At 36.5% G+C, this 567,308-nt stretch overlaps 2 protein-coding genes and 1 long non-coding RNA gene across 4 annotated transcripts; 2 read left to right on the plus strand and 1 right to left on the minus strand.

Moving 5' to 3' along the window:
* The first annotated feature begins 29,760 nt into the window (after window positions 1–29,760).
* On the plus strand, window positions 29,761–487,021 carry CACNA2D3 (calcium voltage-gated channel auxiliary subunit alpha2delta 3). Of its 2 annotated transcripts, XM_061362402.1 has the most exons (38): window positions 29,761–30,574; window positions 31,183–31,264; window positions 133,482–133,598; window positions 175,389–175,448; window positions 213,248–213,410; window positions 234,500–234,631; window positions 235,659–235,719; window positions 235,801–235,951; window positions 244,180–244,254; window positions 258,150–258,239; window positions 262,571–262,684; window positions 325,611–325,689; window positions 333,094–333,227; window positions 356,685–356,702; window positions 369,269–369,340; window positions 370,088–370,168; window positions 374,514–374,588; window positions 386,882–386,965; window positions 392,341–392,412; window positions 392,647–392,708; window positions 394,562–394,629; window positions 396,431–396,476; window positions 396,630–396,727; window positions 397,522–397,615; window positions 400,637–400,732; window positions 401,972–402,093; window positions 402,682–402,762; window positions 441,142–441,203; window positions 442,473–442,517; window positions 446,346–446,408; window positions 449,648–449,718; window positions 458,815–458,890; window positions 462,429–462,481; window positions 464,067–464,122; window positions 467,943–468,054; window positions 484,675–484,787; window positions 485,576–485,658; window positions 486,523–487,021. In XM_061362402.1, exons 1-38 carry the CDS (start codon window positions 30,462–30,464, stop codon window positions 486,616–486,618), a joined length of 3,270 nt encoding a protein of 1,089 aa, XP_061218386.1. In that variant the 5' UTR covers window positions 29,761–30,461; the 3' UTR covers window positions 486,619–487,021. The 2 variants fall into 2 exon arrangements, 1 of the variants encoding a protein (XP_061218386.1); XR_009726818.1 differs by lacking the exons at window positions 467,943–468,054; window positions 484,675–484,787; window positions 485,576–485,658; window positions 486,523–487,021 and adding an exon at window positions 457,292–457,337.
* On the minus strand, window positions 413,035–418,343 carry LRTM1 (leucine rich repeats and transmembrane domains 1). The gene is made up of 3 exons (XM_061362403.1): window positions 418,264–418,343; window positions 416,229–416,825; window positions 413,035–413,475 (listed from the first exon to the last, which is right to left on the minus strand). Exons 1-3 carry the CDS (start codon window positions 418,268–418,270, stop codon window positions 413,042–413,044), a joined length of 1,038 nt encoding a protein of 345 aa, XP_061218387.1. The 5' UTR covers window positions 418,271–418,343; the 3' UTR covers window positions 413,035–413,041.
* A 54,600-nt stretch (window positions 487,022–541,621) lies between the features above and the next one.
* Window positions 541,622–547,694, plus strand: LOC133217248 (uncharacterized). Its single transcript, XR_009726841.1, has 3 exons — window positions 541,622–543,828; window positions 545,495–545,625; window positions 547,438–547,694. It is a non-coding gene; the product is annotated as an uncharacterized LOC133217248 (long non-coding RNA).
* Window positions 547,695–567,308: the final 19,614 nt, after the last annotated feature.

Genomic DNA, 567,308 nt, shown 5'->3' on the forward strand with positions numbered 1-567,308 from the left:
TCATAGAGTAGTTTGGGGGTTGGAAGGGACTTTTAGAGGTCATCTAGTCCATTTATTTAAGACAGTTGCTTCCAGTTCTGACTGAAACTAGGGAGGAACCTGGTACATAAAGAATGTAGAGAAACAAAAGAAAAGGCAAGTTATTTGATGCATCCAAGTTGTGGATTTGCTTTGATAACTGAACATTCCAGTTAGATTTTTCCCTCTCAAGCCTGTAGGCTTCCTCCCTTGAATGTAGCAGGGGTGACAAATCAGTATTTCACTACCTGGAACACTGTGGTGCAGTTATTGTCTATGTGAAGAACGATAGTAGCAGCAGTAGGGAATTTCCTGCAACTGTCTTGTCACATACTGGCTTCAACAGTCACTTTGTTAAGCAGCTGATATAATACTAATACTGATACATGATCTCTGGGGCAGTAACAATACTCTGTATGCCCATGCAGAAGGTCCTTGAAGGGTTGTGGGCAAATTTCTGGAATCAGATTGTCTCCTGCTTAATGGAGCAAGGAAGAGATGATTTCCATATGACTTGGAAACTAACACTCTTAAACCTTGCAGTTAACGTGCTTCTCTCTACTTTCCTTTTAATATGTATACTTCAAATTTGGTTGCTTTATTTTTTGTGAAACACCACTGTGTTTTCCTTTCTAATTTACCTTATTCTTTTTGGTTTCTACGCCGACTGTAGAGACAAAATGATTGAAGTTTAAGTGAATATGTACAGGTGAAACTTCCTTAGAAATGAAAGATCACTTTGAAAATAGGATTGGTCTAAAGAAGCCTTTCAGGGGTGCTGATATACATAAACTATTTAAATAGTGAAAGTCAGTGTTTCCTCATCTTTATATTTACCCTTCATCACTGTAGTATTTTCCCATAAAATGCGAAATTGATCAATCTCTTGATTTGATAGCTTTGGAAGTACTGGATAAGAATACCTGTTGTGATGGGTTGAGCCTGGATGCCAGGTGCTCCCTAAAGCTACTCTATCACTTCTCTCTTCAACTTGACAGGGGAGAGAAAATAAAATGAAAGGCTCTAGGACAGGGAGAGAGGACTTGCCAGTTACAGAAACAAGATTAGTTTATTACCAATCAAATCAGATTACGATAAAGAGAACTAAAACCAAGTCTTAAAAACACTTCCCCCCCACTCCTCCCTACTTGTGGGGCTTAACTTCACTGAATTCTCTACTCCTCCTTGCCATTAGCAGAGGGACAGGGGATGGGGGTTGTAGTCAGTTCATCACTGTTGTCTCTGCTGCTCCTTCCTCCTCAGGGGAGGATTCCTCGCATTCTTTCCTTGCTCCAGCGTGTGGTCTCTCCCACGGGAAGCAGTCCTCCGTGAACTTTTTTCAATGTGAGCCCTTCCCACAAGCTGCAGTTCTTCATTAACTGCTCCAGTTTGGGTCCTTTCCATGGGGTGCAGTCCTCCAAGAACAGGCTGCTCCAGTGCGGGTCCTCCACGGGGTCACAGGTCCTGCCAGCAAACCTGCTTCAGCATGAGCTTCTCTTTCTGTGGGGCCAATGTATGCATTCTGAATGATAATTCTTCTTTGGTGCACTGTCCTACTTGCAGCTTTTCCCTGGTAGACAAGTTATACTGATGAATGGTTTCAATCTTCATTTAAAAATAAGTAATTTCCTGTCTGTTACTGGTGTTTGGGTTTTTCTGGATTCTGTGTAATTTGCAGATTTATTTTTATTATACTGGAATTCTGTACTCTGTTCCAATCGAGTATAGAGGAACATAAAGTGTAAAACAATTGAGTCTGATAAAAGAAAATCGTTCTTCACAGTGATTAGTAAAGCACAAAGGTGGTGCTTATCTGTGTGAGCACCAGATGCATGTGTAGTACTCATTAACTTTCAGGATCTTTTGTGCTTTTTTTGAAATACCATCTCCTTTTTTATAGACATTGTATTACTCAGGAAAGAAAGTTTGAATACTTAGCCAGAAATCAACTGTGACATTGTATATATCTAAACCAGTAGATAATAACCCATCTGGTTCACAATCAGCTATTTCAAGAACTGGATTCAATAATATGCTTTAAAGCTACGGATTTTCTTGGATGATTGTAAAGGAGAATTTATCAAGCCTTCTTTTTCTAATGATGATATTCAGTGCTTGTGATTCTGGGAACCTGTAAACCACAGGTATCACTGACTTTTCAATTATGAAGTAGTAAGATACTTTTGTATTACTTCAGGGCTTGGATGATTGTGTGTGTGTGCTGACAGTGTGGTGAGCTGTCCTGTAGAAGGAATTTTTTGTTTGCTTGAAAAGCAAACAGGAAATATTGATAATAAGTCATAACTTGACAGGCTGAACCATTACTTTTAAAAATAACACAGCAAGTCCTGTAGTAGTTGAACCATTAGCTAGTCTTTTCATTCAACATCACATATTGTGAAGAAGGATAAAGCCTTCCCAGGTGCAGAAATGACTTGCTAGTTGTATTCCATTACTTCCAATTTTCTACTACCTATAAAACACACTTATATTTTTTTCCCTTTTTTTTTAATAAGTGAAGGTTTATGGACCAACATTAACCAGAGCGGATAAAGTAAGACTTTTTTTTTATTCTTAGAGCACAAAAATGGGGGTCGAAAAGTGTTATGGGCTGTAATTTTCTTTGGAAAGAAAGTAGGTTAAAAAGGTTACAATATGCTCTTTTATTGTCACTCATAAAAGCTAAGCTGTTACTGGGGCTTTGTGGAAAATCATGTTTTAGTTTGGTCAATGCATTATCAATTTGCCTAGGTATGGCAGGTTTGGGGTTTCTTTTTCCCTGTATTGTAATTAACATTCTGGAGACCTTGCATGTACCTCGCTTCACTTTTATTTACATGCATTTAAAAAAAGAAGTCCTCTGCAGAGCAGTAGCCTTCATAGCTTTAATAGACCTGGGAAAGACACCCCCCCACACCCCCCACTTTGGTGGTGGGTAGTCATCTTGGCTTGTTAGAATTCTGTGAATAACAATTGGGATTTAATTCCCCAGCCAGGATATGTACAAAAGAATTAAGAGAGAGAATGGCTGGAAAAAGATTAAGATAGGTCTTCAAGTACATTTTGGGTATTTCTTGAATGATAGGTGAAGATCAAATATAATAGCTTTTGTAAAGCTTTGTGTGCTTGGACCTGCAAGTGTCAGCATGGGCATGTTTTCCATTCAGTTAAGCATGTGTATACTTGAAACCTCTTTTAATATATGAGAGCTATGGCCCATAACTGATACAGAATTTCAAAGGTCCTGTAGCTGTTGATGACTTTTAAAAATTGTTATGTTATACAGCATGAGATTATTATTATCAAGTATACTCCTCAATGTGCATATTTATAGTTTACACGCTGCGTGGTAACAGGCTTGTGTCACCTCACAGATATGAACTGATTTTTTTACCTGTGGGGGAGAGGAGAGGAGAAGTTCCCCATAATTTGTGACTTATTAATGTAGGGAAACTAAATCTTATGCTTAGTTGAGTTTGGTATAAGTTGAATTATGCAAGAGCTATGATATTTAAGGAAGGTAGAGTCAGATGAGCTAAACTTTAAATAGCCAGTATAAAATAAACCCCCCCAAACAACAAATGTAGTAGTAGTCTTTGTGTCGTGGTTTAACCCCAGCCAGACAGCTTTTCACTCCCTCCCTCCCCCTTCCTGCCTTCCCTCTATTCCCGGAGGGACAGAGAGGAGAATCATAAAGAATGCAACTCCCACGGGTTGACATAAAAACAGTTTAGTAACTCGGGTATAACACAAAACACTACTGCTACCACCAATAACAATAATGATAAAGGAAATAACAAGGGAAGAGAATACAACACCTCAGCACCAGGCAACCGATAATTCGCCCCCCCCAGCCCGACCAAGCATCAACTGATACCTCCTCCAACCCTGCAGTCCCCCCCAGTCCTTCCGGGTAACTCCCAGTCATATCCTGGGCATGACGTGCTGTGGTATGGAATACCTCTTTGGTCAGTTTGGTTCAGGTGTCCTGTCTCTGCTTCCTCCCGGCTTCCCCTCCTCCCTGGCAGAGCATGAGGCTCACAAAGTCCTTGGCCAAACCAAAACATCATTTTTATCAGCTCTGTTCCCAGCCCGAAAGTCAAAACACAGCACTGCACCAGCTACCAAGAAAGAGAAAAAATGACTTCTAGTGCTAAACCCAGGACAGTTGACTCCTTGGAAATGATTACAGTAAACCAGTGTTTCAGATGGTGCTGAAAGAGAACAAATACTGAGCAATGCAGCTAGATGTGAGGAGGTTTTAGTTTAAGTACCGTGTGGACTCTTTACTTGAAACAAAGGCATATGTGGATGCCAGAAATGTCTCTATTATGTCCTTATTGCAAGGAATCCATATTTTTATTCTTGGGATATGTAACTGACTTGCATTTTAAAAATTATTATAATAATTTATATAATGGTGAGGTATTGCAATATACAGTCCTCAAGTTCTTGCAGTACCCACATTTTTAGTTTCATTGTCATCAAAGTATTAATACTGCTTGGACTCTTAAAGCAGAGCAATAAGACCCTTATGTGATTCTGAAAGATGATTCTAATTTGCACGTGTTCTCTTCTTTGTTTCCACATGCTACTTGTCAGTTTCATGACCTTGAGTTCCTGAAAATCAAAAAGACAAACAATGGAATGTCTCCCCAGCAAACCTTTTTTTGTTTTTTTTCTGTGTATATTTTGGTTTTACTGCAGTTAAATAGTATAATTTGTGTTTAAGTGATTGGGGATACCAAAAATCCTTGGTCCCCAAGAAGTATTTCCACATGTATTTCAGTAGCATCCTACAGGTCTTTGTTTTGGTGTCTTTTTAACTGTCTGATAGAAGGTACCCGTTTCTAGACTAACAGCTTCTCGAGCTATCACTTGCTTGTGTGTGAGTTCTTGGACTTTGCCTATGTTTTCAGGTCCTTGTCTTGCTGTAACTCAACAAAAACTAACAACAGAACAAATGTTGCCTATCAGTGTTCTATTTCATATCTACTACTCTCTATATAAATGCTATATATAAATTTTCTGTTATTTATAGAACATGTGTTCTATAAATACATATTTGCTCTTTGTCTGGAATATATACTGTTCTTAACTTTGCCATCTGAGGTATACTGTGAAGCTTTAAGAGGAACTGGATGATATTCTGAAATGCATTACTACCTGTTTTGCATCTTAAATGTGCAGCAATAGTAAAACAGGAGCTGGGACCTTCTGACCTCCTTTAAGCAGCTGAATTAAAGGGTTAAATTAAATAGATTTACCATTAGTATCAGTCTTTGTGGGCTGGAGGCACTGAGTTGCAGTAATCTGTATCTGCCCTAAGGAAAGGGGGTTTGGGGAAACCTGATATTGAAGACCTGCTTTTACACACCTGAATCTTGATGGAGGCAGTCTAAAAAGAAATTGAAAATAACCAAACACAGTGCAAGAGATAAGATTACTGAAGTGATATATTTTGTCCATTACTTAAACAGAAAATCAAAGCAAGGAAATTGCATGTTTGTCTTGTTTTTTCTCTTCCAGTAGTCCCTCCTATCCCCGCTTTTGTCTTGGACTCTGTAGAGATTCTGCTTAGATGAAATGGGTCTGAGTTTTGACTAGGGCTTGCTTTCTCTTCTTTACAGACAAGTATAATTCAGAAAGGAATGCATTTTCTGAGAAAATGAACATGAGCTGGTAGTGTGCACTCACAGCCCAGAAAGCCAACTGTATCCTGGGCTGCATCAAAAGGAGCATGACCAGCAGGTCGAAGGAGGTGATCCTGCCCCTCTACTCTGCTCTTGTGAGACCTCACTTGGAGTATTGTGTGCAGTTCTGGTGTCCTCCACATAAAAAGGACATGGAACTGTTGGAACAGGTCCAGAGGAGGCCATGAGGATTATCAGGGGACTGGAGCACCTCCCATATGAAGATAGGCTGAGAAAGTTGGGGCTGTTCAGGCTGGAGAAGAGAAGGCTGCGTGGAGACCTCATATCTGAAGGGGGCCTATAGGGATGCTGGGGATGGACTCTTCATTAGGGACTGTAGTGATAGGACAAGGGGTAGTGGGCTAAAACTTAAACAGGGGAAGTTTATATTGGATATAAGGAAGAAGTTCTTTGCTGTAAGGGTGGTGAGGCACTGGAATGGGTTGCTCAGGGAAGCTGTGAACACTCCATCCCTGGGGGTGTTCAAGGCCAGGTTGGACAGAGCCTTGGGTGACATGGTTTAGTGTGAGGTGCCCCTGCCCATGTTAGGGGGATTGGAACTAGATGATCTTAAGGTCCTTTCCAACCCTAACTATTCTATGATTCTGTATGGTAATTTTTAGCAGGGCTCTCTCTTTAATTTCAGCTCAAATGGAACTGCACTGTAATACTGCAATTAGTCATTCTACTGCAAACTTGACAAATCTTTTTGAAGATCTGAATAAGTGAAAATGGGAAGAAATCAAGTGTGGGTTTGTGTTTTCAGCGTGCAGCTCTAGTTGTACTCCTTGCACTCCCAAGGTTTTCAATTCCTTGTTCCTAAAACCTGTGTTTCTGATTTTATGCAAACCGCTATACTTCAGTTCTGAGGTGGTGATCAGAATTTCTGCTTGAATAAAGGAATTGTGATGTTTTAATATTATCCTCCCCCAATGCTATCTGAATGGAAATTAGTGCTATAAAAATAAATGAGAATGTATCTTTTATTAAAGTTTCTATTTTGAAACTTTATATAATCAACAGTTCCAATGCCATTTTGAGGATTACAGAAGCTGCATATTTGGAAGTTCCAAAATACATGGCTCTTTATTGAGATGTTTCTTGAGTTTTATCAGCTGTAAGGAACAATTCAGGATAAATCTCGACCAACTCTCCTTGATAAAGATGCATTAACCCACCCTTTGGCTAGAGAAGTGTAGACTGTTCAGTTCTACAGCTGCTCTCTAAGAACTAGAAGCATGTGCTTCTGCAGCTATTATTTAGTTATGAAGGACTATGACTTGTCTGTCTGTGCCTTTCCCTGCTTCCTTCTTTTCATGTGCTCTTGACTATTACGGGCACATCACCAGGCCAGCTTTCTGTTTTAGTAGTCCTATATAAAATTAAGGGAGAAATTTTCAAAATATGGTCAGAGTAAAAATGGAAATAGTGATTTTTTTTTTTTTTTGTTTATATCTCTTTTTGGTGCTCTTTATAATAAGGAAGTTGAAACGTAAAAAATCTTCAGTGACAACCTCGTGTTAACAGTACAGTGATTCCCAGAGCCTTTTGTAATCATATGGATTGTTAGTGATTACTGAATTTTCTGGCTCCTGCTGCTTTGGATGATTTCTGCTTTCTCTCTGTTATCAAGGGTCAGGAGAAAATTACGGTGTCTTTTCCTCTGTGTTGCTGAACAAAGTGCTATGTTTCCTGACTTCTGAAGTAAACCAGTCTGAATTTGCTTTATTCTTGCATCTAATTCATCTTCTTTCATACAGTAGTATGAATTGCCATCAGAAAAAAGAACCCCAGTGTTAGGTTTTCAACTTTGCAGTGCTTGCAAGGCAATCATTAATAGAGGTATTTTGATATACTGTTTTCCATGACAGCCTTAAGCCGTAGCCACAACTAGGTTTTAAAATCTTTTTATTTGAACTGTTGTCTTAATTTTTATGTTTTTTGATGACTGGATGCTGCATTTCAAGTTTCTTAATGTATGTTGGACATATGAAAACATATTCAAGGCCTCTTCTTAAGTGGAAATGAAGAGTAAAGCCCATAAATAAACCATTAGAGCATTGCTTTCAGAGATGTCACACCTGTTGTAGAACTAGTGTTATGAACCTTCACAATGTCAGACAGTTTTTTGGGAAGATTCTTCCTAATGGAGAGAGGGAAAAAAAAAGAAAAATAAGAGGAAAAAAAATCACTTCAAGGAGTTCCTTGTCTGATTGTGTTGGCGTAAAAAAAAACCAACAAAAAACAAAACCAAAAAACTTGATGCTTTGATCCTTCCATCAGATGAAATGACATGAAAAGGGAGAGGGGAGGGAAATATGCGGCTGCAGAGTAATATGCTGTCTGTAAGCACCACTGAAGATGTTTGTAGACTCCAGCAGACTGTAGTATAATATGCAAGATTTTCAGTCACTTAATGGGGTTTTTGTGCATTAAATTTTTGGTGGTGGAAGGCTAATAAATCAGTAGTAGTTACCTAATCAACACTTATTAGGTGAATGGGGATGTATTCAACATTACTTTGCAAAGAATGAGGATTGTCAATTATGTAATGCTCACTGCTAGTATAAACAGACATTGTTAGGCAAACATATTTACCTAAATACACTGGGAATTTGTTGTGTAGCTCTTACTGGGGAGGGTGAAGAGTCGATCTATCAGACCTACTGTCTGTGAATTTCACCAAACAAAAATTCTACCATTTCCATTTCTGTCTCCACATTTGAACTTTGCTTTATTGTGAACAAAAGAGAGAGGGAAGGGGTTGGGCTCTAGCATCTTGGACTGGTGTGTTAGGTCTTCTAGTTCTTATTCATGATATGCATAAAAGCATTTTGGGGCTTTGAGGAGGGACAGGGTGTAGCAAGAACAGCAATGTATATTGGTTGGTACAGGAACCCACTATACCCACTTGTGATGAGTTTTGTTTGAAGCCTACAGCTGTTAGGGGAGAGGATTTGGTGCAGAGCCCACAAGTGTATAGAGCTGTGGGGAAAGAAGTGGAGGGCAGTGAGCAGGGGAACTGCTTCCTATTGCTTAGTTCTTACTGTCTGAGAAATGGGACTTTATACCATCTCACTAGAGATGAGCAGGATGGCATCGAGAAATATTTGGCTCAGTCATTGGTTTTGCCTGAAAACAATAAACTCCAGGATCCTGTACTTGGTATCTGGCCCAGGAAGAGTTATTTCTGTTCTCTGGTGTTGTGATTGTGAGTTGCTTTTGAAGCCAAGCTTTGCAGCTGACCTTTCAAATTTGAAGTGCTATCTTCTGTAGCTGAATACAGAACTCCATTTCCCAAGTAATACTAGAGCATTCAAGGTTTTCTTTTTCTAAGACTTAATTTTTCTAATATTCTTAGTTTTCCATTGAAGAGGGTAGAAGAGGAGGAAAAAAGTACAGTAGCAAATGCTTTTTATTAAAGATTCAAATTAAGAGCAATGCAAAATTATTTTTAGTATTTAGTCAGCTCTAGTCACAGTTTCTTTTTTGTCATCTTTATTGTAAGCCTGTAATAATTAAGTTGAATACACTTCTTCTCTGCAGGTTCTGGTATTTGCATCTCATTTGACTTACTCCTTTTAGTGAAAATGCTGACCTAAAAACTGTCATGTCTGACCAGAGCAGTGGTTCTTCTGCTCCACTACCTGCATCTGATAGTGATTGCTGGCAGCTGTTCTGTACAAGAGTAGGAATTAAAAAAAAGGTCTATAGTGGGAATATATGTAACAGCTCTTGCATTTTGGGAGAACTCCTAGTACGTATGGTAGTGTGGTAGGAAACAAAAGAGGACCGTAAGGGGTTCGGTAGCGAAGATGGGTTCTCTTGCCAAATAATAAAGCATTGATTCAAAAAAATAATAGAATTTGTAAAAGATTTACTTCTTGGATTAAAACTAATTCTGAAATTGACAAAACTTCTAATCACAGTAGGAATATAAAATCAAGAACCAAACCTGCAACACTCTCTTGTCCTGTTAACATACAATTGAACTCACTGTAAGGTGAGCTAGTAGTTCTGTTACTATGTGCTGTGGCAACATCTCACGTGCTAACTCTACGTTACTTGTCTAAAAGCCACAAGACTGAATAAATATGCTTTCCTGGGTTATGTAGGTACAGGAGGCACAGGACATGCATGCCTGTTAAGTGTTGGCTGGTACAGTTTGTGTTTAGTGGTATTCAGATGTATTTTGTGCATACACTGGTTTTAATGAAAGTGGTTTGTATCATTTTGGAAATGAATAATGACTTCACAGCCTGTTATTGTTTTTATGTAACACTTAAGATGAGCTGAGTAAGAATTATTAGTCTGTTGGGTGAGAAATGCTGGCTGCTGTTCTTGGGTGGAAAGCAACTGTAGCCAGTTCTCACCAAGTAAAGCATCTGAAGTGCTAGATGCTTTTGAAAATCCTAGCAGATGTCTAACTCTAGGTGCTTAAACAACATTTTAAAATCTGGTCTGAAAAAGCTAAAATCCCCCTGAAGATAACACTAGAATTTTAATGATCAATTGACTGCTACCACTGAACTCAGGACATGCTGGTACACAGATTATCTGTTTTATTGTTTTCTGTAAATGCTGTGAACATTTTGCCAGACTTGCGGCATATTTTACTTTCCAACAATGTAGCATCACCAGAAACTCGCTGAAACTACTGAAACTGAAATTGTAACAAAGGTTCTTTTTCGTGGTATTATTTGGATACAGAGATTTTTACTTTTGGTACCACCATCAACGGCTCTTGCTCCTTCTGTATGTTATTACCTATGTGTACCTCCCTTGAGGGAGGACCAGACCTTTGTTTCAGTCATATCTGTGTGCATACCTTAAAGCCTTGTTCCATTACCATCTCTTTGCAGAAGCCATCTTCCTGGAAGGCATTTTTGTTTTTTCAAGAAAAAGAAAACCCATTCTGAATGTACCTTATTTTTTAAATTATTTGCTGGAAACTTCAGGTAGACTGTCCAGCTCTTTGTCCAGTACCAGAAAGGGCATGATCAGGTGGGTTTATTCAGGGAGTACATCCACCCTCTGTATTTTTGGTGTGCAGAGGTTGAAATATAAATTCTGTTATGAGGGTAGAAGTGTCAAGCACCCACAATATAACCTAAATATAAGGTAGTGAGTATTTTAAATTGTATCTGACAAAGATGTACTTCCCAAGCCTTTACACTTTTTTCTCCTTCTATTGAGGGTTTCTCAAAATGATTTCTGGACTTGGTATTCCCAAAGATGTTATTAGTTATGTTTGAGGACTGAGAGTTGGTTAGGTGGCTGCTGTGAAATTTTTGCTGTTCTGGTGCTAGGGTGAACCCTCTAACCTTCCTATCCCCCCTATGCACAATGGTAAAGAATAGCTGAAGGAATGCTTAAATTGGAATTTGAGATGGTGGTTTTGCAGATAACTTCTCTTTGCTTCTTCTGGATGAAATTCATTGTGGGGATGTGAAAGAAGGCCCATCAGTGAAATGGAAAATTTCTGGACCTTGGCATGTGGTGACTCTGACCTTTATAATGACATTGATTGATGTTGTGGATGACACTGCCCAGAACTCCCTGCCAAGCAGCCTTGGCCATTGTTCCCTAGGAAAAAATAAAAGGCATGGGGGTGGGGCTGCAGCAGCAAGCTGCTTAACCTGAAAGAAAATCCTGAAGCTACTGCTAGGTAGACCATTGGGAGCTCAAATCTTTGAGACCTCCCTATCTATCCTAGGATAAGTGTTCTTTGTTTTAAGCCCATTTGCTGAAAGAATAACAAAATAATCACCTACATAACTAGAGAGGTAAGGGAAGGCATTCCCTAAAGCATTTCCCAATGAACTGCTGTTAAGTATCAGTCTCAATCTTATTTCCCCCACACCATTCACTTGGTGTTTAAATTCTACCCCACCACTTTTGTTAGCCATAGGAACACTAGTGCCACCTGGCCTGCTTGCTCTTAGTAGAAGAAATGGTTTATCCATAAAGAATAGTATCCATCTCATAATTTTATTATTAATGGCTATGAATGGGTGGGAGGCAGCAGCAATTTAACAGTGAAAAAAAATTTGATGGAAATTATTAAAATTGCCATGAAAGTGGTAAAAATTAGCCAACCTTAAAAGATGCTATTAATATAGCCAAGATCTACTTTGCAAGGTAGATTTACTATAGAGAAATTTTTTCTTATCTCAATTTGTGTGGCAGCAGGCAATCAGAATAATTGTGTGCATGGTTTTTGTTTAAATGTGACAGGAGAATGGGAATATTTCTTACCTTTTTTCTCAAAATGTACTTATCACTTGCGCTGCTGGTACTGGCACTACATGGCATATTAGAGAAACAGTTACTCCCAGAAGAACCTGATGGACTGAAGAAATAAATGTTTAAAACTTGCATGAGTTTGCGTGCTTTGAAGTATGATTATTTAACATATTGTGTATTTGAGAAGGAAGCTGTTCATGGTAGCAGAAGTGATGTGCAATTGTGATTTTTCACAGATCTATTATCTTTAGAATTTATCTGATAGATGGTTTTCCCTTTTTTTGCAGAATTGTCAACATAGCCTGTTTCTTGTGTGGAGTAGTATGTGAGAGGTCTCAGTCTTCAGATGGCTTAGTGAAGGGAAAATAGAAACTGTGGAGCAATGTATGAAGTGACCAAGTGAGAGAGTATATGCCTACATAGCCTTAAAACCAAAGCAAGCTGTTTTCAAATAGTGTTGTGCTCCTGCCCCTTTGGCTTGCTCATTAAGTAGGAAGAATATGATGAGCAAGCTATGCTTACGTCTTCCTGATTTATAAAGATCTTTGTTTCAGTGTAACAAATTATGCTTGTGATTGTGACTGCAAGAATCTCTAAACTTGAATGAGAGAATCTTTACAGGATGTTAAAAATATGTAATGGTTTTGGTAAGTAGTTCTTATTTTAGGAGGAATTTTCCCAAAATGGCATGTGAAACTAACAGCTTGTTAGTTTAAAATCTGTAAAGAATTCAGTGTGTGGTGTTTTGTGGGTTTGTGGTTTGTTTTGGGTTTTTTGTAGCTATAGTAAATAATAAAAATGTGTAACAGATTGAAATGGGGAGTAGTGTGCAAATGGTAAATAGATCAAAGCTTTTGCAAAGTACTGTTTTATTTTCCAAGTGGATTCTCTGCATACATCATCTAGCCAGCAAAAGGAAAAATGTATGGAGTAAGTACAGCAGAAAAGGTGAGCAGAGGTGGGGGTAAGGGGCAGATAATTTGATAAAGAAGGAAAGGTACAGATTTTTTTCATGTAAAAGATCAAGGATGGATCCAGGTGGTAAAAACCAACTCTGTTTCTACCTAATTTCCCACTTCACAAAACCAATGTGGTTGGCTTATGTAAAAACAAGGCTTTGAGAATGTTTTGTGCAGTGTTCTGGGCCAGAAGATGGTAAAGGCTTAACTTGGCAGGGAAAAATGAAGTTGAGTTTAGCTGTTGCTACTTGATCCTCTAAACTGCTGTTGCTCTGGGTACCAGTAAATTATCCTTTGATATTGACAGTTTGGTTCTCTGCATGGGAGCCTTGTGCTGTGCAGGTGTTAACCTGCACAAGTGATACATAGCTGACCTATGTATCATCTCAGTACCTGTCGGTGAAGATTTTGTTTGAGGAGCCAATCTAGTGTGTGTTTCTTAATCTGCCCCAGTATACACCATCAGGAAGGGCTTCCATGGAAATGGGCCACATCTGCTGGCTTTAAAATAGCCAGCCTATCTGTGCCAGGCCAGCTTATAGCACAGATGGGCACTTGGCATGGAGGTAGTGATGTCTAATTGCGAAATGGTTTGAAAAGCAAATTCGTATCTTGGAGACCTGAATGCCCTTTCTCAAAGGGTTCATATGGTATAATTTTTTTCCCCCTGCTTTCCCTGATGGGTGGGGGGAGGTCAGGGACTAGGCTGTGGTCACTTCCTGAGGGACTGGGTGCTAGTGTTTCTCTTGATGCATTACTGGATCTACTGTGCAGTAGGATGGGTGCTTTCTTGAAGATGTGCATGCATAGATAGGACTGCACTGTTACTTTAACAGGATTGTCCTACTTGCATATGCTTCATATAGCATTTCCTTTTCCTAAATCCATCCCCAGAATGGGTGTGAAATTATCTGCTACAAAGTAAGTGTGCATTTTCTTTCTCAAATGAGTCTTCAGTCTTGAGAGAATTTGAAATAAACCACAGGACACATGAGGAAAGGACAAGTTATCTTTCTAGACAAGTCCAGGGTGGCTATACTGATATCTTGGTAATCGTTCCAGAACCAGTACAGTGACATGGCACAAAATAAAAGCTGAAATCATTGAAAAGAACTGGGTAACTTTAGTGTCCTGTTTTGCTTCAATGGGTACCCTGTAATGGCAAGTTTTTCAGAAGATCTTTTCAGTTGGTGACTTCAAAGCCTTGAAAGTTTTAGCTAATGCTTCCTTTTTGTTGATACTGTGAGCAGCTGCTTAAGCAGTAATTTCCCTTAACTGTCCCAGTGTTGATCTGACACTTCTTTTAACATCCTGGTTCATATATTTAACATTTAACTGGTAAGTTACTCTGTTTCCTATAGTCGATTCAGGGATAATTCCTTCCTGAAGGGACTCAGCTGTCAGAATTGGAAAGTACTGTGTATTTTCCAGTAATAACTAATAGGCTTTTCTCAATCTGAAGGTTTACTAGCCTGTTCCTTAGAGACTGACACATCTGATTTGCTTCCTGCGGGCATATAACTATTACTAGTATCACTGTTTGCCACTTTACAATTCAATTAACGCATAGCTGCCAAGGTTTTTTCCAAGTAGCCTAAGGCTTCAGCTAAGAAGAAACATGTTAAATATGCTCTGCTAATGCCACCTGCTGATGTCAAGAGTAGGTATCTGCCCGCAGGTTCACTTTATGCAAAGTTTTTATATGCAATCCTGTGTACATTGTGTAGCTTTCCACATGCTTTGTCATAGTGTTATTTTAGATCTGTTGTAATGGGTTAGTTCCATCTCTTTTCCAATGTGCAGCATTTTCATTCTAGATGTAGTCCAATTCTTAAAGTGTAGTTCTATTTGATAAAAGCAAACAGAGAAGCCAACAAAAAGTTGTTTAGTCCTTGCTCTCACTGTTGTGTAATAGTTCCAGGCACTGTGAAACAGCAGACTTAGGGATTTTATAACACTTTAAAGAATTGTTTATTATTTCTGTCTCATAAAAACTTGCTTTGTGTGTCCATAAGCATGAAAGATCTTGGACTTGTACATGGCACAGTGCAGTTAAACTTGGTTTTATTATTGTGACCCAACAATTTTATTTCTCTTCCTGCTGTAGAGGACTTGTGTGCAACATGTCCCTGGTGATCAGGATCATGGGGTATTAAGAAACTGCAATGTTTTTACTGAGAGTAGTGAACTTTACTGGTTGGCAGGCATGCCTGCTGACAGCAGTACAAGACACGAAACAGTTGTGCTTTTCTCTGTTTTGTTTTGTTTTGTTTTGTTTTTAATGTGTTTAACAGTGGATTGTTTTTGTTTCAAACCTTGTGCTTGAGTTTCTTTGCTTGAACAGCTCAGTATGATGTAAGCTATCAAGTCCTAGAATTACATTTTGTCAACCTGTAGATCAACAGTAATGAGTGGATCTGAAGGAGATTGCACAGAATGAAGGGAACACATTGAAAGTTGCAAGTTACTCAAAGTCTGATTTTTCACAATAGCCTCCCCTAAAGGCATGGTTTGGGGAGTTGGAAGAGAGAATATTTACTGGTAGACTAGAATGTGTCAGGCATCATCTTAAACTGCTGAAACAGAACTAATATAATTTTAGGAGGAAATAAAAAATGCTGAGCTATTAGCACCATTAATTTACTCCTACAGTAGCATGTCCTCATGCTTGACTGATCTACCCCCTTAAGGGGTGAGGATTCTTTCACGTCTGGTTGTCTCAGTGAAGATCAAATCCTTCACCTTTATAGCTAAGGTCATAGTAACTGAAACAAGATCTGCTTCTTAGTTTTGATTGTTTTGTTTCTTGAAGTATTTAATTACTATCTATGATTAAGTATTTTACTGGTCATTCTTAAATGTGTACTTTGCTGTTCCTCTCATAGAACCCCTATGTTTATCTTGCATAATTCAAACAGCTGTTGTCAAAATACTGAAAAAGTTCTATATACCTTATTAAAATCCAGTAAATTTCTTTTTATTGTGTTTTTACTCTGATTTAGTTGCACATGTCCCAGAGTAATCATATTTCCCTTTATTCAAAGACAAGTAGTGATCTCTCTGTTCTTGTGGGGCAGTTGTCTTTTGTCTGCCCTCAGCCACTGTGCTTTGTTCTTGCATGGCAGTGCATTTCTTGGTTTAGCATCCTAGGTTGTCTTATTCCCCACAACTAAAACAAAGTTCTTTTCTTGTATTTTTTTTTTTTTTATTGTCCTTCATTGCTCTGTAAGGTTTTTCACTAATTTACAGTAAGAAATATGTTTGGACTCTTGACTTTTCTCATGCTTTACCTCAGGAATACTAATCTTGTAGGTCAAGGTACAGAACTGAGTTAGGACCTCTGCTGACTGGCACAGTCAAATGCAATAGTCTCCCACAGTATATGTCTTCCTGTGTGGGAAGCTTATTTAGCAAGGATGTTGGACTTGCTTCAGGGTATTCTTTGAGTGCATGAAAGTGAAAAATACTGTTGACAAAAACTATATTAGCTTGATTTTTATTTTTTATTTTTTATTTTTTATTTTTAATGTAGAATTGCAGTTTACCTTTTGGTTTTTGAGTAAAATGGATTTTTAAAAGGTTTTTTGAAGGTGTTAAGATGAAAAAACTTTTATTTCAGTAGATAATTGCTCATCTAGAAGTTAAATTCTAAAGGCAACTCTTACTGCCCAAAAGAAGAGTGGCTGAGGGAGGGAAGACTGACTAGCTTGGTTCCCTTTAAACACCTTGAAGCTGTTTCTGTTGTGCTTGCAGATCCTTGATTTGAGAAGGTGATTTTGATGTGGCCTATTTTTCTAAAGCCATAGGTAAAATTAGAATGGCTTTTGCTTGCCAGTTCCCAGCTGTCATCCTCTTTTCTGCTTGACCACACCTCTCCTGTCTAAATGTCTGCTGCTGGTCAATACAGAATGCAGAATTTTACTGTGAAGATAAATTGGCACTGAAAATTAAGGACTGTTTTGGGAAGGAAGTAGCTAATTTGAAAATTTACATTGTAGTTTGGTTGATTATGGGCTCTGCTGTACAATAAACTGACGTTCCTATCACTCTCAAGTGGATGGTATGAAGGTAACTTCAATATATTTTGGTCAGTCTCTTAAATTCTCACATTAGGGTAGCTGATGGTACAGAACCATAGAGAAGAGACAAGTTAAGCATACCTGAAAGTGGAGTTTCTGCCCTTGTTGATGAGAAGGTATCAGAGAAACCTATTGTTGAGGAAAAGGCCTGCTCAACATGTTACATGCTGAGGAGAGCCGGCCCACTGAGTCTTCTTGTCTGTGGTGGGGAGCATAGAAAGGGAACCAAAAGACCACTGAAAAAGGGGAAAGGTAGTTGTTGTAGTAGTATTTTCCTAATTTAGTTTTACTGTTAGTTGATATGCATGTGTATAGAGCTAACAGCATGTTTCTGAACTTTGAAAGATCCCTGGTTACAACTGCTTGAACCCATGCTTAACTTCAGTGTGTGCCTCTTCTCCCCTCCACCCACAGCATGACTCCCTGAAGTGGACTGCACCTTCATGCTATGAAATACTGCAACAGCAGCTAAATAGTTGCTAAAGGAAATGTGAGGGGTGAAGCTCACACTTTAACAAAGTGAGAGTCATCTTTTGTTTGGAGACCTGCTGCACATACAAAGGTACCATGCAAAGACCATGTAACCTTGAAACACCGTTACAGAATGAAAAGTGTAAATGATGGGCTGTGTTAATACAAAAGAATAAAATCAAGAAATGTTACAGAGGGTCTAAATGTATCCAGCTTTTGCCTTTTCAGTGTAAGAGTGGCTTGATTAGTGTTGTATTGGAGCACCTACATATCAGAATGAGACTACACTTCAAATGAAGGGATCTCATAGTCTTCCAGTATTTTCTTTTGAGGAGAAAGACTCAAAGATGCATTACGGAGGAAACTGCATCTGATCTGCATGTACTCCCGAGTGAATGAGTATTTCTAAGTGTACTCTTAGAAGTAGAGTAAAAATATGCATGCCTAACTAACAGTGTTCAGATGTGTGTGAAAATTGATCATACTCCTCCTAATCCAGAAATCAAGGTCCAGCTCGCTGGCAGATCTTATATGCATTGTAGAAAGTTACGTGCACACTAGCAAAAGGCTCACCCAACCTTACTTAGCCTGTGAACTTTGAACTGAGTAAGTGGAGCAGAGTATTTTGCTGTCAAGTTTTCATTAAACTTTAAAATACATATGCGGGTTTGTGGTGTCAGCAAAGAAAATTGCTGCAGCAGAGTTCAGATTCAGGACTTCGGTACCTGTGTTGGTGGGTCACTACTCCAGCTGTTGCTGGGGTGCTATTTATATAGTGTGATGCATAGCTAGGAGCTGAGGGCTCTGCCCCAGTGGAGGTATATTTGCAGTGCATGCATAATCTTTACAGTTTACAGTGATCGTTGTTACAGCACTTGAAATAGCTTCCCTGCCCGCAACAGAGGACTTGCAAGCTCACTGTACATCTCTTCCTAACCTCTTGCTGAGCCTTGGCAGTCTGGCACAACTGCAGATTCTGCAGCTGTTTTTCTTTAATGAACTGGAAATGGCATTATAAGGGTGCAGGCTTAGTGTTAACCTGTGATTGATGTGTTATTTCACTAGGTAACTTACTATGTGCGTGTATTAGTGCAGAACAGATATGTTTCACTGCACACAATAGGTTCATTCTTCACTAGGTAAATATAATGTGCATAATTGCAGTTCATTATGTAAATAGCTTTGTATGAGACTTTTATGGAGTAGTAATGGATTTTGCAGAAACTTTTTCTCCTATATAGAATACTGTTTTTTAAAGCAATGTAATGGTGGCCATCAGGAGGTAGGCTTCTAAAGCCTGAAACTTGGAACGTTCTGTTACAACTTTGACTTGATTTGAATTGGAGAGAACAACCCTGACTATTCAACCATCTAACCACCCTACTACTGGGATGGTGGGGAGAAAATTCCCTTCATCATAGGCTTCCCAATGTTTTTTCCAAGCAGCTCAGTAGTTCAGTAGAAAAATTCTTGGCCACTGAAAGGAGATAATGCTTTTAAATATCTGGAAATGCTGATTTAGCAGTGACAGCAGGCCAGAAGACCAAGTGAAAGGCTATTTGGTGTGATAAACTGTATTGTTCATGTTTTTGTTTTTTCTTTTTTGTAGTTTTTTGTTTTAAGGCATCTAGATCATGGAAGGTGAATAGGGTGAAATTTAAAAGAGGAGAAATATACTCCCCTAAACAAAGGGAAAGTGAAAGGAGGGATTAAGAGGGTATGATTGAGAAGAGGAGAAATTAAGGTCTACAAGCAGTTTTTTTCTGGTAGTACCAGAAAAATATCTAAAACAAATGAAGGCGTCTCCTAAGTCCTAAACTTTATGGGGTTTATTTCAAGTATTTCTTTTCCTATCTGCATATTTCTTAGTATCAGTACAGATATGACAAGAAATTTTTCAATATAATACCAGAAGTGCATTTCAGTTTGAAAAGTATGAGCAGGTCTTCTGTTGCTGAAGGACCTTGAAGAAAGAAGTATTAAAGAGCTGAAAATATATCCCTGTTAACCTGATGTGTGGGTTTTTGTTTCTTGTCTAACTCTGGTTTTAAATGCCATCTTCTCATTTAACTGCAGCTTTCTGCCTCAGTTTTTCATAGTGGCATGCAGAAAAACCTCAGCCAAACAAAAAAACTTCAAGCAACATTTATTCTTTTCATTGCAGTGTTTTTCATCATTTATTCCTTGGATTGAGGTGTTTTTATGGAGCTTTTCTACTTGGAATAATGTAGCAAGAAACCCTAGTGTCTGGGCACTGAAACCTAAATCTCTGTAAATGCACTTTCTCATTACTGTTGGATTATTCTCTTTTGAAAATAGAGGATAGTGTCTTTGGTTCTTACATTGTCTGATAACACCGAGACACACAACAAAGTAATGTCAGCCTGTTCTGTGAAAAGGAAGGTTACACAAGCTTGAAAAGTCAGATCTTTCTGTTGTGTCATGGTGAATTCCAGCCAATACTGTAATGTATCTGGAGAACCTTAGCAGGCTTCCACTTTAACAACATCTCTAAAATATTGACACAGAAAGGAAGCCTTTATGGGTTTGTTTTGCTGCAGCTAAGATTCTTGCATATTGAACAAAAACCTGTAATGAGGAAAAGAGTTTCAACTGGCTTAGAAAAACAGCTCAGGTCTATAAATGAATGAATGGAAAAGCCAGATAACACAGCTGCTTTATGTAATGGCTAGCCTGTCTTCAAACAACTCGGCTGTGAAATGATGCAAGCCTTGAGATTATTACTTTTCCCTGTTGGCAATTTGTATTCCTGAAGAGCGTGCACACTACCGTATTTCAGTGTCAGGGTGGGGGTGGCAGTGTACTGTGTGGCTCAGATGAAGCTAGTTGTAAGTAAGGTCAATTAGGACACTAGTTTTTTCTAGACAAATGGCTAGTCACTTCATCTACAATCCTTCAAAGTGTATAACACCACTTTTCGTGGTAGTACAGTTACAGCAAGGTGGCTGGAACTATGACATGTGCTGCCTTCAACAGCTGCACTTATCTGGTCTTGCATATTTCTTGAAGCAGTAACTGCTGCTTGAAGTGTCTGCTCTTGTGGAGTGCTACCTTTCCCTGGCCCTTTCCCTGACATCTGAACTGTGTTATCAGATGGTACCCAGGGTAGTATGAAAGAGTTTTCAGCTTTGTCAAAGAATTCTGTTGACTGTATGCATCAGCAGGTTAAAGGCTGGACATGCACTGATTCTATCCAGAATAACTTTAAACACTGCCTCAGGAAACTGTTAGAAGCTTTTTGTTTACTCGGTTTTTGGAGAACTTATCTCTTCAGAAATCTGCAGTTTCTCAGCTCTGTGTTACGGCTACATTCCTTTGTCCAGGAATAACTAGTTTGGTTAAGCATTCAAGAATAGTAGCTTTTTGTAACAAATTCCATACCATAATTTCCAGTTATGATTTTATTGATGTGAATAACTTATATTGAACTACATTAAATGTCCAGAAAAGGCATTTAGTTGTAACTTCGTTCTCCCCAATCTCTCTGACTCAGTGCTATGTGTGTGTGTATATATATATATATGTGCATATATATATACACACACATTCACAGGCAGGTATATTTCTGTATTTCTGTCCTTTCCTAAAACTTAGTTTTAGTCACTTCTTGGCAGGGTAGGTGAAAGAATAGGAGAGCTAGTTATTCCAGCTACTACTCCCACTGCCACGTGCAAGGAGCAGTTTGGATGGGAAAACTGCCTTAGGAGTACAGTGTTTGCATTAGGCCTGAGTAGTCTGGAAACTTATCTGGACCTGAGAGAATAAAACCAGGGTTGCACTGTGTGATGCAGCATCCTGATAAAACACACCAGTGAGAATGCTGAATTGCCGATGATTTCTAATATTCAACCATTATAGAAACTTATATAGAACATAGATGTCTTTAATCTCCTCATAGGTTTTCTTTCTTCTGAATCTAGGAAGAAATAAACAATCAAGTAATTACTGTGATAACAAAAGTATCAGCAATATAAATGTGTTAACACATTAAGTGGAAATATGTAGATATGAAGCATCTCCAGAAAGGCAGTTATCTTCTATGTCTGATTAGTACTACAAACTTGTCAACAAGAAGTACTATTGAAATCTTGTGGTGGTAATTATGAATTATTTTCCTTAACAACAAAATGAGCATGGTATTTCTTTCCTTCCGCAACTAAAAAGGTATAACTTAAATGATTTAAAAAGATATGCTAAAGCTTGAAACAAAGTAAGGGGTTTCTTAGAACAGCTGCTTGGGAGGAGAATTCTAAATAGTGTAAGTAGATGACACCTCAGGTGGAGATTTCCTGGTGAGAAATAAACCCCAAGTGAATTAGCAGTGCACTGATGAGTGGGTCAGTGGTCTCAATTGGTGATGGATGATAATAGCTACTCTTATAAGCCTGCAGCTTTAATATTTGATTACTAGGCAAGCATCACATGGGCATAGTGCATCTTATCAGGAAAGCTCTTCATGAATTTCTGACAGCTCCTGTTCTGGAGGCAGAGCAACTTCTGCAGTTTGAATTCATGGTAATTTTGGATAAAATTGAGCATAGGCTGGGATTTAGATGGTTCTCTCTTTTCCAGTCAGACTATGGGCAGTAGTCTGTATGACTCGGAAGGACACGTAGGCTGAAATAGCCTTTACTGCATTTGTGAAGAAGAACTGGAACATTGAATTTAGGGGTTAAAGAAGTTGGAAAACTGTTTAGGGAATTTACATGGTGGTGTGAGAAAATGGGGAGTAGTGTTCTGTTGATTGGAAAAGTGGGACTTTTATTGGAGGAAAGAAGAGGGGAGCCTTAGTATTCAAGTACCAAATTATGCATCAGGTTGCATAATGCTTACCAGAAGCTCTTGGGGTCTGATGCCTATTTTAAGCTTTTCTGTGAAACAGTGACCAGATATTGTGCTGCTTTCTTACAGCGGCACTTGGGTAATTCTGAAAATACCAGCATGGGTATGGTTAAGAAGCTCATCCTCCACTAAAATGGAGGCAGTTACTTCTAGTAACATCTGAAAGATGGGGGGATAAGAAATGCACAAACCTTTCCTATGGTTGAGAGGTCCTTGTTAAATGGCATATACTATTTATTAACAAATCATCACTGGCCTTTGATCAAATATTGTATTGAATCAGTTATCTAAGTTTAGTGTACTTTTCCAATTTTATTAACAAATTGGAGATTTAAGCAAAAGTGTTTTCATGACATAAAAAAGCAAAGGAATGGTAACAAAAAGCATTGGGGTGGGGTAACACCTGAGACTAACAAGTTTGGCTTAAAATTGTGCTGCTGCTTCTATACTTTCTACAATTATCTAGCATTGGTTGCTTATAAGTAGAATCATAGGCAGTTGTGGATGGCTTCCCCCGCCCCTTTTTACATTCCTAGGAACAATGGCTATATTATGGCCTGAACTTGTTAGTCTTATTTTTTAAAATGGAGCAATATATTAAAAAGTAATGAGCATAGCAGTCTGAGTGTGTCTCTTGCAATGTTAGTGACACCATGATGTGTTAACAGCTGGTAAAATAGAAATGCATGCTCTAGTAGATATTTTTACCTAACACTTATTAGTATATTTATGGGTATCAATTTTGGTTTTACTTTGCATTTTTTGAGCATAATAATGCTTTAATGTATTTTAAAAAAAGCCACAACAGCCTAATAAATCTGCTGTTCTGCAGCAGGTGAAGCCGGGGCTTTCCATGGTATAATGTCAAGATACATTATGAAAATAGAACTAGAATTGGACCACTATACCCAAGTTAGAATTTGAAATCCCCTGAATAAAAGAGTATCTTGTATTTCTTCTGTGGTAGGGTATTATTCTGTGATGCTGGAATTATTCATTATGCCCCTGACTTAGGCTATTATAAAAGTGTCCTTAATAACAGATTGTTTCAATTTCTTACAGGCAGCAAGGTTTCAATTTAATGTTCACTTGCACAGGTGGAAAAAAAATACAATCTCAAATTTGGTTCTTACTCAAAGTAACATTAAGTGCTGAAGAAGAGGAACTTGCTTTGCATAAAGCAGCAAGTTTTAAATAGGTTGGTTTTTTTTTTCAGGTTGTCATTTCACTTTAAGACAATGAGTTGCCTACATTATTTTGATGGTAACTTTGAAAAGTTAAGAAATGTATTTAGTGCTTCCTAGTATTATTTAGTCTTATTGAAACCTGTTTGCCTTTTGATAACTCTTGGTGGTCTTACTCTGCAGTTGTCATCGCATATTTAAGACAATTTAATATTCTAACTCTTTAGGACATATATATCTTCTTACTGTAACCAGTTACTGGAGTTCATCACCATAATGTGTTTACTTTTTAATACATGCTATTTCCAATAGCCTTTTGAGATCACTTTGATTTTCAGGGTCAGTCAATGTTCATGATAAATAAACAAGATTCACCAAAGTAATAGAACAGAAATGGATCATAGGTTAGCAACTGCTGCCATAGAATTATACAAAGTTCATTTTCTGTAATATCTCTTAAGGTAAATTTTGTTGACTAACCTACCAATTTCTTGATCTGATATTCAAGACTTCAGAAAAGCCACATTTCACCCTCAAATCATACTCCTGATGCAGGAATTGAGTGACAGACTTGTAGGTCTCTAAAGTACCTAATGGCTTTATGTAATTACTTGCCATTATACTGTTTCTCAAATCAAAAGCTATATTATATTTTCAGCTTTGCGGTAAGGACAGTGTTTTGAAAATAATTATATGTTAGACTACAGTTTGCAGGTTGCTTTCAGCTAAGCAGTTGGAAATTCACCCTCTCTGTTGACAAGGGGTCAATAGATGACACTTCATCTGTTGATGCAGAAGGAGTTCTTTTGAAATTTTGCTTGGTACTGCTTTCTTCTTTCTCCCCCATCGAATGCATCATTTTTGGTACCTAGTGTTTATGTGTCACTAAACCTGTCAAGATTTGAAGTAAAAGCAATGCTGCTCCTAACCTTTGAAGTTTCTATATTGGGTTTCAGCAGGGTCTGGAGGAATTTGCAAGGTTTGGGTGAGCATTCACTAGCCATTATAAATTTGATAAGGGGTTTCATTCTAGTGTATAGATAATAACAGATATGCACTTACATATGTTGTGACCTTTTGGTCTTCATTTGTAGGACCAGAGAAAGAATGATAGATTTATTTCCACAGTATTCTGTCCATTATGTTACAAGCGCTCAATTGCAATTTCTCGTTCTTTATGTCTTATCTTTGGTTTTCAAGTATTTCAGATGCATTGAAAGCATTTACATTTACAACCTAGCACTAGCCTTGGGAGTAAAAAGGTAATTTATGTGTTAGAGAAGAGCTAATTGCCTAGCATGAAACACTCAAAAGAAACCAAATGCAGACTTTGTCTTAATAGTTGAAAATTCAAAATAAATGAAGCTTATGCAAAATGGCACTAACAGACTAGAGCTACAGTGGACTGCTGAAATTGGATTTGGTTAGCTATAAACATCATTAGCTTAAAGCATTCTGGCTTACCATGCAGTGTGAGCCCTCATAGCCTGGGAAGTGATAATGCTTTGCTCTTTTACATTTTAACTCCTTGTGGAGATGCTAAAGCCAACTGAACATAGGCTTTGTAGAAGACAAATTAACCATGCGTTCCTTGGGGGTTTATGGCAAACTGTGAGGTTTATTTGCTGTTGATGTGTGCTAAAGATAATGTGACAGTAACCTAAAATGCTCTATTCACAATGTATTGTGAGTTTATATTAGTATTTTTTAAATCTTTAGAGATTATACTTGAGTAAATGTAGGTTGCATATGCCCTTAATATTGTCATGAACTGAAATACAAGTATTTGATTTGACCTGAACAGCATGTGAGAACAAGATGATGATTATTACAAAGTTGCATAAAAAATACTGACACAGTTTAGACTTCTTGCAGGATTTCTATTACTGCAAGTCACTAGATCATGCCCATTATGTGAAACTGCGATCATTTAATCCAGTGAGTAATGTTACTTGACCTCAATCTTTGGTTTAAGTGGGTTGGCACTGGTCAATAAATAGACATGCCTGTATCAATGAAACACATTTATACACATGGGACTTTGATAAAATCCTAAGAATGCATGTACATGTGTTAAGTCTCTACACAATAGGTCTAATGTGTATTCTCTTACTCAGATGTATGGCTCACTTGAAGCAAGTAAACCTGTGTTCTCACAACTTGCAAGCACTACTTGATGAATCCCTCCACCATTGGATTGTTTCCAAATCATAAATCCTGAACGTTCAGATTTTGCCTTTCATGCGACAATCTCAAAGTGCTTTGTGAAGCTGAAGTGACTTTTGTTATCTCTCTGCTGCTTCTGTTTTCATTTTCCATATGTAAATGTACGTGGAACACTATAGTTGCAAATAAGTAAGGAAAATGTTGCATGCAGTAATTGAAATCTAGAAGGATTTTCAGTAGAGAACATTATATTAAATTGTTTATTGTGTGAGGTGGTTATAGCCCTTTGCTCTTCCTGCTCCAACCCCTGTTTATTTAAGGGATCCCCTTGTAAGAGAAAGGAAAGAGGGGGAGGCATTTTGATCTCTTGATTCAAACAAAAAAAAAGCACTGTGGAGAACACATCCGAGGATTACAATCTTAGTGTTTAGAATTACTAATATACTCTATTAGGAATAGGGTATTAATAGAATAGCAATATACTACAAAGCAAGTATTAACACCACATCATACAGTGCAGTTAGGACTTGTCTGTTCTTGCTTTATCTGAATCTTCTAATATATGTGGAATATAAACTGCATTTTCTTTTTTGTTTGTGTTTGTTTGTTTTGTTTGTTTTTTAAATTAAATTTTCAGTTGAGGTGGCTGGCCTCTTTAGTAAGGCTTTTAGCACTTTAGTCTTCTGTGTTTATTCCTCTGAGTTTAGAGCTCACTATACATAAGCATCTGCAAATAGAAATACAATAAACATTTGTGTTAATTATATCATTTCCTCCTACTCTTCTCCCCTGCACCATATGTTCTCTTCTCTCTATGCCTCTCCATTGACTTTTTATTAGGGCTTGATACGTGTCTAATGGGAAGAACTCAAAGTATGCTCTGCAAATTTGACTTTGTTACTGCACCCTTTAATAAGTGTAAATATACCTGTAGGTCGACAGAGGAAAGAACAATGGGATTAATTTGTCAGGTCATTACCATATATATTTATATACAGGGCTTTCATGTAGCCTGTGTTCTCCACTTGAGCCTTTGTGTCAAATCTCATGTTACTTTTTGCCCTTGACCTGTAGGTTGTTTTTTTTTCTGGGGGGAAGAAAAGGGAGGGGAGGTTGTATTGTTTTGGCAGACACCCCCACCCCCCCTCTGCCCCCAGTCCCTTGGTTATTCGCCTCAGTGTGGTCCACTGCAAAAGCTTTGGGGATTCATCAGCTTTCTCTGACTGTACCTGTGACTTTCTGTCGCAACACTCCATTCATGTGTCCAAATTTTACTTCTGCTTTCACAGGGAAAACAGACTCTTTAATTTTCTAAGAGATACTAAAATGTGGCATTGTACGTGATCATCAAAGACACAGCAAGAGATTAGATGCCATTTTTATCCCTTTAAAAATAGGGGGCTGGGGTCAATCCAACGTAATACATTTGTATGGGGAGCTCTGCTTCTGAGACCACTGGCATGTAACTTGCCTACATTTACTGCTGAGATGCACTTTGGTTTTAGGAGTAAGTTTGTTAAACTCATAAACATTTTCCTTCTCTGATCAGTTATCTATATGTATGTGTTTTTCTAGCAGGACCACTACTTAAAGATTCTTCAGATTTGGCAGTTACCTTATAACAGCATAAGGACATGATAGAAATACCACATTCCTTCCAAAATATAAATTCATTGCTATGCTGCTTTGAAACTTATCCTTCTTCTGATTTTGCTCCAGGATGTTACAAGATTTATCAAGTAATGAAGCACACTGCTGTATCCCCAGTTTATACTGGGCTTGAACCTTTAAGCAGAACTTACCATTTCTTTTTTGTATTTGTTTTACTTGGTGCAAATGCAAACCATGTAGGGAAAGTTTCTGTGTCATTGAGGATAACATAGGCAGAAGAGTGAAGTTGCATTTGAGCGTGATATCTTGACTGCAGTGATCTGCATACCAGGAATAGTCGGTAGTGGTCAGGCCAGGATACAATAGTTTGGCAGAAAGTGTTGTCGCTTCTGGTGCTTCATGTGAACGGGTTGTATGTGATAAAGCCCTCCTATAGTACAGGTTTGCTTTTCATTCACTGAATTATTAAGAGAAACAAAACTGCATGAATGTAACAGCTGTGCATTACTGAAAGAATCTGAAAGCACTCTATGGCGTAATGCATACAAATGTTCGTTAGCTCAAAAGGAGGTGGCCAGGCTTGTACTGTGTCAGGTATCAATTTCTGTTTCAAGTGAAAAGTGCTGCTTTTTTTTCTCTTCTCTGAGATTAGCCATAGTAGAAATAGATGTTCTGTATTAAATGTGTCCAGTTATACATGCCAAAGGCATAAATTGTAGATTTATTATATAATCAAATGTGTAATAAATGTAAATAAAGTCAAGGTTTGACAGGTGACTTTATTATATTTTCTTTCCAATGGTGATGGTATTAATACCTGTTAAATGTCAGGTCTTTTGAATTCAGGCACAGTGTATATACTTTCAAAAAGTTTCTAGGGCTTTCACTAATTCTTTGAAGATTGAAACTGTTAAAAACTGCTACTTGTCACTTTGGCACTGTTAACTTGAAGCGCGTAAGGATCTGTGTTAATGTAAAAACAAAGTTTGAGTCCCACAGAATTAGCCTTATGAAAGTCCTTCCTGGTATTGTTTAGCATGTGAAAAAGCTAAACAGCAGCAGTAGTGAGGCAGCCCACTATTCGTTTTTATTCCTACGTTTGAAAAGATTCTGTTGTTTATATAATATGTTCAAAGGGGCACATAATTAATTATATATGGTTAGTCAACCATGTGCATTTTTACATTTCTGCCTGTAGGTAGGCTGAACATCTGGAGACACTGTAGTGTACTTAAAGTACTGCTTAGAAAATGTACAGTAACAGCACAGGTACTAGGACTTTCAAAATGGTTGATGAATACACAAAATAATTGTCCCTTTCAACAGGATTTTCATTATTGCTTTCACATGATGGTAACAGTGCAGACAGAAGTATGATCTATTTACTGGTGGGGATGGGTAGCGGGTGGTGAAAGTTGCAGTGTACCACGCTATGTTCTACCCCGTTTCCCTAGGGTAGCCTTTCTATCTTTAAACCTCGCGTTTCTTCTGAGAAAGCAGAAAGCTTTTATCAGCCAGGTGTTCAATGGAGCTTTTGCTATTTAAAGCCAACTGTTCAGTGCTCTTAGAAATGTTACTGTGGAAAAAAACCCACAGGTACTACATATCTAGCTTCAAGGCACAAAGTGTTAAACAGGGCAAGAACAGTATACAAAGAGTGAATATTTTAAGGTGTTGATGCTAACTACAGAGGGAAGAAACTGAAATTCTGGAGCGGGCACAGGAGCTGTATTGTATGATGCAAGGATGACTCAGCCCGTGCTCAGATCATCTCCAGGTCTTGCCGTACTTATTTACATTAAAGTTCAATTGCTATTTTAAGTCTGTGCATTTAGTTGAGAAGGTGGTGAGAAACAAGCAGAGGGAGAAGAATAAAAGGAGAAGGCAGGAGGGGAGATTTTAAAATGCAGCAACAACAAAAATACCTGGACTAGTCCCTTCTACTCCTTGAGCTGCTCTGTCTCTGTGAAGGAGCTTGTAATCCTGTGTTTGCTATATCAAGGGGATTCTTCTGTGAGCACAAATTAATAATTTATTCATACGCTTGAGTCAGTTAGCCCGCATTGATTTACTTATGCTGCATCTCTCTTCATTCATAAGCCTTTGCTAGTCCGGATCTCTCCGATACTGACTCTCTGCAGCGCTCGGGCGTGGGAAGGCGGCAGCAGCAATCGTGTCTTTATGCACAAGGACGCGCTATGTAGGGCTAAATTAAATAGGTGAAAGCGACCGGAGCCCCGGACTCGCTCCGGGAGCTGCTCCCGCTCGCCGGCGATGCTGCTCCGGCAGGGATCGATCCGCTCCGCTCGCCGCCTGCCCGCCGCGGTGCGGTTCCGCGCCCGCGGAGATCGGCTGAGCTCCGGCCGCCCCCTGCCGCGCCGGTCCCTGCCCGAATTGGCCGCTCTCCGGGGGGGGTGGGGGGTGTGTGCGTGCCCCCCCCCCCCCATCCCTCCGCCCCTGCCAACCCGCCGATCCCTCCCCAGAGCAGCCCCAGGCGATGTGCAGCGCTCTCTTCTCTCCTGCCCGGCAGGGCTCAACTCCACTTTCGGCTCTTCCAGACTTTGTCTGCCTTTGCCATCCAGAGGCACCCTCCCTCTGCTCCAGCTCCTCCTTTGCCTGCCTGTCTCGGCGCTATCCCGTTAAAAGGCTGCTGCTCCTGCTCCACTGAACCAGTGCACTGGCTGACTTGATCTGGGATGAAGACTGGAGGTTATCGGCGAGGGAGAGGAGAACTCTAGGCAGCTTTCCATTTGCAAAGTGAGCAGTAATTGCAAGAAGACAGCCTCCCCAGTTGGAATCGATAGTCTGCTTTCTTGCTGCTAAGGGCACTTTGGAGCAGCAGTAGGTCACTGAAGTAACTCCAGCACACTGCTGACTGCGGAGTTGTAAAGAACTACACGCAAGTGGCTGCAGTAGCGCTGGAAAGCGCTTTTCTGTTACCAGGGACACAATAGTTTTCAAGTCATTAGAGCTTCGCTTCTGGTCCTCTCCTTCCATTACACAGAAAGGGTCCTCCTCTGGAAGGATGAGGATGGAGCTGTGATTTCTTTCAGTGTTGTTCTAGTGGAGAGGGGAAAGGTGGGGAAAGAGGCTTTAGAAGCTAAACCCCACTACTGCTGCATTCAGCTTTACCTGAATTTCCCCAAGTCTTTCCAGGCACAGAGAAGCACAATGCCAGCAAATGTGAATCTTCTTCGGGCTTTTGGGTTTTTTTTCTTCTGGACAGCTTTTAACACAGCCTTAGTGGATGTGGTTGGATCGGAGCAGCAGATCCCCTTGTCTGTGTAAGTGCTTTCATGCTACTGCTCTCAGGACAAGGATGAGAACTTGACTCCTCAAGTTCTTATCTTTTTGTATTGCAGATATTTGACTGTTCAAGGCACCTTTGCTCCTGTCAGATGTGCTTTAAGTGGTAGTCTCTAATGCGCTCAGTGCTACTTGGATTTTATCGTAGGAAGTATGTGTTGGTGGAGTTTGTGACCGCAAAGTCTTAACTTGAGTGTTTGTGTTTACTGTTAATTCCTTCTCATGTAAGAATTTATCATTCAGAACTGTTTTGCCATTTTTATCTGCTGCTTTCTTTTCAACTGATATATGCTATATAGTGCCAAAGCATGTTTCTGTACAAGCTGATTCTTAAAATTTGAACAGTGAAGGTTGGATAGGTTCATAACAGAGGCCTTACCTTAGCACAGCGTCTGGTTTGTGCTTAGACTTGAACAGCTGGGCTGATCTTTTGCTGTGCTTAGGTTTCTTAGCGAGCTGCTTAATGCAGAATTGCTAGGATCCTTCTGAGTGCAGCAGAGGCTGTTACAGTCTGTGTTGCTTGCTATGACATGTGTATTACATTTCTTCCTGTCTTTTTTTTTTTTTTTTTTTTTATCCTTCACAGTGTAAAGCTCTGGGCCTCAGCATTTGGTGGAGAGATCAAATCTATTGCAGCCAAGTACTCAGGTTCCCAGCTCCTGCAAAAGGTAAGGAATCTCTTCAGTTGTGATAAGGTTTTAACAGAGAAAATGGAGGCAGATTTAATTTTTTTGAATGAATAGGTGCTGAATATGCTTTGGTCCAAGATCTATTTTCATATTGCATGCTAGTCCCTGATTGCTCTTTGCATTGCACTGTACTATTTGGAGAGCCGTTGTTTAAACGGGTACTTCTCTGTTTGGGTAATTTTTATTTTTTATTATTTTTTTTGTTGTTATCATTAACTAGTAAAGTCCAGCACTTGTTTCTTGAAGTCTAGGCTTCACCCTAGGTTGCAGGTATTAAATCTGGTTGCTGCACTGTGATGATGCTTCTGCGTAGAAGCAGCTGCTTCTTATGAAAAATGTTAACTTCATTGAAGGAGCAGAATAGTGCACATTGTATTGTTTTCACCCTGAGCTCTATGTACGCAATTCACTGTATCAGGAGAAGGCAGCTGTACTGTTGTTTGTCATCTCTGCAGTTTTTACAATTCCATTATTCCCCCAATCATCTCAACCCAGTGCTGGGATGTATTACATCATTACAGATAAGAGGAATGAATGTGGTTATCTTCTTGCTTAGCTGCACAGCTGGGTAATAAGCTACTGAAGTATTGCAAAAACTTGAGAAATGGGTATAAGTCTACATAATTGGGGCAGAAGGTAATGAGAAAGCGGGTTTGAGTATTGGGTATATATCAAGGGATTGTGTCTATGATAATTTAAATATGTCACCTATAGTAAAGTTTTGTATTCTAGACTATTTTTACAGCAGTTACTGAAAAAAATATGAGACACTAAGGAATATGCTAAAGATTGCGATTTTTTTGTGGCATTTAGTATGTGATCCTCAGAATGCAGTATGCAAATGGGAAAACATCAGGACATTCAACCCATATGTTAAATTTCTGCAGGATTTTTAGATGTGATTTTTAGTTCCGAGCAACACATTAAATTTTTTTTTGTCTGATTACAAAGGAAATTGTTCCTTAATCTTGTAGCACTTATTTTGAAAGGCTTGTAGATGTATTAAATTATGTAACAGACAGTACATGTAGCAGCTGAACCAAAAAGCTTATGCTGTCCATGTAAAATGAAAGCAGCTGACTTAACGATTACTAAAGGCATACAAATTCCTTAAAATTATCTCTGTCTTTTCAGTGTTGTATACCCAGGACTGCAAAATGTGGCTAAGCATTCATTAAGCTAAAATACAGAGCTATTTGAGGTCTACCTTCCAAGGCCATTAAACGGCTTCGCTTAACTATACTGGGCAAACTGATTTTAATCTGAAAATCTGGACATTGAGTACTTATACTTCTAGCTCACATTCTTTAAAGTCTGCTTAGTCTTATCACATTTTTGTATGAACTACTTCCATTTATAAAGCAGATGGAGCTTTCAGTTTAGATTAGCATCTAATCAAGTATCATTAAAAGGCTCTAATTTTTTATTGGACCATAACAAACAGGTACCTTTATTTAACTTTGGAAGTGTTCCATGTGCAGCCATTTTTGTACTAAAATGGCTTTAAAACTTAAATCTACCAGATACAGATGGTCCAACATCTTTCTAGAAAAACATGGACTCTACTGTGTTTTGTAATCGCACTACAATCCACAAAGAATCCATCTGAGATCCTTAATCATTCTTCCCTTCCTCACAGTAGACACTGCTGTCATCCTTTCTGTAATGTATTTTTTTCCTTTGAAGTAGCAAGATTGCTTCCTATTGGTTGTTATAATTGTAGGTAATTGGAAGCTGTTCATTTTACCTTTTCATCAGCATCCTTTCTATTTCACTAACAAATCTGTGATCCTGTTTTTGAAGGTGGACACTGTATGTTTAGTCTAAGCTGTTTTGGTTTTGTTTCTTTCTTTTGTTACGCTATTTCATTATTGAATGAAAGAAGAAAGACAACGCAAATTTGACAGGTATTTGGAGCATTTTGATTCCTCTGTCACATCCTTTTTTCTTTTTTCTTTTTTTTTCTTTTTCTCTTCTTGTTGCAATAGTTTTAGGAACCCTCTAATGCTTTTTATTTAGATTTCCAAGTGTTTCTGTCTCTTCAAGCTTGCTCTTTCTTGCTGTTGATTGTGGCAATTGAGTCTGGATGACAGATGACTTTAACATTATCTTTTTTGTATTGATATAAATTCTAGTTCTCCTGAAAGCGTGTGTGAATAAAAACGTACCAAAGTTAAAGATTTTAAATCAGTGACAGAAAGCTCTCGTAACAATTAAGGAATGATAGCACAATAAGGCTTCTAAATGCAAATGTGGTTGGTTTTTTTTTTTCTCCCCCCTCCCTCCCTCCTAGCCAGCCATCAAGAATCCATTTGGTATTTACTGTGAGCTCTGAGTGATCACAGTCAATGTTTTACTAAAGTCAAGATTCCACTTTTAGAAGCTGTGCAGCTTCTAACATTACTGGGGAAATCCATGTTTTCCGATTGCGAATTAAGCATCATTAAACAAATGAAGATATAAAATGTGTGTATAATTATGTATCTAGGCAGTATAGATTTCTCAATTACCAGATGCTTTGTCATGCCATTAAATTTAATAAAGGCTTGCTAAATGAAAAATTAACATAAAGGTTACTTGAGTAATTTTGTTAGCGTATATAGCATATACAGCGAGCACTAATTTCAAAAGAATGTGTTGGAAATCAAGGTTCTGATTCCTAAATGTTTTACACATTGAGTCATTTGACTCATGATAAAATTTCATTGAGCAAATGAAGTCATGAGAGATACTCAGTAAAGCAAAAATTTGCCAGGTTATATTTACAAGCATTGATTTTAGTTATTGAAATTCTCAAGTCTTGCTGTATGGTGAACATCAAATGAGTAACCAGCATTGTCATCCTCTTAAATTTCAAAAAGATGTATAAAAATATTTTTGTCTCTTTTGGAAACTATTTATTTTCTTAAAAAAAAAAAAAAACCCACATGATGTTATTTTCATTGAATGTTTTATTATTTTACTATATTATGATACTCTTATTCAAGTATGTTGTTATGCCTCTTAAGAGTAAATGGGATATATGGTTTTCCAAAAAAAAAAGACTTTATATGGCACACTGTAAATAGCTCAGAAAATAATAACAATAGTTCAGTAAATAACTTCAGAAATGGTGATGAGCAAAATTAGCATTTAAAAATGTAGCATTTCAATGTTTTACTACTTACTTTCAAGGCGAAGGAAAAGCATTCAGTGTTCAGATAACGTGGGAATAATATTGTCCTATTTTCTTCTGTGTGGTTATCTGACTTACAGAGATTTTACAGTTGTCATAGATTTGGCAGGATACAAGAAGCTGCTTGGTGCTGTAGAGGCATGTATACTCTTTACCTACTCAGCAAATACTGCTGGGGCCTAAGAACTGGTTCAAATTTTAATTGTCTCTTAGGTGCTTATATTTTTTTGCCTAGGCTGTTGAAAGACCTCTGCCTTATTTGAATCTTGATGCTGCTTTAAACTCTTTTAAACACACTGATTATGTTTAGTGAATGTGAGAGTGAGTGCAGCCCACTGGCAAAGCTGCAGGCTTGAAGTATAGGATACAAAGCAAGGGTTAGGTACCAGGAAGATACTTACTTCAGTTGCTCCAGTTAGAATTTTTGAGGAACAAGCTTTGGGGAATGCTATCGTTCCCATTACAGTGTCCATGATAATAATGTGTTTTCACTTCCACACTGTTGCAAAACAGTACTAGTAATAAAATGGTAGAAAAAAATGCAGGTAATTTGCCTTCTGTTAACATTAAAAATAATTGCTGCTGCACACGGAAGTTTTTCTAATATCAGTGAAGTGTCTGCTTCTCTAAAAATGCAGTGTGGTCTCTACTTTCTCAGACTTCTTTTAGAAAGACTATTTTTTAAAATAACTTTTAAATATTTTGAGCTTTTATAATTCTTGAATTGGTCCTGAATAGTCAATATTATTTGATTGCAAATGTAGGAAGAGTTTCTAACTGAAAAGGAACTTTCATTTGTTGGTTCTGCCATAAAGGTTTCTTACTGAAGATAAGCTTGTTTTAAGGCTCCCTCAGATCTTTCTTATGTAAGTTGTCCGAAGGAGTCTAGGCTTTTACGCAAGCACTGACTGCCCTGGTCTCAGCAGTCTGTAGTCTGCATCTGTTGGCTTCTTTCAGCAAATTCTACCTTGTGTTAGGACTTGTGAAATCATATTATTTTCTCAAAGCAGGTTTTTCAAACAGTATAGCATTCCTGTTTTTAAGGGTTCAGAAGTGCATTTTGTCTTACTGACTAGATTTGTTGCTGTATCTTTTCAGTTTCTTAGAAGTATGGAAGTGCCAGTGCAGAACTAATACAACAGGGTGTGATAGATCAATTACGATTCAGCTGGTGTATCTAATTCATGCAGTACATCTATCTTTAGTTTTAAACTGTATAATAGTTACTTAAATTCTTAAAAGTTTAGTCCAATCATCTTGATGTTGATTGCTTTTCTTTTATTCAACATTATATTGGTTTTGGTCTTCGTAGGCTGATTCTTCTTTGCTCAGGACACTGCAAATACTGCTTAGAAGGAAGGGTCAGTAGGTTTGAGGCATGCAGGTTAAAGGGTAGACATGGATTAGCTTATTACATACCAATTTAAACTTTAACTGAACAATTTTTAGAATAGTAAAGATAATACTGATTTTTTTCCTATGAAAAACTGGTGAAAATGACCAAAACCTGCAGACATGACTATGATTTAGAAAGAAACACAAAGCAACAACCCATCACCACCCACTGCAAAAAAACCCAAGAGCAACCTGCTGCCCCTTCCACAACAAGAACAACAGAACCAAAACCCAAACTCAAAAACCCCATCAGCTAGGTAAATGGTATAGAGTTTACCAGAAGCTCTAGTCAGAGTCAATTCATTATGACACAAACTCCTGAAACCTGGATTGTGTAAAATGTGTCTTCTAGCACAGAGTTAAAATCAAGCATTAGGAAACCCAAGAATCTTAAATCACTTGAATTGCAATGATTAATGCAAGTGATGCTTTGGAACTTGTGGAGCTTGAACCACCTTCCCCTTAAACTCTTACAGGTTTTCATACTACAAGGTTATTCTCTGTGCCAAACTAGTTATGGACCATTTCAGTGTGTTTGGTTAAGTATTTAATGTTGTTAGCTGCAGACATAAAACTGTCTTTTAGATAGATATTTTAATTTTTCCTTGTTCAAGAAAAAATATAATTACACACTGATCCTCTATGAGTGTATTGGATGGAAAAACCTGCTGGGTCCAATACTAATTTTCCAGTAACATCTTGACCTGTAGAAGAAAGTATAACAGTGCTATCAAACCTTCAGTAGCGTGATCTCTCTTTCTCAAAAACAGTGTAATTTTCCTGGTTTCTTTGTAACCAAGTTCTGCCTTCTCTGGAGGTATTGTAGAATTTCTTCACCTTCAGTAGAGTTAGAACTACATCCTGGATGATCGATGGCCTTATTCTCATCTTCTGTTTGAATGTTATGGCAAGAGTAATCATTTCTTGGTGTTGTTCATGTTTTTAAAATGTAGCCTAAATCAGCCTGAATATCAATCTTTATATTTTATATTTATCCTTAACTAAAAGGAAAGCCCTGTTTAAGCCATGGTGAATTTATGCTGTTCTGCCACCAGCACTTTATATTTTGCAGTATTTTCTGCTTTCTGCATTTTGCAAGCACAGCGTGATCCTCTTACTTGTATTATTGAAAGTAACTTTTTAGTATGTAATCGAAATGTGAGATGGCTTCAGTAAGTTTATGATACGTGCATTACATTTTTTGTAATGTTTTTAATATGGAAATTATTGAGTGGACAATCTAGCTAGGAAACACCAGATCTTGAAAGGAAATGAATGCTAATTCCTTTGCTTAATGCATTTATGGTTAGTTGCTTTCACATCCTGTATTGGGAAATGCTTACATTTCCAGGTTAAAAGAGCCAGTCTCCATGCAAATTATCTTGGCAGTGAAGGTACGTAGAGCCATGAATAGATGCTGCGTTGTAGTGGTGATTCACTTCTAGGCAACTGCTAATCAATACTCTATGCTTTCAAATGTCATTATTGTTCTGTAATGTACAGTTTTTTGTTGCTGATAATAAGTGGTTATACATTGTCAACACAAATTATATATTGATAGGATAGATTGTATCATAGGTTGCTGTAGAAGCTCCACTGTAAGGTTTTCATGAAATACTAGAATTAGTGTGTTGTTCCCATGAAGTTCCATTTTGCTGTTCCTACGTTATGTATGTTATATACATATCTATGTATATTATTGCAGAGTTGCATGGTCATTTTTGTAATCTTATTTAGCATCTGCGCAGTTCACTTGTAAAGCTTGAGCATTTTATCAGAGTGAATGACAAAAGCATTGCAAGGTATGTATTTAAAAAGGAAGGAATTTAGTGCAAAACCACTTTTCTTTCATTATAGTTGGAGAGAAGTTGGAAGCATCTTGCAAGCTTTTCCACAGTTGCTGAATCCCAGGGAGAGATACTAGTATGCTGTATGTATGAGGATGATAAGACATGAAGAGATTGTGATTGGTAAAGAAAGACAGAGTTGTACTCATAGGAGTGTACAGATATTACAACAAGTGTATTAAATTTAATCTGGGAATAAAATAGTAGATAGTACAATACAGAGTACAGGAATTAAGCTGTTATAGAAGAGTTGGCTTCATGCAGTCTTTAGCAGCATCTTAGCTGTAGCCAGAGCATTTTGGATTGTATTAATAAGCTAAACTTGAATTGGCAGTAGACAGAGTAGAGTTTGGAAGAAAATTATTTCTTTAGCTGGACAAAGGCAAAATATGGCTGTTTCATCAATCGTGCTCTTTGAGAATGAAGGGAGAAACAGATTTAAATTTATAGTAAAGCTAGTGTTAGGTGGTTAAATGTGTGCTTGAAATTACTTGGATTCAAATCTTGGACAAGTCTGTTGGTGTGGGGGGTGTGTTTTTAAATGTATCTTCAAAATAGGAATGCCTGAGCAACACCCAGTGCCAGGCAATTTTCAGGAAGGAGATGGTGGTGGAGTTGGAGGAGGCGATGATGCTATAGTGAAAGGTAGAAATACTTAATATGCTTTTCTAGATGCTTTGTAGAGGAATATGATTTTCATCTTGTGCACATGAGTTCAGGTTTGTTTCCTAGAAGATACCTAACATAGGAAAAAGGTGGGTTTTTTTTTTTTTCTTCCTTTTTTTTCCCCCTCAGAAGAGTGTTTCAAGCTCTGTGAGAAAGCAAATTACCTTAGCAAGAATTTTGGTGGCAGAGATGGGCAGAACTGTTGCTTCTTCTCATAGACTAATTTATGTAAGTAGATTTATGTCTTCTACAGATACGTTCAGAGAGACTGAACTTTTTCTCTAGCTTCCTGTTATGCTTGAGGTGTTTCCTTCCTCCACCTGCTGTCAGATGCGTCCATCATAACCTGTTATGGATGTGTCAAGTTCTGACACTGATTTGCAGAAGTCATCAGAGGAAGTCAGAGACTCTAGGTGTTCTTGTTACTTCTGCTGTCTGTGGCTATTGTGAATATACTGAGGGGATCATGAATGTTTCACCTTCAAAGATTCATCTGATCTGATGCATTTTACCTGCTTCCCATTTATGCTGTATGTTCTAGTGAAATGGCTGGTGTGGCTATCTTTAATCTCTGTAGAGAGCTGAGAATTGTCTGGGAACCTCATGTATGATAAAGCATATGTCAAATCCATATTTATGAGACTAGAAATGTTCTAAACCATAGAAACTCCTAAAAGTAAGATATTTATGTCACAGAGATAAGGGACACCCAGTCCCAAATTCCAAAAACCCTTTCAATGTCTGATGCAGACAGGTATGCTGTGTGAAAGAGACAGTCTTAATAAATTAAGGTAGAAAATTGGAGGTGGTGGTGGTGGGAGACCCAAAGTAAAAAATAAAAAAAAAAAAAAAAAAAGCTTTTCCTTTTGTACTGAAAAAAAAAAATGTGGAAAAATGTAAATGGAGCAGTGGAGAGGGAAGAAAGGAAGAAGAACTAGGTCTGTTTCACTGGACAGTGATATAGTGCTATGAGCCAAGCTGTGCTTGAGCATAACTAGTAAAAACCTTGAAATATTGCAACGTTCTTCACCTGCAGAAAACCAGGAAGAAGAATAAATGTGTTCTCTATATCCCTGGTAGATGAACAAGAACTGGTCTTTAAACAGAAGAATTAGGTTTTCTTACCATCAAAATGATGGTAAGAATAGTGTGGAAACCTTCCGTGGTGCTTTTCAGAACAGGTTACCTGTTGCTAGATCTCAAACTGCCTTATGTTAGGAAGATGAGCTACATCATCTTTTGGACTATAGTAATGAAAGTAATTATGTTTATTCTTTGATGTCTATATCAATACACTGTTAAGTTTTGTGCCTTTATCTCCTTAAGACACAGCTGGGCAGTCCTTCAACTTTTAGAACAGAAACAGGTTCTAAACCACTGTCACTATTGCAGTTCAGGTTGGCCAGGTTGGCTGAACTTCCCCCCTTTTTGTTTCCACTCCCCTTTATAAGCAATACAATCAAATTATCTTATTAAAATATATGGTTTTGCTATTGATTTGTAGAAAAACTCTAAGAACTTGACAAGAAAGTTTAAATTGACAAATAGGCATTCTTTATTATGGTGATGGGAGACACGGGGGATAGCTCCTCCAAGCGTGTCCTGCTTAAGCACCAGACAAGCTGTGATTAGATAATTATTAAACATATATATTCGTTACATGCATATTCATGAAGCTATTTATGCATTACATCATACCTCCAGAAAATTCTTCCAGCATACGCACAATAATGTGGTAGTGGTCTTTGTGACCCGGGGTGGTCATTTCTTCATTATCTTCCTCTTCATTGCTTCATCCTTTGGCTGAACTTTGGAATTGGCCAGACTTGTCCATTTGCCAGCTCATTGGTTCTAACTGGTTTCCCTGAACAGTAACTAAAGAGTTCTCTTCCTTGCCATTGTTATAGAGTCCATCTGGGGTCCAGGTCGCTTAGTTGCAAGCAAAATGTTTGTTCTATATACAATGAGCTATCCTTCATTCTGTCTTTCTTGTTCTTTCCCCATCTCACTATAGAAGGAGAAATACATTAAATATAACAGATGCAGTCTTCATGTATATGACTTGAGGGCCCACAACCACATGGTAAGGCTTCAACAGAGGTTAGCTTTTCAAGATGTCCCAATGTGTCATTACATTAAGTGTGACTATGAAGCTTGTAGGTAATAGAGCTCTGCTAGGGTTTATAAGATAGTGTGATGTTCCAATAACAGAGAAGGAAATGGTTGATTAGATGCAAACTTCTGGATTATTTGCTATGTACCTGCCACATGTTCTAGTGCTTTGTTATCAGCAATAGTTAGTGTTCAGTAAAGTTTGTTCTTCTCACTCTTGAGAAGAGTTCTTCCAAAGTATTACTTTGGGGGAATTTTTGGTATTTTAGGAAGAGCCTGTTTGGTTGGTTGGATAGGGTTATCAAGGCATATAGGTTCTGGCAATAACTCTTAATCAGGAGGGTGTTTGACAGGTGGTTGTTTCTAGCCATTTGTTCTGTCTGTCAGGATTCCTTAAAGAACTGTAAGAAGTTAAACTGATACATTTCATTGAAGTGATCAAAACAATTTCTAAAATATTAGAAGGCATTCTCTGTCAGAGCACTTGCATCTACTCCTGTTTTGCTTTTGCCTTCCTTAATTTGACATGTTGTTTTATTGTTGCCTTTGTCTCTCTCTGCCTGTCCTCCTCTTTCTAAACCACCTTATTTATCTTATATTTGAATCTTACTGTTTTAAAATGGGCAGATGTTCTAGAGAGAAATATTTTCTTCCGAGACTGATGTCAAATGTTTTGCATAAATCAGTTTGCAGTAAGGAGTCATTGAAAAAGACTATTATTATTATTTATCCTTCAAACTAGGTTATGAGATCTTAAAGCACCCAAGGCAAGGAAGTAGACAATGTAAGAAAAAATTGTTCTCAGGTTCATTAACAAAACAAATCATACGGTGAACTAACTTAGTTCATAAGGTTGGGGCTATAAGGTGGCAAGTGTGTGTGTGTATAATTTATTCTGTGTATTTGGGCTTAATGTGTGGATCCTGTTGATGATTTTGATTGCTTAGATTTATGAATGGCAATAGTCTCCTTATTTGAAAATTTGCTCTTAGGTTTCAGAAAAGGGCAGAAATTACTTTTGAGATTCTAATAGCCTCATCAAACATTTTCCATTGGTGTACTCAAAATACGGAGTTGACAGGCTTCCCTGAATTTTGTGCAGCTGGCAGATTACGTATTATGTTAACACTGTTCGTCTGTAATGTGCAAGTTGAGTAAATCTCCTCTCATTAATTTTCTTCTGAGTACAGTGATACTGAATTAAAAAATATAATTGTAATCTTATAGCTGAGACTTTTGAGTTTGTTACTAATGACTCAGCAAAAGTGGTTCTGGGAAAAAAAATCTCATTTTATACAACTGTCTTATTGTCTTCTGCTGTGGAACTCTGGTTTTAATAATTTCTGGAATCACAGAATAATTCTTCTAAATCTTTTAGAATGGTATTTTAACTCAAATTCCTGCACAAAGCAAAGTCAATGCTGAAATCTGCACAGGTTTCTTGGGCCCCTGTTGAATCTGATCTTCAGAACCTTTAAGGACAGAGATACTGTAACCTCTTCTTTGTTCGAATGCTTGCTTCTACTCTGGATGAAAAGTTACTTAAGCTGGAGCTTTGCATTTCAGGGTATGACTGCTGTCTGTCACTTCCATGAATAGCCTTGGTTCATCTTCTCTGTAACCTCCTTGTAGGTGTGGAAAGGCATGACAGTGAGTCATGGCAGGCCTCTCTTAGGTCCCAGTCATAGACAGTTTCATACCATCTGCTTAGTTGCGTCATCAGGTCTCAACACGTTCTTTTCTGACCCGTTCTTTAAAATAGCTTGCACTCACAGGCTCTTAAACTGAACTTTCTGATTTTTAGTATTCAGATGGACTTTTTCCCCCCACAGACACTCCTGTTCTCGCAATAGGAGTATGTAACTGCTCTCATAACTATGAAGTCTCAAGAGTAATTTCCACTCAGTCGATTGCACAAATGGGAGAAGGGTGGTGGCTTTTTTTTGGTGTATTTTTATTTGTCATGGTGACACAGGAATTTCTCTTCTAATCCAGGGCTGAACCAAACCCTTTAGCTCACAGTTGCTGCATTAGCCATTTTCTTTTACTGTCTTTAGCAGATACAGTATCTTAAGTGACATCAGTGTTGAACAGAAATACTTTGTCAGCTGATAGGTTTTATGCCTTACTGTCTGTTTTTACTTCTACAGTAGTTGGCAAGGAGCTGCTTGGTGCTTTTACACACTAACAAGGATTTGACATGCTTTACTGAAAAGCAGAGTCCAGTTTACGCAATCATAGTATCTCTAGCCTGTTTGATCAAAGCACTTTAAAAGTGCTATTTGGAAGGCATTATGAAAACTTTGGTGAGGGCCACTGTAGTTCCTCTTGTTCCTCTAGGTTATATTTTAATATTTGGCTATTCAGTATATTCTCAAGATTTGTGTCAAGCTATCTAAGTTGCTCATTTTCAAGACAAAAAAAAAAAAGGTGCCTAATACTGGGTATTAGAATTTTACATTGGGAACACATAATTGGTCACAAAATCAGATAATTATCTTTTAAAGTGACAAAGCTTCAAAGACAAAAAGCAGCAATATTCAAACTTCAGCTTTACCTTGAAGCTAAATGACTATCATTTTATGACAGCTGTGCAAAACGTATGACTGCTGAGCTGTTTGTACATGATGCTATCGTATTACATTAATAGAAATTTTCACTGATAATGAAAACTGGTAGGAGGCAAAGAGTAAAGATTTATGTTATGACTTGCAGCCATTGACTATCTGCATCCAACAGATTTATTGCCCCCTATGCACATCATTCCTTTTACAGTATCTTCTGCCATTTCTTCAATAAAGTACAAGAATGATGATGATATAGATGGCATGACATAAAAGAAGTGAAAACTTGAGTACTCACTTCACATTTCAGATTTCCGCCTGTCGTTACCAACTGCAGTGCAATTTTGCAGTAAAAGTAGAGATGAGTTCTGACACCCCTGGAACTTCCAGTGAAAAACTTTTGCGGGTGGAGTATGAAAGAAAATAGGAAGTTTTCTGGTGGCCAGCTGGCAGAAGACTGAGATTCTGATGTATCTGGCTTCTTAAATCTGTGATAACTTGCTTAATGATCTGCTTAAGTCATGTAATCTTGGTGGCCAAAATTCAGTCAAGCACTGAAGTATGATATTAATTTAACCTGTAATGTTACACATGCAGATCTGGCATGTGTGGTTGATAGGATTTCATCCAGAATGCCAGAAGCCTTGAACTGAAAGTTAAAACTGTAAACAAGATTCCTCCCCACCTGCCACATTGGCCCACCAAATAAAGACATCTTTGCGTAAGTTTTCCGTGTAGAATGGGCCTATCAATACTGCATTTTTCCTTAAATTTTTAAACTTTCAAATTGTTTGGATCAGGAGCGACACTTTTTCTAGAGTGTTTAGCATATGGAGAGGATCAGGTGGTGAAGACCAGCATATCCATATGCTGGTGAGGACGAGCATATCCATTTACCTCATGGATATTGAGGTAAAGCAAAGTACCTGGAATGGATCAGCTCTGAGAGTTATAAAGCATTAATTTTACCACACTTCTAAAATAAGGTTTATTTCACTACTGGGAAGATAAATGGTTTCATGTAACAGTCCCGAATAACTAAAAAATTGATGGAAACCCTCTTTTTTCTGTTGTTGGTATTTGGTATCTGTAGTTGGCCATAAATCTCCATATGGTATTGTGCTGGCAAGAGCAACTGAAAATTCTCTTGTCAGAGAATGAATCCTACTTAGAATACAAAGTGATATGCTACCATACTACTTTGCAATATATAATAATATCTATACTAAAAACAATTTTCAGTTTTGCAAACACTTTCTTTGCCTTGTAAATCCATTCTTCCCCCGTCCCCCTTCTTATCTGTTTTCCACATAGCTACAGTTCTGCACTAGTTCTTTTTTTGTCTAGATCCTTCAGACTTTTTCTGACTTTTTCTGACCTTTTCTGATTTTCTTCCAAGTGAGATCCATCCAATAAGAATTCTTACAGAGTCTAATTCACAAATGTCAAATTCAGTTACATTGTTAATCAAACATTTTTTTTCTTCCTTCATTTATGGTTAGTTGGTTATTTCTTTCTATATTGCAATTACCATGGAAATATATTTCCTATGTGTACTTTTTCACTCTGTCCTTCTCTGTGCTCTTGCTTGTTTATAGCCATTTCTCTTTTCCTCTGGAAATTTTTACCATTAATGTGGTTTTCAGTGCTTTGAGCAGATGTGTTAGTATGATACACTGAGGATCTGGTCAGCTGGAGAAAAATATGCAGAAATGGATAATGGCTTAAAAACACTTTAATACACAAGAACGGCAGGGAGGTTATGCAAATACACAAGTTTTTAAAGTTATCTTTTAAATTATGATTCTTGAGCCTTTAAAGAGAAAAATAAATATATTGGGATCTACTGCTGCACCTTCAATGTTGTGAACATTATAGGAAAGAGAAGGTTATTTCCCCAGTAACTGCCAGTGTGCTTAGTTGCACCTTGGGTGGTGTTCAGGAAGGTGGTGGGGTTGTGGGGGAAGAGGAAACAGTGTTGTATCCAGACTTGAATGGAAATCTGCCATAGCAGGGGAGGGAGATTTTACAGCATCTTTCTGACAATACAAAGAGCAGGGGGGAGCCAATATCGGGAAACAGATGATGTCTATTTAAAAAACAAGTAAAGGTGACAATAGGGACGTAAAGTCAGTAAGACAAAGAGTAATTGAATTGAATTCTGAAGAAGCAGGATTACCAAGAAAGCGTGATTTTTTTTTTTTAATTATTTTTTCCCCCCTCTGTAATTTAATATAATTGAAGAATGCACTTGCATGAAATTCAATCAGTATCTGTGTTCTGGTGGTTATTTTTGAAAAATCTATTACATGAATAATTTTCATAATAAAACTATATAAGCCACAGTCAGAAGGTCAAGTTTGCTATTTTTGAAATGCATGAATACCACATGACTCTAAAATTTTTGCCAAGAACTGAAATTAAGAGGAAATTATGTTCTAAGAAATGTAAATTTCAGCTCAGGAAAGACATCTGAAATTAAACTGGACATTAATAATGACATAATTCTGACTTCTCTATTTGGCTCCCCACATGCTTAAAGTTTGATTGCTTTAATATTATTTTTAAATTTGATATTTCTGAAATCCTTTGTTACGTACAGCCCCAGTCTAATAGGTATAAAGTTCAACTCCATTCATAACTTGGCACTAATCCTGTCCAGTCCACCTTAAGCATGTTGTATTGATATAAACATGTTTCTTCACTAGAATTTCCTCAGCATTACAAGATGTCTGGGGAATTTTATCTGAAAAAGGATGCTAGAAGGTGGCATTATATGTGGGATTGGGACCCTTGCTTATGTATTGGAATAAGTCAAATGTTAGTGTAAAGAATTATTCATATATGGCCACATTTATCTGATTGCTTACTGCTTATTTAGCTTGGTTTATAAATATTCAAGGTTGTATGACTGAAAACTCTTAATTATTCTGAACAGAATTTGTACAAAATCAGCTGCTAATCAGCTCTTTTCAAGAATCTCCAGTAAAATGAGCAACCAAAAAAAAGCATCTTGAAAAGTACAAAATTCCCCTTCTTCACATAAACCTCTGTTCCTATCTGATAGCTTTCTCTCAAGAGTGTAGTAAAATCCTATGGCTTTCTGGTGTGTCCAGAAGGGCAACAAATTTGGTCAGACTGTGCTGTGCATTGCTTGAACTTCATGTATTCAAAGCAATGTTTTCAGTATTACAGGGCAATCCTATAATTTGGCAGAGATGATCCTTTCACATTTTAGTTAGTCTGAAATGTCAATATGCCTGTTGTGTGGGTGGTGCATTCATTAACTTGAACTAAATAACACTGCTTCTGCTTTAGAAGCCTTCAGAAAACTATAGTCCTGGCTTGGCCCCTGACCTGTTGGTTGACCTTTTGCAATTTAACTCTCCTATATGTCTGGTTCCATACTGATAAAGGTGTGAAAAATTCTGTTTACTGTTCACAGTTCATAAATGAAATGATGACAATTTATGTGGAAAATATGCCCCCCCCCCCCTTTTTTTTTTAGTATTCTTTGTTTTGTGGTGCTGTTTATTTTTTGTTATTTGTGTTGTGATGTTTGGTTTTTTGTTTGTTTTGGTTTTTTTTTAATTAATGAAATTACTATTTCTTGTATGAGTTGACAATAGATCTAGTTGACTGAACAGGTCAATTTTCTGTAAATTGCCACATAGTAGCAGTACTGTCACAAAAGAACGGCCTTGGAGTCTGGATAATACAACATCTGTTTCCAAAGGCTTAGGAACTTGAATGAAACCAAGGTGTGTGCAGGATTATAGTTATTTCAGTCTCATTTAAGTGTAAACTAATTACCACAGCATTTAAATTCACATCAGTTCAGCAGAAATTGAGGCAAATGCATATGGGAGTTATGTTGCTTGTTGATATGAGTGACATCCCCTTAGTAGCCTTGTGCCTGGAATAAGGTAATTTTTTGGTGACATTATAGAATCATACACTTGTAGAATAGTTAGGGTCGGAAAGGACTTTCAGATCATCTAGTTCCTACCCCCCTGCCATGGGCAGGAACACCTCACACTAAACCTTGTCACCCAAGACTCTGCGATCTGGACTTGAATGCTGCATGCTTTTAATGTACTTGCATAATGTGAAGTAGCTCAAGCATTTTAAAAGAATAGCTAATTCTGCATTGACTATTTAGGGCTGAAGGTGTGGTTGTTGTTGAGAATTGACATAAAGAAGAAAACTGAGGAAAAGAATTGCTGCTGGAACTGGCAGCTAGTTGAGGTATGTGCAAGTAAAAAAAGTGATTTCCACAGATATCTAGGATGTATGAGTAGGTCTGTGTCTACTATGATTGTATGCTGCCTTTCAAGCCTTTAAACTGGTACTTAGAATGCTGACTATTGTATAAATTGCAAAAGGATTGGCCTTGCAATCTGGAAGCTTTCTTTTATATTCACGATAGTCATACACAGTAATGAAGCTGTTATCTGTAATGAGACTATATTCTGTTGGAAAAGAGGTGGAGAATGTTTGAGGGTGCAATGTTCTTTAGACTGAGAAAGAAACATTATTGTTTAAATACAAAGAATAATTATAAATCTCCTTGATGGCTTCCCATTAAGTCAAACCGTAATTTATTTTAACTGCAAAAGTGTATGTACTTTACTAATTTTTACTTTTTCTCCTTGGTGGGTGGGAGTATAGAACTGAAAAATAGCTTTGTTTCCTTTTTTAATTGCCTAAAAAGAAAAGTAACTGAAATAGAATCCAATTTCTTGTAGGTGAACAAATAAGATTCTCTCAGCTAGTGATTTCAACATCTGTATTTTCTAATTCTTCTGTTCATTCCCTTCTATAGGAGCTTTCAATCCTTCTGTAGCTCTGAAGGAGCTCTTCTTCATTCTGTCATGTACAAGGAATTGCTTTTTTTCCTTTTTTAATGCGAATGGCTTGATATACAACATATCTTCCTTAAGCCTTTTACTTCTTCCTGATATTGTTTCACTTCTTCCCCCAGTTCTTTGTCCCCACTCCATATCTCTCATGTTATTTGATAATTGGCTCTTTCAGGATATAGCTTTTGTTAATCCTGCTTTCAGATTTATTTCCTATGTATTAACTTAAAAAAAATATTACATTAATACATGTGTAGTAAAGCCATTAGTACCTTCTCAGCTCTTGACATATCCCAATGCTTATCTCTTCAGAAACATATGTAACCTTTATGTACATTGAATCTGGACTCAAAGAGTCCAGATGTTAACCTAGCACTGCCAAGTCCACCACTAAACCATATCCCTCAGTGCCACATCTACACATCTCTTATGTACCTTCAGGGATGGTGACTCAACCACTTCCCTGGGCAGCCTGTTCCAATGCTTGGCAACACTTCTAGTGAAGAAATTTTTCCTACTGTTCAACCTAAGCCTCTCTTGGTGCACCTTGAGACTACTTCTTCTCTTTCTATCACTTGCTAACATGGAGATCTCTATTTCCAGCAATGTAATTCTACCTCCAAATGCCTTTTGCATTTGACTATATTTAATATAGAACTTCTTGGCTGTAGAATGTAATCTCCTTTTAAACGCTTCTCTGTTCTAATGAATATTTTTCCTCACTCTTGCCCTAAGTCCATTCTGTAATCTCTAGTGCCCCACTGATACTTCCAGACAAAGGAAATTGTATGAAAAATTAGTAAAACATGAAAATAAGTTTCTTATTTACCATTGTCTAAGCTTTTCGAAGCTGGAAGAATTGTTCAGTATACAAAGGGAGGGTTGGCATTGGGAAGTGGGAATAGAAGAAACAGTAATTAAGGAAAACATTGAAAATCTTCATGGCATTATTTCTCGTACTGTTTCTCTCATTACCAACTTCCTAGTGGTGTCTTCTTTAATTTGATAACAAGGAAATGGGACTCTGGAGACCCAAGTCCTGTGATTATGTCTGATCTTGAGCAAATGATTCTGTCCTTCATACAACCTGTCTAGTAGCAATGTCTTTGAGACAGCCTAGTTCAGTTTTATGCTATAATAGCTGTCTGGCACTTTGCATCTACTGGGTAGTTACAAAGGTGCTCTCTGAATTTTTTTCTTGGCTTGCCACTGTACCTACTGCTCTGTTGCCAGGAGGATTGCAGCCCAGTCCTTCAGTGCGTTTCATTCAAAATATTCTTGTTCACCTTCTGCTGCTTGCTGTAAACCCCACAATTACACTGCATTAGGGTCAAGTTGCTTCCACTTCAGAGAGCAGTTTAAAATATATCTTCTTTTTCTGGTGTAATTTGCTTTTCTCAAGACTTCTTCATAGGTACTGCTTCATTTTCTTCTTGCTCCTCTCTACGCATATAGATCATACTGCATGAGTACACACTTGGTTTAGCACAGAAGTATTTAAATGTATAGCAATGTGATTTTGATGATTTAAATAAAGAAATTTGTTATATGTAGGAAAGATAGGTTTCTTAGTGAAAGAATACTGTTTTTCTTAAAATTTTTAATCTCATATTTCCCTCCCCTTTTTATTTTCCCTCTACAAGAGCCTGTTTTTCTGGGTGTCATCTGGCAATACTTACGCTTGTGTTCAGATAAATCTTTGAAGTGAAGATGGGGAACCATCATTATTTATTCAGGATGAGCATTAAAAGCAATTAAAATTCCCTTGCACAACAGAAGCAGAGTAGGATTCTCACATTGCATTATCCTTTTCCAGGAAAAGTTAAAAACGTAGCCTGTGCTTGTGCTAGAATTATCTGTTGTTTGAAATAGTTATGTATAGTATTGAAATAATATGTATATGTTTGAGGGAGAATAATAAATGTCACAGAATAGGAAACAGAGGAGGAATGAAACAGCCTGAAGTGGTAAAGCCCTATAAAAAGTGTTATTTTCCTTTAAATTAACATGGTTGCCATTAAAAAACAGGTAACTGCATTGGTTTCTTTGTGCAGCTATAGCAAATTATATGACCTTAAGCTAACTACTGTGGCAGAAAGGAGTAACAATAGCTTTCTTATAGCTTTATGACTCTTTTCATTCCATGTTGAAAATTATGTTTTTAAAACTATTTATCTGTCCCAGGCATATCTTAAATTTTCTTTCATTGTTACTTGAATGGAATATTTTATAAGATATTTTGTATATATATGGCCTTATGCTACCCCTAAAAAAAAAAAAAAAAAGCCTCGCTCAACAAAACATCGAACCAACACCCCCCTCCCAAATCTCAGAAAATCTTGTACTAACTTGTCAGTACTATATAACTGTATAAAGCATTATGAGGTTAGGGAAAGTAACATAAGTTGCTGATTTCTTTAAATGTACCTCATTGTCTGAGATTGTGAAATGTATCACTAAAGCGTTGCCTTCCTTATCTATGCTTTGTTTCCTTCCTCTAAGTAGTCTTTAAAAATCATATAATAGAACAAAAAAAAACACCCCAAAAGCAAAACCCCAGACAAATTAACCATACAGATTCCCCACCCTACCATGGATTCATTATACATTCGAGGATTGCTCTACCTGTGCAGGGGTAAAAATACCAGAGTACTGCAGCAAGATGTTGTACTGCAGGAGCTGTTCTTTGAGGCATGAAGGAAAGGTCTCTCTTACTCTGGTCTTTCTGGAATGTGGAGAAATTGTGGAGAAAGATTTACTCTGTTGTGCTGCATATGTATTAACAGTAATTTGTTATGAAACACAGAAGTAAAGGAAAAAGAAAAAGGTAGGTGAAATTGGATCTGATTGTTCATTGTACTAGATAAGCCAAGTCTCTTGTCTGATGTTCCCAGAACAGAATATATTTTAGTTTTTTAGAAGATATCTTTTGAATCCCTGTTGACCTTTTAAAAATAATTTCCTTTGCATATAAAAAAATACCCTTTGCAATTCTGTTACCAAAAAGGTGTTGCATACTTGTAAAAGAATAAGTAAAAAAAGACAGTTCTGGAGTTAAGCTGTTTGAAAAATTGTTTTCCATACATCTAGAAAAATTTTCTTTTGCTTCTGTTTCTTGACACTGAATTTTTTTAAGGTTTCTTAGCAAAATTAGCAAAGATATTGTTGTGGTTTAAGCCCAGCTGTAACTCAGACCTGTGCAGCTGTTCTCTCTCTCCCTCCCTCCCTCCCTTCCCCCTGCCCAGCTCCTGGAGGGATGGGGAGGAGAATCGAAAGAGTGTAACTCCCATGGGTTGAGATAACAGTCCAGTAACTAAGTAAATAACTAAGTAACTAAGGTATAACACAAAACCACTACTGCTACCACCAATAATAATAATGATAAGGGAAATAACAAGGGAAGAGAATACAACCAACCACTCGCCACCCGCTGACCAATACCCAGCCCGACCTGAGGAGTGATCTAGCCCTTCTGGGTAACTGCCCCCAGTTTATATAGTGGGCATGAAGTGCTGTGGTATGGAATACTTCTTTGGTTAGTTTAGATCAGGTGTTCTGTCTCTGCTTCCTTCTGGCTTCCCCTCCTCCCTGGCAGAGCACAAGACTCACAAAGTCCTTGGTCAGACTAAACATTACTGAGCGGCAACTAAAAACATTGGTGTTATCAGTGCTGTTCCCAGGCCGAAAGTCAAAACCACAGCTCTACACCAGCTACTAAGGCGAAAAATGACTGCTACTGCTGAACCCAGGACAATATCCACCCCTTATTCCATACCATTCACATCATACTCAGATCCCACGTTTTCAATATACCATCACTCTTATACATATAAATATATATATATACACATATACACCCACACACACAGAGAGAGATCATTCCTTAGTGCATAGACCAATCCCTATAGAGCTGCTGAGTCCATCTGATCCATGATGTCAGGCTTCATTTCTTGTAACAGTCTTTCAGAGCAGGAGAGGCTGTACGCAGTGTTGGATCGTTGCCTGTTGATGCTGATCGTTCCTTTACCACAGAACTCATCTGGTTTCATCGAAGTTCATTCTTTGTTGGGATGATAGTTAGAGGGAAGTCAGGACCAGTTGCTGGTGACCTGAAGACATGTAGTTGGTGGGCTATAAAAGTGCTACATAGCAGGCAACAGCATACAATTGAGCTCACTGGCTGTTTTCCCCTAAAATCAAATCCCTTTGAGGTACACATCAGACTTCCCCATCTTCCCACATTACCCACCAAGTATATCTGGGTCCCTGAGTAAAAGCAACCACATGAGTGCATTTGCCTTTACCTGAAGCAGGAATAACCCAGACTGTCTTCCCCAGCAACTTCTTTATGTGCACCACAGGAACTAAGTCCCCTTCTACAGTATGTAAAAGTTCTGACTGGGCTGAACCAGCCCTCTTGGCAGATCCACTGGTGTTGACCAACCAGGTGGCTTTTGGTAAATGTGTATCCCAATGTTTGAAAGTTCCCCCACCCATTGTTCCCAGTGTATTTTTTTAACAGTCCATTGTACCATTGAATTTTCTCAGAGGCTGGTGAATGCTAGGGGATGTGATATACCTATTCAATGTCATGCTCTTTGGCCCAAATGTCTATAAGGCTGTTCTGGAAATGAGTCCCATTGTCTGACTCTTAATTCTCTCTGGGGGGCCGTGTCACCACAAAATTTGTTTTTCAGGCCCACTAACATTCCCACCAACCCACCAAAGCAAGTGCCATGTGCTTACCATGCTGGAAATAACCACCAGATGGCTGGAAACATATGCTGTGCCCCATGTTGGGTGCCAAAAAAGGACTGTCATGGTTTAAGGCTAGCCGTAACTCAGAACTACGCAGCCAATCTCTAACTCCTCCCCTTCCTGCCCCCTTGCTCCTGAAGGGAAGGGGAGGAGAATCGAAAGAATGTAACTCCCACAGGTTGAGATAAGAACAGTCCAGTAATTAAGGTGTAACAGAAACCACTGCTGCTACCACCAATAATAATACTGAGCAGCAACTAAAAACATCAATGTTATCAGCGCTGTTCCTGGGCCGAAAGTGAAAAAACACAGCACTGTGCCAGCTATTAAGAAGGAGAAAAAATGACTGCTACTGCTGAACCAGGACAGATACAAACAAAAAAACCATAAACTAAGAAAAATACTAGTTATGAAAATAGGCTGAAAAGGTTTTAATCATCTGGATATAAGTATACTGACTTTCTCTTAAAAGGGAATTATTGACTCTTATTTAGAACTCAGTCTACTCTTTACCTTATTCAAGGTGTTTATTTGGAAGCTGAAGTTAATTTGGTTTACTATCAAATATTTTAAACTAATAACAATGGCTACTTATCTTTATTTCCCAGAATGGCCCTATTAGCTTAAAATGTGTTGAGGCAGTCTTCTCTTTTTTTAAAATGTAAATAACCAATAGTAATATGGTTTCAAAACTGGAGTTTGAAACTTGTTGAGCTTAAGGAGAAGGCAAAATCCATAATATACTACTTCTGTAAGCAGAGATGCTCAGGGAAGTGATTTCAGGTTGACATGACTTATAATGGTTTGTAGAGGTAGTGTTACCAGTACAGTATGTGACCTTTTATTCTTGCCTTGAGAATGCTTTATTTATGCTTTTCTAATTGTATGCTTTTCTGACTGTATGCTTTTTGATGAAAGGTTTCAAGCCTGTGTGATGCACCACACCTTTATTGAAAATATGTAGATAGCAGCGAAACCCCAGTGTGGTCAGTGCCATGTCTGGCTGGTGTTGATTCTCTAGCTAGAATGATGACTTGAGCAATTCGGATAAGAGTCTGGAGCATGACTTAGCTTCCTGGTGGCCTTGCTTTCCATCTAGGTGACCTCTAAGAGTTCCTTTCCAACCTGTGCGATTCTGTATTCTCTGCTGAGTTGCTGTGTCTCATTTAAAACACCTATTCAGTGATGATTAAAACTAAAATGAACACTAGATCATGAAAGTTAAAGAAACAAATACCACCAGCCCCCTCACCCTCCCCAGGGCAACTGATTTCCCTAGAGCATGCTGCAAAAGAGATCTTAGTTTTGGTTTGGTTTTGGTTGGTTATTATCTTTCTTTCTCCATCCCAAGTTTTTTAAGCTATTCAGTATAGTAGCAATTAGGTACTTAAATCATGTACATCAAATACCATGCAAAAGTGGTGTTTTAGTAGTGCTTAGCTGCTGTCTAGGGAACTGCATAGCCTAGACCTGCTACTATTGTCATGTATTCAGGAGAAAATAGTGTTAAAAAATTCAAATGCTAAAAATACTGAAAAATGTGAGGTAGAGGCAAGAGGGCTCCCTTACTCTACACCTCACCAGTTTATTTTTGTGGAGTGTAGGTCTATACAATTCTCATTTTGCTTGGTACACAGTTTAAACAAGCTCAAGCTAAAATAGGATGTTGTAAAGAAAACTTGACATGTGGAATTGTGTTCCACAAGGTTTGGTGTGTAGCTGACCACAGAGAGGAAATACTGGAAAAGGAATCTGTTCTAAACGAGTTTCCAGATCATAAGGTTGCATTGTAGCCTAGTGTAAAGGCAGAGGTCTCATGGGTGGCCATGTCTCATCCTCCATGAATCTGCTGAGGTTGCTTCTGATGAGTCTTTTTGCCCCAAATGCTGTTGGATCAGAATGTACAGCGAAGGGTCCAAGGGAAGAGATTTTGTGGTTAAATCTTTAAACTTAAAAGTTTTAATTGAAGGCCAATTATTAATGCCTTATCACCTATCTTTTTATGTACTCTGCCCATTTTGCGTCAGATACGTAGACAAATGTGTTTCTGAAGATTACAGTGTTGCTTGGGTACTCATACCTCATTTCTTCAGCTTTTCTGTCCTGAAACTCGTAATAGCAGCATAGTAAGACTTAGGCTGTGGTGTTATCACATTTCTGTACAAGTTTGAGGTGACGCCTTGTGGAAAAGACTTCCCTATGGAAGCAGCAGACTAGTTGACAGCTGTGATGTCTTGAGTTATTTTGATTTATTTAAGATAAGCTGCAAAGTTTGGGCAATTTACATTCTTGGCTCTGAGTCCTTTCCTCTTGAAGTTGACCTAGTTGTAAGTTATTTTATGGTCCTTGTTAATTTTGTTCCTACTCTGAAAAACTGTAGCAGTCACTTCTTTTTGTGTGTGAGTGGTTGGCTTTTTTGTTTAATGTTGTCTAAACTAAAACTTGTTTGTCCCCCACTTTCACATCACCTTACATCTCTTTAAGAGGAAAACTGTGTATGTTGTAATTATCAATTTGGACTGTACCTGCCTGTCTCAGTAGGTCTCTTCTAAAATTTGTTTTTCAATACCAAAATATTCTGAAGAGAAGTGACAACAAGAGGAATAGGTAAAATAAATGAAAATTCGTAATATTTTTAGCCTTCAACCTTTTTTGTTCTGGGTGGATGAAAACCAGGTTAATGCAAGTTTTAGAGAAACTGGATTAATAGAAAATACTGTATTAATATGTAGCTTAAGAAATTTAGGGGTCTTTTAGGTATAAAAATGAAAAACACGTTTTCCTTTGGTTAGCCATCCATTTGTCAATATTTACCTGGATACAGGTATCTGAACAAAAGTATTGTGTATGAAACACCTTTTTACTTGTCAGGGTTGCAGGGTTTTTTGCTCTAATTGCTTGTTTTCATTAGGAATTTGAGGCTTTAATTTTAGAGCTTTGTGGGGAATGTGAAGAGTTTCCTTTAACAGTAGGTGTTTGTCTCTGCCTAGGTGTGTTTCTGTCCATTTTTTTCTCTGTCCAGAGAAAAATGTATTCCTCTTGTAAACAGTTGGCTTTTAGTTAATTGGCTGATACTAAAAGATAAACTGTGGAACTTCCAGCAAGTGTTCAGTCACACTGGGAATCTTGGTTGCACTGATTGCAGTAAGACTAAACCTCAGCAGTGAATCACTGATGTACAGATCTCAATCCAGCCCGTAATTATCTAAAAGCCGATTCTTACCTGGACATCAAGAAGTTTAAGCCTTCATATCTGGAATCAAATTAATGACAAAACCCCCTTGAACTCTGCTTCTGTCTGGGTGAGCTGCCTGAAAAGTTCCTGTATTCAGACTCCACTGTTTCGCATGTTTCTGTTATGAGCCTTTCTCACCTAGGTGGAGTAATAAACAATGGATGGTTATGAGCATTGAAAATGCAGTGGTGAACATGGTATTTTGATCTTTTTGTGCAAACTGATCAATATTTAATTTTCTAATACTTTTTGATTCTAATACTATTTTGAATCTAATACTATTGATTCTAATACTAGTTTGATTACTCAAGGTAACTTGCCCTCCTCCTCCTACAGGAGGATGTAAATTCCATCTTTCAGGAGGTTCTCCTTAAATCAGTCCCATGTGCAAGCCAGGCTTTTTAGCTCATCTAACTTGTCTGAACTTTTAAATATAAACCCTGCAGTTCTGCAGTTGCCTGAGCATTTTCCATCTATGATCTATGAATCTGTGGTCTGTGCTTCTCACCCACCCTTCCTCCTTTTAAATCCTGGTTAGTGGCTGTGGACTTTGGTTTCTATCTTCAACACAAGTGAAAGTACCTACAGACTGTTTCAGTCTGCTTTGACTTCACTAGTCCAACTGCCAATTTTTCTTCTCAGACACGGTACAGACTCAATGACTATGTCCATACAGCCTTATGACAGGCAGCCATGAGAATGTCTGTGAGAACAGCATGGTCTGCGGTCTGTTCGTTTTCCATTCATGTGAGTACTTTGGGAAGCAGACTGCCTCCAGACTGCCAGTCTGCAAAGCTTGGGCAATGTATTAAGCTGCTGCCTGTGCTGTATGTGGAGCTGCCAGACATGCTCATGCAGGTGACATCCTGCATGGTCCCGAAGGCATTCTCCAGCTGTATTTTAGGTTGCCTGTCTAGACAAGGCAGGTGCTTGTCATCAAGTTTGTCCTGATGTTTCATAAAAAGTTGTATTTTATTTTTTTATTTAAATATTTTTTCTTCTTTTAAGCCCAGATCCCCTTTAAACCACTGGTGATTCTGATGAGTTTGTAGGGTACAGTCAAGTTTGAGTTTCTTACACATCTTGTCCCTTTCCTTCTGTTTTAGTATCACTGCCCATGTGCTGATACTTGAAGGTAACATATATTATTGTCAAGTCCTGTTTCACACAGTAAACTTGGTACTTTGTCAACATGGGAAGGGGGGGGGGGATATACAGGGAAAATCTTACCTTTCTAGGATTTATTACCATTAGGAATAATCAGAACACCTTAAGAATACTCAAACTTTGACTTGAAGTAACTGCGCGTATGCTTCTCTTTTCAGGAGTGCTCAGCCTAATGTGTAGATTTTCCTTAGAGCCCAGTTCAATCTCATTTCATGTGTTATGGGTACTTTATTTCACCAAGTCAGGAGAAACATTTTAATCTTCTGACACTCTGCCTTGAGGCAAGGTGTTTCAAGAAACTGTTACCTGTTATAGCAGGCAAAGGAAGAAAAAAATCACACTGGATCCATAATAAGCTTTTATTAGCTTGACCTATTTAGTAGTTTTGCTTCCTTTTGTGACAGTTTCTGGAACGGAGATTAGAAGTGTCAGTTTATCACTGTGAAAATGATAGAGCAATTACACAGCCCTTTAAGGCATTATATTTTGAAGTTTTATGTTTAATGCAAGACTTTCTTGTAAGCTTAAAAGATGGAAAGGAATTCCAGAAGCATTTCGGTAATGGTTTAGGGGGTTTCTGTGGAACTTTTTTCTTGCATTTACTGTTTTTAGTCACAGGATGGCAGCATGAGTAAAACCCTAGGAAGGGATAGTAGTGAGGCCTTTTTGACATGTTTTAAAGATTTGTACAGGGTCTGCTTTATTGCTCTTCAAGGGGAGTGGTCAGATATAAATTTGCATCATAAAGACTGTGAATAGCTAACCCTCCAATGCTTGTGGCTTGTCATATAATCTGTGTAGTAAATTACGAACACATAAGAGGTGAAGTTGATAAAACTATCATGTGAAAGATGAAGTTTCCATTCAGATCAGGCTTTTAAACGATTTTAGCTTTTATTTTATCGGCCTTTTGTTTTCAAGATTAGAATCCAGACTTCAGTTTGAGCATGCTTGCATATGATTTGGAAATCTTTTTGTTTCTAGGTTACAAACTTCTGGCTTTTGAATGTATTTCATAAAACATATATCTGAATCAAATGAATCCCTAAACTCTGGAGAAGCTTAGTTATTCTTAGAACTGTGTAGAACAAACCCGTATTTTAAAACAGTTATTTAAACCAAAGATCAACCAGGTCCTGAGGAAGAGCTTTCAAAAGATCACTCGTTTGTGTAGGACAAGCTACTACTTACTACTAGAAATGCTGTGTCATATGCAGTGATTGTATCTCAAAAATATACCATATTTCTAAGAGTATACATGAGCTTGTACATCTGTTTCAGGCATCTGTTTTTCAGATTAAGTGATTCTTGAACATATGTGGTCTGATTCATACAAAATTATGGATCAACTTTTCTTGCCTCCTCTCGCCTCAATCATTGAAACCATTGGCGTACAGTGGTAGGACATGAATGGAAGGAACTCCCCTCCTCTTCATAACCTTATACTTTTAGATTTTACTTGTTACTTAAATCTAAACTTTCTAAGTTTAGTTTCCTCTGAATTATAGCCTTTGCTGTTCTTGTGTCCTGCTTGACCATTATATTTAGGAGCTTTATAACTGAGCATTCAGACTCTCAACACTTGGTCCAACTTTAAGAGATATGAAGAAATATCTTTTCCTTCTGAAAACTCTCTGCACTGTGGACTGAATTATTTTCTTATGTTTCCATAGATTAATTCAATACCAAGATTCTAGGAGCATCTTTGTGGCAAAGTGCTGTGCCTTATAAAGGTTCACTGCTTTGGGTACAGAGAGCAGTCTGTGTTCATCTGTGCCTACAGGAAGCAATTTCTGCCTGAAATAAAAACAGCATTTACCATTATAGTTATACAGCTTCCAGAATAACTGTGGCAGTTCCTGATTAAGCAAGTGACTGTTTCCAATGTTATGTCAACAAACAGGAAAAACATACTTGTCTTCTTGTGTCATCTCTCTTCCCTTCCCATAATGGTTTTAATGAGAGATGAATGAACCAAATCTTGCTCTTTTTGTATTCTTCCTTTCGCTTGGGGTTGGGGGGCAAACCCTTTCGATTATAACTTTGGAACAGGGTTACTGTAAGCAAAACAAAAGAAAAATCAATTATGCAGAATTTTGGTGCATGATGTGAACAATCAGTTCTGTCCATGTAATTCCTAGTATTTATTAATTTATCCAAAATAACTATTTTTCACAGATAGCTACTAGCAGTAAAACTAGAATGGCACAGTGCAATAGATAGAGATCTATTTTATTTCATTTTTGTAGGAGCAGGATTTGTTGTTATAGGGCATTGTCAATAGAAGGGTGTAATTGGTGAGGAGGTATTAGGTATACCATGAGTTTTAGGTGGTGCATGTGTTAATGTTAGTGTGTAATTCTGACTATGTAATCTCTCTTTCCTTGCAGGCTTCTTTAATAATAGATCTTCATTTGCCCCTGCAGATAATTCTGTAAAAAAAACACTTAAAATTGTCATATTCCCTCACATAAAGCTACATCAGCCACAAAGCTAACAATGTCTTTGATCAGTTATGTGGTGTTTATCAGTCACTTTCCTTTGGGGAATTGCTGGGCCCTTTTGAAAGCATCAAAGAATTCTTCAGTAATCTCCAATCCTGCAATAAACCAAGATACCCCTTTAGCTGAAGAGGGCTCTGCATTATCTCTCCAGATGCCGTTGGTGCTGGTTCCGATTCTACTGGAGAGTTCATGAAACAGCATTATAGTACTTTTCTGCTACTGCTAGGGATCTAAGCAAACTTGTTCTGTAGTGCTACCACCTGCCAGTAATTTTTAGGGGCTTTAACTATATTGCTTGCTGTGCAGATTTACATTTACAAACTCTATTACTTTATCCATTTTATTCTGTGAGTGGTTCATGTCCTTCCTATTCATTTTCTGCATATCGAGTGTTATTTCAGCTCTAATTTGTTTGACGTTCTTGCTAGTAGTGTATTTGTATTCACAGAAAAACATGTGAACAATTTCATCTATTGATGCTGTACAATGTGCCTATTAGATATACAAGTAGCAGTTGAATATATCCCCCAACCATTGTTAGGCCTCTTCAAATGATAATGTGGCCACGTTCCTCTGTGAGGCTGATACAGCATGAGAATGAGCCTGCAGTCTTCAAGGAGCTGTATGTTGTGCTAGGAGTGACCAGAAACTGAAAGTAATTACTGCCATTAGTTATGCAGTGAAAAGCAGAGAATATCTGTGGTTTCATAATGTTCATTAGTTTTACTTGTAGATGACAGCCATTAGTAAATCATACCATTGCAGTTCAACAGACATTTTCCCATGATAGTATACTAAGCAGAAATAGAGCGAAAAGCTTTACTCCATTCCCCAGTTATTTCTAGGTGAAGGAGTGTAGAATCAACCAAAGGCTTTGTAAAATACCTAGTTATTCCATATCAGTTCCTTCACTAAAAATGGCTTTGTACAGTGCAACATATTATGCAATGATAAAAAATACGTACACAAATCTTCTTATTGGCCTTTTTCTACAGAGCTGTCTCTATGTATTTGGAACATGTATGAGCATAAGGAGATTTGCTTTCAATACTCCAGGAAAGAGAAATTATGCTTATTTTGTCTTTTTTGGTTAAAGGTTCTAACAGGAGTAAGTGATATTACAAAAAGAGATCTCAATGTAGCATAGCTAGGGAGTTGTAAAGCCCATGTTCTAAGATCCCCTTGAAGGCAAGAACTAAGAATGACAACCTGTTAACATTCATTTCCTGAACTGAATTTTGGGCAAGTCTGCGTCTTTTACAGAAGCAACTGCGTGGAACAGCGAGCATGTGGGAGTCCTTGTCAAGATCACACTGTGCTGCTACCAGTAATCTCACTGAAAAACAGTAATGAAACAAGAAGGATGTAATGTAATAGTAATGTATGTGCTAGTGAATGAGTTCAAATGCATCACACTTGCAAAATGGAACAAGATCTGCTTAAGTTGTATGTTAACTGGGCATCTTCTTTGGGCTTACATTGATTCTCACTCTTGAGAGTGAACTGGGGAAACTCATGATGCAGAGTTCTTGAAATGTTTGCCTTAATGTATTTCTGGCTTAGTGAAGTCAATTCAGTTTAACTGCAGAAACTCCTGAAGGCATTTAAAATTTAAATTTAAAAGCTAAAAATACTAAAATATGAAATAGGAAGATAAACTTGTAAGTGGCTCAATATTGAGCTTTTCATCTCAATTTGGCTACCAAAAAACAAAAAAAAAAAAGAAGATACTGCATAACACCTGAATATTGAGTTTTTTACATCATCTGACAACAGTTAAACTGAGTGCTTTGAGTTGGTTAGTTCTTTTCCTTCAAGTGGGATGTTGAGCCGTAAAGTGGACTGTGAGGGAGAGTGATAGAACTGACAGAACAAAACCCAACCAAACATTGTCTTCAGCAGTCTGCTTCAGGCAGCTTCCATCCACAAGTACTTTGCCTAGAATATGTAGTTTTAAACATCTGATATGCTTCCAAAGAGAATTATTAACTTTGAACTTGGAGTGCAGCATTTTCAGTTAATGGAGGTGAATTCTGTAATATCTGCTCTGTAGTCAGTGGTATCTGGGACACATACTGCTGCTATTTGGCCTGTAGAGCGCAAGACTTTATTCCAGGTTAGCAATTAATATTCAAACTTTGGCATAATTACCAGGCTTACCTTTGCTTTGGCCTATAGCTCTTTGCTGCTTTACTTGCCTCCATTGAGATGTTGAGGTCTTGTTTTTCTGATGTCTTTGTGTACTGAGTACCCAGATGAGAAATACCCTATGCTCTTCTTATAAGTAGATCCACTTGTGATGAAGTAACTTAAAACATTTGAAATAATCTTAATAACCCTTCCCCCAGTGAAAGTATTAGTGTGAGCAATTTAGCATTTTGCTGTAATGGGATGGCAAAGGGGGTGGAGAAAGGAAACAATAGATTTTAAAAATACTTAAGACTACTGGAGAATTGAAACCTGAATTTCCTGTGCTTTGAGACATGACTGAGAAGCAAGACTTAAACTTGAGAAACAAGCCATACTTGCAAATTCCCAGCTTACATCTAAGGCTGTTATTTGGCATTCCTGATGGGGACGGTTATGAGAGAAGGAAGCATTCAGTTTTCCAGCAGAAAATCAGAGGCAGACAAATTTCCAGTCAGGATAACTTATGGAAAAGGTGAAGTAGATTTCCTTCTTGTACAGAGAGAAACAGTGGACTATTGCTAGTCTTCAGTCCAATGAAGGTAAATTATTGTTGTTGATTTAAGAGCCGTTATTTCATAATGAACTTGAAAAGGAAGCAAACACACGTCAGAAAGTGACAAGTTATAACAGACTTACACAGGGAGAGGGGGCTGTGTGTGTGGAAATAGATTGAAAAGGACATCAGAAGGAAGAAATGAGAAAATAAAATGTGGAGAAGGCATGTAAATGGGCTAAAACCATGGCAGCGACCATTGGATGGTAGAAGTGTGTGTGTAAGAACAGATCTTATTTGGGAAGTTGGTTCTTTGACCCCTGATCCATAAACTCCCAAAGTCTCCATTGCTCTCCTTCCTCTGCAAACTAAGTTCTGTATGAAAGAATGAGTATGCCTTCCTTCCTGCAGTTTCCAAACCTGAGAAAAAATCCTGTGCCACTAGCAGAGCATTTATCAATGTGCATAAATGGCAAAGTAGAAGAGAGGAGGCACTGCATCTTGTTCACAGGTAAGGTTATGACCAACTGTTGAAATCTAAGTGTTCTTGCAGCCATTTCCCCAAATAGCTTTGCAAGCCCTAAAGCTGAAATGAGTGAAAGATACTTATTATGTTATTACTCCTATTTTTAGTTTTTAAACTAAAAGATGAGAATTGACTCCCTGGAGGACAGAATGAAATGAAATGAAGCTCCATACCTAGTGGAGTTTATGTTCAGGTTAACCTTAAAAAGTAAATGCAATACCCTAGAATTGCTATCATGTCTTTTCAGGGGTTATTAGCTGCTACAAATAAGAGGTTCTATTTTGATATGTAACTGTCTTCCTGGGTTGCACTGGTTTCTGTGTTACAGTTAAAGATACCCTGAACATTCTTCCTGTAATATATGAAAAATTATTTAAAGAATATTCACATCTGTCTAGAAAGTGGAAAATTGGATCCTCTCTTCAAAGAGAACCATTAGCAAAAACTGTGTGGAAAAGCATGTATCATTGTGCCAACCTTTTTTCATACTGAAAAATATTAGGTGTGAAAAATGAGACAGTAAAAACTCAAATTTCTTTTTCAAATTTCTACAAAAAATACTTTGAAATGTATAGTGGAAATTTAAGTTTTTGTTACAAAGTGACCAAAATGTTCCTTCTAATACTTAGGTTCCTAAATGGAAACGGAGTATTTTTAATATCTATGGTTCTATTTATTTGTGAATGGCTTTTTGTCTAAGATTATCCCATTATTTTACCAGGCTTCTTTTCTCAGATAAATGGTTTTCATAAATTTAGAAATACAGAACTGAAATATTCTTCATTTAAATTCAAGGCATATTTTAAAGGGATAAAATTCGAGTTCTGTATATACTGGAGTAGCTGAATGCAAATCAAGTGTTTAAACTTCCTGGAGTTTATTGCTGAACATGAAAAGAAAAATTAACATTTTGCAGATTTTAGGTACAAATAAGCTCTTTTGTCTGTAGTTAAAAGGCTTTGGTTAACCTTTCCCAGTCAAACGCAGTATTTGGCAATTGTATGATGTGATGTATGAGTACACTTACAGAGGGCAAAAAGAAAGTTTCACACTTTTTTTTTTTTCTTTCAATATAAGAATGGGTGTAACATGGGCTGTTGCTGTGCAGATTACATGACATGAGGTATTCTGCACAACTGGTGCTTGCTGTTCCTTCCACACCAGGATCCAGGCAGAATGGTACCTTTTGTCAATGGTAAATTTTTGGTAAATGAGATTTTAGAGGATGCGGAGTACTAATTACGCTATTCTGACAGAAAATAGAGCAACAGCTTTTTAAAGCATCTTTGAATTTCATCAAGGGTACTGAAGTCAGTAAAAATCGTGTGACTTCACTGGACTTTGCATGAGATTCTTAACTATTCTATCAATTTTAAGATTTGCTTGATCAAAATGTAATTTGATTTGAATTATTGGAATAGCGTGTTCAACTAGCCATAAAAAATTAAAAATGGTGAAGTAGGTCTTTTTTGTGCTGTTTAGGTTTGTAACACTGTATTTCTGTCTCTGGATGGATACGGTCCCTAGCTGTTAACTACTAGATAGATGATCTAAAATACAGGAAAAATAATGCAAATTCTGTGCATGAATATAGTCTGTATTGATCATAATTTATTCCAAAGGGCAAGCCCAAGGTTGAAGAAGTCTCTTCTTGGTACCATGTCTGTGTGTCCTAAGTACCATTACAGGTTTCTTTTCTCTTGTTCATTCACCCATATATCCTCCAATGGATTACAATAGTCTAACATGTTATATTTTACACTCAATGCCATTAATCTTAAGTGAGTAATTTAATTTATTGTAGGTTATTAGCTGTTCAACTTGAAAACCTGTGAATAAAAGTGAAATGTATCCTGATGTCTCACATTATATATTGAAAATGTAGTGGATAAGTTCAGTAATTGTCATTAACAGTGAAAAGGAGACTGTGCCAGTTAAAGTACTATTTTAGATCAGCTATAACGTAGTAACTCAAGTAAATCATAAAATCATGCAGTTTGGTGGCTTGAAGGAATATCTTATCCAGATTTTTTTATCTCTCCTCACCACAGCATCAAGATATTCTAGAGTTTGCTTAGCAAGTGGACACCCCCTGTGTCCACCACTGTCTTCAGTTTATAGTGCTCTGTGTTGGATTCTGGAAACTAAAATGCTTACTGAATTTATTAGACTTCTGGGAAAAGGTATTACTGACGCTTACATGTATTATTTTGTTGTCGGTGAAGGAAGGATTTAGCATCATCATTATAAGTCTTCAGAATTTTCTTAGAAAAGGATAAATCAGGATTATGTACACCTATATACTCTTTGATCTGAAGCATGTAGAGGGCGTTCTGAGAAAGTTTTTTGTTTCTATAGCTGATAAGTTAAAAAGGGAACTCTTCTGAAAAAAGGATGGCTTTTGCATTAGAAGTGTTTTATGACCAATATTTTATCATCTTACAGTTAAATATTTTTGAACAATTTTTTTTTGAGGTTTTTACTTTAGATGTAGAAGTTGCCTTTTATAATCAGAATTTAATAAACACAACTTAAATTTGGGTTGTAAATTAAGATCTTGAGTTAATGGGTGTTGCTTTTTCTCTTTTTGCAGTTTAATTTCTGTCAAAGTGTAATGTCTTTCACATAATTTAAATTCATAGATTCTGATACTTGTAATTGTACATGTATTTCAGTTGCAGGGTATGGTGTTTTATTTTACTGCAGTAACTGCGTAATGGAATAATAACTGAGTTTCCAGGAATTTTTTTTTTCTTCAAGATGTGAGGAAAAGTAATGTTTGCTTTAAATGTGGGTGTGTTTTAGTGTTCTTTTTTTGGAGAAAGGGGAAAGAGGATACATGTAGAGGAGGCACAGCCTGGGGCTACTCCCCTCTCCATTATTTCTCTCTCCCCTTATAAGCATACACTTTCTTGACTGCTTCTTGCCATGACTCATTCTGTCTTGAGACAGAAGAACAAAAAATGTCTTGGCATTATAGCAATGACTGCAGTTGGTGGAAAGCAGCTTCAGCTAGAAGGATTTTGTGAAACTTGTTTTAAGTTATTAAATTTTTTTCCTTATCTGTTTTGTGGGTATGGGCACATTGATGTATGCAAAGTACTTTCTGGAAATTGAGGGAAGGTGTTTGAAAAGTATAAAGCACAGCCATTCTCACATTCTCTGCCATAGTCTTAGAAAGGGATTAAACTTAAAAGCAGTCTGTTAGGATTAGTTCTGAGAAAGTAGCAAAGGGTTTCAGCTCATTTCACATGGTTCAAAATTTGGCAGAGGCTTTTCAAATCAATTGCATTTGCAACGCTAGACTTAGCCATGTTTGTTTGCTGTCTTTTGTATTAAGCCATAAAATTTTCCTTAACCAGAGATAGCTGATATACTACTTCATATTTTGGAGTGTACAGGAGGGTCTGCTGTCACTACTAAACCCCAGAATCTCGAAAAATGTTAATCTCAAAAACAAATTATTGTCTGTAATGGATAACATTCCATTTTCTTTTTTTTTTTTTTTTTTTTTCTTCAGTTTCTGAATACATTTTGACCTTTCTCCACAGAAAACCCTGAGCAGGAGGTGGGGTGAGGGATTGAGAAGCATCATGATTTTGCGTGGGAGTTACTGCTGGTTTGTCCTCTTTGGAAAGAAGCTTGTGATTATTAGAGATGGTGACTTGGTGTGCTCAAAGTCTGATATTGTGTGAATTATAGATGAAGAGACTGTTTTAATATTTTTCAAAAAACAAAGTGAGAACATTTAGAGAAAATTTAGTGAGAAATTTAGAGAACATTTTATGTATAATATTATGGGAAGAAAACTCATTTTGCAATACAGGTTTGGGATTCCCGAATAATTGCCCCTTTCAGGTGACCGTTGTGGGTCCACTGTAAGTAGCTTCCTGTATAAGGAGGGGACTACTAAGGCTCAGAAAAAATATACCTTTCAGAATTTCTACTTGCTGTGAAACCAAAAGCCCTTACAAAACAGATGCTACAGGATAGAAAGCAGCTTTCACTTAACAGATATTGAAGAATCCATAGGAACACGACTGAGTACTTGGCATAGAAGATGGATAGTTGCAGAATATTGGAAATGTAACTTGCAGGGCAGAATACAAGCTGTTCATTTTGATTATTCTGTTTGTCAGTGTTCATCATTTGCCAATGGAATTTTATTATTTCTAAAAATATAAATACATTCTAAGAACATTCTGATACATTTCTAAGAAAGGCCTGTGATACCATGGTTGAACTGAGTTGTTATAGCAACTGAAATAGCTCAGATATCTGAGGATAGTATTGTAATAATTAGAGATCATGTTGAGCAAACCTCAGTAGAACCAATCTTTTGTAAGGTATAGGTAGCTTTGCTGGGGACAGCTGTTCTCAGAGATACTAGAAATGGTATTTCTCTGGTTCCAGGATGATTTAAGATGGTTCTCAGGCTCTTCTTTAGTAGGACTTCCTAGAAGTTATCTTAAATCAATTAGTAATTTCCCCCCTAAATATCATTCCTCTGAAATGTATTTATGCCAATTTACCTTATTTTTGTTCTCTGTGTTGTGTATCACAAACTGATAAAACTCGCGGTGTTTGATTAAAATTAACAAATCTTTGCTAGGGCTAAAGCTTTTTAAACATAGAATACTAGATGTGCACAGAATGTTGCAAATGAAAAAAATCTAAGGACTTACTAGATAAGTAATCAGGTTGACACTTATTTAAGAAGTCTAGCACAATTTCAATAGTTCTTAGGACAACAGCTGGTTACTTTGGTTTTGCCCTTCTAAAAACTCAAACCAGTTTCCTTTAAAAAACATAATTTGCATATATATGCACAACCTCCCCCCCTCCAATTGCTTGATTTAATATTTATGTTGTTTCTTCTTAAGTTGCAACATGTAATCTCTAGAAAAAGGAGCACCGATAGAGCTTAAAGGAGCTCTTTTAAGACTTCTGTCTGTTTTCAGACTTTTTCCACTTACCTCTGGCTATCTTAACTGTTGAATTTGAATTGTAGCATGCAGGTACAGTACTGCTTGCACATGTCAGACATTCTGTATTTGGTCATAAATATTTTGTCCTCTTCTGGTCATGTGTCAAATCCTTATTTCTTCTTTACTGTCTTCTCTAGAAGTGAGATTCATTCAGATACTGCATGCAGTAAAAGATTTCTGCTTATTTTATGTAATATTTTAAATCCTTCACTATTTGGTTTGGATTTGAGATGTGCCTCTATAGAAATGGAAATAAGGCTTCGCGACCAACTTGTATTGTGGACTGAATTCCACCAGCTGCACAAGTTAGTGAATGGAAAGATGAAAGAATCTCAAATGAGCTTAAAAAGATTTCCTCATCTTACTTTGGCCCTTCTAATTTTTGAAATCTGTCCTATTTTATATTTAAAAATTAAAGTGAACCAGTACTCTTCCTTAGGATGGCATATTTCACTATATTCTTAAATTTGAAAGATTTAAGAAGATGGTTTTCTTAATGTGTGTTTAAGATTACTGCTGAAAGAAATAACTCCTTCAAGCAGTATAGATAAATGGGATAATATTCATGTGACCAAGAGCAATTTCAAATGTGCAGTTGGTTACATGCCTCACAATTGGAAAGCACCATAATATAGAAACTGTGCAAGCCACCAATATATCCTAATATGTCCTAGTTCATGTATCTACTATTCCTTTAGACTGAGTCCTGCGGTTTGAAAAACTAGAATAGTGAAGTGCTACGTTAGTTATGATTGCTAAACAGCAGTGTCTGCTTTATAGCATTGATTTGGTGCTTGCAGGCTTTGTAGTAAAAACACTGTTCAGTTCAACAAATGACCTGGTCAGTCTTGATCTCTGCCTTTTGCTAAAAACTCCACACAGTTACCTCTGAGGTGACATAAACTATCTCAGGGGAAATTGTATCTCTTAAGGGGATATACTGCTAGTATTTCACAAAGGGAGAAAGTACTATCTTCTCAGCCTCTCTTCAATTCCTCTGATTAGCTTTACCTATGAATTTGCGGGAGAAGTGCAAGTTTGCTTGTGCAGTTAAGACCTATGGAATTACGCTTTAAGCAGAGTGGAAGTCAAAAGTGGCAGAGAGGACACTAAGAAATGCTGAGATCTGAACATAAAATGAGATCAATTACTAGGCTGTGCTATTAATCCATGTTGGACTCAAATCTTAAGTAAAATACTCAGTGTTGATTTTCCATCTCTCTAAGGTTACAGTAGAACGGGAGAAGCTGAAGGGAAATCTTTCATATGATGAGATGATGAATTTCACCTTTGCATGGTGAATTAAGACTAGCAGAAAAGAAATGAAGAGAAGGAAAAGGGTAGCTTGAAAGCTGTGAAAAATCACTGATGACAGGAGAGTAGTAGTCAAGAAATTCAGTTTCTCAACAGAAGAGTTGAAGAGATTGTATGCAATTCAGTTACAAGTTATTTTATAAAGAAGGTGCTGTTTCTGTTAGACATAATTATGTAATTCATTGTCATAGAATATTACCAATGCCAAAGTATAAATAAGTTCAAAAAGCAATTAGACAAGTGCACAGAGGATAGGATTACCAAAGAACATTAAAAAAATAAATGGATACTGATGTTAGTTTTGTCTGAAAGTTTTTACATCACAGATTATTGATGCCTAGAAGAATATATTGGGAGACTATTAACTCATACTTTCATCTTTATAGCAAGTTATTTAAGCATCTGGTGCTGGAGACTGTATAGGTGAAGACTCTGTTCATCCAGTGTAACTATTCTTGTGTTCACAATGATTATTCATAGGCTATGTAAAGAATACCTTGCTCATTTATGCTAATTATGGGTGACAAATCACAGTGAACAACGCAGGCGTTAAGTTCCTGTGCCTAACAGCAACAAATCTTCAGAGCGTCATCGCAGCTCTTATTTATAACTTGGCTGTTTTCCTTTCCATTCTAAGTGTCTTTTGTGTGTATGTTGGATTGTTGAGTGTATGACTTAAGCATTGTATTACAAGTTTTGGTGATGTTCCAATATAAATAATATTTGAGAGTTGCACACTAGGCTTGAATGACATGTGGCATCTTTAACACTCTATCAACTGCACCAAACTATTTCTTACAGCTACTTCAAATAATTTGCCGTGTTATTGTGGATTATATATTAGTTCAATGATTCTGAAATTCTTTGATAGCATAATTTCTTAGTGTGACTATTTGCAAGGGTCAAAATTACCTAACCACAGAGAAATCAACTGACATCTGAAAAACTGGAGGCAGCATTAAGTGTCTGATTCACTGACAAAACCGGATATGGAGTGAACAAAATGGACTTGCATAGGAAACCTCCCCTGTCAGTTACGTTTACTGAAGGACTGTGAAAGGCATCATGAGTAGAGTTCCATGTCGGAATGTTTGTTCTTGTGTTATTTCACATCAGTTCCGTAATATTTATTGCTAGCAATTAATTGTTTGGATGTAAAACAGCAAGAAAGAAAATGAGAAATACAAGCTGATTCAGTAAATCTTTGATACATAGTCAGCATGGTTTGTAGTCCATCTCTTTAAATAAATTATTTAGCTGATGAGGTATCTGTAGCCTCCTTATGTGTTTTCTTTATAGATGTAATAGCAGATCTGGGTTCAACTAAAGTTAATTGTAAAAGGACAAGTCACAATATTTACACCTCTTTTTCACCTCTTTTACCCTTTGTTAATTGTGAAGAGCTGTAAGGCTCTGTAAAACTTGAAAGTGGGCTGAACAACTGACGCCTACAATCCTTATGGCTTACTTATTGTGTGGGAAACTAACTGCAGCATCATTAATCAAACTGTCAGGTACAATGTGAAAGTCTTATATTTATTGCATAAAGAAGAACACCATGAAGAAATGGAACCTCTGTGATGAATAGACATTGGACACCAATTATTGTGGTGCTATTAATCATTATAACTGTAGTTAACACTGACTAGGGACTATGAACTTAAACTTCTGTGGGAAAGAAATAGGCGTATGTTCATGTTCATATATATGATTTTGTGAGCTTTATAATCTTAAACATTTATTTGATGAGATGACAACTAGAAATGAATGTTGCCAGTTTAACTTAGAAACACTTATAATAGAAAGTATGATGGATGAGACATTTTCTTGCCATGCATGCTCTGGGAACACATGCATCACACCAACTTCACTTTCTCTTGCTGTCTTCCTTGTGAGCTCTAAAGTTATATTTTAGAGGAATTTCTCATATTTGTCCTTAAGATGATTTTCTTGTTTCTGGAGTTGGAAAATTTCTCTTTGTATGAGAATATGAAAATGATACGCTTACGAATGACCAGAATGGTCTCGTGCGTAAACAATACATGTTCCAACTGATAAGAAGTCTTTGCACATCTATTTAATGAATCTCTATTTAAATTTCTGTCAAATTGATTTCCTTGTGTGGTAGACATCATCATGACTTCCAGGTTTTCATATAAGGTGACTGAAATTTTCTGTAAATAGTTCTGTGACAGGTAATTTTTGGGGTCTTTATGCATGTTTATTGTCTTGTAATTCTGGAAATCCAAGTGGCTTAGTGAATTTGACACAAGTAAACAGAAAACCCAAAGTGTAGAGGCAGCAGATCTCTAGTACTTTATTGCTGCGTAGCACCATTGCAAGGCAGTCTCTGTTGTCAAAATGTTGCATAATCTGAAGTGTGTGTTCCGCTTGAAACTGTAAAAAGTAATTCATGGGCAAATTGGAGATTTTTCAGAAAATGCTGGGAAATCAGTAATTTTTGTGGACAGAGACCTTCCTCTTGAGTAGGAGCTGTACAAAATGATTTGGATGTTATACCTATTTGAAAGATCTTCATGAAATCATTTCCAAAATGGTATGTATTTTAGCCTTCTGTCTTTTGTTCCAACATTACATTTGAAAACTGTTTTATTTTTTGTTTTGTGTTAATTCCTCTCTCTGAATTAACTCTCATTAATTTCAGATATTTTGAGTAATAACCAAATATAGTTAGTTGGATGACCAGTGCCGTAAACCAAATAATGAGATTTAAACTCTCTTCAGTTCATCTACTTCATCTTTCACTAGCATTTTCACTGACTATTGTGAGCTGTGGCAGAAATCTGAAGTTCACTTTTACCCTGATAGATATAGAACTGTACCGTACTTTTTTGTTGTTGTTAAAGCGGGATGTAAGTAGAAACCCTGTCTGCTGCTTTGCTTGTGCTTTTCAAATTATCACTTGAATTCTGAAGAGTTTTCAGCTTTCCTTGTCCATTTTTCACTCTGCTGCAAGCAAACGTTGCCGAGTGTTTCACTGTGCAGAGAGGAAGCGAATCACACGAGGCCGCTTTCTGAGCAGTCAGCCACTGAACATTCAGTCAGAGCTGAGCAAAGCCCCAGTCAGAATTAATTGTCAAAATTATATAATTACAGCTGCACTGACTGAGACTAGACCACAGCATCCGTTCCAGCCTCAACTGCATTTATTCTTGCTTTTAGGGGAAAAGTGCAAACTAGGATACATTATTTTCTGTGCCATTTTATGAATTGCTAAATAAAAAATGTGGTTTATTTAACAGAATATTCTCAAGTGAAATAGATATTTTAAAAGCAGCATATGGTGATAATGTTACCAAAGAACAACGATCATGTAAATTATCAATTAAATTCTGAAGGGTTAAAATAAGCTCTCTGAATCTAGAGATTACTTTTATGTAATCATCATGAAAGAGAGCAGCAACTTAAAAATGAAAGTTCCCTGCATTCCAAGTCCAAACAAATTAATGTTGGGTTTATGCGTGCATGTTTACCTCTAAAAATCAAGTGAAATTGTGTGGAATAGAGAGTGCTTTTGAACCTACAAAGAGAGTGTGAAGAAACAACTAATATTACCAATAGCAAAAGTCTAATTTTCTCAGTTGCTGCATTTTCATAATCTGAAATTGGATTATTTTCATGCAATTTAAGTGTATGAAAGGCAGTTTATACTTATAAACATTGGTATATAAATAGGCTGAGCCCTCTCTTCTGGTGTATAAGTGCCAAAATGAAGGCATGGATGTGCTCTTCTCAGTTATCTAATGGCTTTGCTTGTCTGGAACCAAGTTGTAGCAGAACTGGCCATGCTGAAAACAGCCATGTATCACATGCTTGGGGAGGGAGAAGAGAGGAAAGGGGGGAAATTTACTGGCTTTCAAAAAGCAGAAAGAGGAATTGAAGTTTCAAAACACACAGTAGGAAAGGCAAAAGCTGCTTTGAGTTCCTTGTTTGTGTGGTGACTCTTGGTGTCCCACTCACAGGATCTATTTCTAGGTTATCAAGCAAGCAAGGAAAATGTCCTCCTTGCCTAACAGTACCAGTCCTAAGCAGTTAAAAATTGCGCATCCCCTTAAAACATGAGATGGGCTTGAGTGCTAGAGATAGAACCAGTATATTGCACCTGTTCTTAGTTTTAAATCTTGAGGTTTACCAGTTTTCAGGATTTACTCTAACATCATGAAACTTGTGTATGTATGTGCTTTTAAATTAGAGCTCAATTTATATGTAATAACTTTTTTTTTTTTTCCTCAGAAAATGAGTCTTTAAGAAGGCTTCCAACAGCTTGAGATTTGCAATGATGAATAGGAAAATCTGGCAGACACTGTTCTGCTATGGAAACTCTAGGAGTTCAGTGTTATAACACAGCATTTATTAAAGCTAATTTATTGTCAAACATTTCAGACAACAGCTACAGGAAACTTAAAGTATCTGCATATTTCACAAACATTTAATTCATAAATTGCATTCCACGGAATCCCATCCTTTTTGAGATGTCTAGTAGCATGTTGCTGCCGAATCCTTGTCACCCTCCTTTTTATGTTAACATCCCTGGTTTAAAGTACTTTTTTTACACCTGTTAGATTTGTTGGAGTCTCATTTAAATGGTGTCTTTCCTAAAACAACCAGACAGAACGTGTGAGGCTCAAGTTTAATGCAAAATATCAACTAAGAACTGCCGCTCCAGTTCAGTCATTTCATCTATTGCTCTGTCTTTCTCAGAAGGCAGTTGTTTTTTGGTTTTTGTTTGGATTTTTTTTCACACATACAATAAATGTCAACAATATCTGTCAAATGTTATTAAATAAGACAGAGGTAAAATTGGATTTCACAATAAAAAGAGTACTAAATATTATTTAGTGTGTAGTTTTTTTGCAGTGCCAATCTGCAAAGTTGTCTGAGTTCTAGTATTATGAACAAGGTATTTTACTGACAGGATTGTTAATGTGCTTAATTGTCAGCAACCTTTGCAAATGCATGGAGGCACAGTGCAGGTTATAGCTGTCATCTTACACTTTGTGATGGTTACTAAAATTACATTTTAACATACTTTCCTGTTACACAACTTGGTGCAGAGAGAGAAGTTAATGACTGCATATAAAACGAGTTTTTGAAGATCACGTTTATTTATGACCTGCCTTTTTTATATAATGGTTAACACAATTTAAACTGAAGTCAGAAAACAACAATTAAGATGATGACTAAACAATAGGCTTAATATAGTGATAATATTTCTACAGTTTTCCCTCCCCTTATATCCTAACAAGTATACCTGAATATGTACCCGTGCTTTGCACATAAGGGGTAAAATGGGAGGTTATCAGTCCATTAGTTACAAGTATTTATCCACTTACTATGGTTTTCTTCATGTTTTAAAAACTCAGTCTATTCTTTTATTCTTTGTGGGGCAAAAGACCACATGGACTGTTTTCTTTCTACTTGCACCTGACTCTTAGTGTCTGCGTTGTAAGATCACAATCTAAGACAGATCTTAGTAGGTAGCTCACAGAGAACTGGTGAAAGGTGAAAGTGAATATGTGATAGACATATAGATTATATATATATATAGATAGACATAGATTAAACCTTTAAGGCATTTCTATTTTCTTCAAAAGTATCTGTATGTAATTTGTCACATACAGTGTTCCATGAAAGAGGTCTTCAGCTCATGCTTCAGTCCAGTTGTATAGCACTTCTCAATTCTGGATTAGTAAAATGAAATCTACTTGCTGCTTTCTGGTTGTTAATTCTTTACAGTGAAGTACTGAAATAACTCTGTTATTTTGGCAGACCTATATATAATTATTTCTTAGTGAAGTACTCAAATAACTCTGTTATTTTGGCAGGTATATATATAATTATTTCTTAGTTCTAATTCTGATGTTAATATTTGTTTTAAGGTGGCTGCGGACAGCTTGGAAAATGGGGCTAGGTGCCAGGATATACAAGGGACAATAAAGGAGTTAATTATGATGCTATGGGAGAACTTAGTTTACTAAAAGGTAGCCTGGAGATGTTGTAAATATTGTTTGGCCTCTGAATATCATGTCAGTTTTCAAGAAACATGCTACTTGCAGAAAAGGGTTAAAGAGATGTGAGCTACAGTTTGGCTACATGTGGGGGGGTGGTGTGTGATGCTGAAAAGCAGCAGTGCAGTCGATGTCTTGGAGAGCTATGACTATTAAACGATACGTGAAGCTTTTTTCATTCTTCAGGACATATCTGGCCTTCCCACTTGCAGGTTTTAGCATGCTGGGTTTTTTGAAAACATTTTCTCTTGCTATTGCTGTGTGTCTATAACTGTTCTCAGCTTCTGAATTAGTGAATTTATTAATGTAGTTTGCATAAATAAATGTTGGGTTTTTTTTTTTTGTATTTTGAATTTTTTTTGCAATGTACTTTTTATTATAAATGTACTTTTATTATAAATGTCCTTCTTATTATAAATCCGTATTTAAGCAAAACTATTTTCAGAATTCCACAATAGGTGTCTTTTTCCGCAAGTACTTGATACTTTGTGAGTTCAACCAGAAGTCTGCTTTAGAGTTGCAACTGTTTTCAGATTTTTAACACACACACACACACACACAGCCCCCTCCTCCCCCGTCTAAATGTAATTTGGGGAAATTACAAATTGAAGGGGGGCTATAGGGATGCTGGGGAGGGACTCTTCATTAGGGACTGTAGTGATAGGACAAGGGGTAATGGGTTAAAACTGAAACAGGGGAAGTTTAGATTGGATATAACGAGGAAATTCTTTCCTGTTAGGGTGGTGAGGCACTGGAATGGGCTGCCCAGAGAAGTTGTGAATGCTCCATCCCTTGCTCCATCCAGGCTGGATGAGGCCTTGGGTGATATGGTTTAGTGTAAGGTGTCCCTGCCCATGGCAGGGGGGCTGGAACTTGATGATCTTAAGGTTTGGGGTTTGAGTTTAGTCTTTTATGGTATAGGTGTACTTGTATTTAATAATAGCTGAATGGTTTCATTCTGGTATGGGACATATTATTACAGGCATGCTGGGCGGGCACTCCTGCTTTTCTTTGGTTTGGATTTATTATAAAATAAATTTTCACTGCACAGTAACTTCCATCTAAGTATTGGTGACCACCTTGGCAAAAACCACTTCAGGAGTCTGCTTCTATCTAAAAGATGCACATAGATTTGACAAATAGGTAGCAAATATCTGTATATTAGAGGAAGTAGCTGCTCTGTGTGAATTAGCTCTTAAATAATTTCATGGTTTATATACCATTGAGGGGAAATTAACCCCAAACTGAAGGAGGCTGAGGACTCCAATTTGAAATTGACTGATCCGCCTGCCCTAACAATTTGAAGGAGGACCAGAGCCCCTTCAAGACTTTATGCCTCTCCATGTAGATATATAGGGGGTTGTCTTAAATTTTTTGTTTCTGTGAGTGTACAAAGGTTATTTTAGAGGTGTTTTAATGTTGCATGAATGTGTATGCTCTTTGTGAGATAATGAATAAAGACTGGTTATAAAACAATAAGAAACCAAAAAAAATTTATAATTACAAAATTTTCAAGTGAGTTGTCTACCGTGCATCTGTGGTCTAAACCTAAGTATGTCAAGACAACTCTAAGTAGGTCAAGTGGCTGTTTAAGTGGATTTCTTGCCTTTTATTATACATTTTTGTCCACTAAAATGGTGTTAATTATGATCAATCCTATATCCTAATATTTCTGGCTTTCAGAGGTTTCAGCACTCGTGTATTTTCTATTCCTGACAGAACGCCATGGTGATGGAAAGTCTGCTAGTGAAAGGACCCTCTAATAGCTAATTCCTTTATGGTCTCTTTAGACATCAGAATAGTCGGCCTTTGTTTTGTTTGAAAATATGGTAGCTCAGAGATATCAGCAGTCTACAGCATGAAGTTTTCATGGACATGCTTATTTAGTGGCTGACATTTATCCTGATAGGATAATTTTCTGGTGTTACATTCCTGCAATGTTTTTTCCATTTCTTTTTGGATTATGAAATTAGTTTTTATCTCAACTTGACAAATTGGCAGTAGGCATTTCTACAGTGAAAGTGATTCCTTTTTTGATCAGGAAGCTGAAGCTTGTACATAGGTCTTAGTTTGACATTATAAAATGCCATGATGAACAAATGTAATTTGTATTCTATTTTACATGTAATAACTGAGTTTTTTGCAGTTTAATTTGGTTTTTAAATAGTAGCTTCAGGTGAAATATATATATATTACAGGAAGTATTTTCTTCACTGTTGATATGTCACATTTGAGTTCAGTTCTCAATCAATATTGACAATTAAAGGGAAATTAAGCAAGAGTTAAGAAAGTGCTTGTAACTGGCTGAGATTTTTCTGTTCGTTGAGATTCATGCCTGAAAGGTATTTTGATGGAAGCCTTGTTATGGGGCTGTGTGTGATTAAATTATGTAGTGTCATCCAAACTGTATTACTTTCAACAATATCTCTGTAAATTACCTTTATGCTTTTTGCTCTTTTAAGTCTTTGGAGTATGTGTGTTTCTGTGTTTCTGTCTTCTCAAGGGCCCTTCTTTCATAATGAGGGTGCATCTCTTCCCCACATGGTACTTAATGCAGGTGTGATTGCAAACAAAGTGCAGGTTTGTCTAATTTGCTCTATTTATTCTACTGCTCGAAGATACCTATTTCCATTCTTAAAATACCCTTCTGTGATTTCTTTATGGAGACCTAAAGATTTAAGTAAGCAAGTGTAATTAGATTACCACCCTGTCCCCAATTAAAACAGTAGTTTTCCTGTCAATGGGAGGTTTCATTCAACATGTCTGTTTGGTGGTTATTACATGACAAAATTCTGATGTTTTTATTTAACTTAGGTTGAATTCACTTCTCATAATCTGGTGTGTTAGCCCACTGGAGACATTGGCTCTGGTCCTCCAAAACGTTACTCCCTTGCTGTCAAAAAGACAATTTATGATGTTAATGTTGAGCAGGGAAAAAATGAGGATAAGGATTGTAAGGATAACTAGCAGGCCATCTTCTTTCATGCATCCTTTTTGTAATTCAAACAGATTGTGTAATGAAGGCCTTCTTTAACCTGCTGAGGTTGTTACTGAGGCTTTGCCTTCTATTGAGTTGCTGGGATGTCTCATTAGGTGGTGAGCTGAGCAATGCTCTGGCATTCCATTCTTTGTAATCTGAGTCATGTTAACATGACTTGTTTCCACCTAAGCTTTGAAGAAACTGAGACAGTTGGAAACCACAGGTATTCCACTTTTTAGTAATATCTCAATATGCACATAAAAGAAAAAGTGATTCTGCCAATTCGTGGTGGCTTCTGAAACTAATTTCAGTGGTCTGATGTAAAATAATGTGAAAGAACAGCAACACAAGAGTTCTTGAAATATTTTTACATTTTCTACCTTTTGGAATGTCTTTTATGTAGTTCATTATCATAGGCTCCTTCAATTCACGGGAGACATGTAGAGTGCTAATATTCAGGGAATGAGTCTCCACAAAAATATCATACAAGAATATACGCTGTAATTAAAGTGAAACATTCTAACTACTTCTTACAGCTAAATCTTTTCTTTAAATAACAAAATAAGCCTAGGAGATTTCTAGACAAATATGTAATTCTGTGTGTATTGGTATTTATTATATGTGCATAAGGAATAAATGTAATCTAAACAAATTAATGTAAACGTGTGTGAAAAATACAGGATTCTGCTGAATGTAATCCATGGCATGCTTAACGTACGCTTCTTGGAGGTCTTGAGGACAGCACTTGTTAAGGTGTGTGAAATTTCATTAGATAACTTAATTAAGCTGTCTGGTCTCCATGATTTATGTGCCAGGGTATGCTCTTGATTTCGCTTGAGTCATTAACATAAAGCTTCATATTTGAGTACATGTTTTCCAGAATGTGAGAAGTGTACATGCTCAAGGCTTTGTAATACAATACTAAAAATATCATACGAAGAGATGAAGTACACTGGGTTTTGGAAAATTCTGCTCATGTTATTTTGAATATCTTTTAAATGCATTGTGAAAAGTGGAGAAGCAAAACAACAGGGAAGCAAGCCTTCAACAGAACAGTAATCCTTGCTTTATGTGCAGATTGTATACTGTGTTCTGTATTCTTACTGATAGGTAAGGCACAAATTAAAGATGTGACTGATCAATTTAAGTGCAGTTGCATTAGATTATTCCTTAATTCTGGGGAGATATATTTGTGATAAAGTTCTTTGCTATTTGAAAGTGTTTGACTTAACAGGTGAAAATAGGAAATAATTGAAAACTAGGAGAAAACCCTTAAAACCTGGGCTCGGTTGTGTGTATGCCGCCTAGTATTAGGATATGCTACTGAAGGCGGTAGGAGCTGGGACCGTGGTGCTTTAGGTAAAGGAAGAAAGCCGTCCTGAGTGTGAAGGACAGGAGAGTTCACGTTTCTGTTGTGCCAAGGTAGCTGCAGTGGTTTTAGTGTAATGGTGGGGATTTCTTGAAAATGCTGGTAAAGACAAGGCTTTTGAGATGTTAATTTGCACTTATGCAAATTAACCTGTCAGTGGCACAGTGAATGTGGAAGGACCCAACTCTTTTCCTAGAGTGGTTCCTATGGTTTCTGAGGTATGCTTTGTCAATTTGGAAGCTATGAATATTTATGGTATACAAAAAAACCTTCATCTGTGTTGCAGTTTCTATAATTTTTCTTTAATTTTACATTAAAAGATGTCATCTCTATCCACTGCATAGGTAAATGGCTTCATCAGCAATCATTTTATGCATGCAAGTGCTGGCCTGATATACAGAATGCTAAACACAAATGGGTTTGTTCCTAATGCTCTCTAGTAGTTACTGTAGGAAATAGTGCACAGTATATGCCTAATACATTATTTACTGAAGATAAATGCCAGACATGATTATGGTAAATTAGACCTTTTGAATTATTTATGAGAGTCAGTGCTAAATGTTTTTCTCCTCCTTGTGTTACTATAAAAGCTGTTATGTAATTGTTGGTAAACACTTTTTTTGTTAATTATTCAAGATACAGGAAATAAAATGTTTGGTTAAGTGAATGTGTTACTCACTTAGAGCCATCTGGGGTTTTAAAAACATATCTCAACATTTATCTCTGCTTTCTAAGGTAGAAAAATGAAGGCACTATTAGACAACATTCCCTGTAGTCCTGTCATCTAAAGAAACTGAAAAGCAGAGTGCTGTATGCCCCCTTATCCCCCTCTTTTTTTTAATTTTTTTTTAACCATTTCACTTCATTTTCTTTCTAATATTTCCATAACACCTGAGTAGAAATATTTTCCATGTATACATGGCTGTTTTTCATTAAGTGGATTTGTGGCTGAAGTTTGGTGTTTTAGCTTATGCCCTGACTTGCACAATGATTGCCCTCTTTCCCATTTAAATACTTGAGCTTTTGAGGACAACGGGTCTGTGCAGTGCAGGCATAATATTTTGTATGGTCCAGTCTTTAGCTAGTTTGCTGGTTTCCAGTAAAATACCAAATAACAATTCTGATCCTGAATTATGTGTTCTATACAAGGTATTCCTCCTCCAGCTGCTTTAATGCTTGTGTGTTGGGCTTTTTTTTTTTCTTTCTTTTTGTAATTATAGTTTGAAATTGAAATTCTAAGATGCCACCATTCCCAAAGGCCAAATGAATGTAATCTATTTGATGGCAGACTGGCTTTTGGCAGCAAGGACCATGCTGACAATGTGGCCATATACATCCCTTGTCAGTTTTTATTTAGCATGCAAAATGTATTTCCCATGCTGCAAGAGTTCTGCACCAGTTTTAAAGCTATGATAGCAATTATGTGTTAAAGTCTCATTCTTCATTTTTCATGGAGACAATACCCACTGATTTATTCAAACTGAAGCATCTTTAAAGCTCTACACAATGATTCATATTTGTTTTGATACATGTTCCATGTTACTTTTTTTCAGTCAATTGGGATACCAAAGTTGACTTGTTTGTAGTTGTTAGGGCATCACATTTGAATCCACAGTAAAGGTTTTCAATGCTGAGATGCATAGATGGCATGTGGCTTTGGGAGAATAAATTCCAGGAAAATTCTCTCTGTACTTGGTTGAACAAGTTATTTCCCAAAGCACATGAAAACAAGTATGAATGGAGAGGTGCTGCAAGCACATTCAAGGCTGTTGTGTAATTCACCCAGTTCACTTTTACCGTGTTTGAGTGACTTCTGGAAGAAAAATAAAAAGTGAACTGATGGAAGGTGGAGAAAATTGGTTGGGAAATCTTAGGGATAAATATGCTTCTGCTATCAGATTATTTGTAATCAGTCTTTCTTGCTAAGTTGAGAGTTAAACAACTTTGCTAGGCTATTTTGGAAAGCTATTACTGTTTCTTCTTTTAGTTGATAAACTTTCTCCTTTCCCCCTCTCTTATTTTGATTCAGCAAGAAAATGCAAATATTTGAAAGCCCTTTCGTATATCTTTTTTTCTCACAAGTATTTCTGGAAGTGTTTAACTTTTCCCCTATTGAAAATACATTATGAGAACTTTGGGGTTTTTCTGGACATTTTTTTTTTCTTCTGTCAAAAGTGAATGTGTAGCTCAGGGCCAGATCTGAGCTATTTATTTTGGTAAGGCTTTTGTAAGTAATGTTAACATATGCATTTCATTCAAATAGAGGGGTAGAGGACTAAATGCTTAGCACTTAAATACAGAAAAATGGAAAAGAGCAGCTTTAATTTAATTCAGTTTGAAGATAAATTTCTGCATAGGTCCAAAGTCTGAGGTTTTATCCTTACAAGTTAAATGAAGCAGTAATAGTATTGTTTGGTGTGTAGTAGCCTAATGCCTGTATGCACATTTATTCAGCCAGTAATGTCTGAGTCAACAGTAGCTAGTTGAATACATGCTGAGCAATGATTTATGTTTCTCCTCTACCCATTCACCAGAAGAATAAGAGAAGAACAGGTGATTTGTCCATGCATATTCACATCACTTGAGCTATTCACATTTTTTGATTCACTGGGATCTTTTCATAAATGCAGGAACTTATCTGGCTTGAAATTTGGATGTGGTTAAAAATAATACTTATAAAACCTGAACTAATATACAATAAAGAACAAAATACCTGCTGGACTGTAGAAAGTTTTTCATACTGATCCTGAAAAACAGGTTCAGTCAGCCAGTGCTAAAAAGTTGGTGCTAGCCAGGTGGTGATTAGTGCTAATATAAAAATGAATATGCTGTAGTTTGATAATAGTACACTGGACTTCAAGTTCAAATGGAGTGATGGACTGTTTATCATCATTTATACTGCTTGTTTAGGTATCTGAGTATGCAGATTTTGTGCCATCCATTACTTTTTACAGCATTGTGTTTAAGCCCAGTTTAGGAGCCTGATTATAGAGGAAAGATGACGCAGTGCTTTTGAGGACACTAGTTATCTTTTTCCTAACTAGTCAGTCATTCTATTTATGCAATTGATAAAAACTATTTTTAAAAAGTACATGTAATTTGAGGGGCAGGGGGAAGTGGTGAAGAAGGTGTGAGCTTTTAAATTTTCAATTATGACCTTTGAAGTAGGTGCATTACAGTGTTGCTATAGTATGAAAAAGGTTGTAGAATCCCATTGTCCCAAGTTTCTCTGAATTTTACCTCAGATGTGCTTCATTTACAGGGAAAACAATATATCAAAAAAGGAGGTGGACTTGTTTTCTTTTTTGTGGCCTTGGGAAATGATAACTTCAAGTAGGGCAGTTTTGTACATCCTGATCAGTAAAAGTCACTTTACTTATAGTTTCGTTATAGTTTCATTAATAGTTTCATAAAAGACATGAATTAAAGTAAGTTATATATTTTAAGTCTGCAGTTAGCTGCAGTAAAAAAGCAAACAAAATCTGCTGTAAATTAAATATTCTGAGCATAAGTCAGTGTTGTATCCATACTGTATTTTGAGGGATTTAGTTACATTTCACTCCCTTTGTTCATTAGAATTTGTATTTTGTTAAGAAAATTATTTAAGGAAGTGTCCCTATTTATTCTGCTTAAATTTTGATCACATTGAAGAAAAGTTATATGTATCTAGTCTAGAATTCTTTTTTTCTTTTTTTCTTTTTTCCCCTTGCCATTTGGATTCTATCAAATAGAATTAAGTATGGCTCCTCTGTTTTCTCATAATCCAGTGGCAGCCTGCAGCTTTCTGATAAACAATTAGTGCAATGATTTATTTAGGGGAAAACTAAAATGTCTTGAAGTTACCTTATCTGGAAAATTATTCCAAAACTAAATGGTGAAGTAATGGACCCAGGGGGCTTGGTAATTCAAACCAACACCATGTACTGATTATAAGAAAGGTTTGCAAAATAAACCACCAATATTTACAGGTTCAGACAAATGGTGATTTAGCATGCATGGTTGATTTGTACTTTAACAGAAGCCCAGTTGCAAAGACAAAAAGTAACTGCATGTGCTGTTTGTTTGAAATAGGAGAAATGAGATTATTTTAGCTGCTGAAAGTAACTGGAATGTCTGCAAAGGATGTGGTATGTTCAGTCTCCTGCTTTCCTGTTAAAAACAACCACAGACTAGAAAACAAAAATAAAGCAAAACAAAAGCAAATGACTCAACTAAGAAAACAACCACCACAAAACACCAAAACCCAGGAACTGCTTGTAGTGAGATACTGTGGATCACTTATGAGATGCTGATTACTCTCAACTTGCATTTACTTAGAAAGGTGCTGAAGGCACCAAGCATAGTGTGTGTTTGAAAAGATGCATATTAATGATGAACAATGAAAATACAAGTTTTTTTAAATGGAAAATCATTATAGTTTAATGGTATGCTGTTCACTTGTTTTCAACACTTGTTCTTACAATGTAGGGTTAACTTCTCTCTACACCCTCCCAAGAGTACATCAATAATCCATTTAAAATTCCTTACTGGTAATTTTATCGTTGGTAGCAGTTTACTGTGCTTTAATGGAAGTGTTGATAAGAAGCTGTGTGGAGATGATAACAGCCTTTTACCTTTCCTTTTCCTGTGGCCATAATCACGTTTGTTTACTTGTATTGCTCAAGGAATCTTAGCTGAATTAAGGGGATGGCTGTGACATGCTCCTGCAGCTGAGGAGTGGGTCTCACCCTCACCTAGAATATAGCCATGATTTCATCAACTTCTGTTTTCCCTATGTCTTGGTGCCTATAGGAAAAAAAAAATCAGTGTTCCCCAGATTCCAGGAAAAAAAAACCCAACAAACACCACAAACAATCAAACTTTAGAAGCATCCCCTTGTAACCGTGTTAGAATACAAATGATGAGGTGACTCGGGCTGGCTAAAAAAAAAAAAAAAAGCCCATCTTTTCCAAGGGTTTTTGCTTGTAGTGCAGCATAAAGCTAGAATTGTGGAAGAAGCCACAGTATTTTGCTACATGTTTAGTTTCTTCCTAATGTGACTTCCACCCTTGGTAGGAGATTGACGAGGGCAGGTGTCCTATGCTGTAAGAAAAATGTTAAGTATCTCTCCATGTCTGGGTGCGGGTTGTACTGGCTCCTGTCAAGGAGGGATGGTTAGGGCTGTTAGAAGCACAAGCAGCAACGGGTCTTTGTTTCCCTAGTGTTTCATTCATCACTTCCAAAGAAATGAATAAGCTTTGTACTACCCTTGAAGTCCATATAACTAAACCTTTTTCTTGGCAGATGAGATCCTTCCTTGGGAAACAAATGACCTGCTTCTGCCTTTGCTATATCTAGTTGAAAAGGTGTTTAAGCAGGATATGAGCGGACATCTACTTCTGCTTCAAAATACTGGCTGGACACTTCTGCAAACTGTTTCAGGAAAAAAAATATGTTTGGAAGTTTTTAATTTATTATGCTGAGTCTTTAATGCCTCAGTGTTTTAAACAGGGACTACAGGGTGGTTGACAGTGCTTAACTTTGGCAAGTACTGAATTTTCCAGTATCTGATATCAATCACCCTTGAAGCAAAAGTTTGTAGCTAGCATCAGATAGCTTAACTTCACTCTTGCTGCCAAAGTCATCTTCACTGTGTTTTGTGGAGGTGACCAAAGCTCAATGATATTGAGTAGCTTTAAAAATTCTATAGGGGATACTTGCCTATCAATGCTGATATTGCACATAAAGTTGCTCCTTCCACATTCAGTAACAAAGTTCTTTGGTTTCAATAGTTCATTATAAAGTGGAACACATGTCCGTTCTGCACTGATTAGGAGAAGTGTCTCAGCATATTACATAAAGTGAGGAAATTTATGTTCTGCAGATTTCAGTACTGCTAGAAAAATTGGAAACTTAGTCTTTACATAATTTTCAATCCTTCTTTAAATTCATCTGTCCAATTAGTGGTGGATTTTAATTTGAAAAGTTATTAATAACCAACTATATTTTATAATTGGTTTTAGCATTTATGTATCAAAATAACTACAATATTTCTCATTTTGAAAATGTACTTTTTAAAGATTTGGTACTATATTTTTCCTTTTACATGCTTTTCTGATTGTAGTGAAATATTTGACAGAATATGGACAAGCAACCGTTTCTAATGAGTAAGTTGAAAGCAGAAGTCACTTGCTTTCTCTCATAGAATGCAGACTATAATCTGCTTTTTCAAAATTACTTTCCTATATTACTATCTATGCATCTACTTTTTGTCACAGTTATTAGTGAAATATAGAAATTATAGAAATTAGTGAAATATAAATTAGAGAAATTCTAAAGGTGTTAAATAATTGCAGTTATAGACACTGGAATATTTTCATTGACAGTAAGAGATTTGCTTGCATGCAGTGCATGCACTCAGTTCACTGAGACTGCTGAATGCTTATTACCTTCCCCTTAGGTTTTCTTAGAAATTGCAGTTCCCATAAGCTGGAAAAGAGGAAGTGGAGTAACACCTAATATCCTGTGTGCCACTTAACGATTTACAGTCTGTATGAGAATCCTGAGCTGTAGACTGTGGCATTAATGAGTATTTAAATGTCTCATTCAGCATCTCTTTAATGGAACTGAGTGGACAGCTGGAAGCAAGCATCTCTTCAAATCCTCTCCTTTAAGTTTGGTTGTGGTACCTGTCTAAATGAATGTTTTGTGTAGATGATAGTATGAAGGCACCATCTGTTTAAGGTTCTTCTCTTTCAGAAACCTGAGAACCCAACGTTAGTATGGCTTTAACAGTACTAAGTCAGTGTTTCATAACTATCATCTTTTAGCTGCTTTCTGTGTATTTTGTAGTTAGACAAAGCTTGCACTTGTCTATTTTTTTTAAGTGCAGAATTGGTTTTGGCTGTATCAGAATATACAGTATATGCCAATGAAATAATTGCATATATCGTGATTATTTACATTTAGTGTGCCTACAGTTCTAGCATAAGCAAATCTTTAGATGTATTCTGTATCTTTCCTGCCTTAAGTGAGGGGAAATTGGAACTTATCTATTAAATTCTGTTCCATTAACAGGTCTGGAAATGCACAATTTTCTGAACATAAGCAGTCCCATTGGTCCCAGTAGAAATGTTTAAAGAGTTAGTGACTGTTTAAGAGCTGACTGACATAACTAAGGGTACAGCCACCATAAAGCTCTGTGTTTGGTCCCAGAAAAGCTAGTGCCAAGTGTTGTCAGCTATTATAGTAGCATCTGTATTCTGTGAATACAGACCAGAAACAACCTAACCCCCACAGCCTAAGATGTCTGAATAAATAATTGCACTGTAGACATAGAGCTTACTCTAGAAAAACAAATTGAAATGTGCTTTAGCTTAATATATGGGAGAATATGTGGAAAACATGCAGGCACTATCATGATGTCCCTGCCCATGGCAGGGGATTTTAAGGTCCTTTCCAACCCTAAGTATTCTGTGATTCTACGAGGAACAGCAGTATAAACTAATAAAAGACAAGATCTTTCTATGTCTTGAATCGATTTCAACAAAATGAACTTATTACAAAATTGCCTTTAGTCCTCATTAATTGTGTGGCATATTTGCTATGTAAATATGGAAATGCAAAAAGTAGAAAAACAAAAGAACAGTTTATAAACTGGATCTTGTTAGAAAGATCCACCTCAGACTTCCTCACTTTCCCCAGGGCTCTAAGCTTTTATTAACTGATTAGTGGCCCCTGTGTGAAATCTGCTCTACCTAAAGCCACGGTATAATGCCACACAGAGCCCAGTCCCTGTGCCTGTATCAGTAGGTTAGTCCTGTATCTTTAACATGAGACAAATCTGTGATGTGTGATTACAGAACAGTTTGAAACCTGCAGAAAAAAGATGCTTGTGCTAAAACACTGCGTGGAGGCTTGCAAGACAGAAGAATGGATGAAATACATTATGAAGTTCATGTAAAATACATATTCAGATTGAAAGACAATGCTCTCATTTTATTACCTTATTTTTTTTTTGCTAAAATGTTATCAGTGTAATGGAATGATAACATTTGAAGAATTTTTAAATTATGCTTGATATTTTTAGCAATATGCAGTGTTTCCCTTAATCCTTTTTAATAGGATTTACAATGCTTTTTTTATCAGAAGCTTCAAGCCTTTCTGAATCTTCACTAAAGCTACAGTTGTAGTAAAGCCAAAAAAGGGTCATATGAATTTGGCTTGTGGTCTCTTGATGTAATTTACGTACATTCCTACTAAGAGAAACATCCCAACACAAGATTTCTAGTATAGATCACACTTTCTGTAAGTGGTCTTTCATAATGGCTTATCATTAGCTAATTTTCTATATACTTATGTCTTATTTCATGAGAGTATTTTTTAAGGTTTTGAATAAGGTAAGATTTTTGAGATTCATCAATATATTAAAATTAATTTTGAGGGCTAAACCAGCAAAACTCCATTTGTTTAGAGCGTTTACATTGTCTTGCACATAATGTAGGGCCTCATGATAGGTTATGCTCTTTTTACAAAGTATTTTTCTTTATTAATTAGCTTCATTTTAATCTCTGTAATCAGGTGTGAGCACACAGTTCCCTCTCAACCAGACTGACTGGACTGTATCCAGGGTTTTGCCATTAGTGAAATCAGGTGCAGTTGGACCAATTTAGAAATAAGGCACAGATGCATCTGTCCTGATAATCAGATTTGATCACAGAACATAAACTTTCAATAGCACTGTAGATGTGTTAGGAAAAATGTGCTCTCCATATGCTGTAGAAGTACCCTACCCAGACAGTTATATAAATTGTCCTCAATGTATTCCTTTTTACAAAGTTTGCTTGAATTTCAACCAGAACCAGAGCAAAAAGTTTCTAAATTTGTTATAAAGAGTAATTAGATAATAAATCTATGGAAAGTCTAGAGGTCATAAAATTAGTGTTGTGTGAAATTTCACACCTTTTGAGCACATGAATTCTGCTGTTTCTTTTATTTCAGGCAGAATTTAAAAGTTACTTTAAAATTATAAAAGAACTTCTAGGTTACTTTTATATAATAACCCTGAGATATCCTACAAAGCATGGAAGAAATGTTAATTGTATCTGATACAATGCACAATGGGCAGGAAAAATAATGTATCCAATGCTCTGAATTAGGGATAGGGGAAAAATCGTTTTGGAATCTTGGATCAGATCTTTGCAAATGTTTAGTGAAAAAATGAGCCTTGTATCTTTCCAAGGGACTCACAGATCCCAGACAGTGTATAAGAGTCAGCCCTGGGGTGGTCAAATACCCTGAACATGTCCAGTTTTCAAGCCTAAATGTTTAAATGCTATCAAATGGTGTTAGCAACATCTCACCTATTTCAGTTTGCTGTGGTTATCCTGAGCATGGTTCAGTTTGTATGCCTATCCGTTGCAATGTCTTACCAAGGTGATTTAGAGCTAATGGTAAGGAGTAGTTGGAGGCACGATGCTGAAGCATGTGGTCTCTGCACTCCAGGGTTAAATTGTGGGTAGAGAGCTTCACTGCCTGATGGTTTTGAGGAGAATGTGGTGTTAGCATGTTAGAGGAGGAGGTACAGCATGTTCTGAAAGAAAACTGTAGATTCTGCCTGGTGCTTGAAATAGGTATCAAGGAATGGTTACAAGGATATTGGTTTTTGATGGTTGATGCTTTCTGTATTCGAAGACTGGATTTTGCACCTCTTTTGCTCACAAAGAGGGATTATCGTTAGGTACCTGACTTGAGATGATTTTCCCATGTGAGAAAAATAAGCATCGTTTTCCTGAAATGTCAGAAGGGTGTCTTTGGCCCTTCATCCGTATTCAACACTCTTGGGCTAAATGGTTAAATGATTAAGAGCTTTGCATGGGGGATTCTGGAGTTATGTTGAGAATCTTGAATGATGACCTCTTTGTATGCTTATTTTTCCTCACCTCTTTAAATATTTTTACCCTGTTCTATCTGAGATAAATGCAAAGTGTACTGCAACAAAGCCTTATTAGCTGATTAAAATCGTAGGTTTTTGTTATGAAGTTTATCAAAGTTGCTCACTGATAAATTCAGAACAGCATAGAGAGAATTTTATTGAAACTATATGCTTCTGCTGACACGGTTCAACTGGCAGAGACAGAGGCTTTTGGTAAAAAGGCTATGGTAATTACAGTGGGTGGTCTGTTTTTAAAACTACTTTCTGCTCTTATTATCTGCATATCCTTGGGCCCAGAAATGTCATTAAAGACAGTGTATTCCCAGCTGTGCCAAGCACAATGCTCTCAAAATGCTTCCTGTGCATTTGGAAAAGTGTTTCTTTGCAGAAAGAATGAACCAAAGGAGTTAGTGGAGAAAATACTTTGGAAAAAAAGATTGTAAACCAAAGCAAATAAACATATTCCCAGTAATTTTGTTATAAATGCAAGGTTATTACAGAAATTTGGATAGAAAAGGTCTTTAGTGTCTAATCTGAAGTGGGGCTCTAGTCTATTCCCCCCAGTTTATCTGCTTTAGGGGATACATAAATTGCTTACTGCTGGGAGAAGGTTGTTTTTGGATCTGAAATCTGCCAAGCGGGTTCTTGTACCGCAGGGCACTGTGATAACTTGGAAATTCACTGTAGCCCCTGTCATATTCACACTGATGAGCTCTTGTCACACGAAACCGGTGTACACTAAGTATTTTCTCAGTTTAAGCTGTAAATTCCATGGTTGCCAGGATTCCGGTATAAATGAATTTTATTGCATATTTAGGTAACTTCAGCCACAGTATATCATGAGGGTGCTTTAAAATGTCCTCCTAACTGCAGAAGAGATTGCAAACATGTGGTGTCATTAAGCATGTATTAGTTGAGAATAGCCTGTGTGAGAGAATAACCTGGCATCCTAATGTCTCAGTAGACATTTCTTTTGCAAAGGAAGGAGTTCTAGGTTATCAATGTACTCAAATTTCTAGGTTTTACACTTACGATAATGTATATCTATTACTTTTTAAAGTGCAATTTATCCACTCTGTAGAATTCTGTCATTGAAAGATTGAATTTGCCACCCTTTTAAAAAATCATAAATTGGATAATTGCAGAATATAAACCAGTGTTGAACTTGATAAACTTGGTTTAAAAGGTCTATCTCTGTTTCATACTGCCCATGATGGCTGATAAGGGTTTAAGAACATAAGAAGGTAAGTGCAGAAAAATCCCAAATTCTGAAACAATAGAACTGCAGTCCACAAACTGCCCATCCCCACACCCTCCCAGAGCCAGACTAAACCTGCATAAGTGGGATTGCGTGCTTCTATTGGGAAGGCAATTAATCCCTTGGGAGAGAGAGAGCTATTAATGTGCAAATGAAGTTCCTGACATGGTCAGCATATTTTAAAGGGTTGTGTGTCTCTAGCAGGCATTTCCATCAGAACAAAGCAATTTTAACAAATTTGCAGGAAAATGAAGTTCCAAGAAAAGGAGTTTTAAGTAGATGATTATACTTTGAAAAGTGCCAATTAGCTGCTTGTTTCAGATCGTAAAATGGACCAACATTAGTGTTACAGCAGCCAACCCTCCTGGCATGAGTGCTCTCAGGCTGATATCACTTGCTCCCCTTGGCATTTTGGCACCAAGGCTTTAAATCTTGAACTTTTTCTCCACTTGTCATTTCTGTCCTACACAGCCAGAGAACCACTAAGTAAAGACACAGACCGTGCCCTTTTTAAAGAGCTAGTGCATTTCTAATTAGCTGTGGGAAGGAGGTGTAGAGATTCATCTGTGTGATTAAGTTATATGCAGGGCAGGCAGCTGCTGAGGGTTTTGGCTGGTATTGCCAGTGCTTAATGCTTCTGCTCTCTTCTCTCTGTATTTTCCTCTGTCCTGGTCTTCTCTAGCTCCTTCTCCTAGATGATTCTTGCACCAGCCACCCACTCGTTAGCTGCCTTTGATGCTTCACTCCTAGTAGCTACTTGGCAGAGTGTCTTTTGTCGGCATTGCATGTCCTGCCCTTTATTTTGATCCAGTGATGCGAGGTAAACACCCCTCCCCTCCCCCAAATGTGAGCTAGGACAGGGGTGTCAGCTGCCTCTAAAGAACCTTTAGAACAAATCCTAATAATACTGACATTCCCAAGTCAGTCAGGTGTACTTCAAAATCGCCAATGTACTTTTGTCTAGATGGTTGTGATGGGACTCTGATATATTGATGGCTTTCCCTTATGAATTTCACTAAAGGATTTGTGAACTAACGGAATGTGGACTTCTCCCAGCTTTGTCTCTGGTTAAGCTGTGGACCATGAGATCTTTGCAGAGAACACCTCACACCTTACCCCCACAGCTTTCACTTCCCCAGTCTCTCTTCCAGCTGTTAGCAGGTTACACCAGACTCGGGTTTTTCTTCTTGTAGATGGACACTATATGCATCCGGTGAGAGAGCCTACTTGAAGCAGCACTGCCTGTCACAGCAGTAAACACTGCTCTTGAGAAGGAAGTGATGCTGATATGCATTGCTTGGTGGAGGGTATTGGTCGGGGAGGCTGGAATTTGGAGACAAACTGTGAGTGTGTGAGGGGAGTGTTGATACTCTTGTCATCTGAGGACTCTTTGAGAAAGCAGTGAGAATTATTTTGAAGTGCTGTATCTTGTACTAGTGACTAAGAGTCAGGCCGGATCCTGTCTCGCCGACAAATGTTCACAGGTAAGCTTGACAGATAAGAACACACAAAGGCTGTAAAGATGGAAAAAAATTGATTCTGAGTTGTCAGCACTCAATTAAAAGGGTTTGATTTACTTAAAAAAAACCAACCAAACAACAAAAAGAACAACCAGCCAAAACCCCAACAAACAAAACCAAACAAAAAACCCTACAAAACTCCCTACAACCCAAAACAAAACAACACAAAAAATCCAAAACGAAACCCCAAACCCAATACCTCCTCCCCCTCAAAAAAACCCCCATCCAAAACACAACTCTCTAGAAGTAAACGCATAGTTGTGGGATAAATTTTTATATATTGTGTTTCTTTTGTAAATATGTTTTATATTTATGGCTCAAAATAACTTCCTGAAAAGCAAGGGAAAAACTTACTCTACATAGTTGAAGAGGTATGAAATATGTTACTTCTGTGCAGAAAATCCCAGGGCTTCCAGTAAGCATGGTAAAGTGGGGAGCAATAGAGTATGGAGTATTTCAAGTTAAGAGATTGAATAAAATAGCCATTCCATGATGATACAGCAATAGTTTTGCCTATAATGGAAACCTTTTGTTTTCAGTAGCATTAGAAGAAACTCGGTACGTTTTATATTCTTCACATAAAATGTCAAGAGACTGGGAGTGTATTGCTGAGATTGTGCAAATTAGCATAGGAAAATAGTTTGGCAACCTAATTTTATGGTTGTAGTCATTAGGTTAATATTTTTGTGATAGACTGCAGACTACATTGAGGACTAAGGTCTCAAGAAAAAAAATAATACAGTGCTTAAAATGCCTGTTTGGCTTCTGAACAGCTGCAAAATGGAATTTTTGCCATGAGAGTAAGGAAGGTGCTGAGTTACTGTCAGGTATCCAGATGTGCTTGGTCCAGTATTATACTCTGTGAATTTATAAAATTTAGCTAGCTAATCTTTCCCAGTGGCTTACAAAAAGCTGGGGTGTGATTTAATGTACTGAATCTGCTTATTTCATAGAGAAGACTTGAGGATTTGAAAATAAATGTTAAAACTGGAGAGTGTCTTTGAAATGCTTTTCATAAAAGTATTTTTTAAAGCAGTACAAAACTAATACAAAAGGTTTGATTTTTATTCCCCTTGAAAGAATACTTTCCTCTTTAGTTTTTCTTTGCCTTGCTATGTAAGTCATATTTTGATGTGAAAAGACAATTTTGTAGCATAATATAGCTCAATGATACTCAGAATATGTAGTTGTTGAATATTACTTATTTAATACGTTATTTGATGAACATTGACACTATTCCTATGCTTTATAAAAGGAGCAGAGGTATTTTAGAAATATCAAACAATGAAATTGTAAGAAGGAAGAAAAGTCATTTGAATTATAATGAAGTGGTATAAAATTCACAGTACATTAGTTTTCATCTGTGGGATCTCATAATGAGTATTATTCTGCCAGGCTAAAAATTAATGTTGTGAGGAACTCCCCTCAAGTGCTTTGTGATGTTTCATATCTTTTCACTGTGTTAACCATTGTAGGGTTTGACCCTAAGTTCCCAAATGGATCTCATTAACACAGAGATTTTTGCTTAAGTTTAAATAATAAAATCACTGTAGCAGAGTGTTTCAGTTTGTCAGTGAGATGGAAATCTGTAAATCTCTATTGTTTTTACAGAAGTACCTTGGGAGCATCAGTACTTGTCAAAGTAACTTTGTTAACATTTAATGTACTAAGTTGTATAAATTCTTTAAGTTGCATTCTGTGCAGTTCTACCAGTACAGAACGATATCATAGAACTGTGAGGCGACATCCAGAAACTAGGTGCTGTCAGTTTGCATGTTGAGTGCTGGATTTGAAGAGCACAAAGCCACTGTTTGGTCATCTTTAGATTCCCAGATCAGTTATGCATGCTGTCTTTTGAAATTGAAGATTCAGCCTGTTTACCTCCATACAGCTTGTAGGAACTTTGTTCTGTGAAAGTCACATTAATTTGTGGAAGATGATCTCAGTGCGTAGAATAAAAACACTAAGCATTTCTTTTTCAAAATAAAGATGCAAAGGCAAGTCTTTTTAGGGATGTATTTTCTCCAGAGGTTTATAGGAGTGCATAGAATGCAGCTTCTGCTTTTATTCACAGTAATTTTCAGCCGTTGGAATTAGTGTCTGGTTTTCTGAGATTCTAATGATTCAGATCTGCATCTGGAGTTATCAAATGTTGCTGCATCCATAGAAATGTTTACGTAATGCAAAACATTAGAAATGAATAGAAATAAAACAGCAATTAAATATAATAATTTTGCATTAAAAATATCATTACAATAGCAGAATTGCACTTTTGAAATGGTAGTTCATAAGATTGCAAGACCATCCTGTACACTGAAAGTCACTGACCTCATGAAGAAACTCTTAGACAAGCAAGAGTTAAGCTTATATTGTAAATTTTGTCTACATAAGCTCTAAATGTTTTTGCTTTTGCAACTGTAAATTGAGCTTTTCGTAGTTTACAAGTGCTTGAGTTTGCAGCTAAATTGCTTTTTTTTTTTTTCTTAGTGTAGCTTGTTCGTTTTTTATTTCCCTGAGGGTTTTTGTTTGCTAGATTTTACAGATAAAGCCTCAAACAGGTTCTTGTGTTTCCAGCTAGAAACGTTTTTTTGTGATTGGTGGATCTAAATGGCTGCTTTGGTTGCAAGTACTTAATCTTTAGGACTGATGGTAGTGGCTCTTAGCTGTAGAAGATGATTAGCCTAGAAAAACAGATGGACAGGATGCCACCTGGGGCATAAAGCTACTCTGGTCCTGGGCTGCTTCTGCTGCATGACTAGCCTTGAGTCTCTGCCCTTCTTGCAGATGCCCTTGTTCCTCCCAAGGGCTTCCGACCCCTTTGTGGTAGTGCTGCTGTTGGTAGTTATCTTAGTAGCCACTACCTAAGAAATCTACAGTTCTTACCTTCCAGTGTTAATTCTGGCAAGGTAAAAAAGGAAAACGCATCTGAAAATCCTTGCAAGAGAAAGGAGAAACTCTTCCCCTATTACTAACACGTAGAATCCCAGAGAAAATTAGAGCAACATTATAGCCTGTTTTTGAATCCTTGGAGAATATCAACAGCTTTTGCAGAAAACAGTAGAAGTTCTAGTAGAAAAGATAACAAAAATTGTTTATTTAGGAAAACTAAATATAGGGGTTGCTTTCTTTTCCTCTATTTCCTCTTTGCACCCAGGAGATTATTAATTTAGGAGTGGGACAGTGTCCTAAAAATGCAAGGCAGCTAAATCTTGCTTTTTCAGAATGTTTTGGAAAAGTCAAAATTCAACCTTTCAACTGTCTCAAAACTCTACTTTTGTTTCAGAATTGACATCTGTAATTCCTTTAAAAAAAGAGAGGATCAGAAGGGCTAACTCATCTTGACCCAAGCTGAAGTAATTTATTTAGCCACTGAACTGAGAAATCTCTTGATTGTATAACCTCTGTAATATGGATAAAATACTGGAAACAAAAATGAGGTAGAAAGTCATGCTTTTCATACTGTGTATATTTTATTAAATTATTTGAACATGTTTGTTTTAGAGCATCTCATAGTTTGGCTGCATTTAGTTACATATGGGCAATGAAAAGACAATTCTAGCCTCAGAAGTCTGCAGTCTAAATGTAACAGGAGAGAGAACAGCTGGACACTGCAGCAGCATGGGCAGTCTAGGAAGGAGTGAAATAATTGTAATTAGCAGAACAAGCAGTGGTCACAGCACACCAGCTGTCTCACCAAGATGAAGTAAAGTTTAAAGTGGATTAGATATTCATGAGTTTAGCTTCTCTGGTTTACTGTCCTAAAGCTCACAAGTGAATTTATTACTTGTCAGATGGGTAAATGAGAAATTTTTAGTGGCTGAAATAACATGAAAATGTATCTTGGCAACATGGTTGAGAAGAGTCCAAAGATAAGAGGATGACAACAAAACTGCTTGTGTCTTTAGAAGAAGCGAGATTCTTTGAACTAGCTTGAGTTAATCTGCATTTATGTCTGCTTTGTAGTAACACACATGGTAAAACCTGGAACTGGAGAGACTTACTATAGTAAATGAAATGGAACAGCTTATTTGACATAATGCCTTTGGTACAGAAGGAAAAAAAAAATAATTTGCAGGCAAAGCTTTGTTGTTATGCACAGTATGCTGTAGCTTGCAGCGCAATGCTTGTAGGTGCCTAGGTTGGCCATGACCTATATGATTGATGTTGGGAAAAAAAGTATGCTTGTCTATTAGATGAAGGCTAAATTTAGTCCTGTATTAGCCTAATTCTCTCCCCACCCCTCCATCCGATATTCAGACATCCATATGTAATGACAATTAATTGCATTGTAAAGTCACGTCTTACGAGTCAGTGTTACTAGATTTCTTTTCTATACAGGCTATTTTTGTATAGAGGATTAATAAGACTTCTGCTTCCAGAGTATAGCAGCAGGTACATAAAGACACTTGCTAACTATTCCTATTAGTTTTACCTTAAGCATATTATTTTAGTTACTATTAGTTTACCAGTTTATTGGTTTACCAACTAAAATACCTTAAATAGTATGCTTGCTTTTTTAATTAGGCATTTAGAGGAAAAAGTCTTGTAGTTGTCTGTAAGCATGGAATCTCCCATCTCATGTGAATACAAATAGCGTTGCATCCACATTCTTATTTACAGAGCTAATAATTTCTTTCTTTTTAAGCATCTCTGATTCAACATACATATGTCAAGAAATAATTTGTGTGACAAGTGCACACTAACAAGACAAATAGACTAGTCTTCATTATTTTTTTCTTGATATAGAATCATAGAATATTTAGGGTTGGAAAGGACCTTAAGATCATCAAGTTCCAACCCCCTTGGCATGGGCAGGGACACCTCGCTCTAAACCATATCACCCTCAATATCTTCTCATTTACAGCAGTTTTAACCCATGGACATGTCAGGCTCAAACTAACCCTTGAATTTCTTTAAATTATGCTGCCCTGAAAATAACCATTGAAAATTATCTTACAAAAATAAGTGGATTTTTAAAAAAATTGTAATGTCTTATAGTGAAAAAGACATTAATGTATTTCCAGTGTATATTCTAAATTACATTTTTTGATTCTCTCAAACTGAAAATTGTAAAGACTTCATGTGGCTGTAGGGACAAAGAGGAAAGCAGTTAAACGCTACAAGCTATTTCTACTGAAGACTGTAATTTTACCACTGCAACTCAAAACAAATGGAACTGCAGATATTGGTGAAATCTGAATTCCAGGAAGCTACAGGTCTGTACGTGTCTTTTCCCAAAAGGAAGAAACTGGGAACACCATGGCAAAGGCTAAGGTCTTGATGGACAGTGATTTCTTATATTGTCATGGCTAGCTTCAGAGAGTAATCTGTTCCAAACAATTAGCACAGGTTTCATAAAAAAACCATTAACATTAATATAGAATCTGAGGTTACGACTGCTTGAGTAGAAATTTCTGTTACCTTGTGTTCTGCAATTTTTGTACTGATTGTGATAAGAAAATGAATGAAGATGATTGAAGTTGCTAGCAGTAAAATTTTAGGCCATTGCTATTTTAGCTTCACTGGGTTTGCTACTGCGTGTTTTTTAATGAATTGCAAAATCCTGAAGCATCTGAGAACAATTAGTGGAGAAAAATATGTTGCCCTTTAGTGCAAAACAGTAGTTCTGCACTTCAGCTTAGATTTACAGTTTATATTTGCATTGAAAAAAATTTAAATACTTGCATTAAAAGCTGGTCCATTCTAAACCTACTATTTCACTGTAAACAGCAGTGAAAGCTTATATAACTTTGAAAGAAAAGCTAGAAATAGCTTTGAAATTGCAAATATGTTGAAGAGCTGAAACATTCAAATTGAAATTGCATTGCCATTTAGAAATGGTGCAGTGGGTTTGCATCATGAGTTGCTCATAGAAAAACTAACTTCAAGTTGAAAGTTATTTTTCAAAACCTTTGTGCTTAGATTGGATTTTATAACCCCCTGTTATAACAGCTGCCTTAATAACTGGAGAGTAATTACTAGAATGGGCAGATCTGCCCAAATGTTACACATACTTTGGTAGTTCCAAGGAAATTGTATGGTTTGAAGCTATCATCCTTACTAGATGCTTGACTGATGAGGAAAAAAAGATCACCCTAGCGAACAGTTTAAGAAATGTGTATCCTTTATTAAAAAAAAAAAAACCCTAAAAGATGTTCTTGCCACTCATTATTGGTTCAGAGAAAGATATTTCTCTTGTAGTTTTGTATGTCATCCTAAGAATGTTAGAGGTTTCTGTAAGGGTGAAGTGGAACAGGGCAATCTAGGAGATGGTGTTTACAAATGTCAGGGCATAATGAGGTATTGTCCGACTTGATCACTTTTCTGCAGAAAAGTGTTTAATAGGTTTAGGTCCTTTATAGCCCTAAGCAGTGTCTGACAACTGTATTTACTTACTACTAGCTAAATTTCATAAAGGGGAGGGATAAAATCTGCATATCTCCTACATACAGCAGGTTTTGTCAACAAGGCTTGCTCCATGAATATGAAGCCAGAATCCTCAAAGAATATTTGTTAACATTACTTCTTTGCACTTGTTAGTAGAAACACTCTTTTTAAAAAATATATTCACATTTTAAAATCTATGGTAAGTCTGCCAAAAGTACATTAATCAGACCAGGAGGAATATGAGATGCTACTAGTAATACCAGTTTGAATATTTGGCTCACCAGGTGTGCAACCTCAGTGCTTGCAGGTAGTTGAGAGTGCTGTTTGTGTTTCGAATGCAACTGTAAGAAGGTTTCTGTGCACATGCCCACATTCCAGTATGTGTTTGCGCACAGAGTATGCTGACATGCCTTTGATCTCACCCTTTTTTGTGGAAAGCTAGTTGCAAAGATTAGTGTTTGTGTAAAAACACGTAGCTGTTTAAATGCAGTATATTTAGCTGACTTTAATGGTGCCTGTACTGAGAAATGTTGGTGCCTTTGCATTTGAGCATTTGTGTATGTCTGCATAATTATTTGTTTGGGGTTTTTTTGTTTGTTTGTTTGGTTTTTTTAGTATTCAGTTTTTATTTTCTTTCTTTCCTGGTTTCTTGAAGGCATGGCTGATCCACTCAATCTCTCTTTTGCCTCTTTGTCACCGTCCTATATGCTTGGACATATGAAACAAGGCCAAGGAAGATATTTTTATCCAGATAAGACAGCCTTGAGTCTTGCTGTGCCACAAACTTTTTACTGCAGCTTAGTCCTCGTATAAGTGATATTTTATGCTCATTTTACAGTAGTTGAATTTTACTCTTGTTGTTTTCAAAGAGGACAGTCAGATCTCACAGTGCTCACAGTCATAGTGAGAGTAAGTTTCTAGACTTTGAAGGTTGCTTACGCTGTGGCTAAGCAGAGATGTGTCAGACATGGTGTCTTACTACAAGAACATGATGTGTTTATTGCAAGACAGCATTTTGTTCTAAGTCTTGAGGCTTGAGGAAGCAAGGCATTTGTACCAACTTCTGTCATGCAGTGATGCGGATTTTCTTCTGTAAGTAATAGCTGCTGTGTAGTCAGCAGGAAATCCAAGTCAGCAGTCAGCACAAGTGTGCATTCCTCTACTGGAAGTGTGTCATTAAACAAAGATTAAATCAATAAAATGTGGTGGGAAGATAAAACTGTAATTATTAAACTGTGTCTGTTTTGTCTGAAGCAGTAATGTAAGTCTGAATCTACAATATCAAATCTGTAGAACCAAGACAACTAATTGGAAAAATTGTTCAAAAAAATCTAAGAATTCTTAAATGTTTTTCTGATTATTTATCACAAATTCTGCATAGCTTTGCATAGACTTTATGTGAGAGCTTTTCAGAGCATATCCTTCACCAGGCTACAGGAGACTTCAAGGGGCTCTGTAGCCTCTCTTGCTTTGGATTGCTATCTGTTAAAATGTTCAGGTAGCAAAATCTAAACAGGCAGCTTAACCTGTTTGCAAAGCTTGGCCTAAGCCAGGCCTTGTGAAATGCAGTCTAGCAGAAAGGAGTGACATTATGTAATTGTCTTTAACATTAATTACCTCCAAGGAATTCTGGCCCTCTGAAAGGAGCAGAGACTGGAAACGCTGCGGCAGAAAAATTTGTTTTAAATCTGTTGGAACAAACTGATTGCTGCTTTTTAGTGATCATAGCGAAATCTTAGGATAACTGCAGATTATTAAAAGTACCTCTCCTTGCTTAATATTATCTATCTTTATCAGTAATAAATGCCAGTCAGTATTTTTAGTATGTTTGTTAATATGTAGTTGTATAGGAAGTGATATAAGCAATGCAGGGAAGGAGGTTGTACTTGTTTCCTACATCATAGCAAGCAAACAATTACCTTTTTCACTTTTTCTTAAGCATGATTTGTTGAAATAGAATGGACTAATTCTGTGTTAACAATGGCACACAGACACTTAGGATGTCATTAGCTGTTTTTTGCTGTCAGCTGCTTTTCAAAGGGCAAGGATTTTGACATTGATTCACTACCTGTGCATAGCTTTTGCTCAAAGAGGGTATTTAAAAAATACAATATTCTGATGAATTAAAAGTATAAATTATAAACATGTAAGGGTGTATTTCCTGAGTGCAATGCATGCATTTGGTTTAGAGAAGACCTGCGTCTGTGGGAGATTTCCAGTAGGTTTTATGTGACCTATACTTTATAGCTATCTCACAAACACTATTTATTGTCAAATTTTGAACACATACTTTCATGAAATTTTATCTGCATTTGCACAATAAAAATTTTTGTTTAGGTTGCTTCTATTCTTGTATCTGTAGTCTGCGTGTGTAAAAGCTAGTCCTGTTACACTAAGCTGTGCTCTGCACCCTTAGCACAAAATAAATGTGTGTATGGGCAGCATGGAAGAAAAATACCTGTTCTTTAGAGAAGATGTGCCATCTGTTTTGTCTGGCTTTGTATTCTGGGCTTCTGAGGGATATTTTATAACTTAATTTTGTAAATTTAGGCATTGCATTTGCAGAAGCTTTTCTCAAGCTTTCCTTTTCCGAAGAAAACAAGATGAACGGGAATAGTACAAACTTCTGGCCATTCATCCTTGTGATTGTAGGACTAAAAAAAATAAATCTATTGGTTCATATTAAAAGGTCAGTATTTATCCGAAAAGGCTTGGTAATATCTGAACTATTGTTATTCTTTCCTGATTAAACTTCACAAAGCTGTGACAGTACTGTCAGGTGGCTTATACGCTAAGATTCCTAGGCTTTTTTAATATTGCATTTGACAGACTTAGGCAGCTGTTAGATGCAGGAAATGATTAAAACATCTTGGATGAGCATAGATTAACTTTCTGATGATATCATTAGGGTGGCAATGTAATTCCTTTGTGGGGGGGAAACCCAAGGCAACGTTAATATCGTGGAATTAAGTGGAGCACAACTTACGGGGCATAAATAGAACAATATGGAGAAAAATGTTTTGATATTTAAATATTTAAACTGTATGATATTCTCACTGCATTGGTATTTATGGAAAGATCTGTATTATAAGGCCTGATCCTGAAGACATGGGAGTGAAAAAGAAAGCTCTGAAAAGTAGGGTGTGAAACACCTGTATAAGTGCATGGAGCTTCCTCATTACCATCAATAACAGACTAAATGGGGTTGGTTTTTATATCACAATTTTTCTTTGCTTTTCTTACTTGGCCAAATTTAATTTCTTTTGTCCTAAGCTTGCTTGCTTCAAAATGTTTCATGTTATTAAGCCCAGTCCTAAAACCTTTAATGTCTTGCAAAAGATACTCTTAGCAATTAAAACTAAATTGAAGTAATCCTAGTTCTTTTCACTGTGCATTCAGATCTCAACCATGCTGTTTGCATTGCACTGGTGTCTTTCCATGTTTCAGCTTAGCTTTTCATCTGCTGAAATACCCAAATATTTATGGTAACCTTATCAGCAAAATACTTTTCTTAAAAAATGCTTCCAGACTGCTGTTATTTCTGCTGCTTTTTACCACTGTGGATACTATGGTATTGAACTCAGTCCCTGTGTTTAGCCATAGCAAAATTGGAGTGCTTAAGGTCGCTGCTGTATGAGGTCCTGGGAAATCTATTATCAGGCAGAACATTTCACACTTCAGTAAACTCCAAATTAATTACATTGATGGTACATGAATACCAAAAGAATGTGAGCATAATTAATGCTACTTCAGCAAACATCAGAGGAAATATTAGCGATTTCCAATTGATGATAATGCTAAAGTGTTATATAAAAGTATTTTAGTAGAAATAGTATAATGCAGTCTCTTGTAGTGTGAGTGTAATGGGCCAGTTTATTAATTTAAATGTTTTTATTGGCATTTTAAGATTATATCACCATGAAAATGTATTTTAATATAGTCTAATTATGTGCAGTTCACTTGTAGGACATTTTAGGTGCGGGGACAGACAAATCTGAGAGAAAAGAGGAATATGTTATGAAGATGTCGGAAGACAGCAGAACAGCTACCTTGGCCTTCTGGAGAGCAGATTGTGGCTTATTTAGGAGCCTGGTTGAGGGAGTTCCTTGGGAGGCAGTCCTGAAGGGGTGGAGGAGTGCAGGAAGACTTGATACTGTTCATGGAGGAAATCCTAAAAGTGCAGGAGCAGGCTGTCCCCGTGTGTCGAAAGATCAGCTGGCAGGGAATAAGACTGGCCTGGGTGAATAGAGGTTTGATGGAAACTCAGGGAAAAAAAGCAGAGAGTTTGACTCTTGGGAGAAAGGACAGGCAACTCAGGAACAGGCAACTCATGGCAAAGATGTCATGAGGTTATGCAGGGAGAAAATTAGAAGGGCCAAAGCCCAACCAGAACTTAATCTTGATATTGCCATAGAGAATAAAAAAATGTTTCTATAAATACGTTAGCAGCCAAAGGAGAGCTAAGGAGAATCATCTCTGTCCTTTGTTTGGTGTGGGTGGAAAAACACTCACAAATGATGAGGAAAAGCCTGAGGTATTCAATGCCTTCTTTGCCTCAGTCTTTAATGGTAAGACCAGTTGTTCCCCAAGTACACAGCCCCCTGAGATGGAAGTCAGGGATGGGAGCAGAATGAAGTCCTATAATCCAAGAAGGAATGATCAGCAACCTGCTACAGCACTTAGACACACACAGGTCTATGGGGCCAGATGTGATCCACCCAAGGGTACTAAGGGAGTTGGAAAAGTGCTCACTGAGCTGCTTTCTATCCTCTACCAGAAGTCCTGGCTAACTGGGCAGGTCTCAGTTGACTGAGTGAGCAAATGTGGTGCCCATCTATGAGGACTCAAAGGAGGATCTGGGGAACTATGCATCTGTCAGCCTGACCTTGGTGCCAGAGAAGGTTATGGAACAGACCATCTTGGGTGCCATCCTATGGCACATACAGGGCAATCAAGCCCAGTCAGCATGTGTTTGTGAAAGGCTCTGCTTGACTAACCTGGTCTCTTTATATAACAAGGTGACCCATTTAAAGAATGATGGGTAAGGCCATGGATATTGTCTACTTAGGCTGCAGTAAAGCCTTTGAAACAGTTTCGTACAGCATTCTCCTGGAGAAACTGACTATTTGTGGCTTGGATGGGTGTCCTGTTCACTGGGTCAGAAACTGACTGGATGGCCAAGCCCAAAGAAGAGCAGCAAATGAAGTTAAATCCAGTTGGTGGCCAGTCACAAGTGATGTTCCCCAGGGCTCATTGTTGGGGCCACTTCTGTTTGATAGCTTTATCAATGATCTGGATGAGGGGTTTGATAGCTTTACCAGTGATCTGGATGACCCTCAGTCAGTTTGCTGAGCACTAAGTTGGGTGGGGTGTTGATTTGCTTGAGGGTAAGAATGCTTTACAGAGGGACTGGAACAAGCCAATTGTGTGAGGTTGAACAAGGCAAAGTGCTGGGTCCTGCACCTGGATTGCAACAATGCCATGCAATGCTTTAGGCTTGGGGATGAGTGGCTGGAAAGGAGTCTGGAGGAAAGGGACCTGGGGGGTGTTGGTTGACAGCCAGCTGAAAATGAGCCAGCTTGTGCTCAGGCAGCCAAGAAGGCCAGTGGCATACTGTCCTGTATCAGCAATAGTGCAGCCAGCAGGACCAGGGAGTCCTGATCATCCCCCTGTACAGGGAACTGGTGAGGCTGCTTCTCAAAGGCTGTGTTTGGTTTTGGGACCTACACTACAAGAGAGACATTGAGGTGCCGGAGCAGGTCCAGAGAACAGCAAACAAGCTGATGAAGAGTTAAGAGCACAAATGTTACTCGGAGTGGCTGAGGGAAGCGGGGTTTAGCTTGGAGAAGAGAAGGCTCAGGGAGAGACCTTATTGCTCTCTACAACTGCCTGAAAGGAGGTTGTAGTGAGGTGGGTATTGGTCTCTTCTCCCAGGTAATAAACAATTGGATGAGAGATAATGTTGCATTAGGGGAAGTTTAGATTGGATATTGGGAAAAATTTCTTCACTGAAAGGGCTGCCAAACATTGGAACAGGCTGCCACCATCCCTTGAGGTATTAAAAAGATATATGAATGTGGCACTTGGGGGCATGGTTCAATGGTGGATTTGGCAATGCTGGGTTAACGGCTGGACTTAATAATCTCAAAGGTCTTCTGCCTAAATGATTTGATGGTATCTTTTAGGTTTCATAGTGCAGCATTAAGAGCAGATGCTATCTCAACACTGCTTGTAAGTCACTGAGTGGCACTTACATGAAAATATCCTATTAATGGTATTATACTTTCTGTTGTTTACAATAAGAGCCATAATGCATTCCACCCTGCCTATTGTAGAGTACTGTAAGAGCAGCCACTGTAAAATGAGCTGTCGGCATCCAGAATGCAGTTTCTCACCCAGAAACAATGTAATAAGAAATATAATTAGAAGAACACAGTGAAATTATATAAGGAGTTTTTGAATTTTTTTTTTTTTAGATGTTAGCGCTTTATAAATTTGCATTGGAATCTTATTTCAACCACTACGACTGACTTTCAAGCAACAGTAAGCAGCATATAGTTAACCACTGAAGCAGAAACCTGGAGTCAATGAGTAATTATTAAGAGCTTTCCAGAATATTAGCTGTTTCAGTTGCTGCAGTGATGGAATAGTCCATTAGATATTTCTGTTTCTGGCAACTCCTGAGAATTGATTCTCATACGAAACAACAAGCCATTTTGGTCAATACTGTAATTACTCTTATTGATGGATTGTTTTACAATGATAGTCATCATTGCAATATGTCTGCTCAGGAGGCATCAAGACTGTCCGCTGCATGCAGTAATGCGCCACAAATATCTGATTCAAATCAGCACACTATTGAGACTGGGCTGACAAGCGTGAAATTAATTGTTCCACTTCATGTAAGACCTGCATTCTTCTTTTGAGAGAGTAATTTGTTGCTGTTTGTAGCCTGGGAATAGTACAGCCTCAGTGCCATGTTAGGTGTGGCTTTCTTGGTCTTTGTCTTTTCCCCAAAAGATTGGTTCGTTCACGCTTTTAAGCATAAGCAAAGGAGTCCATGACTCATGGGGTCTGAAAAAATTAATATCCTTTCATGTTTTTGAGGAAGGAGTTGCACATCTTGGTAAGAGAAAAACAGGCTTTATGATGCAAGTTATTGAAAGGTTTTAAAATACAGTAATAACACTGAGGCAATAAAATCCAAAAACCTTGCATATGAAAGCATAGCTGAGAGAGATAATATTTGAAAGCTGATTTTTGTGCTTTTTTTTTTTTCTAAATTGTTGAATCATTGCTTGTTTTTCTGTGGGTTTGTTTTTGTTATATTTTTAATGGATGCTTACACTGAAAATGTTATCTTCAAATTGCCTTGGTAGGAAAAAATATTACATTTAGGGCAAGAAAATATTTAGAAACATAAATATTGATGTACTGTGCCATGCCACTATGGTCTATTGACAGTTTGCTTAAGTAATGGAAGCTAAGTAATACAACATTTATTGTAATAATGTAGTGATGGTGACTAGCACAGTTCACAAAATTGTGTTCCCCTTAATACTTTGTTATATTTCAGCTTTAGGTTGATACCTGTGCTATTGAAATATTTGAACTTAAAGGATTTTACCTTCATTCTATTTTGTCATTTCCTTCTCTTTCATATGAATTTTTCTATCTTAATAGGAAGGCAATATAAACTGGCATGCACCCATGTGTGTAAGTTTGCTGCATCTGTTTTTAACGTAACAAAATTAAGTCTTAACTGTGTATGTGTTTCTCTTGTGAACAGCTGGGAGCAACCTCCTTACAGAAGAGCACAACACAGATTCCCTGATTTCGTTTCATAACTGTAAAGCTTTGTGTCTCTTCTGCTCACTGAAAAAAACGCAACCCTGTCTTAAAGCCTCATTCTCCCATCAGCATGGGAGACAGGCAGTCTTTTAAAATACTGCTTACCTACTTGACCTCAGTGTTTGTTTGTTTTGTGGGTTGTTTTTTTGTTTGTTTTTTTTTTAATGGTTATTTCAGTGTTTTGAAGATCTGTTGTGTAAGATGGTGGTGGTGAGGTTTTGCTTCTAAAGTGACTTGTTCATCGTGTTTCAATGTTTCAACTGCATTGCTTTCTTATGGTCTTCCCAGGGAATCTTCCAGTGGTGGAACACTACCAACAAGTTTTTAGTGTAGCCTAAGCAGGTGCATAGATGGTTTATTTTTCATGAATACCACTTAACAGGCAAAACTTTGCTTCTTGTCCAGCAAACTTCTTCAAGGATTTGAGCTGTACTCTGACAGTTTTCATGATGCTGATCTCGAGGTCTCTTCTTCCTCATCTGTTATATGTGTTCCACATTTATCATGCCTTATGCTATAGCATAAGCAGTAGCATAGTAACACATAACAGTGTTCTGATCAAAATTTTATGTACCAAAATTATTAGGCACTGATAATTGCAGTAGTATCTATCAAAAAACGTCACATATGCTGTGTCTCACTGAATCATGTCATCCAGTTTGGCATTCCCTTGTATCATTCAACTCTGTTTTTTGTCCTTCAGAGGAGGTATTGTGCATATGCCTCTGTTACTTTTGTAGTGACAGAGGTTATAGATGATGCCTGTTTGACACCTGAGGGCAGTGCTGAGTGGTGGGAGAAAGGCAGTGGTGTACACGAGCAATGTTGTAACCAATGTGCTCCTGAGAGCATTGTGAGAACTGCTGAACTGAGACTGGTAGAAGTTTGGTTATGGTGCTTTTCAGGTATGGCTTCCATATTGGGATTGTAATGTCGACTGAGCCCTAGTGAAAATAAAAGCAAGGAGTCTTTCCCTAAGCAAAGGGTGGGTGATGTTGTGGTGGCGGTAGTGCTATGTTGCTGAATTTTGATTTTTTTTTTTTAACTATATATGCCTGAAAGTAATGACAGAGAGGAAATAACTGTAAATGTTGTCCAATACTCGGGAATATTCAAGAAGAGACAGTATCTAATAGTTCTTGTCTTTGTCTAAACTTACATTCTAGTCATATCTTGAGCCTTTTTTTTTTTCTCCCTCTGATACTCTAAATTAGCATATCTCAATTATTTCTGTTGATGTTAAAGACATCTTTGTTAAGAAGGACTCATTAAAAGAAAATGATCCAGTGAAAAATGACTAGAAAGATGCGTGTTGCTTGTGACTGAAAATGTCTGCTTTCGCTGAAAAGGTGTTTCCTGAATAACTGCTTACAAAATATTGATGGAACACTTGTCTAATGACGAAATTGGTATTTCTAGTCATTAACAGTACTTCATGTTTGAAAATATTAAAGGAATAAGACTAAGGATGCATAGCTATCCCATCAAATACTTCTGCTTGACTTCCACTGTGTGTAGCTGCATTGCATTAAATGAATTGACTTGCTGCACATTTTTTATCTATGTAATTAATAAAATGCAAAGAAATTAATGCCAAATACTGAATTCACTACATATGTGTAACTGAGTGAACTTTTGTTTGAAGAAGACTGATTATTTAGCAGAAGAAGTTCAGGTATTCTAACTGATATGTGAACAGAGTTCATTTGTTTTCTTTCTCTGCCACTGTTTTTTTACTGTTTATAACTTTTAACAGAAGATTTTAGAATCTTTAGAATGATTTTTAAATAAGGATATCATATACAATATTGAAATAATATTTAAGTAAAACAATGAATTGGAAGTACTGTTAATTAAAAATGTATTCCATATTTAAATCCAGCAAAACCTTTTTTAAGGTATTTTAGAAATACTCAGGAACTATTTATAGGACATAATATTGCTATGAATGAGTCTAGATGTACCTTCTGTGGTCTGAGGTTAGTAGTGTGTATCAGCAGGTTCAGAGAATCAAGTAGAATTAAGAAACATTACATGCTGGAAAAAGTGGTTTCATTAAATCAACTTCTCAGGCAAGGGAGATCCTGATTGACCAATTTGGTGGCCTTCTATGATGGGGCTATGGAACTGATGGACGGGGTAGAGCAGTTGATGTCATCTACCTGGATTTATGTAAAGCGTTTGACACTGTCCCACACAACATTCTTGTCTCTGAAGGGGAGACATCAATTTGATAGGTGGACCACTCGGTGGATAAAGAACTGGCTGGATGGCTGCACACAGAGTTGTGGCCAATGGCTCAATGTCTGGCTGGAGACCAATAATGAGTGGTGTCCCCCAGGGTTTGGTGTTGGGACCAGTCTTGTTTAACATCTTCGTCGCTGACATGGACGGTGGGATTGAGTGCACCCTCAGCAAGTTTGCCGATGACACCAAGCTCTGTGGTTCGGTTGATACGCTGGAAGGAAGGAATGCCATCCAGAGGGACCTTGACACGCTTGTGAGGTGGGCTGATGCCAACCTCATGAAGTTTAACCATGCCAAGTGCAGCGTCCTACACCTGGGTTGGAGCAATCCCAGGCACAGCTACAGGTTGGGCAGAGAAGGGATTCAGAGCAGTCCTATGGAGGTGGACTTGGGGGTGTTGGTTCATGAGAAAATGAGTGTCAGCCGGCTTCACTGTGTGCTCGCAGCCCAGAAAGCCAACTGTATCCTGGGCTGCATCAAAGGGAGCATGACCAGCACATCAAAGGAGGTGATCCTGCCCCTTTATTCTGTTCTTGTGAGACCTCACCTGGGGTATTGTGTGCAGTTCTGGTGTCCTCAACATAAAAAGGACAAGGAACAAATCCAGAGGAGGGCCACGAGGATGATCACGGGACTGGAGCACCTCCTGTATGAAGATCGGCTGAGAAAGTTTGGGCTATTCAGGCTGGAGAAGAGAAGGCTGCGTGGAGACCTCATAGCAGCCTTCCAGTATCTGAAGGGGGCCTATAGGGTTGGTGGGGAGGGACTCTTCATTAGGGACTGTAGTAATAGGACAAGGGGTAATAGATTAAAACTTAAACAGGGGAAGTTTAGATTAGATATAAGGAAGAAACTCTTTATTGTTAGGGTGGTCAGTCACTAGAATGGGTTGCCCAGGGAAGTTGTGAATGCTCCATCCCTGGCAGTGCTCAAGGCCAGGTTGGACAGAGCCTTGGGTGATAGTTTAGTGTGAAGTGTCCCTGCCCATGGCAGGGCGGTTCAAACTAGATGATCTTAAGGTCCTTTCCAACCCTTATGATTCTATGTTGCTTTGTTCTCTTTTTCTCCTGTAGTTGTGTTGCAACTGTCTTATTCTTTCAATTATATCTTGAGACAAAACTTCTGAAATACAATTGTTTTTTGTGTTCTCCTGTGCAATTTTAGGTGTATCTTTTTTATAGATTTTTATGATTTTTTAATCACTCTTTCTCCTTCAGAAGCATGCACACAAATTAATTGACTGCTGTTGTGTTTCCGTGCATTAAAAAGAATAAAACTCTGAACAAACAGAACTCCCTAAACAATCAAAAATTAAACGAACCCCCTCCTACACCCTCCTTCTAAAGAGCGACTCTTTTTGAAGTTCATTATTTTTTTGTTGAGGTTTGGTTCATTGAAATTGGTTTTTGCAATGAACTGGTTGAAATCTATCATTTATCTCTAAATCTTCACCCGAGACAAATCTTTGGGGCAGAGAACATATACCCCTGCTTGAATTTCTAGTAATGCTTTCTATTTCTGAGTGTCAGAAATAAGTTTTCTTGCTGAAATTCTTTGAGATGCTCACTTTTGGTGGGTCTTGTATTTGAGCACTGTTACACCACTAGTTTACTACTTATAGTTTTTTATATAGGGTTTTGTGCCTGTGTTTGTAGCAGTATGCATCTGTGTTGTTTCAGTATTCCTTCGAAATCAAGATTCTACTAGTTCACTGCGAAATATTAATATGTATTGTTTTAGCAGAAACTGGCTATGGATTTTTAAGAAATTAAAATCGCAACAGATTTAGACAGGATAAAACCAGAGTTAAAACCAGAGTTGTTATTTTCTCACTTTCAACAGGGTAATCTATTTATCTTCATACTTTTAATGTTGATTTCAGTTAAAAACCTAACAAACTATGTTAGTTTTGCTATGTAAAAATTCCGTTACAATTTTTAGCTCATGTTAATGTAATTGCTATTGATAAAACACTTATCTAAGCTTTCATATGATAAACCTCCCAACTTTTTGTAGGCTTAAATGTTCATTGATTCTTACTTTTATTTACTAACTTTTCACATGTCTTCTATAGTGAAGGCTACATATTTATCTGTTTAAAATGTGATCATAATGAAAATATTATGTGAAACCGAAATGGAGATATACTGGTTTATTTCTGTACTTTCCAGAATGAATTGGTAAGTCAAAGGAGAAAGGAAAAAATGGTGTCTTTCTGAAAGCTTTGCCAGGTGTACCTTTGGCTGCTTTTTCTCTCATATGGTTATAGTACATCTGAAGTCCATTTTGCAGTTTGATATGCAGTGGAAAATCACCCTTCTTGTGTAACAGACTGCCTACTCAGAGCAAGATGCTTTATAAAAATAAAGAAAAGAAGCAGCTATAAAGAAAAACATGCAGCTATAAAGAAAAACATACAGAAAACTACCGAGTGGGAAATACTTGGGCAGATGGGGTTTTGTGGCTGTTGATACTGTGGATCTTGTACAGTGACAGAACTTGAGTGTGTTATTGAAACTAAACCTAATCCTGCCTTTAAAATCAGACATTTGTCTGTATTTCCAATGGCCATATTTGAAGTAGCAAGTGCTCAGTATATAACTGCTTTGACCAGATTAGCAGATTTGAGGATAGTCTGTCTGTGTTGGAATTGGCAAACACTGCCTTAAAAAAAACCCCACATGCCTGCACATGTATGTTACTTTTCAGAGATTGTAATTTCTTTCCTGTTTGTGATCTAGTCCTGGATAATGTAAATGTAGGCATATATAATGCATTTTATGATTAAAACTTGATTGAAAAATGGATCAAAATTTGCTTTCACTCACTTGAGTGAACCGTCATAAATCTGCCTCTTACAGGTACTGCTTATTCATCTGACATGGCCAAAAATACCCATTGTCAGCTGAGAATTGCCTGTCAACCTAAAGCTTAGTGTATAAGTAGGAATTACTTTTTTTCCTTTCTCTGTATCTCTCTTCTCAGTATTTTGGGAACAAAGCTAAAGTGACTTCATTTTGAAAAACAGACTGAGTGCTTGCAGAAGTAGTTGAACATGTTAGGACTATATAATGGACACTGGTGTGTTCCGCTAACATGAGGTCTGTCTACACTGAAAATTTGCTTTGATCCCTATTTTGTTCCAGGATATTAGTTTTGGCTTGTCTTTGAGAGGCACCAACTTGTTCTCTGCCAGATGTATTGTGGGCACTAGTTTGCTGTAGGATGCTATCTGGGAGTGCTATATACCATGTGTACTGTGCTGAGACTGAGCTGCTCTGCTTAGAAGGTCTTCAGAGGTGCACAGCAGGTTGCATGTATTGAGACATTCCCATATGTTCAAAGGCATTTAGGATACACTCAGTTTTATGCTAGAAAAATCCGGTTTCGTTTTCCTGAGACAGAGCTAATAGATAGTAGTAACATGTCAGGTGCAAAGGTGCCAAGAGCAGATGTAGCACAAATGCTGGAGGGACTTGGCACCTGCTGGGGCAGATTGGCCATGCGTGAACAGTCTGATGGTTCATGATCCAGGGATGAGGGTTTCTTCACCTTGCTCTGATCCATCAAGCCAGCAGAGACTTAGTTGTCCTGCTACCACGAGTTCTCACCAGCAGAGCTACTTGGAGTGCTGTCAGTGCTTCCTCTGGATGCGAGATGGACCCATGCAGGTGTAACAGCTAGAGCAACCACAGGCATGGTTATGGTGATTGGAGCCCAGTCAGCAGCTGTAGGGGAGTGGATAGAATGACAAAGCTCAGTGCCACAGAATTATCTTGAATTTTTATATATATATATATTTTTTTTTCCTCCTAATCCAGTTTAATATTGAATATTTCTGGATTCAGTAGATTTGCATGTGTGTAGTTGAAGGCATTATGTATAGCTGTTGCTCTGCTCTACATAAGTTGAACATTTCTAATTATTTATATACTTGATGTCAGATCTGGAAATAATAGTGCAGCGTGTTTTAGTACTAAAACATTTTTTAAATGGTTCAAACCTGAGACTTGGCCATTTCTCCTTTTTGGAGTGGAAAAGATGAAGGTGTGGTGCATGATATGGACAATTTACATTGGAAGTTTGAGGAAATATATAAACAAGCTGTATGTGGAAATGAACCTCGTTATGTTTTGAAAAACAGGCATCATGCCCGTGCATGAGCATGCTTCCAACAAAAAAATTTCAGTGGCAGATTTATTGAGCAGGCTTGGTCGCCAAATGTCATGGTAAAATGTAGTCACTGCTTTGGATCTGGATCAATACTCTATATAGTAAATATAGATGAATGTCTGTATACAGATGACTGAATTTTAAAGCTAGAATTTAATGAATCTGTGTTTTCTATGGGTTTTCAAGGAGACGACTGGTTTGGTGCACTTTCAGATCTGCAGTTCTTAAAAAAAATTGCCAGTGAGACTATTGGAGCTACTGTAGGAATGGGAAGTACAGTATCAGTACCTGAAAAAGAATAAATTGTTCAGTAGTGAGTTGTAATTGTTTGAGCTCTTCAAATTGTAATAAACCTGATTTTGATATTTTGATTGAATAGAACACTAATGCAAAATACATAATGCAGCGGGGGATTCTTACAGTGCTGTATTTTTAGATAAATAGAAATTGATGATAGCAATCATATCAAGACACTGTTCAGTACACCTTCAGTCTTAGAAGAAATATTGAATTATCCTCTGGTTATAGGATAATATAGGATAACTGTATTGTGAAACATCTCACCTTTTCCTTAATGTGTAGTAAACAAAACTTCAAATGAAGTAGATAGAGTACAAATATGTTTATTAAATAAAGGCAATACCAAATATTCCTGTATCCCTCTGTGAAGTGCTACAAAGCACTGTTTTCCAGTACCTCTGCAGGTTTTTGAGGCTTCGCATTGAGGCAATCATTTATTTAGTTGTAATAGTATCTTGCTCTTTGTATCATATGTAAATCTGATTCTTGCTGTTGCTTGAGTTATATATTGGTATACTTCATACTACTTTTACAGTGGTTTAGACATTTTATTTTGTGCCATCTATACACGCTTTTAGGTTAAAGACCACAGTCTGGTACTTCTACTCCCTGAGTACTATTTGTACAAGTAGGAGCTGTGCTGATGTCAGTTTGAAGTAGGCGAAGGAGGGTTTGCAGGAATGGATCGTATGCTGTATGCAAATTTCTGAGAGTTTAAAATTACTTAGAAGACTTGCATCTAATACATTAAGCAGTTCCCTCCATCTTTATGAAAAAAAATAATAACAAACCAAAAACCAACCCCTAAAAAAAAAAGACTCATCAACTCCTGCCTCAGAAATTTTTTGGCTAATTAAATCCATTTTTTTCCCTTACTCCTTTCCCTCTCCCTCCACCTTAACAATATGAAACAGGTTAGTAAAATCATGGTTTATTTCAGGCTGTTTTAATAACATTAGCCTTACCTTTGTACCTCATTTTCACAGAGGTTTTTATATGTGGTTAATAAGAAAGTTTGATCTGTTAACATTGTGGTTTGTTTTGGTAGAATATGTAAACCTTTTGTTCCATTAAGTTTATTATCACTTCAAAGAGATGTGTATAGTATAGCTAAATACTTTGTGCTTCTGCAAATTCCCATTCAGAAATACATAGTTTGTGTAGAACTTTCTGCATTAATTTTGGCCTAGAGAAATCTGACATACAAGAAAATTTTTTATGCAGTTAGATTTTGGTGTTTCTCCATTGGGATAGATTGCACTTTATGCTTTAGAAAAAATAAATGAATTACGCAAGTACATAATTGTCCAGAGGTAATGACTGTGTGAGTGCATGCTTTGTTCAAATGAAATTCAGGCAACCATAATGTATAGAATAAATAGCGACAACTGTGAATTAGAGACTCATAATTCCACTGAGGAGTTCTGCTGATGACATAAAATGTGAAGCCTGGGTGGTTTGTGAAGTTCCAGAAGAGCCCACAAGTGGAATAAATTCCAGTTCAACTCCTTAATTCCAAATTTATGTGATTCTTCTTTTGTTGGAATTTTCTATATTTGTAATGTTTTTAGTGTTGTCTTCTTTTTTAAATGTCTGAACTTTGCTCATCAGTCAGCTGAAAATCATCATGTTTGATAAAAGCTTTGAGTTTGATATGTGCATGCTTTTATGGAATCTAAATAGAGAATGTGTTTTGTGATTCTAACTGCAATTATTTGAGCCCCTATTTCTTGTGGAGTTATGCACTTTTCAGTCTAGTAGTGGTCTTAAAAATATTTCTATGCAATGCATTTTTTAAGATTTCATTTTTTGATAGGGGAAAATAAAAATAGGACATTTATATTGAAAACTATTGTTTTTAAGTGTTGTAAAGTCCTTGAGATGTTTCATGGTGGGTATTTACCATATGCTCAAGAAGTGGATAACTATTTTTACAATCTGACTAACAGAATATGTGCATAAACATTTCATGGTAGATAAACACACAAAGAAATTTTTGTTTGTTTGAATGTGTCACTCTACTTCAGAATGACAGGTATTCCGTGCTCTTCCTACATAAGGAGCGTTGCTTCTTAGTCTGTGTATGTCCTTGCATGTGGAATAGTTTTAGTCTATCAGGTACAAGCTTTACTCAAAACTCTCTATTTTTTTTTCTTTCCACTTTTTAAACACTGCACAGAGTGTGTATACTGAAAACACAACAAAATGTTATAACCTCAAATATTTATTTGTTTTCCTAGGTTTGAAGTCAGCTAACTAGTTTTTTCTTTTTGTTTTTTTTTTTTTTTTGCTATTGCTGTAATAAGCCTTTGCCTTTCATGCGGATGCAGTATATGTGGTGCAAGTACTGTTGGTGGAATGTTAGTATTGACTACGTTATAACTGTAGTTCCTAGGATTTTTGATGGCGTTGGGATTACACACAACCTGAGACTGATGCCAATTCTTCAGAACAGAAACTAGTTCTCGTTCCTGAAACAAATTGTTCTGGGAGCTGGACTACAGAAGGATTTTCATAGATTTTATTTGAGGTCTAATTTGCAAGACTAAGCCTAAGAGCAAGGTGAAGCTGTCTATAGAAATATTATTATCCTTGTTTAATATCTTGAGAAGAGAAGCACTGAGGAATTAAGTCATTAATTAAAGGTTATGCAAAACCCTGTGGCAGAATTGGGACCTCAGCCCAGTTCTTTCAAGTCCAAGGTTAATATCTTAACCACCAGACCATTCTTCCTCTAAGAATATAGCCTTGATTATAAACCAGAATTTCACTTATGCTAATTTTACTGCAAAACCAAAATCCTTTTGACTTAAATTTTCCATAGTTGCTCTCAAATAACATGGGAGTTAAAAACTGCTTCTGCAAAGTCTTTGGTTATTATTAAGATGTATTTACTGGTAAAATTTCATTTTTAAAAACATCTTTAAACTTAAGTAGCAGACTTTTTTTATGATGCTTGCGACATTCTTTTCCCTGTCCCCTAATATTACAGACCATTTTATTATGTACTTTAGCCATTGCCTGAAACTAGACAGATATTTATCTCAGCAGTATTTGAAATACAAAGCATAATGTTGATATATTTATTCTCTCTCTCAATATATATTCATATGTAAAATGAAAACTGAATTCTGAAAAAATTATTAATAATGTCACTGTCCAGTGATCTAAAATCTAAAACCTCTGTAGAGGGACAGATGACATCAGACTTGATTTATATTGTAGCTCTCATTTTAAAGAATTAAAAGTCTTGTATTCAAGATAAAAAATGAAGCTAGAGTATATGCTGCCTGCCTAGATGACATTTTATTATATGGAAAAACATCCATTTCTTCAAATGCAACTTGTGAATCTAAACCTGCAATGGGAGTTTTTTATTTTACTTTTTGGGGGGGCAGTCCAGTCCTGATAATGGGGAACAAGCCAGGACCAGCAACTGGAAGAACAGTAAGTAATTAGGAGTCTAAACATGCTTACTAACAAATTATTGAGAAATAAATAAAAATACATAAATCTTAAATATCATAGATCTAAGGTGTGTGCTGTTGTAGAAAAAGAACTTGTCTTCTATTTACCAAAACTGTTTCAAAGAAACTCAGTTTTAAGATACAGCTTTGAAGATCGGGTTAGTTAAGATACGCTGCTGGGGGGAGAAGTAAAGTTAATGGTACTTTTGGGTATGTATTCATTCTTTTTTGGTTTGCTCTGTGATATATACTAATACCTGGTCCTCTTAAACTATTTCAGAAGATCTTAAATTCAAACACCTTCAGAAAATCTGTGTAAATATTTTAGTGAAAGAATGAATAACATATTTTAAATGTATAAACATCTTTTCTATACAAGGATATTGAAGAATGATAGCAATTTCATTATCAAACTGCTCCTGTAGGCAAGCTTAATTTGTTTTACAAGTGAGGAAATGAAGACACAGAGAAGTTAAAATAATTCTGTCAAGAGACTGCTGCAGTGCTGTTAAGATAGCCGCAGTGCTTCAAGAGTTTTGTATTGTCTACACGATTGTCAGTTAGCAAATGCTTTGTTTTGACTCTTAGTGTACTGTGCAAAAATAGGACCTATTTATCCTTTTTGTCCATATATAACCCTTTAACCCACCTTCAACTTCTTAAGCCAGAGGATGAGGATGTATAAGGATACAAGGAAGAAATTATTTACTGTAAGGGTGGTGAGGCACTGGAATGGGTTGCACAGGGAAGTTACGAATGCTCCATCCCTGGCAGTGTTCAAGGCCAGGTTGGACAGAGCCTTGGGTGACATGGTTTAGTGTGAGGTGTCCCTGCCCATGGCAGGCAGGTTGGAACTAGATGATCTTAGGTCCTTTCCAACCCTAACTATTCTATGATTCTGTGAGGGAAGTACTATATTTTTATGGACAATGTACAAAAGTTAAGCTCTAAGAAGCACAGCATCAGGTATTTTTTATAAATTTGTTGATCTTTTTATATGCTGTTAGTTATTAACTGATATTATTTAGAAATTGAATTACCAAAGAATTCCAAGGAAAGCCAAAGATGACCAGCTTATTATGACCTTGACTCGTTTGTTGTCACAAAATTTGTAAAGTGTTTCAGCTTGTTAGTGAAATTATTATCTAGGAACAAAGACACTTTTTCTGGGCAGGATTATAGCTTCTGCATCCTAATTAACGGAACAAAGAGATGATGATTACAGAAGCAATAACAGTAAAATATCCAGGAACAGTTGCATTGGGACATTATCTTCCTGTCAGTGTGCTTTGACATCTCTCCTCCTGTCATCCCTCAGTAACCAGAGACTTTTATGATGGCCTCACAGAAACATGCCTCTTTCTGTCCCTGTGGTTTTTCTTTTCCAGAGAGTAATCTTACATACTGGGTCAGCAGAACCAGATGGGGAGAACAAAAATAATCTAGCACTGGTGTTCTTAATGGGATGTTAATGGTTCACCAAAAGTGATAGCAGATGAGTGCCTTCTTTAACCATGAATTGTGAAATAATTTATGGTGAAGTGAGTAATTCTTCAAAAATACATAATGGTGATTTGGGCATCCTTGGTCTGCTTTGGCAGGAGATCCTATGTAGGGGTGGATTTTCCCCCAGTTATTGGGATCATTCATGTGCTCTGAATCTGATAACTGATGGTTACTTTGTACAGGAAAGCACTGATATATGATAAAAGGTTAGTTTTCTAGAAGTGTGTTTCCCTTTTAGTACTCGTTACCAAACATTGGAAAGAGCACATTTATATATCCTGCATTTACTTCAAGTTCTACTCCACAGTTTGATTCAGTAATGTCATCTTGTTGGGGCTACTTGTGGCATTTTCTGTAATGTATACTGTTTAACATCTTGTGGCACCTAAGCTCTGATTTTTAGCTAGTTACTTAAGCAAGTGGGTTAATGCAATTTTGTATTTATTGTTTTGCTAATGAGCCTCCATGAACCACACATCTCTTCTAAAGTTATCATCAAAACCTCTTTGTGTGAAGCAAGGATTAAAATGGGCTGGAGCATGAGTGGAGTATTTGCATGCCTTTCCTTGACAGTTTTTCAAATGCAGTACTGATGGGAAGCTGTAAAACTGACAGGAAAAAACCGAAAATTCTTTCATGTAAGCTGTTATTTCAAAATTATCTAATTTACTGCAATAAATGTTCCCTCTCTCTTATAAATGTATAATTTTATTTTTTTGACTTGCAGGGAGCTAATGATGAACTGATTGTCAGTATTCTTGTGGTTTCACTTTTCATCTCCAGTTGGAAGAGGAAAATTTTGAACAATGAGCCAAAAGCAAATTGCTGATTATGAGCAAGGCATTTTTTTTTTTGTTTATTTTAAAGGCTGGAAAACATTGCCATTTCAGCAAAGGCATCTTTTAATGTAACTCTGATTAGGATGTTCTAGAGACATCTAGAGATGTAAGATCAGTACCTTTCAAGCAGGAATAATGCTCAGGAGTCCTTACAAGCTCTGCAGATATCCATGTTAGCGAAATGCTTCATGCAGGCTTGGGGTGCTCCTGTAAAATGACTTTTTCCATTTTTGCCTTGAGATGAGTTTTGGTGTAGATATTACATAATGTGATCGGAATGCTCCTGCATTGTTTGTAAAGGGCTACCTGGGAATAAGAAACTTGCTGCTTGTGTATTCCCAGCACCACAGAGATCAAACACAACTGTAATAACTGTCTTGACTGTTTGTGGTTGATAGCTATCAGTGACATTGGGTCTGGAACAGCATCACTCTCTCCTTGTGTGCATCTCAGTAGTACTCGTACACCTGTAATCTGGAATGCATGTTAAACCAGATGTGGTGGGCAGGTCTTGCGAACTAGCCTTATCAAATTGTTTACTTGTCCTTCCACCATGGTCTCGGGGAGAGAGGAAGAGTCTCCTTTGACTAGTGACTAGGACCCTTGGAAGTTAGTCCATCTCAATCCCCTGGCTCCAGAAGGTGCTTAGGAAGAGTTGCCTCTTGTGGTCAAACCTCTCACCAGGAGCTTACTGTGTTTGTTCAGATGCTTCTAAAGCAGCAGAATGACTTTCATCTGAGGATGAGTCTTCTACCTACCTTCACTAGAGGCTGCTTCAATTTTTTCCTGCTAAGTGTTTAGGATATCTTGTCAGTGCAGTTGCTTGTATGTGAAGTTTTGTACCTTATTCCTAAAATAAACACCCCCCCCCCAAACATAGATATCACAACCTTGAAAGCAGAGTTGTATTGCTAAAAATGAATGTTATAAGGGAGCTTTACTTTGAAAGAATTAAAGGCAACTGTTTTTGATGCCTTTTTTTTTAAGCCACTGCACAACAATCCATATTTTGTAACTGAAACAAAATTTCATTGATTTGCCTGATGATATCAAAAAAGAATGGTTGAGTACAAAGCTGTTTTTATTATGCCACAAGATTTTCAATTACCAGAACCCTTCCCAACTGTAATAGGAATGCAGGCTTTTCCAGAGATTTTTCAGAGATTAGGGATTTCTATGTAAACATTGAAAGTTAATATAAAATAAATTAATAGCTATATTGTAACAGGTTACATCATGATAGTATGGGTAGAATTCTAGAGTAAAGAAAATACAGGTAGTGTGAGGTATGATTAAAGTGGTGGTTGTGAATTGTTTTCAGGTTATGTTTAAAAAAAAATAAAGTAGATGGTGTTCTTGTGCAGTCTTTAAAGATATCTTGCATCTTTTGCTAGTGGCTATTATGCATTCAGGCACCTCAGGAACAAAGAAATGACAGAGAAATGGATGGCTGGGGTTTAACTAAGTAGGTGATGGTACAGATGAGGCCTGTAAGCTTAACACTTCATCTCTGTGCTGCCACTGTGGTTTGCAAGGAGATTAGAACTGTCTGACTGTGAGGAGGGCAAGCTCCACAAATTCACTCATACATGGCAGTTCTGTAATGAGGTGATACTTCATTCCTTAAACTACTGAACTAGAACTGCACAAACAGATGTATGCCTCTGGCAGTCCTGAGCAGGCAGCACTGGCTCTGCTTGTACCTCCAAATGCAAACAGAATGTGCTGTACCTCCAAATGCAAACAGAATGTCCAGTTGCCACAATTATATTTTATTGCTGTACTCCGATCTTTGTACATTTGTAATAATAAAGGGAAATTTGTATTTTAGTGAAAGGAGAAATTGTGCAAATAAATTCAGAGTGTTTATATTGCAGGGTGGAGTTTGACAAGCATCTAAATAATTCTTACAACTTTTCACTAGGTGAATATGACTAAATCTGGTGCTGGAAATTGAAAGTATTTTGCCCTTGATTATATGCACTGCGTTCTTTCACAGCAAAACTTTTTTAGAAAGCTCACAAGAATGAGATGTGCCGCTACATTATGAATTTTTACACAGTTGCTGGTCAACAGCCAGAGGTTGAGGTCAATCTCTGAAGTTATATTTTTTGAGCTTGACTGCATGAGTTCAGTAAAACTACATAGGGGTGTGTTGACAGAATGACTGCTGGGATGCTAATTCACACATAAATTGCCTTAAGTGCTGACTCGGTTCTATTGAAGCAGGCAGAACACTTGTGATCTTAAGTATATGTTAATTCTGATGTTGTCTAGAGGTTTGAATGCAGTTCACCAAGGTCGTTGCTTTGTGGTGGCCATGGAAGAATTAATCAATAGGTTGACAGGCAGTAACCTGTGATTCAGGTGGCTCTGTTTAACGTCCTGAGGTTTAGTGAAATTGTCTATTTTTATTTAACAGTGAAGCAGTAGCATTTGGCTGATGGCTTTGTTATTATAATGAAGAACATGTTTTAAAAATGGAAACTTTAATTTTGATGTCTTTGTGAAAATGAACTGTTAATTGTAGCAATGTAAAATTTATTTTTTACAAAAATAGTACTTAAAAGAATTCAAACACAATGAATATTAAAATTCTCTTCTTCAGAAAGCAATGGCACTCATATTAAAACCAGAGAACTAGCAGCTTTATCTCACTTCCTCTCCTAGAGGCTTGCTGCTTTACGGCCAGTCCTACAAAGTAAAAGGACCACTAAATCTTTTTATTTCCTAAGAAGGAGATGCCTCTACTAGTTGCCTATCTCTTAAACCTTGTCTTGTTTTTTTTTTTTCCATTGCAAAAAGGGCATTATTTAATTAACTAGTGAAGGCTGAATAAAATAAATTAAACCTGAACATTAAGCAAACACAATTTTTCAGTGCTAAGGCTTTTTCTATTATGGTGTAATGAACCACATAAGGCTTAAAACTGTTCTATACATATGTTACCTAGTTGAGTATTTGTGTTGCAGAAACTCAATTTTAGACAACTGTTTTATATTAATGAATATGCCAACAAGATCATTTAAGAAGCAAACTTTCAAGTTATAGTATTTGAAAATATCAGCCATAGCTGCATATGCTCCTAAACTACAACCTGTTTTCTCTAGATGAGTGCAAATAATTTTTTTAAGTATATTAACAGAGAAAAGATACAGTAAAGAGATAACAGTATGTGTTCTTTTTCTAATTAAGAACTTTTATGTGATTAAAGTGTTCTTCTACTAGCTTCCTCTCATGTGTGAAGGGAGCAAAAGTAAATTAATTACCATTAGCCTGGAGAGCACACTGTATTCTTTACGACTTCATATTATTGATTTGACTATTATTCATGGCTTCTGTTCACTGCTATGCAGATTGATGCATCTTTAATTTATAGATATATTATAATTAATAGTGGTTTATTGACCAAGCAAAACAAAGCTGTTGCTGCGTCCTTTCTAGTGCAAAAGCTCCATACTTTTGCTGATAAATGTCTTAGTTTATGCATTCTATTATGGATTCTAGATTTAGATGGCTCATTTCTATACACTATGGTGATGAGCTGTCATGGTGCTATATGTAATATGCTTTATGTTTTTAGGCAAAATGAACTCTGTTGGTAATGTAATGAATATATAAGTTACAAAAACTTTCTGGTACTTTGAGAATCAGACAAGAACTAAACAAGCATCTCTGTACATATGATGCAAACCCTTGCTAATCTGATCAAATACTTACATGTAGATACAGAAAATACACAAAAATCTAACAGCTTAGCAGTTAACTTATTTTCTTGTTTGGAGAAGTCTGTAATACAAACATGAGACCACACAAATTCGTAAGTAGATAGTCTGGTTATTTTTTGACATGTGTTTTGATGAAAGTGGTATTAGAGTACTGTGTCCACTTAAACAGATGTCTTGTGCTTTCAGAGGTAAATGAGGACTGAGATTTGAGGCTGATATTCCACCTCCTCTCTGAATAATTTTAAATTGTGCAGTGTGTTTATTTTCTCTGTGTAGTGATGTTTTGGAATACCTGCTTATGCAATAGCATAGGTGTGATATGATACAAAGGCTGCTATTCTGTAAATTATTAATCCAATTTTCATTAAAAACAACAGAAAAAATCCACAACAAAGCAAGAGCTACAAACAGCTCCAGCTGTGATTTTGATGTGTGTCTTGTTTAATGCAGAGGTCGTTTTCTTAACTAGGTTTCAAGTTTTGTTTTTAAAAAGGTAAGGGAGAAAAAAAACTATAAGGGGAAAAAAAACATTGGGATCTAACAGCATTCCAGTCTAAGAATATATGTATTATAGCTAAATTATCCAAAGAGAAAAAGATCTGGGCACATTGTATTACACAGGGCTTTAGTTTATATCATATTACAGTCTTTCAAAGGCAACTATTAAACATTAGATTGAATGTGGTTTGGCATTCAAATTTTAACCCTTTGTTTTTCTGTGTGTTTGCCAGTTGGTTTTATGAGGCTTTGAAAGAAATCACTTTCAAAGAAAATAGTGTTCTATCTAAATGTACTGTTTATTGTGAAGTTTTATAAGTGACCGAGAATCACATATGAAAGTGAAAAGCATTAGCTTGTGTGCGAAAAACTCCAATGTGTCTTCACACTTCCAGGCAGTGCCAAATACTATTGTTTGGTTTCCAATTTTTGTTTCTGTTTGTTTGGGATTTTTGTTTTGGTTTATAGTTATCCTGCTGAATTCTCCTCAAGACATCTACATTTAGGCCATGTACATGCAGGTTGTCTGATTCTTCAGAGATGCTGAGAACATACTGACATTGCTAGCTTTTATATGATTGAGGGAAGTTTGGGTTTTTGAAAATAAAATGTTTTTTTTCATGTTCAGTGATCAAATAAAGAATCAGAAGCTTAAATTTAGGCACCTGAGTTCAGATATTCATATGTTCTTTTTCTTGTTATCACAAGTCCACTTTGATGCATAGTGTTCCTATACCTGTCTAAACCCCTGAATCAATATAAATACTTTTATCAGGTGGCTACAGATAAGTGCAATGATGAGATATAGCAGCAGGGATCAATGCTGTGTCCTTCATAGTGACAAACAACAAAATAAAGCCCAGTTGAAGATCCTGTACAAGGGGAATGGTAAAGTTTTAGTTATCCAAGCAGATGAGTATTAGTTATGCTGCAAATTGCAAGCAGAGTTTCTGTCCTGAGCTGATGAGATTACAGGTCTCTTTTTCTGAGAAACAATAACCATTAACTAGTCTAGATGAGCAGTTTTTAAATCTTGTCACAAGAAATGGCTATTGCTAAGCAAAGATTTGTCTTCAGGATGCACTTCATTTTTTGTCTGTGCTCTACTTTGTCTCTAGCTTGCATTGTTGCTCATTTTATTTTATTGCTCACTGAGAGGCAACCATGGAAAGTGGGGATACAGTTGTCTTGCTTTTCTAGATCAAAAATAAGCACTGTCTGATAAAAGCATATGGAAATACTGAAACCAGGACAACAGCTGGTTGTAAGGCAAGCATAGGTCCACAGAAATGGAACAATAAGGAAGGAGAGACATACAGTGATAAAAGGAAGTGTAATGAGAAAAAAACATTGCAAAGAAAGTCTGCTGAATTAGTTTGTGGATGTATCCTGTGACCTTCCAGCACAAAGTAAGCTCTCTTTTTTGGCCGCCCTTTTATCCAGAAACCATAAAGCTCTCAGAGAAGACCAATGCAGGCTGGTGTACAAAAGACAATGTTGTAGTATCTTATCCTAGCTGAGAAATTAGTGAAAATAGTAAATTGTAGAGATCCCTGCTTCTTAATCTTCAGTGACTCAGAATAACTATCCAGGATGAAAGGAACGTATTCTTACGTTCCGTCAGACTTTTGTGAGAAGCAGATTAGACGTACATGCCTCTAATATACTTGCTTTCACTCGAAAATACAGTGATGGCTTTGCCTTGCATGAACATTTCTTCTGGGTCATACTGTGATTCTGCAGATTTATGCCTGTGGGGTTTTTGTCCATTACTTAAAGCAGTTCATATAATACACTGTAGTGAGTTTTCAGGAGTATCAAGTATGTTGATGTGAAAGAAGAGTCTCCAGGCCAGTTCCAGAATGTTCTTTCTTGGTTTACATGGGGACCTTATGTTCTCTTCTAAAATAGAAGCAAAGTTACATATAATAACATAGCTGCTGTAAAATGTATTTGTAAAGCAGTTTTTAATAGCCTTGGCTAACTGGTTCTTAAAACACCCATGCTCGCCTGTGAAGATGTTTCAGCTGCCTAAAGGAATTTACACGACAGTAATTGGCTTTTTCAACCATTTTCAGTATGATTGAATTTATAGTTGGGGAAGATGGTGAGTTGGCACTCTTTTGCAAAGGAGCCCAAAGTCCCCTTGGCCAATGCCAGTGGACGCAGCAGCAAGGCAAACCTCCAATGTTTTTTATTGCTTGGGTTATTCCTGATCCAGAGCAGCTCTGTTACAGGGAAAGATGGGAGTGTATTCCTGACCTTTGTTCAACTGCTTAGAATTAGATCACCTATCTAGACTGTTATTTGGATCACCCATTTTTGGTGATGGTTATTTAGCAGTAGCTTATTAATTACTTCAAGTAATGAATTAGTCTTAGAAAGCAAGCACTTGAAACTCCTGGAGTGTGTTTCCTTATCTTTTTATTTGAGACTATTACAATTTATGCATCATCAGTATGACTGCTGCTTCTAAATTTTATTTGTGATGAGAAATACTCTGTATTTTTGAGTAGCCTGTATCTTTCTGCACTACCTCACTACTTTTACCAGGTATGTATTCAAGACTCCTCCTGTTATTGCTGTTTACATGGTATATCTATACATTTCTAGTTGTGCTAAGGTTTGAGAAGAGGCATTTCTCACACAGGGCAGAGGAATATTGCTAAATCAGGAATTGGGTTGTTTGGTTTGTTTGCTTTTCATTACTGTTCAGTTTAATGCTTTAACTGGTTTGGTTTTGTAGCATTTGTACGTAGCACTGAGGTAAAAAGAGGTGATAAGTAAATATATTTGTAAAGATTAATTATACTGCGGATATAGTGCCCTCTCAATGACTGCAAGATACTTACATTGTGTATAAATTATTTTGCAAGGGAAGCAGTAACTGTCCTTATCAAGTCTGCTGATGATAACAAATTTCCCAGGATAGATGGCTATAAAACACCTGGTACAGCTTTGAGTAGATAATAGTAAAATAGTATGCCACAAATATCTCAATATTTTGCATTTCCAAATGTATTTTATGAAGTAACTAAATGGGAGTTTGAGGCAACAAGAGTTGGTCATACACCAGTGTGTGGTAAGACTCAAACATGGCAGGCTAATATAGGGCCCCTTGGAGGCATTTGATGAAGAGAGTAAAAATTTCTCTGCGCAAAAAAAAATGTATGCCACCACGCTGGTCATTGATGGATTTCATCAACAGAAAGAGGATCAGTAAAGGTTAATAGGAGTGTGTAATGTGGTGTAACATAAACTCCCAATTATCGAGGAGTTCTCTAATGTCAAGGTGAGGAGAAGTATGCTGCTGTGACTCATCTTTCCATGCAGATCAAGCTGAAGTTAAAAAAGTTATCTGTGGTCTGTTGGGTAGGGCACTGGAAGAGTAACTAAGAACCTTGCTCTATTTGTAGTTCTGAACTGTTGTGTGACATTGGCCATGTCATTGAATTTATGTATATCTCAGTATCCTCATGTACAGAATGGAGATTGTCATATATACTCCTTTTATAACGTCTTTGGAGCTCTGTGGATGAAAAATTCTATACCAGCTCTGAACTAAAATAATGTTTATAAATGCTCACCAGCCATCAACAACAGAACAAAACCAGCTCTTACTATTTCTTATTTTCTTAACTTCTTTAAAGTTGCCCCACTGAATGCGTTTTAGAGTAAGGGGTCCAGAGAATAACAACATAATGGTGGCATTCTAGTTTAAAAAAAACACCCATACTACCATAGGGTCAATGTGATAATGGGATAATTTTGCTAAGAAGAGATTTGCTGATGAGTCTATCAGAGGAACGCACCATCTGTAGTTGATATCTCTGCTATGGTACTGCCATCTGAGTATCCTTCTGCTTGGTGGTATTCCGACTCTCATGCACATGTAATTCTGGAGACTACTTTTTATTTGGCTTCAAGTTCACGTTTGTTCCAACAGCTCATATATAATTAGAGACTAACTTCTAATGAAGCATTGAGAGGCTGTGCTGTATAGTTTTAAGTCTTCTGCTGGAAATTGCTCTACAATCTCACATGTGGAGAAGGGATGTGCGCCAGTGTGGTAAAGCGCTGCAAGAGCTTGAGTCACATAAGATTTGAACTTTTGCTGGTTTAGTCCAATTATTTTGAACATGGGTATTATTTTAAAATAATATTGTCTTACAAATTGCTGTGTTGGGTTTTCCACATCAAAAACAATTTATGTTGTTAGTTTTGATTTCAAAAGCCCAGTCAGATTTCACTAATAATGGAAACCTTGCTCTGTGCATAGCACCTTAATTTTCAACAGAACTGCTAATAGTGTAAGGCAGCACCTGATGTGACTATATGGTCAGTTTGATCCACATAAATGATAGGGTTTGGGTTTTATAATAACAATTAAAAAAACCCTGTAACAACAAACCACGTACGAAAATAGCAGTAACCCCCTTCCCCCCCAAAAACCAAACAAACAGCAAGCAACAAACCAGCCGCCCCCCAAAACCCCCTAAACCAGAACTGAAAACCACAAGAGTCCTTTTTAGGAGGTAGGTGTTTTTGAAACCAGCCTAAATGTAATTGAAGTTTTGTGCAGTAGTGTTAATAACATACTAATAAAAAATCATTACACAATGAGAAGAGTATCAAAAATGAATGTGAGATTTATTCTAGCTTGCAATGAGAAATAGATTAGTGAAAGAAAAAACACTTTTTTTGATGCATAAAAAAATAGTGTATATTCAACCTTCTGATCCCTACACTCAAGAAGATCTTGACCTAAAAATCCAAGGTGTCTTTGGGCATGAATGTCAACATCAGAGAAGAAATCCATGGGTTTAGGGGTTAAGAATTAAGTAAGACAGAACTCTTTAAGACTGACATAGCTGTTGACTCTGTAACTAAAGAAACCATATTAAGAGCTGCAAATTGTATTAGCTGTAAGCTTTTTGCAGCCTTACAGCCTCGGTTATTGATTACATTTGATTGTCAAGGCATCTCAAACATAGAATTAAAATAGTTCTAATAAGCCAATTAACTTCTGTGGCACTTCAGATCAACACTTTTGCACCAAAGGGAGTCACTGTAGGAACTTACATAGCAGAGAGCGTGAAGCAAGTTTAAATGGTTCAAGCAGAGCACTGCACAGCCTTTCTACTGGGCAGTAGATATTCATTGAATAGAATCTGGTGATTAAACCAAAAGAGCCTGTTTCTGTAATCTCTTTTTATATTAGCAATGTTGAGACATGAACATCTGAAAGTGGCTTTGGTGTGGGGTGGGGTTTTTATATTTGTTTGGGTTTTTTTGTTTTTTTTTTTTCAAATGGTGTGGAGTAAACACTTTTTTATGGAAACAGTGGGTAAATTGAATATATACTTGATCTTCCATTTGCACGCTGATTTTGCTTTTTCATTATGAAACAAAAAATCTTTATGCACATATGTATGTAAAACATGTGAGAAAAGCTTTCAAATAGCAGTGTTTGTAGAACATGTATGACTCTGCAAGCTATAACTATACATATACCTCAGAGGTGTATATCAGTTCCTAGTAATGCAAGCAAACTGACAGATGACTTTTAAAGGCTTACTACAAAGTTCCTGTTGAGTGAGTAAATACCTTCCTTTAATTAGGATGGTAGTGGTATTTACTGGCCCTGAAAATCCCAGGGAGTGGGAAGACTTTCCATTGTAAATGGTTGTAGTGGTCTGCACATATGCAAAGCCCTCACAGGCTTGTCAGACTGAGACTAAGGATTCTTCTTCACACACCTGTAAGTAACTTGAAATGTTTTTATATACAGCATAAAGGCAATTCCCTTGATTTTGATAGGAGCTGACAGAAGTAGATACAAATGGGAACACAAATATGTTTCTTTTGGGAGAAACAAGGAGAAAAAAATCAAATTGTAGCTGACACATGCTTTCTTTCTGAACTTGTCTTGCTTCAAGAGGGCATTTCTTGTCCTACCTTGGTCACTTAGGCTGTATGGTGTGGTCTTTCATTTGGTTTTGGTTTGGTTTGTGTCTGGTTTGATGCGGGGGGTGTGTGTGTTGCTGTTTCAGTGCCAAATACTTGGCTTGCATTAAATCAGTTTTGTATAGTTTGTATCGTTTGCTTGCTGGTATGTAATTTCTAGATGATCATTTATTACACAAGAAAAAGTCCCCACACGTAAATCCATGAAAAGTGGTAGAAGTTCTGACAGTGAAGTACTGTCTGTCTTTCTCTGGTGCTTATGTGAAATGATCTGGCAAAACAGATACTGAAGAAATGATGTATTTTTTTGTGTGCTTTCTCAAATGATAACGTTCTTGTCTCTCTGGAGAATTTCTTAGTGAATGCTGATTTTTGCAAGCAGAAAGAGTCAGCATTCCAAGTATTTTTCTTTTTTTTTTTTTTTTTTATTATAACTCAGCAAATCAGAAGTTGTGTCTGCTCCATCTTCTAGACAATTGGAAATCCACTTATGAAAAAAGAAGTCCATCTCTGACTCTTCCATACACTTTTGTTATGCAAGTCAATTATTTACAGCAAAGCTAAGGCTGTTTTCTCTTCTTTTAGTCAATAACAGTTGAAATGTATTACTGGGTATGTTACACATGTGGAGAATTTTTCAGTATTTTTACTGGAAGAAAATTATGGAATATTGGGGAAAAAAAACCCAGCCCCCAAACCCCCATCTTTTTACAGTGGAGGGAAACGACTATTTAGAGCACTGTTTAGAAGAGCCATCCAGAGTAACAGTACTACCAAGGTAGTTTGAAGGTCTGGAATATAAAGGATATCCTGGCCTGGAATCTAGGTTGGTTTGTTTTTTTTTTTTTTTTCCCCGTCTGTCTTTGACAGCATTTAGCTTAATTGCAGCTGTGGTGTCACACTGTTTTTTTCTCAAGATCACCTTAAAATAAATAATTTTATTTTAAAACTGTTTCAAATTTATTTCTTTGTTGTTTTAGCTAACTTATTTAAATTAAAAGACACTTAAGATGTAAAAGTCTAGTAGTAGGAAAATGATGACAGCCTGCAGGTCAGACAGCCTTTGGAGTGAAAGGAAGATAATCCATTATTAATGACATCTTTTGTTATAGTTTTATTGTGGTTTTGTTTTTTCACTACCTGCTGTGATTCAGGTTTCTTGCACTGATATAAAATTAGCCGCTTCCTACATTGAATCTATATTCCTTGTCTTATGCATGTTGAGTACTAAGAGGAAGTGCATAGACTTGCACAGGTTAAACTGGTGCCTCTTCCCTCTAGACACAATCACTTGAGCACAAGGATACTAAAAACAGCTCATGTTTTTCCAACCACATAATTTCTCCTGTTTTAGAATCTTCCACTGATGGCTGAAAAAATAATAGAAGTATTTTTATGGGAATGAAATACTGAATGTAAAATGTATATTATTATGTAAAACTCTTATTATGTAAACCTTTTGTTGCCAAGGTCTTGCAGCTCAAGTAAATGATCCTAGTTTGTTGTGAACATTCTTACAGGTTTCCAGCAATTGACTATGAACCATGGAAGATGTCTGTTTTTTTTTTCAAGTAGAACCTAAATAATATCTTCTCTTTCCTCCGATTTTATTTTTTTATTTCTATGTTGGAACTTTGGCATTTAAATTAGGAAAAAATGAAGTTATTTACTATGCAGTAGCATACTTATAAATCATCAGTTAATAAATCTTCTAATTCATTTTGAGTTATTATTAATTTTCAATGCACTAGTGTCATGGTTTAAGGCCAGCGTTACTCAAAACTGAGAAGTGTAGCTTTTTAATGTGTTCTTACGACAGCCTAGTAGACTGTATGGTGTGATTCTCTGTGCCTAGAGAATTTGTTCACTTTAACTGTTCCATTAAGTTCTCAAACAAATGTGGTGAATAATCACCTGGTCTTCTTCACTTGATGGCAAAGCTTAAATCGATAAATCTGATGACCTGAAAACAGTATCTTCAAGTAATGTGTTTTGGAATACTTTCTGACAACTCAAAAGTCAGGTTTGAGGCAAACCCTTTATATCAGAACTTGATATGTTGAGTATCATAGGTGCAGCTTGAAATAAGTTGTTCAGATTTGTACTTGATCTATTGACATGCTAAATACAATAGTTGTTCATGGCAGTGTATTCTGTTTCATTTGCTTTATATTCTTCAAAGCTTCAAATCCTGTAGGACTTTGATGTCATTAACGGGGGATGTTTTCAATTAACTGTTAATTTACTACGTCTTGTCACAGTTATTATTTGTTACAAAAACATTTACTTCTCTTGTTTACTATGTTCTTAAATTTTCTCCAGTAACTAAGAAAAAAATCATATTCTATTTTAGACAAATCACTGTACTATCTTAAATTAATTATTTCAGAGTGGAGAGTAGTGAATTTACTAATGGCTTAAATGGACTTGGAGAGTTGAAATCAGAACTCCTGCTTATGCCTCCAGGTATTGAAATGTAGATGGTTTGCTTGGGATATCTTACCTTGATTAGGTTACTGTTAAAGTCTCAAACTGAAGCCTCATAAAGTGAGATAGTATGGAAAAATGAAATTACTACTGAAATTGCAGAATGTAAAAAAATCAATCTCCTCAATATTTACTGTCGATTTGTGTTTTTTAATAATCTTAATTAAATTAATAATCTAAATTAAATTGTCAGCAAATGATTTTTTTACCAAATATTTCTTGCTTATAAAAACTTTCACACAACTTTTTGCAGGGAAGTGTGAAGTGTAAAACAAGTTAAATGTGTCACTTTCCCTTGAAAATTAGTTTCGTCAAAAGGAATGAGTACAACATGCACAGGCATTCAGTAGAGTCCTCTATCACCAGCCGGGCCATGACTGGTCCTAACTTATTCACTGTTTTGGTCATTTAAGTGTTCATCCTGGTGATCTGAGACCCTGGCTTTGATGGCCTTAATTCTTCCTTCTCTTTCTGGAGTTATATAAGTTTTGGAGGTGATTATTATTCTACAGGCAAATTCTAATGATACCAGCTCATTTTATTGACTCAGGTATTGTGCTGTGAGATGCCCTTAGAATCTGCTTTAGAGGTCTGGAAGACATTTTTTGAACACAGGGCTAAAGTTGGTAGTAGCCAGGCGTGCTTTCAATCTTCCTTGCAGTAACATGGAGGTACAATTATGTGACTTGACAAGGGGTACAAGGACAAGGGGTAATGGGTTAAAACTTAAACAGGGGAAGTTTAGATTGGATATAAGGAGGAAATTCTTTCGTGTTATGGTGGTGAGGCACTGGAATAGGTTGCCCAAGGAGGTTGTGAATGCTCCATCCCTGGCAGTGTTCAAGGCCAGGTTGGACGGGGCCTTGGGTAACATGGTTTAGAGTGAGGTGTCCCTGCCCATGGCAGGGGGGTTTGAACTTGATGATCTTAAGGTCCGTTCCAACCCTAGCTATTCTGTGATTCTATGAATAGGTTAAGGATTTCGTAATGGGAAATAATTAGTTCATCGCAATCATATGTGTTTTAGATAGTGGTAAGCAACAGCTAGTCTGAAAGCCATCACTTCTTAGAGCATTGTAGTAGTGGAATGACATGGGAAATAGCAATGTTCTCTGTATTAAATGCCTTTTTTATCATATTCTTACAAGCTTCATTATAGCACTGGTTAAACAGGAAAACACGAGGGAAAAAGGTTAATATGCAGAAAAAAGAGGATAAAAGATGTTTTGAATATATTTTTAGCACTTAGAGGGTTATTCACGCTGTGAAAAGAGACCATAAGGTAATGTTCATACATATCATATAAAGGATACTTTTCTGCTTGTGTTTGGACGAAGACTCATGTTTATGGTTTATTTAGGGTTTTCTTTGCATGGAAAGTTAGGATTGTCTAGTATAAGTATTCATATTGCAAGTATTTGCAAAGCTCATGAAATAGACATCTACACAAAGTTCAGCTGAAGAGGATACTGTGTTGCTAAAGCACAGTGGATTGCCAAGGATATCACTGTTTCTAAATGTTTTTGTTGTTTTTTTTTATGGAATATGAGTTTTTGTTACTTTTTTTTTTTTTCCTCTCCTGCTGTTCAGTTGTAGGGAGGGAAAAATTAAACGTTGTGAAGGGGAATTCTTGTTTTCCTCCAGTGCACAAGATAAATATTTCTATTATATTTTCTTAATGGAATTCTGATTCTAACCCGGTTGTTCTATCTTGTGACAGTGTCTTGGCACAAAGCTGCCTTCTGTCACAGAAATAAACATCAAATAAATTAAGAATGTCAGCAAAAGTGTAATATGAAACTAATAATTAGTTGTCAAAATTTCATCTAGTTCACTGGAATAACTTTTCCCTGGCTTTGTTTTGTTTTTCTTCTTTTCCAGAAATACAAAGAATATGAGAAGGATGTTGCAATAGAAGAAATTGATGGTCTTCAGCTTGTGAAAAAGTTAGCAAAGAATATGGAAGAAATGTTTCATAAAAAGTCTGAAGCTGTTCGGGTAAGCAGCAGATCAATGTGGTATTTCATTCTATGATGTAAAAATAAGTATTATAAAAATTCAGGTTCTGCTCTGAAAGCTCTACTAGCAATTGAAGGTGTTGAATTGGAAATGCTAAAGCATTCAGAAATATTTTAGGATCAGTTTTCAAGAGAATAAGTATAAAGTATTTATACCATCAATAGAAAAATGCAGGAGTATAACTAGGCTTGGACTACTGGATTCCCATATGAGTTTGTAAGCTATCATTTACGTTCAGTAAAACATAACTACATATAGTTATGCATTAAAATGTTACATTTCAAAATATCAAAGCAGATTTAATTTCACTGCTCACTATTATGAGAATACTATTGCAAGGAATCATGAGAGTTCAATAACTGCCCTTTAGTTCAAATCTAGAAAGATAGTCCTCACTTGCAGGTACCTCGAATAGGACTAAATAAAAAAATCCTCTAATTCTGGTATGTACTACATCACTCTAAGGGCAATTATTAATCATTAAGTAAGTACATCTGTAGCTTTTGCTTGGGTTTTTTTCTGGTTCTCCATTCTGATCGGTCCCTTGTAGTAGCTTTGGTGTCCTATCAGGTTAGACTTACAAAAAAAAAAAAGAAAAAAAGAAAAAATTTGTTCTACGTTTTATTATATTGAACAGGAGTTCATTGTAATACACGTTCTAAAGACTAACAGCTCTTCCTGTTATAGTTTTCATTGTTCTTGCCAGAAATTTAGGTGACTATCCTGTTGCATCTCCTGTAGCAGTGAACTAAGAGGACATTATGGTGTTGCCATTTACCATCAGCCATCTCTTTTTCAGACAGATCTGCCTGCTTAGTTGAGTTGAAGTTCTTTGTCTCTCAACTATTGAGATGAAGGAATTACCTGAAGACAGGGACTCCATTTGTGTAACTGTAGACACAATTTTGCCTTCAGTCTTTTATTATTTGTTATGGTGCAAAAGAGAGGAAGGAATTGGCTGCGTTTTAGAGGTTGAATTTTCTGTGCTGGCAGTGAAGTAAAACATATTTCAGCTTGTAAACTGAGCACACTTGGCAAGGAAGCAGAGAAAGACAATAAACATGGAACCCCGCAATGCTATTTTTACAGTCTGTTTTTCAGAGAAAAACTTCACTATGAGTGCCACAGCTTTCAGAAGCCTGCAAAATATTGACTCGGGGGCAAGGGTGGTGTTTTCCTTGTTCTTTAGCAGAGTAGAATGCTGCCCTGAGATCAGAACAATGTGGAAAAAAACATTCTCAGAGCAACACTCACCAGCAAGCTTAATATTTGATGTCAGAGGAGCTGTGTTCCATCAGTGTGAATTGGTGTTGGGAAAGAGCAGTTTGTCTCTCGATTAAAACTTTGTAACAAATGTGTTGTTTTTTTAATGTTTGTGTTCAGAGCTGGTTTGGCCTCTTCATGCAGATGGTGTTTTTGTCTAAGAAGGAAAAAAATATAGGCCACTATGCTCTGAGTAAAAATAAGCCTAACTTCTGTGAAGTTAGACAGTGAGTGGAAGGGTTTCAGTGCCAGAAAATGTGACAAATACAGAGTCTTCTTTGGAAGGTTGCCATCTTTGGAAAGGAAACTAGAAGCTTGGTTTGGACAAGAATCACTTCCTTTAAAACATGGTCTGTTTAGAGTACCTTCCAATAAAGTTATTCTTCTTTCCATTATTACATAATGTGGTCCATCTTGGTTGCTGGAGATGTAGTGAATGACCTTCTCTGTTCCGGTAGTAATTAGTGCTTAGCGTTTCATGTCCTGATAGGTACAAAATCCTTTGGTACAGTGTAGGTTGTGCATGGATTCCATCTTTGGTGTTTCATAGATAATTTTCTCCTTATGTCTGGGGAGGTGAGATAGAAATTCAAGTTCCTATGGACCTATGACCTCAGCTCCACGCTGAAACAAAGTAATAATCTATCACCTTGACTCCAAAGTAAAAGAATTTTGACATAAGCTTTTGATGGAAACTTGTATGAAGAGCACTGAAATCTGGAATTCAAAGTAGCATTTTATATATGCTGGCAGAAATTTTGGGGTAAGTACTAAATGCAGGGTACCTTGCAAAATGTCTCTCAGCTCTAGAGATAACGGGGTGACCATTGTGAGGGTTCAAATCCAGGTGCTCAGAAAACGTTCTGACATTACCCATTGAGTTAGCTACAAGCAGACATCAAAATCCATGGTTTAATTTAAAGTACTTTTTAGATAAAACATTTTAATCAACATACTTCAGGTTCTAGCAGATACAGCAATCTGTGGCAATTATTCAGAAAGATGCAGTGTATAAAATATTTAATCTGCATGAAAGGCCGAGAAGAAAGACCTGGAAATTTAGAAATAGGATGGCTTGAAAAGACATTCAGTTTTTTTTGTTTTGCTTTCTGCTTTCAAACACATTAACTTGTTCGAAGCTACTAATCACATTTGAACTCTCTTCTCCCTCCTCCCCCTTTATATTCTGGTTGAATTTTTATCTTTCTGTCTCATCGCTTTTCACAGTGATTAGTTGGTTCAGTGTGATTTTTATCATGTTCATCCACTGTTTGAATTACCCTTCACTATGCAATTATCCTATCACAGGCTGTCCTATTTTTGTGCTGTCAGCTACATAAAATAAATGGAAAACTGAAAGTGCTAAACCAATTATATAACCTTTTGTCATCTACTTACTGATGGAAACCCTTGCGAGCAACTTTTCCCCCCCTCCAGTGCTCACTATTTACCTTAAATTTATGTCGGTTCAGGATACTTTGGTTAACTCTTTCCTTCCTAATACTGCCATACTTGATCAATTTTCAGAGGCAACTTCAAGTTTCATTTTGGAAATATTTGTGACATTAAGTTAAAACTACTGAAGAGTGGTTTTGATCTGATGTCACTAATGCTTTATTTCTAGCTGAGACAAACGTAGATATATCTATTTAAGGAAACAATAATCAAATTGGGAAATACCTCACTGCCCATAAGGTGGCATAAGTGGGAATCTTTCCCGAGTTGTTCAGCAGGGAGTTTAATTGTACAGCCAAACCCAAATATTCCTTTGAGAGTCTCACATAGTTCACTGTTACTTGTGGTATTGCTTCACTTGCTTGTCTTGGACTTTCAGTGGTTTCACTCATAGGAATGTGCTTGATCAGTCTAAATTTAAAGTTATTTGTGATTTTTGGATTTTTTTTTTTTTTTAGAAGCTTTAAAAGGCTTAGTGATTTGACTTACTTGAAACTGAAGAGGAATGGAGCATGGTGCCATAATGCTCAGTAAAAAAAAATGACTGCTGCAACAAGATTAATGGTGGGAAAAAAAGGAATCAAAACTTAATTTGGTGCTTTTACTTTTCTGAATTAATAGTGTAGTAGCAAAAAAATCAAAGGAAGACTGAGGGAAGTGAAAAAGAAAGCAAAAGGAAAATAAATTACTAGGGAATATTCAAAAGGCTATTATTAAAACTTTAGCTAAGCAGTTGAATTTCTACTTTTATTAGTGTTTCTTTGCAAGTAAAGAGAATCCTTTAAAAACGACTGTTGATTTACTTGTAAGATGGCAAATTGAGTGTTAAGGATTATTTTTCATTAGGGCAACTACCCTTGCTGCAGTGGAAAATGCAAATAAGAGATTTCTTTTTATTAACTTTTCCTGCTGTAGCTGCCTGGTGTTCATTGTGAAGCTGATTCTCATTATAACTGTACTGTGAAAAGTAATTGCTGTTGTACAGTAATTCAATTTCAGTGCATTCATGCATCAGTAAGCCAGTGGGGTTTATCTAGGGAAACCGTGGACTTTAAAGCTTTTTATCATGAAATTCCACATGCAGACAAACATTCTTCCAAGGAGTAGAATATCAGCATTTGCATTTAACGAACATTTGCAATGAAGAAAAATGGCTATTTTTTTTTCCACCAATGATTTTTACACCAGTCTTTCCATTGTTTTCAGATATTATTAAGGTGATATTGTTTATGCACAGTTGAATTGTAATGTATGCATTTGCAATGTTTGTGCTTATTCATATACATATCTGGTTAGCACATTTTAGTATGTGGATGTATATTTGTGTGGGTACATATCTTTACGCATGTGTATTTTGAGGCTTATGTATAATACCAACAGATACAACTTACTGCTGATTTTTTGCATATATATGTATATATACAAGTAAGCAAATTATTAAACTACATGTACTGCATCCACATATTTCCAAGCAATGCTGGTAAATTGCTGTCCTTATAAATAAATAAATTTTTATTAGAAATTAAGTGATATGTTAATGAGTGCAAAATGAGCTTGGTTGGATGAACATGGAGATCGTGGCAAGTAATCCAAAGTAGAGAGGGCAAGGTCCTGGAGTTTCTTTCTCTATAGAAGTATTTTGCAGTGCTCTGAATAGACTTATTTATGAAAGCATAGTAAAGAATTTATACTGACTATTGTAGTCAATGAGTGTAGCTTTTATTTACAAACCACCCACATGTACTTTACTGTTTTCTTGAGTGTATTTGGAATTTAACTGGTTTTTGGTGTGTAACTTAATTGTAAGATTTTTCCCACTTGATCATGTGCACTGGTGCAGAAGGTAGGTTTGTTTTCTGATTGGTTGAGTGTGGCATTTAGAATGGGAGTTTGAAACCAGACACTTAACTTGTCTGATTTACCCACTGTTAAATACCTTTCCATTCCAGAAGTTATTTCAGTCATTCACTTTAGGATTGCTGCTTCCACTTGATGTCACAGAACTCATTATAAGATTCTAATCACAGAAAACAAACTAAATAAAACTCAGATTTTTGAAAGATATCTTTATATCACATGTTATGATTGATAAGGAAGATTATATACATCTTTTGGGGTCTTCTTTTGTTCTTGGGGTGGGTAATTGTCATGCTCTTCAGTTGAGATTATTGACTGTTTTCTTTCCCCATTGTTTGTTTAAACCTGTTGTCACTTTTGCCAGTGGTTAAGTCCCTGCAAATATCACCAGAATCAGGGACCAGAGTCTATATCCTCCCTGAGGGAAAGCAGAGAAAACCCAGTCATAAGAAAGGAGTGGAGAACACAGTGCAGTGAAAGGGCACTATGGGTGATGTAAAAGGGACTTGAATAAATTATTGAAGGCTTATTTAATGGATGAGGGCTAGAGACAAAAAACTATTGTGATGTTATATGGAAAATGGGAACCTGATGTAGGATTAAAAACAAAACAGTCAATAATCCAAAAAATGCGCCTTTCTTTTCACTAGTCTTGGATCTATGTTCTTAATACCATTGAGCTGTTTTTTGCTTTTTTTGTGTTGAATATCTGTGACAAAAGCAGATATAGTTCTGAATATAGGGTAGTATATCTGTTAAATTAGATAACATCACATTTTTACTCAGTTAAATTTAAAGGAAGACTGGCTTGAATTAATACCTTGCATACATGTATATTTTGCACATAGATTGAAGGAGCATTTAACTCTTTAAGTGGAGGTATGAATCTGCAGGGTTACCCAAGTAGGTTATTGAGCCAGTTATGGGTAACCATATTGCTGATGTCTAAACATTCACAGAACTGCAGAGCTTTGGATCTTTCATGTACTTTACACCTCAGAAAACTTCCCAGCAGTATAATTATCTTATTTTTATATCAAAGATATACATATATCAAATGTAATATACTACAAGACATTGCCAGTGTCTGAGGTCCATTGTGTATTGTTTCTGACAGCCAGGTGTCACTGATGCAGACATCATGCATAAAATGTTTGATATTCCTTCTACTATGGGATTTTAAAATAGCAGCCATATGCATCATTTTTTTTACATTTTATTTCTCAATATATTGTCTGTGAATTAAGAACTGCTGGAAAGTAATCTCTAGTATACATTCCTGCATGCATGAGAATTTTTAAAACCTGTTACTCTAGGGAAGCTGAGGTTGTCATGATGATGTCATTATACCAGTTAAGGTCATTTACTAGGGACAGAATATTTTTGCATGATGGGGTTTAGTATTTAAATTGTATTTTTTTTTTTACTTGGGAGCTGAAAAATAGTGGCTTTGCACAGTGACTAAAGAAAAAATGAGCTGACTGTGAGGAATATTCCAGGTGGTTTTTGAGCCGAGTTTTTGGAGACTGCTTTAAATGTACACTGTCTTCAATAGCCATTGTGTGTTTTTATTACACTGTATTTATATTCTGATTTTCTATCACTTTGGTCAAGGCTAGATTGGGAATGGCATTGTTGACAAGAGAAGCAAATAATCATTCATATTTTATATTCATATAATAGAAGGTAGAAAGGTCTTAAATGTCAAAACATTACTTCGCCAAGCTCACTATTTCTAAATGTAGAATAAGTAATTTTTTGCGATCCACTCTGTTCCCTCATTGAGCTATTTTGCATCTGCAGAATTAGAAGGAAGACAAATGGCTATCAGCATGCACTTTTTAAAACTGAGCTGTTCACTGGGTGCTACTCTGATCTCTCTTTTATATATATATATATATGTATATATATATATAATAGGATGGGTGTTTTTTATCAGCAAATGGAAATGAGGCAACCCCCCATCCCACCTTTATGTTTATAAAATTACTGGAGGAAAAAGTTATAAATGCTTGTGAGTAGAAAGAAATTGTGGTGAATCAACCCCCAGTGTCACTATAAATAGTTAAAAATAGTTTTCAACTGCAGAATAAAGACAACATGAATAAAGGAGAGATAGTTACATTTGTATTAATTACTGCCAACAAACAAGGTTTTGAGCAGCATTTTTGTATTCACATTTAGTATTTTAACTGTAATTGTCGCTACTTACTTATGCTATAGTTTGAATTTTGTTCAGAGTTCTCCTGGTATCCTTTGTTATGTAAGTGATGTATTCCTGTTCTGAAAGCAGTAAGAGCTGTATTTACTTTTTGTCAAAATCAGACTACAGGAGGAAAATGAAAAGATGATTAGCATTCCACTGATGGCCAAAGGGGAGTATTCAGTAGCCTAACGCATAACCCTTATAGTCACAGTCTGAAGAGTATTTAGAGGCAAAGCAAATATTTTTCTTGTTTATTGCCACTGGATTTAAGGGCTGCTTTTGTGTAGAAGTTAGAATCTCAAACAAATGAAGCATTAGCAAACCTACTCTGGGTTTGCTAGTATCAGCTAGATCACACAATGCTGCTTTGTTTTTCAGTTGAGTTTCACAAAAAATGTGTATTTTTGTAAATGGATGTTGCTATGTATTCTGGAGGTGGGGGTGGAGTTTCCTTTTATTGGAGCACAGGTGGGCTTCTCGTAACCTTCATTACCATCACAGAGTTGCAGTATGAGTGCTGAGATTGTCCTCAGGCACGATGATGGTGAGCAAAAGAAATAACAGGATGAACTAAAACAGTTTATCTCATACCTGAACCATTTATGTAATGGAATTAGATAGGCTTAATGACAGTTAGGAATTTTGTCTGTAGACCTCTCTGAATTGTAGCAGAGAGACAAAAAGCAGTGATCAAACCTTCATCTGACTCTGAAGTGTCCTAAAATCCAGGTTAGCTGAGCCTAGAGAAAGCTATTCTTTAAACAGGTAGTGATGGGGTGGAAGAGGCAAAACCTGAAAAATTCAATTGCTTTTTCACATACATACTAAGCTTCTCAACATTTCACTTCCACAGGAAGAAAACAAAACCAGCAAAATTTCCATGATACCATTCTTCTGCTGCTTAATAATTTGTTTAAAGTTTGGGAATTCTTTCATTGCAGTGACTTTAAATGAAAAGAACTTTGTAAATCAGCCCCCCCCCCCCCTTTTTTTTTCTCTGCTTACAATGGATTTTCTCTTTTTTGATCTCTGAGGACTGCTAGGTATTAAAGAAAAAATATGACCTTGCAAGCTACCGTTTTCCAGGAAGGAGCAGTAGATCATGTTGATCATATTTGGGAGATTCAGCGGTATGTATTTGTCAAGATTTCCAGAGAGTTATGTAAATTACATGGTCCATGCAATATCTAGGAGCCACTGTTTCCTAAATGTACATTTCTATGGCTCTTTAAATTTGGAGCTTTTTTTTTGTCTTGGTACAGCTTGAAATCAGTATTTAAAAAAAAAATGAAGCAACTTGAACTATGCTTTGAACTTTGGCCTGTATTTTAAACTCTGGCTTTTTTGTATGTGGTGAAAAAAAAAACTTCCACAAACAGCCCAGCCAGTCTTGGGAAATTTAGTGAATTTAGAAAAAAAGCAAAAAATACCCTTAAAGTGAGGAAAATAAATACTTGTATAGAAGACAAAAGGATTTGCTGCTGAAGACAATTATGATGGTTTCATCTTCAGTGCTCAGAAAAGAAATTAAAAGTATACAAAGATAGTGCACTTATCTGAAAATACAGGCACAGAGAAAAATCAAACCCCAGCCACTTCACACACTAATTCTTATATTAGACTTCGTTGCAAAACAACATAACGTTCGGTCTTTTCCATCAACATAAAATAGCTTTCCACACAGCAGGAAAAAAAAGCCAGTAAAGTAGGTTTGAAAGAATGAAGTGGGATAAATTAGCCTCATGTGGACTTCTTTCTTATTGCTTTCTCAGAGTATTAGCATATTTTAATGTTTTACATAACCATTAATTATTTTAACAAATACAGTCATATCATTCAACTTGATGTTGAGTTCATGATTTAAACAAGTCACTTCAAATAACAATGTATTATAATTAAAACTTAATTCCACTTGCACAACTGTCACCTGTTCAACTTACAGTTATAAATCTTATTTCATATTATAAATATGTATCACTAAATCTGGTTTTGGAATGATAAAGATGATTCTCAGATGTTATAAATACTGGTACTTTTATGTCAATAAAAAATTGAAAATGTTCAGTCAGTTCACTTTTAGAGTGCTTACTGATGCTTTTAATTTAATATAAATATTCTCTTGAGAAGATGTACTATAGCTTGTTTGCTGTTTGTGTAACATTAGCTTGTTTTCTGAATTCAATTTAATTCTTAGATAATGAGAAATGGTATTCTCTTAAAGAGAATGCTCTGTTTGGCATAACCTGCATTAGTTACAGAGTGGGTTTTCAAGCTGCTGCCTCTCTTTCTCATTACATGAATGATACTAGACTCTGTTGTTCAGACTGTGGAGCACAAGAGAATGCTTGGAGCAGGAGAAAGGAGAAGCCTGTTAATAGCTTTCTTGAAGGGATTTAATGAAAGGTCATTTATCAATATTTTGAGTAGGAGAGAGACTCATCTATGGGTGATTCTTCATTGTGAAATGCTCAGAAGCATTTCAATGAAAAGGGCTGTAAAAAGAATTCATTAGGTTTGGGGGTTGTTTTTTTTTGGTTTTGTATTGTTGTGGGTTTGTTCTTTTTTTTGTTGTTAGTTTGTTTTTGTTTTTTTTTTTTTTTTTTTTCCAGAGAATTCACTCTTCACTCTGCTCTTTATTTGTGATAGAGCTTCTAGCAGTTATTGTGTTAGGCCAGGTATGTTACAGTAGACTAAACTGCCACTGGAGCACCCTTGTGAGAGAACAGCCTCATACACAGACAACAGAGGGCAAATGCCCCATTTATCCTTTTCACTTTCACCATTCTTGAGTTTGACTTCAGTGTAATTAGGTAGGAAGATGACTGCTTAACCTAAAATACTTCCAGGTTAATTAATTTGTTAGATTGTTTCTAAGAGCTGATCACGTATTCCAAATGTAGAATCATAGAATCATAGAATAGTTAGGGTTGGTAAGGACCTCAAGATCATCAAGTTCCAACCCCCCTGCCATGGGCAGGGACACCTCACTCTAAACCATATTACCCAAGCCCTCGTCCAACCTGGCCTTGAACACTGCCAGGGATGGAGCATTAACAACCACCCTGGACAATCTATTCCAGTGCCTCACCACCCTAACAGGAAAGAATTTCCTCCTTATATCCCATCTAAACTTCCCCTGTTTAAGTTTTAACCCATTACCCCTTGTCCTACCACTATAGTCCCTAATGAAGAGTCCCTCCCCAGCATCCCTATATGACCCCTTCAGATACTGGAAGGCTGCTATGAGGTCTAGAACACCACTGGTCAGCACAGTTTCTTTCCTTTTAGATTTTTAGCAGTTTAGTGGTTCAAAAGTTACTCTGCCTCATCTGATTTTCCTTGGACACTATAGTTGCTTTTAACTTCATATCTGAATAGAATTACAATTTATAGATTTATATAGGAAACTGTTCATGCTCCTTCCCCTGCTTGAACAGTTTGTTTAGGACTGGAAAACCAAGTGGACTCTGGTAGTATGCACAGGCTCTCTGATGGTTCTATGCAGCTTGAGGGAGCGAGTAAAGAAATTTTGTGCAAAAGCACTGAATTTTAGGTGGCCATAATTTCTGGTTGAGTAAATCAGGAGTTCAGGATTATCACGACTGGCCTAGTGCTATGTGAAACACTTTTGGGAGACAAAAGCAGATAGGCAGTGAGGTGAGATGCTGCTGTTTACTGGAAAAGCAGGGTTTTTTTGAGAGTGAGTGAACTGAAGCATTAAGCATTCTTGTTTTGGAGTGTGTTTTAATAGCTGTGTGAAAGGCAACTACAATGAAGATCAGACTTAAAGCTCAAACCAGAACATCAGGTGTTTAAAACTAGTCTTGATGAATACCAAGAAAAAGTTTCAAGCTTTGTGTGTTACTTTTAGATGTCTGAATTGCCCTAGCTTGTGCTTCGATATTCTTGGAAATTGTCACTGGCTCTTCAAAAAGATGTGTCTGATCAGCTTCCAGAGGTCCTGGCTTCTCTTTCCTTTCTCCATTACTTTTCTTTTCCTTCCATTGCTCTGTGGCAAATGTTTGTGTCGCTGTGGTGAAATAGTCTGAGAATTATGAGAGAATTATCCAGCCCAGAAATCCCAACACAAAAACCCAAGAGGCTTGCTTTTTTTCTCCCTTGTTCATTGCATGAGACACTGGTTTTTGTTGTTGGGGTTTTTTGCTGCCCTTTGCACCTTTTTCCTTTCTTTTTATTGGGGTGGCAGTGATGGCTTAAAACCATATTAAGCCACCTTCCTATTTGGGTGTTTTTTAGTTCTGTGGTGACTGTGCAGGTGTTCAGGGCAATTGTCTAATCACTTGTGTACACAAGATACTTCATGTCTGATACTGTGTATGTTACTGTGCTAAGCTTTTTTGCTCTTGCATCGCATACTAGCAGGTGAGCATCTTTTCCTCCAAATCATTTGTAGATAATTAGTTTCTTATGGATGCTAGCTGCAGAAAGCTGAATTCTTTAGATCAGACTAGATACCTTAATAAAAAATGTTTCAAATTAGTTACCTGAATCTCTAGTGCTTCAGAAAAAATGCAATGGGACTTGAACTTCATTTTCTGAGGGAATAAGGCAAACTGGTTCACACATGGCAACAGTCTGTTTTTAAGTCTGAGGCTTTTGCAAGGCAGAAGGGTCGTATCTCAGGAATGACATAAAGCTGATGAAGACTGAATCTCACAGTGCTCAAATTCTGATGGTACTTCAGTCGTTGACACTGGAGATCAACCAGCCTTAGGGATGATAGGAGAGGTGGAAAGAATCCTACTAAAACTAGCCTTGCTGTTGATCAATTTTACAGGTTTATTAAAATGTGCTTAAAAAGATGTTAATGGATTTCAAATTACTTTCAAAGACAGGCTTTGAATGTGAGGTTACATGAAAATGTCCAGGCAAATCTTTCCGTGTAAACAGACAAAAGGATCTTAAAATATTTATGTTACTAGGATTAGGATTTGTGGAAAGAGCAGCTGAGGATCCCAGCTCTGTAAAGCAGTACTGTGGGGCACTTGTGAAAGAGCAGGTACAGACCATGACACCTGTGCTTGAGATTTATAATCTCAAAATGGAGAAACAAAGATTAAAAATCTGTGTTGGGGTGGGGAGCAGAAGTGTGATTTTTGGTTTTGTGATATTTAAGTTTGGAAGGAAGGGTATTGTGTAACTCATCTTCCTTCTGAAATGCCATTTGATGTATTGTCTTTGGTACTGTCGAAATAGTAAAAACAACAGTGTAGTCATTTATTTCAAGTAGCATCTTAATTTCAATACCATGTAATTATGCCACATTAACTTTGGTATAGGTTTTAAAATTAGACACACTGAAGGGAACAAACAGTAAATTACAGAAAACACTTTATAAGTTATTTTACTATCCGTATAAATAGATACAGCTATGTATTCTTGGATCAAACACATTTCTCTGTCCTTTAAGGTAGCACAGCGTATCTTGGATGATTACTTCTGGCAGTGCTGACCAAGTACTCCAGGAGGGCAAAATGTTTGTGTAAATCATAACAAAAAGGTGCTTCATGGAAGAAAAAGAGTTCCAAGCTAGTACTATAAAATGAAGTTTTAATGATGAATCTGTTCTTTATTACATAGGTTAAATTACAGAAGTCGTTGTGGAACAAAGCACTTCAGAAATATTACATTATAAAAAAAAATGTGCCCTTTATTTCTGAAGGGCCATTTTAGTGCAATAAAAAAAAATGCAACCTAAATATTATATGCAAGACAAAAGAAATAACTGCTCTGTACCTTTGAATGTCTATTTTAAAAACAAGCTGGAATTGGTGAAGCAAGCTATGCTGCAGAAAAATGCACTTAGAGATTTCTCATATCTGTACATCACCCTTCCCAGATTTATCCTGGTATGGGCTATACACTACGACCTCCCCAAAAGGATTACAGGACAACCTTTTACACATACCAGAAAAAATTGTGGGATATCTGAGGTTAATTCTTTGAAGTTAATTATTATGTGTAAGGATGGACAGTATTTAAATTTAACTGGTGAATCTTTGTCACACAGGTAGGGAACATGTTAAGGGAGAACACTGGTAAACACATTATTTGCTAGTTTATGCCTTTTGTTTCATCAGTGGGGTTTTTGGGTTTTGTACCCCTTGGAGGTAGCACATTGAGGTTTGTTGTGCTTAATGTGCTCAACAGACTAGAATAAAATCTGTAATTAAAAAAATTTGGTTTGCATTGTAATTTTTCATCATATTGAAGAAACCGAGTTTTATCAGGAAAATCATATTTTTATTACTCTTTTCCCATATCCTGTGGTGAGATGGTAATTTAACACTTTGTAAATGTGCCAGTAAATTAGTAATTCGAGTCATTAATTTTGCATTTATCTTAATTGTGTTACATTTAGGAATATTTATGGAGTTGTACTTTTTTACACTTGAAAAATATTACTACAGTGTTATTCTTGAGACAGGTCTAAGAAGAATAAATTATCTTATTTTTATGCAAATGTTTTTGATGTATAAAAGTGGAAATACTGCCTTGACTTGTGAATTAAGCAGTTTCCATTTAAATGTCACTGTGAATCATAGAAATGGGAATAGTTATTTTCCTTTCGTTTTTATATAATTCCACATTCATGGTCTACAGATTAAATCACTAACCTCTTCATCTTTATTCTTGACTGAAATTCAATAAGGGATTGGATAAATTTGTAAAAGATGAGTCCAGAGGTGGCTAATTAATATACTGATGGACAACCTTTAACTCAGAAACCCATAAAACACTGACTGCCTGTTTCTTCAGCATGCATTGCTGTCCAGTGCTGGAGAGAGGTTTGGAGGGCTTTTTTTTCCTCTCTTATGTGCTGACATATGTATGGTGTGATAACATAATCTGATTTGCTGTGAGTCTGTAAACATCTTGAAGGGTTGAACTTTAAAAGTTACTAGATGAATGTTATGCTTTCGAAAGACTAAGTAGTTTGCTGAGCTCACAGTACAGTTCTTCAGGAGCTGTTATTATCTTTAACTAAAAAAACCATATTTTCTTTTAGAATATGCTGCATGTTCCTGGCTTTTGTCTTCCTCTTCTACATCATGCTTTCTGAGCTCACATAAGTGTCATGTGGTATTAGACACAATTGCGTGCTTTTACTTCTCTGACTTTTCTGTCCAGAGAGTGAAGTGAGCCACACAGATGATGCTGGCCTAGCTTCTTTGTACAAACCCAAAGAAATGTGCAGGAGACCTTGGAGTGCTGCAGGATAAAAATGCAGCAGTAGCTCCTTGGAACTAGATAAACAGAACTCCAAAATGTAAACCCATATAAAGAGAGCAGCCTGATTGATGTCTTTGGGGTTTTCTTTTTCCTCATCTTCTCTTGGGATGTTGAAAGTCAGCTTTGTCATGTATCATACCATGAATGTTGATGGATGTGAGCAGATGAAAGAGGTATATTTTTACTGTAATTTTAATCCAGTATTTTTCACCTGTTTCAAACACATCTGTATCTCTGAGAATACAGGCAGTATCTTACATTCTGTTCCTGGCTGCAGGTAGCAGTTTTGAACTTCCCCCAGTGGCCCTTTCTCCATTTGAGGACACAATTAATTGGTGGAAATACATTTTATTACTCCATTTCCCTGGCTGTATGCAATATATCACACAAACACTTCATAGAATTGCTCACTGTTTTTCATGTTCCCATTTAAAAATAAAATTGCTGATTACTGTTTTGTGGCTTTTGTAAGGAACTCTGAGGCAAATAATTCACTTGTTTTATGGTATATCAATGCTGCCTGCCACTTTCTTCTCAGATCCTTTGTAGTCAGGCTGCCTCCCTGCCAACATGCTTGCTACTTCTTAAGGAACTTCTGCTTTCCTTATGTTTTATTTGATGTTTATATTTTGGACTAATTGTTGATTTTCTTCTCTCTTTATCTTCAGCCCTCTGTAAATTATTGCTTCATAATCATGATTACGTCTACTTGGTCTCCACTGTTGGGTTACTCATCATGTGGGTCTTCATCTTACATTCTAATCTGTTTACCCACTACCTAACTCCTTAAGTATTTTTAAACTATGATGGTGTACTTTTTCTTTTCTTCCATAATTAAACTAGTGGTTTATCTTTGACATTGTAGACCTAATGAAAATAGCTTTGACTTTCTTATTTCATCTTTCAGTTGTTCATTATGTTTATTAATATTTCTTATTAGAATTATATGTTCATTGTGAACAGATAGGAAAATATAAAGTAATTATCCTAACGTGAAATTCCAGGAAGAATTTACATTTTGTTTGGTATTTCTGAGTTTACTGTTTCCTAAAGAAACAGTGGCTGTAAGTTCTTATGGTGCTCATTGTTTTTAGTGTAAGAGTTTGCAGGAGAGGTACTTTTCCTACGAAGAACGAAAACAGCTAAAAGTTAACAACTATCAGTAACACTTACAAAGATGATAAAAAAAAGAAAAGGAAAAGACACACTTTGCGTATAAACTGGATATTTATTTTGAAGGTGTTTGAAAAGAAGGTTTCTGCCTTTTCAGAATGCTAGAAATTATGAATGAATTGAAAGCAATGAACTCAATTGATCGTGGCTGAAGCTACTTGGATTTTCAGTATGTCTTGTGCAAAATACTCAAGACTAAGACATAGTGGTTTGGCTTAGTTTGGTAGAATTACCTTGTGCCCTAAGGATGCCTTTATGGAATGGTTCCAGCCACTGCCTGTGTCTTGAACTAGGTTATATCTATCGTCTATAGTCTATCTGTCTATCTATCGTCTATCTTCTATCTATCTGTCTGTCTATCATTTATCTATCTGTCATGTATCTATCATTTATTATCTATCATTTATCTAGCATTTATCTATCACTTATCTATCATTTATCATTTATGATTTATCTATCATCTATCTATCTATCTATCATCTACCTACCTACCTATTTATTTTGCACTCTGACTATATCGATACATAGTTCTAAACATTGCTTACTTAACGGTTGTGCTGTTGCATATTTGAAAGATCTTGGTGAAACAAGTCACTTTTTTGTGAAGGCAAAGTAAGAATTATTATGTTTTAGGAACTCAAGGAAGAACAGAGGAGTTTATTAGAATACTTTTAAACATTAAGTTGCTAATGACTAGATTTTAAAGACAGTTGTTTTTCATGCAGGTATAACCCAGACTGAGTTTTGCAAGACTCCTTACTTTGCACACCTATGGGAGTTCTAGAGTGGGACAGGTGAAAATATACGTAGTTGTGTCAGCATGATCCCCGATTATATGATCAGCTGATGGCACGTGTAAGAATATGGTTTTACTACAAGACCAACAAAGAAATAGAATATACTTTAAAGTGTTTAAAAATAAAAGTAATATAAAATAATGGTTTCTATATTACATGTTCTTAAAACATTTTTATGTAATATATTGTGTCAATCTGTAGGCATTTATGGTTTTACTGCTAGTATCTTATTAAGAGTGCATGGCAGGTACAGGAGCACATTATCTTATGTAGTTTCAAAACCTTGGAAGTCCAGCTGCTCCTGCTGATGACTCCCTATGTTAAAGGGATATAGGATGTAGTCAACACAAACTCTAGTTTTTCTGTATGACATAAGTATTTCATCTAAAATGACAGAACTAAGGCAAAATTAGAAGCCTTTCATATATTATACATAATTAAATGAAGTTTAGCTCCATTCTGCAGCAGAAAAGCTGAGAATCATGGTATAATGTAGCTTCATGCCGTAAAGATGATCTTAGATTTTTCTGACTGTGTTGTAGAGCAGAGAGCTCAGGAGGGTGCACAACATTCCAGGTGTAAATATAAATTTTACAATGTTCCACTATTCAGACAAAGACATGACATTTATAAGTAGCCATGAACATTGTACATTTCTTCAAGGAGAATTTATTGCTAGTCCTGTGATACAAGCTCTGTCCAGCATAACCCTAGGTTTGTTAGGTTTGTTTTGCTCCTATATTTGTGCATATCTTACAAGGCTGGAATCCTTAAATACCAGCATAATTGGTAGAAATGAGAAAGTGATTTGATGAATTGCACTGCAATCCAAAATGAGCTGAAATTATAATTTCAGTCTAAAGTAAAGGAACATAAAATTTTATCCAGGGTGAAATTCCATTCAGTCTGATTTCGCTATTGGTTGCCTATAATGCTTCTTGGGAGACAAACAAGTATAGCCTACTGGCATGAAAACAGCCTATAAAATTTAATGAAAATACAAAACTAACAAAATAACCACAAGAGGTTGGTAAATTATTTATTTCAATTTTTTTTTAGAAAGGGCATATCAACCTCACTATTTCTTCCCACACAATTTCGATTCTTTTGAAAATCCAGCCTTCCATTTCTACTAATTATTTCTCATGCTCTTTATTTATGAAGAGTTGAAAGTAGAAAAATTACACATTAATTTTATTCCTTTCCCCTGGTGCTGTTGAATTACCTGTTTTAGTCTTCTGGTATGGCATCATATATGAATTGCAAGAGGCAAATAATTTTAATGCATTGTTTTGGTGCATTTGTCATAGCAACATTAACATAATTGGGAAAATAAAGCATTCTTTGCACTGGAATAGATACAGAAAAATCTAGGTAAATACCATTACTTTGCAACATTGTATATCACTTGCCTACTCTTACTTTTATACAGCTTCCAATATCTTCTCAAATGTTTTACGCGTTATCACACTTGTGATTAAAAGCTATTAAATTGTTCCCCTTTGCCTTTCTTTCATTGGGGAATTTGAGTACTCTGAGCCAAAATTAGCGTTCAGGTCATTACAATGACACTGCTGATATTGTATTTCATACTTAATGAATCTTTATTGGCATCTGGTTCTAACCTTGACTCTGCTTAGTGAATCATAACTTGGCAGTCTCTGAGTAGGTGCTCCATTGTCCTATCAAATTCCAGCATAAATAAACTTCTCCAGGTATTGGCAATTTCATAATAAAATGCAGTTTTGTGATACTTAAAAAAAAGGAATAAAACAAAAAATATCTGTGCTCCAATAAGACCTCATACCACAGGCAGTTGGGCAATGTTTATGGTCTTGAAGAAAAGCGCTATAAATTTCAAATAAAAGCTACATTAGATTTAAACAGTAAACTTAATTCCATGTCTTAACTTTCAGTACCTTAATGCACAGCTGGAGAGATCCCCATCCCTTCTATGGGGCCTGGGTGGGAAGCCCTTTCAGTGTTTCAGTTGTCTTCAGTACTCTCCCCCATGCTGCTTCTCCTCCTTGCCCACTGATGCTAAATGGCACTTTCAGTATTTCTCTTCTAATATCTTTTGATGTCAAAATAGGTAGCACAGAAGAGAAAACAACTACTTTATTCAAAGATGGTGGGATTCTGAGATGTTAGGTAATAGATGACTAGACATGTAATTAAAACAGAAAAATAAAGGAAAAAAATGACTTTCAAAGTACAAGGAACTCACTTTGCCTTAGTGATGGTTAGACTTGACATTTATCAGGGGGTTGAAAGACAGAAAATAATTTGTATGCCAACTTTATAAATTTCATAAGTAGAAACTCAGGGAAGACATTTGAAATCCTTGAACACTAATTGTTTTCCAAAAAAAAAAATAAAATGCATTTCTAGTAGGTGAGTGCAGGTAGTATTGTGATGGAGTGACTAGCATCATGATGCAAGAATGATGTAGCAGAAAAGACCATAAGATATCACTTAGCGGTGACCAAGGGCTTGATGGTCCTAGCAGGAGGTGTAGTTTGGGCAGCCAGCTAGCTCCAGTTTTCAGCCTTTATTATGTCAGTCTATACGATCATGTTTCAGACCTCAAAACCTCACTTGCAATTTGGTAGTGCTGTTCTGGTCTATGCTGAGGCTTTTCACCTTGTGCTTTCAGCTGTGATAAAGGCCACTGTGAACTCCCCAATTCCTGTGTAAACTGTCTGTCAAGGAGTACCACAATTTACAATGCAGCTGCACCTTCAGCAGTATGGGGTTTGGGTCATTCGGCCTTAGGAAGACAATAATGAACTTAAAAAAGTTCAGAGGAGGGAAGCAAAGATAATCACAGGTTTGAATTATTTTATTGTAAGTTGGATTGAATACGTGTGGATTCCTCACTCTGGAAAAATAAGAGTACTGAGGGATGCGATATATAGAAGCAATTAGTAACATCATAAATGACAGGGAGAATTGGAAAGCAGGCAGCTGCTCTCTTCCAGAGCAGGTCCTAAGGGGGTTGCTCCATTCTCATAGTGTCCCCCAGACTGGAAGCCTGGCAGGGTATTCTGGAACATTATCATATGTAGTTGCATTGTTAATTTGTACTTCCTTGGATTTCTTCTTTTGGCCACTTCAGGGACTGAATGCTGGTCTAGATGGGATCCAGGATCTGAGTGCACACAGCTGCTCTCAGATATAGGGGGGGAACTATATAGTCTAGTTGTGGAGTAGTTACAGCCTGAAAAGCCCAGACTCAGCAGCATGCTACCAAGGAGAGGGATTTCTATGTAGAAAGCTAATTAAAATAAAACCAAGTAAGAAAAATTCAAAGGTCATAATTTCTGTTGCAGGGAAGGATGTTTTTAAAAGGTCAGCTCCAATCTAGAATCTGTAATGCCCAAATGTAAGTATGAATGCATTTTCCCAGATGTTTAGATGAGAACCCCCACTGGTTGGCTGTCATGTATTCAGAGGTCTCTCTCACTTTGGCTAGAAATGCCATTCTCGTCTTGCACACACGGAAAGCACTGACAAGTTTTTAATTGAATTTAATTTTTTGATGAAAGCATTGTGCTTTTTGTTTTTATTTTAAGTTCTTTTTAAACCTGAGGGCTATTTTCTTTCCTTTAGGTTTGATGTATATGCAGCTTGTGTACTGATAGTTTCAAGGGTTTATAAAGGACCTTTGGCAAGAGATACTGTTGCAGAGTGGTCCCCAAACAGTGTTTTGGATCTCTTTCTCATTTTAGCAATTAATCTGCCTTTTGCCATAGGGCATAGCTAGCATTTCTGCTCTGTGGATATTCCTTACAATTCAGAATGTGTCATGATAGGTACCATGTGATATACGAGGAAAACGTTGACAGCAAGGGATTTTGTGGGACTTAGGTGAAATGTGGAATGCTGCAATAAAGAGAATATTTAAATGTCTCACTTAAACTGTCAGGCAAAGTAGATATGCAGTGATGCATATGTTCTGAGAATATCAAATCTACTGCATGTACTACCTTCAAAGAGATACTTCAAAATAGGAATTGCAGCTGAAATTAATTCTGTATAGCACTTCCCTCATCTTCTGGAATTGGCATCCAAGAGCAAGACAAAAACTAGGCAGAAATAGAGAGCTTCTGGAAATGGCAAAATTCTCACTGGAATTGCAGAACAGCAAAACTACTAATAAGATTTGGTGTATCCTTTAATATTAATACTGATGTCTACTCTATCTGGAAATCACTTAATTAAAAAAGAAAGAAAGGAATACCACCAAGGCATTTATTAATTTTGGGGTAAGCTGTGTGAAATCTGTTAGTCTTAGGTCACAGTATCTGTGAGCTTCATTTTCTTGGGTTTGAAAATAAACCTTAAACCTCAAGGATAAAATGCCACCCTGGCTCATTTCATTACTTCAAGCAGATAATAAACCAGCCCAGAATTAGCATCCACCTCCCAGCTGTGCTGCTTCCCTTAGGCAACTGCCTTCTTTGAGGAGAGGCTTGTGAGCAGTGCTCTATTCCATCTCTGCAGCTCTCCTCTGATGGATACTGGCCCTCTTATACCCAGGAAAGATCTATAGATCCTTGCACTTGCTCTTTAGCTAGTTCCTGCTAACTCCATGAATGCAACTATGGAATATGGTCTTGGAATATTCCTACATTTTAATGAGCAAGGCATGCTATTTTTAAGCCTTTCACCTCCACAGCTCAACTTGCTATTGGAATGAACAGCTTGTTTGGTTTTGTTTTATTTTCCTCTGTTAGTGGTCAGGCTGTAGAGACAGTAAGCTTTGACTTTCCTCTCTGGCTAAAGGAGAGGATTAATCAGTTTTAAAGTTCCTTAACCAGCATTTCTGAATAAGAGATTTACAATGAGTGCCTGTGGAAGGGAGCCTTCACTTGAAGGCAAATGGCTCTGAAACCAAAGCAGTGTTGGCTGGCTCACAGACATCTGCTCTGAAGTCCTCTGTTAGCACTTGAGGTGAAATTGAAATTCCTGTGAACTGGCTTGTCTCAGTGCTGTTGAAGCATCTGTGCAAACAATTATTTCATCCTGGTAGCTCATAGGAAATACTCTGAATCTTCGTGTGTTTATTTACTCATTGTCCTCTTAGGGAACCAAAATGAATGAAGTAACCCCCAAACCACCGAATTCGCCAAAAGGAATTAGCAGCACTCTGTATTCAGACTGCTGACTCCCTTGTGTCCAGGAGCAGCCCAGGCCTTGGTGATGCAGAGCTGTCTGCTAACAAGCCAGGCAGTTTTTGGCTGTAAACTAAATGCAAGTTTGGAGCTTTTAAAAACGAAGGTTCAAAATAATGTTCAAGAAAGTGGTTCTGCGTTTTGTTTTCTTGAATGTATTTTTAATGAATAGGCAGTGTGAATGATGGGAAGGAGTAAATTCTGGAAACGTGACTGAAACAGATTGAATTTTCAGACAGGAAAATCCATTCTCTTGAACCCAGACATAGTGGGGTTCTTAGTGGCGTTTTGTCTGGTGCTCCCAAACTTCTAAATCCTGATCTGAATAAAGGATTGAATTCAAACTTACTGAATAAATGTATATTGTAGCTGATACTGATAGCTTACTACTTGCCTTCTAAACTCCTGGAATGGAGAAATCTGGGTTCTGCCAGATACCATTCCAGAGATCCCAGAGTAAATTCCACACTCAGGGACCGTGGAAAAATAGCTTTCAAATTGCCAATGGATGTGAATGACTGTGCAATTCCAGTGTGAAAAGAAGCATTAATGGCTTAATTTCTGTGGTGCCTTGGAACTTTCCACAATGAAAGCCTCTGGGAAGTAGGCTTACTTTTCACATGATACAATGAACTCTAACAGGAATGCATGGCAAATAGCCTCAAATTTTGTTTTTGTCCACTCCAAATGCAAAGCACATTCCTTTGTCCTTGCTCTTTCCATTGTATGCAATGTTAATGTGTAGTTTAAGAAAAACATATGAGTGACTGAAAAGTAACAGCAAAAAAGCAACACCAACTCAAGTAACATTATTAAAATAAAAAAGAAACTTGTATATATATCATCTTTCGGGAAGAGGAAAAGGGCATATTTGTGATAAGTGGGAAGCTAGTGTACTGCTAGACTTTAACGTGCCGACACTGCTGTGTGGTGTTTGAGGTAGTATAATATCCTGCGTCAGGTATGAAATGTGTAATTTGAACGTATTCACATTTGCAATCAAGTTATTCTGCTACATATTAACATCTCTTATAGTTTTTTTTTAAACACAAATTAGTCAGTATATGTAAGCTTCTCATTTTTGCAGTTGTTCAAAAATCTGTGCTGCAATCATATTAATATATGATTTGAAAGCATAAGGCTCCTCTGCATTTGATTTTTTTAGATAAAAGCTTATTAAAGCATTTGCCTACAGTAATGTGCAAAGACAAAATAGACTGAATATAGTATGCTTTCTGGTTGCAAAATGTGATGTGAAGAGAGTGTAGTGTTTCCTATTACAAGGTAAAGGTGATAGTTGTTATGCAGGTTGGTTAGAAATGTTTCTAATATTTATTCCTCTATAATGTGAAATAATTTCACAATTTATAGTGTTTCAGGCAACATTAATTGAGGTGGAAGAAATGTGTAAAATCTGTTAAATGAGCTGAGAAGTGAATGACTCCAAACTACTTTTGGGAATGTAAATAGTTAGACATCTCACATAGGAAACCACATAATTTTTCAAGATTTGGTCTTTATACGTAAACAGTATTTGAATATAATTGCCGTGCAAACTTCAGGAATTGAATACGGCAATTCGAGATGGCTGAACAGATATTTTTGTGCAGCTTTACCAGTATACTTGCAGAAAACAATTGCTGCTTTAGAGTGCTAAAGTATCTTCTTTTTTTATCCTTTTAACAGTTGAACCTGAAATAAAATACTGCCCATTTTGAAGCAGTGATACGTTCAAATAAATTTTTACTCAGACGTTTTGAAACCAAAACAGAAAATAACACAGCAACAAAACCTGAGATTTATTTCTTAATTTCAAAAAGAGTGGCTTTGCACTGTGCTTCAGGGAAGGTGACTATGCTGCCAAGGTTATTAGAGAATTATGCATTTCACCTTTGAAGTGCTACCTGTCATTGGCAGTATGGCTATCATTAGCATATCCTTTGATACTTCCATGGCATCAGAAAAAAAGTAAACATAAAGCAAAATAGAGATGGGAATAATAAACAAAATAATATTGCTACTATGTTGGCTCACTTAGTGTGGTAATTTTTTTTCCTTAGGTTTTCTGCAGTGTTGTAAAATGGAGATAAAATTATTTTAAAACCAGTACAAACTTGTACCACAGTGTAAATGATTCATGAAACTGGCCCAAACCAGTATAGTCTGCATAAATTGAAGTATTATGTATGAAACTGCTTATAAGGATGGGACTGAAAATGTTCAAAATTACCATATTAGTACTTTCTACTAGGTTCTAACTTAGCTATCTTCCTCAAAAACATTCTTTTAAGATGACTTGGTAGCACTGATTCACTTTATCAGAACAAGAAAGTAGATTTTAAAACAAAGTACCTGCCTGGTAAAATACTATGGGGCAATAACTTTATTACTTTGGAGGGTATCAAGTAGATCTCTGTATGATGTCTGCATAAATGGGTTAGGGTTGGAGTTGCAATTTCCCATTACTGTTTTCTGCAGTTATTAGAAGTTAATAGATAAAGCACACATTTATAGAGTATAATTAAGACATTATGCTATTTTTCCATGTACCCTATCAGGTAGTTAAGCGTGATGGTGGTCAGCTCAACTTTTGCATCACAGTGTGTCTTAATTAATATATTAATACTCATGTTTACACAAGGGATTGTTTACATTACAGTGCGTACTGGTACTACACTATTATGCTACTGTATTAAGAGCTTTTCCATTCTCATTTTGGTGTTTCACTCTGTCAATAAGGAGCTGAAACATTTACCTGAATATATCAGTGAAGATCTCCAGGTTTTGATGTCTTCTTTTGGAAATTCCTACTGAGAGCCTGAAGAAGAAAGCAATATCACAACTTCCAAAAATTGAGGAATTACCTTTTACATGGTCAGTTAACACATTTGTATGATAAAATTGACCTTGAAGTTTTATTGGTTTTATTATTAGACTTGGCTGTTACCCACACAACTTAAAGATTCATGGAAAACATCTTACATACGTATTTTAATTTTTAATAGCATTTTACAAGTAGTCCAAACAAAAATCCAAATCAAACAAAAAAACCCCACACCTCCTTCCCCCCTCCAAAAAAAAAACGCCCCCCCCCCCCCCCCAAGAAACCAAAACCAACCCCAACCCAAACCAGCCACAAAGTTCAACACCAAAAGAAATTAGTGTTGAGGCTGCCAAGGTAATAATACCGTTCTATACCCCTAAGCCTCTAGCGTATGTATCTAAGAGCCCTAAATAATGTTTTTCTTTACTTCCTCAGTCAGATGAAAACGATCAAGGGAAGGATATTAAAGACATTAAGCCTGGCCACCAGGACATGGTTTTGGGTAGACTGTAAATGGCGCATTCTTCAACAAGTGGTGTAATATGTGCATTGGGAACATGGCAGTCCCCATATGGAAGTCCTGCTACAGTAGCAAAGTACTTTTTAAGCGTAAGTACTGTCATACTGCTCCAAAGAGCTGTGAATTGTGTGGTGTGGAAGCCTGTACCATATCCCTCTTCCATCTGTGCAGGATTGTTATGGTGCCAGACAGGTAGTAGGCTCTGCTGTGCTCTGCTACCCTTCATCTGCTTTCATAACTCCCACTAGTAAAAGCAGAATTATATTGCTGAAATTCAGTTAAATCAATGAAATTCCATATGGCATGAGATTAGTCACTTGTTTTCAATACAGCTAGACTTTAAAGGAAGTGAGCTTTTAATTGTGAAGATATTTAGGCTCTTAAAATCAGAAGAGCTTTGTTTAAGTTCATGGTTTTAATAGATTGTGTGGTTAATGCAATTAAAACCAAGAGCAATAACAATAAAACTAAACAAAAAAAACCCAAACACCTCTCCAAAGTGTATAGAATATATGTACATATTTAACATGCCTGTGTTAATATAACTGATTTTCCCTTTAAAATTTTTTCCGTTTTAAGCTGAAGCTTCCAAATTCTATTTTCCATTTTCAGATTAATTTTCTATAAAATGAGTAGATGAATTTATTATTGTTTTAAGTTTTAAAAATGGAATACAGCATTTTATTTATTTATTTTTAATGCTTGAAAATTTTCCCCAAACTCAAACCAAATAGTCCTATGGAGTGTTTGACTTCCTTTCCCCCTCTTGTGCTTGATAATTCAGTGGCAAGATTACTCACACCTGGTGCTTTTGTTACTCCTCTGTTTTCTGATTGCCTCTTGAAGCTCTTCACAGTTTCATTCTTCTACAAATGGCTCAGCTGTCTGGAAAAAGGCCGATTGTTGTTTGCTTTTGTGTTGAGAAGCTCAGTAAGATACCCTTTTGATCCTTGTATAGTTGCATTTGTTTTAACAAAAATACTTCTGCATTTCTGTGTTTGTTCTTTAACTTATGTGATTTCTTCACATATTGGTATCATTACAAATTGGTCTTGCTTTATTAATACTAGCTATCTTAGTTCATCTCTTCTGCTGTTCTGTGCAAGTTCTGGCTTTTACATTGTCTTGTGAAAATAAAACCAATAATAATGTGTTGGTTTAGGGTTTTATTTTTTCCATGCTGCTGACGTACAAATTTTTACAAGTTTACTCATGACCTCTCTTGACCTGTTCTGGCCCTTCTTTTATCCTCTATTACTTACCTCTTTTGGATGTCTGAGCATATCTTATGCACATGGGATTGTTAGTTCATTTGCTATGAGTATTTTCTGAGACCTCTGTGCAGTCTTCTAAAGCCTCAAACCATTTCCTAATTATACCCTAAGAATTTCTGTCCATGTTTTAGGTTGCCTGTAAAGAATTCTACCTGTATTTTATTTTCTTACATCTCAGAAGGAATCCAAAGGCTCCTCCATGCTGTTAATTTCTTTATTACACTACATCTTCTGCCTTGCCCTATCAAGATTATAGTTCTAAGTTAGGCTGGTTACCTGTAGCTCATTTGGTCCCAGATCACTTTTGGTGATTTTCTTTAGCACTAAGAATATGCTTAGCTGTGGTACTAATGTCATTTCAGGGTACATCTGTATGTACGTGTGCATATCTAAATATTATGAAACAATTCTAGTGAGAATGCGGTGTAACTCCTGATTGTTCCGCTGCTATTAGCAAGACTAGGAACTCCGTAAACAAGGAAATCCATTTTGTCATTTTCTAATGCTGGCCCAACCTTTTGCTGTTACAGTTACTTTCCTCCAACAACAAAATGCCGATTTAGAATCATAAAATCTCACAACCATTTAGGTTGGAAAAGACCCTTAAGGTACAACTGTTAGCCCAGCACTTCCAAGTCCGCCACTAAACCATGTCCCTAAGTGCCACATTCTACATGTCTTGTAAATATCTTCAGGGAAGGTGATTCAAATGTCTCTCTCTGATGGTTTTGGTGTTTTTGCATCAGGGACATCACCAGATGTAAAGGTCTTTCTGTTAAAACCATGCCAGTGTGACACTCATGCTGTATGGTGAAATTTGTTTTTACACCTTTTTATTTTGGCTATTTAGAAGAAAACAAAACCAGCAGAACACTAAATCTCAAAAACCTAAATGCAAAGCATTGTTTCCAAGGTCAAGCACTGACAATGTCGGAAATACTAGAGTTAGGGATGGCAATATATTATTATATTACCATGCTATTGTTAATTTGTTTTAAAATTTTGTTGTTTTTTTTTTCCCTTAGGTTTTCTGACCTAAGCATACAACAGGTTTACTCAAAGGTTAAATCAGTGCTGCATGGAAAATCATGCCTAAAAGAATTTGTATGTGCCTTGCTTCATTTTTCTTTAAATCTTTAAACAGATGAGTTTTCCTGTGTAATGTTTAACATTGTGTGCCACGGCTATCTGCTCACAGTGTCCTCCAGAACCAGCCCCCCCACCCTGCTCTGTTTTTCCTTTCTGCTCAGAAACCTTGCATATGGCAGTCCTAAAGGTGCAGGGTTTTTCTCCTTCATGTTGGCTTCACTTGAACCCTGTGTTTTGTTCTTCATTTTGTTTGCTGGATGTAAGTTGCAAAATATAATACAATTAAATGTTCACCAGAACAATATTAATTTGGTTGAGAAAATAGGCACCTTTTTTTTGTTTGTTTGTTTGTTGGTGGGTTTTTTTTGTGTGGGTTTTTTTTGTGTTTTTTGTTACAGACTGTTGACAAAAGGTGTCAGTCTTCCCCCCCCCCCAGATTCTGTGCTGCCTTGAAAAGCTATGTATGGCAACCATAAGTTATTTCTGGCTCTACTAGATTATAAACATTACTTGTTAAGTAGACATAGAGGGGTGGTGAGGCACTGGAATAGGTTGCCCAGGGAGGTTGTGAATGCTCCATCCCTGACAGTGTTCAAGGCCAGGTTGGATGAGGCCTTGGGTGGCATGGTTTAGTGTGAGGTGTCCCTGCCCATGGCAGAGGGGTTGGAACTTGATGATCTTAAGATCCTTTCCAACCCTAACTATTCTGTGATTCTATATTTGAAAGTTTAAGGGTGGCATACCTATAGTTTTATTTTATTTTGACAGTGGAATATTAAAAGCCAAGACTTGGATGGCAACAGTGATGGGGAGAGAACACTTCGCAAGTAGACTGCTAATGAGCAAGAGCTACTTCCCTTTCAGATTCGGTTAGTGCTTTCAGTATTTCAAGGTTTTGAGACGTTATTAGGATCTGCCATATTAGATCAGTAGGCTGCTCTGTTCATCAGTCAACATGATGAAATGCATAGAAATAACCCACTCAGACAAAAAATCATGGTACAGTACTTGCTTTTCAGGTAGATCCCAGCAAAGCGCAGCTCAGTTCCTTGCAAACTAGTGTTGCAAAAAAGTGTATCTGATGATAAATAACAGCCTTTGCTAAAGACCTGCAAAAAAAAATTGGTTATATATTTTGTATTTTAAATAGTTATTTTGGTTTTTATTTTATGATTGGATAGGGTATCAAGAAAATAGATTTTATTCATTTTAGAAAGACTCCAACCTTGCAATTGTATTTAACTACCTTTATTCATATCTATACAGGCATTCCAAAAGCTCTGATACTGTATAAAACCATTGACTAGAAAGTAACCAATTACAGGTAAAACTTGCAGCATGTTTTGAGGGAAAGTTCAGGATAGTAATGTGATATGTATACTTGTATACACCACGTTTGTGTAGTGGTCACAGCTGAGGGCATGCATTTATATAACTTAATGCCTCATCAAGCCCCAGTCAGCTCTGTTGTCCCTCACCTAGTGGCATGGCGTCTGCATCAAACCTTGCTCCTTCCAGACCACTTGCAGCAGCCCTGCAGTGACCGTGGGTGAGCTTTGAATGCAAAAAGCTGTGTCATTAAGATCTGATTAAGGAAGAGCAAAGCTTGGAACAATTATCTGCACTCAACATTCTACTGGAACCTCCTCATGGAGAGAAATGCTGAAACAGTGCCTGTTTGGGCAAGCAGGTTGTGTGGAGAGGGAGGGGGGTTTTGGTAAGGCTCTCAGACCTGTACTGGAGCAAGAATTTCATCTAGTTAGTTCAGGAAATATTTGAGTAGTCTATAATGCTTGGGAAAGTCAGTAAGGTGCCAACATGATGTTATGTTATTGAGTTAAAAGTGAGGAGAACTAAGAAATTTTAGGAGATCATACCAGTGTAATACTTTGAATTCATTGGAAGTGTGGTAAGCAAATTGTTCATAAGCAATTGAGAATTGTACAGAAGCATGGCAAGAAGAATACAAACTGAGCCATAATTTATTTTATAAATATTTGTGTTCGTTATATATGAACTATCTCTGTATACACTCTCTATAATTACATTGAATCTTTCTCTTAAGGCTTTTCAGCCAATTCTTATTTCAACTCTCCTTACCAGTAGTTACAGGAGACCACTGAGAAATTTTCTGATGCAAGAAGTCATCGATCTGTCTGTCTTTTATAATTTTTATTGCTATTTATTGGCATTTACATAATTGAGGTCTTATATTGTCTATATGGTTTGTGTTATGTATCAGAAATTGAAAAAATCCAGTTGGTGTGAACTGATTCTGCATCACTTTAGTGTTACACGGAAGAGTTCTTCATTTTAATTTGGTGTTTGTTTTTTCAAGGGTCTATGATGACAACCTAATTACTGAGCATGTTTGACTCATCTCTGTATCCTGGTGTAGTAAAAATAATTATAATGTTTTTATTGTAAAAAATATATTTAAATTAATCTTCATTTCAATTGAACCATAGAATGGTTTGTGTTGGAAGGGACCTTAAAACTCATCTAGTTCCAAACCCCTGTCACAGGCAGGGACACTTTCCACTAGAACAGGTTGTTAAAGCCCTGTCCAACCTGGCCTTGAACACTTCCAGGGATGGGGCAGCCACAGCTTCTCTGGGCAACCTGTCCCAGTGCCTCATCACCTTCACAGGGAAGAACTTAATAACTAATGTAAATTTAGCGTCTTTTGGCTTAAAGCCATTCTCCCTTGTCCTACCCCTACATGCATTTGTAAGAAGTCCCTCTCCAGATTTCTTGACAGTCCCTTTAGGTACTTTGGTATTACATATTTTTCATGACAGGTACTGCAAATCACTTCATTCAGTTTATTAGTCTGGAATGGGTTATAAATTCTAGAAGGATATGAAAAGCACTATTTAAAAGCCAAGTCAAATACAGAAGTCTTTACGAGAGGTTGCCCAACAGAGTTCGTAACCAAAGGATGAGAAATTTTACAGTCTAGCATTGCACAAATATCATCAGTTTATCATAAACCCCTTTCACTGGTGTCAGTGGGGTTCCACAAAGGTAATGTCTAAAGATAGCCCTAGTTGTCTGCTTAAGGCAGTCTCCTGCTATCACACCACAAACCCTTGAGCTGGAGGAATTGTCACCAATTCTTACACCTGGCTTTGGCCATGCTATTGCCACTATCAGATTTATTGATAGATTTATTATATAGATTATAGATTTATTGGAGTATACAAAGTCAAGGTGTTCTCAGAGGCTTCAGTCTGCAAAAAGCATAGACAGCTTCACAGAATAAAGATTTAATAAAATGGGGAAATCTACCTCAATGTGGAACCAGAGAGCTATCTTAGGTCTTTCCTTTCTCCTTTGCAGGTCTTATTTTTGTGTTTCTCCTACATTAATGTGTGGGCTTTAGAGTGGAAAACCAGAGAATGTAAGGAGCATCCGCAGTTACAGGTCTTTAGGGCTTCATGGTTTGTTAGGAAAGAAACAGTTTTGCACTTTTCTCAGATACAGAGTTGACTGGAGTTAAAACTGCTTGTAGCAGCATTAGTGACCTTGGTGGTTTTGTCCTTGTTAGGACTTTGAAGGTTGAAGTACACTTGCTTCTTGTAGATGGAGCTGAAGAGCCTGTGATGGTGGGTGAGGGAGTCATTCAGCAAACAGAGGAAGCCCTGCCAGCAGCATGGGGTGGTTCACTACTCTCCCATAATCGAAAATAAATGGAAAGCTATTGCTGTAATTTACTCACTGCCTCTGCAAACATAAGGTGTCAGTTTTTGTTGGCTTGGTTGCATGCAGTCTTTGGTTGTCACTTTTTGAACCTGCAGGTGTTGGTTTGCTATGTGAAGACTGATATTGCTCCCCAAGTGCATTTTAGAAGTAATTTCATAGTCAAGAGGAAAATTTATTAAGAAAATGGGAGTATTCTGTGGAATGAGTTCCCTAGGTCATAGCAAAATCTAGAGGTGTGCAGACTTAATGGAAACGAGGTAGTGTTGCATGTTACTTCATTTTCCAAATAAACCTATATGAACATTAAATGCTGAACATTTCAGTTGAAAAAAAGTAATTAAGAGGTGGAAGTATAGCCATCTTTTAGTGATTAGAAGAATACAAGTTACAAGACGTTTCCTAATAAAACCCAAAACACCCACTGGGTTTGAACTCATTACCTTTACAAAGAAAATCAGATAAGGTTTTGACGATGCAATGCAGCCTTTCCTTTGAACGTGGGAATTTGCAAATGTGCCTTTAATTACAAAGACAATTTAATATTGGTCTTGCGATAGTGCAAAAAATACTGTTATTACAAAAAGATTTATTTTAAATAATAGTGGATAGATGGGCTGGATTCTCTACCTATATACAGGCTTATAAGTCTGTATATAAGCATGACTTTAAAAAGTTATGCCCCCATATTATTCTATGACTTCAGCATTAATTCATAGTGTAACAGAAAATCCTTCTAGGTACATGGAACCAGTGTCTGGTTACTAAGTGCAGACATAAAATCCCAGGGTTAATCAGCTAGGTAAACCTGTAACCAGCAAGTTTGATTGTAGCCTTTTTTTCTTTTTCTTACAAGACCTACTAGAATAATGATGAAAAGACTAAATTATCAGCTAGCCTGAAAGTTGCTTTTGCAGTTAATTCCAGCATCTTCAGCAGCAGTCAAGTCTTCAGAATGATAAAGTATGGTCCAGGAGACCAAAAAAGGTTGGAATTTTATCTTTGAATGTCAGTTTTTTCAAAGAAAGAAACTAGGGGGAAATGCATTAGTTTACTCTCTTAAAAATAATACTGATGTTCTTTTCATGAAGACTTTCTAACACTTCTGTGCTTGGGAACCAGCTCTTGAAATTGGCAGGGATGTGGCCTTAACACAAGGTTTTCTTAGAAAATCTGTTCCAGCTGGATCAAGTTGTTTTGTCATTTGGAAACTGTGCACGTAGAGGCATATGGCCATTAGAAGCATATCAGAGCAAAACTGTCTGTAAGTGAAATCTTTGCAAATTCTTTGCACTGTGAATATTCAGCACATGGCTAAGCAAGACTTTCCTGTGGTTACACTATTAGTTTCTTATGGTTTGAGCCAGCAACAGGCAAGGCAAGCAAAGTTTTTCTCTCCTGAGGTAGTGTCAGTGAATCCATGTGCCTTCTAGACCCAGGAAAGAGATTACAGAGATTTAAGGAGAGAAATTTCCTGTCTCATCTTCCTCTGTGCTGGTGTAAAGGCATTGGAAAATGGAAGGGTCATCATTTAAGGGTGTTTGTTGATGGGTTTAGCAGAAACTGAGGAAGGTTCTGACACAAGGAGAATGGAAAATAATGAGGTGGTTTAAGGAGACAAGGGGAACAGGATTGGATGGTACTTGGATTTGGAAATCTAAGTGGTACAAGATGTTCTAGATAGGTTCAATGAGATTGTACAGGAAATAGAAAAACAATTGGAAATACAGGTTGGAGAAACAAGGAGGTATTGTTATGGACCTGGAAAAGACTGGTCATGAACATACTTGGTAATGTGGATGCCAAGGCTAATAATGACAAAGGAAGAATAATTGATAGGTGATAGAGAAGAGGTGGAGAGTAGTATGAAAAACCTCAGCAATGGAATTTGAGACACCCAATAAGAACTTAGTGAGTTCAAGACATGGGGAGAGAGTGAGGAAAGAAATAGGAGTAGGTCTAGGGCCATGGTCAGGTAGGAAAGGAACAGGAGTAAGCTGATATTATGTTTGAAGGCAGACTTGGGTACATTGTGGCATTGAAGCGGGCCAAAAAATCTGTGCCTAAAAATTTGTACCTCTATAACCTGAGATGTAACACTGATTTTTTTTTTAATTTTTTTTTTTTTTAAGTCTTGGGTCAGTGCTTGCAAAATCCATTGCTTATACATATATAAGTAGGTAACCAACTGCCATCACTCTGTTAGTGTATTTGTCAGTGTTCTAACCAAGCAAAATTGTATAGAAAAAAATATATCGTAATACTGGGGTTATAGGCAATTTCATTCTGGCATTTCCTACCTTAGTTTGGCTTTGTATCCATAATAGTGCTTGAACATTTTAGCATGATATTTTTGTTATAAAATTATAGAAATATAACAACACTAATACTGATTTGTTTAAATTCTCAGGGCAGTTACTGTGACAGGTGAAATATTTGGTACTGTATGTTCACTGTATCACCATTTAAAACTGACTCCATGTGTTGAAGAGACACAACCCCTTTACTTCATGAAGTAGTTCTTTCTTCAGATCTTTGCAATAATATTCTACTTGCCTCAATATCTAGCTTAGAGAATTCTACTTGCCAGTGGGACATTGGGAAGGTTTTAGTAGAAAAGTATGAGTTTGATCCTCTCCCCCCTTTTTTGTTTTAAAGTTTCTTTTTAATTTAATATATTGACAACTGAAATCCTGAGCTGGGGAAGTAAAGAATAGTGATACAATTGACTTCACTTTAGAGAGAGAAATACCTACCGTTTTCATGGCCGGGTTTGAAACCAAAGACAAGGTTCAGTATCTTGTGATTGAATACTAGGCTAGGCAATGGAAATAAGTCCCTGCAAATTCTGGAACTGACCTTTGTTTTGGGTAATAAATCTTGAGAGTTTTTTGCTGCTGTTGTGCGATAGTAATCTGGTTGGAAACTGAAAGAAGGACTGTATATCATAGCTGATTTTGTTGAGCTAGACCACAAATTGCAAGCTGAATTTGAACTAACTTGAGGGATTGAGCTTTAGTGCAGAGGTGAGGAAAATGCTGAGGGAGCAAAGACAACTGGTTTCACTTGGTGCTTCTAAATGTGAACAGAACAGAAACACCTCAACTAGTCTGAGAACTGCTGTCAGGACAAAGTGTTTCCTCAAGACTCCTTTCCCCTATTGAGTGGGTATAGGAATATTTCCATTTTTCTTCAGCTCATTTATGTTTGCACATATGGTGTGGGATTCATTTCCCTTAACTTCATTCATATAAACATCTAAAGAAGAATGCAGTGAAGGAAAAGTTTCAGACTTCTTTGTCTTATGAGTGATTTTAAAATGGGACAAGCAGTACCTTCAGGGTTTTCTGTCTGTACATATGAAGGATGTTTAGTTAACTTGTGTGGAAAGATGATTAACTTTGAAATAGCTGGGGTTAGGTGAGATACATCCTATGGAGATTTGGCAATGGAGGATTTTACATTAAATGAACTTGCATAAAAATAGTTATCCCAAATCTCTCTTCAGTAATGGTGTTGAGAGCTGTCAGAGCTGAAGGTAATTTTTGCTCAGACATTATGTCCTCACTGTACTCAAATGCAGACAGAGAGTCTGTCGTCCAAACAGGGTAGATAGGTAAAGAGTGTGACCTGTGGTAACTTAAATGAGCGAAAAAGATTAAGAAATCAGATGGTTTTTTTTTTTGGTAGTGATTTCATTACAGGGGACATGATTAGGGGTCATAATTGGGGGCTGTTCAGCCTGGAGAAGAGAAGGCTGCGTGGAGACCTCATAGCAGCCTTCCAGTATCTGAAGGGGGCCTATAGGGATGCTGGGGAGGGACCCTTCATTAGGGACTGTAGTGATAGGACAAGGGGTAATGGGTTAAAACTTAAACAGGGGAAGTTTAGATTGGATATAAGGAGGAAATTCTTTCCTGTTAGGGTGGTGAGGCACTGGAATAGGTTGTCCAGGGAGGTTGTGAATGCTCCATCCCTGGCAGTGTTCAAGGCCAGGTTGGATGAGGCCTTGGGTAATATGGCTTAGAGCGAGGTATCCCTGCCCATGGCAGGGGGGTTGGAGCTTGATGATCTTGAGGTCCTTTCCAACCCTAACTATTCTATGATTCTATGATTCTATAATGATACTTAGAGGGTAGTACCGAATAATTACAAATAAACTATTTGCATGTGTACACAGGTGGATAGTTGGGTACATACACAGGCCAGGTTACTTCATTTTGGACAGAGTTTTCCAAAGTAACATTGCAAACAGGTTTTTAAATTTATGTGGAAGAAAGTGATGTACCAGTTGAGAGCCGTTCATTGAAAGCAAAACTGAACAAATTGTGTTGCCATTTTGCAAGTTGAATTGAAAAGGTAGATAAAGGAATTTCCAGAGAATTACCAAACCTTTGGTGAATACAGAATTGATGTGAAATGCTGGTAAACCTTCTCCTCAACCCTGGGGTAGAATGGGTGGCTGAAGCAGCTGCTTGCTGCTGTACCCCAGGCAGTCAGATCAAATTTTAAATAGCCCTGAAACAGCTTTTAAGTTGTGTCTGCAGTTGAACTGATTTCTTGATGGCTGGGACATATGGAATTAAAAGTATGGAATAAAACCTTAGTACTTCATTCCTTCTTGCTGTGTGGTAGACATAATAACATGGCAGGAGCAGATCTGATAATCCGCATATTTTGTATCTTACGTGTTGGCTTTCTGAAGCCTTTTGAGCACAGCAGAACTCAGTACAAGACAAATGTGTTACCTTCTTCATCTGCAATGTTCCTTCCATGCCATGGCAGTCTCCAGATGCCATAACTAAATATAGCATTGACCTAGTTAAGTTAGAAATGCATCTAATTACTCCAGGATTGGCTTAGTCACTGTCATGCAATGTGCAAGTTTCATGTACTTAAATCCGTTTACAATTTCATTTTTGTCTTCCAGCTCTTTGCCAAACTTAATTCTTTATGTTGCTTCAAAAAAACAGCTAGCACTCTAACAACAACCAACCTGAAAATCTGCCAGCCTTGAATGAATATAAGTGGATAATTGAAGTTATTTACAATAATTGCATATGCTAAGCTTTTAATTTATTTTTATCTTGTATTTATAATTTCTGCTTTGATTGTGCTTTGATGCAGCACTTACTGTGACTGAGGATTGTCTAGCTGAGCTGTAGTGGAATTTGATAGTAGTCACAGAACAGTAATTTTTTTGTATGGCATTAATTGCAAGATTGATATCTGTCTTAAGCTACAAGCACTAAGAACTCTAATATCAAGATAACAGGAGAGAAATCATTTTCAGTGTGTCTTAGCCAAAGCAAGAGCAATTTTAGTGATAGAATTACCTAGAAAATACCTTATAGCTGAGGATAACAGTGTGAGAAATAAAATATGCTGATGGGCTTTCTGAAAAGATATTACTGTTTCCCCCTTCACCTTCTCACCCCATCCTCAAGGATTTAAACAGCTGAATTGCTAGTCTTGTCATTGGCCTGTCTAAAAATGCTTGTGTTTCCGATGGTAGCAAATATGCCTCCAAGGTCAACATCAGTCTGTAATACCTACAGTGCTTCTCCATTGGTTATGGCAAACATGCAAAGCTATTAACAATAAAATAGAGATCGAGAGGCCTGTTTGCACATGGGTGCATTCATTGCCGTGTTATATGATACTGTTTTTGAGCACAGGAAATAACAGCAAAACTGATGAGCAACATCAAATATTCTCTATTGGCTTCTTTACCTTCTCCACTAAATGAACTGTGAAAGAAGCAAACCCCAGAACTCTGATGGAAGTAAGGAGGGCTTGTGGTAGAATTACCACCCATGCCAGAATATTACCTAAGCTCACTTAATACTAATAAATTTTGTTCTTTCCCAAAACAACCCGAGCTTTTCAGAAGTTTTCAAAGCACCTGCAGCTTTACAGGTTTCCTGGAAAGGAAATCCCGTTTTCACTTCTGAAATGAATCTTAAAATGGGGAAGGTACCTGGGCAATGTTTGTCAGTTTCAGTAATCTATCACTGAGTGCTCCCACATGCACGGCATAGGTTTCTCGCAAAGAAGCCAGTGAAGAAAATTGCTATGATGATTGAAACACAAATTCTGGTTTCTCTTCCAGGAATATACTCAACTGCTGAACTATGTTTTAAAAAATTATCTGGCTTCACTTTAGGAAATATCTTTGGCATGTTCACAGCTCAATTATTATAAATTTTAGTTGGAAATTAGATGTTCAAATCAATAGTAAGGTTATTAAAGTTGGACCAAGTATTTCATGTGAAGAAGGGTAACTATTGGTAGTTGTAAGTACTTTTCTGTTTTATAGAATACTGCTGGATTTTGCTTGGCAAAATGTACCTGCAAACTTGCTACAAAATATGAAAGAAAACGGATCTTAAAAACAGGGATTAGTTGGGGCATTTTTGCTACCTCCTGTCCTTATTAACAATGTTTTGGTTGCATGTGGTTAAGATAGAAATCCATGTTACAATTCCATACATAGGAGTCCAGGAGGATTTTTAAGGCTTTTGAAGTTACACAGATTCCTGTTTGGGTTTTTTGGATGTTGTTGTTTGTTTGTTTATTTTTTGTTTGTCTTCTCTGTTTGTTTTATTTTTGTTTGGTTTTGTCAGTGTGGGTTTTTGTTTGTTTTGGTTTTTGGGGCAGGAGAGGGGGGGGATTTTTTCCTATGTATTTTGTTTCTAGGTGGTTATGTGTGGTTGGTTGTTTTTGGTTTGTTTCCCAAGACAAACTTTCAGTACAGTGTACTCACAGATTTTTCTTGGGTTTAGACTTTCCGCTATTTTTTAAGAAGGATGACTTTTCATTATTTTTTTACTTCCAAAAGACATCTCAAATCAACCTTGAAGTTACAGACGAGATTAGTGTAGGAGGTGAACCTCAAACAGATCTGATGCCTGGGGAAAATGATGAGAAAGGATGTCAGGGTTTAGGGCTGTTTGTTGCTGTTGGTTGAATGCATTCAGATGCTGGGATATAAGAGCCTCCTACAGGTTTATCTATACTTATTTTTTGATGGCTATGATAGTTTACTGCTCTAGAGCAGGGTCAGAATTTGTGGCCCTTGTCAGATGTACTCTAGATGAAATTCTCATAGACCTTAAATGATAATGCTGCATTGTGCAGGGCAATACAGAGGTAACAGATCAAATTATTAAGATTTACACAATGTACTGAAAGAACTGTTAAAGCGTAGTCTAGTGAGTTTGGAAGAGTACATTAGTAGAAGGGCTGCTGATGAGCTCATATCTTTTAACCAACAGAACTGAAGCCATGCTTCTTGGTTCTTTGTAGCAGTGAGGCATTGTGATTTGGTAACTATTTTTGGCTGTATTTTTAGGTGTTGTATTTGTTCCATCTCCAGCTTCATGCCCTGATTTATCCATGCTGCATAAATCAGTTAATCTTTCTCATATTTACATATATTGTGAAAGTTATGATTAGTTCTTTAACCAGGGAACCTGACTTGAACTGTGAATGTGAAAATCGTTAGATAAAGTTTAAATGCTGCCCTTGACTTGCCTGTGCATGCACATGCAAGCACCTTTTCACATGTAAAGCTAAATACTCCTAAAATACAGAATCTTAAATGGTGTAGCTCTGCTCATTCAGCATTCATAGTTCATTCCGTGTAAATGTATATAGATAACTCAAATTCCCTTCAGGATAACCACAGCTTGGTAAGCACTTCCTTGCCTACAGCAATGATTTTTAGATCATGTTTACTCAAATGAAAATAGATTGGCATTTTTATTAAGAGTGTCATTATAAACTATTAAGTTAAAATCTCTAATCATGCTAATGTTCAGAATCATTGCTAGGTAACTGTTCAGTCATTAAAATCTTTTAAAAGGCATTTTTTGCCTCCATGTAAAAACGTTGTAGTATTACATGTTTTTTTATATTTTTGTCTCTAGAGTGTTAAGGACTTTTTTCCATTGTGATTCATCTCTTTGGGGACTTCTTTAAAAAAAGAACAAACAAAAAAACACCAAAACCAAACCAAGAAAAAACCAAAAAGCCCAACCAAAAAGCCCCCAAATATTTGTATACAATGTCTTCACTGTGATGTCATCTGTATATATCCACTAACATTATTTCTATGGGTTTAGGCTTATTACTAGCTTACCTCTTCTGTAGCTCTCACAGATTTCTCATTTTCCTTCATAATGGTGTTGAGATATTTGAAGGAAACTGTGGTTAAGAGCCATTACACAGAAGATGCAGCATTTGGTTGTGTTGTCTACATTTAGTGTACCAAAATTCTAATTTTGTAGATTTGTGAGGGTGAATTACGTAGAGTACATGTGCGTTTGTGTCCATGTTGTCAAGGAAAAATGTGTCAATACATTGTTCACTTTGTTGTTCTGTTTCCTGTAGAGAATATTGCTAAAATGTAATTAGTTTTTATTTTTGCAAGAACAGACATAACAACTGAAATCTTAATAAATAAATCAATAAAGTACTAATCAGTACATTTCATTCCTGAGCTATCCTCCATACCAGATGTTACTAATATTACCCATCTTATGCTTCTCTAGTTATTTCTTATGGGGGAGGTGGGGGGAGTGGGGGCAGAGGGAGGGGGTAGTGGAAATAAATCTTAGTTTATGTTTACTTAGCTGAGGCAAAATTGTAATTGAAACATATTAGAATCGATACAAACTATGTAAGAAGCCATGGATTGTTTTTCTAACCTGCCAGGTCCTAATATCTAGGCACTGGTATCTCATGAAATACTATAATATTTTTTCTTCTGGTGAGTGAGTAAATATTTCAGCACAGAAAAGAAAAAAACCCACACACCTGAAAAAAGCAATCAAGAAAGAAAGAAACAAACAAAAAAGAAGGAAAAAAAAAAACAAAACATTTTTCTATTTTTTCTTTATTTTTATATGAAGACATTGTTTTGACCCTGCTTTCACTTTTTTGCTCTCAAACTTATCAGAGTCATGATCTTTTCTATTAGGTGTGCACAGACTTGTAATGCAACTGTGATTTTAATATGAAGGAGTACACACCTGAAGAAATGCATTGTATTAGTTATTTCATAAAAAACCTTTTTCATACTTGAAAAATGAGGGCTAGATTTGTAAAATACTTTCAGTGTGTCACTAGTGTTCTAAGATGGACTTCTGAGACCAGTCAAATGCTTAAGAATCTGTTTCAGTTGCTGCAAGACTTCCCCCTCAGAATAGTTAATTTGTCTTACTTTCATTTTTAAATTAGAAATGCAAAAAGTTTGTGGGTCAAATTAATAATTGGTACCCTTTCAAACTGCAAGGTCTGTTTTTACTACTCTTCATAAAGTATGGGAACAGAAGGAACAATTCCAAGAACTTTACTGTTTCATTTGAAATTTTTTTCCATTGCTTCCCCTCCTTAAGGATGCTGTGATGCATCATTAGCTGTTGGGTTCTCTCACCTGTGTATGTCGGAAGGTGAACTGTTACATTTTTCAGTTCAGTTCTGATTTACCCAGTATTGGAACCATTTTGGTTCAGGTCCAGTTTAGGTCAGAAATGTTTGCTGTGACTAGCTGGGTTTACATGCAACAAACCTTATGAAGGTGGACATGGTCAACTGGCAGGGATGTACACACAGCATGGGGCTCTAGGAAGGTGGGCTTCATCTGCTCTCTCTTGCTCTTCTCTATCAACCTGGGCATCAGTAGCGTTTCCAGGTTTTAATCAAACCTTTGCGATCTGTAACTCTGCACTAATGAAAAAGGCATGAAAACCTTCCCACTTGGACCTGCAGGGAAGGTGCAGAAGCCTAGCAGAGGCCTGAGGGTTTACTGAGGCTTGTGCTCATCTCTAGGTAAGCTGCGCAAAGAGACAGAGGCATCGAAGGGAAGGCTATCACATGCTGCTGCTTTGCACACCTGTTGAACCATTTATTCCCAGTTGGCAACCAGAAATATTTTTCTTGGTTCAGTTTCCATTATAGTTAGAACTGTATAGCAATCAATATGAATTCTGATTCCATTTTGATTTATATCCAATGACTTGATGAAAGTGCATACAGTTCTGAAAAGGGAAGCAAATGTGTGCATGCTTCCCACTGCTTGTATCATTAATGGGAGCCTGTAGCTCACTTGCTTCACAGCACAAAATATTTGAAAATATACCAGTGTCTTGTAGATCAAAGAAAATAAAAATAATACATTGAGTATCCTGTGACAGGTTATTATTAGGTTAATTTGGAGTCATACAAGTATGTATATTCAGGTAGATTAAATAAAAACTAGAAAGCATTACTTCCATAGTTAAAATATTCAGAACTTTAAGGAATCCTGAACAAGACCTTAGAAAGGATGTAACATCTTTTCACAGAGAATGTCTGCAGCAAACCCTTATAAAGAATTAAGTTTTTCAAGTTAGCTGTGTTTTAGTGCTGCCACCCTTTATTTTTTTATTTTTTATTTCCTTCAGATGATAGCAGAAAGGAACAATAACATTTACAGGGACTTCTGGATCTTAAGAGGAAAAACATACCAATTAATTGCTGTCATCCAGTGAATGTTACTTCGGTAGTTGCAGAAAAATCTTGTGATTATGCACTGTAGGAAGTTAGTATGTACAACACTTCAAATCTGCTGCATAAACCTAGTTCTATTTTTCGAATCTTTTCGATTTGATGTGTTGTTTGGAAATACCTCTTAATTTCAGTGGCTTGCAATGAAGGGCTTATAAGGAAAATTGTCCTATTTTAATTTTAAGAAAGATTTGAAAAGAGCTTCCATGTGCAAAATAAGGTCCAGTGTGAAAGTAACTTTACTTTGTGTTCTTTCAAAAATCAATATCAGAATAAGAGCCTCAGGATGCTGAGCACTAGTAGGGGAAAAACAATAATTAGTCTTTATTTTTTCTTTATTAGTAGATGAGCTGGTTTGAGAGTTTTGTACCAGCGATCCTGGATGCTGGGGGTTTAAAAAACTTGGTGTTTGTTGGTTTTGATGCGGTTTTTTTTTTTTGTGTGTGTGTGTTATTTTGGTATGGTTTATCTGGATCATTTATTTCTGTTCTATGAAGCAGATATCATGTGTTGACAGTGAATTACACAATTCCCAAGCGATCTCTGTTTTTATGCTGGAAAGAACACTTGAATTTAAAGATGTTATCCATTATTTCAAAAATACACTTTTTTTCTTTGTTTTTTCAGCGTCTGGTTGAAGCTGCAGAAGATGCTTACCTGAAACATGAGTTTGATGCTGACTTACAGGTAATTAATAGTTTCTGAAATGTTATCATCAGGGTATACTATAGATTGCTTGAAGAACTGCTGTAGGAAGCCAAGTATGTGAGTAATAGAAGGATGCTGATTACAGAAAATGGAATTAAGGCTGGCTCAGTATTTTGACAGGTTATGTATTTAGTGTTTGTATGCTGGGAGACCAAGCGGGGGGATTTTTAGAGATTTCACTTAAATTCCCTGCATGTCTGCTTAGGTCAAGATTTTTAAACACAGTAATTAGCAGCATGTTTCATCGTTGCAGTGTACTGGCAAGGAATTGTTCTATAGAGAGTTGAATTTGCAGATGAAATGGGACCCACAGGGATGGGATTAGTATGACCTTGATTTGTGCAAATGGTATGTATTTGTATCCACGTCTAGAGCAGACACATCCTTCCTCTTACCTAGAAGCCCTCAGAGTCAGACCATTATAGTCTCAAAATGTTGCCTGTAGGAATAATGTGGGAGGCAGAAGCACTTTGGCAGTTCACAGTTATAAAATGTTTCAAAGAAAAACCTTTGCTTAAGTAAAACACACAATAAAAATTAAAAAAATGTTAATTTAGAAATCAAGTAATCTTAACCTAAAATGGAAAATTTAACTAGAAGTGTTACTCATTACTTAAATAAATACCTCCTTGCCTGTAATGAATTTCTATATCCTTGGTTTCTTGAGTGTCGTGTTAGGTGAGGTTTTTACTTTGTCTCCATCTAGATTTAATTTTAAAACCTTCTGTGAATAATTGCCCTATGTCTATTTAGATTTTGAGCTTAAGCATTAAGGGAAACAGTAATTTTCTGTATACTTTTTTACCATAGATTTATATAAGAAGTACGCAGATCTGTAAGTTCTATTTTCAGATTTTACCATGGTTACTTCCAGTAATCACAAAACATTTTTTTCTTAATGAAAATATCATGTGAATTACTGATTTCTATGCAGGAAGGGAAAACATAGACCGAACTTTTAAGAGCTAAGGATAAAAAAACCAAACAAACAACAAAACAGTTTTGAAGGCTTCAACAGTGAGATCTCTCAGCCCATGTTGAAGTAAAGACAAAATGAGCGCACCAAAGGTGGTAATTCAGGTTATTGTTGTATTCAGTGAATGCTGGCTTCTGTATTCAAACGCTTTAGAGTTCCATTTCAGCCTTGCAGAAGTGTGCTGCATTTTATTTTTTTTTTCATTTTAAGCCTTAGAGAAATAAGATCTATTGTCTGAATAAATCAGAAACACACTTTACAGAAGATTTTTAGAGGTCTACAGTAAGTGCTTCTTCACTGCAGGATAGTTCTCACTTTGACTAAGTCCTTCATTTGCTGAGGCTTTGAAGATATTAACACTTTCAGGAAGCCAGTTAAAAGCCATTTATGTCAGCAGCATTAACAGGGCAATCAAATCTTTGTGTAGAGCTCTGTTGTTTATTACTGTCATGGTCCATTAAAGCTAATCAATTGTTAATTTTGGTTTCAGCGACCCCTTTGCAACCCTTGCTGGGTGATTGTTATTCTTTATCAAAAATTTCATAATACCATCTGCTCGACATAAAATAATGGCCAGAAAGACTTGATAGTGTACATTCAAGTGAAGGGGGACAGAAGGCTTATATAATATACAGTGTATACAATCCTGCTGTCAAAGAGGAATTTTTTGGCATTTGTGTTGCCTTGGTCGATGTGTGGAAGCCAGGATTAAATGCTTTGAATTAGTGGCATGTGGTAGAGCATCCGTCTATGCTTTTTGTGCTCAGATATTCTGGAAACTGAGAAAGCACATAAAGTGCTTTTGTGATTTTATTGGTCCGGCCTCACTTTATGTGTCTTGAGGACAGGATAGATAATATTGTGTTGGTACATAAAAATGATATAAAGGAGAAATAAAATTATATTAATATTTTTATTGACTGTGAAAAACACCATCTTAAAGAAAATAATAGCAAAGAAAGTTCATCTTTTAGGCTGCTGGTATTCTCTGCAATGCTGAAACTATATTATTTGGTTAGGCTAGACCTGATTCCTTCTGGGCATTTTTCTTAGTAACATTATTAGTTTTGTCCTTAGTTATTCTATGGGCATTCTAATCAATATACTGTAATGCCGTATAATGGTCTAACCACTCAGCTATCTATCCCTGATCTTTTGATGCCACCAGCAAATGCCTTGTAGTTATAAAATGTCTAGTGACTTGAAAGAAATAAATCATAATGGGTGACACGAGGTTTAACTCATCAGCATTATATATTGCGTGTTTGAGTAATGGCTAAACTAAGAATTAGTGAGAACTGACTTTAAAGATTTACTGTGCAGTATCTGGACTTTGGGAAGTTCTTTTTTCTGTTAGGGCTGTGAACCAAGAGCTGTGGTTTTTGCAAATTATGAGAAAATAACCTTCAAATATTACTTATATTTGAACCTTTAACTCAATCCAGGGTTTTCTCACCTGGTGGTATAGTTTCAAGTTATTCTGTGTTTTTAAAATACTCTTTTCAAGTTGTTGCTTAGTGGAATTTAATTATGCCTCATAGTTTATCTTATATCCCCAATTACCATTTGTATTGCTACAGCAGGTTGCCTTGTCATGCTATTTCCATAGGCTTAAACGATCCCTCATCTGGTTTTCTAGGGGACATTGTGCTTCTGTCTCCTTAAAATAAAGTACTTCCTCCTGATTCTGTGGCTTTAACATGATGGAAAAGAATTAGTATAGGAGCCAACTGCCAAGTAAAGACCCAGCAAGAGTGTTGGATGTTATAGGTTTTGAAGTGATTCTACAGCTATCTTTTAGTTTTGTGGACTTAATTGTTTGCCAGAGAAAATTCTGGAAGGAAAAGGTAAAAAAGAAGGTAACACCTTCTGTTAAGAGAGAAGCTTTAAAAAAAATAATAAAAAAAATTTCAATTTACAATTGTTGTAAACTGAAATTTGACCTCCCAATGGTTTATTTCCTTTATGCTTGTGTATGTGTTTCCTTAGATGTGAACTGTCGTGTTCACAGAAACACCATGGTGGAGCAAGTTTTCTGTCATAGTGTTGTATTATTTCTGGTTTTCAATAATCTCAGGAGGTGGACACTCAGCAGAAGAGCTGATGCAGGAGTTCTCAGTGGAGCAGTAAAAGTAACTTTCACTTTGTTTCTTACAAAGTGAATTTTAGAGTCAATAAAGACCTGTAATACTTTGTTCCTACCCTGTTTTCATACTTTTGACCCCAGTGACAGGAAGAATTAATAAAAAAATTCATTACGGGTACTGGTTCATTTGCTGAATGGTTTCATTGTACATACACATTAGCAGGGAATTTCTTTTGTTTTCTGCATGTTAATTAAGTTCATTAGTTCACTCTCCTTACATTCCAGCTGAGTTTTCTCTGCGTGTGTGTGATGTGTTAATAAAAAAGCAAGGTTATTTCTTTTTAATAGAATCAAAGCTAGTGCACAGTTGATGTCACCTGAATTACTAGATGTTTTCTTTTTGGATTGTTGTAGCTTCACTTTCTATGTAAGATTGGAGAGGTTCAAGTACCAGATCTTGACCATATTTCAGCTTTATGTTAGAAGACTAGATGAGGATTAATCAAGCCATTTTTAGGGAAGGATTAATTTCATTTAAGAATACTTCTAAAGTTAACTTAGTGGAATAAAAAAAGAATCATGGTATAAGGCTGCTTTTCATTAATAATATTTTTTTGACCTATATGGCTAAGTCTTAAGAAAAAGGTTTTCAAAACAAACACCAGAGTTAGTACCTGTCTGCCAGATTTTGCTAGTGGTTAACTCTCTAATTGCATTTAGAGTTCTTGAAAAATCTCATCCTTACCCTCAGAGTACACGTTTAGTACATAAAAGAATCTTGTAAAATCAGCAAATAGATAGCTGAAGATTTTTTCTCCAATGGTTTACACAGGTGAACAATATACTTTTTCATACATATTTAATGATTTCTTTTAAAGTTTACAAAAGGTGAGACTGCAAAGGTTTAGGAGAAAGCATAAATAGCAAAAGAGGACTGGGGAACAGAATTAGTCCAGTTCATAAGTTCTACAGCTTCTGGGTCTAATTCTGCAACTGTCAGCATTACTGGATTTCAAAGGATGCTGTCCGACTTCTGGTAATCTTGAAATTCCACAGCTAGGTACAGAGCTTAAATACAGACATGAAAGCCCAACTTAAATTGCTTTTACCTGTATTTAAAATTCTAATCTAAATGCTTGTTTAATATAATGATACTATGTAAAAATTTGTACTGATGGATTATTTAATGATTATGTATTTAATTAAAAATTAATCAAATAGCAATTACATTGATACCAGTTACTGGAAAATACAAGGACAAAAGATAATTGAGAATAGCTATTCTACATAATCTTATTTAAACTCCTACTATAACATATGCATTACTTTCATGTTAGTATTTCAGAAAAGTCTGTTTGCATATTTATTATCTCACTAATTTTGAATGAGGCTCATGATAAGTAGATTTACAGTCCATCAGCATTAATATTTTTCTGGCTGTTAGAATGATGACCACAAGACTAAAGTCAGCTCTTGTGGGGTCCTGAACATCTGCAATGGTAAGGGAAGTTCTGTTGGACTCCAAGCACTCCAAACCAGGGATTGAAATGACTTTTTGAAAAGTACATTTGAAACAGCAGTTGAGCATCTGAAGTTTGATGTACTTCATGGATTATTTATCCAAGCTGCTTACTTTCTAAATTAGAAATTAGTCTTTCTAGGCTCCTAGCCTGGAAACCTAACATAAGATCTGACATCCTAAATTCCTTTTTAGACTTTCTTTGAAATATTTTGCAGACCAAAGTGCTCTCAGCTATATTTGGATGGGATATGGATAGCGTACGTGTAGCTTGTAATGAGGTAAGAGAAAAAGATCATTAACTAGTACCAATCTAAAATGTTAATTTTTCATCGCCATGTGCAACTCTTACAGAAGATACAAACCCTGGAAACGTTATAGTTTATTCAGTTGTAAGATCTGCCTCTGGAGCTCTTCCCCAGGATGCCTCACACAGGACCTGCTCTTAAGGGGTTCCTCTTCTTGTCCCTCTAACATTGTACTGCAAAAGGTTCTTCTGTATTGTTATGTTCATCCAACTGAAGGCGTAATTAAAATACAGCTACGATATATAAATGATGCCAGGACCTGCAGAAGACTTGCTGCCTAGTTTTCTGAATAGTTAGAAACAAATCAAATGTAAATTACTGGAACAATTTTATTTTGATGTGTGCTTGTAACTTCTGAGGACAAGAGTGAGTTTCAAAGCTGCGCACAGAAATGCAGTTTAACTTGCTGTCTCAGAAGCAGAGATGCAGGACCTGATTTTTCAGCAAATTCGTAATTTCTCTGCTATAAATAATTGTCTGTCATTTTGGTGCCATTCTGTTCTACACAGAGAGACGTGAAAAATAAATAGTTACCTGTTTAGTTCAATAGTTCAATAGGTGTTCTATCTACTTTAGGATCCAACAGCAAAGGAATTGGGAGCCATGGTCTGACTTTGCTATTGCAAATAACACGCTTCACTTCTGAGAGAGTTTGGCCCAGAGTTCTGAAGATTGATTCTTCTGACTGCAGTTATAGGACTCATCTTTTTGCTACCCTTAACAGGTTAGACTCATTAAACAACTACCAGAAGTAGTTTCCAGACAGTTCTGGATTTATTGCTGCCTGTCTTTTGTGATAGCAATTGCTATCTGAAGCATGTGAAGAAAACACGGAAGAACACATCATAAATTCAGTTCTACCCATCAAATATGGACATAGTGCTATTTGGTGATATCTGCTGTAAATAATTACAGAAATCTGAAACCTGGAGTTGTCAAAGACCTGAATAACTCAACACATATATTTTGTCTTCCTGATATTCTTCCTTTTATATTTTTTTGTCCCTTTATTATGCTTGCTTGCTACCAGAAATGAGAAGGAAATAGCTTTCTCATCCCATGAGTGTTTTCAGAATTCCATGTTCTCTGATTAAAAATTGAGATACCCCCAAGTTTTTTCTGAGCAAGGGAACCCACCACTTTGGAACATGTCATAATCAGATAGGTGGGTCTCTCAGGATAGGAGAAGCCTGCTCAAGTTGCTTCTCTAGTGAATATTAAATTATACAATGTGAAGCAACTGCAGCAGAAGGGCTTGTGAGGCACTTTGCTAAGAAAAGCCTGGTGGATGGGGCAGTCATTTTGGACCTCAGAAGCCCTGGTCTGAGTTTCTGTTTTGCTTGATTCAGAGGATGGGTTTCAATTGCAGTATCGGTCTTTTCCTCTGGGTCAATTCTTCCAAAAAAAAAAAGGTATTTTCCAAAACCATGGATAATCACAGGGCAGGTCTAACAATAATAATAAGATGGAACAGAAAGCATTTACATATGTATAATACATCTCTACAGTTTTCCTTTTCCCATGCTCAAACTATTAAGTATTTCCAGGCTGCTTTCTTATGGTCTTCATAAGCATCTATAAGAACTAGAGACATGTTTAAAAGAAATAGAAACCAAGATTCTGCATATTCACATAAATTCACAGGGTAAGTTTATAAGTAAAACAGAAGCTCCTATTAAAATAGTGATTGCAGCACCAAATTCTTTCTTTTATTGCTTTTGCAAAGCAATTCTTTAACTTGCTCCAATAGAACAGATAGAATAAGCTAGTATTGTTTAGATAAAGGGATAATGATGCACCAGAAGGAGCCAGTCACATGACAACAGATGCATTAACTTTCAGGGGGTAGGGGGAGAATTAAAAAAGAGACAATATGAGATGCAATTTTAGCAGAAAATTAATAACAATACATAATGACGCAGCCTCAAAATTAGATTGAAATTTCTCATATCAAGCTGAGAGTGAATGTAAACTTGTAAGAAGTGCAGGCTTCAAAAAAATGTTGTCTTTCAAAATGCCTAGCATTTGTTCCAAAAATGCCCAAAGCATTTGTTCCAAAAATGTGGTTGCCTTTCTACACAGTTAAAATAGCATTCGATCCATGCATGCCACAGTTTATAATTGAGAAGCTGGTGACTGTCCCTGCATTTCAAAGCAGAGAGTCATTTAGGAAGATGAGCTTCTCTTGGATTCCAGGTCCACTGGTCTGGGCAGTGATAATATTAGGCAGAAAGAGTTAAGTGAAGCAAGGGGTAACAGGTTTGTGAAAGGACTTTGGAGGATGCAGAAGAAAGCAGAAACAATGCAGTAAAAGGTTAGGTATCAGAAGACTGAAGTGCAGGACAGAAGGCTGGAGAAAGAAATAATTTATAAAAGCAAACCTGTAAAGTATTAATATTTTTGTGTTTCAATGGTAGTGACAATGGTCTTTTTGCATGCCTCTTTAAAACCATTACCTTTGCTTATAGTGAGACTAAAAGGGAGAAATAATTTTCAGCTACTGAAATAAAAAGGCAAACCCCTCTTTCCTCCATCCCGTTCTATGTCAGGTTAGGCAATTATATAAACAGTAAGATGTTGCCCAATATAGCCTTCATTATAAAATGAAAGAAAACTTTAGAGAGATAATAAGAGCAGGTAATATTCAAATGCCATTTAAAAATGAGTTTCAGAGAAGCTGGGCAAAATGAATATGTGCAGGGAATGAGGGAGGAACACTGCACAGGAGATGAGAAAAAATATCACAGTGTGATTGAAAAATCATATGACCCCTGAGATTAGCAGCTTTTCAGTATCTGAAGGGGGGCTATAGGGATGCTGGGGAGGGGCTCTTCATTAGGGACTGTAGTGACAGGACAAGGGGTAATGGGTTAAAACTTAAACAGGGGTAGTTTAGATTGGATATAAGGAAGAAACTCTTTCCTGCTAGGGTGGTGAGGCACTGGAATGGGTTGCCCAGGGAAGCTGTGAATGCTCCATCCCTGGCGGTGTTCAAGGCTAGGTTGGACAGAGCCTTGGGTGAGATGGTTTAGTGTGATGCTCCCTGCCCATGGCAGGGGGGGTGGAACTAGATGATCTTAAGGTCCTTTCCAATCCTAATTATTCTATGATTCTATGATTCCATGATTACCATAAACCTGAGAGAAACTCATCATTGTCAGAGCAGCAAGAGAGTATGTGTCTAAAAACATGTCTGTAGTTTATGGGACTATCTACTTCCAGTTCTAACCAAGAAAACAGATAAAGTGTCAGAGAAAAGAGAAATTATGATGCAAGACAAAGAGTTGACAATGTTTAATGTTTGGCATATTGGTGATAGCAAAGAGAAATTTGGGATTAAAAATCTTCTTACAGTGGAGAGTTATTTGACTTGCCTGTTGAGACTTGTGGCTGAGAAATTAGTGATCATTGGTCTCAGGAAGAAGGAAAGTTTGTCACCTTCTGATAATGCTTTATAACTAGTTATTAGCTTTATGTCTGAGAAAAGGTCAGATATTCGGTGCCTTAAACTCTGAGCCCTGTGCCGTTTACCTGGCTAGCAGCAGCCTTACCTTCACTGCTGAGCAGTTTTACACTGAGAGATTTACATGTTACACTCCTTTAGTCCTGTCAAGATCTTGGTGAATGTTTTCAACAAAATAACTAGCCTTTGTTAAATTGATGCCAAAGGCAAGTGACATCTCTGAGGATTTTGATCCTATCAAGATGCTTTTTGAAAAATGCTGCTCTGGTTTAGCTTTCTTTTATCTGTGGATGTTCAGTACGTATAAGACAGCACAAAGAGAAGGTGATGTACATATTGTTGTTTTTTGATTTGTTAAGACTAGTACACCAAAGATGCACAGCACAGTCTATGATCAAAGCTGTGTGTTTGAGGTGCATGTTTTGCCCAGAGTCACATGCTTTCTGAACAGTCTTGGAAGTATGTTTTAAAGAATCGATTTGAAACGGCTATTTAATTCTGTGTGTACTTGTATGCATTTTGTGTCTACGTTTAGTTTCTAATATGTTGAAGGGACGAGAGCTAAGGTGCTTAGAGGAGCAAGCAGTGCTGGAGTTAATGTTTTTATTTATAAGGCTCATTGGTTAATGGTACTGAGGTCTCCTGCAGGAAAATAAGATCCTTAATTCACTCTTGCAAAATTCAATGCCCTATTGTTCTTACTTTTCTGAAGTACTGTTCATAACATTGCTCTCCTTTCCCCTCAGAGGAATAATATAATTTATTGAAGCAGTTCATTCATAGTCTATGTGATATCTATCTTTTGGGACGGAGATACCTTTTGCATGATGTACACACTGTTAGCTTCAAACTCTTCCTGTTTGCTTTATGTGAAAGGGTTTGTAATCAGGAATATTTATGCATCATGGTACCCAATTGTGCTGTGCTTGCAGTTTTCTGCTCTTAATAGAAAATTACATTTTTTTTTCTTTTTGGCTCACACCTACCTGAGAAGCGAAAGATTTTAGAATATTGCCCTATGGATTTATGATTACTAGGCAGATAGCCAGTAATAAGCAGTGATATCTGATACTACACCACAGACATTCTCTGCCTTTTTCCACCTTTTTCCTATTATCTTTAGGTTTAATAAACTGTAAATGAGAGGAATAAATGGCAGACCATCTTTTCTCCTTTTGTGCTTTTTGGGGGGGGGGGGATGGGGGGGGGAAGGTGCTTGGTGATGAGGTTAATGTCCTAGATTCTTTCAGCCTGGTATTTAGGAATAAGCAAATTATTGAAAAGAATGGAAGTAATGTATTATTCACTTCTGAGAAAGCAGCTTTTTTGCTATGCAAAATAATAGACAAATAATTATAAATGAAAGTAAAAGCGTTATAGCTACAGATTGAATGAATATATGTATGAGAAAGGCAAGATAGAAGTTACTAAGCAGTTCATAGCTTTAGGTGAGATCATATTTCTGACTTCTGTAGTATGAAAGTCAGTAAATCTTAAATGATGATAGTGGAAATATTTCCAGGGTTTTGTACATGCTAATTGTTGTAGGGAAAAAAAAACCCAAGGTACCTTCTTGCCTTTGGCTTGTAAGAATGAAAACCAGCTACACTGGCACCTTAACATTGGAATTGCATATATTGTTTCTTTGTTTCTGAATCTCACACAATTGCTGACTACAAAATTAAAATACCAAGTCCATTATTTAAACCCAAAATAAAACTTGCTTTAGACTTATTCTTTGTCTCTAATTGTAGTGTCTGTGTTTTCAGCTTTATTAACTTGAAACAGAAGGAGCCCCCACTTTTGTGCTGAAGTTAATTAAAGCTGGTAATGATTATTGTCTCAAAATTCTCTGGGTTCAAGTAGGTTATTTTGCCTCTGCTGCTGTTTTCACGCATCATTTCATCAATCATGTGGTTGGTCGATTCATAATATACAGGATTTGTCTGAATTCAGTGAGCTATGGGGTTTTTATCATAAAAGGAGGCTTGCATATTTGTTTAACAGTTAGTTGAAAGTTTCTGCTTGTAACGTAGCCACTGGTGGCTTTTAAACTCAGGGTGTTGTTTTTTTTTTTTAATTATTTGTAAAAATGAAAGCAATTATTTTTCTGTGAATAATGTGTAATAGCACAAACCACAATAGATCGGTGTCAGAGGCCACAGTGAATGGCTTTCAGGTCTTTTTAATTTAAAATTTGAACATTTCAAAACATGACAAATCTATAATATGTAAAAAACCTTCAGACTCAGAAGTACAGTCTTCTGAGCTGTACTTTGCGTGCTAGTACAGTTCGGACCATGACTGATCATATGAAATAATAATGCATATCCGTATGCATGTGTGGTTTACTATTTGTTTTAATAATTTTGTTTAGAATTCTACATTTCAACCTTATGTATATATGTGTATGTGTACATCTTTGTCACTGGTTTTGTGGGTTATGCTGTGGGAGATGTCCTGCTTAAAAAAAACCCAACAAAACACAAACAAGAAAACCCCCAACCAATCAATCAAATACCCCCCCTCCCCAACTCCTGATGGAAGACCATAGACCATGTCTAAGATCAGGCCCAGGGGTATTGTAACAGCATGCACTAGATAAATGGATTAAATAAAAAAGAGGATGTATTTGCATAGGGCAAAAGATTGGAAAAATTGCTGGCAGGTTCCCTGAGAACTCATAGAGAGCAAAATTAGATAAGTGTTTTGTTTGTGTTTCACTTAAAAAAAAAGGCAAAATTACAGTAAAAATAATTTGATTAAATGTTACATTTTGTTTCATATTTCAGACTGCATGGTCTTCTCTACTTTCTGTCACACTTCCCTTCTCACCAGGGTGTCCAGCTCGATTTCCCCTTTCCCACTTAGAATTCTACCCTCATGGCAGAAGCAGCAGAGGGCTGTGGAGGCAGTTTGGAGTCTGCTCTGTGGAGCTGTGGGCTACTCTGGCTCATATTTGCTGTCTTGCCATTGGCAGCATACAGTCTGCTGCCCTGGACATTTTTTTCTGCGTTCAGCATGGTGTTTGGCTGTTGGCTGAGGATCTTTCATAGCAAGCTGTGTGCTACTTTTCCTAAGGCCATGCGTCACTTCAGATTTCTGTAAGTCTTTCTCTGACACAAGTGTCACATCTAATGCATTGATATAGTAGCTGGGGATCCAGCTGTTTCCTCCAAATTCTTCGGAAATTAATAGTCCCATGAAGTATTTCTGTGTTAGTGTCACTTATTAATGATGGAGATAGAGATGTTCAAAGTTAAATACACACCCCTCAGTGAAGGAGTAAGTCTTATGTTGCCATTTGAAAATTGTCCCCATTGTTACTGAAATTCCCATACAGGTAAATGGCTATTGGAATAGCTCTCCAGAGGTCAAGTGATTATTGGTCTCCTAGAAAGACACAAATTTCCAAACATTAACTACCTTTAAAATGTCAATGGTATGAAAAGACATAGTAAGAATGTGAAATATAACATAGTGATGTTATGAAAAATTACTCAGTTTCTATAAGTGTTGCCCTTCCCTACTGCCTTCCATATCTCAGAATTGCAATTTTCTGCAGGTTTTATGAGATCTATGTTCATTGGGATCTATTACAGGTTATAGAATAGAATCATAGAATCATAGAATAGCTAAGGTTGGAAAGGACCTTAAGATCATCAAGTTCCAACCCCCTGCCATGGGCAGGGACACCTTGCTCTAAACCATATCACCCAAGGCCTCATCCAATCTGGCCTTCAGCACTGATTTAAGAGATCTCTTAAGGATTAATTGAAATTCAGAAAATAAGCATGTGTGCTATGGTATTATAAAAATATTTGAATCCCCAAATGTTTCTCATTTTTGGTCCAAGTTTTGCACTGAATTCCATAAAATAGCAGCTCAGTTATCATCCACAGTTACCCCATAGGCAGACAAAATGAATTTTTATTTTTTCGTAATTTCTTGTGGTCTCTTGATAAATATCTTGCTATATGTTTCCTCCAAATGATGTCCCAATCCTTGACTTTTCAACATACTGGCAGTACCAGTGTTCCTCTGGGCTTTTGGAGAGGTGGAATGGTAGTGAAGGATTCTACTGAAAGAAGGTAGTGAAGGGTACAAAATGGAGACAGAGCAGTTATAAAGAAGGACCTTTGAAATCCTGCCTATACAGGTTTATATAGGTTGCTTGCTTTCACTTTAATCAAAGGATAATACTTTCTAGTAGCACGTGGGACTGGTTGGAGTGAACGCTCTTCAGCCTTGCTAATTATTTTCCCATCCATTGGTGAGCATTTTTACTTCCACCCCTAATGTTTCAAGCGTTGTTCCTTCCTTCCATCTTATTCCAATACAGGTTTTCACCTCATCTTCCTGTTTTCCCTTTGTACGTGAGAAGACAAAACTGGGGAATGGGTTTGTTGTCAAGTCCAAAGTGTTTCAACTTATTCAGTTTTGTCTTATATGGGTGACACATACGCATGGTACTTGTGTAAACCACGAGTGATCCTGGTATATCAGGGTAAATGTGGACAGAGACTCAAGGAAAGAATTACTGAGTACAAAATGGTTTCACTTGTTGTCTTTCCCTTTCTCTTCAGACTGCAGTTCAGCTCTGCTTTTGACTGATAATACATTTCTGCTGTGACAAATCCTCTGGTGCACAGCTGAAGATGTCTGATGATTTCATTAGCTTTTACCATGGTTGCCTAGCTCCATGAGTGCTAAGTGTGGTGTGCCTGGTGTGCTTCCATGCTCTTGTTTCCAGTTAAGCCCTGACATTAACTTCTGAATTTGGTGAATGTTGTACCTCAGCCTGTATGTAAGTGAACTCCAGACAGACAGTATCAAAACTTTATTTTCTGAATTGGACTTTATAGAACCATAAACAATGACATCATTGTATATGCACACAAATATATAATGATGAATAAGTAAATAAAATCTTGGATGTTGGCTGGAAAATGCATGCTCCAGGCCCAGATTTAATAGGAACTTTCATATTCTATTCTTGGAATATAAAGCTAACATTTTTTGTCTATTTTGACTTTTGCATTAATAAAATGAAGTCGGGAAATCTGCTAAAGTTTATCTTTAAGAATGTGTTCAACCCATTCACCTTCTTTTTAAAAATCATTTCCGTTTGTTATCTGCGCATTTAAGTAGATTGTGTTTCTTCATGATTGATTCTCTGAAAGAAAGCACTAACAGATTCCTGTAATTGATTATACTTTAATGATACATAATGGCAAGTTCTGTTTTCCATTATTGTTTCCCTACATGCTGAACTGTAACTGCTGTGATACCAGAATGTATATTGATATACAATTGATTTAGTACCATTTTACCTGTGGAACTGTCTTGCATTAACTAAAAGCACGTTGCCACCTCTTCAACAAAAGCGGTCATTCACGTATTCAGGGCAGGTATTGTACACATCTCTGCAAATAGTTCTTTCAGCTTAGTGGAGTTGGCAAAAGACAATGCTGCTGCAGATTGGATCTGCACAATCATTGTTTCTGGGTTTCATGGGTGATTACAGATGGGAGTTGGCTGTTTTTGTATTTCAAATGTTTCGCTTTAATGACATTTTTTTGTTCTTTTTGACTGTCCTTTTTCAACAAATGGTCCTCTAATTCTCCATCCCCCAAATCACTGATGGCAGATAAGGTGGTTGATGATTTGAAAGTATTGCTTATCTTCATGATCAGTATTACCTAATTATTTTCTGGTGGCTCCTGCCTATCTGTATAGATCTCTTTGCTTGTGTTCAGATGAAAAACTCTACAGTAGGGATTACTTTGCATGCATGCATGTGATGGCATGTGCATTTGTAACAGCAGCTAGTGCATCTGAGTTCAGCTTCATGTCTCAAACTCCTGCTTGTTCTTTACTTACACAAATAAATAGTGTGATTCAGTTGCCACTTAGCTGTACTATAACTCTTGGACATACAACCTGTCCTAACCAAAAGGTTACAGGGAAGGTCTGATGAGTTATCTATTGTGTATAGGTGGGCTACATGGGGAAAATAAATACATTTTTAAAAGCTAATTTAGATTTTGAGTGTTGTGAGTGTTTCAAAAAAGAATACAGTTGTTGTCTTTTAAATATGCAAACGACAGATATAGGAAACTTAATAGCTAGAATATTATCATAGTATTAAATTAGTGATGTGTGTTAGAAATACTGCGTAGAAGTACGCAGTATATTCAGGTAATGTAATGGCTAACCCTTTGCATTTGCTTCATTTTAAACTTTCTTTACTGAGAGTAGGATTGTAGTTGAAGCTTATAATTCTGGAAAGTTGTGCCAACAAATCTTGTTTGTTGTATTGTAAGTCAACTTTCACATTGCTTGCTATATTAAACCAGCATGAGATTTCTTAACCAGAAGTTTAGGGGAAAAACCTAGCAAAACCTGCTGTTTGGGCTTTGTGACTGTCAATATTTGGCAGAATCAAAGTACTTTCTAAAAATCTTCAATACTTTTGTGTTTTAGTTTTAGAACCTGAACTTTTAACGTGGTTTAAAATCTGAAAATGAGAAGAATTGCTCCTGAAGCATATAGGCAATTTGGTAAGCTGGATTCCAAGGCAATGAATTACCACCACACACAATTTGTATTTTATTCCATGTTACGTAGATTTTAAAATGTTTTAAATTAGGTCACTGTTTACATCTGTATTAACATTCAACACTTAATTCTGTTAAATATAAATATTAGCTTAATGGCTTTGTGTCTGACATCGATTGCAATTCAGATCTTCCTCCATGCTGTTCTGACTGCTAATAGTAATAACAGCATTTATAACATTCATTTCTTTGCCATTCTAGTCATAACCAGTAATATCAATTAATATATACTTAGGGTTGTGTGGTGCAGAGATTATTGGAGAAATTACTTTTACTATCAGAGAACAGTTTCAAAAAGATAAGAACTTCAAATAGCAATGAGATTAGGTTACTTAAATGGCTTGTTCAGTGGTGATATTTGGTAAATCACAAGTGTCTGTAGTGTTTCAGATGATTTTGGAATATAATACACAGTTTAATTTCCTATTTATTTGCTGTTCTAGAGGAGCAACTTTTGAACTGTGAACTAAAATTTATGCTCTAGTGTTATGTATTTTCAGTTCAACCCCACATTGTAAATGAAACCTCTACATATTTCTTTAATTTAAAAAACATGAGTTCCCAATTAGTTACACATAGACAATGTTAAATTTTTCCAACTGGAAAATGATTAATAGTACATAATTAAAATGAAACCTGGATCAAGAACTCATCAAGTCTCCCTAATACCGTAATACTCTACCCTTTTCCTCTGCAAAAAAATGTGATCTTGCCCAGGGGATCTCAATAACACTCAGGAAATCTGTTCCTGCAAATACATTGTCTTCTCTCATAAGGAATTTCCAAAATTCCCAACCGGGGAACTTCTTTCCAATATTTTCACAGCAAAAATATGCAACTCATAAAAGAATATTAAGTAAATTTTGGAAAATGTCACCAAACGTATATTATGTAGGAAAGTGCTTTGTTAATATTCTTTATAGTTGGAAGTTAGTGGAAGCCAAACGTGCATACATAAAGATCAGGTCACTATTATCCCTATATCTATACTAAATATTTTCTTAAAACTGTGGTATTCCTTCTCACCAGATTTAAAACAAAAAATTCCCATCTACTTGATTCTAAGCTAAGAGCTAACAGAGCGCAGGCAAACAGAATAACACCTCTTCACTTATTCCTTTACATGCTAACCTTTCTTCCAGCCTCCCAACTTTTGCTAGCAAGATACTCACCAGATACTCAGTTATAGCCCAGACGATTGTAATGAATACTGTAGAAAAGTTCTGGAACATATCCCAGCTGTTCAGTGGGAGTAAGTACCATAACTGTGAGAGCCACTAGATGCCACTCTTGTGTCGTCGCAGTACAAGTCCGAGAGCACTTATAGTTGTTTAAAAAACCCAACTATGCCCTCCCACCTCTAAAGCCCCTTTAAAGATGTTCCTTTGGTATTTCAGCTATTTAGCATTTTTTAAATTAAAGTTACAATATAACCCTATTGTTTATAGTGTTCCTTCTGTTCTCAGTAATGCTACATTTGTTTATAAATATTTCAAAGCTATCCCTAGACAATTTTTTTTTATCATGGGCCTCTTGCATAGCTATGTTATTCTATGTCTTGCTTTTGTCTTTGGGTGGAATTCACAAACTTCTGGCATGTGTATTCATCTGTGTTTCTGATGGAATTCGCAGCCACTTAAAGTGCAAGAAGCTCTATGTCTGTTTTTAAAAATTCTACAAAGAACTTCACCTTTGCATTTTTTCTATACCAGGTATAGTAGGAAGCTCTTAAACTTCTTGTATATTCAGTTTCTGCCACTGGCAACCTCTCTACTACATTTGGTGTGACATTTCCATGCCAGTTACCCGTCTGTAGATGCTTATCCCCCAGTCTATCTCTAACAGGACTTTCTTAATCAGATAGTTGGTGAAAAAGAAGTGTAAAACTGCTCAAGTTATTTGAGACAATACAGGAAAAGTAAAAAGAAAAAAAAATACAACCAAACAATCCAAATATGATCCTACAGCCTTCAACATAACAATTGTAATGTTTCATCTGCCCAAATGTAATGCAGACCTGGGCCTCAATACAGTACATTTGAATTTCTTTAATCTCATGAACAGAAGAACTGCACCCCAAAAGGACACACAGTTAAAATATTAAGCCTATCCACCAAATTCATCTACATTTTAAAAGGAAATATGGTGGAGTTCTGAATATCTGTATAAGAATCACTGCTTTCTGCATCTTCCAACTATGTGATATGTGGTGGCCACTTGTTCCCAGAAAAATGTTTCCATATTCTGGAATTTCTTCTAAAATGATCACACAAAATTTATAAGAAGATGTCTCACAGATTTGTCTATCTCACAAGAAAAAAACAAAAGAAATATGTTATGATGTCAGTAACATTGGACAAATAAACCCTCAGATGTTGAAAACATGAGCAGTAGAGACAAATGTATCTTATTCTGTTGGTATGACTGAATCTGTTATGTTTCATTTGTGTGAATTTGATAGAGCCTTTAATTAAGTTTTTTTAATACATTTTTCCATATAGTATCAAATATTTTTACTGCAGCTTTAAATGTAGATTGGAGAGGGCTTTCATGTACTATAAACTACTTGCTTGCCAGCCAGAGTCAATGGAAGTCACCATTTGGTTGAAAAGTACACCGTATATCTCTATTTTGTAAGCAACTTGCAACAGCCTGTGAGTAACAAGATTAAATAACAGTGAAAAACTACAGGCATATAAAGACATCCTGCACATTCTATTAAGTTAGATTTAAACTTATCTGAGTACTTTGTGGAATGCTGTGGATTGATAGATCCAGGGATACATCCATTGAGATGTAGAGGGATACATCCATTGAGAAAGCCCCTTTGTACCTGGGTTAGATTCTGAGGAGCGAGGATTATTGGTGGGGCTCCATAGAGAGAAATGGGATTTTAACTTCAAAATGTATAACTACAGGAAAAAGATCTTTGTGCATAAAAATGTGCCAGTTAAGAGGAGACTGGGTTATTTAAATAAAAGTAGAGCTGTCTTTCTAGACAGCTTATAGGCTGTATGATGATAAAAAGTATTATTCTGGTCTTTTTAGAGAAAAAAACCCCACCCAAACCTCTTAATGGTTTATGGAATTAACAACCACACTACATACAGACCAAAGTACAGAACTGAGGATCCATGTGGAACCTTAACTTTATTACTTCCATATCTTTGAATAATAACTGTGCAACTTGAAAGTTCCCTTTTTGTCATTTGCAATGGAATGATTTAATTTATTTAAGTTTCTGTGATGAACACTTAATGCCTTACACATGTAGGGAAAGGGTATAGTCTGTGACTCAAGTGCTCAAGTCTTGTAACTACAGTCTGTCTGCATTGCTGCAGTGAGGAAGCTTTTTGTGGTCATCAGGAAATGCTGACCCCTCTGTTTGTATACATTGTCTTGACCATGCAGTTGCTGAAGTACAAGTTAAGAGGGGATGTGGTTAAATTAGTCTGCAATTTTATTAACTCACTTGAGACCATAACAGTTATTTATTAAAGGTCACTCTGTAGATCCATTCTCCCCTTCTGTCAGATCTTCTCTTTAGAGTATCTTCCTGATACAGCTCCACAGTGCTTTCCTTTTCTATGAATATTGAAGTGCAACTGAAGAAAATAAATCTTTTACAAAGCTATATTGGCTCACACAAATGTGAGAAAACATTTAGTTTGCTTCTCCCCAAGGGGCAATGGTTGGCAAGCCTGTTTGTCAAAAGAAATTCTGAGCCCTTGGATGGAGACCTGAATGTCAAGGGTTTGCAGATGCCACTTTTGCTCAAGAGCCACCATCTGCAGAAGCAGCAGCTCCTGGGCTGCACACACCTGCCCTCTCTTTTCGCATGCCAGGATTGTCACCCCACAGGCATCTCAACCCCATCCAGCTCAGGTGAGGAGCAGCTCACCATATATGCTCTGCAGCTGAGTACACCGTCCCTGGTGTGTCTTTCCTCACTTTTCCCATTCACCAGAGCACAGCTGCAGCACATGTCCATATGGGATGGTGCTGCTTTGCTGAAGAGGAGTAAAGTGGCTCACTGGCTGTGCCTGCAGACAGTGTGGCAGTGGTGGCTGAAGTGTTGGCTCCTCATCGAGGTAAGATGGGGTGCCACTGCTCTGCTTGCAGGAACTCCTTACTACTCCAAACCAGTTTTGTACTCTGGTTTGAAAACCTCTTATATCTCATGTTGTCACTAAAAGAAAAAAAGAAATCTGAGTATCCAGTACAGTTTTCCTTCCTGTGGAAGGAAGATGTTTTCTGAGTAATGTTTCCTCACCTTGAACCACGGGCAAGTTTCCTATGTCAGGAAACTTCTTGTCTGGTAATAAACTACCTTGCTGATGCCACTTTTGTAGCAACCAAAAGGGAGAGGGGACAGACCTTGGTACAGGGTTTCTGATTCCATAGTTGCGTTCAAACCCCATTGTTGCACCTGGACCTGCAGAGGTGATGGGACCAGGCCAGCTTGGAGTGCTGGAGTGCTCATGGGAAACCTCAGGCAAAGCTTGTAGGGAGCACTGGGGTGCAGGGAGGACTGTGCTCTACAAGGATCAAAGCATGTCTGTTGTCAGAGTTCGGGGTGCGCATGTATTTTTTCCCCCCTAATTAACTGGGTTTTTCCCCCCCTCTCAAAATATTAAGTCAGAATGTTGTCCTCAGATGTAAAAGGGCAGGGATTTTGAAAGAAATTAATTTCAATTTAATAAAGTCTGTTCCAAGACTTAGAATATGCAGTAAGCATAACTTTTATAAATCAAGCTGAATACAGTACAATATACTGAATTTAGAGAAGGGAGATTACATGACCAAATGTTGGTTTTGAGTAAATACTGGGACAAGGAAGTTAGTACAGGTATGTAGCTGAGAGGCCAAGGGCTAAAAATGCAAACATGGTCTAAATATACAAACAAATATAGTTGAGTAAGATTTTATTTTCAGCTTTTGTACACTCTTTCATATGTTGAACCTGGTTAAAAATAATTATTACAGAATGAAAGTAATATGAATAGTTGATGAACTTATGGATATAATCAGTAGACTATATGCTTTTTAGCTGACACAAGCAGTAACATAGGTAGTAAAGAATTCAGGATTATTTTATATTAAAATCAGTACAGTTACACTTATCAGTGTATGAAGTTGTGATTTGGATTAGGAAAGTATTATAAAATAACTCCTAGTGTTATGATGCACCATTTATAATTTATTTATATTTTTTGGTTCCAATGTACAAAATGCATACAAAATAACAATACAACAGTAGACTGCAGAAAATGGTAGACCAGGATATTTTAAAGGTAGCCTTATAACTGTCTGTTGGGTAAAATGCTTAGAAACACTTGAGTCCATCTTTTCTGCAACAACCTTTGTGCTGCATGAGTGTAAGATGCTTGCCTGTCTGCATGGCCATAAGGACAGAGACCATTATCTGTGGTCTTGAAAGCAGGTCTGTGTAGTACGATGCTGCCTCTGCTGTCGTGGACTCTTCTCTTAATAATTCTAATTAACTGGGGCATAGTGCTGTGTAGGCAAGGTAATGCACCTTTCAGCTAACATTTTTTATTCAGAATTAATAGACTTTCTGCTCTTGGCTGTGTTGTACAGAGTAGTTATCCTTAAACACAACAGAGGTCACATCAAATTTAAAGCCAAATGCAAGATTTGAGAATGAAACTTAAATATTTAAGTCAGGTATTTCTTTTTTCTGTTGCACTTTTCATCTTTTCAGGACATGTGCAATTTTGGGCAGAGTAGGACCAAAGTCATAATTTATTTTCTCATGCTTTATTCCTTACATCGCTTTTTTTCTCTGTTGCTTTGCTTTCGCTTAATTTTAGTATCACAGCATCACAGTATCACAGTATGTTAGAGATTGGAAGGGACCTCAAAAGATCATCTAGTCCAGTCCCCCTGCCGGAGCAGGAACACCTAGGTAAGGTTACACAGGAACGTGTCCAGGCAGGTTTTGAATGTCTCCAGAGAAGGAGACTCCACAACCTCCCTGGGCAGCCTGTTCCAGTGTTCCGTCACCCTCACTGAGAAGAAGCTTCTTCTGAAGTTTAAGTGGAACCTCTTGTGTTCCAGTTTGTACCCATTGCCACTGAGAAGAGCCTGGCTCCATCCTCGTGACACTCCCCCTTTATATATTTATAAACACTAATAAGGTCACCCCTCAGTCTCCTCTTCTCCAAACTATAGAGACCCAGCTCCCTCAGTCTTTCCTCATAAGGGAGATGCTCCACTCCCCTAATCATCCTAGTTGCCCTGCGCTGGACTCTCTCCAGCAGGTCCCTGTCCTTCCTAAACTGAGGGGCCCAGAACTGGACACAGTATTCCAGATGGGGTCTCACCAGGGCCGAGTAGAGGGGAAGGAGGACCTCTCTCGACCTACTAACCACCCCCCTTCTAATACAACCCAGGATGCCATTGGCCTTCTTGGCCACAAGGGCACAGTGTTGGCTCATGGTCACCCTGTCGTCCACCAGGACCCCCAGGTCCCTCTCCCCTACACTGCTCTCTAACAGGTCGTTCCCCAGCCTATACTGGAACCTGGGGTTGTTCCTGCCCAGATGCAGGACTCTACACTTTCCCTTGTTATATTTCATCAAGTTATTCCCCGCCCAACTCTCCAGCCTGTCCAGGTCTCGCTGGATGGCAGCACAGCCTTCTGTCGGCCACCAGGTCATAATCTCCCGACTTAACACAGGTTTCTAGCTCCTCCTGCTTATTTCCTATGCTGCACGCATTGGTGTACAGACATTTCAGGGAGCGAGCTGAGCACACCGATTTCACCCTAGGATTACAGGAGGCCTCCCAGTCTTCATCAATTCCGGAGCGCTGTCCCACTGAGGCAAGCCCAGCTACAACCCCATCCCCCTTCGAATCTAGTTTAAAGCTCTCCAAATGAGCCCTGCTAATTCGTGCCCCAGCATCCTTTTGCCTCTGTGCGATAAACCTTTCCCACATGCCAATGGCCAGACTGGTGCCCTATAAAACCAGCCGTTACCGTATGGTGAAATACACACTAAATTAAAAAACTGAGTGTACGTATGAATGTATTATTCTTGCTTACTGCAGGAAAGAAAACACTGGTGAAGGCATGTGCTTGCTAAAGCTTTGCAAATCTTATGTTAAACCTTGTGGAACCATGCCAAGCATTGATGGACTTCAGCTATCATTAAAAGCTTAATTTCAATTAGATTTTTGCTAATGTTCAACGAACTTTTCAAGCAAATTTAAGCCGCATTGCAGTAATCTGAGGACTGGTTCACTGTTCTGTATCAAGCTTTGAAAATCTTTGGGTTTCATGTTTTCAATGTTACAAGTAAATTTTGAAGATTTTTAGATCTGATCCTGACACACAGCTCCAGGCAAAATCCAGAATGAACCAGAGTAGAAATCAAATCTGATTCTTCTCAAACTGTGCGGATAAAACCTGCAGCTTTTTTGCAAGAGCTCTGTATTATGTGCCTTTCAAAGGACTGATAATAGTTTGTTCTTATTTTACAAACACAGGCAAATATGAATTGGCAAACAGCCTTGTGGGAAAGAAATGAAGATGAGAATGAAGGAAAATAGGTACAAAGAATCTGTGAGCCAACCAGTCCCAGAATCGTACTGTGAAATGATATGACTAAAATATGTGCATGGTAAATAGTGTGACATTGAAAAATGAAACATTCAGTATTACAGCCAAGAAGAATAAAGCCAGCTCCCAAAATTGAGTTCTGGCAGTATGTTCAGAAAGTTGAATAGGCGTGTGCTTGATTGCAGTTGGGGTGAAGAGAAAGATCCATAGAGCTGTATTTCAGTTCTTTATGTATTTTCCCACAGTATGAATTAATCAGTTCTAATACTAATTATATACTTGCAACATTCTAAATTCCTGTATAAACTGTGGAAAAATGCAAAGATGTTTCCAAGCTTTAACAATGAATCCATATATGTGCTTTTGCAATTGTTTGCTGTGCGTCATATTCAAACCAGTTATGTTCTGCAGATTTACTCTTCTGTACTTTGATGATGATTTACACTGCTCAAGAAGAAGTTTGGTGAAACTACATCTCAGAAATATGGAAGCTTAATATAAATAAATTAAACACAGGCGCTTGATTTAAGTGAATCACAGTCTTTTGACGTTTATAATTTCAGCACATGATTGTCACTCATGATGATGCTTAAGCTATTGGCTTGGTAGAAAACGTAAAAAGTAAGCTTGTAGTTTTTTAGCTATTCTAGGATGTCTTCTGGCCTGCATCCACACAACCGAGACAGATTCATAGATACTAGCAACATATTAGGAAGATGTCATTGTTAATTATCATTCTGAATTAACGATGCTCTGGTTAGCTTGCCTGTAAACATTAGGTCAAATGAAGAGTTCTTTCCAGGCTTTGAGATAGAGATAGGTCATTATTGCTGCTAAAAGTAGAACCATCGCCTGACTACAGGGGTGAAATTATTTCAGCAGGTATATCTGAGAAAGAGCTAAATTCTGTTGCTAGTGTTGCTCTTGACTGGAAAGAGATGGTGTTACACAAACTGTCGTGTGAAGATTTCGTCCAAAGGGAACCTGTTAGGAAGTTGAATTGATGTGATCGTCAGAGGCAGGTACTGCATTCAGGAATGGCAAGTTTGAGCAGGTTTTTCTCAGCATAGTGTGTTATGTGCTCCAGGTAGAGAATGTGGTGTACTGCTCTGTAGTATTGTGGGTGGTTTATATTAGAGGATATGTTGACACAGAACTGCCAGTAATGCTTTGGAGGGCTAATAATGCTATGGAGCATTTTTCATCAGGCAGTTTCAGTCCTGCAAGAATGACAGATGTGATAATTTCTGTCTTACAGCTGCGAAATCAAGACCAATCTCTTCCCTGAGAGATAAAAATGCTGATATTTTTTGTTTGTTTGTTTTCTGCATTTGTAACAAAGTGGTTAAAGATCAGTATCTATTGAAAAATCGAATTTGCTGAAAATTATTTAATTACATTGTAGAAATAAAAGATATGCTTGGCTTTTCTAATTTGAAGTAAAAGAAATTACAGTTATCTTGAAGCAAAGAAGTAAAACTTTGAGTTTCAGAAACAACGAATTTCACAATTCTTGCTTGAACTTTATTAATGTACTAATGCGTGATTAATAGAAGAGCCTCAAATGATAAGACTTTAGCTTCATCTGCATTTCATATAAACTAGATTTAGGAAGAAAAAAAATAATGAGTAGAATAAGAGAGACATACAAGGTGAAGCTCTTCACCTGTTACCATCTGACAGTATTTTAGCAGGTATGTTGGGCACTAGTATGATGGAATGTACAAATACTGCCAATGGAAATACTCTGATGGTTTCAGAAACATAAATATTGCAGCTAACCAGGAAAAATGTTAGTGAGCTAATCTTGCTGCCTTCCATGGAGGACTGTAGAGGCCTGGCTGTATTTTGAGGGCTGCCTTCTCTTTTCCCATTTGTTAATATTTACCTTAAAAAATCCTGGCTTCCAGTAATTACTATGAAGCTCAGCTAGGAGAAAACCCAACTTGAACTTTGCCTGGAAGATACCAGTGTTGTGCACTAATACATTCAAGTGGAAGCACAAGAAAATGTATTAAATGGGTAGATTCTGAAGAGTCAACACTGCTGATCTCTTTCTAAATGACCTTAGTGAAGATCAGGAATGCAATTTGCTCTTTGGCCACTGCTGACTGTGGATAATTGGGAGCTGTTAAGAGCTACTGCTGCAGTGAAGCATGAAAAGTCAAAATTATTTACCTCATGCACACTCATACTGAGGATTTGGGGAGTGGGTATTAAAATGTGCAGTTGGAAACTCTCTTAATTCTTCTATATGTGTTTTCATATCAGACTAACTGCTTAGTCATGTATACATTTCAAGATAAAGGGACAGCTATTTTTTTCAGCAGTAGCGATCACCATTCACATTGAGTCCGAAGTCTCTGCATCTCTGTAACAGAGATGAGAACCTTTATTTGATTGAATATGTCTCAATTCCTTGAAGTATTTAGGACTTGTCACTGTCTAACTGAACCCAAGATGCTGACAAATATGCAAGTCATTTGTAAAGCAGGTAAAGGACAGGATAGATATAAATAGAGACATTCTTCTGATTAGAAAATAATCTTGTATTAATAATAAGTCTTCCTGTTGTAAAACTCTTTCTAAATACAGTAATATTCAGCATGGGAATTGGAGAGATTTCAGGGATGCCATTTCATTATTCCCAATCAGCTTTACTGTAAACAAACTCTACAAATTTTCAGTGTCAGCATATAGCTCAGGTAAACCTAAGCTCATATTTGTACTCTAAGTACCTGAATGTTTAATGAGGCATTATCCATGGCATATTTCTTTTTCATGATGATGTGTGTTACATTAGGAATTTTGAATGATATCCATTAGCATAAGCCTTTCTGTCTTTGAAACGAATTTTTTTCACTAAAGTTTATAAATCTGGTTTAGGTCTCTATGTTTGTTGTTACAGATGAGTAAATGGCTGAGATGTGTATTACATTTCAGGTTTTCTTCATGATATATTGTAGGTATTGTTCAGATCCTTGTGTGGTCTACTCACTCTATGTATTATTTCAATGAAACAGCTAATGACAAGCTGGTTGTGTAATGAAGTGTTTTCATGTCACCTTATTTAGTAGAGAGGATCTTTTTCCGGCAGTTGAAGGCTAGCGTAACAATATCTAGTGTAATTTTTTTCCCTGGAATCTATATGTAGTAAGTCATCTGTGTGGTAAACTTATGTCCGGGAAGCCTGAATTAATAACCTATGGGTCAGCCTCACACATTTTTCATTATTTCAAATACTTTTTCCTGTTAGTTAAGCCTTTTGCTCAGGAAGACATTGAATTGCAGAGGTTAGATGGCTTATGACTCGTATTTTTCAGGGAAGCTATTGGCACTAAGCATTATTATATTTTTATGAATATTGTTTTAGCTGTTGCAGTAAGGTCAGAATTAATGCATTCAAAATTGATAAATAACTCCCTTCTATAAGGGAGTACATTGTTTTTTTACTAATTTGTTTCTACAGTGAATGGTCAAAGGTAATGTAGGATTTTCCTGCAAATCATGATTAGCAACTTATATGGAATCATAGAATAGTTAGGGTTGGAAAGGAGCTTAAGATCATCTAGTTCCAACCCCCCTGCCATGGGCAGAGACACCTCACACTAAACCGTGTCACCCAAGGCTCTGTCCAACCTGGCTTTGAACACTGCCAGGGATGGAGCATTCACAGCTTCCCTGGGCAACCCATTCCAGTGCCTCACCAATGTAATATTTTTACATTTAGATCTTCTTCCATGTAGATATGCACAGGGGAACTTACATATCCGTATATTGTGTTTTTCATTAAGAAGATAATAACAAGGAAAAAAACACCTATGTGTGTGCTCTTAAAAGTGTCATTCTTCATATGATCTTCTGGTAACAAAAGAAGCAGAACCATAGATAAACATCTGGTAGGAATGAAGGGTTCTTCATGTTTTTTACTAGATGAGCATTTGTGACTGAATAATACTGTATTCCCTCTCATGTCTTGTTGTTTTCAATTTACTCTTTACCAGAGACAGGAAGGGAACAGTGAAATAGGAAATTAAGATGTTTAGAGAGAGTAACTAAAGAGAGCTGCAAAATTATTTTTAATTTGTTTAGATGACTGAGAGGCCTCTTCGTGTGTGATCTTTCCTGATGAACTGAGGGAAAAGCATAAAGACACCGTGTACCCAGCCTGGACTACCATTGTCCGCTGGTGACTTTCTCAGTTCTCAGCAGCTGCTTCACACAAGGCCCTTCCTAGGATTCTTCAGTCTTTGGAAGATGTTTTCTACCCCACCTCTTTAGCCTGCACTTCTAATGCTCACAAACAAGACTGGGAAGCAAGCTGGATTGTGGGGTAGAAGTCAAACTACCCATTATCCCATTGCCAAGATGGGTTTCAAAGTAGAATTTTATATATTTGGTTGCTTTGATTTACTTGATCATCTTCTCTAAGAGTTTATCTGTTTTCATTAAAAATAGACAAAAGTGCTACACAAATTACAGCTGGAACATGGAAAATGGTAATGTTTCTGAAAATCTAAATAGTTTCTTCAGTTGCTTTCACAGAGCCTTACACTGTGCTATGGTTTTGCCATAACTCTGAAGTGCTGTGTAGGAGTACAATAGCAACACAGTCTACAGCTCAGTAAGCACAGTAGTAAATTGTCCCATGAGCAGCTGAGACTTAAAAACAGTGACGAAATAATCATACAGGCCCCAGATAGTTTCGTAACGTTGCTCTGACAAGTTCAGTTTATATAATGTGTTACTCTATTGCTGCTGTTATATCTACCATTGTTAGCCTGTCGTTGCCTGATGTGAAAAATGGTTAAAAGTTGAAAGCCTAGAGAGGCCATTTTTATATTTCATAATCTTAATTCTCGGACTGTACCTCTCATTTATTCACACAAGAATAGGAAGTACATAGTGTGTAGGTGTTCGTTTTACCCATGTAGCTATTATGCATCAAGCAAGCTCTTAGCGTGCCTCTCTTTGGACCTTCTCCCTGCCCCCCAAGCTAGCTCCCAGGCCAAATACAAACTAGTGTTTGAAGCAAATCTGCCTCAGCTGGCTTATGCAGATTCTGACTTCCTATATCTAGGTTTCATTCTTTTTGAATGAAGTCAAGAAAGGACTCAGAATATGATATGTAAAAGTATTTTCTTTGTGTTTTTTTTTAACTTTATTCTTTCAATCAGTGCAAAGCATCACTGTAAAGAATCAGGGAAGTGATACTTGTGCTTCAGCAATAATCCCGTCAGAAGGCATGCTGCTTTTAGCATGATCTACAGGTTTGAAGAGTTCTTTCATAGCGTAACTTGAAATTTAGAATAATATATTAGTATTGAAGTACAATTTGCAAAGTATCTTCTCAAGTTTAGGGCTTCCCCCTTCCTTAATTATTCTCATGACTAATTCTTTTATTTGTGAGATTTCTTTATACATTTCAAATTCATTTTATGAGCAAAATAGATGCTGTTGTATTTTTTTATTTTTTTTTCTTCCCCAGAACTGTGTGATGCTGGAGACATGTGTTTCTTTTATTAAATTAACTCATCATTGTGGTCTTGTTATTTCAACTGTGGGCTTAGCTGACCAAATTTCTATATTGCATGAGAGAGTCATTAATCATTTGAAGAGGATTTGTATACATTCAGTTGCTCAACATCTCATCTCTCACCTTACTCCCAGATAAATTCATTAATGCTGTACGTGTTCTTTTGCTTTTCTTTGGGTAGTCAATAATATTAATTTAACCTCCTGTGTGTATAGCGGGTGGGTGGGAGTAACTAAACAAACCTTGGATTGCAGTGAGCACCATGAAATTTAGTTCTGTTCTGGTTCTTCGATATTAAATTATTTTGATTACCCCCATTGGTATGAGAAAAATATCTGGTAAAGTGCATGTTTAATTCATCATCCAGAGCCACAGTTAGTGTTCAAGTGTTGTCGACTGCTGGATATGAACTGCTTGTTACTTTCTGTTTTAGTAGGGATAGTTGTTAAACCCCAGTCCAGCAAAACACTATATATAGGTTGTCTAGTGTCCCTGGGCATATCTTGTTGAGGAGACAGTGCAGTTCTTGCTGATTACAGAGCAGCACTATACGCATGCCTTAGACTATGAAGAGTCTGGGTTAAAGTTGCTTCTCATGGGAGACAGAGGAGATGTAGAGCTTTAGAAATATTTTTTTTTGGGGTTTTTTTTTTTTCTTCTTTCTGCTTGGAAGTATGAATGAGGTACTTAGGGCATATGATTGTAAAAAGGCACAAAGAAGTCAGATATGTATCCACTGATAATTAGGAACAGCCTTGAGGTTGTCATCAACCTGAATGTGTCAGATGAGCTGAACATACATGGGAATGCACTGATTTTACTTTAAAACTTCTCACGTTATCTGTTTGTGAACAGCTTGGTTTTCTATTTCTATAGCACATTCGAAACTATGTGGAGAGGTTTTTTTGGTGTTCTATATTGAACACCCTTCATTGGTTACCTTGTGGTAAGATGGAAAATTTTAGAAAATATTACTGTATTGATTTTGAAGCAAGTCTGTAATTTTGCTATACTCTTTTACAGCATTATTTTATATAAATTGTTGATCCTGCTTGTTCAATAGCTGTGTTTTGATCTACAGGGATTTAAAGAGAAATGAAGGAGTCCTGTTGTTCTAGTTAGTAATGAAAATGGTATTATGAGATCAGGGTTTCAGCTTTTCTGTATCTGTAAAGGCACACAAATGATATAATTTGGTTAAAAATGCCTTCACAATGCTGCTCAAGTTTAAAATATGCCTATCTTTGTGCCTAGAGTATGGCTAGTAGAAGTCATTATTTAATCCATAAAAGTCACACATGCTTGATTTTTGCTTTCTTCCCAAGTTGCTGAAAAATGATGATCCTCCTCTGTTTTTTATATAAGTGTTAATAAAAAGGCAGATATTTTAAAATCAAAGTGCTATCTCTGTTATGTATCAAACTGCATTTCAGTTTTTGTCTTTAACAGAGAAGAAACCTGCCTTCAGTGTGACTGTGCATCTTACCTGCTCAACCAAGGTGCAGAGGTTTTGTAGCCCCCCACCCAAACCATCATGATAACCTGTCAAGCATGCGTTAAGTATTTTGCATCTCTGTTTAAGCCACACCCCACGACAGTGAGATACTACTTCTAAAAATAAATGAGGCATAGTGAGGGTTCTTAATGTTCTGAAAATAATATTCTAGTCAAACCATACTATGTAATGTTGTATTTTGTAATCGGAAAAGGGAGGATCACCGCCACTGTAGTATAGAAGTAACAGCAAGATTGATATAAATGTGTCAGAAATGTGTTAACATCCTCAAGTGTTAGAAGTGCTTATTAGTCTTCCCTTGTTTTCTTTGCGCTTGCATAGAGCAAGTCCTTTTGGAGTGAAAAGGTTTAGGCTACTTGCTGCTTCTTCCAGAGTGTGGTTTAAATAAAGCCCAGCAGACCTCTCATGTTTGTCAGCAGGAAGAATTTTCTCTGTGTTCATCAGCTGAGAAGGTGCATCCTCAGCACAAGCGCAGAGCCAAGGAAGCTCTGCCTGTGCTAAGCCCAGGTGAAAGGGCAGGATGAAGCATTTTGAGTGCAGCTGGGAAGGGGCTGCCCAAGCCCCAGAAGTATTCCTGTCATGCTCGCTCAGTGATGGGTGCAGAGACAATAAGCATTAACAAAGGGCCATGCTACTGTACTGGTAGATTTTTCAGGTTTGGGACTTCAGGCTTTTTATCATTCCACAGTATTAGCTTTATGGAATTTGTGGCAATTATGTGGTTTTGAAATACACAATTTGCACATTATTTTATTATGGTTATAAAATGATTCACTTAAGTCATGAAATTCTTATTAAAGTTGCTTTAGAAATCTTCAGTAAGTTATCTCCATGGTTTGCTTCAGCTCTATATGAGCATAACTGGCTCTAAACTTACTCATCTGTGTAACTGGTTATCTTTTTAACATAACATCTCTCCTTTAGGAGAATGGAGAAATTATGGTGCCACCAGAGAAGGGATTTGTTTTGCTCTTTAGCAGAAAGTATTCCCCAGGGGTTTTCATGTGTATTGAAATGAACACGCTGATCTCTTGCATTTCTAGACCCAGCAAAAAACATTAGCTCTCCAATAAGGCTTGTCATTCAGGTGTCTGAAATGTCAGACTGGAAGACTTTTCTCCTTCTTTGTTGTGTTTGCTAAGTTTAAAAGTGACCAAAGAATTTTTGTTCAGCCTTGTGACAAAGAAAAGAATCTTAAGAGCTTTTGTATGTAGAAACAGATATTTTAGAAGTTACTTGTCTCTAAGAGAAAAGGAGGCTTCCTCTGAAGCTTGTAACCTGAAGTGACTCTTTTTAACTTTACTGGACGATTTGAAATAGCCATCATAATTGCTTACTACTTGCCACTCTTAGTGAACCACTCTTAGTGAACCACTGTTAGTGAACCAGTTAATCCTTACAAGACCTCTGAGACCTTGATGTGTTATCAATTTATATGTCGGTATAATTGTTTTTATACTTTAATGAAGTATTATTGATTTTATACTTTAATGAAGTATTTTATTTATCCTGTTTAAGACCATTTTAATTGGGTAATTGTATTGAGAGGGAATGGATAGCCCAGGGTAATGTCATCTTAATTTGATTGTGTCAAAACTAAATTGATTGTTTTTACAAACTTATAAGTGAATTTTATGTTATTCCCATAAAGAGGGATTGATCACATTTCAAATGACAGGTGTTTTCTGAGCTTTACTGTTAAAGACATGGATAAGGGGTGGGGGGAGCAGAAGCATTGGAAATTCCTACAGAAGAGCAAGTAAGAACTCTCATAGAATAATCGTAAATATTTCGTAGAATAATTGTAAAGATGGCATTTTACAAAAGATGCCAGTTTTCTGAAAGCTAAAAGCTTCTTAAAATTCAAACCAGTTTTTATTGAATGAGGCAGTTAGCTTTTATGAACTTTTATACTGCTAAACAGCAGACCAAGTTCTTGAAGACAAGAGTTTTAATCATGTGCTTCAAAATGTTAATCCTCCTCAGTGGACAACTGTGAGAAGAGGCTTTTTTGAGCATTAGAAACTGATATGCATTCAGACATCTGCCTCTTCATTAACATGTGAATTAACAAGTGGAGACTTGTCAATATCTTTTGTAGCAAGCAACCCTTCCTCAAAATGGATAACTCTTCTCATTTTGTTTTGTACATATCATGAACATTTCTACCCTCTTAGAGATGTGTCCTACTTGTCAAAGTCTTGAGAAAAGAAACTTGTCTTTTTTTTTTTTTAATTCTCTGATGATAGCTATTTTGCTGAAACTGCAGTAGATATTCAAATTACCATTCATTTCTAGTTGTCTGCTGTTTAATGCCAGGTTTTACGTTCCCCTTAAAATTCTGTGTTATTTACTACTTAATTTTCTCTGTGACGCGCTAGCATTTTGAGGTGCAATACAACTCCCATGAAGTTTTCTTAGTTTAGTGTTTCCCAGAGACAACCATCTTTGTCTTAGATGAAACACTGTGAAAATGGTTCTTGCATTGGTAAAAATTATCAGTGTAACCCCAATACTTCTATAGTGCTGACCCATTAGTGCAAATCATTCCTGGTTTTGTTGTTACACTTTCCTAGTCCTTATAGTTCTGTGAATAGGACTCCTTTTTGTTTGTTTGTTTGCTTGTTTTGTTTTGTTTTGGTAACAATAACTTCTGTACTATAAAAAAAAAAATCAAACTGAAACTGTGGCATGCGTTGTTTCATACCTGTAAAACAAACTACTCCATTTAAAAATATAATGAAAACAGTTGATACGTGTTTCCTTTTATGTACCAAGAACTCTCTAAGTTGCAAAGGCAATTTGCATTAGAATGTATCTTTTAAATGGTAAATATTTATATTTAAATAAATAAGCTGTTTACAGTTGTAATAAATATTTGATAAATAAGCATCACAAGATATCTGTTTACAATAAGATAAATATAAATAGAAATACAGAATATCACTCATCTACCACAGTTTGTACTATATTGAAATTATTCAAGACATGCACAATACTTTTCAGTACTATATCTAAATTACTGATGTCTTGTTTCAGCAAAGTGTCCATTGTAATCAAGGTGCTTGTTTAGTTGAGACATTATGGCAAAAAATAAGCGTCTAAGTTGGAACAGATATCTTCAAGACTTCTTTCTTGCTTTGCAAATCATTTCTCCCCTGCTAATTCCCCCATGGTTCTCACTGGATGCCAGAAACCTTGCACTCTCCCACATTTTCCTGTGATACCTTTGAAGGAATTAATTTTTTATCATCATTAGCATGTCTGTGGCAACCACACAAAGAGATCATACTGCGCACATGTTTGCATTGTGGCCGAGGCTAAATTACGGTGTTTTAAAACAGAACTTGCCTTTGCTAGTCAGCATGAATGAACCTGTAAAACAATTTTGTGGTTGATCTCCTAATAGTCCCATAAGTCTCTCTGTGCTATGATTATACCAGTATTTGGGAGCAGCCTACGGTTCTGCAGACTACTCACAGTATGATTCTTTGGGATATCTCAGATATGGTTAGCTCCTTGCTGAGGCAGGCTTGTCCAGTCCTTGATCTATTGAGCATTACTGATGAGTTTATATTGGCTTACATTGGGAAGGCTTTTTTCTTCACAATGATAAAATATTGCGAAAACTGAAACTCCTATTAGTCCCAAATTTTTATGGCTTTGCTCTAGGTTGTCTTCATTACAATACAGTGGGGCTTTCAAAATGCTTGATCAAACATTCAGAATGACTGGATGCTGCTAAGGAATATACAAATAAGAGACACAAGTGTATTTACTTGAGAAAATTTAATAGCACAAAAGTGTAAGAGTCCATATTTAGACCTTGAGGTGGATATAATAGATTATGTGAATGAGATTTCCTTTGACTACTGATTGTCCTGTTCATTGTTCACTATGCAAGTCTAAATGTAAGGTTGGTGTAAACTCACCCATTGGCCAAGTCACAGTAGAGACTGGCTATGCTCCCAACCTGGATAATTATTTTGTTATTTGACTAATAACTTCTTGGCATGTTTTATTGTACACACTCAGAACTCACCTAGTTAAGGTTACATCAAAGATTGGCCTCCCATGACAAGACTAAATTGAAGTCATTTTCTCTTAGCATTTGGCAGGTAGAGCATTTGTGTTGTCAGCAAACAGGACTTTATCCTCTTTCCCTTAGGCATGCTCTCGAGTGCAGTGTCAGAACACCAGATGGGTTTACTTTCATATTTCCCTTTTACTCCAATCTTTATTTTTAATTTTTCTTCTACCACCTTTCAGCTGTCACGCTCATCAGTTCCTTGGAGGTAAAGTGACAACAGAAGCTACTGTAAAACAGCTCTGATTAAATGCTGATCTTTTTCAGTGTAATTATTGAGCTGTACATTTTACCTGATGTTTAACCAGGTTTAGAACTTGGGCTGTCTTTAATACGTTATTTCTGTAGGCTTCTCACTTGTAAAAAGTAAAAAAACTCAAAAAAACCCCAACAAACCAAACCCAAACACACTCTAATTGAAACAGAAAAAAAAACCAAACCCAACCCAGGAAAATATTAATTAGTGTAATATTGTAAGGACAATTGTATACTGCAATTTGCTTTAATGTCCCCTTACTCCCCCCAGTCATATTATTGTGCATACACTCGTAGATTTGAAAAGGGAAAATACAGATTCAGACCAATAAATCAGTGAATACTAAATATACCAAAGAAACAATCAGTCCTTAATACCCTTAATTGTGAAACAAGTGGTTTCATTTTATTTAGAATATAGCAGATTTTAATACTTGGCTAGCATTGCCACTTGCAGAACACATTGAAGAAGGATGTCTGCTAATTACCTCTTTTGGAAAAGGAAATAACCCACTGAATGAAAGGAAATAATATTCTTTTAGAGGCAGTTTCTTTGTATAATCTGACATTTTCATTTGAAAGTTGACCACTTTTCCTGCAATTTTCAAAGTATTATAAAACTTTTACTTCCTTGAAATCACTATGCCTGTGTGTGAATTACTGTAGAAATTATTCCTTGATGCATAAATTCAGTTAAAGGAGAACAGTATATTTCTACATATTTTAGTACAAATGTTTTTATCTTGAAATGTCTTCACCTTTCACTTAAAGTAGGTGTTATGAATGCTTCCAGTGGTGGTCTTAATAAGAAAACGAAACCCAAACCCCCCTCTTTGTGACAGTCCTGATTTACAAAGCAAAGAAATGTCATGAAAGCAATACAATGACTTATCTGTAGCTCCAGCAATTTTGGAGGCAAAGTCCTTTCCAACAGAGAAAAAGGAAAGCAAACCCCCTCTTAAGGGAGAAGAAAACAAGCGGTTTGGAAAACAGATGAAACAATCATCCACACCCTGCTGCAACTTGACTGTCCAAAGGTTGTGAAGAGGGAGGTGCTTAGCAAGAGAGAAGAATGTAGTGTAGAATTTTATTTATACTGTACTCCCAGAGGATGGAATATCAGCCTTTTTGCAGACTTAGATATTATCTAATATATCATGGTAAAGCTGAACAGCTTACCCTTCCATGCTTGGAATTGGAGTAGAATTGTGTTTTACAACTGTCATTACTGCATGACTTAATGTTAGAAGGAATATTCTGTTTCTTACTAAAATGGGAAATAAGAGTTGGGCTTTCAAGTCTTCTGCCAACTGTCTCTGGCTTTTGCAGAAAGGGTAAACTGAAAAAGCTGCTGTCACATGTGTGCAGCAGGCATGCAGTGCAGCTAATGATCCATGATAAACCTGGATAATAAGCAGAGATGGAGAAGGTTTCTTCCAGATAAAATGAGAACTGGTGTTTCTTGGAAATGATTATGTTTCTTCATCCTTTTGGTTTTGGTATGAGAAGAATAAAATGTGTAACAGTTTCATGGTTTAAGCCCAGCCATGCAGCCTCTCTCTCACTGCCCCCCCCCCCCCCCCGACCTTCCTCCCCTCACTCCTGGAGGGATGGGGAGGAGAATCGAAAGAGTGTAACTCCCACAGGTTGAGATAAGAACAGTCCAGTAACTGAGGCATAACACAAATCACTGCTGCTACCACCAATAATAATAATAATGATAAGGGAAATAACAAGGGAAGAGAATACAACCGCTCACCACCCACCGACCAATACCCAGCCTGACCAAGCAGTGACCTCCCCCTTCTGGGTGACTGCCCCCAGTTTATATACTGGGCATGACGTGCTGTGGTATGGAATACCCCTTTGGTCAGTTTGGTTCAGGTGTCCTATCTCTGCTTCCTCCTGGCTTTTCCTCCTCCCTGGCAGAGCATGACACTCAGAAAGTCCTGGATCAGACTAAATATTACTGAGCAGCAACTAAAAACATCAGTGTTATCAGCACTGTTTCCAGGCCGAAAGTCAAAAAACATGGCACTGCACCATCTACTAAAAGGAGAAAAATGACTGCTACTGCTGAACCCAGGACAAACAGTGACAAACCCCAAATGATATAAAAAAGGGTAACGTCTGTGGGGGTGTTGGATAATTCTAGTAACTTTTGGAATTAATTAATGAAACTACACCATTAGACAAATTATATCTTTATTCTTTTCCTTACCTGGGGCTCCTGGAATTAAAAAAGCTTAAAAAAAAGGACTACTGTGGGTTGTTTTTTTTTTCCTGAACTTGAGGATTCACTAACTGTCTGTATATATTCATGAGGTATATGCAGTAGATTTGGCTCATCTCAGTATAAACTAATAAAGGAAAATAACTTTTAAGATCAAATGTTTAATCACATCAGATTAATTACTCTTAGATTGATTTTCAGATACTGATGTGTCTTAGTCTTTGTTATATGTGATTAATGTTCTGTGGAATACTGAGTTTGTCTGAATATTTCTGTCATACAGAGGAGGTCCTCAAAATCTAGCTAATAGACAGCGACTTTGTGTTCTACTTTCATCTAAAACCCAAACTATGGGTTTACCATTTTGAAAACATAAAACCTAAAAGAGCAGGATATGGAAAGCTGCTTTCCAAGTAATCTTCCATTTCAGATACTGGTATTACGGAGGTTTTTAATGGAAGTGTAGAGATTGTAAGTTTTTAAGTAATTCTTATTTAGTAAAATGAGTTTCATATCACACTAAGAAAGAGTGCTTGTGAAAAGCCTTTTAAGTTTTTGTACTTGCTGATTCTGTTTTAGCTTTGTAAATGGTATAATATGTTTATCCTTATACAGGTTGTATAGATACATGCAGTCTATGAACACATAGATTTATATCTATTATATTGTTTTACTCGCAAGTGAATGGTTAGGACAGAGACTCATATTTAAATTGAGATTCTTCAAAACTAAACGTTGGTCTCTTTCAGCTAAGAAACACATCACAAACTGTTGCCAAGGGTTAAGGTTATTTAAGAGGTTAAAAAGTAGTCTTCACTGTTTGTTGCTTCAAAGCTTGACAGAATTTCTTATTAAACTACATCATAAAGAAATAAATAATTTTATCTAAATTGCTTTTGCTTATCTGGTTAAAGTTATGTACAAAATAGGGCAAATACTCTTCAGGAATCTGTAACAGGTAGGCAAGAATTTCCTGTTCAAAATAAGTCACTGCTAAGTTTATATGTCTGTATTGAAGTATGCATAATTTCACAAAACTTGCTATGATGTACATCTGTAAAATTCAAGATAAAGCTTATATTTTTCTTTCGGAAGTGTCAAGTCAGTACATGTTGGGTAAGCATCAACAGATGCAGTTAATGTTCCCGTGAAGTAAAAATGTTTAGTTTCTGAAGGCATAAATTCAACACTGATAGCAGTTCTTAAACTGAGGGAAATAAGTTAAATGGATCTACTGATATAAGTGATTATCTAGGGATTTATTTAAATCTAGAGACCTTTGTATTAAAAATAGTGCATACATTGATTTTGCTAAGGGTGTTGTTAGACTGCCCCTAACATTTTCAGGGCAGCCAGCGATCTGAGGTAATACGGTGTTTTCTTGAGATGTATTGATAAATCTGGTTTCAGAAATGTACCTGTACTAGCAGTACAGAGGGAATCTGAGAGATGAAAAAAATATCTTGGTCTTCTATTCTAGATGGAGATATATGTAAATGCCTATCAATGAATGATAAATATGTAAAAATATTAAAATCTTGTGGTTTTATGCTGAATATGAATTCTGAGTACTGAATGTGGGTTTCTGTTGCAGTATGAATACTTCAATGCTGTGCTCATAAATGAACGAGATGAAGAAGGAAATTATTTGGAGCTGGGGAAGGAGTTCATTCTAGTGCCAAATGACCACTTCAATAACTTGCCTGTGAATATCAGTCTGAGTGATGTGCAAGTACCAACCAATATGTACAATAAGGGTAAGAAAAGAGCTGGTTTATTTCATCATTTTGCTGACTGAACTAGAAACTTACTTGCTTTTAAAATGAAGCTGGTTTTAGTTTTCCAGTTTGCAATTAAACTGAAATTTCAGCAGTAGAATGCTTCAAGTATGACAGTTCTGTAATATCCTTTTGTTCCATGGCAATTTAGCAATTTAATATGGTCAGTGGTTTGCATATTGGACTTGCATGAATTCTGTCATACAATGTGGTAGAATATGTTTATTCTTATTAATTATTTTCCAAGATCTTCAGTTGAACAAGTTACATTCTGTCTTTGCTGAGAGCTAAAAGTGTCTTTTGAAGCTACAGCATAGATGGGAGGGGAATATTTTATGAGATTAATGCTCTCAAGCTTCTGGGAGTACTTCTAGCTGTATGACTGTATATACAGCTGCTGTGAGTTTTTAGGTAATATTTAGAAGTAATAAACAACATTAAAATTTCTACTCTCCTGATTCTTTGTCTTAGGTGCTGGATAGTACATAGCAGTAACAAATAGCTACATAAGATATTAGGAGATACCCACTTAGGTCTAAAGGTTGGGAATGCAGACTGAACTCAGGTGCACACTTGCTCGTTTTTCTTTTGTCACCTCTTGGATCAGACAGCAGAATATTCTAATTTTAGTGTGCTTATGCAGCACCCATCTACTTATTGTTCCCATGCTTGAAATACAAGAAAAATTAAGCAGGAAAGCACCAAAGTTTCTGAACAATGTCTACCGTATATGTGTCATTGGTCTGTAGAGAGCTGACTAATCTCATTAACTGGTTCTTCTTCTTTGTTTTAACTATGCTAAAAGATAGCTAAAAATACATTAAATGCTTTCCTCGTAATGCAGTCCAGGCTAGTGATTGTAGAAATTCATGCAAGGATATTGTGTAATCACAAATAGAAGGAGAACTAAGTAGGATAGGTTGGGCTGGTAAGAGAAGCAATTGGCATGACAGCCTCTCTTCGAAGTTATGATTCAGACTTAAGAACCCAGAATCATACAGCAAAGTTTAAAATTAGAGATTACAAAACAGTGAAGAGTCCTAGAGATTATGTAAGCACTGTAAAATTATTAATATGTTTAAAAGGTTTTGAAAATGATTAAAGCTTCTAAAGCTGGCAAACCAGTTGGTTTTTTTTTGTGCAAGCACTAATATTTATTTAACTGAGCCTGTCTATAAATTTTTTCATTCCAGAACTGCTAAGGAGGAAGAAGAAGAAAACAAAGTATGGTTGCAAAGGGCTATAGAATTCAGGCAATCACATTTTTCTGGAGAAGCAAAACCAGACTAGGTAGAGTAGTACTACTAGAGAGTAGTAAAACCGAAGGATCTTCAGTTATGTGATATGTAGAATTGCTACATATAGAATACATTTTTATATGCTGATTAATTACAGTTAAAGGCCAAAGTTGAAAGGGCTTGTTGCATCTTGGTTTGTCCTCTAACACAGGGGACTGCCTGTAGAGATGGCGAAGATAGAGCTCCCTGATGATTCCTGTTTCCACTTTGACTAATTCAAACCAGCCAAAATCATCACTTTATGTGGGTGCAGAAAAACATTTTTTTTATTTTATTTTTTAAATCATATTAATGTATTCCAGGTGCTGAAATCTGGTTTGTTGATGGCATTTTCCTTACACATGGACATGATAGCCTCAGCTTAGAGACTAACAGTGTCTGGAAATATTACTTCTACCAAGAAGTAATACTGTATACTTGTATAATACTGTATACTTGTATACTTGTATAATACTGTATACTTGTATTTTTTGTTGTCCATTTCTTCAGTTCTGTAATGCAGAGGGGTGATAACAAGTTAATTAAATCCTAGCCTGAGGGTACAGGCAGCAGATACAGATAGATTTACAGCCAAGTGTCTGCACAGCGCCATTTCTCTAGAAAATGACTGTTGTTCGTTCCAGGTTATGTTTTATTTTATTGAATTACTGGCAAAACCACTGCTCAATCTCACAGTTGAGTAAAGGCATGTGATCATTGAATATTTTAACACAGGACTCTCAAGTTAGAGTAGAAAAAAATGAGCTCTTTATTTGTAAGTGAATTCTAAATGTTCCCCTTTATTTGGTTTTTTTTAGTTGTGCAGATGTTGATAATTTGCAGTGGGTTCAGAGGAGAGTCACAGGATGCAAAGGATTGAAAAAATTGCCTTAGACTGAAAGACTTCAGGAGCTCTGTCCATTTAACTTATTCAAAAGATGTTTAATGGATTAATTAGTTGCTCTCTAGTTAATTACTAATACAAAGCTCTATAATCTTGTTGCAAAAAGTTTAAGATAGATCTGAAGGCCGAAATTGGGTTCCATTATTTTTCCAATTGCACAACTGTGGGTTCAGTTAAAGCATGGGGGTTGTTAGTGGTGTGTTTTTGTTAGTTTTATTTTGATATGAAGATAGTGGTTTATTAGAAGGGTGTTATCCTATGTCCATTCCCTCAAGTCCTTATTCAAGATCAGACTGATTTTTGGGTTGTTTTTGAAATGGTCTAGAATTAGTTTGTGGGAAAATTTTTGTCAGGTCAGCTTGTATAATCATAGTGATCCCTCCCACCTGTAGGATAAAGTGAATGTCCACAGTGCCCAACTAGGTTCTAAAGGAGACTGGTTTAAAAATCATGGGGCATAAATACATTGATATTCTTTATGTATCTTCTGGCTTTTTTATCCTCTGCGTAGAAAAGTGTAACAATATTGATTGGGTGATATGGTTTAGAGCGAGGTGTCCCTGCCCATGACAGGGGGGTTGGAACTCGATGATCTCAAGGTTCTTTCCAACCCTAACTATTCTATGATTCTATGATGATAACAAGAGAACTAAATAATTTCCATTCTAAAAAAGCCATGAAGTTTATAATGTGAAAATAAAAAGCAAAAGGGAATATCTTGACATTCATGATGAAATCAAGAAAGCTGAAATACCATAAATATCAAAACCATTATATTGAAAATTTTACGTAGCACATTTTGGAAAGAAAAATGAGAACAAATGAAAAGCCTGCCAACTTAATTTGTAAGCCTACATACAACTCTAGTGCCATTTTACAGTACAGATTACATGCACCTACTATAAATGTAGAAGAAAAATTAAATTAGTGAATTTACTAAAGAATCAGTTTTGCATTCAGAATACTTTTGATCACCATTGTAAAATATAAAGGGTTATTGATGGGCTTTTGTACTTTCTGTTCTCCTCTTCTGCACACTCTTGTCTCCCAGTTTCTACATGTTTTACAGTGCACATCAATAAATGTTAAAAAATAGAAAAAGTTACTGATCTTTGGAATACGAAGCCTAAAGGGCTCATAAAACACTAGTTCTCATTCCTATAATGTTCATATACTTAATGAATTCAGAAAAAAAGTGGGATGATTGTGCTTTAAAGATAAGTGCTTATCTGTCTGTCACTACAGAGACCTCTCAGCTCTAGGCTGTTTCACAGCAAGGCTGGCAGCCCATTAAAACTGCAGAACATTCTGATGGAGTAGGCTCACTTTTTTTTTTCCCCTGAAAATGCTGCTTATGATAATGTCTTGCTTTTGAAATGTTTAAGCACACATCAGGATTCTAAATCTGTCAGTGCATTCTGTTTCTTCTCTGTAAGTACAGTGTGTATTCACTGCCTGTAGCCACAGGATTTGCAAGCCAGTATCCTTTTAACTGATGAATAAATAATTAAGACTAATTAAGAAGTCCTGTGATAATTGTCTTAGCAAGTGGTAGCTCTTTCTTCAAAGTTGGTAAATGGCAATTATCAACTGCGTACAGATTTCTGACAGGAAATAGGGAAAATGGTTCTTGGGTGAATTAAATCAATCTGAATCTGATCTGGACAACACAGTGCCAAGGCAGAAGTCCAAGTATGAGAACCAGTGGGAATAAGTCACTAATTCAGCTTCTGCTGTTTTGGTTGTTTTTTTTTTTTGGGGGGGGAGGGCGGTTTGTTTGGTGTTTTGGTTTTTTTTTTAAATAAAATTAATTTACATGTGTTATATATCGGCACCAATGTGAGTTTTCATATCTCTTATTATTTTATCTCCTATTATTTTAGAATCCCTCAAATTCTAAAATAATAGGAGACACTACTGTCTCAGACAGTATATACTTCCATAGGTATACCTTCCAAAGATACTCAGATATACCTTTCTACATAGTGGTTGTTATATTTTAGAGAGTTGTGGGACAGATTAATAATAATGAAAAATTATTAATGGTTTGAAGTTTAGCTAGCTTTAACATTTATTTTATTACTTTCTGAAATGCTAGTAGTCTATTTAAAGGAAGCTAGGAAGGTGAAATGTAATTAAAAAGTAGGCAGTTGGAATGTGGGCTAGGCTTTCTGGCAACAATCCATGGAGAACATGCTTTCCAGCAGTAGAATTGCCACTGGGAAAAAGTAGGATTCTATAATGGATTTATGTACATGAGGAGATGACAAAAGAAGGCTTCAGAACACTCAAATCTGATCCTGCAGATGTTGACAGCATATAGAAGAGTAGTAGTTTACCTTCTGTTAGTGTGAGTACATAGGTAGTCTTAACTTCTAAAAATCCTACATTCCTTGTCCAAAGTACGTGCTGTGTCTGAGCTGAGGAACATATTTCAGTTTTATTTTTCTATGTCAACTCATATTTACCTACAGTAGTAGACAGTAAAGACATGGTTTCTGCTATTGTGTTTATATTCCACATTTTTTCAAGTCCTTGGAAGAAGCTATTGAAATACTTGGCTAAATGTGGAATCCAGAGGAATGTAGATGGAAAACCAAAGCCAGGGTGAGGGTGAATGCGTCTTGGTGACATACACTTGGACAATTCTAAAAGATGACACCTGTTGAAAAGTGATACATAGCATAGTACAGTACTATAACTGACATGCAGCAGGATCTGAACTGCTTATGTTAGCATTGCATAAAATCTAGGAAATTCAAGAGGATGCTGATAAATACATTATCTCAACATCAGCAGGAAGCAACTCTTGTTTTTGAGCCTTTGCAATCAGTCTTTGTTTATATGGTAAGGTAAGCTTTACATTTGTAGTTTGTAGAAAGAGAGAAACCCAGATTCTCTTCAATACCTCTGAAATTTCTAGGTGCAAACACTACTCCTTGCCTTTGAAACTATCTATTGTACCCTTCTGATTTTCCCTTAGGTTCCAATTCCCATAGAATTGTGAGCTTTTGTATTTTGCAATTTTTACTCTCTTGTTTTCCTAGTGCTCTTGGCAGATAGGGTATTTTACTGACTAACAAAATTGAATAACAATTAAACTGGCACTGAATTCTTCTTTATCAAGTATTGGTGCTAACTAGAAGGTTGGACTTCTTGAAGTCAGTGGCATTGTTTTGCAAAATTAGTGTTAGACTGCAGTTGCTTCCTCCATCCCTAGGTATGCGAACAGGCAGCCACTTAGATATATTAAATCGAGCATCTGCCTATCTAGAAGACTGATATTTTTAATTTCTTGGGAACTATTCCAGGGTTTCTCAGGATATTTCAGAGACTTGAACTTGTGGGATATTTCCAGAACAACTGTGAAGTATAAGAATTTATACTGATTTTTAAGGGCAGATGATACCGTATACGTTTTCTCAAAAAGTGTCAAGTCTTTTGTTTAACTGTCTTTTGTTGTTACCAAAAGCTAAGCAGTTAGAATTTTGGAGTTTAAGAAGTTCAACGTCTACAGCCTTTGGTTAGGAATCAAAGGTAAATGGTAACATTCTTAAAAATATGCCTCTAATTTGATTGCCTTGACTAATTTGTTTTTAACTTGAATAAACAATATCTTACTCAGACCTCAAGTTGCAAATGAATACAATGAAAAATAATGAAGGCTTTTACAGTAGAAACAGAATAACAGAGCTAAATTAGTTCTAATCACAGCTGGATAGAAAAAAGCAACACTGTCTTCACTGCATCTCTGTTTAGAGTAAATGTGCTCAGTGTAATAATTTCTTTACTGTAAGAAATTTAGACACTTCTGTGCCTGAAAGCGTTTTCAAGTATAAAAATATTATTTCTTTCTAAAATCCTTATGTCTTATAAAATCTTCACTGTAGCTCTGCCTCCAGATTTGGTCTGGATTAAAATATTGCACGCACAAATAAGACCTCTCTCAATGTTCTTAATAAAACCAACTCTTTGAATGGGGTCAGTTTTACTTTCCTGGTATGTATCTGCTACCTCCATTTTCCTGTCTTTGACTCAAAGAATGAATGTGGTTATTCAGTCCTAATTTTGCACTAACTCTTGGGTTAATGTGCACTTTTATCCTCACGCTATTTCATTTGTTCCAGTTTAGGTGTGTACTAACACTAACAACTGCACATTGTGTTCCTTTTCTCACTAAATTCTTTTTCCTGTTTACTGAAGGAAGCACTTTCTTCTTTTTTTAAATCCTGAACTTGTATCTCCATTTTCTGTGTAAGCTAGTTCTTTCTCGATCACCGTTTGTGCTTATAATGACAAGGCATTCTGTACTTATAAAGAAGTTGTGAAGTGTCTCCAGGCACAATTGGATGCATGCTGTCAGCTGCAGGTTATTGAGGGATAAAAAATTACTGCTCTCTGCCACTTGTGCTTGCTGGGTATTACTGTCCCATTCAAACCTGCTGTCATAAGATGTTATGTAAGCTGTTTCCAAAACTGGTTTAGTAAAAGAAATCAGATAAAAAATTTGTTTCTAACCCTGTGTTTGAAAATAGAATCACTGTGATAAAACTAGGATGGCGTGACTGGATGTGAATCTGTTTACCAGCTCTGGACAGTAGTCTCTGATAAATGGTGGAGGAGGCAGACATGTGCCAGTAGAGGTAGATTGGGTAAAGAGGAAGATCTCTTTACTGGTATTAGATCAGATGTAGCTTGAGCACCATGTCTGATTTTGCCTTAAAAATTAAATAAATAAATAAATAAATTTCTCTTGGCAGTAGAAAAGAAGTAGGTTTATGTAAGTTGATTTAAACTAATGGGAGTGTTTTAGTTTTTTTCCTTTTTGTCATTTCTAGTTTACTATATGTATAATCTTGGTTTAATTGTTGCATTTTATAATGGAGGAATATTTCCTAGAGGATATTGACACAGCTGACTGGAACTAAATGCATTCTACAGCTTTGTAAGACTTAGTTATCCTTTGAGGTTTTGTGTTTATTAAGGCATTGAGCAGAAGATCCAAACTTACTACCAGGTAAACAACAGATTTTCATATTCTAAATACTCTCAGTTATTTTAAATGTAATTTTTATTTCATCACTAGTGAATGTCAGAGGAAAAGACATACAGGCACATCTGTGCTACAGGGTGGAGAGCTGTGCAGCCTGTTCTAACCCCAAAAGATGCTGACACAAGCATGGTTCACTGAAGTATTGCATGGAGACACTATGGATACAAGACAGTTCTGTGACTGTGGCTCTACAGCTAAGTTGTCAGGTGTTAGATCAGAAGAATTTTAATTTATTATGTTGCAGCACAAGCTTAAAGTCTCTATTTTGCTTCCTGTCCAGAGACAGCTAGATTTCAGCTCTGCACTGTCTTTCATTTGTACAGCATATGACATACAGCTTTTGAGAGACATTATATTTCTATATGCAGTACTGTAGTGCTTGCTTGTTTTTCCATAGATTGATTTCAGTGAGATTCCATTGTATAGCCTGATGCACAGTTCTTCTCTTTAAACTGTGACTATTGAAGAGTTTTAGACCTGGCTCAGCAATCTGGTGCTCTTCAGCACAGCATCAAGTTTGTGCCACCTCCCCACATACTGTTATGTTTTATAGATTTTTATGGTCTTTTAATGTAATACTTGCTGAACTACTGTGCTCTGCAGGGAGATTAAAGCCTGTGCTTCAAAATTCTGTGGGACTGACATCTACATCTTTTAACTTGGGCTTTTTGTACTTTACTCCTAGTAATGTCCTGGGGTGAATATTGCATGAACACTTAAATGCCAGTCATTCTGGGTGCACACAGGCAGAAGCACCATGCTGGTACAAATGAATAGGCTTGCTTTGAGCAGCCTCAGTTTTGGAAATTTTTCTCCCCTAGTTTGATTTACAGTGATGTCTGTTCAAATTAGTTTAAACAGGGAAATGCCTGCTCTTAGCTTGGAAGAATTCTTGGACTTGTGAGAAGAATTGATCGCTGTCTTTGAAGTGCCCAAGGTGAAATGTTGATTGGTGTGTGGAAAAACAGATGCAGCTGGTAATGTGCAAAAGGAACATATTAACATGACTACGTACAGTAAAGCCCACAATAATAACTGTCTTCAGTAAATGTCTTTCTGATTCAGGAGGGCACTTTGAAGCACCTTCCTGCTTTCACACTTGTTGCTTAAGCTGAACTAAAATACCAGTGTCTGGACATGTGCAGATAGTTAATCAAATCCATTTTCCTGTTTTAGAAACTAGATATCAATAACTGCGCCATCTAAAAGGTGATAGACTCTGCATCAGAGGGGAACTATGTTCTCTGCAGGGGGAAGAAAATATGTTAGAATCAATTACCAATTTTAATAATATGTCATAATAAAGCATAACATTTCCTCAAAATTGTTGCATCTGTAAAGTTACCGTCCAGCTTTCATTTATAATGGTGATTGGGGTTTATACTGTTGAATCAACTATTTCCTTATATGTGTACATTTTATATTGAGGAAGCTATGTGAACTTTTAGCACAGTGCTTAACACTGATTTCTTTTTAATGTTGACATTATTTATACTGAATACCTTTCTCTTAACATTTTCCTACAACTTTGCCTGACATTTCACAATGTGTATGAGTATAAAAGACCGAATTTTCCTATCCTTTGTTATATCAAGCAAGCTATATTTCATATTACAGCCACATGTTTTGGAAATACATTTTGGGGTCACAGTCAAATTTTTTGTCAGTTTTCTAATTGATTGAGTCTTTATTGCCTACTATAATGCGTGTGAGATGGGAGCAGGTGAAAAATATGGTTTATATCAAATAATCACAATTGACTTTTAAAAATCTATTCATAATAACAGTTCCTTCTTTCCTATCCCTGACTTTATGCTATGATACTTGCACTCTGCTAGCTGCTGTTATGGCAGGAAGGAATTTTCTTATTGTCAGATGGCTGGTCTTTGCAAATACCTATGGCAGCCCAGAGACTGGTGAGCTTATAAAACTTCTGCTATCATAAATCAGTAGGTGCCTTAGTAAATCAGCTCACATTATTAAATCACGTGCCCTGATTCTCTGTTAAATTAGGAAATACAGGTTTGGTACAGAGAAGACTTTTTTAAAGGAAGCTGGAGAATAGTGTGAGCATGGTCAGATAAATAATTAATTTCTCAATCTTTTTTAACTGAGGTGTTAAAGAGAAAAAAGGGGAAGGAAGCGGAGTGAGAAAGATGACAAGATGACATTAAATTGCACATTGTTAGGTATATATCCAGGTATATTTAGATAATGAAACTGTAGTCCTAGTGCAAGATGTTACTGCGTCTTTACTGACAGTGCAGAAGAACAAAGATAGAAAACAAAATTTGACTATCAGTGTTCCACAGTCCAAGAGTTAATCTGCTGCAATGGTAAAATTTTAACTTAGAGAAATCTGTCTGTCTTCCTTCTGTTCTTTCCATCTTCATATTGTGGTATTGCTGCTGTTCTGGTGTTTTTGAAGTACAGGAAGGGATTTTATCAGTGCTTTCCATAACTGCAGAGTTTTCATGTGATGGATGCTGAAGTCTGTGAATATTTTCAAGCGTTTCTGTCAACAGGAGATATGGTTTATGTCAACTCAACTAACAAACATAAGGCACACAATATGTTGCTGATAGTCTCACGCTGTGTCATCGGCATTTAAAAAAATGGTTCATGAATTTAAAAGACAATTAAAAGTTCAATAATGTGTAAAGAGTTATTGAGTTCTTCATTAATAATAGTCTAACTTAAATTTCCTTTAAACTAATACCACACTGAGACTAATTTCATGCCACTGATTTGAAATACTTCCAAATATTAGAGCTGTTTTGAGTCTGTAACAGTGATCACTCTGAGTAAATATGGATTTATAAATGAAGTAATTAAAAATAGTTTACAAGTCTGGAAGTCTATTTGGACTTCGCTCATTTCAGAGACAAGAAATATATAAATATCCTATATTTCCCAATGGATTTCAATTCAGTTTTTATTATTGCTCTTGTCATTTTCACAATTCAGTTGCTTTCCATAGAAAGACACCCTATTTACCATTCTTCCATGACAGCTTGTTTGGCCTTTATCTCTTTCTATCTTTGATCATGATATGATTATTTTTTAGTGCATGTGTGCTGTGTTCTACGCCTCTTTTTGTCTCCCTTGTCACCTATCATTTACTGGCTGTTAAAAATATAGATTTTTATCATATGACTTAAGCCTTCATTTAAAAGCTTTTGTGTTATGATGATCATTAACATTACCATAGAAAGTCGGTGATCAATTTTTTGTGTATGTTTTGGTTGGAACGGACCTTTAAAGGTTCCCGGCTATAAGCAGCGTCTTTGACTAGATAAGGTTGCTCAGAGCCCTGTCCAGCCTCACCTTGAATATTTCCAGGGATGGGTATCTACCACCTCCCTGAGCAACCTGTTCCAGTCTTTTACCACCCTCATCATCAAAAGTTTGTTATGTGTGGTCTGATTCTACTCTCTTTTAGTTTAAAACCTTTACCCCATGTCCTGTTGCAAGTTGTTTTCTTTCTTTTCTTGGAGTTGTTTCCATCCTTCTTACCTATCTCCATAGAAATGGAGATGGAAATGTTGTGAGATGTTTTCATTCTTTTCTTGGAGTTATTTCCATCCTTCCTGTCTTTCTATCTTCATAGTCACTAATACTTTAAGAAATTATTTGCAAACAGGATGAATGCAGTAGATCTTTGAATAATTCTGAATTTGGTGTCTTTAGTAACAAAAAGCTTCAGGTTTAGTCTGTTCTTGTCTGGTTATCATATTTACTTCTCAAATGCTGGAAAGATTGCAGAAGTAGGTCTTAGACTTCACAAATTGTCTTTTAAGTTTTGCTTGAACAGTTTAGAGACTGGTAAAGAATGTCACCTGTGTCAAGTGGTATTTCCATTGCAAGATTTTCATTGCATGTTAAAACATGACTTTATGCACTACAAGTAAATAAATGCAGACTCTAATCAAAAGTTTTGCTTGCATAGGAAAAAAACCCACCTGCTGTATGTAATAGAGCTTTCTCTGAAAGACATTGAAATGTGATGAACCACAGCCATTTTTTGATTGAGTTTTTTTCAATTTGATACTTCAAAAGAGCTATGAATATCATTCAGTCATACTTTCCTATCAGTGCCTTCCAAGTGGCTGTCAAAATCGAGATTACCTGTTTTCTAGAATATTAGAACCAAAAAAAAATAAAAATTTCTCAAGTAATGCAGAAAGATTATAATCTGCAGCTAGCCGATATGTAAAATCCTTTTCCTGCAAGGTGTGAAATTAAGAAATAAAATCTTGTCTGTCACTGTCGTATATAATTTTATGGACTATGCTTCTGAAAATTCGACATCCTTGAGTTGTTATTTAAATAATCATGCCACATATTGTCCTGGACCACTATATTTATATTTTGAAATACTTCCCTTGAGTTGTTTGTCTTCATATTTTAAGATATCTAGGACAGTGTTTGCACTATCGTTGGTCATTGTTTAATTTGAAAGGATCTTTCTTAGTCTGATTTAGTCAAGGTTGAAGAGAATTTCCTTACTTCCCATATTTCTTTAACTCTTACTGGCTATTGGACAAAGATGCACAGACTTCTCCACTTGTTCCGTCTGTTTTTTCTCAAATTCTGCCTCAAATCTGATTCCCAGAGTCTACTCAGGCTGCTGCTTTGTTCCTGAAAAGGGCTTTAGCTTCACAGATAATTTTTTTCCCCTTTTTTCAATCCTTTGTCTTTAGCAGCAAACTTTTTGGAAGTGTTGGCATCTCCACACAAGATGTATGCTGTGCTTTATCTTTCTAGTGTCCTACTCTGTCTTTGGCTGTGGATCTAATCTGTATGTTTCTAATACATCCACATCACCATGGCAACTAGATGTCAGATAGAGGCTACATGGTAACATTAAGTTTTTCCTCTAAAAAGCCCTGCTCTCTACCATTCCTTATTCATCAACTGTTGCCTAGTTACTTGGGGTTGGGCTTTGCATTTTGACACATATGAGGCAGTGAAGTTTTGTTAGTACATGCTACCTCAGGTATCATATTAAGAGGCTTTTTGACTTGAGACACCTCTGTTAATCATGATGCCTCCCCTACTTGCTTGTTGCTTCTAGGGGCAAGAAAGTGGCAATAATTTACTATTGGCCTATAATGGTAGAATATCAGTCTATCTCCTCTTTTATCTTTCCTTTTCCTGTTTTACTGTATCTGATAAGTATTAACTCCTCTGGTGACTGATTAAAAGCTGTGGAGCCACCATTCTGGCTCCCATTGTGAAAGGCTGGAAGTAGCTGTTCAAGGCTGTCATCCCTGTCTGGTTGGGCCTGTGTACTAGGTAACCTATATAGGTATGTATGAAAGCATAACCATAGTACACACTGGAGCTCAACTGGAGCATAAAAATGCTAATGCAGAGCATGGAGCTGCAGATAATAAATCCTGCTATAAGGCTCTTCATGCTTGCCATCATGCTAGTTCAGCACTGTGACTTCCAGCACTGGTATCTCAGTATGGTCCTACACTGCACTGACCTGGGTGTATGTGTAAGTGCGCTCAATGTGCGTGCAAGGAAGCTGGTGCCCAAAGCCAGGCATTATTTACTTAATGTATGTGTCTGCAAACACATTCATTCTTTTTCCTTCAGCAGAAATAGGAATAAATTCCACCCAAGAAGGCTTAAGAAACATCAATTAGGCCGTCATTGTTCTAACCCAAATGGAGACAAATTTAGTTGCTTTAAATATAAAAAGTGCTCTCCTCCTTACCTTTATTTTCTGTATTTCAAAACATTGGGTTAGAATTTTTGCTTCCTTCCTTGAAATGCTCTCTTCTGATATTTGGTAATCAATGTGTAGCTTGAATAAAGGTTTGAGGCTATAAAAAAAAACCCCAAACCAACAACAAACAACCCACCATGCAGCTGTTGTCCACACCTCTTTGCAGGGCTACATGGTTGGTTGTAAATATACGTATTACACAGTAAGCATGTCATAGGTGTTATATTCCTAACAATTCTTCGAGAGCAGTTATTTCTGATTTCTGCCTGTGTCTGTGGAGAATTTCTTGTAGGCTTTAGCTCATTATCTTCTAGCATGCAAATTGTTTCCCTTTTTTCCCATAGTAATTTACGTTAAAAAAATTAATGAAAAGGAATTATAATTGGTTTGTTCTCTTTTAAAGTGCTAATTTTCCTTATTTCTATTTATTTCATTATTTCAAGGAGGAAATAGCAATCAGGGAATTGTGGTATGTTCTATTATTGGCTTAAAGTAACAAACAAGAGAAAGTACCCAGAGTGTTCTTTAGTGTGGCATAGGTCAATGAAAAAATCTTTATGATTTGATACAAGATTATTTTTAGTGGACTGGGTTTATGTGCTAGGAGTGCAATGGAAAGTTTTATTTCTTTTTCGTTTATTTTGCTTTATTTAAAGATTTTTTTGAGACTATTTCCTCCATGAGCTATGCTGGAAAAACGTTCTTAACCAGTAAACTTAGTGGTAATTGACATAATAGTTCTGGGCTTCTGAAAACCTTTAGAATTAAGTATGCAAACCGTTTGATTAAATGGTTGTATTGCAAGTGCAAAAAAATTTAGCTTTTGTTTAGTATGGAGCAGAGAAGGTTGACAATTGACAAAGAATCATAGAAATTTATCTAAAGATACGTTTTATTCATTTTGTCTACTATTTTAGAACACAGAAATAATTTGTCTCTCCATCTTTCTGCATAACACAGACCTTTCTTTGATTTTTCTTGGACTGTGTTGTGTGAAGAGGAAAAAAGAAGGCTTGCTCTTCTGGTTAAGGATTAGTATGCTTGGCTAGAATATAAACTGTTTCAAAACGTTGTTTGGCTAAAAACTTACAAAGACATTTTTACACTGTACTTTGTTTATTTAGGTGTCTTTCTTGCAGCTTTTATTTGGCACATTCCTGAAGAGGCAAATAGTGTTTAAGAATCCATAACTGATTCTGTAGTGTATTAATTCCAAGATGCATTTGCAGATCTGTTCAGTGTTTTCAGTATATTATAATACCAGCTTCAGAGATTTTGAACAATATCTGTGAGGCTTTTTCCAACTATTTTTTGAGTAAAACTTCCACTCAGATTATGCAGTCTTTTATGTAAGGAAGAGCACTACAGCAGTAAGGGATCATTGATCTGAGAGGATAACAGATGGTGACTACTCATGCTAATAGACAAGTGTACTGTCATATATGATACTTGCACATTCACACTATATTGCTACTCCCAGGAATGTAGCAGTAGTGGTTTAGTTTGTTATAGCCCAGTACTAATGTAACACATTTTTACATGCTCAAGCATTTATCTCTAAAGGTTCTTACGCCTCCGTTTGTTGTATGCAAGAGGGGTGTAATGTGTTGATGAAATGGGAGACCTTTAACAGCTCCTGTTCAAAGCATTTTTTGCTGGGCCTTTGTCATGACTTAAGTGCAGTCAGTAACTCAGACCCACGCAGCCCACTCACTCACTCTCCCCCTTCCTCCTTCCCCCACTGCCCAGAGGGACGGAGACGAGAATTGAAATGTAACTCCCAAGGGTTGACATAAGAGCAGTCCAGTAACTAAGGTATAACACAAAACCACTACTGCTGCCACCAATAATAATAATAATAAGGGAAATAGCAAGGGAAGACAACACAACTGCTCACCACCCACCGACCAATACCCAGCCTGACCGAGCAGTGATCTCCCCCTTCTGGGTAACTGCCCCCAGTTCATATAGTGGGCATGACATGCTGTGGTATGGAACACCTCTTTGGCTAGTGTGGGTCAGGTGTCCTGCCTCTGCTTCCTCCTGGCTTCCCCTCCTCTCTGGCAGAGCATGAGGCTCACAAAGTCCTTAGTCAGACTAAACATTTGAACAGTAACTAAAAACATTGGTGTTATCAGTGCTGTTCCCAGGACGAAAGTCAAAACCACAGCACTGCACCAGCTACTAAGAAGAAGAAAAGATGACTGCTACTGTTGAACCCAGGACAGCCTTACTGCATTGTGTAGTGTAACTAAGTTGGCCCATTTCTAGAATTCCATGTCTCTGACTAGCTCAGCAATAGGAATTAGGCAATTATTGTGAATGTTAGTGTACAGATTTACATGGTGTTATGTTGTTGTAAAGAATTACAAACAGGTCTGTCCTTGAGAAATTTCCATAAGGATGACTTTTATTTCAAAGTCTGCATCTTGCCTTTGTCATATATCACTTCAACGATAACTGCCAAAATTGTCCCTTTTGGTACGTTCTGTGTGAAATATTTTACAGTACAGTTGCCTTCATTTAGCATCAGTCACATTTGCTTTCTTTTTCTCTAATATGCAGTGTGTTTCACAGGTTTACTGTGTTGTTTCTCATGACATCTTTTCCTGCTGTGCCACTTGCAGAGATTTAGATTTCCTGGTTGCTTATAGTCCCTGTTCCATCAGCCTGTGCAGAGATTCCTTCTTGCTGTGTGCCACAACTGGCTCTTTTTTTTTTCAGTATTCAAGACTAATTTTGCTTCTGTGATGAAATCTCAGAACCTATGAGGTCTCTATTCAGTTTGGTTAATTCCTATTTTCTGAACATTTGTTTCCTATTTCCTACTTGGAAAACTGTTTCTAAGAGTGGTTTTCATGTTCACCCTGGCTCTTAGTTGCACTCTGGCATCCCAGGGTTCTGTGGTGTAGTATCTTCTAACTAATCTTTCAGGTTTTATAGTCTTCAATTCATGTCCTGCAAAAATGTGGAAATGACTGGGTTTTTTTTTTCCTCAAAATGCAGAAATACCCCGGTGTCTGTGGTCAGATTAATTTACGGAGTGATCATCTGTCAGGATTACTGGGTTTTGACATAAATTCTCCTTAGCTAACAACCTTTTAGCAGTTGCTGGGTAAGCAATTATCTGTTGTTTGACTGTGTTAGTGACAGGTGGAAGTACTATGTGCCTGGTTCCTGTGAACAGCTTTATTAAAGAAGCATCTTTCTACTTATTCCTGGGATGGACAGTAAGTGAAGACGTGGAATTTTGCTGCAAGTTCATCCCTTGATTTAAAGAAAAAAAAAAAAAAAAAGAAAAGAAAAAAGACAAAACCCCAAAAAACTGTAATGTTCTGTGTTCATAAGTCCTGCTTAAATGCTGGTTCTAGAGCTTTGTTCTAACCCATTTACAGATCAGCCACATACTGGCTGTTTTTAGCTGCTATATCAGCCAGGTCAGTAACTGAATGGGCGACTTCAAAGGAGCACTGATTTGCTGCAGGATGTTCTTTGTAATTCATTAGCTAGCGAGCTCTTACAAAGTCAGAACTGAATCTGTGTCCCTGGTGTTAGTGAGGAGTTTGAAGCTGTTAATTCTGGGTTTTAAATGAACTAAAGTTGAATCTCAGACCACCTTGTTCACAAAAATCCCAACAAAACCCAACCAACCAACCAAAACAACAACAAAAAAATCCCCCAAAGAAAACAAACCACCAAACCTACTCCTGAAATTCAGCATAATAATAAACACATCTGGCCATAGTCCAGTTCTTCTGCTGCCACTTGAAAGGAGAAGGGGAGTGTTATTAGTGCAATGTTGTAAACTGAAACAACTAAATGCTACTATGTCTTCAAACAGTCACACTCTTGAAGTCTTTACCATCCCATATATTTATGAGGAGGGAATGATTTCTGGCACTGGTAAATAGTTCTCAGCACATAAAACAAAATGGAGATGCACCTTCTTTTGTGCCTACAGATGGCCAAATGATTTGGTCTGTGAGCTGAGGCATCCACATCACCCAGTAGAGGCAGAGGGAGGAGAAGAGATAGAAAAAACCAAAGGCAGTTGTGAAAATTGGCATTCAGCCCCAGCTGTTGAATATGTTGGACCACCCTGAAAAGCATTCATATTAGTGTTGAGTAGTATAATTATTAGATTGTTGGTGTATGTCCCAGCAAAGTATGTGATTTTGTTATTCTTTAAAATAAACCAGACTAAATATGTTGTCAGTATTATCAAAACTAAACTAATATTGTTGCTATCTTTGAGCCAAAAAGGTGCTGGATTTTGCATTTCTTTTCCAGTGTTTGATCCTGTAGGCTGTACTCATACTGTTTTATTGTATGACAGTACTGCTCTGCAATGTTAGGGGTTGCCCTTGACGTTGTTGGATGCCAGCATCTTTGATAGTTTTCCAGGAGAAGTTAATTATTGTATTACAAAGGTAATTTAAAAGGGGAAAAAAAACCTAAGGATCATTGGTAACATTTTTCTTTTCTTAGTAATAAAGCAGAGTATAGCAAGAAAGGGAAGTATTCTGGACTTTCCTCATAATCACTGAATCCCTCATTATTCTTCTTAATTCTCTAAAACACCTGCTGGAATAATTAGAAGACAGAATGCATTATGTCTGTATTAGTTTTGTTCCATAGACTTATTGTATTCTAGATATTTTTATAGATTCTTTGAACTAAAATATATTTCATTATAGCGCTAACGTAGCTGGCTAATCGTGGCTATTGCACATCTTCCAGCCTGAATACCTTGGTTGCCTTTGTTGAGACTTCAGACCTATTTCTTGGAGTCAGCAGTATCTGTGACAGCAACTTAATTGCTACATGCGTTTGTGCTGTTCTTCAGCAATTTTGTTTCAGATTCTTGTCAGTGTACCTATTTGCCCGGGGGATGGTTTTGTATTAAATATCAGTAAAAACCAGGTAACATCTACACAAACAGCAGCAGAGCAAAATCTCATATAATTGGAAACCAGCAAATCTAAAAGGCAAGGGAATGGGAATATTTTAATTATATTTTAGCTGTAACTGCCAGGAAGCAAAAGCAGAAATTATGTTTCAGAATGTGGCAGAAAGCTATTTACGCTTATTGTCTTTGAGCCCCATATCATCATGTTAATGATTTTGCATTTATGTTAAGCTTTATCTTTTCTTCTTTTTCTCCCTCCTCAAATCTCTGAATATTCACAAGCATTACTTTGCCACTGTTGACATATAAATATTTTGGGGATGTAGATGACATTCACCAGCAAACTTAATAATACTGTTTGTATATGAAGGACTGAGGGGAAATTTAGGCAATCTGATGAAATTACTAAAATTGGAAATTGTCCAGAACTGCAAGCTTAACATATAGGTTACTAGAAAATGAGACTAAAATTTTAATGAGGCTATATGGTCAGGAACTCTGTTGCATTTAGTATGGTAGCTCATGTGGACAGAGATGCATCCATATAACTGTCATTATCAAATTTGGAACAAGGAGCTTGGGTTTGCAACCCTTCTGCCTGAAGGTACAGTAGCCAGTGAAGAACTACAATTTCTACATGCAGTCTGCAGGCCTGAAGTTTTGTACTGTGGACACAGTTTTTTCCCACTTCACTTTTCATTGTATCCTAAGGATTAGGCTGAGTGTGAACCTTATTTGCTGTATTAATAATAATGCTTGGTGCATAAAAAGTAACTTGGTATATTGTAAAAGGAACAACCAGCATAATAGATATGTAGTGTGTAGGAAAGAAGTGAATTGTCACTGAGTTTCATTTTGAAGGAGCCCAGTCATCTTAGATCACATTTTAATTGTGTCCTCTTATTTAAAATGTCTGCTTAACGCTTCTTTCAGCTAAATAATTCCTATTAGTTTCAGAGTTGCTGCATTAAAGTTTGTAGGGATCAGCATTTGGATGGTTAGTGATTACTGTTGTCAACTTAATGCAGACTATAGAATGATCCTGCTAAAGGAAAACGTCCTCATTCTATTTTGTCATGGTTTAACCTCGGCTGGCAACTAAGTACCATGCAGCTCGCTCCAGTTTCCATGGAGTTCTCTAATCTGTGGTACAGCTATACGAACATGCTAAGTAGCTCTTCATAAATGGGCTAAAGAAAAAAATCCATTACTGGGTTGGCATGGATAGTTTAATATATAAATACATTTTTTTTTTCAAATGCCATTGGAAGGATTTCACATTCATTTTAAAGCTTAAAGGGTAGAATACTAAAGTTATCCCATTTCCTTATGGAGCTGGAGTGTATACACAATTCAAAGGAAATTATCATTGGGTTTGGAGAGACAGTGAAGGTTCTGGTTAGGTGAGTAACATTATAGTACAGATTAATTGAGAAAGGGCATTAATATTTAGCTTCTGCCTAATACAGGGTAGAAGACATCTGATGAACTGATGATATAAAAGACTAAGGTGCAATGAGCAGGCTTGGCATGAGATTCAAATGTAACTTTTTGAGGATCACTACAGTTGATTTTAAATATAAATTAAAATGGTATTATTCTGTTGGTTTCATTTGGCTTTTCACTAATCCTGGTGAGTTTACAGTCCTCTAGAGGCTTGAGGAAAGGTTCCTGTGTTCCTTGGCTTTCCTCTAAACAGGCTTTTCTAGCAACACTTCCAAGAAAAAACAGACAAAGAAAACCAAAAACCCTAAACCAACAAAATCAACTTTTATGGAACTAAGTTGCTCTTTTCAAAGATGAATTAAACTTATCACCTTATCTTAGTATTGTAACAGTAAATCAATAATGTCACTGTACTTTTTGGTGATTCAGCTGCTCTACCAGAACTTGTTTATAGAAGCATAACCAGAATATCAATGTTTGAACTAGTTCTGGGAAGTTCCTGTGGTTTGAGAATAGGATTCCCAATATATTGCCTCATTTCTCAAGTGATGTCAAAATACCAAATAGTGGATTAATATTTTGAGATGCTGAAATAAGAGCATATTTTTATAAACTGGTCATAGATGCCAGGATAGGCAGTGTTGGTAGGTAATTTGTGATGTCTTGATCACATCTTGTTACTGGAGTAACTGCAGACTCAGAAATGACTGATTTTGAAAGCTACACAAAGCTGAGGACTAGTGACACCTGTTTGCTTAATATGTGTCTTGGTTGGAGATTTTAAGTATATATTTCATCCTCTAGAGAAACAAGTAACTATCCTAGACATGTTTTAAAAGTAACATCTGTTTTGTTGACTTTACTTTTTCAGCAGTCTATGTAAACCTAAATATTTAGATGAAAGTAACAAAGATTTGTAGCTGAGATGTTCCCCTTGTTCTGCTGTTTTTCTTGATGAATGTAGGAAAAGATAATAATTCACTTTCTTTACACTCCATTAAAATCACATTCTAAGTAGTTTTCTGAAATCAATACAGCACTGTTATTTTGCAAGGTAACAGAAGTAGCATTTCAAACACTTAAGCAAATGTTACTGTGTATGCATGTATGCACACTTTTACAAATGAAATAATATGCCTGTGATTTTAATTCTGTTTTTCCCTCTCTATTTTTCTAACTTCACGTGCAGATTGAATTGGGACTATATCTTAATTGTCTCATATTTCAAAATTCACAATTTGAAATTTAGTAACTTCTTAAGATACGTTGATTTATTTCTGATTTTCCAGTACTGATCCAAATCTGCAGTGTAAAACCATGTTTGGGCAGCCTGGGCTTTTAGGAATTGATAGATGGGGATATTGTAAACCAAACCAACCATTTTAAAGCAAGGACATAAATAACAATTAGTGTAATGAGATTTTGTGTTTGTATGTATACCATAACTCATTCAAGTGTGAAATAAAGGGTATTTTGCTTTCTGTTCCCACATGTAAACTTTCAGATATAGTGAGAATGTTGTTACCAAGTTTAAGATTAAAAAAAAAAAAAAAAAATTGTATAAAGTGTTGCCACGAGACATTCCATGCATTTAGGGAAAGTCAACTGAGTAACTAAATGAGTCAATCAAATAGCAAAATTATGTTCTTCAGAACAAGAGGTGCATTAGTTCCAGATACATGGTCTACTGAGCAATTTTAACTTATCTAATGTACCTTTTTTTTTCCTCTCCTTCCTAGATCCAGCCATTGTAAATGGAGTTTATTGGTCAGAATCTTTAAATAAGGTGTTTGTTGATAATTTTGATCGTGACCCTTCTCTCATCTGGCAGTACTTTGGAAGTGCAAAAGGATTTTTCAGACAGTACCCAGGTAAGAAGAATACAAGTTCTTACTTAAAGTATGACAAAGAATGGTGTGGCTGCAATTTTTCACTCAGTATTGTCACAAATCATGACTTTCACAGGTACTTGCAGGTTGTTTTTTTCTTTGTTTAGTTTTAAGAGAGACATTTCTAGTGAATGTTATCAACATTCTGAGGGGATTTTTTAAACCAATTTTAATTTGGAGTTGAAGTTGCTGAGATAACTCATGTACTCATAAGAATTCCTATTAATTAATATATATACATACATCAGAAAAGTAACTCCTAAATAGACTGTGGAGAAGGAGGGCAAAATGATTGGACACTTCTTTATGGTACTGAATTTAGATAATGTGCTCTATTAATGCATACAGTAAGACTTCATTGTATTTCATTATTCAGTTTTTAGATTTCCTCATAACCTTACATCTTACTACCTAATGATTTCAAAAACTTGTTTTAAAGTTTTGCTTTGCACCCGTTTTAATGAAATGCAATTTGATCACTTGTATTATTTCCATAGAAATCTGTTAAGATACAGTAATTTATATTAGACCTTATTTTAAAGGCTGTTTCTTGTCTTCTGGTGAAGTTTAAAGTTTTGCTTTTTATCATATTTCTTTTGACCCACAACTGTGGGATATGAGCAATATATCACATGTATGACCTGTGGATGAAGTACTTAGTATAACAGGACCTGTTGAGACAAGGCACAGGTAGTGAGTGCTCAAGGCTTGAAAGGGGCTTCACAAGCATGTGATAAAGCTAGTATGACAACACTTCTGTGACAGTACTATGATGAATATAATAGTCCTGAAGAAGTTTTCACCTTACAGTAGACTAAAAAGGAGTGAGAAAAAAATACTCAGTTTGTTCATCCTATTTTATTATTTTTTCCAGTATTTCTTATGCTACAATATAATTCCCTGTTAAAGTATTAAACTCCATTAAGTGCTACTTAGGCCAATGCCACAGATACATTTTGAACAGGTACTGTGAAAATATAATTTTTTTTAAATTTCTTTTTTAAAACAGGAATTAAATGGGAACCTGATGAGAATGGAGTCATTGCATTTGACTGCAGAAACAGAAAATGGTAGGCAATAGATGACTACCCATGTTAAGAAATTTGAAAGGAAGTTCAGTATTTAAAAGAGCAAGTTGTCTTTTGTCTTAGGTACATCCAGGCAGCAACTTCTCCAAAAGATGTGGTCATTTTAGTAGATGTCAGTGGCAGTATGAAAGGGCTTCGTTTGACTATTGCAAAACAGACAGTTTCATCTATTCTGGATACCCTTGGAGATGATGACTTCTTCAATATAATTGCTGTGAGTGTCTTTCTTTTCTTCCTTTTTTTTTTTTTTTCTTTTTTTTTACATTACACAATACACTTGAAAAATGTTGCATAAGGGTGATGGATGCAAAATGACATCAGAGCCAACTGGACAAGCACTGTGATTTTTCCAGGACAAGTTTCTTCAGGTGACAGTGTCTTCAGGCTATTTTTCTATGACTTGCAGTCTGAAACCCCTTAATGAGTTCTCTTGAGTTTGGCAGTTGCAAAGAATAGTAATCTGTTTTGTAGTTTGCTTGAGCTTTCTACATTATCTTAGCTTTTAAGTTGGAGATCTGTCCCTTTACAGCTCTGCCTTCCTCTGCCCCCAGGTTAATATAGAAGGATTAATAGATGCCAACATAGCTTCTTGTTATTCCTGCTTTCCTCAGTGCAAATTAGAAATGTATGTGTGTGTATGTACACTGTACGAAGGCACTACTGGTACTTACTAACAGTGATAAATTAGATCATCAGTAGATCCTGTTATTTGTGTAGGGAGTAGGTAGTTTTCCATGGTACAGGTACACATTTTAAATCTATGGCAAGAGGTGACTTCTACAGCATTTAAGAGTAATGTAGTTAAGGATGGCTTTAACAAGTCCAGAACTGACGTCAGACCTATGATTTGCAGGGGGGTATGGGAGGAAAACTTACGGTTTTATAAATTCTTCTTTGTTGATATTCTCTTGATAATACTTCAAAGTACATGGGTTTATCATATGCATAGATCCTAAAAATTTCTTCAAGTGCTTGAATGTAAGGAGGATTCTGACCTTTTTTTCCCTATAAAGGGAATGTTTTTTGTATACTGAAATAAATGACCGCAGTGACACTAGTGCAAGTCATTGAGATTGTATGGAGAATGGAGTATATATGCTGAAAGTATACATGCATTTATTTAAATAGATAGCAAGCATTTAGTTCAGAATATCTTTCATATTAATCTTCTTGCTTGATAATTGCATAATTAGCAGAAACTCATGGAGTGGGAAGACATAATTACATACTGTATCAAAAAAAGATTGACTGTCCTTCAAGAAAATTGTGATTAACTGTAATCTAAATAACTTTAAGTTGAAAGAATGTTTCAAATAAGTAATTATGAAGATACTTGACCAGCCATTTTTCAGTGTGCAATCTCTGTGTTTATCAGTAGTTGTGACAGTTACTGTGAATGATGTAGGAAGAAAAAAGAATTTAAGTGATGATTTTTCCTCTGGGAAAACCAAAAAGCTCATCTATAACAAAAAATATAAAAATGTATGTAGCTAGAACCCAAAACAATGATTTTTTGCAGAAATAGTACAGGACAAATAATATGTAAAGACTTAAAAAAAGAGCAAATATGAAATAACTAAGCATCTTTATTTTTCAATTTAAACTTTAATTGAAGATGAACTGAGCTGTGCATAAACTAGCATGGAGTCACAGAATTTCTGCATAATTTATTACTTGGGAATGCACCAAACTGGTAGCTGAGACTGGTAGTGTGGAGAAAGGAGTGGAGGATGCTTCAATGAAGAAAGGCATAGGTAAACTGGGGCTGGATTTATAAACTCCTTTTAGAATTTGATGTGTTAGAGGAAGACACAAGAAGGTACACAGCAAAGCTGGGGTTACTGTGATCTAAATGATCAGCAAAAATCACTGCTCTGAATAAGCACCAGCAGGGTAGATGATCTTTGTTGAGACTGGAGAGGGTGTGTCAGAGATCAAACCATGCGACTACAAAGCTCACTCAAGAAGCTTCTTGGTGTGAAAGCACTGAAAATCCTTTATAGCTTTTATCTACAGACAAATGTTTGAGAAAGAATATATTTTACTCTTTATAATTTAGGCATAGCCAGGTAATGTGCAAGCAGTTCCTTTTTGCAGGCAAGGTCTTACTGTTCATGTAGCACACAGCTGATACTTGCTCACATCAATTGTTGTGAAGGGCCTGTCCAAATTGCTCTGTAAGGACTGCTGGTCATCTGGAAGTCTAGGCCAAATGGCCAAGCACCTCTTTCTCTTTCCAGGCCAAAATTGGAGGTGGAATAAGAGCTTTATGTGGGAAATCTGGACAAACAATACACTTATTTAAATGAAGCAAAAGTTTTGAGCCTGACTGATAGTCAGGATGGCTTTATTATGTGCCGTGATTAATGGAACAAATACTTGCAATGGAAGACTTCTATGAGGAATCAGGTCAGGAACTGGGAGTCAAATAGATTAAAGAGTTTTCCTTTTCCCACAAGAGGGGAGAACAGTAAAGCATGGCTGCATTTTGAGGCAAAGGAAGGAAGTGCAAGGAAAATAGTGATGAAAGATGTGAGAGGAGACTTACACGTGAGCAACAGCCAGAATGAAGCAAGTGGAAAGGTTACACAAGCAGATGGGAAACTTTTGTGCTTGCTACAGTAAGAAGGAAGAGCACTTTAAAGTTAGCCAGAAGAGAACAAGACGTTAGAGAAGCTGGACTAGTGTAAGACAGGGCTTTGTTGATGGGGGTAGCCAAGGATGGAAAGGAATTAAGCATTGTGAAAATCAGCATCTATGTCAGTGAAAGAAGGAGAAAAAACTCACTGTCCAAAAAGTTGTAAAATCTTTTCAATTTTTTTTTTTTTCAGCGGATTGTTACACATTTCAGTATGTCCACTAAAAAGACATTTAGGATTCCCATTGTCTGTAATGTGAGTTATGATCACTACACACTAACATTGTTAGAAACTCAATACTTAGAATTATGCTGTAGGGTAGGAAAAATAATCCAAACCAAACAAAAACCACCAACAAACCCCCCAAAAAAGCACCAAAACCCCAAAATATCCCACCCCCCTAAAAAAAAACCCCAAAACAAAAAAGACATTTCAGCCAAGAATAAACCTAAAAGCCACCAGCAGTACACTAGCTGGGTTCTTTCATATGCATTTATTTTTCACTAAATATGCTTTTATCTGTATATATATAATATAAGGAGGATTCAGTGTAGCTCTTTGCAGAGATTAACCATAAAAGGGTAATGTTAAAAATAATTTTAGCTTTCATGGGTAGGTTGCTGCAAAATCTATCTGAAATTGATGGACTAGATGATTGAATTGCAAAAAAATATTGAAATACAAGAGTAATTTTGTGCTGCCTGTGTTAAAATTTAAGGTCAGTTCACTGATGCATGAGCAGAGATGCCTGCAACAACAGTAAAGGCATATTTTTCCATTTCACTTTGAAGTATAATTCCAAGTCATGCATTAAATTAATAATATCATAAAACGAGTACTAATTTTGCTGAATGCTGAAATTTTAAAAATGCTTTTATAAAACTGTAAACTCTGTATTAAATTAACAAAATATTAACTGAGCCAAGAATGATACATTAATTTTAATGCTTTAGTGACATTAAGTTAGCAAAATTGATTACAATAAAAGTATTTGCTAATTCAAAGCACAGTGGTATATTTCCCTGGTTTTCGTTTGTAGAATTTCCCATTATAAATGATTTCTGTGTAGTCTCTTCTTAGGAACCCTTATAATCATACAGGGTAGATGATGGATAAACTTACTTTTCAGCGTGCTGAATAATCAGGATCTGTACAGCTCATATGTGAGGGGTCTGGGAAGGAGAAAGGCATAACCTCTATATGATGACTCCAACCAGCAGTCTGTGCATGGGTGCCACTTGTTACACATGGTAGCTCTAGTGGAACTTTAAAAATAGCAGTTTGTTTCCTCTTCTGGATTGGCTTCACTGTTGGATTTTAGATTAGGCTATATTGGGTATCTGAGTATGCCTAGTGTAGTGTGAAATCTTTTATCTGTGTATTGCTGCACAACAGAATGTGAATTTGTTTCTGTTGACCTTTCTCCAGACAGCTTAAATATGATAAAGAATGCACATGAAAATTATGAAGGTAAACTAATTCTGTAAGCGTGTTAGTACCATAAACACACGTGTGTGTATATATAGATATGTATATAACATTTTCAGAATACAAATAGTATCTGTTTCAGTAATGTTGGTCAGCAACTGTCAAACTAGCTATATAGTTCCTCTTAGTTGAGATTTTAGCCCACTTGTTTTATGCCTCTTGTGCAAAGAAATAACTAGAAATAGAGTTACAAAATAATGTGAACTAATAAACATAATTAAATCAAGAATAACCAATGTCATCTGATGTTTAAATCAATAAAAGGTTTTAGAAGAGTAGCTCAGAAATGGTGTAACTGGTTTCTGCTTCCTCCTTCAACAAAACACAGAATATGCACAACTATTGCATAGCAGTTATTACACCACAGCTATCACAACTGTAACATGCAAAAGTATCATATGCCAGAGTGTAGGGTTATGGGACAACACAACAGTAGGAAATCTAAGAAAACAGTGTAATGCAATACTCTTGAAAGGCAAAATGTAGACATTTACTGAGGTAAATTAAGAAGAGATTTATATTGGGTATTGCTGGCAAAGTCAGCAGTTACTAATCAGACTTTTGACTAAAGATCAGGAGGCTATTTCACGAAATGCAAAATTTGAAATCTCTTAAAAAACTACAGAACTGAATTCAAATTGCTGATGGGGGGGATTTTTCCCCTTTTTTACCTTAAGGGTTTGACACAGGTAAAAGAAAGGCATCACCAATAACAGTGCAAAACCCTATGGCAAGGTCAAAGAAATCAAATATATGCTATGAAGCACAACATGGGTCTTTTACTAGAAGCTGACAGTTGTACCAAAGATCAGTTGGAAATACTATTTTAAGCAGAAAACATTGCTTGAATGCTTTCACATAGTGCATCAAAATTCTACAGATTTCATGGACTTGGAAAGGCAGATATTTGCTGCTTTTTGGATTTTTTTTTGGAACTGAAATTAATTTTTCCATAGAATCATAGAATAGTTAGGGTTGGAAAGGACCTTAGGATCATCAAGTTCCAACCCCCCTGACATGGGCAGAGACACCTCACACTAAACCATGCCACTCAAGGCTCTGTCCAACCTGGCCTTGAACTGTGCCAGGGATGGAGCGTTTGCAACTTCCTTGGGCAACCTATTCCAGTGACTCACCACCCTTATAGTAAAGAACTTCTTCCTTACACCCAATCTAAACTTGCCCTGTTTAAGTTTTAACCCATTACCCCTTGTCCGATCACTACAGTCCCTAGTGAAGAGTCCCTCCCCAGCATCCCTATAGGCCCCCTTCAGATACTGGAAGGCTGCTATGTGGTCTCCACTCAGCCTTCTCTTCTCCAGGCTGAACAGCCCCAACTTTCTCAGCCTATCTTCATACAGGAGGTGCTCCAGTCCCCTGATCCTCCTCGTGGCCCTCCTCTGGACTTCTCCCAACAATTCCATGTCCTTTTTATGTTGAGGTCAAAATGGGGTACAAAGCGTATACAGTTAGTAAAGAGTATAAAAATTAATAGGTCATTAAAAATGCACCCTTGCAAGATTTCACACCATCAGAAGCTGCTATACGTTTTATAAAGGTTTTCTTTGCTATGCATTCATTTGTATTTATATAGAAGAGGGCGAACTGCTAACAAATAGAATCCTTCTAGATTATGCTTGTTATCCATAGAATACTGTTACAGAAAAATACTTATTTACACACCTTGGTGTAATACTGTTTCTTCTGCCATGGAGATTACTTTTTTTTTTTTTTTTATAGTAATCTCAAATGCAGATAGTGGCACAATTTTGGTAGGTTTCAGAAGGCTGAATATCTGTGTCTTCTCATGTTCACAGTGACAGCTGAAAAGTGCTTTGTCCACATGTCATCTATGTAATTATACCTTTTATGTGAGAATGAACATTTTTATTCATCCTTTTTTGAAGTAGGTTGATTTTGGGGCTGCTAGGGGACTTCAAACATGTCCTCTGTAAAAGTGTGGACATCCATTTTACTATGTCACTGAATAACAATAAAGGTGTAGCAGGAAGCTGCTGGGAGCCTGTGGGTTATGGTGCAGCTAACAGACATGCACATCTACATGTCTGTGGGAAAAACCTAGTGATATGAGTTACTTAAAATAGTAGTTAAATTGAATATTATAGAGATCTAAAAGACTGAAATCAGGCTATTTAGATGCAAGGTCTGATAGAGTAGGAAGTTGTTTGCTCTATTCGCTGGTGGTGATAGGCCTGGAAAAAAAGTTTTGGTACTACTACAGCATTAGGGAATTCTGAGTTTGCTTGCATGCAGACGTTTCAAAGTGAGACTGTGACTGAGAAACAAGTAGATTTCAGTATCTTATTGCATGATGACCAATTACAGACATTGTGATTGGTATCATATAAAAAACAGACCTTAATATAAATTCCAATGACAGCTACAGAAATTAGCCTGAGAAGGCTAAACTGGAAGGTATATTTATTAATGAACATACTGGAAAAAACTGTGTGAAGATGGGAAAAGTCTTGGGAGTAGGGGCTGGTATACTGGTGTCTGTTATGGATTTTTGATTTTATTTTATTTTTACAATAGAATGGAATATAGTCTTGACTTAAGCCTATAATAAGAGATGCTGCATAGTTTCGGCATTATTATTTTGCAATAACTGTCAGGAGATAGATTGCAAAGCAATTCGAACAGAGGAAAGCACATCATTTATCAGTTCAATTGGCTGTTATGACATATGCACACAGGACACTGACTCTAAAGTGTTCCAGAAATCTTTGCCTAGTTTCTTTGTATTACCTTTGGAGCAAAGGACATATCCACATATTCTTATATGTTGAAATAATATTGATGGGAATAAAATAATTAGGGAAGCATGCAAATCTGCTGCAGAAATTATGTATAAATATCTTTTGATCGTTTCTGTTTGTTTCTATGCAACCAATCAATTACTGTGTCGATGCTGATGTAAGTCGTCTGTAAAACTAGCAATAGCAAGTGAAATTACTTACAGCTAAGGACTGAGCCTAGCACAGTGCCTCAAGAATAGCTTGATGCAATTCAAATTAAACACTCTTCCCTATGTAACAGTAATTAAGTAATTATGAATGTGGTGACTTGTGCACTGTTAAAATGAAAGATGATGCCAAGTGTCCGAAGTGGAACAGGTTGCAGGGGTCCATGGGTAGACCACGTGCATAGAAAAGTGGTGTTAAACCGAAGAAAGTAGAACAAATTCTGAGCTAGAGACAGACATAGTGAGAGCCTGCGGTCACAGGGAACCTTGTCTAAGCAATATTCTGTTGTGAGTCATGTGAAGCTTTTCTTTATTCCTATTGAGGTGGAAGAAGAGTAAATGCATATATTAATTTATGATATGTTTTTCATTATTATTTTTTGCTTGACTTAATGTGTTGTCTGTCTTTGTTTACTATGGATGTTCTGATTCAATAAATGCATATTAAAAGGTGAAAATACTTAAAGCCTAAATGCAAAGGCCTTATAGTTTAATCTGCAATAACTTCTACAGTATATTTAATTGAGAGGAGTAATTAAGTTAAAACTCTGGCTGTACAACTAATTTAGACTGTTTGAAGGTACTTCTATATTAGTTTGACCTGTGTTGAAAGGTTTAAAAGATTTAAGCAAGTCCAATTTTCAATTAAGTGACTTAAGCATCCACGAGTCTGCAAGATCTACTGACTGCAGATGAGACTTTTTAATGCTTAAGATGCTTCTGAAAATCAGATGGACTATCTAATTTACTTAGACCTTGCAAGATAAGCAGATAATTCCTAAGAGATCTGTCACATCTTCATGACTTAGTGTATAATAAGCTACTCTGCTTGACTGAAATTCTGACTCTTGTCAGATATGTCCAGGATTGATTGAAGCTTACAGACTTTTTGGCCTAGTTGTTCCACTATTAACCTTGCAAAATATTAGTTGGTGCCTCAACTATTTGTCAAGACTTCTTTTATATGTAGAAAAAAAATGGGAGTTGTGACTGTGGTGTATCAAAAATGACCTCTTAATACTATCCAGATTTAAGCTTAAAGGATATTTGTGCCAGTTGGTGTGTACAGTACCCATTAACTCCACTTGGGTGTTGGCATCTATTCAATTAAATGCTTCTTTTTAAAAGTATAAACCTCTGAAATGTTAAGAAGCATGTAAAAGGAAAAAAAAGAAAACAAACCACCACCCACATCCAGGTTTTAAAAATCAACCAAGTCCTTTTGTTCTTGCTTTATGTGCATGTTTCACTGTAGTTCTAAATCATTAAATTGTATCTTTCAAAGCTTTTAATTACATTTTTCATCATACTTTTTCTTTCTCTTTATAGTATAATGAAGAACTTCATTATGTAGAGCCATGTCTGAATGGAACATTAGTTCAAGCAGACAGAGCCAACAAAGAGGTAAGGAGTCAAAGCAACAACACAGCAAGGCTAGGATGCAGTGCGTAACAATATGATATAATGATCTTTTCCTAGTACAATGCATTCCATTATTAGAATTTATTAATTATTCTCCTTATGCCATTTCAAAGGAGTCATGTGCCTCAGTAGGAAGAAAATCACTTCCTAGTCAATCTGATTGAATAAATTTAATGGAAATATACAGAAATCACTGAAAATAGAGTTAATAAAAAATAGCAATTATTTTAATTAAAATACTTCAGTTGCTTTAAATTGAACAATCATTATTTTACAAAAACTTACTAAGGAAGAGGTTGCATTCTTAAGACAAACTAATACTAAAGTCAAAACAAAACCTCAAACCAAATGACAACAAACATAGCGTGAATAAAAAAAAAAAAAACATTTCAAAGAGGTGTATCAAAATAATACTGCATACATTCAAGAAAGTCCTGTGAAAGTGTTCACATTAAGTCCTACTGGCATTCTTTAGAAAAAAAAAAACCCCAACAGTGATTTCAGTAATAATTTTATTTGAAGGGAGATTACAGTATGAAACTGCAGCTTGAATTATAGCTTATTGCCTGCCATCCAGTCGCAGTTGCTCTATGCAAGCGTTACTACATCACAGTTCTTAGAAGGGTAAGGTAATATTGTTTATGCCATGTAAAATTATGAAATAGGATAGTTGAAAAGCCCAATGTTTCTTGTAGAGGGAAAAGCTTGTTAAAGTAAGCCACTTGTGTCATTATAGAACTTCTTCCTTGCTAACACTTCCTCTGTTCTAAAACTGACTTGCCCATCTGAGTCTTGCTTATGGCTGGAGAGGGCAGTAGTTTTGTATCGTTCTTTAAATATTTCTCTCTTTTTTATTAAAGGCAGATCCAGAAGACCTGCAGGTCAGCACTGTATTGTGCTGAACATTCAGTGTGATAATTCATTATTGCTAAAGAAGTCAGTGAGATCTTGCAGGAAGTAGAAGACATAGCTCTGAAAGCTCACTTCTAAGTGTGTTAGTGCTAGGTATTTTTATGTATACCAAGACAAAATGACTTCGATCTCATTCTGATGTACTTTACTCCATTGTACTATTCGCCCAAGTTCTTTGCATTTAACCTACATATGCACCTGTATTTTACAGAAATTATGTTTCATGGGCTGCTTCCTTAATATACTTTCTCCACTGTTCTCCACTGTTGATTTTTAGATTAAATATCATTTGGTTACTGCTTGGAATGACATGAATTGTTCCTAATCGTTTAGTGTTGAGCACCCTTATTTGTATGAGTTAACTGTGATGCAGTTTTCTAAATGAACACTTTAGTGTGGGTGCATCTAATGAGCCATATGAAAGCTGTACAAGTTCTAGACTTAAAACTAAAGGTTCAAATATATTGACCAGATGTACTGTCTGGAACTGTTAACCTTTCCATCACTCTGCAACTGATTAAAATGCTGATCACCATATACCCATATGCTACTTAATGTCAGATTAATTTTAATTTAATTGATCAAAAAGTTTTTATGCCACCCAGATGATGCTCAGATTTTATGAACAGTACTCAATTATTCAAAATAGTGAAGTACAATTTCATATTCTTCAGAGTAAGCATCAATATAATTTCTAGTTAACTAATTTTTTTTTTTAATTTTATTTCTGGAATCACTTTGTGCTTTATTTTGCCTATAAATTGAAAAATATATCCAGTGTTTCAGAGAATAACTAAATATGACCTGTTTCCTGTTATTCATATTAGTGAGATAGTTATTGTTCTTTCTTTGAATGGCCAGAACTAGAGAATAAACTTGACATAGGTAACGTGCAATAGTTTGGTGAGCTGAGGTCCTTTTCAAAATCCCACTGAATTCACTGGAAAATAGTCTTCTGGTCAGGTCCATAGACAAAAAGATATTTTTAAATGTTGTTACTGTGCACATTCCAAAATTGGTCAAGAACTATTGGAGTATTCAGCTATGTTTTGAAATTCATTATAAGAATTCAGTCATTTGGACTGCTATATTTATTCCTGTGAGTCTGACAGATATGCCAGTCTTCTGTAGTTTTTTTTTATGTGAAATTGCCAAGTGTCTATTGTAGTATCAGATGATACTCCTTTGAGCAACCTGTTCTAGTGGAAGGTGTCCCTGCTTGTGCAAGAGATTGGAATTAGATGATCTTTAAGGCCCCTTCCATAGATTCTGCAATTCTATGAAAGCACACTTTCTCAACCAGTCTTACAAGGTAAATACTCATTTGTTCACTAGTAATAGCTCTTTCTTTTGTTTATTGAATGACAAAACAGGAAGAAGAAAAATATCACCACAAACACTGTTAACATGTTTTTTCAAATAGCCATTATCAACATATATCCAGAAGTTTCTGTACTGGTGAATTAGAGTAGGTGATAGACAGGCAATGTTTTAAAATATGTGATATTGTTTGAGTTTATATGTGTATACATATGCCTGAATTTTTTGTAGTCTGGTATAGGTCTGAAGGTGTAACTATATATCCCTCCTGGAAATATCTATTATTTGTCATTTAATGTCAAATGTTCTCCTTACTTGAAATGGAGGAAGAATGACCACATCTCCTAGAGCCAATGTAAGCTCTATTAGCATCAAAATAAATACAAGCATTTTAAAATGCATTAAAATGTTTTTCTTTAGGTAGGAAGTATCTATTCCCATATGCTAACTTTAAACAGAAACAATTAGAAATTACTGTAATGGTATTCCATATTGCTATAGTTTTGCCTATGTGTAAAGAGATGTATGGTGCTGATGGTTGCAGGGACTTGAATTTTTAACTGTTCACTCTACAACTCTTTTACACTGTTGTACATACACCTGACCTTATGAAGGACAGGTATTTCTTAATGAAGCATTTATTACGGGAAGCATGCATAAAACCAGTTTTACCAAGCTATAAATATATGCTGAGTAAACCGTAATTTATACCATTTTAGCAGTCTCCCTTCCCTCTCCATGAGTCCCATTAAATGACCCGTAAAAAAAACCCTGTCCCCTCCCCAGTATACAGACACACACCACAGTTCTTGCTAACTGCATCTTTCCAGGTTCATCTGACACCACATGTAGCAAATAAACATAGTTCTTAGGAGCAGAGATAAGAAATTACTTTGAGATGTTTGACTGGACCTTTTTATCTCATGAGAAAAGCAGCTGTTTCAATAACTAAATAAAAATCGCTTTCACAGGATCAGTACCCCAGTCCACATTTGCCTTGAAAGTATTTATTGAAGAACTACTTTGCTGTCTTTATACGAGGCTCAGATGTTTTCACACGGAATCTTGCTACTCTGAGGATGTCACTTAAACATGCTGAATGTCTGTATCAAATCAGTGTCAGCAGAGATACTGAACAAAATGAAGAAATAGAAAATCTTGAAGATTAGGCTATCCTTACCACTTGCACTTCACCAGTAGTGAGCTAAAGGGTGAGCCAGCTACTCAGCAGAATAAATAGGATTAAATTACACTAACTTGGGGCAGGTGGGCCATGGTGGGACTTGAGGAGAGATAAGGTCCTCTTTTGGGGTGGGAGAGTGTGGTTGGTTCTGCTGAGAGAGGTCTCTTCTGCCAGCACAGATGCTGCCCTGCTCATCTTCACCCTTTGCAGAGCCGCCGCAGCAGCCAGCCTGACTTTCCAAGATGTAGGAGTGAGTAAAATAGTTTGGTTTGCCACCCGCAGTAGTCTGCTGCTGCAGGCAGCTGGGCTGCCAGCCAGAGCTTATTCTGTTCCCATGCACAGCCTCTCTAGGTAAGATGAAGCCTGGGAGCATCTTCAGGGAATGGAGCATAAGGAATTTTATTATTCTTTTGTAGGCTGCAGGAAAGTGCTTCAGCCGTAGGGCTTATAGTAGCCTGTGAAATGAGTGCTTTTTAGTGGTGTTGATGCTGAATATTCAATGGGATTACTGGTAGCAAACGAACATGCTTTTTCTTATTCAGGGATGGATTGCAAAACTTCTCCTCTGTATTGCACAGGGAATGTAACAGATTTCCTAAAACTGGACTTTCTGACAATCCAATTAGTGTTGGTAGGAGGGGTGGGTGTTCAGGGAAGGCTATCTGCTATGTCTGGTTTACACATTTCTTTATTTCTCAATGAAACAGTGAGAGTCTTGCATTTTTTTAACTGGTTTTTTTTTTTTTTTTTTTTTTAATTTTTTTTTACTACCTCCCCTCTCCTCCACAGCATCTCTTTTGGGGAGGGAAACTGCACTGTAAACAGTGCTAATTCCACACATTGGCTCTGGAGCACTTACTGTTATTTTCTGGACCACAGCGTGGGAACAACTTCCCTACAAGAAAAAAACCCACTCTCATTAAACTATGAAAAATAATTTAAGGCTCTGTAATGCTCTTATATCCGCTCTGTGGTGACACTCTTCCTGGAGTAATGTGGCTCAGTTTTCTGTTTCAAGTGTCACAAAAGGTACTATACAGCTCACTGACCCACCCCCTACCATTTTTCTGTCTTTTCAGATAGAAACATGGGCCTGACACTAGAGTAAATCTGTACAAAGTGCATACAGAGTAAGGAAGTTGCATTTCTCATTGAAAGACAATCCAGTTATTATTGATGGAGCTGTATTTGTTTCCTCTCCAATGTGTAATCTGTATTTTGGTTGCATCTTAAATTATTATGTCCCCACCCCCATAGTTAATATTTTAGGGGTCTCTTCTCACAGCCATTTTAGTAAAGGGTGACAAGTTAGATTTACTTAATTTATATGATATAGGAGCCCAAGTTAGCCAAAGATTCTTGATCCTGCGTTGTTTGCTAAGTAAAGAGAACAGCATTGAGTACTTTTACCTTTGCAACTTTCACCTTCAATGCATGTTTGGAAGATTGGTACAGATTTCATAGTGACTGGCACAGTGAAGGACTTTTGAATAAGCCTCATCACACCTGTAGGGGTTACTCGGTCGAGGCCACTTCTTGATTAAAGCATTAATAACTATTTCAGGTGTATTATAGTAGATTTTAAAGGATATAGAAAAGTTTAATATAATTAAGCATTTAAATATTTAACATATTCATGCACTTTAGTTATAGTAAAGGGATGAAAGTTGGAGAAAACAGGTTTTCAGCCCAGAAACTTCAGCATGTTGGTCAAACAACACGCTTTTCTTTAAGCAAGAGGATAGACTGAAAGAAGTGGTGAATCTAAGAATCTAAACCTGTTTGCCAGTTTCAAGACCAGCGAAGTTATGCAGTCTTGAGTTGTAAATCTCTATTTTACTTTTCCCTTTTTTTACTGCTAGCAAGAACCTATGACAGAAAGATGCTAATGTAACATGTTTAGAATTTCTGAAGATTGTGATCAAGTATTTTTTATTGTGCTAAATTCTTGGTTCTGTAAAAGTTTGCTGTGTGTAGCTTTCAGAGTAGTAAGGGCCTGATTGCACCTTGAATTGCTGTCGTATGCAAATAGAGAAAGCATACTCCTTTTGAGAAAATCACGGAATCAAGTCTGGTTTATATATTCATACAAGACAAATAACTTCAAATATGACACTGGTGTGAGTGGAGTAAATATATGTGCCACGTACCAGTACTAGAATTCTTCCAACATGCAGTATTTCTGCTTTCATTTTTAGAATAGAAGAACATAATAATCTGTTTTAAGAATAACTATAATTTCAGGTGATATGGCAGATGTTCAGTTGCATCATTTAGTTCTAAAATTTTTTATAGCCTAGAATTCATCCTAAATTTTTTGTGTTGGCACATACCCGCATGGAAGGTTCAGTTTAGATGTGTGGGGACACATTCTCAGAATGTTGTCAGCTATTTCTAATTTACAAAACTTGCTTCAAGTTTTGTTTATCATAAAAATTAAATCTACACTTAAATTGGGTAGTATAAATGAGGTTGAAATTAATCTCTGATCCTAACTGTGGTTTAGTAATATAAAGTATGTAGCCTATATTTGAATTTTACCAGACTGATTTATAATTTGGCATTAGCATTAAACAGCTGCTACCTTGAAGTGTATCAATTTGCTATACACAAATTTAAAAGAGAGTGGGAAATAGTTCAGACACTATTCTGTCACTGTCTGCACTTTCTCCACAAATTACAAACATGTGGAACTGCCTATTTTAATACTAGTTTTCTTGGGCCAAGAGGTTTTCATCTTTGAGAAACTCCATGTTACAATTTACCTACCCCAAAGGAATCGGATGACAATCTGATTTAATGTAACCCCAGATTTAAAGTAACAATGTTACAATATACATTCCTTTTTTTATATGTTGTTTTAATGTACTGTATATGGGTTGAGGAGATTTCTCTGTAAATATTTCCAGATGAAATATATCATCTTCTAGATGCACAGATAGGCACGGTAACTCCAAACTAAATCAAGAACTTACCCCTGTGTAAATTAGAATGACAAAAATAGACAGATGTAGTGTATAACTTAAAATGAGCTTTATTTTTGTCAGCAATTACCAGAAATTAAATAACCAGAAGACTGATTCGCCAATGAAGCTGAGTGAAATTGCCAATAAGACTGGTAAATACGAATTCTGCATATTGAATTTTATATAAGTAAATTACTTAGGTGTATATTTATCTGTCCATCTCCAAAAAAGATTGTTGACTTCATTGCTTTGCTGTTAAAAATCATGAAGTCTCACTGAAATCTACCTTTTTTATAACTGGCTAGCCATGCTACACCCCCAAAACTTCCAACTAGCCCCAGACCACTGAAATTTAGTCTAAAGTTTTATGTTGCAGCCCCAGGCATCTAATTTACCTAAGAATTTGTTTAAAATCTGGATATATTGAGTCTTGAGCTTCTTGTTCGGCATTTTTTTCAGGACTGTTTTACTGAAAAAATCCATTCTACCAACACAACGTGCAAGGGAGCGCAAGCACTTGGGTAATCATCAGCAGCCAGCTAACCTGCAGTTGTCCTGGCAGTGAATTTTAAATGGGACTGTGCTTATACACATTTTACAGATGTGAATGAACATTTATCAATTTTTAGTATGTGTGGGCAAACTTCCCTGTGACACATCAGTAAACATCACTCTCCCACCTTACACATATGCCTTCTGATTGTGGTTGGGGTTTTCTGTTTGTTTGGGTGGGTGTTTTTTTTTAACTGCTTTATATGTTGATGTAGTTCATTTTCACAAATCTACTAAATCTTTGTCAAATATGCCTCAGGAACATTTGAAGTTACAGCATTTGTGAATGAGTATTGGAACGAATACTAGAAATAGCAAAGACATTTAATAGTAAATGCAGTTTTCCAGAGTAACTGTATAAACTGCTGCATTTATCACTTTTGAACTGTTACTTCTCTCTTTGAAATCAGTAGAAACTGCCTTATTTGTGTATGCTAAGATTTGAATACATGGTCCTTGTAACCCCATCTAATTTAGGTATTCCTGTTTATCATAAATGGTACCTTATTTTTGGCGATCACAAGTAAGAGATAGTAAAATGTATCTGCACAGGGTTAAAAGTAAAGCTTTGGTGATTCAGTAAAAATACTGAAAACTGTACAAATGGGAAGTTGGGCATAACTCAACTAATTAAATATCCCTAAACTGGGGGGAGAGGGGGGAGAATCTGGTTTAGCTAGGTAAGCAGAAAGAAGACAGGTGGGGATTTGATTTAGTCAGAAGTTTATAACAGTAAACTTGCTTCTAGTGTACTTCCATCTTGTCAGTAGCAGAAAAACATAGTATAAAGGCAAAAGGTTTTCAGGTCTTCTAGAAAAAGGATCTCATAGTATGCGCCATAGCAAGCTGAACTTACTGGGTGGTGTATCTCTATTTGTGAGGCTTCAGGTGGTGTCCTCATGTTAAGATGTGTTAAAGCAGCTTGTGAAATCTTGTGTGCTAATGAAAACTTGAGCCAAGCACACTCCCATTGTGATTAGCTTTGTCATGATGCTAGGGAAAAATCCATCAGTGAAATTCTGTGATTGTTTGCTATGGTAAAAAGAAGCTATACTGAAACATGCGTGTGAGATATCAATGATTATCTGCCAGCTGATTATGATTAATATTATGCCAGCAATAATGATTAATGATTACCTGCCAGCTTGTCTGCTCTTATTTGTGTACGTCTGAGATGGCATGGTTGTTACAGCAGTTACCTGGCATTTGAGAATTGGAACCCAGTTCTCTGTTTTAATACATCATTACTTGCCTTCAGGTGGGTTTGTTTCCTCAGATGTCAAATGAAGATAGCATACTTTTTTTTTTTTCTCCATTCTTGTTTGTTAGGAGTGTGACCATGTTCTGTTCATTTCCAGGATGTAAAAATTTGACATCTTGTGATTATAAATAAAAGTCAGCTTTTATCTTTTATCTTGGAGGTTAAACCTTGTGAAGCCATTAGAATAGCCTGTGTAATGAGAGACCAGTAAAAGAGATGCTAGAAGTGTCTTCAAATTAGTAAATTATTCTTCAGCTTTACTATGGGCTAGATAAACCAGTGTGTTGTTTTGACACAGAATTGGGAGCTTCTGCCATGAAGGAAAAAATTAGGTTTTCAGTTTTCTGGCCTTCATCTCAGAAAAGTTTTTAAATTGCCTGCAGTGTCCTAAAACTAGGAAAAGCACATCTTATTCTTGCTTGTATTCAGATAGCCCACTCTATGTCCCTATATTGCTCTATGTTCCCAATAATGAAAAAGTGCTCCGAATCATTGCAAAGTCCTACATTACCTCCCAAACACAGATTTGTAGATTTGTTGAAATAAATTACTTGGATTATTTAAATTTATTAGCTATTAAATCCTAATAAGTCAAAGTAAGAGTTTGAAAAATAATTAACAAAAATACAACTCACTATAATGTTTTGACAGAAAATTTTATCCTAATGCCTGAAGTCTGAAAATTTAATGTAATCATCTAACTATGGTCCAAAGTTCCTATAATTGTTGATTAAGTTTTGAGGCTAGCAAAGCCTGAGTGTACCAAAAAAACACTTTCAATAATCTCATTAAAGAGAAACTCCAAGTTCAAGTATAATAAATGGTTATAAATTTATAATCTTTAGTTATGCCAAAGTCAAATGCAACAGTGGTTTGATTTTAATATTCTGTATAACTGTTCTGTGAAGCATACAATATGAAGACCCTTAAAAATCATTTTATGCTCCTCCTCATTTAATTTCTGAAATAGTCCAAATCAAGTTAGGCCACCTGAATCAGAAATGAGCATGTGAATATTATTTAGAACAACAGTGTCAGTATACCCTGTTCTTCAAATAGGCAGATTTGTAAATATACCTAGGACAAGAATCCATTTCCTGATTCCAGGGCCATCAAATATATTTCTTGGTTTGTCTCTGATTTAGAGGGTTCTAACAAACTTTATACAGTTTTAAGAGGAAAACAGAGAACCTTTTTGATTTCCATACATTGGTTATTGTCAGATGCTAGGTTGGCTGTGACTTTCTGGTTTTGTCAGTGGACAGTGTTTATAAACAGACAAATTTAGCAGCATGCAAGGATACAGGACCAAGTGAACATGTTGCTGATGTTCTGGTTTTTGAAACCATGTAGATACATGCACAGACCTTGTGCTAGCTGACATGCACAAGTGGAATTGTATCATCACTCTCTTCAGCTCATGTTTTTCATCCGCTTCCAAATGGATCATGCATACCTCCACAACTGAACACATCTATACTTCCTCACTGTAATAAGACACAACTACTCCTGTCTTGCTCTGGCCCTATAATTTTGTAATCAGACATCAGAAATTGATTGTCTTAATTGTGTGCTTAATTTGCATTCAGAATTACCAAGATTATGCATGTCAATTAGGTATTTGAGTCCACAATTAGATATTGCACATTTTGGTAATTGCACACGGAAATTAGGCATACGATTGCATGTGGATGTTTTTGCACACAGTTGGATAGCTATCCTATTCAAACTCAAGAAAATTCAGATATTAATCTGTAAGGGCTCCAATAGGACAGTAAAGAGAAGCTGAGATGAACCAATATTACTTCTTATGCAGTTTAATAAAAGGAGTTATTTAAGATGTAAAGGTTAAAAGATACTTTTTGACTCAATAAAAGCAGGGACTCCTGCTTTCTGGGACCTGTTGGATTTCTGAGAGTTATTGAAAGTAGAATTAGAGTATTTGTTACCTCATTCCAAGATCACCTTTCTTTAATTCCAAAATTCATTTTTCTTTAAATGGATGTTTCATTGGTTAAGGTTCTGCCCTGAAAGATTTTCACTAGTAGAAGGGTTGGAATATACTTTTCTGCTTTGCAGTGCTTTTGTATGGGACGAGTTTATTCAGTGGCAGTTGAACACATGCGTGGGCAAGTTGCAAAGAAATATTGACAGGCATACAAGTTTGAAACTTTGGATTTCTTGTACGCAAGAATACAATGCTTTTAAAAATGTCTTTTACATTAACAAGGATGGCACTATAGCATGACTGGCAGGGCATGGCTGTACTGACTAGAGATGTGAAATAAGAAAAATGAGTGTTTGAAGATTTGTATTTTTTTCTTATAAATTTACCTTAAACTGGCATCATGACAGATTATAGTTATGCTAATAGTGTGTCCTTTCAATCAGAATAAGGTACCACTCTTCAAGAGGGTAAAGAAAAAGCCAACAGTCTCTGAGGAAGTGCAACAGTACATTTTTATTGTTGAATAATAAACTGTCTCAGCTACATGTACAGTGAACAGTCTGAGGAAGCTATTCTTTGTGCTGCCTGTAAAATTAATCATGATTTCTTTGGCATGGTTCCAGTTAATGCCACACATCAGGGAACCTGGTATAATAAAAAGGGAAACAAAGAAATTTGCATGTAAGAATGTGATTTTTCTAGTAGGCATATAAAGTGCTGAAATTCTCAAAAAGAAACAAAGGCAAGACTGAGAACAGACTTAGTTTAAAAAACAAAAACCCCATAAACCTCCTCCAGACAAACAAAGACCAAACCACACATGCATTTTAATTATTTAAGCGTTTTGCAGAATCACCTTGTAGCATCTGTTCCCTCTGAAGCCTGTGGGCAGAAAACACTGATTTGTTAAAATTCATAGCGCATGAAATCAATTTTTAACACTTTTACTATTTCATTTCAAACAAATGTCACTTACGTTTCTTCATATATCAATAGTATAATTTTCAGAACTTGTGTATATTTGGCTCTAGCAAGAGAAAATATTTGTTCTCCTGACAGATCATGTAAACTGAATTCTGTTTACTAGTAATTTTTGGTAATTTCTTTATGCTGTATGTTCATAGTTGGTAATGTATATTCATTGTAACAAAAATTCCACAATGCTTTTTTCTCAAATACCAGAGATTTTTATAAACTACTGTGTTTTTTTAATACCAAAAATAATTTTAGTTTAATTATGAAGCAGTAATGCATTCCAAAGGGAAATAATGATTTGTATTATATATTTATTTAAGCATATCTGATTTATGAAAATGTAAGATTAGAAATTTATTTCCAGTATAAAGGTTTGGCTTTATCAATTTTCAGAGAACTCTGTTTCGGGGTGAAATCCCTGTGTTAGGGGAAGCATCTGTGATAACTCTAAACTAACATTAGTTCCATGTATTGGGAGAGATGGGCTGTGAACCTAAGGCTTTCAGCAGCTTCAAAATGTCTGGTCAACACAACATCGAAGTTATGAAATAATTTTTGATATAGATGAAACAATAGTAAACTGCTTTTTTTCATATTTTTAAATCTTAACTATTTTAAGAAATATCAGCTGTATGTAGAACTGTTTTAGCTAAGATGCTTCCTGGAAAATTTTATAACCATGATGTATTTTAGGTTGTGAAGAATCCCAATGAACAATTTTAAATTCATATGAATTCTACGTATTTAATGAAAAAGTTGTATTTTCTGAGTTTCTGAAAAGCTTTATTGACTGTAATAGTCTTGTGCTACTGTTAAGTCTTCTGTATATGGACTGATGGCAGTATGTATTAAAGTCACCCTGAGTACTGAAGTCAGTAGGCTCTGAATCTGCCCGTTAGTTACCGTGTTTTGAAATAGCTATGGAAAGCATGCTACAGTGTGCTGCTCAGAGCTGATGAAGTAACTATTGCCTGGGAAATTCCCATCTTTGCACTGCCACTCTCAATTTCCAGGCCACATTAGTTGAAGTAAAAAATATGCTTCTGTGGGTTTTGTTCAGTTTGGAACTAAATTTCAGAGATACATTGAAATGACAGACTGGATCCAGAATAGTAAGAGATCGATGCATTTTTGAATATTTGGGTATTTTATATTCATTCTTTTCTTCATTACTTGTTATCAACATGAGAGGCACTGGGACAGTAGTATTTCAATTCTACAATACTTATATATATACTAATACAATACTTATAATAATGCTTTAATACCAATAAGCTGATAAATAGATTTTTTTTAATCTCTTAATAACCTGTTAAAGAATCTGTTTTATGCAGTTGTGGAGACTGAAATAATGCTTTACAAAAGCACTGCCTTCCTTGCTATTTCCCACCCTGTTTCATTTTCTTCTTATATTATATTTTTAAATGTATTTAAAACAGCAATTACCAGTACTATGGAGATACTGACTAGTATTTACTTAAGTTAGTTATGTTTAAGTTGGGGAAAAAAAGAACCATTTTGCAGTGTAGCCATATGGGTGTTTATGCTGTCCCTGTTTATTGAGACAAACAAGACTGTGCCTTTTGGCTGTTCCAAGTATTAAGCTGCAATGAACCACGTTTACTAGGTCACTATGACGTAATTGTTTTGAAAAAGCAGCCCTTTTTTTGTGACTTCAGAGTTGCCTAGAGGCTAAGATGTAGATTTTCCTGTTTCAACTTCATGAAATTTAAAAATGAAATAAGAACTTCTCTGCCTTCCAGTATACTGCTGTTTGTTGACGTTGCATAGAGAATCTCTTTATGGATAGCATGGTTCATGTTACGTTTTTTAATGATATGTTGCTCCTTCTTATAAAGCTAAGGGAATTTTTCTCCTCTGAATGTTATATTTTTTGAAAGTATTGCTAACATTGTTTTAAAAATGTGCTACTTAACACTTCATAGTGTATATTTTCTCTAAAAAATTGCAATTTAATGTAAATATAATATACTGGGTTACACTTGTTGAGTACAGAATTTGTGAAATTTGTCAAACTTCTGACATATCCAAAGAAATAGCATTTGTTTAGAAAAATATAGGATTAATTCTGACTTGATAACCTCTTAAGAACTGCTTGTTATAAAATTTTGCCTATGCTCCTGGCCAGCAATGTTGGCAATGTGTAATTGTATAAGTGCATTAAACAGCAAAAATCTTAAGTACAGCTACAACATAAAATGAAAATAGTCACATATTGCTACCAAATGATTAGCCCTATTGTCTTGTGAAGAGTAGTTCTTTTCAGTCTAAATATTATAGTGACTTGATAAGCCGCATTTAAACTACAATTGCCTAATGATTAGGTTTTGCCATCTTTTAGGGGAGATATCATAACAAAAAGTAGAATCTCAGTGCTAAATTTCAGGAAGGATTATTTTTCAGGATCTGCTAGTTAATAAAACCTCAAAGCCGAATACTTAGAAATAATGTAGAAGTTACTACTTGAAGTGAAAAGAAGATATGGATATCCCTAAATAGAAATACAAACCAAAAAACAACAAAGGAAAACTATTTGATTGAGTAAGTAGCCAAAAACGTATCTTGTGATACCTTTGCATTATTATTGTTCTAGCACATCTTCAGATTACTGTGACTTCATAAAAGTCAAAAGATTAGCCAGCAATTACTTTGACTTATGAATTCAGGAATCCATAATTTTTGATATTCACATGTATGTTGTAACAATAAACAGACAAAACTTTCTTGTTCATGTTTCAGCATTTCAGGGAACACCTTGACAAACTTTTTGCAAAAGGAATTGGAATGCTGGACATTGCTTTAAATGAAGCTTTCAACATGCTCAATGAAGTAAGTTAATGCTTTTCAGATTTATGCTGCCGACATCTTTTTTGCTGTTTAGCAATTACTGTTAATCTTAAATATTATATAAATCTTAATTAATTATAACTCACTGAAAAATGTGATGATATTACAGTATTATCTATAGATAATTCTATATAATCTGTGTGGTGAAAGATGAACAAATTAAATTTTTATATGTATACATTTTATGTTAATTTATTTTGTGTCTATATTTACAGTATACACCTACTCATGCATGTGTACATTGAATAAGGTTTATTTCAGTAACTGTTCTAGGTGTTAGAAAACTAGAAAACATTAAAATTTCATGGTTTAGATTTTTATTTTTTTCTTTGGAAGAGCTAAAGTTTTAAGAATGGCAGGAATTTCTATATGCATAAACATTTTGTGAATACCCACTTTTACTAGGAATGAATTTACTTTTTACTGGTTTGACTTTTGGCATGACAATTAACATGTCTTAGAGTGTATCTAAAATAAGTTATGGGAACACTTACACTTCTGTAATACTTTAAGTTGGAGAAATGTAAAACTTTGTGTAACCAGTTCAGAGGTATTAATATTATTTGAACTATATATCTGCCAAAAACACGAGGCCAACTTTCCAATAACATTCCTGGGAATAACATCTACAAACAGGAATGCAGTCTCTAGAAGATAAACATCATGATCATGGAGGTAATCTAGCATAGGGCATCTAGTTTCCATCCCAAACTCCAAATGAAATCAGTGTATCGTTCTTAGTTGTCCATGAAAGAATATTTTCATTAAAATCAGATCTGTTGTCTTTGCCTGAAATGGTTTTCCTCACAATATGCGCATCAATCTTTGTGGTTATGATTTTATGTAGTGTATTTCAGAGAGATTTTTTGTCATTTCTTGCAAAGGTAACATATATTTTTATGCTATATATTCCAGGAAAGAACAATCTTAGCAATATTTTAATACAGCTGACTATACACTTTCTTGGGATTGTATATTGGAACAAGCAAGGAAAGAAAGGAGAAAAGTGAACAACAGTAGTAACATGAAAGAGTACAAGGGAACAAACCAATGAAAATAAAATGCACCATCAAATATTTCTCATGATATTATGAATGAAAACACTAAGTAGTGTGGTAGTACCCTCGTGGTCCTTTTCCTTTTCAACTAGTCTTCCAAATCTGTGTCAACTAGAAAAAAAACACCATTTCAGACAATTATCAAGACCATCTGAAATTAGATTTTTCTGCTTTCTTTTAAAATCAGTAAGGCATCTGAAGATACATAACAAATGTATCTGGAGATACACAAATACATAATGATGAATGTGGTATGAAAAAATCTCATTAGATAAACTGATAGTTTTGTTAATAAAAGGAACAGACTTCCCATATACTGAACTGTACCTATGTTGAATAAATCTTTTGACCTGTAGGGTCATGCTGGATCATGCTACATGTATGTTCAGATCTTTTCAAGGTGGAGTAATAACAGGTTTTTTTGTTTGTTTGGTTTCTTTGTTGTTGTTGCTTTTTTTTTTTTAATAAAAAGCTTCAAGACTTTTTCCATATATACTTCCAGAATTGACAGCATAAAAATCATTTCCATTATATACAGGAATGTCAGCAAAGTCTCTTGGAGCTTCTATTAAGCAGCCTAAGCCAGAGAAAAAGCTCCTTAAAAGAGTACAGTTAACCATTTTCCACTTAACCTACGTGATGTGACCTTTATGTGCCAGAAATCTATTCTTGTGAATTATAGGTTAGCTATGGATGTCTTGTCTACATTAAAAACAAAAAAAAGAGGAGGTGGGGGAGGAGGAGGAAAAAAGAAAAGGCTTTGTGTTACACAAATAGTCTATTAATATTCTGGCTGGATTTAAAATGGTTCAGGGGTTATACTAATTAAACTTAGTTAATTTTGCCATGCAATTACCCCTCAGTATTTTCCTAGGTTGTTAAGACTTGACGATGGTTGATCCTTATATCTTTGAAGAGCAAGTTTAAAAATCCGCTTCCAAAATTTCCCAGTCATCAGTGTATGCAGTGTTCATTATACAGCCTAAGAATATGGAAAGTGCTTGGTACAGTAGTTAGGCACCTACTATGCCATGTGACAACTGCAATTATCTCTTTTAGTGACAAACGCAGTCTTTGCAGTGATTACCTTTAAAAAAATCATAGCCAATTAAATAAAATTCTGTGACATTTCAAAGACTGTTAATCACAACCAAATGCTGTAAATGTCAGGATGCATTGAAATTTTTGCTGCTAACTGATGAATCACTGAGTTAATTGTAGTTCATCATAAGGCCCTTGTCATTGTTATTATTATGGTAAACACTTTCATCACTCTTGCTATTCAATAAAATTAAAGTTCTAGACAAATATGAGAAGATATTACTCATGAAAGCTTTTGATTTTAATATCATTCTTCAAAATATTCAAACAAATAACTATGCAGAATAATGCAGATGCATACAGAGTGTTGTTTTAAAATAAAGATATGAAGGCATTCGCCCTTCCCTTTGAAAGAGACAAGGTATATTAAAATATGTTGTCCATATAGAGAATATATCCCTCTACAAAGTAAATTCATCTTTATGAGAGAATATTGGATCTAAGATTTTATTAATGAAGGAATCCCACCTGAACAATTTTGGGTCTGGTTTAAGATTGGAGAAACTGTCATGACTGAAGAATTTGAAGGCTAGACTGTCTTGCAGGTATCACAAATAAGTTTTCACACAGACAGTGACCAGAATATAGCTAAGACTGTGAACTCACATTACTTTCCCTGTAACATGATTCTATTACCATCTGCTGATGTTTCTGTTTGATCAAAAGGAAGCTGATCTGGAGGAGAGGTGCAGATGGTAGAAGTAATTGTTGAATGACATTTATGGATGTGATGACTCAGATATAGAAATGCGAAGGCACAAGCAAAGGTGACAGAGCACTGTTTGAACCTACCATCCACTCCCTTTCCTAACTGCAGGCATGACTACAGAGGTGACATTTTTACAAGTCAAGAACTTTTTCTAGAAAAAAGGCTTTTAGAGTTTTCAGAGCAGTGAATGTATATAGGTGAGTAGACAGTACAAATCTTAAAGAGAGAGCCCAAATTAAACTAGAATACTCCAAATTATTTCTTTATTTTTTAATCCAGAAGCAGGTAGAGTCCCTGCAAGGTAATTCACCTTTAAGCTTAAATACTGCTTCTCAAGTGAGGCTACCTTTTTTAGGATAGGGTTCATTACAGTTCATCTGGTGAGGTGGGGCTTGGCTTTCTTAGTATCAAGAGAAAGGTGATAGGATGAGGCCTTGTCTGATCTCAAAGTTAGTAGTGTACCTGAAAACTAGGAACATCAGAAGGGAATAAAAGGAGATTGTTCATTCACTAGCTTCAGTTCAAATGGTAGCCTGGTCTGTAAAGAGTTGTGTGAAATGCCCGTTTATTGATGTGTTTGCAGTTTTTATTTAGTGTTCGTGCGGAGCAGTTAAAAAACAAATAATTTTCCAACTTTGTTTTTCTTTTGTAAAAAGCTGGATGTTTCTCCTAAGTTCCTTGAATATATAAAATCATGAATGGACAAGTAAGAACCTATTCTGCTACATAGAGACACATGGATTCAAAATTAAGGCACCAATTCCAGAATCAAGAGATCAAAGCTTATTTTATGAGCCAGTCCAATTTGACCAGGAGAAAATCCCTTTTGTGTAACAATGAAACTTTCTTTATATACTCTAAAAGATACCTGTGCTCCAGTACTGCTGTTCAGCAGCTTCAATTACTGATGTGTATTCATTTTGTGTGATAGGAGAATCTGAGAACTTGATTCTCCCAGATAAACATTTTATGAAAAATAACATATGGAATGTAATCCTGAGTGAATATGAATGCCAGATGAATAGTCAAATGTTTCTGTATAAGTAGTGTATCTTCTGTATTTTGCAGTAAAATTGTTCATCATTCATTTCTTCTTGTATTTAAATCAAAGCATGTATGTAGATGCATCAATATAAATCATGTATCTAAACCAGAGGAATACACTTTTAATTTTGGGAAGTAATGTATTTTATGTATGTTTCTCATTTTTTAAGTTGATAAAATGGAGATACATAACAAATCACGATTCTGTTATGGAATTGTGACTTCAGTTGTGTAAGAACATAATATCTATGACAAAAGGTTTTCAACCTCAGACTTTCTCTCCTACTTCTAAGCATGGTATAAGAGCAACATTTTACAAGATTCATGTTTATCCACAGTAATCCTATATACCTTCACCTAACAGGAATGTGCTGTAACTAAAAGGTTGTTTCTTTTCACAGTTCAATCACACAGGACAAGGAAGTATTTGCAGCCAAGCCATAATGTTGATTACTGATGGAGCTGTGGACACATATGATACAATATTTGCAAAATATAATTGGCCAGACAGAAAAGTAAGTGGCACCTCTATTTGTTAGAAAACCCAAAGCTTCATGTCCATATAAAGTTTATGCCTCTTGAAAAGTCAGTAACAGTCTTTCTAATCCTCTAGAAGTGATTTTTGATAACTGGATGTTTCACTAATGACAAAAATAATGTTTATGTGATATCGCTTGAGGATAGAGATGGCATTTTACGGTAGTAATGAATTTAGGATAATAAGATATTAAAGAAACATTTCCCTCCAGGGTACATTTTTGGCCATTGTATAATGATTCCCCTGTGAGATGTCATTAAACACGAAGGAAAAATAACTTTCTTTCTCCAAAAATATTCATTAATAATTCAGTGGCTTTTTAGCACTAAAGAGGGGTAAGTATGGTGGACAGTGAATGATTTTCTATGGCTGGATGTGCTACATCTGATCATTCTCAGTATTTTTAATTTCTGTATTCATCAAAATGAGGGGTAGAGTGGGCAACTGGAGAGATTTTATTAAACATTTATTTGGTTCTATCAACCTGCATGAAATAATTTCCCCAGAATTAAATTACCTTGTTATATAACACATGGATATTATACACTAGTGCAAAAACGCCTTGAAAATTCTCTGGTGAGAAAGCCCTACCTAGTAGGCCTTATGTGTGGATGTGAATTTTTTTTTTTTCTATACCTTTTCTCTTCTACTAAAGAAAGTTTTGGAACTGTTTTAGGATGTTTTCGTAGTTTGAGATACCTGCGTATAGAAACAAAAACCTCGCTCAGTTCAACATGTGCAAGTAACTGATTTATATGAATGTGTTGCATGGGGTTTTACTATTCTGTGGAAAACAGTAGTAGTTTTGATTTTTAGTCTTAAGCACATTTCTGTCATTTATAATATTACATTTGTTTTCTCTTATCCCTTTTCTTGTTTACCTGAACTAAACCTCATCTCTTAGGAATTGGCAAGCAAGAAAAAATGGGAAATTGGTGATTTTTTTTAACTGATCTTTTGACTTTATGTCAATTACTGTCATTTCATGTAGTAAAAATGACATAAATCTATTCTACTTTATGCTAGTTAGGAGGTTTTTATTCAGATAATATAGAGTAATAACTAACAGCCATATGAAGATCGATTTATTTATTTTTTTTTTTTTCTTCAGATAGCTTACTTTCTCCTTTAGAACATGGTTCTCTAAAAGGAGAAAGCTCATAGTTTCTGTGATTTTTACCAGGACATGCCAGGAAGTCTGTCATCTTTAAAAGAACATAAGGATACATTGGTATTTGCAAATATTCTGAGTTGACCTGTAATAGTTTTCATATGACGTGAAGCTAGACTTTGTGTAGTGGAAGGGGTGAGGAAGATCAATATTTAATTAATGTGTTAAGATGTATAACTATATATTATGAAGGACATTCCATTGAATATCAGCATTTGCCCATTTTGGTATCGTACTTTATTAGGTCACATCTTAATATTCAGTGATATTGCTGAAATAGAACAGAAATATTTGGTCCTACTCTGTGACATACAAGTACTTCCTTGAAATGTGGTTATCAACTATTTACAAGGAGAATACTGCCTTTAATCTTGTCTCCTGTTTCAGTGTTTTTCACTTACATTGTTTACATGAAAATATCTCCTTCCTTTTCTTATTCTGTATTTACTGTTGAAGATGGGTGGTTCTCCAGGGTTAAGCTTTTATTGGTTTTTCTGTTGATTAATTAGACATTTTGAAAGCTTAGGCTTTATAAAATAGATTCAGCTACTGAAATTGCTGAATAATTCTGGAAAGAGTAACATACTTGAAGTATAGCTTGGTTTTTAGGTATTTAAATATTCAAAATGGAATCTGTTTTTATCACAGAGGTCATGTGTTGTGTTTTTCTTCCTAAGTAAATTAACGTAATTACCTAATATTATATAGCTTACGTCTTTTATCAGCTGTTTGTCCTCATTTAAATGCCTGGTAGTAATACAGTTTCAGTATATCTCTTAAATCCTTTTTTGTATTCACATTTATTTCTGAATGTTTTCTGAGAGAAACAAGACAACTATAACCTGAGTGTGAAATCACCATTTTGCTATCATCTACTTCAGATCACAAAGGTATATAAACAACAAGCTTTTCTTTTTTTTTTTCCCAGATGTTTGCATATACTTTAGCCCCATAGAAATGGTCTGGGAAATGTTAATTTCAGCTGTAGGTTTCAATGTTTACTCGTAGTATTTTAGTCAATTAAGTCTTGTAATGATTCAAAATTTCTATGGTCACATGATGTGTGTGAAAAATTTTCATTAAGCAATATATAAATTTAAACAAATTAAATAGAGGACATCAGGGATTTTATTTGTCTTTGGAATTTCAATAAGTATTCCTGGCACATTCCTGAGTCCACTAATTTTTTCTCCTTTCCAGTTTTGATATGACTGAGTGGCTTTGTAGAATACCATTAGCTCTGTTTTATGTACATCTAACTTATCTTGTTGCACTGGAAAGGAGTCTTAAGAGTAAAAAAAAAATAATAATAAAAAAAAATTCATCTTGAAGCCAGTCTTCCCTCTTTTATTCAATGGGATATTGAAGTCCTTAACTGTTCCATGAGAACATTTTGCTTTATATACCAAACACTGATGCCTAAGAACATTAGAGAGTTTCTCAAAAGGATGTGCCCCTGATGTCTTGTATTTTCTTATACTATGAAGTTAGTTCCTCTCTTAAAAATAGAAAGAGACTGTGGGGAAACAATCATCAGAAAGAAAAGAATTCTCTGAGACAGTCAACTAAGTGTTTTCACAAAACCTATGTATCTTTCATGTGCAAATCAACAACTATATCTGAGATGACAACACTTAGTACAGCTGTTGCAATAAGCAGCAGGACAGGTTCCCCTTTGGGTACACTGCTGCAAAGGCCTAGCAGGAAGAATCCTACGTTGTTTAGCAAGAGCATAGTGTTTAAGGAATAGCTTGTACTTAATACACAATATTCCAAGCAACTCTTCCAAAATATTTAATATGTTATAAAGTCTTCAAAATTCTATATTTGAAAACATAGAAAAAAGATCAAATCAGTTTGTCCTCTTTTCAGCTTCAAATATTTCAATCTGAAAAATGTTAAAGGTTTCCATATGTATGCTTTAATGCATTAGAGCTCTCAGTGTTCTTTGTTGGATTTGTTGTACTGGAAAGCAATTATTGAAAATACACTACGTATTTGTAATGTCAGTATGCCTGAAAATTATGCATAAGGTGCTTTTCAGGATTCCCTCTTTTTGCATTACACCATTTTTATTCTCTCCAAACCCATATTCTATATTTATAAATCACACCTTTGAACCTCTTAGTAGAGGTTTTTTCCCATTGTTTTTTGCTATCTATTCATCTGTATATCACCTTGTCATCTTTCTTATGATTTATATTTTTCCTGCCATTTTGACATTGTGGTAAGCAGTGACAGACAAAGTAATAGCTCTAATTAAGGTTATTTCTGAAGTTTGTTTACCTCAATTACAGTCAGCAAAGTACCTATATCAGTTATGTTTAATCTTAGATAATATTAAATGCATCATCATTAGTTGCAGCAGGAACATCTTGTTCTCTTACAGAAAGGAATGAATTCTTCATATAACTGTAAAGGCTTTGCGGGTTTGTTGGTGACAATCTCTAAAAATAGAGAGTGAAAACATATTGGCACCATGTAAACAACAATTCACATTTTCTTTTTTCAAGTCATCTGTATCTTTGCAAAAGACAGTCTTTTTTAAAAAGGTATTGTGTAAAGGGAGTTAAGAGCACTTTATCATTGTAGATATAGTCTGCCTGACAACTGATTAAAAGGCTGCTTCTTTCTGATAATCTATTAAATATAAGTTGTGTTGAAGTAATTTTGAAATGGAATAACTTGGCTCCAATTAAATCCCCAAAGTGGCTTAACTTAGTAATTGAGGATTTTGGGAATGATATCAGCCTGTTTTTTTTTTCATGAACTAGAGAATTATGGCCATCAAAAGACTATTTAAAATTATCTTCTGGACTGTTTGCCTGAAAGAAGGAACACTTTCAGTTTACTGTGTGTTTTATGAATCCCTGCCTCAAAAGACCTCCTTCCCCCCCCCCCCCCCCAGTGTTTCCCAATTCTTAAAACATTTCCCATTTTCTTAATACCTTCTGCTACTTAAAGTGTAAATCTAGTAGATGCTATTTTTATAACACACTATGTTTCATTTGTATGAGTAAGGGTCTGGTTGTTAATATCTTTTTCATTTTTAATGTGTCCATGCCCACAATCTTGCACCTTAAGGAGCTAGGTTCTCACGCATTACAGATGAGTTTATGCTATGCACATAGTTCTACTCATTCACAGAACTTACAATTCACTATTTTTAGGTTTCCGTAATTAATTCATGACAGCTCTGCTACATGAAGTACCAAAAAAAGAACAATTAATCTGCAAAATTAAATCCATCTGCACTGTCATATAAGAGCCCAGGTTTTCAGCATGTAGCAGAAATAAGTATTTAAAAATAATAGTACCAAGGAGGTGTTTGTTTACAATTCCATCTTAGATATCCTGTTTCAGGAGAAAGCCTTTAAGTCTCAAAATATCTTTTTGATGTCAGATGGAACAGAGAGGTTCATGCTTTTACTGTATATTATTGCTTCTACTGTTATATCCAAATGCACCATCAAAAACCAAGCAAAATATGCACTTACATATTTCACTAGGTTCCTTATTCTAATTTGAAAGCATGAAAAGACATTGTTGGGGGGAGAAAGGAGGTGCAGGCAAATGGACTACAGGAAAAAGTAGGCCTTCATATTTGCTCCTAGAAAGTAATGCCACTAATTGTCTCTTCTTAAATAACACAGTCCTAGTTCCTCTGTATTGGAAAAGTCCAGGAAGTATCTCATGGAAAATTCCAGGAAGATTAACCATGTAAATGTTGATGAAATGCTATAGCATATCTAAAAATTCAATTGCAATGAGATCAGAGACATTATCAGAGTTTTGAGCCCTATCATGCTCTATGTTGAAAGCCGCTTTAGTAACTAATTGAAAATTAATACGTTTGGAAAAGAAATTATCTACTCAAATAATATTTACCATATTTTGACATTCTAGATATAGCAAGACTGTTCTCAGTGTGTTGTGACATTGCAAAGGAAAATAATATAATATACTAAATCCTGAGATCGCTTTGTGTGGTGATATTGTAGCACATGACAAATCTGGAAAAGAAAGCAAAAGAATCATTGAATCAGTTGAACTGTATCATTCCCTTTGGGTTTATCCTTTAATCCTAAATAGCACTTGTTTTCATAATTATCTGTGCTAGCTATATGCTATGGTATATATCTGCAAATCCAGAAGCAATAACCTCTTACTATTTAGTAAAGTGAAATGGAAAACAAAATCCCACCTAAAATGTCCTGATTTTCTAGAATCAAATGCAGCTAGACAGGCCAGAAGTCTCCTGTATTTTGCCTCTGGTGATAAGAGGGAAAGGGTGAATGTGCTCTAGAATTCAGGCTTGCTTACTTTTTTTATTTATTTTTTTATTATGAGGTAAAACTACCTCCCCGTTCAGTTGCCTTGTTCATTATTCTGCAGCCTTTTACTTATTGGACCAAGTAAGAGAGACTAGAGCTTCATTTGTCTATCTCCCACTCTGTGGGCTCTGGGTAGTGTTCATTTTCTATGGGAGAGAAATACTTTCTTCTGCATATGAACTATAAGAACAAGGGAGAGATTTAAGATGGTTTCTGTCATTGCTAAGACTTCAGGTAGGGTGAATATAAAGAATAACTGCAATAACATCTTTCTTCCTGCTGCTAAATAATTATGATGCAGAAAGACCCAACAGCTAATGCTGCCTATGTCTGAACAGAACTGTTGAAATTACAAGATAAACAGTTCCATGACTTTTACGTGTTTATACGTGCTTTTGCACCTGCTTTATATGAAAAATTTCACAGTGTGGAAGGTCTCTATGCCTATATACAATACTTAAAATTGTAATTGAATCCAGAGATTAGCACCTCAGAATTTGCTGGTTTTAGATTTAATTTCATAGTAGTATAATACATTTGGAGAAAATAATAATCACTTGATAACTCCTTAGCTATGTGGGAGTTTAATGCATGCTTTCACAGGATCAGTACTTATGGTACCTTTAGTATTAGATGGCATTAAGCTTTTTTGAATATTTAAGAAAATATATGGTCACTACTGGTCACTTGGCCACTAAAGACCTTTATTTCAATCCACTCATTTATACTAGTGATCTTTGAAATAAATATTTAATAATTTAGCATTTTATTTTTTAATTAAAATTCTATTTAGTCAGTTTAAAGATGACTAACAATCTATTGGCTTCAACTGCTCTGTATGAAATGAAAGTCTGAGCTTTGGGTATATGTAAAATTCCCCAAACATTTATATTTTGCCATATGACAGAAAAGAATGTTTACCTTACTCTCCTTTAACAAAGGAAGATGAAAACGTGCATGGTTTTGTTTCCTTTGTCTGAAAACTATCTGAAAGGCTATGAGAAAATGGGTAGCTGTTTTGTGACATTGCATTAGTGACAAATCATCTTTGTCTTCATGTCTGCTATTCACAAGGTTACAAACCTTTCTGCAGATTTTTAACCAAGTCTCTGTAGCTTTAGGAACCTGCTGATGTTGGCAGCATGGAATGTTAGTACAGCAAATTGAATGTCTCGTGTACAATGTAGTCTGGATGTTATTAAATTGATTTTTTTTTTTCCTGAAAAGACTGCAGTACTTTAGAGGTGGATGTTATTGCTACTACTCAAAGCGTCTGCTTTATTACTGGTTATCTCAAGAACAAAAGAAGGTCCAGGCATGTTACAGGCCTTTCAATCTATGGCAATACTTTCATTAATAATTACCCATCTTTCTCGGCAGCCCTGCAGTATGGTGAAAAATGAGCTATGAGATCAAGCAGAAGTTCTTGAATAGTGTAGAGAGAGAAACAACTTGCAGAAATGCTGTTGTTCTACTTTCCTGACACACCTGCAATTTTCTTTTTTTTTTTTTTTTTTCTGGAGGGGGGAGGTTGTGGATTTTTAAAAAAGGTAATATTCTTCTGCATTTCTTTTTCCTTTTAAAGAGGAAAAGAGGCAGATAGGTTTCTATTTAATGAATGCTTTTTTTTTCTTCTTTTGTCAGAACTGCCATTTATGAATTGGTTACTAGTATGTCTATTTGTCTTCTTTAATGTGATGCTAAAGTAGGTAAGAATTCTTTTCTAGACCAAAGTCAATTTAATTTGCCATGAAGAAACTTTTTCTGCAGTGTTTAAAGCCAGAAGTGGGAGATGTTTTTTGTGAAGATAAGGGTAATTCAATCTTATCCTTAGGGTGTATGTGGATTGTTAGAGAAAGGATTACTGCCTTTCATATACAATGTTATATGGTTGGCTAGAATTGTATGGTGACTAATGCTTTATGAATGTTTTAAGAATTTTAGTTGGGATGGTCATTTATACACAGGATCAATATAAGTCTAAAGTGCCATTACACTGGTAATGTTTGTCATGTAATCAGAACTAGATACAAAAGTAAATTAAGTGTGAGTCATACAGAATACCTTATAAACAATGGGCAGTCAAAAGGGAGAATAATCCACAATCTCAAATAGATTGCCCAAAGTACTTTTTGGGAACTCATGAGTATCAATAGCATAAATATTATTACTTTTCCTTGTAAAAAATAAATGAATTTTTATGTAGTATATATGTAGACATAAAAAGTTCAGAAATTAAGATAAAATATGTGCACATAAAACGTGCCTAGATGACTACAAGTAATCATTATTTGCATCTGGCGCAAGCTCCATACCACTGAAATATGTGGCTGAAAGCCATTATTAACAAAAGAGACCAAAGTATTGTAAGTATCATAATTAGAACCTGATATCTTATGGATTCTGTTTACTGATCCACAAAATGAATATAATAAAACCTGACCCGATATTTGAAGTTCTGTAAGGCCATGATTTTAAAAAACATTATTTTTGTGAAGTTGTTATGCCAGGACCAAGACAGTTCAGGTAGGCACAGTAATTGTGCACAAATATGCCCGTTTCATTCTGTGGACTATGTATGTTCTTGAGGTACTGTTTTTTGTAAAGAATTACATCATCCACTTAAGGCAATAGTGAGACCATTTACTTCTTGAAGCTCTTCAATAGCATAATAAAAACTGCATTTTAGTTTGTGTAGTTTAAGCTGAACAATACTGCAATTATACTGAAAGCCGGGATGCAGCTCATAGTGTGTTTTTTAATTCTCTTTCTAATGTGTGCATCTTTTTAAACACTACAGGCAAAAAAGAGATGCTGAAGGCTGTCAGAGCTGTTCTATTTTAGATGAGTATCTTCAGTCTCTGCATAGTATCAAGAATGTATATTGTTAATTGTGAGTGACTAACCAACAAAAAGGTGACCATAGCTGCATATATGAAACCCATTTGGGTGCATTTGGATGTAAAGAGATAACACAGTATTCCAAACGAACAATCTGAATTAATAATAATTAAAAAATTCAAAGTACATATAATAATTAAAAAAAACCACCCAGACACAAACAAAAGACCAAAATGATGTTGACTTGAATGTCTTCCTAAATTACCTATTTAAAGTCTGGCTTCTGGCAGCAGTTGCAATTTTCTGAATTCATATTACAATACAGAGGAGAACCTTGGTGAAAAGAGACAAAACTAAGGTTATGCTCAGTCATCTCTGCTTCCTTCAGCTGCAGCATGAAATAAGAAGGGTATAATAGACCTGCAAGCCAGCTTGCTTTATAGGCACCTTCTGTTTTGTAAAGCACAAGGTACTAAGTGAAAACTTCTCACTGTCTTATCAGACAGGGAAGAATGAAAACTACATATGTATGTTCAAGTAAGTTTTAATAAGCTGTCCTTATGATCTATCAGGTCCCTCTTATAGCTTTTGGAATGCACTCCAATAAAATTTCAATTTTCTAATTTTTCCCCCCACTCCCAAGGTAAAGCTTGATTCAAACACTGTATTATGCGGCAGACAAGCATTAATGGGATTAAAGATATTTTTGTGACTAACAAATAAGAATGTTTCTAGGTACATCTGGCAATACAAATAGAGGAGGCAGTGCAATGGTGATTCTTAAACAGGAAAATGGGTTACTGAGTCTTTTCCTAACCAATAGGTCAGATCCAGTGAGGTATAGCAATTCCAGTAGCCTGTGAGCAGTCAGTAAGTACACTGGAAAACTATTGACCAGTACAAAGAATAACCGTTTTCAGACATTTCCGCCTGAGTATTGAATTATATTTCTACCTATCTTGTGTGATCCATTCTTAGCTCATTCCTGTATCACTTTTCCTTTAATGACATCTTCATACAATTCTATTTTATATAACTCTTACTGAATTAAAATAAGCCTTAGTGTGTCATTTCATTACATAGTGAAGCTTTAAGTTGACTTCTGGTGGATATTTACATTAAGTTGAGAAGGTTGGTAAATTGCATGTTTAAATATCAAATCTCAAGAGATGTCTATGATTCTATGTTTGGAAAGGGAATGTTACAAAGGGAGGAAGTTAAATGTTTGGTATAGTATTCTCTTGCTGGCATCTCATTACATACAGTAAATGGTATTTCTTGCTCATTTCGCTCTGAGAGGCCAAATTCTGCCGGTTTGGAAATATAACAGACATCGTTTATATGAAATTATTCATATATAGCATTTTCCCAGAGTACCTCTGTTATCCTTAGTGGTGTCTGGCTATAGAACAATCCCGCAATACATGCACATATATCAAGACAGTACAGAAGATTCATTACATGCACGGATCATATATGTGTAGTTTAGTATTCATTTCAGCAAAGCGCTTACATATGTGAATTATTACATCTCTGCTAACCAAAGCAATGGATTCAGGCATACATTAAAAGTGCTTTACTGAATTAAGACCTAAACAAGTTATCAAAACAATCCTGTCCTTAGAACTCTGTTGTGGGTCTGCTTACTCTTTGTGAGTGGTTGAATCTTTAACTGTGTTAGTGGTTCTGCATTTTATAGATTACCCATGTAGAGTGCACTGCTTGTTTATCTCACTATATTTATATATACATTTTCTAAACTGGCATAGCAGCATTAACTGCCTTCTGAGCCTTCTGAAAAGCATGGCAGTCTGTGTAGACTTCTGTGTTCTGTTCCCATGTGCAGACATCTGCTGCAAAACTGATAAAAGCCTATTCTTCTCTAGGAGGTTCTAAATGCCATCATCTCATAATCCTCTCTCCTACCCTTACTGTAATTGGCTCTGTGCAAAACTGACAGAATGAGATTTGCACATCTGAATAAGTATGTTCTGTTTCTGTGGGATAATGCTTGTGCACTGACTTCTGTTAAGATTTAAGCTCAGTCACAGAGGTTTCCCCTTCCAAGTTTTTGAAACCTTTTTGCTGGATTTTAAGACTGAAGCTGAGTTTAGTGCATTGTTAGAAAACAGAAGTTATGTCATTAGACATTCATATCTTGAAAAAACATGTAGGATTTTGAAGCAACCAGGGCTTGTTATTGAAGAAGGCTTTAAAATCCATTGTAGTATTAAAAGTGTAAATCCCAATGGCTGCTGTTCAGCATGTCATTATGAAAACAGAAGGGGCTATAAGTACTTACTTATAAAATATTTTAAAATTTGTGTTATATTGAGGATCATAAAAAAGAGCACCTATAGAGCCTATGACACTTGGAACAGGCCTTTGGTTGAGGAAGAGATAAAAGAAACGTACTTTTTTTAACATGATAATTTTGTGTATTCTTATGTATGTACATAGAGAAATAACGAAAGAAAGCCTACTGGATACAAAACAGGATTTGGTTTTTTTTTTTTTCTATTCTGGCTTTTCTGGACAATTCAAGACAGGAGCAACTTAGGGTGTCTTTTTGTGGAAAACTTTGTATCTCAAAAATTGTGCAGTCAACTTCCATATATCTTATGCTTTGATAGGATCTGGAAGTATTCAGCAACTTCTGGTAACATTTTTATGTTCACTTCACCTGTTTTAAAAATAAATAGAAAAGGTTATCCTTGATTGAGGAAAAACATTGTCACAGACACCCTCAGAAAGTTTCCTGTTGTCAAGAAGCCTAAAGGAAAATTTGGAAGCGTGCGTAAGTGGAGACAACAGACATATCTGCTAGGCAAGCTCCTGGGCATTTCTGCTAGTAAGAACAAAATATGATGGAATTGTGAAATACAGTAGTTATTCCAAGAATTTTTTTATCATATGGTTCTGGTTTTCAACCTCTAACTTTTAGTAGAATTTTCTGGTTTTTAATAATGTCCAAGCTAGTACCAGTTATGGTCTGTCTCTGCAGTTTTTGGTTGGTTTAATAATACAAGCTATCAGTGAAACCATGAAGAATGTTTCCTTAAGTATAAAGAGAAAAGATAGAATAATACTGGTCTTTTGATTAATCATTTATATTTCAGTCACTTTTGGTCAATCTAAAGCTTTAAGTCTTACTAAATAAATATGCATTTCCAATACATAAACTAAAGAAATACATATTTAATATGTGAGATAGCTGCGAGCAGGTTTTCAACCACTTTTCTCGTAGACTTTTTCATCTCCAGATAATAAACAAGTTAATGCAAAAAAGGAATAGGTACAACATATTGTAAACTATGGAAGACCATCTGAAAGTTAACATTTTCCATATGAATCTACCGAGTAGACTTTGCAAGAGTAAGAAATCATGCCCAAAATTACAAGGAAAAAGGATAACGGAAAGAATAAGAGACTGAATATAGTAAGAGGAATTAAATGCAATGAGAATCAAAAGGGGATTTCTCAGACTGCTTTATGCAGAATTCTTTCCTTCTGGGGAAAATACCTTATGTGGTATGGCATGGAAGGCTGGCTGCAGGGAGCAGTGAATTACCAGTATGTGCAAGCCTGGGAGAAGACTGTTGCCAAGCTTTGGACTGGTGTTGCCAGTGAATATGATTTCCAGCAAACTGATTATATGGGGCTGCAGCTGACTTCTCCTTCCAATGTGATGTATGCTCCTGGACACATGTAGTACTCCTCATACAATGCTGGGTTACAGGTCAGTTGCAACATGTCACTTATTCAAGATTCCAGTCTGCCTCTTTTGAGGTGCACACTTTCCCCAGATTCTGAAGTGTCTACAAACATCTACCAGCCTGAAAATTACTTCTGTAGTTGCCCTGCAGTAGGTGTGCAGTTGTTTTCAGTTATAAATGAAGGGAAAAATCCCTAGGCAGTCCATCTTCTCTATTAACTTAATCTACAAGAGTGAAATTAACTGAGTATACATTTATTGGTTTTGCTCTCACTGTGAAAAAGAAATGGCTGACTTTTCCATAAAATGAGAGTTTTGTCTAAATATTGAAACATCTGTGGAAGATATGGGTGAAAACTCTAAACATTTGCTTTGGCTAAGTTTACATCACATTTAGAGGTGAGTTTGCATCAAATACTCATGCTACCAAGTTTTATGGGCACAAAAATTCATGGAAGATGAATTTCATCGTATATGTAAAGCCCACTGTGGTTAGATTATCTTTCTATCCGTCCATCCATTTCTTCTGACTTGCAATTGAAAAAGAGTCCCTCATCAATCTGTGGGAGCACCAGCAGTGTATCATTTTTGCCCTTGTACTGCTGGCAATTTTGAGTGGGGACCGCAGAAAGCGGCTATGGCATATGGATAGTCTGATATTCCATTGTTGTATTGCATAGAATTTGAGTTTGGTCCTATGTTTATATTATATTGAAAAGGCATAATCAGTCCACTATTCAGAAATTAATACAGATTTTTACTGAGGCCAAGTTATTTCCTCCTCATTCCCCGACTTCTTCTTTTGCTATGCTATAGTGTCAGTACTAGTCACATTTTCTCTGTGCAATGTTGGGAACATTGCCACTGGCAGCACTGTGCCCTTGTGGGACAGGTAGGGATTCATGAGGATCTAAAAATCTCTCGTCATAGCTTTGGTAGGGACTACTTATCAGAGGAGTGCAGGCTTTTTTACTACAGTGTTCGTCTCTGCTGGGTCTACATTGGGGGCATCCGGTATCCTAGCTAGGTTTACCTTGTTTTTCTAAAAAACCTATGCTTCCATCTGTGCTGTCACTGGAAGTCTGACAAGTGGGCAGCACACACTGCCTGGGAATTAATCAGTATAACAATGAAGAATTTGTTTAGACAATAGCTCTACTTAAGAGACCAATAGAGTTAGTTTCCTTCGCTCTTCATCTCCTACAAGGGGGGGAATGTTTGCCAAGACAAAGGAACTTGTTAGCTGCCTTGTGAAGTGAGTTTTTCTTTTCTTAGCTACAGGTATTTTATGGGACCTCGTGTGTTATTCAGTACAATCCTGTCAAAATGGGAGTTATCTCTTATTCTGGGACTGTCTCTCTGATATATCATGGATTGCATGATGAATAGTACCCACAATATCTATAGAGTAAATGGAACTGTTTAGAATTAAAAAAAAAAAAAAAGGGTGATAGAACTCAGTCCATAAAAAACACAATGGAAATTTAGCAGTATTACTTACTAAAGAATTTAACAAACAATTTTATCGGTATGATTCTAAGAACTATGATAGTATATTTTAATATTTTGATTCATTTAAACAACCCAAACCAAATTTGCACAAAATATTCAAATGTGTACACAAACAGCATGAGAAAATCGTGCGCACAGAGATTTTAGCACCATATCTGATAATACTGAATTTTTGGCTAAAAATTATGCTGGCTAACTGAGTACATTCTGACACATGGCACCCCATTTTGAAACAAACTGTTTTATTTAGGCTGACCTAAATTCTCCTTAAAAGGTCATGTATGGAAACTAGTGATGGGCCAGACATCTGAGGATGCCTTTGTGGTAAGTCATGTTTATGCAGTTTCAGCCAGAAAAATGCACTTGGCTCTACATTTGTGTGCAGCAAGAGTGACGTCTAATAAGGTATTAGATCAATATAATTTGTGGGGGTGTTTTTTGCTTATGGTATAAGAGTGTTATATACAATACCAAGTTGTATTCAAAGGTGAAACTCAAAACCAAGTTTCTGACTGTGCTCTGCTTGCTAATGCAGCAATAGGAAATAATAAACATAATTTTCAAAATCTTAGTTTGGTTCATAATTAAATAATCACATGCTTTCTGCATGTTGGTAGACATGACTAGACTGAGGTCAGTCTGGTTTTGGTCACACAGCAGCAAGGATGTAGGGAATGTCTTCCCCCTTCTCCTTCATAGCCTTTGCCAAGGTTGCTCATGGTGTTTCTTCTCCCAGGCAAGGAGATGACAGACATTAATCATTGTCAAACAGCCAGAAGAAACTTCTTACTTGACAAATACTACATCTTTAAGGGAATTAACAAATTCTTTTCATAAAAATGTGAATCCCTCTGTCAGTGCCCTCACTCCATTTAGGTAACTGGTAAATATTGTGCCACTCCGTACCAGGGCAACTTTTAGGTATGCTCTTCTATAAGCATGCCAGATCCTCGCTTCCATCACTCTGAAGCTTTTAAGACGAAGTGCTTAGCAGGGGTGGACAGGATAACCAGGGATTCTCAGGAAAAGGAGAGGAATACAGAGGGCAGGTGCTCATACTGTGTAAACAACCACAGCTGCTTTTCCTGAAGTAGAACTTTATGTCAGCTTCTAAGGGATGGCAGTGCTGCAATTTTTTCATGCATTTTTTAAGATTCTTTTTGTGGCTGTTTTGCTTTATTTCTGAGAGGATTTTCCTGGTAGATGTTAATGATGGAAGCTGGCCATATGATCTTGCTTGAGCTATATTTGTGTGGAGACAGAAGAAAAATGGCAGATGGGCTTCACATCCTAGTCAGGTTAAGATTTTCATTCATAAAAACCTAATATTGTTGGCCCTTTTTTGTATACATTCTGCAAAAGATTGATACAGCAATTGCTACATCTAAATACACAGGTGCACAGTATTCCATAATATCCTGGGAAGGAGAGCAGTTGTCTATAAATTTTGGAGGAGTTTCATAGCAATTGTTCCTTTTCTGCTGCAGGAAAAGCTTTGGGGCACTGCAAAGCTGTTGTATCTCTGAATCTAAATGCTCAGTATTATTTCCTCTGGGAAGCTATGACCCTAAAATAGGGCTGAACTTCAGTGACAACCTCAGTCTTATATTTTCATTTCACCTTGTGGAGAAGAGATAAGATGAAGGTTATTTTTAGCTTTTAAAACCAAGCCCTTTAGTTTTATTTATAAGGCAAATTGGTAATTTTCTAGCATTTGCACATAACTGTTGATGGCATATTATCTGTTCAAGAAGCATGTGTGTTGCAGTAAGACAGTGAAGCAGCATTTTGAAAAGATGTATTTTCTGTTGATATACTAGAAATGAACAGTAAATCAAGTCAGAAGGAAATTTAATAACTATTTCAGCATTCAGTGTTACTATGTTATGTGTTTTTTACGTTAAGGTCACTTTTTGTAGGATGTACCTTTAAACATTGTAAACTGTGAAATAATGTGCAGATTTGCAGGAAAAAATTGAGATAATTTTTTATCATTTAGTGAGCAATAGATGAGCAAACACCTGGTTTAGTTGCAGTTTAGTTTGCTGCTTTTTAAATGTCAGAACATTTAATAGCCATAAGAGAATAATGATGTAAAGCAAGCCATATAAGAATGTTTAAAACACTACTAATGAACATTTTTTCTACTCATGTGTGTATTTAGCCTTCCCAAAACAAAGTGGCTCAAGAAAACATGTGTCTTTTCCTCCTTTCTTCAAAGTGACTTATTAATGGGTTGTTGAGTGGCAAAAGAACCTGGTGTTCATTCCCACATTAATATTTAATCAAGTGCTAACAGCACTACCGTATCTACAAGACCCAGAATTCCTCACAGGAGCTATGTCAATACAAGGTGTACTTGCCCTCAGAGTGAGGTTGGATTATTAAATTAAAAGCATAGGCAAGACTACTAAGCAGATATCTTTGCGATTCTAATTTGCTTGATTAATTTTGCTGGTACTTCAAGAGTAAAAAGTGCTATGTGGATTTGCTTGTCTGTGTATGACTGCTCAGGTTGTGACCCATTTCCCTCTAGGGAAATTTCTTTCAAGGCATAACTTCTTGTAAGTAGTTTTCTGAAACATTTTGAACTGAAATTGTAAAAACCTGGTCTATGCTGTGTGCGTCTGCCTCTAAATTTTGGAAGAGGTACATAAAAATCAGATTTCAGTGAGGAACTTTTGTACAATTCTTTTTGTAAATTGTGTAAATTTATACTTAGATGTTTACATTTATTCTAGAATGCGTTAATTGAATGTAAACGTAATTTGTTAAATTCTGTCTGAAAGTGCAGAAGAGACTTGGTTATGGCTGAAGATATGGACTTGTTTTTAATGTGCAAACTTTGCGTGGTTTGTTTTGGTTTTTGCTGTTTTGGGTTTTGTTGTTGTTGTTTGGTGTTTGTTGTTTTTATGTTGTTTTTATGAATATCTTAGGAACCAGTGAATCATAGACTCATAAGGGGTGGGCTGTAAAGGACAATTTCAGCCCTTGTTAGGAGTGGATCTTGTGTTGTAGTGGTCTGTGAGACCTTGTAGTTTGATGCGGCTTCCACTGCATTCCTGACTGCAGTACACACTTGCAGAGAGAAAGCCATTCCATTCCCGGTAGTTATCCATCAGCTTTCGCATAAATGCTCCATCCCTGGCAGTGTTCAAGGCTGGGTTGGACAGAACCTTGGTTGACATGGTCTAGTGTGAGGTACCCCTGCCCGTGTCAGGATGGTTGGATGATCTTAAGGTCCTTTCCAACCCAAACCATTTTATGATTCTAAGATCAGTCAGTGACAATGCCAGAAGAGCACATCCGATGATTGCAGTCCAATGTTAACCACAGCCACTGAATCATTCTGAATGCTAGGTGCCAACACTGAACAGTGCTAGCAAATCTGTACATGCAGCATCTCTATGGCCACACTAGAAGCCCTTTGTCAATGCAGTATTAAATTATTCCTGTGTTGCTGAAATTCTTTTTACCTGCTTTCAATGAGGATTAAGTAGCTGCTGTATTTTGTACAGATAATGCATTTACTTCATGGCAGACACAAATAAGCAGTTTTAGTGTTTCTTTGACACTTGTTTGTCATCATGAATAGTTGTAATATTTTAGGAGTGTTGTACTGTATTAACTACAAAAGTAGGCAAGACAAATAAAATGTACAAATAAAAAAGTAAGAAAATCTGTACTGCCTAACAAAATGTAGGGCTTAATAAAACTAGAATATTCTGAAATTGAACAGGGAATTGTCTCCTTGAAAGATAAGTTGGGACTTAGTTTTTCTTATCCTGTGATTTATCAGTCTGGATCATAATATCAACATTAATTAAAAAGAGTGTGAGAGATGGTTATATTTTAATGTATTTAGCAATTCTATTGCATTTTGTCTGAACTGTATAAATTCAGAAAAATTAAATAAATCATTTTATGTAAGCATGTCTTTGGCTAATCTGTTACATGTTTTCCTGCAAGTGCTGCAGTCTGTGCTGCTTGTATGATTTTCTGTGACAGTACTGGCACAAGCTGTGAATAAATTAGGCCCATAGCCTCTTGATGGCAGTGTATTTCCTTCTTGAGTTCATAGGCCTTACAGAACGTTTATGTCTCATTACAGCCAGTACAGCAGTTTATGCCCTAATAAATCAGAAGAGCTTTGCAGAGATGATCTTGACAGTAATGAATCTTTATGTTGGCATTTCCACTTCACAGACACAAATAATGAAGCAAAACTGCCCCATCTGGCCACTCAGTAAGAGTCAAATCACAGTGGGAAGCTGTTTTCTCAAGCATGACAAAGGTCATTGTGTGCAGCAGGAGTGAGCGATAGCAGGTTGAGCTGTGAGTGACAGTGTAGAATGAAGCCATTTGTGAGCTTTTATCATTATAATTACATTTATTAGCTCTGCTGCCAAGGTTCTCCACTCCCTTCTACCAAGTCGGTGTGCGCTTGCATCAAAAGCTACCTTAACTGATTTCTGCAGATTATTTGCACAGTTTTTGGTTATTGCACTGAAATTGATTTAATCAGCTCAGTCAGCTGTTGAAGTGGTATTATTAACGTCTCTCAGCAATAAAAATAAAAAAAAAACAGCACCAAAACTTCTGCAAATGTATTGCCTTGAAAGAGCAAAAACTAGCAAAAGGTGTTGTATGCTAGTTTATTTGCAAATAGATAAACAGGTTCACTCTGCTTTAGGAACATAAGGCAGAAATACAGGATGTGTCATCTCAGATTGGCCTGTGGATTGTCTGAGCCCGCTCTCTTGCCGTTGGCATTGTGGGAGCAGGTGATCTTCCCACCTGTTCTGAAATCCTCAGTTCTTTGCCTGACTTTGTTATGGCATGTTCTTGTTAATAAAGCCCTTGCAGCACAGGACTTGGGTACACACCAAGTATCCTTGATGATTTTTCCAGGGCCCATTTGCAGAGCATCTACTGCACGTTGGGCTTCTGCAGCTCTACAGTACCCCGGTATTCCTATTTTAAAGCATATTTCTTCCATTCTAATTTTTCCCTGCTTGATATTACTGTTGTGTTCAATTTCTTCGTTTTCTAAGATAAACAGCTTTCTCCTTTCTTAGTTTGGGGTTTCTACACTGAATCAAACAATAGAGTTGAAAAGAGATTTCCTTCTATTGGGTTGCTCGAGTTATTTTCTTTTGTATTTTTCCTGGTCTATTTCGTGCCCTCTTCCTTCATTTTCAGTCATATTCTAATCCTGCAAAACCGGTGTGGTAAGAAAAGGTTCTTGCATCTTAAGAAAACCTGGCGAGAAATCATTCCTAACAGCGCCACCAAGTGATGTCACGTAGATGTCACCCTAGCTTCCTTCATGGATCGTTGCTCTTTGTGGTTTGGTTTTGTACAAAACACATTTTGAGTATCTGTAGATGCATACATTCACTATTCTGCCTTTTTTCCCCTATTCTGAAGTGCTGTTGTTTCTGTAGGCATAACTCAGCAGGAAATTTAAAGGGATCAGCGGAGAAAGCAAGTAAGTTAATAGCAACATGTGGCAAGCTTTGTACTGATTCCCCATTCACCTCAGTACAAGTTTATACTGTAAAGTCCAGGTGTACTCTACAGGCTGTATATTTAGGGATCACTTGTCCCTCTCAGGAATGCAGGTATTCATTCTACATCAACAACGTGACATAATAGGAGTTTTAGAGGGGAAGTCTGAAAACCTATTTTTCCAGTGGATGTTTTTACAAGGGTTACATCGCATGGTGAGAATGCAATGGCCTGGAGTATAAATCAGTCCAGAATACGATCATAATAGCATGCTTGTGGGAAGCACCAAGTGTTCTGTAATAACCACAAGTAGGAACTCAATTTTTTTTTTCTAACCTTTATAATTTTACACAATTGTATTATTAGCAACCAGAAAGCTCCATGCTAATGCTTTCAAATTTGTATTATATTTTTTTTTATCCTAACATAAGTTATTTGTATTTTTTATTATTCCTGGTATTCCTTTTTTTTCTTTCAAATTGCAAGCATGAAAAAATACATAATGAAAACTGTATTATACCCTGCAATAGGAATGTAGGTCTGGAAGAATCAACTTGGGTCAAATGCTGCTCAAATTTAAAAATTGTTCTGAGTGTACTGGGCTGAGTTCCCTGCTGGAGCCACAAAAGGAAGGGAAAGGGACAAGGAGTGACTTGGTCAACAAAAGCCAGGGTAGCTATAGAGCAGGGAAAGGAGACAGAAAGAGCAGTTCTGAGAAGGTGCAGTCAGTGAGGGTCTGACTCAAAAAAGGGGCCAGAATTGACAAGAGCATGTACTTTGATACTCTCTCCACACACATTTGCAGTCTGTGTAATCCTGTGGTGAATGCAGTTTTGCTATGGAATACCAAAATGCTTTGAAATGCCTGTGTGTCACAGGAAGACAAGAGAGAAAAGAGAGAGAGTGAGAGGAGACACCTTTGTTCTAGTCTTAGATGTAGCACAAGATTGTTAAGTGAAAGTGTGGTGTGCTGCAGCGGAAAGCAGCAATTCCCTACAGGTCCTGACAAATCTGATGCGTATATAATCTAATCTTTGGTTAAGAGTGAAACCTGCTAGCCAGAGCTTCAAGTGTGGGGTTTGGTTTTAGTTTTTGTTTGTATTTTCTTGCTCATTTTTGTCCTTTCAAGAGTACAGCTGTACTCTATTTCAGTCAGTGAGACTGGTAGCCATGGGCTGCCACTAAAGCTTGAGAGGAAAGGGGCAGAGTAGGAGTCATGCTTTCTTCCTCAGTAACTGATCAGCAGAAGTCTTGAATATGACATTAACTATCTTTTTTTCCTATTAAAATGAACACCTACAGCTTGTTTTACATTTGGCTAGTGTTGGGATATCTTTTCTCATTTAAAACTAATTATCACTCATTTGCCTGTTAATTTTATTGTTAATAGGTCAGAGTTTTATGCCTCACCAAGAATAATGAAGAAGTTGTAACGGTGTTAAGGCAACAATGTGCACACATGAATTTTATTGAATAATGAAGCAAAATATAATAGTGTACATATTCCTGGAAAAGAAAGTTCATGATTTGTATGAGTACTTTTGCTGGGGATAGCTCTCAGCTTAGTTCTTACACTTATTAATCATTTAGCCCAGCAACAAAATCACAGGCCAACTCTGCAGTGCCAGACAGGCCAAGGAAACTAAATGCCATCAAAAGGCCATGTTTCTCTGAGAAATTATTCTCTATGGAAAGATGAGAGCCAAAGTACCAAAAGGTATGTGAGAGAGACTGAGAAGACCCTGAGTAGTAGCTACTTGCTCAGTGTAGAAAGCTTGTAGCAAAACAGCTTAAACCAGAAAACTGTAAAATCTGGCAGTAAAACGCCCCTGGAGATTACTTACATACTACTGCAAGCTGTTCTTTATGAGCAAATGCTATTCCAGTGGGTGTCCGGTGGGGATGAAGAAAAGAAAAAATTAAACTGTTGAACTGAAAATATAACACAGGAGATGTTAATGTTGAATGAAGAATATTAATAAATAAGAAGGAAGAAGAACATTGCTATGAGATTGATGTTCTGATATGAGATTGATGTTCAGGCGGATGGCATCTAAGAAAAGTAACATCTAAAAATGAGGAGGTAGGTGTATATTTACAGTTCAAAGATAAATTATATTACAGAAGAAAACGAATCTTTAAAAGAAAAAAATATTTTCATTAGTTGAAAGTAAAGGTAGATGTGAATTAACCTGATTAGTGGAAGTGTTATCTGCAGCTAGTGCTGCAATACTTATCTTACATGTGGTGAAACTCTCAATCAAGACGGTGAAATAAGTAATATCTTTCGCAAAAGATGAGCTCGTGTTCCAAGAAAATAATAGAGGTGGCACAGTTTGTGTTATAGACTGAAGAACGTGCTACATCACTAACAGCATTAGAGATCTTGCTTCTTTCCGTCTTTGGCTGCAAACTTATCTTTGTCTTCATCATCCCTGTTCTGCACTAAGTTCACTGATTGCCCTCTAATCCCATTTTGCCCCTGCATTGAAATCCCCAGTGCTGAAAATTCTTCATGCTGCTTTCTGTTGGAATCTTGTTTATACCTGGGACAACTCCACATTGGTTTCTAATTTCTTACATGTTTTTACATCTCTCCCTTGCTACTGTCTGTATTTGGGAAGTCCTTTCTGATTCAGTTCATCATCAAAATGCCCTCCTCTTTCTGTTTTGCCTAAAAAAATCTGTTGTTGTTGTTGTTTTTGTTTTTTTTTTCCAAAGACCTCCAACAATCATATTTATATTCAAATTTATTCAGATTCATCCCAAAGCAAAGTAATTTTTTTGCAGGACAGAAGGAAAATTAAGTTCCGAAGTTCTGCTTTAGTAGCAGCATACACATTTTCCCAATTTATACAAGCAGTGAAAAGCTTCAGGCAGTCTTCTTGCTCTTTAAGAACAAGAATCAAACGTACAAATCCTAGGCTATTTGTAGGCTTTTTGTGTTTTATCCTTTTTTTTCTTTTTTTATTTCCATACCTGAGCACCAACAAGTTGAAAGATTATACCTTTCAACTGCTGTCTTGGCATGTATTTATCTGTGGGTTTTATTTTGTCTGTCTTGTGATGGGAGTCACTATAAACCTTCACAAGCCCTTGTGCTAGCATCTGTGAAAAGCAGGGAAGGAAAAACACTTTTAAAGGTTTTGTGTCATGGTTGCGATTTTGACTGCTGATATATGAGCTACCTTTCATAGTGCAGAATCACTTGATTTGTGTGTTTTTATACATTAAGTGATAATATGCTGGCTTTTGTATTTAGAATTGATGGTGCTTATTTCATTAGCTGTGAAATAAGTTCATTATGAAGTTTCTATGTAAATTGGTTATTTTTTTCTTAGTTCTTTCAGTCACAAAGTTGAAAGGAAGGATCAAAGTAAGTAGAATTAGTGTTGTGTCAATTCCTTTTGCTTATATCTTTTCTGCTTTCATCAAAGTATTTGGCATGTGTTGGCTCAAGTTCTCAGTGAGAAATTAATTGCTTTTATTTTGAAAAATTACGCACTTTAGCAGAAGAACATATTATTAATTATAGCTAGTAAATGTTAGTGTCCCAAAGAGTATTTTAAATCAAAGTAGTTCTCCTTTTTATGCTTGTCACGTGTTGTACCTTATGGTCAGCATAGTATAACTCTGATGATCTTTCTCTTAGAAGCACTGGTCTTGGATCAGATGTGAACTTGTTTTGCTTTGTTTGGTATGATGTAGCAATAACAAATTTGAGCTCCACAGATTTTGCAGTTTTAAGTCTGCAGTTTCCATGCTTGGAAGTTTTGCTAACGTGTATGTGTCAGCTGTAATAAAGATCTCTTTACCTACCATTTCATTAAGCAACTTAAACCATTCCGAATCTATACTGCCACTGTGATATGTGGCACCACCTGCCACTGTGATGTGTTTGGTACCAAAGTATGATCGTATCATCTCCATTTTACTGTCACTAGTGTTTTATGTGCATACTACCATAAAAAAACCTACCTTAAAAAAATAATAAAAATTGTACTCGGAATGACTAAGTGAAAGATCAAGCCAGAGAAAGTGAATGAAACCAAGTGGTTGATGGAAAGAACATAAGAGCATAGCTTCATGGTTTAAAGTTGTGTGAAGCTTAATGTGATGTCCTTTTGGCTGAAGTTTCATGAGACATCTGAGTCAGTTTAAAAGTGTCGATGATGTGTAGGGCTTGAGAGATCGTGGAAGGAGCCAAGGTAGTGCTGTGGGCAGGTGGGGGGAGTTACGACCCCAGGAGCTGTGTGCCAGCAGCCAGAGTAGATTGGTGGCACTGCAGCCCCTTGGTCACCTGTTAAAGCCCCAGGTTCTCCACCCTAGGAGAGTTTGGGATCAGGAAGCAGCAGAGAGGGCCAGGGCCAGTGGAGAGAATTGGGCTGGATCTCTGTTCCCAGCCCTGTCTTGTTTGCATATTCTGTCCTGTCCTAGCAGTGCAGGGGAAGCTGTGACCAGCCACAAGTGCCTCTGGACCTGGGCAGACAGTGACACCATCAGTAGGGAGGGGTGATGTGGCAAACAGGAGGCAACAGCTGTCTGTGCATCCTACTGCAGATATTTCTGCTGCTGCTGAAGAGATATCCCCTCCTTTCCTTTTCTCCTACTCCAGCTTCAAATGTGTGGTCCCGAGCTGGCTCCAGCAGCTCAGAGAGCAAGTTCAGATGAGTGAGCAGGCTGACAACCCAGCAAATGAAGCAAGTACTGTAGAGAGCTGAATGTGTCTCACTGAAGGCTGTCAGAAGAGAGACAGAGGTAGTATAAGGCGGACCATTTTTTATCCTGGGTGTTTTAAACTGAAAGTCTCTGGTTTAATCCTGGTATGGTTACAGACTAGAGACCACACAAGTATAGTGTTTGCTAAATCTTCCTTCTAGAGCAGTTTTGGTCTTATACCAATATTATACTAGTTAATTTATTTACAGCAAGCAAAAAAGAGAGATAACTTGAGGAACTGTCAGCCTGATCATACTTCAGTGACATGACATGTGCCTGCAAAGTGGGAGAATAATATGTTTGCTTTCTAAGAAATATTCTCATCATTTATAGAAATGAAGAAGCAGTACTGATAGGAGTAGTTAAGGCATCCTTCTCAGTAGTTAGTGCCCTTAGCATGTGAATAGCCACATTTCTCTGTTCTAAGTCAAGCAGAGCAGAAACAGGAAGCTACAGAATGCTCTAGAGCATTAAAGCTTCATTTGTCTCCCATTTGTGTATCATTCATAAGCTTTTTTAACCATGAATCGTGTACTTGCATTTCGTGTATCTTAACTCCTGTTTACCCGTACCCTGTAAAATCTAACTTAACTTGATAAGCTCCTTAAAAGCAGGACTGAGCTTGCAGTCATAAAAAGTATACTTTGAAGATTAAAATGAAGGCAAGATCCTTCAATACTAACCCAGTAGACTTCCACAGTTTCTACCTTCTGAGTGTTTTGGTTTTTTTGCCTTTCAGATTACTTGCTTACCTGCTTTTCATTCCTGATTCCATCTTATTAACAACATGTATAATTGATCATGATTTTAGCATATTTGAGTTCCAGGGCCCTTCCGTGCTTCCTAGACTGAGATGCAGAACCTTCTGGTTTAGGATGTAAATTCGGTCTGGTTTGAAGGCAGCCAGCTTCTCAGGGAAGATAGATACTATTTTATTCCCAGATACAGTGACTTTAAAGTTCCTCGTGGCAGACAGGCAAGTTTGTCCACTGCTGACTAGGAGTCATCTTTACTTCTTAGAAGAGACACTGGAGGTATATCCCTAGGCAAGGGAAGTTCAAAACCAACTGTCTGTGTGCAAGTATGATGCTTTTGGAAATTAGACTAATGAGGCGCTCAAATCTGATGTTTTCTGGGCTGTATCTGTATGGTAATGTGCCTCAAAACATACACTGAGCATTAGTAGTAAATACTATACAAAATTTACATACTAACTGAAGTGTATACTTGTTTCACAAGCCAATTTGTTTCTCACTTCAAAGATAAGATTCCCATTTAAATGAGTAGGATTTATGCAGTATGACCTTCTGAAAGAGGTTTATACTTCACTAATCTCTGTTATGAAATGTTAGTCCTAATATTTTAGTTGTTTCAAATACGCACTGGTTTAAGAGTGTCTTTATTAGAGAAATTTATTCCAAATTAGAAAGTGGATGCCTAACAAAACTCTTACTGTAAGAATGTTTGGAAATGTATACAAAGACTTTGACTACAGAAGGGTATTTTTGTATTTGTGTTTAAAGTGCTCGCTGGCAGGAAAACCATTCCATTCATCTTCAGGAGATCAGGATGTCAGTATTCACTTAGCAACAAATGCACTGTCAAAAAGTGCAATTAAAACATGCATTGGTAAAACACAAGTTCTAAATGTGGTTTGAGGGCACTGGGTTAATCATGCTAGATCAGGGAGAAACTTCCTTGTTCAGAGCTGTGTTGCCAAGAGCTCTTTTTAATACATATTTGTGATGTCCTTTATATTATGGTATACTTAAGCTACTGGGGTATTTTTTAGATGTCTTCAATCAATCATACTTTCCAGCTGGTAGGAAAATTATTAATAGGCAAAACAGTAATTGCAGTAAAATAAGATCAAATTATGATTCATTTGAAATATTGGCAACCTAAAAATATTTCTTTTTTCCTATTTAATTCTCATTATAACTCCATTGTTTGATATGCTTACAGTTCAGTAACTTGTATTTACTTGCAAAAAAAAGCTAAACTGTTTGCCTCTAGCTCTCCTAGGATAGAACAAATACTGAGCGTCTTTCACCATTTGCTAATACATGCTCTTTGATGAAAGCAGTCAGAGTCCTTGAGATGTGTGTAAATTTGGCATCCATTTAATATGCAAAAATCCCCTTAAATTTGTAAACTGAATTTTGGGCTTTGGAAATACTGTCTGAATAATTAGGTATTAGTGTATGGTGCTACTACTATACGTTTCTCTGAAGTGTGTTTTAGATTGTATTAGTTTCATCTTTTTAATGCATGTTTTTTCTGGATTTCCTTTACATATTGACAAGTTGGAGAGATGTTTTATGACTATTTAAAATCCTTTTATCCCAAGCCAAATCTTTTAAAAATGCTAGAAGCATCTCTAAGTAAATGAAAGATTAAATAAATCCCTTGGTAATATAATTTATCAACAACTGCTTAAGATATTACAGGTAGGGGTCTTCTGCTTCCATTGTGCCATTCTGGAGACAGAAACCATCCAAAAATAGGGCAAAAAAGCAGAATCTCTTTTGCAGTGAAAGATTGAGCCCTTTTGCAGAAACAATAAGTGTCTTCTCTTTTATCCCTTCTTTGCAGTACTGATGATGGAATTGTGTGGATAGGGGCAGAATTAAATTGAATTGCAGTATGCTTTTAGTTTTCTTAAAAAAGGGGCTGTGACTGGCAGCCAAAATGATGTGAAGAATTTACTGGATGTGAGCAGCAGATGGGAGCAGACTTCCAGCTTGGGAAAGCCACATGATATGATCCTTGGTCAAAGTACTTCTTAGTACTGAAAAACTATATTTACATATCACAAAGGTATAAAAGTCATCTTCACCTGTGATCAAGACAAGTTTACATCATCAGGTCCACCCACTGTAGGTGGTTTAAGGTATTTTCCTTTCTAGTTGTAACAGATTTGATACTCTTCATGGTCTGCTATTTTAGGTTTTGATTCTACAGCCCTACTTTACAAAATTTCTGAAAGCATCCAACATATTTATTTCCACATATTGCCACATACTCTCTGAGCTGTCATTTGAATATGATCTTGATCTTGGGAAGGTGGTGAAGGGTTTCTTAGATAAGTTACCTGACCAGTAGAGCAATTTTACAAAGCCACCTGGAATAAAAATGAAGATGATGCATGTCTTATACTGTGGTATTCGTCTAGAAAAGGTTCTTTAGCGATTACCATTACACAAAAACAGGAAACATATTTCTGAAAGAAAGCTTTCTGCAAAATCACTGCTAATAATCTCTGGTTCAAAGCATATATTCAAATAACACTAATAGAAGAAGTTAATACTCTAAGGCAGATGCACTTCTTGCATATCAGGGAGCTTATTGCTGCATCTAATTAGAACAGCCTTTAAAAAATTTAATCTATTAATAAATTACTTTGCATACACATTAAGATGTTAATGTTCATATTTGATTTTCTATTGAGTAACGATCAAAGCTTTTTTTTTCATTAATTGGTTTGAGGAGATGATTATGTCTGCATCTTACCATTATTTAATTAAAGCATTGGTTTAACCTTCATAAGAATACAATTACCTATATGTGCATACTTTAAAGTGTGCTTTGGTACATCTCGCCTCTTGCATGGTTTTTTTCAGAGGCAACATTTTTCTTTCAGACTTCATTTTTTTACATAAATTTAGTTTGCTTTTCATTTATAGACCTTTGTGATCATCATGAGTGATGCATGTTCAAGTGAAAAATTAAATTGAGCAATAAATAAGGCAGTATGTACATAAAACGATCATGCTAGTGCATAAACTTCTTTAGCCTTTCTCTTCTGTGGCCTTTAAATGTGCAATTTTTCCCCTGGGATGGAAGTGCAAATACTCAGAGATGGAGCCAAGGCAGGTCCTCTTATGAATGTAAAACTATCTCTAAGAGATGTACAAGTTCTGTCATTTTTTTCTCCCATGTCAAAATACGTTGGAAATATTATTGGATTACTCCATATTAAAGGAAGGGGAGGAGACTTGCTGTCTCCTTTCACTGTTAGCTCAGGTAAGCATTTGTAAAATCATTGCACTTTGTAGAGAGTAAGCCTTTTAAAGCATTCTGATGGTACTTCCATTTTTAAGTGATACCCTCTTATAAGATAGGAGTTTGGAGAAAGTTTTATGAACAAGAAGTCTTTCCTTTTAGTCAGTTTTTGTTATAAATCAGTGATTTGGCTCTAATTTCTTTTGGATTACATCCTCTGTGGGGAAGACACATTTAATTCAACACTGGGACTAGCCACATTCATAAAACAAAATAGAGTAGGAACCACTGCCAGGGGTTTCAAATATAGTACACTGGCTGTGAAATATTACACATGAGTAGAGCATCATATTTATATTAGATCTCTTCACATAAGAACATTATCTTTTATTTTCCATTTGTAATGCTAGTGAAGAACTGGCTAAATAGGGAGGCCCTTGAACTCTTTCCATTTTCCTCAAGTTTTGGAACTGAAGATGCATACAGAAGTGGTAATAAGCTTACAGATGTCAGCATGCTAAAGTGCCACTGTGCAGTGTGAAAATCTTTAATATGGCTTTTGTGTGCATTTCTGCAAGAGCACTGCTATGCAGTACATATCTCAAAGTCTAGAAAACCAGATTACAGGTTGGTGGTTCTCAGTGTGTAGGCTTATCTTACATTTTGAACTGATTTCTGTAGTTCTTAGCAAGAACTTTGCTCTTGAATAGAGAGCATAAGCTTCACTATAAAGTGTGTTTCCAATGTGCAAGAAGGAATCTTGAAGGAAAGTGAATAACAGAATTTGTGTGTAATTTTCTTCACTCCAAGCTGTAGAAGAATGTAGAGAATTAAGCTAATTTCTCTCTGGTTCATCAGAAAAGAGTGATAGTGCTGGAATTATTCCTCACTGACTTACAGGAACTGTGGGCTAACCTGCCAGGGCTGGTAAGCCCACATACAGTCTTTCCTAGCAGTATTATGCAGAACAGTTATGCTGATGCAGTGAATACAATCTTTAGGAATTTTGAATGTTTAACATGTTCACAGTTCTGTACAGTGACTAGTTAGTCCTCTAATGTGTATTTACTGGCATTTTCTGAAGCTTCCAGGAGTTTTACATGGTGGATGTTGGTTTTGAAAATAACAGTTGTCTCCTCTAAAATACACCTATGTGTGCATCTATCATTTAGGAACCTTAAAAAGTGGTTCTTAAGATGGGAAACCTTAACACTCTTGCATCCTTCTTTTGTATCTTTCTCTTGTAAGACAAATGAAAAAAATCTTTCTTTTCATGCTATAGGATTAAGACACTGATGTATTTTTAACTACAAATGTTTTGAGTTTCTGCAACTTTAGAATTTCTGCATACTTTAGAATTTTTTAGAACATAATGTATTAATTGACAGCAGTGTATTTTTATTCCTTTTGCAAAAGCACCATAGTATGGAGAAAAATCCTGTACCTCGTCACATGCCGTTTTAATAATATACATGTGTTTGAATGTTTGAAGTTTCTTTGACTTGTGGTCTGGCTTGGGGTTTATCTCAATCTACTGTGTAGGAAGTTAGGTAATAGTAAATACAAGCATACCATTAGACATGCTAGAAATTGACTGGAGTGGCTACACAAAAGTGTAAAGAGAAGTGCTGAATTTGGAAAAGAGGAGAGCAGAATCCAAAAAAAAGAATAAGAGTCATCATGACTATGAGAGAAGAAGGATTGAACACAGTCACCACTTTGTTGATGATGAGAGAGGCAGGAAGGAATTCCACTCAAGCTGTCACATCTGTGCAGCATTAACAAGAGAAAAAGCAAGCAACCTAGAGGAAGATTCATTAAGAAAGGGGATTTTATTTTTAAACAGGCTTGTGTATGCATCTCTGAAAATCCATGTGCTGTATCCTCATGGGCTGGGCTCGGTGGAATGCCAGTGTGCTGAGTCCAGGAGTGCAAAAGTGGTGCTTGAAAGTAACTTTTTTGTCACTTTCCAAGTGAAGCAAAGTATCAGCATAAAAAACAGGAGACCATGTAAAGTTTCGAGTTTGGTGAGAGCAGCATGACAAAGTGCAGCTTCTTTGCATATGCTTCTTAACAAGCATGAGGTTTTGCAACAATAATATCAGTGCTAGCAGCTTAAAATAGCACCCTTCTGTCTATTCTCCACTCTTATTATAGCCAGGCTTTATTTAGTCCTGATAGAAAAGCAAGCCATCTGCATCTGTTTTTCCACCTGTAAAACAGATAATTATTTAAAGAAAAAGGCATTATATGTTAATAAATAGTTGATAAAAGCAAACAAACAAAACAACAAACTCTGAGCAGGTAAAGGATTGATAAAATGTAAAGGACTTATTCAATGAAGCAGCACAGATTTGTAGTTTGCTAGGAAAATCTGCTTGTGTATTTATCATTGTCTCACATTTAGCTGGAGTGTCTGTGTGTCATAGAATTGAAAGATACTTTCTTCCAAGTCTGTTCCTCTTTTTGCCAGTAGCAAAGAAAACTGGCCTTAGTTGTGGGGAAGATACAGATAGCACAGTCTTATGTGACAACCATCAGTGCAAAGTATCTGGTTCCATGTATGCACACACACACACACACATATATATATATATATATACACATACGTATGAACATACCTGGTCTATATTATTCCTTTGTACTATTCTGATTTGAGGCTAGAGGCTAATTTTGGAAACAAGGATTAATCCTACCTTTGCACAACCATGCCTAAGCACCAATATGTGCCAGCAGCATTTGAAAACCGATGTATCTTATCTTGTGCTACTAATTTAAATTGAGATTTGTAAACCCCATGGACAACAGAAAACTTTAAAAAAATGCCCAGGTTTGCTGACTGGAAATGCTTATATATATTTTGTTGAAGGGGGAGTTTTTCTGATGATATTTTTGTGACCACATGTAAGATTTACTATGAATTTTCAGTTCATTAGCAAAATAAGTTTTGCAGAGGATCATGGTGAACACTTGTCATTACCAGCTTTCACTCCTGAGTGAGTCACCTGTTAGAGAATAAAAATGGCTAGCTTTGCAGCACAAATGATGCCTCTGACCTGTTGTCTTGAGTATCTATTAAAACAGTCTGTGTGTGTATGTGTGTTTGTGTTTACTCTTGATTTTGAGAATAGAAATAGCACAGTTTTTACTCATTTTTCGTGCATTCCAAAGAACAAATTGGGCCAATTAATTTTGAATTTGAAAGCACTATTCAAAGTTTGTTCAAGTAACACGTTTTAAAAGATACCAGATCTAATATTGGAGGACAAGAAGGGAGTATTTTTCTTAGTAGGAACAAAATGGAGCTTAAGCGAATAGGGGAGAAACATTTCCCTATGTTGGCAAATTGTATTTCTTCATTGGTAAAGTTAGCAAATGTTTATCTAAAACTATGGATTTAATAGCATAGTTTTGCACAAAATGCACTACCACAGCCATGATTCAGAATTCTGTAACCTATAGTATTACATTTATATTGTCATGTTTTGTTGCTTAAATTTTATAGAAACAGTTATATCCATAATATATTACGATAACTTTAATCTCCCATCTACTGAAAATGAGAATTTATCAGTCTGTTCATTCTAGCTTTCCTGGAGACTGGGGTAGGTGTAACCTACCAGGTAGCTTGTAATAACAATAAAAACAATAAGGTACCAGAAACTCAACAAATGGAGCTCCAAAGGGGATGTCTAAATTATTTTCAATAGCTTCTTATATTACAAAGCCATGAAGGGAGAACTTAAATTTTGATACACAGGGGTCCTGGGGGATTTCAGTAGATTTAAGGATGAGTCACAACTTTGAGGATATTGAAGGATGTCTTGCAGAAAGAATAGAATGCATCACAATGTATCTTTCTACTCAATTTGTTGCTATGTTTTCTGGTAAAAAGTTTAGGAAGCCCTTACACTTCTAGTAAAACGTTGAGAATTTTGTTTAGGAGAATCTGATGCTGAGTGTGATAATGTTCCCCACCCTACTTCACGATATTGAATGTGTACAAGCAGAAGTTAAACTAGCTATAGGAAACTCATGTTTTAAAAATATAATCCATTTTCTAATTAGAAGCATTAAAAAAAAATACAAAAAAACCAAGCCAAAACAGGAAGGTGCTAGTTATAGGAAATTCCTGTTACTCAGAATCAAAATGAGGGGAAAAAATAAGGTAGTTGACTGAGGAGAAACAACAAGGAAAATTGAAACTTATCTTTCTACACCAGTACAGATGAAGAGTTGTATTAATAAAGCCAGTAATTGTTATTTATTTATTTTTAATTTCAAAATTCTACTCAAACTGAACAGACTGTAGTGAATACATGGATGTTCAAGGGAAGTGACAAATCATAGCTTGTCAAAATTTCTTGTCTATTCTTTCTGAGTAGAAACTGGTTAGAAATCACCTGAGTTACACAAGCGTTGAACTGGAATACTGTTCTGGTAAATCAAGCTGTAAGACTATAATATTCTGTAATCTGCAAGGCTGAACAGAGTATTTTACCCTTGTAATTTTACTAAATACATAAATTTGAATATATTAAAAAAATTTTTTATTTAGTAAATGAAAACCTTTTGTAGTTCTGTCCACAGTAGCAAAAAGCATTGATTTAGTTTTCCAATACCTTTGTTTTTTTCCTACATTAAAAGAATGTTTTTAATCCTGGAAGTAGATTTTGGATTATGGTCATAGACAGCAAAAGGGTACAAGGTTTACAGCTAGCCAAAAGAAGCATATTGTCAGTAGACTGGCTCAAAGTTTCATGTTGGAGCTGTTTCTATGTTAGTCTATATTTGTTTGGGGGCTTAAGAATGAGGGAAGTGCTCAGAGTTGTAGGGCTAGGCTCCTCATTGCCTCTGGATGCATAATGCCACTTTTAAGTACACAGTTGGAATATTGCTCACTGTCAAAGAATTTTTCAGTTCATAGTTGTTCTTCATTAGTTCATAATGTTACAATTATATTCAGGGCAAACACATGTTTTATTTGGCTCACCAACAGTCTTTGTCATGTTTCTGATTTTGTCTGTTTGATATATATACATTCATTAAAAGAGAAGCATATTGTAAAAGGCGTATCAATGGTAATAGTCAAATGCTTCAAATTTTAATAGGGATGTCAAAATTAAAACCCAAGTGAAATTGTTTGGTTCTGAATGTCACACAGAAAATTGTCTTAGATCAATTAAAATTATGAATACAACTGATGTGCATATTATACATTTTTATTTGAAACATTTTTCACTCTAGACTTTTATGATAAACTTCATAAAATGCATCTTCTAAATGTTTCAATTGCCTTTGAAATTTTCACAGTTGACCAGATGATAGTGATAATACTGAATAATAATTCATTTTGATGTAATGCTTAAAGTCCTCAAAATACTTTACTATTCCTGGAAATAGTATGGATAGGGAAAACACATTGCAGAGAGGTAGAATAATTTGCTCAAAATTCAGGAACTGGTAATATAGCCAGGATTAAACTCTATTTGTAATGACTGTGCAACAATAGTACAGGATATTATACAACATAACTACAGTTTTAGTTACAGATCAAAGAAAACTGCCCAGAACACCATGTAGCTGTGTAATGTAAACACATTACTTCTTGTAGGTATGTGTACTTGCATGGTTTCAGTCTTACAGTTTTCTGAACCCTGCAGCCTAATGGAAACTCCATTAACACTGGCAGTCTCTCTTAAGTACTAAATGATTAAGCTTATATATACACAAAGATGTTTCTGTTGTGGCTACAACAAAAATAGACCAGAGAGAATAATCCTGAGCTTTGTCTTTCCCTTGTAATAGCTGTGGTTATGTCCTACCTGAACAAGCCAAGTACTCACCTCACCCCTGAGAACATGGGGCACTGCCTGCTGCAACTGAAAGGCAGAGCTTTAATTTTATCAGTTGCTTACCTGTTCTGGCAACAATGCCACTTAAAATCCTTGTGTCATGGCATGCCGTTTTTTGTGTTTAGGGCAGAGCTTGTGGTGCTTTGTGAGGATTGCCAACAGGCAGGCGGAAGGCAGGATAAAGCCTCCTTTCCTTGCAGAGCTGTGTGTTGCAGCAGGTGCTGGAGTTGAGCTGGGCAGAATGGTGCATAAGCCTTTGGGAGTCTGGGGTTGATTCACACAGCCAGTCTGCATTCATTCTTCTATCAGCGTCTTTGCTATTATTGTGCATTGACTTTGCTGGATAAAAACATACTTGAGTATTTCTGTTAATGTGCAACTCCTTCTACTCTTCCTGAAACATAAATATACTCTGGGAAAGTTTTATTTCCTTTCTGGATTATTAGGTTGACTTTGTACTTTAGAAGATGGTAGCTATAGTAGGTAGATGATGGAAGGGTTGGGTGACTTCCTGTTCACTTCTGTTAAAAACACATGGACTAGCTATAGCTGTTAATGTGATTGAACCCAAAGGCTTTAAAAAGTGTATTTCTGTCACCTTTCAGTATTTAAAATTTTTTGCAAAACTATATTTATTTTAATTTGATTTTTAAGTTTTGAGGATTTATTTATTTATAGTAGTAACAGGGGATCCCAGGGTGGGCCTTGCTACTTTTGCATGCAGTGTGGCAGGGATTTAAGCAGAGGCTTAAAGTTTTCTTTGCCACAGCAAGGTGGTATGTTACTGTTCTCTCTGATTTACAGTCCATTCCTATGCATTGCCTCAGTCCAATTTGAGTTGATGTCATTGAACAGTGTAAGCTCTAATAAGCAAGACTGAGAGAAGATTGTAATGCATTTGATGATTACTAAAGAAATACTTTTTAATGTTCTCTAGTCATGGCATTTTGTTCCCTGAACAGCCTTGAGCATGGCAACTGTCAAGATATTGATTGGATAGTTTCCACTAGGTACTATAAATGCTGTGGTACTGCATCACATAATTCCAGCTTCTGTTTTTCTTTCATCATTTAGAAAAGGGTATACAGTCCAGATGGGAATTTTATGGTCTGCTACCCCATTGGACAGTTTATTTCTTTTCTTCTTGGTGGAGAAAGCCTTTGAAAACATCTGTAATCTAGAAAGTATTTATATGGAGTATGTCAATGCTGATATCACAATAACTGAAAAATTGATAGGGGTCAGTATTCCCTTGATAATGAATGAGAATAATGCAAACTTGTATAGGGTGAAGAAAAACCAAATACCCCAAACTGCATATAATAAATTCAAACATTTGTCACTGGTGTACTACTAATGTAGAGTTCAAGCTTTACATTATGGTTTTGGCACATTGAAGTAGTATGAGGGCAGAATCATAGAACCATAGAATAGTTAGGGTTGGAAAGTAACCGGTTTAGTACTTAGCACTCATTGGTGGAGGCTTTCTCCTAGAACTTCGTTCATAAAGGGTGAAGGGAGAACTGCTTTTTTCTAGTGGCTCCCTAAAATAAGCAAGAGGTTCTTTCACTAAAAGCTTTAATTACAGGAGATTTGTATAATAATAAAAACTGCAGTTAACAGGAGATTTTCTAAAAATAATGTTCTTGAGATTGGATACACAGTGGGTTTGTTAATTCTTTAATCTGTAAATTAGTCATGAGTTAAATACTGCTTATGACAAATACTATTTTGTTACATTGTGAATGTGGGAGGATGAAGTGAAGGGGATTTGCAGACTAGTGGAAAGAGTTTTAGACATTTCTGGATTGGTTTCATGCTGGTAATTATTAAGTCTTTTCTCAACCTCCAAATTCTTTTTCTTTTTTATGGCATACTTGAAAACCTGTCTTCTATAGCTAAGTCCCCCAAAACTAAAAATAGTTGGCATCTCTGTCTTCTATGTGACTTTAACACGTTTGGTCTTTAAAATTATTTTTATTCATGTTAGTTACTGGTTGTATTTAAGTAGTTATTAAATATTTACATGTGTTTTGCTTTAAAAGCATTATTCAGAAACGTTTTAGTCAAGAACTCTTCACAGTGGATGTTATTAAAAAATCATGGTTCTCTAATCCACAATGATGAAGATACTACTACATTGCTGCAGTCAGCGGAAGATTACCCAATGTTCACTTATTAATGTCCACTGTAAATTCAATTAATTAGCAAGTGATTTGGAAAGAAATGTCATTACTATTCATTACTTACTCATGATTATTAACAACCGCTATGAGGCATTTATTAAATACAAACCCAAGTACAACTGCTAGTTGTAGTGGTAGTTTGAAGTTTCTTTTTAATTCTCCTATCTTTTGACATTGTTTTCTGTTTTATGTTAAGATGCAGCTGTGATACTGAAAAGCCTTGTTGCAGTTGGTTTATTCAAAGAGAATTTTTGGTGAAAAGCATTTTAATTTGTTACCCTGTCTAAATACTCTTATTTGAGTTCGACACTTCTGTGAGCAGATCTCCCCAAAACCTGACACCTTCTAACCTTACTGCCTGAATTTTGAGCTCACGATACCTAGAAATCAAAACTGGCATCACTTATTCATGACTGGAGAATAGCAGTAGCTGAAACCATTTGAATCTTTCACATTTAATAATTTTTATAAAATAATATCATGGCTGTAATGAACCATTTGGACAGGAAGTTGTGTGTCAGGAGACTACGAATTTCTCATTAGCCCATGTATTACTAGCAGTTTGACTTCATGATGGGATGAAGGCACTCCAGAGGATTCCCCCTCAGGATGGGAATTGCATCAGAAACTGGATCTGGGATCTTTTTCTGCTTCACTAGCTGCCCAGCATATGGAATCTGAGGCCAATTTAGGTAATTTCTTGCTTCACCCAGGAATCATTAAAAAGTAGCAGGTTTTTTGGAAGAAAGTACATGTAATATTTCTGTGTAACAGAGGGCCAAAATCCAGGTACACCAGGCACATACAGGAGGGCAGTAGACTGATATTTTGTGTAGCGGGACAATGGCGTTACCTAATAACTGTGATACCATTTGATATTGTGGCTTTACTGTCATATCTGTGTTAGAGTCCCTGAGGCAACACATACCCTTGTTTGCCTAATGATATCTGTACAACATGACCATGAGGACAGATGAAAATCGGGCATTGAGTGGTAGAAAATACCTACCTGGCGTTAAAAGTTAATGGGGCACTCTGGATGTTTGGTGCAGAAAGGGGTAACTCAGAGGCGTCAGCCTGTGCCTGAAAGACTTCCTGGGTGGTCAGATAGTAGTTTGTATTGTGTGTTTGTAGGTAGTGGAAAAATTTCAGGAAATAAAATGAAGTATTTACCTATGTCTGTACAAGACTTCAGAGCCTGAGTTTATGAATTCAGATATAAAGACCTTGTCCTACTGCCTCCAAAGCAAGCGGTGCTGGTGTTTATTATTTTTGGTAATTATTTGACATAATATATGTAGCTGGCAACTGCAAAATCAGCTTATACTTTTCAGAAAGTTTCTCAGATTTCTTTGTGTTTTAATAATGTGCTTAATAAACTTATGGAGATTTTCTACTTAGTTTCATAAACTTTATTCAGGAGCTAGAACCACAACCTGTAGGTTTTTAGAGAGAATTTCTCATTAAAGGTGCCCTGTGCTACATCATTACTGTGATCTGCCTTGGAAAGTTGAGGAAAAGCTACCAGGAGAGTTTGTTTTAAGGACCTTTTTTCATGAAAAAATAAACACCTTGTATGTCTCATTCTCCCTGGCTTGACCTGTATATTATCTATCGTAGCCTAGATTTTCACATGTGAATATCTACTGCAAACATTGTGTACATGAAATCTGCTTTATGCTTAGAACGTAGGATATTTGAAGAAATAAAAGGCATTGAAATCTCCGCTCAAAAATTAGATCTTCCAGATTCTGTTCCTGCCTTAAGGCCAACAGTCTGCTTAGACCCCTGGAGCTTTTGTATATCTTGGCTTTTTTAAATGAAGGGATGAATAAACCCACAAAATTTCCACATTGTTTGCAATTCTGTCTGCATAAGTTCTTCTTTATTTAACTTCTTTATACCCCACCTGACTGGGAAATATCTGGAGGGTCTGTCCTGTTAAAAATTAAATGGTATGTGCTGTCTGTTTCAGTGTAGCTGAAGTTTTGCATACAAGTTTTAATAAAGTATGGAATTTCATAAATAGCTGGCTGTAAAGCTTAGATTCTGGGGTCTACAGCTACTAAAGACAAAAAATGGCCAAAAAAACCCCCAAACAACCCCAAACAAAAATAAACCAGACACTGAATGGATAAACCTGAACAAAATCTCTTTGATTAGAGCGTTTGGGATAACTGCCAGGCTGGACTCTCAGATGTTTATAAAAGGTTATGTGTTGATTGAGGAGAGGAGCATGAAAGGTGCAGTTTTAGCACCCCCAACCTATGCCAAAGTATGCAAGAAAGTGGGGACTGCTGTTTGGACAGGGGACAGATCAATTAAATCTTTTAGGACAGGATGCTTTAAAATGCATGTTTGTAAGTTAAGACATAATCTAAACACTTTAATCACAAGAGATTCGAAAGTTTTATCCACCCAGTGAGTTCTTGGTGGGGAATCAACATTGAAACAGACTCTCCTAGGTCTGCAGCAATTCACTTCTTTTCAACCATGTAGCTTTTGAATTGGTGAAGCATTTAAAATTCATTCTTATCCCCTGCTAATTATAGACTGTACAGAGATGTGGTGATGAAGCTTTTCTTTCAACTGCAGATCGGATACAGTTTGTTTAATTTATTAAAACACATTTTGAATTCTTTTAATATAATAAATAAATCTTGGCAAAATGTCATGGTTGAACTGTAATCTTAACTAGATATGCAATTTAACCTTTCTGATTCCCAAACTCCTAAACAACAAAGAAGGTTAAACAGGGCTTATTATTTAAGGAGGCAAGACACTGACAAAATAAAAACCAAAAGTAGTTACCGTTATTTTCTCTGGCCTTTACAGATGAACAATTCTCATGTTTTGGTACTTTTACTAATAGTAAAACCTGGAATAAGAATCGGTTATTACACATTTTGTTTGTAAAATGGCTCTGGAATTAGCAAATTAAAGCATGTTGGTAAGTTAAAAGTGTTGACCAAGAGATACATTCAGTGTGGAAATAATGTGTATTTCAGTAGATGGAAAAAGTTGGTTGTCATGGAAGAGTAGCGATGGTTTTAATCCAGAAGGTAAAGCAAAATTTGACCTGAAATGTACACTTGAAGACATATTCCTTGTTGTGCTTTACATTATCAACATTGTTTAACTTTTGATAATCTTCTTGTGGGTTATCTTTTGGAATATAAATTTATTTTTTTTTTGAGACTGTGGATTTTATCCCTGAAAAACCTTAGGACATTTGAACAGTTTTGTAGTGTAAGGCATGTTGTACTGCTGTGATTTTCCTATTTAGAACCTGGTTTTTGTGAAGTACTGCATTGTGACATCGAGGTCAGCACAGCAAGCACTTAAGCAGATAAGTAGAGCTCCTGAGCGTTCATTGACAGAAATATGATGAACGCCAACAGAGCAGAATTACCTTAGTGAAAAGAAAATGCTTTAGTCAAGGTGAAACAATAGAACTAGTGCAAAACAAAGATGAAGAAAATGTTCTGTCCTGATAAAATCATTAACCAAATCAATTAGTATAGTAATTGTGAAGTCCTCCTTAGTTGATAAAATTAGAAATAATAGCTTATGTAGAATGGACTGAACATAAGCAAAATTGTAAAGAGAATAAGCAGGATGAGATTAAAACGTCTGTTTTGAGATTCTGGAAATTAAAGACTGAAGAATGTGGGAAAAGTAGAGTGAATCGTTTTCTTTTTAAGAATGGAACAAAGATATCAGAGATGCATACAATCTGATGGTAAGCTTATTTCTGCTTTATGAGATAGCTTAAAGTAGCTCTATTAAATTAAATGGAAATAAAATTTATGAGATAAATGATTGGCACTGCAACAAGTTTCACTTAAAAAGTAACAAGAACTGATGGCTTTTGACTTAAAAAAGCTGGCAAAGTACAGAAGAATACAAAGAATATTGAATTTATGTGTAACAAATACATAGGTCTGTTGGTCACTTCTGAGTTCTGTAACAGTATCTAGACATAAATTACCAGACAGACTAAAATTCAAAGTATGAAATGCCTTTTTTCCCTAGCTGTTTTAGTTTGCTTAAATGCTTTCAAGTAAAACTGTTTTCATTAATTGTTCCAAGAAGAATTTTAGCATCTTAATTTTAAAATAACAGTTATTATTTTGGTTTTTATTTAGTGTACCTGAAAGTGGAACAATGATAGCATGAAGTGAGAAATAACAGCAACTATTTCTTGTCATAAGTCTTTTGTAATGACAAACTGGTGTATATTCATTTTGATACTAATGTGATGCTGGTCACAAACATTCTTTGTAGACACTAGTAAATTCTGGTTTTTCATATTGTTGTTTTTTGTGGTGCTAGTAATGATGTGTATTCGTATGAAGACAATCATGAATTGGAAAATTTGCTCATAAGTTACTGCAGTCAGACTGCAAATAGGATATTAGGTAGGCATGTAAAGACACTTTCTGTACATTTTTGACAGAGAAAGGAACTGATTTCAGGTCTTTGAATTCCAGATCCCCGCATCATTCTTTATTGTCTGGGTGACAGCTACAGTCAGTTTCCTGAGCAGTGCAAAAGTTCAGTATCTCCTGAGGCAAAATATTAATGAATTCACCTATCTAATTATTGGACCTTCTATAAATTTGTTATTAATTTTTATTATATAGGTAACAGTAAAGTGCCTTGGGCATCCTTGCATAAAATAGCTAAAACAATATTAAGTTATCAGTGGAACAACAAACTCTTTTCCTGTTTCTGTGTTTGCTGAATTACTTGCTTTGCTGCAAGTCTCTGTAAAAAAGATGGCTCTTTTATTAAGTTTTAATGAACGTCATAGATTCTGGACAGTTTCAGGCATATGGTGGATCTTGTTCTCAAATAAAGACTTTCTAATGGAAAATGCTCTAATGCTGTCCTCTTTTAAATTAAGGACAATTTAAGCAGCTTCAAAAGCTGAGTGATCCAAATGACACTCTCAAATAAACATTGTCCAAATTATTTGGGATTGGTAGATCTGACTTTCCTCTTGAAGCTAGTGTAGAAATGATATTCTGTATTGTTTTAAATTTCTGAATTGACTTGATATGTTTCTCATGGAATGTATTGCCACAGCCTGATTTTAAGAAAAAGAGTGATCATAGAAGGCATGACATCTGAAATAAATGATTGCAATTCCCTGGCTAGTTGCCCACACGGAAAGCTTTCCTAGGCTCATCTGCTGGTTCCAGAGCAGCTAGAGGATCTGGTGCAGCTCCTGTGTTACTAATGTGCATAACAAATGGCAGGAATACATGCTGCATAAAAAGGGAAGATAACCTTTTCAGTGTACAAGCTGACTTCTTCCTTCAAGTATAGTGGCATCATTTGAGCTTTCTCAACAGCAGCCAACTAACTGTCATCCTTATCCTAATCTCCCTCTGACAGTGGCCCAGATAATCAATAGCACTGGCTGGATGAGGGGAGACTGAGGTGGCTGAGACTTATAGCTCCCTATGCATATTTAGTGAGAAGAAATAAAAGAAAGCACATAAGAAGTCCATGTGCAGCTCCCCATATGTGAAGTACTAGCATCCTCTGGATGTTCAGGAGGCCTTATGTACATCTTTTTGTCTGAGGGATACCTTGAATGGTGTATTACATTTATATATGTTCTGTACTTCTAGTGATGCTTTAAAATAAAGCCCTAGTACAATTTATCACTCTGCTTTCAGAAAAAGGTTACTTAAGGAAGTATGCTTGTATGGGAAATTACATAAATCTACAAACATACCTCAGCTTAAAAAAAATAAAATGTTTGGCAGTGAATAAAAAATACACCGAAGATCACTGAAAGATGAAATTCATAGGTAGGAACAGGAGTGCTGTAGAAGAAGGCATCTGGCAATAAAAGCTCATAAATAACTTTCTGTGGGGACAAAAAGGTTACAGAAGATGCTTGCAGATTGGTGTGTAAATTGTATTTGCAGTAGGTGTTGCTTGAATGGGGAGGGTTGTTCATGTTCATTCTAAACTGCACCTGTAGGGCCATTGGGTTGATCTTAGAATGACATCTGAAGTGTCAAAGTTGACAGCTATAAACTAAGAGATGATAGTGTCTCTGTGCAATCGCTTCAAATGAATGCACTGCTGGAAAATTGTATTTAGTTTTCTGTGAGATTTCTGAGCTACAGCAAACTGTATACATATTATGATTCAGAATAACACCATATCTATCAGATTTCATCATGGTGGAGCTCTAGTATGTAGTCTAAAGAAATACAAAGTAAAACCTTTTACCTAAATAATAAAGGCCCTTTTCTGTCCAGGGCCTCCTTTTCCTTCCTTTTCTCTTCCTTCCAGTGGAAAGAAATATGTGGCATTATACAAGTACATCTCATATCCATGTACTACAGAGCACACCATATATTATAGCCTGTGCTTGGCAATATTGAGAAGTATCTATTGAATTCGAACGAGTATTTCCAGACTCCACGTCCAGGTATTCTTGTCCTTGTATCTTCCAAACAGATTAAACTGATAAAAACATTAGCATTTGTATTCTGAATTAAGTGTCCACTCATGGATTTATTCAGGAATAAGTCTTTTGTTTCAGTTCACATATATCTTTATTTCTGATCAATGTTTAAATATAGCAGTTCTTAAATGCTATGTGTGATGTTAAGAAATAATACAGACACCAAGTGTTTTTCCTGTGGAGGAGAAGACAGTGGCAAACCCAAAGGATTTGTGGAGTTGGGCACAAGAATAGGAAGGGAATGATGGACAGACAGGCAAACGATTTCAGTGGAGCAACCTTTGTTTTCTTGCTCACTGGCATTAGCCAGGATTCCTGGAGTTTTATTGCCCCCAGCTGGCCGTTTCGTTTCCTCTGGCACCCACCTGAGTTCCTTGCCTCCCTCTGGCAGAGGGAAAGATCAGTGCTGGGGATTGGACCTTCCCTCGGTGACAGCTGTCCCTGCTCGGGGCTGTGGGACTGCTGGGCCCTCAGACTGATCTGGGCAGGGACTTATTTCCATGTGTCAGACGTTGTCTGGCTCAATTAACCTACTTGCACCTTTTATTGAGTAACCCCTTTTCTCTTTCTGCTGTCTCATTAAAAGGTTGAATAAAATCTCTGTCTTAATTTGCTGCACATTAGATATCCTTTCCTGGGGCATACTTTTTACAGAGAGAACTTGCACATGTTCTCTCTTCTGTCTTTTTGTGGTTTTTTTGGTTTTGTCTTGGTCTCATTTTATATGCAGTCAATATTTCCTTTTACTAGACCATAAGATACAATGTTAAGCTCATATCTTGACTTCCTAATATTTTATTATTTTTATTACATTTCCTTTGTATCTCAGCTTCACACTTTTTCCGCTGTCTTGCCTGACAGTGGATGAAGGAAGTTTATTCAATTTCGTGACACTAAGAGCTCTCGATGTCTAGTTTTCGGTGCAGTTTGTTAAACTCTCTGTTTTATAAAAACTCCTAATTTTGTTCTGCTGAGCAAAGTCTGCCCTTTGCTGTTCTCCAAAGTGCTGTCCTCATTCTAGTTTAAGCTATTTTCTTTAATGTTGACTTCATCTTCTGACTTTCATTCTTGCTTCTCCTGTCTTCTATTTGACACTGAGGGCATTTACTTTGTTCTTTTTTAATCTCTTTTTTTATTTCCAAAGTATCTTTTTTATATGATTGCAGTGATACTAAGTGCTAAGCAGTCACTTTGTCCTTCGCTGAAGATAATTGATCCTGGGGACAAATCTGTGGTCTACAGACAGCTCTCTCTCCAAAAAGGCACTTGTGATGTCTCTGGAAGCCACAGAATTGTATGTGGTTTGTTCTGTAATGATCAGCTGAAATTCACTTAATTAAGGATATCATGCAAGATGTGATATGTGCGGGTTTTCATTTCATGTATTGAAAGCTTTTTTTTGAAATTCAGTAGTATTTTCTCCATCATTAGCTGACGTTACCCTGCAATGTAGAAGTAATCTTAGCACACATGGCAATTCATTCTTTCTTGAGAATTGTACTATCTTGCTTCCTTTCTGCACTCCAGTGAAGAGAATGGCTTTTCCTGCAATGTACTGTTACATAGGGAAGCTATTGCGTGAGAATACCACATCTCCACTGTATCTGGTGTCTCCTTGAAATGCAGACCTGGATTTAGGACATCTTTTTGTCTAGCTGGATTGTGAAATCACTCTTCATAGACAGACTTATTACTAATTCTGCAGTGGGTGGTGATATGTGCTGAAGGGACAGACACTTTCCGAAAATGTTTTCTCTGTACAGGCCATTACCATTCTACTTGTAGGTAGAACGTTTTTTATTTGTGTTTGGGCCCCAAAGGCAGCAACAAGCAACTGTATTAAAAAATTACTGAAGGTTTAGCATTTTATGTAGATACTTGAAACAACTCCAGGGGTTAGACATGTCCTAGAGTTCTGAATTGCTGATCTGATTTTCAGATACTGTAACTGGCATACTGATGAAGGCAGTAAAAAGCCAGAAGAGCTGCTGTTTGAATAGGCTCGATTATTTTCTGCAAAAGATTGCCACAAGGATAATGTAGTGTGTCACGAAGTTTATTAAGAAATCAGTTGCTCAGTGTCAAAACTCCTCCAGCAAAATGAATTATTTTATCCTTTAACTTTGGAGTTCCTTGTTTTTCACCACTAATGACTTTCTTGTATTTCTTAATGTCAAATATAAGTCAAATATAAGCGTGCTGATGCTCAGTGTCCTCATTTTGTTTCCCATTTCTAGTTCTTCCCATGTTTCTCTAAAAGGAGGAGGAAACCCTTTGTTTAGGCTACATGTTCTAAGAGCGAGGAGTGTTTATAGAGTATTCATCTGTTTTTCTTGTCCATGATACATGTGGTGACATCACTGCATACTTTTATATGGTTTGGACAATGCAAAACCAGCAGTGAAAATGGAGAAAGCAAACAGCATGTTTTTATAATTAAGTACAGAACTTAGAGCATAGCGTGTGAGTCATGTTAAACAAGGAAAAAAGAAAGAGGGGTAGGGAGGAGGGGAAGAAAAGAAAAAAAAATATAGCTCTCTACTCTGAATTCAAAGGAGGGACCTCCCTAAGCTCTTTCTCATAGTTAGTGTTCAAAGAAGTTCTGCTCCTCATTCTTCATTCTTTCTAGCACCAGGTTTAAAAAAGTCAAAATAGTTCTTTCCAAACACCATAACTGCTGTTGCTGATATTTAACAAGTGCTGGAATGTTAATAAATTCAAACTGAGAGGTAAGAACCCCCAACATTTTGTCAACAGTATGGAAGGGAAGACATATACCTAGCTCAGTAACCACAGTACCTAGAGTCAGCCACAGGGAAAATCATTGAATAACTCTTTCAGAGCACAGTCAGAGAAGAATTAACAATTATAGAATCATAGAATCATAGAATGGTTAGGGTTGGAAAGGACCTTGAGATCATCAAGTTCCAACCCCCTGCCATGGGCAGGGACACCTCACTCTAAACCATATTACCCAAGGCCTCGTCCAACCTAGCCTTGAACACTGCCAGGGATGAAGCATTCACAACCTTCCTGGACAACCTATTCCAGTGCCTCACCCCCCTAACAGGAAAGAATTTCCTCCTTATATCCAATCTAAACTTTCCCTGTTTAAGTTTTAACCCATTACCCCTTGTCCTGTCACTACAGTCCCTAATGAAGAGTGCCTCCCCAGCATCCTTATATGCCCCCTATTATGATGAAGCAAACCTGTTTTTTGTATTTAATGTTTAATTACCTAGGATGAACATTTTGTTACAATGCATGTAGCCTTAACTGAAATGGATCTTACTGTTGGATGACATTCTAATTTACAGTGCTTATCAAATTATCTGTGATAGCTAATGAGAAGTAAAAGAAATATTCCTGTGGACATGCAGGGTTCCTGCTTTGTCACAGGCTTTTCTAAGTCTCAGGCAGAACAGTGAACACAAAGTCTAGCTAAAGTTTTTTCCATTTTTCTTTATCACAAGTAGAGCTGGATGGGCACCTCCTTTGTCTTGCATTCATGACAAGTATTTATTGCTATTTTTCAGAAACATGCAGCAACTGTTTGATATTTGCTTTTCTTTCAGTAGTTTGCCACTGTTGACCCACAATGAATTTGTGGTTCTTTTTAAAATCTAGATTTTTCTTTTTTTTCCTGGTCCTCTACTAACATATTCCTCATCTTTTGTCAATGCATTAAATTATCCATCCTAATTATGTACTCACTTGAACTGGGCTTAATCCTGTTCATTTCAGACTGTTTCTTTTGCACAAAAATACTACTTTGAATTCTGATTCTGTATTCCAAAGTGTTTGGAACGACTTTCAGCTTCATGTCATTTGACAAATTCTTAAGTGTTCTCTTTAGTCAGTCATCTAAATCCAGAAGCAGATTATTAAAATGTGCTCAATCCAGGCCAGATCATTCCCCCCCCACATCAAATTCTCTTCCTAATATGACAATGAATGAACTTTGAGAGCACAGCTGAGAAGTGCATTCACCTTATATTCATTTTATTCAGCTAGTAGTCCTTAGAGGTAGCAACATCACTAAGCACATAACGCACTATGGCTTGTTTTTCTCTTAGTCCCAATTGAAAGTTCTCGTGGATAATATGCTGCCTATGAACCCTAGATTGGTGTTGATCACCATACGTCTCTCAAAAATACTTACAGAATTTATCCAAAATACCTTTCTCCTCCTGTTTTCTCTGATGTAGTACTGAAGATACTTGTCATAAAATGAAATCAGTTTGGTTTCACAGAGTAGCTCTTATATTGATGTTGGCTATTTCTTTCTAAATTATGTGTATATGCTTGTGAATTGATTTATCACCTATTGTCTTACTGTTTAGTAAAATCTAGAAAGTAATTCTAAAGGGATTTTTCCTTTTTCTTGGTTTTGAAAATAAAATCTAAGATTATTTAGAAATATGATTCCCTTTTCTTGTCCTTGACACTTCCTTTGCTGTCCATAGATCTTCAGAAATATTCACTGCTGGTTTGAGGATTTGTTTGATTAGTTCCTTGAATACTCTCTGAATAGTTACCAGATTTCATTGATTTAAACACATCTTACTTATCTACCATTCTTTTCCAAATATGACCTTAGCTCGTAATCACATAATTAAAAATCTTTATGTCATAGTGAATGCTCAAGTTAAACTTTCTGGTAAAGGCAAAAATAAATAAGCTATTGACTGGTTTTTGTACACTTCCTGTTAGAATTAGCTTGCATGTACTTTCTTATGGCTTGATCTCATACATACTTACCAAACAAAGCAAATGTTTTTGACTGTTAGAATTTGAAACTGTATTATGGTGCTAGATCTTGACCAAGTATTGCAATACACTGTATTGGCCTCTGTTATTTCAATGGCTTCACACCTGGTGTGATAATTTTCAGATCAGTTGGATTACAGTCATGTTTTATAAAACTATTAAAAAATATTGTCTATGAATCAGAGCATCATGAATTTGTTTAGAAGACAGCTAACACTTATGGAACAGAGCTCCTACACAGTTTAGCATTTTAAAGGTAATACCTGGTATCCTGAATTTCATGTGGACATGAGTTAGCAGACTATGTGGGTTAAGGCACAGAAAATGCAATGGTCTCCTTTTGGTCTGACTCAACGAGTCTGTGTGAATCTCCTGCAAGTATCATTTTCATAAGTTTTACTGTCTAGAAGATTATGCTTATCACACTGCACATATGTTTGGAGAGCAGGGAATGGAGTTAAATGTTCTCTATTTTTACCAAGTAGAGTTTTTTTCAAAAATCAGCTGCCCTTTCTGTCATGCAAACTGTACTATTTAATGTGATTTCCCCGAATTTACCAGTTCTGCAGAAGAATATCAGAAAGTTTCCAAGATTAGACAAACTGGAAGAAATAAATCATAAGGTGAAAAGGTTGTGCTCTTACATCTAGCCTATAAATGATGTTGCCAATTTTTGTGACCTGGTTTAGTGAAAGGGTTAAACAAAGTGTTATGCACTGTTTGCTGTCTTTAGGCATTTGTTCTGTGTCCATGGACTTATTTTAATGTAAATAGGCACCTCAACAGCTGTGTCCCCTTAAGCACATTTTATTTAGCAGCTGGGTTATACACGTTACTTGGCAGCCATGGATTTTCAATTTTTCCCCGTGCCAAGGGGGCAGCTGGAATAATTTGAGTGCTCATTAATTTGGGAGAAATATGAGCTGTGTAAGTCAGACAACATGAGTCTTCTGTATGGTGTTGTACAAGGATAAGCGGATCACGGTAAAAGCAATTTGCCCTGTCCCAAGGGGGTCTTCGTTTTTTAATAAGCTGATTATGAAAATTCTATTTCTTTGCAGTTTAAAGAGTCTAATTAGAGTCTGTAATTTCTCTCATACAACTGGAGTGGATGAAGGTTAACGTTAGGCCTCCAGAGTCTTTTCACAGTCATTTACAAACTTAAATCAGGTAATAGTTTGTAGGTGATTATAGAATCATAGAATAGTTAGAGTTGGAAAGGACCTTAAGATCATCCAGTTCCAACCACCCTGCCGTGGGCAGGGACACCTCACACTAAACTGTATCACCCAAGGCTCTGTCCAACCTGGCCTTGAACACCGCCACAGATGAAGCATTCACAACTTCCCTGGGCAGCCCATTCCATGTAAGAAAATACACAGAAGTATTCTGAAAGCTGTTGCAGTCATTGCAGCTGCATATGCGTTAGTAATAAACACTCATAAAAATTATGGTATCAGCTAAAATACCAAAAGTGGAGTCTGGAAATGTATGTTAAATATTTATCTACTCTCTTTATTCCTTAATGAACAAGTTTTACCTAGCATTTACATATATATTTTAGATAGCATTTACATACAGTTATAGCTAATGTGTAATCATCCCACTTTATGTGGTCAGAAGGCCACTGAACTTCTGAACAGGGTCTGACAGACACGACTCATGACTCACAACAGAGCAAACATCCATTGGTGACACCCTGGAAGTAGGGCGGACTCTCCTGATGCCCTCAGTCCTGGTCGTTCACCCACTGGCTGTGCTTCAGTTACACTTCTCTCGTTCTTGACAATCATCAGCTTTGTGTCCTACTTCGATTCCTACAGCAGGTCACCGCTTAACCTTCTCACTGCCACCCCTCTCAGTGGCTGCCCTCATCCAGTAGACAGAGAACATCCTGTCAATGAAATATAACAGTGTATTAAATATTTAGTTTGACTTGACTTAACTGTGAGAACACATAAATGCTGTAGGGCTACAAAAAAGATAAAGTAGAGCTAAATTTAATTTTTAATCAAAGATAAAGGCTGTATAGTCATTTTAATACTGACTAGTATGGTATGATAGTCTGAGCAGCAATTGCTTTCAGTTACTTGAAATGTCAAGATAGAGACACACGATGTCTATTTAATGTCCTTGTTGTACCACTTTGATGCTTCAATCAATTTATGGTGTATATGCACAGTGTCTGAAGGATTAAAGGCTTTTCAGCATTGCAGACAGTTTTTATGTAAAATCTCATTTGTTTTTCTATCCACTAACTCAGCATATTAAGAAATATTTTTTTAAAGGAATTGTATTGCTTCTACTCACAGAAAGTCCAACAATAAATAGACATTTTTACCAGTTTGCCAAGCAGTGGGTTTACTGTTCTGTCGGAGCAGTTATCTGCCTTTGCAGCTTTTGTTTTGGCTGATTTTTGGTTTCAATGAATTAGTAAAGTGATCTTAAAATTCTATGCACAAACTTTTTTCCTGTTCTTGTAAGTAAAGCCTTCAATTTTTATTCTGCTTGTAATTTGTAAAATTCTTTGCATTATGTGAGAAGATGTAACTACACTTTTCTGTGTTGCTTCATAAAACTTCCTGTTGCTGGTTTGAACCTTGAGCCATTGAAATCAGTATAAAAAACTAGCAAAATTCAGTTGTGCAAAAATAAACGTAGGCTTACAATGTTGAGCTCAGCACTATATTATTGGCTTTTACCTAAAATGGTTGCTTCAAAGTACACAGGCAGGGATTTACATCTCCTTGCTCAAGTCAAGTCTGCATGAAAAAGGTAGGTGATATCCTGAGTCCCAAAACAGAAACTCACTTCAACACAATTCTATAAAGCTTCCATGAAACAGATATTTTATTCAACTGGACATTTTTAGTAATGAGTTTCAGAGCACGAGTGGCTTTGGTTCGAATTTTTCTGGATGTGTTTTAAAGATTATTTTTTTGTTCTTCATTGCACAGAATTTATTCTATGAAACAGTTTTGTTGATTAAATATATAGCCTCCAACTAATGCTACTAACCTACAATATATATAATGACATTGTACAGATGTAGCTGAGTGGATCTACCAGAAAGCCCAGAAAGACCTTGTATCTAATACCTTTTTCAATTATCCTTTCTACAGTTTGATGGCTACAAAATCATTTTGCCTTCAGTAGCAGAATTTGGTGCTCAGACAGCAATTACATTATTAGATTTTAGCTAGCGAAATTTTAAAATCCTTTTTACAGGCCGAATTCTTATTTCAGGTGAGAATTGTGCATGCTGATTTGTTTGACTCTGAGTACCTTAGTACCATTGTCTGCTTATATGTTAATGCCATTGTACTTTAGACGAGTCTCAATTGCCCGTCTTCTTCCTAAGCTTACCCACAGGTTCAGTGAGCTGATTTCTTATCCCATAAACTGAGTACAGCCCCTTCATCTTGCCTAAAGATATAACCTATATCCTCAGCAATTGGTCCTAATAGCAATGAAGTCCCTTGTTCATTTGTGAATGAGGCTATGTATCTAAAACTGGAGTAGTAACAGTGGTGAAATACTTCAAAGTGAAAAGAGACAAATCCTGATAAATGGAAGAGGTCAGCTAATAACTGAGACAAAATACAGAAGAAATATCCCGTATTTGACAGAATAACAGACAAAAAAAAAAAAAAAAAGCAAGCAGCTGTAACCACAAAACAGTCAAGATTTTCTAGCTATAAACTTGTTCAGGCCTCAGCTTCTTGGCTCATGATCTGTACCTTTAATCTCAAGTTTCCTTTCCAGCATTTTTTGGATGTTAGAAGCTCCATTACAGATTGGTAGAAAATCAGTGATAAAACTTCTAAATATCACCTTATTTTGTTACACTGCTTTCCCAGTTGCCAATTTTTATAAAATGGTTTATGGCTGTAATAATCCTCTCAAAATCAGCTGTTATGGGAGATAATAGCCGGTTGTCAGAACATTAACCACCCTTGACTTCACTTTGCGCCATTATGTATCAAAAGAATGAACTGGTGGTGAGGTTGGCAGGTGTATTAAATTATATGATGAATTAGAGAGATTCTGTAGAGGGGATAAGTATCCAAAAGAGACTAGTGGAGATTGCCAAACCCATTATCTGATAGGACTGCAGGCTGGACATAATCCCAAGGGTGAAAGGCCAGTGCTTTATCTGTTATGTCATCCTCTAATCTGTGTCTGCACCATGCACAGTGAAGTATACTGCAAATGAGTTACCATTGTTCTATGTTACATCCTGGAACTATGTAATAACAGAAGTGGAGACATTGGCAGTATTTGGTTACTTAGAATTTAGTCTGATTTTGTTCTTTTCTAATGGATTCTTGCAAAAAATATTGGTTGATATGCAAGAAAGCCTAAGTATTGCAGTAGTAAAAATTGTATGAGCCTGCTTTTTCCACAGAAGCTTCAGTTAGATCCAAAAAAGTTGGTTATGTCATGGTTTTCACACTAATCCTTTTCCCTCCTCTCCATTCAGACAAATTAATTTGTTTAGGCTACTATTTTGCATTAAAGGAAAAAAAATATCTGTTCTACATTTCAGCAAATCCACTTGCATTTTGAAGAAATGGCAGTAATCGGTATAGTTGAATTAACATCAGGTATTTCATTAGCTTGGCTGTTAATGGTTTGTAATGTCTGATCTTGAATCTTGCATATCATAACTGGAAACAAGAATTTCTTTAGCCTTTCAGATGAGAGCACAGAACTTGTTCCTAGCTCTAATGAGTAGAATCATATTTTACTTTGAAGTAGTGACATTGTTATTATAGAAAACTGATATTGGGTAATTTTTGGAAGTTATGAAATAGTAAGTTAAAATTTTCTTCTCCCTCTGGACCTCAGGTAGTTGAACTCATGGTATCATGGCTGGCTTTACCAGTGGAAGGATATAAAAAGTAGGAGAAATAAAAGTTTCTAAAGCATAGTAAAATATTTCTAGTTTTATTATATACACACTATTTGGAGGCGCTGAATTGAATCAAGATTTTATTGGAACACTATATATATACCTGAAATATTTATAACAAACTTAACTCATTGTCTCAAAATAATTTGTAAAGGTGGGAAAAATGATATAGCATGTGCTGAAAGTAGAAGTTACAGCAAAGGTAAGATGGGGTTTGGTAATGTTGTGGAGGCATTTTTTGTGTTTTTGTTCATTTGTGTTATTTTGTTTTTCAACTAATCATAACCTTTTGAAAAGGAGACTCTGGCATGTAATTTTCTATACATAGTCTCAGCCCAAAAGTTAAATATTCTCAAAATCTGTGAAAATTTTGTCTTTGAATTAACTGTTAAACAGCTAAAAAGAATTTCGTACATTCAAGATATATAGTGTTGTATTACACTTTGTACCTTACTGATTAGTTATTTGACAATATTAATACAGCTTCATCACCTGCTCTATCTTGCACAGTATAAAATAGCATAATCTCACCTTCCTCTGCTAACAATATTCCCAATGTATTGGGTGAATTTTGACAGTGGGAATTTATTCTTCATAAATCTTGATTTATGTTATAATTTTCTGTAAATCAATAAAAGATGTCAGCAGATTTTCAATGTTAGAACTATCCTAACTTGATGTCTCAAGTAAAACATGTAGTGTGTTTGAATTTTCTAAGAGTGACTCTCAGCAGCCCTGGACCTAAAGAGTGGATCTAGAAATGCTGCTGAGAGACGAGTGGGACACAGTAATGCTGTCCCCTGACCACAAGGGATTAACTGCAGCATCGATTTCCTTCTTTCTTTTTTTTCCTGCACGTATTTTCTGAGGTAGGTCTATACAAAGAGCTGTTGGGGGTGCAGATGTTTGGGAAAGGAGGGCTCAGCTGCTCAGCTGTTTTTCTTTGTTACTGTTTTACTTATACTATCTTGGTTTCCAGTTAGTTAGACCTATTAATTATTTGGGTTTTTTTCCATTAGCTGTCCCATCAGTATTTAGGGTACAATACACAGTGTTTCAGATATCACTATGATAGAAAACACTGTTATAAGATTGTCTGGGTACAGGCTGAAGAAAGGAGAAAACATGAAGAAATGCACAAATGCAGACTTTTCCAAAAGGGGTATTTTAAATTCTGCAGGAGGAAAATTAACAATGAAGAACCTTTTTCTAAGTAACTTAAGGTTTAAGGATTCAATTTCATGAGGTAATAGCTTCAATTTCATGGCTTCCTTGCACTGAGTGCAGTGTAAGTTGAGTCTTTCAGCACCTTACGGGGTAAAGGTCTCTAATAGTGTACAAGATATTGTAGTAGTGCTATCTTGTGTTGTATCACGGGGCTTTGTAACCCTTATCAGTAGAATTCTGTGTGCTCATTTAAAACATTGTTTTAATGGAATTTCCTGTTATCAAATAGATCCTTAACTCATTTTTCAACACTTCATAATAAGAACTAAATTGAAAAAAAAAAAAAAGCTATGAAGACATTTGGAGAAAAAGGTTAAGTTTCTAGAGTGACCTTGCATTTTTACTGCTCTTTTCCCATGCCTGTTCATTGCCTGGGATATTATGCCCTTTACAACAACCAGCTACACTGGAGTACATTTGGAATTTGTTATTATTGGATTTTTTATTGGAATCATTTTTATCAGATTATTTTATGTGGGGGGGTGTTAAAATTAGAAGGTATAACACGTCTCAAAAATCAGTACGAGCAACACTTCTGTCTTTTCAGAGTTGGAAAGATTATTTGGGCAGAGATCTGTGGCCTGTTCAGGGTTTCTGAATGTGAATCTTGATGAATGGATCCAGTACAACTCTCAAATATCTTTGACTGCGTCCACATAGGATGTAGTCATAAAGATTTCCTCACAGGAAAGTGTGGCAGGGTAATGCACATCTCCTTAACACAGGAAGCAACTGCAGTACCAATTGCCCCTTTACCCTCTGGCCTCTTCTGAGGTAGAGCCGTATAAAAAAGGTTGCAGGACAATGGGGATAGGAGGATAAGATTAAGTACAGGGGAGTGATACCAAAGGCCAGTCTTGAAATGCAAAAGGCACAGTGTAATGCTGGAAGGAAAGCAGTGGTAGTGTAAATAAAACCTCAGTCTTTTTCTAAATTCAGGAGTGAATTTACATTACCTACTTTTGGAATTTGAACCTAAAAAAGACATCAGAAAATTATAAAGCAGCAGGACCCCAAGGAAGAGAAGCCACCAGTTATTGAGGTGGCTGTGCACCTCACCATTGAGGTGGCTCTGCACCTGTGCAGTTATTGAGGCTTAAAGGACAAGGAGTTTAAAGGTTATCCTATGGAACTTATTTTAAGAATACTATGTGCTATAATAAAAGGTTAAAAGAAATGGAGCATGAAAAATTTCATAATTAACAGAAAGAGAAGCTGGTTTGTAGAGACAAGTAATTTACAAAATAAAACTGAAAGAGCAAAATAATAGAATGAGAAAGGTTTTTAAATTTTATTTTTTTACTTCTTGATAGACTTTCAAATAGTGGGGAGCCTCCCTAATGCTATTTTTCTGAATAGAAAAATGGGTCTTCCTGGAAGGGATGCAAATGAGAGTTTCCAAAGGAACATTTTAATTTTCACCTTAAGCTCTTAAATTTCCCTCTATACATCCCATGTGCTCTCTTAGTCATATTCAAAGAGAATTCCATCAGAACTTGTTCTTTTGTCAGCAGTAGACTTTGAGAATGAAGCTCTGTTCTAAATTGTTCATTGTTCTAAATACAATGAAGTTGTATTTAGAGGAGTGGTACCAGCTCTTAAGGAAAGTTATTAATCATTCTGCTCTCCTTTTAATCAGAAATAAACACTTCAATAGACATATATATTTATATGCTTACCTATGTAAATGTTCAGTGCCTTTTAGATAATGTATGAATGTGTTTTGGCAGAGTAGGAAATTAAATGTCAGTACAAAAATGAGTCATCTTTTTCCTGGTTGCCCATCTTCACTATTCAGATGACAGTATGGAGCACATTTTAAAATATGTTAAATGTAGACCAGTGATTTTTCTTTTTGAAAAGTTCTTTAACAAGTGCAGGAGGCCTAAATAAATGGCAGACATTTTCATTATTAGGTTCACAAAATTCAGGCAATTAGAGAATTGATTTTGTGAATCTTGAATTCAAACCATATTAGGACCAGCTCTGGTCTCATCTGCTCTTACTGTCATTTTTTTAGCTGTTGATCAAATGAAAATCAAAGTTCTTTGATTAGTGCACCATTGAGACTGTTGCTTTGGAAAGGGTGATACTCAGGTGGGGAATCAAGCATCTTGACCAGGATGGTCACATGCTCTCTAGATAATAAAGGTGCCTGCGACAGTATCTTCAGCTGCATTGGGTGAGATGCTCTAAATTGCTGTTTTGCTGAATCTTTGTTTCCAGTGGGCTTCTGGTTGCATATCGCTATTCCATAAAAATGATTCGTTATTTATTATCAAAGTTGTTTGCAAAATATTTCCTAACTATCTTAAGTATGTTCAAAAGACTCTCTCCTGTGTGACTGTTCCTCTCGCTTTCTACTATGATAATATGGACGTGTACCATTTCCCTGTGCAGTTTGGTCAATTCTAGAGCAGGAATTGCCTGAAGAAGTCTCTGGGATGGCCAGGTTCTCCAACCGAGTATCTAAGGAACACTTCGAACTATACAAATAGTGTCTATCAGGTGGTCTAGCCATAGCATGAGTTGCCTGGGAAAACCTCCAGGACTCTCCCAAGTTCCCACTTTCAGAGCTCCTGTAACAATTAAGCGAATTCTTTTGTGGTGAGGCTACTTAGGAATTCAGGCAATCACTCAGTCTCAGTGTTCCTAATCAGTCCATTCAGTCATCTATGCAGAGACTAGCTAGGGTGTTCCTGGACCACCATAACTTATAACTATGGGAACTTGAATTTCATCCCTATATCCCACTTATAGCTTGAATTCCATAGCTGTTGCCACAGGACTATTTTTATTTCTTGCTGAGCCAGAAAGGAAAGACTATTTTGCTAAAGCTGTCCATGAAATAGTTTGCAGCTGCAAACAGAGGTCTGCACTCTCAGGTGCAAGCAGAAGTCCCCTTTCCCCTCCCACACTATATTTTAAGTTTCTGGAAATACTATTTTACTAGCTGTTTGGCGTGAAGATATGACTTTACAGTTCCAGTGTAGAATATTGCAGATTGACTTGTCTTGCTTAACATAGATAGAAAAAGGTCCCTATTCTCTTCTCTATCCTGCTAGTCAAATGAAGTTTCAGAGGTGAGGACAGTTCAGGGACTGCAGATTAGTCTATGCATAATGGATGAAACTGTTAAGTGGATATTTCAGATGAAGTGGTTAGCACTGAAATAGCTGTCATTTAAATCATCAGTATTGGGTTTCCCCGCTAACAGCTGAGTGTATGCATCTCTGAGATTTTATATAGTGTGTCTGTCCAGAGTTTAAAGGTTCAAACTTTAGAATATCCTCTAGCTGTAAAATCAAGAAACTTATTAACTTCTAATTTTTCAAAAATTGAAGGGATGCTACAAAAAAGAGAAAGCAAACCACCTGTGCAGCCTAAACCATCATCTGTGCCTAGGTAAAGTGACAGAGGTTGAGAGACTTGCTGTAAAACTAGGGAGAAAGCAAGTTAAAAATAATGATAATTACACAGCTAAAATATCTACTGATGATTTAAGTATTTTGTGTAAGTTTTGTATTCAGTTTTGTTTGAACTACTGAGCTTGGTGGTTCAATGCCTTAATATTTAATTTCTCTGTGTAGAAGCACAACTTGTGACAGTGGTTGATATGTTTTTCTTCTTCTGAATAGCTTACTATTGACTAGTGATTTGGACCTGAATCCACAGTCTTGCATGTAAAACCTCACTATCATAAAATGCACTGTTGAAATTAGTCTGTTGCTTAGAGTGAATATGATTCCACAGTTCAGAATCATTTGAGCTTATGCAGCAATCTTGTAGTAAGAATAGTAACTGAATGGGAGTGCTCTTTCACAGAGGTAATCCTTCTAGGTCAGGAATGAGACATAATAACAAGGTAATCTATGGGAGGTTTCTACAGCTGTTTTGAAGGTAACTAAAATACATAAATCTCAAATGGTATTCTTTGCCATTCAACACCCACTTTAGAAAATTGTAGAAAAATATGAAGTGAGAAAGTCACAAGCTCTGTTAAAGAATCTAGTTTTATTGTCTTTCCATTTCTGTAAGGTTACTATGGAGCCCTCACCCATTTTCTGTGAACACCGGCTTAAAAAATATAGACTATGGCACATCTCTAGGAACTACATGCTGTGTAGGAATAGCAAGTGTAGTTCCAAAGATTAAAGGTTTTGCTCTTGGTGTAAGTTTTGCTTTGCATTCAGCGAATCTGACATCTACAATTTTCAGCTTTGTGTATAAAATATATCAATTTAAAACTAGTGTTTCTGCTTAAGAATATTTCCTTTCTCCACAGCTAACAGTTCATGTTAAGCCTTAATATAGTGGCGATTGTATTTTAGGGCTCAGACATTGAAAATATTCTGATTCAGGTATTTCTCTCAAGTATCTTACAAAGCTTTCAAAATTACCCACACCTGAAGGGTTCTCTTTCTGTCATATGTTTTTTTTTGCCAGAGAGGTGCTTACGCTCTCTGGTGCATATTCCTTCTCAGATAAAAATGGTCTCTTCATTCAGTCACAATGCTTGGATATTGAAAGGTGTTTTTCTCATTTGGCGTATACTTAGCCAGAGCATATGTAGACATGAAAATGTTGTTACTGAATCTTCTGGGACCGGCTTGTAACAACTTTGAATTTATTCAGTCTGCCTTGAGTAAAATGTTCTGTTCATATGGATTCAAAAGAATTTTTAGTGTCCTAACACTATTTTGTACCATAAGATGCTGATACACCTGTATCAGTGTATATATATCTATATATATACAGTGTATATGCTTATGTTAAATCTCATACTTTCTATTGTGTTGTTATATTAAGGACCAATATAAGCCACAGAATGAGACAATTTATACTTCCTTATCTATTAGAAATTATAGAGATTTTAAACATAAGTCTCAGTACTATATATACTTATGAGTAGAATGTACAATATTAGTGTTATATCTGGATTGTGTGAATAAAATAGGCACTTTATGCAATCATTTTGCAGAACAGAATGGCTCTGGCACAATTCCCATTCAGTTACTTCAGATACACAAAGAGAAAAAATTGGTGATCACTATTAACAGTATCTTCCTAACAGCATTTATCTTACGAGGTATCTGAGAATATAGATGGATATTAAATCTGGTACCTAATGTCTAGTTATTTACAATGACAACTTCAGCAGTAACTGTGATACAGCATGTCTTGTTTTGAGGAATATGTAGCCCATCACTGCATAGGTCTTGTTCATGTGCAGAAGTTGAAGTAATTTCATAGAATTACAGAATGGTTTGGGTTGGAAAGGACCTTAAGATCATATAGTTGTAACCCCCCTGACATGGGCAGGGATGCCTCACACTAGACCATATCACCCAAGGCTCTGTCCAACCTGGCCCTGAACACTGCCCGGAATGGAGCATGGAGCACTTACCACTTTATTGAGCAACCCATTCCAGTGCATCCCTTACAGTAAAGAACTTCTTCCTTATATTTAACATGAACTTCCCCTGTTTAAGTATAAACCCATTACTCTTTGTCCTATCACTACAGTTCCTGATGCAAACTCCCTCTCCAGCATCCTTGTAGGCCCCCTTCAGACACTAGAAATTAAGGTAGTACTTCTATAATATTGACTTAATTGTATTTTTATGTAGATTTGGAAAACAGGTATAAAGTATAAGGTATAATATATAATTATGATACATTGTGCTGGATGCTACCAGCACATCTGGAATTATTACATAAAATACCTATCCAAAAGAGTAAAACTAGTATAGTATAAAAGATATGTAGATCCAAGTTTGATTTGAAAAATGGGATTTAGAAGGTAGACTTATTCACTCAGGCAAGTTTCAATTCTAAAAATTTATTACTGAAGTCATTGCTATGATCTCTGAAAAAAAATACGGCAAGTATTTGTAAAATTACTTCTATAGGGAATGCTTAAGAACTCATGAGTGTTTCCTACTGCAAGCTCACAGTGAATTGTGCTTACACTGATGAGTTCACTGAATTGATCAAATGAAACTTTTAGAACTATAATTAGAATCATTTGCTACCAGAGCTGATTTTGAGGTTTCTTCTCACAATTATGCACAGAGTATTAAACAATATTGATAATACCTATTAATGTATCTTTAAGGTCAATGTAAAAGAAAAACTTTAATGCATCAGTGGGATTGTTTTTAACTATAATACTTTCACGTGACCTTAAAGGGCTATTTTCTTATGAAGCTGCTATGAATACTAAGTCATTTTATCAAGTAATGACCAACTTTAAAATTATAGATTACTTTATACTTTGTTTTATTAAAGATTTTAGATGTCATGTTGACACTAGTAAACATCATTTATATAACGTGCACAGCGAAAAGTGCATGGAGAAAAACACACAGCTCGCTGGGCTAGGGAAGGAAAGCAGTACTCAGGCTCTCATCATTAATCTTCAGTACTAGCTCTTTACTCTCTAGCTGTTATTTTTATTTTTTTAAGTAATGCCACAAAATTACCAGTACTTTCTATGTTGCTTAAAGTATCTTCTAGTGAAACTGGAGATAAACTATATGTATAAAAGATGCCCGGAGAAAAATCATTAAAAGCCTTTCCACAGTATCATGAAGGCAGCCCTTTCCTTGTAGTGATCTCTGATACCAATTTGTTGAAATTTTATTCTTTTCAGCTTTAACACAGTTAGTTTGCTGCCTACACCTACTGGCATGCTTCCTGCACATCCTTTTAGATAAGGCTGGTCTCTTTTCATTAGGAACACAGTGTAGTATGATTCTTTATAGATTAAAGCAGATCATTAAATATAAACTTCTCAGATGTATTCTGTCTCATCATAGGCTGTATTCAAACATCATTTTCAGGAAGATAAATTGAGACAGTGATTTATGCTCTATTTTGAGGGTATAAATCTCACTGTGCCTTTTCATGTCTGTTTAGAGAATAAAAAATTCTTTATTAATGCTTTTGTAGCCACCAAAGCATAAAAGTACCATTCTTCTGTTTGATGCTGTGAGCCTTGGATAGGATTATATGCGTACTATTTAGTTCAAAGTATTTAACCACAGTACACAATCGGTGTGTACACTTTGGAACTATATAGATTATGATTGAGTTCTATGTATATTTTATGTTTGAAAGTCTGGGAACAGGTTTGTGTTTGAAATCTGGTCTGTAGGCTTGATAATAATGTGAAACACCATGAATGTCTAGAAACAGGTTCTGGCATAAAGAAAATGGACAAAAGAGCAGTGAGGGCATATAGGATCATAACTGACAGTAAGGAGGGAAACTTTCAGAGGGACTTTAAAATTGCTGTAAAAAACCAACCTCATGGGAACTTAATATAAAGTTGGTATGCTTTACAAATAATTTCATTTGACTGAGAAAACAGCATTAATTAAAAAACTAATTCTTTCTTTTTAATTGCAAATTAATAAAATTAGAGGTCTTCATAAGCTTCTCGCATCATGACTTTTTTTCTGTGTAATTAGCTTTGAACATAATTAAAGTATGTCTATTTTGTGAATGTGAGACCCAATTAGGTATTGAATAAAATGTTCTGGAGCATATATTTTGTTGTGTAAAGCTTTTTATTGGTGATAATAGAGTTTCTGTAAAAACAGTTTTGATCATGATGATTCTATTAAGTATACTGATAAAAAGGTAAAAGAGTTTTAGTTTACTTACTATTTTTAGTGTTACAGTATGGAGTTAGTGATTTTCTTTCTTCTCATCCATAAAGATAGCCCATGTTTGCAGTTACAAATTGTAATTTTCCCTTCCTAATGTAATTTGTTTTATCCTCAAAATAATAAAAAATAGAACAAGTTCATTAGAAATTTGACTGATTCTCAATAGGAAATCAAATTTTTCATCTCTTGTGTAAAATATTGCTGATTTCATAGAATCATTTAGATCAGAAGGAACTTCATCTTGTCCAACCCTCTGCTCAGAGCAGGTGAAGTTAGATCAGGCTGCTCAGGAACTGTTTGGTCAGAGTTTTAATGCCTCCCAGGATGCAGTTTCTGCATCAGCTCTGAGCAATCTTTTCTAATATTTTATCACCCTCATGACAAAAATGTTTTTCCTTATAGTGAGTCAGAATTGTTTAGGACATTTTTCTGACATTTGTCCCTTGCTGTATTACCCTCTTAGACTCTTCTTGAAGGTGGATGCTGTCCTTTCCAGTATGTCAACGTCTTGTATGGGGGAATCCAAAACTGAGCTCAGTGGTGCAGATATGTTTTTTTTCGGTGGAATAGAAGAGAATGATTGCTTTGTATTTGTTTTACTAATATACCAGTATGCACTTGGCCACATTTACCAGGACAGATCATTAGGGAATGGGTAAAAAGTTGTCGAAGTTAGGCGCATGGAATAAGAAACATATGCCTTAGCATGGTAAGAGCTGCAGAGTGTAGAATATGGGCTTTAGCTGTACCTGTCAGGTGCTGTTCCCAGTTCTCTTGCTGGGAGCTTAGATGGATCAAGTGAGGCTCAGTATGCTTCATCTTACCCAGCTATATCAGATGGTAGGTATGGAACTGTCGGGTTTCTAGATGGAATATGCTGAGACCCCGGACTATGATTTCTTTGCTCAGCACACACCTATGGTGGTTACAGACCCAAGCTGAACAGGTGGGCTGTGAGTGCCACACAAACTTGTATTAGTGAGGTACAGGAAGCTCTGGACAAGATGCTTCTGTTCCATTCTCTGTTTATCTAGCTAAAACCTACTCAATTATCTTTGCTGCAGTTTCCCATGTATAAAATAGGGTTGAGAGCAGAAGGTATGGTATAGAAAATGCTGTCATCAGCTTCCTGTGAGGGCAGATTGGTAAATTTTTTTTTTTAAATGTAAGTATTATAATATGGAACTGGGGAGTCCAGACAAACACATGTTATCATATCAAGGCCTTCCTTGCATCTAGCATTTCCAAAATGTGCCCTTATCTGCCAAGACATTTTATCTGGGTGGAATTATAAGGCACACATCATTTTTCTAGGATTCCTGGACAAAGGTTTATAGGTCTGTGTGCATGTACATGCATAGACCAACTGTGCAGCTTTTTGTACAGACATTTCTACCTCTGAAAGGTGGCAACCCGGCACACAATTCCGCTGTTTATCACTTGATAGCACAGTGCCGCCTGGGCAAGTGCCAAGTGGGTACCTGCCTCTAAGTTGACAAAGATACTGTACCTTATGGACCTTGGAAACTGAGGGGAATTTGCTCTCCTGGTGTTTCAGATCCTTTACCTACAGAAGTATCTGCTAATTAAGTGCCTCTTCTTCCACACTGCAGCAATTTTCTCAACTCATAAGTGAATATTATATTTGTCTGGAAAGTGCAGTTTTGCTTTGTGCCTCAGTGGTTTTAGTTTATTGTCACTTTAACCATTTAACCATAACTTTAGTTAAATATCAGATATTAAAAACATCCAAAGAGATCAGCCGTTCTCTTACATTGAACAAAAGCCACATTTTGTTATTAGAAGACATTACTGGTAAAGATTTTTTTTTTTTAACCTACTGTGCTGTTTAACCAGTAATACTTTCTTTAAAAGAGCCTATCCATATGAATTACGCATCTGTATCTGAAGTTTCACTGTATAAGATTTAAATGCAGTATTAATTGACTTGATCTTTTGTGTTGTGCTCTCAGGTTCGTATTTTTACCTATCTGATTGGAAGAGAAGCTGCCTTTGCTGATAACCTGAAGTGGATGGCCTGTGCTAACAAAGGTTAGTTAACCTTCAACTGTGAAAGCCGGGTTTTCAAAACCCTATTACTGAGCCTTCCTGCGTACATGATCCTTCTGCAGATATGGTATCACTGACAACTAATCAGAGAGGATGGGTTGTTTTTTTCCGGGAAAGGAAAAGACTTACTTGTCTCATAGCATACAATTAAAAAACATTAAACCCCCCTCCTCCAAAACACAACCAAAACAAAAAAAAAAAAACAACCAAAAAACCCACAAAAAATTAAATGCATTTTCTACAAAGCTTTTAAAATTTGTGATTTTAATTTTTTGTTCAGAGAACAAATTTTAAAGCATTACTTCCACTATAGCTGTTATTACTCAGAGTCAGTTGGATTCCTAAGGAACTGACAGTGTAAGTGAAAAAAACAGGTTTATATTCTTTAAGGAAGGCGCATTACACGTGAACAATGCTGACTGAAAAGCTAAAGTAAAAGACTGACTAACATAAGTAAGAGCAATCTGAAAAAAGCCCAACAAACAAAACCCTTATTAGTCTTCAGGTTTTCCTTTTCCTTTCCTCTTGGAAAAAACAAATGTTCTTTTTTTTTCCTTTGTGCCACATTACATTATGATGAATTGCATCAGGTGCTATCCATTTAGTCATTATTTCTTTAACTACTGTTATGTCCAGCTGATGGAAATTACTCAGCTTGAAGTCTTGTCTTAATCAGCTAATATTACACCATAATTTAGTTTAAATAATAGTATAAGAATTCCTTTGAAGCATCTTTTTTGAAGGCAATTTAATCAACAAAATCTGTTAGGTTTTTAGTCCAGCTCTACAGATTCATAAGGATCTAAGTACAGCAACTCAGAAATTAGGACCAGGCAATACAGATTGCCTTAGCAGATCATCTGGTCCATGTCTTCCTTATTCCCAGAGGGGGAAAAGTGGTCACCTTTGTCATTCTTCAGGACTACTTTGTTATTTTCAGAGCCATGTTGTCAGAATCTTACCCATATGAATCAGTTAAACAGATTAATGAGTGTTTCTTCTATGGGTCCCCCCCATCCCCTCCCAGTTTAATAGTTACAATATCTGCTCTCTGACAGCTTACAGTGCAAAAAATCGTTACCACTAATCAGTAATTAAATACAAAAGTGTCTATAGCTTTGAAAATCAGTTGGAAACAGCGTCAGTCACTGTCGCACAGTATGGATTTAGGTCTTCTTCTTACAGTTTTCAGCTACAGCTTGTCCATTTTTTATCAGTGAAATGAAGGATTACAGCACAACAGATGAGGAGTGTAGTAATGGTGGTTTAAAGATTGGCTGAATGGCTGGACTGCGGTTCACTACTAGCATGGGTGGGCCAAAGTATGTTGCTGCCACTGAGGGTCAGCGACCTTAAAATCAATTTTCCTTGCAGTGATTTTCCCCTTGGAAGCATAACATAGATGAAGGCTGTTTGCAGGTTTCCAGCTGACTGGACTGTGGACAGCAGTCCTTTCCTTCAGAATGGGTCACAGGGGAAACTCATACCACCTTGCAGGACTTCTTTAGCTTCTAGATTCTGATGGTGAAACCTTGAAAAATCCTAAGCATGTCTTTCTGTTACATTTTTTTGTACAAGTAGAGCATATCTAGCGGGACTTGGCTTAATGAAGGAAAGCAATAAACCATTTTAAATACATTAAAACATTCCAGAACCCAAAAGTCCCTCTAGAGCGGTCTGTGAAATTTGTAGTGATTTCATCTTCTGTATCGTAAGCAAGTGCACACAAAGGAGAAGAATAAAGATTTACTAAGATTCTGAAGTGAACAAAAGTAAAAGTTTCCTACTGCTTAGTGTGCATGTGCCAGATTTTAAAGTAAGCAGGCAATACTTTTCCTCAGCAGTCACTTCCAACAGAAAGCTGTAAAGATAGATGGGAGTTGATGCATTACTTACAAAACAGCCAGGATTAATTTTTTTCCCCAGTAAAATTATCTATTTCATTAGTAATTTGACAGCCTGTTTTTATTATGAATCATCAGTGTGGCTGGCGTATTGTAAAATGGACAAAGGAGAAGATTCATCAGTGCAAAGGAGCAGAGGCTGAGAAAGCAAGGTAGAGAAAAGTGCTTGGCATACTGGAGGCTGGACCGTGGCTCTTTAACTGCCAGCAGAGGACAGATCAGCCCTGAGGCAAATTGTGCCCCAGCTGTAGTCATTTATAGACTATTGTATTAGCAGAGGAGAGCTTCCTACAGGAAGCTCCAGTCACATCCATTCCCATTATTAGCATGACCCCAGCACCTCATGTGCTGTGGGCTCTTGGGGGGTGGCAGGCAGCCAGTAACAGAGACTGTTCACCTGCTTGAGAGGCCCCTGAGGTGGAGGTCATGGTGGATTTTCCCTGGGAGTTTTACAGCTGCAGTAAAACAATGAATTCCTTCCTTAGTCCCTAGCAGAAAGGATTTTTTTAATTCTGATATTTTATTAGTTGCAAGAATATTGCATCTATTTTGCACAGTGTCCAGAAACCAAGAAGTGCTGCAATTCATGTAAAAATCCACTGTAGGCATTTGAAAAGCTGTGAGTCTAATGATGGACAGTTTAGAGAAAAACAAGCCATCCAAACACTTTGCAAGGACTGTGTAATACAGAAAGGCAGCCCGTTTGCAGAGCCTAAGTGTCTGTCTTTAACCACATTATTATACATATCTCACGATTGTTATTACCAAATCTTACCCATTTCCTTCACAATTTTTTTCCTGCTGGGGATGAGAAAAAATGAGTAGTGCTGACTGTAAGGGGCTCAAAGATGGCATAATTCACACACCAGGGAGCTGAGAAGCAGGTGTTAGAATGCAAAAACTTAAGCATGGGTTTGCTGCTATTGCTTCCATGGCTTCAGCATCTGTGCTAAAGAACTTCAGAGTAAGTGTTTATCGGATCATTAAACCTTGGTATAGGAAGAGTAAGGTTTTAAAATCCATGGGGTACCACCAATCTCTACATAAGAGATAAATTTAGCAGTGTAGAAAGCTAATTCTTGTGAGGTTTGTATTTGTTGCACAGAGCTACCATCATATGAATCATCAAAAAGTCTAAATATTCAGTGAAAATGAACAAAGAGAATGTTACCTAATGCTGTCCCTAGCTATAATATAGTAACGTTCGGTAGAGTTTTCTCATTAGAAGATTGAAAAAATAAACATCAGAACAGGCATTAAAAATACAGAAAATCTGAATTCACAGAATATAGGTAATTGCTCATGTTGCATGAGTTATGGACACTAAGATCATTGTAGATTCTTCTAATGCAAGCTAGAAAGCACAAACTATACTTATAAGGAGGGTAATCAGACAAAATGTTTAGTGCAGGGAAGGAGCTCTTCCCAGAAATTACAAATGAAACCCACCCTGAGATTACATTAGAAAAAAGCTAGAGGGAATATTCATAGTTATGTCTTATGACACCGTCTTCATTTAAGTCTTCTTTTACATATCTTTAACAGCAATTTTTACATTTCACTAAACTCAGTTCAAGCAACCTGGTTAAAAGGAATAGTTTCTAACACTCTTTCAACTTTTCATCTGTTGCAGCTTCAGATATGAATAAATCTGTGAATCACAGATATGATTAGAAAGATAGGATTTTTTCACCTAATCTCTTTTTCTTCCACTTGCTAACCTTTACTTTTTTTAACTGTCATACTCACTGGACAAGGAGGACTGTATGAATAGCCTTGCAACTACATGCACGCTAGTCTGCTACATGTTCTGATTTACCATCTGGCTGCTTCCAGATAGGATGCTCCGTGTCATTTCTTTCAATCTTGGAATAGTCACAGATTTTCACTTGTTTTTGAGGGCTTTATTTCTTTGCAAAGTTTATATGGAATTGATTCAGACTTATCTCATTTAATCTTTGGAAATTAGACTAAAAACTGTTTACTCTTGTACAGTTTAGAGATATGGTTTGCAAGTACTAAACCAAGAAATGAATGTCTTTAGCATGCTGCCTAGAGAATTCTGTGTAAGTTGTGATATTACAGCATGCATTTTCAGAAATACTACAGAGAGAAATATGTAATGTAATACACATCCATATGAGGAATACTTATAAGGGCACAAGTAGGTGTGTATGTTCTTGTTGGTTGTACTTGGTCCAGATGGATCTCTTCCCTTGAAAGGAAAAGAAGAAAAAAGATGTTTCAGCCTTATCAGTGTCTTGTATCATGTATAAACCCATATGGCACAACACTGAAATGTTTCAGATTGGCTTCTGTTTTCTGATTTTTTTTATTTTTATTTTTTTAGTAATCTATCTAAATTTTTTCATTTGAAAAACTCACATAAAAACATTTCAGGAGGCAATCAGAACTCATGCTCATTTTTCAGCAAGTTATTCTTTGTCTCAAAGGTAATTTACAGGCTGTGATTAAAGAATTTTCTAGGCATAGACATCCAGGAGCTTCTTAAATGAGTCTTTAAGCTTTTGATGACATAAAAAAGTGTTAACTAATTGTGATTTCAGCTTGTATGGATAAGAAAATACTGCTTGATTAAAAAAGACCTTTCTATCACCTTAGCTACAAGACAAATTTTTTCAAGCAGTTAATCTCCTCTGCCTTTGCAGACATTATTATCCTCATATATGTATTGTTTGAGTGCAGGTGTCCTGTTGTTCACTGCACACTAATCAGTGCAAGCAGATCTCTGCTCCAACTGTAATTTTGCACATTGATAGAAGTGCAAGTACCGGCATAGCATGCACTGAAAAGTGCATGGGCTCAGCACAACAAAGAGTATTGGAGTAGTGATAGAATCATAGAATAGATAGGGTTGGAAAGTACCTTAAGATTATCAAGTTCCATTAGCTCCCTGCCCTGGGCAGGGATGCCCTCATACTAGACCATGTCACTCAAGATTCTGTCCAACTGGTCTTGAACACTCCCAAGGATGGAGCATTTACCGCTTTGCTGGGCAGCCCGTTTCAGTACCTCACCACCTTCACAGTAAAGAACTTCTTCCTTATATCTAAGCTGAACTTCCCCTGTTAAAGTTTGAACTCATTACCCCTTGTCCTATAGCTACAGTCCCTGACGAAGAGAAGATTATGTAGAAAACTCTGAATCAAAACAGTGACTAAATCTGCTTTTTAAGGACAATTCAAAACTTGTGCATGGGCACAACTGAATGCATGTGGTTGGTAAAAGGACAAAAGGCAAGATGAGCGTATAAGTAGGTCGCCTGCTCTAAATCTCCTACAGAGAAATGAATAGAGTTCACATGGTGTTTCCCTTTAGTGTCTTAGTCTTCCCTTATGGCCACTGTACACTAGCCCAAGGTGGAGGCGGAAAGGCAAAAGGCCAATTAGTCTATTTGTGCTTCTGTTTAACTTTTTCTGAATTTCTGAGTGTCCTGTAGTCTTGAGTATGTAACTTGAGGCATATGAACTGTGCTGAATATGGTCTCTAAATATTGGCTCTCTTCTAAGCTTTCTGGAATGAGACACCAAATTCAGGCACTAAAGCTGCTTTAGAAAAATGTAGGCCATCACCTGTAAAATGAGTTATCCACACAGTATTTTGAATCCTTGATTGAAAGCGTTATAAATCACAGTGTGTATCTATAAATACATATATGTGTGTGTGTATATATATACATAAAACTTATGAGGTTCTCTATGTGAATAGCTAATATTGGGAAATAATCATATTTTGACTATGTATTGACATTAACACCAAATTAAAAGGACCAGGTAGTGAAGTGACCCTTATTACTCACAAGAGGGAGAAGCATGTACTCTGACTTGGGAGACTCAGCAGTCCCAAAATTGCAACAGGCAGCATTTCAGAAAGAGTAATGTATGCATTGCTTTTTTCCTGTAAGTGTTCTAAGCCAATAATTCATGAAAGCACGTTATAATTTTCTCACCACATACATAGAATTCTGCTTTCTCAAGTACATATTTCTTGACTAAACTTAATGTCAGTCATTTTACTCTATGGCTGGAAGAGCTTTCAGAATCTTAGACAAAAAAATATCCCTGCTCTGAAGCAAGAGTTAAAACTCGATAGTATATGTAGTAGTCAGTTAACATCCTCACACAAGTATACTCTTAATAGGAAAAATATAAAATTAAATTCCTTAAGCAGAATATTGACTATTTGAACAGTATAAATACTACACTATGATTATGAATCCTATATGAAAAATATTTGAGATCATATTATAACCAAATTAGCTTTGCAAAAAACCCCACAACCTATGCTTTTTCTTGTTAAGTTGAAAATAAGCACTAAGCTACTACTAAGACTCATTTAATTTTATAATTTCTGCTATAAAGTCTATTCTTACACTGTCTTAATTCATACATAAATGAAATGTATATAGAAACATCAGTTTTGTACTGCATGTATGATGGGCAGGTGTACTGAATCAGAAAGTTCTAACATTCAGACTACAAAGCACCCTTTTAATCTTGCTAAAATTGGCCCTGTCTGCAATAAGCATGGCTCAAAAGCTCTTTGCAGTTGTCATGTTTTCTGCTGTAGCTTAATATTCCAGCTCCACAAAAGTTGTGATCCTGTCAAATGACTAAAATTGTAGCAAGGCCTCTTTCATAAAAATTATATATTGGTCTTTCCTCATTAAAGTATATGAAGTGACACGTTTAAATACATCCTGATGAAACTGTGGCCTTGAAATTTGTCAGAAATTTGCATGATGTGGCTCCAGATGTCAAGTTTGTGATGTATGAAGGTACTTAACATCTCAGCACTGAAAAGGAAGTGGTGATAGCTTAAATAGCTGTGGCTTCTGCTGTTCTTAATGCTGTCAGGTTGTAGGAGATGTTTTAAAGGATTAACAGAGCTGTGATCACTAAGGCAAGCAATTCCAAATGTAGTCTACATTTTCTGTGACCTTACATTTGTAAATAACATATCGCTGTTATCTGATGTTTAGTCACATTCTGTAAGGATGATGAGCATTTTAGAGCATATGGGACTACTCTTTGGATACTGTAGACTTAATCTCTGATGTTTCTTGAAACTGGACGAACAGGATGAAACATTGTTGGACAAAATTAATACCAGTTCTAACTTTTAAAGTATGCGTCATTTACCCCATCTTCCCCCTATCCCCATCTTCTTTACCGTTAAACAACGGAAGTTTACTGAAAATAGAGCACTTAGGAAAGTCAGTGCAGTGGTTCATAGGGGTATTAGGAACACAGTGCAGGATTGGACAAAAGTTTCAGAGATTTCTGTTTTTACAATTAGTACTGTTTGAGACTGCTTCATATGAACCATTCCTTTTTTGCATTTCATTTTTTGAAATAAGCAAGCAGAAAACATAACAGGCCTAACCACATCATAATCCTTGTTGCAATCTTCCTTAATTTGTGTTGTCTGGTTTATAAGTCTGAATTGTGTGTTTTCACAGGGTTTTTTACTCAGATCTCTACCTTAGCTGATGTTCAAGAGAACGTCATGGAATATCTCCATGTTCTTAGCCGACCAAAGGTTATTGACCAAGAGCATGATGTAGTATGGACTGAAGCATATATTGACAGCACTGTAAGTCTGCATGATAAAGGATTTAATTTAGGCTAATTGCATATGATGAGGAACTGGGAACAAAACTGCTGTTGTAGAAACACTAGTTGTACATCTGATTCTGTTGCTGGAATGTGCTAATTCAGTGTTGATTTATCTATATTACAAGTACATAAGTGAAATTACAGAACTTTACCAGATATTTATACATTGTAAATCACATAAAAAATGAAACAAACATGAGTAACAGCATGATTTTAAAATTTATTACCTCCAAATGTATATTTAATAATCAAAAAATGGGCATCAAACAGAAATTTATTAGATTGAGTAACCATTTTTTCCTATATGGTTTAAAACATAGCAATGAATATGGCAACATAACACTATAGATTGACAAGAATTGGTATTTTTAGTATATAAAGGTGGCTCAATATTTAGGGGACAACTGTGATGTCTTCAGGAAGAATGGTAAGAAGAGTCTACCTTTCAAAGTTAATTGGGTGTGTGATATGCTAACAAAATCATCATAAGTGTCCAATCTGACATCCTTGTAAAAAAGTAGAGTTCACAGTATCACAGTATCACAGTATGTTAGAGATTGGAAGGGTCCTCAAAAGATCATCTAGTCCAATCCCCCTGCTGGAGCAGGAACACCTAGATAAGGTTACACAGGAACGTGTCCAGGCAGGTTTTGAATGTCTCCAGAGAAGGAGACTCCACAACCTCCCTGGACAGCCTGTTCCAGTGTTCTGTCACCCTCAAGAGTTGAAGAAGACCTTTCTGTTATGCACTGACTGAGTACTCTGAATACTTCTGTACTATTAGTGATAAATGATCAGATTTGTAGATAAAGGTTGCTCATTTCCATGGGCTGGTCTGAAATAGCTTTTTTTTTTTTTTTTCTGTTTGCTTTTTCTTCCTATGTTTATTTTGATCCAATTAAAATATTTTAGTTTGCATATTATTCACAGAACAAGAATTTGTAGCAAATATCTGTCATTTAGTACAAGTAATGCCAAGTGTTCAATTTAATGAATAGAAGAAAATAGATGACCAGTGGCAAAGCTGTTTTCGTTTTAAATTTTTACTTTCATGAATATGGGGCAAGGTTGGAGAATCTCACCAGCTTAATTTTAATATGAGTGTGTGTGTGTGTGTGTTTGTTTGTGGTGGTGTTTGTTCTGAGTCTGTAATGCATCTAGATGGTTTAGCTTTAAGTAAATACAAAAATATTCTAGGACAAAAATCCACCCTGGAAATAGTTTTGCCTCATTTTCACATTTGCTTAGGTCTTTTGTATTCTTCAGTTGGCTGTGGGTAACGTAAAATAAATAATAAAACTGCATTTATGAGGGAGAAACAGAAAGTTGCCTCAAAATAGTGCTTTGGAGGCAATTTACTTATCCCTGCTTACTTTTATTTTTTAAGGAACATATTAATTCAGTCTTCCCTTTGTTCTCTTTCTTCTACTGAAACATAAGGATGAGGCAAACAGAAACCACCTGTTATCGCTGTCCCTTCAGGGCATCCCATGAAGTCAGGAGATGACTACGAGAACCTACTTTTTATCTCTTGATTTTATATGCTTGAAGTAATCAATGTGTGTATGTGTTGAAGTGAGTTTGTGTATTTCCTAGAGAGAGTAGCAGGAGTTGATCCATGTAAGTGGTTTCTCCTTCTTTTGCTTATGAATATTGCATTGAAAGTGCTGCAAAATAATCTTCCTCCTTTCTTAACACCAAGTCCTCCCCTTTACCTAACAACAAAGAACAAAATGCTGTTTCAGAATTCATTTTACACTTTACTTTCTTTTTCACCTCATAATCTGTATTTCTTTGATCATTACAGGGAGAAAAATATTTGGAGAGGTTAGTCTAATTTTCAGTGATTCTCCTGTAGGTTATGGAAAGGCTAAGGAAAATGAACAGCTTAATGCTGTGTGAAATACTAAGTGAATACAGCAGGGGTGAGTAAATGCAAGTGAACTTAAAAACACTAGAGGGAGTGTAGAGAAGGAATCTTGAGAAAACAGGAAAATAGAAAACAGTGGAACTGCTACATTCTTGCATAAAGGAACTGTTTAAATCCAAACAAAACCTGTTTTACTGCAATAAAAATACTTCCAGGTTCTTTTCTTTCTCTTCTCAGTCTCTTGAGTAAAGCTGATTAATGTAACTATACACACTTGTAAGTGTATATGTATAGATACATACACACATATGTATACATGTGCACTAATATGCATGCTTACATGCAGACACATTTTTAAGTGTCTGGAAAATCCACTCAGGACCCTAATGGGTTGGATGCTATAAGAAGAGATTCAAAAATAGAATTCTCTGCTCTGCTTAGTTGCAAACTACCTTCCTCCTCCATCCCTCAAAAAACCTCATAGGCAATAGGATATATCATAGGATAAATTAGGGTAGGAGTGATATTTTCAGACAGATTCTTATGCCATCTCTAGTGCCTTGGCATTGAAAGTGGAATCTTAATAATTGTCTCCATCCCATAACTTGTTGATTTTCACAGACAATTTTTGTCCCTTCTCCTCCATTGCTGCTGCTTGGACCTTGACAAGTTAGAAATAGCAGCGTATTTCCAGACAGCTTAAATGTTCTTATCATCCAGCTGTGTCAAAACAGCCATGGCTAGATTCTCAGGGTTATATGTACATGGTTATAATCAGTGTCTGTGCCCTAACAGCATGCAGTATACTTCTCCATTCCCTTCTTGCCAAATATCAGAGCTAATTGCCCAGCTGTGCTGTTTCTGAGCAAGCAACATTAGGCTGGAACATACTGGGATCCAGACAGAAAGAAGCTGGACGGTAATAGTCTTAGGATACAAAACATTCCCCCTGATGCCCCAGCATGTTCTCATCCAGTATTTGTCCAGGAAAAAGTAATCTGTGAAAGCCAGAAGTTAGGTCATTTAAGTGTTTGATATCATTTAGGAATATTCCCAGAAGAATTTTGCTACTAAAACAAGGCATGTAATTCCTGCATCTGTTCACCTTTCCTGCAAGAGGATGTCTGCAGAATGTTCCCGCAGTGCCTCTTCAGCCTACCTTTGACACTCAGAGGGGCTTCACTTGCTGTTAGAAAAAAGTATGGCATTTATAGAAATGGAAATCCCTGGCCAGATATCGTATGAAGAAAATTTAACATTAAGAACCTTGGATGTATGTCAGGTCTGTGTTGCCTTTGACATTGTCAGGCTCTGAGAGCTGAAAAGATTATAAAGCAAATGAGCCTAGGTCTTACTGGGTGACTGCTTCACAGGAGGCTGAACTGGCTTCCTTTTTTCTGCCTCTAGACTTTGCTCTCTCACCAGTGTTTCCTGCCTTTTTCTAGAGGTAACCAGCCAGATCCTAGGGTAAGGTTTAGTTACCCTCCACCAGAAAAGTTAAGGAGAAAGAAGGAGGACTTGCCTCGGCATCAGAATATCCAAGTGAATTAATACATAGAGATAGTCTGCTGGGATTATGGATAAAGCTCAGAAGCCCTTAATTCATTCTTATGGTAACATCTGGAAGCAGAGAAACATTACTTTTTGCTGCAGGAAATAAGAAAAAAGGGCTGGACTGGCCCCTGAGTTCTAATTGTTTAAAAGACTGTGATTGAGAATTTGTTTATTGGGGTGCATAATTTGAACTACTTGGACTTTTGTTGACTTCCTGGTGTAATTTTTTTTTCATAAATGTACCTGAATATATTCTCTAGATCTAATGCACCATTGAGTTCATCTCCTTCAGGCTATTAGTTTCAAGCTGTGAAGCAGGTTCAGGCATACTTTGCAATGGTGGCTTTGTTCAGTTTCCAACTGGAGGATTTCTTTGCATAAAAAGAGCCAATTATTACTTAATTATTACTTATTTAGTATTGCAAGATGACTGTCCAGTGCTGCAGAATTTATTCATAAAAAAAAAACCCAGCGTTGTGAGTCATTATAGGTCATGATTTGCCAGGGAGTGGTTTTTACTCTTTCTACTTTTCTTCAGTGTTAAAGTACCATATGTTGATTTTTCATTTGCATTATCCCCATCTTCTCATAGACATACATTAAATTATGGATTTCAGTTTAATTCTACAATTGCTGTTAAAAAAAAATATATCCCTTTTCTTTTTTCTTTTTTTTTTCTTTTTTCTATTTTCTGACCAAGAGGCTGATACTGTGCTCGTAAGGTAACCTGTCCAAGACCCCATTAATCCTTATGGATGGCAGTAATTAAGGTCGCTCCACTGAGCTAAAGACTAACTATTTCAGATATGTTTATGATGGATATTACAGTTACAGTATTGCATAGATGACAAAATTTCAATTTATTTTCAGCCTTAAAAACAATCAAGTGCTATGTATGCACACTTTTCACTCTGGTTTGGGTTCTTTGCAGAAATTCAGTATGAAGTACAGGAAGCTCACACTTCTCAGATAGCTGTCACATCAGAATCTAGGTGTTTTAAGTATGGAAATTTAGATTCCAGGATACAGCTCTTTGTCAAGGGATAAATTCTGAGCCAGTTCTAGAGAAGCAAGGGAAGCTGTATTTTGAAGTCTGTATATAATGGACAGATATAACAGAGTCCTATGGACTGAAAGCCATTATGCTGGCATTTTTTCTATCCAGGAGTTTCTGGCAAGGTATAACAATGCTGATTAGTGTTTCTCCCATTCACACAGTTTTCTTTGTGTTCAATGCACAGAAGAGCTTTCATGAAGTAACAAAATTAAATAGTACCCTGTTTCCACAAGCTTCTATTCCCAGAGATATCTTCAAATACTTTTGGTGGCACAAGTTAATTGTGCTATTATAATAAGTGGGTGTAATTAACATTTTTATCACAATAAAGGTTCCCTGGGCCTCTGTTTCAAAACTAGCTTCTAGATTGTAGTACTGGTATCCATTAAAATGCATCAGAGTGCTCAGAATGTTCATGTATGTCTACGGCAAATAAATATTGGTAATCACTGCAGAACTGAATGTCAGGAAATGTCATTAATCAGCAGCTGTGAAAAGAAAATCTGCATTGCTTTTTTCCCAAATCCACTTTGGACTTGGTTATATGCTCTCACCCTCCCCTGTGGCCAGCATCTCTTAATCTCTAATAATTTACAGCTGTTTACCAGAGAACGTTGTCACCACTGACTATGAGGTTCCCATGAGAATTTCCTTTGACACTTGAGTGAATTGGGTTAGGGAAGGAAAATCTTATGCATGGATATCAGGCCTTCCGTCAAGTAGGTTTGTTCTTAAAATAAGGTTCTTCAGGTTCTGCTTTGTCTCCTATAGATCTGCAGTGGTCTTTTGAAGAGTCTGATATGGGAGAAAAGGTAAAAAGTAGCCCTGGGAATGTTTTCTTGTCAGCGCTTCAGTTGGAATCAGTTTTTCTGGTAAAATATAACAGCTCTGACCATTTCATCTTTTCAGAAGCTCTATAGGAGCATGATTGCAGTTTGAAGTTGCAGATCGTCTGGTTCAGCAATTATGGTCTGCTCTATTTGCATTGGGATCTTATAGCTCTGGGACAGTGCTTGAAATAATAACAATAGTGATCAATGCAACTACTTGCACGCACATTAAAAAAAGATTGTGCACGTATTTACGGGTAGGTACAACATCTCTCTATGCCGATGATTAGTGGGGTGTCTGTGGGATTCTTCATTGACAGGTCAATAAAAAATAAGCCTTTAAGCCATGACTTTTATGATATCTGTAGCCCAAAGTTTCCAGTTGCCATAATAAAATACTGTTGTTTTCTCCTAAACAGTTCTAATCTGTTTATTTTACCGCTGGATCTAGAATAAATGAATTACCATTAACTGTTTCAAATTCTGGAAGATCTGTGTCAACTCTCAAAACATAATGAGTGCTCAAGAATGAATAAACCTCTCAATTGAATAGAATTAATATAGTCATTATCTTTCAGATGCAGCTCAAAATAACAATGTATGTTCTTTTTGTTAGAAAATACATATCTGATTTACTTATGTCAGGCAGCAGAGTGCTAATCAGTGCAAGGAATGCTGTGCCACTTATATCTGAGTTTAGAGCCCTTGCTCACACACCAGTACCAGAGTCATGGTGCAGTATGTCCCAATAAAGCACACAAATTGAGACCCCTGAAATGAAAATTGGGATGTGCAAAGGAAAATAAAGTCCATAATGACCTAGTGAGAATAGGGATACTTTAAGAATGATTGTGCATTGTTCCATGGAAACAGCATATACAAATAAGGACATGCATAAGCATAGATAGCACCTATGCATGTGTATGTACGTATGTCTATATGTCTGTGTACCTTTCAGTTTTTGAAGTAAACTATTTTATTTGGTAAATTACATGTTTGCTTTACTCCACTGCTAGTGCTGGAACTTACACTATCAGGGCAATTTTCAGGGATTGCATTAAGCAAAGAATATCACTACAGAGAGCTAATTGCTAGTTGTCAAAGTCACTAGAAAAAATGTAGGAAGGAAACAGCAATATTTATTTTAATGAATTAGCACTTTTCATGTGTATTGCTGTATATGGTATTTACACTATAAAATGGTATATGTGATACATCAAAAAGATGTTTAAAACATCAAAACCAAAAACAAAAGTCCTGCTCTTAAAGAGGAACATAAAATTTCCTGCTGGGGATGTGGAACATGGAATGCCATCTGTATTATATGGCACTGAGAAAACTGATTATGTTTGGACCTCTATTTCATAGCAGATGGGTTCATTAAATTTAATAGCCTCCAGGGCCTTTAGAAACAGTGTTAAAAACATGTGGAACATGCTGAGACACTTCACTTCTCGCCCCACAGTCATTATAACTCTGGCACAGACTATAAATATTACAGTATTTTATTTCCATTGAAACAGATTACTATTATAATTATTTTTGTAGTGTACATTTACATGAGAAATGTAGAATGCAAATTGTACTTTTTCAAACATTAAGATATGCAGTTGATTTTTTTAAATGCATTTTACAATTCTTTGCACTTGGAGGCTTTGATATAGAACTTATTTATATCTTCCTCCTGCAACATCAGCAAGCAGCTGTAATGCCACAGTAAAGCTGGGTCTTAAGCAGCTCTGCTCCCAGGGTGGTGCAAATAAGACAGGCATTATGTTAAGCTGTAGAAGGGAAATCAGAGCAGTGTTACATCTTGGCTTTTAAGCTATATATTGATTCTTTTTTCTAGCATTTTATATGATATGTTAACTACAGTTTGACCTTAGTCTCTGTTCATCTTTCATCACTGGAGCACTAAGAGATTAAATATCTAATTCAAATTGTAGTAGTTCCTAGAGAAACATTGCTTTAAGTAGAGTAAAAACTCACCTCTTTTTGAAATACTCTCAGAATTTGATAGCTAAGGGAATATTTTAGTGCTATTTATTTTTTTTATTTTTAATGATGTTTCAAAGGAGAAAAGAGTTTTGCCACGTTTAAGTGTTTTGACATGTGTCTTAACATTCTTCCACCTCTCATTTACATGTCCTGTTGTTTAAATTACTGGTTTTACAAACTGTGTCATATTTGATCATGCTTTTTAAAAAACTACCCAGTTTCCCAATAATCATATCAGCTTGTTCTTGTTCAGCATAATTCTCAGTAATGCTCTTCTGTTTCCATTTCCTTTCCTACAAAATGCTGTGACTATCCGCACTGTCTTTTACTGTTTTCTAAGGTCAATCTTGGTTTTAGGTTATACAGACTATTTTAATGTAGATTTCCCCCTTCTTTACACCACTGACTTCAACTCTAATTTTGTCATTCAGCATTGCTGGTATTATTATCAAGACCTGCTAATTTTAATAAACCGCTAAAGTACTACTAGGGTAGATGATGTATGATGACAGGACTGAATAACAATACCTTCCTCATATAATTTACGTTCAAAGCACTAGGTGAGAATTACCAGTTGCTGAGAAAGGGCAGAGGGTATAAGGATATTGTACAACAGTCTAGATCAACACGGTAACAAATTATCAGTGTACGAGATCTCAAGTATAAGAGTTAGTATACACATGTCCAAGCCTTTCAAATTGTAGTGTCCATTTCTACAGGATTCCCACACAAGTGTTGTTTGTGGGAATTAAGGCCTTAAGAGTCATGGACTTCTTGTTTGTGTGTGGTTAAACATAATTTCATGGAAGTTTGGGGGTATCCAGTATTTACAATTATAATTGTGTTTCAAAGCAGTCACAATTCAAAAACACATTCTGTGCATAAATTTTGGAAATCAGAATATTCAGTAAAGTTTGAATGTTAAAGGAATACATTTTGCTTTCTGAGAGCTGTCAGGTACAATGAAAGGTTTTTAGGACTTTGCAGAGAATTTTTAAGCTTTCCTTTGCTGATTTTGCTGTAAACATGGTGTGTCTTGTGACATGATTGTTTTGCACCAAATTACTGTTTCTTCTTACAATCGTAGAATTGTTTAGGTTGGAAAAGACCTTTAAGATCATCACCTCCAACCATTAATCAAGCACTGCCAAGTCCACCACAAAACTATGTCCCTAAGCGCCACATCTGACATCTTTTAAATACCTCCAGGGATGGTGATTCCACCACATCCCTGTGCAGCCTGTTCCAATGCTTGACAACCCTTTCAGTCAAGAAATTTATCCCAATATTCAACCTAAAACTCCCCTGGTGCAACTCGAGTCCATTACCTCTTGTTCAATTGCTTGTTACTTGGGAGAAGAGATCAACACCCACCTGACTACAACCTTCTTTCAGGCAGAGATTGATAAGCTCCCCCTGAGCCTCCTTTTCTCTAGGCTAAACAGCCCCAGTTCTCTCAGCCGCTCCTCATCAGGTTTGTACTTTGCTAGCTTCATTGTCTTTGGATGCACTCCAGCACCTCAGTGACTCTTGTAGTGAGGGGCCCAAAAATGAACACAGTGTTCAAGGTGCAGCCCCACTAGTACTGAATACAGGGGAACAATCACTTCCGTGGTCCTGCTGGCCACACTGTTGCTGACACAGGCCAGGATGCCATTGGTATCTTGGCTGCCTGGGCACACACTGGCTCATGTTCAGCGGCGTCAGTCAGCACCCCCAGGTCCTTTCCCACCAAGCAGTTTTTCAGCCACTCTTCCCCAAGCCTGGAGTGTCGCATGGGGTTGCTGTGGCCCAAATGCAGGACCCAGCACTGAGCCTTATTGAATCTCATACAATTGGTCTTGGACCATTGGCCCAACCTGTCCAGATCCCTCTGCAGAGCCTTCCTTCTTACCCAACTTGGTGTTGTCAGCAAACTGACTGGGGGTCAATTTGTTCGTCCAGATCATTCATAAAGATATTAAACAGAACTGGCTCCAACAGTGAGCCCTGGGGAGCACCACTTGTGATAGGCCACCATCTGGATTTAAATCCACTCGCCACCATTCTTTGGGCTTGGCCATCCACCTAGTTTTTTACCCTGAGAACAGTATACCCATCCAAGCCATGAGCAGCCAGTTTCTCCAGAGAATGCTATGGGAAATGGTGTCAAAAGCTTTACTAAAGTCTAAGTAGACAACATCCATGGCCTTTGCCTCATCCAATAAGTGGGTTAAGTTGTCATAGGAGAACAGGTTAGTTGAGCAGGACCTGCCTTTCATAAATTCAACCAGGACCTCTCCGGTTAGCCAAGACTGCTGAAAAATAACTGAAAGTGGCTTCTTATGTGAAAACTGATTGGATGTATGCTAAAAGGAATTCATTGAATTGCAAATGTCTGTAGGTTTCACCTGCTGGATGTTCTCCCACCAGTTGCTACATACAATTTATAGAGAATTGCTCTGCTGTTGAATTTGATTAACAAGCATATTCATGCCAAAGGGTATTGGTCTCATTTGCAAACACCTGCACATGAGAGAGCAGCTTGGGACCATTTCCAGCTGTGGCATGCCAATGGCATACAGTGCATTTAGGTGAGAGGACAGAAAACGCTTTTCATTTCCAGCTTGTTTCACAGGAAATTTTCTGTTTTGTTTGTGACACAGAAATAAAATAAAAAATTGATAAGTAACTACAGGGAAAATTTGTTTCTAGATCTCTATATGCTATGGTTTATCTAACATTTAGGGGGATATGTCTGTTCTCAGTGAAAATAACTACTTCAGTACATTCACAGCTGATAGCTGTTTGTCTCTTTGATCTTATTGCCTCCATTCTGACTGAAATTGAGCTAATTCTAAGGAAATGGAAGCTATTTTGTCAGATGTATTACCTTTTCTCACTCTGATTTTAACATAAAATTTTTTAGGGTAAATGATAACGTAGGAAAGCAATGAATTTAGTATAATGTTCTAAATTCCATCCTTTGATCTCATATGTCATTCTTTGACTTTCTGGAAGGAGCAAGGCAGTGCAGTGAAATATAATTTATCTGCACTGCTGGACTGAAAACATCAAATAATAATAAAGACTTACTAAATTATTGCTGCCATTCAAGTTTTGCTGCAGTGGCAGAATTTACTGCAAAAAAGTAGAAGAGAGAATAAAAGGAAATAATCTGTCTATTGTTCTGCGGGTATTGAAGCTGTTATTTATAGCTCTCCTTTTTGAATAATCAGAAGATCTCACACACAATTTAGCCATGTACTTATACAAATAATGTTTATCACAGTCATTATTATTAATATTTACTTTGATGTTAGTAATTCCTGGTGAAATTATTCAGAAATGCACTTTATTCTACAAGGAAAAATAGGATGTTTCCCACTCTTGTTCTTGCTGCTTGACAGCAAGGTGCTCATTTTTTGTCCAAATCATTGTATTTTGTCAGGTCAGATCTTTCCAAGCAAGTATTTCCTGTAATGATTAGTTGAAAGATGATCTAACCAATCGGCAAATGCATAGCCTCCGCAATATCAATATAAGCAGAAGAAAGCTTAGAATGGTTATGTTTTCCCTGAAAGTCATAAATTTCAGCTGCACTGAGGCCAAATTTTTTGGGAGGAAAAATACAGTCACCCAAAATATTCATTTATGTTGCATAGTTCTAGGTAACCCATTAAACTGCCCAAGGACTCAATACTGAGGGTTAACGAAAGGAGACTACAGGGCCATTCCATTTAAGGACTTCTTTTACAGAACATGTTTTTGTTGTGTTCTGTTTCCTTGTTTGGGTTTTGGTGTTTGGGGTTTTACTTTGGTTTTGTTTTTAAATAGTATTCATTTTGGGATGCTTAAATACTACAAGAGAATTCACATTACAAACAGTATGCTAATACCAAGTAACAGTAAACTTACAATGTTTGCCGATGTCTTTTTGTTCTGTTCCAGCCGATGAATAATAATAAGGGCCTCAGTTTTCAATATTGTCAGGTTTCTTCCAGAAAACTGTCAAAAAAAAAAAAGTAAACTACCTAAGTCAGCTATATGCTTGAATTCCATATGGGTTACATTTGTTGATTATTCTTCTTTCATTTACTCTGCAGTAAATCAGTAGTATCTCCATTTATGTACCTGGAGTTACGTTGATATAAAACAGAAGACAGATTTATTGTATTAAATCTCAGTTTAAGGTGCTTGGATTATACTTCTATTGACTGATGGAACAAGTCTTTTTCTTTTTTGGATTAAAGCCTTAAAGCCACAAAAATTTAGGAGTTACAGTGAACAGCAAGTTCCCTTCGTAAAAAAAAAGAAAAGTTTAATTTTTCTTCTCTCTTTCTCTGAACTGTTACAGTTCAGTTTAAGAAAGTGGAGATACAGTAAAAGCTGCTTTTGCAATAGTCAGTTTTTTTAGGTTCACAACACTTTTGCTGTGTAGCCAGCTACAAGATAATGGGATTTATCATGTTAGGTCCTAGCATGCCTAAAAAGTATGCTTTAATGTCTGCAAACAGTTCTAGCCCTAAGACAGCGGAAAGAATTTTGAGACCTTTTCTTCTGTATTCTTCTAATGAAGGAGTGAGGTGGGGGTAAAATTTGCTTGGCTTGCTGGATAATGCAATAAGGGCAAAAGAGCAGAAGGTGATGAGGAAATCTGCCTCAGGCAGAAACAATTCTTTAAACTAGATTTCACAAACATGGTATTAAATAATGAGAAACTGCATATTTTACATTAACTTAGATCATCCAGAAAGGTTCTCAAATTCATGGTCTTACAACAAATCAGAGTATTAGCTGTTGGCAATCAGGTTCAATTGGCTTTTAAGAAGCTTTGAACTTTCAAGTTGTACAGAGTAACAGCAGAAAGCTTCTTCCAAAATAAAAAGGTGAGAGAAATGTAGTTCTTTCTACAGAGTGAATCTTTATAGAGTTGGATGAATTCAACTTGCAGTGTGGAGTCCATAAAATGCTCCATGTTTTTTTTCAATACAGTGTAGCTATAAAATCTCAGTGTAAAACTAGAATAGTGATATACATTAGTTACATACTTATCCAGAAGGATCGGAAGGCAGAACCTGTTCCTCAAAACAGAGCTAATGATTATGCATTGGTTATGTCATTTTATCTTTTAGAATGGTGGCAATAGCTGGATCTATGGTAGTGATCTACCCACAAACTAATATAAAAATATTATAGATGAGAAAGAATGTATTTTTAGGAGTTTATCCAACTAAGAGATTTCACAATGTTAAATGATGGAGCACATTATATGCTTTAAAAAAAAATAATCTGTTTTATCATTTATTTTAAATATGATACTTGTATCAATTAGAGTCTTAAACCTGCCTTCTGATCTTGTACATCTCTGTTAGCTAATAAAGTAAGTTATTTGTTTATGCATGCAAACTGAAACACATGTGTTTCTAATTTGGAGACACATGATGGCCACCTTGCTACTAAAATGTAGTATTTTAGCATATTGTTAACTTATTTCCAAAGTGCACATTGGACATTTGATTCCTCACCGTTAATACAAAGCTTGAACACAGTATTTATGGAGATTTCTTTTTTGGTTTTAGGAATATGCCTCCTTTGTTCACACAGCAAACCAGTACATTTACACATCCCTCTAAGCAAAATTTCTGGGGTCTTGACTGTAGCTTTTATACAGTATTTTTGCATGCAGTTGGTTCCTTTTACTTTATGCTTCATTTGAACTTTCACAGATGTGCCTTAAGATGGATCCATCAGTGTTTTCCTCTTTCAAAGGGGAAATTGATAAGAGAAAAGGTGATTCCCTTGGAAAAACTGTGAAGCTTTTCATTTACTAGTTGTGATTAATCTGCCTTTCCTGCTGCTTTCTAGTGGCCTTGACCTATTATCATATCTGTTTTCTTCTCAGAAAAGGAAATTGTGCTAAAACGTTTGTGCCTGCCTTCTTGCTTTAAAATGCATCCCCTACTGTTTATCAGCTCAGACAATCTCATCAGCGTATGATATCTATCTCATTATGCCCTCCAGAATACTGGTCCTTTCAGAGCAGGTCTGGGCCATTGGTTACTGTCATAACCTTTGAGATATTTTGTGCTACCTAAATACAAAATCTGTGCAAGAGTTTTGCTCATTCTGAAGTGATAAACGGGGAAAAAAGAATAAAATATTTATTGTGAATATATTTGCTAAATAACTGTTAAAGCAGGTTATTCCATCTATAAAAGATTCAGTATTCTCTAAAAAGAGAATATATTCCAGCACTTAAAAGGCCTGTACTGATTCCAGTCTTTAATCAGACTTCTAGAATAGACTAGTTGATTTAAAAATATTTTTGGAAGGACTTCTTTCTAAGCAAGTAAGGAGAGAAAGAGTAAGTCCAGTTACTTACAGCCTCCTCTCCTCCAAACCTAGCTCCATTTTTCTTTGCTTTGACTTTCCTAGAATCTTTTGCATCACAGATTCATGTTCTTACAAGGTCTAGCCCTCTAGTTATCTAGAACAAATAGATTACTTTTATTGTGTGCAACTGTCTTACTGATGAAACTCTCATTGCTGATTTTTTCCCTATGCCAAATTCTTTGTAGTTTGTTTTTGCATACAGAACTTCAGTTGTTTTAAGTCAATCTATACTCTCCCTGTTTTTCCTCTGTGATTGTGTTAAACATTCCACAGTAACCTTGCAAGTGCCCTGATTTTGTCCTGGTATTAGCCCAAGTTTCCCTTTTAAAATTACAGGTTTATTCTCTTCATCATGAAGTAAAAAATAAACTTTAACAAAAAGAAGCTTAAATAAAGATAATGGGAAGCAAAAGCATATTTCATTAAATATTGTAAATAGGTTCTTTCAGTCCACTCAGGGCAGTTTTAAACAGAATACTATTTTTTTATTATTAACCCTGTGTCCTTGATACAAAATTACGTATAAACCATTTAATAGGTCAGTTTTGCCTTCATGCCTGTAGATAGTGTCCCCTGCAAATAAGAAAATGTTTACTTCTACTGGAAACTGCTGGACATTAAGTAATTTACAGTATGTTTCTCCATTGCATGTTTTGTGGTCACTGATCTGGACTGTTTACACCTGAGTAAATGTCAGGAAAAGATTCTTCTTCCTTATGGAATCCACATTTCACAGGGTTAAACTTGAATGTCTGGTATGAGTTGTGCTTAATACAAACTTTCAAAACTAGGCCCTACAAAGCTTTCATCATGGTAGATGCCTTTACTCCTCTTAGGTTGTGAATATATAGCAAGGGAGAAAGGATTCTTAGTTTTCTAAGTTGTGCCCCTAAAATGCAGGGATTGACAGAGAGTAAGGGAATAAAAGCAAAGTCTTGCTACACCCTTGACTACTAGCAGAGCAGTGCTCTGGACACACAGGAAAACTGGTACTCCATGGAAAACGATGGAGAAAAGAGTGGCTTGGGACAATTCAACTATAGACGTTCTTATAGCGATTCCCTTTTTAAGGTAAGTTGAATGATTGCAAAATAAGACTATAGAAAAACGCATTTGTTTTAGAAGTAAAATCAACTTAATACAATCAATTACATGCTGACAATCACAGACACTATTAGTAAATCTGTTTTAACAGAAACTCTGAGTTACCTTATTCATTAAGTCAAATACACTTTCATCCCTCTTCAGAAAGTGGTTATTTTAAGATGTTGGCCTTTAATTGCTGTAGAGCAAGTAAGATTTAATATAGAGCAAGATCAAAACCCCACTGAACTCATTGCGAGATTTTCATTGATAGTAATAGGTACTGCATAAGGCTTTTGTTTAGTTTTGCTTTGAGGCCAGTGTGGATTTTATCATGGGAGAAAGAGGACGTGTGTCTAGCTCCTACGAAGATTTATGATTTAGAAAATATTTTTCATTTCTAGGACTGTCAAAGAATTTGTTATTTTCCCAGACGTGAAAGGACATTTTTGTGAGAATAGATGAAGAAATGATTTTTATATGCACCTATCTTTTGAGGTTGATTCCTTTTTTCCTTCCTCCCTTTCCTCTCTCCTTTCGTAGTAACTCAGAACGAGTCTTTACAGTACAAAGACTTTGGGGTGTTTTTTTTGGTTTGGGTTTTTTTTCTTTTTTCAGGCCTTGTCTTACTACAGTGAAGTTACTTGCCTCTTACTAACTGTTTCTCTGGGAAAAATTCTCATGCTATTATCTATTGTCTTAACAGTCTTTCTAAATGTCTCATTTAGAAATAATTAGCATTAATAATAATTAAAATGACACTATCTGTTCTTCTAGAGGTGGTACAGATGCTAATAAGTACTAAAGAGTACTGAGGTTATGTAAGGAGAAAGAGACTAACCATATAATTTGTTGCTATTTTATGTAGGTGAGAACCAGAATCCTATGTCGGATGTCTTATTATGTGTAATGATGTTCAATTTTAGAAATTTCTTTTCCTTTTGATTTTATGAGTAAGAGCAAGGCTGAAAAAATTCCTGATATCTAGAATATATGTGTACGGTTTTCAGTTCTGTTGTGCAGACAAAATGAATATTGTATTATTGTTTTGTGCAATGTGAACCCACTTCAGTGGACTTCAGGTTGAGCAGTACATGCTTAACTGGAGTGTAGTGTGAGGGTTGGTTTTTTTTGCCAGGCTTTAGAGGTATGATTAGAAGCTCTTAGTTTCTGCCTTAATTCACTTCTGCACCCTGGTCTGGCTTCCCCGGCTCTTCTCTTTGTATGCCTAAAAGCTTTTTGAAGGGCTATTATTTAATACTTCATGATAAATTTGCTTGTAAGTTGAAAAATAAATTCTGGTCTCCCAAAAAGGATAAAGAACTGTTATCATTTGGCAATCCATATGCAGTTTTTAGTCCACTTTTGGGGATCCAGGAATTCTAATGATTTTTCAACTTTTAAATAAAAATTTGTGATTTTAATTGAGCTTTCTAAACTTTGTGGTGATTTATCAAAGCAACTAATGCTAAAAGCAAGCACACTAAAAAAAAGTTGCATATTAAATATTTTAAAATAAATTAATAATATTAATAGAAAAATATTTAAATACTGTTTTCCTCTATCTTCAAAATTTTACTTTTATACTTTACTGTAGGTAAGCTCATATTCTCACCTTTTACTAATCTCTGATCTGGTGTTATAATGTAAGTTTAAGTTGATCTTGATCTTAGATTGGTAAAAACAACATATTCAAGACACAGATAATTCTTATAATTTATTAATATATAATACTGTATTTCTATTACTTGAAAGCAAACCCAAACAGTAGTTCAAACAAAACAAGCACAAAACCCCAGTGTGCAGTGTACATAATTTGTATTTTTTTTTAAGGCAGCAGAAGACATAATAGTTTTCTCTGTAAAAATATGATTGCTATACCATAAAACATTCAAAAATATTTTAAATGTAACAGTAGTAAAGATGTTAATTTCTTTTAATTCTTTTCAGATTTGTGTAGTGTGCAGTGTGAAATATGATTGTAAATGAAATTTAACATCATATCTGGACATGGCTATATATTTTCTCAGTAGCAGCAGGAGTTAGAATAATAGAATCACAGAATCATAGAATAGTTAGTGTTGGAAAGGACCTTAGGACCATCTAGTTCCAACCCCCTGCCATGGGCAGGGACGCCTCACATTAAACCATGTCACCCACGGCTCTGTACAACCTGGCCTTGAACACTGCCAGGGATGGAGCATTCACAACTTCCCTGGGCAACCCATTCCAGTGCCTCACCACCCTAACAGGAAAGAACTTCTTCCTTATATCCAATCTAAACTTACCCTGTTTAAGTTTTAACCCATTACCCCTTGTCCTGTCACTACAGTCCCTAATGAAGAGTCCCTCCCCAGCATCCTTATAAGCCCCCTTCAGATATTGGAAGACTGCTATGAGGTCTCCACACAGCCTTCTCTTCTCCAGGCTTAACAACCCCAGCTTTCTCAGCCTGTCTTCATATGGGAGATGCTTCAGTCCCCTGATCATCCTCATGGCTTTCCTCTGGACTTGTTCCAACAGTTCCATGTCCTTTTTATGTTGAGGACACCAGAACTGCACACAATACTCCAGGTGAGGTCTCACAAGAGCAGAGTAGAGGGGCAGGATCACCTCCTTCGACCTGCTGGTCATGCTCCTTTTGATGCAGCCCAGGATACGGTTGGCTTTCTGGGCTATGAGCACACACTGACAGCTCATGTTAAGTTTCTCATTGACCAACACCCCCAAGTCCTTCTCCTCAGGGCTGCTCTGAATCTCTTCTCTGCCCAACCTGTAGCTGTACCTGGGATTGCTCAGACCCATACTACTTTCAAATGATTTATTCCAAATTGCTGTGTTCACTTCTGTACCAGTAATATAAAGGGATGGGCTGGCTGACTACTGACACTTACTAAAGCAAAACAAACCAAACCTGCTAGCTCACTAAAATTTAAAAAAAGTCTATTAATGGAAATATGTGAATTATCAACAGTCATGTAATTTAGTTACAAATTATTGTAATTATTACAAATTCAGTTATTGTAATAATATATATTTAAACAGTACGAAAGTTTCTGATAATTTTCAGAGCTAGAGACATTTAGGGACCTGGATTTAGCTCTGACAATTAGTTCTGAAACTCTGCTCAGAGATGGGCACTCTATGAATTATTCTGTGAACACTATGAATTAAAAAAAAAACCCTACTAATAAGTAATTTCTTAATTTATCTGATACCCTTGCAGCTTCTGTGTTTTCTCTTTGGCATGTTTCACAAGAGCTAACTTATTCCCTTTCTGTCGTCTTTATAAGATGCTTTTAAAATAGAACTAGAATTGTTGTTTTCATCTGTATTTTATCACTCTCTTCTCCATACCAACATTTACATATCCTCTGACTGGTATACTTTTTATGCTGTGCACAGTCTATTCTTGACTAAAATGCTTTAGTTAATGCAAAATATGTGCTAGCACATTAAAACAATTATGTGAACAAAGAAGGATTTGATATTGAATCCCCTGAAAAATTGTGTGCATTTTCCTCACAGTTGTTGGCACAGAAAGCTGCACGTTAATGTCACTCTTTTCATATTTATACTGAAATCTTAACATCAGGAATATCCCAGTAGGTGGCTGATTTTTGTTTCTTCCTCCATGGATGCATATCATTATCTGATGCCTCTAGTACTTACATGGCTCTAGGAAGTGGGGAATAAGTGCATAAATTGTAAAAGAAAAATTGCCAAAAGCATAATATTTAAATGCTATATCTCATAGCAACTGAGTAAGTGGATTTTAAAGGTGAAAATTTATATTTTCTGCTAAAAATTGGGAGTTTGAATGTTCTATTTTCTCCCAAGTTTTTGCCAGTTTTGGGAAGAGCTGTGGAAGTCTTCCTAGCAACATATATAATGCTTTGCAGTTCTTTATACACAAAAATAAGCTATTATCTACCCCTATGTTTAACTGCATGATGCCATAAACAACCTATATTGCAGAGTACCTGGCGCATGTAGGCGCTAAGCATTCAGTTTTTTTTTTTTTTTGTCTCGTTTTCTTCTGAGGTGCTTCAGCAATAGGTATGACATCTTCCTCCTTTCTGTGGTGTTAAGTACAGGACCTATATGTTTGCCACAATATTTCATATCTTTCCTGTATGTGTATTTCTCAAAAGTAAAAGTTCTGATATATACACTTACTGCCAAATTCAGAGGCAGTATGCGATATGTACAGGGTGAGTCTGAACATTGCAAACCACAGTAATTTTTTCTATGCATAGATGTTAAATTGGGTGCAACTAAGAAACTATTTACAGAAATGGCTGTACTATCAAAACTATCTTTATACTTGTTGATTATTTACTGTCATGTTTGTACTTAATTTCTATTGATTTGTATTGTATCTGATTATGGAACAATCAAGTCAGTAGGGCTGTTAGCCTTGTTCTGAGACTGGTGACATTTAAATAGTTTGGCAGGAGAATAGGACTGGAAATTAGGTCAATGAATCTAAAATAAGAGTTCTTTCTTCATTTATGAGTGCTTTAACATAAATATATTGCAATAGTGTAGTTTTTTGACAAATGTAATTTCATGCAATCATTAAAGAGGAAATCAAAGTTAATCTCATAGTGATGTAATTTTTGTTTAATAATAGAAATCATAGGGTTTTGTTTTAATGAGAAAATGTTAACTAGAATTTAGTCTTGCAGGAGGGTGGCTTTTTTTTTTTTTTGTTCTTCAAATAAACATAAGGTTGAATTCTGATCCAGCAGAACAAATATGTTTTCCTTTAATACTTCTAGACTTGGTTTCTTGAAAATCAAGGACCTACAGCTACATAATGTTGCAATGGCTGTAAAATATTTTGGAAGTGTATGGATTTTTTGATTTAAAATTGTCATGCACTCATTTACAAAATCAGCCTTTCTGAACTTTTAAGGCTGAAAGAAAACAGCCTTGTGGGGTTTTGTCATAGAGTACTTAGTAGGACTACTGGTCCTGTTACATATGCCTGCTGCTTCTAAAGATAGTTTCTGATCTATCAATGGCCTTGTTTCACTCAGGTTGGCCTCGCAGTTATCTGATCCAAGAAAAGGTGCAACATCCTTGATGTTGGACTCCTTTCCTGTCTTGGTTTGTTTTACCACATTAGTAGTGTCTGTAATTTTTTTATAATACCAAGCATTTCCAGTCAGGGCTAAAACTGTACTAGAGTGTTTGCAAAGTGGAAAATCTGACTCTATAGTCAATAATAGCATAACCTCCCCACCACCTACAGTTATTTATTCTGTGCTATATTGTGTGAAAAGACCCCAAGTTGACCTGAATTTAGAGGTGGAATTCTCAAAATGTCTTATTGGCATCAAGCATGCTGTGAACTTCAGGGGGCTTGTAGCATCTGAAGGGTACTGTTTTACAGCACAAAACAGAAGAAGAATGCTTTGGTAAAGAAAATTAGTGGTTTATAGGAAATTATGGTTTATGGGAAAGATAGATTAACAGAAAAGTGTTTGAAAACAAATCCCCCTCCATTATCATCACTGTGTGTCCTTGCAAGTCTGTGATCTATAATCTATCTATAGATATCTATCTTTAATCATCTATATATATAATATATATATAATATATATATATAATCTATATGCACTATAATCTATCAAGTTTTCAGGTTGCAACAAAATTTACACAGTTCTATCAAGATCCCTAAGTCTGCTTTTCTACATCAGAAAATCCTCTCTGGTTTCCCCTGGTGCTTATAAGTCTGCAGGCTTCTGTCCCTGCCATACCTTGCAGTTCTGCAACAGCCTCTTCTGTGGAGGAGTGGTTCACTTCCCTTCTGAGGGCCCTTCCTAACCCAACCTGCAGCAACTGGGAGACAGCAAATGACCAGATCTCCTCCCTGCATCACAGCCATAGTCTATTTAAAAGAACATGTATTACCCACATGGTAAACTAGGGCATGTATCTGTTTTATTTGCTCCTGTCACACATCTTCTGTAGAGACAACCACCAGAGAGAGGAAACTAATGGAAAACAAAGAGGAACAGGCAGTGCTTTGGTATGGTTGGAGCTGAATAAAGATGCCAAAATGGCACAGCTTACCGTAGGTGTAAGTGGAACAGAAAGATCCACAGTGCTTTCTGAGGGCCAGGGAAAGATCACGTAGCTTACTTCAAACTGCCTCATAGCAGTATATAAAGGAAACCACAGGAATCGGAGGTACCTGCTGAGTTTTACACAGAGACAGGCAGTTTTTAGACTAGGCAATAAAGGGTCAGACCAGAGGACTATTACTGTTATTGTTAGGAAAATTATTTGTTTCCTATGGCCTCCCAGAAGGGGTAATAGCAGACAAACCCCCATAGTTTATTCCAAAGGAATTTGTAGCAATTATTAAACTGAATTGCTGAAATACAGGACCGTGTAACAGCCGAGTTTCAAATAAGCCACGAAATGAAGATTTGTCTGGCTATAACAAAGACAGTGAACCTGGATTTTGCAACTTCGGTTGTAAGTTTATTTAGAGGTTCAATTCCAGAATGCCAGCCCAGAAAAAAAGCATTATGAAATGTAAATCTCATCTCCTGACCCTATTATTCTTAATCAAGCCTTTGACTACTAATACATTTTGCAGCAAGAAAATATTCTTGGTTTTATAAAAGACTATAAATGGGATTGGCAAACAACTGAGCAGCAGACAAAATGGAACTCTGATTTGTAAACTCTTATTAATGTGCTCTTGAAAATAATCTTAGTAAAAGCAACAGGGATAGCTGGATTCAACTTCAATTTCCAGTCCCAATGGAGCATTTGTGTGCATGCATTTGTTCTGGGCTTGTGTGTGTTCAGGTTTTTAATATTCTTCCCTACCCCACCCATCTCTTCCCTGAACCTACCTCCACTGTATGTGAACTATAGGCTTTCTAATTTAGTTTGAATATCACCTGAAAGAAGCATTTCTGCAATGACACTCTGCACCTAGGATTGCATATGCTGCTTTGGATGCCTTGACTGTAGTTGAAGTACTGCTTTTTAGAATATGGGGTACAAATTAGCTTGTTATGAAAACATACAATTTTGCTTAGGTAAACTGTAGAGTTCTTTAGTATTCACTGCAAAGGTGGGAATTTGGACATAATTCTTTACTTCACTTGTCTTTATTAGACATACCAATCAAAGGATGCTTGTAATTTTCACATGTATTTAGCAAGAAGGTGTCATTAAAAAAACAAACCCCAACAAAACAAAAACCAAACCCAAACAAAGAACCCTCAAAATCAGTGCTAGAGAGAAAACCAGTTTTAGTGCTACAATGGGAAATAAAAACAATTATACCACAGCTTTCTCTTTTTGCTTGAATGAAAAAAATAAAAAGCTTCCACTTACCAAAGCAGTTAACTAAGTTGAAGACTAATAAGTAGATAGACATTCAGAAAAGCTTTAAACTGCACTAAGTAATGCACTGACCTGTTACACAGTATTTAGCTCACGTATCTACAGTTAATCTGGTATCTGCAATTTCTGCAGCAACCCTTGTAATAAATTATTTAAACAACAGGCTTTTAAACAAACACACATCGGTCATGCTTTAACATGATCACAGCTCATATTTTGCTATTGGATTATGCAAATTGTAAGATAAATACTTTTACCTACAGCATTCCTTCTTGCCATGAATTTTGTTTTATGTTGTGAAAAGAGACAAATTGTGGCTGGTTGCTTTAGTATTTGTGAATGAGAGATACTGTAACAATTCTCTTTCACAATATATGCTAATGTGGACATTAGCTTTTAGCAGAGTGCTATATGGAAGTGTATTTTTTTCTATCTTTTTTAATTCAGAGCAAAAACAAAAGATCAGTCAGAAGCTCACTAGAGATCTTGAAGGTCTTTTTGCATTTGATATTGATTAACCTGCCTGTTTCTGTGTTCACCTGATGCCTGTAAAGTAACAATTTATATCAGAAATTTTCCAAGAAACACAAGACTAAATTGTGTACTCTCAATTTCTCTATGAGTATGAAAGTAAGAGGAGACAAATTCAGAAAAAGGGAAAACTATTGTCTCTATAATATTTTATTTTTCTGAATTTTTCTCTGGTTTTCTTTTTTCCTAAAGTCAAAACACAACTCATTTTTCAACTCTTGATAAATAAGGGGTTTTTTAAGTACAATGGAGTCTACTGCCTGTTCTCCATGACATTTTACATGAGTTGTTGTTTAAGTGAATGTGCATACAACCAGGTGTTGTTAAACTTGTGCAAGAATATCTCTGTGATATAGATACACATATATGCATAAATACTTTTATTTGTTTATATGTACTTACAATCATACTTGTGTTTATAGTACAGAAATGTATTGTTCTATGCATATATTATTGAATATTATGCATATATGGTAATATGTTTGCACAAGCAGTAACTGTCTATTGCCATTTTGTTTTTCTTTCCTCTGTCATAGAGAATACAATCTTCTATTTCAATATGACAAACTGCTCTTAATGTCAACGTCATTCATAAGTGTAGGTTTAGATGTTTACAAATGAAAAATACCTAGTTTTAAATCCCTAGTTTCTGTAGTTTCTTTGTTTTGTATTATGTTTGTGACTTTATGAACACAACAGCTAAAGTAGCTGTTCAAATTTATGTATAATGATTGCTTGTTCTGTTTTGTTGTTTTCCAGCTCCCTCAGGCTCAAAAGGTAAAATATTTTAATTGAATCTTAGTCATTCAAAGTAGTCACCAGTCCTTCAGTTCCCATGGTGTTGTGAGTATGGTACAGTAGTGATCAGTGAAACAGTTCGCTGCAGCAGTGGGGGCTCTGGAGTTGAACAGCAAGAAAGGTATCTGACATCAAGGCCAGCTCAGGTACCTGCTGAGAGCAGCTCTTTAAACATAGAACCTATTTAACATGCTAGACGTATAGTAGGCTATAACTTTGAAACAATGGGGAGGCTACTCTATCAGCAATTTGAAATAGTAAGAATAAAAAAACACATCATCCCATTACTCCATGTGAAACATCTCTGTTCTGTCTCTGTTGTATTGACTTCAGAACTCATGGTAGAGCTGATACCCTTTCACTGCTCTCCACTGTATCAACACACCTTTGAATACATCCAGCATATGACTAATAGGTTGCATACAGTTTTCATATAGTATGCTCACGCCTTTAAACAACTTCTGCATTTGATAGTATGTTAACAGAGTCACCACTGCACGTTGTGATAGCAGAATGATTGTGACAAACTCAAATAATTGCTTGATGCATGTTGCATCATAGAATCGCAGAATCCTTTGAGTTGGAAGGGACCTGAAATATCATCTAGTTCCAACTCCCTGCCATAGACGGGGACACACAGTCATCCTTGTATGTTTCACATGTATAATTAAAGCTTCCAGGAAACAGAAAATCTGGATGCAGTTTTGAGGATTGCAGTGAAAAATATTAAAACAAAAAAATGAAGATGCTGCAAAATTGTAATATTCACTCTTCCAAGTTGTTCTTATTGTAAAGAACAACTAAGTAAAGCATATATAGGTAAATAGAATACAATTAATGAGTTGAACATCACTGTTATTAAGTCTTGGATGATGACTTTAATGAAAGCTGTAGGTTAAATGATTATCAGTGAATTGCTTTTGCAGAATGGTGAGGGCATTCATGGAACTATAAATGGTTAATTACTGTTATCCTCTTTTTAAATGAAAAAGCAAGAAATATGAGCACGTGAACTTTTATTTTTATGATGCTATGTATATTTGAAATTTCCTTGCTTATTGAGCTCAGAAAATTCTATTTTAAATCTGTACATAATATGCTATTTTGTGACACTAGACTATGTCCATAGTTTGTTCTTGTGTTTTGATAGTTACAGAGCCTATCAAACGGGACATGGTAACAAAAATGGTTGCTTTATTTTTATTCCACTCCCCTCCTCCTTCTGGAAATAAATGGTTGAAAGAAATCTTTTATTTACAGCTTTCTAGAAAAGTAGAGGACTAAAAGACTGGCTAGATTGGCTAACTTTGGCTTTTTCATGTTCACCTGCTTGTCTAAAAGTTTATGGCAAATGCTCTTAACAGTTTGCAGAAAGAAGAGAGAGATGGAGGTTATAATACAGTGGTGCAGGAAGATATAACCAGTTAGGCTGTTTACCAGATTGTGTCATGTGGTGCAGTATTGTATGTTCTGATGCCCACAATTCAGAGCTTTAAAATAATGTTCTAGTACAATTTTCACAAGTTCGAGGCTAGTGAAAAAGTGCAATTTTCATGGAAGGTCAAAAATGTTTATTTACCTCTTGAGCAAACTCAGTCACAATTAAAACCACATATTTTGTATGTATGCATAATGTCTAGTTGACTGTATGCTACTTTCACGCAGGGAAAGAGGAGTAGGGTGGGAGTGAATGAATGGGATAGGGAGGGAGAACAGATGCATGTGATCCACAAGGGCTTTTGATAACTTCAGGTAAGAAATAAGCCTTTTCATAAGCATGGCTTAGTAGCTTAAGAACAAAACAAGAGACTTTCTTGCTGTCTGCAAGGTGAAAGGGAATCAGCACAGGGCCAGTGCATGCCTTTATGAATGACTTAGTCACTAGTGTACGTTTTGCCATATGGTGTCTGAGCTTGTAGTGTATTTTTTTTTTAATCTGTGTATCATCTTGCAAATGTTTTCTCTATAAACATTTCAAACAGTCATGTCTCTCTAAACATGCTCACTTTAATCTTTGGGTGATCTGAAAGAAAAACGTTGCATTCCAAGTTTACCTTTACTATTTTATATCAGTTATAAATACTTCATCATCTTGGTGAAATGCATTATGTCTTTTATGTGAAACACTTTGGCTACAGTCTCTTGGTGTTTACTCAATGTTCTGTGCTGATTACATATTGATTCTGAATTCCTGTAGGTTCTCAACTGTCTATGGCAGATAAATAACAATTAAGTCTGTTACTGATACATTATCTGCTCTAAATCTAATTGCTGAAAATTCAGAATTGGAGGGCAGGTGAAATGATGTATGAGGAATTTCAAGTGGATGTCTTTTGCACCATGGTATTTGTCTTGAAAAGATCTTTGTGAAATAACCTATTCTTATAATAGAAAATACCACAAAGCAAAAAATAAATTAATACATTTCCAAACACCACAATTTCATATGATATAGATGCTGATTTAATATGGTTATGTAGCTTTCAAAAGAAAATATTAGGAAGAGCTTATTTATCTAAAAGAGCAAGCTGCTATCCAGACAACAAATGTATGTGGATTTCATATTTCCTGTATGTTGCTTTTCTGCATGTTTTTAGGTAACCATTCCACAGAGCTGTGAAAATAGTAAAAAACAAAACTAATAACTCAAATTTACCAATTTTCAGGCTTTTCCAGTTTGGCTTCCAAACTGACATTTATCTTTCAAACAGTTTTGAAGAGCAGTTTTTGTATTCATCGATGATCAAAAGCTATTAATAGCTCAGAAAGGTATTTTGTTTCCTAGTAGGAAACCTTTACTTGCTTTCTCGAGCAAACACAGCAGGATTCAAAATCTGTTGTCCTACTCCTGCTGCGATGTTTTGTTCTGCTTAGCTTGTATGAAGAGGTAGAAGTTAATAAATTAGGAACACAAATCAGAAGCAAATAGTGTTTAGGAACACTTAGATTGTGGGGGTTTGTTCTGTTTTGTTTTTAATTTTAATGATTCTTTCATGAATGGAATCGAATTTCCTCCATGTAGAAATGTTTTGATGTTTGTTGCCCTAAAGTTCCTGACAGCTTTCTTCTCTCTTTCTGTGTTATCCCTTACATTCTGTAAGTAGTGCTCTGCTCTCCTTTTATCTTGATGCTATCATCTTTCAGCCATTTGGGAGCATCATTTATCATTCCCTGCATCATTTACCTTCTTATACTTTGAAGTGTTGAATTAACTGTCACTGGGAACAGAAAATACAAAATTTGCAAAGCTGCTACTTAATTGAAGTGCATGACTAGTGATTTTTGCATTTTTGTAAAATTATAGGAGTTAAATTTAATCTAATGAAGTACAAAATGATAATGAAATAAATATTTTGACCCTGATTTAGCATTCTTTTGGATCTCTTTCCTGCTGCTAAGAGGCTATTGTCTTTCAGTTTCATTATGTTTATGAAGTTGAGTGATCCATTCAGAAAGCTGCATTAAAATTTTCACTTACATGTTAATCACAACCTTAAATTTAGTTTACAAATTTCCTACATTCCTCAACAAGCAAGCTGGCTTTTAATAATATTTTTGAGACAGCAATGTGCAAACTCTAAGTAACTATTTTATAATTTGAGGGGGTTTTCTTGTGCTTCATTTCTGTGTGATAAACATGGAAATGTCTCTCTAATACACTTGTAGAGGTTCCTGTATTGCCCCAGGATGTAATTTAAATCTAAACCAAAATAATAGCTATTCTTTATTCTTGTAATCTCTATAAACCACAATTAAATAGTCAAATTCCAATTCTCTGATGCTTGCAGCCTACCTCATGACTATAGTTGGAACATAAAAGCACAGTAGTCACAGGAAAAGACATCTTGTGAAGCAAGCCTTTGTGGAGCGGGGAAAGGAAGAACGAGAGTGGGTTGGGAAGGTGGCAGACTTAAAAAAGCTTCAGCATGAACCTTATACTTCAAACACATCCCAGTGAAACTGCTGACTGCTGTGGGTAAAGTTTCAGCAGCAGTATTATGGCACTTTGGGGCCTAGTCAGAGGGTTTACAGTGTTCCCATGTCCCCCAGTTTCATCCCACTTTTATTTAATCTTGATATGGCAGTGTTTCCCCCTTACTTTCCAGTTGTGTGTTGGTAACCTGTTCGTATTTTAATTAAATATTTTGGAAAACAAAGCTCTTGTGGGATCATGAAAAAACAAGTAAGGGCAAACATGAGGACCGTGTCAAACAACAAAAGAGTTAGTGTAAAAATTATTTTTTGTTTTGCTAGGCATTGTTTAAATTGGGGAATGAAGACTGGATAGAATTAGCACTACAGAAGTTAACTTTTGGGCTGAGCTGAACAGTCCTCCTAGGATTTCTGATATATATCATGGCCATAATAAATATGTATATGCAAAAAGATATTTTGAGGTTTCAGTTATAATATTTTCTTGGATTAATGTATTTTAAATGTCTGAAAATTGATGAAAAAATTCTAGAAATCTTGACACTAGTTGTGGTTGCCTAAAACACAGAGTCTAAGCTATGAAAGATACTGAGAAAAATACAAGGTTTAGATCACAAAATTTGTCTCTTTTCTGTTACTAATTATAGTTGAAAAATCAATGACAAAAAAATAGAATTGTCCCATCAAATTTGTCTTTTATTTAATTAATTTGCATATTGTTTATTTTGCCTTTTTTTATTCATCCATAACAGTTAGGGAATATGTACATCTAACATAAAAATACCACTTCATAGCTAGCTAAAGTGAAAGAATATTGAGTATTGGTTTTGGAGAAAAAACCCCAACAAAACAGGAATATAATCTACAGAAAATGGATACAGGCTTTGTTACTGTCCTTATTTGTCCTTTCATCTCAGGACATATCCACTGGTTCATTGCTGCCTGAGCCCGGCTTCATTATAAACATTGCACAATATATATAGACAAGAATATTGTATTAATAGTAATAGATATGGACACTACTACCTCTGTGTCAGAAATTCTGGGCAATCTGCTGTAACTCTTCTGACTATAAACTCCTAAGGAAAATATTTCAGTGATCCTTCTCAACTTCCTTTTGCCACATTAGAAACACCTAAAGAAATACATATTCTTTCCTGTCTATTTCTAAAAGTTTTCCCCCCAGTTATGAAACTATTACTGCTAGGCATTGGAGATCTGTGATTCTCTCAGAGATTTGTTTCTTTATTCCAAACAGCCGAGAGTCATTTTAGCCTGGGAATGCAGTATTCCTCATTCATGAGATGATTTTTAAAGGCTTGTTATTGTTCACTAGGCGTTTTACCAAACTGAGTGTTCATGAACCTTGTAGAGATTCTTGTCTAAAACTGTTTCCAGTAGGTCTTTTCAATACAATGAATTTCTGTGACAAACCACTAATGTGGTCTCTTTAATTCATCATTTTAGACCATAGATGATAGCTTACAAAATCCTAGGACCTAGTTGAAAACTCTGTGTTTTAGTTTGGGGTCTAGTTTTAGGCTTCCTTGCCAGTGTCATCCGAAGTACCCTAACAATTCTGAGACAAGGCATACTGGTGTATGTTGCAGAAAATGCAAGAGCTTACTGTTTTGCAATACTACTGGATGAACATGTTGAAAAATGAATATTCCATAGCATAATTAATCCAAAATTCAAAATAATTGAACTCAGCCATTGAATTACATATATATTTTTACCATTGTATTTTCATGTTTTAGAGAGCCACAGGAATAATAACAGTTAAACAATTCGGTTTTATGTGAGGCTATCTTTCCAGGCTTGAAGGAATGAGAAATATCTGAAGGGCTGTACAGTTCAGTGATTTCCCATATGCATGAATCCATATACTTAGAATCACAGAATCACAGAACAGTTAGGGTTGGAAAGGACCTTAAGATCATCTGCTTCCAGCCCCCCTGCCATGGGCAGAGACACCTCACGCTAAACCATAGCACCCAAGGCCTCGTCCAACCTGGCCTTGAACACGGCCAGGGATAGAGCATTCACAGCTTCCCTGGGCAACCCATTCCAGTACCTCACCACCCTTCTTCCTTACATCTAACCTAAACTTCCTGGTTAAGTTTGAACCCATTACCCCTTGCCCTGTCATTACCAGTCCCTAATGGGGAATCCCTCTTAGTATTTCACTGAACCTAATTCCCCCCCCCGAAATCTTATTGTACCAATTTGACATTTTTGTAGGTCCATTATCCAGTCAAACATTGTCAAATAACTGGCATTTCATAGCTCTCTGAGGCTAAAGTTTTTTGTTGTAATTGTGTAACTGCTCAAATATTCCCAGAATCACCTGACAAAAGGTCTACTTGTTTCACTTATGATGTAAGATGGTAACGTCTTTTGCTAAGGGAAAGAAGAAAATAAAATTAATGAAGATCCAGAGTTGAAGCTAGACTCGGGAGATTAAATTGAGGCCTATTTTGTTGCTTTTGGTTTGTTAATAAACCCTAGAGGGAATTACATTATTGTAAACATTTATTCTTAGCAGAAGTTGAAATTTGTATTGTATTCAAAGGTAGAACTAAATCAGAAATTAACAGCCCATCAAAAAGGTAGAAAAGGAAAGAATTTTTAAAATGGCTGGTGTAACAACAGCTGCTGCAATATGAAAACATACCTGTACACTGGCAGTACTGAAAAACAGTCATTCAGCATAGAGCAGAATCATTTTTCTGGATTTCAGAGAATAAACCTGAGTATGAAAAAAATGCCTTACCGCAAAGGAGCTCTGCACATGGTTTGCTGAGGTTCAGGGTTTCCAGTACATGGTGTACCTTTGCTACATTGACTGTAAGGAGCCTTCGCATTGCTTTCACATTACTGGGAATAATTTATTCAGGATCAAACCACTTGTATAGACAGCAAAAGCTACTCAAATCTGATACATTCTTGGAGACCCCCAAACACATCCACTGGTTCTCTCTTGGCTGAAAAACCAGGCAGATCAGTACTGGTTAATAGATTACACTGACTAGTAGAATAGTGAAGGCTACTGAGGTTTGAAAGAACCGAGTACAGAAAGGAAGCATAGACTTTTTATGAAGATGCCTTCGCATGTGAACTGGCATAGACAATCTGTTTTTCCTCTTTTGAAGGTATCTTCCTGATTCATTAAGTGAGATGCTGATTACAGCACTTATCAGCTGCAGTCCTTTATCAAAATGAATCAGAGAACAACTTAATTGCATTAGAGCAGACGAAACAGAAACTGAACTAAACTTTAGGGTTTCTTTTGTTGTTTTCTTTTTCTTTTTTCTCTCTAAACAGTGACCACTGTGTTTTCTGGGGCAGCCTACTTCCCCCTATTACATTCCATGCTTGCAAAATAAAACATTCCCATATTCAAATGGATAAACTGTTTCTTGAACAAAATGTCTTTGCAAAATTCCTGTGATAAGGTAAACTCAGGGTTTTGTTTTGAAATGCATAAGGCTCATGTAAACATGCTAACTTCTTGCTATTCTATGGGGAATAAATATCTAACAGAGTAAGGAAAATATGAAAGGACAAGCACTTAGTACCATACTGCCTATAATCAGACCTCTGTATTGTTTAGCATAAAGATGCATTAGTCTGCATGCTGATGCTAGATGTTTAAGATGGTTAGTGCTTTTACAAATACAGATCTAAATACATACAGGAAAGTATATGTAAATATAAATATTTATTCTATAAATAGAAATAAATAATACAGAACTGGCTCCATTTGCTTTCTTGAAGAAATTACTCACTAAGAAAGTGACTGATACCTGTAACAGCTTTTTAAAAAAGCCATGAGTAATTTGTTGCATGTTTTTCCATTTTGACTTTACCGTCCAAATTTTTTTGTTTATTTTCTCATTTAATTTTCATTTGGCTAATTTTAATTTTCTGACTGAAGCATGTGACAATGTCTTAGACATTGTGCTTGAATTCCTATATTTTAGTTGTGTTAGTGTCTTTCTGTTTCCAGTAATCCAAACCCAAGAATTTGAGGAAACTGGAATTCACATCCACTTGAGAAACAGTGAAGTACATCAAAAATTGCAAGGAACCTTAACAAGTTTGTCTATGACAATGCATTTAAGTAGAATTCTAAGTTAGTGCACCAATACCATTACTGACCTAAAACTGTTAAAACTGTTTTCCAATGATTACTTTATGGTTATATTTTGCCAATATTCTTAAAAAAGAATCAACAGTTAATAGCTGTCTAGAATTTTCAGAGGCCTAATGAAATTAGATGCCCAGGTCCTGGCAGAAGTCAGTGGTATTTGGAATCTAAGCTTCCTGGAGCATCTTTGAAAATATAATCCCTTGGAAATTGCAGCAATATCTAACAAAACTTTTATTTGAGACTATTTTTGTATTATTCCAGCAATCTGGATTTTGGTTCCATCTTATACCCTTCAGGACGCTGTACTGTATCTGGGAAGTGTTTAAATGGATCTGAATGCTACTTCATATATTATTTGATTTTACAGCAAAAAATGCTGAGCAAGTGAAAAGCACTTCAAAGCTTGTACCTTTTCCTTAGTTAACATCTGCTGGTAGCCTCAAGTTTCGGATCTTGCCAGTGGAGCTTTTATTTTTTTGGAGGACTGGGGATGAAGCAGATTTTGTTTCTTTGCCTTTTTCTTGATATTATGTAAGTACTTGAAGGAAATACAAGTGCAGTAATTATTAGGCTGCTAAACAGGTAAGAGACAGGATTTTAACGTCAGTCAGAGCCTATGTGTAATTAATATGGTGCCCCATGTAAAGAATATGTTTAGCACTTATCAGGGCTATAAAGACTGAAGGAATAGAAAGGAGCTTAATTTGTTAATACTTTGATGTGTAAAGAGACACTATTAAGCATTGGAAAAAGTATTAGAGGGGAAGAGAAGAAACAGAGGGTTATCTTTGAGAATGGAACAAGAATTCAAAACACTGTTGGAGGAATTGAAAATTATTAGTGGCTCTACATGTATACCTAGAGGAAGTTCCAACATCTGGGTAAACTTTGGTCCAAATTAATCCTTATTTGTGAACACAGTTCATCTGCCAGCAACATTTTGTTTCAGCAGAAACTATGCACATAACAAACAATCGAGTAACCTTAGCTTGTAGCTTTAAGCAATTTTGAATCATCAGACTCTGGGGAATTATTATGCAGAAAGCATACCTCTGTAAAAATGGCACTTACTATTAGTGTTAGTTACTTCTAAGAGACTGGAAGGACAAAGGTGGATAAGGTACAGCCTATTTAAATATTGAGATAAAATTCATGGTGCTTCTGGTTTCAGTCATTCCCAAGGACTCTTCCCTGAATGTAACTAGTAACCATGCATCTAGCGATGTTGTTGCATTATGTTAGGATAAATATAATTCTTCGTATTTGCCAACAACGCTAAAAAACCTCCTGATTCTGTGTGTAACCAAGTTACTTGTTGCCTGCTTAGAAAGATGTATTTTGTGCTTATTGAAAATAATAATCATTCTTTAAGATGTTTCCTGTAAGGAATGATTGACTACAGTATTTTCTTTTTTACATGCCTTCATAATTCTTCTGTGATCCTTTGACTTTGTGATGCCCAGTTGATGAATCTTGGAATCATAAGGATTGTCTGCTTTTTGTTTGGGGGAAAAACAAATAATAATTGAGTGCCCAAAGAGTTTGTTATTAATTACACAATAATATCAACTGCTAAATTTAGTATATTCATAGACTTTATCATTTTAGATTGATTTTGTTATTCTGAGTTTGTGATATTTAACATTTTTCTTTAAGCATTAATCATTAGCAAATACTTAATTAGAAGTTAAAAAAAAATAATACTAGCCTGTCCTGGGGATATCAGTGATACATGTTTGTTCTGACTGTAACTAATATAAGCTGAAGTTTTATCAGTGATTACAGAGCATATTACTGGCTTTTCTTCCTCAGGATCACTAAATTTTTCAGACAGTTGCATGAGCTATTACAGAGTTCTTGTATATGTAAGAAATTGTCAGACTTGCAAAGCAACAATGCAAAATACCTAGATCATGACTTCCTCTGCAATTTGTTAATGGACTCTAGTATTAATTGTCTTAGGAGAAATACCCAGTGGCTGGCATTCTACCATTTCAAAGTTATTTCTGCCAAAATGTCATTGCTCCTTTGCAGCAGGTAATTTCTCACCATCTAAGAATTTTTGTGAAGCAAATACTGCAGCTTGAAATGGTGGCTCAGTGAAACATTGCAAATACGAGTCATCCATCATCCAGTTCTTTGCTGGCCACTTAGGGAAGTAGCCAACAATCTGTTCATCTGCCAAACAAATGAAAAAAACAAAGAGGCTGGACAGTAACATTGCAATTCTATAGAAATGACTGCAGCAGCCAACCCTTGGTGGTACTTGTAGATATCACAATTACAGGGCAATCATTCTCTTCATGCTTCCATAGTTAGTTTTGAGAGTTAATGGTCTGTTCTCTCAGAATTTCCCAGGAACTCTAGGCTGCTGTTTTTTTTTTCTCTATTTAAAGAATTTCAAACACCCTAAAACTTTACTGACAGTCCCTTGGCTGGCATTCTGTCCAATAAATTGTTTCTGGTAATCTGTTGAGAGTAAGTGGAGTTGTAAGATAATAGCGATACTTGACAAATACGTAATGTCAGATAACAACAACCCTAGGCAATCATATAAAATCTCTGAACACTCCAAGATGTTACCCCATAATCAGCAGAATGCTTTCTTACTTCCTGGCGTACATGTGTTTGGGACTGTCATACCACAGAAGGCTCCTCTCCATAAAAATCATGTCAGTGTGCTTGATGTACTACTCTGGCCAAGGAGCAAATTTTTTGCTGGTTCTAGCTGAATTTGACTTTCAAGTGCACCTCCTGAACTCCCAGTGTTTCAGGAAGTTGTTGGTTTTGCCTTTTTTTGTTTTCTTTCTGTTGTTGGTTGCTTTGGTTTTTCTTACTGTTGCTTAGTTGATCAAGGATTCTATCAGGGATGGAAATATCTCTTCTTATTAAAAGGAAAACAAACCAAAAAAAGGAAACATTGTCATAAGTTGGTTCTACCTCACGTCCCTATTGATTCTTTATCAGACATAAACCTTCTTGATTCTAAACCTTATCTGTGTTCCTGTCTGATGTCTGCAAACATTCCTCCCCTCCATGCGATAGTGCCATGCTTCAGGAAATATACTTGTTTGGCAATCTGAAAAACCTCCTGAAGCAGACTGGGAGCTGCAAGACATGTAATGTTCTAGATTTTATTTGTCTGATTTGTTAATGTGAAACATGCTTCATAAAATGTCTTGGTCATAATATGACTTGTGTTCTGAAAGTCTGGGGAGCTGATAGCTGTTGCTTCGTTAGTAACAAAAGTTTCGTTAACAAAAAATAAAAATCACAGCAATTCTCAAAAAAAAAAAATCAAAAAAAAATCTGCCTGAGTAAAGAAAATGTGATGCTGATGTAGGAGTAGTAGGAGAACATCAGTTACAATTGGGCATGACTGTCACCTACAGTATTTCTCAGGAAGATTGTCTCTATTGCCTTGGCTAAACACAGATGCAACAAAGCAGACTTTAGTTGAGTTCTATGACATCTCCAGTTGTGATTATAATTGGGTATGTCCTGCTTTTAAATGTTGGATAAGCTGCTTCAACTTTAAACATCTTCCCAAATTAGCGGGACAGAGAGTTTTAACAGTATCTCTCAAATTCCTTCTTAAGTTATCTTCCATGTGCAGATGGTGAAGATCTTTAGGCACTCGGAGCTGTGCTTGTCTTGAGCATCATAGTTAGCCTTTGCCTTATGGAAAAGATGTAGTCTGGCCAGAGGGAGTGAAGAGTGAAGAGAAAATTGTCTGAGCAGTGTCACTCTCCTGTGGCCAATGATAAGCATTCTACATGTTTCTCTTGAATGGAACGAAGGTCAGGAGATCTCTTTTCTCCTGAAATTGAAGAAGTATGTTGAAACCTGATGTGCAGAATCAGCTAATCACAGTATCACAGTATGTTAGAGATTGGATGCTAATGCTTCATGCCACCTCTTTGCGCAGCAAACTGAAACTGGATGGAGCAAAGATGCTCCTGGGATCCTAACTGGCTGTCATCCTTTCTGCCACTATGTTAACTTGATGAGATCTCAGTCTGGATCAGAACAAAGTGCATGCAACACATGACCTCTTGTTCCTTGCTGGGAGAAAATAGCCTAAGGCAATTTTGGCAGAGCTGACACTGGGAAAGATGTAGAACAGAGCTCCAGCTGCTTTGCTACTGCACATGCTGCTTCCACAATCCACATTTCAGCTCCTTCGTAACTCTCATGGGAGACTGCAATAGAAATGAAGATGAGGCATCTTTCCTGCCAATGCAGACAGTGGGGTGGGCAGAGCTGGTATGGTTGAGATGGGACTGGGGCTGGGCTGGGCTGCACTGACTGCAAGTCTAACTACATAAGCATCATTTAGATAATTGCCTTTTCAATAAACCTCATTTAAAATGAAGAGAATGTAATTGAAAAATGCAATCACATGACTGTAATTGTTCCTTAGTTCTTAGATACAATATTTCTTTTTCAAATATAGCTTGCTGATGATCAGGGATTGGTGTTGATGACGACTGTTGCCATGCCAGTATTTAGTAAGCAAAATGAGACTGTAAGTACTCAAGACTTTCTGTTATGGGATAATGGTGTGACTTAAGTGAAGTTGCTTTCAGGGACCTAATGAGATTTTAACCAAGTCTAAAAATTTTTCTAGTCATCTTATTTTGTCTGCAGTTAGTATCCCCTTGTTAGCATGAAAATATGGACAAATAATCCCACATACACTCTAGAAACCATATTAAATAATGAAAACCTATGCCTCTCAGATGATGCTAGGCTTTAGCAGATTTTTTACTTCTATATTACCTTTTTGCAGCAAATATTCTATATCCTTTTCTTCTTTGCACTGATATGCTCCTATTACATAGGTTGAGAATTTAATTTCTATATTATATATATATCTGTTTACTAATTTAATCGGTTAGTAAGAGAATTACATGGACTTTCCCTTAATGCTTATTTTTCCTCTTTTCTTTGTCAAATGGCAGGAGAAATTGGGAAAGAAAGGAGTAACTGTTTTTAATTCAATTTTTGTGAGGAAGTTTTCTGTTGAGGGACTCAATAGCTATCAAAAGTTTGCATGCCTTTTCTATGTGAATTGCAGCTGATGTAGAAAGAAGTGATATTATTGATTAAATTACTATTTGATCAGATGAGTTGTACCAGCATCTGCTTTTCCCAATTTTTAAAGGATTTGTCTAATGTCTATTCACTTCTGCAAAGTAGATGCAAAGTGAAATGAGCAGTGAAAATTCATTATTATTGTGGTTCTGAGTGCGTCTTTTATTGTTCTTTTCAGAGATCTAAAGGGATTCTTCTGGGAGTAGTTGGCACAGATGTTCCAGTTAAAGAGCTTTTAAAAACTATTCCAAAATACAAGGTAATACACAAAGGGTAATGTCCTTTATACTTAGCTAAATTATAATAGCTATGATATAACTTTATTTATTTGGCATGCTTATATTTTTTATACTGACATAGTTCCAAAATTTCACTCATTTTCCTCAATAATTCTAGCTCTGTAATGTCTGAGATCAAGTGCAGTTTTTAATACCAAAATCAATATATGGCTTGATCTTCACATTTTTGCTCTAGAAGGTAATACTAGGTATTTTCCAGAGTAAAATCAATGAAATGATTTAACCGTGCAGTATAAGCAGAATACAGTACAAAATAACCAGAAATTCACACTGAAAATTTGCATAACTTCATATGAAAACGGTACAAAAATCTATCCTTAACATGCCTTTAGGCTTCAGATTCGACTTTAGGAAGAAGTTCTTCCCTGTGAGGGTGCTGAGGCGCTGGCACAGGGTGCCAGAGAAGCTGTGGCTGCCCCATCCCTGGCAGCATTCAAGGCCAGGTTGGAAAGGGTTTGGAGCAACCTGGTCTAGTGAAGGGTGTCCCTGCCTGTGGCAGGGGGGAGTGGAACCAGGTGCTCCATAAGGTCTCTTGCAACCCAAACCATTCTATGATTCTTGTCTCTGTAACATGTCCCAGCTTAGTTGTCTCATTGAATTAAAGGAAGTGGCACATTTCAGGAACTTGAACAGTTTTCCAACTAACCAGACTAGTGGTTCCTCCTCTCCTATCAAGTACTTGCTAAGTATTTTCCTCTACTTAGTTTTCCAAAGTCAGAGACAATTCTACCATAAAATTCTTACAAAATAATTATCATAAACATTTTCAAAATTTGATGTAGTTCATCTACTGTGAAATTCTTACAACTCTGTCAAAGTAAGCTTCAGGCAAATGCAAAAATATAATTACTTTTCATTTAAATTTGATGCAATATATTAGTATTTCACTACTTCTCGGTGTCTGAAAGGCTTTATTATTAGTGCTGTTTTATTCACAAATGAAAATTAAACAAATGTTTTCCAGTTAATTCTTAGTGGATTTTTTTTTGCTTTTTGCCAGACAAATAAGCACATAACACTATATCATAGACAGCCTTTAGTAAAGAGGCCAGCTATTGGAACAGCTACATTTGGACATGTACGCATGCTGAGCATAAATTTGTTATGTCATACTTTCCCTTTGATTTGATGCCATGCTCTCATATACTGATTTCTAAGAGGGTGGAGTAATAAGCTGATTTGTGAGTGCCTTTGAATATTCCTAGATGTTTTGGTTTGGTTTGTTTTTTAGGCATCCTCCTATCAATTATAATTCTAATTTGAATACATTAGCAATAACCAAATTATTTTGTAGATCAATTAGCAGTAACTGGAAAATTTAAGTAAAACAAGAATTTGACAAAAATAATGCATAAAATGCTGGCAATCACATTGATAAGGTGCAATGGAGTAATTTCCTGGGATCTGGACCTTACTAGGTTTGGTGCTTTGCCAACACGGAACAGAAAGTCTGTCCCAGTTGAAAAAAAGTTTGTAGACTGTGGGAAGAGGCAACAGATACCTACACACTGATATAAGAACAAAGAGACACTTCTGGTCAAGATAAATGAGAGCAGTCTCAGTGCACTACCACTGTTAACTGCAGCTTACATTACACTTTCGGGTATGCAGAAATACAGAATCAGTAGAAGGTAGAAGAGAAAGGAGCAAAATTTGGAGCAAAGGAAGCAATCCTTGGGACAATCTTCTAAGGAGTGATGGGTAGAACAAGTTTTACTTGTAATAAGAAGGAACAACAATGTTGTAGTAACAGCAGAAATAAAATCTTGGTCGTTCATAGATGGATAGAAAAGGTAATATCACAGTGATATTATTCAGAAGTCATCTTTATGATGTGGACATAGTATGAATACAAGAACCTAAAGAGTGTGGGGCCTGAATAACAGGTATTGCAGCAGAGTTAGAGTGATTCAGAAAAGGAGAAGATAGGCAGGAAAATAAAAATTTCTGGTTTTGTCATATGGCGATATATTTTTTAAGGGTTAGTTTTCTGTGGAAGTAATATAGATCCTCTCTCTGAATAGTAGACATTTTATTTGAAGGAACTCTTTATATTGCTGAGTGTAATACAAGAGAAGATTACTACAGGAGGCACCAATATCATGCAATACACTTAGGTTAGTGAAATCACTTGAGTTATAACTTCCAGTCTCGCATACCATAAACATTTCTGAGCAGTAAAAAGACCATGCAATTGCAAGAGCATAATCACCCCTGGGACCCATTCCTGTAGAGGCAGCATGTGAAATAAAATTCACACAGGGATATAAAATGATTGGTTGGAAATAGAATTCTGCTGACCTGGAATTCTCTCAGCTTCCATTAAGTGGATTTTACACCGAGGAAGATGAAAAATAACAATAAGCTATTTTCAGCAATCATTACCTAGACTAAACTTCCCCAGATGCCAGTGGCAGTTTGTCCTGAATTAAGGTAGGGTTGGATTTAGTAATACTTAGTGTTCATGTGGCATTTTGCAGCAGTTAGAAAAAATTTTTGTTTCTGAATCTGTCATTTAGAGGCAAGAGCTCAAGGTTCAAACTGGCAATACTGCTGCAAGAGGCAGTATCTCTCAAACTGAAGCATTTTAAGTGTAGAGAGTGTGCGGTTTCACATATTGCACAACACACAATAAAATACTACCTGTGGAGTCTGGGTATGCTTCAAATAGGCAAATATTTTTTTCCTCTAAAATATACCACCCACATTGGTTTCCTTACCTAACTTGCATTGCTTGGATATCATTCTGCAGCTACCAACACAGACAATTATACTTGAGATCTGATATTTAGCCAACAGCTAGTTCACTTGTCAGACTATAATAGGTAAAATATTTCCACTGTTATTATTTTGGTTATCCCTCCTTTATGCCAAGAACATGCCAAGAACATATCACCTTCTATTACTTTCACTGAAGTTTATTGCTTCAGGAAAACCACTAGTTTATAAAACAGTCTTCTATATGGCAGTTACAGTTGACCATGTCGAATCATTCACAGAAAGACAGTATAAATCTACCTGGTATGTTTTCCTCCATGACCTTGCCATAATATCATACTCTGGTTTATATTTCCAGAAAATTACAGAAGCTTTGCTGACCTGCTTGTCCCTTAGAAATGATTCTCACTTGTCAACTTTGCTCACACTGCTTTACGCCAGACAAACTCCTAAGGTCCCACTTCAGCAAACAATTTAAGACTGTACTGAAGCAAAATAAAAAGCATTTTGGTAGTGAGAAATGTAAAGTAAATATCAAAGTAAGATAGTTCTGGAAGTATTTGTTTTTAATATCTCAATGGAATGAGATGCTTCAAGATATATCAGATATTAAGTTACTTCAGAATTGAAGAAAATGGGTGAGAAAGTGTAATGAGATGTACTCTTTGCATGGTAAAAGTTACATACTAAAGCTGCTGAAAGATTCTACATTAGCAGCAAGCTTTTATGCTAAGAAGGGATGTTTGAATGACCACATGAACGGTTTGAAGGTACATTTACTGCATTCAGTGGGTACAATCAATTGTGCAATAGGCATACTGTTAAAAGAGTACTATTGTTATTTAAATAAGTACAGTGCTAAATTTAATTATATATACCGTTAGGCCTCATAAAGCATTTCACTGCTCTCAAATGATCTCCCATAGTTCCACTTGCTACAACTCTGTAAATTTACAACAGTTTCTTTAGCCTTTTCTGTGGCTCCAGATTAAGCCTTTTCTGTGGCTCCAGATTAACTTGAATTAACAGAGAGGTAAATGCCTTTAAGACTAGAAGGTGTAAATACAAGGTATGACAGGCCACTGCTTACTTCTGTAACTGTACATTCAGTACCACTGATGTAAACAATTCTTTTACAGTATGTCTTGAACAAGTGAATTAAGTTGAACTTAGCCACTCCTAGCTGTATGTAAATTTACTAAATTCCAGTACCCCTCCTGCTTTGGCACATGCTGTGGTGTATGCCACATACTATGGTGTCTAATATACCTGTGCATATCTAATTCAATCTAAAGCCTGTAGAAATAAGTGCCCTAAATAGCAAAGCATGTGTGACACTTTGAAATTGTGCTATATGCTGAATTCATCACAATGACAGGTTCTTATTTGCACCAAATGTCAGGGATCAGAGCTTTGCATATGTTAGAATGAAATACTATGTGGGTAAGGATTATGAATGACAGCTTTAAGCCCTGGATAACTATATTCTTGCCTGAATTTATTTATGTATGTATGTATTTATTCATTTATTTTGGAATTTACTGGAGACTGTACTAATTAGTGTTTCTTTCTCATTTATTCTTACAGTTAGGTATTCATGGATATGCTTTTGCAATTACAAACAATGGATATATTTTGACTCATCCAGAACTTAGGCCTTTGGTAAGAAAGCTATTTACTGACGTACTTTATTTAGCTATATATGTTGCATTTGTTTTTCTTTTAATATGAATAGATTAACATCAATTAAAAAATTAAATACAACAGATCAGTTCACGGTGCTTTGTTATTCTTGGTAAATTTATGTCTTGAAACAAAGGTTACCATGAAAAAGTGAAGGTAGATAAATAAACAAATTGTTTCTGCAAAAGATGCAGGCCTCCATTACAGCAAATTGCAAAGCCAGAAATTGCTATAATTATGTTCACTTTACATTGACGCGGAATGTTCTATTGCTATGTAATAACCCCTATTTGTCATGTTAAAGTGTTAAAGCTAATTTAATATATTGCTATGTAATAACCCCTATTTGTCATGTTAAAGTGTTAAAGCTAATTTAATATATGTGCAGAAACTTCAATAAAACATATTCTTAAGCAGAATAGCTGCACAAGGGATTTTTGTATTAAAAGAGGAATAGGAGCAAATTTCACCTTTAGTTTCCCTTATCATCTCGTTTGCATCAATTACAGCAAGAAAAATAGAAGTGCATGTTACGCAAATGTTTATCAGCTTAACACCCCAGAGAATTGGTACATCCTTGATCACATCATTGTTTAGGAACAGCATTTGCAAGTGTTCCATCACTATCAAATCTTAGCAAAACACTGGTATTAGTACTTCCACTGTTGTGTACACATGGAGGCCATATGTATTTCTCACATCAAGCAACAATATTTTAGTAGAAAACAGTGCTATTAATTGGATTGATAATTTCATATAAAAATTAGATTATAGAAAAGCATGATTTATTAAGTCATTAGCATATCTGATGTTTTCATTCAGCAAAAGGATTTGTCTTTCTAAGATTTGGGCTAGGAATTACACACTTCATTAACATTTGTGTTTACACTTACTGTTTTCCATTTATTTTTTAACTGGAGTAGAGCTTATGAAAAGTTCAACAGTGCGACTTCCATGAATGGAAAAACATTTTCTCACTAGCATCACTCTAAAATGAACAGAGCAAACATAGTACCTTGGAAGGAACTTTAAAATAAATGATTTGTCTGTTTACCCATTCTTCCATGTTCTTTCCTTTTCTGACTGAGATGACTTGCTGAGGTTTGTTTGGCAACCATGAGAGAAGAGGCAGGAATAGGGGCTGTATAAGACCTCATTAGAGCACCTGAATTGTATGCAAAGATTCTTAATGCACCTTCAGATCTCTTTTGCTGCATCTTCACTGCTTTACCTCAGCTAACTTGTCCATGGCAAGTAACTATTTTTTGTAATTTTGCTGTTATCCAGCTGGACCACAGAAAGAATCTAAAAATTGCTTAAACAGCTGAAGTTACCAAGTGCACTGACCAGATCTAAAGTTTGACTGTCATAGCATTCTGTATCTTTTCCAACAATTTGCTATTTCAAAATTTATATTAGACCAGTTATGTTAATTACCCTAGTGGTTAAAATGCTGCAATAAACGTTGTTGTGCTTAGAATCATAGAATAGTTAGGGTTGGAAAGGACCTTAAGATCATCAAGTTCCAACCCCCCTGCCATGGGCAGAGACACCTCACACTAAACCATATCACCCAAGGCCTCGTCCAACCTGGCCTTGAACACTGCCAGGGATGGAGCATTCACAACTTCCCTGGGCAACCCATTCCAGTTGAAAAAACCCATTCCAGTTAGGGAAAACCCTAACAGGAAAGAATTTCCTCCTTATATCCAATCTAAACTTCCCCTGTTTAAGTTTTAACCCATTACCCCTTGTCCTATCACTACATTCCCCAATGAAGAGTCCCTCCCCAGCATCCCTATAGGCCCCCTTCAGGTACTGGAAGGCAGCTATGAGGTCTCCACGCAGCCTTCTCTTCTCCAGGCTTTAATGTAAACATTTTATATTAAACTTTTTTTTTATTGTGGGAAATGTTTGGGGAGAAGTCTTCAAAATTGGCAACTACCTTTAGAATATTTTTTTCTTATCTCTGTATGTATTAAAATCCATGTATTTTTCAATATTTTTCAAAATTCCATAAATGCATTGTTTTTTTATATCATTCTCCAGTTTTCATAATACTAAGGTCAGGACTTGGTCTTGATTCCTAAAATGCTTTTGAAATCTTCAGGTATCACAAGTACATCTGGCAGCCTATATTTGCAAGCCATAGGATTATGTAGTTGAAAGTTCCTTCCACACATCACAAGAGTTTGACAATGGATGTATTTGATGTACTGTCCCTGTTTCTTTTGGCAGATTTCTTCCTTCAAAAATATTAGTATGTATTCATTACAGAATAGCTATTTTAATAAACAGAAGGTAATGAAATCCAGCAACAGAGGGCAGCTTTAAGTTAGACTGACAAAGGCTGTTTACCCTCTTTCCTTATTCCTGTTGTGGTGGTGTGTTTTAATGAGGGAAAGGGTGGTTTTCTGTTACTACCCCTCACCTAAGGTGCACGTTGAGGGCACTGATTTCATTACCTTATACAACAGTCACATTTTAAAAACACAAATATTGGACAGTAGCCTGCAAGCTGTCAGCTACGGGGAACTTGTGATATATTCATGATCTGTTCATTTCATTTTTCTGGAAGAGTCATTTTTTTAACTCTGGGTTCTGTCAGTAGTGTGTAACGGGAATCTTTTCTGTTGACTTCGGTGGAGTTTTTGAGAGTGAAGTGATTGCTGGCTTTAGCCCTTAGACTCATGCTGCAGGCTGAATCCTGATACTGCTGCAACTAGTGGCAAAACATTCCATGAAATCTGTGAGGATAAGTATGTGAAGATACGCATGTAGGACTGGAACTAGATAGCTCACCAGAGATAATATCTAAAATTATTTGGGCGGGTTAGAGTTTACATTCAAGTTACTTTAATTACTGACCTGATCCATGCTGGTTTATATTGTGATTGTATTTTCCTGTGGTGACGTAAAGCTAGAATACTCTTAGACTCCTGAGTTACTAACCCCAGTGGCCATATATGTTAGTTCTGAAGCTGACACACTGCTTTTTAAGGAACTGTCTTATGGGACACTGAGCAGACAGGCAGGATAGTAAACAGCCTCTGAGGAAGAGTGTTTCCTGTTGCACCAGATTTTTATCTTACCCTGACCAGTATATTTAATCATTTGTGCTGATTACCCTATTGGGTTTATGTTTAAAAATGTTTTTCTTGGAGATTTCCTCTGTTTCTCCTGCCTTTTTTTTTTGTTGTTGTTGAATAAACTTGGCTTTCAGTTAGGATGACTGGTTGTGTGCACATAGAGTAACTGGAGGAAGAGGAAGAAAAGTTATTTCTAGATACATTCAAAGGTACTTTCAGACGTTTAAGACAGTTGTTGAAGTAGCCCCCAGACTTCTAACTCAGTGCTGGCTGTGAGTTTTCAGGGATGACTGTTGCCATGGAGGGCGCAGAAAGAACCTTTGATTACATTCTTCTGTTACTGGATCGATGAGTCTTGACAAATAACTTAATAAATCATGATAATCACGGAATAAGGAATCCCATGGAAATTTGCTTTGGAGAATGAAAAGAGATAGCTTTAGAGGCCTTGGCAATTAAATGATTGACTGTAAATGACACCTATTTCATATACACTGAAACTCTTATTATCTCCCTTCCTTTTGTTGCCCATCTCTTTCCCAGGCCGCCTTAGGCTGCTCCATCTTGTTTCCCCAGCGATGACCGGCTGCCCTGTCAGTGACCTACCCCCGGGGCTGCCGACACCGCTCCGGAACGGGCCCGAAGCCATAAGCCGTGCTCTCGGCGGTGGCTCCCGGCCTCGGCCGGCTCCCACGGGGTAGGCGGTGCTGCCGGGGCTGCGCTGAGGGGCTACCGCCATGGGGTGGCGCCACAACACCGCCGAGGGCGCGCCCTCCCGCGGCCCCGCCCCGCCGGCGGAGCTGGTGTGTGTGTGTTGCAGTTAGTTACTGCTGCAGTTAGAATTCAGGAAGTCTACTGCGATTTAGATAAAAAAAATACCTTTGTCACAATTCTTCTGTGTTTCAAAGCCTTTTTTGGGGTTTGGGGGTTTGGTTTTATTTTGTTTGCGGGGGGGTTGTTTGTTTGGTTTGTTTTTGTTAGACGGTGGATGTATGCGTTTTAAATGGTTTCACATTCACACCGTTTAGGGTGCATTTCCTACCAAAAGTACGCCCATGGTACGTAAGACACTATGGCTGGTGGTAATGACATTTCGATTTATTTGTTTTTTTAATATTGCTGTATCAGGATGCTCCTGTATGCTGCAATTTGACTAAGTTCTGGATTTTTACTGAGTAGTGCTTTATTTTTCCATGAGAGATTGTTTTAAATAGCAAGATGTAATTTGGATTTTTGTAGTGTAAAACCACACCTTACTCTTTAGAAAAAAAAAAAAAAAAAACAAAACAGAATTGTTTGGGAGTTCAGAAGAGAATTTTGAGATTTTCAAGGCAGTAACTTGGTTTCTGGGGCTGCTTGAAGCACGCACACGAGGAGAAAGTCTTTCCCAGCGGTGGTTATGTGTGATTGAATTGCTTGCCTTTCAGGATCCTGTAGCACTTGCAGTGTGCTAGGTACTACTCCATTAAATTTTAAAATGCATAATGTGTCATGATGATGTTACAGTTAGCCAAAGAAATGTGTTTATGTAAAGAAAAAGTAACAAACAATATACTTCTCAAGTACACTGAAGTACAATCACTGTATTAATTGTGGCTGATGGCTCATTACTGTAAACGTCATTGCTTTGTCTGTTAAATCTTGGTGCCAGAGGAAAACTGTTTTCTTTGGAAAGTGTAGTGGGATTACAGAGAAATTAAGGAATGATACTGAAAGATGAGTGTCTGCCACAGTCACAGAATGACACCTTCCTGAATCTTACCTGGTGTTAGGGGTTTGTACCCTTGTCTCTCAGTCCTAATATTTGTGTGGTTTGCAATGAATAATGGCAAGGTTGCAAGTAGGTTTTGTGAAGACTGTGGCTTTTTGATTCATAGTCAGCAATGGAATTTGTATTTTTATTCAGGGAGGAAAGAGGGATTTTGTTTTCAGTAATTGTTAGGTTCATTTAGGATAGAATACTTGAACTTCCTGAACAAGGAGCTCAAATTCCTTAATTAAAGAAAACATGCATGTAAAGATAAATACCTGTTACAGAATAAAATTGCATCTTTTATTCAGATTCTACCATTTTTTAATAAATGTAAAGAATGTGGTATGACTTACGAATTAATCTAATAACATCCATGATGACTAAGGATTTTCTAATATTTCTGATTTTAAACCAAAATTCTCTGTCGCTCTGAGAAGATTGAGGATTATATTCATACTCTCAGTATAAGTTCCGTAAGGCTAGTAATAGTGATTTTTCAAATGGCTGTACATGAATGCTGTTTTTATCACTCTAAACCAATTCATTGCTTTCTTTAAAATGATGCACATCTTTTAATTTGACTAGTTTTAATAGGGAAAGTTACACACAGAAATCAAAGCCAATGCATGTATCACAATACCCTCACCAAAACATATTAGTGGTTTAGCTGCCAAAGCAACCATTTTAATCTTATAATGTTGACTGTCACAATATATTGTATTAGAGTAAAGGACCTGGAGTATTTAAAGACTGTCAGATCAATATTCAGTTCTTTGTAGCTGTAAATTCTGGGGGGGAACACCACCAAACCTATTTCTCCTAACATAGAAAAACAGAGAAATCCAAGTCTCAGGGGAAACATTAATGCCCCACTTAAGCAGTGTTAGCCTTTCATAAGCAGCAAATCTCATTTCTCTCTGGGGAGTCCCGCCTGGAACGTAAGATAACCTACACTTACCCTTGCTTTATTCAGCGACTCTATAAAACTCTACAGCTGTAGCTGACAGCAGAATATTTAAATGATTTGAACAGTGTAAATGCTTCACGTTCATTTAAATAACTGAAGAACGCAATCACTTGAATGCCAATGATTATTCCTATTGGAGTTTACATTTCAAAAAAGACAGCCCATCTGAATCCCTGTGAGAGCATTAAATTGCTATCTAATTAGAAGCGCAAAATTACATATATTTAAAAGATAATTAAAGGTTTGAAGGCTGTTGAATAACTGGTTGTACATATAAATGAATCACTGGAAATTTGTTAGCAATATGTGAAGCTTTCTTTTATTCTTTGCTTTCAGCTTTGAAGTTAGGTATAACTGAGCTCATGGGTTTAAGTCTGGTAGTATTAAGATAAAGGCAGATGTTTTTAATTATTTCTACTCAACCCCCAAATAATTATAAGCAGCTGCCAGTTTTGCATAAGCCCAAATGATAAGGTCCTGAAAATGCAAATAAAATCTTAAATGGAGGGATTGTTTTTTTCAGTGGAGGAAATCGCATACATGTTGCATTGCTAAGCAACTGCAGTCCACCTGAAAATATGAGCTCAGCCCATGTACTCTGTCCAGTTTGTAGGTGTATTTTTGTATTTACTTTTACCTCACTCCATATATTTCCATATTTTGTCATATCAGTTTAAACATTACTGCACCATTTGTAATGCAAACATGGGTTATGAGTAGGCAGAGTAATTTAGGTACACATGACATGAGAATTAATTTTTTCCTGTTACTTTGCAAGATAGTTCTTTGTACACAGTACATCAAATTGATCCTACTTTTTCAGTGCCTGGAAACTTAGAATTGCATTATTCTCTTTTCCGTAGCAAATGAAATGGCTTCTGTTGTCAGCTTTTTTCTGCAGTATTTTTGCAAATTTTATATTGTGGCAGTTTTCCCTGCCATCTGGCTTGAAAAATCTGTTCAAGATAACTGTTTTCTACTGCCAAACATAACCTAGGAATTTCTTGATTAACAACTTAATAGGCTTGTCATGGAAGTCTGTCTTTGGAACGGGAAGTTGTTCTTCCTAAGAAAATCAAGATATTATGTTTCTAATATTAAAATCGGGAGCTTTGTGTAGGAAGCAACTTAGTTTTGACTGGACACCTGTCAGTGTTCTACAAGTTCAAGGTTAAGTGCACATCAGTACAAGGTCATCTGAGGCTGCAAACTAAATGGAAATTGTGAAATACAAGTATCACAAAAGACAAACCAGGATCATGTGAGCAGGAAAAAAAATCCAAATTAAATAAAGAGCTTAAAAGCCAAGCAGTAGTGATTTACATTGCGATAGGATGCTGCTTCACATGTATCCCCAGGCAGAATGTTTTGGATCTATGTAGTTCATGATGAATGAAAGCTCAGTCACTTGGAGATGCTATATAAACAGGTGAATCAGGAAAGGGAAATTTGCTGTTGTTTTCTTGTTTGGGTATTATTATTAATATTTTTATTATTATTATTTTGTTTGTTTCGTAATGTCAAAGTATGAATATTGAAGTGATCTCCTGTATTCTCATGACCTTTTCTGTTACCTTGTCTTTGTCCCATAATATGATTTTATGATAGAAATTTTATTAATGGACTAACGTTGAAGGGCTTAATCCACATTTAAAGAAATTTTAAGTTTTGCATTATTACAATCATTGCTGGAAAGTAGGAAGGAAGCATCCCTGTCCCCTTCCTTTCTGTGAACGTTACAGAAACAGATGATTCTGCTCTGAAAGTTGGTGTAAACAGAATTTTCCCCTTGCAAAGTGTCGTGGTTTAAGTGTGACCCAGTACCAATTTATGCTGGCATGAATAGCTGATAAAGTTCTCAGTATTTACTATTGCATTGACCATGTAAAGCCAGGTTCAATGCAGCTTCCATTTCAAACAGCTGCAGTCTTTGCATTACATCAGTCAGAGCTACACCAGAGAACAAACAAGTAGTGATGTTAAGTGTCCAGAATCTTAGAGAAGGGAAGTACCTGAATGACTGACTGGACCAGGGAATTGCAGTAATGACTATGTATTCAGTTTGCCATCTGTTTATTTAAAACCATATGCAAAAATGTGTCATTTTAGATAATGATGCTTTTCCTTGTATATTTGTTCATTCAGCCTTTCCTATCGGATTTTGGAGATAAGAATACCTTTACAGGATGGTTGATATCAGTTACAGTTATGCATGCAATTGTATTGTGTATTTAATTATGTAGAATTCAAGTTCAGCAAAACATGTTCGCGTATGTGCAAGTTCATCTCCTCTAAACAAAAGAATTGGGATAATTCCCAAATCCTTTTTAGAGTAATACATTATCCTAATTTTGTAGTACTAATCCAAAAAGATGAAACTTAAATCAATTGGTGCTATGTTTTAAAATTGGAGGCATTTTTATTAGTTCCTGATTCCTTTCTTTTGTATATGGGGTAGAAGTTTGAACAATGAAGAGGTTTCCTTTAGGATTATTTTAACTCTTTAGCTGTTGGTTGTTATTTAGTAGATATTTTGTTGCTATAATATTTTTTCACAGATGATTCTACAAGTGTGGCTAAGCAAGCTTGCTAAAATCTATTGACACTTCCAAGACTGCTATCACAGCAACTTACTCTCTCCTGCCTCCCCATTATCCAGATGGAGCATGTCTGAGAAGCTCCAGTCACCTTAGACCCAAGGCTTGCAGCTATTAAGATGTAGCTTGCTCCCTCTGTGATCAGATTGCTGCACTCTGACTTTATAAACACGTGGCAGGTCACATTCAATGCAGATGGTCTGGGACTGCTCATGTTAAAAAAAAAAAAAAAATATCAAAGCAGAGAGTTTAATAATGGCACATGTAAATGCTTGTATATGGGGTGGTGAAAACATGCGATTCAGTCTTTAAACAGTACCTGTCACATGTTGCTTGAATCCAGTAGTATGAGTTTAGCCAAGCCTCAAATAAAAGACACTGAGTAAGATAAAGCTCGTTCTGATGACCAAACAAAATAGTTTCCAGTGGTTTTTTCCACAAACAAAAATACACTGGACCTATCATGTAGTTTTGAGCAGACAAAAAGATTCTTGTATTGCACTCCAGATAGCTAAAAATTTTCCTCCTTCTACACTCCCTGCTCTCTCAGAGGTTAACTGCTGCATAATATCACTGTACTTTTTATACTGGCCAAAGTAGATTAACAGCACACAATTTAAATCTAACTCTTTTCCTCATACACTTAAATCAGAGTAACTTGGTAGAGCTCCTAGTTTCTATCTTTCCCAGTGGGTCTCTTAATAACTTGTTTCAGTGCTTTGTAGTAATCTTGCAGATGGGTTTGGCTTCAGCCTCCAATCAGTATTTTATACTTAACTGAGTAGTCTCAGAGATAAAAAGGTTTGCTACCGGAGAAAATGATACAGACAAATGCCAGTTTTAAAAGCTGATGAGTTGCTTCTATGTCCATATGTAACTTTTATTAAGAAATTAATGAATAATAAAACTAGAAAGAAGCTAGAGAAGCATGGCCAGTTGAACAGTAGTGTTATGAAGTATTTTATATTTGATCCACTAGCATTTAAGTTTTAGTCCCTAGTTACATAAACATAAAGATATGTAAATTTACTGCTGGGAATAAGGTAATATCTTCATGAAGATAAGATTTGTGAGCAAAGTTACCCAGATGTACAAATAATTGCTTTTTGGTGGTGGTGGTGGTTTTTTGTGGGTTTTTTTTGTTGTTGTTGTTGTTGTTGTTGTTTGGTTTGTTTTTTTTATGTATTCTGTCCTTGCTGGAAGTTTTTTTTCATTTTTCCTGCCATCTTTTTTTTTTTTTTTTTTGCACCATAACTTAAATCTGCTCTTATTGAATTCCTGTGTAGGCAATTGAGTGATACCCCTAAAGCATAATAGCTGAATTGAAGATTTAGGCATCTCAGTACTTTACTAGTTCCTGTCCTAAACGTGTTTAAGAACTGCACTTTCAGTTCCTTTCAGTGATTATAGAGCCTAACCCTTGCTTGAGTATTGGGATTTTGGCTTTGTTTCTGCATATTTTAAGGCATGAATGCTTCCAATTCTGGCTTTGCTGCAGAACTTTGAATGTTTTATCCAGCTCTTCCTTTGATTGCTTTTGGTTTTGGTTTTTGCTCTTAAGAGTGCAAGGTGTGGAATCTGTATGATTAAAATAAATACAAACCTCATAACCAATATTATGCAAATGGTTTGCCTTTTATTTGAAGCCTACTTCTGCTGTCAGACACAAAAGATCAACTCCTATTGTCATAAGTAAGGATTTGCACATGTGTCTAAAAATGCAGTATAGCCCAGAAACTCTTCGACATCTGTGTGTAAGGATGTAATTAAATATTGGAACCAGTACAGGAGTTGTTTGCTCTACTCAAATGATCCCAGCTAACTTCTATGTAACATTTTTCAGGTCTCAGTATTTCAGAGCTTGCCTGTAACCATTTCTATACTAGAAGGATTAAAACAGATCAAAGATTTGCTTAGTTAATTGGTGCAGCTGCAGAGAGTAGACATAGTTACTTCTTGTAGAGATTAAAGATAATGTTGATATAGCTGCAGCCATAATGAAAGGCTTGCAAAATATTAGCTACAAAAAATCAAGCCCTGTTAATGAACCGGATGTTATCCTTTCATGTTTTATTCTTGCTAACTACATTGGCTGCAAATTTTGTACTTTCGCATTTGGATATAGTTATCTCCTTCAATATCAAAGCTGTCATGTAGCAAGAATTAATGGTAGTGCTGGGCTGCTTGAATTCAGTCTAGCATATATGCATGTGCTGAAATTCTTTACATTTCTCTACCCATCTGTTGAATACCATTAGCCCAGAAGTAAATAACCTTGTTGTCACAAGAATTGTGGCTTCTAGTGGAGAAGAAGGGGCAAGAAAAAGCACCTGAAAGTACTTTTCAATTGCATCTGCGTGAATTCTCAGAACTTAGTCTAAGATTTACACCAAGAAACTTGCTAGCGTTTTTTGTTGTTCAAAAGAAGAACACTAACTGATTCAGGATTTTATTCCACATTCCCAAAATAATAATCTTAGAAATAATTGAAGTATCCAAGTTGTTACAAGCAACAATTAAGGAGGTTCAGTGAAGCCTGTGCTACCAGTATCACAAAATCTCTTTGCCAATAGTCAATATTTTTAAAAGGTTCCTGTTCTTCAGGAAGATTTTGTCATCCCTGGCTTTAAATACTGTGGTCTACAAAATCAACTGTGGGATTCACATACGAATCGTTTAATTTACAGAAGAGAAAAGTCAGAATGGGAATGACTTTCTTATTTCTCAGAGAGCAAGTTTTTCTTTGGCCTTTCTTGTTTCTCTGTAATCTGCAGAATGTGATTGAAAGTTTCTGCACCAGTGGCCCCAGTGATAAATTGGCTGTTTCAAATACTGACAGGTTTGGTTTACGGTATAGTTGGTCCTGCCCTGAGGGAGGAGAATTGGCTATGTATACTGCCTTACAGGTGCATTTTCTATGTTTCTATGATGCTGTTGCTGGGGAGTCACAAAAGCAACTTGGGGATTCTTCACAGTATCCCAATGTCTCCTGTCATACTTATAGAATGACTTGTGGTTTTCCCTCCTGTTTATATGTGACATAAGAGATAAAAGACCTCATTCACATTATGTTGATCCTCTCCCAGCTTTATTTTTCAAACGAATTATCATAATTTTTCGTAACCATTCAGATTCTTTATTCATAGATCTTTTTAAATACTTTTTTTCTTCTTCCACCAAGCAAGGTTTTTGTTCCTAATGCTAGTAGGCTCCCTGATTTTCAGTGTGCAGCAGAGGGCAGAATTTCCTATGTTATAAACACCTTGGTGTCAAATCAATTTGTCACTAAAATGTTTGTTTTAAATGTTTGTGATTTACAGCTTAACAGTGTCTAGTGATAAAATCACATAAATTATCATTCCTATTACTTTTTCTCCCATGAAGTTGTAGATAAAATGTAGTATCAGCAAATGTTAACACCATACTTCCCAAGACTTGCATCTTATCTTGTTTAAAGAGAAACGGGTAAACATTTTGTTGATAAGATTATAGTAAATATAACTTCCTGTACAGCTGAAAGAGCTAGTTTGAGACATTTAACATAAACTAGAAGATCAAGGTTTCATGTGTTTTCCATGTGGGGAGAAGAACGTACAACTGCTGGGTTTGACTTCCAGTGTGTCCATCAAGATAAGGTTTGTATTACAGCAAGACATCATGCAAATAATCATGTGTGGTGTAGGTTTTTAGTACACAGATAACACTCATGAAGCAATATGGTGTACTTTGTATGAATTAAACTGCCTACTGTTATGTGTATTACATACAATCAGCATGCATCCATCAAATTTGTAACATGTTCTGATAAAAAAGCTATGTTCAAATAAACCAGGATGTGCTAAGTGTTTCACCTTTTTTTATGCCAGTATGAAGAGGGGAAGAAACGAAGAAAGCCCAACTACAGTAGTGTGGATCTGTCTGAGGTTGAGTGGGAAGACAGAGATGATGTGGTAAGTGATGTGTTTAAAAACCCTGTCAGAAGACATCCTTGCATCCCACTACCTGGAAACTGTTTAAGTAGTCATTAGAGAGGACTGCTTTCATAAAGAGAAAGGCAATAGCCCCTTCATTCAGAATTTTATAACTGGTTTGTATTGATTCTTCCTTACATATGCATTTACTGCAAACAAAGACTCTGAATCTTTGGTAAAACTCAGTACCTTTGCATTCTCCATGCATCCCATTGTGTATTTTTGCATAGTGCTAGAGAAAGGAATAGAATATCTCTTTAGGGCTGGCACAGACAACTGCTGAAACTCAAATGAAGGAATGATTTTTAACTTCTTTCCATGAGATCCCTCTTTCCTTAATGTAAGTAATGAGAGCTGTTCTCCTTACTGTACAAAATCTAAAAAACATCAGACGAATAAGCAAAATTGGATTCTTTGACCTCTGTTCTGAGAACAGATTCACTCTAAACTTCTAATTTCAGACATATGGGTAGCTGCAGAAGCATGTGTTCTATACCTATCAGCTGTTATGCACACGGTCCATTCCGTTAAACTAATTTTTCAGCGCTCCATGTACTCTGTAGTTCACTCTTACCTTTCAGCCTTAGCCTTTTCTGCAGTACTGTATCAAAAGCTTTCCTTATGTCCACGGCTTAACCTTTGCCTGGTCTTTCTGTTACTTCCTCAATAAATCTGATTTGTTAGGCATGATTCGTTTTGTGTGAATCAGTGCTGACTGTCCTTAATTAAATTGTAACTTTCCAGGTGTTCCCTCTTTCTGTCCTGTAATTTAGTTTTTCCCATAGGTACCCTACTGCTAAAGTCACGATTTCATGTCTGTATTTTTCATAGATGTCTCCTCAATCCCTTCTCAAGTATCAATACTTTGTTAGCTTCTCTCAAGTCCCTTGTACTTCTGCATTTCCAGAGAGGTTTTGAATATATCCACTGAAGGTTCCCATGTTTACTTTGTCATGTCCTTCTGAAATCTGGGATGGATCACGTACGACCGTCCCTGGAGTCTTGTCAGTCTTCAGATGTACTAATTTCTTGATCCCTGTTCTGACATAAGTCTGTATTTTCTTTCTCCCTTACAAAATATATATCTTATGTTCCTCCCTCTCTCCACCCCCTTTGTGAATAGTGAAACGGTTCATTTATGTTGTAAGCCCTGTCTGTTTCATCGGGTGATAGATTATCCTCATCCTCTCCTAAGAGGCCATCTTACTTCCTTATTTAAAGTTTTGTGTTGGAGCGCACAGTCAAACTTTTAAAAATGTTTCTTGTATAGCTTTGTGCAGTTTTCTATGCATACACTCTTTAAGGCTTCCTCATTAGATTTTTCATATACTGTAGCAGCCTTCTGCAATCTTGGCAATCACATTGACTTCATATTTTATACCTTGCCTTTTATCTTTGATCACGTATTACTCAACCAGTTCTCTGCAAATGACCTTTTAAATTTTCCTCTCTCCTTTCAAATGTTATCCCTGTAGTTAAGTGCAGCTTTTAAACCTTATAGAATCATAGAATCATAGAATAGTTAGGGTTGGAAAGGACCTTCTTTTATTATTTCTCTTCTGTCTGTTTTTCCATTTTTATATCTTCCAAATACTTTTCTGCTTAATTTTTAAAGTTTTAATCCCCCATTTTTCATCATATTTTAGTAGAAATTCAGAGTTTTAGTTAATTCCTTGAATAAATCACCATCAATGCTAATAATTCATTAGTGCATGCCTGGATAAGCAGGCATTCTTTGATAAATAATCCACCAATAGGTAGGTTTTGTAAAACAGCCTACACATCTGGTGTTTGTTGAGTAGTGACCAAGTGTTATCTGAAAAAAAAAAAACAGCAGGTTAAATATTCTAGAAAAATGTATCAACATTCCAAATGTTGTCCTAATACTTCAACAATGACACACAAGTGGAGACCTTCATGCACATATCTAAGTAGAAAAAATGCAATGTCAAACAAACAATGTTTTTACAACTATTTTTAAAAGTGAGGTATGTCATTACAAGTTTTTTGGTTTTGTGTGAAATAATATGTAAGTCATTTTTATCATTTTTCTAAGACCTGCAGAGGGGCTGGTGGTCAGAAATGCTAACAGAAGAGTAAAAAAGAAGGTGTGAAATAAAGTAATATTGGAGCTACAGGCAAAGTTGTTGGCATTAGAGCTAGAATGAAAATGGAATTTGAGGGAAGTTCTGTAGATTACTGTAATGAAATCCATCTATTTATGAAACTTTTGTGATGTGAGTGTCCAAAAATGTAGGTTATTTTTGTTACTCTTCTGTAACAAGTGATTCCTTAATGTTGTTATTTTTGAGTGAAAATGGTAAATATTCTGTAAAAGACTTAAAACTTTGTGAAATAAATTATTGACTTGAGAGCTACGTGTGACTGTGCTTCACCCAAGGCCCTAGATTTGCTGATCTTGATTTTTTCCAAGCTTGGGTAGTAAAGCATTGTTTATTTAACTGTAGAGGGAAAGAATTAATGTATTCATGTAGCTGCTTTTAATAACATAAGCTACTACTGGTGTATTTTCCTCTCATGGATCACTTATGTGGTAGCTGATTAAGATATTTTCTTACTTTTACCACATAAATTCAATGGCTACATGGTTTTCCAAGAATACAGAGTGATGTCATACTATAACAGTGAAACTGGGTTGTTAGAAATTGATTGGAAGATATTTATTTGAAGGAGTAATAATACATGTTGCTCGAAAGAGGTAAAGAAATCAGTTTTCTCTAATCATCCAGTAAGGAAACAGTGGCAGATCGAAGGTTATATTTTTTTTTCACTATGAAATAGAGTCAGTGTAAATATATATGTATCAGATAATTTTCCAGGTTAACAGTACCTGCTATCTTGCTGTTACTGCATTTCATTAGAAATAGAAATCTTAGCATTAGCTTATTAAACTAATAGTGTCTTCCAGGAAAGTTTGGGAATGCACAGTACCAAGGACATTCAGATAGATTGGGCAGAAACCTTTTTCTCATTAACTAGATTCTTAAAATTCTTCTTATTATAATTTCTACCTGAATGCAGTATTTTTTTCCAAATTAAAAAGACCATGAATGAATATTTTGGGGCTTGAAGCCAACTGAGGCAGAACTTATTTTATGCATTTGAGGAGGGAGATGAAACTGCAGAAGAGCTGAGAAACCAGATTACAAAGCCAAGAAATGTAATCACAGCAAGGAAAAAAAAAATAAAAAAAAAAAGAAGAAAAGTAAGACTTTAAATCCCACATGCAGACTTGATCTTAAACACTACTGAGAGTTTGGAGGCCCTTTTTGTAAATCTATGACTTGCCTGAGGCTTGTGGGAGGAATGGGTCTTAGACAACTGCAGGCACCAATAGGAGAAAAATGAAAACCATGTTAAAGATAAATTGAACTGTTCTGTAAATGTTAGAAAGTAGATGGTTAATTAAGACCAGCTCTCCAAGTCCAAAACCACAAAACTTAAAATAGGAAACTATTTCCAGAATTGCTTATTATGTATTGTTAAAAAAAATCTGCAGTAAAATATATGCTTTACTTTATACAGGCCTCCAGCTAAAAATTATTCTTTTACACTCACTGACAGAAGAGTAAGACTGTTAATTCAAATCTGGATGCCCTAGAATTAAATTTAAAGAGCTGCAAAGTTTGCAGTTTTTGATAGGTCAGCCACACTCAACTTGTTCATGAGAATAAAACCAGATACTTCATTGCCAAGTTTGGCCGTTCTCTTCATTCCATACTGACTTGGAAAGCCTGCAGAGTGCACTGATACAGCTATCTTCAGTTTTTCATTAAAATCTGACTGAATTGCCCAATTTGGCAATTGGGCAAGTACTGGAGAACAGGAGATCTTTATTCAGCAAGAACACAATGTCCAAGATTATGTTTAGACAAGCAATAGAAGAGACATCAAAATTTTGTCAATATTATTCTGCATTTTGAATATCCCTGAAGAGGGAGTGTGAATTGATCAGTGATAGTGGAATTTTCATGTGAAAGATTTATAGGTGCTTCTTACCACAAAACGCAGAAGAATTACTTCTTCCATCTAAAAGCATTGAAATAAAATGTTTCCATATATGGGTGGTATAACTGCTATGTGATAACTTTCTTTTCTTCCCTAGAGTCTTAAACTGGTAAATAAACAAAATCAAAACATTAAGGCTGAAGATTTCTCAAAACCCATGTCTTTTCATTCTTCCATTCCAGGCCAGAGACCTTGCGCTCAGACCAGCAGTGTCTGGGTCGTGTGGGATACTGCAAAACAGGGATTTCTTTACTCTTTGTCATCCTGGCATGATCAGCTAAGAGAGAGGCTGTGTCAGCTGGTACCCTCTTGGAGGAAGGCTCTTCTTTCCTAGAGAGCAAATAGGTGTGCTGAGGGAAGACTTTTTATAGGTTATGTGTGAGGGACTTTGCAGCTCAGATCTGCGAGACTGCAGCTCATGTAGATGCTAGAAAAAAAATTACTAAAAATAGGTGTTTGTGGTAATCTAAAAAGTAGCAGACTTAAATTGCAGAGCAGCAGGTAGATCACTGTGTAAAAACCCTTTTTCATTTGTTTTCTGTTTTTTCCCTAGCTGCTTTGAGGTTTTGGTTTATACGGTAATTAAACCTGGTTGTGAAGGGGATTTAGAAGTCTTTTGGATGAATTGAGAGGGAGTGGTCCAGGCCAATTCTTAAAGCTGTGACTGACCTAGGGCTTCCATTACAGAGGTAATATTTGTCATGTTGAAAGGGCAGCTGGACATCAGTGGACAATCAGAGGGAATCACTGAGTGCAAGCTGTGTATACCCATTGAAACAGGTTACTGATCAAATGGGCTGTCATTCTTTTGCTAGTTCTAATTTCTGATGCAGATAGGATGCAATTTAGGATGCAGCCCAACGTAGGGTATCGAGCAGAAACACAACGAATAATGTAGGGTAAGTGGAGGTTTCTCTTTTATGCTTTGTTATTATATGTATAATTGTCAATATATTTAAACACTGGGCCTTTGTCTAACTTCAGCAAAATCCAGTTGGGAACTTAGTCCTTATCTTCCTATGCAGTAACTGCAGAACGGTAGTCAGTTACACTGTTTATCCCTCGTCAGATCCAGATTAGTACACAAAAAGGTATTTTATTATGAAGAATGCTAAAAACTTACCTAAAGTTGTGTGACAGGAGTCTTGGCATATACAGTCAATAATAAGATCTCTAAGGGGGTTGTACAGTGTGTAGTAGAGCTACTGAAGATGAATAAATGAAGAAAAATAAGTACTGCTTGGGCCAAAAGAGTGTACCAAAGAGCTCAAAGGATTACAGAAAATGCAAATAAAGGAATTGATGTGGATTTCCTTTTATTTCAGCTCCGAAATGCAATGGTCAATCGAAAAACAGGGAAATTCTCAATGGAAGTGAAGAAGACAGTGGATAAAGGGGTACAATGTATAAAATATTATTCCAACTAAGTATAAAGCAAGCAGTTCATTTTATGAAACAATTTTAAAGATTCCTATAAATATGATTCACTGCAGTATATTTTTTTTTCACTCACAGAATGTAAACATTATTTGTCATTTTATCAGTGACTAACCACTTGATCTTTTATGCATTTATTATAGCAAACTAACTTCTTCCTCCCTCCCCTTCTGACTTTCTTGTTCTGAATCTAGAAGCGGGTATTGGTGATGACAAATGACTACTATTATACAGACATCAAGGGTACTCCATTCAGGTAGAGCCGACCATAATAAATGGGCATTTCATCTGACTCATTGGATTTGCATTTATACAGAACTTGTGAACTCATTGAAAGCTCATCAGCAGAAGTTGACAATGAAATATTCCTGGACAATGCTGAAAATGGCAAGGAAAAGGAGCCTACCAGCATTCTTTTAAGCTTTTCCAGGGATGGAAAGTTTGTGCAAGCTCACACAGTCAAACTCACAGTGTTTGTCATGGCTTATATTTCATTAAAAAAATATTCAGTTGAGGTTTACATTGAACGAAACGCTTTTGCAAGTACTTGGAGAGCTATAAATACTATAATCCGTTTAAGAAACTACATATTGAGCCCCATTTTGATTTTTTTCCACAACAAAAATGTAATGTAAAATGAGATAGTATTTCACTTCCAATTTGAGGTTTGGATATTTTGTTTCTCTGAACTACCTTCAGTGTATTTGTATAACATAAAACTGAGTAAGTCAGCCATGTTATTTTGGCATGCATATTAGGAGGAAAAAAAATGAAAAGAAAGACAGGAAGTCACTTTTCATATTGCTCATATTTGAATTAAAAATAATCCATTAATAAAAGAACATTAAGTGTACCTTACGTTTAAAGCAGGAGGCTTATAGTTGCAATACTCAACTGAAATTTTCTTCAATGGAACCATTTCACAGAGCTTGAGATACATTATGCATAGAGAAAATATAGGCACATTTCTCTGATCTCTAATGCATGTGCTTATTGTTAAAATTCACACATGGGAGGTAAAACTCGGTGAGGTCTCTGGGATTTTTTTATTGTTGTTTGTGCTTTTTTGTCTGTGGGTTTTTTTCTGTGGCACTGCGATTCTTACCCTATTTGATAAACATATATATGGGGCTACATATATTCGTACAGTAAGTTCTGATTCTTAGGACAGAAATAGGGTAGGAAAACTGTCTTGCCTTTTTCAGCATGGTCAGTATCTAGTTTTGATGGGTAGGAGTACAGATTCAGGAAGACAGCAGGGGCAAGATTTATGAAAATATACATTGTAGTGTCAAAGATATTTACTGTTCAGCCCATTTCCAGATTGAGCTGTTGATTGCAGCATGCGTACTCTTGGAGTTGATGCCTCTACATGTCCTTGAAGTATCAGCTCATGCATTTTCAGTGTTACTGATTATTGGCAGATTCCTAGCCCATTATAATTCCTTTGAATGAACGAATGCCAGAAGATACTCTGTGCATGTGTTCAATAAGAGGCATGGGATCTCCTAGCCCTTTTATTAAACTTGCACAGTTTAAATGGGAGACTAAAAACCAGACCAAACTGGGTATATAACTGCTGACAATTTATGAAGCTGAAGTTAATGCAAAAAAAGTTAAACTAGCTAAAACTGTGAAACACAGAAAAATTAGTCTAAGAGGACTTATGATGTTGTCACATATGAAGTTCTTTTCCTCTCAGTAGCTCCATTGATTCCCATACTTACATTCTTTCTGAACAGCTTAGTCTGATTTACAAAAAAATGTCTCCCTCATTGTAAGGCCCTGTTCAAGGCTCAGCTGAAGAAATCTCATGCTGAGTGAACAGCAGTGAGCTGAGAGGGGCTCGTTTATTAGTTTGCCAGAGAAAATGGTTTAGAGCACCTCTAAGCACACATAAATACAACCAACTGTTACAGGCACATCAGAACTGAAACAGCATTGAAGCAGCCAGTTGAACAATGTATATGATCAGTGAGGGTTTGGAAACAAACAGTTTTAAAGTTAATCAAAGTACACTAGCTGGCAACGTTAGAAATTAAAATAGCTCTGAATGTCCATTACTGTTTGTCTCGCAGTTTTCAAGGTCTGCTCTATTTCTCTGCACAGTTTAGGTGTGGCTCTCTCTAGAGGACACGGAAAATATTTCTTCAGAGGGAATGTAACAGTAGAAGAAGGTAAGATACCTACCTTCTCATGTTGCTTACACAGTAACTTTATTGTTATTTTGGTAGACCTAAAGCCTGTGTGTTTGTCTGCAGATTATGTGAGGTAATTAGATTTTTTTTTTTTTTAAATATCGTACTTCATGGGATTTTTTTCCCCTCATTTTATTAAGCATAGTAATTGTTCGTAAATGTTCTTTAGATGGGAATTATCTTCTGTCTTCCTCTCTTAGTGTTCCAGGTAATCACTTGGGGTCCAATGTTAATCATTTGTGGTGTTTCCTGAATGAAGCAACCACTAAGAGCACTGTAGTGGTTATGGCTTTTTTTTGTTCATGCTATACATTATAAACTTTTTCAGAGCCGTAACTACTTTGGGATTGTCTACAGGGATTTACATTTTGCATGTTTATATTAACAGCAGAAGTAGCCAGGGGAAGGACTGTCTGTCTTTATGGTTTTACTTTTCGTAAGTCCACGGTTAAAATGACTGGAGGCATCAACTGTGAGTGGTGATAAAATAGTTTGACAACAAGACAAGATCAAAATCAAAGTTTCCTGAAGATGAAGGAAGAGGCATTTCAGAAGACAGAAAAATGGGTTAAGAAGTTTTAGCAGTTACTGAGCAAAAAATGTTTCAATAGAGGAATGCTTTCTGATCTTATACTGAAGTCTCCGTTTCCAATTCTGCTTCTTGTTTTGTCAGTGCTGTTAAATAAGACAGTTAATTTCTTCAGGCGTTTGTTCCTCAGCTGTATTTTGGGATTTGAATATGTTTCTGTACCCAGGAGAGATTTAAAAATAAATGCTTTGAAGTTTGAGTCCCTTGCACAGCAAATACATGTCTAGATAGAGAGCACAGCAGGAGACTTGGAGCTGCTTATTCTCCAAACTGTTCCAAACATCTCTTTTACCTGTTTTCTTTCACCAGCCATCATCTCAGACAGTCTTGTCTGATGTTTCCTCCTGGGTGCAGCACCAGAAATGTTAACATAGCCGTAACTAATTGATCCTTTTCTTCCACTCTTCACTGATTCTCTGTCACTAACATCTCACTGTCCTTTCCAAGGATTATAATTGTAGTTCTAGTTTTGACTCCTCTGCTTTCCTTAATCACTGTAGCTCTGTCCTTGTTTATTATGTACTCTGGGGGTTTAAACCCAGACCCTGCCTTCAAAATCCTGTTTGCTTATTGCCTATTGACAAGTGTTTTAAGAGTTTTTAAAATTGCCAAAGTACATTTTTATTGAGCTATATAATTAACGATATAGTTCTTATTTACAAGTATTTGCATGACCTGTTAGTACAATAAACCTATTCTGAACAATCCTTTAAGTTGCTATTTGTGTTTGTGTGCTGTGTACTTAGGTTTTGAGGGAACTATTCTTTTTAAAGGCTTTTTTCTTCTAAGGAGAACAACTTTCATGAAATGAGAAGTATGTATTTTAGCATAAAGAACTTTACTAAACAAATAGAGCAAGGGAGTATGAGTAGGAGACAGTTACCATTGTGTATTTCCTTTGCTCAAGTTTTCGTCTAAACTTTAAATGTATCATATGAGTAATTTGTATGAGTAAAACATAACAGCACAAAAAACAGGTTTTCCTACCTCTTCAGTTTTAGATATGATTTAGTGGGCTTTTGCTAGTTTGTTAGACCCTACAGTGTACTTGAACATAGTTTACTGTGATTTATTACGTTGTGGTAATAATGCACTTTCCAAGAAGTAAGAGTTTATGTTATGGAGTGTATGTAAATAACCATCTGTTACCCAGACTGTTCCCTAAATAACCCATTATTATTCCTGTTACAGGTTTGCATGATTTAGAACACCCTGATGTATCTTTAGCAGATGAATGGTAAGCCTTAAACAAAGCATGAAATTTGTGTCTGTTATCCTTCTTGGTTTCATATTGTTTGTGCTTGCTACGCCAAATTCTTTATGTTCAAAGACAAAGAGAGATCATGCTTATACATATTAACATCTTAATGCTTTGACAACATGTTCACAGGTCATATTGCAACACTGACTTACATCCTGAACACCGTCAAATGACTCAGCTAGAAGCAATTAAACGCTACCTCACAGGAAAAGAGCCATTGCTCCAATGCAAGTATTTTATTGAATACGCATGTAGTAGGCTTTACTCCAGCTAAAATGTTGCACTGAAACTCCTACAAAATGCAAAGCTTAAACAGTGATTAGCTGAGATTGGATTGCTTGGCTGTTGTCACTTTGGAATTTCATTTGATTTTGAGCTCTTTCCAGTGTATCAATAAAGATATTGATGACTGACTTTTACAGTAAACAATATGCCTGAACTAAGTTTTCAGGTTTCTGTTCAGATGGCGTAGCTATACTGTGCAACATTATCACTCCATCTGTTTTTGTAAGTTTAACATGATTGGTCTGAATCAAGCCTTGGATCATGCTTCTAAAGAATATGCCAAATATTTCACGAGTATTCTGGGGAGAATGTGTATGCAATTAGCATTTCTGAACTGTATAGCAGAATACAAAACAAACCATCAGACAGATAAGTCTATGTTTTGTCTATTTGCAGAAATGTAGAGCTTCTGTGACTGTTAGTTGACCAATTGGTTTAGTTAGTCTTGTCATGTACAAATGTGAGCATTAGATAATAAGTACATGAATGTGTTACATGAAGTATTTTTTGTTTGTTTGTTTTAGCCTAAAATTTTTGTCAGTGCACTGAAATGATTCATGAAAAACTGCGTTGTGGTAAAATACTATGTAATATTACATAGTAAATGTTTAATAGTGCACAAATTTTGAATGCATATCACAGATTAAACATAGTACAGTATAAAAAATATTTACTCATCTAAAAAAGTTCCACTTTATATGCACATATGTTTACTGATTTTAATATATTGTAATAGGTGATAAAGAATTGATCCAGGAAGTGCTGTTTGATGCAGTTGTGAGTGCACCAATTGAAGCTTATTGGACCAGTCTAGCATTAAATAAATCAGAGTAAGCAAGCTTTATGTTGGTCATTATGTGTCAGTCATGGCTACATCTTTAATAGTTATGTTTGTGAATGTAAGAAATCCTAATATGAATGAAAATGTTATATTAGCCATTTGATCCTAAATACCACTAATTTTGAGTTAAGTGTTTATGTGTACATAACAATGGTTAGTTGTAAGACTACCCAATATAACTAATGAAATTGCATTCTATCTGCGACTTATAGTTCTAAGTATTTCTAACAAGCAGTTTACAGTAACTGAGAAATATAATGAAAAATTTACCAAATTTGTTGATGGGATTGGTAATTTGTCTCAAAGCAAATTATATATGGAAAAACTTGCACTAGTAAAGTAAATAATATATGTAATTCTTTTGGTTGGTTGATTGGTTAGTTTGGTTGTTTTCCAGAACTGACTAGAATCTAGGTTCCTGTTACAAATAATCAGGATTAGCTCCTCCTTTATAGAGTTTGCTTTACTTCATTTATTTTATGATGTACGAAGGTGTTAAGTAACAAAATGTGAGATATATTAAAGAAAGCAAGTGTTGAGATTAGTAGCTTGCATGAAATAATGTGGTTGAAGGGCAGTTCTGGAGATTATCCTTATTGTATTTTGCTAAATTTGAATAATTTTAGAGTTGAATGAAAACATATATTGCTGTAAAGCACATACTCATATTGAATGAGTAAAATCAGTGTGATAAGGTCTGAGTCATCAAACTAAGGATTAGCCAGTCTCCACTTAGAAGATAAATTGTTGCATGCTAATATGTTGTAGACATATTGATGAATTTATATAGAGGTTTAGGGTTTCTTTGAATCCTCCTGCACAATGAAACAGCAGATGCAGTAAACACGAGGAAGACAGCTGTGGAGAGACGCTAATAGGAGACTTTTGATCCCCTTTCGTGTTTTGACTTACACAAATGAGACAGGACATTTTTTGAAGAATGAAGTATGAGACAGCAAGATGGCCAAGACTATGGTCCCCCGTTTTGTAGTAATATGACTGAAGTTCTTGTACCCATACAAGAACTAGTTTTAAAGTAACTAGCTTGGTACTGACAAAACACAGCAAGACCTGAGACTGAGCCAGGTGCCACATTTTTTCATAAGGTCTAGAGGCTAAAGACTATCCTGACGGCAGCTACATTGATTTAAGTCTAGCTTAGTTTTTGCTTTCTTGAGCAATGGTCTCACCTAATATAAAATAATGACCATTTTCAAGAAGGGGAAAATGGATGACATGGGGAATTACAGACCAGTCAGTCTCACCTCCATGCCTGGCAAAATCTTGGAGCAGATTCTCCTCGAAGGCATGCTGAGGCACATGAAAAAAACCAAGGTGCTTGGTGACAGCCAGCATGGCTTCACTAAGGGGAAATCCTGCCTGACCAGTTTGGGCCTTCTATGATGGGGCTACAGAACTGATGGACAGGGGTAGAGCAGTTGACGTCATCTACCTGGACTTGTGCAGTGTTCAGCACTGTCCCACACGACATCCTTGTCTCTAAATTGGAGAGACATCAATTTGATAGGTGGACCACTCAGTGGATAAAGAACCAGCTGGATGGCCACATGCAGACTTGTGGTCAATGGCTCAATGTCTGGCTGTAGACCAGTAATGAGTGGTGTACCTCAGGGATCAGCGTTGGGACCGGTCTTGTTCAACATCTCTGTCGCCGACATGGACAGTGGGATTGAGTGCACCCTCAGCAAGTTTGCCGATGACACCAAGCTGTGTGGTTCGGTTGATACGCTGGAGGGAAGGAATGCCATCCAGAGGGACCTTGACACGCTTGTGAGGTGGGCTGATGCCAACCTCATGAAGTTTAACCATGCCAAGTGCAAGGTCCTACACCTGGGTCGGAGAAATCCCAGGCACAGCTACAGGTTGGGCAGAGAAGAGATTCAGAGCAGCCCTGCAGAGAAGGACTTGGGGGTGCTGGTCGATGAGAAAATGAACATGAGCCGGCTTCAGTGTGCGCTCACAGCCCAGAAAGCCAACCATATCCTGGGCTGCATCAAAAGGAGCGTGATCAGCAGGTTGAAGGAGGTGATCCTGTCCCTCTATTCTGCTCTCGTGAGACCTCACTTGGAGTATTTTGTGCAGTTCTGGTGTCCTCCACATAAAAAGGACATGGAACTGTTGGAACAAGTCCAGAGGAGGGCCACGAGGATGATCAGAGGACTGGAGCACCTCTCGTATGAAGATAGGCTGAGAAAGTTGGGGCTGTTCAGGCTGGAGAAGAGAAGGCTGCGTGGAGACCTCATAGCAGCCTTCCAGTATCTGAAGGGGGCCTATAGGGAGGCTGAGGAGGGACTATTCATTAAGGACTGTAGTGACAGGACAAGGGGTAATGGGTTAAAACTTAAACAGGGAAAGTTTAGGTTGGATATAAGGAGGAAGTTCTTTACTGTAAGGGTGGTGAGGCACTGGAATGAGTTGCCCAGGGAAGTTGTGAATGCTCCATCCCTGGCAGTGTTCAAGGCCAGGTTGTACAGAGCCTTGGGTGATATGGTTTAGTGGGAGGTGTCCCTGCCTATGGCAGGGGTTTTGGAACTAGGTGATCTTAAGGTCCTTTCCAACCCTAACTAGTCTATGATTCTATGACTTGAAGAATATATGTATCGCGGAAGTATTGAATGTACTGGGAGCAAGATCTGGAATTCCAGCCCGTCTTAAGTCCCTGGTTGCCAGTGGTTATTAAATAGTTGGCACATAGCTATGAGACACTTTTGTATTCTATGGCTTCCATATAGTTTCTCCTCATGAATCCTACCAAATTTACTGTCTTTCACTTTTTGGTGACTCTTGGTATATATAGCATTTCTACATTGTATGTTTTCCAAAAACCACATGAGTTTAACTTAAACCCCAGCATTTAAAAAAAAAATGTTTAAAAAATAAGCACTCTTTCTCAAAATGCGTACACTTGTACTCTCTGTTAACAGTAATACAGCTTTATCTGTTTACTGTCTAGGAACATCATCTTTGCTTCTGTTCTGCTTTATTTCAGGAACTCTGACAAGGGAGTGGAAGTTGCCTTCCTTGGAACACGGACTGGACTATCTCGTATCAACCTGTTTGTGGGTCCAGAACAGCTTACTAATCAGTAAGTAACAAAGCTGTATTTGGCAGCAGTAGGAGAAAAGAAGAAGAAAAATGTTCAGTTTTAGGAAGCCCATTTACTGTTTTTCCAGGGTTTTACACTGGCATTCTGAAATACATAGAACTAGTTTGAAAGATGTTATGAGATCCCTTAGATTCTTTCTTCATCTGGAGCAGCTGGAACAATTAGCTATTATATACCTGTAGCCCATACATTTACTCTCTGCCCAGTCCCTTAGGGTTAGCCTCATATCTTTATTCTTCAGAGCAGAGTTATTAATATGCTACATCTGCAGATGAGGATCACTTTTTTTTTTTTCTTTTCTTTTCACTTTTACTATCCGATCTGTAGGCTTTTTCAGGAATTTTGCATCACTGTTATGAAAACTTTTTTGGTGTTGAAATAAAACCAAGTCACAGTAGAGGATACGTTGAAGCTAATCAGGAGATCTCACCATTCCGGGGGAGAAGATGTAATCTAGTTGGAGGTACAGGTTTTTTAAAACAGAGATCTATAAAATGAGGTCCCATAATTAATGACCTTTTCAGGCACCAGTTTGATAGTGTCAGGCAAATCTATATGCATTATGAATGCAGAAGAAAATCTGTACTTGATGTTTATGATAAACTAGGTGTATTGAATATAAATTTATATGGTGCTTATCAGACCACAAGGAACTGTTGTAGTGTGAGTAGCCTGACAGGTGAAATCAATAGCACAGCAATTTACTGTCAGGCAGCAAACTAGAACAGTGTGGAGACCATACTTACTCTTTTCACTAATGCAAACTTTTAATTGCATATTGTTTGGAAATTAGGTTGTTAAATTAGTTTGTTTCATTGCATAAGAGTGAATGCCAGTGGCAACGAACTACCATATCTCCAGTGCCTTTTCCACTTTGTAAAGTTCATAGCTCTTGCACTGCTCAGAGAAAAAGAGTTTTTAGACTAAGCATTTTTATTTTTACACATCAATAGAAATGTTTTTAGTGGTACTTAGAGACGCTATTTTCTTAGTACTTTTTCCATCTTTCACAACAAAAGCAATTGCAAGTGTCACAAATAATTATTAGGGGCTAAAATTAACCCTTTTGTTGAACAAATAGTATTAGCAAAATTAGCACAAACCATTGCTTTTCCTAAAAGATTGCATTTTGTTTTTTTCTTGTCTTTCAAAGATAGAAATTATTTTGTGCCATGCAACAAACAATAAGCATTTTCTTTCTTTCTCTTCCTTCTTAAGAGATTTCCTGACAGCTGAAGATAAGGAGAATATTTTTAATGCTGACCATTTTCCACTTTGGTACAGAAGAGCCGCTGAGCAAATACCTGGGAGCTTTGTCTATTCAATTCCATTTAGTACAGGTCTATAATTTTCTCATTCTCTTAATGTTGAGCAGTATGTGATGCTGAAAGGATTCCAAGTATGTCAGTACTGGGTGGGCTCTGTAGCTAATCTCAAATGTTAATCTAAAAATATGCACTGAAATTTGAGTCTAATTTACCAGTCCTTTGACCAGGTACATCTTTCACAGGGCTCCAAGTGAAACCCCAAGATGTGTTGTAACAGTTTTCATTTATTATTTGCACTAGTGAAATTTACAGGTTAGTGTTTTAAGCAGCAGAAGTCCAGCAGAGCAAGTATCCACATTAATGAAAAGCCCAACCCTGGTTGCCAATTTTGTTGACACCCTTTTTGCCACATTTAACAGGCAAGGCAAAAATTGATTACTCATTTCAGTGTTTTAAACTTGTTGTTGGGATGCTGGGGAATTTTGAAATGGAAGTGCCTGTACGTTCTGTGCATAGTTAAAACATGATGTTGGCTTTCTAATTTTCTGAGCATTAAATCCTCATGGTCTGTTATTTCAAGCCAGGGGAAAAAAAATAAATCTCAATTTCCTCAGTCTGAAATATCTTCTTTCATTATTTTTTTTTAAATGCACCCTACAGAAACTGCAAACAAAAGCAATGTAGTGACAGCCAGTACTGCTGTTCAACTTCTGGATGACAGAAAATCTCCAGTTGTTGCAGGTAAAATTGTTGTAATCTGTTCATTTTTTTAAAGCAGTTTATGAGTTCACTACTTTCTCTTTTGGGTTAGCGGGAATTTAATATAGGAATACCATATTTTAAGAGGAGAAGAGAAGGAAAAGATGCAGTTGTACCTTTAAGATATAATTGAATGGCTTAGTGTAGAGAACACTTAATGCCTCTTCTCCCTAAGCCTATCCAAGCTCCCTATGAGCTATGGAGTTTGTCATAATGGAAATAAACACTATCAATGAAGCATTTTTAGTAGACAATTTTAGTATCATCATAAATCAAAATATATTATGCTAAGGAAAAAGAAATACAAGAAAGAACTATCTGATGTGTAAATGTTCCACACACTCTTCAGGTGTAAAGATCCTGGCCTATAACAAATGATACAAAGCAGTCATTTGCGTAGATTATCAGAGCTGTGATTTGATCAGAGCATATAAATTGAATGAAGCTCTACAGTCTACCAGCCAAGTGTATAACAGTACCTAAAGACTAAAAAGTGGTTTGACAACTACAGATTAGAGATAAAACATACAGGTGAAATAAGAAAATAAAAGTAAGTAATTTTTAAGTTCTCACTCAAGACCAAATGCTTTTCTGACCAGTTTTCTCTAGTACCCAATGGTTACTGATTTTGAAGAAAGAATTAATTTAGACAAGTCTTATGGTTTATTTTGCCAGAAACTAGCTCTCTTATTTCAGGAAAAATTAGATACCTACCGCACAAAGCAAGAACCATCCTTTTTTAAATCATAAATATGATTTAAAAGACAGTAAGATACAGTGAATGCTGAAAGAGCAAGAATGTGCCAGATAACTGGGAAATCTCTAATCTGTTTTCTCAAACAAAGAATATCTCCAGTGATAATAGTAGGTGTCATAGGGTCAGTGGGAAAGCACCCTCTGACTCCAGTTTGCGTGAATACATTCTTCACAATTTACTGATCTCTTTAGTAAGATAACAGGAAATCTTAATTATGACTTTGTATCCCTATTAAGCATAAAACAACATTTATAAACTAATGATAATGCAGATTATCTGAAAATTGCTGAAAAAGTAATTAAAAGATGTCACAGTACAATGAAGAAGTTTGATGTTATTTCTAGAATGCTCCATCATTTGGAGTTAGTAAAAGGCTTATTGTGCAGTTTGCCATAATCTGTAAAAGTGTGTAGGGCTACTAGGCATCCTAATGTTTTTCTTTTTACTCAGTACTGTTTGTAATTTAGTGTTGACTACAAGGAGGTATTGCACATAACCAACTCTAACTAGTGTCAACAGTTTTATTTTTTTTTAATAGTAATTGTAAATGAGAGAGGCAGATGTTACTTCCTTTTCCCCAGTAATTTTTTTGAATATTGAACATTCAAAATTACTTGGGTGGCATACTTTCTATCCAAAATAAAGACAGGGTCTTCAATGAGTTTTAATACCAATGCATATAAAAGATTTCCATGATACCTGTAAATGTATATTGCCATGAAAATTATCAGCAGCGTATTTACACTGAAGCACATAAGTTTGTTTTGGTTTTGTTTTGGGTGTTTGTGTTTTTTCTGTAAACTTCAGAAAGTGTGTGCTAGAAACATTTTTTCAGTATGAAGCCTTTTAAAGAATTTGCTTTGAATAATTTTCCCCTGCCCTCCTGTATGGTTGCGTGCTTTCTGTTTATTTGTCAGTTGGTTTGGGGTATTTTGGGTGGGGGAAGCCTCTTTGGACCTGTACAAACCATTTTCCATGGAAGTATTATTCAGCCAGCTACAGCCATGCAGAGACAAACAAGTATGTGCAGTATTCTTGTCCTTTTAAATGCAACATGTGAGTTCTACCTTTTCCATCAGAACAGTACCCAGCATCTAGTTAATTTTTTAGGCTTTATGATAAGGTTGGCAACATTCTGTTTTAAACAAAATGGATTTGGAGGCAGAAACTGGAGCAGTGGTAAATGAGAGAAGTAGTTAACATATGGGCATCTGGATAAGTGAGGCGCAGGATTTGTATATGTTACATACTTTATTTCCATTTTTTGGGGGGGTGGGGAAAGGTGATGCTTTCATCATTATGATTTTCTTTAAAATAATCTTTATATATGCTGCTCACCAAGACAGTTCTGGCAAGAGATGGGGACAGAAGAGAATGAAAGGCATCATGGGTTAAAGCAGCCTCTAAAAAATGAAAAATGTTTCTTTCTTGAGATTTGTTAGTGTTGAGAGTGTACATGAACCTTCATATATGTACTTCCTTATAGCTGCATTTTAGCTCAAAAGCTAGAGTATAATATGGGACATTAAGAGAATTTTGTGTTGAAAGAGGCCATTGCTGTTCACAGGAAACATGAAAATTAGACCCATAGATGTTTTATTAAAGATAACGGAACTGACACTATCTTCCTAGGGCAAAAATTTCTTAAAGAACACAGAAGAAAATGTCTGATGAAAATTGTCAAGACTTCTTAGCTTTTATTCTCAGGACAAGCAGAACCTGGAATTTCCAGCCTTATTGAAAAAAGTCCATAGCAGTGCTTAGTAAAATGCTTTGGACACCTAGTCAGAAGAATGAAGGATTAAATCATACAAAGGCACTGTCTTCAGTCTCACAGTCATTTGAAATTTAGAGGTTGCAGGAGATGAGGAGAAATAGTCCATTTTTGTTTAATAACAGAAAAAAAAAAAAAAAAAGGAAAAAAATGCTTGTAACTTTAGAAACTAAGTACAGTTTTTCCTTAATGCTTTTATGCCTATTTTTGTGCAGACTATATACATGTATGGTTGAGGTTGGAAGTGAAATCTTATGATTATCTAATCTGATCCCTTTGGACTAGGTCTTGAGCAGAATATTGAGCTAGGGCAAGGTACCCAGGACTGTGTCCAAGCAGGTCTTGAATTTCTCCACAGGTGGAGAAGCTGCATTCTTTCTGGGAAACCCCTTCCAGGGTTCTACCACCCCTATGGTAAAGTCTTTTCTTATTGTTTTGAAACCAGGTCTGTGTTGTGAAAAAGTATGCGAATTTGTAACAGAAGACCATGAAATGTGCCTGCATTTGTAGTAATGCAGGGCATAGAACAGCAAGGTGATACCATGTGAATATGAGTCCTTCTAAAGATTAGTAAGATTACCGACTCTCTGTATATCACAGTCTTTTCATTTTAGCAAAAGACTATGCTTTCAGTTGCAAAGGACCTAAGCACATGCATTTGAAAAATAAGCCTATAAAAAGATAGCACTACTCCAAAACCTAGTTTGAATGTCAGCAGAATATTCTTTCTACAATAGATAATGGTTTAAAATTATCAGATATATCTTGATACGCTAATTAGATAGAAAAAATGGGGGGGTATTACTATTCCCACCTATTGATAAAAATGTAGAATTGCAAAGACATTTGTTTCTATTGTACCAAAGTATAAAGAATGTCTAAATTATATATTTATTTTCTACAAAAATATTTTATATATAATCAATTTTGTGTTGGACTTCATATTTCTCAAAGCTGAAATTAAGACACAGAAAACACGCAGAAGGTCCTTCCTGCACAAATGCTTTTCTGCTTTTCAAAATCAAGTAATATTTTAATTCACTCATTTTAAAAACATAAAAAACTTTACCAATAGGGTCATATCTGTAGTTTATGAAGAGAAGAACATTCTCATTGCTCTATGTCAACTTAGCTGGAATAGTAGATTGACGGAACCTTAGTGTAGCTAAATTAGAGAGAAATGAAAATACTCCAATAATCTGAAGATTTCTCTTATTCAGCATGATTCTGGAAAGAAAAGAAATCCATGTTGTTCTTACGTACAGGCATCTTTAAAATCATTTTCTCTTGAAGAAGAGTGATTGCCTAGGATGTGCAGTCAAGTGTTACCATAGTTCTCTGAATCTACCCTCACTCATTCTTTTCTGCTGAAGCTACATAAAAAAGAATGATTTCAGTAATTCCTGTTTGGACAGAAGAGAAAAATCAGTAAGAAGGAACTCTGGTTTTCTTCACAGTTGTGAGCTTCTTGATTGGTATTTTTGTTTTCCTTCTGTGTATTAAGCATATCTCATACAGATGGCCTGAAGATCAGATGCTTGCAGAATCTTTTGTGGCAAAGGTTACCAAGAAGTCGATAGCTCTTATAAGAATATTGCACCAATAAGGATCAGATCCTAGCATTCATGAACACGTTGAATAACATACTTTGTATGTAGTCCTTTCAAGAGAACAGATTTACTGTTAATTTCAGAATCATTAAGGTTGGCTGCTTTTTTCTCACAGCCATTATATTCTGCTGCTAAGCAGTAAAAGCTGAAAAACAAATGGGAGATACCTTTCTACCATCCATGATTCCTATCTTTGTATAGGGTCTTGTCTTTACATAGGTATGTGACACTGAAGATTCCAGGGACTATGTTCTTAAATGTATGGCAGGTGTATTTAATTCCATAGTAGCTGATGCCATAACACAAGGTCATGATAAGTGTAAGTTAGTGCCTGTTCTCTGCCATGCAGCAATGCTGAAAAGCTAGTTTCTCAAGTAAGAAATTTATCGGAAAGAAACGTGTCCACATGGCTTAGCAGAATAAAAAAAAAAAGCACCTGCTATTGATTTCTGCTAAAACTGTAGCTCATGCATGTTATTGTGTGTGGATTTTATTTATATTTAAATATACGTTTATGTAACGTAAATATATGTTAAAAATATATGTTTAAAATACTTTAAGCAGAGTTTTGTAGTCAGATATTGGTGTAACTGAATCTGAAGGCAGACTCTACTAGACTCTGACTCTACTAGTCACTGACAGTTTGATTTTAAATGCTTCCACTGAAAATCCTTATTATGTAAACAAGGAATATTATGTTTTGTACTGGCAAACAAACTGTTCTAAGTAAAGCCAGGATCCAGTATTCAACTTTATATATGTATATATACACACATATGTACATACGTGTGTGTTGTATACACACGACCTCAAAAATCCGTTCAGGTTTTGAGGTTGTTTTAATGAATTCTAGTGGAGTTTGCATGCACATTTCTCTTTAAACAAGATCCCAGAACATGCTTTGAAAGACTGACTCCCAATAATTTGATAAAAATTAGTTTGATCTACTGATACTGTTACAATAGCCCATAGAGTAAATATATCTGCTTTGTGCTTCTTTAACTTTTTTTTTCCTTTATTTTTTCTTATGTGCATTGTTTTGGTATTGCTGTATTATTAAAAAGATTTAAGAAAATGTCACTGTCATATACAGACCTTAAAATTTATGATACCATGTATAAAATTGCATTTTAGTATGAAGGCCTAAGGGAAAATGAATATGTCATCATAATGATACACCAACCAAATTTCTGAGGAATTCTAAAATAGATGTTTTCCTTGTCAGGCAAGACGGTGATTTACTTAATCTTTATTCCACATTATAAGCCACAGAAGATTATACTCAGCAGTAGGGTTTAGTAAATCCCTCAAAATGCTTTTCATGCGTTGGTGGAAAACCACTGGTTTATGTTTTTACAGAATTGTTAATTTTGATTATCTTTGTATTTATAAATCTAATATTAGTATGTAGACTAATGTTTTCAGCTTCAGGAGAATTGAAATGTGTATTTGTGCAGTCTGACATTAAGCAACTCACAGACTTAGGTTAAGAGCCATGACTTAGGAAATACAGTTTGTTAGGTAATGCGCAGAGAGAGGTAAGCTTCTCCACAGGATGCTTCAGAGTATGTGGCAAAATCCTGACTTTCTCCATTGGCTGAACAGGGAATATGAAGTTAGATGGCATGTTCACAGCCATTCACACATTTTTATTCATTAGTATTTGTTCTCAATCCATTTTATCATAGAGAATTAGGGGGTGGAATAATTGAATGACAGGGCTTTTTAAGGTGGTACTCAGCTAGTGTTGGCTTGAAAATTCAGCCCTTATTTATCTAATTCTTGGGCTTTCCTCACAGCTTGTTCACAGAGAATCTGGGGCTCTGAAGGGAGAATTATAAAAGTATCCCAACCTGTATGGTATTAACATGTGTAGTAAATTGGATAGAGCATCCTGCTCTTTGCTTCTGCACTTCTGCTTTTTCTTTGGAATCTTTTGTTTGCTTGGCTCTGTTTTAGTACTATGTAATTTGACCAGGCGAAAGATCCCTGTGATCTAGTAGCAATCAGATTCTAGGTAGGTTTTGCAGAACAAGGCAGCAGGATAAACTGTCAGGTGCTTTTGAAAACTTCAGATAATATTGTGCAAGTATGAATCTGGAATCATGTAGCGTATGCATACATTAATACTAGTTTAAGTGCGGTAGATTAATTGTTTTCTTACCATTAGACTGTATTTTCAAGTATTAACAGTGTTTTCCGATGTGTTTGTTGTGCCTTGAAATGAGGATGGCAGTCTTACACGAAAAGTCCAGCATATAGTGTACATAGCCCTGAAACACTGGGGGTTCTCTCTGTAATCAGTAAGAGAGCAACTGCAGCTTTCAGTGGGGATAGTTGAAAAGTATGTAGTCATTGGTTGTTTATTATGGGCTTTTAATGCATACTCCTTCTCCCCTGTTGTGGCTTACTGCCATATCCAAATGATTGATCTTGCTGCCTGTCTCATCTGGGTTACATATAGTCTCATTTCAGGTAATAGAAACCCTGGAAGTATCAAGGCTCTTTTATGGTTATTATTACTATGCCACGTTCAGCCAAGTTGAAAAATCAAAGTTGTAGAAATAGGCATACTTTCTGGCTGTTTAACTAAAGCCTGCCACCTTTGTATTCTGGCCAGCAAAGAGAGATGGTTATTAGTAGGCAACAGTTGTTTGTTTGGGGGATTTTTGTTAATATTGTTAATGATAGATAAGCTATGTATAATGTCACTAAATGTTCTACTATGATATATAAGAAGAGGGATCCTGATTTTGTTTGGACATTTTATTACTAGGGAATAATGAAGCAGAATTCTGATAGACTTTTTGCAAGCTTGGAGTGGAAATTCATATGGCAAGCTAGTTAGTATGTTTCAGTTTAGCTTTGTTTCTTTTAATACAGATTCTAAAGATATTAAAGATATTTTCTGCAAAGAATATTGTCATATTGTAATTTTCAATCTCTGTTCTAAACCAAAATTTTAGAAAGCCTCTTTGAAAGCAAACTATTATGGTGAGCCTCTGTATAAAACACAGGAACATAACAGTATGTCTCTTTTCTCTGTCTTTGTAAATACCTTGCAGAGTAGTGTGTCCTGATATTTTGTTGACTTTGAGGGGAAAAGTGACTAGGAAAAAAATACTGTGTTCACTATAATACCTCTCACAAGATTGCTGATAAAACAACAAAGCTTTCTCAGGAGCCTTTATCTGAAAAAATAAATCTGTGCAGACAACTTATTTCAACAGCAGATGTCCATTGCTAAGCTTTACAAATTAAGGGCAGATTTATGGGGAATCCCTAGATCTCCGGTCTTCCACTTGTTGTAGTCAATAATTGTTTTGGACAATAAATTGTGCCTTTTATCTCTGTTTTTCAGTAGCTGAACATTCTGTTTCCACTACTGAAAAAGAAATAATATTACACTTATTTAGTAATTGAATCAATACTTTTCTTTGTTGAATATCTGCTTTAGCTTGTCATCATAAATAACTGAATTTGTTGAATGTCTGCTATTAGCTTATCATAAATTACTGAATTTGTTAATTGCAAACACAATTGGAAATTTTATATATACTTATATAACTCTTAAATAAAAATTTATCTGGATTTTTTTGGTTAGGATTTTTGTTGGAGTTTTTTTTTTTCTTCTTTTCTTTAACAAACAGCATTTAAAAAGTATAAATCAGATTTTTCATGGATTGGTTTGCTCTCCTCCCATAGCAAAGGAACTAATGGAAGTATGAGATATTTTACTTTCTGGCAGAACTCCGTGTCAATTTTTACAGCATGAAATTCCCCAGAGAATCTTAAATGTGACTAGGAAGGAGTTTCTTTAAATGTTGTTGTGCCCTTGATTGCCTCTTCTTCCGTTTTTTGTTTGTTTTTTTCTTTAATGGTCTAACTGTATGGAAAGCCTGAAGGTCTGTATTGATAGAACTCGTTTTTAAGGACTTAGAAGATTCTTGGCTTGTTCCAGACTAGGAAATATCAATTCAGTTCTCATTTTTCCTTTACTTGAAGATATCAGAAGTGGGAACTTGTTTGCATTGCTGTATCCAAGCCTATTAGAGGCACTGTGGGTGAAATCTCTCTAGAGGTCAGAGGTTTATTAGCTTTCATCTTGGGATGTACAGTTTGGGTACAACTGTGCCTATTGTAGGTTGTCACCATTAGAAAAACACTGATTTGGCATGGCTCAGAACTCATTATTTGGCCTATGGGCAATAAGATCCTATCCTGTATTACTTCAGTCTTCTCTATCTGAAAAACTATTCCATTTATTGCAATAACATTTTACAAAGCAAAATATCAAATGTAGAAAATGTAGATCTACACACTCAAATGACTTAGCTCTGAAAACGGGCTATTCATTATGCTTTACTGAATATTTAAAAGAAAAAAAAAGCAACCTTGCTTCTGAGATACATTGTCAGGAGATCAGATTTAAAAAGCCCGAATACATATATTCTATAAATTCTGTTCTGATGATGTCTCAGCTGAAGCAATGTGCCCAATCTAGGGTACCACGTTTTAAGAAAATGTAGAACTGAAAAGGTTCCAGGGAACGCAGAGGAAAAAAAAAGTTAAAAAGAAAAAAAAGGTTTGGAGAACGTGGCTCTACAAGAAAACCTGAAACAGCTTGATTTATTTAGCTCAGGACAGAGAAGAATGAACAGAGTCTTATAAGTATATGAAGTACTTAACAGTTAAAAAAAAACAACAGTAATTGTTTTCAATGTCTGATAGATTTAGATTAAGACTGAGATGCTTAATTTTATCTGTACATGAAAGTAACTGCAGATGCAGGAATGAGCTTTAATATTTAGGTTGCAATTATTGCTAAGTAGATAAGAACAGGGGTTACATGACTCCTGCCATATAGCCCATTACTCAGTTGAGGCTGTTATTAGAATAGCTACAGAACTTGATATTGGAAACCATCTGTTGGAAGGAGAGTGGAATGCCACAACACAGCTTCTTTTGCCCTTACTGGAGACTGATACTCAGCTATTGCTCTCAAGTCTTCTGCCCAATGGAATAAACTGGCAAGATTTTTACCACAGGTTGAGGTTGCTAAGACTTATCTCAGACTGTAAGCATAGTTGATTTCTGCATTAGCTACCTAGGCAAGTCTTTAACCCTATCACAGCAGAGGGTTAGAGAACACATTAGACATCTGTCAAAAATAGTCCAGATACCTTTTATCTAGTCTTGGAAAACATAGAGGGAGTTGCTGATCTCGGTTGGTTGCTTTAAAGTAATTTCTAAGAATTATAAAAACAAGCAAACAAAAAAAAAAAAAAACCAAAAAAACAAACAAAAAACCTCAGCACGTTCAAAATATTCTTTCTGTTCCAAACTGCTCAAATGGTTTTGGCTGTTATTTCCTCTGATGGCAAAACTGCACTGCAGAAAGTTAGGGTGGACCCTTGACTGAATTCAGCTGAATGTTCTCTCTGTGAGAGAGAACGTGTAAACATGCAATTATATTATCCTCCTAGTGAAGGGCAGCACTGTGATGGGAGCTGCATCTGCAGTCATGATATTTGCAAAATGGAACATTTGTGTGTGGATTTGGGAATAAGAAGCAAGCATATATGCCAGCAGGATAATGGGTAGTGTCTCCTCATATATACTGTATGTACTTATTCAGTGCTCGTATCTGAAACAGAGTAGCATTTCTTCTTTCCTCAGCATTTTCTCAGCTCTCTTCCTTTTTCCCTACCAACTAATTTAAAAATGATATGTGATAGTTAACAAGGTAGTACCTATTTCGTAATTTACAGATGTAATGTTTAATTGTTGTCTTTTAGGGCAGACTGGATGGTCAAAAACACGTATGAATTTTTTTTTTTAACATGTTTAAGTTATCAGTATAGACTGTCTGGTTCTAAAACTGATTGTGAATTGTATTTGTGGATGCATAACAGATATTCTAAGATCTTGAAATATAGTGAATCATTTATAACTATTCTGTATTTTTCAGGACAATAATGCCTTAAGATATATATTCCAAAGAATGTGTATATATATATATATATATATATAAAATAATAAGAGGGGGAAAAAAAGAAGTATTCCAGGCTTTTTAACCGAAGTGAGGGCTTTATTTTCAAGAAACCAGACAGAAGTAACTCAAGCCAAGGAACTATCAAATAGCTCTTTTTCCTCAGGAGTCCCATGTTGTCTGACCGGGGCCAAATGTTCTCTGTGGTATTTAGCAGTAATTGCAGCATAGGCACAACCATAAACAGCAGCTGCCAACATCATTAGACACACAATTCCACAGACAACTCCAGTTATTACTACAGTGGCAATTGCATGACGCAAACTAACAGGCCTGGGCTTCGGTTTGAGTTCACAGTTTGAACGGCTGTTTTCCCCATGCTCACTGTGATGAGTATGCTTCAGAGAACTTCTGTGCTCAGAGCTATGGTGGTGAATGCTAGCCAGATGAAAGTAAGCTGTTTTTAGAGGGCACGCCCCAAATAGCTCATAGGGAACTTTGAGGAGGTCCTTTCCCTTCCGAATCCCTGGGGCTGAGCAGATAATGCCATCACTTATTCCTCCTGAAAAAAAAACAACAACAACAAAAACAAAAAAAGAAAAGCAAAGAAACAACCCAACCAAAACCCGATTTATGGTTTGAAGATTTTGTGGTTTGTGAATTATCTTCATGCAAAATTAACAGAAACCTGGTGTTTTTATCATCATCTTTGACTTTATAATTTTAAAGATTAACAACTACATCTTTAAAATCTTTTTACAGTTAGATCAATAGTGAGATTATAACACTAACACTCATATAAGAAAGCATTTGTAAGAAGCAATTCATCAGGAATTAAGTTATTTATGACTCTATGGATGTAGAACTAAAAAACAAGCATTAGAAAAGCAAGAACTACGTCATACGTGCAAATAAAGAGGTATTGTTAACAGCAAATTCATTCAATTCAAATTCATACCATTATTTCTTTTTATAAAGAGAAATGGAAATTAGTAAAGATTTCCCATTTATTTGAAATACTCCATGAAATAGTTATTGTTCTGACATCAAATGCTAACTGCAATGAAGCAAAGAGAAAATTCAGTAAGTTGTATACATACGATTAAGTTTTTGAATCAAGGTTCATGGTAAGAATATATCGAGAAATCTAAAGGATTTAGGATTAATTATTCTATTCCCTGTCTCAAATGGTAAATTTGATTGCCTAGAGCCAGAATCTGCTCTCTCCCAAAGGATGTTTTTAGTGTAAAGGGAAGTCAAGTAGGAAGCCTCAGTCATGGTAAATCACGAAGTTGTTCCTCAGTGTGTAGAGGAACACACACTAAGCCTTCAAGATTCTAATTAGTCCATACACCACAGCTTTAGGGGTGTAGTGTGTCAAGGAGTCAACAAGGCCAAAACCAATGTTTACATATTTTTAAAATTTAACTAATCAGCTGAATTTTCTTCCACTTCTCTTTCCAAAATAACCCACCTTTCAGCTACAGCCACTAAGCAAATTTTCATTCTGAAAAGACTTTTTCTAAGAAAATGGTCAATACCAATGGACCAAACTGACATCTGGAAACTACTCCACAAATATTTGTGATATTCCAAGACAGATGAGGGCATAACAGCTTGTCTCTTGGTCACTAATAGCCAAACCCAAAGTGTGGTTCAAGACACCCCTGATGGGTTAGTCTGAATGTTAAATAAAACTCAAAATCCTGAAACTGTGATCCTTCTATGGTATTAAGTAGCTAAACATAGAATCATAGGATCATTGAATAGTTAGAATTGGAAAGGACCTTAAGATCATCAAGTTCCAGCCCCCCTGCCATGGGCAGAGACACCTGCCACTCAACCATGTCATCCAAGGCTCTGTACAACCTGGCCTTGAACATCACCACCGGGGTAGAGCATTCACAGCTTCCCTGGGCAACCCATTCCAGTGCCTCACCACCCTTATGGTAAAGAACTTCCTCCTTATGTCCAACCTAAACTTCCTCTGTTTAAGTTTTAAACTGTTACCCCTTCTCCTGTCACTACAGTCCTTAATGAATAACCCCTCCCCAGCATCCATATAGGCCCTCTTCTGATCCTGGAAGGCTGCTGAGTGGTCTCCACACAGCCTTCTCCAGACTGAGCAGCCCCAACTTTCTCAGCCTATCTTCATATGGGAGGTGCTCCAGTCCCCTGATCATCCTCGTGGCCCTCCTCTGGACTTGTTCCAACAGTTCCATGTCCTTTTTATGTTGAGGACACCAGAACTGCACACAGTACTCCAAGTGAGGTATCACGAGAGCAGAGTAGAGGAGCAGGATCACTTCCTTCGACCTGCTGGTCACGCTCCTTTTGATGCAGCCCAGGATACGGTTGGTTTTCTGGGCTGTGAGCGCACACTGCCGGCTCATGTTCATTTTCTCATCAACCAACACCCCCAAGTCCATCTCCACAGGGCAGCTCTGAATCTCTTCTCTGCCCAGCCTGTATTGGTGGGATTTCTCCGACCCAGGTGTAGAACCTTGCACTTGGCATGGTTAAACTTCATGAGGTTGGCATCAGCCAACCTCACAAGTGTGTCAAGGTCCCTCTGGATGGCATTCCTTCCCTCCAGCATATCAACCGAACCACACAGCTTGGTGTCATCGGCAGACTTGCTGATGTGTGTTAGAAATAGAAGACTATTTAGAATAGAATTGACTCCCACCTGAACTGAAGCATTCTCTATAATTGGTTATGAGTATACATCAGATGTCTTTTGCCTTAGTTGGATTGATCTGAAATCTTTTGTAGTTACATTGGAATACAACCAGCAATACTTTTACGTTCATACAATCTCTAGAAATGTTTTATTAGGACTTGCAAGAGGTATCTGTACTGCCACAGTACTGTTTTAGCATATTTCATCATGTGAGGTGATAATTTCTAGAGGAATTAGAATAATAAATTTTCTAAAGGAAGTAATGATATCAGTCTTGATGTTTACCCTTGTGCATCAGGTAAAAAAGCTTTTAAATAGTAGGTTGATTTCTAGCAGAAATATATCAGTAAAATTAAAACAAGTGTATGTGTGCATCTATACTTGTTATATATGTTTATATATGTATGGATGTATATGAATACACACATGACACATGTATTTCCAGTATGTATGTATACATGGTATATGATTGTGTATAATTTCCCTCTTTCTGCTAATATAAAGTTGTTGTGTGATTCTAGTTTTCCACCTGTATTTATGAAAGCACCTATATTCTGACCTATGCATAAGATCAGTTAGATGCTGGTTAAGTGTTCTCAAGTGCATTATATGTAATGAGAAGAATTCCTTACCTCTGTATAAAAAGCTCTCCAGCCACAATTTCAGGCCAAAGACGTTGCAATTACATTGCCAGGGATTATCTTTGAAAAGAACGACTTTCAGGTTTGGAAGTGATTCCAGCAGAACTCTCTCCATTTTCTGAAGTTTGTTATGCTTCACAGAAAGCAAAGTTATATTCCCTGTGCTGTTTCCAAAAGTCTCAGGCAAACGTATAATGCTGTTAGATGACAAGTCCAGTTCTTTTAGGTGTGGGAGGAAACTGAAAGTTTTGTTTTCTACATAATGAATCATATTCCTAGTTAGGTTTAGAACCTGTAGATACCGTAATTTTTGGAAAGCACCTGGTGCCAAACTTGAGAGAGAATTATTAGACAAGTCTAAGATTTTGAGCAACGGTGTTCCAGTGAATGCATTTTGGTTGATTCTCCAAATACGATTATTCTGAAGCTGTAGTATCTGAATTTCTGGAGGTAAATGGGCAGGAATTTCAGTAAATCCTCTGTTCTTGCAGTCTGCAGTCTTTGAAGCTGTATGGCAAAGGCATTTGTCAGGACATCCACAAGCTCTGTATATTAACAAGATGACACTCAGAACCAAAAGCCAGACACCTGTATCAGAAAAGAAAGAAGATTTAAAATGAGTTGAAAATATTTGTCTTTTAGCAATATGAAGGTTATTAATATGGGCAAAGTTTATACAGCTTAATAATATACATAGCATAGAATTCATTTATTTTACAATACATTCATTAATTACAGATATTATTGAAGTACTTTTATAATGCAGAGTGAAGTTAGTGCCTCCAGGTTCTTAAAATGAAGTACTTCCTATGGCTTAATATCCTAAGTACAGATTTTTCAGGAGGACTTGCCACCAGCAGAGCAGTGACGTTTGAAGGTAATGCAGCAGATTTTTTAAAGTTATTAAATTGGAATGTTTATCTTTCTGTGGTAGTTACAAGTTTAAGCCATCTTGTGTTAGAAGAATTGCAAATAGAACTTTCATTGTTCTCTTTTCACTAACTGTACTCACTAAAAAGAATTAAGTCAATGTGCTGTCAAAAGAATAGCAAGTTTGAAAGACATTGCTATAAAACCAGTTAACAGTATTGTTTCATCAATCCGGATTCTGTGAGCTTGTTCTTTAAAATATCTGTGTTTATACTTATTAATTCCTTTATATGAATGCCAGCTGTACTTCCCACAGACAAAAGTTCCTACACAACCAGCAATCAGTTGTTAAGAAGCCATTAAAAAGATAAATGAGTGGAGAGGAGTAATTAGTAATAGTTAGCATTTATAAATATCTTCAGCTCTCTGACGTTCAGGTCAGTTTTAACTGAAAAAATAATAATTTGTACCTTTCATAACTTGCTAATGGTCTTATTTTGAAAACAAGGTGCCACTTAAAGCAATGTGCATATGCACAGCATGGAATTTGAAAAAAAATAAATTAGATGATATAAAATATTTAGTTTTTCTGTGACTAAAGAAAGTCAGAATTTTAAATCCACTTGTAACATTGTTTTTAAGATGCCTCAAATAATTTTTAGCATTTACTCAAATGGTAAAAATTATTATTATTTCAAAATTATGAATATTTTAATTAGTTGGTACTTGAAACCTTTGGAAATAAAAGGACATACTGCTTATTGACTTACAGAAATCAAATTTAGTAATAAAAATTTGATATTAAATAACGTGATTACAACATTGATTCTGGCAAATATACAAATTAAAACTTTGCGACTACATCTTAAGTAGCAAACTACATATTAATTTTCATGCAAAAATGAAGTAGTATTTATATTAAAATTTTACATAGACTTCTGCCATAATGAATTCTACACTGCAGAATTCACTTGAAAGAATTCAGCATTCTCACAAGTAAGATAAGCAATACTGCCAGTTCATTCCATTGTTCTGCAACAGTTGGCTTCATGAAACTGAGACAGCTTCAATGCAGAGTTAAAATGAACACGGCTTGGCAAGGAAATGATTAAAGAACAGAAAAAAAATATTAATCTGAATGCTTTCAGTATCTCACCTTTCATTTTGGTTTGCTTGTTCTTCACCTTGCAGAAGGTTCAGTCCAGTTTTCTGATGTAGAACAGTATCGAACACTTTATTCTGATTCCCACTTCAAATGTGTAATGTGCTCATCCAGTTTCCTTTCTATGGCTATTGGGTGTTTTTTTTTCCATCTATATGGGATCTGGTCTTGTGTAGTAGTGCAATAATTTCTAGTGAGTTACTCTGTCAGCCTGATTTTTTCTTTGTCGTAATCATTCCCCCTCCAACCCCCTTCCTTCCATTTATGACTCTCCGAGACTTACTCTGCCTTTTAATCATTCAACACGCCATGTAAGGAAAGCCTGTCAACTCTAACTGGACAGCTGTAACATACAAATAATGATCTGAGAGCCTTGCCTTTTTGATTTATTTAATCTGCCTCAAAAGCAAGGCAACAAGAGTAAAGCTGCCTTTTTAAATCCAGTACAGGTTCTGAATTATGGTGGATTATTAGCTGTGCTGTGTCAATTTTTGCAATATCAGATGACTCTGAACATGGATTCTCATCATCCTGGGCCGTGACTGGAAGCAGTGGAGTGTGTAATATCACTATAAATAGGACTGTGGCTTGATGACATGGTTTTCACAGTGCATTTGTTTGCTCTTCTAAGCTTATTTATCTGATATCCATTAGTTTTTTTTGACAGAACTTTCTTGCATGGGCACACAGGTCTGGTGGCTTCTTCCATAAAAATGGCATACATACTGGTATGTCACCACGAACACTGAACAAATTAATTTATTTTCAAAGATATTGGAAAGAAATGGCAGATAATATTAAAATTGTACTTCATGAGTTCATATGATGCTTTGACTTGTTTCTGTTACTTCTGCAGTATAACTCGTTCATACTGTACCATCTACAACAATAAAAAGATTAATGACTTATGACTATGAAGGAACTCTAAGGTATTTAAATGAATAAGAGATTTGGTGTATAATAGTCTTTCAAGGTCATGTGATTACTTCATCTGTTAGCAGTCTTATGGAGAGAGAAGCTGCAAAATCAAAAGCTTTCAGACCTATTATATGTAACATAGCTTTCTTGGGTGCAAATTCTGCTTTTAGGGTCTTTCAAAAAGATCATGCAGAGCTCACTTTCTAGGGCAAAATTTATGTTCTGTAGGCAAAGCTATGGAAGGAATCATGGAAAATTGAGATCATGAGGTCAACACTGCTGTTGAAAGCAGGGTCTTAGAAGAGGTTATCCAGGGTCATTCAAGCTTGGATATTTCCAGCAAGGGCAGCCTACTGCAGTGTGTAACTGTTCTCGGCATTAGTAAATTTTGTCTTGCGGCCAGACTGAGTTTTCTTTGGAGCAGCTTGCGTCCACCACCTCTTGTCGTGTCACCATACATCCTCATGAAGACGGTAACTCCATCTTCTCCATAGCTACCTTTTGGTTATTGAAAATATGTGTTTAGGTCTCTGCCACCCTCAGCCACAGGAAAGCACTGTAACTCTTGTTATTGTATGGCTTGCTGAATTATTTCTGACATAAGTCAAGATACCCAAAGGAACAGTGAATACTGCTGAACAGTAAGTGAGAATGTAGAACAAGTGACATTCTGTAAACATGACTGTTCATCTCAAAGATATTAGGATTATTGCTAGAAATGTCAGACTATACTGTCCTTGACACTCTTGAATGACCCATCATCCTGATACAGGATAAAAGTCTGCAATTTAGTGTTGAGGGACAGTGTAGATGTACATTGCCTGGTATCATATCAAATAACTCCATATTCAGTCAGTAAGTCATATTAAATAACTCCAACTTTGCAAAGGGAGAGGGAGATAAACTTAAACATCAGTTGTAATATACTTTAAATGATTGTCAATTTAAGGCGAAAAAGTACACTAACCCTTATTGCACAATGCATTTACTCGTTATTTCCTTCCTAACCCATATATGTGCACATAAATAGAAACATGTAAATAGACCTATCTTTAATATTGAATCGTTTTAATGGAGATAGAAATAAATCTGAAAAGGGCTATTATAAACCATCCTTTTCCTTAGAAGGTCTGTTCTTGCTAGCTTCAGGTTCTCTGTTCTTTCATAGAACAGATTTAGGTCAGGTAATTGTTTCTCCAGTGATATTCCTCTGTCCTTGCAATAATGTATCACTTGTAGCAATGAGACCCCTTTTGATTGCTTCTGATTATATTGCAGGAGGTACTAGGTATTCATAGAATCATAGAATCATGGAATAGTTAGGGTTGGAAAGGACCTTAAGATCATCAAGTTCCAACCCCCCTGCCATGGCAGGGACAACTCTCACGAAACCATGTCATCCAAGGCTCTCTACAACCTGGCCTTGAACACCACCACCAGGGATGGAGCATTCACAACTTCTCTGGGCAGCCCATTCCAATGCCTCACCACCCTTATGGTAAAGAACTTCTTCCGTATATCTAATCTAAACTTCCCCTGTTTAAATTTTAACCCATTACCCCTTGTCCTATCACTAAAGTCCTTAATGAAGAGTCCCTCTCCAGCATCCTTATAGGCCCCCTTCAGATACTGGAAGGCTGCTATGAGGTCTCCACGCAGCCTTCTCTTCTGCAGGCTGAACAGCCCCAACTTTCTCAGCCTATCTTCATATGGGAGGTGCTCCAGTGCTGATCATCCTTGTGGCCCTCCTCTGGACTTGTTATTATTTACTGGTATGGTAAGATTTTTTTTCACACTTTTAAATTCTCTTTTGTATTTAAAGTTTTATTGTGGGTCATGAATTCCAGGAGTTTCTTTTTTAAGTTATTTTTCTTTTTTAACTAATGTTTGCTGACCAGGTGAGCTTACAAGCTCCCGCAACAGTCATCTAATGGAGGCTTAAAATATGCTTCTTAACTGCCTCTCTTATTTTAGGTAAGTCTTTACTACTATAATTGTATTATTTTTAGCACTTGCCATATTAAAGAGATGGTCATAGGAAAAGGTCACTGAAAGTTAAGCACTGTGGGCGGCTCAGATCCAACAAACGCAAAGATTGTTTTATGTACTCAAAATTGTGGTATAAATAGTTATTACTCTTTTTTAAATCTTCATGCTGAGTTCAGATTTGGAAACATATGATTAAATCTGTCGATTTGCTTTTCATGTAGATGTGGCTATTTTTTCCTCATATTGAGAACTCTGAATGCATGCATTTTGTAAACAGAAGTTTCCCCAACCTATAATCCATGTCCTATTCCCATTTATTAGTAATAATACTTTGGTTATAACAGAGAAGTCTGATGTGGTGAAAATTACAGTTGTGACACAGGTAGGGATTTGCCAGAAACAGAATAACCATGAAATCTACTCTGCTTCTGGCCTTTTGAACAACCAGTAGGCTTCTTTTCAGTTGTCTGATGTGGTGCAGCAACTGTGTTATTGTGACTGCTTAAATTAACTTGTGCCTTGCTGTAACAAGGTATGTTTCCCATTGCAAATAGCAAAAGAGCCCAATGAACTAATATCCTATCCCTTTTGGGATATCCTGATGGGATAAGACAGCAAACACACTTGCAGTAGTTACTGCCATCTACTTCAAAGGAGTAGTATGGGTATGAATAATCTCTTTTATGAAAGAAAGAACATTATGTTAATTAAACTGTAGCAGAAACAAAACAGTTCAAATGTTTAAAATATTTAAAAGCTACAGCACTGGATTCCACTACATTGTATATTGAGAGGTGGCAGGTATGGCTATATTAAAAAAAGTTGCTAAGACCACAACAGAAAACTCCTATACATTCTGTTTATTAAACTTATTTTCCTTATGATTTTGAGTGAGAAGGTATTAAAACTGCAACACTTACAAGGAAATGGCATATGCTTTCTCCTTGCTTATGTGTGTCTCCAGATTGGTAATACAGCTAAGATATTGCTGATGACCTTAAATGGAACTCTGGGCAATACAGACTACTTGGGTTTTTTTTGTTTTGTCTTTTGGTTCAGGACAAGAAATAATTCATATTTGTTAGTGAAACAGACAGTACCTCTGTTGTTAAAAGTTTCACCCTTTAGCTGTCGCTTAAGTACAGTAATGCAGCTTGAAGAGAGATCTTACCCTTTACCAGCTATGAATCGAAATTCTGGGCAAAGAAAGATAACACGACACAAGAAATCCTTGCATCCCTCATGCTTTTCTTTCTACAAAGGCAAGATTGTACTTCAAGAGCTCAGGACTCTCTGCCTGGCAACAGGGCACTAGGTTTTCAAAAGCTGACAAAAACTGAGAAAGGCCTACTCCTACCTACCTTTAACAAGAGTATAGCCAATGGATCAAACCAGTTTTGGCTTGAGGAAGATTTATACCTTAAAAAGCTGGCCATGTTTTCCAGAAGAGGTGGCTGCATGGATTTCTTCAGACATTGGTTAGGTAGGAAAAGGGAAGAGTGAGACCACCTAGAATTTAATAACATTGAATCTGGCTTATCGCACAGCATAAGGAGACACCATGGTATCTAAAAAGCTGTTTGTGCCTGTCTTTGGCAGTTGTTATGCGTTGTGTGGTGGTATTCCTTTAAGGTGAGAAACAATATTTTGTGACTCTAGAAATGAGGAAACAGGCAGACAGTTGTGATTTTGTATTTTAGATCACTGGCTTTGAGGGGAAGAGCCCCGTTTTCTTCTTTTCAGTGGCTTGTTTTGCTTTATTTAGATACATCTGGTACTTATTTGTACAATGCATAATTAATCTATGAAACACATTGTTGGAAGTTATCCTTGGGCCAAAAGATTAGTAGGATTCATATATAATCTGGAGCCAATGTTACCTCATGGAGCAAAAAAATCATTTAGAAGGGATATAAACTTTCACTCTTAAGGGCTTTAATCAACCACTAATGGCAAGTTATGGATGAAAACCTTTCCCTGTGGGCAGGTTTTTTTTCCATAATTATTATTTATGGGAATTTTTACACCTTCCTCTGACACCTCTAGAAGAGGCTAGTGTATGGGATGTAATAGTGGACTAGATGAACTGGAACATACTGCATTCCAGTTGGAAATTTACAGTGGGGGAATGGATAGCTGGAGGGATTCATAGCCTTCTTTCTAGTTGCAGCAAGCTGCAGACTGGTGAGGTGTGTGCTGCTCTGTCAGATGATGTTGTTGGGGCTAACTCAGTGCCTTCTCAGTTTAGGCCAGAACTCTGTTCATCCCCAGACCACTCTTCCGGTTTGGACTGGAAAATTCTTTTAATATTCACTTCCCGATCTTTGTTGAGAATATAAACAACTGTTTCTGTCACTTAAAATTGTTCTAATATTCACTTCCAGATCTTTGTTGTGAATCTGTAAACAACTGTTTGTGTCAGTCTTTTGTATGCAGGTTTTGTCAGGGTTTCTGCTCCACTAAAGCAAGACGCAACCCATTAGGTAGATCAGTCAGCAATTTGTTGTGATATAGCTCCAATATAACGTAGTTAGGAGTTGGTGTGGCATAAGTAAGTGAACTGAAATCACTGAAGGTGAGAAGGGGTTACTTGGAAAATAGTCAAGCATCAGCCTTACAGAATGCTGTCATAGGTAGAAAATTTATTAGAATGGATGCAAGGCTTTTAGAATGAGGAGAAGCACAGGGAACAGAGATGCTAGGCTTTGTTACCTTAACTGCATGTAAGATGAAATTGCAGCAAGGGGCAGACTATGTGTCAGCAGAATATTAGTTCCACCACAGATAAGGCCAGGGAGGGTGGGAAGAAATGTGTGTCTGCAGATTCAATTTTCAATCACTTTCTAATGTCAACCACCTGTTATACCTGGTGGATATTCATACATAAAATGTAAATCTGGTATGATTGAAGTTAACCAATGAATTCATTTTGCCATTACTGTAAATAGAAAAAAATATTGCTTGACATAAATCTAACAGAAATTAAAGGAATAAAAACAAGCTAGAAAAATACGTTTAAAAATAAGGTCAGGTTTACATTTTGTTTTGTCTCAGGATTTTAGACTCTTTTTGTTTTCTCTTAAATATGCTAGAATTAAGATCACTCACAGTTATCCTAGACAGCTTATTCATTCTGCACCAAAGACAAAGCTGTTTTCTAAGCTTTTATTTAGGGTTTTTCTTTTCTTACTTTTATATTTAATAAGAATTTCTATTCATGGTTATAGCTCACCCTGGATTTAAACTTAAGAACAAAATACAAATTTCCTCTGAATTCTGAATGGTTTATTTGCAAAGCCAGTTTTTGTAAGAACTGGAAGGATTTATCTTGAATAACTTCCTATAAAAGGGTTTTGAAATGCTCTCAGTGTATGAAGGAAGATTGTAAAGTGCAGTACCAAACAGGACTCGTGCTTCATTAATTCCTTTTTTGCTTTTAAGGCAAATCATGGTAGTTAAGTAAAACTCCCTGTTAAATGTTGGGAACTCCTTTATTTACGGGCCCAAAAGGACTTTATTTTTCTCTGTGCCCTACTAGACTTTTGAACATAAGAATTTGCAGAAGCAGGGATGACATTTGCTGCAGTAAAAAGTCAAATAATTAAACTTCTGTAGTTCTTGCAACACTTTGGAAGTAGCCATGGGATTTTTTTTGTTTTCACTAATTTAAGCAATGTACTAAATAACCTGACGTTAAGTTATGTAGCTAATAAATGTTAAATACATAATTTTTGTGGATTTTAACATTAGCATGTGCTTAAGTGTTCCATTGGATCAGGACCGATGCACACAGTAGCTTTGGATCCAAGCTTTGATGCAGTATTTCCCTGTCATGGACTTTCTCTGCAAGAGAAAAACGTAAAGACTTTAACCCCTGAAAGAATATTGCAGCAGGTAAAGTATGACATACCATCTGCCAACTACATTATAATGTGCATGATACCAGAGTGTAACTCTCTTCAATACTGGTATGCCCCAGTTGTAACTAGCAGACCTCTGAACATGGTAGATGAATAGAACTTGGAACACCAGTGTTCATTGATTATGGGACCATTTCACAAATGGAATTAAGGGTATTGTAAACTTTTTCCATGACTCCAATGAACAAGAATGAGCCAGATACCTATATTTGCTCCTAAAATTCTTAATTTTAATAGTAGATAATTTTATAGGGTGCTAGATAGTTTTCTACTTTTGTGTCTTGATTCTCGCTGGATTTCATCCCTACAGCTTTAATTGCTACAGCAGAAGGCACCAAAATTCCTCTGTGTATGAAAACATCCTAGAGATGACATGGCATGCTGTTGTCTTTCCCTTCCTCTCTTCTCTCCTCCCCACCCTGCTCCGACCCCCCCCCCCCCCCCCATTTTCAACCTGTAAGCGGGTTTTAAACAAGTATGTTATTTTAAAATACTTTGTTTTCTCTACAGCATGCTTTAAATGAAGTGACAGTGTAGGTCAGGTACACAGCTAGACTTCTCATCCCTCAAGGTTAGGTAGTTATGCTGTTTTAAGACATGATAAATCCTTGGGAAACTTAGCAAGTATAAAGGATAATAATCTTTCTGTTCAGAATTTGTAAAATAGGCCACTGAGAGGTCTTTTTTCTTAAAAGAAAAACTCTTTCAGAGGGCATTTTATTGATGAGAATTACAATACTGGAAAATCTGGTATAGATTAGTAAAGAACAGTAACAGTGTATCCAAATGAAACTGGTTGTATAATTAAATTCCTTTAATAGGTATTGAAATTTAAACCTCTTGATACGTCTGACGTAAGCATAACTCTTAAAAGTCAGGGAACTTGATTCTAATAGTGTAATGTGGGAAAGAAATATTGGGATGATGATTAAGGATTTCAAATATCCTGGGAGGAAATTTATACAAAACAATAGGCATTTAAATAAAGAAAACAAACTCAACCAAATATTCTCAACCAACCAACCAACCAAACCAAATAAACCTATAGCCGTAAAATGTAAAATATAAAAAGAAGCTTTAATAAAACCATGTATATGTAGGTGTGCAGTTTATACCAGCAGTAATGAAGCAATGTGTCTAGAATAACCTAATGGCAAGTAAACAAAGTTAAAGATTGAAATCTTTAAGTAACATAACGTTACTGCTATTTTTACACTCCTTTTTACCTGTTCATTATTACCTTCTCTGTTTTGACTGTGTGTTTTTCTTATGTTTTGGTTTCCTATTTCCATGTTGGCAACCACAAAAGGCCCTCATTCTATGTTGGTTTTTGTTTTATTTTTTCTCATTTATAGAATATTATTTTCGTTTGGTTGGGTTTTTTTTCTTAATATTGATTACAATTTGTCAAGTCTCTGCTGTGTATAATATTTGCGTTTTCTTAAATTCGTAAAAAGGCAAATTACTTAGTGAGATTTGATGCAGCTGTTAGGAGGATCATACCAAATGGTTGACTTCCTGTCTGCTAAGGAAGAAAGAAAATGTTTTAGCAAGAATGGCTTAAATGATGGAGTCCTGGCAGTCAGAATACCAAGCTATGCCTAGTTTTCATTTGTACTAATCAAGCTTATCTGCAAGCTTTTAACTGTTGTTTCTGTTTTACTGTCCCCCAAGAGCATGAAGGATGAATTTTCTGGGTCGAGAATGTTAGTTGAAAGGATAACCAATTTCTAACAACAATTGGAATGCCCATGGACAAGTATAAAGAAAATTTACTTTATAAAAGTAATTATTAGCCCTAGAGTTCAGCATTTAAATGTTGATCTCATCTTTTTCTCTTCAGCGTTATATCTGACATATCACTGCTGAGTGATGCTAAACTATATAGGTAATACATATTTAATATGATCCCTTTTCATCCAAAAGCCTTTCTGTCTTAATGCTATTTAATCTATGGTGTGATCTCAGAAGTTCCCAACCTAGTTGAGCTTCCTCTGTCCATATAGCAATTGATGTCTTGGTCAAAAGGGTGTATTTTGATCATCTTTATTTGCTTTCATTTCCTTCTGCAGTACATTTTGGAACATAATGGCAGGGCTGACCTTGGCTACTCATGTTTTCGCTGAGCCTTTTTATCCTTTTCCCTTTCCAAAATGATAGTACATTGCTCAGTGTCCATTTTCTATCCATCTCTGGTGCAGAGTTAGAATAGATGAGTTCAAACAGTACTACTGACTTCTCTGTCTGTAAAGGCACTCATTGAGAGAAGTAAGCTAACTGTTTTTAGAAGTTCAAGTTATGCATCATGTGCCTAGTTTAGTGAACTACTAATTTCCACATCTGTTTTTTTAGTGTCAGTAAGATCTTAAATAGGTTTTCATCAGTTATTGCTACAAACTTCCTTTCTATAAACCTTTTAGAAAGAAGAAAGGGCAGAACACGTTCTCTGTAATTTGTAGTTCATGATGATTTGGAGATGTCATGTTCCAAACATAGGCACTTAAGTGAACATTTGTATTTTGTGCTACTGAAAGGAGCTGTACTACAGGCTTTTCCTGGAAACTAAACACTGTGTCTACTCTGTGCCATCAGCTGGTCATACTTTTACAGATTGTTGTTTTCTTAGCTTTGGTGTTCTATTTTAGAGTAACAGTTGTGCATACTTTCTTCAATTGAAAATGTGAAAACAGTTCTGAAAAAGAAGATACTAATTTATCTGAAGGAGTCACATAATGTTTGAGTGTCTGTAATACTTTGTTTGAATTGAGCTTGGCTGAATTAGCCATACAGAACATTTCAGTTGCATCATAGTGCAAATTTATGCTACAAAAGTAAAAAACTGTTTATTTGCAATCCTCTTCATTGTAATGTCACAGTACTTCTACTAAGGCATGTCTTGAAGTTTTAAGTACCCCTAATTAAGACTTTGGGCTTGATTCTTCTCTTAAAATCTTAGGGAACTCTTTCGTTGAACTCAGCAGAGATAAGATGAAATGTAATCTGTACCCTTTCATCAACATACCATTTGAACTGCGAGTATGGTATGACCTTTCTGTTTTTCTGAATAAGAATAGCATGTAACAGTAAACAAAAATGCCTATTCAAAGGTTCAAAATGTTTTGGACCATTTTGGACAGATGATGACAGATCTAGGTTTCTTTCTGGAGTTCTTCTGAGGCTTAACGTGTTTGTGGGAAAAATCACATCTGAGAGCGAGCAGCTGTTTGATATTTATTGATATTCATTTAGTATCATTAAGATCATAGACTTGATAAATAGGATAAATTATGATGAAAAAATAATTGTAGTGGACAAAAATAATCAATTTGCTGCTTCTCCACTGAAGGTGAGGGACAAGAGAAAAGACTCAAGTAGACAATGTCAGCCTTTAGAAGAAGGAGAACATTTTATGAGTGGACTTCCTTTATATCTACCAGTCTTGTGAGCAAGGGTGTAAAGTCTGTAAATTGGAACTTAAAATAATAACATTCTGGAAGAAATAAGTATTTGTTGTGTTCTCCCTTTTTTTCACATGTCAAGCTTTTCTTTGGAACCACAAATAAGAAACTGATCACCTTCCATTAGAGTTAGTATACACCCATGATGTGATTTTAGAAAATACACTATTTGCCAGATGAAAAAAAAAAAAAAGCTACAAGCAATTTGTGCTGTTTGTAGACTAAAAATTGATGGTTTGAAGAATATGGTTTGAAAACATTTTTTCTACCTTTTTATAAATTAGTACATCCAGTGTTTTTGGAAGTGACCTTTGCTTCTGGATAAAAGGTTTCCCATTCTGTACTGCAGTTTTAAAGGTCTAATCATGCTGTATTTTTCTCACCCAAGAACGCTTCATGCAAGTTGGCATGTCTGTTTCCGGATTGTACCCCAGTCAGTAACATGATTGTAAGAATACTTAACAACTATTGTTGCTTTCTTTCAGAAAATTCAAATCACTTTTCATGGAGTAAGTATCCTTCTTCTCATTTCACAAAAGGGGAAATGGAGCACAGCAGAGTGCTTTGGTCACAATTGCACAACAGATAAACAGACCCTAAGTCTTCTAACTCCAGCTCAGTGCTTCATCCACTGGACCACCCTGTCTTCATAGGCAGATGTTCTCTGATAGAAGTTTCACAGAAACCCAGGTGCTGTGGGAAAATGTCCTTTTATATAAAGACTGTAAAACAAGGCCACTGTTGTCATTTAATAAAAGAGATTATTTTATAGATGTAAGACCAGTTAACACATTTTAACCAACAGCAATGCTGATATTTCCTGGTTTTCAGAGATTAAGATAGGCTGAACAATGGAGGGTTTCCAATGGCAAAAGTACTGCTGTAAATATTTCTTTTGGTAATGTAATTAGGAAGTATTGGCTCCAGTTAATGTAACTTAAACAAAACATGTTGTCCTCGGCAAGCTTGTTAAACAGACATAGCCTTGTCTTAAAAGAAAGCAGGGGCATATAGTGTTTCCATGGAAACTCAGTTAAAATACTGATTTGTGGATATGATCATAATCGGTACCACAATCTAATCTGATTGAATTAGATGAAAAAGTCTTAGTTATGAAGTCAGCACACTCTAAAAATACCTCTACACATGCAGAAGTTGTAGTCTTCCATCCTTAAAGATGCTTTCTGCCTGTGTGTAGAAGCAGGGAAACTTGCGGGGGACCCTTCTCTTTTCACTTCTATGATCAATTGTACCATTTTTAATGTAAAAAATTAAGATCAGAATTTAAAGTAAATCTCTTTAAATATACTTTAATGAAGTTGGTTATAACTTACTGCATTTAATATGTCTGTTTGATTTCCTTTTTTTAATGAAGGGGAGAAGGGTTTTTCCCTTAGGATAGGGTTTATCAACTTTGTACTCAGAACAGAGAAGATAATCTTTGCTTCCCTTATAGACATGCTGAGGAAATTTATTATTCCTTAAAAAGATCCTGACATCTTTCTTTGTAAAATAGCACTGAAATTCAGAGTTGCTTGAATTGACCCCATTAGAAAAATAATGTGTTTTATAAAATGTTTTATGGCAGCATTTCCAAGATAACCTTTGTCATTTAGAAATGTCTACATTTTGGAAAGTGGTATTTCAAAGTTATTTTGAAGTGTACAGTATAAGTATACAGTAGAGACTTCAGAATAATGACCTAATGTTTAGTGATTCCAGTGTGAAGTGCTTCTGGAAATCCCATTAGTATCAGCCTCCCTTTGGTATACATCTTAACAGCTATAAAAGCCTGGCCTTTGGAAGGCTAACTTTCCTTGTAAGTCAGTAATAGGTTTGCCTTTATACAGCAACATAATTTCTGAGAATTCTTGCCAGAAGTCTCTCTTTTTGAGTGGAGATTAGATGACATTTTTTGAATCTCCAGAGCTCCATTTTGGAAGGTGCTAAGTATTCTCCTCATGTGCTGGGCATCCCTTAACACTCACAGGCTTCAATGAGCACTAGCAGCGCTCACCACCTTTCAGGCAGAAGCCCCAACTGAATTTTCACCTATCTTGCAACTTAGTATAAATGGAAGCTATTTAGTATGATAAATTCTTACTTTAATGGAATATCAAAGACAGCTACCTTTCAGCAAACCTTCCTGATTAATTTCAATGCTTTTCCATTGAAGAGGATTACAGCTGGTATCCATGATATTGATTTCCCTCAAAAAGTATTAATTCCTAATTCTAAAGTACACTTTACTGCTGTATTGACAGCTAAATCCTACTAATCATTAGGATATAAATTGTAATATACTGATTGTTGAAGCATCTGGGTAATGTTCTATATGATGTTAAGCATAGTCCATTTATAATTCTGTTGTGAAAGTCATGTCAGCACTTACGCTACTTCCATAAGCTGTTAACTCACCCAGGGAAGTTCACTTACCGTCATAACTTGGCATGCGGATCTCAGGCAATGATTCTATATTTATTAAGAAATTTAAAAAATCTGGCAGTGCTTTTAAATTTTATCTGTCTCAAAATTTAGAAAAATCCTTATTCTTTTGTTGTTTTCTTGGAGTATGTCTTCAAAACATTTATTAATTTTGTATTTGGACATACATTAGTTAATAGATTGATTTTGTATTTTGTGTCATTCGGGAGGTAATTTCAATTTTGTCTAATGAAGCAAGTACTCTCTTGTCTAATTTTCAGTAACATAAAGACCTCCCTCATTTAATGAATGTTCACAGGATCAGACCTAAGCAGTCAGTTCTGCTGAAGAATATGTAGGTTTATGTAGCTATTGTGAAGATATCAATTTGTTACTTTTCCTTAAATGTGGTAAGTAGAAAAATAAAATAGAAATCTATCATTCTATCCCTTCCTGCCTGAACTGTTGGATGTACATTAGCTATTTTCCAGATTGCATACTTGAATTTCAGGTTAGACAAAGCGAAAGACAAATTATTTTCCCCAATATAGTTTATTCCTAAGAAGCATGATTAATATTTCTTGGCAGAGTTTTTTTTTATTTTCAACTACAAAATGCTATGGAACTACCCAAATCTGCTTCAGACATGTAGAAATTTATGCACTGTTTTGGGCACATATGATTTTTATATTTACCTTTCTAAAACTATAGATTAAGACTATGTGTTTAAAAAGCAAAAACATGGTTAAATAAAGTAGTGATTTTTAGAAAAATTAAAACATGAAAACTATTCTGAAGCATTACAGTGAATATTTGACTTATAATACATCCAATAGGTATGGTGTTGAAAGGCTGGATTTGTATGCACGGTGAGGTATTTCTGATCTATTATTTGACTTCAGATAACATTACTCATGTTTTTAGTAATTCAAGATAATATGATAATCACAGTATAGCACAAAAAGTTTCTATAAAATGTCACTATTTTTATAACAGTCCCTAAGAGATCCAAGACTTATTTCCAAATTTCATACATACTGTTTTCTCACTTAGTGTGTTAAGTCTATTTTGACTAATAAAGTTTCATATATTCACAGATCTTGTATGCATATAATGCATACGGTGCATACTCACAATGATATTGGTAGTCACTGTGTTCTGGAGGCAGGAGAAGTTGAATTCTGTAAGCCTCTCCCTTCCGTACTAAGATTGGTAACAGTAGAATCTACGTGTCTTGGCCAGTACATCAGTGGTAGGGTAGAAGGCATTGAGCTGACACAGGAGAAACTAGACAGAGACCTCATGAGCTCCTTTTGCAGTGGATGCCATAACATCTATTTTTAATGTTTCAGCCAGACAGTTCTGTGCCTGGCAGTAGCACAACTTGAAGCTATTCATCTATGGTTAGGATTTCAGTTAGGTAAGGGTACACCTCTTTGGAAATAAGAGCAATACAGGCTTTGCCCATTTCTGAAATTGGCCTGTCTCATGACTCTGAGATATGTAGATATGGACTTCTTTTTCCAGTGTGATTAGGTAGTAACCAGGATCAAGTCTGACAAAAAGAAAATTCTTTCAGAGTTTGAACATGTTGTATTTCTGTTACAAGTGGAAGCAGAAAGCCTGACATCTCCTGAGAGAATCCAGTCACAGACTCCAAGAATTCAGATAAGTATCCTAATTTCTGGATCTTTGTCTGAATTTAGAACCTCTTAGGGTTCATTAATTGCAAACTTGAAACCACGGCCTTTTGGCTGAGATGTGAAAGTTATGCTGGCTAAGCTACTCTAAACTAGGACCTTAGCTGTAAGAAGTAAAGCTTTTATTGAGAACTTGACAGTCATAGATCCTCCCTTAAGACTTATAAATGTACTTACAAATATATGCCATTTTTTTTTTTCCATTTCAGTCCTGGGATATACTTTGAAAATTGCCAAAAACTGAACAAGAAAACACTAAAAACGAAAAAATGGTTAGGGAGTTATTAAAATACCATCACAGCTTCGTTATTTTAATGTTACTGTGGCCAGATTTCGGTCTTCACGTGCTTCCTGTATCATTAGAATTCAGAAGTATTTGGCTCACTAGTGACCATGCAGGGGAATGTTGGAAGAACCAGCTGGCTCATAGGAACTCCCTATTAAAATATCTGCCACCAGCAGACTTTCCTGTATGATGGGGCTTACCCTTCTCTCTGTGTGCCACTGAAACATTCCTGAGGCTAATAAATATACTATTCAACCCACTGTTTTCCCTTTTTTTTCTTTTTTTTCTTTTTTTTTTTTTTTTTTTTCCCCCTTTCTTTTTTTGGTAATGGAATCAACCAGGGGTCAATAGGTATCAGGTATTTTCTAAAAGTCACAGGGAGGATACTCTAGACACCAGACAGGACTTAACTGTGCCTTACCTTACCCCCTTCAAATTATGAAGTCTAAATCATTCTTTTATACTATCGATGTCCTTCTTGCATTTCTCAGGAGCAAGGGTATGTATCTTTCCAGCAAAATGTACTTAGAGTAATTTTGCATGCCGAGTGGTTACCTCCCTCCAAGCTTATGGGAGGTTTGTCTTTTCTTTTTTTTTGGGGGGGGCTGTTTGTTTTATTGTTTTGTTTGAGGGGGTTCTTTGTTTTGTTTCAGGTTGGTTGGTTGGTTGGTTGTTTTTAATTGCAAACGGATTCCCAAGTACCTCCCTTGAGCTGTGCTCCGGCTATACAGAGTTTATCACAGGGGAAATTTCTGTGGAGCCCTTTGTTAGGGTGTTGGCAGCACATAAAGTCTGAAATACAGCATAACTGTCTGAATGATAATTTACAGATAACCTGTTTCCCTCCAAGCTCCTTAATGAAGCCTCCTGAAAAGCCAATGAACTGTCAGTCAATAGTGTCTATATTTTTTATGTTTTCACTCAATTTATATCCTTTTTGTGTTTCCTCCTGCTGCTACTTCATTAGTCCTCCAGCAAGAAGATATGTGTCATGGAGTCAAAGGGAGTCTGGTTTATGGTGTTGTTCACAGCCTGCCCTCTGCAGTTGTCTTCGTCAGGGACTGGCTGCAAACCAAGCCCTTCAGCTTTCACTGGTGGTTTGAGTTTGGAGGAACTTCAGCATCCCAGCAATCATCATCCTGCTCCCCTTTCAGCTTAGCCTCACATCAAGTTCCCAATATCTCCTCCCTTTCTGCTTCAGCTTGGCCTCCAGGAAATACCAGTTGCCACTGCCTTCACTATATCTTGGGAGTTTCCATTCAGATGGCTGCTTCCACCACTAATTCTAAAAATCATCTGGAAGAAAATAGCAAGTTTGAGGTACATGAGTAAAGAGGCAGAACTTAACTTCCCATTGTCCATTTGGCAAGAATTTACTCATTTACATATTGCATCCCGATAGTTTTGGTAAAGGAACTATTTGTGTTTCCATATAAAAACACTATTTGTGTTTTCATCTTATACTACGACATAGGAAAAAATCTCTCCTAAAAAATTGATAGTTATATAGGACTTAGAAATTTATATGTATGTGCAGTCATTCCACTAATTTGATGATAAAAAGACAAAGATAAGGTAGCAGTAGTAATACAGGATTTTTTCCTGAATATTGTTTAAATTCCAAGACTACATGCTAACTTGCACATTGAAATTTTTTGTATTTTACATTTTATCTAGGGTAATAAAAGACTAATTTTTTGAAAAATTAATCTCAAATGTTAATGAGACATGGTAGCTCAAATTTAGGTGGAAAAAGTGGGTGCATCTTTACATGTATTTCAAATACATTTACGATTCAAATAATTGTAAAATATGGAAAAAAAATCAGGGTAACTAAATATAAAGTGCACGTTTTGGGGTTAGGCAAGAAAGCTTCATGTCAGAGAACCTGCAAGAAAGGTTATAAAAAAAAAAAATTAGAAATCTTCACTCAGTTAAATAATAAAGTATAAAAAACCCAAACCAAAACTAAAACCAGATCAACATTGCATCGGAGAGTTTATGAATAATAGTATCTTATCCAAATGCATAACTGCACCACTGGGGTAGGAACTATGCTTTATTATAGAAAAAACAGAAGAGCACACACAACTGCTGATTAGTTTGGCCAAGGTTTTTGTCAATTTACTCTTTTTATCACAGGCTACTTGTAACAGTTCATTATAAAGATAGCTGTTATCACCACCAAGTATTGAGGTTGCCTAACACTTACAACTATAAGCTTATGTTTTCAGTGTATTAAAAAAAATTGCCAGACTTATACTATTGGGCTGCTTTTTGTTTATTTTTTTCTATTTTGTGCTGGGTTTCTGGATCAGGTTCAGACATTCTGGATAGCAAAAATAATATTTTTTTATGAAAATAGTAAATTCCGGGAGTCTTCTGTTTGAAGAGAGAAAATGAAGAGGAAGGTACGGGTAGAATGGAAAAGATCACTGAGATCAAGAAGGAAATAGAATGAAGTGTGAGATTTGGAAGGATGAAACTGTATTTTACTGTGCAAGTAAACTGAAACTGGGATTAGAAGCAGTCTGGAAAGTGCACATTTGATGTATGCTCATTCATATTTTTTTAATATATCCTGCGTATGATGAAAGAATGACTATCCCTGGGAATATAGCTATGTTGGATGATACTGGAGCGTAGTTATATTACTGTAAGAGAGTGCCTGTTGGAATACGTCTAATTTATTAACCTAGACTTGCCATTTTTCTTCAAATGCAGTATATAACACATGTAACAAGTGTTTTTAAGGGCATCATCTTTGGTGGTGGGAGTCTTCCATTAATCTGTAGTAGAAGTACTTATTGGCAGTTACGGTGTTTATTTCTCAGTATTACATGCTGGGGTGTAATATTCAGCAGCTCATTCTTTGGGTGAGCTGAAAACTGAAGACAGTTTGAACTGAAACAGGTTTGGAATATAAACAAAAGAAGTGCAGTCAATGTTTTTAAAGTAATTAAAGGTGTTCTGGAATATTTCACATTTAGTTATTAGATATTTTAAAAGATAGTACTAAGAGGTAATATGAGTAGGAGGAAAGAAAGGAGTCTTAAGGAGTCTACATTTAATACACGAAGGCAATACGGATTAAGAAAATCCTGCTGAAATCTGTCTACAAGATTTCTTATTCTGAAGCCAAGTTAAACCTCATTTGAGATAATGCCATCAGAAATATGAGGCCCAAATTTCTTCAAAATGTTTAATGTCTTTTATATATGGGAAAGAATCTTAATCTATACTGTGTTCTGTGGGAAAAGGGAATGGAGACATAAGATATTTTTCTAACCTTGCTGATCTAGTCCTTTTATATAGTGCAGTGTTCTGTAGCTGTTTCACAGAATGGAAATCCCTTTAGCTTTTACTACTTTTTCCTTAATTTTGTATTTGGAATCCCTCTACCAGGTTTATAGGGCTTTTCAGCTTCCCTCTTGCCTGAAATCAATTAGTCTAATCTATTTTCCTCTCTCTTATTTTAAATAAGAGATGATTATTTTTGCTTAGAGCCTGAGAGCTCTTTTAATACACAGGAGTATCTTGCACACAAGTAATTTGTTGCGCAGAAGTGATTTGTTGAGGAAGGCTTTCCTTATCTTTCTGCCCATTTGCTTTACCATGGAGATCTTGAAATGAACACAAGCAATCATGATCTATTCAGAGTAGTTATTTATTTTTCTTCATGTTTGCCTTGATACTAAGCAGCCGTGAGCTCTTGAGCACTTCCCAATAGTTTTATCCTCAAGTCATCTCATTGAGAGTGAAATATTACCTTCAGCCGTGGAATCAATGAATAAGGAAATTACTTATTTAACAATAATTATCACTGAGCCAAGAATTTTAGTTTGTAGTTCTCAACCATCTGTTATTTCATAGGGAATGCACTAAAGAATAGCAGCCAGTTTATTAAATAAAATAAATAAGTCTCAGGGAGTTAATAACTGTTTTCTATAGGCAGCATTAAAGGTATTAATTGGAATCACCTAAGTAAATTTGGTAATACAATTGAAAAATATTGCATTTGGAATATTAATTTGAGATTATGCATTTTGTGTTGCATGGAGGAAGAGCCTTAATACCCCTCCATCCGTTTGCATTAATTGGTCTGTACATGCCTAGCTCCAGCCCACTCTCCCCAGTGACATTCCAAAGGAAAGGCAGCAGTGAAGACATAACCTTTTCTCCTCATCTTTACTGATTTTTTCCTGGCTGAAGAAAAATAATTTGTACCCCTTGGCCATTTTGATTGACCCAATCCTTCAAGTGTTGAATAATACTTTATAGCATACTTTAAAATGTATGTCCTGTGTAAAGAGCAATTATAGTTTTTGTTAACTGTGTTTTGTTTTGGTGACATGGGAGAAATGATTCTGAGGTTTCCTTTTTTCCCCACATGTAGCCAGCTTGTAAAACATAGATTTAAACATAAAGGAGGTCAGAGCACAGAGATTTCATTCTAAAGTTCTGAAATACTGAAGGTCTAGGGATCACTCCAAAGAACGTATTGGCTCTAAAATCTTTTGAAGTATATTTGAATAGTTCTTCAGGCAATAAATGACCTGACCAAAAAATTTCCTGTTCTAGTTACCGTTTTCTCTAAAAGCTCAGGGGAATAAAATCCTGCAGAAATGCTTTAGTATCACCTCAGGGGCTGAAAACTGTTTTCCCATACACTAAGACTGTTAAGTCTTTTGAATGTAGAAAATTCAAATACTTATTAGCTGAATTGTAGGAAGCATTTATAATTATAATTTATTATATATTACATAGTACATAGAATATTTAAAAGTTACTCATTCAGTGACAAGGAAGTTCCTATATGGAATTGTGCAAGGAACAAGATGTAGAGAAATTAAAATGGTGAGATTAAAATCTCACATTAAGATACAGCTTTTCAAAGGAAATGTCTTTTGCTGCTTTCACCATACCATGTTTATAGCAGCTGTTTTTTCTTCTGTCCTGCCGCATAGGCACAGATCATAGAATCATTTAGGTTGGAAAAGACTGTTGAGTCCATCCATCATGTAGCGTTTCATTATTTAATAGCAAGTACAGGTATTACAAAACTCTAATTAAGGTAATACTTCTCAAAGGAAATATATAATCTGTTGTGTGTTATACTTAAAATACTGCAGTTACAACATTGTATTGCCTTGACCAGAGTAGACCAAGTTTAAGATGTGTTTGTGTTTTACCTCCTCCAATAGCATTGCACCTCAGAGATTAGTGATACAGCTCTTCTAAAAGTTAGGTAGACAAATAAACTGAATCTATTTTGAAAAAGTAAGGAAGACAACAAGTAAATTGATAATACCTGAGCCTTTAGTTTCTACACAAGCTATGCTACTGCTGAAATTATGGGAACCTGCTCAAATGGATTTATCACTTTTATTTTCCCTCAGTCTGTCTGAGAAGCATCAAAATTCATAGGCATAATACTGTGAAAACAAAGATGCAGCTGCCTGTCTTCTCTCATCATGAAGAGGGATTCTCTTGCTCTGCATTTCATAGAAATTAGTCCCAGTATTTCAATTGTCTTTATACTACAGCATTTTGTTGTGCAACTCATTAAAACATTCTCATGGAATCTTTTACAGACAAGCTTTGTTGTAATTATCTTGTTACTGTCTTAGATTCTCTCTCACATGGTAAGTAATTTATATCGGACACTAGAAAACCAACTTTCTTTTTATCTTAGGAAGATTCTAGGCTATATATTTAGCACTTCTCTACAAAAATTTGCAGTTAAATCTTAGAATCATAAAATAGTTTAGATTAGGAGGATGTCCTGAGGTCATCTAGTCCAATATCCTGCTCAGATTTTTATACACATACAACTTAATTATGGGAGAACAATAGTTTTAATTGTTCCTTAATGTTTATTACACTTTCATTAATAGTCTGCAAGAACAAAAAATGACATTTAATCAAAAGCTGCTTTGCCAGGTATTTTAAACAGGCCAGCCATGGCAGATCAATTAATCTCTAAATCACAGAGGTTTATCACTGACATGTGATGGAATACCTTATATTCTAATATCACTGCTATTGGTCTGTATTCATATTTTGCAGTTTAAGTTATACTATAGGTGTTGGATAGATGCTATGTATGTTGGATATTGTAAGCACAAATGGATGTACATCATAAACATAGTGGAATAGATCTTGTCTTCATCTGTTAAAGCTTAATGAACGTTTCTCACAGGTTTAAACCTTAATCTGACGTTTGATAATCTCTGTCCTTTAAATCATCAGGACAATAAATTTTATAATCTTCTCAGTTTTGGCAACTGTTTTTCTGCTCTGGGTGGTGGTCCTTTAATAAGAGTGCAAGCTCCAGAGGATGGACTTTATCAGGACCTTAAATTAAAAGTATCTAACAGCAGTCCACTCATCTGTGCCTGTTAAGAACAGCAGTATTTCTAACTGATAGATTAAGGCTTTAGAGAGCACAGATCCATGTTTTATTCTAAACCTCAGTATCGTGACTTTCTACATCAGATCTTTGTGTGAACTCTGGTATTAATTCCCTTTATATGTCATTTACCCAACAATAAAATAAAATTAAGACATAACCACATTTAATAAGTATTTTGAGATTCCTTTTTTTGCTTTTTTTTTTGGAAATATTCTTTAGTAAATATAGGTAGAGGAAGTTGTTAGTGTTTATGAATGAGTGAGGAACAAAATTTGTAAGGCACCTGAGAACACACCAGACATGGAGAGAAACATTTTGGAGGATTTGTAGAAGCAGTTAAACAGATTAGGAAGCTGCTTTGTTATGGAACCATAGAAATCAATAGGAGTTAATAGCAACTCTGCTTAAACACTTGTGAAAATCTGCATCTTTAAAAATCTAAACACTTTTGAAAATTCCTTTTTATTTCAGGAATTCAGCCATTCAAAATAGATTAGCCAGAAGATGCTGTTATCACTTGGAGAAAGATGCAACTCCCTGGGTCTATATATCTCAATTCTTTCATTCTGCAGGGAAATATGCCTACTGTCTTAAACCTCTGACCCAGCTGAGAAGTGAGGTTGACTCCATGTGATCCTGTCAGGTTACTTTTAAACTGAGAGCTCAGAAACATTTAAAAATTTGTAACGGATTTCAGAATTTATATTTTTTCCAATGTAAAGAAAGCCATTTCTCACTCCAGTTTAGATACCATGTTTTATTGCTCAGAAGGTTTGTTCAGTCTGTATTGTATGGAAAAGAACTCTTATCCTCCATGATCAGAAAGTCTGCAAAATATTACATTCTTTGCAGGTTGGAGTCTTAGACTCTTAGAGTCAAGGTACCTGTTTGTGTAACTAATGTTGATCACGTGCTTTGGTTCAGGGAATTCAACGTGAATGTCTGTGTGCAAAAAACAAGGCATAAACTGCTTGCTGAAATCAATATGGCTTTTACTGATATAAATGGTTTTGCATTAATTCTTTGATAATTAAATGGATTGGTAGAAATGTAATGCGAGATTGAAATTTCAAATACTGATGTAGCATCCAAAAGCAATGTGAATTCCTTGTGGAAAGTTTCTGAAAAGGTCTGTGGTTTGCCTTCATTTCAGAAAAAGTAGGTAGGATATACAGATCACCTGCATGCTAGGAATGAACCTAAAGGCAAAAACATGAATTTTGTAAACTAGTAGCATTTGTCAAATACTTTCATTTGACTGAATTGCACGTAATGCTCTTAATTTCAGTTTTCAAAAAAGTTTTTACTGTTTGGAATAGGCTTCTTGTGTGCCACTGATAATTCATGGATTTAATTACTCAAATGACCACTTAAAATGTTAACCAATGTTTTCATGTGTTTCAGCACAAACCTGTGTCTGTTCCTACAGCTGTTACCAGTAAAATATAAATTTGAGATAACATAAACTTAAATATGTTCAGCATGTAGTTCTTCTATGTTAATTATGGAGACACATGTAATTTAAATTATGTTTGCCTCGTGTATTCTTCACATTGTTAGGAATGTTTAACCAAACTGTAAACGTTTTAAAATGCATGACTGTGTGGTCTCTTTAATTAGTGGTAAGGTTCTTTTTTTAGTTTGGGGGCTTAGTTTCCCTTTTTATTGTAAGATATTTTTTCCTTGTGATTAATTTTAAATAATCATTATGAAGGAATTAAACACACTGGGGTTTTGTTGTTTTTTTTTATGTCTCTCCCAGCTGTAGGTATCCAAATGAAACTTGAATTTTTCCAGCGGAAATTTTGGACTGCAAGCAGACAGGTATATTTTAAAATCTTCTTTGTCACTGAATCCACAAGAGCTTTCTAACTGTGTAGATTATAAATATTCAGGATTTTTTGTCACAAGCAAAACTATTGTAAAGAAACAATGTTTTAAAATAAATAATGGGTAGCTCTTCTAATTTCCATTCCAATTCATCATTGCAAAAAAGATTGTTCCATGGTCAGAACCAGTTGCTTCATCCTGTATTTATGGAAGCAAGTAGAAAGGTTATTAATTTTATTCCCAATATATAAGGATTTACTTTGTTGCCCTGACACATGTTGATTTTCTCCCTCAGAAAAAGTTTAAACGGTAAATCAAACTGTGATACTCATTTTCAGTGATAGTAGAATTACACCTTCTCACTTATTTAAGACCTGTCTTATAATATTAGACTCATAGAATACCAGCTTGGAAGGGACCTCAAGGATCATTTGGTCTGCCCTTTCTTGGCACAGTATTACCTAGACTAGATATCCCAGCATGCTGACAAGCTGAATCTTGAAAGTGTCCAATTCTGGAGAGTCCATCACTTCCCTGGGGACATTATTCTAAATGCCTTATTATTCTCATTGTGAAAAATCTTCCTTGTGTCCAATCAGAATCTCCCCAGGAGTAACTTGTACCAATTAACCCTTGTATTTTTTGTCACAAAAGGCTAATTAATTATTGAGTTGTGGTTGGCATTCATAGTTCTATACACTATACTTAGAATGTTCAGGGTATAGAACTTGCACTAACTACTACCCTTGTATTTTTCGTCACAAAAGGCTAATTAATTATTGAATTGTGGTTGGCATTCATAGTTCTATACACTATACTTAGAAAGTTCAGGGTATAGAACTTGCACTAACTACTAATGTAGTTTCAAAAGATTAGGAGATGCCATCCTTATTTTGAGAATAGAACTGTGTCAGGGAATAAACCCTAAAATGCAGGTCCTACCCCACCCCAATGGAAAGTTTTATATTCTTGTCTACAAGTGCTCTCCAAGCTTCTAATGCATGAAGGAGATTATGGTGTTTAAAATAGTTGAATTTGTTACAGTGTGAATGCACCCTTTTACTGCAGGCAGAAACAGAGCAGGATAGGAGAACAGATTTAAAACTTTCCTAGTCAGTTTTAGAATAATTGCTGTCAGATAAAAATGTAATCAATATAAATTTCTTTATAATTGTGCTCATATAGGGTTTTCAAATGTCATTTTTTTGTAATCATAAAACAAGAGGTGAAAATGTTTTATGGATTTTTTTATATCATCTCTAGTGTGCATCTCTTGATGGCAGATGTGCTATAAGTTGTGATGATGAAGTAAGTATTTAAAATATATTTTCTTCCATTTATACTTCTACTGCAATAGAACATAATGTTAAGGATTTTATTTTGAACATCTCATTGTATATTAAAATCTCCTACTGTAATTTGGAACCACCTTCTAAATATAATATTTAGATAGCGAGACATTTTTTATGATTACTTACAAACATCCATTTAATTACAAGGTTGACACCAATACCTCAAATGTGCATTGTAATAACTTATACTTTGTGAATCGATTTTAAGAAATAATTTGAAACTGTTTTAAGGCATTTTTTACTACTTTATTTTTAATTTTTGAAGGTAATCTTTGACATTCACAGTAGAATTAGATGTGAATTCAGATTTGAATCTGAGAAGGACTAATGCATTAATAGCACTTCAGAAATAATAATTAAAAAGTATAAATAATAGGAAATAAAATTTACAGTAAGCCAAAATGCAAAGGCCTGATGATCGTGCCATCTTTAGCAATGAAATGGACCTTATGAGTCAAAACAAAGTTTTATTTCTTCTGCATTTCTTGCTGTAACAACTTGCAGACTCTTCCATTTAAAGCATCTATCATTTTAATCATTAAGTAAACTTTTCCATACATGAAGTAATAAAAAAACCCTGAACCAGATTCCACCCAGGTGAAGGGGAAAGTGCTTACCTAGCCCAAATTCCAGGCTGTCATTTCCGTATTAACAAGTTTTAAGGTGAGCTCATTATGTTTATTACCCCCTTCTCCAAAGAGTGACCAGATATCTGTTGAAAAGGGAGGGGTTTGAACTGTTAATTACCTCAGTATTGTGCCCTTGCTTTACTGTACCTTGCCACAGACTTCATGTGCAAGCTTTACCTTTCCAGCTGCTCTTTTTTCATCAATGGGTTTGCAGTCATAACCAACCAGCTTGGGAAGTAAAACTGCAGGTAGTCTGGGTAAAGTTAGTGTTGTGTAAAATGTCCTCCTTGTTTAATCTAAGCCTCCATGCTTTTTGGATTAAAGAGTGGACAGATTGCTTCCTTCATTTGCAATAGCGTTTATGATAGAATAGTAATGTTACATAATTTCTTGTGCAAAACATGATGCTGCTGCAAAGAAAATATCTGCTGAACAGTTATGGTATAAACTAAAGCATTTAAAAGTAAGTATTAAGACATCAGTGCAAATAGAGTGCAAAATTGTCATGCAGAGAATTAGTTGATGAGTTTGGGTGATACTTTTGATTCTAAAATACAGAAATACAGTCAATTAGAACTACTATTTTTTATGAGCACTTTGAATTTGCTTGTTTCTTGTTTTCATGATGTTCTATGTTTTATTTTAATGCTCTGCTTTATTTCTTTCTTGTTTTTGGTTTCTTAACCCATATTACATTCCATTAATATTATTGTATACTGGAGCTGTGACTCGAACTTTGTCAAAAGTTGCTGTAATTTGAATGTGTTCTCAGACCTCAGTCAACATTCTTGCTGTGTTTATTCTGGACTTCATGCCTACTCTATTTTACAAGCTCAGGGACTCTCTACCTATGGAACTTTCCTCTTGAAATCTGAAGTTCACTAAACTTGAACCTTTGGGCAAACCCATGCATATAGTTCACTGCTAACATCTTTGAAACTTTGTGAATGAAACCACTTTCATACAGCTCTACTCTGTGTAAACGCTGTTGTCCCATGCCTTTTCCTTGATTCTGAAATCTCCGCTTAAGGTTTGCTAATGAAAGATAAATGCACCTGACTGTCCTTTGTCAGTGCTAAATTTAACTTACAAACTGTTTCTTTAATGTAGTGCTGAATATTGAAAGTTATTTCTCTTGCTGGCAAGCAGGTAAATGAATGGTGCTGAATGAATATTTTTCAACTAGAAATTTTCCATTTCTAAAATGGATTGATATAGAAAACCCTCTTCATATTCCTCAAGAAAGCTAGAGATTCTGCCTATTGTGTTATGCCTATTTCCAGTAATAATGCTGAAAAATCATTATCTCTTAAAATTCTGAATAGTGCTAGTGAATGACTATGGCTTAGAGATTTGAGACATGGACACTAATTCTTGAATTGAGCCAGTGTTTTCCCAACTGCATATAATCCGTAAATTATGAAATTAAACCTATACTCTTTCTTGTCCCGTACAACTGTTTTTATTTATTTTCTATACTGTGGAGAAATATTGTTTCTGAAGCACTATCTTTAGATTAATCTTCCATGCATGAAGACTGTAAATATGTATCCTAAAAGGAGCTCTTTGTTGTCTTAGCTCCTCTCCTAATAAAGTTAGTGGGAGGTTTATGATTGACTTGGGGGAGAGCAGTGTTCTGGTATTACAGTCTACTTCTGAAATTCCACCCTTCACACACCATTGAGGTTAAGTAGCTGCCTCTTCTGAATGCGTTTGCTTTACTCAGTTCTTTGCCAGCTTCAGCGGCTTTTCACATTTCATTTGCCAATTTTTGGCTTTCTAGCAGACCAAAGGTTGGAAATGAGTTGATTCAACTTCCTTTTTGACAGGTTTTCTGTCACTGGGGGTTGTCTGTAGCTTAGGTTCCCCTGTTAGAATGAATATCTTGCATTTGTGCTAGGGAACAATGTTCTTTCCAAACGTTTGAGAGATTTGGGCTTCTTTGCTTTTTTAAAAACTAAACTTCAAGCCAGAATTTCTGCAAATCTCTACTGTTCTTCAGCCCTACAGAACAGTAGTAATTTGTGTCCAAAATGAGAATTAGCCACATCTAAGCTTCTCTTGAAAAATCAGGCTGAATTTTCACAAATTCTTGCACAAATACTACTGCCTGGGACTTCTTTCCTCTCTAAAAAAAGCAGAGAGATTTTTCTGGATGTGCAGTGTGAAGCAGAAAGCATATTTTAATCATGTCTCTGTGCAGCCCATTTGCAGCAGAAAGGGTTTCAAATCAGGTGAAGCCATGATGGTTCCTATTTTGGAAGACATCCTGCATGTTTGTCTTTGGTTTTGCTTTTTACACACATGCCACAGAAAATTCAAGAAAGAATGATAAAATGTTTGCTGATTTAGACCTACCATAGAAATAAGTTAAAGTTTTAACACTGAGTTAGCTATTTGGAAATAATGAAGAGAAACTGAGTTATGTCGAGTTTTGAGTTGAAGCTTATGTTTAAATTCTGAAGCACAGTAATTAAAACTTTGCCTGTAGCAAGTAATTCACTTGAGGTTAAAATAGTGCATGTGTGTATGGAGAGAAGCACTGATTTGGGTTTACCCTGGTTTATACAGTTCATATGTCTGACTTAAGAAAAGCTAACAGTCCTACCTCTAAATCCAGTTCCCAATTAAAAACACAATTTGAAAAGCTTTAGGAGACCTGTGGGGCCCCTTTTGCAGAAGTTTCTGGTCCCATCCCCCAATGAACAAATTAAAAAATATTACCTGGTCCCCTGTTGGTCCTGAGGCTGACACTGTGTTTTCATTAGTGCATCATTAGACTAATGACATTGTGCTGACGTTTTTCTCCACACACAGGAGAAACCATCAGGAGCAAAAGTTCTATACTTTTACAAGCTTAGTTATAAGTAAAACTTTAAACAACAGGTAATAAAAACACTGACCTGCTTTTTTTAAGTTTGTTTATAATTATCTTATATCCTCCCTTTCAGTACACATCTTTGTTTTGCCTGAAACAAATGCATAAAAATTAAATCAGGTAACATCCCATAAGTTGAGACTACATTCAATTAGAAGTTATGTAAGCTGTTATAACAACCTGAAGGCTTTGCCTATTTAGAAGTCACTTAAAATTTGCATAATTAACTTCTTGCTGTATTCTAAAAACAATTAAATGGTATTTTATTATTTTTCAGGCAATCAACTGTTATCTAATAGATAACAATGGATTTATTTTAGTGTCTGAAGACTATAGACAGGTAAGTGAATGATTTTTGTTCTATTATCTCATATAACACATTAATATAAAATTACTTGTTTTTTAAATAAGCCATTATCTTAAAATGTTAAGGAATAAGTAACATAAAATTTTAAAATTCCTTCAACAAAGAATGTAAATTGTTTTTCACAGTAGCTCACTTTCTGTCTCCCACTGGGTAGGCTCTGCTATTAAACTCATAAATGTTCTCTTAAAGGATTCTTTGCTTCAGAAGTATCTGTCTTCCATAAGACATTTTTACCACAAGAGAGGATGATTTTCTGTGGCATTTTTGCCACGTGAAAAGGATGGGGAGGTAGAGTGGGAGGATGCTGCAAACAAAGAGATTTTACATTGAGACTTGGGATAATGAAATATTACAGGGCTGTTAGCTGAGGAGTTTGTTTTCTGAAGTGGATTACAGTCATTGAAGGATTAAAACTGATCACTCAACACCACAACAGAGAGGACAAGGATCACGATTAATGAGAAAATAATTTAAAACATTAATTTGCTTTGTCTTCATGGAAAATTATATAAAAATGAAAGTATAATGGCTAAATCCTGCAAACTGTATGAATGATCCATCACTATTCACATTAACTTTTGCCTGCAAACTGCTGGGATGGTGTCCCAGTTATGCCAGAATTGTCTGAAGTTAGATTGCTTTTATGTGTTGGGATTGTGAAAAGAAAATCCACACTCCTACTTAGCTCTCAGGTGAATTAAATTTGTTATGACAAAGTTGGTTGCTAAGAAACAGGTAATTGCTCTGAGTGACTTGGAAGACTGACTGGGGAGGAGATAAACTTGAAATGAATGCCAAAAAAGAAGGCAAACTGAGCATTTTGCTTTAAAATTTAAAGTTTGAATTATTGCAACCTTAAATCTGACGCTTCTGAAAGTAAAAAGACACAGATATTTTTCACCTTGGCATAGTGCAAAAGTAATTGCATGCCGCCTTGTGATCCGTCTTTCCCTTGTTCTATTTTGGATGAAACTTTGGAAAGTCAATTAGCACATAATGAACAAGGGAAATAAAATTTTTCTGAAACTGTCATCCTTCCAATGGTACTGGAACATAGCAGTTAAGCATGCTGCACTGTCATGCAATAGTCATTCTTCATATGTTATCTTATAGGTAAAGCCAAGCACCAAAATTGATTATTTTGTCTTATTTTATTAAATTTATTGCTTTCATCCCTTTAGAATGTGAAGCATGTTCTGAATATAATTCTAGGATGTATTTTTCCCCAGATCGTATGACGTAAACGTTGCTTAAATATTAACTACAGTATGTTAGAAGTAGCCTCTTTTTGTTTTGTTTTTTATTTCCCTAGTATCTCCCTTTCAAATCTGTGTTCTCTGCTTAGTTGATGAATGAGCTAAGAAAAGCACTCACTGCAGCATAATCTTGTCTCATTATTCCTCCTATTGTTATTACTCACAGGTACTTAATTGTGGCTTGTATAACTCATTTGGTAGTTGATAGTTGGCTACAGTCAAGAAATACGATTAAGTAGAGATTTTCTTTACCTGACACTAGCCATTTAATATTTGTGTAAAGAATATAGTGTGAACAACTGCCTTACCAGAACTAGGCTGAAAATGTGTTATGGCTTGATTTTTTGTTAGGGTGGATCTAAACCAAAGATGGACAGTAAAGTTGTCTGTATCTAATGCTATTGTAAGATCATGATAATTACAATAGTGTATGTTTATATATGTATGTATGTGTATATACACCATACATATTATAGGTAGAGAAGGGGTAGGGAAGTGGAATGACCCATTATCAATTGTTCTCCTGTCCAGAGTTGCTTCAGCACTGTTTTTCTGTGGACTTCCAAAAGTGCCCTGAGCTGCTCCAATAAACTTAATTGGGGGAAATGTAATTCTTCATCTGATTTACAACTAAACCCTAGCATACAAAAAAAATAATGGTAATCTGGCTGTTCCTGCTTTGGAAGATACCTAGCATTTGCAGATGGAGCTTTTGTGGAAAGAACTGTCACTGAAATGTCTTTATAAGACTGAAGCACAACTTGATAAATCAGGTTTATTACTATCTAAGGTTCTACTAGTCATTTATGGTTTGGGCTTTTTGACATTGACTGCCTCTCCAAGACTTTGGATAATGTTTCTTCATCAGTCAGCTACACTTTTGAAGCTAGCATTTTGAGTCACATAAGCTACAAATGTTCCTTTTGTTTCTAGAGGACTTTACACACCCGCATGTTTTGGAAAATGTCCCAGGTTTCCCCTGAGTTTTGTTTTGTTTTGGTTTTTTTTAAAATAAAAGGTAATACATGCTTTTTAGGGAGGAATGCCTTTTTCGGCTAGGGCTGTAACTTTTCTGCGTGCAAACTCCCAGGTGCATACTTGAGGTCAGCTAAGTTCCTTGTAATGGAATTGGGGTTTAGTTCATACAAAACCTATGGAATCCATGCAATTTGAGAGTTTAGTGCCCTTTCCCCCCATAAATTGTGGGATTTCTCCCTTTAAACAGTGCAGAGAACAGACCAAATCCTTCTGGGAGCTGAGGCTCTAAAATAAAAAATGTCTTCCCAAACTAGAAAAATGCTGTACCTGCAAGATTTCTCACTGCCATGTGAATGGCTGAGGATGATGGAGTTGCTTCCATATTATGTACCAAATTCATAGCATGAATGTTTTCTCAACAGAGATTTATTTTTATTAGTCCATATCTAGGACAAAGTGAGTAATTCATCAGACTGAGTGGTTTTAAGTATGAAATGACTCTGAATGGAGTTAAAATTTATAGGATTGATGAAATGTACTGTTACAGCTCCTTAAACAGGTCATGCAAGAATTATAAACAATGCTTTTTAATGCCTGCTTATGAAATCCTCTCACAACCTGTTCATATATTTTTTGAGTAACATTTTAATCACAATGGTTTGTGATCAGATTAGTGTGTATTCTTTCCAAGCTTTAGGTTTGGATGGCTTTTATTTCTGATATTAGATGTTATGTAATGTACCTCAATATATTGTTTAAGCTCTCACATCTGCTCAGGGGTAATAATGTAGTCCGTGTAACTTGCCATGACTGTGAAGTACTCTTCAGTTTTTTATGCAGCAGTAGTCCTGAAAACCTATCTATGTATCTGTCAAAGCCACTCTTGTCAGATTCTAGAATACGCCAGTTCAAATTGCATCCAACGTTGCTCTGCATTTATCTACCCTTCTGGTAATTTCTGACATTTTCCCATTACAGACTGGTTACTTTTTTGGGGAGGTTGAAGGGGCTGTGATGAACAAGTTATTAACAATGGGCTCATTTAAAAGGTAAGAATTAACTTTCTATCTCTTAAAAAACGTAACAAAATGAAATAAAACAAACCCAAAGTCATGAAAAAGAAAGCCAAGACTGGCAGTGTGAATGGATTCTCATTTATACCTCTTTTCCATACGATCCAAGTGTAACTCATATTCAGTGTTAAGAGTACTGGAGACAGCCTACAGTGAGTTTCTTGTTAAGAGTTTATTTGACTATGATGCTAGAACTGTGTGCCTCTCCTCTCCCTGCTGTGCTCAAGTGGAAAAGGGATTGGGCCATATGTACTGCTGAACAGTTTTAAATGGCTCTAAAGCAAATCACTGATGTAACATTAACATTTTGACCTGTAAAAAGCTGGAGATTGCTCAAATTAGGCAGTGTAAAATGCCCTACTGTTAAAGAGTGTTCTACCAGTAATTCATTTTCATTCACATGTTAAGTCACCTTTGAACATTGCTGTGACTATTGACCTAGTCTTACTATCATGATGACAATAAAAACTAATAGTGATTTTATGTATTGTCCTTTAAAATAAATTATGCATCATGGGGAAGTAAGAAAGAACTTTAACCTGTAACTCAACACTAGAGTTCATGTGAAAGTTCATGGCTTTCACATGTTCTAAGAACTGTTCCTTACCCCTTTGTTCTCTTATGAGAGAAGTGCTGACTCTATATACTAGTCTTTTCCCTTTTCCTGTGCATTTCTAGTATAAAAAAAATACATATCACTGATCCCTTCAACCACTGAATTAAATGATTTCATGTAAGGATGTATACAGAGGCCCTCAAACCAGGTGGTTTGTCTGCTTCCTTGGTAAACCAGCTCTCTTAAAGGCAGAAAACTTTCTGTGCTGCCTCTGCACGTTGTAACTGGATATCACTCCCAGTAAATAACTGACCTGAAATGAAAAGGTCTAGTACTCACTGAATCATTGCAAATTCTGGTTTTCTAAGGGTGGCAACCTTTTTTGTGTTTACCACTGCATTCTTAATGTATGCTGTCGAAGGATGTGAAGTAATACATATTTATAGACTGGTTTCTATGATGAAAAGATCTGTTTATACAAAAGATGAAGCATTTAATGTAAACAAAAACATGCAGTCAAAATCAGGGGATAATGCTTTAATTCATTGCAATTTGTTTTGTCCTGCCTAGCAAAGCATTTCAAACAGAGTATCTACTGAACAGTCGATGGTAGTAGGCACCACAATTGAGAAAACAAAGACTGCATGGCTTGAGTACTCCATCTAAACTGCAGTGGATGCCAATTTGGCATGGATCATTGGCTTATGATTTTGCTGGTCTTGAGCTCCAAGGGAGTTGCAGATAATGAAGCCACTAGCTCAGTGCAACTGAGCTGCATGCTAAAGAAAATGTAAACACAATGAGCCGATTATTTAAACACAATAAACTGGCCATTGCCAATCAGTTAAAAATGGGAGAGAATCAAAGTGGTGTAATTGCACTAAATGAGCCACCTGCTTTTCCTGCTGTACAGCAGATAGCTCTGCAGCAGCAGCAACAACAAAAAATATTGAGCTCTGCTAGATCAGACCTTTAAAATTATTCCAGCAGTATGAAGAAGAAATCTTTGCTGGCTCTCATGAAAAATAGTCAGACACATTTTCCATATTTTTAAGATTACTCATTTGTTTGGGTGAGGTTCTGTTTTGTTTTTCCAAAGCTTATTTTACATAGAATAAGAAGAAAATAAAAAAAGCACTGGTTTAATGCAAAAATCTATTGGTGGCCAAGTCTATTACCAGTACCATTTCCCTGACAATACAGATGCTGCATGCATTATACTTGTCATTGTTGCTCTTACCATGGAGACAAAATCAGAAAGCAAGGTCTGTTTGTTAGCATTTCATTCTGATAATGTCCAGAGCCATCCTTTCTTGCAATTTGCTTCTTATATGGCATCTACTGTCCAGTAGGTGAACTGTATGGCTTTACCACTTGTCTTGCTCCTTTTAGTTTAGAAGTAGAAGGTTCTATGGTGCCTGCTCTCCACTGCAGTTATTACTGAATTCCCCAGTACCATGACGAATGGAGGTCCTGACTTCCTTTCACACCAATAAGCTGAGTGGCACTGCGCGTACGTGCTACCACCTCACTGATTCATGCCAGTTTTCAAGCTCTCCTTCCACAAAAGGAATGAAATAACCCTTTGTGCAGTCTCTCAACTACCACTAATTTGGAGGGATATAGAAGTTCTTTTTAGGTTTGAGCTGGAAGTGTCAAACAAAAGGGGGTTGTTTGCTGCTGACTATATTTCTTTTCAACCTGCAGCAGGATGAAATTCAATTTTTGTGTTCGCTGTTTATTTTTTAAAGTGAACTTAAATACCTCCTTCCCTCCTCAATTTCTTTAAACTCAGTACTTCTTTTGAATAATGTGTACATATGTATGTATGTATATTTTCTTAGTTTACGGGTTTTATATTCAAGGAGAAAAAAATATATCTCTGACTCCACAGCTACGTGACATATTCTATGATTTCATTTAGCAAAATGATGTTTATCTTATGCCCTGAATATTGCACATAGTTAAATAATTTAAATATAATTTAAATTTATTATTAAATAAATTGGGATGTGCTTATGGAAAAGTATCTGCTTCACATAACTTAGAAAAAAGTTTCTTTACATTTTCCTGGTTTCCTCAACACTTTGTTTACATAAAAACACTGAAAAAAAAAATAGATTCAGCTACTCAAACATGAAAATTAAAAAAAAAACAAAAAAACCAACCCAACAGTAACATTAGAAAAATGAAGGGCTATTACACCAATAAGATCCCCAAAGAAATGAATTTAATAAATTTGTAAGAGAAAATTAAATCTCTTTACTTCAAAACACTTTCAAAAGTAAGCGATTCCATAAGACATATATGGAAGTAGCATAATTTCCTCTTAACAATTCTGTTTCCACCAGGCATCCTCTTGGCCTGTGAAGAAGGATCTATGCTTTAGTATTTAATCATTTTATCAGGATGTGACTGCAGTGGTGTACCCCTGAATTCCAGCTTTCCTAGATGTTAAAGCTCACTCTAATAAGTTCTTGTTGCTTTGAGATCTTCTGTTTCTCAGTTTTACTTGCTCTGTTCATACTTATTCTTGTGTTTCTTAGTGAAGAATGCATGCTGTCCATGCCCCTGTGGCATGATATGGTCCAAATCTGTCTTTGTCCCTGTGTTCTCAAAATACATGTACGCAGAGGCAGACTTCATCTCTCTGTCTTGACTTGCTATATAAGCAAAAACCAGCAAGTGTTTTGTCTCCAGGTTGTACGATTACAAAAAAACACAGAATTCTTTGCTAAGTTACTTGAAAAGAGCAGAACATTCTTAAAGCCAAACCATGAAAACAGTAATAAGTTGCTCACCAACAGGACACTGAGGCAGTACAGCCTTCCAAATGAAGGTTATTTTTCTTTTTAGTTTAGGCCACTCTTTCTTACTTAAGCATTTATTTTTTTTTAATTTAATAAGATATCCTTAAGTTCTTTGTGAAGGTGTTAAGTGGATATTTGCATTTGACATTTGTGTTATTGTGGATTATTACAGTCATTGATTTGACCTTCTGTTACTTTGGCAGTGTTTTTTAATGTAGACACATACTTTGGAGAAGATCAGTGATAGATTGCAGGAGCAATTCGTATTGGAGTTAGCATATTTAATATTGGAGAAATGGAACTGTGAGGTAGCAGTTCTGCAGGTAGCGGTTCTTATTGAAAAAAAAAACCACAAACCCTATCTTGAGTGATTATTTATTTAATACAAGAAAAAAAATGCTCAAAATATCCTCTATGTTTATGGCATAATACCACAAAACATAGTTAGGTAGATGAATAGGCATTTTTTTCTTTTTTTGGATGGGTAGGCAGAAACCATTCAAGGTAGGAAAATGAAGTCTGTTTCCAATACGTATCTTCTGTATTAGCTGTCATGTGCATTGCAAAGCAAGTATGAGGCCTGAACCCTTAATCTTTGATTTCTAAATGAATGCTATGTGATTGTACCACCCTGAATAATGACATTCCATTTTCATCAGCAAAATAACTGTCAGAAAGGCAATGATGTAGCAGACTGCCTAGTACAGGTTTACAAGTAGGTACGAATGAACCAAGTAATATCTGTAACTTCCCTCTTGTCATTACTGACAAGAGCCATGCTCTGATGACATTTATTTTTTTCCTTTCATTTATAAGATGCGCATCTGATACCTGTGCTCTGAAAAAACCACACTGCTGTGTGGTATGTTTTCTGTTAATGTTTTGTTCATGTGATGTCTAAAATTGAGGTCTTAAAGCTGAGTTTTGTTGAGTTGAAGGTTACATCTCTGTAGAGTTGTTATAGTTTGTATCTCTGTAAATATTGCATTGTTAGAGTTACATTTCTGTAAATATTACTGCTAATTTAATTCAGTATATTAGTGTATGGGAATCTTTCTACCCATTTATGGAGAAACCCAGGCATGTGTGCTATCTAAACGAGTTGTCATTCTGTATGCTGGAAATACAGGTTGAGTTGTAGTTTTATACATGTTGTGCTTTGGAACATCTTGGCAATTGGGAATAGCTGAACAGCAAGGAGAAAGATACGTGATGACACATGTTTTTTTTTGTCAAAATGCTGTAATTTATTTTTATGCTTTTCATTGATCTTTTTCCTGGTGGTGGAAGGTATTAGTCTGACAGATTCTGAACCTTATTAATCTATCAGACAACAAAGGTGAGAGAGCCAGAACAGCAACAGTATGGTATTTCTTACACTTTCCTACTACTTCCCTACAAGGACCCTCTCTATATTTTAGAACCTAGTTAATTCTTCATACCACTCAACACTGTCCTTCCTTCCCCTCCTTGCCAGAATGCCAGAAAAGACTGAATATCTTGTGTCTGACTTAATGAGCATTTTTCCACTGCAAGTGAGCTGTAGTCACCATTAATTTTTACATAGACTACCGAGTAAAGCATAGTATCAATAGTTAGGACTTCCTATATTATTGGCTTCCTTTGCATGATGCTTTGAAGCACTTCTGTTTTTTTCTATGGACTTGACATTTACTTCCGTAGTAAGAAGCTTATTATTCCTACAAATTACATATAAAAAACCCCAAATCTCAAAGCAGTGACAGAACATTTGAAATTTTATACATCAAAATCTTTCAGCTGTTACCAGTTGCCAGTCAGTGATGAAATTTTACAGTATTAAGTGGAAATCCATAGATGGGCTGAAAAATCTAGCTGAAAAAAATAGAATACATTTGTTAACATAGCCTGTGCTGCTGGTGGGTCTTAGAAATTTCATTTTCTTGAACGAGATTCATACTCAAGTTTAAGTAAATTACCAACTACAAAAATTGCAGTTTACTGAATCAGGAAACTGAAAATCAAAAGGTTTTCAGTAAAATGTATTTGACCCCTGACGTTGCATACAATGAAGGTGCACATTTTTTGTTAAAAGTAAGTTATTTGCCATTAGTTAAAGATGATTGCACATAGTCTGTGTTTGTCCTATGACTGATGTTGAAAACAGTTGCTCTTCAGCATCCAGGTGTGGAAATATGGGCAGTTAATTGCATGGTGATGTCAGAAAGTCTCAAGTATGTTATCTGTAGCAAGAACAAAGTTCTCCTGTGAGGTTCTGTAATACATAGCAGGGATTTGGGCACCTAGATGGAATTAAAATTAAATCCAGGAAAATAGGAAGTTATGTTTACTAACTATAGTCAATTGAACAGGATATGGTTAGCTGCAAACAGTTATAAAACTGAAGTATAATCACTTTGGAAAAGGTAATCTGGAAGCCTGTCTTTCTGCACACTGATTTAGGTCTGTCTGAGTGAGAAGAAAGCTTCCTTTAAAAGTCACAGAAAGATATTAGTAATAAAATAATGCTCTGGAAATGACACTGAACAAGGAAGCACTACAGTGTCTTAGGCTGCTATTTTGACTACAAAACCTGTAATTGCTTTTATACGGGATAAGGCAGGAAAGCTCTTGCCTTCCTGTTATGTTTGCAAGAAAAAAAAACCAACCAAAACAAAACTGGATTTGAATTTGTGAATGCCTTGGAATCCCTCTATGCTGAGCCTTAATACCTTTCCTAGTGACAGAGAACCCAGAACTGATTCACTATACTGAAGTGTTCAGATTACAATGTGGTTATAGGCTTTCATCTTTGAAATGTACTTCAAAATTCCTATTTCTTTTTAGCACAGAAGAAGTGGGTCTTTTAAGATCATTTTGCAGTAATGCTATTGCTGGTATATTTTACACATCCTATATTATAGTTGCTGGAATCATCTTTAGAAACTTTCAGATAGGTGTTGAACCTGCTCATTTTGAAAGTTACTGAGACGGAAATGCATTGTTCAAACCCAAAACTCATTCCATGCTTTTGTTAAGTGATCTGTCTACCATGTACCTTCTAAAGATTTGCTCCTCTAGTGTTTTTTTTAACGTGGACACATCATCTGTTTTCTAGTTTCTTCCTGAACCAGAATTTTAATGCTGGAAACACCTTCAAATATACTTCCTAAAACTGAACTCATTGTGATTTCATCCACAGTGGTACTCAAGAATTTCCAAACCATAATTTTGCAGTATTGCCAGTGAATTTGAAGGGGTTTATTACAACTTTTCCCTTCTGACATCACTCTAAAGTTTAGTATTTCTTGTTAAAGTTTTTTAACAATGCATAATTTAATATTATTATTTTAATGTATATTTTATATTGTGTAACCCTTGCTCATAATACAGTATTAGATTGTTGTATACTCCCTACGATATAAAAATATACAATAAATATGATCTAACATGTCAGAGTACAATACTATATTTCTGATTATTTGTCTGATTATCTAGTTCAATCTTGTAATGACTTTTTTTTCTCAGGGCATCTATTACACCTATTACAGTGTAACAGTTACAGAAGAAATGTAATATGAGTACAAACACTGGGGGGGGAAGGCTTTTTCCAATATTTGAAGTTCAAATTATAATAGACTCTCCACGTGGCACACTATCGTAGTATTTGATTGACACTTCTTAGCATAATATTGAAGTCCACAGATTAATCAAGCATTTTTCCTCTATGAAATTGAAAATTGAAAAAAAATGATTGCACTTTCAAACACCGAATGGTCACCAAACTTACTATATTGAAAATTATTTACAAAAAGTAAAGAAAAACTGAACACAATTTTACTTGGAACACTACATACTGGATGAAGCAGGATAGGACCATTTCAATCTTATAGAATTCCTTGACTGCTTTGCAGAGAGCACATTAACATCTGTAAACTGCCTTTGACTGTTCACTTATCACTTACCACCATCACTAGAAGGTCTAAGTGGGCATGCAACACAGTCTTTGGATCTAGAGGAATAAAATAATCAAGCCAACTGAGACTGGAAAAGCTGAGCTGTAGCGATTACCTTACAGGGGTTGGATTCTGACCATGGTAAACGGGGGAAAAAAGGAAAGAATAAGCTAGGGAAAGTGGTGTATTACTTCATGCCACACAGGCAGCACAGCTTACACCATGTACTGCTCTGTTTGTCTTGGCAGATCTGTGTGCGCGGATCTGGCTGTGGGCGTGATTCTGCCAAGTATGGTCAGTGTTCAACTTACACCCATGTTTAGGTCTCTAGTTATGCGTTTGTCTACCATGTGCCTCTCTCTGCCAGTCCACAAAACAATGGCTTCCTAGCCATTTCTATTCTGAATGTAAGATAAAATTAATAATGTAAGCAGTATGACCATGTACTAAATGTTTAGTTGAAGCTGCAAGTTCCAATGTATTAGATATTTTGCCTGTAAGCCAAAAGGAAAATATAGGCATAATAAGCTTTTAGTGATGGTTGCTGTCACAAAATTAGATCAGAAAAATTATGTACAGTTTCTTCCACAATGGATTATGTTTTATTGGTACAGGTTGCAACGTTTTATGGCATGCAGTGCAGAATGCCTCATGGTGATGCTAATGCATTTCATGACCTGGTTTTGGCAGCTTTCGTGACATCCTTTATGTAGCTGAATTTGTGTGCTCTCCTTTCCTCTTCACTTAGAAACAAGGCACACGTTGCCAAACATCAAGTGCCATCTCACATCTTTTTACCATCTATGTCCAGTTGTGTTCCTTTGTCCCTCTGCTGATGCAAAAGTCAAATGGATATGTTCAAATAATACTAGTGACTTTTATATATTTACATTTGTTGCAAATTATCAGCTAAAGATTCTTTACATCTGCTATAGATGTTAAATCTTTTTATGTGGATGGATATAGTTAGTAATTGTTCTATGGACAGACAGATTTAGAGAAATAATCACAATTCTGTATGCTGTCTTTGAGTTCTGGATTTTACGTTTAGATCTCTGAAGTGTATCAATGATGACTAAAATCACAAGCAGAAAGAAATTTCCCCATTTACTATGCATCTGAGGAGGCTTCTAGCAAAAGCTGATTACAGCAGGTACCTGAGATGGAATATTTTTCTCTCATGAGAAGAAGGAAAAGTAAACCTATCCTGCTTCAATTGCCGGTACTGTGAATACACTGAAATTGTGTCCAAGGAAATTCCTTCCTTGGAAGCAAAACCATGTTTTTCCAAATCAGCTGTGCACGGAGATGCTCGCACTGTAGAAGCGTCTTTCTGCTTTTATTGGAGTTCAAGAGTGGTTTGTTGTGAGAAGCCCCTCACGTGCATAGGTTCTTTCACTTTCTGGGGCTAAATGTGCTAATCTTAGTCCAGAATAAATTGTTCAAGCATCATGTTGAATGTGTATTCTTCTCCTTGCATTGTTTATATCATTGTGTGTTACACTGTATGTGTATCTTCCCTGGTTTCTCCCAGTTATGTTTTTGCTTTGTTCTGTAGTCTGATAAAATCCTTACAGAGTTTTCACAGTGTTTCTTACCTTTATTCTCCTTTGTGTAACTTGTATTTTAATGATCCCTTTCCCTCTTTTCCCTGCTGCTCTTACAATTTTTATTTTCCTGTCTGCTTTGTGGGCAGACTGTTCCATATCATAATTTTTATTCCACTATGTTATCTTCTTTTAGTCAAGCAGTTTTCTGTTCTTCTCTGTAGAATTACACTTTATGACTACCAAGCCATGTGTAGAACAAACAAAGAGAGTAGCGACAGTGCCCATAGCTTACTGGACGTAAGTATAGTAAATTTTCTGAGCACCTTTCCATGCAATCATCAAAGAAAATATCTCATGGCCATTGTAAGCCTATTATTTTGATTTGGAATGCTTACAGCTCTTGTGTTTATCCTAGTGCATTTAAGGAATGCTTCATTATAAACAAGTGCAAAGTGTTAGGCATTTTCAAGTTTAAATACTTACACAATCATTTTTAATGCTGGGCCACCATTTCTGAGGTTCTGTCAGAATGTTCTTTGCACCATATGAATCCTAATTCTTAGGACTTCAAAATTTGGTGATAAGTTGTCTTTGTTTGGGGGACTGGAATCACATATGTCTTTTCTGTATATAATCACATGCATGCCTGCAGAAACATTACTAAAATTTGGTGGTTTATTTGTTTGATTGGGTTCTTTTATGAAAAGGAATTGTTCATTGACAAGGCATGTAAGTCAGTGATTTTAACACATTTCCACCCCCAGTATTTAAAGATGCTTTTTAAAGTAAAATTTCAATGCATTTAACCCTTGTCTTGCAATCACATCTGAATACAAACCCTGTCCTTCTGCAGGGCCTGATTAGAGTCAACCTGGGTCTTGCAAGGGCTACGCCTCATTGTTGCTAAATCATATATCTAGGTAATAACCCTGAGGGTATTTTATAATCATGTGTATGTAATCACTACAGTAATCTATCAGAACTGATAAGGTCTTAGATAAAGTATAGGTTTTGAATACTAAAAAGGAACCATTTCAACAAGTATATGACAGTATTAGCATGAAAAATTCTTATGTAAAAACATCAGCAAAACTAGCAATTTTACCAGCCTGGAATTTTACCTGATAGTATTTTTAAATGCAGAAAAAAAAAAAAGAAAAAAGAAAAAAGCCTACACATAGTTAAACTGGTGACTAAATCTCAAAGTTCTGGCAACTTTTAAAAAATACATATAACTTCCATGGCTTAATAATCATATGCATTTGGGGATGTTTTAATTTGCATGTTTACATTACTGTTTTTCAGATACCTGTGAATTTCAGTTTGCATTCATCAGTCTTGTTATCTGCAAAATGCTGAACCTTGAAAAAATATTATCTTGACATGATAACAAGAATCAGGCTGTGCAGTGAGACTTAAATTGTCAAGGAAATAGAACAGGATGCTGTGAATCACATTTGCATGAAAAAAAAACGAAATATGTTACAATTCTCAGCAGCAACCTTCATCCCAAAGCTTGGGGCTTCTCTTTAGCTTGCTTAAGCACCCAGTGTGTAAATCTGAAGTATTTCTCTCACAAGTGGGCTTTAATCCAAGACATTTTTGCTATTCTGATTTTTGTCCAGGCCCTGTTTATAGAGGAAAAAACTCTGCAGAGCTGTTGTGGGGTATGCTGAGACACAGCAAGCATGTTCTTTGTTTTTTTAAGGATAGCCAAACTTGTCCTTAAACCTCAGTGAGTTTTTTGTGATGTTCAACATGAAAGATGGACAGAGCTTTGGTTATTTTATTAACACCCTGTCCATTCAGTTATTTCTAATAACTATGATTACAGAGAAAGTATATAAAAAAAAGCATTAAATCTGGGCAGATTAGATTCCTCAGAAGTTTTTGGTTTTGTTTTTAACTGGTTTTATGCCCAGTTTTTTATATATAAATCATTTAGTTTAGGTAAATATTTATCTTTCCTTTTTTGAATCATTTTTTTGCAGGAATAGATATGCAGACAAGACTGAGACTCTTAAAAGTTCATACTTGAAACAGCATAGAGGTGGACCATAGGCATATAAAGGCTCTATGATTATTACAAGATCTATCATAACATTCTGCTAATATCATGGGAAGCAGGTGTCAGGGCCAGGCCCCTCATTCTATTACAGATTTTTAGGCTGAGGAAGTGAAAGAAAAATCAGGGTAGGACTAGAGTTACAGATCACTTGGTCCCTTTCTTACCAGTACCAATATCCAGATACTTTGTTATTTTCACATTTCCTTAATTTGTTCAAGTCCTAGATAACACTCCAAAGAACCACTTTGTGGCAAATGCATCGGTGCCATAGTCACCCAGCTCAATTCCATTGGCCCAGTGATGGTTTCAATACATAGAAAGAATAAAACTACAGTTTTTGCTGCAGTTTTTTGAAGGAATGTTTTGAAGTGGAAAAGGCTTAGTAAAATCACATTTCATAAGAATGCTTTTATATCAATGTAATGAAATATTTTTCCACTCAAATTTCAAACCAAAATCTTTTTCCATTCATATTGTTGAGCTTTTTCAGATATATTGAGTTTAAAAAAATTTTTTTAGTTCTCATATTAAAATAAATTTATAATACATAGTAAATTTTTATTATGTATTGTCCATAAGTATTAATATATATATATTATTTAACACTAAACAATTTGGCACTATTACAAAAAAAAAGTATGCACAAAGTTAATTACTTGGGTGTGAACTTTCAGGCTTTATGATTTGGAACAAAAATAAATAAGGTGTCTCACAGTCTTTTCATCTCTGGGAAAGACTTGTAGCTTTTTATCTTTTCCTGTAAGACAGTTCTTAATAGGTGAAAATCTTTACTGTCTCAGGTATTATGCATTCTGCTGGCTTGCTATTTCAGCCTTTAATGCTATGGACTGATATTGGCTCATTGCTGTGTGAATTATCAGCCCTGTGCAGAAATACTTTTTGTGGCATCTGAAAACTTCAGATGGCCAATTACTGCTTCAGTATGGCACTACTTCAGTAAAGTGCTGATTCAGGGCAGTTAAGCTTGACTTTAGGTATCTGAGTAGTTCTGTTAGTCAGTATGACTCCTTACACTGCTAAAATACTCTGCTGATAGTGAATCTATAAAGTCTGCAAAATGTTATGCAGCTAGGAGATCCTAACGCAAATGAGTGGGACAAAGATTTCTGGAAACTGTCTTTTCTGCCTGAGATTCTTTCATAAATGAATCATTCTGTTGTATTCTTTCAAAAAATAAAATATTCAAAATGTCAAAGTACTGTAAACAGGATTTTCAAAGCATTTGCGTAGTTCTTATGATCCAGAAAAATCAAGGGAGGTGGGGAGAATCTTAAAAACTACTTAATGTGCTTACAGTGAGCCTTCAATATGACACAGATAACTTTATTTAGGTATATTCAAACTTCTTTTCTAGCCTAATTAAACTGAAGTAACGAATAGAGATTTGCATTATAGAGAGACAAGCCTTTGAATTGCAGCAAAAGAAAAGCTCATATTATCTACCAGAGCTGTTTCTCTAGCAATAGCCTGGGAAATAGGAACCCCTAGAGGTTAAAGATTTAAGAGTCATTTGCAGAACTTTCCTCTTCTGACTACATGACCAACCACCTTAAAAGGAAATTTCATTATTGTATACTTTAATATTCGATATAATAATGTTTGGTTCTTCATAAGAAAAAGTTAATGTTCTTTCTCATGCTACCCATGCATTCAGATATCCGTAACATTTTCTTTACATGAAGCATTCAGTTAAGATATAAATACAGCATGTTTTGCCTTTTTATTAAATGAGTTGCTTCTCTTCAGCCTTATAATGCCTTCTTTGCTGCAGTAAAATGGATTATGACTGAGCTTGTCTTGTAAGTAAACTTTATGAAGAACTTAATATTTGTATGAATTACTGAATATTTATATTTTTGCATACTTATTATTTGTACTTTTTGCCTTTTACATACATTGTGCTGCTTTTATTATATGATTTTAAATATAGTAATATTTGTCAATTTCTGCTTTCTAATTTTACACTGTTAAAATCTGAGAAAATTTTGGCTATGTGAGTGCACAGTTGCAGTTCTATTACATTATTATTCATGGTCTTCACTTATATCCGTATGTCTTTGCTTAGTAAGTCTAGCAGATTGCAATCTACAAACCCAATTTATTATTGTGGTTACAGTTAAAATTTACATAAATGTCTGGCTGTTTCTAATGCTGCTTGGGTTGGCTGTAGTCAGTATAGCACACTCTTAGAGTGATTCACTATTTTGTCTGTCACTTCATGAAATTCTGTGAGATGGACCTTTTACAGTGTATGTCAGATAAGGTGTACTCTGGATGTTACTGAATTTTTTACCTTGCCTAATTCTTCTAACATTTCCAGTTAATATGCAGTAAGCATTTCCTTTAAGAGAGATTGCCTGAGAATTCACAGGGAAATATTAGATAGAGAAAAAGAAACCTTAAAATTTATCATGTGTTATTAACGTATGTTTATTACAATTCTTATTGGAGAACAGATTTAAGTGAATTTTATCTTGACTGAAATAGAACCTTTTTTTCTTTCATGTAGTTGAATTGTTTTAATTGTAAATTGTATGAGCTTTCATCAAAGTTTGAAGTAGGAGTTAAGGAGAATTAACTGAATAGCTATTGCCAAAGGGCAGAGATTGATCTTAAAAGCAGATTTCAAAGTTTAAATATCAGGGAAAGAAATCATGTTAAAATTAGACTTTAATGCTAGCATATCACAGCTTCGAACATTTCAAGAAACTTTCTTGCCTATAAGTACTGTAGTTTCATGTCCATATGATAAACTGAATGTTGGTTTCACGTTCTTCACAATTGCAATAACTGATAGACCAACAAATTTCAGTCCATTCTTCAAAGTAAATAGTAGTATAATTTAGTGAGAAAATGCATTTTCTACATGTCTAGTTAGAGTTTATTAGATGCTGGTTAACCAATCTTTTCTGCTTCTAGAAATAATTTTATTACTTTAGTTCCAGAATTCATGTAAGAAATTATTTTTTGTGTACTCATGTACTTTAGCCAGGACAGTTATAATCTTATGGCTTTTTACTAGGGTCAAAATGAAGTAATAATGTTTAATAACATTCAACAGTAAAAATATTGTAAGCTTCCGTGTATTGGAAATTTTAATGGACACTTCAAATAAGATCAATAATTTTAACTAATAACAGGTAAATCTATGATTTCTTGATTTTAATTTCTTTAATTTCAGAATAAATTCTCAGTGGTAAAATATAACCTAATGAAAATATGAGAATATCAGTAACGGGTGATCCCAAAGTTATGTTAATAACATGAATTTCAGTTCTGTGCTAGCTTTTATTTAAAATAGGGTTAATAGTATCAAATTACTACCAGTTTAGTGTGCTGAAAACATTCTATGGGGTAATATTGAAACTCTAATAATTTCTCTAGATTCCTTGTGGAATTTAATCTATGCAGTTGGTGGCACTCTGATCTAACAGCAAAAGGTAAGTCAAATTTTTCTTCCTGGCTATAATGGCAGAAATTTCTAGATTAAAATGGACTTTTGAAATTCAGATGTACTTAAAATGTTTTAGATTAAATAATAGACATCTGAGAACAATTGTTTGTCTCCCACGTCAGCATCCTCTACTTTGTTAATGTTTCCCAAAACAAAATTCCAAAAAGAAAATTAAGATCTTCTAAGAATAACCTCAGAGTGCTTGTGCCCAGGAATGCAGTACACTACTATAATGGGGAAGTTAAAGCAGTATCTTTTTAAAACCCATTTCCCTTCATTCCAAAACAGTCTTTATGAATAAAGCATTTTTTCTAGAGCTGCTCTAATATGAGGGAGGGGTCAGGTATTGCGCCCTTTCAACAAACAGGAACATGGTCATCTCAGTATAGTTTCATACAGAAAATAATCTTTAAGGCTTAAGATAGTAAATGTAATGCTTTTAATTTTAAACAAGACTGGTTAAAACTCTATTTTGCTTTAGCATTCCGTTCAAAATAAACATTTCAAATTAATAAAATCTAGATGAATTACAATTCAGTTAGTCAAAATAATTTTAAGTAATGTGAGGCTTCATTTGAAATAACAAAACTTTAAGTTCCCATAAGAACTAGGAAATTTCATTGTTAACTGTCTCATATTTTAGCAGACTTCATGACATTTCAGACTCGTTACTCAGAAGTAAAAAGCTAATTTACAAAAGCAGTGCTCTTCAATTGGCTGTTTCATAGGCAAATTATGCTGCATGCCTTTTACTGGTATAATGACTTAAACTGAGTTCTTCACTCATGTTTGTAGATTTGCATATTCCTTAGTAAAACAGGAGATAAAATTGCTACTTTAGGCTTTAGTTTATGTTTGCATTTCCAGGATACTAGGCTGTCTTTATGCCAAAATAATATCCTGTCTGAAGTTCAGATATCAGGAAAATTGAACATAATAACGCCCTGGGATATTCCAGTATTCCCTGTAGTAAGATACTGGAGCAATTCTAGAAGAAAAATCTATCCAGCAGCAACCAAAAAGTATGGCAGTAAATGGCAAAGAACATGTCAGGCTGCTGCCTATCATGTTGTAAATGCTGTGTAGGGAGAAAGGGAGGCTGAGATTGGTGTCTGCTGGAGGTGAAGATAAGAGCTTTCTGGAAATGTAGGTGTATGAAGTTAATATAGCCTTTCCCACACTGATGTAAACTGTACACTGCATTGCAACACTGAAGCCAGTTTTTCTGTCACGTGAACAATGAGCCTGATTCAGGTTGGATGCACATACACAATTAGGGCTTAATGAGAACCAGCAAGACACTGTTTGCTTTTGGGGCTGCTTCATAATCAGCAGTGCCTAGACAGCTCTTCTGAAAACCAGGACTAACTTTCCAGTGATTTCCCATAATCATGCTGAAAAATGTCTCTTACAATGATGGCTGTGCAGGGCAGTAGGGTTTGCTGTGCTAGACCCAGAAACTGCAGAACTGATCCTTGCATCTGAAGAGGAATATCAGGTATGCCAGTCTTAGTCCTAAGTGTTTGCAGAACAGCGCAAAGCAGCCAGTGTAGGAAACAGGTAACTTTTTTCGACTTTTTTCAAGTTTGCTGCACAAATACACCTTAATGTATCCTGATGTGAAACATCTTATGGCATTTGCATTGTATGTTAGTGAACATATTCTTCAGAGACAGTAGCCATCATCTCATGAAAATGAATGTCTGTTTTGCATTTTAAGCATGTACTAACTACAGAAGACAGGCATTAATAACTTGAAGCATTCTTTTCTTAAAGAGAAAACTGTCATTGCAGCATTTTGACAGACAAGTGTGACTGCGGGATTTTAATTAATGTTTTAGTTGAAAGTGAATTTACATAATTCAGTTGTGCCATTTCTTTGGTCAGTAAGGGTGTTGAAAAGACCTCTCATCGTGCTCATTGGAATTTCATCATTTTTAAGGTACTGCTTGCCCAGTTCAAATTTGGTTAGGTGGCAAGTGATACTTGTTTAGAAACCAACACGTGCTAGTAAGGCAAAAGCTAGAGAGATTTCATGAAAGAGAAGTCAGCAGGAGAAAATCACATGTTTAGGTATTTTCTTTTGTAGATGTTATGTTACCACTAATAGTAGTAATAATTATGACTGTACTTCATGAAAATAAAACTAATGATCTTGCACATTTTTTTACTTACCAAAGCTCATAGGGGTGTGGAAATAAATTCCTTTAATGGGGAAATTACTTCCTGCTCAAATTGTGACATTAATAGAGTGTCACATATTACAAAGATCCTAGAGTGTTCCTACACACTTGCCAATTTATCAAACCCTAGTATGAAAAACACTTCTGCACAAGATCTTGTAATCTCAATCACATCTGTAAATGAGAGAGAAGAAACCGATGCCTGAAAGCTTGAGCAACCTTATTATCTTCTAAACTCTAATGCTGGAGATATGAGACGGATGGGTCTTTGCCAGACTCTTGTTACACCAGCCATGCTTCAAGACATGCTTGAGGTGCTTTCCAACCTTGTATTCTATATGTTGATGCAAGTGAGGGTAAACCCAAAATATAGGTGATAAATTTCAGCCATTCTTGGCAATAGGTGAGACGAACAGAAGAGAAAGGGAGAAGGTGCAGTAGAGCTAGTCAAACAATTAAAAAAAAATTAAAAAAAGCTGCATTGTTAAATATGTCACAACCATAATGAAATCCTGAGAAATAACAAAACTTTTCTGAACAACCTTAGTAACTTTCTTGAGATCTGTGCATTTGAATATTTAATTAAATATAAAAATTATGAAGATTTCAGGAATGCAAGTGTTAGTGTGTGATTGCTAATGCAGTTTTGGTCGTTCTCCTGGCACTGCAAAGTAGACACATCACAAGCTCTGAAACTGATTATCTTGAATGGAAGATCTGTCAAGTCCAAGAGCCTGTTTAGTGTAATCTATTTTTGTCATACCTTGTCTTGTTTTTTCACTTAGCAATTAGTTTAAGATAGGCTTAACATTTGTGCTGATGTGCAAGTGTATCTCCATGTGAAGGAAGAATGAAGGGGTGGGGAGGAAAAAGAAAGGGAGTGAGAGACATTGTTTAACAGATACATCAGTGTGAGGGTCAGAAGAGATGCCTTCAGTTTGCAGCTTTGCTGCTGTCCTATACTTTGACCTTGAACCAGTTTCACTGCTTCCTGGTACCTCAGTATTCCAGTCTTTAAAATGTAAACAGTAAATAGTGACACTTTCTTTTCCCTTGCACTGTAGGGCTTCATGTCATGGACTCTTAATCTTGGGAAGCAGATAACAAGCATTGCTTCTGCCCTCCACCCACGGAGTACCTCTAACTGATGAAACTCTGCAAAGGTTTCCAAGCTGTAATAAAAAAGAAAAAAAAAAAAAAAAGTGGCTTGGCTTCAGTAAAATGTATCACAATTTAGATATCAAATAATTGTAAACAGCCATACATAACAGTAAGTGATGCATAATATCACTGAAATAAAAACGACAGTAAGTCCATCTTGAATCTATAGAGAAAGAATAAAAGCTTGTGCTTAAATGTAAAGTAGCTTGGCAATGGCTAAACCATGAATAACTACCGTAAGGGTTATGTCTTACGAAATTATGTTCCATGGATAAACTTTTTTTTTTCTTTTAATTGAAAAAATAGTGTTATGCACTGCCTAGGAAATCTCACAGGGTGGCAGAAGCTGAGTAAGATTTCCATCCTCTGTGAGCTCTGTAGTACAGCATCTCATGTTGTTCAGAATTTTGTCTGCTGTTCTTGCCATGTTAACATGAAGATATTTTTTTCCTGTGCATACAGCGCAGAGGTTGAAACAAACGCTAGAGCCCTGTGATACTGAATATCCAGCTTTTGTTTCCGAACGCACTATAAAGGAGACCACGGGGAATATTGCTTGCGATGACTGTTTCAAGTAAGCCCTTTCAATTTTTTTTTTTTGTACAACTGTTTGTGAGAAAGCAATAAAACTGAATTATTCAAGGTTATGTTGAGGAACGTACAAGTCTGTTATGTTTTATCTTACATAATGACCTCTGTCAGGGTGTAATTTCTCTAATTACAGGGGTCATTAAAAAGTTTGATACTTCTAAATTAAAGCAGTTCCTATTATTTCTACCAAAAAGAGTAAAACCAGTATGCTAATTTCAAATAACAGCGAATGTTTTAAGAGTTTTTCTGCACACAGGCAACATTCTAAGTGCATATTCTGTAAGGATTTAGATAGAAAAAGGCTAGTTCTATTAGCTCTCCTACCCAAGAGTGAAACCCTGCTGGATAGGTTAGAAGTTCCCTTGTGGTACGGTAAGATCTGGTTGTTTTATTTGAATGCCAAACACTGTTTCCTTCTTAGAATTGTTAGGCTGAAAGAGTGTAAAAGGATTAAATCTATTCCTCAAGATTTCACTGCTGAGATGCTGAGTTAATAGAAGCAAATCTCACATGTCAGTGCTGCAACCTTGTCAAGGTAAAGTTGTCCTTTATAGGGTTAAAATAAGAGAAAGACTTCAGTCTAGCTTTCCTCCTTCATACTGAAAATGTCTTTCTTCTGTATTTAGTGTCTGTGTGCAGTAACATTTTTACTGTAGTTATGGTACATTTTAATTGAAGAATTGCATAAGTATTGTTTATGTGAATTTTTGTGCTTCAGTAGCTCTCTTAATTGGATTTCCTTTATGCTGAGAGGTCATCATCGCAAAGGAGATTAGTATTTACAGCAGTAATTTGCCTATCAATGTAAATACCAGGAAGAATTTATAAGTTAAACAAAATTTGTTACGAGTTTCCCTTTCCAGACTAAATCAATATGCAATCAGCAAACAAAGGTGAAAACTTTGCCTCTTTGAAGTCAATAGGTGGGCTTCTGGACCTGCTTCTAAATTTTCTCCTCCGTATCTTCATTGCTTTAAAACAGGAAATAAGAGTAAGTGCACTGAAGATATATCTTAAGTGCTAAAAGTCACTTTTAATTTGCTGCTGGCCAGCTTCTAATTATACAGAAATTATTAACATCTTGTATGAATACTTATTTGTATATGGCTTTGTGGGGTAGAAGTATGAAAGTCCTTAGTAAATTTATTCTAGGGAACCCTTAACTGTAACAATATGTCCCACTGCCTGAAATATACAAACTAGACGAAATCAAGCAGTGATTTTTTTCCACTTGACATATCAAATACAATGTATGTTATACTGCTGTGAGTGCTTCATGCTAGTATTGCAGAATTCAAGCAGCCTTATTTTGTGATCATTTAGCAGAAGTTGTGCAACGAATTATCATACATCCCTGGTAGTGTTCAAGGCCAAGTTGGTCCAAGCTTGGAGCAGCCTGGTCTAGTGGAAGGTGTCCCTGCTCATGGCAGAGGGGTTGGAACTGGTTGATATTTAAAGTCCCTTCCAACCTAAACCATTCTGTGATTCTATGGTTCTGCTTAAATATTGCAAACAGACATGATTCTGTGACAAGATTAGTTTGACAGGACCAGGTTTTATCAAAGGAATGCAGATTTCAGTCTGCCTTGTTAGGTAACTTCAGGTCAAAGGAAATAACTTTCAAAAATAATACAATTCTGCAGTACTTGGACAGCACAGAGTTGGAAACTGAGTTTAGTGAAAATTATAGTATTTCAAAAATAATGCACTAAGATCTTTTTCATAGCAAAACATTTTGTGCTCCACAGTGGAACAAAAAGCTAAAAGAAAACACTGTAAGTTAAAAACTGATCTCAAGGCACCCATTATTTTTCTCCACAAGCAATGGCAAAAACTAAAGAAATAATCCAGAAAAACTATTAGATTCTCATGGGAAAGTTCTTCGTTATACCGTTTACCCACTGTGATTAACAATCTACAAATTGCATCTTAAGATTGCAGACTGCACTGGATTCCAAATATTTTTGTTATAACCCAGGACACTTTCCCGCAGAACAGCTGAGGAATGTGACCCAAAGTCCTTTGTAGACCTACATCTTCTGACCCAGTTTTCTGTTTCATAGCCTCAGTATCAATAAATATTTTTACAAGCAAGTGTATTGCTTAGTACTTGTAATTTAAGAATGATGGGCTCCATCAGTCAAAATTAGGGTTCAATCTTATGCACCATGAGTCTTGAACTGACGCTGTGTTCAATGGTTAATCTTCATGGCATCTGGTGCATACTAGGTCCTTGATTCAGATCCCTTTGAGTGAGCAGAATTATTTTCTGTGTGCTTCTTGGATCATGTTATACATTAATCTGTGATATATACCTGCAAATGTTGATTACAAATAGAAACATATATGTGTAAATATTTAGCTGCATATGCACTCATTACAAACCTTTTGAAAGACACTGGAAAAGTGAGTATATTGTGAACAGGTTTGCAAACAAAAGTTGTGTAAATGCTCTGCTGTAAGAAAATTTGTGTCACAAGTTACTCATTCAAATCACTTTTGTTCCTACAGTGTTAGGCACTGCTATAGAGTCCTTGTCTGAAAAAGGAGGGAAAAAAACAGTCTCTTGGTAGAAGTAAAAATGATGACTGACGTTAATTGAAACGATATTATGTTACTTAGATAAGATATTTTGGAACACAAATACTGTGTTATTGCTAACAAAGTCACAGTCATAGTCAAGAAGCTCACATAGGGAGAGTCAGAAGCTCAGTCTGACTCTGTCCTGGTGTGCTGTTACTGATCATACAGAAATACTGTGTACTTCACAATTGCTAAGGGGAACACTTACCAACTGCAGTTATGAAAACCAAGCCTTGTTCTTATAAATGTTACCAATCAAAATTTTGATCGTGCACGTTTGGATGTCAATCAAAGTATCCACTCAAATAAATCACATAGTAGAAAAGCCTACATGCTAATTACTTCATAAATAGCGGGGTCACCTTCTCAGCCATCTCTGAAAACTTAATCAATTGAAGGGCACCTATACACTTAAGCGGACTTTGAGTCATGCACTAAATGTATACTGAAATATAAAATACACTATATGTAAACTTGTCTCTCACTAGCAAAAAATAAATGCTTCTTTGGGGTAGTTTGCAGTGTTTAAAAACAATTTTCAAAAATATAGGTTTCATTAAGAAAGCAGGAGCCTAAAAGAAAATAAGAATTAACATAAGAATGTCATTAGGGTCAGGGTTTGGCTGTCCCACATCATAATTTGCTGTTATTCAATATCCCAATGATTATTAAATTAATCTCTTATTTAAACAGTAATCAAAAACAAGTTAACCCACATTTTCTAAGCACTGTCAACAAGAGTGGAAAACTGGGATTTTAAAAAACATCTGAAATGCTTTCATATTTTCCAGTAAGCTATTCCCTTTTATAGCTTATAAAAAAAACCCACCATTACTTCTGAAAGCGCAGATGATAGACTTTTGCATGTTTATGGCAGTTACAGTGTTAGAAATAGTTAACTGCTAAAGGGAAATCTTTTTTTTTTTTTCTTAATCAATGTCAACTGGAACTCTTCTGTTGAGTCATAAGTACACTAATGCCAGACAGACTTGATATGGGTTTTAAAGGTGTTTTGCTGCAAAAACACATTGAGATGTATTTTTGATTACACATTAAATTTGAAGTCTTTGGTTACATAAGCATCTCAATGCTGCTTCCATTGAGCAAGTGTGTCAACCAAAGTTCTTCAGCATTTCTCAGTGGTTACATTACCAGTTTTTGATCACTAGAGTGATCTCAGCATTGCAAAGTTTAATTGCTGATACTCAAAAAGCACTAAAAACCTCCAAGCAATGCATCCTTAGAAAGACAAAGTTGTTACAAATTACAAAGGATAATGGCTGTTAGGATGTTTGACCAGTGAAAGTTACCTGATCTTTCTAGTATAACTGCTCATCTGTTTGTAGAGCAGTTTTCTCTAAGTGCAAGTCTTGGTTGTGCAAAAAGAATTCAGATGTTTTCATTCAGCTTCATTTGAAAATTTGATGCTTTCATTCAGCTTTTTTTAGGACAAAACCATTGATTTCAGCATTAACTCAGGCTACTATGAATGTGAGTATAGATCTTCTGTAGGCACAGCAACTTACTTAACTAACTATAGATTAAGTGTATATTTTAAAATTTCAGAGTTACAAGGAACCATTTGAGTGCATAGTTGCCAAAGTTGCATGTTCAACTGTAAAAACTATGGGTGTACAAGTCAGACAGTAGTTGCACAGTCAAATGCTTAAATGTCTGCTCTTTTAACCTCTCCTGTTCATGTGATGACATATTGGACTTGGATGTAGATCAGAAATCTAGCCTTGCTTCCAATGACCCAGGGAGCAAAGCCCCTTTCTCTTCTAATTGCAGCACTCCTGGGTCTACAGGTCAATACCAAAACCCCAAAGAAACTGTTTTGTTCCCAGTTGATTCTTTGTGCACTATCTTAAGACACAAAGAGAAAAGTAAATATGAGAAAGCCATATTCTCACTTGGGAAGCAAGGAATTACGCAGCTACAATCATCCTAACCCTCAGAAAGACTTACATGCATATTTTAATTACGCATGATGAATGTAAGTGTTCCCTTTACTTTGCTGTACATCACATGTAAATTGCCTGTTAAATTTCTAGGAACTACTTACTTGATTAAACAGTGTCCCATGTATTCTATATTTGGTCCATTGCAGCGTTAGTAAGCAGACAATTTAACAGGGAAAATCATCAATAAACTAAATCACTTGCTTTCTTATAGACTGGACACTAAGTGATACTCATTGTTGATAAAAAGAGGTAGATAGCAGTGGAATTACAGTCCAGGATGACACTGAACCCTTCATGTAGATTTATAATGGCAAATTCAGGCTTGTCCATTGGATGTGCTTATTTGGCAGTGAGAGATAACAATGTGAATTAGATTCAGGGGATGAGTATATTAGTGTCAGGAATAGTGCAATCTGAAGACATTAAAAATGGTAATGGTTTTTAAAAACCACTTAATCTTCAGTCATACCACCATTTGCTAAATTATTTCTGCCTGCCTTTCTCAGTAGAAGCTTGCCAAACTACTGCACTTGATCTGTTTAAAATGTGTAAATAAATATGCAGTTTAATTTCCCATGAAATAAATAATCACTTGCCTTTTCAGATGTAGTTAGTTTACTTCCAAACAAATCAGCTTGCCACATAAAACAAGCAAAGCATCAAGGGCCAATTTCTTCTCATTTGGAGCTCTGTGTATATCAGAATATCCCTGTAGATTTCCCATGGTAGTTTGGGCAGTAAATTATAGCAAGTTTCCTACAAGTCATTTTGGTTGTGTTCATTTTACTGTTTCCACCTTATAGGACCCTGAAGAAAACCAAATGTTCTCTGTATTTCACCATAGGTTGTATACACTCTATGTTTTTATGTGCTTGCTTTTTCAGCAATGATGCCAAGTATGTACGTGATACCATGCACATAAATGTTTTTGACTTATGCCCATGTGGAGTCACAGGTGTGCTATAGTCAAAGTGCTTACTGTTGATCCTGGCAACGTTGCACAGATCTTCGTTTCTGAAGGCCCACTTAGATGTGCATGGAAGTTAAGGAGTATCTTCATGGGAAAACTCAGTATTTTCCATACCTCAGTACTTCATTGTTGAAGGCTTAAGAATCAAAATCTTAGTCTATAGTCATCTTGCACCTCTGTTTTGAAAGTCAGCTCTCACAGACTTGTAGAATACTTATGAGCATTAAAATGTCTTTATATTTGCAGCAACAGCAGTATCGGTGGAAACTTATCATAGTCAAAACCCTTAAACTCTAGAAGATTCCCAAAGATATTTTCTTTTTACTGTTCTTTCCTTCTAAAAAATATCAAGTTATGCAATTTAAACTTCCAGAATTACTTGTTAAAGGTCTTTATAATTAGTTTAAAATCCTGTGTTTTGTGTTACCCACACATCTCCACTTGTATGCTGAGAAACTTCCTCTTCACTCCAAAGACAACAGTGATGATGATGATGTTTGTCATGAAGGTGCAATTTAAAGTCACAATATGAGTAATTTACTCCACCCTTTGATAATGTATATTTTGAATGACCAGTTCAGGAAACACTATAAATTACTAATTTCATTTAAGAAAATAGGTGTATGAAATAATAGAGCAAGACATAGTTACTGGGCAGATCTGTGCCTGACAGTCATTACTTTAGCAATCACTTGGACAGGTTTCAAATAGTTTTTTCTGCTTGTTTGCTTGGGGTTTTTGTTTTTAAATAGACAGAGATTTTCAATATCATTTTTTGTTTCAGAACATTTTTAGCATGCTTGTTGAATTCAGAATTGTAGCTGCCTATACACAAAATGCCACCTTATAGCAAAAATAATCTTTCATCATTATCTCAGTTTCTGTATCAAAGGCCTCCCCCCAGAATCAAAACCTTGGAGCTTGTTTATTTAGTTGGCAAAGCCATGTAATTAGTACAAATCTGTAATTAGACAAATCTGTAATTAGACAAATGTGTATTTGGATTCTCCCTCTCAATTTGCTTTGCACTGTAATCATAATAAAAAAAGGTAGAGAAGGAAAGAATCAATGTGGATCAAAGGCTAAAAAGTACATTTAATCTAAAAAAAAGTTCTGACCCTAGTAATCTTTTTCAAAGAGCTTTTTAAATGACAAGGAATATATACTGAATGAGAGAGGGATTCTATAGAAGGAAAAGAAAGATGAGGAAATGTACAGATGTTCTTTTCTTGCAGATGTATACAGCTTTTTCATTAGGAGACTTCATAGCACTGACTGTGTGGTTTATCTGTAAGTGCTATAAAATCCTGGAGATAGGTGGGTCAGCTTCCTAGCAATTCAGTTGATTATTGTTGTCATTAGTTTTGCTGTAGGTTTTTTTCTGAGAAGTAGGTTGAGATGTGCTCTCTCTCTTAACTCCCGACTTCCCTGCTTATGTCATCTAAGTAAGCGTAGAGCTGAGAAGCACAGAGCTTGAGAAGTTTATAAATAAAACTTTTGCATGGGAAGATGGTGATTTCCACCCATGGACTGTTAATAGTTAAGCTCATAGTGCTGTAAAATATAAATATTACTCTACTTAAAAGTAATAAATATTAATAGAATGGTAGATAGTAGCTGATGCAATGAAAGCTTGTTTTGTAATGATAGGAGTTTTTAAAAAGTATGAATGCCAGAATATATAGAGCTGAGTAGTGATATATACAACAAAGATGACTCTGAATCGGAAAACTAATTAAATTCACTAATTAATTTAACTAAAGACTAATCAAATTGACTGAAGTGAATTCTTAAAGTCAGGCACACTTGTGAAGAATTGTTACTGGGAAATTTTGTTTATAATATAGTATAATAATTTAAATATCATTATATTAATTTATGATTTAGTTTATAATATATTTATATTATATTACAAAAATAATATATGACAATCAATGAAAACATTACTTGGGTGCCTGTACATGTCCCATGTCTCTTTATAAGGGACTTGAGAGCTTAATGCATATTTAATAGCTTTTAACCTGGGAAAACAACATGAATCTTAAGATTCGTGTGCCATGCAGGAAACATATTTAAAGCCTGTGGGGTTTTTGAGCATATTTCTTTGCAAAAATTTTGCAGTCCGTTTTAAACCTAGTGATCTGAAAGTCTTCATTGTCTTACATCCTCATTAAGCTGGACTAGTAAGCTTAGGACCGTTGTCAAATTCCTCATTACACAAAGTACTTTTTTCATCCTAAAGTCTGTATATTCAAAGTTTTTGGAAGTTTGTGACATTTTTAATATTCAGTTGGTAAGTTACCTGCATCTGAGCATCAGTTATTGAGAAAACATCCCCTGACTGATGAAAGGGGAATAGCATTTCTGGGTTTTCTTACCTGAAACAAAATGGTTATCAGCCATGCCACAGCTCTCTGGGGTTGCCAGCCTTTGGCAGACATAAGAATGGTGAGGATGATGTTGTTCACTTAAATCATTGAATCACAGAATAGTTAAGGTTGGAAAGGACCTTAAGATCATCTAGTTCCAACCCAGTTACCATGGGCAGGGGCACCTTACACTAAACCATGTCACCCAAGGCTCTGTCCAATGTGGCCATGAACACCAACAGGGATGGAGAATTCGCAACCTCCATGGGCAACCGATTCCAGTGCCTCACCACCCTAACAATAAAGAATTTCTTCCTTATATACAATCCAAACTTCCTCTGTTTAAGTTTTAACCCGTTACCCCTTGTCCTATCACTACAGTCCTTAATGAATAGTCCCTCCCCAGCCTCCCTATAGGCCCCCTTCAGATACTGGAAGGCTGCTATGAGGTCTCCATGCAGCCTTCTCTTCTCCAGGATGAACAGCCCCAACTTTCTCAGCCTGTCTTCATATGGGAGGTGCTCCAGTCCCCTGATCATCCTCATGGCCCTCCTCTGGACTTGTTCCAACAGTTCCATGTCTTTTTTATGTTGAAGACACCAGAACTGTGCACAATACTCCAAGTGAGGTTTCACAAGAGCAGAGTAGAGGGGCAGGATCACCTCCTTCAACTTGCTGATCACGCTCCTTTTGATGCAGCCCAGGATATGGTTGGTTTCTGGGCTGCGAGCGCACACTGAAGCCAGCTCATGTTCATTTTCTCATCGACCAGCACCCCCAAGTCCTTCTCCGCAGGGCTGCTCTGAATCTCTTCTCTGCCCAGCCTGTAGCTGTGCCTGGGATTGCTCTGACCCAGGTGTAGGACCTTGCACTTGGAATGGTTAAACTTCATGAGGTTGGCATCAGCCCACCGCACAAGCATGTCAAGGTCCCTCTGGATGGCATTCCTTCCCTCCAGCATATCAACCGAACCACACAGCTTGGTGTCATCGGCAAACTTGCTGAGGGTGCACTTAATCTCACTGTCCATGTCAGCGACAAAGATGTTGAACAAGACCAGTCCCAACAACAATCCTTGATTCTGAGTGTTGCTTTAAGTAGGTATTCTTACACTAACACCAAATTATGCTGCAGTCAGTCAGGCTGTATGTGGTAGCAGTATTTTGCTAGCTTGGGTTCAGGTTACAGGCCTGAGGTTGAGAGTTTATCTGTCCCTTTTTATATGAGAGAACCACTAGCTGCTTTTTCATATACTTCAGCTGCTGCAGCTCTCAGAAATGTTGTTATTGGCATATATGTTATTTTTATAAATTGCATTGAAGATATTCCATTCTCTATCATTGTTTATTTGGGAAAAAAAAAAAAAAAAGGAAAAATACAACAAAAATCCACCAATAAAAATCCCCAAATAGCTCAACTTGACTGTGATATAACAATTTCATTCATTCATTAAAAAAATGTGATAAGTGAGAGAAATGTCAGTGGAAATGTAGCCAGCAGCCTGGAAAGCACATGATAGGAGTTGAGAAATAGCACAGTGGATATCTGCACTTCAGCTGAATTCTTGAAGTTTGTTCCAGACCATTGGGGTTGAACATTTGCAACCAACAGTTATGTGAGTAACACATATTTGAGTGCAGAGTGCACAATATTTTCCATTTACTGTACCCTAGTGCTGGAATGTTTTTTCTTTCTCTAAAAAATAGGAAAGATTGAGTTTGACAGATATGAAATGTAATCCCAAAATAACAATTAATCTTAATCCAAATTACTCAAACTTCATTAATGCAGGTTGGCACTCAGAAAAATACACTGAAAGGCACAGAGGGAAATTGCTGAATTTACAGATGCTCAAGCATTGAAGCACCCAGTGGGGGATATCTGAGTTGAGTACCGTGGAAATTCAGAGTACTTTTTCACATCTTTGTGCATGTGTTTAGGTTGCCAATTTGAAAATACTGCCCTCAGTTTATTTCTTTTCAAACTACTCACAGTGAAATTCTTCCATGCTTCTTGTGTGGAAGAAAGTATGCTTTGCTCATCTGCATGAGCGAAACAGCTGGTAGCAAAAAGATCTTTTCTGTTGCCTCCTAAAAATTATTGATATGATTATGTACGTGCAGGAGTGAAATATGCTAACGCAACAACGAGCCATTGTTCTAGTCATAATCTGAATGTAAATCCCACAGTCATCACTGTAGCATCAAACAATAGTATTAAGTGTTCCTATGGTCATTACAGAAACAAATGAAAAATGCATATATGGATTTATTTTTTTTCTTCTTGAATCAGGCTGTTAAAACTCCTGAACATGAAATTGAAAAGTAAAATATATAGTTTGTAAAATACACCATCTAGATCAATAATTCTTATGAACAAAGGTGTTCTGCACAATAACGCAGTATTTCTGTGTGAAAATAATAATTAATTTTTAGCGAGAATCACATAGCATTGTTTTTAAACAAATTGAACTGCTTTGAATGTTGGTGTTGTGCTCAAATCACCATCAAATTACAAATAAATATCTTCCATTCTGCAGGATAATGGCAATATATTTTTACTATACTTTTTGGTTCCTCAAATGTAGTTTTATACTGTCAGAATCTTCACAGTTCCCTGCTGCTTATAATTCATTTGGTTCCTCAAACTTCTTGCAACCTTTGCTGCTATTGGAAGAAAGTAGGAGAAAATTTCTCTGAAAATCAGAGATTTCTGGATGCCGTCAGGAAGTTTATTACCATTCTTTGTTTTTGCAGCAAGTCACACAGCTGTGTCACTGGCCACCAGCTAATGGCAGTGTGGCTGTAAGCCAGGAAAAGGAAAATATTTCAGTGCAATTGGCCAAGAAATGATGGTATTTGGGATCCTCAGTCTGAACTGTAAGTGACTGCTTATAAGTAGGCAAAACTTAAGTCTGTTCAGTTTATATCCTGTCCAAAACTTAACATCAGTGAACAAGGAAATGGATTATCTCTCCTGCATTGAAATACAGGGACTAAGCTTCTTAACAGCAATATCGATTTCCTTTAATAGCAGACATAGACAAATAGTAGAGAGTAAACAACTTAAAGGTTAAGTTTGCTTAGCTGGACAAGACACTTCTCTTGCATGTTTGAAACTGAATTAGCTTAGCTTTGCCTCTTATGAATCCAGCTATGTTAGGAAAGTTGAAGCCAGCAGCATTTCGGAGACAAGGTGTTAAGCCTACCACATACAGATTTTTGCACCTTATGATTCAGGTAGTTGTTGTGAAGCAATTATTTGCATTAAGGAAGGAAACGACTGACAAATGCGTGTGATCTTGTGGTTGGCTGGTAAAACATGCATCTTACTTTTGGAGATATAGCAGCCTCATAACTGTAGCAGCCAGGAAGAAAAAAGGGTCTGGATCTGTCTTGGTACTGCTGTGCCTGCTTTAATCAATGTGGGAGATGCTCCGAAATCCCTAAATGGCAGCCTTCAGAGGCCCCACAACAAAGCCACCTGCTGCAGCAATTAATATATTAACCTTCTTCCCTCTGTCCCTTTCCCACAGGGCACTGACTCTGCTTGTCCTATCATCACTGCCCTTTCACCCCATGTTGGAACATCTCCCTCCTTTTCAGGGAGGTTTATCCCCCTCCTGATTGCCTTATTAATGCTTTACTACCCAAGAGGTTGAGGAGCTGGAAGATGAAGAGAAAGAAGCACACAGTGTGGAAAGAGGACAGTATAGCAAAGGGTAGTGTCAGCTCAGTCCCTATCCATCTACTGCCCTGAGTACATCTAATTACTACTCCTCACAGGAGAAATTCATGTAATAAGGAAAATAACTGATATTTTTAAAATTAGGTTTGGGTTTTGGTTGCCTCTTTTTGGTTTTGGTGGGTTTTTTTGTTTGTTTGGGTTTTGTTTAAGCATAGTCTGTGAAATAAATTATTATGATAACAAAATAATATACATTATAAGTGCATTAAAACTTTTATATATACAAGCAAAAGGAAGAGATTCAAACTGAAAACAAAACAAAACAACATTTTGATGTAATGTGCTGGCTCTGTTAGAACAGGTATTGCAGTCTGCACTTGGCTTTAGGCATCACATTTCACTGGGTTCAGGATTCATTTCTTTGCAGGATCACTACTCAGCCATTAAAAAGAGAGAAAGACCCTCCTGCAGAGGATAATTCAGATCACCAAACCCAAGCTTCTGCTCTGAATTATCCTTGAGTAGCCTGTGTCTCTGCATGTACTTTGATAAGTTGGAGATGGTTACCTTTCTAATACAAGAACCTGAGTTACATGCACAAAGGCAGCTGGTGTACCTGCGCTCCAAGAATTACATTACAGTCGTATTGTGATCTTTCCAGATTCTAGGCAATCTTAAGAAATTAAAAGGAGCTGGTTCTTTGTAGGAAGACTAATTTAGTTACATTAAAAGTGAGCTTTCTTATCATGCTTTCATAAGCACGACTTCAACAAATACCATTATGAATGCAGCAGTACTTGAATTCCAAGTCATTTCTTTGGTTTCATTCCACAATGAAAAAATTAATTTTCAATGAACAGGTTAATAAATACTTGCATTTTTGAGCAAGTACTTACTATTTATAAAACATAAAGCTGGTTTGTTTGGGGTTTTTCCCCCAAAAAATAAAATTGTGTGGTATCTGTGCAGATGTTTTTATGTCAGCCAATACAGAAATAAGTTAGAAAGAAACAAAGTGTGTGCAACATGAGAAAAGTGCTGTGTGATGCTCTGACTCAAAATACAGAATTTCTTGCAGATGTACTCTCTGTTCTTGCTCTTTCTTCATTAGCAAAATAGTTTGGCATGACTAGATTTTCTTCCTCCTCCTCTCTTTACCCCTTTCAAGTATTGCATTTCTTCCTTCCTCACCTTCCCTGCAAAGTGAAGAAGTAGTTTGTGCTCAGGTCTGTTTTAAGCCTCTGAACTTGAATATTAAACAAACCAAACTAGTTCCTCAGTGAATGAAAGATGAAGGAGAAATCATTAATAAGGTTCTTATTGACTCAATGGCTTCAACATAATAGAAACCCCAACATTTATTCCATTTTATATATGGAGACATATGCAAGGCTTTTTCCTGAGTATGATGACAATACTGGTGTAAAGGAAAAAGGTTCAAATCAAAAGATTTACATTACTTAACATAAAAGAAATTTACCTTTTAAACACAAAACATCTAGTGTAAATATTAAACCTAGGCTATTAAGCATATACTTTCTTTAGCTTCTTAAACTAGCAATAAAGGTCAATAAAACCCCTTGCTCTGTCCTTGAGAGCTGGCACCCATATTGCCAGTGACACAAACGACAGCCTAAGCCAGCAGGTGGTCAGAAATACTTATTGTAAAATCAACTTCAGAGAATTCACAGTGGAGCTCACTGAAAAAAAAAAAAAAAAAAGCCAAGAAAAAAGGCTGTTTTCATTACTTTGTCAGCACCTTACTTTATTTCCCAGTGCAGTCTTGGAAGCTGGTTTGCTAGAGGTTTTTCTCCTTGCGACTGAGTCGTGTCTTACACAATGAAACATTTTCGTGGAATATTTCAGTATTTGAAAGACTTTGTTCTGACTATGTTTATGCACCTTTTGTTTTCTGTGAATGTTTGGTTCATGAGACTTACTGGCATGCACATTCACTCAAAATGAATCTGAGAGATGCATGTGCATGTTACCATGGAAACAGAAAGCTGAACCCAAACAGTGGACCTGCTGCTGGGATGATTGTGTGCTTTATCCAGCTTGGGCATGGAACCAGTGCCATGTGAATTATCTGAACAGACACAGAGAAACTGCAGTGGTTGGGACTGACAGAAACTTATTTGTCGTTGATTTAGTGAGGGTAAAACCACGTTGTGGCTGGAAAATGATCTTACATTACAGAAGATTAAAGACGTATAGTTTGGTTGTGCACATTCTACTAATAGAAAAGAAAACTTAAATGGACACAAATAGTTTTTTTGCCCCTAGTTATTTGCTCAACTTAATCTCTGTCTTCACTTCTTGATATGTTAATCCTTTCCCTGTGACCTCACAAGTCAATGGCTGGTGAGGACATGCACTTGGCTTTAGAACTTCATTTCAAGATTAGATCTGATAATTGTTTCTTCCACTGCTTGTGGAAGATAAGATTATTTGGGTTTTTATTTACCCCTAGTAGGGTGGATGAGAAGGTAGTTGTTCCACTTTGCAAGGTATTTCTTAAAATATTATGCACCATAGAAAAAAATTCTGCAGTTAGCCAAATGTTGCATCATTGGTGGCTCCTTAGATGACAGTCACATGCTCTGTGGCAGTCACCGTAAGGTTAGATACTTCACAAGAGTCTGTAGTAAAGAGACAGTAGATCTTTAAGAGTGTTCACTGTTTGGTAAACAGAACCAGTGTAATTAGGTCTATTGTATAAGTCCTAAAGTAGAAAAACTTTCTTTGACAATCCATGCATATACTGCATTCCCCAAATTACCAGGTCTAGCAAAATTTTCTGTACCATTTAATTCCTACAAACCTTTGTAGTTTTTGATATTTTTGTCAGAGAAGGCACGTAGTAATTTTTTTCAGTATCATAGGTCTTTAGTGGAAACTCTTCTGGATTAAAGTGCTTTCTTTTCCCATTTCGGCTGAGTGAAATGATAGGAAAAGCTCCCAATCTTTTTTTACTACACCCCCCCCCACACACCCTACTGTTACCCCCTCACCCCGTCTTCAGCAAAGCAGTAGCTTATACTGTACAGCCCTTATGGCATCCCAGCGAAGTGGGTGAGAGAAGATACAAAATGGGATATGTGCCCACCTTTAATGAAATGGCACCTTTAAGCCTGCCTATATGGTACATCCTTTCTCACAGGCTTCTGTAATCACCTGGGGGCCACAAAAAGGGGTTATCACAAAAAGACTTGGTTTCAGGCAAACTGTAAATACAACTGAAGAGTGATAATTCCCTTTTCATCAAAAACAGAAATTAATCATTTCACATCCAGTTACTTTTTAAACACGTTATGCCCTTCATGTCCTTTTCTGAGCTAGTTTTAGAGATGCAATAAATAGAAGTTTCAGACTGCACAAAATTCAAATGGTAACAATTTCTGGGAATGAAATTAATATTTTTTTTTGATCCTTGAGGGTTTGATTTATTCATAACTGTTTTGAGAAATTCATGCAGTACAATTTTGGTGTTATTGTCTGTTAAAGATTTTCCTTCCTTTCCTTTTGTTGGCCCCATTTCTCTCACACACAAATCCACAAAGCCACAGATGCTCCGTTACAATGATGTCAGTCTTGCTACATGCTCCAGCTGTTTGGTAGGTACATTTATAAAGTTCAGCCTTTTACATTATGCCATAAATGTATATTTCATGTATAAACATAAAGCTAACATATTGCAGATCACTCTAAGTGTAATTTTAATGGAGGTTCAGTAAGTTTAAAAAATACTGGAGTGTTTAATCTTTCCATTGGCAACATATTCATAGTCAGTTTTCTAGTTTTAATTTTTTTTCTGAAGGTAGGTTTGAATGTTCCCTGCCCCCTCTGCTATTTCATTCTCTGTGATCTTTGGAGAAAGCAGGGAGTTATTTTAGTAAGGCAATATGTATTTTAAATAAAGATGTCTGAGGAAAAATATGTTTCCACATCTTTTTGGTGCTTAACCCCTCACTTAATGTTCTCTACATTTACCAGCATACCACACTGAAAAACACCTAATTCCTGGAATTGCCAGATATCAGTGCTATTCGATAGGGTGGATAGGCTGTTGATATGACATATAAATTCTGACAGTTTATCAAGAATTGGGTCTGCGCCTTAAAGCTTTTCTTTGTATTGTGTCCTGAATTTCAAAAGAAAGGCTAAGCAGTGCCTATTTGGCTCTACCTCCTTCCCCTTTTCTCACTGGTATGTGCTTAAGAGTTCAGCTCATTGTAACTATGTGGATCATTGAATAGTGCCCACAGGATCCTTCGCTGGTCTCCCCTGGGTGCTTTCCTTCTTACAAGCAATGTCTTTATTTCTTGCTCTCCTTTTGAGTTCCCTACTTTGTCTTAATTTGAATGTGATGCTGAGTTATCACCGTATTTGTACCATGCAGTCATCATTATTCTAAAATAAATCTCCTCACTTAGGAAGATTTTGAGGCTTAATCTCTGTTTTGTTGGCTCAGTAGTAAAATGACTCTCAAGAGGATGGATGAAAGCTGAGATCTTTCTCAGTAGTTCATGATGCTTCAATCAAGACCCAGAGAGAATAAAGACCCTAATGTGATCATAGAGGCTAAAGTTTGGGACCATGAGTTATCACTATGTGGCTGCAGAAGAACCTCCATTAACTTTGCAGATTGGTTTCATGTATAATTAAAAAAATCCACTTCATAAATACATAGAGATTCAATATTGAAATCTGAAAAAGAAAAAACTGATAAACTCCGTGGTAATTCACTTGTGTCCCAGTCTCAGCATTAAGATATCAGCAGTATCCGTTCTGCTTCACCTGTGTCCCTTTCAGCATCACGTGCATGTCAAAATGGGCAACCATTCTGTGAAATAAGGGAAGCATTGCCTTAGACCCTCTTTTTTTTTACAAGGTGTGGTGATACAGTATGGTATATAAAATCAGTGTTATTTGTAACTGTAATCCAGGTGTCAATTTAAAACCTAAGAAAACCTGTTGTCAGAAATACAGACAATATCACCATTATTTGATTTCTTTCTAATTTGCAGGTCTTTTGTTATCCAGCAAATCCCAAGCAGCAATCTCTTCATGGTGGTAGTAGATAATGAATGCTTCTGCGATTCTGTCCCACCAATTACTATGGCACCTATAGAAATAAGATATATCCTTTTTAATTGCAAAGTTGTCAGAAAGATATTCAAGATGCAAATATTGAAAAAATTCTTATTACATAAAACTTGCATTACATGACTTAATAAATAACGCATCATTACCCACTATAAAGTGGTTGACTGTTTGAAATTAAGCTAGGTGAGACTACATTCTTACTTATTTTCAAGGAGAATTCACTTTTTTTTTTTTTTGAACAGCCAATACAAATTAAGCAAACGCATTTATGTGCATCTTTAAGCACCATAAAGTAATGGTCATCTTTAGATAGCTGAACAAACTAGTATAAGTATGTAATTTCCTTATAAAAATGGAGCTCCTGATATTGGGGCTTCTAAAAGTCTTTTCAGTCTAGTTTTTTTTTCTTTATTTCAGGATTGGACTTGAGTATTGAAAGTATTTTGGTAACCTGCTTTCTAAAAATGTAGATACATAGCAAGTAAATCCATCACTTGATTTTTAATTGCCCTACTTTTTTATTTTGTGCTGTTGTAGGATTTGTTTTCTCATATAAATTGGAATTTATCAAAAGTAGCTTACAGTGTGCTTTTATTTTAGACTACGTATGGAAAGACAGATTAGCAAGGTAAGTACAAATCATACTCTCTAAACTGTGAATCACTGAGGAAAAAGTGCTAGAATTACCTTTTTCTTGTGTTGACCACACATATCACTTTGGATTTTTGATTGAGAGAGGAAGTAGCTGGAAGACTATGTTCATTTCAAAATACTCACATAAAAATGGAATGCTCAAAACATCTCTCCTTAACTACCTTGTACATAATGAATCCCTTAAATGTGAACGCTTGAAATCTCAGAAGATAAGAAGGCGCCCAGAGTCCTGTCATGGATTTCATCCTGAAGTAAGTTCCTATTTTATTTGTCTAAAAGAAAAAAAAAAAAAAAAAGAAAGGAAAAGCTACCTTCTGAGATGAAACATCAGGAAATATTCTGAACACTCAGAACACAGTAGGAAAGGGAAGTGGGTTACTTTTTAAGTGCTGCATATCTTTTGAGTACTCCTGTAGGCAATGTGTTGATTTGCTGCTTTAATAGACTATTTTGTATCATGTAAGAGAATGTGGTAGGATGTGAGCATGAACTGGCAGCCAGGAATATCTGAGAATTTCTCTGGCTCAAGCACAGACCACAATATTCCTCGTTAGAGATGTCTGGGAACTTTATACTGTTAAAGATTTTTTTCAGTAACTAGCTTTTGTATTTCAACTCTCATTATATTTACACATATTGCTTGGGAGAGATCGTTACTGCTCTGTTCTGCGTAGTAGGCTTATTTGTATAGGGACAAAAGTATTTGGTAGGGACTGGGACATGATTACAGTGGATTGTGCAGCGTATGTTCATAGACATCCATTTGACTCTGGAGTAACTTCTATGCCTTCGATGGTGTAATGCAATGTAGAATGAGACCTAAAGTATGTAATGGAGGGGATATTACATGCCTGTTGATCATGCTCACTTTCACTGTACTGTGTAAAGTTGTTCAAATGAAAGTCTGTACCTGTATTAGTTCCTGAGTATGTTTAGTTCATGGGTTTTGTTGTTTGAACCTATGCTGCATAGACAGAAGAGGGTAAGAATGATCATGTGTATCAAAATTGAGTGTATTTATTTCCCTCTTTTTTGTGTGTGATTTTTTTGTTGTGTTTTTGTTTGTTGTTTTTTTTTTTTTTGTTTTTGTTTTTTATTTTATTGTTGTTTTTTAGGAAAATGCAAGAGAATGTGGTGGTGTCTCAGGCCTTAGTGCTAAACCTCCTCTTGTTGCTTTTGTTCTTCTGCTATTGACGATTTTCTCAAGGTGACATTGACTGACATATTCAATTGGCATGCTAATACATGGATAAACTGTGAACTGGGAAATGGTGCAACATAAAGGACATGAAATATAGTCAGAGCATCAGCATTTCATAATTTTAAACTGTTGGTGATATAAATTCTTAAAGATATGTTGAAAAGAGATTTATCTTTTTACTTTGCAAAGTCATGCAGATGTGAATTTGGCATATGATAGTCATGATTCATCAAAAAGGACTAGGTAGATAGAGGTGACCATTGCTTTGTCCCATTGAAAATAATTTAAAACTGTGTACTTTTTTCAATAAAGTATATTAAAATCACAGTTTCAGAGTGTATTTTAAGTACGATAATGTATTTGTTCTATTAATTAATGATGGGAAGAGAATAAAATAAATGGAAGATGATTTATTATGCTTTAAGGCTATTTCTGAAAAGATTAAGAAGAAAACGTGGAGTTATATTTTTAGAATAAGGTAGAAGAACTTTTATTAACTAGTCAAAGAAACACATGTGCATGTATGAAGCTAAGCAGGTAATATGCTGTGCTGAATTATAGTGAAGGTTTGGTTTCTGTAAATATCTCAGTCACATTTAGAGAGTGAGCCAAAGCCTGATTAAAGCCTTTTGCCTAACTTGGTCAAGATTTAGATCAAATAGGTTGATTTGGTTGCAGATGGCAAAATTAAATACTTTTCATCTGTTACAATTTGTGGGAAGATATGTAAAATAACTTCTATAAAAGGATGATGCTGTTCTGTTAGTGTTCTGCCCTACAGACATCATGTCAGCTGTGAGAAGCTCTTTATTAGGAAATTTATAAGCAGAAAAAGTTTGACTTGCAACACATCTGTATCAGTAGAACTCATGGTTTTCACTGAGAATTCATTGAAGCTCACCCTGAGTGAGCAAAGATCAAGACCAGTATTTTTTTTGTTTTAGGCCTTACATTATTCTTTGTAAGGGAAATGAGAATATAAAATAAGATTTTTTTTGAGTCTTTTAAAACCCTTTCCATAGACGGATATTTATCCTTCACCTCGTATGATGAGTATATTCCTCTTGTAATTGTTAGCAATGTCTGTTGTGGATATGTTTTACGAAGATCTTGATCTTCAAAGTATGTTAATCTCTCCATTTATCTTTGCCATTTTATATGAAGTAGAGTACTATCAAGTGAATATAATGTACTTCTAACAATATCATACATTAGATGCAAAATAAAATGCCACTATTCTAAATCTGGTGCTTGAAGATTGAAGTTTCCTGATTGGGAGTAACTATGATTTTAGCATTAGATAAATTATAAGCAGATTTATTCTGTGTCTTTAGATGAGAATAGGGAGCTGAGACAGCTAAGGGGCTTTGTTTTAAGGAATACTATCCAGCTTGTAAGAGGAAGAACTAGTAAAATAAGATTTCCACTTCAATGCTTTAGCAGGTTCAAATGTGCACTGGTACTTCCTCTGGTTCTGAAACCATAAAGAATTTTGTCTGGACTCATAATTTTCATTTCCTCACCTTTTTTGGTTAGGAATGTTTTTCTACAGACTTCTCTGTCCGTCCTTGTTGGTCTCAAAATCACTCACTATGGGAATAATTTTCCAGCTGGCATACAGTCTATCTGTTGTCCTAGCGACATGCTCTGTTTACTAAGCTAATTGGGAATTCAAGGCATTTTCTACACTTGGAGTGACACAGATATCCTGCAGTTCTTGCTTGGTTTTGTTCTAAGCACCATTCCTCCTTACCCTCCACCATTCTTCCCAAAATTAATCTCAATACTTTATTTATAATGTATTTTAGTTTCTGATTTTGCTTCTGATTTTCCAGAATCAACAACAGTATAGACTTATAATGATTTTGTATGTCTGATGCTTGTTCTTTCTTAATGCAATTGAAATGGGAAATGTTTATAAACCAATAGAGTCCAGGTGATTTTTCCTTTTATTAGAAGTTGAAAAGAAAAATCTTTCTCATTAGAGCCATTGAAAAGCTCTGCATACAAATGCCCGTACTGTCTGATGTATAAATTATCATTGCTCTTGCAAAGAAAAGAAATACATTAAAGGAGAAAATTTATTTCTACTGAACCAAGATTAAAATGTCTAATAATAGTTCATCGTTAATTTTGTAAATGGGTGGACAGTTCTGTAATTAGAAAGAAGCCAGGGAGTAACAACAGAGATTAAAATATGACAGTCTAAATTAATATTGTGAAAAGGATTGAAATGTGGATATGTAAATTAATATTGCTCAGAGAAATGTGACAGTTCAATTTTCATACATTAAGACAAAGTTTTAAAGGCAGAATGTATTGGTGTACGTAAACAAGTTTCTATGTAAAACAGAATAGTCCAAATAAGTTGCTAAGTGTAAAAACACTTATGAGTTGAAATTTTTTGCTAATGAAGGTGTCTATTTAGTTTTCTATTTATTCCTTTAGAAGTTTCAGATACAATGTGGATTTAGGTATGTAAAGCCAGCAGTTTAGGAGAAATAGAGAGGTTGCCTTGGGTTCATATTTATAGATCTTTGCCTGAACAGGTTCTCCTATTCAGTTGAGTATATTCAGTCAATTTCAAACATCAGTCATGAGTGCATATAATAGATCAATAGTATGCCAGTGATAATGCTGTCAGATCTCTTTGAATTGATTTATTTGAAACAATTGGCTGCATCTACACTAGTAAAGTGAGCGTGTCTGGAAACATTTCTTAGCACTGAGGCCAACTAAGTGGCGTGTGTATATGCTAGTAAGATTTCTTGGTCTTCAAAACAGAGTAGCTGCAATACAGTCTACGTCCAAACACAGAAACAATGATTATGAGTTTTATGGGACAGAGCTAGCTGACACAGACTGAAAGCATGCCGACTGTTCAAAAGTTTTACAGAAAAGCTGATCGCATTCTAATTCATTGCAATGTTCCTGACTGCTGTTAAATTTACCAGTCTGTGTGTCATCATTAGCTCTGTACCACTGAGAAGGGCTTAAACTTCATAACCTTACTAGTGCTACTCTCTCAAATTCTGAAAATATCATGCAAGCTCTGATCCAAAGTCTGATGTAGTCCATACCAAAACATGGATGTATACGAATGCATACATACAACTGAATATACATAAATGATACGTACTTTTAATAAACAGCAAATTCAGACACCATCTATATTTTTTATTTCCTTGAACCTGAGGTCAAGTCAGGAGGACTAACTTCTTGACTAACTTCTCAAGAACTTGACTAGTTCTTGACTAACTTCTCAAGAAGGAGAACCAGGACAACTGTACAATCTGTTTCTACACAGCAAGAGGTATTGCTGGAAGTTTCAGCTTCTGCAGGGCTTGGTTTTGTTTTTGTGGAGGCTTTGTTTTGTTTTGTTTTGGGTTTTTTTTCACTGTCTTTGTTAATGGCATTGATTTTCAACTTATTAGCCCCATCTGCCACCTCTTCCTTTAATCTTAATACAACAAAAGTTGTCTGGGGGAGCAGGACTGGCCGTGGACACACCATTTTTAGTAGCTTTGTGTGGGAAAACTATCTGCCCATAACTGTCAGTGCTGCAAACAGTCCTTTAAAATCCTGTAAGCCAGAAAGCCTCAGGCAGGTTTCTGCAGCTGTGCTATCTCCTCTTATTGTTTTTGTGACACCGGGACTGCCTGACCCACTACATTTTGCTGCTGGGGCCAATTCTGCAATATATATGCTAGGTGAAACAGGTGGTTGCCTAAGGCAAGAAGATATTAAAAGCAGCAGTGGTTGTTTCATTGCCTAAATAGCTCCAAGAGACTGTTTCAGTTTTTTTTCTGATCTCTAGAACCTCCAGAACAAGGCACTGGTCCTTTGGGTTCAGAAGGCGAGTTAGAGTTTTGGCTCAAAAGATCCATGGCCAGAAGATGCCAGTTATTTCCATTTGTTTCATGAGCCCTTTTATGGCCTCCAAGGGCTTTTGCATCTTGGGACTTTCCAACTCATGCAACTTTAATGTAAAAAAGCATTTGCAGTTGGAAAGTTTCTGCAGAATGGTGCATCAGTATCTTTCAACTGTATAAAGTATTGTTTATTTAATTTTCCTACTTGATTATTCTTTTCCCTGTGCTAAGATACTTCCATTAGCATGATTTTTTTCTTCTTGTCCAAGTTCTTCCCCATGGTTAGAAAGGTTTCAAGTACGTATTTAGCTGACTTGCTATTTATCTGTTTTACAAAGATGTACTCTTTCTGACAGATCCAGCTCCCATTTATCTACTGAGAGAATGTGGTTCCCATATACAGCATCTTCAGAAGATCTCACTGGAATTTATCCCAATTCAGTCTGAAGGCAATTTTCTTATGTCTCATCTTTAGCCTTTAGCCATTAGGGTCAGATCATATTTCTTCCAATGTAATAATATTCTAGCTATAGTTCCTTGGGAGAATTTACCTCGTTTTCGAGAGTCAGTCCTGTTTCTTCCCAGGAATATTTTTGGACACAGATGCTATAAGTTGGATATACCAAGTCATAGAGTATTCTTGTGATGCTCTGAGTGGAAGGATATGCTTCCAACTCTTTCAGACTTCTTTTCCTTCTTCTTGTTCTATTGGTCAACAAAGCCAATGTTGTTTTATTTTTTTGCAATTCCACTAGAAATTATTTAAAAAGAAACACAGTTCTGTCTACCAGATGCTTTGAAGAATTTCAAAGGACTTTGCTAATCTAGGAAGAAGCCATTGAGTTTTCATTGTATTAGAGTTAGAACAAGAGGCATTTTTGTGTTAGTGTTAATTTAGATGCAGGTTAAAAATAGTAATAATAATTAAAAAAAACTATGCTACCCTTCAGTATCCAGTATTAACAAAATGTATGCAGTATGTTTTAAAACAAAAAATTATACCTTACGTAACATTTTTTAAATACCAGATGGCTGCTCAATAATCAGTTTTAAGAACACAAAACATTGTTTGCAGAGCTAGATCTAATTCCAACTGAAATGAGTATAAACAAGGCATGCTCTTTCATTGTGAAAGCACTGTATTCCCATGTGCGAATATGTTAAATATCTAATTACTGAGGGCCCCTTTAGTTCTGTAATTTAAAAAGAAAACTGCCCTTTGTTGAACAGAAAATAATAATTAGAGTTGTAATTATTTTCTCCTGAGTCTGATGGTGGCCTTACTTAAAAGTAGCCAGTAGAGCTGTGAATTGGTCCAGCCAACCAAGTGATGAGGTGCTAACACCTTAAGAAGACAATTTCCATTTCAACAGTTTTACAGATTTGGTTGCTCATCAATGTGGCAGAAATAACCAGGTAATTGTGTTTATATCAAGATAGCCTCTAACACCTCACAAGGTGTGAAATCTCACATTTGTTCTCTGCTCTGCTGCAAACTGAACAGCATATGGGGTGTGTGCCTACAGAGAGAATTGTAGGTAAGTAATTCACCCCAAATTAAAAACAAATCAATACAGTATTAAGTGACACAAAAACAACTGTATTCCCTGTGATATTTTCATTAGTAACTGAAAGTCTTTTATTATCTTTATGTTAAATGGAATTGAGTCTGAATTTTCAGTTTATCATGTCAAAGTGCTGCAGAATCCAAGATGCTTGTTGAAGAGTTGAGCTCCAGTTCATTCAAGTAGTGCAGAGTTTGGTTATCTCACTTGAATTCTTTTATCAAAAGGTTATAAGGAGTTGACAACTAGTAGGGCCTCTGTAAGATCAAACATGAAAGAGGGCTTTTTTGTTCCAGATGTGTTCTTGAACTGTACTTATATGTGTTTAAAGCAGCCTTGTAAGAAAAGGTTACACTTGACAATTCTGAGAAAATTTGAACCTTAATACCAGAAGTTCAAGTGGTTAATTTTGGGTTTGTTTGACTATGTTAAGATTTAGTTTGCAGCTTTAACACACTGAGTATTTCACTTCCAGGAGAAAGGGAAGATCAGATTTCAGTTCATAGCAAGAAGTGTTTCAAATAAGCTATTTAAATGTCTTAGGAAGAGTGCTAAATGTTTAATAGAGAAAGCTAGTTGGGACTAGTTGGGATAGCTCAGCTAATCGAGAATGCTTTTGGCAGACATGCAAATGTGCAGATGGCTCCTGAGACAGGAAATAAAGAATTGTTTTGTTTCATTTCTTTGTTAGTATTTTGGCACTGGTCAGTTGGTTTTAGCTGGAAAATGGAAGATTATTTTTCATTTGCCCATGTTGTTTGTGGGGAAAAAATAGATAGAATTAATTTGTAAGCAGCCAGCTGCATTCCTGGATCCCTGTCTCTGAGATATTACTGTGATATGTGCAATAGTTAAGATATAATTCCAAGTTCCTGTCAATATTTTATTATCCGTTATGGTTAATAAAGCTGTTTAGGTACATCTGTTTCATGTCTGCAGATGTGAGTGAAATATTTAGAGAAAACATCATCCACTTGCGTTGCTAGTTTCTAAGCATCAAAAACAAAACAGAGCCACAATTAATTTGTAATTTCATGTCATTTCATTATCTCTAACATATTCAAAAGAACAAGACACAAAACCTAGTGATAATGGAGACTTGTGATTTCCGTTCATCAGGTCTTTGTGGGTTTCAGAAGGGCATTTTGTTTTAAAGCAGACATTTTTCCTGCTTTTTTTTCTTCAGTGTTTCAAAGTCCAAACCCAGATAATTTCAAGGACTCCCAGGAAATCTATTCTCTGGGGAAATGGTGAGCAAAGACTATTTTGACTTCAGCTTAAAACCTGAAGTTAATGTGATACACTTAAATTCATACAAGTATGGACTCAATAAGGAATATATAGTTAATATCCTTTAGGTCCACCAGTAATGATAAAAGCAGAGCTCTCTGTAGGAAAATAAATATTCTGTGAGATATGAAGGTCAAGAATTGTTATTTTCCACTGATAAAACTTTCTTGGCAAAAAAACTCCTGATTTTATTTAAAAGAAAAAAATAAAAACTTGGCTTTATGAGAACTTAGAGAGGCATTGCTTAAGTCCATTTTTTAACCGTGAAATCCTTTTGACATATGGCAGTCATTATGTATTTGCATTTGTCTATCTTGAAAGTTTTTTTTCTAATCGAAGATACACATTTAACGTATTTTTCAATAAACACATGAAAACTTCTTAACAGTAAACAATGATCTTAAACTGCCTTGCCAAGCATGTAAATGATCTACAACTCCTAATGCACCAAAGATTGTTGCATATTTTCAGCTCTGCATTTGGGACCTCTAGGCAATGCTGTTTCAGATTAGGACACACCATGAATTTCTTAACTGTTTTATTTGATAGAAGAAGGCTTTATCCTTCTGATATTCATGGCAGAAAACCTGGAAATTTGTCCTGCCCATTCCTTTCCAAATACAGCAACCCTATCTTCATTAGTATCTGACAGATTTGAGATTAGTGGAGAATATACTAATGCAAAAAAAAAATAAAATTTAAATACTCTATCAGAAAAATAAATAGAAAATAAAAACACCTTTGACCTTTATACTGCTTTCCCTGCCCATTCAGCTATTGCCTCAGTCTTGCACAAGAAGAAAAATCCCCTGTTACATGGCTGGCATAGAAAGGAAATATTATGGCCTTTTGAAAGTGAAGAAAGACACATATTTTCCTTCTGCTGTAGCAGTCAGTAGAAGTATCCAAGCAATGTTCTTGGAAATATTCTTGCTTTCACATAGACCTACTGGTAAAACTACCTATGAACAGGTAAGGCATATTAGATTCAGCTTGTTTAGGTGTTAGAGTGCTATCTAAAAATGAGCGCAAACCAGAAGAAGAGACTCAAAGCTGAAGCAGTTGAAGACAAGGGGACAGAGGAGGGAACTTGGCTTGGAGTAAATTCTGAAAAAATAACAAAACAAAAAGACAAGCTACCCACTGAGCTAGGTTAGCTCTTGTTTCAGCAGAGGGTCCTTCTTAAATTCTTTACCCTTATTGTCCTGATTTTATGGTTTGGGAGATGTAAATGCACAGAACTCAGGATGTGAATCCCTTGAGATTTTATGTTTCTATTTCAATTAGGAAGTGGAAGTAGTCTATCGCTTGACCTGACTGGGTTGTAAATACTTTGCCCCAGAAATGTTACATCAATCAAATCAGGAACTAAAATCAAGGAGCTTAGTCATTCAGTCAGTTGTGTGGAAATGATGTGAAGCTATGGTCCCAAAGAATTTTACCTGTTACCTTCATATGCAGCCTATTAAACTATGCTGTCCTGAGACAAGGTAGGCTGATCATTAAAATTACCACAGAATAAGAAGTCAAGTGAAAAATATCTGCTGCAAATGCTACTAGACTCTTACCAATTTTTTAATAGAAATAGCAGGGATATAGGCACAGGTATATTTCACATATCTTTAGTGAACTTTAGCTTGGAGCATATAAAGTCCTTCATCTGAAATATCTGTTATCCTAAGATCAATGATATAAGTGTAGAAGCTGATTTGAAAAATAATTCTTAGCGTATGTTGTGTTCATCATGCTTACAGAAGTTCAATTTTCTCTCATAAAAGGGAAATTTTGAATGGTTCCTATAAGACCTGAAGTGTAATATCCTAAAGAGACTACTTGATAAAAGAAAAGAGTATTAAGTTATTCTTAAAGCCTTAATATAGCTAAGTCACCATGTAACACTGCAAAGTACTCCCGACAAGCCTCTTGGCCCATTTGCTTCGAAACGTCTAGAAACGTGGATTTCTATTACCTGCACTGTCTTCTGGAAGAGGTTTGCATATCATATAAATGAAAAAGCAGGTACTTATCAAACAGACAACACACATCAGTAGATCATGTTTTGCTTGCTTTTTTTTTTTTTTCCTAAGAGACAAATAATCATTGAGGAAACACAATCACAGCATTCATGAAGAAGGAAAGAGAGAGCAAATGGATATAAAATTGTCCTATCATTTTTTGTTCCAGTCTTTGGAGATTGCTGTACTCCACATCTGTTTCTTCTCCATAGTTTTATCATGATGGATCTTTTCTTCTGTAGCTTATAGGGCTCTAGGTCCTTTTAAATTCTTCCATTTTGTGTTTCTATTCCTACTTATTTTTTTCATGAGTTCTGAAAAAAATCCCAAAACACCCAGCAAACCACCAAACCCTAGCATCAGATCAAAAATATTAAGAGCTCAATTAATATTTTTTTGAGTTTTACATATAGTCTGCTACCATTAGAACCAGAAAGATTGGTTTCAAAATACTATTAGGGGACGTGTGTATATGTATATATATGTATGTATAATTGTATACATTATAGTTCTGGAAAAATGTTGTAAAGAGCATTATTTTACTTACACAGATACTGATAAGCAGCATGTCATCCTAGAACGTCCTCACTTTCTGGTTCTGATTACACCCTCTTAACCTAGTCTATACCTATGCACTGGGGTGCAGTAATTCATGAAATATTATGGGCCATGTATATTTCAAGCTAGCTTCTCAAGTGACAACATAACTCTTTCACAATCTTCTGGTCCAGTCTTCAACAGAGAATGTAAATCCTTGTCTCCTTTCCCTCCCCAGTGAATTTGAAGAGTGAGGCAATGTTCCCTCTATCCATGCACTGCACAAAAAAGCTCCCTACATTTCTTTCCATCTGTCCTCCCTCATGGACTACCTCTAAAGTGTCTAATGTATGGGCTGGGGGGAAAAGATTAGAAAGGAACATCTATTGAGAAGCCTCAGATGACTATTTTTCCAGCTCTGTTTGCTTTCGCTTTATATTTTTCAAGGAATTGTTGGAGAGAATTAGCTTCAGTTTCTATTTATTCATTCACATAATGTGCTTTTTAACACTTGTGCTCCACTTGAAGTGGCTTTGCAGGGCCATTTACAGGTAACTGAATTCCATGGTGCACTTTAAAATTATGTTCTTAAAGGCGGTACAGAGTATAGTGCTTTATCTGTCAATTCATCTTTCCTTTAGTTTCAGGGAAAAAAAAAGACACCAGATTTATCTTGAGGCTTGACTGTAACAAAATGCTATTTTTCCTTCTGTTTCCATTGAGTTTGCTGGAAGCTATATCAGAAAGGAACAATGACACCTATTTACAGCAATTTCAGCAGGAAAAAATAAGCGTATATGGTCCTGATTCTGTATTCTACTTCAAGCAGTGGGTGTTTGAGGTGGCCACTGACAAATGGAATCTCACTGTTTCTGGGCTTCTGCAACTTAGATTTTAGTTTTCTTAGCAGAGTTTTAACATCTGTTAGCCTCCTGGTTCTTAAGACCTGCTGGTTCAAGCTCACTCCTGTGCTAACTTCTTCAATTGCAGTGAATTTAGCTTCTTCGTTAACACAATTGCAAGAAGAACTGCCGTTTTATCTGTAGTGCTTCTGTGTTTTCCCCCTTTTACCTATAAAGTTCTCAGAAAATGACTATTCTTATAAGGATTGGAAACCATGATTATTTGCTTTATTCAGTTGTCTCAGGTTAATATATGACCTTTTACCTTTACTGAGGAATTTCCCCATATGTCTGCTCGAAGAATTTCCTTGGATTATTCTCTGTGGATTTCATTCCGTGTTTTGTGGAAGTGAATTATGATTGGATTAGAAACACGTAAATCTTTCTGAGTTTTCAGGAGATGATTTCCTGGATTTCCAAAGTTAGCAATATGTCATTCTATCTTCACCAATGCCACGGGCTCTGTATCACTGTTCCAGGTGGAATTGGTTTCTGCATGGTTGAAATTCATTTGCTTTAAGTAGGAGTTCTTAAACTTTAGCAATCAAAAGCAGTTGAGACCATGCAAATATAAGCAAAGAGTTTTTGAACAGAGTTGTTAAAATGATTCAGAAATCCTACTGCTGAGAAAAGAGTCTAGCTAATTTTCTGTCTATAGAAGACAGCCCTCTACCAGGTGAGATCTATTTGATTCAATGGGATAAGGAGAAACAAAGAGCTAAAGCTGTCTAATTGACAGCAAATTGTATTCTTTTCTTTTTTTTCTTTCTTGCAAAGAGCTTACAGAGTATTGCATATTGCTAGTATTTAATGGTTTGTTATGAGGAGAAATGTGTATTCTTCAGAATACACTTAGAATTATTACAATTATTTCTGATTATTTTTCTGTTGAGATAATGTATACTAATGGATAATAAATGGATAATAATGCAATAAATGGTTAATAATTGAATAAATGGATATAAAAAATAATGGATAATGCTAAGTGAAATGTTAGTTTAAACATGTTTCTTTAAAAATTTGAATTAATATTCTCTTTTTTTTTTCAATATTCCATGAATGCAAAAAGATTCTGGTTTCTGCGCACCTCTGTCAATATGTAGAGTAACGTTAATTGCATGGATTGCCATATCTGTACATAAGAATTTAACATGTCAGGAAACTGTTAGTGAAAGAAACAAATAATAGAGATGCCACATACACACTGTAGATGCTTCTTTGCTTCCTAATTAGAGGAAGTAGAATATTAGAGCTGATTCCTAAGTACATCATATAGGCTTATATTTTTTCCATGAGGGTCTTTCAAGGAGCACTGAGCAGCCGGCATGCTTCCCTGCTCTGATCCAGTGTTGGTCAGCTGTTACAAGTGCTACTATTTCACTAAGAATTGAATAGAGTTCTTGATTAATTCTGATTTTTGATTGCCAGCACTTTCCACAATTGCCACGTCAAAGTATTTGTAGCTGGTGCTTCCTGTATTACCTACTGTAATTTCAAATATTATCTCACCTGCCAGTCTTCATCCCCTGCTGCCCAGTTTTAGTCAGTGCTGATGGGCATTTCCTTCCTGAGGAGATGGTCATGTCAACTCCACAGGCTTCCTTCTGTTTTTTCATCCTCTTAACGTGCATGAGTGTGCTAGGAAGGATTTTCTGCAGGGGAACATTTGCTTGCTTGGTTATACTGGTATAATTATACCAGGTGTAATTACACCAGTCTGGCCAGTATAAGTCCTCCTTTGGATATATTTAGTATGGAATAAAGATATCTTTTTCTCCTGAAAGAGTGACAGAAGCTAAACCAGAGATAAGCACTCATAGTCCATGTATGAACGTTCAAATAGAAAGTTATATTTATATCCCAATTATAACAGTTATAATTAAGCCACTGTAACTATGCTGGTAAATTTCCCAGTGTAGAAAAGCCCTTAATTAGGAGGTATGGTCTGAAAGGTTTTCAGTTGGCTAATGCCACCCAGCTTTAAAACAACACCATGTCCAATTTAGCCAGCAGCGTTTTGTGCCTAGTTCAGAGTGGGGTAAGTCTGAGGTCAGAGGGGGACCTTTACAGGCTGTTCCTAATATATCTGAAAGTACATGTGTAGAGTCTGGGAGAGGGGGGAGGGGCTGGGAGTGGGAAGAGATGATGTGGCCAGTGTGGTTTTTCCCACCTTTCTTAAGGATGCTTGGTCAGGATTCTTCTTTGGGTCAGGTTTGTGCCTGGCAAAGAGCTGAACTGTTTCTTTCTGATGTGGTCCAGGAGCCTTTGCCACTTCCAGATAAAGCAGCTGCAGTGCACATTTGATTAAACCATAGCTCCAGGAAAGTAGATTGATAAAGAACGTTGTCACTTACTTAATAGCTGATGTTGCAATAGCTCAAGGTTCTGCTGCTTTGTCATCTATAGGTATTAGCTCCCATACTGAATTTAATACAATAGTTTTGATTTAGAAAACTCCAAACTAGCTTTTCTATAGCTTTGGACTATGGGATAATAGAATCATGGAATAGTTAAGGTTGGAAAGGACCTTAAGATCATCTAGTTACAACCCCCTGCCATGAGCAGGGACACCTCACACTAAACCATGCCACCCAAGGCTTCATCCAATCTGGCCTTGAGCACCACCAGGGATGGAGCATTCACAGCTTCCCTGGGCAGCCCATTCAAGTGCCTCACCACCCTAACAGTAAAGAATTTCTTCCTTACATTCAATCTAAACTTCCCCTGTTTAAGTTTTAACCCATTGCCCTTGTCCTGTCACTACAGTCCCTCACGAAGAATCCCTCCCCAGCATCCCTGCAGGCCCCCTTCAGATACTGGAAAGCGGCTATGAGGTCTCCACGCAGTCTTCTTTTCTGAAGGCTGAACAGCCCCAACTTTCTCAGCCTGTCTTCATACGGGAGGTGTTCCAGTCCCTGATCATCCTCGTGGCCCTCCTCTGGACTTGTTCCAACAGTTCCATGTCCTTTTTATGTTGAGGACACCACAACTGCACAAAATACTCCAAGTGAGGTCTCACGAGAGCAGAATAGAGGGGCAGGATCACCTCCTTCGACCTGCTGGTCACGCTCCTTTTGATGCAGCCCAGGATACGGTTGGCTTTCTGGGCTGTGAGCACACACTGCAGTTGGCTCATGTTCATTTTCTCATTGACCAGCACCCCCAAGTCCATCTCCGCAGGGCTGCTCTGAATCTCTTCTCTGCCCGACCTGTAGCTGTGCCTGCGATTGCTCCGACCCAGGTGTAGGACCTTGCACTTGGCATGGTTAAACTTCATGAGGTTGGCATCAGCCCACCTCACAAGCGTGTCAAGGTCCCTCTGGATGGCATTCCTTCCCTCCAGCGTATCAACCGAACCACACAGCTTGGTGTCATCGGCAAACTTGCTGAGGGCACACTCAATCCCACTGTCCATGTCAGCGGCAAAGATGTTGAACAAGACCAGTCCCAACACCAATCCCCGAGGGTCACCACTCGTTACTGGTCTCCAGCTGGACGTTGAGCCATTGACCACAACCCTTTGTGTGCAACCATCCAGCCAGTTCTTTATCCACTGAGTGGTCCACCTATCAAATTGATGTCTCTCCAATTTAGAGACAAGGATGTTGTGCGGGACAGTGTCGAATGCTTTGCACAAATCTTTCCAGTGCAATACTGTTGTAGTTCAAATGAGCAAAGGCATCTTCTCTACCTCTGAAGAGTAGAGGCAGTCGTCTATAAATCCCTTGTTAATATCATCCCTTACTAACAAAGCCTCAGTGTGCTGATACATCTTCAAGGCATTTTGCAAAATACATCCTTTTCTATGAGTTTTTGAGCTTATGTGCTGTGATGGAAATTGGATCTCTGTAAGGGATGTGGTGGGTGAGTTTTGCACAAGCTTAATCCCTGTTTTTTAAGGAAGGACATGAATATTTCCATCTTGTCTGCATAGTTTAAAAAGATACAGAAATATTTTGGGTAAGTGCTCATTCTCTGTGACAATTTCTGTAAATATTTAAACGTATACTGTCACATGCACTGATAACCTTTGACCTCAGAATTAGTTATATTTTAGTTGTAGGTAGAATAGTTTAAATAAACTGTGTATACAAATTATATACCCTTGGGGAGCTAGCTGTTAGGGGGAACACCTTTTGATTTATATTTTTTTTATAGTAACAAATTAATCTGTGTTCAGGAACAAGCATTGTAAGAAGCATGGAAAAATTGCTAGAGAACTTGTATGATTTTCGAACTCTAACCCTCGTTTTATAATATTAGATTTTGGCCACTGAAAATAATGTATAATATCAGTAGAGCTTTGCAGCTCTCCGAAAAGACAGACCAAAAGAAAGAAAAAGAGGAATAAATCCTGTAAATTATTGAACACATTCAGAAGGGAAGGGCTTCTAATCCCATTTCAGCTAGTGCTGCAGATAGTGAGTGATCAATGGGGGAAATCAGATAAAAACTGTAGCATTTGCAGATAAAATCTAGAGCTCATAAGTCAGGTGAACATCTTTTGCTGATTCAGAGTGAAATTGGTGAATTGCAGAGATTGATGCTAATGCTTTAATTCAACACTCTCTTGCTTTTCCCAATAATGCTTGAAATGAGAAATGTCTGGTAGTTGACAATCAGTATCTGAGTGGCAGTTTTACAATGAGAACAGAATATTTCCACTGCTGTCAGAACTGTATGCAATACACAAGGCACTTGATTTCATCCTCCGGCGACAAGTTTAGTTACTTTGTCATACTTCCATCTTTCCTCACTTTATTTGGGGGGTCTAATTCTGTTTTTGCACAGGGAAACCTGCAGTTGAAGGTAGGAGATATATAGCTGCTGTGAGACTGTCATGAAGTTAGTCTGATAGTTTTGTGAGGTGCTTCAGGATCCTTTGGGATGGCATGCGCTATATAACTTCCAATTATTATGTTTTAAACTGTTCATTTAAAAATGCCTGCTTAAGTTTTTGGCACAGAGAGGCAGGACTTCTTGAATCAAAGTTGGAGGCATATGTAAAAGCAACAGTGAGTGGTTTTAATGAAGTTCTCCCTAGGCTCTATAGTTTGAAGCACTTCTTGGAGAAGTGTGTGCTGCCAGGCTGTTTTTTCCCAAGCTCTTACAGCTCTAGTAATATGGTTTGAAATGAAAATAAAATACAGAAGCTTAGTTAACTTATGCCACTTCCTTAGGTGTGTTTAACACACAGGCTGACTCGTGAATTTATTTGGTCATTTTGATGATTGGCTAATTATGTATAATACCTTGTACACCGGCTTTTTATTTCCTATTTAATTCTGAAAAACAATTACAGTACCTCTCTCAGAAACAATTGTAGTCTTTTTAAATGTCACAGCACATTAACCCTGCATGTATTTTGGCAGTTGGCATTATTTCTTGAAAGATCTTTTATGCACACTATAGATAAAAGACAACAGATTTTGAGGAAAGATTGCATGCCACAGAAATAAGGAATGGCAGTGGTATAATATGTGTAGCTGCTAAGTTGTATTAAGTTGTGGTCAACATTTTTGGACAAAAACTTTTAGTATGGTTTTGTTGTAACCTTTTTCTTTCCATGGAAAATATTTTATCCTTGGGAAAAAAAAAAAACCCTAACTTTTTTTTCTTCTTAAAAACAAAAGCAAGCAAACAAACAAAACATAAAATCCAAACCTGTTTAGTTCGATCTGACGTTAAGAAACCAAATGAACAGTTTCTGTTCCAGTAGAAGTATGTAATTTTGCATTTAACATCAAAATGTTTATTAGAATGATAAACGTTAGCTTTTTTGTTGACTGCCTGATCATTTTTTTATTTTTTTAAACTTGAGACCTGTAAAACTGCATAAAATTTTAAGTGTATACAAATAGCAGCATGTTTGAATAAGGAAATACAATTCTGATCTGTCTGATTGTTAACTTTGGGAAAAGCAGATGAAGAATGAGACACTGTCCTAAAAATGCTGTCTCTGTTCAGTAAGTTTCCCCCTTCGTACTGCTGTATAACAGTCAGTGGCCCTGATCCAACATGCACTAAACTGGAAGGTTTGTTCAGATTCATGCACAGTTCCATCAGCTTTTGTAGAACAGCTTTTATGCTAAAAATTAAGCACATGCATGAATGCCTGCTGGAGCAGAGCCTAACTTAGCAAAGGGAATTTACCCCCTTGAAGCACAGTGCTTCACAAACCCAGTACTGTGAGACTGTATGCACAGTGTGTTCCAGAGCTACGCTCAGTGACTGATTCATCGTTTGACTTCAGTATGTGCTCATTTTGTATTCTTTGTTCCAAAATGTGGATTTGAATACAAATGAGCCTGAACACAAGCCAAAAGAGGGACCTCCCTCTGTCTCAAAGTGTTAAATGCCTAAGCATCTTCAATTAAAAAAAATAAACAAGGGACCTGACACTAACTGGCCTGAGCTGTAATAGCCATGCGCTTATGTGGTTTTATTTATTTTTCACATGTGTGTAATTGAACACTATCAAGGCAAGCCACAACAAAATACAATGGAACTTCAGCATTAACATCTGTTTGCCGGATGCTGTGCAATGGAGGCAAACAAAGTTTACATTTTAAATCAATCTCTCTTGTATTCTCCTTTCCCCATAAGAGAAGCCAGTGGGCATGTACCAGGCCTTTGGCATGGACCAGGCTTTTGCCATCACACTGTTCATTCAAGTAAGAAACAGGGTGCTGGTGCTGTGTGTGCTTTCACCTAATCTGCTCAGATTGACACCCCTGTGATTTGTATGCCCTTCCTGATCTTGAAAGGAAATCTTCAAAGGAAAATGCAGGCTGATAATGTCAAAGCACTCAGATCCCAGACTGAAAGCAAAGAACAGCACCTTGAACTGCAACTGTTCAGGGAATCTGCTATAAATCCTGTTGTGTCATTAGAGTAGGACAGGTGAAAGCCACCCACTGTGTTTGGCTTGTAGCTGCCACTTGGGTTTTACAAGCCTGTTCACTTTGTTTTTCTGTTAAGATACTTTGGTGGTCTCTTACAATGCCATGTAGTTCAGTGCTCTTCCAAAAGCAGTGACTTACTAGAAGATGAGAATTTTTGATGAAATGCATGTTTACATCAGAGGAGTGACAAGCATTACTGGCAGCAGTCAAGACTTTAAGTGAAGAAAGGGAAAAGCCCATTTCCATTCCAAGGCCTGATGCAGTCTTTAAGCTTTGAGTTTGGACTAAAAACCTGGCAAACTCTAGGTAAGCGGCAAAACACTCAATAATCAGGATTAGGTAATAATTTAAACCATTTATGGGACCTTTGTGAGTCCTGGGCATGGAGACAAATTTCCCTCAGAATTTCCGTTGAATCTGGGGAAAAAGGCAAAATGCCCAAATGAAGATAGAAGTATGGAGGAAGCAGTAAATGATTGCCTGAGAGCAGTTGCTCAGTGAGCCTGTGCTATCGCATTGCACTGCCACAGAACTGCTCAATAGGTAAAGCCTGTCCTCAGAAACTGGCAATTTTGGCAACAAGGATTCTGGAAGGTGCAAGCTCGGACTGTAGGAAGAAGATGCAAGCTCACCGTGCTACAACCTGCATCCCTTTAGTAGGAAAATCTCTGATTGCACTGCAAGAAGAGGTTTGATGAGTGCTGGGTATAGAGTTAGCTGCTCTGGTGCTTTTCCATCTTCTCTTCTGCCTGAAATTCTACAGGAATTTTTCCTAGTAGACAGCAGGTAAACAAGTGGTAGAGTCATTTTCTGGGGGAAAATGATGCCGGAAGGAGGATGAAGCAAGACAGGACAATGTCTATTCTTTGGTTGAAGTCCTTTCAGCTTTGCAGGAAACACAAGAAGGAGTGGTTATTTAGCCACCCTCAGCCCTGCAACTGAGTGAATGAAGTCGTTGCCTACTGCTCTGGACAGTCCCTTTGGTGTTTTAGTTACTTTCCTTGTGCGATCATTACAGGCATTTTCTATAATCCCAAATTTGGAGCAGAACCAGTAGTGAGTCAGGTAGCAAAAAGAAACCCTAATGTTAGAAGTCATTGTGGTGGACTCCAGGCTGTTTCAATGATGCCTCAGGCCAGAAGACTTTAAGCTTGGTGGGGTTGAGTCCAAATGAAATGTGCAAAGATACTTCCTGCAGGAATTGCCACACTAGCGACTGGTTAAACAATGAAAACAGATGGGTTTTTGTTCTGGGTGCTTTGTAATGAGATCTATTCAAATGATTAATGAGTTACTGGAGAACAAGTATAGGCCTAACTATTATTCTGTATGGCATTCATGAACTACGTGAACATAGCTGTTTGGCTGGAGAAAAACTCAAAAGTCAGAGCTTTGAAAACCTTAAGCACATAAAAATGTTAACACTATTTGTGCCTCCGGGAAGCACATAGTAATGTGAAACATCCACCACATGCTTAAATCGTGTAGGATAATTTATATATGTACGTGTGTGTGTATATTTATAGGGGGAGAGACAGTGAAATAAAATTATGTGATACTACAGTTTTAAAGCTATTTGCAGATATTCTATATCAATTTTGTAAAAGCAGTATCTAGAATGAGAGAAATGAAAACCCAGCATTAAAAAAAAAAAAAAAGTAAATCAGATTGTCAGATATCATGCTGGTCTAAAAACTTCATCTCCAAGAATTAATGGAGGAACTGGACCATGAAAGCCAAGAAATGGGGTCTGAAAATAAACTTGATTAAAAAGATAATGCTCAAGATGTACAAAGGAAGACTGATTAGCATGGATGAGAATGTCAATGAACAAGCAGAGGAATAAATCTAACATAGACAGCTGCTCAGATCAGATCGGAACATATTTAAAAGATGAAAGATAAAACATAAGCAGCAATTTCTCATTTAGACTGGAAAGGAAGGCCTCCAACTGATGTGTTCCTTTATAAATGGCTTTCGGCCAAGACACTAAGCTTCATCCACAAGCAAGTACGGTAGTTGGTTTGGTTTTATGCTGTGAATCTGTAGAAAGACCATGACAGGAATTCCCTTATTGGAAAGGGACACAAAATTATGAATAAAACAAACTTAATCAGCAAATACATTTAAAGACAGAAAAGGTCGTAGGTTGTCCGTGGGGGGGAAAGAAGTTACAACTGATAGCTTATGCTCATGTGAAGTAAATGCCCCCTGCACCTCACGGTGGCTTTGGTGGGAAGAGCCCATTTGTGGTTTCTTTTATTTTTTCCAAGGGAATGACCTCAACCAATTCAAAATGTGAAAGCATCATCAGAGTGCAGTGCTACCTGTTTATTGCTTATTGTGATGAGGTTTTAAAGAGTGAGAGTAAGTCTCCAGATGATGGTTCACTCTGTATAAAACTGAAATGCATCATCTCTGCTCTGAAAGACCAGAAAACCCAGAGCATATAAATCCAGGTGGATGTATGCGCTACAAGGAAATGCACATGATGCAAACTTAACTAAGAGAGCTTTTTTCCTATTTTTTTTTTTTTTTATTAATTGGTAGTAGAGGCTAAGAGGAAGAGAACAGAAAGAAGACCTGAGCTTGTCACCTGTAGTTTACCCAGGGTGAGCATACAGACATTTTGTGTGGCCCAAGACAATTGGGTAAGTGGAGACAGAACACCTAATTTGTCCAATGCTCTGTTATCATTGTTACACAGTTTTTTGGTGAGTCTAGCTCTGAACGGACATTACAGACATTACCATAGGGTGGCTTCACCAGCCTGATGCATCTGAACGAACACAAGGTTGGGTATTTTCAGTCAGCACAGGCAGTCACAGCTGTTGCTATTTTTGCACTGACTCCTCTCTAATCACTCAACACGTTTTAAAACAAGATATAATGATAGACTGTGTTGCCAAGACAGAAAAATCAACAAAGTATCTAAGGGAATATGAAAAGAAATAAAAATTCAAACCGTATCTGGAAGAGAAATAGAATAGACAAAAAAACTTTTGATAAAGGTTGTTTGTATAAACTTGGCAATGTCACTGCTGTAAGTAAATATGACTGTCTACCTGCCTTCTTTATGTTCAATGCATCCAAAACTGTATGGGTGTGGAGAAAATACAAGGAAGTCTGTTCTCTTGGTATAGCCAACTGAGTTTTCAGGCCTAATCCATTCTGAAATTGAAATTAACTCAAATGGCTGGATTCTACCATGAAATATAAAATGGAGAATTGCTTCATAAATATGGATAAGAAGATGACAACTATTTGGATGTTCTACACAGTGACTTTGATTAGGAAAAAAAAAAATAAAATATATATATATATTCCCATCAGTTTACCAATTGTATCTCAGAATTTCAGCTATGATTTTATACATGACTTAGAAGCCCTAAATCCCCATTACTAATGGAGTCTCTGTGGGATTATGTTGACATTCTTAATGGTAACCATTGAATGAGTTTACATGGAACCCAAGGACAAAGTTCAATTAACTTCAGCACTGCAGAATCAAACATGAGAAGTAGTAAAAACCCTTTCATTTAAACAAGTTAGGAAACACCATGTTTTAGCACTCCCTTTCTAAGCAATAAAAGTCCCAGTCCAAAACAAACTGACATAAGTAGAACAACTTACGTTTACAATATCAAAGGCTTTTGGCTGCAGCCGCAAATCATGGTGAATTAGACATAATCTAGCTATGCTTCTCTTTTCTTCGTTGTAAGTACTGTCTTTCCATCTCTGTTTTGGGGAGAGTAGGTGGGTGTTTGGTTTTTTATCATTATTTTTTGATAAATAGTAGTATTTAGAATGCCTAAAAATGTTTTCTGCAAATGTAGACCAAAAATCCCCATTGTAATAGAAAAAAATAGGCCTCCTACTGAATCAAGTACTCCATGTACCATTGTAAAAGCTGAAATATGTGACTTTCAGGAAACAGGTCACTGGTAATTAGTAAAACTGTATCATTTATGTTTGAAAAATACACACTGCATCTACATTAGCAAGACATGTGCTCAGCAGGAGAAAGTCTGTAATGTGATGCAGTTGGTGCAGTGTCTCACACCCCAGTGTACAGATAAAGCCAGGACTTGAACCTTGGGCAAAGTTTAACCCAATCCCTTGGCAGATTACCCAACATCTCCAGTACTTTACTGGGTCTTCTGAAACACATCTTCCAGTTCAGGTTCATCCAGATTATGGGTGCCTCCCCATGGCATGAAACTCAGTCAAGCAAGTGGGGGTGTCACTTCAACAAGTATGTACTCAATCCCCCAAACTTCTAGTGTGAGTGCACACAAAATAGGGTTGTTTTTCCTGTTGATGTTGCTGTTAGACATTCTAAAATACTTCCTGAAGACAGAGTCATAGTGTAAAATATATTTGTGGATATTATTTGCCAGAGTTCTTTATGAATTAACTTTACTACCTCTGTCTGAATTACAGATTGTTGTTACTTAAAATAAGAGATATATGGATTACACTGAAAATATGTGGAAAATTAAAAAAAAAGACTGTGGTTTACAAACTGTGTAGGAGGACCATACTAAGTCAACGTGGGAGCTCTTTAATTTCATATGTAAAATTTCATAACTAATGTATTGTTTCAAGTGATATAACCAAAACTGTTTTCCTTCGGACCTCTGTAATTTACTAGTACTGACTGGAGCTAGTCACATAACTGCATCTCAGACTGGATTTTTTCACTTGATGTTCTATGCTATTCTGGGTACTCAAAAATCTTAGTTACCCAAAGTAACTTTTCAGAATTACCTGTATATATCATGCAAATCGTTCTTTTCATTGCTTTGCTGATGCAAGGGTCAAATTTGGGGTTGTTTCCCAGGACATGCAATTAACATCCTCCATTGTGGCACAAATGGAAATGGTAAAATACAGGCAATACGTGCAGCTTTGAGTATTTATTTTTTTTTTAAGACTTCTCTCGTACATTACAGTACCAGGTAAGCTGTTGGCTGGGGACTGTAGTTTTGTTTTGTTTGTATAATAGAAACATGATAAATAAATAATATTAGCAGTAATTCTTATCACACAACTAAACTTGACAACAAGCTTTTGGAGAGGAGGGTCTCACTTATGACCGTTTTGATAATTTACAATTCCCTGTTATTTTCTAATTTAAATATCATTATATTGCTGCTATAAAAGCTGATATTAATTTTAATATTTTTCTTAAGTTACACTAGTCTCAAAATAGCCTTAGGGATAAATCTGTACTCTACACCAACATGAAAAGAACATTTGATATGTAACAGTTCTGATTTTATCCAAATAGAATAATTTTAGCTAATTTTCTAATTAATAAGATTTGCATTACAAGTAGCACAGACTCTTTCTATGCCTACAGCTTTTCAAATATAAATATTTTCCCTTTTACAACATTTGTCTATGGATACTTACTGAAATCAAACCCCAGTGTGAAAAACATACCAAAATATTTTAGGTAGAATATAACAGGAATGAGCAAAGAAGTAGAAACAGAACTCCACAGGAAAGATTACTACAGATCCTCAGTATTAAGTAAGACAATTCAGTCGGACAGTTATTGACATATAGCTCAAACCTGACAATAGGAAAATACTTGAATTATTTTTTCCTCAAATGGACAATTTTCATTTCTCACTTCTTCATAGTTTTTATCAGGGTCCTGTTTCCTGAAAAAAGGCATTGCCTATGTAATGCACCTCCATACTATAATAATCCACACTTGGCACTTTTAAGTTTTCCAGATGAAATCAGATTTGCACCTGTGTGTGTATGAAGTGTGTATTTAAACATACTGGTACTTTTTTCAGGTCTGTAACTTTGCTTTTATTTCCAGAGACCACCTATATATGGCAGGACAGGTAACCCCTGAGGTACCAGTCTCTATCCTGGTCCCTCACCTGCCTGGACCATGAAATCTCAAGTGCTCAGATCCCTGCCTGACCCATTTGCTTCAGCTCCATCCCAAGGAGAACAGGTTGTCCCCACTGCTGGAGCCAGGGCACAGCCAGGAGGAACACACAGGACATCAGGATTCATTTAACACACTCTGACAGCAGCCAGAAAATATCTTGACCCAAATGCCATTCAGACCAATGGCAAGGCTCCTATAGACCAGTGTTTCAGTGTTCAGAGGTTTAGACCTGAACCTGAAATATGGAGTTCAGGTTTGATTATATACATAAATGTTAAGTATTCAAAATATGGCGAGCACTGATATTCGATCTTGAGTCAGTTTGGGCTGTTAATACATTTATTGCATGATCATGGAAGATTCAAGCATAAGCTGATCAGGCCATATAATTGTTTACTTAGCAGGGTTGGAAGCAAATCCTTCAATTTCAGTAGCTAGAGAGCCTCTTAATACTTGGAGGTATTAAATGTAGGAAGCATCCTAGAAGTCTTTAAAAAAAGATTATTTAAAAACAAATCCATAGCAAGTCCCATTTGTGTACCCATTAAACCAGTAGTGTCCACTATTGTCGCATCAGTATTATTACATCTACATTATCACATCTACGTAATGTTGAGAGGAAAAACAGGTAAATATTTCACTTTCGCTGCGCTGTATCTACTCTCCCTCCGAGTACCCCATTAAACAGCTGCAGGATGGAACTGGAATACTCTCCTGTACCTGCTCCACTCTTGGGATTTCTTAGTTGAATTTTAGCTTGGGCACACAGTACTGAGGATCTTGTCAACTGGCAAAGATAAATCTTAAGTGTGTACACATATAAAGAGCTTTATAGGGTGGAATATGAGTGTCTGATTCATCCTAAAGACTGTGGAAGGCCCCACTCAGCCACTGGGATATGGATTGCAAGTTGTCAGGCTTCTGAAGATCATACAGGTAAGGGGGACAAAAGAGCTGAAATATTTAAAGTCAAATACCTGTACAAAGTGAAGTTTATAGGAGTATTCACTGTGTTTATTTTTCCAGAGTCAATCTTATTCTAGATCTCATGCTTCACTTTCCTATCTAAATTGATGTCTTAAATGCCATGTTAAAATATGCTTATTCTGCCAAGTGTAAGGGGAAATATTTGCTAGATTAGTGTATTTAGTTTCTTAACTGCCTCATGCATTTGTTGAAGCCTGAAACAAGAAAACTAAATGACTAAAATTCCAGTACCTTGTATACACGCACATCTTGTTATGCAAAGTCACCCTCAGGTAATACCTGTGCCCACATAAAATAATAGAAACTAGGCAAAATGGAAAAGAGTATATAAAGGAGCAACAGCATGTGATACCAATTATGTTACAGCCAAAAATAATACTTCTGGCCATGTTATTCTTAAACTGTGTTCTGTTAATGTTACTTGGATATAGGCAGTTTTCAATGTACAATTAGAAATATTTCTATTTGAGAACTATTAGGAAAATATTTTGAAATTACAATTTTCAAGCATATGGAATGTGTTACCTCCCACAGTTATGTGAACTACTGTATAGCAGAGCTATATTAGTTTCCCTGCAACTAATGAACCATGTCATTAATTACAGACTCAAAATAAAAATTACTCCAAGGCAAGCCAAATATTTACTATTAATGTAAGGGTCAAGAACTACAAAGTAGCCATTTCATTCTAAACCAATTGTGTTCAATTTTTATGCTCTTTCTCCTCAAATTTGAAGCAGATTAACTTGTTTTTATATGTCAAATCTGACAGCTGTAGATGCACCCCCAATGAGACTTCCGTCAGGGCTAGAATCACTGGAAGATTTTCACTAAAAGCGCTAACTGCATTAAAGATGTGTTTATTGAACTCACGTGACTTCTTCTCAGGATGGGTTTCTCTTGGATATAGCTAGGAAGCTTTTTTTCACAGGCTTCCCTTCAATTGTCTCACTGGCAGAACTGTTCAACTTTCTGTCACTGCATTAGACTAGTAAATAACTGAATTGCCTCATCTCAGAGGAGTCTGGGGCACAGGGCAGAGCCCTGAGCTTGAAACCAGGGCTGCTGGGCAGAGCTCCTGCTTGCCAGAGCAGTGGGAGAAGGAGCCCGTCACCCTCTCTATTTCTTCTCATGCACTGCACTAAATGGAACCTGGAGGGTGCCACCAGCTGACATCTGTACAAGTGTTCTCCTCAGTGTTCACCAGGAGCTGGGGTCCTGCAAAGCTTTGCATGGTTAAACTGCTGGCATAGTGTTAAGGTGCAGATCCCAAAATATTCAGGTAGGGCCAAAAGCTGACTGCTGCTGTTGGATTTGATTAAAAGTGCTGGGGTAAAGAATGTCCACCAGGCTGTATTTGGTGTATCAGAGCCTGGATGTTCCCCTGATGATGGTTGATGAAGCTGTAAAAGTCACCATACTCATTCTACCTGCAGGAAACATGTAGTAAAAATGTGTGCTTTCTTCCTGATTTCACGTAGCCATTTTGCCCCTCTGTTACGTGCTGGGTCAGTGGCAGAGTGGGGCAAATGATTATCATTTTTGTATAAATCTTTCCGTGGAGGAGAGTTTTTCTTGTCAGGCATCTAAGGGGAAACTTCCCAGGTCACTTAGTCCTGCAGGGAGAGCAGCAGGTGTTGGTAGATGAGTGCACTGCCTGCTGACATCATGCAAACTGCTCCATATCCTGTCTTTCCTTCATCTTCTATCCAGAGTCAAGCTCTCTTCACTGCCCTGTACTAATATTTTGCTTGTGTGTTTGTTATTTTGTCTAGGGTTATTTTTGCTTGGTTTGGGTGACTGACTGAATGATTGATTGTTTTTTAACAGTTAATACAGTCCTAAATAATGTAATAACAGTTTCTCCCGTGAGCTTATAATGGTTTGTGTAAGTCACATGATGTTACGTTATTGCAAGCTACATCATCTAATCTTTTATATTAAGCATAATGTAAACTGTTTGCCCTCTACTTTCTTCTTTTTCCCCTTTGAACCACACTATTACCTATCTGAAAGTCAGGAATGAAGGTAGACAGATACACTGACCATATAGATAGCAAACAAGAAGTTTCCCTAATGAAACAACCACATAAAAGCTCTTCAAACACCCCCCCCCCCCCATGTTTGTAACTTAAGTGTTTGGCATAATAAAGATAACAGCAGTAGACAATTAATTTATCTAAATGTATTGCCAAGAACAAAAGCAGACAAAAGGATGATAAAAGTATTACTGCTATTAGGAAGCCAGAAAGTGCCAGAGTTCAAACAGATTCTGTATTATTTTCAGTTAGTTACAGTTGTGTTCACAGTGATTTTAACAAAAGCAAGAATAACAAGAAGAGGAATTGGGTGGAAGCAAACAGCTCAAGCAGGCTTTGCTGGAATGTGGGAAAGTTGCTAAAAGTCATATTAAAATCAACAGAAGCATTCAATACAGGTCTTGGAGAAAGAACTTGTGTTTAAGTAAGGAAAAGGGTCAGCTCTTAGAGAAAATATTTGGGAAATATGAAAAATTACAAATCTTTTCATCAGGAGTTTGGGACTGATTGCATGAGGGTGTACAGACTTAAAAGTGACAACAGCTGAATGATGCTTTCGCAATGAAGTCCTGGCTTCATTCAAATCAATGGCAAAATTCCCATCCACTTCAATGGAGCCAGGATTTCATGTATATCTGTCTTTTTTCATTCTTTTTTGATATTTGTATCCCAGCTATCTGGCAGCTTATTGTCTGTACAGGATGAAATTACAACTTTCTATTCATATGTGTCAGAGTTACTGTCTGTTTTCTCACCACAAAAAGGAGTGAAATATTATGTTATGCATACTTGTAGTGCTATATCATTCACTTTATTGCTCAGAGTAAAGAGAAAAGTATTGTTTGCTGCATCTGCTAGGAGAAGGACAAAAATGCAAGTAAAAGGGCTAAATGCTGCCTGTGTGTAATTTTTAACTCCCAGACTCTTAAAGAACTCTTATTTTCAGCTCTGTGTGTATTAAGTTTCGGATATGGGTGTCATGGGAGTTAAGCAGGGGCAGAATTACCTTAGTGCTGTCTCCCCTTAAAAATGCTTCCTGAATATGGAGAAGTACGGCATGGGCAGGAAGGAAGGTGACTTTCCTCAAACAAATCTGTCATGCAGTGAGACTATTTAACTCATCAAACAAACCCTGGCATTTGTGCCTCTGAATATAAGCATTAACCTAGAGGAATGAGAGAGATTAATGAAAATTCAAATTCAGAGAATGAAAATAAGTGATAACCTACTACTTTGCAGATGAATGATTTTTTTAAAATGCTTAAACCTATACAGCTTGTCAAAATGTACCGAGAAGTGCCCTGGTAAGCGAGAAATGACACAGAGAAAGTAATAAATGTGAATGAGGAACTTTGTGTTCCCCCAGTGCACTATTTGTATACTACAAAAGCTTTAAAAGAGTTGTAATTCTACACTCAGTGTTGCTTATCTTGAGGAAAGTACATGTGGTCTGCAAAGTGGCTATTGCTATTCTGGTTTTAAAGCCCATCTGAGAGCACATGGACATTACAAGCCAGAATATTTCACAAATATAATGGGGAGCCCTAGAAAAGTAAGGAACATTCAGAGAAGTGGAAATCCTTTAAACACAAAGAAAGTTAGAAAAGAGGCAATATACCAGCTGACTTTAGTTTGTGGATGGCATCATGGTAGATAAAAACAATACTCATGGTAGATAAAATATATCTGACAGTACATATATATATATCAAAGATAAATATGTCAAAAGTGAATGAATCCCACATAAGAAAATAATAATTACATAGTACTGATCTCCAGAAAGAATTCAGTGCCAGACTGAGTCCAAGAACAGAGCAGTTTTGGATATGGGCAGTAAATAAGAACATATTCATGTTCTGACATTTTCTAGCCTATTAACTCTTCTTGTTGCTGTTCTCCTAGCTGAAGCACAAGTTACATCAAAAAGAGTACTGTGTCATTACCTTACTGGACAGCTAATCTGATCAAATATATTTGTTGTTCAAAATAAATATGCACATATATTCACAATTTGTTCATAGTTACATACATACAGTCCATGATATAGAGGTTACACGGTCTGCCCTTTTCAGTGTGCGCATGAGCATGGTATTTAGTATGCAGTTGCCATTGGAAACATTTGTGAGTACATCATTAATGTTCACTACCACAGTGGTCATTTCTGAAAGCTGTATCAGCAAATATTTCTGCTAGCAGTCTCTTTCTGCAGCATATTAGTAGAAATTTAACACACTTGGGAAGTGCAAACAGCAGGGCTGACGAGCCTGGGATCAGTGCCAGGCTAATGCAGCTATACAGTCTTTATACCAGTCATCTCATACCCTACAAGCTTGGAAAGCAGCTAAGGACAATGCATCCCTCCATGGAAGGTGTACATAAACATGACCAAGACACCAAGGCAAACATCATAATTACAATTGTAATGCCAAACATACCATGTCTCTTCTCTTCAGCTGGCCAGTGGAAAAAGAAGTCCTTTCTAAGTAGAAAAATTCATCCTGTATTTCCAGTTCTTCAAGGTTGCCTTCTCCTGATTTAATTGTCTTTCTCAATGAGATGCTGAACAGCGTTTTGTTCACTGGAAAAAATCATGGAACTGTCATTTTTCCTTTGTTACATTTGCAATTTTTTTATTTTTATTTTATTTTTAGTTTTTTATACATTGGTAATGATGAGAACTTTATTAAAGCTAGAACCTTAGATTCACAGAGAAAAGCTGAAACAAACATGATTAAGAAGCTTGCTGTAAATTTTATTGACTGCCCTAATTTAATCTGGAAGCCACAGAGAGGCAATAAACATGGTAGCCCCTGTTACCACTTCATATGTTACTTTTCAATTGCAGTAAGAGCATAGCATAATTGTGTTTACCTCAAGAATCTCTTTGGGATATTTCCATAAAATTCAAGGTAATGAAGATTAGTAATTCTGTTTTGGGAGCAAAATTACAAGTGGTTGCCAAAGAACCATGCTGCTTAATTGAGTTTTGATTTTCTTGCTGCTATCTACAAACCCAATTTTTCCATGTGACTTTGTGATGAGATCCAAATATCTGCATCAAATGTTAAAAGCCATGGCAGTTAGAAAACAGAGAGGTTTATGTAATGAGCAGTGGTTGAGGAAAATAAGTTTGTTCTCACTAGGGGAGACATCTAATTGATACTTTACATTATATGCAGACTGATAAAACTGACCAAGACAAACTTTTCAAACTGGCAAAAACACAAAATCAAGATGACATAATGCACATCCTAGGAAATTAGGATCAGGTAGAAACTTAACATGAAACTACTGTATTTCATTCAAAGGGAAATACACATATTGAACCGATTATAAGAAATGTCCACTAAAAGTGGCAAAATCAATTCGTTCAAGAGATAGTTAAAGAAATTGCAGACAGCAATGTTTGAAGGGCACAGGGAAAAGCAGTATCTTTAAAAGGACAAAAAGGCAAAAGAGTTCCTTTGGTTTCCACGTACCTTGAATTTCTAGTTTAAAAAAAATACGGTAGATCAAAAACACAGAAGCAGGAAATTATATACTGAGATATTCCAAGTCTAACATCCCATTCCTGAAATACATCGTCTTGCTCCTATTATATACTAACCTTCAACATGTATTGAATAAGACTTATATGGTCCTCTTGTGGGAAAAAGTCAATTCTCAATTGGAGCAAAGCAGTAGTTCTAACCAGTTTCAGATGAGAGCACTTTCCCTGTCTTTCTTCAAACTCAAAACTACAGAGGTGCAGCAGGCAAGTAGTGAAAACCTGACCATGAAAATCAGTTATGAAATTCCAACTGTTTCCCAGTACTGACTGTTAATAAGGTCAGAATCTATTGAATGGAATCTAGATATTTTGGCCATGCTTAATTAGGTCAGACGAAGCTCTTTTGTCTTAAATGTTCTTTTGGTTCTTTTGGCCATGGATCTTTCTTCTGGATCTGAACATATGCATTTGTAAGCCCCACTGACATGTGAATTAGCTCAGAAGCACTACTCACAGTGAATAACAGTTCAACAGTTGTCTTCTATTCCCTGAAAAAATACTGCATTGTCCTTCTGAAATCAAAATTGATAGGTGTGTTTAATTGTGCCCTCGTACTTAAAAGCATTGTTTCACTATCATAAAGAATTTATATGCATCCAGGAAATTATACTCTTCCTCCTAGAAACAAAGAAAACTTTTCCAATTGATCCAACTTCAGACTGGTCTTAACATAGGCAGGATTATAGTTTTATCCTCATCAGCAAGACTACCTCCTGCATCACCTGAGACAAGACCTCTCAGCAACACCTGGGTAGCTTTGTTTATCGTTGTCTTGAGAACTCTTTGAAATGACGGTGTTTAGCCTCCGAACTAAGTAACACAAGTTGACTGGCTGCAGCAAAGGCTTCATGACACATGATCTTTCCACACTGCAGATGGTGACACACTGTTAAACCTTCCCAAATTCCAGCCAGGTGTGAGCTTTTTAGAGCAAAAGAATGGCCATATCTAACGTCAGCTGTTTGTAGCAAATCTAAAGATTGGGAAAATCCTTGAATAGACAGAGGAAAATGTAGTCTGAAATACTGAGAATTTTAAGAAATTTGACTTCAGCAGGGTGGAAAAAATGCTGATATCTTGGACTTGAAATTTCTTTTGAATATGAGATCAAATAAAGAGTAAGAACTCTGGTTTGGTTTGGTTTGATTTCCCACAGATACCTGGTAAGAAAGCACTGTGCAGCAAAGTAAAGGGACTATAGTCCTTTAGTGCTACAGTGCAAGGAAAAAATCCTTGAAAATGCTCAGGAATCTTGAAGGATAAAATGCATACCTATTTTCTATTGGTAAGTTGAGATCTTGTACTATTTTTTTATCTTCATTTCCATTTTCTCCCAAGTGTCCCTGAAAAGGACAACTGTAGTTTGTCTTTTGAACCAGCATCATTGGGCATTCACTAGCTAGGATAAGTCTAGGGACAGGGAGAAGGCCGCCTAGCTCCTCATACGCAGAAGGCTAGCCGAAAGATACTGAGTCCCTTTTCCCAAACTATGTGCTACATACCTGAATACCTGTGCAAAGGACATCTGCCAGAGGTAAGAAAACATCACTGTTGCCTGTTCAGGCCAAAGGGAGTAGCTTAGACTGTGTAATGGAGCAGCCTCATCAGGGCTATTCTCATTCTAACAATTTTTTGTTCATTGGACACAAGGGACTAAATTTACAAAGAAAGCAAGATGCTAATTTGCTTCACTGGCTGAATCAGAGCCTAAGTACTTGAAGCAGTAGGGTATGCAGGAAAAACTAAGTCTATTTCTTGCCTTGTTTGTATCTACTTGTAGATATGGTTTGTTAATCCCCACAGATAACTACGAAGAAGAAAAATTTGTCTTACCCCTAGAAAGAAGATATTTCTCCTTCTTAGTATAAGCATTAAGACTTCCCTGGCAAGTGTTTCTGCTTTGCTTCTGTTCCAGCAGATTGTTTGAAACTGAGGAGCTGCATTAGCACTTCTTGAGCAAGGAATAAGAGAAATCAAGAGCATGAAAAAGCACTGTGGAAGCCTTCCTACTCAAGACATTTAAAAATTAACTGACTGAAGCTTTCAGAAATGTAGTGTAGAAGACTGACACCAAATTAACAGGTAAATAAAACAGATTTCCTATGAGTAATTTTCAAGTTCAAAGTTTTGCCATTCTCTGGTGTTAGCTGCGGCATTTGCCTGAGTTGTTGCCAGGTAAATGACTCTGTTCCTGCTCCTACAGCAGGCTCCAGACAGGAACTGACAGGATGGAAGGCAAGTAGAAGGTCTTATAGGGTATAACTCACTGGAGGAGTGAGCTTAGCTGGCTCCTGCGGTAGAGTGATCAGCAAAGAGTACCATTAAAGGGTGAAATCAAGCACTGAACATTCAGGTATCTCTACTAGCAGGAACCAAGATAAGCCAGTTTTGCCAATGTTTTGCCAATACGAATAGAAAGTGAATTTTCTCCCTGTGCACAGCCTCACCCCCATCTTAGCTTATAGAAAGGGAGGTAGAATAGAAAATATTTCTGCTTAATATGCCACAGTGCAAAAGGAGTCAGTCTATTGACAGGCTCTGAAGGCAGGTTCACCACAGCTCTAGGGATGGCTGGCTGGCCCTGCAACACAACCAAGGACCAGGCTGCAGCAGGTCAGAAGTTCTGTAAATGAAGTGTTTGATGGAGGCAGTGAAGATCTTCATATCCATTGGTTCAGTTAACATGAACCTTTATATTTAAAAAATAATTATTTAGGGATTCTGGTATATGTTATAACCATATATTCAGGCCCTGACCATTGTTCATTACTGTCATATTCCTAAGAGTGACAAGTAAACCTTCACCCTGCTATTTAGCCTCATCTGCTGTTTCTTGCCTTGTCTTGTCTGTGCATCTGAGCCAACAATGAGAGAACTTTCTTTTCTACTTAAGCAGATGTTTACCTTTCAGCACCTAAGCTGACCTTTTGACTTGGGTTTGAAATTCTGGCCCTGCTGAAATGGGTGGAAGTTTTGGCACTGATTTTGATAGAGCAAGCATTTCATTCCAGGTGCTTTGCTCAATAAAGCATATAAAATTACACACCATAGGCCTTTTAGCTTTCTCAACTTCTCAGTCATCCTAATATCACTAAGTGATAAACACGAAAATCTTGAGGAAATAAGATGGCATCTTAAAAAAAGGGTCCTACATGAATGATTAAAATACCTCTTAATATGTATAATAGTTACACCTATTCACACACGCACACACATATTTAAGATGTCAATGGGATCAAAGCTTTTCTCCAGCACTTTAATAGATGGCATGCACCCTCACATATCTGCTAAAATCAAAACTTGTACATGCACATGCAGGTGCTAGGAGTTGCTTTTTCGTATTGTTGGCACAGAGCCACATAGTAGAGCCATACACCTTCATTTTTTAACAAGCCTGTGTTTTCTCAGGTGTTCATTTATCTCTGTGAAGAAGTTTCTCAGACCTGTAACCTCAGGTTTAGTATGCTAATAGGAAGAGGTGTTCTTACTGCCAGTAAATGGGCTTTATCCTATCCTAGGTGCAAGGATATAACTACAGAATTCTTTTTATATTATTTCAAAATATTTTTTCCAAATGTAAGGATCATGCACATGAAATAGTAACAATTGGCATTTGGAACAGGCTACCAAAGGATGTGGTAGGTTTTATACCACTGACAGTTTTACCACCAAATGTGGAAAACATTCTAAAAGACAAGTTTGGATTCTGTCTACAAGATGCTGTCCTAGAGGCATGAACAACTGTATGAAAAGTATGGCCTATGTTGTAATGGCTCTTCTGGCCTTAAAAATCCATGAGTCCATGCTGGTTTAGGTGACAGAAAGATACCATGAACAAAAGCAGAAAGAAACTAAAGATTATTTTCCTGGAGGAAAAAAGAAATAATTAATTGCATTGAATAATGAAGCAGGGCGAAAGAAGGTGCATATTGCTGCCATCCGTGTCATTAACAGAAGCACTCTGCTCAAGCGGGCAAGTCCTTTAATTCACTGCTAACTTTTAAAATTGCAGAGCAGATTGACTGAATTTTTGAGTGAGTGACTGACTTGTTTATATGAATATCTCTGCGGCAATTTAGGAAGTGACACTGTTCTTGCTACTTAAGCCCTATTACAACAATCGTGCTTTTTCTGCAGGCAATATTGTCAGTTCCCATTTCTCTCAATGCTCTGCATTTTGACAGCAACCTAGGAGTCAAATTACTGGGTTCGTTTTTTTCATTGTTTGAGAGGCCTTTTCTGCACTTGTCTACTTCAAGGGTTCACTCCTCCTCTTTTGCAGTCAGTAGAGTTTTATTGTTGCCTCTCAGGCTAGGTACAGGGCTCTGGTTTTCTTTTGTGCATTTATTTGACCCAAAGAGCTGGACCTTGTTATCTAAATGGAAAGTCACTTTCTCATCCATTAGTCAATGCATGTGAAAGATCAAAAGTCTGGGGGATTTGTTGGTGATTCTAATCTCACAACATTTTTCAGTATTTACTGCTCTTGTAGATCCTGTATTTGAGAATTCGGAAAAATTGTTTTCAATGTCAACATCCACGTACTTCCCATAAATAGAAAAGCTGGAGTCACTTAAAATAGTTTCAAAGACTTCCCCACACAATCTCAAATGGAATGGTCTGTAGTTTCCTGGTATTAATCTATGTTTTTGTTTTACAGTGTAGTATTATGTTGCCACTTCTTTTTTCTAGTCATTTTAGATCACTGCTGAAATGTATAAGGTTCTGAAAAGAAATTATATCTTTAAAGAATGCTAAATCCTTCTAATTTCTGCTTACTTTTATGGGTACTCTGGAAGATGTACTGTTTTCAAATCTTATTAGGATCAAAAATATTTAACTTCTACCTCTTTCAGAGTTTCCTGAATGGGCCTGAAAAAAAACCAACCCCAAAGAGCAAACAAAATCACAGATTACTCAAAATTGTATATTTTTCTAAGTACTAAAATAAGAATAACTTTCAGAGTCATCAGTTACTTCTAGGAGGGGCACACACGACAGAAAAAGGCTTCTGGGGAGGAAATTGGTGTGCAGTAGTATTCAGCTGCCCAAGAGTAACCCAGCACTTTATGGACAAGTTAACATCCTGTGTGTCCACTGCATGGAGCAGCAGGGGCCATTAGAAATATTCTGAGGAAATACTGTGGTTCCCCAGTGTCAGCTAACACTGGCACTGCAAGAGGTGCCTTACAGTGTTTGTTCTGTACCTTTAAATGCTCCATTTCTGCCATTCCTGAGTCCCTATGTTCTACTGTTACTCACAGGGATGCTGCTACCTCACCTGACAGCGATACCCATGAAAACATATAGATACTAAAGACACTGTTTCCAGAAATATGCATTGCATTGTCACCCTTTACCTTAAGGTTTGCATCTCCCAAGAGGTGTCTCATCAAGCAAATGCAAACTTGTGTCTGCTTTCTCTGGGCTGTACACTATCACAGCTCTGGATGGACACAGCAATGTTACAGCCTCCTGCTGTCAGGGCACCTCTGGATTCTGCATGAGGAGGTTTGAGATTTACAGCTTTGCAAATGAAACCTGAATTGAACTATGCCATTTCTCCTAACATGCTGTTTAAAGCCCTCCCTTTTAAATAGCAAAGCTTTCCTCAAGACCATTGTCATACACCAGGGGGAACCTGAAACAGCAGTGACACTGCCAGCAGACAGCCCAGAAGGCCAGGCAGACCTGAGACCGGTGCCCACACTGCCATGTTCATTGCTCATCAGAAAATGTAGAAGCCACTACTCCCAGTAGGATACATCCTTCAGTGTCATCTTTTCTCTTTTTTTTCTGCTGTTTCACAGGAATTGCTTTTAGTAGTTTTTATGGCTCAGTTCCTCTCTTCAATGGACTCAGTGGATAGTTTATTCTCTAATTTCTGGTATGGATTACTTTGGTCAAAGTCATTTTGTTTTCTTAGTACACTCTTTAAATAAAGCAGGATGAATATTGTTTGAGAAAGGATTTGAATAATTCTGTTGGCCTAGTTTGGTCTTTGCAACCACTTAACTTACTTTCTTTAAAATTTCAAACAGGGTTTTTAAAATTGTTATTATTTGTGGACACAGTGATAGGAAGAATAAAGACTGTAAATACATATAGACCCAATATTTAAATTGGAATGCTATGCCTGTTTATTTTGGATATAGTGTCTGAATTCTGTACTCTAGTTTGGGAAGTGAGTGATAGCATGGGGCTCAGGTGGGCAGTAATTATCACACACAATTAATCTGAAATACTGCCCATTGCCATGGCTTTTCACAATCCCTAAGGTGAGTCGAAGTTTCTTAGAGCTAAAGACAAATTTTTAGTCAAACACATTTGCAATGTGCTTGCAAAAATGCTAAAGTTGACTTGAAATAGTTTGCTAACATGAAAGGGGCTGTGACAGTCATACAAAATACCAGACATGGATAACTAGCCATGGATAACTAGTTTTGCCATTTTTTAAGTTCTGATAGATGCAAGCTTTATTTCTACAGAGGAATTTGCATATAATCCTCTTTAAACTTACCCTTAAATTTGTTTCCAAAGAATTACCATCTATTTGTATTTTTCAGGTACTGCCTTTATAACATCCTTTATTCTCTCACTGATGTGTGTCCCTCGCCAGTAAAAAACACAAAGCAAACCTTAGATTTCAAAATGCATGTCCTCCTAAGCATTTTCCTAGGAATTTTGCTGAGCTTAAATGTCTTCAGTATGTGTGAGAAAGAAAATATACAAGTAACAAAGAGTTCTTCCTTCCCTGGGTAAGAGCATGTTATATAATGGAAAAAATATTATTCTTGGCATGATAATTAAAAAGAAATAGCACATTTGAATAGTACTAGCCCACAAAATGCGGGGCTTACAGCTGGCAAGCCATATATCATTATTCTAGGATGAATTTTATTTTTTCTGTTATGGTAGGAGTTACATGGGTATATGTCAGAAGCCTTCAGCTCTAGTTAGTTTTTGTAGTAACACTCATACAACTGAAACCATATTTCATGTATTAATTTTGCAGAAGTAATTTTCTTCTCATTTCAACTGGACAGTATCAAGTGAAGTCCAAACATACTGAATCCAGCACTGTTTCATAACAGTATAATGATTTCTTAATTTGTTTATAAGATTTCTTCTAACAGCCCTAGCAGCATGTTGGAGGTTATACAGAATCTGTCTTTTTTCATCCTCCTTTCTCATTTTGTGCTGTAGCCAGGCTAGTACAGTCCAAGTTCCCAATGTTCTCCCAGGCAGTATGTCCTTTCCTGGAGGCATCATTCTGAGCATTGAAGTATCTGCCACATTAGCGGACAATTTGCAATTCGTACTGTTATTGAAGATCCATACCTTTACACCAAAGCATACACTTAGCATCCTGCAGGTCAAGCATGGAGCCCTGGGGAGGCTGTGAAGCTCTGAAAACAAGTGCTTTTTTTTTTTGTTTGGTTGGTTTTGATGGGTGGATTTGCACAATGACTTCAGTACTGGGACATGGAACACAGTTTTGTTTTAAACAACTGTAACCTCAGAGTGCATAGTCAGTAGTAAGAACTTTATGGAGGAGAACCTGCTGAGGTGATGAAGCAATTCTAGTGCCAGAAAATGCCCCAGCCTCTGTCAGTCTCTGTTTTTCCTGTACCACATTCTCATAACCCCCTAGCGTAGGTGTAATCACCGTATCTCCCTAAGAAAACATCTTTAAAAAGAAGATAAAAAAAACCCCCAAACTCAAATCTATTCATTTCAATTCTAATGAAAGTAATTATCAGTTAATACAACCCATCAATAATATAAGCTGTCTCAGAGAAATCAATGGGGTTTTAGTGATACTTGGTTCCAAGGGGACAGGCAGATGCAGCATCCCATTTTCTCATGGGAGCTTAGCCCAGCACCACCAATGCAGATGTGACAGCCAGGAGCTGCAGTGTGCCAGTGGGCAGGCCGGGGAGCAGTTCAGCATCACCATCTGATGCTGAAATCTCTATTACCTTCAGGTGAATGGGCCGAGCCACAGCACAGGGATGCTGTTGCTGGGTGGCTGGCAGGGGCGCTCCTTGCACGCTTCTGGCAAGTATTTAGAAGGACGGCTGGTGGCCACGCCTGCCTGCAGCCACAGAAGAGGCTTGTAGTTCCCACCTGATAGAAAGGCAAGGACTCTTCCTACATTATATTGCTGGTATATCTTCCTCCACTATAGTTTATTGCAACTAGTCCATAAAACAAGGAAGACCAGTATGAAATCTTCCTGATGGGAGAAAAATTGTAAAAATATTCTTCCCCACTCAAAGTGTGAAGTGTTGCTGAACATGACACAAATACTGAGAGAAGGAAAGAAGAAAGCACATGTCACCTTGTGCAATCTCCCTTCTTCACCACACCAGCCCATATGGAGGCTCAGGGCTTTTGAGCTGAGGAGAGCTGGGGAGGGATAATCTCTGATGGAAGCCTGACAGAGACTTTCAATCTGCAGATTATTTAAAGGCTTTTTATTTTCCACTGTGCATTAGTGTATGTGTGGGCGTGGGCTGGTGGGTTCCTTAGGCACTGATAGCCTTTGGGAGGTCACAGTGTATTCGAGAAGGTTTGCTTTTGGCATCATGCAGCTGGAGTCATTTGGAGTCTGATTGTGCACTAAAGAACATGTCAGGAAACCACAAGACATAGTTTCTCTGTGTGGCGATAATCTGCAGGGAGCCTGGATAGCTGTAATGGTACATTGCTGCTTGCTTTATGTCTGGCTTTGCATTAACTCTTCAATTTGCTTGCTTTGGCTTCCCTGACTGTTAAATACATACATGCAGGGTCACTTTGACATAGTAAAAATTGGTTTCTGGAATTGGTTCCCTAGTCTCAAAACCCTGGAGCTCCTCACACTGGTCTTGTTCCCACATGCTGCATGGGGTTGTATGCACCTCGTCGCTGGGGTAAGTCACCATCTCACCTTCCCTTGCTAATTTGCTGTGACAGTGACAAATTCCAGAGGCATTTTTTAATGGGGTAGGGATTTTCACCTGAGTAAGATTTACAAGGATTATTTTTAACTATTATCAAATGAAAAATAGTTTTTAAAAGGTCTCTGTCTACAACTCCTGCCTTTGCTGTGCCAAACTCCATGAAGCATGGGGCAACTGGCTTTTTAACCCTTTTTACAGTTTTCTCCTTTTAGATCTCTTCTTCTACTAATGCAGAACCTTTGCCCTTTCTACCAGGCCTAGAGTGTTCCACTCCCCTTTTCTCTAGTTCTTCTTTCATTTAGATGTAAAGAGGCTGGACAAAACCAGTAGCCGGAACATTCAAAATCTGTTTTTGGAAGAAGAGATTGTTGTCCTCCTCTCCCCACAAATCAGGACAGTGCTTGCAGGGCTGCAGAGGCACCATTTCCTCTCCCAGTCCACAACAATTTACATAATGAGGTCTCTCAAGCCCAGGGGATGCAAAATATGTTGACCTGGGAAGTAATACCCCCATGAATTTGTGGTACTGGAGGAAACCTTAAGTAATTATTGCTAGATCTAGTTTTTGTTAGTATTTGCTGCTGCTGCTGCTTTGTTAGTATTTGCTTTTATTTAAGCAAATATGCTTTAGCTGCATTATATTTGTGTTGATTGCATCTAGAAAAGCCAGCCAAAATAATATTTGATTAAAATAACCTGTTACTCAAAATGCATTTTTCTTAAATGACTATCATAAAAAGTAAATGAACTAAAAAAATAATCTCCTTATTTTTCCATGCTAAATCCACCCAACCTCAGATTTATTCTGTTTGTGACTTTAAATTTAGATTGAATAGAGACAATGAAGAACTAAATATTAACAACAGAAAGAAAAGAAATAAAGCATCTGACAGAGAACACAACAGATGCCTTCCTACCTAACCTGTTCTTTCACCTCTGCTCTTCAAAAGGAGACTGGCCATAGAACTAGGTGACCTGTAGAAATAGAAAGTTGGAGCTTAGGAAATAAAAATAATTAAGAAAAAAAAATTTAGAGCAGCAATGTAGATGTGTATACCAGAAAATATTTGGCTTGGCTGGAGTGTCAGTTTAAAGTTTAAGCAGTTCTTGATTTTTTCAGGTTGGTTTACGCATCATTAACAAGGACCGCACTACAGTTAGCTCAGTCACACAGAAGCTGCTCCCAGGATTTCGGTATCTTGAACTACATATGCTAAAGGTATGAAGGTATGACTGAAGTCAGGATAAATATACAACGTTTATAATGTATACTCAAAGTGAATAATGCTGTGTTGTCAAATCTCAATTAGCCATGGTTGCTTATTTGGTCTAAGGATTATCTTTGCCACGGACTCTGCGCACTTGAACCTGGCAGATTTCTTAACTGAGATAAAGTATTGAGCAACCCGGGCTCTTTTGCCCACAGGGCTGGCTCAGCTCTGCACACACTGGGCATGGGACCCATTGCTAGGCCAGCAGGACCCACTGCAGTCCTTCATAGCCCGTCCTTTCCAGTCCGTCCTTCATAGTCCATCCTTTGCAGTCCTTTGCAATTCTGGGTTGGATTCTTCATAATTGTACTACTTAGAGATTTTTCTACCAATCTTTTACAGAAACCCAGTTAAGGATAAAATAGCGATTGACCATTATTGCCTTATTAGTAGAGAAAGAAGCACTGCAGCTCACAAATAGTAAATTAGCAGAGAGGTAGTTACCCTCCTTGTCATGAGTGCCTCTGTGGTTAGGGTGATGGTGCCATGGCAGGGTTAGATGGTGCATAGATAACCATGTGGTATATTTGTATATGGCACAATCTGTTGTTACCTGCATAACAGTGTTTTCAGTCATAATATCAAGGCTTGCATTTAAATATAAAATAAGTGCAAGAAATTCCTATCATCTTAACATAAGAGGCAATAATTTTTTAAATAGAAACCTGAATTAGAAGTTAAAAATGCCTTCTATAAAATACTGTCCAAATACGATTTTTTTCTTCAGATAATGCAGATGCTTTAAGACAGATTAAAAAAAATATACAAACCCCAAGCAAACAAAAAAAAAAATAAAAAAAAAACAAACAGTGTTTAAAAAAGCCCTTTCTACAACTCTGTGAATGGATTTAGTAGTAAATGATGTTTCTGGAGTGAGGAGGGGTGAAGCAAGCTCAGCCCTGATGGCTCTATTTCGAGCTCCAATAATATATTCCAGAGTATCTTGCACGAGATCCGATAAATGGGAATACAGAAAACTGAGCATTCTTTTACAGAGGCAGGTCTTTTCCTCAAGCATAAATATTCTTAGTATTTTTTTTTTTTTTTTTGAGATAAAGGCTATATCATTACCAGACCAATGGCTGGAATTTCTCTTTGAAAAGGAATCCTTGTAAATGCTATGCTGCTGAAACCAAAAGCTTATAACTTCCAGTGAAAATCATACTAACTAGCACCTTTCAAACTTCACACACAGGTAATATTACACAATGTTGAAAAAAGATAAAGTTCTAAAACTACTTTCTATGTAAATAATTTGGAGAGTTTTATGCTTAAGTAGATGTAAGTCACTTCAGCTTTTTGAAATTATTCATGCACCTAAATACCATGGGATGACATGGAAGTTAGGGCTGTGAATATGAATCAGTGTTTATTTTTCTTATTTATTATTAATTTAAATCTGAGCTTCCTAAGAATTTTAATTTTTTTAACTTTCTTTAATTAAAAAGTAAAAAATGTAAATATGCAAGCAGTCATATTCCTCAGTGTGTGCATGACAATACATCCACTATCTAAAACTCCATGAAAAGCAAGTTTTACCATCATGTATAATGTACCAGAATATGTTTACGGTAGTTTAGAAGATTATTTTCAGCCAGCACTGAGTTCTAAACTATACAGAAAAATAAATAATAATTTCATTAGGTCTGGATCTTTTAGAGTTGTTTGTTTGAGGATACATGGCTCGATTTAAAAAGCTTTAAGATATTCTTTGCCTTTCTTATGACAAGTAACATAAAAAATAAATGATTTCCCCATATAACAGTAGCCGCTGGTGTCCTGTGTCTGGGTATTAACCTTTTTAACCCTGTCAGTTGGCTGGGGCCAGGAAATATAGACTAGTCTTTTACAACTCTTCTGTGTGTCACAACTTTATTACGCATCACATTTTTACTCTTCTGAAGTGTCTGTAGTACTAAAAAAAATAGCCTTGTAAAGAAAATGCAGTGATACATGGCTAAAAAGGTATGTAGGACTGAATATCATATATTTTTATCAAAGCAATGTCCTTCTTCATCCAGAGTGCGTTATTGTTGCTCTGTAAAATCTTAACATCAAAGAAAGACTCGGGGTTCTGTTTCATATTTTGTAAAGGTGATCTCTGAACATTTCTAAGTTGAATTATTCAATAGTTTGCTGTACATCATTTTGCTGATGACAGGAAAGCTGTCTCATACCTTTAGTAGTGTCTGTATAAAGTTGGTTTGTCTTTCAAGTTAATATAAAGCCATATATAGCTGATTAGCAATAAATATTTCAACTGTTATTAAAGAAATCTTAGTTCCTACAGACAATACTGTTGCCCATTACTCATACAGATTATACTCAGAGAGCTTCCATTGTACAAAACCATTATGAATAATGAAAATTCTACAAGCGCTTAAAAGTCCCTTCATGGTAAGACGGCATCATATTGCTAGGAGAATCGAAGACACCCTTTAATTCATAGACAAACATTGCTTTATCACTTAATTGTAAATCTTCAGAGATTTACGCTTTATTTTCAGTAATCCAGATGGTGGTAGAAGAATGTTATCATCCAGTAAATATAATTTTGTTAAATATATAACAGCTTTGGGCATTACATTGCAAGCTGTATCCAATTCTCTTTTCATTGCTGGGGTTATAACTGATGCAATAGCTTGGCTCCATGTGCCTTACTTTTATGTCCATTTTTTCCAGATTGTCACCCATAATTTACTATTCATGTTTATGCAAAAGGTTCACCTCCAAGCACTATTTCTTCAGACAGCCATGGGAGCAACTTACTTAGAGAGAGTGCCCTCAGTCTGTAGGGGTGTCTGACCACCAGAGACAGGAGCATTATAGCAAAAGGAGTCCTTCCTCCTGTTTTGACCCTGACCTTGGACCACCACCTGGTTCAGGCAGCCCCAGGCATCACCTTTGGCTGGGAAAAGCTGCTCTGCTGCCTGTACTTCCTGCCTGCACTGCTCTAGGATCCCCTTCATATTGCTTACACCTCTGCCACTGCTCTCCTACCTTGAAGCCAGAAAAGTGTAAGGTTTCCACTACTGATGCAAACTTTATGCTCTTTGATGGGCAACCCTGACCAGTCTTACAATGGGCTTCCACTTCCCAGGTCAGAGCCCAAAACCTATTACCTTGGGCCCTCAAAGTTCTTGCTTGTTTTCTTTTTTTCTATTGTTTTTCTTCCCCCCCTCCCCCCCCCCCTTTTTTATTGGGGAGAGTGGAGTGTGTTCATTTGATTTCTTCCTCACAGCCTCCTTTGATTTAACTTCGGGCAGGCAAGCAGAGTAATGTCACACAGATAACCTGAGGGAGCTGTGACATTTATTACCCATAAGTCTCTCATCCTCCACAGCAGGGAAAGAGAAAGCTTAAATATTATCCCAGGAGCATTCAAATGAGGCTTCATCACAACTAGATGGAATTTGGTTCCCAAATTACTATTTCTCCTTTGCAACTTTAGTCCTTTAGAAAAAAGTGACAAAGCCTGTGACAGCACTCACTGTAAGGAGGTTTTGTGTACTGCAGTGGGATTTCAGCTTCATCCCAATCGTTCTGTGCAGTTCTGGCAAACTTTGGTAGACAGCTTTTGGGGAGATGGATTCAATCAAGAGGAGCAGTAAGGAATAAAGTGAACAGAAATTCTCCCATTTGGTGAGATGATACAACACTGCAATAATCTGCAAATAGAGGGACTGAATAGGCTTTTACTTGACTGATTTATAAGTGAAGTAGACAAAATAAAGGAAAATATACTTTCAAGAATAATCCCAGCTCAGTGTTTTCATCTGAAACTAGTTTGAGTTGGTCACTATTCACATTTTCCATTTCTTAAGCTAATCAGTATTCACAGTTTCCAGTTTTTAAAAAAAAATGCTTACCATTCAAAATGCCCAAATCTTAACAAATGTTAACTCATTCTGACCTGAAATAAAACCATGGCATTTTTGAAATTTTACACAAAATCAAAATTCTGGAGAAAAGAAGTTTCCCCTCATATTTTCATTCTGAAACTGTAAAATGTGTTCTCAATCTTTAGACTTATTCATAATTTTGTAACATATTTGTTGTTATAAGCCAGTTCAGTTCCTCACTAGTTTGTGTTATGTCAATAACAGTAATATGATAATACAGTTAAGTATGGTCTGTTCATTTTTAATTAAGGAGAAGAAGGGCTCATCTGGTTAAAAACCCTCTTCATTCACAGTAGGTACATCTCAGCCCCCCCAACAGCACTTTACATCACTAGAAGAAAATCCATAGTGGCTAGTGTGTCTGTATGGTCCAGAGCAGAGTGATGCCAAGAGATTAGCAAGGGTCTTAAGCGATGCTGGAGAAGTTAGAGTCCATAACAGCTCCAAAGTCTTTGGACTACTTGTACGGGATCCACAGCAGCAGGTAATTGATTTGCTCCATTCTTCTAAAGTGACTAGTGGAATTCAAGGTCATGTCTGTCTTTTCACTCTTGAAAATTGTGCAACACATTTCAGTCCATGCTAAGGAGCTAAGGAGGACCAAGCAATCACAGTGACTTTGTGTCCTGTTAGGCATCAGTAATTTTGTACACTAGGTACTTCTACTGTTGTGCCAAAAACTTTAAAAAAAAAAAAAAAAGCATTATACAAATCTCTTCCTAAAAAAAATATTCTAAACTAAACTTAAAAATATTCTAAGATTAAAAACAATCACAGCAAAAATTTGTTAATTTCAGAATATTTTTATAGAGATGTAATTTAACTGAAATTTCTGGTCTAAGAAGTACTCATTGACTTGGTAGAAGGGCAATGTCACCCTTCTTTTTTCTATATCACAGAGCCTGTTTACCTGAGAAATATGCTTTAAACCTTCACATTACATTTTAGATGAAAGTGTGTTTGTTGCTTTGTTTTGGGTTTTATAAACTTTATACATGCTATATAAATACTATCTTGTTTTAGTATAATAATCAATTTTATCCATGCTAAAAATAGAATTTCCTTGTTCTACATTTGTAGCTGAAATATTTTTTTTTGTATTCAAGATATTATTTTCAATTTTTAACCAAGTAGTTAAAAGTAATTAAAGTTGCAATGCTTTTGTTTCCAGCAGCCTCTTGGGATGCATTTCATGTAATGCACGTCCCCGCTTTTCCATGCTTTGCCTTTCCCTATTGTCTTTTTCCAGCACAGCAAATACAATTGCTTTCAATTGCTTTATACCAAATATCACACATGGGGTTTTTTTATTTTTTTAAGGTTACTCCTTTCTGGCGTATTTTTCTAATTTATAATATGTTGGAGTCCATCTTTGCTTTATTCTTATCGTTGGCACAACTGAGAGTTTGGAACTTGTTTTTAGATTTTTGTCTATATGTAGTTAAACGCAATCAACTGTAAAGTGTTGGTCACTTAGTTCAAAATGCTGAAACAACGTATCCTGTTTTAAGGTTTTTGGTTTTTCTTCAAGACACTAATATGGTGTTCATTATCAAAGGACAAAGGGCACTCTGAATTGTAATAAGGACTTTCTGGTTTTAAATTCCATTACTTGCATTAAAACCACTTACTGCCACTAAGAAAAATGAGTATAACTTTGTGCAGTTTGTGGCAAATAGGCAGTCTTTTGATATCTTATAGCAGAATGTTTCAGTTAATAGGCATGTACTTGAAAGTACCCTTTCACACCAATGGTTGCAAGTGCATTCTGTGTTTTAGTTTAAGTCTGACATCCATGAATAGACAACCAAGATCTGTTTCTTATTGTGCTTTAAAGAGGATTCTTTGGAAATTGCTGAATAACTTAGCAATATGCTCTGTATCATTTTTACTGATGACAAGAGAGATATCATCTCTGGTGCATCTGTCTAAAGTATCCTCTTGGATAACTTCTGTATATCGCAATCTGCTTCATTTCTTCAAATAGGAAGCAGTTTCAAAAGCCCTGTTAATTGTCAAATACCAAAATATTTCACATATTTGCAGGAGACAAAAATGGGGCATGCTGACTCGGGAGGAAAAAAAAGCCCACAACACTCTTGCACTTAAGAGCAGAGCTGCTTTTTCAACACATTGTATCATTTTAACCATTCAGGTCTTTGGTGTTTAGTGGTCGCAGCTGTACCAAATTGGTTTATCTTCCAGTGAAGGTCAGGACAGCTGGTCAGTCCTGGAGACCAACTTCTGTTGTATTTTAGTGTTTACATTAATTTTGTTTTGTTTATCATTTTTGTGCTTGGAACTAGAAGATTTCCAAATGCACCCTTTAGAATCAAGTTGTAGCCTACATCTCCCACTGGTAGGCCACCATCTCACCAGGCATTATCTGCAGGATGGCTCAGACCTGCTTGTGCAGTCCTTTCCTCCCAGGTTTTCAGAACTGAAACAGGTGAGTGTTGAATGGGCTGGGAGGCAGCAGAGGTTTTACCTGCCGGTGTGTCTCGTAGGGAAAACGGCAAGTCTGCATGAAAACTTGGTGTAACAGGCACTTGGGGCACAGCCTAAAATATATCAGTGCTCCAGCTGTGTGCTGGTACACTTAGCATATTGGCTTACGTGAGAAATGGGGGAGTCACTGCAACACACAGCTGAATAGTTTTTGAACAAAAGACATTTCCTGTAAATATTCCCCTTCTTTAAAAACAGAACAACAGCAGGAGAGCAGAGCAAAAAGGAAGGGAGACAATGGGAGGGAGAACAAATAGGATGCACCTCCAAGTGCTGGCTGGTGTGCTGGGTATCGTCTCAGACATCAGGTAAGACTGCCTCAGCAGCTAATGTGGGTTCCCAAATATAGAAAGGGACAGCTGGATGGTGGTATTGGTAAAAAGAAATCTGCCATGACTAAGAAAATATCCATTACAAAAATGAAGCAATTTTCATCTCATTTTACTCAACAGTGCTAGCCAAGGATGCTCAGTTAACATAGTTTTGTTGGGTTTAGCCTGTTAAATAGTTGGACTGCCCATTACATGGTATCTCAGTGGAGACCCTTTCCTAATCCAGAAGGCTCAGTTTTATGGTATCCCTTATCCAAACCAATACCTCCCCATAATTTGGACTTCTCGTCTGCAGGGATTTTGTGACCTCATAACTGCCTGCTTGCAGAAGGCCAAGAAATTGGTAGCCTCTAACTGTAAAGTCCTCTTGAAAACAGCAAACTGTTTAGTGAGATGTGAAGAACTTTTATTGCTACCTTCACAGCTTGCTCTACCTTCTCTCTCCCAAAATAAAACATAAAGGATAGAAAAATGTCACCATTTAACTGTAAAAAAAACCTGTCTCTTTTCTTCATATGCTTATGCTTTGTTTTCCTTTTTTAGCAACATCAGTTCAGGCAATGTCCTTGTCATCCAGACTTACATTGTGTATTTAAGTTGTCATCAGAAACATTTCTTTTACTGACTGCCAGTCACTAATTACTCGTCCTGTATGTGGCCATAAACATTACATGCGGATATATTGGTATATAGTATTCATGTGTTTTATGCTCATATAAACATACTGCTAATACTGTGTTTCTCCAATAGAGAGCTCTATAAATCTAGACCTCCAGAGATACCTTTATAATGACTTAAACATTACACTAAACAAGAGATTCCAAGGGGACATGATCAGGATGTAATAATGGGCTAATGTCAAAAAGGATTTATGATTATTATTCATATGACTCAACCATATGCTCCAGCTACTGCTGTAATCTTGCGAGTCTTGGTCTGACATTTGTAGTGATAATGAGTAAAATTGCATTACGCCACAGAAAAAAAATAAAGACACTTTAAAAATAACTAGTGGGCTGCCAGGAGAAACATTGACCTCTTCTATAGGGTCAAGAGATGGTTTAAAAATATGCTGGATGTTCCTGACAAAGTTGGAGCACTCCAAGGATCTGGCAACCAGCTGTTCTAGCTTTATTAGAGAAGAACTCAGGTATAATTGAATTCCTAAACCATATGTCTTTATCACTGCAGTTAAATACCATGCATGATCCTATCAGGTTGACTTTAAAAAAAGGAAGTTACCTATTTCATTTTATGTAGGAAGACAAATGGTATCTGTTCTAAATAATGTGAGATTGAGGAAGATACTTAAATAATGTGTATTTCCAGGATCACCTGAACAGTTGTGGTACCTGTCTGTTTTTCCTGGTTAAGCAGCAAGCTTCCAAGTGACTACAATGAAAAGACAGATATTCCTGGTTTGTTTCCCTCTTGGTCTTGGTCTGTCTTGGTCTCTTACGGAGCAGCTCTTGACTCTGGCTACAGCTGAACCTGGGGCTTACTGAGAAACAGTAGCTTATCGGTGCTGTTTCCAGGTGACCCTCTTCAGCGGGAATTTAGCAAACATGCAAATACTTTCTGGAGAGGTGTGCAGACACTGAGAACTCCTTCCTCATTCTGAATTAATATTTAGTGTTGTGCAAGGTAAATATGATTGTAGACTTCTTTAGTTTCTGTCAAAGTCCATTAATGTTCCATTACTGACTTCAACACTTAGGTGGGAGGTGAAAACTCATTCATTTCTCCACAAGAGAAAACTCAGGTGAAATGGCTTGTCAACCCTCCTAATCCTGCAGTGGTGGTTAGCAGATGGGCACAGCAAGCAAAAGTTAAAGGAGCTCATGCATAAGTGGGCTAAATCACAAATCACCAAAGCTGCTATAAAATCATGGCCAAACATAGCAGTAAAGGACAAATATTTAGGCAGTGTCAGTCAGTCAACTAATGTATGTATCAGCATATTAGTGAGGAAATCCCCAGGAGCTCTGTGGGAGTTCCTCTTTTTGATCTGCCACCACCTGCCAGGCTGCTGGCATTGCCCCTGCAGCCACCAGGCAGGCAGGAGCAGTTCTCCTGGGACTGGAACAAGTTATTCCTTAAGGCAAATAGCCACTTCATTAATTCAAAGGCAGACTGAGCAATCAGCAGTGGGTGAGGAGCAAAAGACACAGAACCAGACTAGAGGCAAGCTTGTCTGCGTGCCCCAGAACAGTGACAAAAAAGCTCCTTCTGTGCTTGTTAATAGCAGCAAATGTTCTTCTCTGCTGTCAGACTTGCACAATCTCCATTTTGCTCACACTAAATTCTGGTGCCTCTCCTCATTCTCTTGAGATCCTCAGCCAAAAGACAAGCTCGACATCTGTGAAGCCTGAAGTCTTGGCTCGTGTGAACACAAGCACTGGTAGACTCGAGATGTTATTTTAAGCACCTGACATCCTCCATCTGTCTTCTTTATTTTTAATTATTTCTAGTCTATAAGTGACCTAATCAAACAAGCTCCCGTCTGATGTCAAGGTTCTTTCTTTGCTTTAATCTCTTCACATTTCTTTATAGTTTCTTTTTCCTCTGGAACTATCAAAGAATTTTCTCTAACAAGCCCATCAATGAAAAATAAAGTCTGCATTCTTGAATTCTAAGTCACACATAAACCTTAAAGATGCTGTTTGCTCAGTGTTGACAGAAGCAGTCGTCTGCCCTAATTTACCTTCATCATATGTTTTTATTAGAGCTGTGAGAGCATGCATAAACTCATGAGGGGGACACGCACGTTACAGGGCTCCTTTCTTAAACTCTTTCGGCTCTAATAAAAACACACAACCTAAAGCACTATCCCGTATTGGCAAAGCAATACCTCTCTGTCCTGTGTTCTTTCAGTATCAAAGCAATTGTCTCTGAGACTCTTCACTCACTGAAAGTCATCACAACAGCACTGAAGGAATGGTCTTTGAGGAGCGATCTTGAGGAACTGTCTCTCTCCTACTGATGTTCTTCTGGCAAGTCCTACCAAAGAGCTTAGTGATGCTTTTCCTCTAACTCTGGTGTCAAGGCTGATAGCCCTATTCTCACTCAATTATTTTTCAGGTGCTTATAAGAAGTAAGCAGTGCCATTGACTAGCAATAACAGGCCTCCAAAAGTAACTAAAATGGCCAACCTATTGCTACAGGCTCATATATTCAAAACAGGATTTCCATATCCAGTGTGAAATTTTTGAGGCCCCACCAACTGACAAATATTAGATATGAATGTATACAACCACATGCATAAGCATCAAAAGGAGACAATACAAGCTCAACAGTAGGAGGGGTATCACTGTGGCTGATTGGGGTGCTTCACATTTAACTTTTAGAGATCACTTAGATTAGAGAAAGGTGTCATTTGATCTTCCATTTTTCCACAAATGCTGCCAAATAGTTTTCTAAATCAGTCCCAAATGTGGCCTGGTCTCTGTGTTGGGCCAGTGTGAGCATAGTAGTGGTTTTGTTCTTCCTTACTACCTTTCCTTCTCCCCCCATGCTTCCTCCCAGACTTTGGGGTGAGGGCACTGAGCCCCAGATTATTGCACAAGTTAGACAAAACAAAGCTCCAATGTGCACTAGATATAATAACCTGCAATGTCTCCCCTGTCATCCCAAATTACTGGAACACACTGTGTTTGAGCCTTGCCTACCTACACTCCTGCCTGTTGGAGAGCAGGACTGGTGCAGAGTCAGGTATCAGCTCCTTGCTGAAATGTGCTTGCATTGCGTTGTGCTTGTCTCCAAGGTCATGGGCAAATGGTGCTTATGCTGATCACCTGCAGGGTTCTTCATGAATTATGTGGCTTCTCAGAAATGTCTGGGGAGTTGCTGAATGTATCCAGTAACACTGGGGAGATTGGTCACTGCCAGCAAGCAAGTCGGGCACACAAGACACCCCAATAACTAGCTGGTGCTTTCAGCAGTGGCATAAACCCGCCTCCCCATCTGGAGCTGGCAGGGGGAAATCTTTCCCGCTGCATTAGGCTGGCAAGGCTGCACATTTGGAAGGTATGATTGTTTAAAAAATAACTCTTCTATGACATGATATTGAAGTCATTTCTGAAAGGATCTCGGATATGCATTCAATAAACTATCATGGGGAGATAGGTCTTTGGTGATGTCATTGATTGCTTGCTTTCTTAATGAAGTTAGTTGTAACTTTGGTCTTTTATCTTTCTAGTGGGTGTTGAGAAATCACTGAAGGCCACAATGGATGGGCTGTGTAGTCAAATACTCTCCAGTCTCTTCTGTGCAAGACACTTCACTGCTGCAGTCTCAGCTGATGGGAGTTTATGAGCCAAGGTACTGTTTCAGCATTATAGTTCTTATAGTCCTAAAATAAGCCAAATCCCTTGAAATGGTTTATATAATAGGTCTTTGAAAATTCATCTCAACCAGGCAGAAACATGTTAAAAAGCCCTTCTTAAAGTGTACAGCAAATGCCAACAGCTACATGACCATGAGTATTTGAAGGTATACACTCTTCCTTTGGATTAGGTTGGCCAAGAAGAAAACATTTTCCAGAATCACATGGTGAGGGAATTCACAGCTACAATTTTATTGCAGCCATTTGCTCTCACTAGCCACATATTTTTTCTTCTCTTTACCCCATAAAAAAGCCAACAATTGTGGCAGAATCCTATAGCCTGTCACACCACCAGTGAAGACCAAAACAGATATTTTTACAGTACTTTCTTGAAGCCTGAGTATATGAGTTTGGAGAAAACATTGTGGCAAGAACTCAAAGGGATTGAAAGGCTTCTTCTGTTTTTATTTGGCTTGCACAATGGAATTTTTTGCTTGCAGTGATGTTATTTAATGATGATCGTGGCAGAAGGAGCTCCTAGTGTCAAGCAAACTTTTGCTAGACACTAGCAAATAAAGTCCTGTTTAATCTTGCATCTATTTTTAATCTTTTTTAAAAAGGCATCAGTGGAGCACTGAATATTCAAGAGAACGCCTGAAAAGTCAAAGTTCAGAGCCTCAACTGCATCTCTATTCCACTTTCAGATGTGAGCTAACGCAGCTAAGAACAGAGATGTAAGTGGAAAAGAACATGCATCATTTTATACGTATGAATATTCAAGGTAAGATATACACTGTTCTAAGAGGATGACTAAATCTTTACAATAGCAGTTGCCTAATTCACTTCTTAGAGCCTGTCTAGAGATTATGCTTCCAAAAGGGCAATTTGGAGCAACAGACTTGGAGAATAAGACTAGAAAGTCATGGCAAGTTCAATAGGGAAAACATAAACACGGGGATTCAGGAGGTTGTAGAAATGGAAAATAGAGATACAGTAATAGGCACTATGGAGAGATTAGTGAAGATAGATACACATGAAGGGATTACAGTTAAGAAATATGCAACTCTTTTCTGCCCATGTCTGGGTCACATAACTGAGCTATGTGAGTGGTTTCCATATCAGGGTGCACTGTACTAAGCCAGGGGTGCGTGGTAACAACATGGCATCTGGATGTTATGAGGTGGAAAATGGCATGGGAAAGATCAAAATCCCAGAGCCTGAAATGGACTGAAGATAGTGCCTGTTGGTGTCATTGCTTCCTTTTGATGGTTGCTTTTGATAATTTCTATTGGTACCATTGCTTCCTTTTTAGCACACCTAGAGTGCTTTTCTGGGCCTAGAAGTATTCAGGAATGCTTGAGTATTGTCAAAGGTGATGGAAAGAGATGTCCCATAGTTTAAAAGTACAGACTGTTAACAAGGTCTTTTGGTAGAATGCAGCCTGTATCACTGCTAATCTACCAAAAATGTTAAGCCAGAAGCAGAGGGTCCAAAATCAACCCAGGAATCAAGTCAGGGAAATTTCCTCCCAGTGGTCACAGTGTGAGAATAATCACTGCCACCTTTGTATCATAAGGATTTCATATCTTTCAACAGACTTTTCTATCATCCTTGCAGTAGTGGTTTGTGAAGTGAATGAGGTCCCATAAGTGAAAACATAAGTAAAGTAAGTGACCTTCATACACAGAGGTATAAAATAACAAATCAAGCATCTCAAGAAGCCAGCAGTGCAGTGTGCACAGATGGAAGTAGACAAAATAAATTAAACCAACGCTGATATCTGCTGTATCCCCCAGTATCTCAGAGGCTCTGAAAAGTCACCATCTTTTTTTTTTTCCACTTGCTTATGTTTGTATTTTTTAAAGTCCAGAATCTTCTTAATTGATGTTTTCCTTGTTATTTTATGACAAATTGAGGGAAAGACTACTATAATTTCAGTAACTAATTGAGGCAGTAATTTAATCATGTTAAATGGCAAAACTTTTATACTTTCATTAGTAATTTTTACTCTGTTTTGTGCTCTTTAATCTAAGATTAAAGCCACTTTTTTAAACCATCATCTTAAAACTCTGAACAAAAAAGAACTTATAAAAGGAAGTAGCTGAATGCTAATTTCAGGATGTTTTTATTAGAATACTTTTAGAAGAAATTGTTGGTGAAATATTGTTCTTGTAGCTCAGTTTTCCTTACAACTGAGAAAAATCAGAAGCAGAAAAAGAAGTGGTTTCTGGTCACACCACAAATCTAGAGAGTTAGGGCTCAGTCTGTGCTTACCACTTCAACTCATAAAATGTGTAGGCTCATCACTTAGCTTAGCGGAGTTGCTTCAGTTAGCTGGAAGCAGTGCCAGCCTTTTCACCCGGTTACTTCCAACCAGATATATGAGCCCATAGTCTGCCTGTCCATACCTGTGTCCCCAGTGCCAACAGGAAGGAGCCAACACATCCTTCTGTAAGAAGAATATAGCCACGATAGTGTATCACATCAGAGATTTCTTTATTGAAGAGTTTGATGTGGTTTATAATGGCACAGAAGTGCCTTTCTGTGTAAATTCTAGCATCAAATTCACACTGAACTCAACAGATTCAAACCAGGGAAGAATTTGAACAATACATCTAGAGCAGAAAAATCAGAAACAGAAAAAACAGGCTGGGTTTTGTTGTTTGGATAGTTTTTCATTTCATTTTGCTGTTTTATATGCTGAGTTCCCAGAGTTTCTGGAAGTTTGAATGCCTCTACTGGGGAAGAGGCCGCAGCAGAGGCACAAACTGGGCAGTTTTGTATACCTGGTCCCATGTTTTCACCTAATGCATGTGTGACATTTGACATATAGCTAACTACATATGCAGCTACACAGCTAGGTGTCTATTCAAACAGCACTGCGTTAACATTTTTCTTTTCTTTGTTGTTTTCTATTCCCAGCCATCACCCATGGGGTCCTAAAGTTACAAAATCACTTACTGCTGCATTAATATGTCAAAACTCCAAAGCAGAGAAAAAGCTAGGTTGCTGCCCTAACAATTCAACCAGCTGAAACATTCTACCTGTTGTAATCAAATGTGCCTGTCTCATTACCACGCTTAAGCAAGCAGCTTAATAGGTGGCTTAGTCCAAGGGCGTACAACTCAGTACAAGAAAACCCTGCTTTGTAACTTGTCTCATGAAAAGCAAACCATAGATTATGCCCTGGAAGGTGTTTACAGAATAGCTCTAGGTCTGACCTGAAGATCAGGTTGGTTTTCAGCCTTAGGATTCCTTCGGCTTAGTTGCTTGTTGGTGTTCCTGTGCTGCCCAGAGCACTGTTTTCCCGGAGAAGTCGGAGTGTCCTCTGGTGGCTGGTACCCTGCTGTGAACCCTGCGGGCCTCCACCGAAAGGAGGGGGGTATCGGGACTGCAAGCTGCTGAGACAAATAACTGCGGCTTTCATTTTGTAAATCAGATAGTGGGTTTTTTGCTATGCAGTATCTTACTTTCCTTGTAAGTAAACAAGCATCCTTGTTATTCAAAACACCCTGGGATTAATGAAAACGCCCGAACAGATCCTGCAAAGCATGGCCTCTCCTCTTGGGTCCCTGCAGTGGCCTTCATGCTCTCACTGGTGCAACCGTGGCATTCCTACCACTGTAAGGGGGCATGACAGGACACGCTCAGTGACTTCTGCCGTGAGATTTTCATAACGACGGGTTGTGTCTGGGAAAGCTTGTAACTCAGCTTGCATGCACCCACATCACACAGTGCTGTGGGAGCTGCTTTTACCATGAGGGCTAAGATTACAGAGCAGTTTCCTCCCAGCCTTGTGACTCCACGCGTGCACGCATGCACGTTTCCAAAATACTCTGTTCTGGGCTATGAGGGTTTTTTTTGCTGGACTCACTCTTTGCCAGAATATTCAGCAAAATCTTTTGAGCTTGCTGGGGGTGGTGAAAGGATAGCAACGATGCTTTTCTTGCTAGTCGAAAAAACCCAACCTCTGCTTATTTCAGCAAGCAAGAAATAAAACTACTGTGGGTCTCACAGTGTGTCTCTTCACAGGCCTCCTCTTCTCCAGTCATACTCTTTCCCAAAAGCATTGTTTTCACTTTCCCCACTGCAAAATTCTCTTCTCTCTCTACTTTCTATCAAAGCTGTTCTTCCTTTTCCTAGAAAATCTTGCTTCTCACTTTTCCCTCACTCTTTTAAATACCATCTGCTCCCCTGCTCAGTTCTTCCCTATTCCACTCCAAATGAGTGGAATTTGGCCCTGTATTGACCTCCTGGACAGGACCCCAAACTCAGGGTTCACAGGAGTGCCCATCTGAGGATTTCAATGCAAAAGACACTATTTTATTCTTTCCATACCATTTTAAGCAAAGGGCTGGATTACCCAGATAATGACAGTATTTGAGCCCCAACGATCTCACAGTTTCTGTAATGAATTGGCTGGAGTATTCCTCAGAGCTGTACTTTGCTAAAGCCCCTGCACTGATTATCATTTTATTCCATTAGCATGACATTTGAGTGGAGTCAAAACCTCTCTCTTCACTCTGCCTGTCACTCAGATGAGTGAAGTTGGCCCATTTGGATGTCAGAGAAGGATATGGTCCTGTTACTTTGTGCTATCTTTCTCTGTTTGTAAATTTTGTCTTCGGTTACTTTAGCCTTCATGAAGTGGGGGTATCTGACATTTTAAGTCAATCTCTTTGTAACATCTCTAAATTAAACACTCCATCTTGTTTGTTAGTTTGGTTTATCTTTACTGTCATCTACCATGAAGCCACAAACTTCACATCTTTTCAGAAAACAAACATGACTGACAGCAATCGTTATACAGAAAAGCTGAAGCAAACCATGCTTTGATGGATTTTCTGTTAGGATTCATAATAGCATGGAGTTAAAAGAAAGAAAATAGGTGCTTTGGAGCATAAGATCGTAAAATGCTAATTTCAGTGACACAGTGGTGGACTGAGTAAATATAGAAAGGATTTATTATGAAGTTCTTTAGTGTTGTTGGCACTAGCAGCAAATTGCTGGGCAGCATTATATCGCCAAAATCCAGGAAATAGCACAAACATTGAACCACTGTATTTTCAATGACAATAATGAGAGAAGCTTTGGTATTGGTTGGCATCCCCACAAAAGGCACATGTTGGCATGTTCAGGAATGTAAATGATAGATCTGCTGCTTGAAGTTTATAATTATTTAATCAAACCCAGACTGCAGAACCTGGAGGGACATCATGTATCCTTAGAGGAGAAGAAAGAGGGAGGGAAAGAAAGAAAAGTCATACTTTGCAAATGACGGAATGTATCAGTGCCCTGGGTGTCCTTGCCATGAATATGTGACTGCTGCAGAATTTGTGGGTGATCTTTTCTGCTTGCTACATCACCATGTATTTAAGTAGCCCTGCAGAAAGCAAATTGCCGACAATCTCTTTTATGTGCTGATGGAAGGCAGATCAATTATCTCTACTTCCTTTCATGGAAGAAGGAAAATCTACAGATCAGAACAGGAAACCACTCATTTGATGAACTATTTCTACACTACTGTACACACACACACATATACACAAGCTCCCCCCTTCTCTCCTGCAAACAGGCACGCATACAGCTAACAAGCCCTCTCTCTTCTAGACACACAGAGAGGCACGTTACTTTCAGCTCACATTTCACGTTCAGATTATTGCTACTATGGAATTTCAAGAAGATTTATTTTGTTTCTATTTTTTGTAAGGGAAAAAAAAAGAGAGAAAGATAATGAACATTCCGCCTTCAGAAATAAATCTCCCAGTACTGTATGTTCTGGCCGGTAACAGGCTGAGTAGCAGAGGTCTGCTACGTTCCCAGCCTGGGCTTTGCTGCCGACTCAACTTTCAATTTAGTCCTAGCGTGATGGAAAAAGAAAAAAGCCTTTCAGAAGCAGTAATTGTGTGTTTCTGGGGAGAGAGAACAAATTACTAAATCAAATTAGCATTACATTTCATTCCTAGACCCTAGGAGATTCAAGGATTTACATAAGATACTTTCTTAAATTATGTTGTTAGTGTAAACATTAAGGTTCTGCACAAGACCCTGAGAAGTGATGCATTGTTAGGTGATGTCATCGAGCACTATTTTTTCTTAGAAAAAGGAAGAAATGCCTTAGATGCACATATCAACATGATTGCTCTATTTTTAAAAATAAAATGCAGGATTTAATTGTATTCTGAAGGGTTTAATGTCATTAATCCATTCACTGTGTGTGCTAGGAATACTTGCATTGTTTTTTTCTTTTCTCTTCTCACAGACAAAAATATTTCCTGTAGGGTATTCATGGCTGGAGAAGATGAAATCCAGGCCCCACAGAAGGCTGTTGAAAAGTTACCATGGATTTCTATAGGGTAGCCATTTGACTCCAGTAGGCTAAATAAGGGTCCTCAATATTATTTCGTTTCCCATCCCAAATTTCTGTATCTAATGACATCTTCCATCTCTTCTGTCACTAAATTCTCTGTTTCAGTTTATTGATTTCTTTTTTTCACATTAAGGTAGAACAAGGTCGCCATGCGGGGCTCTGCAGGACATTGCTCTCCTATGGGCAGCCACGGTCTCGCCTGCTGCCACAACCAGCTGTGTGTCAGTTGGCTTCCTCCAGCTCAAGTTTAAACCTCACTTTGCCAAAAAAAAAAAAAAAAAAGAAAAAAAAAAGATGCAATGGTCGAAATAAAAAAAAACAAAACAAAACAAATAAATAAAGACTTCTTTTTCTTAATTTTATAAGTTTTGGATCCGTTGAACTGTTGCAAATAGTAAAATGAGAAATGAAGTAAAATTGTATTTGTGTCTTAAGACATGTAAAGGACAGGCAGCGCAATTGTTGAATTAGAACTACCCCATTTGAAGAGCTAAGCCACAATACCATGAAGAAATATGCAACTTACATTAATTTTTTTTTTAAAGATGACTTAGTCATAAAAAACAAAGACAGCATTAAAACATATCCAAGCAAAAAGCTTCAGAACTGTACAAAATGATTGTAGTGTTGTTTTATTTTAAATTGGACTAAACAGTTTTGTTAATCCTAGGACTCTCTGTATATGTTTTCTGTGTTTCTGACAATAAATGCTCCCCACAAATTTATGCAATAATATGTAATATATTCATGAAAACTAATTATTGAAGCAATTTATGTTTGGAAAGTTATCTCTAAAGCCAGAGGGATAGAAACATTTTGTGTAATGAGAACTCACATCCCACACATAATTTCTTTTATTTAATCTACCTGTGCATAGAAACCTATTATTAAAAATAATAATAATAATTGGCAAAACAAATTCAGCAGTTAAAAGGCATAAGAAAAATATGCAAATTGTGAAATAAACAGCTAAAATTACAGGCATTTAAAACTCCTTTATTAAAAATAATTATAAAGCTAAAGTTGTGTGCCTATCATAGTATGCTATCTAAATGCACCCTTCCACTGCCATGCAATTTATATTAATAGAGTCCTGGGTAAAAATGAGCAATGACCTATTCTTCTTATTATTTTTTGGCGGGTGGAGGGTGTCTTTTCTTGAAAGGAATTGTAGAATTTACATTTCCTGGGTTTTGTTTGTTTGTCAGCATTAAAGCTATCTCTGTGATCTACATTTTTTGCATTTAATGATTTTCTCAAGCACAATAAGAAATTTTTCAGTTCTCCTTATAAAATCTTCATCTATGATAAAAGAAAGATAGGGGTTGATTTTACAGATCAGAGTTCTTTTAAATATAAATAAATTAATTAAAAAAAAAACCACAAAAAAACACAACAAACAAAACCAGGATCACTTGGGAAAACCTTCAGTCATTGATTAATGTGTAAGGATCAGCAGACAGGTGAAGGAATATCTACAATATCTGATTATATTCATATGAAAAACATAACCCATGCACATTTTTGTGTGTTGCAAAAATTTCCATTTCCTGCTAAAGTTTCTGGGTGCGCTGCTTAGCTGCTGGTCTTTCTCAAAGCCTGAAATTTCAAATGAGGCAGATCCATTACCCAAATACATGTGCTCTCTGCAGCTGATCCCAAATCCAGCAAAATCAAGGGGATACCATGCGTTACGATCAGACATGCGAGCTGCTCCACGCAGGCACCGCTTCACTGAAACCGGACCCACATCACTTCACAGCAGAAGTAATGCTGCACAGAAGTTGGTTTTCACTAATCCTTTAAAACCATCTGAATTTCTCAATGCACAGAAGCTCAGTATTTGAAGCATGTAGAACATCTATTTTGTATGTCAATAGGTTCATTGCTAATAATGCATCAAACTATGCCTATGACATACCTAGACACTCCCTAGGTATGACCAGGAACCATGCATTAATAAAAATCAAGAGAACTGGGTTTATTTATTAGACACTTATGCTCCAAAAAATGTGTTTCCACTTCAGTTATTTCTTTCTTCTTTCTTGTATTTCCTATAAGCCTTCCTCTGAGCTACTTGCTATGTTTGTGAATTTTTGCAAATGCCATCATTGTGACTATGTCATCTTTTCTGTCTACACAAGTCTACACAATTCCTTTCTGGTTGTCCAAGAGTGCTGTGTGCACCAGCAGTCTGTATTTTGGGAATTAAAAAAAATGTAATTGTATGCTTAGATATCTTGTGTCCCTAACTCATTTGCTGATAAGTAGCTGCCAGTGTTTAGTCCTGGATTCTTGGTCTTCTCCAGCACCAGGAGATTTGTGTGTGGCAGGGGGAGTTTTGGCACATTCCCAGGGAGGTGCCAGCTGTGCTTGAGCCAGCTCAGCTTCTCCCTTCTGCTTCTGTATCACTGCATGCATCTTCAGACACCGACATTGTTGACAGCAAATATGTAGCTTAGTTTGTATTACAGCAGCGTTAGATAAATTGCAGCTTCTCTGTTAACAGCCATCTTCCTTTTGCCATTTAGGACAAAATTTGTTCTTCAAAGCACACTGCTTGGTTAAAACATTTGTGTACAATTGTTACCTGAAATTTCATCCTACAAGATTTCTTTTTGACAAGCAGATATAGAGTACACAGTATTTTAATGTGGTGTATTTATATCAGATGTATACATAGCAATTCATCCGCATCTCTGTGTATCAGAGAGTTTTGTGCATAATGTAAATAGCACAACTTTTCCAAACAGCACTTAGGCTTCAACAGCCTAAATCTCCATTCATCGTATGTTAGCAACATGAACAAGTTTCTCCAACCCTTCAACCCAGAAAGTTAAACTTGCGGTTGAGAGGTGAACCCTAAATTAATGGCATGGTCTATGCTGGTGTCACTGGACATGACAGTAATTCCACAGCATAAAACTCACCCAATATAATATCAACACACACAAGACTTCAGACAAAGTTTAAACTGGACCCTTTTCTATGAAGAGTAGTGTTTCACAGTCAAATTATTTTGCAGAAATGTACTTATATAAACAACAATGCTGATGTGGAGAGACCTACACTGTTCTTTCAATTTCTTTCAATAAGAAAGACATTACAATGTGAAATGTTTTATCATTTTAATTAATTTTATTGGATTTTTAGACCATATTACTAATTATACCTGTTTAACATTATAACATTACACAATGATGAACATTCAAAATAGAATATTTAATTGACTGTAAGCCATAATGTTTTGTAGCTTTCAGTCTCATATATATTAATGTTTCAGCTCATGTTTAACCCTTGCAATAATTTATTTTTTATTGCAGAATAGCTATTGAGTTGGAAGTTCTGATTTCTGATCATCTTTAGAAAGCACAACATCAATATTAGGAGGAAATTCTTTGCAAATCTGAAGAATGTAGTCAAAATTTTATACATATATTCATATCTTTTCTCTGTGACTCAATTTGCCCTTTTGTAAAAGGGAGAAAGATAGGCCTTCCATTGTAAGATACTTTGAGATTAACTTATGATGTATTGCTTGTGGAAAATTGTTTTAATCTTTTCTATTATGCTCTTCTTTTTCTTTCCTCACCAGATTCTCAGAAGCATGGAGCTACCCAAATGCTGACTCACCTGCTGAACCTTCAGTCAACTTCCTGCCTAAAAAAGTCTTTCCATCATTTCACCTGATTTTTCTGACTGAGCATGTATTGTGCTAGCATTTACCTGACTCATCTACTCCAGACAGGGCTGTAAATACCCTCATCAGCTGGAGCATGAGCTAGATCATGCAGCCAGCCTTGCTCTTTACTAAATATTGCAGTGTGTGCTATAGGATAGACAAGATCAGGATCATGGATTTTATTTTGAATCAAAATGGGTATCATGGATTTTATTTTGAATCAAAATGGGTTTGGGTTGCACGCAGCTAGATGCAGCCTTTTGGTAACTGAAGTGTGGGCATCAGACAGCACAAATGCATGCTTTTACTTAGTCAAAACCATGCATATGCACCTCCGTTACCTTTTGAACTCTCCCTAAATACATAGCATGAGCTAACTGCACATTACACCTGTCTATGTATATACTCAATGGATAATGTTTTGTTACATGCGTAAAATCAGCCCTGTAGAGAAATTGAGTGCTGTTGGATGAACTAGCTTGCACAAAGAAAACACACTGGAGATTTTGGCTATCCTCTTGGTCTAGAAGGTACTGTTGTGTGGCAATGAGCAGAAGTCTCAACAGTACAGTGCCAAGGGTATCTCAGAGATAACAGTCAGAAACCTGGGGGGACAGGATGTGCAAGGCAGTTAAAAATCTTATAAGGTCGCTGTTGAAACTAAAAAAATAGCAAAACTGCTGTTAAAGTCCTATTTAAATTCTACTCTGCACTATTTTCCATTATGCTTGAAAACCTGGTAGGAGTTCAGCAGCCTATCAAAAGAGAAAAGAAAGGAAAAAAGATTACTTTTCTGCAAGTGGGAGGGAGGACTGACAAGATTACAGCAGCTGGATATCTATTACTCCAGACAACACTGTACAGAGCTAAAATGAATCTTCCTGCAGAAAGGTAATCAAGGTGGAAGAGAAAAAATGGGTTCATTAACAATCCCCGTCACTAAAAAGTCAAATAATTTGTCACTCTTCAGTTGAGTCCAATTACAGAGATATTACTAGAAACTGTTTTTTTCTGTGATAGAGAGCCATGATGGTGGTTTTTCTTTTTTGGCACTTTGCTTACTGCTCGCTTGCGTTGCACCCATTGCTGAGTGGAGATTAACACCTGTTACTATTTTAACAGAAAATGATGAATGGTGCCATTACTGGCACAGCTTTATGTGAAAAAATTAAGCTTGTGTGTGTTAACTTAGTTATAGCAATTACCACAATTACTTTCAAATTATAGCTTACGCAGACTCTGCACCAAAGCTGAACAACTGAGAACAACCATCCTCCCATTTTCTTGGAAAAGGCTGTAGGCATAATGCAAAGTGCAAGCTTGCTCCATGCCTCCCTTGACTCGAGGGAAAGCTATAAAATACACCCCTCATTTTGCCCTCTCAGCTATTGATTTTCATAACTCTGCTCTAATATATGTATAAGGCTCTCACATTTCAGTTTATAGCTACATTTGACTCAAATATGAAATGGGTATTTATAAAGCTTGATTCAAATCTTAAGTGCTTATCTGGATTTTTGAAACCTGACCCATGTGGCTGAATTAATGGGTACAGTTATACTTTGGTTTTAAATATACATATCAGCTGTACTACTAGTTATAATTCATCTCACCTGGTGTTGACTGTTGAAGATTTGAGTTCCAGTCTAAGTTGCTCATCGAGGTTTCTTCTGTAATCATTGGGGATCAAGATGTGTTAATCCGCCAAAGATAGGCAGCTGGTATTAAGATCGGTTGCCATCCAGAAGTGCCTATTCCTTTCCTTTGACCATAGAGGGAGCTAAGACAACTGGTTTACACCAGAAAGCTGAGCTTTTAAGATTGAATTCAAAGCCATCTTGATGAGGTCAAGGAAAATTGACATCCTCAGATAGTCACTGCCTTTCAGCTGGACCAGCTAATTTAGCAGTTGCCTAGTGCGCAGTAGCATGTTCTGCCAGATAAACTCCACTATTAAAAGAGAGATGTCTCTGAAAGCAACTTTTCTGTTTCTCTTGTCAGCAGGTTGGGCTCCTTATAGTGAGATTTGCAAAAATTATAGCACATACTTTCTGAAATGCGATATGTAAAAATGTAGTTGTTGAGATCTAATAATCCTTTAGATTATTAAAACCATGGCTAATAAAAACATTAATGACATTTTTAAAAAAATTCCTGCAGCTAGCCATGAAACTCAACATCCTGTCTCAGTTCTATGGTAAGACCAGAAAAAGTATCCTTGTGATTTAATCTGATGTAAAATGTTCTTTAAAATACATCACAGAAGATTTTTTCTTGCAAACAAATAGATTTTCCAGAAAGAAAAAACCCCAAACAATTCCCATATCACATTTCTTGGAACTAATTTTCCCCATTCATACAAACCAACCATTTTATCTTCCTGTTGACAGCACTGTGTTTTCTTTTTTTTTTTTTTTTTAGTACATTTGTAGCATGTGGATCAAAGGTTTATGGATTCTTGTCTTTTCTTGAACCCACAAGCAAAGTAGCAATGCAGCCAAGCTTTAAAAGTTTGCAAATCATTAAGAAACAAAGCAGAGAAAACATATAGTGTTCCCAAGAGACCTGAGACTTGAAAGCATCTCTGTTGCGAAGTACGCACACAAAATCTGCTGGGACTAGACTTAGTTGTTTAGTATGACTTGGAATGCACAATGATTCAGATCTCCTGTTGTAAATTTAGGGAATCAGTCTATATATTTTGCCACAAATCCCACCAAAACTGTGTCTGTAATGGAGTTGAACCTGTCTTTTACTCTGGTCTTAATTTCAGATTTTAAGACACTAACCTTCATTCAGATTTTATGTACATGTCTCATAATACATGTCCTACTTGAACATAAACTCTGCAGAGGTTTCCTAGGTTTTGGTTTCTTTACAGATCTTATATGAAGAATCTATCCTTACAGAATTTAGCAGGGCTTTGCCACTGCCTTCATGATTTCATTCCTGTTTCTTGCTGTTTCCTTGCTGTGGTCCTCTGATGAAAGACTTTCTGGCATCTTTTCCTTCTTGCTCCACGTGACTATGGTTAGCTTGACTCCACACAGTGAGCAAGAGCAATATCAGGCAGGAAACTGGCACATGCTACCACATGCAATTATTACCCCTTCTATGATGGGTCTACGGAACTGATGGACAGCGGTAGAGCAGTTGATGTCATCTACCTGGACTTGTGCAAAGCGTTCCACACTGTCCCACATGACATCCTTGTCTCTAAATTGGAGAGACATCAATTTGATGAATGGACCACTCGGTGGATAAAGAACCGGCTGAATGGTCACACACAAAGGGTTGTGGTCAATGGCTCAATGTCCAGCTGGAGACCAGTAACGAGTGGTGACCCTCAGGGACTGTTGTTGGGACCAGTCTTGTTTAACATCTTTGTTGGTGACATGGACAGTGGGATTGAGTGCGCCCTCAGCAAGTTTGCCAATGACACCAAGCTGTGTGGTTCGGTTGATACGCTGGAGGGAAGGAATGCCATCCAGAGGGACCTTGACACGCTTGTGAGGTGGGCCGATGCCAACCTCATGAAGTTTAACCATGCCAAGTGCCAGGTCCTACACCTGGGTCAGTGCAATCCCAGGCTGGGCAGAGAAGAGATTCAGAGCAGCCCTGCGGAGAAGGACTTGGGGGTGTTGGTCAATGAGGAAATGAACATGAGCCGGCTTCGGTGTGTGCTCACAGCCCAGAAAGCCAACAGTATCCTGGGCTGCATCAAAAGGAGCGTGACCAGCAGGTCGAAGGAGGTGATCCTGCCCCTCTTCTCTGCTCTTGTGAGACCTCACTTGGAGTATTGTGTGCAGTTCTGGTGTCCTCAACATAAAAAGGACATGGAACTGTTGGAACAAGTCCAGAGAAGGGTCATGAGGATGATCAGGGGCTGGAGCACCTCCCGTATGAAGACAGGCTGAGAAAGCTGGGGCTGATCAGGGTGGAGAAGAGAAGGCTGTGTGGAGACCTCCTAGCAGCCTTCCAGTATCTGAAGGGGGGCTATAGGGATGCTGGGGCTGTAATGATAGGACACAAACATCAAAATGTTTGACAAGACTTATTTTTCCGTAAAGGTGTCTTGACTGGCACCAATTATGTTGTCTTCCTTTTATTTTATACTAATTGAAGCCCTTATCAGCTTTTCCATTACTTTGCTTGGGACTTATGCCAGACTAACTGACCTGTAATTACTGTGATCATTCTTCTTCCTCCCTTTGGCTTTTGGCAACATCGCATACTTCTACTGTTTTCTAGCAATCTTTGGATTTATAGTGCAAGGGCTCTGTGATATAAAAATAGTAATCTCTAATAAAAGGATTTTAACAGTGCTTTCCTGGACAACGTGATGCAAGGGAGTTTATTATCATTGTGTCATGAATAGATGAATATATCATTTTTTTTTTCTTCAAATACTAATTTTAGAGTGTGTCTTCATATGTCTAAATACACTATATATTATTTCTGTCTTATGTGTAATATTTATAACAACATTTATTTAAACAATCCAGTAATGCATTCATTTCATTTTAAGCAATTGCAGGCAAGACAGTATATTTCTGGAAAAAAAACCCCAAAACAAATTCTATTATTCTTCTTAGCAAAATATATTTCCTTAGCTTTCTTTATCATATGCCTACATTTTTTTCACTGCTAATTTATACAGACCACTGTCTAATTTGATGTGTGTTTATGTACATATATGAAAGTGAGAGAAGGTTTTCCATGTTGTACAGCAATGCTGTGTTATGTTTTGGCGTTTTCCGCCAATAAAAAGGATGTAATATCACAAACACTGCTCATATGTAATCAAATGATCAGAAAAGATGTTCTGATGGAATTTAATCCATTCTGTGCTGAATGGTGTTATTTTACCGCCCAGAGCATTTATTCTGATACATTCCAATAAAGATCATAAACCACCCTCACCTCAAGCTTCTCTTTGTTTCCTTTTCCATTGCCCTTTTTTTCCTTTGTTTGAACATAAGTTGTTTGCTAATTCTTATTCTCCTAAACTCATTCACTTTTCGTGCAAATGGTCAGTATACTTATATTACTGTACTGATGCATACCAACATAGCAGCTTGAAGCTTGCCAATGATATCCTGACAGCTGAAGCTTGCGTTCTCAATTTACTGGGTTTTGTATCTCTCCTGTTTACTGTAGCTTCACAAGAGAATTATATTTTATAAACACCTGGTAATTTAGTTAAAATAAGGAGCTGGACTTTTAACAAGAGAGCATTTTTTTTTAAGGCTTGGCATTCAGATATAAAACAGATGTTTATTGTGGCTTTTAAATGTCCAGGAGAACTTGTCAAAAGTGTCTGGCATGTACAGTTATTTTTATGTTATATATAAGTGTATATTATTCTTTGTTTTAATATATTAACACATGTATATTATTTCACAAATGAGTTTTGTTTTCTTATTATGGAATAATGCTTTTGGTAATTGCCCACAGCTCTGCATATAAATGTACTCTATGAAGGTGTTTGGATTAAAGATGTCTGGCTGCAGCTTTATTAAACAAACTGTTAATTAATCTCAAATATTATCTAGCATGCCAAAGGCTTTCCCTTTGTAAACTATGTAGGTTTATCTATGGAATCTCCAGTCACTTGGGCTTTCTTGACTCTTATATGCCAAACCCATTTCAGTTATTTCCCCATACAGAACACTGGGTGTATAATGCATGTGCAGCCTAGACCAAAAGACTTGATATGCATCTTTGCCAAATCACATTACGAGCCTGCACTGGACTGTTGTCCTCACACCGCAGCCTGTGGATCTCGCCTTTAAAGTTGCATAATCCCACTCCTCCCCAACATCACTTTTTTAATGGCAATTTCTGTTGGGATATCAGTCTTTTTCTAGTATCATTCTTAAAAGAGAACCTTTGTTAAGAAAGCAAATCTCTGAGAATAGCAGCCATTTCCACCAGATTCTGCAGAGTCCAGCAGTTCCAGAGCTTTTGGCTCACCTTTTACTCCTGAAATAACGACTGACAAAGCCAAGAGGGACAAGACACAGTTTAGGGCTAGACCTACTGTTTAATGCCAGTCTTATTCTTAGTCGGATTCTGCCATTCTTGATGTTAATTTAAATCTAGTGCAAGATTTCAATAATGTTCCAACCAAGGAAATGAAATTCTGAATTTTTACCTATTGTTCTTTATGTTCTCTTTCATCTTACCTGTTTTGTCTTAGCATATATCCTTTCCTTTGCGTGAGCTAGTGAGTCCCCTTTGCAGCTTTATTTTAGCTTTTATTTGTCTCTGATCTTTTTCACATTCTTCTAATGAAAATACGTACTCTTATCCAAAAGTTGGTGAAAAGGTGTTTTTCATGGACTAATGTACATGAGAGGGGTAAAATACTTCTCTCTGTGTCTTCTGATTAAAAAAGAAAAAAAAAAAGCTAATTGTGGAACACTTAGTGGAGGAAAAAGACAATTCTAAATGAGCTTAAAATTAGGAGTTTGAGTCAGAGCCCACTGAAGAGCATAAGAGTATTTCCACCAGCTTCAAAAGCATATGAAGCACACCTAGCCTCACCTACTTAACAGAACTTTGGGTCAGAGCTGTAGTAGCAACAGGAAATCTGCCTTGAAGGATTAACCCGCCTTATTTTCAAAGGGAAAGTCTGATAAATTTTGCTGGACTCTGGAAGTTAATTAAAGCTGGAAAATTTCAAAGTGACAGCTACTTTATGACTCTTTTTTTTCTACATTTCTTCTTGGGTGGATCAAGTAAAATAAAAGAAAAAAATAGTGTCTTTGTTTTCTGGGAAGTTTTTCATTCAGATGCCTATGAGAACTGCATTCACAGAGAGGAATAAATATTACTGAGACCTCTTCAATATCTTATGCAGAAATTATGTTATGGGTATTTATACGTATTGTCTTGTCATTACACCAGGAACATGCCTGCCATCTTTAAAGCAAACAACTCATCACCAGTCATACTGTTCCTGTGATGATCTCGAGTATCGGAACTGTATTTACAAGTACCTTTTGCTTTAACTGAATGCAAAATAAGTCACTAGTTACAGATTTTAAAACTAATTTATTGAAAAAATGGTTATTCTGATCCACTATAACGATTTCAAGTCTGCTTATGTTCCCCTTTCAACAGGACCAGCCACTCACTTTCTGAAGGAGTTGTGAGGTGGAGATGGTGTTCCCATTCATGTCAGTGGATCCCTTAGATCGAAGCAATTTGAACTTCCTGCTTCCATGAAATATGCTTTTTTTGTTTGGTTAGTTGTTGGTTTTCTTTTTTACTTTAGGGGGTTGTTGTGTTCCATAGCTTTAAAGCAATGCCACATGGTACTGTCAAGGCAAACATGCACCTCAGCATCCAGAAGGCATTGAGGTGACAAGGATCATGCTGGCTGTGCTCACCTACAAATTTATAAGTCTCTGTGTGTTGGGTTTATATGCACAGTATGCTTTAAAAGTGGTGTGGTATGGTGGCCCTCCTAGGGAACGACGGGGAATTTAAAGTCCAGTTCTTCCTACTTCAGTAGTCAGCATGGGATGCTGTCCCATCTGTCTTTGAACTGTATTGTCAGACACATACATGAATATTGCATGTAGAAATGTGTGTAAATGTAATATTTGTATAAAATAAATAAATAAAAAACAAACAACAACTGGTGTCCATATAGACATATATTTAACTATGTACATTTAAAAAAATTCTAGCATTGATCTAAATTTTCAAACATCTTTTCTTTTATTTAGATTCCCTTTGTCCCATTTTCAATTTTCTTGAATCAGGAAACCAAAAGAAACAGCAAGAGTAAACTGTTTTCTCATCTCAATTTATAGATCATCTGATAAAATGTAGGCTTCTCCTTCAAATAAACTGTACAAGAAGTTAGCATTTTGCCAGAATCCCTAAAGTGCCTGTTAAACACTTAACAAAGGGCTTGTTTTGACTAAGGAATATCACCCCAATTGTCAAACCCATTCCAAACAAAATCGGGAGAAGATGAGTGGATATTTTCAGTCAGCAGTCAGGCCTTTGAAAACTTCACTGTGGACAGTCAGAGCTAACGCTGCATTTTTGCCTTATCAGTCACAGTTTCATGGATTTTATTATTTTCGTGAGTTGTTTTCATTTGATGCTTCAGACATAATGTTTGACACGTGGAGAAGATGGACGTGACAGGACAGTGCTTGGACAGAAAACTGCTGAGCTGATTTTCTCCTGGCGTGTGCTGGTATGTGTTAGCCCAGGCTTCAGAGCAGTGATCTGGGCAGCAGTGGTGTACCTGACAGAAGAAACCCAGCTCAGGAGTCCAGGTATAACAACGTTTCTTGAGTTTTTTGCAGTAACATCTGCTGAGAATGGACTGAGTTTCTCCTCCATTTCTCAGTGTCCCACAGGGGTGGTATCCTATGGTCTCTTTGTCTCAATTCTATTTCACTTTGTTTTCTAATCCCTTTGAGGACTGTTCCCCACCCTCTTTTTCCAGCACTTAGAGGTAATTGTTGTCTTCCTTACTCCAAGGTCTTTGCACTTTCAGCTAGAATTAACGACATTTGGGTCAGACAGCCAAGAGAAAACTGGATCCTTCCAGATTAGGAACCAGCTTTGCAGAAGTACCAGCCCTGAAAATTGTTGAAATAAAGGGAGGCTGCATATTCATATCTGCCTGTACATTTTAAAGGCTTTATTTTCAAACAGGGCTCTGTTTTTGGAGAAAAGAAAAACCACAGGATGCACTTAAGAGGAAAATAATTTCTAAAGCCATGCCAGATCCTTATTTCTTTCCTCTGGCCCAGCACTTAGAAGCAATCTTTAAGCTGTTTGCAGAAGACATCTGGTGATCCTGTGGTATAGGGGAGTCATCATGCTCCTCAGCCACTTCAGGACATCTGCTCTTTTTAGCTTTTGGAGAGCAATAGGACCCAGACAGAATTTGCAGCATTTCGAAACAGATCTGTCAGCAGAATAGTCTCTGGAGTACTTTGTTCCTGCTGGTGTAATTTCAGGTTGGTTCTTTCTGCTCTATTTCTGAATCAACCAGAAAAGAAGAAAGATGAGACATCAGAAGGGTGGTTTTTTTTTAAGCAGTTTTTGCCACCTCTGTGGACTATACCCAAAAAGTAGGTTTCCAGACAGGAGGGACATGTTCTGAATGTAATTTTTTTCCAGGAAATGTCTTAGCCATTATAAGGACAAGAAGTGTGTAGCTTTATAGAGTCAGCATGAATAAAGAGCTAGAGATTGTATTAAGCCATTAAGAGCATGGCAGTTAGTAGATCTCTGAAATTCCTTGGGCATGTTCTCAGTGCCAGATCATGCAAGTGCTTGATGTGCTGGTGGTATTTCTGTATGTCAGAAATGCTGAAGCTCCAACCATCAGCACTACCATTCCAGACTCCTTGCACCACCTTCTGCTCCACTGTTCTTGGATTCAAAACTTCAAAGGCATGTTTGCATGGAATTATGATTTAATACGCTTTTTTTGAATTATGCTTCAATTATACTTTATTTGCTACAAAACAGATGAACATAAACTCAGTCTTACTGTTCCTACCTGAACAAAAAAGCAGAGTAAATCGTGAATTAATCACTTTCTCCCACTCTCTGCTGCCCTTTTTTGGTAATGATGGCCTAAACTCCATCAAGAAAATAAGATAAATAAAAAATAGTGTAAGGTAAACTCATTTGCTGTGAACTTAAAGCATATGATATAGAAATGTCCATCCTCCTCCCACGCTATTTGTGTTAACTGCATAATTAGTAACTAATTCTGTCATGTTTCTAACATATTATTCTGTTCATAAAGTATGTCTCACAAGTGCTTTAAACATATTTATCTGGATTGAACCTCTGACAAGTCTGATGTTTTTTACTTTAGGTAAATAAGCACTCATGGAGTACACACTCTAACTTCTATATGGACAAGATGGACTGGGACCTATAGCATGGTATCATCCTTCTTAGCAGAAAACTGGGTTGGTATGTTTTAAAATCTATTTACTCTTTAAATATTATAATCACTTCTTTTCATAGCTTTAGTTAGAAAGCAAAAAATTAAAGCTACTTCTCTATTTGCATTCTAGAATGCAAACAAGGGAGACATAGGCAAATCATTAGCAGGGTTGTGTCTAATCTATAAGATATCCATTGAAAGTGCAGATATTTTTAACCCTTCCCAGAACAAATGCAAATTCTTTGTTGAAGAAAAAAAAAACACAAACAACCCCCCCCACCACCAAACAAACAAAGGTGTGATTCAGTCATTATGTAAAAGAGTAAATTATTCCAATTGGGTATCAAGATATCATATGTTTGGAGTCATGAGAAGACATCAAAATTGCAAGGAACATCGGTGTTTGTGTAAATGTAAATTCTTCTTCAAGTATCTTAAGCACTGAGAAATAAACCAAGCTGTGGAATAAGCAGGTGTAAAGCCTATTGCTTTCAAAAAGGGTCGATATTGTTTATGCCGTCTCTGAATCTGATGCAGAATCATTTAAACCAGTAGATCTGATCTCCTGAAATCATCTTCAGATTTAAGCCTTTTCTACAGATCTTCTAGAGACAGACGTGTCTAGAGACATGAACTTCAGAATTGTAACTACTTTTTAAGACTGCTGGCACCAGTGATATGCATAATTCACAAGCTTCACATTGCAGACATGTTAAGGCAAATGAACTATTGCAGACATGTAGCTAATTACTGTATATATACAAATCCAGAAGTAAATATTGTTCGTACCTCACCGTGAGGTGCAAAACGCCTTTTTGCTTTTGAAATACAGAGGCAGCGTTTTATGCTTTCCATGGTCATGAAGAGACATGAGGGTGAATAGGTGGATTTCATCATTTCTGTCAGGATGGAGAATGGCAGCACAAGTTCCTTTCCACAAGTCTTAATTATTAAAATACGTAAATCTTAATAGTGATTAGAACTTTAATTAGAGGTGCATCCTCTGTTTAATTTTCTCCTTTTCTTTCATTCTTCAGAATCCAAGAGCCCTTTTCTGAATTCAGTGCAAATGTAGTGGAGGTTTTTGAAGCAGTTCATTTGCAAATCTCAATCACAAAAGAAAAGCAGTCACCTCTAAGATACTTGAAGGTACTGCCTCAAGAAAAATGGCAATGTCAACATTCACCACTGAGGTGAATGAATTTTTTTGTTTAGGGAATCCTTAACTTTATTAAAAATCTCTTTGTGTCTCAAAGTCTTTGAAGGGAGCCAAGATGCTGGTTGTTATTCTTTGTCTGCTGCTTATTTGTTCATTCCTATTTGTCTTCTGCATAGCATTAGCCAATACATGAAGCAAAACACCCTTCCAGTGCTCCCCGTGTGCCTGATGTATCAAGTAAAGCCACCCATGCTTCTGTGAGATGCTCCTGGCTTTTGGAGCAGTTCATGGCAGGGAATGCAACAAAAGGGTTCAAATCAGGCAAATTAAGAATGATCTCTAAGATAAATATATATTATTCAGTAACCTTATTTAAATTCCAGGAAGTCTGAAGTCCATACCTCTTGCTTTGTGCTGCCCAAAGCCTGCTCTTTGTCTGCTGTCAGATTTTCAATGTATGACTGGGGGTGACTGACTTTTCCATTCATTTGCAGGCATAACTTTTTTCTCACTCTTTAGCAATGCCTTTCAGATATTTGTCACAATCAAGCTTTGTGACTGTTGCCATGAATTCCATTAGGTCTGAAGAGGAGGGGGGCATTGCACATTTCACCAAGACAACTCAAGTCACTCTTCTCTTATTTCTGCCACACTCAGCTGTCTCTGTCTAATCAGAAAACTTTACCTTTCACCTGTGACTTTATATAGCCTTGATGATACCTCGTGAGAGTCACTATTTCTGATTTTTTAAGTCTTTTTATGTGTACTGTCTTCCTGTTTAACAAAGGAGGTAAAAGAAGGAATAAATAACTGCCTTCAGTTGTTTTGCTTTGACTGAAGAAGGGTAAGCTTTAAATTTTACATACCCAGTGGCATGACAAGGGTGCAAGAAGCATGAAGATTTCATATTTTGAATATGAAACTATGAAAGATGGGTATGAACTACACCTTGCTGCAGTTATTGCTCAAGTGGAGCTCACTTTTGACAAGGCTCAGTAAGTGAGGCAGGGGAATAAATGTTTACCCTTTGGGGTTTTTTTGCATTCATAATAGAAAACGATGCAAATTAGAGCTCTGTCAAACATACAAGATCCATCTCATGCAAGGTCTTGAAATATGGCTTTGTTCCAAATTGGATCAAAGCTCCAAAATTTCCAAATGTTCACTGAAAAATATGTCAGTGAAAAATAACATCCTGGGATGGCTGAATTATTTTACTTCATCAAAACTGAAGTGTTCTATTTTGGCTTTGATTATTTAATTTTTTTGTGATGCATCTAATCTGATGCAAAATAAAATATCTCATTCAAAACTTTAAGTCCAATCATACTGGAAAAAGACACCTGCTGGGTTTCCTCCATGAGCTGATTTAGAATGTGTTTCATAACCCTGGAAGATATTCCTGTGAATTTGCCTTGGTTTAGGACCAGCAGGACCAAGGTCAGCATGTGTGCCCAGATCTTGCAGGTAGGCTTTATGTGTCCTACAACAGCCATTGGCCATAATGAAATACTTAATGGCTGTGTTATCCTTTTTCTTTATTTCCAGGACCTAGCTAGAACACAACCTGGCTGTGTAACTGCGAATATGTGTTTTACAGTGATTGAAGCCAACACTTGTTGAAGGGCTGTCCTGTCCCTTCTGCTGCCACAATGTTGATCCTGTGGAGCTTGTTTGGCTTAGTTTGTTTAGTAATCAAACAGGGGTCTTTTCAGTCATTCTTTAATCATGCAGCAAAACTCCCATCGCAAAGAACTATCATTAACTTATGCACATTTATTTGCTTAAGGAGTCTAATAATCAGTCATCAAATTTCTCCACTTGTTTTGTGGCATTGTATTTCATCACTTGGTAGGGTATGAAACATTATCATTCTTTACACAAGTTTGTTAACAGAATATTTATTTGAAGAGGTTTCAATATAAATAAAGATTTCCTACATATATTTCTTTAAAAAGATTTATTTTTATTTCAACTGTTTGCTTTCCTATGAAAAATCTCTGTGAAAAAAAAATTGTTCAGAAGTGTAAATGGCATGAAAATGGAATTATCCATCAGATGGAAGGGGTGATCACTCCAAGTCAGGTATGCGGCTTTGGGCAGGGTACGACAAATGGCTTCATTGGTTTATATGTTTGGGGGATTTCTCCCCGTATCCCTCTTTCCCCACTACTGTAGACCATTTATTCCTTGAGAAAGAAAAGGAAGGCTGGTATAAATTAGGAATGGAAATGTAAAAGCTTATACCCACTGCATAGAAGTTTTTCAAATTAATACAAGCATTAAATTGCCAACATTTTTTCCATGTACTGCCAGTATTAAGCATGACATGCCTGCGGGGTTGGTATAAAGTTTTGTCAACATTTTTGGCATACAAGGTCTCAGCCTAGGGTCAGTACTTTTTTGACCAAATTTTGTTGTTTCAGTTGCCTTTTTACGCTCATATCTTGTAACTCAGACATTTCCAAAAAAAGTCAAGTTTGGCAAGCTATTAGTCCATAATGTGGTCTAATGCCTTTGGGTATTTTTTAAATGTAAATCTTGGAGATATTTAAGGTTTGAGGTTCAAGAACTGTGCGCACACTTTAACAACTTCTTTTTAAAATATTTAGTATGCCTATTTACTACATATGTATCTTATAGAGACTAGAGATTAAACTGGAGATTACCTGCTAAAATATGCAAACTGCTGTCCATGAATAAACAACCTCACAAATGCCTATTAAAAGTTTCTTATTTAAAAAAAATGTTTAAAACTACAATAAAAGGAAAGGGATGAGGGGCGAGAAAGATGAGGGGAGGAAAATGTGATGTTTAAGTAACTTTAATGGTTTAACTTGGCTACAGAAAATAAAGAAGTTAATTTATTTTTTTTCCTCTAGGATCTAATCTAAAGCACACTGAGGTCAAAATAAGGCTTTCCACCTATTCCCATGTGCACTGGATCCAGTCTCAGCTCCCTGCTCTCTGTTGCTCCTTTACTGTACTATGCTGATGTATACTACATAACACAGTAGCCCACTCATCTGCCATATGCATTACATAGTTTAGGGTAAGTTATGGGTGGCAGAGGAACTGTCCTCTGGAGTGTCCTTCCTTCCTCTGTAAATTTGATTCAGATGTCCACTTTAGCTTTGACATATCAGTGCTTACAAGTTATTCGTTATAGTCCTTACAAAGTAAAATATGGGAGGGAAATTGTAGAATCCTGCAAATGTACGTATGTCCCAGTGTGCCTGTGCATGTAGCAGCATTAGAGACCACGCAGCATCCCTCAGTGTAAGAGTTCTTCTAGACATTAACCTTATTTCAAAGTCATTTCTAACATCAGCCTGGGAATACAGTCTATAATTTTTGTTAGTTACAAATGACAGGATTTGTGTAATCAATGAGCACTGGCGCCATCGCATGTAATCCTCGTTAGAATGCAATTCCTGCAGTTCCTGGACAATCTGTTCCTTATGGTGATTTCTGGGAGCTTGTAAACTCTCACTAAGATGCTGGCAACATCAACCAAACATCTCAGACACATTGTCTTTCTGAACCTGAACTTTTTAAATGGTGGTTAAACATGTTGTCTGCTTTAGTTTCCTGTCTATCTTCATCATAAACCAGCACCTGTTTCTAATAAATTTTACACAGAGCTGTATCAGCAACACCTTGGCAGCAGCTGCCACCCTGAAAAGCAGAATGCCCTTGAGGACAATACACCTGTGAACACATACAGTGTTTATTTAGCTGAAAGGCAAAACTTTAAGTTACATAAAGCAATTATCTAAAGCCTAATGTATGCCCATTATTAACACAAAATAACCTTGTTCTTAAAAACCAATAAAAATCTATTTAAAAGCTTTTTCCAAATCCCAGGGAAACATGTACTAGCACTGTAGATCTGCTATTAGCTTGGGACTTAAACATCTGATGGTGGGAAGACATGCGGGGGAGGATACATGTGCAGTTACAAAGTAATAGGGCACAGATTTCGGGTTCATTTTACATCAAGATGAGAGAAGAAGCCAAATCATTTTCTGAGAGGCTGTCGAACAACAGACTTTTTTACTTTTTTGTTTTGCGTTATAAAGTAGCATTTTGTTGCTGAAGTATAGAACCACTGTGTTCAAGACAGCGTTTGATCTTTCCATCTCTATGAGACAGTAGGAAAAAGTGGTCCCAAGAAAAAGGTTTTCTTATTAGTTCACTACCAACACTGTCCTTTCATGTAACAGCGAGCCTATTTTAGCAGCAGTAAGTGGAGCTGGTTGTTTGTAGCAGATCACAGGATAATGGTAATGAAAAGAAATATGATTAAGATAGAACACAAATCTTAGAAGTTCTAAAGTTTTGGTAAAGCAAGAATACTAGGAACTGTGTAGTTCAAGTAAACCTAAAGTAGATTTTCAGTTCAATATGTATACTTTAAAGATTATTTGGCACATGAACCTTATAAATCTCTTAGAGAGGAAAAAATGTTTCAGCTTGGCGTTTCCAAAATTAACACTAAATATGAAAAGTTTAAACATGGGTGTGCATGTATGTATATATTCCTGTATTAAATGCTCATAAAATGCTTACATTTTAAAGTCATGTTTTACAACACTTTCATTCCCTGTTTGATGCCTCCTGATGCCATTTAAGTGATCAACAGGAATGCTTTTAGGTGAAAATGTGTTTTAACACTTCTGTTTGGCCAGACCTGAAAGCTGTGGAAGGACTTGTTAATGAGTATTACAGCTTTCTTAGGTGTCATTTTTTTAAAACCTTGCAATGCTGAATATAAGTACACGTAAAGTTGTGATACGAGACCATAGATATTCTCCCATCAATAACTTTGTACAGTTAGTTCCTATGGGTTATGTTACATTTTATGAAGTGCAAAATAAACTTCCAAGAGAATGTCATTAGCATAACCTCTCAATAAATACTTTGTCTTTAAAATCTTGCTAAAAAACATACATTGTTACATATTTTATTATAAGATAGTGTTAAGTTTAAAACTAGCTATACGTTTTCTAGTCAACTTTCTCAAAACTGCTCTAACAGAACAAGTATGGCATGTTTCAGAGATCCAAGCTAAAACATATGGATCAAGTCAATGATTCAGTTTCCAAACCTCCAAATGACTGTTCTGATTACTCATGCAAATCTATATTTTTGACAGGTTTCTTTAAGACTTTAATACAACAAAATTAACAAGAATATATTTTCATCTCCTAACGCACATGAGAATATGATACAACGATGGTATCCATAAAGAGATACAAACCTGCTTCTTAATTTCAATTTTCTTGGCTGTGTTTCATTCTAATTGAGTATAAATGCTAAGAGCACCCAGCTAAGATTCCAACCAAAAGGAAATTCATATATGGCTACAGAATAAAACTATTTATTTTCCCCTGGAGTGTTTAGCTTTTATTAAATGTCAACAAATCTAAAAACATGTTTTACTAATCTATGGTGTGCAAGGGAAATAAGTCACAAGCACAAGTCACTGAAGATAATGTTTGCTTCAGTTTAGATAAACAGATTCCAGAGAACAGAAATCTTTCACAAGCATTTAAAACCTACCCCTTGTTTTCCTTTAGCATTTGTCAGATCTCCCAGTGGCGATCAAAGAATGCCAAGCTGTGATTTAATGCTCAGGCTAAAAGCAGACCTACATTTGTGACTGTTCACTACCCTCTGTGATAAGTTTACCCATTAGTTTCTTTTCTGTTGAGTTTCATACACGGTATTAACCCAGAATGTTCTCAAACAGAAAATGGGATTACCAGTGGAAGATGCTGCCACCTGGAAGGCACCTGCCTCTGTGCTGCCCATTGGAGAAACACCTTGGGAGTGAGGACCACAAAAGCACCTTTGTGCTAGGAGCTAGGACCAGCCAGGAGTTCCACCTTGCTGCAGTATAAACTGGATTCCTCCTGACCTCACATCTGCGTTCACACAGGTTTTGCAGATTTTGGGACGTTAAAGTGGAGGTAAGTACTGTACATATGAGAAATGCGTTAATTATAGAAGACAGCACAATATTATCATGCTTCCTTCAGCACAGTTTTTCATAGATTCAAGGACAGTAACAGGGGTGCAGGGCCATGTGGGTCAGTCTAATCTCACCTAAGACATCCCAAATTTGGTTCCATTGATTAGCTGTCATCATCGTTTTTTTCATGCTTGGGCCAGGTAAATGTACAGCTTGACTTTGATCTCTAGTCAGGTGGCATCCAGAAATAGGTATCAAAAGGCACCCACCTCTTTTTTAAAAAGCCAGACAGAAGAAAGTACAGATGTAAAATACAGTTTGGATACAGTAGACAAACCACCACCAAATAAGGCTGGGTATGTATCAGATTGTCTTCTTGCAGACCATTTTATCTCAAGCACAATAAGGTGGAAAGACAGCTGTAGGTATGAGAGTTTTATTTACTGCAATGATTTTCTACCATTTTAATTACATTTCTTCGCACTCATGGAGATACACAAGGCAATAAAAGAAAGCAATATGAAAGTTCACAGTATGCAAGATTCATCTTGTATTCACAAGTTTTGTGTAACCCATTTTAAACTGATGTTTGCTTGTTTAAGAATGCACACCTGCACATTAGCACTTGTGGTAAATAAGTTCATTAGCCAAGGAATGTCTGAACACTTACTGGAAATCTCATGTAAAGGCAGCTATGTTTTCTGCTAAGATCCCTCTTTGGTAAAACATGCTATCCCACTTCCATACTCCAGGGAAAAAAACAAAGCAGTAAATGATGTACAAGCATGCAGGAAAGAAGCAGGTGAAAAGATTCACAGGGCTTAAAAATGTCATATGCCTGATGATTCAGTATGTCTTTCCATGTGCAATTTAAGCATTCTGTTTCATATTAGATTTATGTCAGATCAAATGTTCCACTCAGAGAGTAGGACTTTATTAGAGACTCAGTTGTATTTGTTTTTACTTTGAATTTCAAACCTAAAGGTGGTGACAGAAGAAATTCTGATGCTTGGCATAGGATTAATATTTGAGGGCCATTCAACTTTACTAATCATCCATTTGAAGAGAATTTCCTTATGCAAAGAGATTGCTCCGCTTAGGACAAACCCTTTTTTTTTGTCATCTCTGAACTCTAAAAGAGCAGAAGGGTGGAAAGAAAGTGTGCAGAAGCAAAGGAACATAGGTAGGCAGAGCAAAGTGGGAAGCTTTGATCCTTTCACCAAGGGGCTGAGGCAGTTCAATATGAAAGAATCTCTCACCACCTTTAAAAAAAAAGAAAAAAAGGAAAACTAAGAGAAACAGAGAGAGCAGTAGGACAGGAGACAGAAAGTGAAGCAGGAGGCAATGCCTCAAAGTAAGGGTTGATCCCAGGCTCTGAAGGGGAAACTTTGCAAGGAACAAAAAAGAGGAAGCATCTTGGTCTCCTAAACCAAAGTATCTTCCAAGAGAAGTTAGGAAATCACAGGAATAAAATACATTCAAGTGACTTCTGATTTAGCATCATTCATTACATTTCTTGCACTATCTATATTATAAAATAATTGTGCCATAACCAGACTGAGCAGCCTGGAGCTATGGACAAAAACATGCCAAAGCTATTGAGCAATCTGCAGGAGAAGCTCTGCCCCAAAGCCTTCAGCAGTAGCACTGAGAGACTACGTTTCTAAAGTAAAGAAGAGGTGCAGCCTGGGTGTGTGCCAGGGTCTGGGGAAGGTACAGTGCTGAAGCCTATCTGGGTCATGATCAACATGAGATAGAAGGGGTGTACGGGTGTACCAACAGGTCTATCAGCTGGTTCACAACCCACATGGGCCAGGTCTGCTACATCTGTCTCTCTGATTTAAAATGAGCAGCAAATTAATGAATTTAGCAAATTAATTTTGTCATAACAAATTTGACTGGTAGTTTATTCCAGCCCAGTGAAACTAGTAAGGCTTCCCAGAAAGCTGAGAATTATTACACTTGAGACAGGATCAGTCTTCTAATCTGCTACCCTTATACGGACCAGTTTTCTTTGTTTACACCTTGCAGTTACAATGCCTACAACATCTGTCAGTAAGGATCTTCTTGGCAGGCCAACAAATTGAGGTGGGTACACGAAAAAGCCAATTTATCTGCACCTTCGCTTTTTCCAGGGATCCTAATGGAGTATGAACATACAGCCCAAACACTGCAGTTTGCCAGCACCATTCCTGGCAGTATGTGGTTAAGCATGAACAATCCATGATTTGTTGAAGACCAATAAGAGACTTGAGTCCTTCTTAATCTGTATTAAGATCAGTTTTAGCAAAACAACGTTTGTTATATATGTGGTGCTTAGTATGCTTTTATTTTTGCATGATGGTAACCTCTACTGTCACAATTTATTATTAAAGAACTACAGTGCAGAAGTAAACAGCATACGAATTCAGTGCCTGAATAACTGGCATATTTTTTTTCCTACTAACAGCAGTCACTATTCAGATCTTTGAATGATAGAAACGGAATACACACCTACCCACTGTAATTTATTTCAGTCATTTTCAACAAGATGTCCTCTAAGAAAAAAATCCTTGAAAAATCCACATCAATCCTTCATCTCTCCTCTGAGCAATGTGTATTTATATTATTCTTGAGCCAAGAATGGATCATCATTCACATATGCAAAAGAAAAATTAGATTACTTCTGGAGTTTGCCCATTCTTATTTTATTCTTTTCAATTCTG

The sequence above is a fragment of the Neopsephotus bourkii genome, unplaced genomic scaffold (assembly GCF_033783945.1).
Source record: "Neopsephotus bourkii isolate Nb327-2 ecotype Australia unplaced genomic scaffold, CSIRO-AGI_Nbou_v1 NB_1120, whole genome shotgun sequence".
In the NCBI taxonomy this organism is placed as follows: domain Eukaryota; kingdom Metazoa; phylum Chordata; class Aves; order Psittaciformes; family Psittacidae; genus Neopsephotus; species Neopsephotus bourkii.

What these genes read in the sequence shown, in the direction of transcription:
- CACNA2D3 (XM_061362402.1), top strand. Translation starts at nt 30,462, where the DNA reads ATGCCAGCAAATGTGAATCTTCTTCGGGCTTTTGGGTTTTTTTTCTTC. An exon ending in AAAAGTCTGAAGCTGTTCGG is followed by an intron (nt 133,599 to 175,388) that starts GTAAGCAGCAGA and finishes TTGTTTTTTCAG; the next exon opens with CGTCTGGTTGAAGCTGCAGA. An exon ending in GATGGCCTGTGCTAACAAAG is followed by an intron (nt 325,690 to 333,093) that starts GTTAGTTAACCT and finishes GTGTTTTCACAG; the next exon opens with GGTTTTTTACTCAGATCTCT.
- LRTM1 (XM_061362403.1), bottom strand. An exon ending in GGAGAGCTTTTTATACAGAG is followed by an intron (nt 413,476 to 416,228) that starts GTAAGGAATTCT and finishes TTTTTTTTTCAG; the next exon opens with GAGGAATAAGTGATGGCATT.